At 38.8% G+C, this 467,311-nt stretch overlaps 15 protein-coding genes and 1 long non-coding RNA gene across 25 annotated transcripts; 11 read left to right on the top strand and 5 right to left on the bottom strand.

The window, feature by feature from the left end:
- The first annotated feature begins 11,402 nt into the window (after nucleotides 1-11,402).
- Nucleotides 11,403-29,159, top strand: sv2ba (synaptic vesicle glycoprotein 2Ba). The gene is made up of 13 exons (XM_063479639.1): nucleotides 11,403-11,551; nucleotides 14,951-15,679; nucleotides 19,873-20,053; nucleotides 21,740-21,891; nucleotides 23,234-23,367; nucleotides 23,856-23,945; nucleotides 25,178-25,291; nucleotides 25,422-25,510; nucleotides 25,645-25,809; nucleotides 25,903-26,036; nucleotides 26,133-26,333; nucleotides 26,432-26,591; nucleotides 27,768-29,159. Exons 2-13 carry the CDS (start codon nucleotides 15,202-15,204, stop codon nucleotides 27,949-27,951), a joined length of 2,082 nt encoding a protein of 693 aa, XP_063335709.1. The 5' UTR covers nucleotides 11,403-11,551; nucleotides 14,951-15,201; the 3' UTR covers nucleotides 27,952-29,159.
- A 6,783-nt stretch (nucleotides 29,160-35,942) lies between these two features.
- LOC134626467 (mesoderm posterior protein 1-like) lies at nucleotides 35,943-36,861 on the top strand. Its single transcript, XM_063472367.1, has 2 exons — nucleotides 35,943-36,695; nucleotides 36,808-36,861. Exons 1-2 carry the CDS (start codon nucleotides 35,943-35,945, stop codon nucleotides 36,859-36,861), a joined length of 807 nt encoding a protein of 268 aa, XP_063328437.1.
- A 5,056-nt stretch (nucleotides 36,862-41,917) lies between these two features.
- On the top strand, nucleotides 41,918-42,835 carry LOC134622805 (uncharacterized). Its single transcript, XM_063468168.1, has 2 exons — nucleotides 41,918-42,580; nucleotides 42,730-42,835. The coding sequence occupies exons 1-2, from the start codon at nucleotides 41,918-41,920 to the stop codon at nucleotides 42,814-42,816; spliced, it is 750 nt and encodes a 249-aa protein (XP_063324238.1). The 3' UTR covers nucleotides 42,817-42,835.
- A 947-nt stretch (nucleotides 42,836-43,782) lies between these two features.
- LOC134622417 (aminopeptidase Ey-like) lies at nucleotides 43,783-54,475 on the bottom strand. Of its 4 annotated transcripts, none has more exons than XM_063468007.1 (20): nucleotides 53,877-54,475; nucleotides 52,857-53,049; nucleotides 52,437-52,535; nucleotides 51,752-51,878; nucleotides 51,515-51,669; nucleotides 51,315-51,428; nucleotides 51,069-51,212; nucleotides 49,578-49,643; nucleotides 49,393-49,458; nucleotides 47,822-47,994; nucleotides 47,615-47,691; nucleotides 47,396-47,529; nucleotides 47,260-47,315; nucleotides 47,021-47,168; nucleotides 46,745-46,836; nucleotides 45,462-45,572; nucleotides 45,070-45,237; nucleotides 44,718-44,858; nucleotides 44,091-44,172; nucleotides 43,783-43,970 (listed from the first exon to the last, which is right to left on the bottom strand). In XM_063468007.1, exons 1-20 carry the CDS (start codon nucleotides 54,473-54,475, stop codon nucleotides 43,812-43,814), a joined length of 2,904 nt encoding a protein of 967 aa, XP_063324077.1. In that variant the 3' UTR covers nucleotides 43,783-43,811. The 4 variants fall into 4 exon arrangements, with proteins under 4 accessions (XP_063324077.1, XP_063324161.1, XP_063324116.1 ...); XM_063468091.1 differs by having other exon boundaries at nucleotides 52,866-53,049; XM_063468046.1 differs by having other exon boundaries at nucleotides 52,437-52,579; nucleotides 52,907-53,049.
- A 6,292-nt stretch (nucleotides 54,476-60,767) lies between these two features.
- anpepa (alanyl (membrane) aminopeptidase a) lies at nucleotides 60,768-85,226 on the bottom strand. The gene is made up of 21 exons (XM_063479711.1): nucleotides 84,971-85,226; nucleotides 75,828-76,538; nucleotides 74,975-75,117; nucleotides 74,553-74,689; nucleotides 74,258-74,384; nucleotides 74,027-74,181; nucleotides 73,516-73,629; nucleotides 73,220-73,363; nucleotides 72,810-72,875; nucleotides 72,563-72,628; nucleotides 72,279-72,454; nucleotides 71,887-71,963; nucleotides 71,378-71,511; nucleotides 68,809-68,864; nucleotides 68,586-68,733; nucleotides 68,385-68,476; nucleotides 68,181-68,291; nucleotides 64,518-64,685; nucleotides 63,541-63,681; nucleotides 63,219-63,300; nucleotides 60,768-63,090 (listed from the first exon to the last, which is right to left on the bottom strand). The coding sequence occupies exons 2-21, from the start codon at nucleotides 76,430-76,432 to the stop codon at nucleotides 62,938-62,940; spliced, it is 2,895 nt and encodes a 964-aa protein (XP_063335781.1). The 5' UTR covers nucleotides 76,433-76,538; nucleotides 84,971-85,226; the 3' UTR covers nucleotides 60,768-62,937.
- A 170-nt stretch (nucleotides 85,227-85,396) lies between these two features.
- Nucleotides 85,397-96,004, bottom strand: ap3s2 (adaptor related protein complex 3 subunit sigma 2). Its single transcript, XM_063479627.1, has 6 exons — nucleotides 95,809-96,004; nucleotides 93,873-93,964; nucleotides 93,256-93,367; nucleotides 89,172-89,243; nucleotides 87,928-88,035; nucleotides 85,397-86,406 (listed from the first exon to the last, which is right to left on the bottom strand). The coding sequence occupies exons 1-6, from the start codon at nucleotides 95,875-95,877 to the stop codon at nucleotides 86,281-86,283; spliced, it is 579 nt and encodes a 192-aa protein (XP_063335697.1). The 5' UTR covers nucleotides 95,878-96,004; the 3' UTR covers nucleotides 85,397-86,280.
- A 12,570-nt stretch (nucleotides 96,005-108,574) lies between these two features.
- Nucleotides 108,575-175,319, top strand: igf1rb (insulin-like growth factor 1b receptor). The gene is made up of 21 exons (XM_063479614.1): nucleotides 108,575-109,538; nucleotides 119,700-120,266; nucleotides 155,579-155,885; nucleotides 156,238-156,374; nucleotides 157,417-157,561; nucleotides 158,592-158,800; nucleotides 159,054-159,180; nucleotides 159,730-159,965; nucleotides 161,326-161,493; nucleotides 161,606-161,810; nucleotides 163,089-163,393; nucleotides 163,499-163,632; nucleotides 164,452-164,611; nucleotides 164,758-164,857; nucleotides 165,721-165,791; nucleotides 166,309-166,538; nucleotides 166,677-166,784; nucleotides 166,994-167,156; nucleotides 168,025-168,154; nucleotides 168,288-168,422; nucleotides 169,744-175,319. The coding sequence occupies exons 1-21, from the start codon at nucleotides 109,448-109,450 to the stop codon at nucleotides 170,267-170,269; spliced, it is 4,254 nt and encodes a 1,417-aa protein (XP_063335684.1). The 5' UTR covers nucleotides 108,575-109,447; the 3' UTR covers nucleotides 170,270-175,319.
- Nucleotides 175,320-181,281: 5,962 nt separating this feature from the next.
- Nucleotides 181,282-186,987, top strand: lrrc28 (leucine rich repeat containing 28). The gene is made up of 10 exons (XM_063467998.1): nucleotides 181,282-181,465; nucleotides 181,754-181,994; nucleotides 182,091-182,131; nucleotides 182,359-182,396; nucleotides 182,479-182,616; nucleotides 184,352-184,558; nucleotides 184,651-184,753; nucleotides 185,148-185,332; nucleotides 185,436-185,595; nucleotides 185,681-186,987. Exons 2-10 carry the CDS (start codon nucleotides 181,827-181,829, stop codon nucleotides 185,748-185,750), a joined length of 1,110 nt encoding a protein of 369 aa, XP_063324068.1. The 5' UTR covers nucleotides 181,282-181,465; nucleotides 181,754-181,826; the 3' UTR covers nucleotides 185,751-186,987.
- Nucleotides 186,988-193,233: 6,246 nt separating this feature from the next.
- Nucleotides 193,234-235,503, top strand: LOC134631350 (synaptosomal-associated protein 25-B-like). Of its 2 annotated transcripts, none has more exons than XM_063479594.1 (8): nucleotides 193,234-193,342; nucleotides 210,653-210,759; nucleotides 212,827-212,868; nucleotides 220,674-220,722; nucleotides 227,437-227,554; nucleotides 230,516-230,635; nucleotides 231,784-231,928; nucleotides 234,121-235,503. In XM_063479594.1, exons 2-8 carry the CDS (start codon nucleotides 210,688-210,690, stop codon nucleotides 234,187-234,189), a joined length of 615 nt encoding a protein of 204 aa, XP_063335664.1. In that variant the 5' UTR covers nucleotides 193,234-193,342; nucleotides 210,653-210,687; the 3' UTR covers nucleotides 234,190-235,503. The 2 variants fall into 2 exon arrangements, with proteins under 2 accessions (XP_063335664.1, XP_063335673.1); XM_063479603.1 differs by lacking the exon at nucleotides 227,437-227,554 and adding an exon at nucleotides 227,079-227,196.
- Nucleotides 235,504-237,455: 1,952 nt separating this feature from the next.
- Nucleotides 237,456-240,124, top strand: LOC134622098 (cytochrome c oxidase subunit 5A, mitochondrial-like). Its single transcript, XM_063467987.1, has 5 exons — nucleotides 237,456-237,605; nucleotides 239,180-239,296; nucleotides 239,405-239,526; nucleotides 239,672-239,794; nucleotides 239,995-240,124. The coding sequence occupies exons 1-4, from the start codon at nucleotides 237,533-237,535 to the stop codon at nucleotides 239,783-239,785; spliced, it is 426 nt and encodes a 141-aa protein (XP_063324057.1). The 5' UTR covers nucleotides 237,456-237,532; the 3' UTR covers nucleotides 239,786-239,794; nucleotides 239,995-240,124.
- Nucleotides 240,125-241,252: 1,128 nt separating this feature from the next.
- Nucleotides 241,253-249,565, top strand: fam219b (family with sequence similarity 219 member B). Its single transcript, XM_063479582.1, has 7 exons — nucleotides 241,253-241,454; nucleotides 243,347-243,455; nucleotides 244,174-244,267; nucleotides 244,397-244,474; nucleotides 245,579-245,630; nucleotides 247,075-247,225; nucleotides 247,316-249,565. Exons 1-6 carry the CDS (start codon nucleotides 241,380-241,382, stop codon nucleotides 247,222-247,224), a joined length of 558 nt encoding a protein of 185 aa, XP_063335652.1. The 5' UTR covers nucleotides 241,253-241,379; the 3' UTR covers nucleotide 247,225; nucleotides 247,316-249,565.
- A 3,370-nt stretch (nucleotides 249,566-252,935) lies between these two features.
- LOC134631330 (AT-rich interactive domain-containing protein 3B-like) lies at nucleotides 252,936-309,158 on the top strand. 2 transcript variants are annotated; one of them, XM_063479560.1, is made up of 9 exons: nucleotides 252,936-253,314; nucleotides 254,288-254,920; nucleotides 280,796-280,870; nucleotides 281,540-281,612; nucleotides 299,196-299,379; nucleotides 301,320-301,579; nucleotides 303,920-304,192; nucleotides 304,960-305,052; nucleotides 305,158-309,158. In XM_063479560.1, the coding sequence occupies exons 1-9, from the start codon at nucleotides 253,279-253,281 to the stop codon at nucleotides 305,358-305,360; spliced, it is 1,830 nt and encodes a 609-aa protein (XP_063335630.1). In that variant the 5' UTR covers nucleotides 252,936-253,278; the 3' UTR covers nucleotides 305,361-309,158. The 2 variants fall into 2 exon arrangements, with proteins under 2 accessions (XP_063335630.1, XP_063335639.1); XM_063479569.1 differs by lacking the exon at nucleotides 252,936-253,314 and adding an exon at nucleotides 253,333-253,465.
- A 2,478-nt stretch (nucleotides 309,159-311,636) lies between these two features.
- LOC134631307 (semaphorin-7A) lies at nucleotides 311,637-353,480 on the bottom strand. Of its 4 annotated transcripts, none has more exons than XM_063479511.1 (16): nucleotides 337,398-337,687; nucleotides 328,696-328,788; nucleotides 328,065-328,596; nucleotides 324,237-324,367; nucleotides 324,078-324,122; nucleotides 323,879-323,974; nucleotides 323,505-323,592; nucleotides 323,135-323,242; nucleotides 322,895-323,037; nucleotides 322,613-322,791; nucleotides 321,966-322,071; nucleotides 321,340-321,535; nucleotides 320,416-320,531; nucleotides 320,051-320,196; nucleotides 317,174-317,229; nucleotides 311,637-314,889 (listed from the first exon to the last, which is right to left on the bottom strand). In XM_063479511.1, exons 3-16 carry the CDS (start codon nucleotides 328,159-328,161, stop codon nucleotides 314,519-314,521), a joined length of 1,878 nt encoding a protein of 625 aa, XP_063335581.1. In that variant the 5' UTR covers nucleotides 328,162-328,596; nucleotides 328,696-328,788; nucleotides 337,398-337,687; the 3' UTR covers nucleotides 311,637-314,518. The 4 variants fall into 4 exon arrangements, with proteins under 4 accessions (XP_063335581.1, XP_063335590.1, XP_063335598.1 ...); XM_063479520.1 differs by lacking the exon at nucleotides 337,398-337,687 and adding an exon at nucleotides 330,927-331,521; XM_063479528.1 differs by lacking the exons at nucleotides 328,065-328,596; nucleotides 328,696-328,788; nucleotides 337,398-337,687 and adding an exon at nucleotides 353,409-353,480.
- Nucleotides 332,843-337,389, bottom strand: LOC134631326 (uncharacterized). Its single transcript, XR_010094388.1, has 4 exons — nucleotides 335,730-337,389; nucleotides 334,842-334,890; nucleotides 334,610-334,672; nucleotides 332,843-334,228 (listed from the first exon to the last, which is right to left on the bottom strand). It is a non-coding gene; the product is annotated as an uncharacterized LOC134631326 (long non-coding RNA).
- An 11,804-nt stretch (nucleotides 353,481-365,284) lies between the features above and the next one.
- Nucleotides 365,285-377,218, top strand: LOC134621940 (synaptotagmin-5). The gene is made up of 5 exons (XM_063467979.1): nucleotides 365,285-365,392; nucleotides 366,997-367,997; nucleotides 373,342-373,513; nucleotides 376,064-376,230; nucleotides 376,316-377,218. The coding sequence occupies exons 1-5, from the start codon at nucleotides 365,371-365,373 to the stop codon at nucleotides 376,463-376,465; spliced, it is 1,512 nt and encodes a 503-aa protein (XP_063324049.1). The 5' UTR covers nucleotides 365,285-365,370; the 3' UTR covers nucleotides 376,466-377,218.
- A 23,187-nt stretch (nucleotides 377,219-400,405) lies between these two features.
- On the top strand, nucleotides 400,406-439,000 carry LOC134631294 (collagen and calcium-binding EGF domain-containing protein 1-like). Of its 2 annotated transcripts, none has more exons than XR_010094386.1 (11): nucleotides 400,406-400,764; nucleotides 402,540-402,620; nucleotides 430,054-430,106; nucleotides 431,662-431,796; nucleotides 432,250-432,387; nucleotides 433,246-433,379; nucleotides 433,632-433,746; nucleotides 433,927-434,066; nucleotides 434,580-434,615; nucleotides 434,876-435,016; nucleotides 435,655-435,733. XR_010094386.1 is itself a non-coding variant. In XM_063479491.1 (11 exons), exons 1-11 carry the CDS (start codon nucleotides 400,652-400,654, stop codon nucleotides 435,841-435,843), a joined length of 1,170 nt encoding a protein of 389 aa, XP_063335561.1. In that variant the 5' UTR covers nucleotides 400,406-400,651; the 3' UTR covers nucleotides 435,844-439,000. The 2 variants fall into 2 exon arrangements, 1 of the variants encoding a protein (XP_063335561.1); XM_063479491.1 differs by having other exon boundaries at nucleotides 434,981-435,016; nucleotides 435,655-439,000.
- The last annotated feature ends 28,311 nt before the right edge of the window (nucleotides 439,001-467,311 follow it).

Genomic DNA, 467,311 nt, shown 5'->3' with positions numbered 1-467,311 from the left:
GAAAATAAAACACATGGTTGGACCTGAAATATTGCTTTGAGAATAAAGTCAAAATGTCGGAATAAAAGTGAAAAGTTACATCCAGATGAAACAGTAGTTTTTTCTTTCTTTCAAAATTAAAGCTGAAATTACGAGACTAAAACTCAAATATTAAGAGAATCAAGGTAATATTCCAAGAATACAGTTGAAATGTTACCGGTATTAAGTCAAATTAGGGGCAGCTAGTGCAGAGCTGCCCCTGAAAAATGCCTTGTGCTTAAAAATCATTTAATCACACTACAGAGTGACAACTTTGGGAGCTGATGTTATTCTTTAAACTTACTTTATTCTTTACATACATTTCCAATTTCACTTTCAAAATGTTGACTTTACGCTCACAATGCAAATAAAAAAATACTTCTAACATTTTTCTTAATTGTGGCCTTAACAAAACTTTGAATAGAGCCAAAAAAAGTACATTTACATTACTGTGTAGTAACAGAACAACAGGAATAGTAATGCGTTTAGTAACAGTAATGCATGGAAATGATTTCAAGGATGACTGCATCCAGTGGTTTCCAGTGTGTTTGACACCGCCTGCTCTGGGAGACATCGTCTTAAATACAAACACACAAACGATAATGGTTTGGAATCACTTTGCCATGTATTTGAATGAATTTTTAAACTTAGAAGCTAAAATGTGTTTGTATGGCCCAATGCAATAGTCTGTATTGCATTTTTCTAATGGAATGGTTGGGAGTACTACAACATTTATTGGTCCTATGATGGGTCAGATTATTTGGGAATGATGTCCCTTACATGGCAATTATTGTAACTTGCAACATAATTGTATTTTTATTTTTATTTTTCAGTAACTAGAAGGGAGGTAACTTTGATTTGATTTTATACAGTAAAATTCATCAGCATATTGAAAATTTAACTACCCAAAACATAATCACACAAATCCAGATGATTTAACTATAAATGTAATCTTGCAGTTACTAATTTATTTGTAGTCAAACACGCTGAAACCATAGCAAACCCCATCTTCCACCATATAAACTTTTATTTTGAAGGGAGCGCTTCAAGCCACTAACTTTAACCACTAACTGCTGCTCAGCTGACAGACAGTGATCCTACACTGCTTTCTGTAATAAGGCTAAAGAAGAAATTAAGTGAAGGTTGCTGCACATTTGGTTTAATTTAAGTTGTAGCTTCTCTGAACTACAGTGACCTTTATATGCTGGACGGACTCTACTTTTCTATTATTACTTTGCTGAAGTCACAGAACTGCTCTGCACAGGGCTGCTATAAATCACGTCTTGTAGCAACATTAGTCGTTAGTAACACTACACAGAGATTAAAATGCATTACACAAAGACACTGAATTCATTTTATCCATATTGGTTGCATGCCATACAGTACGGTAAAGGTCACTGATTCCAAACACATTAAGCTTCCTTTCTTGCTTTCCCCTTTTTCAGTTTGGTAATGTATCAAAAAGTGATCTATGATTTAGACTATCTATGATCTATGATTTGGACCCAGTGATGAGAGGTGAAAAGTACAATCTCCTGACATTACATTGTGAATCACAGGCGCTTTCATTTTTCAGCAGTGCAAACATTAGGTAGATGCTTATAATGTAGAACAGCGAGTTTCAGTGCTGTCTCATCATGACTGCAAATCCCTTCCAGGCAGAGGGGCGAAGAAAAACTCCTGTGGTTTCAGCTGCCCTCTGCAGGCACAGGAGGTTTTCTGAAAGGATCTCTGTTCCCAACACATTATATACAATATACTGGTAAAGAGATGCTGTTTGAAATTTTTATAACACCCCCCTCCAAAATGCTGGAAACGCAAACATAAGTTGAATTTCCAAACCCATGAAATACATTAGTCTCTTTCTGTGTCAAATGTCAACAGGAAGAAAGAAAAAAAAGAGCACAAAAACAAGACCTTGTGTGCTCGGTTTACTCAGTCTTGTAAAGAATGCAATGTTTAGAATAACCTTACCTTTCATCATTCTTATACATACTGATACAAAGCAGGGCAGCACTGAAAAGGAGCTTTCATTCCCTCTGGCTTTAGCCGGCCAGATTTATAAATAAATAAATGTATGTTGTTTGTGGCTTCTATTATTTGCCTTCGGGCATCAACAAAATGAATTAGAGCTTGCAAATACCATCACATATCCTCATTCAAAAAAAGGATAATGCATGCTTATGTGTTTAAAATCAAGCCAGAGTTATTTCTGGATCTTTAGAATGACATGAACTGAGCTCAGATTTTATTTATCTGCTAATGAAAAAAAAAAAATCAGTGTTTTTCAGCTGAGCCTTGCTGGCATGTGAGGCCACGCTTCTGGAATCACTTTTAATAATGTCACAGTGTCCCTGTGGCAGGAAAAAAGAAATCTTGATAAGTGAAAATCTTTAAAAAAAAATCTACTGTGTAACTTCATGAACCAACTAAGAGTCTAGATAGATGACTGGTTCCCTGTATGGACAGACTGACCCGTCAGAATGAGAAAAATATTTCTGAGTATCAGTTCCCAGCTCAGAATTTGAGTTTGAGGCTGTTTCACTCCATCCTCAGCACAGATTATCTGCTGTTATGGATCACAGCTGTGACAAAAGCATTACTGATAAATCAGACCACTCTGCTGCCTTGTGCAAGTAAATGTCTCTTGCCAGAAAGAGAAAATCACAATAAATACCCCATAATCTCCAATGGTGTGTCTTTGGCTGCAGCAGAACATACAGACTTACATTAGGCCGGATGGATAGATGGGTGTAAAATAAATAAAACATTTTTAGACTAAATTTCTGCACAATTCTGGGAATCATGGGTTATTGTGCTTCCATTTTTGTCGTTTCACAAAAATGAAAATACTGATCACGCTGAAAAAGATGAAAGCTTTGATGTCATAAACATACATATAAAAACACTAGAAACTAGAAAATGTTTAAATATTTAATGCTGAACCTGAAATAAAAGCTATCAAGATTTTACCTGAAACTCATACAAAGACATAAAATTGTACTACCATCTTTAAAGCTCACCTTTCTGCACAGACGCTGGTATCTGGCACCTCATCAAACACATGTGTACGGTGTCATCAACACAACAGGCGTACTCTTGCCATCACTGTACGTGAAATCGAACCACATAAAAGTTGTTTTGGAGGCCCAGCAGGGATCCAGGCCTCCCAGCCATCACAAGCATCTGGGCTCGGAGCTACGCCTCTCTCCTGCACCTGTAACCAGCCGAGGGTTAGATAAATGGCAGGTGGTATTGAAAAGGGTCCCCATTCACAGCCATACCGAGCTGCACTTAGACACATTATTGCAGCCTGGAGGAGGAGTGGAGGGATGTGGGGAGAATGATGAAGCAGGGGCGGTCTACAGAGTGCCAGAACACGAGTGAGACGGGGTAACAAGCATGACACAAAGAAGTACATAGCTGCCTTTGTGTGGTGATAAAAGAAGGTTTTGTAAGTTGGAGGATTTGGATGGAAGAGATAGAGCTGGAAAAAAAAAGCCCCATCCTGAGTAAACACTTGGACAGAGAGACAAAAACACACTAGTTGCAAGAGGAGGGAGGAGGTGGCAGAGAGAGGAGCGAGAGGCATATCATTTGGCTGAAGTGCCTTCAGAATAAACTGCCTCACAGCTCAGTGGAAGGACCCTCTCACTCAGCACCAGTGTCCACAAGTCTTTTAACTCTGACCTTTGTTGTTTATATACAGTTAAAGCGACACTGGGAAATGTTTGCAGTCCAAACAGCCACAGTGACGAGATGTTTGAAAGTGTTTTTAATACTCAAGGTCAATTTAGCAGCTCTTTTGTTTGTGGTTTTTAAATTTATAAACACATAACGCTCCAGGGATCTTGCTTGAGGTTCAATTTTTAGTTTTAACCTTGTTTAACAAAGCAGTCATAGCTGCCAATTTACAAAAACTGACTCCACAGGACACTCGTGCACACAGCTCATCTAAGCCACTTGAGGCTGCCTTAAAAAGTCATTCAGTCCACACAGACCCCAGTGTTAGAAAGCTCATCTTCAAGACCCAGCTGCACACACCTAGATTTCAGATGATGACCCCCCCTGGAAACCCCAAATCTGTATAACCTCCAGCATCTGATAAATAACTATTAGGTGGTTGGCATAATGAATACATAATGAATAATGAATATATATAGACCACCGGTTCCCAAGGGTCTCCAACCAGTCTCTAGGCCTTTGTGTCTGGGACTTTACAGTAGAAATAAAACATGCCTATAGTACAAAAACGGTATTCTCCATAGCTATACAATAGGGTATTTATTTGCTGACGCATCTATTTAGTTAATAAAAGGTTTAAAGTAAGGAATGTGGCCACTCCAAGTGACTAGACTGCTAAGTCTTTTTCAAAAATGACCTGAGCTTATTTGAGGCACTGAATTGGACTGCCTGTGTTTGCAGTGTTGGTGGCGATTTCAAACATATTAAAAGCAATTTCCTGACAAATAGCATGGCAAGTTGTGTGGTTAATTATAATTAACTGCCTCGACAGCCAGTCAAAGAGGTCTGTGTTCCAGATTGGATAAATGAAATTGTAATATTTTACCGTTACGTTACTTACATTTAATTAGAAGGTGTCTATGTCTGTGCAATCCACCCATATTGACTGAAGGTGCAGTGTGCTAAGAAAGCTTGCAAGGCACAACTAAAACCACATCTCAGCCAGATATGGTCACCTTTAGGTAAAAAACTAAACAAAACAGGAAATTACAAGCCAACCTAGGCCATTTTAACACACCCTTAGTGACATTATCACAACGCCATCTAGTGGCTTTGATAATTATTAGAAAGGTGAAAGTTAGTAAACTCATATTATTATTATTATTATTATTATTATAATCACTTGTGGTAAAAGATTGATTATGAGGGTTATTTTTACTTAATAAAATAAGGCTCTGTTATATTTTTGTCCACCTGTCAACAACACAAGTTAAAGACAAAATGTATGTACTACCACTCTATATGGTTTCTAAGGTAAACACTCAAGCAAAATTTGCATTCAAAATTTGCATTTTTATCAAGTCTTCAGTCATTTAAGTCACTTCAGCCAGTACACATTAACCTACAGGAGCTGGTTACCCATGGAAACATGACATGATGCTCCTGATACACGCTTTCATGCAGATGTTAATGCCAGATGAGGCCGGTGCTCCATAGTTGTAGGCAACAGCAATGCACCATGCCTCTCAGCACTCAGCAACTCTGCTCTGTAACTTTGCATAGTCTGACACTTCTCAGCTGAGTTGCTGTAGTTCCCAAAAATCTGGGAACCACATCCACATCAGATTACACCACCATACTAGGTTTAAATGAACCCACAAGAATTACCCATTATTTTTCAAATGTTAGTAAAGAGAGGCTGCGTGACTAGGTGTTTGATTTTATATACCAGCAAGTGTAAACACCTGAATTCAAAGATGAAGAGGTTATTATTTTGTTTGTTATTTTTGATTATGGCTGATCCCTCAGAAATAACATATAGCCATTTAACCTTTAATATAACCATATTGATAAATACAGTTTTAGATTAAATGTAAGGAAAGAATGAATAAAATCTCTATGTAAATACACAGCTTGTATGTTAAAAAATATCACGCCATAAGATGCCCTGACTATTGTTCTTTGAAGTTTCATATCATTGTTACTTTGGGAAAGTTGACACATGTTCAGCATAAAAAGTTCTGACACCATAAAGATAAAAGCTTCCTCTGGGCTGTAGCTGTCTGTTTTCTCAGCAGCACTGTTCACTCAGCTGCCACCCACCATTTGTTACAGCAGAGCTTTTCACATGCTTACCTTACAGGTACAACAATTCTCAGGATACTTCATACCAATTCTCTGTAACTGTCAACTTTAAATTGACTCTGGGTGTGAGATTCTTGCCATCAGTTCCTTATTTTCTTCATCTCGGTGTGCAAAAAAAGCTTCAAACTTCAAAGTGTACCTTATTATCATGATACTGTGTGGTATAATTGCACAGATAACAGTGCACCAGTCATGCTGCTGTCATTCAGCTGAATGGACTCGCTGACATCCAAACTGCCACCCCACAGTCATTGTGTGTGATGAATATGTGGATGCTTGTATTTTAGCATCAACAAATGCCAGGAAAATACCAAAATTAACATTTACGAGTATTTCCTGTGAGCCTGACATGAGGCCTCGTGTAGCTTATTTCCACGGTGTTCAGTGAAAGGTCACAATAAAGATCTCGATGACATAAATCAATAATGTTTTTGTAATTAAAAGCATTTATCAATAATCTCAGTGCCCACAAGATGTCAGTATCTGTGGCGCTGCAGGTCAGTAAGTCCATTTGATCCTCATCACCTGGGATTTACTGTCTCTGCGCAGTCGAAACACACCACAGTACAAATCACTGTCGCATAAACTCAGTGTGTGTTCCACCAATCAGAGCATGCACACTAAGTTTCTGGAGCAGTTTTTGACCAGTTCAAATGACTCCAGCGACGCAAAACCATGACTGGACTTTGTTCACACCCGGAATTGAAGTTAACCAACTGCTTTGTTTCTTCACACTTCTGTGTGTCTTTGCATGCAGTCCTGGATCCGTGCCAGAGAGCAGGTCAGGTGACTTAAGCAAAGTTGGCGTGTCCAACCAGATGATTGGGATTTGGGGTGGTTAGACCGTGGCCGTCTCCCACCCGCCACCACATCCCACCTCCATTCACCAAAGCTCAGCAGATTAACTCCCTCAGATCTTTCCTCTTTAATTAGGAGCAAACAGGAGGCATGAAGGCACAGCGACTCCATACTAATAATTCATGATAAGCACAGCTGGGGAAATAAACAAAGAGGCTTCACTTAGATTTCACCAGAAAATTTGTATGTAAAACCATTATTTTTCTGCTTCTGAATATACTCCACAAAACAATGTTTACTCAGCTGGGAGAAAAAACTCATAAATTTCATCTATTACCATTTCTACAAGTCGGTTGGATCACATTTTTTATATATAGTTTTTTATCTTTCAACTATAAGCAAATATGAAGAACAGGGGAAATGAGCTACATATAAGACTCGGCTTTAACTTGGAGACCCACAATCATGTGGAGCGTCCTCTCTAAGCTATGTAGCACTGACTCCATTAAGACCCAGTCAGCAGATGAGAAAAAACACCAAGCTATGTCGCAGTAATTGTACCAGCAGGGTTTTGTTTGCTGCATTCTTCTCCGCCTTGTTATCTTAAAGTTATTTTGCGCCCACATATATGGAAGATGAGGCACTCAACAAAAGGAAACTGCAGTGCTGAAAAGAACTGACACTTGAACGGAAGATGCAGAAACCCTGAGGGTCTTATAAACAGTATTTTAAGCAAATCAGACTGTAAACAAACAGCTGCAACAATTGAGTTCGCATTAGACATGAGAAGGAGAGAAAGCAAAGAATTTCCTTAACCCAAGTCAATACCTAAGTCAATGCAAAACATATAGTAGCATGTAGTTATTTGTATGACAATGACTCAAAAATAAACTTTAATTCCACAATAATGCAAGGTTGCAAGGATGTCAAAGGTCACGGAAATAAAAATTTATTTGGTCCTGCAGTCTATACAGATTTCATAGGAGGTAAAAGCAGTAAATAGTGAGTTCATGTTAGACTAAAAAGGATGCAAGAGTGGGTTTATCACGCCTTCCCAGAATCCTCCCCTGGAAACCATTCATTTCCTGGATATTTGCATGAGACGTCTCCTCAATTCATTGCAGGGATTGCCCCTCCTCCTGAAGCAGGCGTATGGCGGGCACCATCAGCTGCAATCTCACTGTGCTGCCAGAGGACACAGCTCTGCAAATGAAGGACAGAGACATTACAAAGTGTAAAACCCAAGCACAAATTTTCACTCTTAGGGTCTACATCAAGTGTGCGCAGCTGTGACACAGTATCATTAACGCTGACAGGAGGCAGGGCCAGAATAACAGGCCGAGAGGGTGGATTATGTGGATGCGCATGTCTGTAGATGTCATGATGGCGTAATAAAGAACTGCAATGTGTGATTGGAGGATAGTGTCCCTACATGGATGGGTAAAGGCAGTCACAGGTGGGGCTTGGAGGAGGGGTTAAATGGAGACTGGTGAAGACAGAGAGTAAGGGGGCTAAATTTAGCCAATGGCTCTTCTGGGGTGGAGCTAATCCTCTTTGCACTCGAATTATCTGGCCTTCGGATTAGAGAGCTTTGCCTCTATGTAAGACATCTACTCTTTATAATGATGTCCCATAGCAGGCCGTACCAAGTCCTCTGATGGGGGTGTGAGAGTTGACAGACTGACCACAGGAATGAATTTTGTGTGCGCGTGCATGTGTGTGTGTTTTGTCGTGGTATTCACACAAATGTGTGTTATATAGTAACAGCAAGTTAGTAACAGCTATCATATATTGCTGCATATAGTGCATTTACTATTGGATCAAAATTTCAATTTAAATCTTAACACAATATGTACACTAGTGAGCAAGGCACAAATGATCTCTGCTATATACAATGCACAACTCAGACACCATACATTCCTTAATATATAATTCCATCTTGTTAATGTTTAATAATGAAACTCTTACATGTGTCTGTGGAAAGAGATTTAGAGTTGTAAATGCTGCATAATTATCTAAACAAGCAGGTAGGTATATGGTTTACATATCAGCTGTAGAGACTCCAGTTAAGGCATAGAAAAAGTAATCTGATGGGTCACAAAAAGATGACTAACGAAATAGAAAAGCAGTAAATAAATATTGGTATTACACTGCTGGATTTTTATTTTGCCAGACTTTTCCCGGAAATCTTATTTTCACGTGAATAACTGGGCAATTTTACCTCTGAAAGCTTCTTGTAAACAAACTGCATTTATATACCACTTTTATCCAAACTACCTTAGATTGTCTTCAATTCACCCACTCAACACACACATTTTTGAAAGAGAGCCACCACCACTATCTTGATTTATCAGACCAGTCATTGCAGCTGAGGGATAGAGCTGACTGAGAACCTTCAGAATTTTTACATTCAATACTTTATCAACATTTTATTCTAAACGGGACCCTAATTTACTAAATGAACACAATGTATTAATTAAAAATGACACTAGCAGCTGAAACCATAAACTCACTCGAAACGTTTTTACTGAGGTCATAGATCAGTAGGTTCATAGATAGTCCAATATATCCACTGTCCCTTCTCTGCACATGTCCAAATGAGCCTCGTCTCTCATCTCTCTAACTGCTCAACCTGAGATTTTGTCCATCCTGGTCAGTCCCAATGAAAGCCTCAACATCTTCAACTCTGGCACTAACCTTTATTAGTGCCATCCTCTTACTCTCCAGGTTTATGTTAAACAGTCTGGTCAAAAAGTCCACTGCTCTGTCTTCTAGACATCTCCATATTTTCACAGGTATGTTTTATGGACCAACCCAGCAACATGATCAAGGAATCCTGCACATTTCACTGAAGTAGTGTGACTTGTTTCACTGACTTGTGTGGCTTCAGAGCATAGCTGCCATGGTCCTGGGTCTTGGACCCAGCTTTTGGGTTTATGACCTTGTGATTCATTCTTTGGGATTTAAGAGATTTTTCATGTTTTAGTTCTGCACTAGTTTTCTGTAGTTAGTATTCTCTAGTGCATCTGAGTTTGTTATTTCTAGTTCCTGGCTCTTGTTTTATTATGCTAATTCCCTTTTGTGTTTAGACTGTTCCTGGTCTTGTCTTGTCATCAGCATCTCCTTTTGCAGTCTGTCTAATCTCCCTGGTCTTATCATTCGTCTCCCTGGTCATAGTCCCATGTCTGTCTGGTGTCTCTTGTCCTTTCATGTTAATTCACAGGTCCAGTACCTGAATCCAGTTAATGTGTCTCAATCTAGATCTCAGTGTGTTGTTGTTTGCTGTTTTATTTTGATAGAGTCCTGTCTCGTGTGCATGATGTTCAGTTTTGCTTCCCCTGCCTCATCAGTCAGATTCTGTTCGGCTTTGTTCCCCAGGTGTGTCCTCTCTGTCTTATCTTCTCCCTGTGTATATATTATTTGCATCTCCCTCACGGCGTGTGAGTTTCTGTCTGCCCAACCAATAGCTTGGTTAGTTAGTTCATTTTCTCTGTTGTTTTTCCAGCATTAAATAAAGCTGTGATTCTTAGTTTACTTCTGTCTTTCAAGTCCTGCACTTTGGGTACATCCTCTGCCTGCTATCCACCTGCATCACATCACAATAATAAAGTGCATTGTATCATATCCATCTGGGTAAATAGATCTATACAGAAGTGTTTTAATGTCTTGCTCAAGCAGATTTGGACACTTTCAAGCCTTTCACTTATATATTACAGGACAGTGTAAATACCCTCAGTAAAAACAAACTATATAAAGATGTTTTGGCCCAGGGAGACTGCAGATAGACGGTGGAGAAGGCCTCTTGAGGCCTATGTAATACATCTATATATTAAAGGCCTTTTATATTATATAATCTACTATCTTTTGGGAAATGCCGGGCATCCATATACCGCACCGTCAAACCATAACTGCAGTTTTTTTTCTGTAGCATCAGACCTCTCTTCTATCATAGTCAGTATATTCTGTGTATGTAAACCACAGGAATGATATGTGGAGCAGCAGAGCTATGATTATCCATCTTCTGCTCTAGGTGCCACTCAGACACATCCATAATAACCTCTACACTCATCCACACCCAGAGAAATAAAACTGCCAGCCCTTCCTTCCTGCTTCAGCGGAAAAGGAATATTTCATCCAGTTTTGCTGATATGCTTATCCAGAGTTTCTCAGGATGGATGAGCAGCCAGCAAAGCAAGCCAATGTCTCATTCAAGGATACTTTGGCATACAGCTGTTCCTCAAAGGAAGCAGCTCTTCTGCTTCTGGGACAAAAAGGAGCATCCCTGACTGGGGTTACTATAGATAGTCATTATCCTAACATGGCATAGACAGTGAAAACCACTTGGTGTGGTGATTAGATGTAAACTAAAATGTGGAACTCTTGGAACTTTCTTCATGTAAATTACTGAAACCACATTCAGGTACCCATGACAACGAGCATCTGCCCTGCTGATGTGTCCTTGAGCCAAAAAGAGAAAAGGAACACAGAAAATCTGAAGGCTGCTGTTCTGACAGCTGACTATAAACTCTGACCTCTGTTAATACAGATCAGCAATATCCCAAAAATCCTGCAGAGCAACTACACAGTTTGCAGTCAGTGTCAGTTCAGCCTGTTGCTATTTAAACCTTTAGGACTGTACCATTACCTCCCAGAGGGGTGGTGGGGTTAATTCTGGGGAGTTTCCTGTGGGGATGAGCCCTGGTGAGGGAGGGGTAGTGTGTGGTGTGTATGTGTATGCGTGGGGTGGGGGAGTTGTGAGCTTGGACCCTAATCCCTTAGGTTTGGCTACAGCACGGCCTTAGGATAAACTGACATGTAGGCGATCGACATTTGAAAATGCTACTTGGACTTTAGCACATTTTTAAGTTCAGAAGTCATTTTATATATTACAGGAATGCTTTCTCTGGTAAGATAACATTTGTTATTTCTCAATGCTTGCTGCTTTGTGAGATGAACTAGTGAGGAAATAGATAATAGTGATGGAAAAGATAGCTGCAGTATGAGTTTGATCTGGTGCAGCAACACAGGCCTGATGAAATGCAGGAAATGCTCCTTTATGGTCAGCACTAATTCTGATTTTTATAAAACAGAAAAATTTCAGTCTGAAATTATTTGTGTCAACTGGTTTGTCTTTTACAAAAAGATATAAAGCTGAATGCTTGATGAGATTTTATGTGTTGAGTGGAAAATCTCCAATCTCTTGTCTATCAGACATAGAAACGGGTCAGTTAGCAGACAGTTGTCCCAAGAAATCAAACGGGATTCTCCTTTGACCTCTGGAGATCAATGCAGAATTGAGATCCAGTCGGCAAAAGGGGCCAAATTAAAAAACACTATTGTAAAACTGAAGGCTAAAATTTAATTAGAGGACAGTGACTTGTTGCAGACAATTAATAAGCACAACGCTGTGGGTTCTAGGGTTGATTTGTGATTTTGTCAATTTCTACATTTCCTCAAATGTAATTAAAACATAGATTAAAAAGCAGGAGGTTGGACCAGCTGGGTATGAAAAAGTGAATGAATAAAGCTAGGCTCCTACAGCTAAACTGGAGCTGCCTGCAGTGGTACTGGTAACTTTGGTAACTTAAAAATTAAATATAAGAATTGTAACTATCCACTGCATGTGTATGTGTGTGTGTGTCTGTAGAGCTATTCTTCCAAAGTCCATTATCGCAGCATTAATATGTAACTCCACATGAGTCTGTGGTTCCATTGCTCTCTGTAGAATGAGCTACAGAGTTTGGCTCAGTCAAAATAATAAATGATCTGAATGGTAAAAGGTCATTTGTGAAATTGAAATAGCTTTCTGTAAATTAGGTGGCGACCTCTCTGCTTCCTGTTAAACCTCAGACTCACATTGATTTTCGTGATTTCAAAGGGGCTCTCTGACTTTTCAACAACGGGACACACTCAGAGAAAGGCAGATTATGACCTATTCAAAAACTGCAGAGGCACAAATGGCGATTTGACATCTGTGTAACTGTGTATGCAGTGTGAGTTACGGCTGTGAACGCAAACCTGGATCAATAGGTTAGAAAACAAGGGAGGGAGATAGAGGGGAAAGACTGGGCGTAGGCAGCCCAACTGTTATGTAAGCGCCAGCTGTGTGAGAAAAGGAATTGCAGCAGGATGATGAAAGCAACTTCTCTTCCCTGAACATGACTGCGCATCCATCCTAACACATTCCCTCTCATGAACTGTTCATGTATTATTCACACCGCTTGAAGAAATAATAAATAGATGATGGTGATCCTATCACAGTACTCGACTTCTTCTCATTACTCCCGACAGTAAAACTGATTCAAGCGTAGGTTTTAACACAGACTTTCAGATTTCAAAAACCTCGCATCCGAAAGCACCAAACAGCCTACATTTCAGGGCTTCAATCCAGACTGTGTAATCCACCGCTGCTACCAACCACCTCTGTGACTTTCATGATGAAACAATGATGTGAGGCAATAAGGGCAGAATAAAAAAACCTGCTGTCGTAATCTGGATTAATTTACAGTATTCGTCATCCTGCTTCCAAACCAGCACAAACCAACCCAAACCAAACCAAGCACTCTCACATGATAGGACTATAAGTATTTCTGCTTGGGCATATAGGGCTAATAACCACCAGATGAAAGTTAGGCAGTTAACACTTAGGTGGACACAAATGGTCCATTAGGAAAACTGCAGTAAATCGGGATTAAAACGGTTCAAATCACAATAAAAATTATGTGAAAGGATTCAGGTGGAAATACACCACTGTTATTTCAAGCAAACTTATCATTCATCTTATTCATTGAAACTATTAAGGATTCTATTAAAACGCATATGTGGAATGTATGGCTGATGAAATTTAAGGACAAACATGCTAAAACCTTTAGGTATAGTTTACTCTTGGAAACAATCAGAAGTCAGAAAAACAGAGATTGTGTGGAGATCTGGGTTATTTAGGTGATCTAGGTATTTATTAATTAATCATTTGCATTAATTAGTGTCAGGCTAAAAAAAAATCAATTAATATATTCTGTTATTTAAGGTGAACTTTGTGGGTTACCTTTTGAAATGTGTTTTTTAATATTTTTTAAAAAATATATATAATTAAGCAAAATCTTAAAAATTATAATACAGTTGCAAGTACAGCATTACTTGGTCTGGCGTGGCCACTAACTTGCTCCTAATGCTAGTTTATGCTAATGTTAACTAATGCAAAGAAGATTCAGTTTTCTAGATTTACTCCTTTACCAGTTTTATGTAATTTCTGCAGTAAAGGTTTAATAGGTTGCTTTACAGTACTATATACTTCATAAGTAGTACAGATGTGGTAAAACATGTAAGTGTGAATGTGAATGTGAAGCTGTAGCTGGAGGAGGAATAAAAAGCTAAAATTCGCCTGTGACTATACAGTTAGAGGTTAAATAAAGGTTTGTCTTGTTTAAATGTTTAACTGTGTGACTGAATTGTGTGCTGTGTTTGGTATTCAGCTAAGCCATTTAGTTATCTGACACAGAGCATTAAAAAAAAAAAAACATGACATCATATTTTATCTCTAAACTACAGAGGATAACAGCCTCAGGTTAGCAATTTCTTGATTTTACAAGCATGTGTGTGCCTGGCTTCTCTGTGATACTCATTTAATCATGTCAGGAACGGATGCAGCAACAAAAATCCTAAAATTTAATGGAATTTGTGTTTCTCTGTTCGTCGGTATTAGATGCTCTGGCCTCTGGTCACCAGAAAAATCAAGACAGATCTGAATGTGTCATTGCAGCAGTGCTGTGTGATGGATCAAAATGGCGCCAGAGCATTTGAGCGGGGAGACGATGAGATTATCTGCTTGTGTGGAAGGACAAGCAGCCTACAGAGAGGGAGAAAAGCATTACCAAACTTGTCTTTCCTTCCACAAGACACTTTGAAAAATTTAATTTTTGGAAGAAGGATAGGATTTTAGTTCACAAGCAAGTTTTTTAAAAGTTGGAAAAATAAAAAGGAAATCAACTCAAAATCTGTTTTAATAGATGCAATAAATACGATACAAAGATAAAAACAGGTTTAAAATTTTTTCAAAAATTAACACGTTTAATCAAAGTTTAGCCATTAAATCTTATTCTAGTACTTTCCCCGATACTTTTCTAGAATTTTGATGTAAGTTTTATAAAATGATTGTTTGGAAGTCCTTTGAGACATTACCTGTTACCTGACTTGTCTGGTCACATGTTGCACCCAAAGGGAACTGTTGCATAGCAATGGCTTTTCCTCTACAAGTGATGTGAGGCTAACAGACAATATGTAATGTGTGGTGTTCATTGTTTTTCAGGTTCAGCATGCAGCACTTTACGTATCAAGGAAGGTAACAGTCTTTCAGCATACTTGTTGAGGCCTTAAACCTGAGACCTAACTACAGAAGACCTGCAGTTTTCTTCTGACACCAGGAGACTGCAGCTACACGAGAGCAGCTCACGGCTTCTTGGGAGGATTATGCCATTATAGCTGACAACTTGAGCTTCCTCAGCACACGACGGCTCCGAGACAAAGTCACTCCTGCTCTCCTTACATGCAGCAGGAACCATGGATGACCCCTATCACAACAATGTAAACCAGCAGATGACCGAAGGTGGAGATTACACCTACACCCAAGATGGTGGAGGTCAAGACGGCTACCCTTATCAGACGGACTACCCTCCACAGGACGAGGATGCTGCTAGTGATGCCACTGAAGGGGCAGATGAGGATGATCAGATGTATGAGGGGGAGTACCAAGGCATCCCGCACCCCGATGAGATCAAGGAGGCACGACGGGCAGCTCGAGTGGAGGCCAGGAGGAAAGCCCGGATGGCTGCCCAGCAGGAAGAGGAAGAGGAAAGCCTGCCAGAGCAATATGAGACCATCATGGAGGACTGCGGCCATGGACGCTTCCAGTGGATGCTCTTCTTTGTGCTGGGCTTGGCGCTAATGGCTGATGGCGTGGATGGTTTCGTGGTGGGCTTTGTCCTGCCCAGTGCTGAAAAGGACATGTGCATATCTAACGCTGACAAAGGATTACTGGGTGAGTTTAACTGAATTTCAAGTAAATTTTATGTAGATCAAGGGTTGTTTAGAGCCAAATCAAATCAACAGTTGGGTCAAGGTAATATAAGTAATGTTGACGTTGTTAAACAAGAAAAAATAAGGTCACAAATGTGAGATATAGTGAATATTAAGTGTATCCGCTCACTTTCTGAGCCACTGATGATTAAGAATTGTTTTTAAAAACTGCAGTAGTTTGCTGACTCGCCTTTTGGGACAGTGTTTCAGGTACAAAATATCTGGATAGTGGATAACACTGATCTTGTCCAAATGTCCATCAGTGTGGAATTCAACAACTGCAGCTAAATTTGATCAATGACAACAAATGCAAAAACTTGTTTATCTTTTTTGTACACAGCCGCTTTATCTGCATGGCAGCCAGAGTATGTTTAAAAATGATTAATCCAGAAAACTTTCAGCATAAAAAAATCTTGTTCCTTCTTGACAGTTTATCTATATTGTTTAATATGATAATGATAATATGATAAATATGCTCATATTGGTTATTAGAGATTACAGATGGTCAGAAAATGTAACTTTTACCCATATGAAAGGCCCGGAGAGGCCTATAATTCATCCAAAAGATAGCATTCTCATAGCATTCTGTCCAATAGCTGCCATAATTCTCAACTTCACGAGGCTACAAAAATATCAAGACATCCCCAAAGTCAGTAGAGTTAAATCTATTTAAAAAATCAATTCAACAGTTGCTGAAGTATGTCAGTTTGAACAGACTAGTGCTGACAAACTACTCCCTCTGCCATTATTTATCATATGGCTAGCATGACAAACATAAATTATATGTAGACACATAAAAACCTGCAAGACTACCTAATTACAGTCATCTGTCGAAGAGTTTCACTCTTTACCCAGGGAGGAGGATCTCATCAGTGAAATGATCTGTTGTTGTGCTTGGCTGGAACAAAATCCTGCATATGCTTGGCTCTTGACGGCACATGGCTGCAGACCACTGCTTCAGATAAAAATATCCCCCAGTCGCTGGAGCAAATTAGGGGAAAAAGGCTTGGATCTTTCTAGGCAAATGCAAAAATAAAGAACATAATGAACATTGTGTGTCCTAATGGAGTTTGGGTCCACTGTGAGCAACCAGATTAGCTTCACTGAGCCTTGGCAGTGGTCCTCCATGTGTCTGGGAGTTGGCTTGAGGGTGCCAACAGATATATTTTAATTATTTAGTTACGTTTAGAACTGAAATTTGTATGCAGCGTAGACTTATGGGGAAATTTACCTTGAAAACGTCTGTTCCTCACTTTCTGTGCACACAACTGAACTGCAAATTAAAGCCTTTCACCTTATTTCCCAGACCTCGTGTGTAGCCAGGCGATGTGGCAGATTGCACATCGCTCATTTCATCTTAACAACAGGCTCCTGGGATGAAGCATTGCGAGAGATTGATGAGGAACCCGGTGGTGATTGCATTCGGTGTGTGTTCCCAGGCTAATATGGAGCATGTTGCAGCAGTCAGAGATCCTGGCGGCCTGCGGAGCTGGTGCAGAGCTGTCAGATATGCTTCAGGCCTCTGACAGGCTGCGGTAGCAGGAGGAAGGCCTGGCGAAAATGAAATCACAGCGTCTGTTTGTGCAGAATGGGGGCAGAGAGCTGATCATTGGCTGAGAATATGAAGTAGATCTGCAGAATGATCCTGTCTGATTCATGCTCATGCTCTGTTCACTAGACACACAGGAACAGAAATTACTTTAATCTGCTTTAACCTTAGTCTTGGAAAGCAGACAGACTCCCAAAGCTTTTGTTAAACACAGGAGGGTTAGCACACTTACCTTTAATGACAGTTATATTGTTTAATCTGCAGGGTGAAGTGTTCAATAGAGGAAGACACAGTGGTGGACACAAACAAAAGGAACCTACACCTGATTGATGATATCAGAAATTCTGCTCAGATTTAATCTCAACCCAAGCTGCTATACTTGATCCACAGCTACTGCGTACGTAGATAATTTTATGATACCTGCCAGATTGTCTTTGGTGCTTTATGTCTATTACTGAAATGTTTTGGCAGACTGGGAGAAAACACGCTAATCGTTCAAAATGTCAAGGTCTGTGATGCTCAGAATGTGAATTTTCACATGTTTCTAGAGATTTCTGAAAACAGCAGCTTCACTGCCCATTCAGAGCCTTCAGTTCTTATTTTCTTTTTATCTCGCAGATTCAGTAGTTTCTTTTCTATTTAGTTTAGCAGAAAACTTTGCTAATGTACTCAACAATGTTGAATAACTACTGCCATAACACATTATACATTTTTCTTAAAACATAAATTCAAATACTTTCAGTATAGTTTGAAAAGTATTCAACCATGGAAACAGTCGACACAGGATATAAAGGAAAAATGAACATACTAATGCTAGTTTTTTAAATTTAGTTTGGTTATCTTAACAACAGTTACACCTTTAATTGAAGTAACAATGTATATGAGAACTCATTTGTAATAAATGTGTTTTAAAAAGTGAGGCATTTAAACATAGTAAACAACATAAAGTAGCTGAGCCAGAAGCTAACAATTAAAATAACTTCCATCCTTTAGTTTGGTCCCTGTGTGAGATGGCATCAATGATCAGCATTTTCACTTAAAGGCTTTTCAGTGATTTGAAACCATTTTGTAAAACGTTGATAATGTTGGGTCTAATGTTGGGTATTTATAAAAGTTGATATTCTCTTAAACAAAGTGCAGGGATAGACCCACTTGTTTCACAAGTGCTGACGTTTGCTTCCCAGTTTTCAAGGGACTCATGGATTAGTAAGTTAACAAATGATCAAATATCATAAAATCACAAAGAAAAACTGCACTGATTCATGAAAGTAGGTAGCAAAAATGTGGATCATTCACCTGGTTAGAGAAATGCATCGATATAACAGTTGAAATAGTCACAAATGTGCTATCTGAGGAAGTGTAGAAAAAGTAGCTTTAGCTTTAGCAGTGGGCTTAATTCATTTTACTTGGAAATTAATTTATACAGCATCTATTCACGTTCAAGAGCACGGAGTCTCTTTTACTATATATTTTGTATCTCTGGCATCCTTTGCAGCTGTATTTTGTTCTGTGCCTGCAGTTGTGATAAAAGCACTTCAGCACAGTGCTTTCACTTTTAATACAGGAAGGAAAAGATAAATTCTCCCTTTTCCTCCAGGGACTAAGTGTCTTCACTGTATTCAAGGACACTTTTGCAAGCTTGTTGCTGCCAGGACAGATCCTAGGCCTCCAAGTGAAAAATGGGATTTCTAAATGCAAGGCCATCCTGTTAACTTATCCTTGCAGATATCTGCGGCATACACATTTCCTTAAGCAACTATTTGGCCAGCATATTAGATGGTATGATAGCTTTTACTCTTCTTTCCCCTGTGCAGTCTCGAGTTGAATGGGATATGCAACTTGGCGTGTGGAGCATCAGAGCATTTGGATAGTCTAGTAATCCATGGGGAAGGTGCACACTATGGCTCCACGTGCTGTTAAGCTGCTTAGTTCCTCTGTAGTTATGGCTGTGTAGTAAAAACACAGACTAGGCAGGAAGTATGCATTGTTCTAGTGGTTTAAACAGCACGCTGAAGAAGATGGCTGAGGCTGTAGATTTGAGTCCCTAAACAGCTAAGACAGGAGAGCTTGTGTCTCTCCCCAGAGACGTTAAAGTGAAAAATGGAGTATGCTCTTGTGTGGAGCTGTGGAACTGCTTCAGAACAAGAAGAAATGGCAGGCTGGACCACCTGCCTGCTGCATGCTGACAGATTCCAGACCGGCCTGACTCAGAGTGGGAGTCTGCAGTGATAAAGCATGTAATCAAAGAAACAATAAAATGTCAGAGAAAGCCCAAATAACAGAAAAGGTGACTGGCGCTTGTGAACAAAGCTGAAAGCAGGTTTTAAAATATGGAAGGTGAGTGTTGTAAAAGCGAAACGCTCTTCCTGGGAAATTATTGTGACCTTTATTTCTTTGTCTCAAATGTAAGAATGTGTCACACTGAAACACTGTGTGACGATTTCTCTTCTTCCTACTTCATACAAGGGTAAAGGGAGCCCCCTTGTGTTTGACTTGAGTTTTAAAAGTGAAGCGTTTGTTTGTGTGTGGACGTGTGAATCTGTAAAGGCCACATTTCAAGTTAACCAGGTTCCCAAGTGATTAAATATGTGCCTGTGTATTTGCAGGTCTCCTGGTGTATGTGGCCATGATGGTGGGTGCACTGGTGTGGGGTGGTCTGTGTGATAAAATGGGGAGGAGGAAGTGTCTGATCTACGTCCTGACCATCGACCTGGTCTTCTCCTTCCTGTCCTGCTTCGCTCAGGGCTACGGCTTCTTCCTCTTCTTGAGGTTCTGCTCCGGCTTTGGGTGAGACACCGACTTAGCCAAATTTACATTTACATTACTCGAACAAAGAAAAAAAACATCCACAGGCTTTTGTCAGACTGACTGACCTTTTCTATAAATAAGTTAGTAGAAAGAGATTTCAAAATAATACCCCTGACATTTAAAGAAAAAAATGTACCTGGTAGAACTAACATTAAAAAGACTGTGGTCTGTGGTACATTTAGTCAGACTGCTCAGAAGAAAGTAACTGATATGCATGTTAAAAACATTACATGTTCTATTGTATCTAACCTATTATGCTTCTTAGTGCTTTAATAATGGAGTGTTTTAATTTGGTGGGCTACATTAGACATTTCAGACTGCTAAATTAGTTTAATTGGTATTCTAAAAGAAAAACTGACCCAGTGTTTGAGTCTAATTGGCGTTTACTGTGTTGGACAGTTTGACATCAGTTCTTTACTACTATGCAATGTCCTCCAACTACATGAGGAAGTGTAAAGCAAAAACTGTTGTTTAAGCCATTTAACAATTGCAGGAGACAGCCAGGAAGATTACAGTAAAGTAGGGGTCTTACAGTACCTTCTACTCTGCATGCTATCATGTGCAGCCTGCTGGCACACGCCACGAGAACACACTGTTAACACCACCTCAAAGACTGCATGCTGCACACGAGGAGATTTCTGCTTATTTACTTCAACAGAGCATTTCTTTATTACATTAATTAAAACAAGTAAACAGTGCTGTTTGATTGTTCTTATTTTCAGCTTTATTGCTCAGTTCCTGCTGTTGCCAGCACCTTACGGTGAAGCTATTGGTGCGCACTGATTGATTTTGCAACTTTCAAAGACACATTTATTTTGATAATGGTTCCAGCCAGATCTGCAATATTGATGTCTGAGCTTGTTGTTCAGCAACAAAATACAAGGTCACCAAAATAAACTGTTCTGCTGTCGCTGATTCGCGGTGATAATGAGTCCCACGTTAGTCATTAACACTCACATTTGAAGAAAAACTATGTGCATTTTTCTGGCATGCTAACAGGAGGCTGACTGCACATCCCTGTACGAAAAGATTTGCTACAGTCATAAAAAAGGGAGGAATCTTCTAAAATGCCAATAATCCTTGAAGTCATTTTAAACCTACAGATATGATAATCTGATTTTTTTTTTCCACAGTTCAAAAAATGTTTTAATGTCCCACAAAGTATGTAAAAGATCTGAGAAATGGAAACAGCATTGACCAAAATGATCAAATATCCCTGCTGATGCCGTTATTAAACTGTGACCATCGCCAGCACTGAAACTTCCTTATCGCAAGGCTCCAGAATTAAATCAATAATCACCCTCATGATAGGAACCAAAATCTTGACTTAACTCATGCCTGTTCAATAAAATGAGCTCTAAAAAATCTATCAAATATTCTATCAATGCCAGTAATTCTGTCGTTATATAACAAAATGTTTTTAAACACGAGTGTTTGAAGCTTGCATCATCATGAGTTTTAGATAAGAATTTTCCAGTTGCAGTTAGGGTATGGCCTTGCATAATTTTTCATTTAAAATGCAAATGTGTGACAAGTTGTCTATAAAGCAAATTTGACGAACATCCAAAGGAATAGGATGTCCTAAAATCTGGACAAAATCACATCAAAATCAAAAACATCTGTGTAAGATTACACTAATTTTATGTTTTATGATCCCTCCTCCAGAATCGGTGGCTCCATTCCAATTGTGTACACCTACTTTACTGAGTTCCTGCAGATGGATAAACGTGGAGAACATCTGAGCTGGCTCTGCATGTTCTGGATGTTTGGAGGCCTGTACGCCTCCTTCACTGCCTGGGGAATCATCCCTCATTATGGTAACGCACAAACTCTGATAAAACAGACAAACACATGTAGAGTATTAAAACATATAAGATGAATAATTGAGACCCCCACAAATGGAGTGTAATAACAGTGTCCTCTGTTAGTCTCTCACGGCTGTCAGTTCAAATGCCTCGTGCATTAATGTTTGCACAAGTTTGCAAATTCAAACATTTTCCTTCTAAAAATATAACATTTAATAACGTAGTATAGTGACGATACCCCAATTTTGATATGTGATAGCTGTGTTAGGAAATCAAATGCAGTATTAGCAATTCATAATGTGTTTGTAGGGAGGACAGCATTACTATTTCAGTTTTAATCAGTGGCTGAGACCATTGCTTGCTGAACAGAAGCTGATGTCTTAATCTTGTCTGCCGTATGGGAAGTCACTGCAGTCCAAAATGTCACATTTTTTTGCCTCTTACTCCCATTTGCCAAAAATTCTTGAAATGCTACTGAAGTTCATCTCTTTGCTTAATAATTGTGTTCATAAGATTACAATAAAATGTATTTGCGCTATTAAAATGTGTTCATGTGTGACAGTAAAGAGAAATGACGATGACAAAAAAGTAGTTACTGAATGTAATTTCTGGAGGCAATTTATCTGAAGTTCAACAGCAATTTGACATCTCATACACTCGCCTTTTAACTTTTATGTCTATGAACACCATCCTGCCCCACATACCCTTTATTCACAAAAGTACTGGGCCATTACACTTAGAGGAGCTGCCACAAAGCCCCTAGTGCATGGTTTCTGTGCTGCTGTTTATGCCAGAGGAGGATTTGAACTCTGAAGATCATTGCTTACTATCCATCCTTGATTCTCTATTAGTAAATGTCATCTAATCATGTTTGAGAATGTAGTTCTTGCTTTTGAAAATTGTGTGTAGCCCGCTAACAGGTTTCTGCTCGAAAGAGAACCCAAGGCCACCACTGGGCACCCCTTGGCTCCTCCCTTGCTTTTTGTTGGAATTTTTCTCATAGTGGGAACATTTTGCTTCTTCTTTTTCTTTCTCAGTCTGCATAATGTGATGAAATGTATTGAATAGCTCATTTTGGTGCTCACTAATATGGCTGATCTGGAACCTTATCTAATCAGTTATGTTCTGAATTAATTATTCACAATAAAACCAAACATACCGCCAGCATCCAGTTTGAAAAAGATTCCCAAACAGCCTCACAGTTGGCTGCTTGTAATTGACTTTTGATGACTCAAATGTAAACAACTCAAGAAAAAAAATACACACATTAATTCTGTGATTTCATAATTAAAGCATTCCAGAAAACAAGGTTTGTGGAAATATTAACATGTTCTTCACTGGGTGGTTTTTGCAGGTTGGGGCTTTGCCATCGGTACACATCTTCAGATGCACAGCTGGAGACTGTTTATCCTGGTGTGTCTCTTCCCTGCACTGGCCGCACTCATCGGACTCGTGTTCATGCCGGAGAGCCCGAGATTCCTCCTGGAGGTCAGATACTGGAACCAGTGTAGCCAGTTTGTAGTAATAATATTGATTGTCAGGATTAAGCATCCAGCTGTGATTGGTTAAGAATGTTGAGTCATCACCACACCAACATCCCACTGCTGTGCAAAGGTAGCGATGAGCTGCTAAGACAGCACCAGAACACCACCCACCCCTGTTTCTCATCCTGGACAATATCAGGGCTTTAACCACATGTGGTATTGTATTTGTATGCTACTGCTGCACCACAAGTTATCACACATTACCCCTTCTGATAAGAGGCAGACCTAATGGGAACATTCATCTGGCTGCAGTGCTGGTGGGAAAGTTTAAGCACTCAAACCAAAACCCATGATTAAAAGAGTCACTCTTATATATAGTTCACTGAACTTTATAATTTCAACTACACATTGGAAAACCCTGAGAGGTTTCACAGGGTGCTCTTTAAACTTGTTTAAATAGATATTTATATGTTTGTATGTGTGGTTTTTCAGAATGCACGACATGATGAGGCGTGGATGATCCTGCGACAAGTTCATGACACCAACTGGAAAGCCAAGGGGGAGCCAGAGAGAGTTTTCACTGTAAGCCCTCATTTACACTCATGTTTGGCTCAGTCAGTTGACAGAAAAGTTATCTACTTATTAACAAAATAAAATAAATGTAGCTCCAATCTCCCTGCATTTGTGCAGGTGACATCTCTTTGTAATTTATGTAAATACCTTAGAGTTAGTCTTACATCTCTTCGTCCATCTATTCATTATCTGCTGCATATCTTGGTCCAAGGGCAGCAGTCTAAGCAGAGATTCCCAGACCTCCCTTTCCCTAGCAGCCTCCTCCAATTCTTCTGGTGGGACACCAAAGGGTTCCCAAGCAAGCTGAGGAACATAATCTCTCCAGCATGTTCTGAGCCTGCCCTGGGGCTTCCTCAGCAGGAACATTTTTGTCCAGTTGCACATGCCAGCTGGAGAAGCCCAAAATAACTCATCCAGGAAGGGCCTGTGTGGATAGGGTGGCAGTCAGAGGGAGCGGCCTTGGTGAAATGAAGCTGAAGACGGTTCTTGGACTCTTGATTGTGCAATAAAGTAAAAAATCATTGAGGAGAAATCATTTGAAAGAATCAAAAAATAATAATTTATTGACCCGAAGAGTTGACCATTCAGCAACTCCAATGAACTAACATAACAGGACCTACAACTCTAGATACTGGTGGTGATGGACTTGAAGATTTGATTGAGGTTCTCTGTGCAACTAGGATGAGGTGGAGATGGGGGCGAGTCGGGTTGGACAAATGAGAGTCTGAAATTCAGAATAACTGAAAGGAACACATGCATGTAAGAAATTAACTAATTAGACTAGAGTAATGATGAAGATGCTTCATAACAAAACCAAAAAAAACAACATAAATCACAGAGCCCCATCTGTTAAAATACTGATGAAATGTTATTCACAAGTCCTGATAATCATTTGTTTTTATTAATTAATCTGGTTAGGAAACTTTGATCAAACTTTCCAATGTTTGTTTGCCTGTGTGCAACAATAATTACCATGAATATCCCTGACAGGTTTTTGTTTTTGTTTTTTGTTTGTTTTATTGTTTCAACTCAAGGATCTAACACAAATTTTTTTTTTTTAAAAACTCGATCATATATTAATTTACATGTTTTCTGCATAAATTAAAGTTTTGTTTTCTTTTAAAAATGAATTTTTTTATGTCACACTTGTGTCATCTGTATTTTTACATGAAAAAAAAAAATCAAAGAATTAGAAACCGTAAGACATAATAGTAATTTAAAAACTTGATGCCTTTGTCAAGGTAACCAACATCAAGACTCCACAAACTCAGGAGGATGAGTTCATAGAGATCCAGAGTGAGACTGGGACTGCCTTCCAGCGCTGGACTGTCAGAAAAATGACCATGCTGCAACAGGTGTGCAACACTTTACAGTAAAATAAAACAGAATTCAATAAAAATAGACAATTTTTTGCTTTGCTTCTTTTTTAATGCAGACCTTGCATGTCAAGTTTGATTGTCTGTCGGTCTCTCTATCCTTCCTTAGGTGATGGCCAATATCATGTCGCTATCAGCGCCGGAGCTCCGACTACAAGGCCTCCTTCTGGTTATTGTCTGGTTCTGTTTGGCCTTCAGGTAGATCTACATTGAAAGCTGAGGTCAAAACACACCTGTGCTTTCATCTACAGAAAAAAAATCAAAATTTTCTATCTCAGGCGGATCATTTTAGTTTTCTCCACTCATGCTTCCAATCCTTCTGTGTGTATCAGCTATCACGGGCTTGGAGTGTGGTTTCCTGATATGATCAAGTACATGCAGTATGAGGAGTACGAGTCCAAAGTCCGAATATTCCATCGAGAACGTGTGGAACGTTTCCACTTTAACTTCTCTCTGGTCAACCAGATCCACCGTGAGGGGGAGTACATCCATGACAAGTACATTTCCGTAACACCTAATTTTATAAATGTTTCTCAGTTTCACAGTTTAGTTTGTTTGTGCTACTGCTTCATGTCATTATTTTCATTTAGGTTCGCCAACATTGAAATCAAGTCGGTCAAGTTTGAGAGTTCTCTGTTTGAAAACTGCTACTTTGAGGATATCAAATCCACCAACACCTTCTTTGAGAACTGCACTATTAAAAACACCGTCTTCTATAACACAGGTACCAGACCAGACTGCACTGAAAATGTACCATTAGCTAAAGAGATAGGTTTCTCCTGTAAGCACTTTTTACAGTCTAACCCTCTGTACTCTTCAGATCTCTGGCAGGAGAAGTTCAAGAACTGTCGAATGGAAAATGCCACCTTTCTCCACCCGAAGAAAGGCTGCCATCTGAACTTTCAGGAGGAGAATGACATCATCATCTACATGGTTAGCTTCCTGGGCAGTTTGGCTGTCTTGCCTGGGAACATCATCTCAGCGTTGTTCATGGACAAGATAGGAAGGATCCGCATAATAGGTGACCTCAGGAGAGAGCAGCACAGGAACGATGAGCTTACGTAGTCAAATATTCAGTCAAATATTTGTCAGTATGTCCTGATTTATTTGTCTTTCTAGGTGGTTCTATGCTGGCGTCATCGGCCTGCACTTTCCTTCTGCTGTTAAGTTTCAGTCAAGGAGCTGTAATATGTTGGCAGTGTCTCTTTTATGGCGTCAGTGTGGCATCCTGGAATGGACTAGAAGTAATTTCTGTGGAACTCTACCCATCCTCTAAACGGTAATATTATTTTTACGTGTAATATAAGCTCCATTATAGTACAGATAAATTATTATGACTCTTCCAAAAGGGTAGGGCAAACCCACCATTCAATAAAGGCTAGAACAACAAATATGCAGCTGCATTTTAACCAAAACTAGCCTGGAATGCACTTCATGCCTTCTTTGTTCAGTAGTGGCTCGTTGGTTTTAAATATATAGTCTCCCCCCCTGCTGGTACTGCAGCTTAGGCATGCATGTCCATTTTATGCTTGGGAGAGACAAAATGTAACATCCACATCCAGGTTTTTAGAGTAAACCTGAAGACTTGTTGTTTCAAATGGAGTGAGATATTTACAGCATATAAGAACTGTAACTAGTAAAGGCAGGACTTTAATGAGTAACTGAGTAATCGCATCTGCTGGGGGAGAAAATGAAAGAATATGCAACCAGGAGCTTCTATGTGAATTTAATGCCTGATATAAAGGGAGTTATTTTTGCAGTTGATAACAAAATTATACATATTATATATAGAAAGGTAGCTGTTAGTACACCAGTCTTAGCTGTGTTACTGTGGTTTGCTGAGGAATGAAAAACAGTATAACATTACTGCACAGAAACACACTGCAAATGTCAGTGTTAGCTTAACTAAACTCAGGCTACTCAAAATGTGGCACCTGCCCTTAGAAATGATTGAAATAAGGAAAGCATACACCAGTGTGTACCACTGAGATGAAACGTGCATTATTCTTTGTGGCCTGCGCGCATAGCTGGCTCCCTAAATCATTTTTTCAGATATCAAAACTCTGACACCCCCTAGTTGTGCAAACCTGACTTGGATATTTCACAACATCGGTGTCACAATGCTTGGTACACACAGGCTTTTTTGCTGTTCTTTCTGCTGATGCCTCATGTCCTATTGCCTGCATTCTGTTTTGTCTTCTGTGAGGTTCAAGCTTTCAGTTTGGCAGCTTTGTTCTTGGTTCCTAACGTTGCACCTGTGCGGCATATTTGATGTTTTTTCCTGGCAGACAGAAGTGAACGTGTGGCACCTTTGTGCAAAACAATGTCAGCGGAGAACAAATGAACTCAAACGTTGACTTGCGTCCATTGCCAATTCGGTTCTCCACGCATTCACTTCATCAGTAAATCAGCCAAGTTATGACTCTAACCCTTCTCTGTCTTTCTGACTCTGCAGAGGAACTGCGTTCGGCATCCTGAATGGCATCTGTAAGTTTGCGGCCATCATTGCCAGCTCTATCTTTGCCGCCTTCATCGGCATCACTAAGATCATCCCCATCTTCCTGGCCTTCGCCGCCCTCGTCTGTGGAGGCATGGTGGCTCTTAAACTGCCCGAAACCCGGGAGAAAATCCTCTCCTGAAAAGCCAAACTCCTGCAGGCTCTGGGCCCCAAACGCAGTCTAGCTATGGGCGAAGCCGCATATTCTGGGGAAAGTATCAGCTTTTTAAACTGAAACAGAAAGATAATAAAGAAAGGCCACGTTGTGCTAGATGTGTGTGTCATGGTTATATGAGTAAAACTATTGAAAACCTGTCTGGTTGCCTATATAAACCTGTGGTTGCTTTCTGTTCTGTCTCTAAGTACCTCAGGCTGCCCAGCGTTTCTGTCACATTGAATAAAAAAACTAGTCTTTGTCTTCCCTCCATCTTTCTTCCAACCTGCGTTTGCACACAGTGTAGTAACATTTGTGTTGTTTGAGGTTCGTGTAAAAGATTAATATGAGATGAAAATGTGTACTTGAAAGGTGTTGTAGTTCTTGTTACCATGTCGTGCTTTGATTTCATTCCCTCTCAGAGAAAGAGAAAGGACTTGTAGTGATAACTTGAAATGAATTAGAATCCTGTTGTATTCACCGCTGAGACTCAGCAGCAATATCACTGCAGGTGTTGTTATTCAGAGAAAACACCCATTTCACCCACACAGTCTTTGTTTATTCTGCGGTGTCCTGTGGTGTCTGTAGTCTTCTTTAGTTGTTGCTTGGTTTGTTTTCTGTAGACTTGAATCCAGATTCACCATTTTCAATAATGTAAAAGATTTTTTCTTTTAAATTAAATCCTCTCCCGTCCATTTCTCCCAGCGTATCCAACCAAAACAATTCTCCTTGTTTGTCGTCGTGTCCTCGACTCTGAGACGTCGTGTCTGTCCTCAGTTGTAGAGCTGTGTTTTGCTGGTGATAATGTAGAATCAGAGTCTTGTTTGTCACATCTTGCCATGACAAAGTGTAAGGAACTGTTTAATTTGTTTTTGTCTGTTTTGGGTTTTTTTTAAAGAATGACTGTGAAAATAGATGTTTTGATATGATGCTCTCATTTTAACATACTGATGAAGAACTGATTTACAGAACTTGTTGCATATTATGTTTCAAGACTTCTAAAGAAGGTGTTACTTTTTTTTTGGCGCAACTGAGGTGTGTATGTGCGCGTGGCTGTTATCCACACATCTGTGAATTCACTGAATCACAACAGTCTGAATACCAGTATTGTATTTGTGGTTGTACATATAGACCTGTGTATATTAGTTGTAACATAATAGCTGCATCATGACTTGAATAAAGCTGAGGGCTCATGATCTGGTTTCCTGGTTAATGAACATGTGAAAAATGTCATACATTTTAAACTTTATGGAATACTGTTAGTACCTGTTTTGTGTTGATTTAGAACTCACTGACAGATGCATATAAAAGCAATGGAGGTGCTCTTCCTTCTGGGGATTAACATGTTTTCTATGTGATCCAATGACCGTCTAAGTACAGGCGTGATTGGCTCAAAGACACACCCCATCTGATTGTGGTCACCCACTGGTTTGTGGACTTGCATTTTTAATCTTGGAGCCAACAGTGACCATATTTAAAAGACAGGGTTGATTCCAAACCAATAGATAGCTCAACATAGCCCATGCGTGTCTTTGGACTCTGGGAAAACCTGGAGAGACCCCACACAAGCAGAGAGAACATGCAAACTACACACAGAAAGGCCCTGGTATGAATTCAAACCCATGACCTCACTGCTGTGAGGCGACAGTGCTTATCACAAATTAATAAATAAAAACTTGGAGACTTGTGCAAGACTGGTTCCCGTAGTAGAGAAATAATGTAGGTTATGTGCTTGTTTGCATATAAAGGGGAGCTGAGATCCACATAGGCAGTCATTCCAGATGTCTATGAAGCTGTGTGAACTCAAGTATTTTGAGCTCATGACCAACTCCACCCTGAAGTACATTCCCCATTTCTCTCTGTTTGTTTATCCTCATATAATAAGCAGCGAGAATGCATTTTGGTGTGCCGTAGATTACAACACCTTTATACTAAAAACACATATAAGGAATAAGAAGCGTATTTAAGGAATAGGCTGGCCAGCCATGTCAACTGGAACAGTGATTATGAATCTTTCTGAAAACTGTCACAGAATTTCAAACTGCTTTGATTTGAGCTGCAGAAAGTGTTTTCAGTTTCTCAACACTGGATTCCTTAGTGCTCGTCTTTCCACTCCCTGATCCATCTCAGACTTGATCCATCTCAACGTTTTATAATGAAACGGGATATTTTCTTCCATAACCATTTATCATTTATTTATTTATGTTTTATTCAGACACAATGTGCATTTATCATCATCACACTAAAGGCTCACTTTTCACTGTTGTCCTGTTGCCAGAGGTTAATCTTAATCCTCAGTAAATACTGAGCTTCATTTTGATTCACCCTGCAGAAGTGTCCCAACTCTAATGTTACATCTCATTTGATTTAGTCACACAAAAACAAAGCAATAATCACAGGGGGGTTGTGTGTCAGCGCTATCAGTCTTATCTTAGTCTTGGCAAGAAAGCAAATAAGCACATTTCTCAAAATGTTGAGCTTGTCCATTTGATATAATCTGACAATGTACAAAATACCCATAAGAAAACATTTGACAACAGTGTTTTGCTTGACAGATGAAGGTGTGCTTTCAGTGGAAGGTGCACTCTGAATATAAACTGTGACACAGTGATGAATACTGGCAGAACATTTAAAAATCTGTTAAGAGATAAAGAAGAAAGATACAATCAGCATAGCCTTTTTAAAAAAAATGTCATTTGAATTTATTTATTTGGTCATGTAAACATGATAAAAAAAAATGAAATTATATCTTGCTTATTTTTTAATGTAAGCATTTGTGACCTCTTCGAGGTCATTTGATTGTTTTCTAGCAAATTGTTTTCTCCTTCAGGCACGATGACTGAGAAAGGGATCGGAAAAAAATAGCTGTTCCCATGTCAGAGCCAGCTGTGTGATTGTGGGGAACTAGTAAAAACATGGCAGCACACAAGTGTGAGCAAGTGCCAGTAGTAGGAGGATGTGTTTACTCTGGCTAAGGTGTGAAAGACACTCTGCTGATGCGTCTACCAGGCTTATCGGGATGTCTAATGGCTGTAGAGGCCAGTGAAATGTTGACTCTGAAGTTAATATTTAAATTTAATCTCGTACTGACTTTTGTGCAATTTGACCTATTTCTGCAGCCTGACAGTGTCTTCCTGCTTGGAGAAGAAGTTACCTCAGTCGTGTTGGCCAGCTGGATTCTTTGATGTTCTGTGAACGTCACTTTCTAACAACTAGATGAAATTTACTGTGCACCTCTGGCTGACCCCTACGGTTCCAGCACTGTTTCACACCTAGGGTGTAAAATGTGCTCCGCTCACATGCCACCTCACCCACTGACACACACACACACACTACACTACACACACACACACACACACACACACACACACACACACACACACACACACACACACACACACACACACACACACACGCACAGAGAATCTAACAAAATAGCTTTTATTGCCGCATGAATTTGGGATACATAGGACTAAAGTGATACTGCTTTTCACAACTTTGTTTTTTGCCATGTTTAACTGCCTCTGTCAACTCCATCAATGCCATTTGTGTAATAATGAGACCTCTGAGTTAACCTGTGAGCTCTCTAAACCTATTATAACTAAAGCAGCTGTGGCTCTTGAAGACAAACCAGACTGACATTTTTTCGGCACATTAGAGTTCTTCATCCTCAGTCATCATCATCATTTTCTAGTCTCTTTGTAGGACTCATTTACTCCTTTGGCACCCTTGCATTGCAGCTACATGGGTGTCCACACAAAACCATAAGTGCACCCTATAATGACAAAATGTATGTCATTCAGACCCAAGCAAACCCCCACATGCCCACAGTAGCAAAAAGTGTAAATCTAGGTTTATAATGCCTTGTGGATGTCCACATGGATAGTTGTAGACACCACAGATAAGTAGTTACTCTTATAATACTAATTTATAGTCCACTTGGGAGGACTGACTTTCAGTGTAGAGCATGATTGTGAAACATGCGGCCTGACACCCAGAACCTCAATTTTGTTTCCTGTGAAGTCTTATTTGATTGCTTTGTTTTTCAAATGAATCTGTCACCCAAGTGAACTGTGTGCACTGCCATTGTGATAGCTCATACTCATGTTTCTGCTTATAGAGCAACATCCATTGCCCATTCTTGTAGACTGTTTCGAGGAAACCTATTTTAAACTGGAAACCGTAGCAGGCACTGGGATTTGTTTTTAGGATTGAACATGTCCAACATCAATACAAACAACAACAACAGCAACAAAATCCCCCCAAAAACCAAACCTATCCTCTGTCAGTCCAATAATATTGTGCAATTTAATCTTTCTTGAAGATATTTGGTGTTTCACAGTGAAGGAAAAATCACAGTAAGACTACCCTAACCCTGAAATTGTTTATCTCAATATCAAGAGAACCTGAATTACATAAAACCTTTGAGAGCCATAATAGTCGTGAACTACAGCGTTGTGCACAGTGATATATTTGCTATAAAGTTTTCTTTTACTGTTCCTTCTGAAATGAGTTACACATCAATGAGATAAAAGTCAAAATAATGTAGTTATGCAAACTATTTTGCTATGCATGCATGTATAATATGTTTGATTTCTACTGTGTTCTACAGTGATTCATCAAATTTCATATCTCTTATCTTTTTTGTAATTTTTCATTTATATATGTCACTACCAGAATATCCAAACAATGATGTTATAAATGATGTCAAACTAGATTTTAGTCCAAGCAGAGGGAACACCCTGGGGGTCGTGGTGGGGTTGATGGAGGCACAGACAGGTGGCAGGCAGCCCAGCCTCTGAGCCTTCTGTGGGTGGGCATCCACCCAGAGGTGCAAAACTCTCAGCCAGGCTCCCACAGCCTCACCTTGCTCAGAGTGACTGGCAGGGTCGAGCAGCGGGTTCAAACCCAGTTCACTCTGCCCGCAGCCTGACATAGCACATACCTATCCATCACTTTCTGAGTTGAGGCCACAACAGTATCATATTATACACTTATGTCCTTACCGTTCATTTTATCTGTCATATTTAAGCCTTCTGGAGCTTCCAGCTCATCTGTTTTCTGGTCAGAACAACTGAATGTGCTCCCAGCTGGAGGACACTGTCTACAAACATGTATTTATTTAATTACCTGCTTTACAACATGCCAGTTCTCCATCAAGGAGAATACGCCATTGACACAAAGCCAACTGGAAAGAACAGAATTAACTGCTGTGTTGAACAGGATTTGGATTTATGACAGCTTTGATGTTTAATAGATGATTTAATAAAGAGCAGACAATCCAACACAGACAGGAAAGACAAATTGCCTCCTAGCTCAGAAAAGGGGATGCATCCAACTGGAAAATGCTGTGAAAAAGCATAAATGCACAGACTCAGCATTCACAGACAATCAGTAAACATGTCATGTTGTTTTTTTTCAGTGAAGTTGTACGCTCGAATAAAGCCTGAATGTTTTATTATTTGGAATAGGTTTCAGATTTAAGATGCCATATTTTTTTAAGACAAGAATGCAAAGTTTAGTTTTTTACTAAAATGGGAAATTTATCATCTCTATTATGTTCTAAATTTACCCCATAAAAAGCCCTCAGTAGGGCAATCGTTTGATTTAAGGGGACAGAAGACACACCGGTCTCCCATTTGGGAGATATGAACTGGGGAAATGATGCCTTCTCTTGAATATATTGGAACTAAACTGTGCTCACCTTGCATTGCTAAAAGTGTACAAACACGTAAAAATAAATTTCAAAAACTTGACAGAAATGTCTCTTTCCAAAAATCAGTTAAAAATCCACAAACTTACTGTGAGGAATCATTTCTACCAGCCTTATCACTGAAGAAAAAGCCATGTATCTATATGTGTGGAGAGGCTGTGAGTCTCACCCATCTCTTGGTTGGTGATGTGTAGTGGAAAGACAACAGTTCGTACGTGAAACTGTTTACAGTAAGATTTGTGTATTGTTTTGAGTAAATTAGCTAAAATTTCCAGAAAGATAAATTCTGTTTAGTTTTTCAAATGTCTTAATTTGGTACTTTTAGCACCATAATGCAAGCATAATTTCTCAAAAACTTGACAAGTCACATCAAAATAATGGAAATTACAGACCAAAGGAAAAAATTGAACACTTAAAGGGAATTTTGGGTTGAACTGTTCCTTTAATACCGAGCTTTTTCCAGGGAAAACACAGAAAGACTGGGGACACAGGGAGGTTACCAGCGACTATATTTTCCAGCATTCCTGGTTCTCACTGCTGAGGTGTGAAGTGACGCCTTCAGACTCATCAGTTCCCATGAGTGTGAAATAATCACACCTCAGCTTTAACTGGATAACAGAGGTTCATTAGGCTCCATTAAACCTCATTATATTTACATTTTAGCCATTTAGGACATAATTTTTCTTCCTTGAAGCACATAAAACAAGAGCAGCGGTTTCAGTTCACCGATCGAGGTAAAGACAGAAGAGGATTGGCGCTCACGCCTGATTTGCTGTGACAATAAAATGATCACACAAGTGAGAAATGGTGAGATGTAAAATGAAGGAGATAAAGTGAAGAATAGAGGACGCTGTCAGGTTCAAGGCTAGAGTGAGGTGAGGAGAGGCAAAGACCTGTTGAAGCAACACATCCACTGTTCAAATACGTGCCACACATGATTAAAACAACACACAATCCCAGACTCGTGGATTAGCGTTTTCAGTCTGCACGCCAGCTTTTAATATTTTACTTAATGTCATTCATTAGTGTTGTGTTTTAATAAAGTCATAAACAATATTCATACCCAATTCAAACCCTGCACAGGCCAACCTGCTACATCTGACGTCAAAATGAATCAGATAATAGGAGCAGTCTAATATCTGGGCTTGCCTCAACTGGTTTAAATCCATAAAACATGCATTTAGGCATAAGCTGCACTTCTTAGAAGAATTTAAGAGCTGATCACACAGGGTGTCGGGGTTTACAGCCTCATGCAACATATTGATTGGGTGCTGAAATACATGTTTATTAAGACTGTCAAGGGAGTCAAGTGTTTGCATTATAAAAACCTGTTCTGAATGTAAATCTTGCATGTTAATACTAAACTGTAACTAAAGAAGAACCCAACTTTGGAAACGCCAACCGTAAATTGAAAATGGAAATGGAAAGCTAAGTAGAAACTATAATATCAGTACTATAATAACTCTGATGTTGAATCAGATTTAGAAAATGTTATTGTTTTAATACTATCTATCTTTAATACTATCTGTTGTGCGGCTGTTTAGCACATTGATACATATTTGATACATATTTGCTGATAATGGATCAAAATCCTGATTAAGCTCCACATACTTCTAATTTATAGTAAACATTGTTGACTTTTCTTGGTACTTTTGCAGATTAGTGTGAAGTACATATGCACATAACATCCATCTTCAGGAGCCAATGTAAAAAACTGTGGTTAAGTCAGCATACAGGCAGTTCTTTCTGTATCGTATATCATTGCTTTATTTCAGCAGTGTATGTCTTCTTCACACTCTTCTGTCATATTGTAGAGTGTGCTGACCTTTTCGCATGTTTGCCTGTGCGTGTGTGTTTGTTAGCAAGTGAATGTAACAAAGAGAAATGAGATTATTCCAAACAAATCCCTTAAACATGTGCAAAATGCATCTGGCCTGCTGCAGTGACAAAAAGCCAAAAAACCAAAATCTGTTTACTGTTTTCAGGAGGAGTCAAAATTCACACGTCCACTGCTGTAGCTGAGCTTTCCCAGATTCAGAGAAGAGGGAGAACCAGAGGGAGAGGTACATAGACAGGGTCCCACTCATGGTGTGTGTGTGTTCAGGGGCAGTAGCCTCTGCTTAGACAGTGATTGTGAGAATCTGTGGAGGTGTCACTTCGCACCTCTGTGGCCTGGCCTGGGCTTATAAAGCACTGGAGCAGAGCTGAGGAGCACTTAAAGCTTTCCAGTCTCTCTGGTCACACTGTTGAGCCCCTTTAACACAACATGGATACCTCCTCAGTTCCTCATCTTGACTACAGTCTGCAGTACCAGTGGTGTTCCGACTCGGACCTCTCCAGCATCTCCTCCCCAGAGACACTTTCTCCTGTCCACTCCATGGACTCCAGCCTCTCTCCTGGCTACCAGCAGCTCCCACAGTGCACTCCCAAGGGAGCCAAGACCGGTTATTCCCAAAGCCTCAAGTCCTCACCGTGCTCCTTGTCCGGACGTGGGCGCAGGACTGGGAGGCCCACTCGGATCCGGAGCAAGCAGAGGGAGAGCGCCAGCGAAAAGGAGAAATTAAGGATGAGGGATCTGACTAAGGCTCTACATCACCTCAGGTCCTACCTTCCACCTTCAGTGGCACCTGCCGGACAAAGTCTGACAAAGATAGAAACCCTCCGACTCACCATCCGCTACATCTCCTACCTCTCATCCCAGCTGGGCCTCAGCGAAGAGGTGCTGTTTCAGAGGAGGGAACGAGCAGACACCTCAGTCAGTGACACGTCATCCACTGACATCCTCAGCTACTTCCAGAGTGCTTCCACAGGAGGACAAGTGACTGAGACGCAGAGCCAGAATCTGATCCAGAGCAGCCTGTATCCAACACCATGTTATAGCCAGAATACTGTGCTGCATTCTGGGAATTGTAGTATTGGAGTGGATCAGCACCACAGACCATACAATGAAGCTCCCCAGAGAGATATGAGCATGGACGGTATCCTACAGTCGCCTCCAGTGCCACAGCCTTCCTGTCAGGTTTGTGAATATTAAATCAGTCACATAATTCAGAATTCACTGTTTGTACAACATTGTTTTTTTTTTTTGCATGTTTCTAATACTAATATATCTTCCACTTTCTTCAAAACAGATGTGTGGCAAAGACTTCTGCACCCCGCTGGTTTCAAGGGAGTATTGGGGTTGAACACTCCAATCTCTACGTGATTGTCAGCAGAAAAAGACAAAAACTTTACTGTGTTTACTGCCTCACTGTGAATCAAGTTATTTATTTGAAATAATCATCCTAATTCTATCTTTTATTTATTTTCTCCTCTGAAAAATTCCATGTAAATATTGATATGACTAACAGTTATTTTTCTATTTCTCTATACCACTATTTATAATAAACCATTTAAATATAAAATATATTGTCCAGATTTGAAGCTTCTCTCGCACGATACACCAGTCAGTTTCTTTCATTCACATTTCATATGAATGGATTAGGTGTGCACATGTGAAAAAGGAAAGACTGCGATAACACACAGCTAAATAAAATATAAGTGAGCACACTTTTGAATGCACTTTTGACAATTAAAAAAACATGTATGTTTGTGGTTGTATTTTGTGTTTATTTTTTATATAATGTAGTATTGAGAAACTATATTATACATAAAAAGCATCATGGAGCTCTGGGGATTTACCAGAGGGCGCCCTCTGCTGGTAACAGATACAGAGGAGAAGAACCGATCTCCCACACTCATTTGTAGCTGTAATACTTTGAAAGGAACACCTCCACAAATGTGAATTCAGAATAAAACAACAATCTACTCGGAATAATAGAGGGAAATATCCACAAACTACTCAGCCAGTTTATCTTAATTAAATGTGAGGCTGCATCAGTTTGAGTTCTCTCCTACAATTCAAAATAAATCTGAATCATTGGATTATCAATAAATATGATTAGCATAAAAAATACTATAATGGTAAATATTATCTGTTTTAGTAAAATATATATATTCAATAAAATATATAATATTTCACAGAGCTTAAAAAATAATTTTAGATGGGAATTTCACATTATATTATATTATATTATATTATATTATATTATATTATATTATATTATATTATATTATATTATATTATATTATAGCACCAGTTGAGCTTACGTTCATTTGGGTTCAGGATTTGTTTGTTTTATTTCAGTTTTGATTTGTTTTTAATATTTAACAAGTTTTTATTATGGTTATGGTTAAGTTTTTATTACTTAAAATGTTAGCTGTAGGCTTTTTAGGTATTATAACATAGTAGATATTTGCCACTAGCAAATATAACTCATATATAGCAATATGGAAACATAAAAAGTCATGCACATGGCAGGTACTCCAGCTTCCCCCACAGTCTAAAAACATGCATGTTAGGTTGATGTGTCATGGTTGTCTGTCTGCGTTGCCCCTGTGACAGACTGGCAACCTGCCCAGGTTTACCCTAAGCCACCTGGGAAGGCTCCAGCTGGCTGCAAAAATTAACTTAACTTATATTTTTATAGGGATAAGTATGTTACGTGAACTATGCAACACTGAATGGCATTTATAGCCTTAACTAGTTTGCAAACGCATACAGAAAAATATCAATAACATAAAAAGAAAATGATTTCCATAACAGCACCTCACATCTTCCAGTAGATGACAATCCATAAATAATCATTACTTTTCATATGGATTCATTTCTCTTTTATTATTTTAGCCGTCATCTTCAAATTGAATCATGTTATCTTCATATCTTATTTACTTTTGCTCTTGTATCACTCTGTCATCATTTTTTAGGTTATGAACACCAGACTGTAGTGGTGTAAGTTTGAATTGTGCTGTTTTGATTTCATTTTTTAAACTTTGGTTTTGCTTTAATTTCCCTGCACAACGTCTGTGTGTACAAAAGCTCTTTCTATATGAAACTGCCTGGCCTTATATTTGAATAACAGTCGTTTTTGTTTATTTCACATAAATGATAAAAATAAAAATTTCATTTGAATAGTACAAGTTCAGTCATCTTACTTTAGTGCAAACACACACATATACCCCGGAAACTAGCCTTTCCAGAAGCCTCTTAAAAATGTCTCTGTTGGGGGGCTAAAGTACTTGAAAAATCTCCACAACATGTCAGAGATCAGTCTCTGTGACTGGTTATCTAGTTTTCTTTTAGTGTATCTTTGTTAATGGGGCACTGCAAACACAGAGAGGTTCCTGGCACCACTGAGTCTAGACTAGGATCCCTCCCTGCTCTTTCCCTTTTCTTTCACCTCATGCCCTAATTACCTGCTAAGCCCACTGAGAGCACTTTAATATTCATAGAGAATAGTGGATCTGCATATCAGGCTGGAGAATTAGGCCCCAGTGTTTCATTTGCCACCTACATGTGCTTCATTTGATATGCGAGCAGTAAGCCTAACACAAAGCCTAATATTCTCACTGAGGTCTTTCATCGTGGTAGAGTTAATAAACTCTCTGGGCTAAAAGGGTTTGGGATGAAAGGGTTAGCACCGCTGTGCTGATTATTCACTCATTACATGTGAGTAAACAACATCAGAGCTAATGTGGATTAAGAGAAGGAAGATCCTCTTTATCACCGGCCTGGGAGGGAAGAAGACAGTTGACAGCCAGGGAAAATCTGCAGAAGTTCAAAATGAAAAAGAAATTAATGAATAAAATGTGAATACAGAGTTGAAGCGAGTTCTGTTAAAATATATATATATATAGCACCTTTGTGTGCTTGTGCTAAAAAAGTAATTTGTATGTAACAAGAGCACTGGACCAGCTGGTAGTTCATTCAATATGTAACAGAAACACATGAATGAATAATAAAACATATATAAATGCAAACATATATAACTGCAACGTTTCTCCCACTGAAAATGCTACGTCCAGATGAACAGAATCAACTTTTGGAGATTTACTTACCTGGATGATTGAGCATGCATCAAGACATAAATGCAATGTTGTTTTTTTACAGTGACTCATGACACAGGGTCAAAGGTCACTGTAGGCTTTAGTTGCTTACAATATGTCCATTGTCTTTTCCTCAATAACAAATAAAAATTCATGAGGACTTAGAGAAAAAAGGTCAGCCCCAATCAACAGAAAATTAAAATGCTTTATGTAACGTGCTGTAATGAAATTACAGTGTTCTGAGGGTGAACTGCAAAAAGTACATCTAAAATTTAAGGTTGCAACTGTGCCAACATTATCTTCACATGTGCATTTGCCGGTATGTATGTGTTTTTACAGACTCTGTATGCAATTTTACTTGTGCCAACCTGTAGTGCTTCCCCTCTTTTGAATGTTGTCATTATGAATGTTGTCCTGAAGTGTTTTTGTCTTGTCTTTGTTATTGTTGTTAACTGAACTGAACAGTCTGTCAGCATAGTTTTGCTACAACTAAAGTACAGTTGTACAGTTGTTCTACGAAGAAAAGAAAACGGAGGGCATGTAAATATAATTTTGGCACTAATTTATTATGCACCTGTCTGTACTTATTGTGTTGGTGAATGAGGAAAAATATTATCCAGAGAAATCATAAATATATAACAGTGGTCACAAAATAGAATGAACCAGTTGTTACAGCGTCACAGAATTTTCACCTCTCCCGGACTTATTCCTTCTTCCAGCTGTGGACTTTAATGTCTCTTTGATCATTTCAATATAGCTCAGAAACTTTATTTCTAAGCAGATCTGGTCACATTAATGTAGCATTCATAGTTTACCCAGTTTTGGGGAGTTCGAAATATATCCACAGTTCAGCAAATGATAAAATAAGATGGAAAACACAACAGTAATTTATGTGAAACACTACAACTCCTGCCAGTGATGTTGTGATGGTGTCTTGCTTTGGATTGTGGGATGGCATTATTCGCTTTCTTCTGGAATGAATAAATACCGACACTCTGTTCATCTAAGATCAGATGTCCAACTCATATTGTGACTGTCACTTTGATACTTTGTTGTTCCCTCATTAGGAACCTTCTTAAGCACAAAAGACTGCAATGTTTAAGTGAGCTGACCAGCTTAGTGTCTCCTAAAACCCTTTGAAGCTTAATTAATTAAAAAAAAATCAAATCAAGTTTCAAAATAACCAAAGTTGACCAAACTCTCAAACACATTATTCAACAGGCAACATCAGAAATATGTACAAAACAAAAAACATTCAAATGTAAATGTAAAAAAAAGTGTTTTCTTTGAATTAAGGTGGCTGTTTTTCTTGGGGAAGTGTGTTGGTGGGTGCTGTGCGAAACGGGTTCACACTTCCTAGACATAGGTTTCACCTCTGCTGCAGAAAAGGAGACAAATGTGACACGCTGGTTTGTGGGAACACTGCTCAGGACTCAGATCCATGGTTCATGAGTGAAAACAAAACCCACCGATGGGCAATTAGTGGAGGGATGTGATTGTGTGACTATTATATGTTTGTAATTATAGGTGTTATTGAGCATAATTTAAGATGAATTTCAGATATATACTGCACAGCAGCATGAAACAAAATATCCACAATAATATCATACCTGTTTTTATTGTCTTGGCAGTAGTTCTTGATGATCCACAATTTTACCTTCCAGAAGCAGTGAGTACTGCTGCTGTCCAAACAGCTCAAGGTGCAAAATCCTCACACCTCACAGCTGCCCAGACACACTTCTTCCAGCCTGACCTCTGTTACCACATGCCGAAACTAAAAAACAGTCAGTAATACACACAGCATTTTTAAGTAGGATCATATTTTGAATGGTCATTCAGTGAGCGTCTGTGAAGCAGAAATGCTGCGAGTGAACATTTTTCCTTTTGTGGAGAAATTGAGATGCGTTTTTGGTAACGTACACATTTGCTGCTTCCAATCAGTACCTTTGGGTTTTTAATAAAAATCTAAGATTCAGAGAAGAACCTGTGACCCAGGTACAACCCCAGCCGTGCCAGGGTCATGTTCCCAGGCTGTGGGAGCATGTAGTGTGAACCTGTATAGTTTATAATGACCACGCAAGTTGCCAGGTTACACCTTGTGCTGAAGCATGCCAGATTCCCATGGGACCCCCTAGCCTAGGTGTCATCTGTGGTCCCAGAGTTTCTCAGGACCAGAGGTGGCTGTCAGAGGTGCAACCTCACACCTCCCACCACATATATGGAGCAGCCTCCATGTACCTCCTCAGTATCCTCTGCCTGCCTTACCAGCAACATACTAACAGCTGACTTCCCAAAGAAGAGCCTACAGCAGCCACAATGGAGGTATCCTACTTTTCTCCTCTCCCACTCCAGGAGAACTCTTTCCTCTTTGACTGCGAATCTCTGTTAGAAAAATCTCTGGCTTCTGATCCTGCCTCAGACGCTGGTTACAGCAGCACTGGCAACAGCCTGTCTCCTACTTCCTCTGTGGACTCCTGCTTCTCCCCTACTTCCCTCCTAACATTTGGAAGTGAACAAGATCCCTTGGACTGCTTAATCTTTAATACCCCTGCAGCACCTCATCTCACTCACCAGACTCCACTCTGCTCCAAATCCTCTTCCGCAACAAAGAAGTCCAGATCCAGGTATCCGGGTAAAAAGCGCCAGACTGCCAGCGAGAGGGAGAAGCTGAGGATGAGGGATTTGACCAAGGCTCTGCATCACCTCAGATCATACCTCCCACATTCAGTGGCACCAGCCGGCCAGACTCTGACCAAGATTGAAACTCTGCGCCTCACCATTCGCTACATCTCTTTCCTGTCAGCCCAACTGGGCCTCAGCGAGGAAGTGCTGGAGCAGAAGAAATCCACAAACTCAATGGAGCATATCCAAACCTTCAACAATTTCCTGGGTCAGCCAGCAGCCAGCTACAGTCCCGAAGAGCCAAGCTGTAACACCATGAGCAAAGCCCAGCAGCCCTTTCTGCAGAATTCATATCAGGTATGTTAATATAATAAACATAACATATATTAATTGAAAAAATATTTTATATAAAGATTTGCAGCACAATTTTTGATTACATTCCAAAATGTTCTCCAACATGTTAAAGCTAAATGAGTTTCTAATAAAAAACTGTCTTCTGTTATCAGGTTCCAGGTGGAATTTGCTTGAATAGCGAGCAGTACTGGATGCTACAACAACAAAACCAAAATGTCACCTTCTCTGGATTGTGTTGAGAGATGTGGTGCTCAATCCACTGAACCCTTTTCATTGCAACAATGACAAGATTTATGCACAAAACCTATGTTTTTTTGTTATTTTTAACAAAATATGTATTCTAACATTTTATTTTTGTATATAGATCTTTGTATTTATTGAACTTTCATATTGTGAGCAGAATAAACATTATTTATCAAATTAATCCTTGCTTCTTGGCTTATTGGTGCATTTACTTTTGGCATCATGAATGATGTAGACTTGTAGCTTGCCTGCCACTTCCTTCCTAAACAAACACTGCGGCTGCAGGACAATGAGGTGCTAAACAAGGAGCACATCCCATCTAAAGTCTTTAAGGAAAGACCCCCACTGAGAGAAGTGACAGCTGAACTAGAACCAGTCAATCAGCACCTTTTAACATCCTGTGTAAACATTACTTGATGGCTGAGATCCTTTAAAAAAAAAATTAATTAATGTTTGGGTCTGATATAATTTCAGACTTTACTGTTAAACAGACTGAGCGTATCTCATTGGGATGCTTTATTTATACAATTTTGCCCCATCCCACTTGTGAATTGATGCTTCACAGTGTGATCTATGATGCTGAACAGATGTCTGGAGCAAAGAACAACTAAACCTTTTCAAACATTTATTTCCAGTGTGGCATTTTGCAGACAAACTGACTCTTTTATCTACCCTCAGAGTTACAAAAAGTAACAAATTAAGACTTCAAAACATTTTTTCTATGTACTTACATCCGCCTAATTTTTAAAAATGGGGAAGACAAGCTAACCCTGTAACATATTAAAAGTTAACGTGCCAACACACACAAAAACCAAGAGAATTAATCAAATCCTTTTTTATTCTTAAAAAGCCTTTTTTAATCAAAAATTTACAATTAAAAAAACCTCCATTACATTTAAAATATAAATATTTCAAAAATACATTTGCTTTCAGCAAAGTTAAAGATTTGAACATTTCCTACATTTAAAAAGTGAAAACTGTGTTTCAGTTATCAAACTGTCCCCGAGATTTCACTGGTGAACCAGTCAAACACTAGTTGCTTATTCAGAGCCACCCAGTCCATGTTGGCCTTGGTTCTCTCAAGCGCCTGCTCAAGAGATGAGGCAGCTGAGCCAAGTTGGTTTATGTTGTCTTCTTTAAACTGCAGCAGCTATAGAGGAAGAATGTGAAAAAACTGACATTTAAAACTGACACTAATTTGCTGTAATTGTAGCAATGTTAGCAAGTATTTAATTTTATCTGAAAATATGAAGGTGAAAAGAAAATGTACCTGCTTATACTCAAACTCAGAGGAGAAACGTTTGGTCACTCCATTAATAAGTCTTCCAAAGGACATTGATCCTCCACCATAGCTGAAGAAAAGGCAAATATTAGAAGGCTTTTATCAGTATGCATACAACTACGTATGACACCAGCTCTTTGGCTGTAGACGTTCATCCAAATATGCCTCCAGAATCAAGGAAATATCCATTTTTAATTTGTATTGCCAAATATTGTGCATATCACATGAAATGTCATATGCATTTGCACTACTAGAAACTAGTGCAACTACAATTAAAGCGCTTTAACATGGTCCTTTGTCAGGTAAGTCCTGGAAAAGTTCAGGGATGCAATGCATGTGGGAAACTGGCTATGCTATGTAAAGCAGGGATAGCTCAGTAGGCAAAGTGGTTGCCCCATTAATGGAAGGTTGGGGGATCAAATCTACAGAATGGCTACCCTGAGGTACCCCTGAGCAAGGTACCGTCCCTACACACTGCTCCCCAGGTGCTGGATTGGTGGCTGCCCACTGCTTCACTGAGTGAATGGGTTAAGAGAGAGAGTAATTTCCTTACAGAGGATTACTAAAATATGCATAGTATTATACATATTATTATTAAATAAGGAGAAAACTCACTTATTGAAAATGTGATCCCAGTTGGCTCTAATAAAGTCCCAAGCCAGGGGCTGTCCAATTGGATTACCGGCAATGTAATTGATGGTAAAGGTGGCATCCTGCTTACGGATCATCGTTGGGTCCAGACAGTATTCCAGATACCTAAAAGATCATTTACATAATAATAGGGATTAATAAAATATTCCGACTCTGATTCTGATTCTGATAAAACACAATTACAGTGAGGCTGAAAGACAAAATGCATCATCAAAGGTGTTGTAAAAGTCACTCAGAGCAGTCTGTAAAATGTTAAATTACCTAAGAAGTACCAAATGAAAGGGCAGAGCGTTACCCAGCTACTATTGCAACTGACCTGTTCAGCAGCCAGGGCTGTTTGGTGCAGGACAGAGCATACAAAAGTTTTTCAGCCTCCGAGGCAATGGTAGCATTCCTATACATTCCCCAGGCAAAGTCCCACTCCACCGCTCCTCCTTCAGAAATTGCACTGCAGTACACTGTGGTCCTCAAGTTGGGGCTAATCCTGGATGGTTTGAACAAGAGAGGAAAAAAGGTGATGACAATCACTGCCCAAAACAGAATCATAAATGTCAGATCAGTGCCAAAATGTTTGGGAAAAGTATATCTAATAAAAGTTAAAGTATAATAGTGGTTACCTATAGTGTAGGCAAGCATATGAAGTAATAATATATGATTATACAAGAAGCAAAGGGAATGAATATAAGTAATAATTGTTGTTTAACATACTTGTTAATATCAGGGTTGTCCATCCACTCTTTGAACCACGCAGTTGTCAGTTCCTTACAACCCTCTACTCCCGTGCTACAGCCCCAGGAGAGTGCATTCACCTGATTGTACCTGGATGTAAGCGAGTCAGGAGAATACAAACATTAATGACGCTATCCACTAAGACGAGGCATAGCCAAAGACACATGGCTCAAATTGCATTTCACATTTCTGAATGCTAGAAGTGTTTAGCATGCAAAGTGTTTAAGTCTGACTGCATTCAGGGCTCTGCGAGTACCCAAAAGATGTTAGCCTTGCTATGTGGCAAAAGAGAATTCAGGGACCACCAACCAGTGTTTTGACACCAGGAGGAGTAAAAGTTGTCAAAGTCATGCTAACCAGCTAGCTTTCAGCAGCAGAGACAATGTGAGTTTGTAGCCACACTAGAGAATACTCTGCAGATAAGCAGATAAGCTCTTTCTTCAGTCTCCTTTTCCACTCACTATAAGTTTATACACCTCTCTGTATTTAATCATTTTTTATTATTAATCTCTTGCTCTCTTCCACAGCATGTCTTTTGTCCTGTCTTCCTCCCCTCACCCGGCCTGAGCCTAGTTCTATGGCAGGGTTCTTCCTTCCCACTGTCGCCAAAGCATTTGATCATGGGGGGGGGGGGGGGGGGGGGGGTTCTGTTGTATTATTGTTGGGTCTACCTTACAATATAATGTGCCTTGAGGAGACCGTTATTGTTGTGATTTGGCGCTATATAAATAAAACTGAATTGGATTGAATTGAAGCTAAATGCTATCTGGCAGTGCTAATATGCAGAATGTGTTTAACGCATTCACATCACATGGTTTATTATATCGTCATGCTAATATGTGCTAATTAACAATATAAGTTCAGTATAGCTGATTTACTAAGAAAAATGAGCTGATAATACTAAAAAGTTCACTGCAGCACTAATATCTCAAGTTAATGGAAATCGTTAAGGACACACAAAGCGAACTTGATGATAACTGACCAGATTAGGTTAGCTCATAGAAATGCAGTGGTCGGAGAGAAAGGGAAGAATTATGTGCAGACTTGATCAATGATTGTTGTGAACACTTTCAAGAGATATGTGAAGTACTGTGTCCTTCACACAGTGTCTTACATGACATTGACGGCACATTCTTTGCAAACTGCAGGCTTTTGCAACTGGGATAATAAAGTTTATCTAGCCTACAATGTAATTGTTATTCATGGCATTTATAACATGTTCAAAAGAGTAAAAAAGACAGGCAGCAGGTTAACATCCTTACTGGTCGGTGTGCTTTTCAGGGATCTTTGTCCAGTTGGCAGTGAGTTCTTCGAAGTGTTTAAATAGAGGGCTGACCTTTTTATTCATGTATGCCTGAGGAATGAAGATGAAACAGTTTGTTTACTGTGCAGAAAAAATGATCTACGTTTGATTGCCACTGACTCTTCTACTTCTATGATTAACTTACACGGTTAATCATCATTGTTCCAAAAACTTGTTTGGATTAATTTATTGATGATGTACTGATGATGATGAGCCTTAAAGTTTTCCTACAAACCTGCATGAGTCCGTACACTTCACTGCGGTCAAACATGAGGACGAAGTAGTCCAAGTTGCGAGTGGCAGTCTGCCAGGGCATGTACTCCAATTCCGTGTTGAGGAACCTCGTAGTGCTCAGAGCCAGAGTTGTGCTGACTATCTTTGCCCTAAAAATAACCCATACAGCTGTTCAGTTGTTTATTTCAGTATTTAGCAGTACTGCTAAAAATAAAATAAAATACAAAAGCATGGCCTCACCTTGCCAGGTTAAATGCGTCGTCAATAATCTGAGCGCGGTTGATCACTGGAATATCCTAAAAGGCACATTAAAAAATTAGTCTGGAGGCAGTCGTAGCTATTAAGAGATAACACAGAGGTATTCTAGGTGTTATACCTGATGTTGGGTGCTCAGCTTGGTGAGGATACGATCCCAGTTTTCAGAATCATAATTTACTCTATAAAAGCCCTTCATGTCTATGTTGGCTATCAACCATTCACTAGCACCAATCGTCATGTCTGAGTTTGTTGCTGTTTGGGTGAAGATTAAAAACGAATTAATCATTTTAATTTATCTTTGCCAAACTACAGTGACCCGAAACACAGTAAATCTTACCTTCTTTGGTAAGAAGCCAGTACTGCTCTCTAGCTGCACCAGTCTTAATCCAGGTAATAGGAACAAACCACTCATAACTGGAGCCACATCAGCCAGACACACATGTAAGTAAATAAGGTGAGAGAGGAGAGCGGGTGACTTTAACATGACATGATCAGAACATGTTAAAAAATGTGCTCATGAAACATGAAAATTATTAGTAAATACTTGAACTCTGAAGGTACGTCCACCACAGAATCTGGGTTCAACAGGAAGTGCTTCTGAGAGATTTTTCCAGTACTGGTGTCGATGGTGACCACTGGGAATCCCATCTGTAGGATCCACCGGTTCATAATCACTTCCACAGAGTGGGGCAGCTGTATGCCAGCATTATCCACTGCCTGATAACAAGAACAAGTTAATTAATATAATAGTATAACAATGTGTGTGTCTGCTCCTTTTCACATTTCAGTATGGTCTGTAACAAAGAATATTTTTGATATTTTTTCCAAGTATAAGTCACTAGTTCAGCATTTTTTAAGTACCTTTAAACTGGGTGGAAAGCTATAATATAGTAGAAACAATGTTATTTATACAGAAATGGAAGGAGGCCAATTGTACAACATTTGTATTTGTGTATTCTCCTAGAGAAGCTTTGCATGTTTCACAGTTCAAAATAATCCTAATTTATTTTATAGCAGGGCTTGGGGAAACGCATTCACGTTCTGAAACACGGTCTGAAACAATTTCTTTTCGCTCCTCTCTCTCTTTTGGACCCATTATACTCACAACGCACAAGCCTCATTTTGGAGTTGTTTTGGCTGTGCACCTCTCAGTTTTTGTAATCTGACTTCTCCTTCTCTACCATGTGATGTGGAGGTTTAAAACCTCCACATCAGCTCCACATGAAACCTGTTATTCAGGTAAATACTGCAGCAGTACAGCCAGTTTGGCAAATTTTTGCCTTTCCCTCAAAATGCTCCAAAAACATTTATGTCTTGTCCTCTTTTCAAACAAGGGACCTTTCCATTAGGCAGAGGTATAAACCACCACAGAGATGTGGCACCCTAACTGTTTATGCACAACACGACTGATATGGTGGGTTAATGGACCCTTAAGGATACCCTGCCTTTGAACTCACTCTGTTCTGATCGGTTACCCATCACAAACAAAAGTTTTGAATAAGACATTGGTGGGGTGTCTGTACTCTGAGAGTGTGCCTGAAATAACCTCATTAACATTCAGAAGCAAGAGAAGAAAAAACTGACTGAAGTGGAGTGTGGAGCAATCTGAAGCCAGATCTTTTAGCTTAGTTTGATTACTTGTTCATACATGGACCTCTTTCTTTAAAATTTGGCCATCCTTAAAATCAACATCCTCCTGTTTTAACAGAAATGTAAAAGAAAAAGAAAAAGAAGTATGCATGTTTGTTCCTGGAATAAAAAACCCTGCAAGAACCCACAGACTCTAGACAGAAGGTTTCTGACTGGGTTAGACCGAGGACCCACTTGTGATGAGGCAGCAGTGCTAACACTGAGCCATGCTGCCCATAGTCCCACTCACTACAATACCCATAGTTCTTGGCTCCATCACACAATTTGCTTCAGAGGATAATTGATCCAGTTATATTAGGACATATGAGGAAACATAAAAATAATAAATAAATATAATAAGACATTTTTCTTTTTAAATCATATTTTCATATTTAAATATAATAAATGAATAAATAAATAAAATAAACCAACAAATGAATTAATAAATTTTAAAAAATACACATTTTTTCAGCGTTACAAACTTACCGTTTGCAGGTTCTTCCACAGGTCTTGGTAGACTGTGTTTTTATATTTGAACTCTTCTAAATACATCTGTAGACAAATTATGAATGATTTAGATTGATGCATGCCAATAAAATGCTGATATGAGCATATTAACATTTATTCTGATTTGTGGACAGAACCTTATAAGTTGAATTAACAGTACTCACATTGAGTCCATTTGAAAAGACCTCCTCGGTGATGAAGCTGGAGAGCATCCTGAGAACTGCAGCTCCCTGTGAAGAAACATATCAGCTGTTAAAAGAACTACCAAAAAAGTCCAGTTATGCTCATTTTTAAACTCTTGGGAAAGAATCTGCCATTATACCCTTGATTGGAATACTTTTTTGTACATTAAAGATTCAAGTTGTGATCCTCTAGTGATAGCTATGTAGCTACTGATTATACGTCGATGCACATGGAAGTAGATTTGTATATGTAAGTAACAGTCTAATCAAATCTCCAATTTGTACCTCATTCTGTGCTAAAAAGATTCAAATTTAGGAGTAAAATTCATATTTCACTGAATTCTGTTCAAATATTTTATCTGTTCTGTAAAAATCTAGAAGAAATGGTGAAATATGTCTTCGTTTGTTTATCTAGTTTTTAGGTTTCTTGTGTTCTCTCATTTCTGTTATCATGCCTCCTCCTGTGTTCTGTGTAGTCTGTCTCATGCCCGTGTTTGTTTCCCTTTCTGTCTGTGTGGATTCTGTATTTCCCATCTGATTTTGCCAGTGCTTTGGTTTATAGACCTTGTGTTTAGTTAAGTTTCTCTCACGCTTTGTGTCCACTTCCTCCTGTGTCATTCCCTTGTATTTAATCTTTCCGTTCCTGTTACCTTTGACTAATTCCTGTGTTTCGTTCTTTTGTGTCTGTCAAGTTCATGTGTCTCTACCTCAGTGGTTATGCTTCCTGTTTTATTTTGGTGGCCAGTCTCTCCTGTGTGTTATGCTTGCTTTTCCTTCCTCTGTCATGTTATTCCTGAGTCGGCCCTGCTGTGTTCTCAACTGTTTTCACTCCCTTCATCACCCTGCTGTGTATATATTGTCTCAGTCTCCCTTTGTCCCTCATCAGAATATCAGCTTACTTCTTCTTGCCACTCGTTTAGAGTTCTGTAATTTGACGTTTCCAGTTTCTTCTGTAGTTCATGTTTTGCCTTTGATATCCTCATTACTGGCCAAGTAAACTGTTCACTTTTTATTAAAGTATCCTTCTTCTGAGTTTCTGCATTTGGTCATCTCAGTCTATAGTTTCCTATAGTTTTTGAGTTTTATCTTCCTGCCGTTGTGTTCCCCATCTGTTTGCTCTTCCTTCATTACCCTTAATTTAAATTGTCTCAGTCTCCTCTAGTCCTTTGTCAAGTTGACCCCATATAGCTATGTGTTCCTAGTCATGTTATCTCTTGTTTTTGTAATTCATTTCTTGGATTCTGGACTTTGTTCTTGTCTTTGGGTCTGCAAATTATTAAACCACTCACACAGGCTTAAATACGACTATAGTAGTCATCTTCAGGTCCAGTAATTGAACCCATATTTCTGAAAGTGAAGTTCCTAATGAGGCTGTCCTAAAAACACACTGGGTCAGTAACTTCATTAGTAGAGCTTGAAGAATACAACACACTAGGTTACTGTAGTTTAGTTCTGTTGTAAATTATACTGCACCTTGCTGTATGTGATGGAGTCAAACAGTGCATTTATGTCCTCTGGTCTCATGACGTCCGCCTCTTTGGATGAGAGGGGATGGGAAGAGGCCAAAGCGTCCACAGCCATCACACCAATGATCTCATTCAAAACTATTAAATCGCTCTGGAAAAGACATGGAGAAATATTTGCACTGTGTTCCAACCAGACGCATTATTAAATTTTAAACTGACCTCTGCGTAAAACAACAACAACAACAAAACGCACCATATTCCAATCTGGCTCGGCGTAGTTGGCTCCAAGATAAGAGACGTAGGTGGCAAATCCCTCATTAAGCCACAAGTCATTCCACCACCTCGTGGTCACTAAGTTTCCAAACCACTGTGAGGACAAAGCTTCATGTCACTGTATTGGTTTGTAAACATATTTGAGTCTTACCATATTTACAGTTAAGGTTTGTTAGGTACCATATGAGCCAGCTCATGGGAGATGACTGTTGCCACCCACTCTTTATCTCCGTTAGATGACACTGCAGGATTGTATAAGAGTGCAGTCTCTCTGTAGGTGATCAGACCCCAGTTCTCCATGGCTCCAGCACTGAAGTCAGGCAGAGCGATCTGGTCTAAAATTGATCACAAAGGTCATTTTTGGATTATATATGGTCCTTTTTATTGTTGTTTTTCTAGGTATTTGTTTGTTCTCACCTGACTTTTTAAGGGGGTAGGGAATTTTGTAGTAGTTCTCAAAGAAAGACAGTATGGGTCCAGTCTTCTCCAGGGCATATGCACCCTGGCCCTCCTCTATGGCCTTCCTGCGAGCCCAGATCCTGATCTGAAAAAGGGAAAACAGCTTTATTAACCAGACAGAAGGAAACGGATGTGGACCTGAGAGCTGAAGTGAGCTCTGAGTCCAGCAGAGGGCAGCAAAGAATCACTGTGACCAACAGAGAGGGAAAACAGCCGCTCTCGTGATTTAAAAAATCCATTACATTAAAGGCCAGGTTTAGGTGAAAATAACTGAGTATTGCTGTGATTATTTTCAGTTTAATACATTTCTTCCAAGAACTAATGCAGCAATTAATAGCACCTATTATCGCTGATAGTTTACTTCAACATCCATGATTTATCCATTTCAGCCTATGCACCAGAATCCAGAGCAGAAATGAGCATTGCATATATTTTAAAATCTTTTATATGAGGCCTCTCTACTGCTCTAATTTTAATTCAAACTGTCATGAGCACAGATCAACTTGAATTATCTGGCATAACATAGACCAGAGATAGTAGTTTATTTATTTATTTCAATCTATTTTAAAGGAACTAAAAATATTAAATAATATGTTGCCATTTGTTTCTGTGATTCTAACTGAAAGCTTTAGTAAATACTCACCAAAACATCTGCACCTAGATCTGACTGAATGAATCCAAAGTCACACACAACAAAAGCCAGCAGGTATGTTGACATAATCTCTGTGGGTCCAAAGCTTGTCTGGATTAAATTCAAACCATCCGGAGTGGTGATGTTTATAGGTTCTGTTTTGGGGTCAAAGACAGCTCCATATTAATGATAAATGAGGAAAACAGAGGAAAATAGACATTTCTGGTTGAAGCTGTAATGATAAGAGTGTGGTAGTGATAGATTTGACACTAAACAATTAAATATACAGTAGTGAAATATTTTAAATAAAGTGAAATTAAGAGTGTATTTCTAAAAATGTTACTTAAGTGAGTTTGCCTTAAAAATTACATGTCCTGTAGTTGGTGTCTAATAAAATGTAATTAATTTAATTTAAAGTCGTCACACGGGGACAGCTGATACGTACAATGTTGCTCTGAACATTAAACAAGAAAAGAACTTGCCATAGTTCATGGAGTTAGACAGAGCTACAGTCCCGTGGGGGTGAATGAGAGTCATGTGGAAGACGGCTTTCATAGCTGGTTCATCGAAGCAGGGGAAGGCTTTCCTCGCGTCCGTCGGCTGCATTTGAGTCGTGGCCAAAATTCTGATAATGGAAGAAGATAAAACGTAATAATTACATACACACAATCGAGTCAGGTGTTCCACAAAGTGGTTGAATTCTTTTTGACATGAATTCTTCTTGATTTCCTTTAAATGGAAAGTTTAAAAGAAACTTGACCGTGAGTTTCATTAAATCCTTATCAAGACGAGTGTTTTGTATTTTAAATCCTACACATATCAGCTTTAATTACAGAGGTCCAAAAGCAAAACTTGGTTTTGTATTGAATTCTTATTTGACTTCATTTCATAATATTAGTGGTTTTGTTAAAACTACATTAATTGATGTCCACGTATCCGAATAGCCTGGCTGTGAAGGTGCTTGCATTTAGGGTGGAAGTGATCATATACAATACATATGTTTTTGTTTTTTTCACTTTCATAAATATGTTTAAAAGGATCATAAAGTGATTGTGATTAGACAATTAAATCTTTACATTTTTAAAATGAATTAAAAATGAAAACATACAGTGGTTTGATTTAAACTAAAGTTATTCTAAATGTATTAATTCATCCATTTACTTTTAAACTAGTGCACATCTTATATTTCATTAATGGTGGGAGAACAGTTAAAATTAAGGAGTGGCTATTAGGTAATACTCGGATGCAACAGTCTTAAATTTGGGAATGAGGCAACTTGTTAGACATTACAAATGAATTTGTGAGCTTTTAGCTGTTTCCCCATGTTTACAGTCTTAATTTAACATTCTGTCATTTAAATATTAGAAAGAGCAGAGTACTTGTCCAACTTGTAACACTTTGCTCATTTGAATCATGTCATGAACTTAAGCTGAATAAAAAAGAACTTCATACTTTCGCACGCCGTCTTCATCATATTCACTCCTGTAGAATCCTCCCAGGTCATCAGCCAGCTCTCCGACAAACTCGGTGAAGAGCTCGTAAGTGCTGCCGGCCTGCAGAGGGCTGCCCAGCTGGATCACCAGATACTGAGTAGGAACCTCCAGCCAACTCTTTTTCAGCTGGGGTGCAGAGGCTCCATCCACAGCTTTCAGCTGTGCGTGGTATCCGTCAAACATTGTGAAGTTCAGTTTGTTGGAGTGGATGAGAATGAGGTCAGTCTCCTTCACGCATGTGAACAGCACCGTGGAGTATCCACTGAAGATGTAGAGGCCATCAGCGTCGGGAGTCAGCCGGGGCCACAGGGTCACATTGTATGAGATAGGAGAAAATGAATCTGGAAGTCTGTAGCGCTGCCAGGGCTCTTTTGGGGTGGAGGGTGTGGTGGTCTGGGTGCCAGGTTCAGCAGTCGTTGCAGTCGTCGGAGTCTCTTGATTCTTTGATTTCTCCTGAGCATAAACAACTGAGAGGGCTATGATGGTGGCCACAGCACTGATGGCTACAACCACGCAGACCACTGCCACCACTTTGCTGATGAAGAAGCCTTTACCCATGTCTTCACCAGAGAAGAAGAGAAATACAGAAATTAGGGAGTGATTGTAATTTATATCCTACCTTGCTGGATTCAAAGTTAATGATTCATTTCCTGGGCGGAGAAAATGTCCTAAAGTCCAAAATATTGAGTTGTAAAAAGTTCCAGCGATAAGAGTAAGCTCTACTAATCTTTACACTTTTTATCTGCATAAAGGCTCTGAACAAAGGCCCTCTTTAGAAACTGGCCTGTTTCGTCTCTGTGTGTTGTAAACTATGTGGTGGGAGATCTGCGGCAGAGCCTCCTATGTGTCTGTGCGCATATGTGTCTGTGCATAATTTTCAAACGTCAAGTCAAGAAGCCAAAATTACATAATGAAATAGGCTAAGTATGGGTTTACACAAGGCCATAAACTTTTATTTTTTCCCAAGATGCTGTGAAAAATCTAAATTTACTCCAGCTAAGTGACTGGAGATGTTAAAAAAGAGAGAAATTGTAGGGTTAGAAATGAAAACACATGCCTTTTAGATTAGTTCAACAGTATTTTGTTGAATTTCTGGATTTAGGTCAACAAGGAGAAGGAGAAAAGCAAAAATTGTGTCACTTAAACAAAGCATAGGTATACTGTTGGCAACGTCATTTCAGCGTAAGTGAGTCATGTATCTTTAAACGTTTACTGTAATAATGAGATGTGGTTTATGAGTCAGTCAGTGCTGAGAAGCAGCTCAGCACCACTGTAGTTACTACATCACCCACGCCACACCCAGGATGCATTTATTCAGGTTGTTTTGCCACCAGCACAGGGTGGTGCATTGCAAAGCAAAATAGTACTGTGATCACATTACATTTCTCTGTAATACATTAGCTATTATGATATCATATTACATCTACAATAATCTTAGTAGTCACATCTGAGCTACTTCAGATCCATGTGACATAATGTGACATAATGTGGCATAATGTGTCACAATGTGTCACATGGGTCTGTTTCTATTGGCCTAACAATGCAGGAGTCAGAATAAAGGCTTACAGAATCGGTGTTGGGGAAGCTGGTCCCCATCTGAAAATATTCACTATTCATTGAGGCACAACTTTATTTTTATTCCATGTTATTTGGCGGCTGTAGAGCGTGCATATGCCACACAGTTCTTTTCATAACTGCTGCATACAATTATACGGTATTTGTGTTTATTTCACAACGGTTTTGTAATGTTTTCCGGTATGTCCTCACAAAGGCAAAACTCTGCATTCAAGGCTCCAATAGCGCTGCATGAGAAGTCCAGCTACATGTTTATTTAACTTGAGCGATTTTCAATTTTTTCTTACTTATTATCACCAAATCCCGTAAGTTTCACAACCAGAAAGTTGTTTCTGGAAAGTGAGAGTGTAGTCATTTTTCTTCTCTGTTACTGCTTTTTAATAAACTGGTTCCCATATGTTCAACATGTTATCCATTGTAACTGTGAATCAAGGGAGCTTAACATATTTATTGCAATTCATTGTTGGTTTTGGCCTTTTAGTGATATTTGTCAGCTGGAAAATGTTGTGGTTTTATCTGCAAAGGATGGCAACGTGCTGTCACCATCCACTGAGGCAGATCAAGTTCACGCAGTGGCCTCTGTTTAGGGTAGATTCATAATCACATTGTGGACATAATATACATTTATATTATCCAGCCCCCTCTGCACTGAGCAACGCAAGCAAAATAATCTTTTTTTCTTTAAAAAAAAAAAAAAAATCAAATTCACTATTTTTAATCTAAAACACATAACGGGACCAAAATCTTACATGTATACAGGATCATATTTACCAGCTACCCATGTATTTAAAACAATTCATGAGTTTTTCAGGCTATTTTCCCTAAATTAGTGTTTTTCTCACACTAGTCAAAGATCTCCAGTTTCCATGCATGAACCTAAAGTTCCATTTTGTCTAAAATATGAAAGCTGTACATACAGTGGCTTGCAAAAGTATTCGGCCCCCTTGAACTTTTCCACATTTTGTCACATTACAGCCACAAACATGAATCAATTTTATTGGAATTCCAAGTGGTGTACACTTGAGAAGCGGAACGAAAATCATACATGATTCCAAACATTTTTTACAAATAAATAACTGCAAAGTGGGGTGTGCGTAATTATTCAGCCCCCTGAGTCAATACTTTGTAGAACCACCTTTTGCTGCAATTACAGCTGCCAGTCTTTTAGGGTATGTCTCTACCAGCTTTGCACATCTAGAGACTGAAATTCTTGCCCATTCTTCTTTGCAAAACAGCTCCAGCTCAGTCAGATTAGATGGACAGCGTTTGTGAACAGCAGTTGTCAGATCTTGCCACAGATTCTCGATTGGATTTAGACACCAGACAGGTCAGGGATAAAGTTATTGAGAAATTTAAAGCAGGCTTAGGCTACAAAAAGATTTCCCAAGCCTTGAACATCCCACGGAGCACTGTTCAAGCCATCATTCAGAAATGGAAGGAGTATGGCACAACTGTAAACCTACCAAGACAAGGCCGTCCACCTAAACTCACAGGCCAAACAAGGAGAGCGCTGATCAGAAATGCAGCCAAGAGGCCCATGGTGACTCTGGACGAGCTGCAGAGATCTACAGCTCAGGTGGGGGAATCTGTCCATAGGACAACTATTAGTTGTGCACTGCACAAAGTTGGCCTTTATGGAAGAGTGGCAAGAAGAAAGCCATTGTTAACAGAAAACCATAAGAAGTCCCGTTTGCAGTTCGCCACAAGACATGTGGGGGACACAGCAAACATGTGGAAGAAGGTGCTCTGGTCAGATGAGACCAAAATGGAACTTTTTGGCCAAAATGCAAAACGCTATGTGTGGCGGAAAACTAACACTGCACATCACTCTGAACACACCATCCCCACTGTTAAATATGGTGGTGGCAGCATCATGCTCTTGGGGTGCTTCTCTTCAGCAGGGACAGGGAAGCTGGTCAGAGTTGATGGGAAGATGGATGGAGCCAAATACAGGGCAATCTTGGAAGAAAACCTCTTCAAGGTTCAAGGTTCAAGGTTCTTTATTTGTCACATGCATAGTTATACAAGTATAACACACAGTGAAATGTATCCTGACACGCTCCTCGACATGTGCAAAAAGGGGGGGGGTAGAGGAATAACATTATATATATATATATAGTATATACATTGGGTGAATGTGCAGTAGTAGCAGCAAGCAGGTGAATTCTGTACATTAATAAGAATAGACATCTGACTATTTTACAGAATAGACAATATAAACATATTTAAAGTTAAAGGAATTTGAAATGTACATTGTGCCTGGGTTTAGAGTGTCAGTGTCAGTCTTGGAGTCTGCAAAAGACTTGAGACTGGGGCGGAGGTTCACCTTCCAGCAGGACAACGACCCTAAACATGAAGCCAGGGCAACAATGGAATGGTTTAAAACAAAACACATCCATGTGTTAGAATGGCCCAGTCAAAGTCCAGATCTAAATCCAATCGAGAATCTGTGGCAAGATCTGAAAACTGCTGTTCACAAACGCTGTCCATCTAATCTGACTGAGCTGGAGCTGTTTTGCAAAGAAGAATGGGCAAGGATTTCAGTCTGTAGATGTGCAAAGCTGGTAGAGACATACCCTAAAAGACTGGCAGCTGTAATTGCAGCAAAAGCTGGTTCTACAAAGTATTGACTCAGGGGGCTGAATAATTACGCACACCCCACTTTTCAGTTATTTATTTGTAAAAAATGTTTGGCATCATGTATGATTTTCGTTCCACTTCTCACGTGTACACCACTTTGTATTGGTCTTTCACGTGGAATTCCAATAAAATTGATTCATGTTTGTGGCTGTAATGTGGTAAAATGTGGAAAAGTTCAAGGGGGCCGAATACTTTTGCAAGCCACTGTATCATTTAGAGCTGGATTTATATGAAATATTTTTCACTCACAAAAATATTTTCTGATTTATGTAGGAACAGAAAAAAATGCTTTGACTCCAATATAACAGTAAACTGAAATGAGAGTTTTGTGCTTGTCTCTATCCTTTGCTTAAATTATTTTTCTGGAAAAGTATGCAAATCGTTGCAGTTAATGAGATAACTGTCCAATGTTTCTATGATGCAAAATAAATTGTTTAAATGTACATTTTATCTTTGATCTTTCTCCCCACCAAGTAGCAGACACATGTGGACATTGTTTTCTAACCTCAGGCAGTGATAGCCTTTAAAAAGAGGCCCTTTAACATCTAAAGTTTATTAAAAGTTGTCTTTCTGGGATTTTACAAAGACTTTAATTCAGTCCAGTTCAACTGATTGTCAATCCTTTGTGCCTTGTTTACTCAGAGCGCAATTTTTTGTTGACTAGATGTGTGAAAAAAAATCTCCAGATAGTACAAACCCATCAAGACTAAAATGGGGTTAAATATGGTTCAAAAACGTTCTGGTGGTCATCTAATGTGACGCGTCCTTAAACCTTTAAACTTTTAGACATGTTCTTCAAAGGTTTTTCATCTTTCACGTTTAGATATTTGGCAACGTTCTCTTGATCATCTTATGAATGAGTTTTGCTGTGTGGGTGGTCTTAAGTGTGAGATCTAAAGTGATAACCCAAACACTACTCTCAACCCTCTCTTCTGAAGAAAAGCGATAAAGATCTTCTTTCTCTATCCTTTTTTTTCTATTTTAAAGTAGTTTTCGCAAAAAACCAAAAACATTTTTTGATGCATATCACTTCGTCTTGCTTTTTTCATACTTCACGGTTGAAATGGTTAAACAAAGTGCGCGCACACACACACAGACATAAAAATGACTAAAAATACATTGCCACTCTAAACCTTCAGCTAGAAACACAAACAGTAGAACATTTTTCTTACCTTGAATTTACTTAGCATCAAGTCACTGGTTTCAGTTTCCTTTTCACCTGTGGATCCAACTATCTTGTTGTCTGCCAAACTTTGAGCAAAGCGGCTGCTTAACCAGAATAAATATGTCCTGTTACTTTGATGATAAAGGGAAATACTTACTGAATCAGCTGGGACTTTCTCAGATTTGAGCCGACAATGACTGCGTACAAATAACATGGGAAGCTATTACACAAGCACTGATGTCATAAAGCTAGAACTGCAGATACTTCTGGACTTGTTGTGTCTTGTCTTGATAAGCATAATGTTATGTTTACTGGCATCTCTCCAGCACACCTGTGTTCCAGGTAATCGATGATAGAGGTATTATTACTATTACAATTACGTTAATACTATAATGTTATATTATAACGATTTCCATCTGTATTCCCATCTTTATTGTGTAGATATTGTGTAGATTTCAATGTGCACTATATTACAGATGCAGGAATACACCGCATAGGGGGTGGCCGAGATGATCATACGACAACCATGACTATGAGAAGAAGATGATAATGATTATTATCATTGTTGCTGTCATTATTTGCATGCATTGTTTGTTCCGCTCTTGTCCTAATTTGTCCTGTTCTTTTGTTCGTTCAGTAATTAAAATTAAGCTAAGATAAGCAAGAAATTAAGTTAAATTAAATTGAAAACCAGCAGCTTCACCGTCATTGCAAACAGACTCTACATGAGTTTAAAAAAATCAATAGAGTGTAAAAGGAAAGTGAATAATGTTTTATTAACCTTAGTGTTAATGTTAAACATATTGGTAAAAACTTTCATCAGCTCATCTTTTCACCTTGAAGTGTAACATCTGTTTCAAACAAGTAGAAACAAGAATGACTAGTTAGATTTCTTTATCACGTATATCTTTTTTGACAGATGCTGAGGCTTCCAGTAAGACTGTAATTACACAGAAAAAGTAACAAAAGCATTTCAGGCAGCCGGCAGATGATTCCTTTTAAAAAAATATCAGAAAAGACTCTGATCACATACTCTGTTTTCCATCTGATTACATTCCTGCGGCTAAAAGTACAAGCTTGTATTGTCAGGATTAGACCTGCAGTGAGATTATCCTGACAGGGAAAGTTCATCCAAGTGCTCAGCTTAGAAAAACAACCTTTCTTATGATCTATTATGTTTCTAATGAGATATTTTATGGGAAAGTTTTTAACCTGTCACTGCTCATTGGGGAAAAACGACTCCATTCATCTATGTTAACATCTATGTTTGCAGGTCTTTTATTTTGATTTGGCAGGTGATTAAAAATGTAACAATTAAGTTTAAAAAAAGCCAAAATGTGTAATAAAACATGTACTATTATTCTAAATGTAAACTCATCCACTATAATTAAAAACTTAAAAGCTGCAGAAAATGTCAGTAAACAACAATGGGAAGAAAAGATGAGTCTATAGTTACTGCCTGTTTGCAATAAACACACCAAGAACAGGTACAAATCCAAGTTTATTCAGTTTGAAATGTGACATGAAGTCTGTATTAAAGGCAAGATGTTTTCACACATGAACTTTGGAAAATATGTACATATGTAAGCTCAGTGTGCTTAACACAGAAGATGAAAACATAAAAACACGCTTAGTTATTGAGTGCAGGTCTGTGTGAACAAAGAGATTTGGAGTTTGTTTTTGAATGTCAGCGCAGATATAACTGATCTCAGGTCAGCAGCCGGCTTGTTCCAGAGAACAGGAGCACAGTAACTGAGGGCGCCCTCATCATACACCTTTGTGAATCAGATCCAGATAAGAGATATTTGCCTGATTGCTAAACAGGTCTGACTGGCTTATGAATCAGGATAAATGATTCTTATTGATAAACACAAGTGCGGGGAATCATCTGGAGAATCAGAATGATTTTAAACTGATGGGTTCGTGCTTGTTATCTGCATGTTGTCACCTCTCTTTGTAAGGAAGAAAATTGTTTATCTCACTGGGAATCATGGAGGAGACATGAAGGTGTTGTAAGGAAAGCAAAAAAGCTGATGAATTTGACAACTAAGGAAAATAAAACAACAGTATCTGAGGAGGAAATCAGAAAACCCACACCCTTCCAAAATGTCTTCTTGAGAATGATGGTTTAAAAAAAATTAAACTTGATTAATAAAATGTTTATCCCTGAAACAGTTTGTAGGTGCTGGCATTTACTTTTGTGGTCCTATCCGCCAGCCTATAGATATAAATAAAATACTGGGACTTTTTCCCCTCACTTTTTGTTTCTGGGGCAAATGTAACCACTTCTTTGGACCTTCCTTCACACCCATTCCGATAGTTTTAGCAATCTCCCTGCAACAATTTGCTGAAGTTTGTGAGCCCTTACATTGGTGCTATGATCATTATTTCTCGCATTTACACAATGTTATTCTTTCGCTGATAAATTCAAAAACCGTAGTAAAAAAGTAGCCAGAAATGCATGGGAGGAATCGACGGTGCTGAACTGGACAATCTCAATAGTTGTGAGCTGCATCAGCCTGATGGTTAGTTACATTTCTGGGAAGATGCACATTCAGTTAAGACACAGGTTAGGCTATAGAATTTTAGATGGGTCTGCGGTTACAGTGTAGCTGCTGAAGCATAAACCCCCAGGCCCCTCCTCCAGCTCTTCAGGAGGGCTACCAAGGTGTTCGCAAGTCTCCTCCCAGGGAACCTTGCCTGAAACCCTTCACCTAAAAGGTGTCCACGGGTCCTATTCTTTCTACGACCACTTATTTTTGGTTGGTGTTGTAAAGTTAGAGAAGGAAGGCTGAGATGGTTTGGGTATGTACAGAGGAGAGATAGTGGATATACTGGACAAAGGATGTTAAATATATAGAGCTGCCAAGCAGCAGGAGAAAAAGAAAAGTATAGAGGAGGTTTATGGATGCAGTGAATGAGGAGGACAGTGTTGGTGTGACACATGATGTCACATGATGGAAGCAAACAATCAAATGATGATGAGCAACATAAAATTACAATTTTGTGAATGAGGTCATTTGTCTAAAGCTGTCCTTTTTCACAGGTGACAGGAAGTACACAACTTTAGATGTGCTCTTACTTCTGGAAATACTTTGTGTTTAGTGGTCAGCACTTGCTGTAATTCAGTGAATTATTTTAAGTATAATTCTACCATGGCTTCAACCGCACATCATATGCACTTTGTACTAGGAAGTTGGCAGGATAGAGACTGTTTAATGTCTGATCCCACCACATCAGACATTTCTCCCATGCACCTCTGTGTGTCTAGAAAAGTTCAAGCACATGCATGAAAACAGCTGTCGTCAGCAGATTTTAACCACTTGTAGAATTGCTGCCATTAATCTTTGCCACTACTGCTCTACATCAAATTTACTGGCTTAGGTAATAGTATAAATCACGATAAGCATCAACTTATAATGTAAAATATGTAGAAAAACAAAAACACGCTGTCTTGGTCTCTTCCCTTCCCTTTCACTAAAGCTGATGTTAAGTGGGCTATTGTGTGACAACAGCTAAACAGTCCTTGTGCATTTGTCAAGAGAAAAGGCTTTTGTTGTTTCCGATGATTATAGTGATTTTCATTAATTACATATCACTGTCAGTACTGAAAAAAGGACTGTGGTGGCTTTTGGTGTTCTCACGTGGACTCCTGAGCAAACCACCGCTGCACTTCAGCTTTGTTTTCTGTCACCCACTTGATGTTAGCCGTTGTTTTCTCTATGGCCTGCTCTAGGGCCATGGTGGCAGAACCAAAGCCAACACTGAGGTTTTCTTCTTTGAATCTTTTAAGCTGGAGAGAGGAGCAAATACAAACAGACAAAATCAGAATTTTAGCAATCGTTGTATTTATTTTCTCCCAAATGCCCAAAGGGAAATTCTGTGTTTTTCTGTGTGGTTGTGGTTTTGTTGGCTCCATACCTCCTGTAACTCATACTCTGTAGAGAATCTCTGTGTGATTCCACTGACAAGATTAGAGAAGGAAAATGATCCTTTTCCATATCTAAAAAAAGAAAAGGAAAAAAAGCTGTAGTTCAGCAGAAGGAATTAGGAATAGGTAGGTAGTCATGCTTGAAAACTCAAACTGGGCAAGTAAGTGGAAAAAAACAGCAGGGTTTGCACCTAAAGAAATGTGATTACTACTTAAATCCTGCTGTGGATTCAACTTTTAAAATTCTTTTCTGTCTTTAACAATTACCTTGTGAGTACTGACTATTTAGAAACAAAAGGATAGAGCTCTCACTGTTGGAAGATGTAACTCCATCTAGCTTTGACGAAGTTCCATGCTAGCGGCATCCCCACAACATTTCGGGCAATATTCTGGATGGTAGAGGTGGCGTCTTGCTTACGGATCTTAGTTGGGTCTAGTGTGTACTCCAGATACCTGAGTCAACAATATACCCACATACAAGGATTATTTCCGAGGGAAAATGGAAAATTTCTGAGATCATTAAAAGTTGTGACTGCACGATTTGTAATGCCTGCTATAGATATTGCTCAGTTTAATTCAGTTTTATTTATGCAGCACTAAACTATAAGGGAGGGAATCAACAACCAGAGATCAGGAGATAAAGTAGCATTAATGGTATATGGGAACTGTTTTCTATTGTGACCACATTAATATTTAACAAAATTATAGCACATTTATAGGCAATAACACACATCTTGGAGGTGTGGGGGGGCTGCTAAAGGCTTTCTTTAATTTGCATGGCCAACCTCATTATTTGGAAAGGGGTCCTTAGGGAGTGTAACCCACTCGCTTACTGATCGAACTGACAAACTGATTAAAAATGAATTACCGTGCATTTGTTGATGAGTTTATGGGACTGCATAAAAACAAACTCATCCCAGACAAGATAAAAACACGCTTGGTGGCCAGCATCCACAAGCAGGATTTATTTGTTTGTGAGGATATAATTAAAATAGTACTGTTTAGATAGCACCATGATGGGTGGTAAATAGAGTACAAGCCAATGTGGAAAGCTCAGTTCGAGACACTTGTTTTTCCTGCTATGATGTGAATCTCTTCACCACCAGTTCACAGTGTTACATTTACTGTTTTTAACGGTTCTATCATTAAGATGTAATTGCTATAATTGCTCTTTCTCTGTGTTCAAATACTCAATATATTAACTGTGTTTTATTCTGAATAAACAACCAGTTTAGCTTCTTTGAAAAGCATTTAGATTGCTAATACATTACTATACTTCCACAACACACCTGTTCAAAATCCAAGGTATTTTGCTGCAGGCCAGTGCGGACCTGAGCCTGGAAGCTTCAGATGCCAGAGTAGCATTCTTGAACATGTTCCAGGCAAAGTCCCACTCTGCCACACCACCAAAGGCTATGGCGTAGCAATAAACTGTGCTTTTCAAGTTGGGATGGATCCTGGTGAACATAAAGAAGATTATGCAATGAATTTCAAATGAATCCTAGAACACTGGCTCACTCCTCTCCCTCTCTCTGAATGCACACACACAGACATACTTGGCATATAGGTCGCTAGCTAGTTAACAGTTTTGTAAACAGTTCAGCAGTCAAATTTAAGAGGTCTGAATTATGGCAGATTATAAGAACTATTCATTCTCACACCGCTCTAAATTCCTTACTGCTCTTGCAGTGGCCAGGGCAAGAGTCTTTGGACAATTGCAAATTGCCAGTGTCTGACAAAGTGTGGCATGTCTGAGGTCGGCATGGGAATGACATATCTTCTTGCATGTCATGATCTGCTGGATTTGTAACTATGAAGATGCATTAATTTAAATTTATTTATTACGGTGGCCCCTAGAGACAAAGCACGTGCAAACTCCAAAACACGTGCAAACTCCAAAACACGTGCAAACTCCAAAACAACGGAAGTGCTCCAGGACGCTAGGGGCAGTGTTGAGCTTTTGTTACCTAGTAACTACACAAGCCAGGAAGTACCAATGACCGGATTTGGGCTGTCTGCAGCCTTAAAGGCCGCATTTTAAGGCCGATTACGTCACAGCGACACGACGAAGGCTGTCCCAATTCAAAGGCTGCTCGAAATGCTGCCCTCAAATGCGTCCTTAAATTCCCTGAATTTTAAGGATGAGTTGGTGTAGCCTTCATGGCCCAACATATCCCAGATTTCATAGCGCAGCGGTGGTGTGGATAATTTTGCCGAAAAAAAAAAACGGCGGAAGCGGAGCCGCCGAAGAGTAAACTTTCAAAAGTAAGTACTGAATATTATGTCACTTATTTATGCGCAAATGTTTTTATAATGAAGAACATTACTGTTGGCCACATGTCGGGAAAGTTATGTGACATTAGCGATGTTTGTACTAACTTGGTTTTAAAGCCTTTACTTCAAAATATACGCCGTTCAGTAGTCGACCTTAATCTTACAGAGAATGTGATGATTTTATGGATAATTAAAGTCAGTCATATATCCACAAACACAACAAGCTGAAAGTCAGTGATGCTGCTCGGTTTGCAGTCCTGAATATCACGGCACAAGCAGGATTCACTGCACTGTTAATGTTAGCTATGTTATATTGCTGCCTCTGTTCGGTGGTGTCGAGCCAAACGGACTTTAACGTGTGTTTGAACGAGCTGACGGTTCACTCGTTAAGCTGAAAGAAAGATGCTTTAATCACAGGAGTCCCACATGTGTCCACTGTACCATCTGGGAACTCTTCTTGTTTAGCACTCGTAATAACACAAACACTAAATCCTCCTTCTCTTGTGCTGTTTTGTAGCAGTGTGTACACCTAAGACTGTCACCTGTCTGTCTGTCCTGCACTCTCTCTCTGTTTCTTTCTCTCTGATTGTGTAATAAACGTATGAACATGTATTTATAAGTTACACTTGTGTTTGAATCCTGCAGCTTATCACACATTTGATTTCCATGTGTGACAACTGCAAGTGTCCAGAGTGAGGACAGACTGAGGGACCCACTGCTGCACATCATCTGTGAGGCTTTGCACCCCTGATGATCCACCAGGACAAACTCAGCAGTGTGTGAGGAAGAGGAGGAGGAAGAGCCAGCAGCAGCTGACAGATGGAGAGAATAGACAGACTGTTCCCTGTTTGTGAAGGACTGCTAGGAAAGTTTAACATAACTAATTGTCTCTCCTGAATCAGTCTTATTAGGTAATGTTCAAATAATGTTATCATCCCAGTGTTTTCAGTGTGGGAGAAAGTACTCAGGGCCTTCAAGTTACACACTATGAAAGGCAGCAACAAGTTTAATATTCAGAAACCTAAAGTATGTATCAGCAGCAGAATGGAGCTAAAAATAAATGTTTGTTTCAGTTCTATGAAGCTTTGAGTATTTTGGATTAGTAGTACTGATGTGTTTGTTGCATCATATTGCTGTAATTGTTTATATGCTTTATATATTCTGAGGTAAGTTGATCTATAGTATTACATCATATTCTATAAGGATGTTATGTGTTTGTATACTTTCTGCCCAGTTTGACCCATTTAGCAGAAGTCAGCCTGTTTAAGGCTCTGATATCTATTCTGTATGACTTAAAGCAGTTATGACATGGTCTGATTTTCTCACCCAATAAAGGAATATTTAATATATCAGTCTACTCTTCATTCTATCAGAAACAGTTTTCACAGCTTGTACATTTTCTTTTTATAAATATATGTAAGCAATGAGCCAAATTTAGTAATGCCAACATACTGAAGGAACAACATTTGTCTCTTATATATGATACACCTATATATGCACTGTCAAAGATACTTGTCTTTGAGTGAAGATTTAAGGTGATAAGACATAAATAACTGCAACTTGAATTTGTACTGAGGCTCAGTATTTGACACAGAGTTCATGTTCACTGCTGTAATAGCTAATAATGATTAATATAATAACTATAATATTGGCCATATTATATTTACATTACCAAAGTGATATGACATTAGTCTCATGAACAACATTAGCTAATTGTTATTTACTAGCTAATCTTAAATGACTGTTCAGTACAGAAATGAAGCCCAAAAATCATGTTTTACTGTCCTGTGGTCTCAGCCTCAGATACTTATCAAATCACACAAAGCTCTTGTAGAAACAAACAAACAAATGAACAAAATATGTTCTCCTTCATTTCTGTCAAACAAAGTAGTATGACACGTTTCCAGCGGTTAGTATCATGGTTGCTAGGCAACCTGGGAAGCGCGACAGAGACTAGACAAACTTGCCGTTTATTTTGCAAATCGAGCTCAACACTGCCCCTAGCGTCCTGGAGCACTTCCGTTGTGCTTTGGAGTTTGCACGTGCTTTGGAGTTTGCACGTGCTTTGGAGTTTGCACGTGCTTTGTCTCTAGGGGCCACCGTAATTTATTTATTTTATTTAGAAAGAGGGGCAATACATATTAATGAACATTTTAACAAATGTAAATATGCCAGATTATAGCCTTAGGCTAATTTCCATCTGCAGACCCTCTGGCAGGTTGGTGTTAAACACAAGTTAAACATACAGAGACACTATTTACAGATCATGTGACAAGGACAAAAACAGTGATCACATTATACTAGAACAAACAATGACAAGAAGAGTGGACACAGAGGACAATATAGATAACAATAACGGAAACACATCAATTATATTGCACAAACCCCAGTATTGCACATGCCCTGACTGTCCTGATATTGCACTGACCCATTACACTAATGGGTCAGTGCATTTGACCCATTACACTAATTACAGGTCTTGTTTCTAAAATCTGTGGTGTCAATCTCAATTTCATGTTGCTGGTTATGAGCTGCATCATAACCGCCTAACCCTAAAAACACCTGTGACTGCCAAGATTTGCCAAGACTGAGTAGTAAAAGACAGATATAAAAGCCTTAAACGTGTATGAGAACGTTCATAGGCTCAAAAGAACAGATTGAAACTACTTTGTACTCACGGGTTGCGACTTGGATTTTTCATCCACGCTCTGTACCAGCTTTTTATAAGCTCCCTGCAGCCATCCACTCCCACACTGCATGCTATCCCAATAGCATTTATCTGATTATACCTGAGAAAATTTTTTTTACAGAGACAAACAATATATACAAAATCTTAGCTTTTTGATTTTATATCAAAAATCTGTGTTTAAAAGAGCCCTTACTGGTCAGTGTGTCCTGTAGGTACTCTTGTCCAGTTAGATGTAATCGTCTTGAAATGCTCAAATAGAGGTTGTATTTGTTTCTTAAGGTATGCCTAAAATAAGAGTTAGAGTTAGTTTTTTTCCTGTCAGTTGACTCTTTTACTTAAAACACTCACAATAGGCAAGAATAATAATTAGCATGTAAACTAAAGTAGGGCTAACCTGCAAAACTCCATAGACTTCATTGCGGTCAAACATGAGAATATAGTAGTTGAGGTTTCTCAAAGCTGACTCCCAGGGGATGTAGTCTCGCTCTTTTGACAGGTATTTAGTAGTTCTCAGAGCCAGTGTGGTGCTGATTATTTTGGCTCTGGGGAAAAAAGAAAAGGATGCTTTTTCACATATAACTGTTTAATACTTTAACTTAAGATTTATTTTTCTTTACCTTGCTAAATTGAATGCATCATCAATAATTTGTGCCCTGTTGATGATTGATACAGTCTGAAAGAAAGAAAAAGTCACATGCAAAGGCAACAAAGAGTATAAGACAAAACAATTTAATTTAACATTTAAAATTATGAAATGTAATACACTGAAAATGCAATATGAAAAATGACAAAGCCAACATATTTCTGTCAGTTAAAGCTCTGAAACCTTGGGCTTTATCAGATCAGCTGGAAGGACTCTCTGTTCTCATGTGTTTGTTTGTTTTGCACTCCAGCAGTTGAAAAGGCATTCACAAAGGTTGCCTGGTAGCTAAAAGTGAGATTGTTGACTTGACTGCTTGGTTTTTTAAATTGCTTTGCCACTGAAGGGTAGCCTGGATGACTTAGATTGTGACTGATTGTGATTTTACACGCTTGGGTACCGACCTAAAAAGTACTATGAACTCATTGTCATGTTAAAGAAATCAATTTGAGATGATCTCAGCTTTGTAAATTAGCGTCTCATACTGCTGAAAGCAGCCATGAGGAGATGGATGGACATTGTCAGCAGCAATACTCAGATAAGCTGTGGTATTTAAATAACACTTGGTTGCTTCTAATGGGCCCAAAATGTGCCAAGAAAATATCCCTCACACCACCACCAGCTTATACCACCAGCACCAGTCTGAACTGTTAATCCAAAGCAGCATGATCCATGCTTTCATGTTGTTCATCACAAATTCTGACCCTACCATCTGAATACTGTAGCAGAAATTAAGACTCGGATCAAGAAACATTTTTGTCCAATTTTGGTGCAAATAGTAGCCTCGGTTTCCTGTTCATAATCGATGGTAGCGGTACCAAGTTTGGTCTCATGCTTCTTTAGCCCATCTGCTTTAAGGTTCAATGTGTTTTGTGTGTATTCAGAAATGCTCTTCTGTTACTTTTCAATCTCAAAGCAGCCTGGACATCACCCTCTATTATCAGCAAGGCATTTTCACCTAGAGAACTACTGCTCACTGAATATTTTCTCTTTCTGACCATTCTCTGTAAATCATAGAGACAGATGTGTGGGAAAATCCCAGTAGATCACCAGTTTCTGAAACACTTAGACCAGCCCATCTGACACTAACAAGCATGCCTGTGGCGGGGGCGTGGTCTTTGGCCTGCTGCAGAGGAGGGGAGACGCAGTGAGCTCACAGGGCGGCGCAGAGGCGGGAAGGAGCAGGTGCCCGGAACTGACTTGATGAGGAGAGACTTTTCTTATGTCTTGCAGTGAGAAGGAGCGAGAGGGACAACGGGAGTGACGGAGTGGCTGCGTCCGGGGCAGGAGCCAGAAACCGCAGGGAAAATCACGACTGTAAATAAAGCACTGTTAAACTCTCAAAGGCAGAAGTGTCCATCTGTGGGTCGTGTGTCACAATGCCCTTCTCAAAATCACTTAAATCATTTAGATTTAGATGCTCAGTTCTATTTCCACCATGCCTAAATGCAAAGAGTTGCTCCCATGTGGCTGTGGATCTGATAGTTGCATTAATGTGCAGAACGGGTGTACTCAACAAAGTGGCCAGTGAGTGTAGTCTCAGAGCTCAAATAACTGACAGAAAAAGCAGCAAATATCAACATGACAGCTGATACGTTTCTGAAATGTAACAAATTCAGCTCTTGTCTTGTCTTCCACAACAAACTTTGATCGGTGCACTCAAAGATAAAATTTAGTCAAAAACCAAGAGTTAGACATACTGAAAGCAGTTCAAATTGTCTACAGCTCTGTGTAAATTTGGCAAAAATGCATAGATTGTACCAAATATCTTTTTTCTGCTAAGACTTTTATTTGGAGTTTTTGTGCAGTTATTGTGTTTTTAAGATTCTTTGCCTAGTCTGGTGCTGTCTGCCTTAAGCCATTTAAACACACGAACCTCAGTCAAATTCATGAGACATGGATTCAGATATTTTCCAAATTATCCTTTCTCACATGAAGGACAGCAGGAAAAAACACCCTTGAAGTACATTCATACTACTGATAATACTGTGTTTGCTTCATGCAAAGGAGTCTGGAGAGCCTTAACAGGAGACAGCACACATGATTCTCACTTGATACTGTTAAATACACAATTGTTGTGCTATTTTCATATCAGTGCAATAAGATGGCACACAAAATTTGACCCAGGGGCAGGTTGAAGATCGCCTAATACTGGTTCAAGAGTACCCAGACCTTTATCAGGTGGCATCTATAAAAGTTCAGGGCTGCAGTGCTATTGTCAGGAAAGTGTAAGATACAGCTAAAAGTATAATAACCAGTCACAGCAGAAAGTCTTTGTCGCTGACCCAATCCAGCACAAACCGACCTTGAACAAAGGTAACAGAAACTAGGGGAAATTCGTAGATATAGTTGAAGTAAATCTGTTTCTTAAATTTTTTAATCTTATTTTGTTTTATTATTTTAGTTTAGTTTAGTTTTTTTTATTTTTTTTTTATGCACCTCTTCCATCCAGTTTTGGTTATTTGAATAGCCGTTGTACAGTCTTTAGTTGTCATACCATCTAAATGTGGACATAAAGCGCAAACAGGAAATGGCTTGTGACTCACCTGGTGGTTGGTGTTGAGCAGGGAAAGGAGACGGTCCCAGTTATCAGGATCGTAGTTCACCCTGAAGTATCCAGATACGTTTGTGTTTGCGAGTACCCAGTCCTCTCCTGACACTCTCATCGGAATATGAGTGTCTAGTTAAAAAAAAGAAAAGAATGACACGCAGCAGATTTGATTAATTTAATGAGCTGTGGTTAAACCAACTAATCTAGTAGGAAATGTCTTGTTTTGTAGTGTATATCAGGGGTGCCCAATCCCAGTCCTCGAGAGCTACCGTCCTGCAGCTTTTAGATGGATCCTTGTTCCGACACACCTGAATCAAATGAATGGCTTGTTATCAGGCATTTGCCAAACTTGATGGCATGCTGAAGAGGCAATCAAACCATTTGATTCAGCTGTGTTGGAGTAGGGATGCATCTAAAAGCTGCAGGACAGTAGCTCTCGAGGACTGGGATTGGGCACCCCTGGTCTATATGCAGAACTAATACAGCACCATGGTATGAGTGTACCTGTTTTTTGAAGGAGCCAGTATTGAGGCTGCTGCACACCTGTCTTCATCCATTTGATAGGGACATACCAGGTGTAACTAGACGGAAAAAACATAACAGGAAAAGAATAAAAATAATTTATTGTTTGTCATTTCCACATTATGATTTCACTGCCAGTGGGTACACTGGATTAATACATCAGATTCTTATTGGCTGCTGTCTGAAAAAGATCAGCTTAGGCAGAAGCAACACAAACAAATCAGAGTCACATCTCATGTCAGCAACACACGACATCAGCCCCTTCAAAGTGAATGAGAACCAGGAGCCTAAAGCACATATGTGTAAGTGCAGCCTAAATCCCTTCATTTCTCAACTGAGTAAAAATTGCACCATAAGGTTAAACAGTTTCCTACTTGAACTGAGAGGGTCTGTCCACTGTAGAGTCTGGATCCAACAGGAAGTGTTTCTGTGTGACACTTCCTGTCCGGGTGTCAATAGTGACGACTGGGTAGCCCATCTGGAGAGTCCAGCGGTTCATGATATTTTCCACAGAGTGTGGAATATGTATTCCTGGTGTGTTTTCAACTGCCTGATAACACACACACACACACACACAGGAGTAGCAGGAAATTAAGATAAGTGCGCACACACACACCCAAAAAACACAATACCAGTGAAGTCATGCAGGTTAACCAACCTGTTGGAGATGATCCCACAGGTCTGTATATACAGTGTTACCGAAAGCGAATGTGTTCAGGTAAGACTGAAGACACAAAACGGAGATGAGGATCATATGATGCAATCACGAGGAAAGGAAAATAGTGTGAATTTACCAGGAAACATTTTTTGGCTTAAATAACCACAGACACAGCATCATTAATTCCTAGTCTGCTGACAGTCGCACAAACATCATGGCAGCAGAGATGAAGTGACGATATACTCACACTGAGTCCTCTAGCAAACACAGGCTCGGTGAGAAACTCTGACAGCATCCTTAGCACTGCTGCACCCTTGGAAAAACAAACCGCCAGAATTTGGTGAGCTTGAATTTCTCATAACGGAAAGGGATTTTCCACAAATCCCAAAGCAAACATTAAAACGAGGTGCTGTCCTGATGGTGTGATATGAATCACACAGACGCAGGAAGACTGAGTGAATTGGGAAAACTGAGTGTTTTACTGCAAATTAGCTGAATATAAAGTAATATAATTTAATAAACATGACAGTTTAAAATCATATGGGCTTCAAATCTGGCTATATTGTCTGCAAATGTGGGTGAAATTGTAGAATATATACTTAATTTCTGTGAATCAACTTGCATAAAATGTTGTGTAAAATTATCGGAGGAGCAGACCTTGCTGTAAGAGATAGTGTTGAACATTTCACTGATCTGAGCGGGCTCATTGACTTCCTCTTCTCCACGTGACAGTGGGTGAGAGAAGGCCAAGGCATCCACAGCAAACACCTTCTGAACATCATAAAGGACGATGTGATCTTTCTGCAACCAAGCAGAGAAAGAGAACCAGGGTAGGTTTTATAAGCCAACAACATCTGTGAAAAGTTACTAATCTGTGACACAAAAGTGTTCATCTGTTAAGAACTGTATTGAACTTTGCTGTCTGTGGAGATGCAAGCAAGCATGTCTCTTACAATGTTCCAGGTGGGCTCGGCGTAGTCGACTCCGAGGTACTCCACATATGATGCAAACCCCTCGTTTAACCACAAGTCATTCCACCATCGCAGAGTTACCAGATTTCCAAACCACTAAATAAACACATGAGGAGTAAACAGATGAGCATTTCTGCCATGACCAGGGAATTATTGTTTCCATGAACCTAGACTTTGGCCAACATTAGCACTATCGGTCACATCCAAGCAACACAATAACCGAATCAGCAGGGGATTAAAACATTTCAAACCACAGGATTTCACATCTGTTATTATGTGTCGAGAGCAGAGTGAAATTACTCCTCTGTCATGATTTGTCATCTGCTTTTGCAAAAGGGAGTAACACAAGTACATTTATTTTTACAGTACTTGATGAGTGAAGGAGGGAGACTTTGCTGCAATCAAGTTCATTTCATAATATAATGTTGCTTTAGTTTGTGATTCCTAAAGCTTTGAGAAAAGTGACCGTCTGGGTTAAAAACCAATGCTATACCATGTGTGCGAGTTCATGGGAAATCACAGTTGAGACCCTCTCTTTGTTTCCAGTGGAGGAAAGGATGGGGTCATAGAGCAGGGCCGTTTCCCTGTATGTGACCAGACCCCAGTTCTCCATTGCTCCAGCATTGAAGTCGGGCAAAGCGATCTGATCTGTGGAGACGAAGGGTTAAAAAATGCTGTGCTCAGGGAGATCATTGAAATGAAATGATTTAGCAAAATGGTCTACCTGACTTGGAGAGAGGGTATGATGTGTTGTAATATTGCTCATAAAACCTCAGGATGGGTCCTGTAACATTGAGAGCATAGCTCCCCTGCCCATCATCTATTGCTTTTTTCCGAGCCCAGATTCGAATCTGCAAAAAGTAATTTAAATCTTTGAGTCCAAAGAAGTGGAGCTCCTTACCATTTCATGCTCATTTTAATTTTCCAAGATCATATTTGGGAAAACATGAGCTGGGAAATGCTTTTTGGATCCTGGCCTCACTGGTGATTTAAGTGAATATGTAATCCAGGTTTCTTACCAACAAATCGTTTTGGTTTGACTCAATGGGAACAAAGTCGCTGACGATAAATGCCAGTAGATATGTTGACATTTTCCGCGTGGGCTCAAATGTTGTAATTTTGACAGCCACACCGTCAATGACAGCCTCTGAAGTTTCTGTGCAGGCAGAGAAAAATATTAAACACTCTGTTAGCATTAACAGTGTTTAGTTGCTTATTTACTTTAATAACCTGGACAAGGTGTTTTTTATTAGTTACAACCAATGACTGTAGAAAACAGTCACTGGCTTTTCTACATTCACTGGTTTAAAAAGCAATCACATTACCTACTACTTACAACATGATATCTATTCTCATTTTGAGCTTGTTTTTCCATTTTACAGTTTCCATTTGCACTGAAAAAAAAATAAAAAACTGAAATGGTTTTGTTTATCCAACGAACCCTTTTCCTTGCCATTGGACAGAGCCACAGTGTCTCGTGAGTGAATGATCGTGACAGTAAAGACTGCTTTCATGGCTGGTTCGTCAAAGCAAGGAAAGCTTTTCCTGGCGTACGTTGCCTGCATTTGTGAGGTAGCAACAACTCTGCAAAACATTGGAAATAAACGTTAATGCAAAACATTCACCAACAAACCAAAAGCCTTCAAAAACTGACCAAGAGAAACATTAAGCAAATAATACTGCGGCTTTATCACAGACACTGGCAGCTTAAAATTATGCACAATCTCATTTGGTGTTTGCATGTGATTCACTAAATATTAGACACAAATCAACACATATTAAATAAATCAGAACATTAATAACACAGTCATTCATCCAGCTAACAATCATAATTCACAAGTTACTGTATTGTGTGAAGTACAAAAAGAAAGTGATATGTCTTCTTTTGATTGATTGGCTGTATTGCACAAAATGATGAAAACTGCAATCTACTGAGAATGACAAATATGACTTTCACATACAGTTTGGGTAAAGACTCATTCTGCAACTTTCACTCAAATCTGACCCGTCCACTGGAAGGAGTAGAAATTCTTGCGATAATGGAAATGTGCATGTTAAATGACAAATATGACCTTAATCTTGACCTTGAAATGTAGCTAGTGAGTAAAACCATAAGCAAAGAACAGGGTCAAAACATAAAGCTAACAGTGGTTACCTGTCTGACAGCTCTGTGATTGCAACCTCCTAACGCTGAAATGTTTGCTCTCCAAAAAGAACCCAATATCTCACCAGCAGCATCTGACAGAACAGCAGTATTTGACACCGTGGAATAAGAATGTGTTGACAAGTCTTACTTCTTTACGCCATCCTCAACATATTCACTCCTGTAGAAGCCCTCCAGGTCATCCGCCAGCTCCCCGAGAAATTCTGTGTAAAGTGAATAGGATTCTCCCGCGGATAATCTGCTGCCTAGCTGAATAACCAGAAACTCAGTTTTCTTCACAAGCCAAGAATTCAGTATAGTGGGCACTGGGGCCTCACCCTGGCTGCTCAGTTTAGCATGGTGCCCAAAGAAGGTAGTAAAGTTGAGTTTTCTGGAGTGGATGATGATGAGGTCTGTTTCTTTCACACATTTAAAAATTACTGTTGAATGTCCAGTGAAGATGTACAAGCCCTCTGCATTGGGCTTCAATCGTGGCCACAGGGTCACATTGTAAGAGACGGGGATGAGGGAATCTGGAAGTCTGTAGTGGTCCCAGGGTTCCTTTGGGGTGTCAGGGGTGGTGCTGGGTGTAGTTGTACTGGTGCTATCTGATGCTCCATCTCCTACGTTACCTTGATTCTTGGACTTTTCCTTGTCGTAAGCAACAGAAAGAGCTATAATTGTAGCCAGTCCACAGACCGCGAGTACAAGCATCCCGAGGCCCACATTTTTACTTATGTAGTAGACTTTCCCCATGTCTGATCAGAAGGTTAATGCAGGAATCAGAGGGATCTCAGTCTGTTTATGTCAGCACGGCAGAACTCCTCCTTCTCAGTTAATGGGTGAGCTATTTACATGGCACCTGCCGAAGAAAAAGAGGAAAAACAAGAAAACCTCAGCCATTTAATCTATAACTTGGCATCTCTATTTTTTGTAATAAATTGTCAAGGATGCTTAACAAGCCATGTAGTTTCATAGTTACTGTTTTGAAAGAGTTATGTAACATTAATAAATCATTCCATTTCTGTGATTCATTATAAAACCAGACTTCCAAACTGGTCTCCAAACAGCACTTCACTTTATGTGAACAAAAAAAAATCTGTAAAAAAAACCTTTTTGCTTTTAAATTCATATTTGCATTCCATAAAGGTGGCTCATAACAATATGGGGCTCATAAAACAGTTCTCAGTAGTACTACTTGAAAAACGTGTCATTATTCCTCACCCTGCAGGCAGCGGATTAAACACTGAAAAAGACACCTAAGGGTTGAAGGTGTTGTTACTCAGACTTCTTGGCTTTGGTGTTTTGCGCTGGTCTCATGCAAAACAAAAATGTTTCAGCATCACAAGTTGATCCGAAAAACAACTTTATGTATCACAACGAAAATGATCAGTCGTACTATAACGTTAAAAAAAATCATCTGAGAAATATTGGGTGTAAAAATTGTCACAAAGGCAGCAAGCTGAATAATGAAGCATTAAGCCAGAGCTCATCTTTTGAGTGCCTTTAGCTTTTCTGTGGGTAAATTCAAACTATTCCTGTTCTATTTTCTGAGTCTTTTCCGTTTTCCCACACTATCAAAACATCAGTGCTATTCGATCACCGAGCTGAAGAAAACAGGACGGGAGGAAAAGGGAGGAACTGTCTGCTGTAATTGATGGTTGGGGTAGTTTGGGTCAAAGTCAATCTCTGTCAACCTCTGAAGATAAAAAATGAAGCCAGTGTGCAAGTGGGAAAAAACTGCAGTTCTTGTGAGTATCACTTGAAGCTGATTAATTAAACTAGACCTTTTCACTCTGTTGTTAATGGATTACCTGACAGATATCATCATTTGCTGCAAGTTAAAGACCGCCTAAGAAATTTTTGCTTCAGTTTGAATAAAATTCTAGTGTTTAATGAGCTCGTAGTACTTATTAGACCAATATCTGTCTGTGCCTTGCACCCATACAGTTTATAAATGCAGCTTGCTAAATTTATATGATAAATAACACCACTCTTTCATCAATACAAGGTAAGTTCTGGCTACAAAACGTGGCAGTGGCCAAAAAGATAACAATACATGTTCAAAAAGCAAAAATTAGACCAGTGGGTAATATCACCATGGCTACATCCAGCTTTTAACCTGTCTACTGTCTATGGTCAGAAAATGGAAAGCTGATCCAGTCAAGGACCAACCCTAGAAAAAAGCCCACAAATCCAACTTCTACCTGAATCCAGGTAGTACCCGATTGGGGTTCTTCTGTCGTTTCAAATTTCAGACATTACCCAAAATTGACCTTTTTGTTTTTGTAACCAAAATTGCAGTCATGTGTGCCTAAAACTCTAGCAGTAATTATTTTAAATGAGTCAGAGATAATGAGAAGAAGTTCTTGTTATATTTAAAACTTCACCTACAGACAACGAGACGTGTAGCTCCTGTATTCCTTCTTGTTAACTCCTGTTTGGTTAGGAAGTAGCAGCATGCATCCAGCTTCGACTCTGAATTCTTTCTAATTTTACCAAAACACGTTGCTGAAATCAAAAGTGTCATCCCAGTTCCTGTTATTCCTTTTGACATGACAAAGAACACTCATTAGTTGCCAATCCGGTTCAGCTTGCTCTGTTAGATTACCTTCCAGCTACGTCTCTTCCTTGCCTCATCAGTATCATAAAGCACTCTGCATGCAGACCAGTGTATCCTATCTCCCTACATTATTTGCATCAAATGGTTCAACTCTTCACTCTGAATTCTCTGTATTTTTAGCAGGCAACCAGCAGGTTTTCCTGCACTACCTGCAAAAGTTACAGTCATTTAGCCTCTTTGTAAACAAGAATGCCTTTCCAATGAGTTGTTTTCACCATATGTCATTTATTCATATCATCCTGTCTTTCAGGCCTATAATCACACAAACCTACTCCTTCTCAACACCACCTTAACTTTAGCTCAGGAAGTTGCAGCTCACTGTCCACATTCTTGCTTTTCTTCACCACAAATCCACAGAATCCTGTCTTATCGCCATGACCTTTTGTGACGTCTTTGCTGAAAAAGGAATTTTTTTCTGTCACAACCTCTATGAATATTATCATACACTTCCAAAGACTGTAATCTTGCCTTATAGTCATCTAAATTTAAAAGCATTTTGGTAAATATGCTTGTTCACGTTCTTTTCAAGAGGTAAAGAAACTGACAGAATACTCATGTGTGTACAGTAAACATGAAATTGGGCCAGTGGCCAGTTAGCAAACAAGGAAACAATTTTTTTCACAGACAAGAGTCACAAGATGCTTTACAGAAAACAGTCTAAGACAATACACAAAATGAATACAGTGCAAAAAGTGACATTTACCCTTATATGAAGCAAGAACTGCACAATAATTAAAACGGGGTTAAAAGAAGACTCAAAAGTATGTTACACAAAACCTCAACTGGCACAAAATGTGTTGCTAAAATGCTAAAGTAAGTAGATATATTGTCAGCTCTCAACAGGATCGTGCTAAGTCCTCTACAGGTCGGGCCAAGTGGCTTCAAAATCTCCGTTACCCCGTGTCCTTATGTGGGTGCAGGGAACAAACCTTTAGGTAGGCCAAGCTTAGCACAAAGACTGGAAACACAGGAGGAAAAAAAAGAAACAGTATTAACTGGTACTTGCAGTATATTAAAGGATGCCTCAGGTATTTATTTGAGCTCCTTTTTAATATTGGACTGTCCGTTTTGGTTTTAAGCATTCAAATATATATTTCCATGTAGTAACCTTTCCCACTTCACTTTGTCATTAACTCATTTCCATTTGTGTCATTAATATTTAACAGTAGGAGATCGGACAGCCTTCACCTCTACACCGGTAGATATGCCATGACATCATAAAAACACTCTAATGAACCTGCTATCAATAATTTCTCAATATTTACAGCTGATTCTTTCAATGGAAGACTTTGTATCCCGAGTTTTATGGAGTCTTGGCACAAGAGTTCATAAAGTGTAACAGGGTAACAGTTATAAATGAAAGTGAATATAAGATTTTTCTACTAATTCTTTCTGCTTCACCAGGTTTTGACTTGAAAATGAAAGAGAGAAATGAAAGAGAGTAATGTAACAATAACACCTCCGTACTATTTAGACATCACAACTGGCAATAGAAGTAATAATACCTTGTTTACCAGTTAAAGAGTAAAGAGATATAGAAAGATATAGAAAAGAGACTATTTTCCTTCAGAATCTTCTCGCATTATCGGTATCTTCAGTGAAATTGAGTCTAGTTATATCTGCTAGTGAACAAACAAACAGAATACAACCCAAAGTCAAAGCACTCTGTGTCACTTATGACTTGTACCAAACCAAAAACCTGACCATGTGGTTATTTATTTCATAATGAACGGTCTCATTTTTCTTTCCTGTCTGACAGCATATGCATGTGACTGCTCATCACAGTGTCCTGAAACACAGGATCATCATGATGTTGTCACAGTCCTGGGTTGTGTAACCTAGCACTTTGAGTTTTCTTGGTTTTTTTAAATTCATTATTTATTTTTAGTCTTTTTGAAATTAGCACCTAGGTTCCTCAGTTGTACTTCTTTGTTCATTTAGAGTCCCTTGGGTATTTACCCCTGTGTTAAATATTAACCACTCTCTTATATTTAAGTGTTCATTTGCTATTCATCGAGGGTTTGAGAGTAACGTAATTTCTATTCTCTGTATGTCCTGTACATGTGGTAGAATTGACAAATAAAGTTGACTTTGACTTTGACTTTGACTAAAGTTCCCCTTGTTGTTGAGTGTGTCTTGCCTGTCATGTTTTATGTCTGCACGGTTAATGTTGTCAAGTTCGTGTCATATCTGCGTCTCGCCGTGTTCATTTTTCTGTGCGTCATTATGTTCATTCTAGTCATCTGTTTCCTCATGTGTCTCCACTTCCCCATATCACCTCATGTGTGCGTATTTAAGTCTTTTGACTCTTACTGTTCGTTGTCAGGACGTCTGCCCATTTTCCTTCATGTTATCTAGTCATAGTCACAGTTTTAGTCACAGTCAAAGTCATAGTTCAAGTCATAGCCCTAGTTCATGTCATACGAACTTGTCTGTTTATCTTCGTGTAGACTTGGTCTTGTTTTGTTTTGTTTTGTTGAGAACGCAGCTCCTTCCTTCGGTGTCTGTTTTTGGGTCCGTGCAACAAAACACACCGGCGTACCTCACCGTGACAGATGTGTTAAATATCTCATGACTTGTTCTGTGTTAAGAAGGCTTTTCATTCTCTATTTATAACAGAGCATTTTATATCCATATATGAGGTTGTCATATAGTGTTTTACATTTATTTATAATGATTTATATGCTTTCAATCGCATCTTTTTTTAATAAAGGTAGTTGGATAAGAGTGTGGTGATTAGCGTTGTCACCTGGGTTTGAATCCACCAGCCAGCTCGGGCCTTTTGTGTGCCGTTTTCATGACTTCCCTGTGCTTATATGTGTAAACTCTGGCTCCTTCCTGCAGTTCTCTATGTGTTAGCCCTGTGACAGCCTGGCAGTTAGTCCAGGTTGTACCCCAGCTTTTGGCCTGTGACAGCTAAGATAGGCTGTAGCACACTGCAACGATAAGTTTAAAAAGAAATTGATGGCTGAATGGAGTTTTGTGTACAGAAAATACCTTGTCTTGGAATCTATCATACCATTATAACACCATGATAACAGGGCACTTTGTCACGCTTGCAACTAGTGCAAAATGCTGAGGCACGATTTTTAACTGGCAGAAGGAAATTTGACCACATCACTCCGATTTTGGCCTCTCTACATTGGCTTCCAATTGAATTTAGGATCCGTTTTAAAGTCCTTTTATTGGTTTTTAAATCTCTAAATGGTCTGGCACCTGTTTATTTGTCTGACTTGTTGAAGCCCCATGTCCCCATTCGTTCCCTTCGATCAGCTGAGCAGTTGTTGCTTTCGGTCCCAAAGTCACGGCTGAAACTTAGAGGAGACCGAGCATTCTCTGTTGCAGCGCCAATGCTTTGGAATAACCTTCCTCTCCATATTAGACAGGCTACATCAGTGCCAGTTTTTAAGTCCTAATTAAAAACCTATTTTTATTCCCTGGCCTTTAACTCTGTGGGTAACTGACTTTTTTATTAATTTTATTGCTGTCTGGTTTCTGTTATTTTATTACTATATTTATATTTGTATTGTACAGCACTTTGGTCTACCAGGTGTGTTTTTAAAGTGCTATATAAATAAATGATGATGATGATGATGATGATGATGATGATGATGATGATGATGATAAATTCTTAACAGGAGGTTTATATTTTAAGTTGAAGGTTAATAATTTTGTTTTTGTATTTGAAGAAACACATCAGTGTTGTATGTGAAAGTTTTATTTATGACTTGGACTTTGACTTAAATTTGATACCCATTACAGGATGACATCCGAGCCTATTTTATCTGTTTACTTGTTAGAACAGCTGACCTAGGCCATAATGACTAACTTTCCAATCAGTCATAAAAGCTAATAAGTGATTGAAAACGAGTCATGGTGTTAAGTGTGTATTAAACCATCATTATTTAAGATGCTATTGTCCATTTTGAGCTAATAAATTTTAGTCTGAAATTGCCACTTTTTCTGCTTGTGTTATTTAGTTTAGTTTGGATGTGAAGTGTTAACAAAGATCAGTTGTATCTTCCCCCAGTTAAGCAAACACAGAGCTGTGTCTTCGGTTTGTTCACACACGTCTAATTAAGAATGACATAACTGATGGTTAATAATAATCCATGGCCTATTGTAATGATAGCTTGTAACACTCATCATGAGGTGAGTCCAAAGCCATGATAACATCCACATCATGATGATTCAGCTTATTTAGAAATGACATGCTAAAAAAATAAAATGCAACAGCTTTTATGTTTATAGACCAAGAGAGGGGAAACAATGATAAACGTTTACCCCGCTTACTTCATTCATAAATTCATTTGTAGAATAAATTGATTTAAAAGATCAGTGGGTTCCTTGAGTATGCAAAGACCCACTGCAGTCAGTGGTATGTGAACTCAACAACCTACAGGTAGAGAACATGAGGAACATACACTGGAATGCAATACTGCGGGCCAGGACAGAGAGTTATTCTTCGAGCTGGCTTAGAAAGCCTGCTCTCAAATGTCTGAGCTTTTCCCACGCAACAAAAATGAACTAAAAGCCAACTGTTTTTGAAAGATTGACTTATAGTTGTAGACTATACACAAAAAAGGAACAGAAGCTCAGGCTGGAAGACACGGCAGCATGTAGAAAGATTGTAATTTGTAAGATGACTTTTTTTACAGAACAGTAATTGCCACATAACAATAATGCACTCAAATTATTATTGTCTATATCTCTTTCAAAGCTTCAAATACCTTTTTAGTGGCAGAGAAATGGAGCAGTGCCTCTTAGGCGCCAAAGAAAAAGTGCTGATGGAGAAACAGCAAGCCGCAAGAGCTGAATGTATCGATGGAAATAACAAGAAGAATTCAAAAAATATTATTGCGTCCCCTTTACACAGTTTACAACTGTGGCTTCGGAACACTTAGTGTTGTGTTGAATAAATATTCAATCGAGGGTTTGGGTAGGTCACAGAAATTGTTTTATCCAGCGTGTGGAATTTACAAAGCTTGTTTGGGAGCACGAGTTTGATTATTTACAGTCACTGGGAGGTGTTTGTGTGACTATTCATATTTATATTGAGAGTGACATGTGGACTGTTGTGGAGCTGTGAGTACATTAGCACCTTGCTGTTATAAAACTGGATGTGACAAAGGTGAATTTTCCAAGAAAAAAGTATATGCTCGTACGGTAGCAACTTCTCAATCCTGACATAAGCTGAATCTTTTTGACTGCAGTTGGGACTTTAATTTGTGATGTTTAATAAGACTTAAAACCATAGATTGGAGTCATAAAAACAACATATCCTCATAGACTTCTAGGTTATTTGATTTAATTTAGCAAACAGTGGAGTTGCCCCCTGCAGAATATTAGAAAGAATATAGATTTAATGAAATAAAGCTTTTATACATTGTTTGTTTGTTGTTTCTTATTGGTATTGCTGTCATTACAGCATAAAGCTTCAAAATCACACAATGTGTTACATTTTAATGACGGAAAGGTTTCATAACAAACAAAGAATTTGTTGGTGCTAACTTATAAACAATGTTGAATAGAAATCAAATTTTCATACAACAGGATATAAAGGCTATTCTTTCCCATTTCAGCAGTGGAAGGTAAATCAAATGTCTGTGAAATCAATCAGGGAATGAATTTTAATCATCAGTCTTTCAAATAAATCCCCTTACAGTCACTTTAGACCAATTCAATAAGAAATATAATCCAAACAAATCACGAGAACGTTCCTCTTTGCCAACTGAGAGCCGGAGTGGGAATGTTTATTGTGGGGAGGGCAAAGTCACATATTTTCATGGAGTAATAAAATGACCGTGAAAGAGCAATGTGACAAGGCGCATTTCGTGGTGTGATTTTTAAAAGGCCTCCCGCTTACATTCTCTGTAAGTGCTGTGTATTCTTTTTGAAGAGCCACAGAAGAACGTCTTTTTTCTATCATGTGATTAACTGGGAGACTGAGAAATGCAGGACAGCGCACCTTCTTTTTTGTGTGCTTCATCCGTGTCCTATCACACTTTAACCTTCAGCTTTTTTTAAAAAGATTTATCATTATCCATCAATAAATTTCGACTTATCTCAGACATTTAAAGGTAAAAATACATTTTAGCACTCATGCAATCATTCCACCTGTTCATGAACCTGTGACCGACACTATCAACTCTGTGTTTACTCACTTCCACACTGAACAGATAAGCTACAGTCAGTTTATGGGGGCTGCAGAGTTTACATCCAGAACAGCCCATGCTGGATGTTAACAGATGACTAATAAATCCACATCACAGCCACTAAAGCCAAACGCTGATTTATCTCACAGCTGCTTTACTAAAGTATTTACTTTGCACTCACTGCAAACTGAGTTGCCGTTGCATACTTTGGCTTTTGATATCAAGTAAGAGCAGCGTAACTCAAAGTATCGTGGATTTTCTTAAACGGCATCACAAGACTGTACTTCACAGCAGAAAGTCTTTGATCCATTCAGAGACCATTTGTGAACAATTACACCAACTTCTTGCTGCACAGAAACTCTAAGGGAAAAAGCAGTGCAACAATTTACCAGATGGCTGTAAAACTTGCACAAAGGACAACTAATGTTACTTTTCTTAGAAGAAAAAAAAGACTGGATCAACAAGACTGGTCTCTTTGGTCATATTTTTACTAAAGATATAGAAAACAGTACCTACCAAACCTTGTGTAGCTGCATGTCCACCGCTCGCCCGGAATTAAGTCCACAAAAGACGTTCAAGTTGAGCTGCAATGATCCCAGGCTTAAAGACTTGCAGTCGGCATCTGGAAGAACGGAGGTAGGAGGTGGCGAGAGCTATGACAGGTTTCTCTAGAGATGTAGGGAGGGAACAATCTCCTCTATCCCCCAAAATCCCTAAATTAGTGGGAAGGGGGGACTGAAAGAATGTGGCTGTATCAACACTGCATTGTGGTCAAGCAGAAAGAGCTCCGATCCTCAGAGGTACAGAGTGTCCTGATCATTCTGATGAAGGTTTCATATGACGCAGATAAACCACAGCCCCAGTGCCTCAGCTTACCTGCTGATATCCAAGAAAAACTCAAGGTTTGTTATGTGCAAACCGAATAAAGCACAGCCACAGGGATTTCGATTTTCATTCATTTAATTTACCTTCGCAAGAAATGTCTTTGACACCAGGACACATTTCCTTCCTAAAAAGGATTTCATGATAAAAGTCTTAATTTAAACATACCTGACCACTAAATACAGCCAAAGAGACACAAATATACTTTATACAAACATGTCGATGATCCAAAAATGGTTATAGTCATTGCACTCTGCTGTCTCTCCTAACAGATGTTGGCAAGATCTTGCAGTAGCACATTAAAAATTTGGGCATAACCAAACATCATTTGCATGTTCTGCACCCTGGAGAACGACACCACTAGTCACAAGTCGCAAAGACATCAGGGGAAAAATATATAAAGGAGATGGAAAATGAAAACAAGAAAAATTGGATAAGTGGCAAGAACCAAATAAGTTTTTGCCAGAAACAGAAGCCTAAGATCATATTTCAGTGAACTGAATGTAGTCCAAAAACTCAATCCAGAAAGGAGGGAATGCTTTGAAAACTGAGATTTGGGAGAGCTGTGTAGAAAAATACACACTCAGCTAAGACATCATTCATTTATCCTTTAGAAAAGGAAGGAAAATCAGGTGGCACCAAAATCCCCACAAACAACAGTGCATATATAATAATAGCACGCATAATGCTTTCTAGAATCAAACCTTATATCATTGTGCAAATCCTTCAAATAATCTGTAACATGGATACAACAGACATCAAATATCACTTACAGTTTACCTCCCATACATACAGGAATAAAGGTGAAAGTAAACTGATGTGGTTTTATGGTACATTTATTAAAAAATAAACAAAACAGTGTTCTCAGTTTTGACCAGAGAGCTGGGTGGAGAAGGACTATATCAGTAGTGCACCAGCCCTGCAGAGCTCAGCGGGAAAGCTGTTCAGAATGGGGAGAGGCTCGGCACTTTGATATTGATGTCTCCAATGTTGATATTGCGGGGAATCTCGGGCAGGTTCATGTTCTTCACAGCAGAGACAGCACGAGCTGGAGCCGCTGACAGACCTCCCTGCCCAGAGAAAGATGGCACAGAAAACACCTTTAAAGCCTTCGTGTGTGGAATCATCACGTTTCATCTGTAATACTGCTGTAATGGCACAAGTCTAAGCATCTGCGGGGAGGAATCCTGTAGTAAAACTGCAACAGTGTTAAGTTACACATGTTGTGTATATAGACTTTACTATGAAAGGATCATGTGACTAAATGAGAACCTCATTAACCTCATTCAGTCAGACTGACACTGTGTTCATGCTTTGATTCCCATAATTTTGTGTACATGTACAATGACAATAAAGGGCTATTCTATTCTATCCTTTACTATTCTAATTCAGTGGTGAATATCACAGATTCTGTAATGAAACTCCACTCAGGTCTGAAGAACCTGACCATTTCAAACTAACTGTCTAACTGAACTGCTACGGTCTTGTTTTGGCTCGGTGAGATGAATTGCTCAATACCCAAGTAAATACAAATTGCTGCAAGTGTGCTGTGTAAAATCTCCTTTTGTTTACAGTAGTTTTATTTGTGGTGCACCTTTACATGAAGCATTTTTAAAGTAAGGTCATCTTAATCTGAAAAGCTAATCTTAAAGCAGACGTAATCTTACCTTGTATAGGAGTTATATTTCTGTCTACTTGTACATACCCGTGCCATCTGGTGTAGGATTTTAGCCAGCTGGTAGTGGGCTGTTAGCAATGCGATGATGTCATACATCAGGCAACATTCAGTTTTTTTTTATATAAATTTGATTATTGTTATTGTTGTGAAATTAAAATTATTTATAAGGTGTTATAGGTGCAAAAACACTACAAATGGGTCATTTTAACCCAAAATTGGATGCAACATAATAAGATCATAATGTCTAATATAGATACTTCAGGGGCTTAAGATATACATATGTGCTAATTTTGGTTACACAACTCCTGATCATGTAGGATGAGTTTGCAAGAAAAGAGGTTTCGTATATTACAGCAAGACTAACTTCTTCGTATTATGAGTGGATGCTCAGTCATCATATGTGCAAATAGTCCCTTTGCGTCAAGTGAGTGCTCACAGTGCTCTTATTCTAAAAATGAGTTAAATAAACACACACATTTAGACGCCCTTGGTGCATCATTTTCCAACGTATTGTGACAAGAGATATTGTAACTAAACCACAATTTCTGAATGGTGACCAAAACAGTACGCCAACTCTCACAACGCAACACCGCTACTTGCCTACTTACAAATTCCAGTATTATAAACATCAGTTTTGGTTCTAAAACAACCATTTAAATCATGTTTACATTAAACATTTACAAAGTTTCATAATCAGCAAGTAACTTTACAAGAACCATCAATTAATGTTTATAGAAGGTTTGAAAATCAATTACTTGTAATTCATTGTATGCTAACAGTAAATCATTATTACTTAGTTCAATTACCAAAGTTATTATGAAGGATTACTTTTAGGGGTTCACAAGAGTTTCAGTTTGCAAGCTAAAACATGCAATAACCCTCAAGTGCGCTCCTTTAACAGAAAGGGTCTGACCTCTGACTTCTCCATGCGGTTCTGCAACTCCACCTGAGCTACAATCTCATTCATGTTAGTCTCCAGTACCATCCCTCCCATCACCACCTCCTGCAAAATGTAATGGACCTGCAGAAAGAGCAAAACACGGCAATTAAAACTAAGCAATGCTGAAATGTATACAGTTTTGTTGGAAAGCAAAGCAGCTTTCCATCACAACCTTCAGATGTTTGAATTCCTGTGGTCACAAAATGCTTACAGCAGCATAAAACTGTCTTCTACTGCAAATCTGTCAGCCTCTTTTAAACCCCTGACTATAAGTATCAATGACATTTTTACAATGCCATGTAGGTTAGTTGCGTCTATCCTCCAGAGATGTACAAGAGCATTTTTTTCTTTCAAGAAGAAATACTTCCAGGTTTCACTTTGGGAAAATTCCTTGGGCCAAACCTAACAACACCACATGACATCCATTTCCTGCTGGGAAAATTCAATCAAGATGGCCGGGGATGTGCCTGATTAGTTTCCAACAAAACGTCTAGCTAGGCTCAGAAGAAGAGAAAAACAGATCTAGCCTGAAGCACATACATACATCTTCAATTCTAAAGAAGCCCTGCACACAGTTTAAAAAAATCTTTATTATGTACTGTGATATATATTATTTGAAATGCAATCATTCATTTCTGAGGTAAAAAGGTTAAGTAAAGAAACTGTTCCAAAAAAGCATCTGGCTGCACAGCTAAGACTAATAGACTGCACATTACCTGAGGGTCAGGTCTACAGTGCAGTCATAAATACAAAGTTCCCTTTTATCTCAACCTTTTCATTGAATGGGTAAAAAGAAAAAAGCTTTCCTTGAATACAGCTCCTACACAATTATTCTGCTACAGTTTTACCGTCAACATCAAGACAGCGTTTATTCTGTAATGGCAGCATGTTAATGTCACATTCAAATATTTATGGACAGTTTCCCACAAGTTCGAAACACCAGTGTATGTTGCTCCGATATGGAAGCCTACTCCTACTCTGTGCTTTTAATTCAAGACAGACCCACTAAGCTGTGCCTGACCAATGCTTTTTTTAACATTTTATATCATTGTCTTTAAAATTCTTGAAAATTGAGACGGCTCTTTTTGCCAAAAACCGCCAGAAACCACATTCACACATTTGGAAAGCTGAAAACATTTACTGACACGTTTAGTTTTGAGCAATTATTCAACTAATACTTGCAGCTCTACAGAAATGCATCCCTATCCCCCACTTACCTTATCCATGTGGAATATGAGGTCTAGTTCGCAGACATTTTCGAAGCATTTATCCAATGTTTCCACAAACACCTGAAGTGAAGAGAACAATGGGGTCAAAAGGGGAAATATTTTCAATAACAGATTTGTATTACTGTCTGAGTGCTGATTAAGTACATATAGTTAAGATGGTCACAGGCCAAATGTAGAACAACTTCCAAATTTCCCAAAGGGACCATAAAGATGTGAAGCCAGATGTCAGCCCTAATAAAAGTGAGTGCATCAGCACTTTGCGTAGCAATGTTGTTGAGAGGTCTGTACAGCCTGTATCTGAGATAACAGGCTTTCTTTTTAACAAGTTACTTCTTTAACACAACCACCAAATGAAATTTAATACATAAACAAGTGAAAATTTACTTGTCTCCAAGGAGACACCCTGATGTCAGTTTAAAATACAGTAAAAGGAAATTTTTTTTAAATGGTTCCGTTTATGAACATTGTCCAAATTTGTTCATTAATCTTGGATGTAAACAAAATGACTCAATCATATTAAGCCCAGGGTTCATACACCTTTTTCAGGGTCAAATTCAAGCACTTTTTAAGCACTTTCAAGTAGGGCTGTGCGATATGACCAAAATCTCATATCCCGATATAAGAATTCTATCGTCCTGATAACGATATAAATCACAAAAATGTAACATTTTCTGTAAATTCTGTGAATCTCGGGCAGCTCGTCTTGCGGGAAGTGTTTCCAGCTGCGCGTCATGTAGCTGGAGTCGAGTGTTTTAACCGATGCATGAAACTATACATTTTTAGACATAAGTTGTAACGGCCGCCGTTTTCTTTGTGAGTATTTATTACACAGCGTGCTGCGAGGAAAAGCCCGTTCTAACGTTTTAGTCTAAGGTTTATTTTTTAGCACCTGGCGGCTCTTTTTTGCTTCTCATCCGTAAATAATCTGCTCTTTCACGTGATTCAGTTTATTTTGAAAAGTCTCAACAGGATCTTGAGCTTTATTGTGAAAGGTTTATGTGGAACTTAAACAAGCGGACACGCGATGCTGTTACCGTCGTTGTTGCTAACCACAACGCATAAAAACAGGCGCTAGTCTGTCTGTAGTGTGGTTATATAAAATATAAGAGAAAGAGAGAACTTTAAGAAATTAATATAGCCACTACAGTGACCATCAAAACGATGAAAAAATATTGCCGTAAACAGTTTATTTTGCGACACCACGAAACAAACGATAACGTAAAATGAAACGATAGACGTTTTTATATCGTCATCCAATATATATCGTTATATCGAACAGCCCTATTTTCAAGGTCCCCTTTCAAACTTTTCCAGCACACCCCCCACACATTTTGCTTTTACATTTTGCGACTCATTTTATTTCTCTATCTGATAAGAAAACTATTCAATCAGATAGTTATTTGTTGTGAATGAAATACAGTTACATTTTCAAGCACTTTTAAGCACCACATCTGAAATTCAAGCACTTTTCAAACCTTGAAAAGACAACATTAGAATTCAAGCATTTTCAAGGATTTCAAGCACCCGTACGAACCCTGTAAGCCATTTATTGTTAAAGCAGCAGCATCTTAGAATACTGGGAACACCGAGAACAGTGAGTGTTGTACAGTGTGTTTTCACAGACACATTCCCAAACTTCAACACTTTTTCGGCTGAACAGGGACAGTAATCTGAGTGATAAGATAAAATGTGGATACACCAGTTCTGATTGAAAAGTGGCATAATCCTAGACACCTCACTGCAAAAGAATGTTTCTCTGGCCTGGATATTCAACTGTTAGCTGCTGGAATGCATCCATGCTTGCAATAGATGCTGAAAGAATTTCCTCGAATCATTTCTGTTTGAATTCCGTTTGGATCAACACAGTGTTTGGATTCATCCATTAGCTGAGGTCATCCAAATAACTGTGCCTCTCACCTCTCACATCTGTTTCAACTCTGCTGACAGAAGCATAATAACAGAGGGATTTATTTGTAAGATTTTACTCATTAGGCTCCTTCTTGTATCATACACCATGTTGCCAAAAGTATTCATTTGTCTGCCTTCACATTGATATGAACTTGAGTGAAATCCCATTCTTAATCCATAGGGTTTAATTTTATGTCAGCCCATTCTTTGCAGCTACAACAGCTTCAGCTCTTCTGGGAGGCTTTCCACAAGGTTAAGGAGTGTGTTTATGGGAATTTTTGACTATTTTTCCACATGTGCATTTGTGAGGTCAGACACTGATGTTGGACAAGAAGGTCTGGCTCACAGTCTCCACTCTAATCTCGGACGTGTTCTATTAGGTTAAGGACAGGACTCTGTGAAGGCCAGTCAAGTTCTTCCACACCAAACTCCCTCATCCATGTCTTTATGGACCCTTCATTGTGCAGTGGTCTGCAGTCATGTTGGAACAGGAAGTGTCAATCCCCAAACTGTTCCCACAAAGTTAGGAGCATGGAATTGTCCAAAACATCTTGGTATGCCGAAGCATTAACAGTTTGTTTCACTGGAACTCAGAGGCCGAGCCCAACTCCTGAAAAACAACCCTGCACGATAAACACCCCCACCCACCCGTGTGTCTACCTTTACACTTGGCAAAGTGCAGTCAGACAAGGACCGTTCTCCTGGAAACCGCCAAACCCAGACTCATCTATCAGATTGCCAGACAGAGAAGCATGATTTGTCACAAAAGACAACACACCTCCACTGCTCTAGTCCAGTGGTGGCATTCTTTACACCACTCCATCCAATGCTTTGCATTGCACTTGGTGATGTAAGGCATATATGCAGCTGCTCAGACACAGAAACCCATTCCGTGAAGCTCTCTGTGCACTGTTCTTGAATTAATCTGAAGGCCACATTTAGTTTGGAGGTCTGCAGCGACAGACTCTGCAGAGAGTTGGCAACTTTTTTCACAAATGTTTGTAGAAGCAGACTGCATACCTAGGTGACTAATTTGACAGACCAGTGACAATGGATGTGATAAGAACACATTAAGATTTTAAATCAGTGTTCTCTTGGCTTTTTTTGTTTGTTTGTTTGTTTAATTTTCTATTAAAGTGAGATCTGTTATTTGTGTAATCTTTACCTTTCCAAGCTGTTTTGTTACATTGCATTTATTTTATTGACCTAAGTTGTTTTTTATGTTAGTCATGCTACTGTAACACAGTAATTTCACAACTTTGTGGATAAAAACAAAGTATATCTTATCACTGGCCATGACACTTTTTTTTAAATACAGATTGAGCCTGTGTGCCAGGGCCATAAAAAAATATTCTGATCAAGCTGGTTAACCAGCTGCTGGTCAATTCTTTTAATGATAACATTTTTAGGAAATTATGAGAAGGACTTTGTCATTTTGGTTTAAAAATAAAAATCTTCAATATTATTCTTTCAGGCTGTTGGCTGAGTTTTCACTGATTGACTCACCAGAGAAGCAAACTGGTTGAAACACAGTCACAATTAATTTGTTTTCATCTTTCTTGCAGTCAGTATTTTCACAATAAAACACCAATTAGTCCATATCCAGTCACATGTGTTGATAGTTTAAATGTGAAGAAAAGCGATATTTACCTCTTCCCATCCATTACTAGATTGTTTTACATAACACACTCACAGCTATCATTCATCATTTCACCTAAGCTGGAAATTGTCTGTGTGAAGATAAAATGATATGGCACATGTCTTATAAACCTGCAGACAACTGCCAGCACCCACCTCTAGTCTCATGGCACAGTACTCAACACTGATAACTCTTCCCCTTATGACTGAAAACCAGAATTAATTTTATTAGAATATTTTAGAATATATATTATAGATAAGGAAAAGAACATATGTATTATAAACAGAAACTGAAACTGACGAATGATCCCACCTGGTCATTTTTGTAACTAGAATAGTTTGAATGCTTGAGAGTTAACACTCCTAAGGCCTTTAATGGATATTTGTGTATTTAAGGACCAGTAGACACCCTGCAATTGTACTTTTTGCTCCAGCGTCAAGTGTCTGCTTTACAAGCTTGGTGTAGTGGTTGTGTGATTCCATGTCAAATATTTCCAAAGAGCCATTCAACAAAAGAGCAGCTGACCTGGATCAGGTCCAGTATGCCGAGCTCACTCTCCGATGAGTCGACACAAAAAACAAAGTAGAGAGTGGCGTAGTGTCGGTAAATCAGCTTGTAGTCAGAGCCACCAATGAGACTGAAAGCAGATTTAAAAAAAAACAACTTCAAAAGGCATTCAGGAGTAGCTTCATTCTGAAATAGACCAAACTTGTTTGCTGTTAATTCACTTGAAAGATGTGATGGAGACTTTTGAATATTTGTCTCCATCTAGTGGTTAAAGCTAGACCACTGCATCCACAGCTGCTGTAAAGTAATGTCAGAATGCCCAAACCTGGCTCAGGATTTACAACAGTTAGTATTTGTCGAATTAAAAAGAGACAACACATAACTAGTCAAACAACAAATGTGCCTCTCTGCCTCTGACAGAGATCCCAGGTGAGCATGTATCAAGACACTCTGACAGAGATCTATTAAACCAGCTTTTGTGACAGCTGTGCCTAGCTAAGCAATAACAACCTTATCATTTATAGCTGTACTTAGAGTACACAGCATGAGCATGAGCATATAGAGAGTATATAGAGGATTTGTTTCATTGTAACCTGTGATACAAACAGAAATGCATAAAAGAACACCTGACTTACCTTCCACCCTCCAAGAAGTTGCAGACGTTGTCATCTCTTTTAGATACCAAATGAAAAGTCTCCCGAATGATCTGCTGCTGCATGTCCTCCGCCTGCAAGCAAATACGTTACAAACTCCATTAACTCCAAAATTGTCAAAATAAATAAATAGAAATTAATTTTAAAAAGTCTAAATATATTTGCCAATAACACATTACTTAGAGTTTTACTTATTTTTAACAACGTTAAGAAGTAAAACCTCTACAGTAGGACCTGAACAATATATCGGTTAGCCAATATTGCTCCATCACAGATTTGATATATTTGCTGTTCTATACAATAAGTTTTATAAATATAAAATAATGGAGGAAAAAAAATGCACATGGTTATTTAGAGATGCCATCAGTTGGTTTAATGAGTGGAGCAGAGGCCTACACTTCATGGAAGGATTAGGGATTTAGCCAGGTAACTTCAGGTTTTAACCCTGTGGTTTCACTGATGGGAAGGTGGCTCACTTTGTACATCTCCGCAGTAACTTATGCTGAACACGTAACCTGCTCCAGAGCAGGCAGTTCAAAATAACTCATAAACACACACAAAACTACCTCACACTGACTAATCAATTTTCTCTAAAATAATGTCATCACTCCAGGAAAAGCCTGTGAACCTCAGTAACCTGATAGCCCACTGAGGTTCATTCTCTTATGTACATCAGTAAGTAAATAGATCATGAGGAGTAACTTTATTCCTCGTGTTCCCTACAGCTGTCAGCAACTTTGATGTCATTTAATTGTTAAAAGTGATCGCCCTCTTCCCAGTGTTGCCAAGCACTTACTAATAGGAATTGTCTTAATGTTGGGGTCTTTACCTTGCAGTATGAAGTGTCTTGAGATGCCTGATGCTGTAAATTGTCATTATATAGATACATTTAAATTGAATTATGAACCTTAAAATAAGAATATGAACCTAAGACAAATCACCTAAGCCTTGTACTTGCTGACTTTATATAAAATTTGCATGCAAGCCTACTTAGAGTTAATTGGTTACTTTCTTTAAAACCACTTTGCATCCAAGAAACACTTGAATGGAATACAAACTGTAGATACGGAAAGATCCCTCTAAGCGTATAGCTTACATCCTATACACTGCTCACACACATACACCTGTTGCCTTTAGTCTACATAGTGTGTTTGAAATATTATTTTTTGTGATATTAGCACATATTAGCAAAATGATGTTAGGGTAAATGAAGCCAGAGAAATAAGCAATGGCTTGTATACACTAGGCATAATAAAATCCTAATTCCTTTCCCATGATTAAAGTACACTCTACACTGTCATAATTTTTATATTTATAAATAAAAATATATAAGATGATATAAACCCATATCATATGTTTTAGAGGCAAGTCTACTTGATCTCTATTATACAGTAAACAAATGAAATAAACCTACTTACAGACAAATCTGCAGTCACTGAAGCACAGCCGCCATTTTTAAATGAGAGTTTTGATAACTATGATAAAAGAGTTCTCTTGGTAAAACCATTTATTTATGTTGTATGTTATGTAATTAAACAGACAACGATGATGCAAAGTCAGTGATTTCAGGACAGCTAGTCCGGCTAATACATACATATGTACGATTTAGGTGGATTTATCTTCACAGATAGCTACTCCTTAATTATATAACGCCTATATACTTTTTAAATAGAGAGAGAGGTCTATTTTAATAGAAAGGAAGTAAAACTGAAGAGCGACTGAGCTCCAAGTTTGTTCCCTTTCTTGCTCACGTGATCCGCTAATAGTTTTACTTGGCTACAGGAAAATATCTCATAATATGTCAGGATTTCTGAAATATCTGTGGTGCTGTTCATTACACGAAAGGTCACAAACGCTAATCAAATACAGATTGTAAGGTAAACAAATTTTTTTCAGCAGCATTTGCTACAATACTCACAAAATACTGATAGAATCTGATCAGCCGCGGCTTCCCGTGGTTGTTAAAAATTAATATGGCTTTAATCATCTCTGTTCTTTGGCGTTATCAAAGCACAGCGTGGAAAATTCTCAAAATGTTACGATTTTGACTCTGCTCGACGTTAGCTTCCGAGCTCCCTGCAACCGGATGTCTCGTTCAGCTACATCCGGTTGCGCCGCAGCGGTCAGCCAGACCCGCTCATGACAAAAGGTTCCGCATAGATTTTCGTTCTGGGTCTGTCTGCCTTACAGGCTGTCCAAGAAATAATTAACGTCAATAAACCCAAAACCTGAGCAAGTACGTTTGTTGTAGTGTTGCTGATTTATGGGTGAAAGCTAAACTAATATAAAACAAAACCAGGTCTGAATGCACATCACATTAAACCTTAAAACAGCAGAAGACCACACTGGGTGCCACTCCAGTTGTGTAAGAACAGGAAACTGAGGCTATAACTGTCAGTGGCATACCAAAACTGGAAAACAGAAGATTGGAAACAAGTTCCCTGTTGATGAATCTCAGTTTCTGCTGTGACATTTAGATAATAGGGTCAGAATTTGGTGTAAGCAACATGAAAGCATGGCTCCATACTGGCTTGTATTAACAGTTCAGGCTGCTGGTGGTGTAATGGTGTGGGAGATATGTGCACCTAATGAAGTGGCCAGTGAGTGTATTTTGTAAAACCACTTGCATAACTTTAGTAAGCCTTAGCCAAAAGTGCTTAAAAACATAAACAAAAACCTCTAAAACCCACATAAAATCACATATTAATTTTTTATTGCTTAAATATGTCTGCAGTTTTTGGCTTCCTATCAGACAGCCAAAAGTTTCTTGGGATTCAAATTTTATTGCAGTAAGTATGCCCAGTTCTCAGTCTTCACAGTGGTGGTCTATACTGTTCACTTTATGAGGCTATCCACCTGACACATTATGTAATATTGGTGTCTTCGTGACTAATGCACCATCAGCTGAGGCACCATGTTAATTATTGGAACCTTTGTACTTGGGTCAGCTGCTTCACACCGCCTTGGAAACTCTTTTTCCTTTGATCTACAGTGGGTGGTCAGAAAACCGGATCAAGACCCAAATTATGTAATATTGTAGCAAAAGTTCTGAACAATTACCACATGTGTGCCAAACAGGAAAATTTAATTACCCAAATGGTAAAAGGGTGAAAGATGGCATGTTAGCATGCTTTGAAGATGTTTTTTTGTTTTGTTTTTTTCTGCCGAGACAAAATAAGATGTTGCTGAGTTTTTCTTTAGGGTATTTAAAAATTTCTAGTACGCTTGGAGGTTTTAATCATCTACTATAAAATATGTTTCCATAAAGAAAAGCTGTCATTGTAAGATGACATTAAGATTATATCTCAAGTTGTATCTTCAAAAAAAGCGTTTCATTTTGCATATTTTGAATCCATTGTTTACTTTTTCATTTAGTTTGACAAGAAGTGGCGGTCCTAGCCTGTTTGGCGCCCTGGGCGAACACTCCCTCTGGCGCCCCCCACCCCACACACACACACAAACATAAAACATATTAAGGATTGTACATTAACATAAAACTGTTGTCAGAACCATACTGAATTTCACCAGAGAAACATACACACATATGAAGAGAGAGAGAGTATGCATAGTATGCAAACGGCTACCAAACAGCCATCATAATTTGTCATACAATGAGAACAGGACAAATCAACAATTGACAATGACTAATTAATATTAAAATCTGTAACATAATGTATTGTTTGGAGTTTAGTCTGTTACTGTTACTATGTTTACCATTTCTTCTTGGAGCAACTGTAACCCACATAATTTCTTTAGGGTTAATAATGTCACGGTTTGTGGGGACAGACCATGCGGAGGTGTGTGTGTGGTGGACCCAGGTGCGAACACAAGTGAGGAGACGGGAGTGAACTTAAACAAAAAGCGAGCCTTTTATTGTGGCTGATGAACACGAATAAAACAAACGAGAACGAGCAATAACTAAACAGAAACTTAAACTGGGAACAAACTATGAAAGCTAACTATGACAGTGACCGTGACTATGGCGAGGAAAACAAACGACCTGACAATGACACACCGAAAACAGAGGACTTAAATACACGGGAGGTGATTAGGGGAAGAGGAAACACACGAGGGCAACAGCTGACATACATGAACCTAAAGACAGGACAGGGGAGAGTAAAACTAAGCACATGAACACAGAACACAAGACCTTTTTTCAAAATAAAACAGGAAACACACCGACTGAACGCTACACACGCAAACTTAACACAGACTGGGGGACACAGAACATAGGAGGCTGAAAAGTGGAACAGGGGAGTACAATGGACACAAAACACTAGGGATAATCATAAAAAGAACACCAAAATAAACAAGACCACAGAATAATAATAAACTTAAACATAAACACGGAGTCCACAGACTCTGGATCATGACAAATAAAGTATTCTGATTCTGATTGTTTCAGGATACATGACCTGCCATTATCCAATGACACATCTGCTTACCTGTATCTTTTGCTCATTTCTCCAACTCCTCTTTTCTCTTTTTTCTAAACTGAGCACCTGATGGCTTTGAACTTTTCTTGTCCATCTTGGTTTCAATTTTGCTCTCCAGTGAGCCCGTTCTCACTCCCGAAGCGTAACATCCCGACGTTTTGTCACGTCCTGCGGCGTTCCTGAGGAACGCGAAAGGTGACCTTCCACGTTGTTATGGTACGCAGCGGTTTCCAGCCCTTTACTGCAGCCCTAAACTTAACCTTATCACTAAGCCTAACCATAACCTTATGCCTAACCATAACCTTATTCCTAACCTTAACCATAACCGTATCCCTACGCCTAAACCTAACCTTATGCCTAAACCTAACCATAACCGTATACCTAAGCCTAAACCTAACCTTATCACTAAACCTAACCATAACCTTATTCCTAACCTTAACCAGCAGTTTAATGAGGTGAAATAGTGTTTTCTAAAGCGATTTTAAGGGAAAAAGCGAAGATGTGTAGATTGAGTCCAAACGGTTCTCATGTGTCCGCAGTTTTCCGATGTCGTGACGTAGGAACGCCTTGGGTGCCCGAAAACGTAATATGATGACGATTTGTCACCTAGCGTAAAATGTTACGATTTGGTAGTGAGAACGGGTTGCTCCAGTATGAACACCCATTCCCCAACCCGAGAATCACCACAACATAACCTAATAAACCTACACCTTAGTTCACAGATTCAGTTTGTCTAAGGTTTATTTCTGGGATTTCACACAGCCCAGGATTCAAATCATGAATACATAATGGGCTTGGATTTACAACATTATGAATGAAATGTGCTCTATTTGGAAGCAGCAGGTCTCCCTCCCCTTTCGACGGGTTGTGTGTGAGACTTTAAATCATCAAACTATAAAATATAAATTTTAAATTGTTATTGATCCCTTTACCCCTAGTCCTAAAGTGTATATTTATTTTCTTACTCTTCTTATATTTATTGTTTGTTTACTTGCACTGTTGTAACTGGAGCCTCGTCGTCTCGTCTCTCTATATACTGGACTGTATGTAGCGGAGATGACAATAAAGTTTACTTTGACTTCAGCAGCAAGCAGGCGCACCGAGGGCTCTCGCGCTCACTTTTCGTGTATAGAATTTCGAAAAAACATCGGTGCAAATTATAAGTCTGTATCATAATGTCTGGTGTTTTCGTGTTTGTTGGTTTGTTTTTATTTTGTTTTATTTTGCAGGTTGGTTATTAGATGCTGCTCCAGCCAGCCAGAGAATCCCCCGCCGCCCCGCCCTCTCCTCTCTGTGCCGCAAGCAGCAGGAGCACCTCGTAAACGGAAGGCGCCCTTACTCCCAGCAAATGGGCGATAGAAAACCGATCGGTGCCTATGCCATCCCCAGTATGCGCTGGCATGACGTCGGGGCAGCATGAGTACGAGCAATTTCTTTTTCTTTTTTTTCCTATGCCATGATGCCGCCCCCACCACAATGCCGCCCCGGGCAACCGCCCGTGTGGCCCGTATCAAAAACCGCTACTGCCCACCACAATGCCGCCCCGGGCAACCGCCCGTGTCGCCCGTATCAAAAACCTCTACTGTTGACAAGGATTGCGTATGGAAATTAAATTAGTTTGGGCTAGATAACGAATTGTACTGCATGACTCCATGCAACAGATGCGGGTAGACCAGGCCTGAATTTTAAAGCCATCAGCCTGCATTCTATATATTGTCCACCAGAGGGGAAACTCTGATTTCCAAAAAGAAGTCCAGCTGTACAGAACCCTTTAAATCAGGGGTCTCAAACTTAAGTGAGCTGTGGGGCACTGCTGGCACTTTCATCTCATGAGGGCCACTTTAGTATTCAAGTAGTACAAAAAAATGGCGCGTGTTTTGTTTTGTTTTGTTTTTTGGGGGAAGGGGGGGGGGTTGCTCTCTCTAAATACTTGTACTAATCCTGTTTTCTCTGTCTTCGCACTAGTGTTTTCACGGTTTCACCCTTTGTAATAAGTTATTGCAACGTACATTTCGCTTCTGTGTTGGATCTGTTCTGGGTCCAATCTGTCACAATCGCTGTGACACAAACAAACAAGAAAACACCTACAAATATTTCTGAAAATGTAGTGTTTTGTTTTGGGGTTTGTTTTTTGATTTTTTACATTTCAAATCTTGTATAACAAGACAAAACTGTAAACGTGAATGCAATTTTTTTCCCTCACTCTCTTTCTGGTCAGACACGTGGCAGCACTTATGCTATAATTTTGTTCTTATTTAACAAAAAAATGCAGACATGTGTGTACACATTAGTTTTTGACCACTAGTGAAAATTGTTTTCTTTACAAATTACTCTCCTACTGAACTAACACGGCCAAACCCTTAACATGTTTGTACTGTGCTCATATTAAGTATTTTTTTTGCTTTTTAAAGAACTTACTTTAGCATTGCACTCAGCAGCAAACAAATCCTCCTCAAAAAAGTAACTTGAAGGGCCAAATTGCTATATATTTCTTCATGTCAATATACAGGCTGCAAGTTTGAGACCTCTGCTTTAAGTCCATTGATATATGATCTCAGAAAAAACTTTCCTGATAAATTTATGGAATCTAGCTAGTTTAAAATCTTACTGGATACAACATAATATTCATTTAGAAAACTATGGTTCCAATTAGAGTAAAAACGCATAATAAAGCAGGGTAGGTAGGGTAAGCCTATATACATTTTGATACTACAAGTTCCTCAGGTGTGCGGTGTTCTTGATAAAAGTGAAACAGACTGTGTTCATGACATCCAATTTTAAAGCACCAAGAGGTATATTTTCACGGAAGGATTCACAGAGGGTTTTGGGTGGCATCAAGGTGTCTATGTCCAATATACAATTTAAATACATCACGTGCTTAATGTTAAAAAAACTCTTTACTTTAGGTTTCTAAGGGCCACGCTTTCAACATATCTAAGAATGACTAAACCAACATGCATTTTTCGTGCTCATACAGCCACTAGAAGCTGGTTAATTTTAAAACAAACAGGTGCATGTGTTTACACTTTTATATAGACTTTTTTTCTTGTAATATGCAGATTCTCCTTCTAGAGATATATTTAATACCTTTTTATGGTCTTTCCCTATATTAACAGTGGGTAAATCTATAGTTTCCAGGAATACATGCATATAGAAAATACCCCAAAAGGGCTCAAAATATTAATAGCCGCCTTTTTTCTTCTTCTTTCAGCTGCTTAAGGGTTGCCGCAGCAGATCATCTGCCTCCATCTCACCCTATCCTTATGCATAATCCTCTAACATGGCAACTCATTGCACACCAGCTCTCACTCTATAATTTGACAGTGGGGAAAACCTAAAAGTCCTGACTTACTTACCAGGAAAGCACCTTAACATCCACAATCATGGACTTTGGGATTGGGCAGAATACTTACAGGTATCCTTCGCTTCATCACCTTTCCTCCAGAATGAAATGAGCTTAATATAAAATAAAATAATTCCTTTGTTATACTTTGTTAAAACATACAAGCAAAAAGACAAGAAAAGAAGTGATCAGTTTGGGAGCAACCAAAAGGTATAAATAATGATTTCTTATTTTAATTTCAGGAAGAGACCAAATGCAATCAGTTGCTTTGTCCTCAAAATGAAAGGTTTTACATTGCTGCAACACATAAGAAAAAACAGTCCCCATAAATGTTTCAATGAGAATCACAATAGATTTTCTTAATTCTAATATTACCAATGAGAGAGAAATCATAAACCAAGGTCAAAAACACAGATCGGAAAATCCCTTGAACTACAACCTGAAACTCCAAGGCTTGTCACTTTGTTTATGCATGAGGACACTGCTGATGATGAAATACCCCTGAGACATCCTTGCAGCTGCTTCCCGAGATACTGCTCCGTCACACAAAGGTGTCCAAGTGGCAATGCTGCTGCATAATGTTTCTATTCACGGGATGCTAAACCACTTTCAAACTATCCGCCTGCTCCAGCACAGATTTAACAGGTGAGGATGACAGAGGAAAAAGGATATCACAAGATTTAACATCATAAGCAGGACACGAGTAAGCCAAGCTGTGAAAAAGGACACACATAAGGAAATTATTCAGGACAGAAAGAAGACCAGGAGTGGGCGGACCAAAGTCCAAAAAGCAAATGACAAAACCTCTTCACAACCCACCTGTCCTCACAGTTTTCTCTGAGTCAGCTTCAGTGGGTACCAGAACTTTAGGAGAGGCATAAGTGTTTCAAGTAAGTTCTGATTTTTTATTGCAATGTCTTTATATAATACCATATGCTTCTGGGACTAGTGCCTGTGCACTTCTCATTCTCTGATCATCTCGAGTAGCATTCTTTAAACAAGTTGCATAAAAATCTAAACTCCTTCAAAAACAAACAACAAAAGAGATTTTTTTTTATTTTTGTTGTTGAAGTTTCAATGCAGAATGTATGAAAGGAAAGTGAGGCATGTACCTCAAGGTAATCCCATTTCTTTGAGTACAGCTCAATAAACCTCCATGTTGTTTAGGGCGAGCAGGTGTCCGGGTTCAGGTGGGACTGCACAGTATTTGTCTTCCCATAACACAAACTGAGATAATATCCTACATTTTAATTAGCTCTAGTTTGCAAGCATTAACAGATAAATCTCACGATAAACATGTAGCTAATCTTTAGAAGTTTTAGAAGAATTTAAATAAACTGGAGGTGGGAGTTAGGCTTTTGGATCAGACCAAAGTAGCAAGAATTATTAGAGTCCAAAGTTGATGAGATGAAAGCATGGGTGGCTTTTTTTAAGGTCAAATAAAAAAAAAAGATCTTTTGAAACATGTCTTAACTAAAGAAAGGATGAGAATGTGGTAATTTGTAAGTAAAAAACAAAGCTCAGTTAAAGATTACACGCAGGTGTTGAGTTTGAGTAGTAAAATGAGGAAAATATCACACATTGTGCAAGACAATGTCCCCACCTCTACAGTATACAGTGAAAAGTAGTTTCTGCCTTCCTGTTTTAAAATTAGACAAAGATGACTCAAGTAAATACAAAGTGCTGTTTTAAAATAACTGTTTCAATAATTTAGGGGGGGAAAGCAATCCATACCTTCCTGGCCCTGTGTAAAAAAGTCACTGCCTCCTAAACCCAATCACTGGTTGTGCCACCCTGGGAAGCAAGAACTGCAGTCAGCATTTACGATAACTGACAATCAGTCTTTCACATCGCCGTGGAGGACTTCTGTCCCACTCTTCTTTGCAGAATTGTTTTAATTCAGCCATATTGGAGAGTTTTCCGGATCATGTGCTCATATGAAAGCCTCTCAACTCCAGACTTTTACTGGGCCACTCCAAAACCTTCATTTTGGGTTTTTTTGAAAGCCTTCAGAGGTGGACTTGCTGGTGTCTTTCTGATCATTATCCTGCTTCTTAACCCAACTGCGCTTGAGCTTCAGGGCATGAACTGATGGCCGGACATTCTCATTTAGGATTTTCTGGCAGAGAGCAGAATTCCTGATTCCATCAATTATGGTAAGTCATCCAGGTCATGAAACAGCAAAGCAACCCCAGACCATCACACTACCACTTATGACATCCTGTGTTAGTTTAGCCAGATATAATAGATCTTGTCAGTCGGAATATTTTCCTAAAAGTCTTGGGGATCATCAAGATGTTTTTGTCCAGTGTGAGACGAATCTTTGTGTTGTTTTGGTCAGTTGTGGGGTTTGCCTTGGACCTTTTTTATGGAAGCCATGTTTTTCAGCCTCTTTCTTACTGCAAAATCATGAACACTGACCTAAAGAACGAAAGAAAGAAATCAGCAATGGGGCAAATATTTTTTCACAGAACTTTCTTCTTGATTCTTACTGTCCATCCTTTTGGGGCTATATGACGTACAGTATGCTGGCGCTGTGGTTCCCAGAGAGTGTGTGGGTGTTTGCCTGTGAGGGTTTACGATATCTACCCACAATAAAAATGCACTGGCTCATTAGTGTATTCCATTGTGCATACAAGTATATAATTCTGCACAGTATATTACAACTTATTTGTCACACACACAGTCAAAGGTGCCTGACCTGCAGCTACTACTTTCACATGGGGCCAGACGCCATTCTGTACCTCAGGCCCAGACTCATCAAAATGTCACACCACATTTCCTGTTCTGATTTCATTTCCATTAATTCTCTGTTGTACGTTTTTCATCATTAGTGCTGCAAAGCCACCCAGGCTGTTGTCTGCATATCATCTATTATTTCCCCCCTAAATTCCCTTCCTCCTGCATGAGCACAGTGGAAAACAAACAGACGCTCATTAGCATGTGTGACCCGTTGGTGGTAAACAGGCTTATTTCCACATGAGTGAAGTGCGAGAATGGATTCCACCGGGACAGTCGAGGTAGGTGGGCCCGCCGGCTGCCTTCATGGGGACTTTAATAGGGACTTAACAAATGCAAGTGGACAGGCACAACATTCTCTGGCACAGGGGGTCATGTTGGTACAGTGAGCACTTGTTAGAGGGTGACTCACTGTATTTGGACTCTTGGGTGGCCACTGATATTCACTTCATTTTTAATGTGAATTTTTTTTTTCTCCTCAGTGCTAATTGTTGGATTGTGACGGATGCTGAGTGCTGTCTGCCAGAGCTGAGGTAATGCGTGGCTTTCAAATAATGCTTCTGTGCTCTGCTCTTGAAGTGATGAAAGCGGCCTGTAATTATAGGGATAATCAAAACTGTCAGGGGCTCTTCTATGGATGGTTTTGTTTACTGTCTGCTTCTCTCACAGCGTCACAAGCTGCTGGCCCTCCACTTCCTCCGGTTGGGCCTCAGACCTCAAAAGATCACAGCAGTTGTACCTGTCTGAGAATCAAATGTAAGTAAAAGTCAGTTTCATTAATGGGTTGTTTTAGAAACCTGTTCGGCTTTCCTGTACTCGGCTCATAGGGCTACAGTATAACAAAGATGCAGAACAAATCAGGTGGCTCTTTTATCATTTGTCCCTCACAGGGATTAATCTGTTCATATCAGTACAAAGTCCTGATGGGAGTGGTCGTTTTCAGGGTGCCAATGCCCCCATGCAGAGGACACCGGAGGTCCCTAAACTATATGAAATTGATCTGAAAAACAATTATATGCTACTTTACTAATACACTGTTTGCTAGTTTTTCTTCTACTTGTCACCTGTCTACATTTTTCCTCTTAGTTATGCTGCTTTTTCAAATACAGATCAATATGTTGTCCAAGGAAAGGATTATAAGGATCACAAGGTTCTACATACACTCCAGCTTCCATGTGGCATGTAAAAAAGGCACATGTTACCTATAAATTTAAGAGGAATATGTCGGGTTCTTTTTGTTTTTTTTAAAACAGCGGTATAAAATTTTCCATTCAGTCTTTTTTTGGCCCACACTCAGTTACGTCTGTTCCCCTCAAGGTGGCAGCATTTCAGTATCTTTTCATTCCTTTGTTGTTGCAGGAGATGCTACAACAGTCTCCACAAGCCATGACAGCATGATACCTTTTAGGCACACACATTAGGCATTTAAGTGAAAGTACAGATAAGTATCTGTACTATTAAAAAAAACTACATTAAATATAATTGTGTTAAAAAAAATACTCTGATAAAAGCTGAAATACTGATTCTTTATTCAAGTAAGCGTGATAAAGCACAGGTCTGAAATTTGTTTTCGTTTTTTTCCTCAAGCCAAGTCATATTAATATCATAATAAAACAATAGTAATATAAGAGAAACTTCAACTTTAATTCAAATTTTAATGAATTTACCAAGCTTGAACATCTGTTATGGAGAACATAGAACATAGAATGAAATTGATTATAATCAGTACACACCTAGTATAGCGCTAGTATAAACCACAAGTGAATCTGATCAGCATCATCAGCTTGAATTTGTGTGCTACCCTTGATGTGATATCACACTGACTTTGAACAACACAACTGCCCTGCACAAACTTCATTGTGGTTTTGTAAACCAACCAGTGAAGCCTGCACTAAACTGGCCAGCATTTTCATGCAACCTCTGAATAATAACATTAGTACACTTCAGTTTGTTTAGCAGGGTGTTTCACAATATGAAAAAAAAGAAAACATAACTTGAGATATAAAGTTGTATTTTAAACAAACCCTCAAATTAACAAGAACATCACATGATATAACCTTTAAATTTCCAGTTCATCAAATGTCACTGAGCAGTCCTTAAATTTTTAAAATAACCTCTCTTCTTCCTCTCTTGTCTTTCATACATCTTTCTCTACCTCTGAGTGATGTTACCTCTCATTCTTTTCTCTCCCTGGGAAATGTGGCAGTTGTAGCACTAGCTAGCAGACAAATTTTGTGACAAACTGCACAGAAACAGCTATGTGAATGCCGATATTTGTTGAGCTGGTAGAAATGTTGCATTTTAAATTACCTACCACTTAAAAAAACATGTCACTGCCTTTATGCTCAGTCCTTTTCTGGTGTGCTATTTTGTTTGGTTGTTTTTTTCTTTCACCTATCTCTTTGCACATAATAAACATCAGTGATGCATACACTCGTGTTCCCTCTATTTAGGTTTAAGTGAATTTGGTATTTCAAGGTGTGAGGTGAGAGGAAATAATGATTCCCCTGAAATGTCATAAGTCTAAAGTAATAAGCCAGTTTGGAAAATATAAGAAGTAGAGAGTCTGGATATTTGTGTTAAAATGTGTTGAGTAAGAATAAAAAAAACTGTCAGAAAAATAGATATCTGAAATTCTATTTATATACAGTAACAAAGTACTTTGCTATTTATCACTATTGGTTTTAGAGGTTAATTTTCCACAAATTTCAACTTTTTCCATCTGTTGTTTTTATTGAATAATTGGTATTAGGTATGCTAAGTAAGATCAAGTCAATTTAGGGATTTTAATTGTTGTAAAAACAAACAAACAAAAAAACAACCCAAAACAATATTATTATTGTATTATTATTATTGTAAAACACTAAACACTAAATACCTGAGCACCATATCGCTATCTAGTAACACCTATGTTTACATAGGTTATCATCCTATAGGAAAAGACAGATAGCATTCATAGATATGTGGAAAAATTGGTCTATACAGCTAAAGATACACAGGTGGATTTGTTTTCCCTACGGTGACCAGGTTAGTATTTTTGTTCTGTGTATTTGAACCCTTGCTTCCCCTTGTGTATTTACAAGTAACTGCTAACAGTATAACCAGTAATTAACATTTCTGAAACACGACACAACCTTTTCAGAGTAAACAGCTTGAACTCTGTGGGTTTTTTGGAACACAAATATTATTTCCTTTGGGTACCAGTGGCAGTAAGAACATGGCAGAAAAAAGCGTATGTTTTCTTCCCTTCTGATAATTTGATTCTTAATGAGGGTCAAGTGAAGACCACAGAAACAGCATGCTGTGTTCACTGTAAATGGAAATCCTCTTTAAGGTGCAAACTTATTAAAGTGGTAGATTTAGAAATCTTTTAGCAGGCTAAGCACTTTATGAGCTTATCTTTTGTTGCATCCTAGGGAACATGGGAAAACGGATGCTAAATTTATAAGCCAGGTAACAAGTATCATATTTGCAGTCCGAGTCCAGCCTCTGGTAAGATACCGTTTCTGCAAATTATTACATTTGTGTCATATTGCACTGTCTTGGTCACAAATTGTTGGCACGCCACTGTTAGATCCACTGATGCGCACCCCCTTTACAACTACACCTCTGCAATCGTGCAGACAGACACGGTCATTTTATAGGTGGCCCTCCACTGTGTTTTTTGAGCGGAAAACAATCCTGATCCTGGATTAGTATCCCTGATTTCCTTCATACCTCATCATCGTGAAAGTAGTTGCTACGGCGGTGCCCCGAGAGGTGACGAGAGGTCTCACTCTGTTTACATTTTTCCATCCGATTTTTAAATAGAAGCTCCAACGAATAATTGCATCCCCCTGTAAAGCCATTTTTCTTTAGAGACCCGCTATTCCTTATAATCCCTGCTGCCGTGTTTGATGAGAATGATAGCGTAGCGAACACGCCTTGTGTGGATATTATGCACTTAAAGTAATCCGATAGGGTGTGCAGTGTATGTAGTTTTACGCTTAATTCGACCAAAGATGCTCGAAACTGTTAAAAACTGAGGATTTCTCCCAATGAGCGCCACAGCAGTCACTATGGTAACTGCTCTCCATGGTGGCTAAGCTGCAGTAAGAGCGACGCCCTCTTTCACCGAGGCGGAGTGATTCATCACACGATGAATATACGATCTGTACGCATGGCGCCGTGTTTACGGCTAACACGGCAGACTGCAGACTGACCGAAGGAGACTGTGTGTGTGTGTGTGTACCTGTGAGTTATTCCATGTAACTGCGCGAACCGCTCACTTATCTATCGACCGAGGGCATTAGAAAACCAAAGAATTTGACCTCAACCGCAGCAAAAAGGTCAAATTTTCATTTTAGCCCGCTGGTATGAAGGTGAATTACCACAACAACGCGGTGCGTGTGTGCATGATGAGCGGCTGAGGAGGAGGAGGAGGAGTAGAAGAAGGAGGCTGCGGTCTGAAGCCAGATTTTATCCTGGATATTTCGAAACAAACGCCGTGTCGTATACTTAACGGGGCACTGTACAAGTGGAATATGGTACTGTATGCCCCAGTCCGTCTCGGTCCATCCCAATTTTAGGGGAGGTTTGACCCGTTTTCTGCCTCCTGAGGATCCTCCAGCAACAGCAGCGGGACGGTGAACGGTTTTTCCTCCAGATATGGAGTGTGAAGATGCGGATTACAGAGGAATCCCCGCCGCTAGTTTAGATACAGTGGTTTTATACTTTCCAGTGCGGCGCTATCCAAGAGAAGAATAACTATGAATACATATTTTCTGACCACGGGACTAAATCGGTGATATATATATCGCTCTCTATATGTTTTTTATTTTATTTTTTTGGAGCACGACTGGACTCCCGTTAGGAAACGTGAGAGTGCAATCCTGCTAGCCTGTTTGTAGTAGCTATTAGCTCCATTAGCCGGCTAACAGCTAAAAGGTGCTGGCTGGAGCTTAAAAGGCGTTTTGATAACTCTGACTGGGTTTTCCCCACGTTTCCTTCCCACAGCGTATTTATTTACAGGATTTAAAGTGTGATTCACTCATTCGGGGATGAGGTCTCGAAAGGAAAGGAGCCGCTTGACCTTGTTTTGGGGTCTGATGCTGGGTCTTTCGTCCTGCCTCCGGCCCGCCACCGCAGAGAGTAAGTAATGCCTCTCTACACTACTACACACACGGGCAAACTCTGTGTTTTTCCATGCTTCGTTAATGTTCAAACACGAGGAAAAGGGTCATTTTTGTTAACCCGAAAAACAGTGTTTTACTGTAAATATCGCACATGTAATACTGCACTGTGTAAGCAGAATGTTTTCTCCGCTATTTGCACATTATTTTTATGCATTTAAAGTGAAAAACAGGTGTGTTGTTACTAGAAAACGAAAAAACATATGGAATGTCACTTATGGTTTCACTATAGTTTTGCATTATTTGGGTCTAATAGATCATGATTTACTTTTCTACATTAAATTTGCGGTATTATTGCTTGATGATTTTACTGAAATCGCTGTATATATATATATTTTTTTGTTTAAGTTGTTGTATTTATTTTCATTTCAAATGGGATTTTAAGTCACTGAGAGATTTTTGGGGGCTTTCTACATATGTAGGCTAGTTTGTTATGTCGAATTTATTTTAGAGGCGATTTCCCAACTTTGGAATAACTAAACTTTATCTTGTTCTATCCGACACTTATCTTATTGCATGGAATTTGCGCTTTACACCTTGAAATATTTTTATGAGACAAAAGGAGATATAATTTTAACCCTTGGTGAAAACTTTTTTTGTTTTTGGTGTGATTATAATAGATCGTTTTAATATTTTACTTGGCTTTTCTAACTACATCACAAACATGAGTCAGCGTTACGACTATTCATTTAGTTTGTTTTTAAATACATCGCTGTGACTCATAGCATGATGAATCAGAACAAACAAAGTGGAGGTATGCCAATATAAAACCCCATCAAACAAGTGGAATTTTAGGAATTTTAAAATTTAAATTTTTGAGTATAGTTTGACCCTAAAATTGAGAAATAATATTTTCACATTCAGGTGAGAAAAACAAACAAGATCTCAGCTTTTATATATCTTATCATATATCACATTTAGAGGATAAAAAGAAGAAGCACACCCAAGCATTTATTTCGTGTAAACATATTATATTTCGTTAACGTTTCAAGTTTTCCAGGAAAACGGCGTCCACCTGAAACTGACTTGGTTAAACACGACCCTTACATTCAGTTAGGCAATGTTTTGTGTGCATGTTATTCACAATATAGGTTGTAATTTTTAGTAATGTTCCCTCAGGGCTGAGTGAAACTAATGCAGTTTGGGTTTTTTTTGTTTTTTCCCTCTTGCTGTACAGTCATTTATTCTCCTTTGTCAAACAAACCTGGGGATACCTTGACCTTGGAAATGCTTTCATGAATACCAGACACAAATCATTTGAGCGACAAGAGGCCACAGATAAGAATATTAGAATATTGTGGGGTCTTTTTTTATTATAATACATTTTTTAATGAAAAGTTGATAGCACTTTAAGGAGCGCTAATCAGACTGCATGGATTTTTCGCAATAAATAAAACTTGGTTGAGCACATAAACCTTACGATTTCTGTCAGCTTGTAAACCTTTTAATCTGATGCAGTTAAATCGTCTATAAATTTATATTCCTACATTTCTTTTTTATGTGTTGCCATCTGAAACGTTTCCATGTTTCCAGCTAAACTGTAAACTGGGCTTCCCGATTCATCCCATTCATGGTGACGTGCTGGGGAGGGCTGGGTTAGGTGGGTTTTTAACCAGGGTCTGGGTTTTAAAATAGAACAAGCCAAAGTACATTCACAAGCAACACAGACCAAGTTCTGTTGATTGGAAAGAGTGAGGAGCTTGTGAACTGTGTGTTATGGGGTTTTGGTTACAGGACAAACCTGAGAGCTGCAGAGAGGTTCTCCCATCGAAGTCCTGCATTTATTCTTACTCTGGTGTGGAGCTGTGTAAAGGTTCCTTGTGTGGCTTAACTTTGAGCCTTTTTACTGATTTACAGTATCAGATGGCACTGAAGTTCATCTGGCATGAAGGGTGTACTATGAAGCAAGTTCTGCATAGCAGGGCTTTCTTTGTGTTAGCTAGTTTGACAGAATCTAAAAACCCAGTTGGAGATAACGGGTATAACGTTTTTGGTTACCCTAAACCTCCTATTTTAAACTTCTTCACATAAAGAAGGTGCGTTCGATGCCCTGTTCAGTCATTTAAGCCAATCAGAAATTATAAGAGAAAAACGTAATAAAAAAAACTCAGCAGTGGGATATTTAAATAAATCAGAGGCAGATCCGACATTAGGAAGAGCGCAATCATAAATCTTGTGAATTCATGCATAAATATATTTATTTTTACATTCAGAGGGCTCTGGGTTCTGGATTTTAATGTCTAATGAGAAAGCACTCAAACTTTAAAATTGATCCAGTTAAATGACAGTCAGGTCTGAAGTGGATTTCAGGTTACTGCCTTTGCTTAGGTGTTTGGCTTTTGCAATATGAAGGATTTTGGATATGGTGTGCTTGCACGCAGTTGTGCATAAAACAAAAGCACACAGCCCGACGGTGATGACAGGTAAATGAGACAGGTGATGACAGATGATAGGTAGACTGCTGATCGATTGAAAAGTGGGTTTGAACAGGAAAGAGGATGAAAGCAGAGTAGAAAGAAATGCAAATAAATAACAAACAAACAAACAAACATACGAAGCACTCACAGTCTGACGATGTAACCAGAAGTTGGAACTTATGCTGTAACTTGCATCGTAACTTATGATGTAACTGGAATCTTCTGTTAACCCTACGCTGTAACCAGTCAGAGTCATTGTTGGCATTTGTCAGGTGCATGTCAGGTTACGTGGAAGTTTATGCATTGGGTCAAGAGGGGTTTCTGATTTGTCGTAAGTTATGGCATAGATTTCCCAGGCATAATTCAAGCATAATGGATACGTGGAAATCACTTTAGTTGCCAAATTATTTGTTATATCCTACAAATAGATCGATTCATTTTTTTCCCTGTGTTCTGATGGCTGCAATTCCAGTTGTGTAAAACAGACTTAAAAGCAGCAGATTAATATCACACATAACAACATTTATTTTCTGTATCATCAGCTTAGTGCATGTAAATTCCTATTACTGCTCCATTTTGCACTGCTGTACCTTTTCTGCAGTGCTTCTTTATGTGATAATAATTAGACACGGCTCAAAAGGTTGCATATAATGTATTCTTTGAATGAACAGAATAGATTGTCTGTATCACACTTAGAGCATGCTAAAGATTAAAAGTAAGGGTGAAAAGGTGGTGCTTTCAGCTGATGTTAAACCAGAACTCTGAACAAGGCTATGTGCTAGGCATTAGTTACTAACCAGGTAAAAAGAGAGCTATAAAAACTAAATAAAATAAAATACATAAAACTCTGATTTTAAGCTTGACATACCTCCGCAACACCTTAATCTTAATTGGTAGCACACCCTTCTGATTAAGTCCTGCTGCAGACGGAGCTTTCACATTAACCCAAACAAGTTTTATCTGTCACCGGTGATCTCTTTCCTAAAGCTTCCCATCACATTTCTTCTCACCTTGCCTCTCATGTGGAAAAGTATTTATGACTATGCTTGCCCCTCAGGCAGTCTGTCACTAACGGGACGGAAACGAGGAGTAAACAGACTTGCTGCAGTCTAGTGGCAGCGTTTGAAGCACCAGCTCAGAGGCCTGTATTGCTTCCTATTTCTTGTCTCATGGAGCTTCTAGTGGATTTCCTCTGATTGTCTGTGGACAGTCTGGATGCTGCAGGCGGCTCGGAAAAGGTTATCAAAAGTAAATATGTGATCTGGAAGCTCATCAGAGCTGCAGAGATAGGCTTGTGTACTCAGCTGTTTAAAATCTGTCAGTGTGGAAGGAGAGGGAGGGGGAGTTATTAAGCTGCTACACCTGCTATTGGTATTTTCACTTAGCCGATGCGCACAACATACATTTTGATCACGAGCTTTTGTTTTTCACAAGCGGGATGGGAGCAGTTCCCATGAAAGATGGCTTTGCTGGTGCTGCAGTGAGGCCACAGAGGGTGAAGTGATGAGGCCGCCTGTGGTGATGTAACGTCACCAGGCAGTGTGTCTTTTTACAGTCCTGGGTGTTGGAAGTGTATTAGCAGGTATGCGGCTCACTGAAGCCTGCTGACAAGTAGATTACAGAGAAAGACATAACGATCATGCAGCACACTTCCTGCTCTAAATCACACCAAGGGCTCTCAAGCCCTGCCTAGAGAGGTCTTAAACTCTACACACTAAGGGAAGCACAGTGTTTCCACTAAAACTGGAAGATAAAGAAAATAGTTTCTAAACTTAAAGGAAAAAGAATATCCATCAGATTGTCATAGATGGTATATGTCCGTCAAATAAGTTAACAGGGTTGGTGCCTTTACCGGTACTGTACATTGACCAGTCTTGTGTACATGTGCAGTAAACCACCACAGATTTTTCCTGCATTAAAAAGGAGGTTTTGACCTCAGCTCATCAACATTTTTTAAGTGGGGTTTAATTTACATAAGCTTTAATAAATTTGTATTCATCAAATGGCTGAAAATATGAAATGCGAACTCTTTGCCTTATATGTGGACCAATCATCATGACTGTGATAGATAAGGAGCTTAAAATAGGGATTGTAAAAATTAACATTGAAACTGATGAAAAGCTGAACTACAACTGAAACATTTTCAAACAATAAAAAGGAAGCCAGCTACTCAAACTAACTGAAACAGAACTAAAAATCAAAATTAAAGAAAAAAATCAAATTCAGTTCAGGTATTTACTTTAGTTCACAGAAACCTCCAGCTCCGTGTGTAGCTCATGGTTTGTATCCAGGAGATGTTGGTTTCACTTGTACCCTTGTATTGGCAAGTCTTTTGTAAACGTCACGTAGGATGACATTGTCACTAATATATTTTCCAACATATTTTGGAAAGCGTAATTATCCAAAGTGAAAAGTACTCTTTTTTTTTTTTTTTTTTTTTTCCATTTTCTGTCTTTTTTTTTAAGATTAGCAGGAATATTACCCTTCTTTATCAACAAGTAGTTGGTTTACAGTTGGAGGGAAGTAATGCTCTTGCTCTGGTTTTATCACTTGCCTGCAGTTTGCATTGTGATAGTGTCATACAATGATTTTTATGACCTCTGAGCATTTGTTCAGTTGAGGTATTAAAAATCCAGAAAATCCAGATTTTCTTGGATCTGGTTTCATTGCAAAGTTTTTCAATTTTGGGTGATTTCAACTTTAAATACATGTCCTCATTCAAAGGTAAATGATTAGTTATTGTCAGAGTAAAACCTGGAACACTGGGTTATTGCAGTATTGCCAATATTATATTATGCTATGCCACTAAACTGCATTGAGTGGTTTGGGAAGACATTCTGCCAGCAGAAAGGTTCATGGTGTTCTTTTCTAAATTAAACTTTGTTCCACCTCAATAGCAGCGAAGAAATACCACATATGTTTTGTAGAGTTATATATTTTGGTATCGGCGGTACTGTCTGTAACTGATCCTGTGACATTTTGCAGAGAGCCATTTGCTGGGGTTATTTATTCAGTATCACTTTGTAGCGCACCGTCTGTCTACTCTTTATGATAATCATACATAAAACATGATTTGTTAGAAAACTGAAGGGATGTTTAAAGTGAAACAATGCATTTGTTATAGCTATACCTTTGCTTTTATGGTAGATTAAAAAAAACAGAACAACACAAAACTCTCCTTTCTAGTCTTAAGTAGCACCAGACCTAATGTTTAACCACAAAATGTATTAACTCAGAAAACAATAGTTCTTTTTCTGGGAATGTACGATCTCCCCCTCTCGGTGTTGCTTTCGTACAGTAAAACTTTATAGACCAGCAGTAAAGTAAGTAGCAGTGTGACAACCTGTTAGCTGGTTGGTGTGAGTTTTCCATGACTCAGTGCCCTCCAGCTTTTTGAAGTCTAAATCCTCCTCACAGTGATGTGTGATAATGGCCTCCGCGTTTCTGTGGGTGCTGCGGGGCTTGAGGCTAAGTATTGTGCACACCTAAAGTGAGAGGAAAAGTTGGAAAGGCAAAATCAGTCTACCGATCATCACCTGTTTTGCCAAACTATGCCTCATGCTGGTTCGGTTTTATTCCACATAGATTCCAGCATAAATCCTTCACTTTGTAGTTTGTTTGGTTTAGAGGTTGTCTTTGTCTAAAAAGAATCAGCCCACTGACTGCCTCAGTAAATAAAATACTTCTCAAGAGGTTAAAAAGAAAACAAATGTGAACAAATCTATTTTTACACTGAACATAAAAGTACATAAATGCATGTTTTTGCAATTTGTTCTCATCAGAGGGGCTGGCAGCTGTCCTTTGTTGTCTGTGCTTTGATCAAAAGCCCTAACATTTCTCTTCTGCCCTTGGTAAATACTTGTAATAGTTATAATACTTATAATGTAGTTCACTACATCTTGGTGTATGTAGTGAATACTAAAGGGCGAGACATGGATCACGGCTTTTAGGGGGTTAGAGGCATTAGGGGTCCATCTTTGTTTTAGAGCTAAATGACACTTGTTGGGAAACTTTTGTCACAGGCTAACAAGCTAAGGGGAACTTGCACTATTCTCTTATGCACTACAGCTCTGTGTGCTCTACTTTATCCCTCTCCCCTCTCACATACACAAGGTGAAACTACTTGAGAAACTGGTAAGGACATATATGAGTCCAAAATGCCTTAAATGCTGTGACACCGCACTGAAATTAAACAAGGACACACAAATTAGGTAAAAAATGGGGTGACCCAGAAGACAGTGGTGAAGGAAACTGATCACTGGATTGCCATTATTGTCAGTGTGCCCTCAGAGGATATAACCTGTTACTCTTATCCCCTAACTTTTTCCTACAAGTTCCATGCTCACTCCCCGTTTTGTTCAGATGACTAGGGATAGGTGTCGTTTAGGTTTTATCCGATACCAGTACCAAACCGGTACTTTTGAAACGGTGCCGGTGCTTAAACAGTGCTTGAACCGGTGCTTAAAGAATGGAGAACACACACTTTGTCCAAAAACCTCTTATGTTTAACTGTTATTTTGTAAAAAGATAACAATGTTAGCCTTTTCTGCAGCTATAGGGCATATATGGTATCACTCTTGGCTGGAAGCAGTGCTTCAACAATGGAAAAAAACACAAACTTTGTCCAAAAACCTCTCATGTTTAGCTGTTTCCCTCTTTTTCTTTGGTCATTTTAGCCTTTTTGGCCAGGGTGAAGGGAGTACCTGCCATCAAACAAGAAGACAGCCGCATGTAACTACGATGGTGTTTGCTAGTTCACCTTACATGCTTTCATTTAATAACGTGGTTAGCCTACTCAACGTAAATTACACACGAACGACATTAAGCTACTCACGCAGAGAAGAACGGCTGCTGCTGCCATCATCAATTGCATCATTTCTGCTACACTGGCAGGGCTAGGGGCCAGGACTCTCCTCTTCGGGTTCTTGGGGGATGTTGCTAACTACATTTTTAATCTGTAGCTCTGCTCTAAAAGAACGTACGTACCTGGGCCCGCCTACTACGCTTGCAAAGGTAAAATGATTGGCTACAATCCAAAGTGTATGACATCTCAGGGAAAAAAAAGCACCGAAATGTGCGCTGCTTTTCGGTCTGGTTACTACCGTTTATGTCAGAACCGGTGCCATAATGGCACCGGATACCGGTACCCATCCCTACAGATGACAGAAGGTTTCTATAGGTGCACCTGAGGAAGGGTAATTAGCAGTTGCCTAAGGTCGTTGCTTTCAGCTGCTCTTGAATGAGTTGTTGGTTAGTTGTCATCTTCAGCTTGTGTGGAAAATGTGCACGTCTCACAGGGAGTTTGAGAGAGACAGTTGTACATCCCACTGACATCAATTAGTCCTTCTTCTATTGCCTTCACATAAAATATAAAAATATCTAGATAAATAAACCTTATATGGAAAGATACCAATACATTTAAATAAAAAAAGACTGTGTGACTTATGTGTGCATAGTGGGAAAGGGGCATTGTATACCCAGATAATTGCCAAGAAAAAGAACAGAACAGAAGTACAAAGGATGCCCAGTTTGTCATTAGTCACACTAACTTCACCACCTTGGCTCACCTACTTCTAGCGCCCTACTTCACGTACTCATGGGTAGGACCACATCATCCTTGAACTCAATCTTCAAGTTTCTAGATGTACCTTGCACAACATACTCAACACACACATGTTGACCAAAGGTTTCCACAGACTGTCACATCTCATCTCAGGAAGCATCAAAAGTGGCAATAAATGCCTATAAAAGTATTCAAAACTGCCTTTTTGTAGTAATTTCTTGCTACTTTAGGTTTTATTTTATTTCATTTCACTTTTATTAAACAAGGAATTCTCTTGAGATTAAAATCTGTTGGTCAAGGTACAGCTGGCCAAGAAGGAACACCATTACAAAATTATGGATTATAAAATCCGTACACCTTGAATGCACATTCACAGACAAGGTAAAGTCATAATACAAAATACAAAGTCCACCTTATGAATAGAAATTAAACTCTTTAGTTACAGAAGACTTTACAAGAGCACTGAACTCTCCCAGGAAGACAACAGCATTCAGCTTTAGTGTGCTCTAAAGGGTATTCCACAACCAATGTGCAAAATAAGAGGATGATGTGCAAATCATAGCAGTTGTTTGAATTTGTTAGGAGTTTACACAAATAAGAAGGGAGTGTGACTTTAAATATAAAAAATATACCAGTGCTGTTGTCTATTTAGGCTTAATTAAGACCAAGAAACCAAATTATAAAGTACCCAGTGATCTGGACTATGATGGCATGTTTTTGCAGCTGATTAAAAAATCTTGAAAGTCATAAACATTATAACTGCTAAATACAGGTTTTTGGCATTGTCATCATGATTCTGTTGGTCTGGAGCACAGCTTCACCTCACGTAATTCCAGACTCTTGTTTTATGAAGAGTTATGTTACTACAGTACTTGTAAAACCTTGTCATCATTAATTATGTCCTTTGTTTGACAAGTTATTTTATCGCATAATGTATTTGATCAACTGACACGGTGTACATGTTTTATGTACGATGTCTTTGATAGTCGAATAGTTTCTAACCCTTTGATGTTGATGTGTTACGAAGGGTTGATAAAAACATACAGCGAAACTAAATACTGTGGTTGTAATAAATGGCTGCAAGTGTAACAACAATCTCAAAGCAGAGCAATCAAAACTTTATTGCACTGTTAACCTAAGCTCGGATCGAACGTGACTCAAGTGTTTACTTTGTCACACCATGTTAAGTTGCCATTGAAATGAGAGCTGCAAGGCAAACACGTTCTGTCAGCAACAGCACGGCTCAAATGTACTGTCAATATTTAAAAAATGTACTGGATAAACCTTTAGGTATCGCTATTGCAGAGCTGGAAACCACTGATATTCTTAACAGCTATTTATTGCTAAGGGTGGGTCAATGAGTTATGAATTCTCCATCATTTTTAAACGAGGTTTTGTTGTCTAGCTTCTAAAGATCAGGCAGGACCGTTTTGATTTAGCCGAGAATGCAGTTGTAAAGACGAAATTGTTCTGGTTCCTGACCAGAACTTTAAATTAAAGGACACAATACAGCTTTAGTTGCAGTTGTGGCTTCTTCTAAATATTCTTAAAAAAAAGAAGCTGGGATAAAAGTTGCTTTTTTTTGCATTAATTCTGACACAAACCTCATTTTCTATCTTGTTATAATCAGATGGACCTCTTTGCTTCTCTCTGCAGTGCCTTTTTGTCCTTGAAAGCCCATAGTCACTCCCAGTTTAGTTTTGACCTGGTCAACTATATCTATTTGAAGATGTAAAACTCGCAATGTTTCTGTAGGTTAAGTTATGGAAAGACTTAAAGGTTGTTGAAGTTCCGTTTTTCTCTAGATGGCTCAGCTGCTCTGATTACTAAGAGATGTTTTCATGGTTGAAAATTTTCTTCAGACTGGGACAACTACTTCACTCATGTTTTTCATTTGATTTATATTTAACATTCAAGGAAATTCCCTGCAATAAGATTCATATTTTTCACAATTTTGTTATTGGCAAAATGGTAAAATAATAAATAATGAAAAATACTGGGATCATGCCTTTTGCTGCAGTTGAGCAGCTGTATTACATAGCAGTGAAATACCTGAGGTGTTACATGTAACTGATACTGACCTATGTTTATTTTTTTGTTTTTTGTTTTTTTTGTTTTTGTTTTTTCTCCTCCCCTGCAGTCTGTGGACCCAACATTGATATTGGCAATGACATCACTGAATTCAGGCGTCTGGAGAACTGCACAGTGGTGGAGGGCTACTTGCAGATCCTCCTCATTGGTGACAAAAACAACAACATCAACAACCAGGAAGTCTTCCGCTCCCTCAGCTTCCCCAAGCTGACCATGATCACAGACTACCTGCTGCTATTCCGGGTATCCGGCCTGGACAGTCTGAGCACGCTCTTTCCCAACCTCACTGTCATTCATGGTCGTAACCTCTTCTACAACTACGCCCTGGTGATTTTCGAGATGACCAGCCTGAAGGACATCGGCCTGTACAACCTGAGGAACATCACCCGTGGAGCCATCCGTATTGAGAAAAACCCTGAGCTCTGTTACCTGGACTCCATTGACTGGTCCCTCATCATGGATGCAGAATTCAACAATTACATTGCTGGGAACAAGCAGTCGAAGGAGTGCAGTGATGTTTGCCCAGGTATCATGGAGAACAACCCCCAGTGCAGCAAGACCATGTTCAACAACAATTATAACTACCGTTGCTGGAACTCCAATCATTGCCAAAAAGGTAAGGAAAGTGTTACAGAGAAAAGCTTATCAGGGATTTAAAATGTAAATATCATCCAGGCAGCCTTTGGTCTGATTTGTGTAGATTTGAATTTACCTACCTGTCTGTTTAACTGCTTTATTGTATTTTGACGCAAGGAAGGAGGAAAGCTGGGAGGATGTTTTTATGCAAGATTAACTTGTCTGCAGATCTTTGCATTACAATTTCCCAGATGTTTATCTGCAGAGCTCAACAGTGGCATCATTTCAGACTGCACTTTTGGCTCAGCCCATGGTTTTGTTGTGTAAGGTTTAGGAACTACTAGTCTGTCTAATGCTAACATATACTTACTTGTTTACAAAAATATATTTAAAAATGTTTCCAAAAAGAAACAGTAGCTCACATATCGCAGTCAGGTGTTTTGTCTAGTCCAGTAGTTCTCACCTGCCTTAAAAAAATGAAAACACTAGATGAAGGAGTAAAGGTTACAGAGCTTAATTAAACTGCTCTGGTTACGATGAGTGCGAAGGCGGCCTTTAATTTTGTGTTTACGACTGCAGCGTTTTAGATGACTTGTTTTGCTGGTGCTTTTCAGACGATGTGTTTTGGCTGACTGTGTGCGTGTGTGTCTGTCTGAATTGTTTCCCTGGTGACTGGCGCCTTGCTGCAGACTCAGCATGTTGATGTTTTCTGCCTTGTGACATAGAACTGTCACTGGGCTCGCTTGGACTGTAAGCATGTCGGTATACATGCGCGCACACACGGTAATGATCATCAAACACATTCACAGCACATACAGAGATATAGACACATAAACAGGTAAATTACATATGCAGATATCTCTGACAAGCACATCTACGCATGGCCTGCTTCGTGAGTTGTTGGATTGACAGCGTGTGGGCATGATGGGAAAGAAATCAGAAGGTGAACTGAGCTGGAGGAGGATGTGTCGGATGGATGAATGGATGGATGTGGATGGAGGAGGTGTTAGGTGGATGAGAATAATGCTTACTGTTTGTCATTCCTCTTGAGAAATGGACAGTCTTTGTCTAGAGACTTTTCCTCTGCTTGCATTAGACACAAGGAGAAAGTACAAGATAATTTTATCATTCAGTACTTTATGAATGATGACCTAGAAAATTTACCACAAGCAATCTGTCTAAAGTTGTGTCTTGCAGGAAGGCCACGTGCTGCCCACCTGCTGCTTCATGAAGTCAGCAACTTTTTTGTCTTAGTATACGAGTTGCACAGTCAGCGAGGAGATCAAGTGTCGTGCTGTACAGAAACAATAAGGTTTCTTCCGATAAAAGGCCATCTTTCTGTCTTCACTCGGAGATAGTAATATTGTTTTTCAAGGGGCAGAGGAAGATGAAGGACAGTAGATTAGGTTCACTGATGAACATCGGCACTGGGTAATATTTTATACATCAAGTCCGCTTACATTCAACAATGCCATGTTTGTTTTATTGGATCAGTGTATTAGTAAATGTACTAGGAATCCAGTTTCCTAAACTTGAATGTTTTGAATTTGTGCTTATTCAGAGATGTTGTGATTAAGGGCTTGAATCCTTATTTTAAAGATTAAGTTAAAATTTTGTCTTTGTCTTCTTGGCTTAAAAGCCAGAATATATGTCACAATGACTGCACAAATTACATTGTATTTGTGGAGACAGTAGGAAAACTGATAATAACAATTTATAGTAATGCAGTAATCAGCTGTCTCTCAACTAAGTCCAGTGCTTTAAACTGCAGCGGTAGTCTTTGTTCTGGTCAGGCACATGAACCAGTTCTCCAACCTCTCTAGTTGAAGGAGCTATCGTCACCAGCTGCAGTGCACATTTCTCCAGCCACTAAAGGAGGGACACTCTGGAGCTGCCTACACATAATGCTCACTGTCGCTGCCCAACGGCACATGCCTAAAGTGACATTTCAACTGCTGGCAGGCACTTTGTGGTCTCTTCAGCTTGTCTTACACCACTTAAGTTTTGTAACCTGGTACATGTGGTGTCTTTAGGTGATATATCATTGGAGGACAAAGAGATTGACAGATAACTAAGAGGGAGACCCTGCAGGAGCTGGAAAAGATCAGACAAATAATAATAACAACAATAATAATAATAATAGTAATAATTCTTTATTTAAAAGGGACAGTGCAGTTTAACATAGTCCAAGTATAAAACATGAAACTGATGTACTGCACAAAAGTTTATAGCTATTGCTAATTTCCAACCATTGTCCCTTGTTGGGCTGCCTTTATGGAAAATGCTGATTGTCCAAATTTAAATCTGCGATATGATATTTTGCAATTATATTATATAGTATAGGGCTGTGCGATATGACCAAAATCTCATATCCCGATATAAGACATCTATCGTCCTGATAACGATATAAATCACAAAAATTTAACATTTTCTGTAAATTCTGTGAATCTCGGGCAGCTCGACTTGCGTGAAGTGTTTCCAGCTGGACGTCGTGTACCTGGAGTCGAGTTTTTTAACGATGTATGAAACTATACATTTTTAGACATAAGTTTTAACGGCCGCCGTTTTCTTTGTAAGTATTTATTACACAGCGTGCTGCGGGGAAAAGCCTGTTCTAACGTTTGAGTCTAAGGTTTATTTTTTAGCACCTGACGGCTTTTTTGCTTCTCATCCGTAAATACTCTGCACACTCTTTCACGTGATTCAGTTTATTTTGAAAAGTCTCAACAGGATCTTGAGCTTTATTGTGAAAGGTTTATGTGGAAAATAAACAAGCGGACACGCGATGGTTTTACCGTCGTTGTTGCTAACGACAACGCATAAAAACAGGCGCTTGTCTGTCCGTAGTGTGGTTATATTAAATATAAGAGAAAGAGAGGACTTTAAGAAATTAATATAGCCACTACAGTGACCATCAAAACGATGAAAAAATATTGCCGTAAACAGTTTATTTTGCGACACCATGAAACAAACGATAGCGTAAAATGAAACGATAGATGTTTTTATATCATCATCCGATATATATCGTTATATCGAACAGCCCTATTATAGTAATGCGATTACTATCTTGTCTTTGGATGTATCTATTAAGACACTCTGGGACCAGCCTATTTATACACTTGAAGACTAATTTAACAAAACACAAATGATTGAAACTCTTAAAACTAAGGAAATTATATTTCATTAAAAGTTGTGATACATAAAGTAATTAAAGTAGGGGTGGGTATCATCACTGATTTTTAGAATCAATTTGATTCTGATTCAAAAGGTCCTGATTCGATTCGATTAGATTCAATTTTGACTCAGACAGTCAGAAATATTATAATTCTGATCATTTATCAGTACTGACACTTGTGAGACTTCATCAGAGGTGTAAGCATCATAGCAGATGCCTTTGTGCCAAAGTAACTGAGGATAAAACACAGAAAAACATGAAGGAGATTTTCCTGGCCTGGCTTTTTATAGTAGATAACCTTAAAATATTCTGCAGTAGAACAAAAACAGAAGAAAACAAAGAATCAACACATGAACATTACCTGATGGTGCTGAAGTGAAGCAGAGCAAAGTTAAAGTGGTTTTATTAGAGACGCAGCTAAGCATTTTGCAATTTGGCATAATTTTAAAAAAGTTTAAATTTCTTTGGTATTGAACAGCAGAAATTAGGCTTTCTTGTTGGAAGTCATTTTTTAAAAAAAAGAAAAGAAAAGAAAACAGCGGCCGACAGTGCTGTGAACAACGGTACACTGGTGGTTAATAAGCAAGCAAATAATACAGAAAACAGAGATTTGAGATGGGAAACTGTTCTTGAAGTACACTGAGAGAAAAAGAGAGAGAGAGCTGTGCAGGAATTGTGATTTTATCGCGGTGGAAGCAAAGCAGCAAAAGTAAGAGGGAATTCATGACGATGTTTATGTGAAGCGTAGTTTTGATCTTCTTTTGCTGCTGGTTCAGTCAGTTTTGGTTGGAGAGTGACAAAACCTGCAGCTTCAGAATCTGTGAGCTGTTGGCTTTCAGCACCGACAGCGTGCCTGTGTACGTGCTGTCGGGTGAAAAAGCTGACAGCTCACAGATTCTGATGCGTCGGGTCCGCGCTTTGTGTTTACGTCTTTTTGCGGAATCTGTCTGGGATTCAGGTCTGGGGAACGGATGGGCCAGTCCATAGCATCAATGCCTTCGTCTTGCAGGAACTGCTGACACACTCCAGCCACATGAGGTATAGCATTGTCTTGCATTAGGAGGAACCCAGGGCCAACTGCACCAGCATAAGGGGTCTGAGGATCTCATCTCGGTACCTAATGGCAGTCAGGCTACCTCTGGCGAGCACATGGAGGGCTGTGCAACCCCTCAAAGGAATGCCACCCAACACCATTACGGACCCACTGCCAAACCGGTTATGCTGGAGGTTGTTGCAGGCAGCAGAACATTCTCCACGGTGTCTCCAGACTCTGTCACGTCTGTCATATGTGCTCAGTTTGAACCTGCTTTCATCTGTGAAGAGCACAGGGTGCCAGTGGTGAAGTTGCCAATCTTGGTGTTCTCTGGCAAATGCCAAACGTCCTGCACAGTGTTGGACTGTAAGCACAACCCCCCACCTGTGGAGGTCAGGCCCTCAGGCCACTCTCATGGAGTCTGTTTCTGACCGTTTGAGCAGACACATGCACATTTGTGGCCTGTTGGTGGTCATTTGGCAGGGCTCTGGTAGTGCTCCTCCTGTTCCTCTTTGCACAGAGGTAGAGCTGGGCGATAAAATGATAACGATATGTATTGCGAAATAACTTTTTCTCGATAGAAAAATTAAACTATTGCAATAGACCTCATCTCTCTCTTGCTCTTAAAAAAAAAGAAAAGAAGAACAGCCAATCCAAATTAAGTAGCGCAGAGCTGAACCAATCACAGCCGCAGCGTCACGTCACGTGACTTGTTACGTACAGCACAAGTGCCAAGCCGCACATTATTATTATTATTGTTATTATTATTATTATTAGTAGTAGTAGTAGTATTTCGTAGTGATGTGTTGGTCGTGAACGAAATGGCTCTTAGAGCCGGATCTTTGACGTGAACGATGCGAGCCGGCTCCTTATCGCGACCCGTGGGTTTTTTTTTTTTTTTTTCCTTTCTTTCTCTCACCCTCTCTCTCGCACTTTATTTCCGCTTCACTCCGCACACGAGCCTTGCGCTGGGAAGAGGGGGGAGGGGCGGTAGTTACACTCGCAGTAGCACAGGAACAGAGCGGGAGGGAGAGAGAGAGAAAGAGAGCCAAGGACAACGACGTCACATTAGAAAGGTATAGTAATCATCCACAACTTTTTTCAGTTGCGGATGATAAATGATTCAGAAAGTTCAGAAAGCTATACAACAAGGAGAGATTGAAAATTTCCTTTTAGTTCTCAGTTTATTTGATATTGACAAAAGTTAGTCAATTTTGTCTGTTCTTCTGTAAAACAAACTAAGATTTATTTTTAGAATTAATATTTTGTTTCTAAGTGGAATTGACAATTTAGTAGTCTGTTTTGTTTGTTCTATTTTGAAACTTAAACGCTTTAGCGGCTGGCTTTTGTGTAGTTTGCAATATTTGCCTTTATTTATCTGAAAAAGTCTGATGTTCCTTAAGTACATCTACCCTGTTGAACTTATTATGGGAAATAAATAGTAAAATCAAGACAAGCTGCTGATTATTTCACATTTTACTTGTGAGCAACGGCACATTTAAATCTTACAAATATAGTTATTTGGCTTATATCGTGATATATATCGTTATCGCCTGAAATGAAAAAAACATATCGTGATTAGGGCTGGGCGATATGGCCTAAAATTCATATCGCGATATAATTTGAAGCATGTGCGATAACGATATATATCACGATATATTCTTTTCTTCTGTATAACGTATTTTCCACACTATAAGGCACACTTAAAATCCTTTAATTTTCTCAAAAATCGAGAGTGTGCCTTATGTATGAATTCTGGTTGTGCTCACTGACCTTGAACCGATTTTGGCGTGTAGAAATCTGTTAAAAAATGTTTTAGTACAACTTTGGTAAGCCTGCTGATGGACTGCTTGATGGATTGTCAGAGCATTACGGCTGCCGTAGTGAGGAGTAATCTGGGTCCAAAACTCCGTCACCTTCAGGTCCCAAAGTCAAACGAACACTGAGAGTTAAAAACAGTCTAAATTCTTTCATCTTTAATTAAATCATCAGCGTTGCTGCTTTATCGGGTGTAACAATTAAGTTTAACATCCATGCATCCATGAAAACAGAATTTATTAAATTTAACGGAGTTAGAAGTTAACAGGAAGTTAGCTCGTTAGTTTATACCTAAACATTTCATACCATGTTCTGACTGAGAGATTTTTGAAACTAATTAAAACGTACAGCTCTGCTACCACTCCCAACATAAATGAAGACAGAAAACTAAACAGCAGTGGCGTTTGCAGGGTTACCGAAGTTGGACTACCTGGTATATAATGTTGTGCTACGTGATTGCTAGCGACACAGCTATGTTAGCATAACATTAGCACAGTGAAGCTGGAGGATGAACGGCAACTTTTTTTCCACTCGATAAAAGTTAACGTGAGGGATTCTGGTGGTCAGGGACAAATGCAAATGCTGGGTTGTTGCCCTCCTACAGTCTCCTCCACGTCTCCTGATGTACTGGCCTGCCTCCTGGTAGTGCCTCCATGCTCTGGACACTACGCTGACAGACACGGCAAACCTTCTTGCCACAGCTCGCATTGATGTGCCATCCTGGATCAGCTGCACTACCTGAGCCACTTGTGTGGGTTGTAGACTCTGTCTCATGCTACCACTAGAGTGAAATCACCGCCAGCATTTAAAAGTGAACAAAACATCAGCCAGAAGGCATAGGTACTGAGAAGTGGTCTGTGGTCACCACCTGCAGAACCGCTCCTTTATTGGGGATGTCTTGCTAATTGCCTATAATTTCCACCTGTTGTCTGTTCCATTTGCACAACAGCATGTTAAATTGATTGTCAATCAGTGTTGCTTCCTAAGTGGACAGTTTGATTTCACAGAAGTGTGATTGACTTGGAGTTACATTGTGTTAAGTGTTCCCTTTATTTTTTTGAGCAGTTTGGTTTTGTGAGGTTTAACCTGAGAGTCTGGCGTCTCGATTTTATATTTAAAAATCGATTCAGGATTTTAATGAATCGATGTCACTTTATTCAAGCTAAAATCGATTTTAATCAGAAAATCGATTATCGAAACCCACCCCTAAATTAAAGCATTCAAAGTAAAATGCTGCAAGAGTGTGACGTTAACATAATAGGACTTGTAGTTTAAAGTGCTTTGAATGGTCAGTAAGACTTAAAAATGCGAGTACATTTCATTACAGTTTGCGCAACCATTGTTAACAATAACAGTGGCGTAGGAGTGCCGTGATCATTCATGGGTGCACAATAAAAGTTAAAATCTGTTGAAAAATAAACTTAGGTGGCTGTTACTAGACCTCAGCTGTAAAGTAAGTGTGTGTGTGTGTGTGTGTGTGCTGTATCTACAGCAAATGTATCTGCATATTTTTTAAATTAATAATTTAATCCTAAATGCCTCAGTACGTAATTTACCTGTGCCACTCCGAAAGTTGCTTCCACTGTTACTTCAGCTGCTAAACCATCTGCTGCTACAACTAGTACTATTACTTTTGCTTCTCCCACAAAGACTACAAGTTCTGCTGCTAAAACCACTGTTAACACTACTGTAAAAAGTACTAGTACTCGGGGCCACATTCCTCTTGTTTGCAGCTGTATGAGGTCAGAGCAGAACACACAGACACAGACAGACAGAGACCTCTGCTCTGCTATACTGTTGGCTAACTGCTGCCAGCACATTTAACGTGGTGTCTGGGTGAAAAGTCTGTTGTTTTCCAATTACCGGTAATTTCACCACTCTTGTTCCAAAGCATCTAAGTTGCTGTTTACCCCCAGCAACAATATTTCAGAACCTGACTAACTGGACACTTTTAGTCATGACTTGTGTATTTTTGTTCAGCTGGCATCTTCGTGCCTTTTTGTTAACTAGACTAAAGACAGGGTGGCGAATGACCCTGCAAAGATGCGTAAGTAGTCTACCAGAGGCTCCAGAGGGAGTGTGTCAGCCAGGGCAAATGGGCCATCAGTTGCTGCCACTGCTGCCTTAAAACAGAATTGATCTCAGACAACATGAGCACTGCTGCTCTCACTGCAGAGACTGCGTGTTGTGCTATTTATTAGACACTTTATTGGAAAAGTCTGCTGGTAGTAAAGCTAGGCTTCATTAAGTGAGGAAGGCCAATGGCTGGAGTAGTTGAGCAGGCTGACCAAGCATGTTGTCTGGCCACTCCACTACCTGCAGCTCAGAGGCTTTACGTGCAATCCTGTGTGTTAATAGTATGTAGCAATAAATAGAGCAAAACTTGGTTCTGTTTATGCAATTGTAGCAGCAAACATTGCGGCCACACAGGATCATACTTCATCATCATGATTTGTCTCCTGTGATAACGCCCTGTATCAAGCTTCAGTAATCTTATCTGGAAGCTATTGTTTAAATATGTGTCTGGATCACAAGCCGGCACTTTGTATTCAAAGGCATTTTATTTCCAGACACAGTCATTCATGGGATCAATATATGACGAGAGAGAAGAGTGCTAACCCTGTTTTCAGAGAGTTTATATAAAGGACGTGCCTTTAGACTGAACTCATTCATAAAACTGTTACAGCGAAAAGAAGGTTCAAAGCCTGCTTTCTTCTCTGGGAAAGTTTGGTGGTGGGGGGGGTGGGGGCTGCATTCTCCTGTGTTTACTTCCTCATTTGTTTTTTGGAATCTGGTTTGGGTGTTTTTGTCTCCTTCATAACTCATGGGCTGCTTCTAAAGAAGAGCCATGTCCGAGCATGCTGGGAAGCAAACACGTTGTTTCAGTCGCTCTCTCAAGCACACGAATCCACACACTCTCTCACACATTGAACAGCATGGGGGATGTTTTCCGGTGCTTTGCACGGTCTGAGGAGATGAAAGCACATCATTAAAGTACAAAGTAGGACTTCTGGGATTTACTGGAAGGAATTTTTGTCTTTTGTTAACCCCTGGCTGAGGGGATTACACATTAAACTAGAAGGATTGTCTTTAGCGGTGCTGCTCATTCAGTTGCTAACTTAGTTTACCATACCTGGCGTGTCAGTGTTGGAGCGGTTATATTTATAGTCCTTAAGCTAGCATGCCCTCCTGATGAGGCAGTGTGCATTGTGCTTTAATATTATTAGTATATATACAAAAGGAATGTGCTTATGTACACATCAAGATAAAAATCAAGGATGGAAGCAATTTTCCAAACCTGTTTGTAGAGTTTGAAAGTTTCTGTCTTTGGTGACCTGTAGCGGTAGACTCAAAAATGCAGCGGCATAGACTATTTGACACAATTTCACAGACATTTTGAGAATACTTTTTTGACTTCTTAGCATGAATGGGGAAAATAAATGATTGTGGGCTAGTAAAACCTAGAATTTGTATCACTATATATTTTTTTTAACATTCTGCTGTTTTTATATGGGATCATCAAAATCAATATTTGCTCAAGTGATTCTTGATATAATTTTGCAGGCCCATTACTCTGTCAGGAATATATAGTCTTAATTGATATACGTCTTAATTCAGAGTAAGCAAATGGTTCAGTGACACAAGTGAAATAGAACACCAACGTCCTCACATGTACAACAAAGCAGTGGCTGCCTGATGATTCCATTGAATTTTTTTTCATAATGTAACCAACGGCAATTCACAACTAAATGGTTGCCCAGAGGTTGAGGATGTGGCACGGTCACGATCACTTTTGATTGCCAGGTGATTGCAGAGGCTGCCTGACAGGAAGCAAACTTTCTGCAAAGTGTCGCAGTCTGTCGAAGGCTGTCTGCAGTCACACTCAGAGAAATTGCCGAAGGTTTGCAATTAATTGGCGTCTAATTTATGAATGCAGACAGAATGCCAACATGTTGCTAACAGTTGAGTCTTTTAATTAGCACAACTCGATGGCACTGCCAGGTGATGGTATTTTGGTTATATTATTATAGAGCAGGAAGGTTGCTTAGTGCAATAATAGTTAAATGGGAATTTTTGTCTGCAGACAGTAATAGATATGTGATTTTTGATAATGCATCACAGTTAATTGCTGTATTATCAGAAACAAATTGCATGTAATTGCCCATTTTACCCCATTCAATCGCAGACTAATATGAGACTGACAGCAGACTGTGTTGGGTCTGCGCTTCCACAGGCCCCGCTGGTTTAGAGACTTGTTCCCGTTAATGAAGCAAGACGAACAGCAATCGATCGTTTGTACTTGCTAGCAAGGGAGGCTGGTCGGAACCAGACTCTTGGAGCTGATCGCTCCTCACCTGTTTCCTAGCCAACTTCAAATAAACAGCCTTCCTTGCAGCCTTTTTATTGAATACAGTTACAGTTTACACAGGCACCACCCATTGTAACACCCCCTGTGGTGTGTCGGGCCCTTGTATATGTGTGTATGCATGTGCGAGAGTGTGTGTGTGTGTGTGTAGGTGAGTGTGTGTGTGTTTGTGTTTGGGGGTGCATTTGTGTGACCTCCTGCTCACCAAAGGGTAATAAAGGCAGGAAGTTTACTAAACAAGAAAACGGAACCTTCACCTAGGATGCCTATAATAAAACACTACAGCCTCCCCCACCATTCAACAGGCTGGGGAAGGTGTCAGAAACAAAGGAATGTCTTTGATCGTACAATTTGAACCAAGACTTACAAATTTAAGTAACACAATGACAACATTTAACAATTTGACTCTAACAGACTGACTGCTTTATTTGGCAACATTTATTGTTTTTAAGACGTGTATATAAGCTGAATAAAGGTTATAAATCGGAATGTATGTTGCAATAACCGGCATGTAGCAAAATGTTCAAAAGTGCGATAATATTGTATCATAAGTGAAGAATTTTGATAATATTGTATGGTTGACTACACATGCTCTCATGTAATGTTTTCCAAAATATTCCGTTACTGTAATTGTTCTATATTTTTAGTATTAGTATTTCATTCTAGGGCTGTTTGATATAATGATATATATCGGATGACGATATGAAAACGTCTTTCGCTTCATATTATGATATCGTTTGTTTCATCGTGTCACAAAATAAACTGTTTACGTCAATATTTTTTCATTGTTTTGATAGTCACTGTAGTGGCTATATTAAATTCTTAAAGTTCTCTCTTTTTTTCTTATATTTAAAATAACCACACTACGGACAGACAAGCGGCTGTTTTTACACCTTGTCATTAGCTACAATGACTGTAAACCCAGCGTGTGGCTCTACGTCCGCTTGTTTATTTTCTAAACCTTTCACAATAAACCTGAAGATCCTGTTGAGATTTTTCAAAATAAACTGAAATGATGACAAACAGAAAGACCAGTCAAAAAAAATCAAGTACCTTATTTCTAAACGAGGTGCTACCTCTATAGCATGGACATGGTTTGGTTATGAAAAGTCTGGCACGGACCAGAAAACTGTACCATGCAAATTATGCAGGAAACCGGTCCCCACCTCACACTCAAACACGGCAAACCTCTTCTACCACCTACGCAAGAATCACGTGAAAGAGTGTGGAGAGAGTTTACGGATGAGAAGCAAAAAAAGAGCAGTCAGGTGCTCAAAATAAACCTTAGACTCAAACGTTAAAACAGGCTTTTCCCTGCAGCATGCAGTGTAATAAATACAAAGAAAATGGCAGCTGTTACAACTTATGCCTAAAAATGTATAGTTTCTTGCATTGGTCAAAACACTTTACTCCAGCTACACGACGCCCAGCTAAAAAAACACTTCATGCAAGTCGAGTTGCCTGAGATTCAAAGAAAATGTAAAAAAATTTTCTATATTCATCATTGTCGGGACGATAAATGTCTTATATCAGGATATGAGATTTTGGTCATATCGCACAGCCCTATTTCATTTATCTCTGAAGGGAAGACCGAAAACAAAGCTGTACTGCTAATAATAATTAATGTAGGCAAAGGATAGAAAGAGTAGAGAGCTCTACAACTCTGGAGGAGATATGAACATTACATTATTTCTTATTGCACAAAAGGGTAAGAACTTGATAGTAAAATGCAAGTTAACCCCAGAAAACAACCTCCTGCTACTGTAACACACTCTTTGGCATGTTGTCTCTGTAGAGATGCTTGGAATTTTGTTTATACACAATCTATAATGCTACTGTAAAAATAGCAGCAAAGACCTCAGCTAAAACTGAAGGTGCTAACAGCACTGGCAATTAAATGAAAGTTTATATTAACAATGTGTGACGGTCCATATCAGGCTATATTGTGTCGTAATGAAGAAGCAGTGGAGTAAATCAGTAACTTAAGGCATTATTTTTATTGATTAGTGTTCCCAACACTGACCATCATTATCAATAAATGAATGAAAATGGGAAGGGTATTTATTTTTGCTGCAGTGTAACTGTGTTTGCGAAGAGGTAGTAAATCTGTTTCTCTGCAGTGTTGTGGAGGAGAGACTGGTGAGCCATTTTCACATCATTAAGTTTAAAAAAAATTATAAAATAAGCTAAGCACATGTGATGACGAGATACCATTTCACCTGTGGAGCACATAGCTGCCAACCAATAGTAACTAATTACAACAGGCAGGAGGGCTTTCCTGCTGGTGTAACTTGTTCATTCATTTTCTATCGCACCGGTAGCAGTAGTTGTTTGAGCCACACAGTTTGCATTATGGTAGGACAACAGAGCTAACTTAACAGAGTGCATTCTTAGCCCCCTAATGCAGTTGTTTTCAGTTACTGGCAAATTTACAGGCATTGGTTCTGGCACTGTACCCACCAAATATTGAAAACAGTCTTTACAGTTAAATTTACTGTTGAGATTTTTTATTTATATATTTTTTAACTACAGATTGCAAAATGCAGATTCTGAGCACCCGTCTGTAGTATCAGTGAAACTGTGCATGTTAGCTGGCATGTAGGAAACACACTATCAGCTGTCTAGCAGGAAAACGCACTTCCACTGTGTGAAAGAGCTAAAGAGAGTCCAACAGTGTGTGAGTCACTGAATCGGTGGACTCAGTCCCAGCCTCTCCTTCCCTCTCCTGTTTTCTGGTTGCTTTTGGATGTCGTAGATCCAGTGTTTATTTGCCCAGTGCTTCTCTAGTGCTAAATGTGAGGCCATTTTTAAACACAGATTTCCTTAATGTGAACTAGCCTTTTTCAGTTTTTACCTCAGACATTTTGGAGTGTTCCAGTAGTAAGTTGTCCCCGTTGAACTCTGCCAGTATGATTTGTATGGATTTTTATTAAAGTCTTGATTTTATTTTTTTATTTAATTATTTGAGACATTTACCTTAATTAGTTTGTTGCAGTGTTTGCAGAAGTCCACATTTCTTTCATGATAGGATGATTTCATTGCTTCATGATACTTCTTTCTTCCTCCCTTTTCTGACAGTTCTTTTCAGATGCAACAAAAACCTGGTTCAGGTATCAGCATGGCTACAGCAACTCAATCTGTGTCACTTTGAGAGCACATCTGCTTTAAATGTGCGCCTTTCACTCCAGAGACAACAGAATGATCTATTTTGACTCTTAAATTGCGAATGAAAGTTACGAAAGGAAATATATTTACCCTTTTCTTTTTCTTTTTTAAATTGATGGGTTACCTTAATTGGGTTAAATTGGTCTTGTTTTGTTCTGAACATTTTTGTCATTGACTTTAAAAAGAATGAAGGAAAGCATGTGAAAATTAATTTTAACTTATTTCGACACAAAAAATAATCAAGGGCTTATAATTGTGTGGATTACTTAAAATATCTTGAAAAGGTACAAATGTTAAAAGATACATCAATATTTTTAAAAGAAACACAATAAAACAAGTACCAGATATGAGCTGCTATCTAAATAGGCTAATGTAAAAAAACAAACAAACAACCAAACAAACAAAAAAGCAGGAGCTAAATATTTAACAATCATTAATTTAAATAGACCAAAGGTTACTGGAAAACTTCATTTTTAGGATGTATTGCACTGAAACTAAACTAGTTCCTCCAAGCTCAGCATGGACTTGAGGGACTTGCACTCATAGTTAGTTATTGGACCGAGTTTGATATAGCCTTCAGCAGTGGTTGATGGATTTGCAGCGGTATGATGCTGAAGGTGAAGCTTTATTGTTTACATAGTCTTTCGGTGTGAGATTATTCAGAGTAAAATGACTTCTGGGTGGAGGATGAGGTTGGGCGATATGTAAAATTTTTCCAACCGACATTCATCAGTCCAATAACTGACGATAGGCGATATATTCGCGCAGGTGACTTTTTGATGGGCAGAGCAATGTGATCATGCATGGCTGACTTGCACGTTTAGAATTTAGAAGTTTTGTTTGGAGGGAATATTTGCTTTCTTTTCTTGTTCGTTTCAGTATTAATATAGCTACTTTTTGGATTATTCGTTTATTTATTCATTTATTTATTTGAGATGCGCCAAATCGTACAAAACACTTAACATTAAATTTTTTTATGTTCACTCAAAGAGACATTTTGATTTTTAACCTACTTTTTGTTTAATTTTGTATTTGTTGTTTGGTCGAGTGTGTATGACAGATAAAAACTGGAACGGCCTGTAAACACGGTTATAGTGGGAAAAAGAAGCAGTTTCTCTTTGTTTCCCTGTGTTTTTTGTTTGTTTGTTTGTTTAAATTTAAATAAAACGTTTTTGGGTTTTTTTGGTGTTTCTGAACGTAGACTACTGCCTTTCTTTCTTTCTGTTATGAGTAAATGAATGGCTGCATTTTGCACACTCTGATGAGGGTGCATTTGCTCACAGCTGGAAGAGGGTGCCGTTAGAACAGCGCTATTATTTTGACTGCGTTGACTGCTTCTCTTAGCGTCAACCAACATTATTAGCAAATTAACCACAGGCAAATAAATAAATAACTAAATTGCTCTTGTAAAAACGATTGGTTGAAGGCTCAGCCTATCGCCGATGGTCGATATATTCATCAAATCACCCAGCCTCAGTGGAGGAGGTATTAAACCAATTCCTGCACTGCAGAAAGGATCATGTTTGGATTTATGTATGTATAAAAATGTAGACAATCCATGGCATGCTCATTGGCAAACGATTTGTCAGAAATTGCTAGCCAGTGAACACAAATCAGATCCACCCAAGATGCTGACTGCAAAAACACTCACCTGGAGGCTGCATAATGAGACTTTACTAACTGATCAATAACAACATCTATCTTTTAGACATTGTATGAATTTAGCAAGTCTGGCTTTCAGCATGCATGAGTAAACCTTATTTGTGTAATACACTAGCAAGTAACACTCATAAAATACTACAGTTTTGAAGTTTTTGCTCTATATTCCAAAAGGCACCATCGGCACAACACACTTCTCATTTCAGTTGGCACATGTGTCAAAGTGGCCACCCCCTGACTTTAAGCATTAATAATATCCAAATTCACACAATGCTGGTTTTTATACATGGCTGTAAATACCTTTTCCTGCAATCAGGTCGGACCCTTTACCGCGGGAAACTATGGGCACAAGTGGCTGCTCCAGGAGCTACAGTTTTTGGCACTTCCACCTGAACCTATTTTTTTCAGCACCAAAGGTTGCTGCTTGCTTCAAAACCACACACATATATGACAGCAAAGCCTCTAGTATACAGCAGTAACAAAATGCATGCTGACAAACAGAATAGTTTTAAAATATTGTAGTAAACACATTATGTAAGATAATAGAAGTTACTGTGGTATTTTTGATCACTGTAAATAAAAGTCAGAGATACCTGGGTCGACAGAGAGGTCATCTTATCCAGTCTGACTTGTGTGACCCAGTGCTAGTGCTTAAGGCTTAAGGAAGCCCAGTGACTATAAGTTCCTGCTGAAGTCTGCCTAATCTCTGCTATGATTAGCTCCATGCCATCATGCACAAAGTACAGACATCCACTCTCTCACTTTATACTAAGCTGGAGATGGATGAAGAAGCCCTGGGACCATGTGGTTGCTTGCTTGTGGTTAAATCCCTGACTTTAAAGTGAATGAGAGATCTTCTTCTTACTTTTCACCATACTATGAGATGTACCAGTGCTACAGGCTGAATTTCAATCAGCTCGCGATTTTGTGAAATCACCTTGACTTTTTCAACAAAACACCTTCTACATTACCTTCTTTGGGTCATTTGTGGGTGTGTCCTCACCATTCATAAAAGAGCTTTTGATTGTCAGTGAACACCCACTCCCATTGAAGAGCTGAGCATTTCTGTCAGCATGCAAAGCTGGATATATTTAACACACAATAGACTCTAAAAGTGCTGCACACATCTTGGACTCTTGATTAGATCTTTTGGCTTAGACCTGTGATGGCATGCTGAGATGTGTTTCTTCCACCAGAAATTCTAATCTAAGTTTATCACAGTATTTTTCTCAGTCATTGAAAACCAGTGAAATAGAGTGATTTTGAGTCTTACTCTGTTTTGCAACTGCAAAAGCAAAAAACCCTTGTTAGACCAAAATGCCTCAATTATAGAGCTTTATAAGGCAGGTAAATGGGTAGTAAATAAATATAATTTAAAAGGCATATAGGAAAATGTGGTAGTCAGGGCTTGTGCAAGGGTTTCAAAACTTTAGGTGCTCTTTGGCTTCTGGGAGACAGTAAATTTTATTATTATTGTTTATTTTTTAATCTGTTTACTTTTATATTTTTACTTTGAATTTTCCCCGACATCATATTTCAGATTTATTGATTTACAAAACCAACAAAAGTAATAAACAAAAAAAGAAAAACCCTGCAAAAAGTATCAAAAAAAACCAACCTTTTACTGAATATTAACTCTATCATAGGTCATGTTACTGTCTTCTCATTCAGGAAGGTGCTTGTGTGGGTAACCTGTGTGGGACATAGATTCTTGTTTTGTTAAGTGAGCAGCTCTCCATTGCTTCTTCTCCACCCTCATGGTACTATTGGGGGTTGCTAGTCTGGAGCCAGTTCTGCCTTGATTTGAAAACCAGCCCGCATTTCATCAGGCTTGAGAAATGATTATTGTGTAGTGTTGTTAGCAGAGGTTTGGGTAATTTCTGTTGGGGGAAAAAATAGTGTACAGAATCTGTGGGCTGCATCTGCCAATTATTGAATTTCCCGCAGTAGCATCACAGCCACACATATTAGCAGGCCAGGGGTGTTGACTGCCCATTCCTTTTACTTCTCTGGCACAAAAGGGAATAAATAGATAATAACAATTAAAAAAAAATAGCCATCGACCAAACTATTGTTTTAGACACTGATATTTGTCCCAGTTCATCAACCATAAAGTGTCTGTGCTGGCCCATGGTTTAACATGTATATTTATATGTAGTAATCCAAAGCAGAAGTAAAGCTTGCCCTCCTCTACTGTTTCATCACTGCAAGCTTGGTCCGGACAGCAATGGCTGGTTGCGAGCTACGGGGCAGCTTAGAGTAAAGTCACTAAGCCTAAAACTAGATATCTCCCTACCACAGTTGGGAGCCGCATATCTGGAAAGGTAACCCTGGGGCTTTGTCTAGACCCTTCTTGCTGAATTTGAGCATCTGTCATATACCAGTCACACAAACCTTGATCCTGACACTGATTGTTGATTGGCAGGTCATTCCTGTGGCCAGCCTACCTTTCAATTTCGATCAGATCACCTGTTGTTTTCTATTTTGTCAGCACATAGCAATCTCATAGTTGTCTCATATTCATTGTGATATGCTCCCTATTTATATGTATTTATATTTACTACTTTCTATGTTGTAAACACATACTGAAGACATATTATAATATATGAAACAACATATATAGAATAGCAAAGAAAAAATTGATAAATAGCTCTGAATATGTCTTATTTTTTGTATTCCTCAAAGTAGCCACCCTTTGCTTTGTTGACAACACTGCAAACTAGAGCAGGGTGATATGACCAAAAATATTTATCACGATATAAATTTGAAAATTTGCGATAACGATATAACTGACGATATAATTGACACTAGACAAAATACTTTACAACTCCACAACTTTATTAGTGCAAAAAATCCCCAAAAACATCAATGCATTTTCACTTAAACAAGCAGCTGTTTTTTATGTGCATTAAAGTTATATAAAAATTCAACAGTGCAAATGCAAATTCCTTGCTGACATTTTAACCAAAAGACATTTCCAGTGCAAATTGGCCGACATATCCTCAGCATAACCATGTATAATATCCACAAAACTTAAAAAGAGGTTATACACACACATAATACCGTAATATTACGTTGAAGCACAGTAGGTATCACTCCGCGAGGCTCCTGACTACAATAGCCGTAATGCTCCGACAATCCATCAAGTGGTGCGGGTTCGTAGCTTAGCAAAGTCGTACTAAAATATTTGACAGATTTTCGAGCGCTGTGTACCACATAAAATCGTTTTGAGGTCAGTAAACACAACCAGAATTCATACATAAGGCACACGGGATTATAAGGGGCACTGTCAATTTTCAGAAAAATCAAAGGATTGATTTTAAGTGTGCCTGCTAGCATGCTCTACCAAAAATAGTGCTTTGTTCTGTATCTGACAGACAAAGCTCGCCCTTCTCCTTCTCCGTTGCCGCCATGCTTTTTCCACCATGTGCGTATGAAAACAAAGGCACTGCGCATGCACGTTTTACCCATATTCTATCGCGATATTTCATTTTCTTATCGTTGCCCTACATTATACCGGTATTACCGTGAAAGGTATGATATGGCCCCGCCCTACTGCAAACCCTTGGCTTTCTCTCAATAAGTTTATGATGTAGTCACCTGAAATAGTTTTCACTTCACAGGTGTCCCTTGTCAGGGTTCATATGTGGAATTTCTTGCCTTCTTCATGGGCTCGGACCATCAGTTGTGCTGTGCAGAGGTCAGGGCTGTCAGCTGTGTACCAACCTATTTGACAACTGTTAGAATTCAAATTATGGCAAGAACCAATAAGTTAAGTAAAGAGAAACGACAGTCCATCATTACTTTAAGAACTGAAGGTCAATCAGCTGGAAAAATTGCTAAAACTTTGAATGTGTCTCGAAGTGCAGTCGCAACAACCATCAAGCTCTACTATGAAACTGGCTCACATGAGGACCACCCCAAGAAAGGAAGACCAAGAGTCACCTCTCCTGCTGCAGGTAAATTTATCCGAGTCACCAGCCTCAGAAATCACAAGTTAACAGCATCTCAGATTAGACCCCAGATAAATGCCACACAGAATTCCAGTAGCAGACACATCTCTACATCAACTGTTCAGAGGAGACTGTGCGAATCAGGCCTTGATGGCCTATAAAGCAACAAGCATAAGAGATTTGTTTGGGCCAAGAAACCCAAGTTATGGACATCAGAACAGTGGAAATCTGCGCTTTGGTCTGATGAGTTCAAATTTGAGCTCTGGTTCCACCTGCTGTCTCTTTGTGCAACGCAGAAAAGGTGAACAGATGGTCTCTACATGCATGGTTCCCACCGTGAAGCATGGAGGAGGACGTGTGATGGTGTCAGGGTGCTTTGCTGGTGACACTGTTGGGGATTTATTCAAAATTGAAGGCACACTGAACCAGCATGGCTACCACAATATCCTGCAGCGACATGCCATCCCATCCGCTTATTTTTCAACAGGACAATGACCCCAAACACACCTCCAGGCTGTGTAAGGGCGATTTTACCAAGATGTAGTGCTGCGTCAGATGGCCTGGCCTCCACAGTCATCTGACCTAAACCCAACTGAGATGTTTTGGGATGAGATGGACTGAAGAGTGAACGCACAAGGGCCAACAAGTGCTCAACATCTCTGGGAACTCCTTCAAGACTGCTGGAAAACCATTTCAGGTGACTACCTCATGAAGCTCATCAAGAGAATGCCAAGAGTGTGCAAAGCTGTAATAAAAGCAAAGGGTGGCTATTTTGAAGAATATAAAATATAAAACATGTTTTGAGTTATGTAAATAATCATGAAAATAAAGAAAGACCATTAAATTAGAGAGTCAGTACTACTAACTTTATTGTGTCCAGCTATAGCAGTCAGCAGTAAGAGGAGGAAAAAAGCAGTAACTGATCACCAAAACAAAAATGATGCATGACTACTTATGCACCCCTTACCCTGACCCAGAACCCGGAGGCTGTCAGGGCTGGTAATTATAGGGGCTGCTTTGTAAACCAGGCACATCCATGACTGCTTTTAGTGAACGGACACACCCATCCCTGGAATTCCTGGAAGAGAACATTGCTGGTTTGGCTGTGTTTTAGTGCCTACTGTAATTATGTGGCCTTTAATTGTGCTCTGTTAACACCGTTAGCTTTGGATGAGCGGTGTGACCAGGGTCTCAGGTCTTGTTCGTGAATTCAAAGCTGGCAAAGAACACTCGTGGGAAAAAAAAAAATATAAACAATCTGTATGGTGACACTCGTGATGTGACTTGAAGCTCCTTCCTAATGCATTTTTGTATTACAGGCAAGGGGCCGGTGACCAGGTCCTATCCAGTCTAGCAGTATCAGTTTAAAGTAAAAAGAGCAATCAATGAAAGAGTATTAATATCAAACTACATGCCATCGTTTCTCTGATCTCATTAGGTGTGCTTATCGGAGAAAGCTTGGCAAAAAAGCATTCTGGTTGTGATGAAACTTTTCAGCCTGTTTTAAGGCTGTCGGAGAATCACTGTAGGTCCTTAGCACAGCCAAACAGACCAGGATGCCACAAGGTGAATGGGAATCTTATACTCAGCCTCCTTCATCCTTTCCATCAAATTCCAGGGATATTTCTGTCTTCCCTCGCCAAACACACAAACCCATAAACACAAAGAATCAGGAATGTGGACAACTCCTTCTGATGCTCTGTGTGTGGGGAGGGCATGCGTGCCTGGTGGTTCTTGCCAGAAGAATTAGGAATTAAGAAACTTTTCAGATTTTGAATCTCTTCTGACATGTTTGTGCATCCACTCATTAAATGTAAGTTTTTCAACTCCGCAAATTTACTATTTAGGAGGTTTGAGAAAAAGACATTGTTTTACATTGATTTTTCTGCTTCGCTCTGTAGGTCGAGAAATAATAATAATAAAAAAAAAACCCAAAACAAAACAGCAAGCTTGATGAAATAGACCCAGCAAAGACGAGTCCTCGTTTGTTTTCCCTATTTTGACATTTTCCCACAAAAAGGCATATTGTTAAGAGGGGAAACAGTGAAATATAACGTTTAAGGTTAAAAACATTCCTGGTTTGTATAGTAGTAATGGCCATGTGGACACGATACATACCAGGATGCCGGCATATTTACTTATACAAACTATAGATCTTGCTTCTTCTATTATGTATTTCTGTTTGCATGTAAATAGATAGATGGACGACATTCATGAAGTGTTTTTCCAGTTTCACTGATTGAGCGGCACTCCTACATATGGTTACATTGTTTTTAAGTGGGATGGCACTAAACCTGGAGTTAAATTCCATTTGTTTGTACATTTACTTTGCTAGTAAAGACTACGTTCAGTTTTAATACAATGTGCTGGGGAACTTAGCCAAAAAATTCAACCCCAACTATTTTTTTTTTTAAATTTTATTAAATTTTATTTTTTTTAAATGCCTTTGTGTTGGTGACAGCTGTGGCAAGAGCCATTTTATGGTTGTCTATCCATCCACCTCATTCTTGTAAACCCGCTCAAATTTCCCCTAATATCTTCTCAGTGCGTTGAATTATGAGAAGCCAAACAATTCAAAAGCTTGACCAAAACAATACTGCACTCATCCAGCTGGACTCTGCATGCAATCCAGTAAGCATACCGCAGTTTCCAAACCGGAAATACCCAGGCTTTTACTTTCTTTTCCCTCTTGATAGCAGTTCTTAATGACACGATTTATGTGTTAGAGAATTAAATTAAACTTGGTCAAGGAGGCAAGCTGAAGAAAAAGAATATCAGAAAACGGATGACATAAAATATGAAGAGCACACTTTGTGTATTTTTACTGCCGTTGTTCTGCAAATGACATATAAACTTTAAATATTTAACTTTAAATATACTATGTTATGTTGATCTTTTGAACTGAAGGGCACGTAGAGTTTGAATGTGTACAGCAGTCCGGCACATATCAATATCGTTGCCGAGCTTGTGAGTAGAGTGAGATAAAGTTAATTCAGTTGCACAACATTTGTTTCTTGTATAGCATTAGGTTATGGACACTGTTGCACTGCTTTTGTAATTTAATATTTTTTAAGCTTGTTGCTTATCAACACTTGTCACCACCCTGGGTGACTCAACATGCAACTCCACCCTTATGCAAAGTAAACAGACTTGCTGTGCAGCTAACACCTGGACTGTATGCAGTATCGTTTGTTGTCGCAGCTTAACCGGATAAGTGGTGTCTTTTTTGTGCAAGCGTTTGAATTGTTTTTGAATGTCCTCACAGCAGCCTGCAATTCAACAATTCAAACATTAATAGTAAAATTTAAAATGGCACATGCAGATACTTTTTTCCCCAGTCATTTTGTTTTAAAATTGTACTGTCTGTCCTGTTTTAAAGGCTTTTAGCTTTTCATAAAACACTTTTGAGAATTTAGGCATGATATTTTATCAGGCTTTCAGTCAGTTCTAAAATATAAACCCTCCTCAGCTCTTGACTAACTGACATAACATAACTATTTATTTGTTGATTTCTTCACATATTTTATAACACTTTTCAGTGAGATCATTTCAGTTATTATTTTGTTATTCTATGTCCCTAGTGTATTATCTTCAGTATTTACAGTGGAATTTTGAGTTAATCTTTAGTTGTTTCATAATGGGTACAAACTCTTATTCTCTTCCCTTTTCACACAGTGAATAGTTTCTTGAAAGGCTGGCATGTAGACTATGTGCTAAGGCCAAATCTTCTGAGGCTAAGGTTTCAGCAGGCTTGTTTGACCTAGACATAACTCCCAGAAGTGGCAGACTCCTATTGTGTCAGTTGTTACTTCTGTAAAACCATTTTTTCCTCTGCATCTGTAATCTGCAATATCAATCCTAATCTGAATTTATCGTGAAACTCCAGGTACCAAGAAACTAATGTGATAGATCCTCTGTTATTGTGTGCCCTTTGGGGGACCAAAGGGGATTGGCTTTGTGCTTCTCAGGTCAGTCAACAGAGGGATACCAGAAATTCCTTTTGTCTGTACTTGTCTTGTACTTATTTATTTAACTTTTTTCAATAAGAGTCACAAGGTTAACGGTTGGCTCTGTTTAGACTACCTTTAACCGACTATTTTTCTGATGTTATTTAGTAATTGCAAGAAATGTCATTATCATTTGTTCTGCCAGCAGCCATTGTTATTGTGTTGCTATGTCTTGATAGATAGAACTTGATAATCTTAAAATTAAAAAATTGTATTAAATACATTATTTAAATGCTGCTTATGTGCCAAACCTCGAATGAGAATGGTGTGTTACACCAAAAAGCAGTGTTTCCTATGGAAAAAAACTTCAGTTCAGCAGGTTAGTCAGGTATATTGATGCCTGCCCAACAGAATCCGTGATGGAAAATACAAGTGGGCAGTCCCCGTGTCTTATTTTAAACGATCAGTCATTTCTAACATGCTAACTCTATCCCTTCCTGTGTCATGTTTTCCGTTCCAGTTGTCTCCCTGGTCAGGTTACTGTTGTGATGGTCATTGATGTCATTTAGTTCTTGTCTGATTGTTCAATGGGCTTACCCACTTCACAGTGTTGTATTAAATCTAAGTCATAGCTAAGGTGTAGCCCTAAAACCTATATAGTTTGGTATGCACTTCCTATGAAATGTAACTACACATCATATCGACACAGACCTCAACAAGTATGTAAACACAGTATGTTTATTTACACAAGGATAACACCTCTGTGAAAAAATGTAACAGGTTGTAATTGTATGTAGCCCGCTTACTATAATAATATAAAAAGCTCGTATTCTGTCGATGTAGACAGATGTTGGTTTTCTCGGTTTCATAGCTCCAACAGTCCATGCATAGACTCAGAGTTGACCCTGAAATATTTTCTCCTTCCCACAAAGTTAACTGTTGATCAATATTTAGCTCCATGTCCAACGTATACATCTTAGTTTCACTCATGAAGGCAGATTGCTGAACACACCCCAAGCACACAAGCGTAAATGCAAATGACATTGTCCACTACAACACTGAGTCTCCAGGGATTTTTAAAAAAATACTCGAAATGAACTGTCTTGGACTTCACCTGGTTTGGTAGTAGGGCCACAACTGGAACCTGCAGCAGGTGGAGAACTGCCAGCTGTAGTCTAAGAGGATGAAATAAAGTTTAAGATTTACTGGAGAAGCTTCTGGTTATATTGCCCAATTATTTATTTGTTAAAACTTACTTTGCAATAAAAAACATTTTACAGAGAAGAACCTCCTGTTCACAGGATGTGTGCATTATGATTGATGGGAGAGCTGTGTTGCGTGTGCACATTGATAGGCTAGACCTGTGGAATGGTCATTAGTAGGGATGGGTATCGTTTAGGTTTTATCCGATACCAGTACCAAACCGGTACTTTTGAAATGGTGCCGGTGCTTAAGCGGTGCTCGAACCGGTGCTTAAAGAATCAAGAACACAAACTTTGTCCTAAAACCTCTCATGTTTAGCTGTTTTTTTTTGTAAAAAGACAACAATGTTAGCCTTTTCTGTAGCTATAGGGGATTTATGTTATCACTCTTGGCTGGAAGCAGTGCTTAATCAATGGAAAAAACACAAACTTTGTCCAAAAACCTCTCATGTTTAGCTGTTTCCCACTTTTTTTTTGGTCATTTTAGCCTTTTTGGTCATTTTAGCCTTTTTGGCCAGGGTGAAGGGAGTATCTGCCATCAAACAAGAAGACAGCCGCATGTAACTACGACGGTGTTTGCTAGTTCACCTTACATGCATTAATTTAATAACGTGCTTAGCCTACTCAACGTAAATTACACAAGAACAATATTAAGCTACTGACCCAGAGAAGAACGGCTGCTGCTGCCATCATCATCCGTCATCATTTCTGCTACACTGGCAGGGCTAGTAGGGGCCACGACTCTCCTCTTCGGGTTCTTGGGGGATGTTGCTAACTCCGGGTCCGATAACAGGCAACCCACCCGCAGTAGATGTGCACGGTGTGAGGTCTCGCAGCAAGCTATCAAATACGGTGCATTTCTCGGCTTTTAAAAAAACGCTATGCTTCGCCAGGTGTTTCATCAGATTCGAGGAGTTACCTCCTTTGCACAGTATCACAGTATCACCTTAAAGCACTTGTTGCAGGCTGCTGAGTTTGCATCTTTTGCTGTGAAGTACAGCCAGACTTTTGACCGCTTCGCCTTGGGCATTTTTAATCTGTAGCTCTGCTCTAAAAGAACGTACGTACCTGGGCCCGCCTACTACGCTTGCAAAGGTAAAATGATTGGCTAGAATCCAAAGTGTATGACATCTCAGTAAAAAAAAGCACCGAAATGAAGCACCGAAATGTGCGCTGCTTTTCGGTCTGGTTACTACCGTTTATGTCAGTACCCATCCCTAGTCATTAGACACTAGAAATGTCTAGTGTCTAAAAGTAACATTCAAAACTGTGGAAAATATGGAGGTAGCTGTTTTTAAAAGATATTGGGGAAAAAAATAAATGCTGCTGTAATCACTTTCCAGAGGTCTGCAGTCCTGCCTTGAACAAAAATAAATAGTCGTCCTTGTATCTAATAAGCCTTCAAAGTGGGCCTCCTGCTTGGTATTTCATCTTCTCACCAGTGCATCTTGCAGGTGTTTTTATCATAGCTACACAAAATAAATCTTTAGCTCTTTATTTTGACCCATTTCTCTAACCTGTACCACCACCCACACGGGCAAAGTAGACACTTAATGCAATGTATTCTTCTCAGTAGAGTCTTGACAGATGTGTGTGAATCCACTCTGGTTGAGAGTGTGAATTAGAAAGAGAATCCAGTTTAGCCTTTTATCGCTAACAGGAATAATGATCTCTTAGTGTTTTGCTTTCAAACACACTGTAATTATCAACAGGAAGCTTCAGACCACACATCTCCAGTGGGGGACTCCTCTCACTAGGAGGAGCGAGGGAGGAGGAAGAAATCCAGCATGTCGTCTAATATTCCTGTTCCTGAGCAAATTAAAGCAACCGATCTGTGTGTACTTAGAGCGAATGGTGTCATTAAAGGAACTTGGAAATGTTATTCTTCATTTTGAGTGAATGAGTTTTTCACGAAAGAGCCAACAGAGCCAAATTCTATTTAGGTTTTAAATTAATCAAATAAATATCTGCCATTTGATTTCATTATGTCTTAATTACTCCATCAATGTATACATTTTATTTCCATTTTACATGGTACTCTGTCAAAGTTGGTTTGTTTTTTTGGTTTTTTTTTTTTAGATTTTTTTAAGCTTTTTTATTTTGTAATACTGCATTTTATCAACATATTCTGCTTTGTGGAAGGTATGTTTAATAGACTTTTTAAGTGTAGCCAAACATTTTCCTGGTTTTTTTTTTTTTTTTTTTTGGGGGGATAAACAAAGTTCATCAGATCTCATCTTCAGCTAAAGCAATAAATAATTTTAAAGCATTTTTGTTTAGATTTGTACAAAATTTTAATATATTTTTCTGTTTATATTTTAAGCCTTGGGTTTTTCCAAAGTCTTCCTGGTAATGTTTTGGGTAAACTTGTGTAAGAAAACAAACTGATTATGTACTGTACCGTCACTTCAGCTCTCGTCTTTGTGGCAGATATGTTCTCAAGATTGCTCTACAGAGTTGCACAACTAAAACATTTCTAGGAACTCTAACTCCATTGATGGTTAATGGATGTCGGCAGCCCAAACACAAACACAGCTGTTAAGGTCAATAGCGTGCTCTGTCTTCATTGTTTTCTCTATGGCGCTAAGCACTTTTTGAACAGCCTGTTTGTCGGACTGAACTGACAGGCAGGTTGTCACATGTGTTGGAGGTCTCTTCTACTTGACCACTGGATGGTTAGTTGTGATGTCTGTTATCTACTTGGAGACTCAAAAGATGAACAGCACAATAGTGGCCAGCCATGTAGAGCTGTGAATGGGCTGAATGAATCAAGACCCTTGTTCTTGCTTTTGTAGACACCACACAGATTTTTGACTGGCTGGTTTTCTGAATGACTGATTCACTGACTGAACCTTTACACTGACAGTCTGTCTGGCCAGTACAGAATATGCATTGTATGAGACTGGAAACACAGCAAGATTGTTGTGTTTTCTGTACATCATCAAGTTCTTCTCAAGAAGAACTTCCCAATTCAGCCTGAGTGCTGGAACACACTGGGAGGCCATGGAGTGTGTGAACTTGAGAAAAAGGGCGGGGATGCTTCCACTCTCACTGGATTCACACAGCTTGCACGGACACCAAACCTAAAAAATGGGGAAAACAGTGAGTGTGGAAACATCTGTTGCCCCAGTTTCTCAGTGGCCACTTTGAAGCTGTTGTGTATGGCTTTCAAATCAAATCAAATCAAATCAAATCACTTTTATTGTCACATCACATGTGCAGGTACACTGGTACAGTACATGTGAGTGAAATTCTTGTGTGCGAGCTTCACAAGCAACAGAGTTGTGCAAAATACAATAATGTAAAACAAGCAAAATATAAAAATGGCTAATCTAAAAAGTAATAAATATATGTACAGTATGTAAAGGTATATACATTACTGAATGTGTATACTAAATATGTTTTTCTACGTGTGTGTGTTTCAGAGTTTTGCATTTGGTTATACTTAACGTATTAGTCAAGGTGGCTTGGTAATTATTTAATATGCATAAAGAATGAGTAACACATTGACCTAAAGTGGGAAAAACATACAGAAAACAATGGTGTGTCAGATGAGGGATTTGAATAAAAGCATTTTATCTCCAGTGTAATTGTTAAACGATATTCATTATACCATTAAAGTCATTTGTCATTGATGACAAGATAGCATAACCTACAGGACACCAGTGATGTGCGAAATGATTTTGGTGACACTATGCTACATAAATATTTTGTTTTATCTGCATCAAGCAACTATTTTCATCAATATGTTCAAGCTGTATGAAAGTGGTTGGAATTTTGTGCAGTTGGAAAGAGAGGCATTGTTTGGGTTTTTACAGCATTTCTGTTCTGGAATCTTGATCTGAAGAATATCTTACCAAGTGCCACTTTACTAAATGAAATAATGGTGAGTTGAGCCATACTGTATGTGTGTGCATGTAAAGACAGTTGAAATGGTCTAACAATAGCTAAGATGGTGACCTAATTCAATCAGTATCCAAATGGTGTGTTTGAGTCTGGTTGGTGGTTGCCAGGTTACACTGACAGATGGATTGAAATTGTCTGTAGTGTGTGGATTGTGTGTGTAGACTGTGTTTCATAGACAATCTGGCAACTCGGGTACAATTATGAACATGAGAAGCTTACTGATGCATGCATCCTTAACTTTCATAATAAAGTTTGAGGTCAGATGGTCTTGAAATATTGGGAAAATCGAGGAGTGTTAGAAAGCATGCACAACAAGATATGTAAAATGAAGTACTGTTTGATCCTGTGGTTTTTACTGGTAGTGAAGTAGAGGGGTAGAGGCAAAAATCCAGACATTTTCCCGCCATTAGGGTGGTGACTGGTGTGAGTTTCCCAGCCTGCCTTCCCACTGGGCTGGTATTTCTGTTTCCCTGGAAGCGCTGTATTGGCTTTTTGACGCACAACAAGTGATCTTTCTCCCACAGCCAGAATGCTCTATAATGACGGAGTGGAAAGGTAAACCATTTCCCCGAATGGACATTAACAACTATACAACTGCCTACAACAACTTTTGACATCCCATCACTTAACTCTCAATTACCCCCAACAAACAAGCCAACAAACAAACTAATCCTTACTGGTTAATGGGAATATGAAGCACAACCTGTTCCCATGCAAATGCTGTGATAACAACGAGAACCACCTTTGCCAGCAATCAGCATGTTTTGATCAAACTGTTAATTCATTGTTTTTGCAGTTTTATTCCTTTCAGCTGCACTTCCATGATAATTTACATGATTTTATTAACCAGCTTGTTTTCTGAGGTTAGGGGAAATGCTGACATCACTTAAATACAGCAAGACACACACACACACACACACACACACACACACACACACACACACACACACACACACACACACACACACACACACAATCTCTGCTGTGTCTGGTAACTTTCCACAGTAAGATATATGTAGCACACACTCAGAACAGCTGGCTAATGAGGATTCAACCAGATTACCACACAGCGAACATATACTTGACTTTTCTTTATTCCTTGGTCACCAAGAACTCAAGTGTTTGTTTTAATAGTCTGCTAAATGTTTAGAGTAGATCACCAACATTGCATTCAGGTAAAAAACAAACAAACAAACAAAACTTTTAAGTAAAATCACATTTAGATCTTCTCTGGCTCTTTTGACTGAAGGACTGAAGAGCTCAGGCGATAGCAAGATATCTGTCATCCAACGGCGCACAATCCGCAAGAATGGCTACTTGGTGTACATTTTTTTGTTAGACAGGCTTGTACACAATAATCATTAGATGAACCGAAATTGAATTTTGCTCAGAGTCAAGGTCATGTTTGTTGTTCTCAGTGGATTTTAACTCTCATTAATTTTTGCAACATAACCAACCTTTTTTTCTGTACTTCCCACCTTACAATAATTGTTTTGGCTTGTTTTGTTTCTGCATTAACTACTACATCACTGATGTTTTGGGGTGGTGTTAATGTTGTATAGAAAAAAGATTAATAAATAAACCAAATTGTCATGCTTAAAAATGGTAAGGGATTTTTAAAGATTAATTTAATTGCTCTCTGGTGATCTGAAACTCAAATTGCTTCACACAAGATAGCGGGACATTTTATTTTATTTTTTTCCCCTCTCTCTCGTTTTGATTTACTGACCAACAACTTCCCTTCTCCTGTTGTTTGGGAAAGCTGCCCCTCTCAGCCCACTGGTTCTGAACAGCCACATTTAGAAAAATTGCAATAGAGTTGATCCTTTTAGCTTTCAAAATGGATGCCTGCTTGTGATGTGTTTAGAGGACATCTATAAATTGTAGCTGAAAAACTCATTTCCTCATCTGTTAATTTGTGGTGTGTAGATTACACACGTAATGCAGCGTGTGTATGTGTGTGTGAAAAAGATGCAATATACATCTTCATTTCCATCTTAAATTCCTTCCTTCTCTACTTCACTTCACCACTTCACTTCTTCACACTCTGTACCTTGCTCCCATCTCTTCCTCCTCCTGCAGTTTTTCTTTCTCTGTCCTTTACGCTTTCTCTTTTTCATTCTCTTCCTGTTTCCTTTTCCTTGCCTTGTGCTGCAGCGCTGCATCAACCTGTCTCTAAAAGTGTAGTAAGGGGGATAGAAAGTGAGAAGCTTTATGTTGCAGATGTCCAGCTGAATGCTGATCTGCACTACTGTATGCACCCACTGACCTCTCCACCTCCCTCCACTGGTCAGTCAGGGAGTTGTGTTCAGGGGTTTGCATGCAAAAAGCCCCAGCTTGAGTCAAACTTTAAGCAGAGACTCTCTCTTTTTTCACCCAACCCTCAGTGGACCTCAGGCTGTACATTATTGCATTTCAGAATTACACCTTTCCAGCTCACATCACCCCATTGTAAGAGGTCAGAGGGCAAGATGGAATTTTGGGGGACTGGCAGGGGCTGTGAGCAGAGAAAGAACATTTTGTGCCTGTGAAATGCAGCACTCGTTTCCTCCTGCTGAGCACAAACAGCCTGCTGAATGGTTGGTGGGACCACACAGTCTGAAGGTTCTGATTGGCTTTTGTGTCAGTTGGGAGATGGGCTAGAAGGTCATCTCATGGTCACTGGCCAATCGGGGAAAGACAGCAGTTTTCAGGAACTTCCTGTGTCACCCAGGAGTAAATGACAAATAAGAAAAATTAGCCAGTGATACTTAAAATACCTGACAAATGGATTCTGCAGTTGATTTTTGATTTGAAGTTAACATTACAATTAGGAATTTGCTAGGCAAGTGTACTGGAAGGTTTCTGTATTAGATGGTGTCAGTATTGAATATTTGGTCATGAAGGGTTTGCAAAATATACAAACGGTAGTAGTGTTAAGGGTAAAAATCATAATCACGAAACTGAACAACAAATAGTTGGCAGCTTATGCAAGTTGTAGGTCACTGTGTTGTTGTTTTTTTGTTTTTGTTTTTTTTGGTTTCTGTCTCGCATTTCTGATTCTGTAAACAAAAATAAATGCGATATTCATGTTTAAACGTGTTGAAACTGAATGGAAAATACTGAATTTCCCGGGGGAACGCACCTGAGGGATTAATAAAGTTTCATCTAATCTAATCTAAAAACCAAGCAGCAGCATCTGGAACTGAAAAATGAAGCAAATGCAGAATTGCAGTTCCTCCAGTGGCCACTTAAAGCTGGCTCCAAAAGTGAGTCACTCCCTATAGACTATTACGGTAAAATGTCCGACTTTCTAATAAAAATAAGCCGGTTTTCACCCTGGAACAAAACTTATTTAAAGCCTGGTGATCATCTGCAGGTCCCCAACACCATGGAATAGTTGTGTATGCTTGGTGTAGTGATTAATGCATTTGCTTTGCAAGCAAAGGACCTCTGGTTAGATTCTGGGAGGAGAAACGAGCCTCAGGAGGTTACAAGCTAGTGTACTACTAGTGAACGTCCCAAGCTTGGATAAATGGAAGATTTATGTCAAGAAGAGCATCATGCGTAAAATCTGTGTCAAATCAAATATGCCGGACCATCTGCTTCAACGACCCCTACCTTTACTGTAGAAACACCTTTATCTAATGCATCATATTAGGCTACTGTGCCTCTTAACTGCTTTTATACATACAAATAAACAGCTTGATCTAATACGGTTTTAAATGTTCATGTAAGGAAGACTGACTCTTTTATCATTGCATTTAAACAATGTGATCTAAGATTCAGTGCTCTTTGCATAAGGTACTTCCTTTCTGAACGTGGTAAATAAATTCTCCAGTGTCTCCCTCCTCTCTCCTGCTGTATGCAGAGCTGCCGGTCTTTCAGTGCCCCCACACTTTTGGATGTTTTATTATTAATCCTCTATTTATCCAGGCAAAATCTCAGAGATTCAAATCTCTGGCATCATGGCAGTAAACATCAAAACACAAACAACACATAACAACATAACAATTAAAAACAAATACAACGGTCCATACAAACAAGTACAAACATGTGAAAAATATACAATAGCTGATCATTAAGATTGACATTAAAACAGTCACACTGACTGAAAGAGTTATTCTCTCGTTCCTTTAAAATGGACTTAAACTCCCTCATGACAACCATTTCTGAATCACTGTAACTGTCACTATAAGGGGTGGATAGCAATACGTGGACATACAACAATGGTGTGTAATGCACCCATACACTTTATGAAGGCATCTTATTTACCAGGTTTGTTAGTGTTGAGGCTTTAAAACACGACTTCACAAACCAGTAGGTAGTGCCAAAGTGGATGTAGTTTCACAGTTGAAATGTAGTTTTGGTGCATTTCAACTGTGAAATTGAAATGCACCAAAGGTCAAATGAATTGATTGGTTGATCATCTAAAAATAAAACTAAACTATTTTGTCAATTACTATGGCACTCTGTTTTTAATCATATTAAAGCAGAAAAGACGACCTGTATTGGTTGATTTCCTCTTTCCTGAATACCTTTGCTTTTCTTTCTGCTACTTAAACTTAAAGCGCCAGCTGAGAAAATCAAAAGCAGATTAACAGTTAATAAATACAGCAGTTTGGGTTTGCTTTTCTAAGTTGCTGCTTTTTAGTGTCTTAGAGTTGTTCAGAAATCGTATTAATGCAGCATTAACCCCTGAACCAAACACAAACTTCCTAATCTTTATTCTTTAAGCTCAAACATAAACAGGTTAAAACCATCTGTTCAATCTTTCTTTTGTGTTTTAGTCTGTGGCTATCATCCACTACGATCTGTCTTGTAATGCTTTATACTGTGTGTCCAGGTCTTTCAATATAATATAACAAGTCTCTGTGGATAAATCATTGAAATATAAATAAAGTGGAGTAGCCATACGCATCTGCTCTGGCCTGTTGTCTTTGGTTTGTTTGACAGAGTTGGTGGAGGCAGCATGTTGAAACGTGTTCCAGTGTTTTATTGCTCAGCATTCTATAAACAACACATCATTTCTTATAACTTTGTGTTGTTTGGTGCTGGTTTAAACAGCCTCTGGCTAACCTATGTGGATGACACAATCAAAATTACAGTTTCTTTGGCTTGAGAAATCACTGTCCCTTTGTTTATGCCTCAAAGGACACACAACCAAATAATTTCAAGCAGGGATTTACAGTGTTTCCATAGCAGTTAGTGTTTGTTTCTGTGGCAGACACGTTACTGTTTAGAGTCAGTTTGAGCCAATCAGCTTATGTCTCTGTACTGTCATGTTGAAGCAGTGAGCCGCCGACAGTAAAGGTGGGTTAAAGGCTGCTGTTGCTCAGCTGCGTGATAGTGATGGTGAAAGGTATGTGTCAGCTAGTCAAATAAGCTGCCTTGGTGTTTTGTTGTCTATCACGCTTCATTTAAATTCCCCCGCCGCAGAGACAAAGGCCATGACGAGGTGTGGCTGCTCTCTATATCTATGTCAATATGGTGTTTTTCTTCTGGAACTCCTCAGTCACTTTTTCCTGTCATCAGTTACAATATCCTCTTATTTAGAGGAACACCACAGCAACTGGACGAGTTATTTGTAGCTCTGTTGGCTGGAAAATCCGGAGTGGATCAGGGATGAAAGCACAGCTGAAAGCACCTTTTTAGAATTCTATAATTATAATTATTCTGTAATTTTAAGAATACTACTACTACCACGACTACTTCCTTTGGCTGCTCCTTAAAGGTTTGCCACAGTGGATCGTCTGTCTCAATCTTACCCTATCCCTAGTGTCCTCCTCTGTCACCCCAACTTATCTGATATGGAAATCTTGTTCTTTGTAATCTGTGTGTTAGATTTGGCAAAGATTTTACAGTAGATGCTCTTCCTCACACAACAATCCCCATTTTTCCAAGATCGAGACATGCATTAAGAGTACACTGGCTTGTGGCTCCCCGTGGTTGGGTTGCCTTTTATAATAGTGAGACTAAGAAAACAAAAATTCAAATGTGGTTGGTTGGATATGAAGCAGCTTGCATGAGTACCTCATGTGTGGCTCTTGGTGTATTTAAAAGCTTTAATCTGAGCGGGTGTGCATGCATGCATTGTCAGTCATTCACTGGTAAATGCAAATCATTTGTTCAGAACTGAGGCCAGTAGTGTCATAAAAGAGGCATGTTCACACTGAAGGCTGTCTGGTTATATTTATGTGTTATGGTTTTAGGTTCACTGCAAGCTCTGTTTGGTTGTTAAATATGGATTTGCATCAGTGGGAATAAATCAGTGTTGTTGTTTGCTCCAAATTTTAACTTGTTTGTAGTGGTATTAAGGGCGAAATATTACATTTTGAATGGTATGACTTTAGAATATTAAATAAAAATATTTTTAAAAGTCCAAATTAAAACATAGAGGATATTGGTCTTTTGCAGTAGCTGCTCCTAAATGGTGGTACACACTCCCCCTTCACATCTGGAGTTATTTTAAAAGTCATTTAAAACACAATGTTTATTTTTTGGCTTTAATGCTTTTTGCTTTTCTTCTTCTTCTTCTTCCTCACAATTGTTTGTTAAGAAGTTTATGTTTGCTTTTTTGTTTCATGTTGATTAAAAGATTTACATTGTTCTTTAAGTGTGCCAGGTAAATAATAATGGCACATGGCACTCTACGATTGTGCTAAAACCTGGAAATTTGAAAACTTTTTTGGTCTGCCTTCAGGGTGTGATTATCTTTCCTGCTGCAGCAAACCTACATGTGCATCATCTGTGCAAAACATTCACATAGGAAATGTATAAGGGAGCACTTAAATCTGCAGTCATCTTTAGTAAATGACCACTGGGGCTCGAGTAATAGAACATGTTATCAACTAAACTCAGGGTTGGCTGTTGGAACCTCAGCCTCTCCATAGGCCAGAGTGTCTTTGAGCAAGATGATGGGATAGCACAGCAGCACTGCCATCATGTATTTGAGTTTGTGTGGATAGGTATATGAGAAACACTGAAAAGTGCTTTGAATTCTTGTAAAGCAGAAAATCAATTTTTAACTACAGGCCATGTACCTAAAAATTAATGTCATGTTCTGATGTTTTGTTTTTTATTGTTTTTCATCATTTTCTGGAGAAAATTGTCTGACTAAAATACCCCCCTTTCTTTCTGTCTCCACAGTGGGGTGCCCAGAGAAGTGTGCACAGCGAGCGTGCACAGCAGACGGCGAGTGCTGCCACCCTCAGTGTCTGGGCAGCTGCACAGTCCCCGATAGTGACACAGCATGTACTGCATGTGTGCATTACTATTACCAAGGCCGCTGCATGGCTGACTGCCCCCCAGGCACCTACAAGTTTGAGGGCTGGAGCTGCATCAGTGCCGAGCTTTGCTCCAAAGCCCAATTTACCGACCTTGACAGATACGTTATCCATGGAGGAGAGTGCATGCCTGAATGTCCATCTGGGTACACACGCGCTGCACCAAACAGGTGAGCTGCTGTTCAACCTGAATTTACCCTGGTTTAACACCCTCCTTATTGTTGCTTGCTAATATTGAATTTTGTTCAATTCTTACTGTTAGCTTAGAGACAGCCAGCCATCATAGTCTCTGTATGGCCTTCAAAATAGTGAAGGCTGTTAAGCATGCCGAGGAATTTCACCTAGACATGCTTTGGCTGCTTCTGTGAAATGTTGACGTCAAATCTTTCAGGGACAGAAATGTAAAAAAAAGAAAGAAAAAAAACAACAACAACAACGCTAAACCAGTTTGGCAAATAGATGTCTGTCAGGAATGACGCTGTACATTCACTGTCTCCTGCCTTTCTCTCTGTCTGTCTCCAGTATGTTTTGCACAGCTTGTGATGGTCTGTGTGATAAAGTATGTGATGGGAAGGTCATCGACTCCATGACTGCTGCTCAGTCTCTCAAAGGCTGCACTGTTATCAAAGGCAACCTGCAAATCAACATCCGCAGAGGCCGTAAGTACTGCGGTGTAACACAGCAATACGACTGTTAATACTCGCATTTCTTTGTGAGGGAGGCCTGAGGAGTTTCTCAGCTGGTGTAGAACATTATAAAGATCTGTTATATTCACACCATTAAATCAGACGCAAAAAGAAGTTATCACAGATTTTGCTACTTGAGAAAGTCACATGAGAACTCAACAATTTGAATATATTTCATTGTCCATTCAGGAAAGCTATCCTCATGGATTACAACAGTTTAAAAATGGTTCTATAATAACATTATTTTACAGTAACAAGGTAATTTATAGTTCAAAATAATCCTTATTTGTCTCCTCTTGGGCCTTTGTGCAGCCTGTGATTTAATCTACTGACTGAAACAACCTGGTTCAGTTCCCCTGTCCCTACCTTTAAGCTACCTTTGCTCTTATTGGCTTCCCTTCTTAAATAGAAGGTTTGTAAATAGTAGGTGGGTGGAGCTTTTGTGCTCACAGCCAGAGCTCTCAGGGTTTAACCCATATGAAAAATGCTGGCACACTCCAAGGCAGTTTTAAACTTTAAACAAAGAAAAATAACCAGGTTTGTTTTTTGTAAGCGGGGCTTAATGTTCTCAAGCTTAACGCATTTATGATTATCATATGGCCAGAAATGACAGGAAAATGTTGATACCTCTGTTAATTAGGTTCTACAGACCTTTTGGATGAAACACACTTGTTTAGGCATATGTCTGAAGGTCCATTTTGTTCCAGGAATAAGTCCTGGCCATGTGCCTAAGATAAACATATTACATATATCTGCTTACTTTCACACAGTATAGAGTCAACTGAAATGGAGCATTTAGCCCATTTTAGTCTGAGTTTTCACTCATGGTGATTGCTTGTACACATGCTGAAATTTGAGCCATGTTTAAAAATTAGCATCCATCATTGTAACAGCATATATATGACAGGAAATGCGTAAAATGATAATAAGTCCCCTTTAAGCCAGCAATGAAATACTAAAGGCTAAAATGCATCAATAGATAAATGAATGTGTTTGTGACGGTCTGTGTCTTTAGATAACATGGTGGCAGAGCTGGAAAGTTTCACAGGTCTGATCCAAAGGGTGACTGGTTACGTACGGATCATACACTCGCACACACTGAGCTCCCTTGCATTCCTTCGGAGCCTGAGATACATCGATGGAGAAAACCTCCATGAAGAGTAAGAACACACACACTTCTCTACATGGATAAACATACAGCCAAGGTTTTAATCTCAATGCCTTACAGTGGAGACGGATGTTTGTGCATTGGGACACTCTGAGCTCATTTCTTCTCATGTACTTTTCTCAAGGATTCACCTGAATATTAATTACTTCTATTCATTTATTCAATTCTGTTTTATTAGTTTAGTGCCATTTCACAGTAAACATTGCCTCAAGGTGCTTTATAGTGTAAGGTAAAAGTAAAAGACCCCATAGAGAAAAAAAAAGTGGTTCTCTCTCTCATTTTACTTTTGAAAACTCTAGGAACCACAAAAAATTAGTGCTCAACAAACACAACTCTTGAGTAACTACATTTTTAGCTAATATACAAGAATGATGTGATCCAACATCCTCAAGATGTTCAATCTTTAGTGAAAAAAGTTAAACAAAACTTGAACAAGTGCAGTTGTTTGTTTTTTGTTTGTGAATAAGGTATAACCTCCAACAGTCCCAGGAAAGGTTCTCTCAGGGTCATTGAGAGGCCTTCGTTTCCCTCCTCCATCTGTTTGTGTTCACAGGAATCTTACTGTCCCAAGGCCCACATTACAGTCATTCCTTGATGTCTGGGTGTTACCCAGAGAATCATAAAGAAAACCTCCTCTCCAGCACACAAAAAAAATGTCAGCCCCTGGTTAATCGGATTTGCCAGGTGATTTTTATCCTGCTGTCAAGCAGTCCCTCTGCTGTCTAACTGGGTCATTAAACCTCCAGCTAGAAGAGAGATCTACCGAGAAGAGTAAAATAGCTACATTTTGTTCAATTAGCATAGCTTCCCCTAATAGACAAGTCACTAGTGGATATGTTGTGTAGTTTTCCATTACGTGCTGAAAATAAGGCCTTAACCTTGGTGGGAAAGTTGGCTCTCAGCCTAGCATGAATCACTATACACACAATACGCTCATAGATAAACATACACGAATGAATGTAGAACGAAGCAGCATATTGATGACTGTAATCCATTCATCTCCTCCTCTTTCTGCCCTCTAGCATGTATGCCTTCTCTGCATTCGACAACCAACAGTTACAGTATCTTTGGGACTGGAAGCAGCACAATCTGACCATCAAAACAGGAAAGCTGTTCTTCAGAGCCAACCCGAAGCTGTGCATGTCCGAGATCCGCAAAATGTGGAACAAAACAGGCATCCAGGCCCGCTTTGATGAGAGTGATTTCCGAAACAACGGCGACAGAGCCAGCTGTAAGGGTCAAAATGAGCTTCAGTTTGAAAACCACAAACATTTAAATTGCTATGTCCAGTTCATGTGCTGAAGTTACTCTAGTTTACTAGAAGTTTGCAAACACCTCTTTTGAGCGTGATGCTGTTCTGCTTCTTATGTCAGTATTTACTGCACCACTCTGTCAACACTAATTGCTGAATATTAATGCACACATACTGAAGCGCTTTTCTTTCTTTTCTTTTCTTTTTTTTTAACTCCTTGCTCCCTCCATAGGTGAAAGCACTATTCTGAAATTTAAGTCTAACAGCACCAGCAGCACAAGGATCAAGCTGACATGGCAGCGCTACCGGCCCCCTGACTACAGAGACCTCATCAGCTTCATTGTCTACTACAAGGAAGCGTATGTTTTTTGTTTATTTTAGTTTATCTGCAGGCTGAGTGTTACTGAGCTGAATCTTAATCCCACCACTTTATCAGCCAACATGTTTTAAGTTAACTGTCAGAGGTTAGGTTCCAGAAACATTAACAGGACTTTAAATACAGGAAATTTTTCTTTAATCAAGTTTCTATATTAACTTGGTACATAGTTTCACAAATGTCCAGAGAATCAGCAATAGGAAATCTCACTTAATGGTTTTCCAGCCACAACTATCGGGCGAATATTAGGAGCTGACTTTAAGTGGACATTTAAGTGTTAAATCGTTGCAGAAGAATGAGGGGAAAAACTGATGCAAAGACATGATGTATTAAAAATGGTGAGCCGGGCAACAAACAAATATAGCAAAGTAAAAAACACGATGGAAATGTGGTCTTTCTGTCTGTGTTAACTATTATTTTGAGGAAGATGAGATTTTTGTGTTTTGCTGACATTCTTCAGTTGTGTAATAAAAAAACACATGAATAAAATAGATGTACAGTAATAAATTAATAATTCACCCTTTTCTTCCAGGCCCTACCAGAACATCACAGAGTTTGAGGGACAGGATGGCTGTGGCTCCAACAGCTGGAATATGGTGGATGTGGAGCTGAGGCCTGACAAGGAGTCAGATCCTGGAGTTCTTCTGTCCAACCTGAAGCCGTGGACACAGTATGCTATCTTTGTTAAAGCTATCACACTCACAGTGGAGGATAGACACATGCCAGGAGCCAAGAGCAAGGTGGTCTACATCCGCACCAGCCCCTCAGGTAAACACCACAACAGCACAAATCAAAAGTTACAGTCTCTTACAGTCTGTACTTTCTTCTCTCTGAAAGTGGAGAAAGTACTTGTTTTTGTTCGTTAGAATAACCAGGGAGTTAAAGAGCAAAATTGTTGTTTGACTAAGCCACCACTAAATATCCCCAAGTAATTTGAAGTCTCTGCCTTTGTTTTCATTCAACATAAGCAGCTGAAATGGGAAGGAAATTGAAATAAAATGACATTTATGTAGCACTTTTCTGGTGTTACTGACTTCTCAGTGCTAGACACTGCAAACCCCATTTTCACCCACACCTTCATATACTGCTTTATTCTTCAGTGTGTTATCTATTTCAAAACCATCTGTCCAGGGTAGTGTACATCCTGGACAGGTCACCAGTCCATCCCAAGGCCAGCACAGAGTGACACACAACCATTCATTCCCACGATCAATTTAGAATCGCCAATTAATCTAACACGCACGTCTTTGGACTGTGGGAGGAAACCAGAATATGCAGGGAGAACCAACATATGCACAGGGAACACAAGCAAACAGCACAAACCACAACTGGTGCCGTTTAACCCAACCCAAAAATAAAGATTCATCATTTGGTTTTAGTGCCAAAGCTAATCGTAAACTAGTCAGTCAAAAAAAAACAAACCCCAAACATATTTGACTGGTCCATATCTTTAGTTGCAGAATTGCAGGTATCCTGCTGTGGGCATGTTTTCACCACCACTGCATTGTAGCTTTGTCTGTGTTGTTCGACTCCCCTCTATCGTTCGGTCTAAACAATCCCAGAGGGGCATTACTGTATCCCCACCAATGCATAGCATTGTTTTCAGCTGGCTTTCTGGCCTTACTGTTTGGCTGTTGCCAAACTGTCACTGACCTCTGGTGGTTTGAATTAGCAACTGCATTATTTCCCTTATTAGTTTAACAAAAGTAGCAAACAACTGTGATGTTACTGAAAATCATATCCTTGGAGTATATTTTTATACTAAATGGTTTGGTATACCTTAAAACCATCGTACAGCATATGCTCAGTTGCTACTTGTTTTGCAAATAGAAGTGGATTAAAGCATTTCTGGATTTTATCCAAACATACTGTAAGGAGATGGAGAGGAAGACTGTTTGAAATAAACACAGCTGCAAGTCAAAGAGATGGAGAAAATCTGATTTAAACAAACTGTAATATACTGCAGTAATTAGATGAAATGGAAAGCTGCTTTAAATAAGTCCAGCTGCAGTGTAAAGACGTAGCAGCACTGTGATGTCAGAGGATCACATCTGCACTGGCAGCCTGAAGGAGAAAAGAGTTTACTCAAACGTTGTTAGAAATCAGTTTATGTCTCCGTCCTTCTCAGCACCCTCCATGCCTCAGGATGTGCGAGCGTACTCCAACTCATCCACTCAACTGGTGGTACGCTGGTCGCCCCCTGTCTCAGCGAATGGGAACCAGACATACTACTTGGTAAGATGGCAGCAGCAAGCGGAAGACCGAGAGCTGTATCAGCACAATTATTGCTCCAAAGGTACGTACACACACACACACGCGCACAGGCACAGGCACAAACTTCCATTGCCACCACTGCTGCTAATAATTAAGTCACAAACGGACTACAAATCTTTCTCTTTCTCCTGCAGAGTTGAAGATTCCCATTAGGATCGCTGCCATAGGGGTGGGAGACCAGGAAGAGGAGACAAAGCCGACTAAACTAAATCCCGATGGGGCAGGTAAAGGCTGTTGTCCCTGCCCCAAATCAGTGGAAGACCTGGAGGCTGAAGCTGCTGACGCCTCTTACCGAAAAGTCTTTGAAAACTTCCTGCACAACTCCATTTTCACACCAAGGTGATTAACCCAAGATCGTTATTTCTCCATGTGGCACAGCCGTTGTGTAGCTACGGCAACATTTAACTTGATTTTTACCCCTATGTGAACTAACCAAATATCTATGCATGCACAATTTGAGTAATTTTTCAGGTTAGCAAAACAGAGATCAGTTTCTTCCTTCGGTCTTTAGTCATTATACAGTATAATTATGCATAGCAGTTACAAGAACATAGCCTAATGAGGAGTGATAATTCAGTCTTTATATTTTTTTATCCTTCTTGCAATTTCCCTACAAATGTATTTACTTTTTCTTCATTTCCCTGCATAGTGGCTCAGCCTTCTGTTTGATTTGGATAGTGATAGGTAGTCACCCTGCTGCATTGCACTTCGGACATCTGCATCACATTATTTCTTTATGTCTCAACACACATGTGCATGTCCATTGGGAATAATTAGTTCTTGGTGTGTTTTGCCAGGCCAGAATAAAGGGATTTGTGTACTTCCATCTAAAGATAAACGTCAAGTGTCATCATATATTCTGCACTTACTTTTGAGCTTACCTTTAACAGATGTGTGCAAACCAACATGAATGGGACAGTATCTGTAAACTCTGCTGATGTGATCATTACACGCCTACCAGAGTCTTTTACGGATTGGCTGGAACTGTTTAACTATAATTAGCCAAAGAAAACATTTCTTTCTTGGTGTTAGAAGAAATATAATTGAGGATAAATTGTCAAAAGCCATTTAAAAGGTGTCCACATTTCATTCTGGTTGAGACAAAACCATGGCAATAACATTGTCTGGTATTCCATCCAATGAAATATTATGAAATAAAGGCACATGTGGGAAACTACTTGGTAATCTCTTGTTGCTCAGCTGTGTTAGTGGGTCTGATATATCACATTTTGGCACATACTGTGTGCTTTGCCTGTAAGAGTTTAGTAACTAGAAAATTAACTGAGCTGTTCAGTAATTCTGTTTACAGTGTTCCTACCATGCTTCAGCCGAGCTGCTGAACCAAAAGCCAAGTGGCAACAAAAACAAAACAGATCACTTAAAACGTCAAGTTTGAGCAAAGTATTCCAGTAACTCTGGAATCAGCACAAAACTAAAGCGCTAAGAAGTAAACAACAAAGGAGACAGACAGGTTTCACCGCCTTGTGGTTTACCGCAGTGTTTCACATCCTGCTCCAAAGTATGAAAAATTGGCTTGTTGCACTCAGGTTGGGCTTAATGTCACTTAAAATGCACCTGTTTCACACTTATAATTTCTCCTCTGACTCTACTTTTCAGGCCAGCAGATCGTCGCCGCAGAGATCTGTTTGGCATCGCCAACTCTACTCACTCCCGCCGCAACCACCTGCACGGCAACAGTAGCACTGCCCCTCCTCTTCAAGCCGCTGGCAACAGCAGCACCCCCGAACAGGATCCGGCAGACCAAGAATTTGAATTCATTGAGCAATCAGTGACAGAACGTGAGCTGCAGATCTCTGGCTTGCAGCCTTTTACGGTTTACCGCATCGATGTTCATGCGTGCAATCGACAGGTCGTACGTTGCAGCGCAGCGGAGTTCGTCTTCTCCAGAACCAAGCCTGCAGGTCAGCAATTTGTTTTGAAACATTACAGGCAACTGGGATGCACATGACCAAGCTGTGATTTCTTTGATACCCATTGTAATTAAACTCTGGCTGTGATTTTTCCAGAAAAAGCCGATGACATCCCGGGTCCAGTGACCTGGGAAGGCCACGAGGACTGGGTGTTTCTGCGTTGGCCCACGCCGCCTCGTCCCAACGGACTTATCCTCATGTATGAGATCAAGTTTAAACTGGGTGCTGAGGTAGGACAAACTGCCTTTGTTTCCAGTAAATTCAGTAGTTTATTCAGAATTCTTTTTGCTCGTAGATCATTTTCTCCTCTGTATGAAGTGATTAATCTGAAGTAATACTTATAATACTGATAACTTTTAAGACCGGCAGGAAGTTCACAAAGTACATTGAAGCAAAAAGGACAGATGCTAATAGCAAACAAAAAACACAAAAGAAAAACAAAAAAGGGATGTGACATAAAAGCAAATCTATAAAAATAAGAGATAAAAGAGATTTTTTATGTTACCCAGTCTGACTGTCTGCCAGTCATTTAGCTAGAGCCAATTCACGTTTGCAAGTATCAAAGTCAACGCTGTAATCTCTCATTTTCCCTTTAATGAAAAACAAATGATCACTATTCCTTTAGTCTTCACTGCACAACACAGAATTTCAGTTTAACCTAATGCTCTGAAAATGTTGGGAAGTCAGTTCTGACACACAGAATGTGATGCAGAAGTGTGCTCATGTTAAAATGTGCTCATTTTAAATGCAGAACAGATTGAACCAACAAACAGGAGTTAAGTTTTAGAAACGCCATAAAAACAGTGGCAGCGCTGGGTCTCAGAAGTACATGTTAGCCAATCAAATACGCCACTGACCAGACATGAAACTTATTATTTATTCATCTTGAGGCAGAATGGGTCTGGCACCCTAAACCCTGTCCTTACTATTTATTGCACAGTACAAATTAAAAACAGCAGGCCCTTGGATGTTTGATTTGGATTTAGTAAAACGTACTCCATAATAAGCTCTCTTTTCTCTGTGTGTGTGTGTGTGTGTGTGTGTGTCAGACTGAGAAGCATGAATGTGTATCTGGTCAAATGTATCGGGCCCAGCGTGGCGTTCGGCTGTCCAACCTCAGTCCAGGAAACTACTCAGTCAGAGTGAGAGCCACGTCTCTGGCTGGCAATGGCTCCTGGACACAAACTGTGGATCTGTATGTGGCTGAACGTAAGTAAGACGCATGCTGTCATGCATCATTAGAGTTGATTGCACCTTTTTTTTTTTTTTTTTTTAAAGTTGTGCCTTTTTGTTTTCTAACAACTGAATGACGTCAAAACTACCAATGATATTAATCAAACTGTTCGACCCAGCAGGATATGAAAATATCTTCTACGCCATGATCTTCGTTCCCATCTCCATCATCATCTTCATCTGCCTTCTGATTGGAGTGATGGTTGTTCTCAACAGGAAAAGGTTTGTGCACAAGAAGTGTTTCATCACCTACGAAAGATCTATCCTGAGAAAGAGAATGCCATACTTTTCCCGAAAGAAACGCGACCCTGTATCAGGAAAAAACCCAAAATGAAAGGCATATGGGCATGTACTTTTCTTCCTTTTTCTTCCCCAAAATAAACACTTAAACAACGTACTAATGGGTGGTGTGGTCACACTGTGATCCACAGTCACTCAACCAACACACTAACCAAAGCAAAAATGCTTTTGCCAATTGTAGTCCATAAAACTAAGTGGCAAATAAAGCTAGAATTCCATCTGTTACGTGATTGGCACCCTGTTGTGTGTGGGGTTGTAATATTTAGTGTTTATGTTGAAATACCAAATTATCCTGAAGAGAACTGAAGATCATAAATTTGCATGATTTGAACTCAAAACAACCTGAAGTAATGAGTCTCCAGAAGAAATTAGCAACACCTGTCATACTATGATTTTACTTTAGGGCCTATTAATCTTTTTTCTGAGCCAGCCACAGTAGGTTTCCAAATTGAAATACTACAGTACTTGTTTTCACACGTGCACTGCAACAACTTCTCTAGTTTGTAAATCAGTCAGTCTTTAACCTGTCCATTCCTTAATACGAAGATCAAGTGCTAGAGAGCTGTGCATTGCTGCCTCCTGCTCTATCCAGGCACTGTTATGCCTAACAAATGCCAAGTATATCTGGGAGTGTAAATGCATCTGAAGCAAAAGTTTACTTGTGTCAACAGTGAATGTTGCATTTTACTAGTATTCTTTGTAAAATAAAAAATTTGATGTGCATGATTATACCCTTATGCACGCTCCCTGTTCTGTGTCTGTAAACATTTTTTTTTTTTTGTCAGGAACAGTGATCGGCTCGGAAATGGAGTTCTGTACGCTTCAGTGAACCCAGAGTACTTCAGCGCAGCAGAAAGTGAGTGAAGTTAAGCATTCCCGTCCATTCAGTGGCCTTTAGTTGAAAAACAAAACATTTGATAAGTACCTTTCATCAGCACTGCTGAGATGGAAATCTTGGTTATTAATAAGACTGCCTCAGCTTCAGCCACCATACACCTATAGGAATTTGGGTTTAAATCACATTTATAACCTATGCACATTAATAATAATGATGTTGGACCAGGGAGCAAAGTAAGCCATTGCAGCCAGTTTCTACCTAAATTTATCACTAATTTAAAGCCATGAAAATATATTACACTTGTACAACAATCACAATCGACCAGAAAACAACTGCAGTAATAACTAATAATTTGTCAGCTGGACTCTCTCCACTAGATTGAGGCTAGCTAATGTGTTGTTGAAAGATTCAATCTTTACATCACTATCTCTCTGTCTGCTTTGTTAAATAGCTAACACTGGATGTTGATAGGCTGCACACCTCAAAAAGTAATCATGCTTCTTTTGCTAACATAGAAATGCCTTTTTCTGTGCAGTGTATGTACCAGATGAGTGGGAAGTGGCACGGGAGAAGATCACCTTGAGCCGGGAGCTTGGCCAAGGGTCATTCGGCATGGTGTACGAAGGCATAGCCAAAGGTGTGGTCAAAGACGAACCAGAGACGCGTGTTGCCATTAAGACTGTTAATGAGTCGGCCAGCATGAGAGAGCGGATTGAATTCCTCAATGAAGCCTCCGTCATGAAGGAGTTCAATTGTCATCATGTGGTATGTGCTCACATAAATTCAGATCTTACGGAGAAATCAGGGTAGTTCATATTTTCTGACTAGTTAAGAAGAAATGGCCACATGGTTACATCAGTTCCCTTTGTTACCTGTGTTTGAATCATCCTTTGTTTGTTGCAGGTTCGTCTCCTGGGAGTGGTCTCTCAGGGCCAGCCCACCCTGGTTATCATGGAACTGATGACCCGAGGAGATCTAAAAAGTTACTTGCGCTCCTTGCGACCTAAAGAGGTAGTAAATTGTCGTCATACTGATCCGCAGAAAATGAGTACTGAATAAAAACAAAACTAAATATTTAATCTGTAGGGGTTTTTTTTGCATGATAGTAACTTAATTGTATCTCTATCCAGTGTAATGCAATGTTGTAATTAAGTGTAGTCAGAGAGTTTCACCTGTGGGTCAGATAATTCATGTTCACTTGTTCTCCTTCGTGTCTCCAGCAACAGTGGTCCAGCCTATCTCTCCCTCCTCTGAAGAAGATGCTTCAGATGGCAGGGCAGATTGCTGATGGCATGGCTTACCTCAACGCCAACAAGTTTGTCCACCGAGATCTGGCAGCCAGGAACTGCATGGTGGCCGAGGACTTTACTGTTAAGATCGGAGGTAAAGGATAAGTCTGGGGTCACTGTCATGTCACTGGGAGCATGCTCACTAAGTGTAAACTCAATTACAGAGTAAAGTAGAAAACACACCACTAGCATCATTAGCTATTTTCTAGACAGTTATAGCTACAATGCCTTGTTAAAATGTCTAAGGCTCATGTGATGTGCTGTCCAAGGGTGTTGTCACATCTTCTGTGTTTAGTCAGTTTACATTGAACTCTGTTCGTTTGTGCAGATGTTAGCACAGTAATAGCACTCGGCAGCGAACCAAAACAACTGCGCTGAAACCCTTTAGAGGAGGTGGTCTCAGTGCAGTTCCAAATGAACTCCAGAGCGGTTCGTTTATGGTGGGAACGTGATCTGACCCCCATCCGAACCAACTACAAATGCTTTGGATTCTGAATGGGGCAAGGCACTGTTAATGTCTGTACGAGCTACCATGACATGAGCTTAAATTCTCCTTCTTCTCTGATAGTCCAGAACACATCACTTTCTTCCTGTATTTGCTTTTGTTGCTTCCATCCACAGAAACTTCTGGCCAATGAGCGGACTGGGTTGTAGTCATGCATTTTGCTTTGCTTGGAGTTTACTTGGTTTTTTCTCTGTGTGAAAACAAACCAAACTGCAGGGAAAAGCTACAAGTTTACAAACTGATTAACTGATTCGGACCAGAGTAAACAAATCATAGGTGTGAAAACACCCTAAGTGATGGCAGTGAATGTAATGCTGTTTTAAGAGTTATAATACCAGTAAACAGCACCACTGTATGAAATACAAACCCACTCAAATTACACCAAGAAGTCAGGAAAAATTTTGCTTCACTTCCTTACTTTTGGTCTGTGTGCGCTTGTGTTTGTGTGTGTGAGTAGATTTTGGCATGACCAGAGACATCTATGAGACAGATTACTACCGCAAAGGTGGTAAAGGTTTGCTCCCCGTACGTTGGATGTCACCCGAGTCCCTGAAAGATGGAGTCTTTACCACCAACTCGGATGTCTGGTAAGCAGACGCATGAAAACACACATGGTGACTTCATTCTGTGTGTATACCGCTTCCAAAAATATGTCATCATTGTCATAAAGATAATGGAAAACACACTTTTTTGCCCCCCTCCCCATTTCCCACTATACAGGTCATTTGGGGTTGTGCTGTGGGAGATTGCCACTCTGGCAGAACAGCCCTACCAAGGTCTCTCTAATGAACAAGTTCTCCGTTTTGTCATGGAGGGGGGGCTTCTGGAGAAACCTCAGAACTGTCCCGATATGCTGTAAGACACATAAACTCCACACTGCACATTCACATACAATGCTCTCATGTCTGTTTTCCTCTTCTCTGCTGGTTAATTTTAATTATCCACTCAGTGAAGCGGCACTGCTGCCCTTCAGCCTGTGGTCTCTGGATTTGCTGAACTGCAGTACTGATTGCCTTCACAGCCCATCTATATTTCAGTGTGTGAACTTGTATTCTTTAAGATGTGTTTCTTCTTAATGTGAAACAGCCGCAGTATAAATCCACATCAAAAGAGTCATGAGTGTCACAGACAAATTTGGCCACCAACAAGAAAACACTGAAGGATGCATCAGATGGTGAAGTCATGCGGAGAACAAATGTGAAGTCCCAGGGTTTGCTCTCTTCCCTAACAGCAACAATTTTATAAATAATATTATTCATTAGCATATCTAGAAAATACGGTCTTACTAGTGCACTTCCCTGGTTAATAATAATATGTTGTGTCCTAATTGTTTGGTTTGCAGCGGACCTCATCTCTTGCTTTACAAAATAAAAATCAGCCCCAGTTTGACATCCTGGAGCTGCAGTCAGTTATACTCATAGCTTAGCACACTTAGCACAAACTCAGGATTGACAGTTCAAGCAAAAATACCATCTGATATTCACTGGGAACAATTCCCCCTCCTGCACTTCAGTTAACTGTGCAAAGCTGGGGCAGATTTGTGATATGTCAGCTTTACCTGGTAAATTTTGCACCGCACTTGTTGATTACTGTAGAAGCCTTCACCTTTGCTTATTCTTGTTTATGCATTTGGTGTTTTGGTGTTCAACAAACCACTTCTAGGTGCATTACTGCCCCCTTCTGGTTGTAGTAGCATGTTTGATACTACCGGGTACCAGTAAACACAAGAGAAAACGTTGATTCTAAGAAGATAAATATTGGTGTAAATTATTATTATAATTTTTTTTAAGTGACCATTTTAGAAATAGCGGAATCCACCTTACAGCAACTCTAAAACAAGTTAACATGCTTCTTTAATCCACTCAAACTGCAGTGTAAGTTTGACAAGTTATGACTGCTTGAGTCACAACTTGTTTGTCAGAATCAGGTTGGCTGCAGAGCTCTCTGTGCTGGATGCATGTGAAGGCAGCATCAGCTCAGCACTTCATAAACAAGAAGTGAGTGCACGAGGGTCATACAGCCATTTTAGCAACAGAAAGCAAACATTTGGCAAAAGTAAATATTGGTTTGTTGGTAGGAAAGTACAGTTCCTCTGGATAGGGTCATTACTGCAGGAGGACATGTTGTTGCTGAATATTGACCTGACCTATTTGTGTGTGTATGTGTGTGTTTGCAGGTTTGAGCTGATGCGAATGTGTTGGCAGTACAATCCTAAGATGCGTCCATCCTTTGTTGAGATCATCAGCAGCATAAAGGATGAGCTGGACCCGTGTTTCAGGGATGTCAGTTTCTTCTACAGCGCCGATAACAAGCCACCCGATGCGCCGCAGCTCCACCTGGAAAAGCTAGACAACATGGAAGATGTTCCTCTGGACATTCCTTCATCGACACAACTGCAGCAGACTCCAGCTCCCCAACAGACGCCCCCTTCCCCAAGCTCAGAAGCACCACCTGGCCCATCGCTAGCTCCCAGCTCACCTTCCTCTCCCTGCACGTCGAGAGCTGCCATGGACAAGCACCCCTCCGGCCAGCAAGCAGCTAATGGGCTGTCGGGGGCGGGGCACGCAGCGGGGTCGGGGCTCGGGACAGGCTCGAGCGTCACAATGCGTCCGTCTCTGGACGATCTGCCACCATATGCGCACATGAATGGAGGACGCAAAAATGAGCGTGCCATGCCTCTCCCGCAGTCCTCTGCCTGCTGATTGGACAACCCACCAGACTGCAAACCTTCCATCTGCTCGACATCTCAGTGGATGGAATAAAAATTTTTTTGTTGTTGTTGTTTTGGGGAATTTTTTTTGTTTGTTTTTTAAATCAAATACAGCAAACCGCGTGGTCCACCAGCTGGATGTGACCATTCAGTGAGACTCACAGGAAGACGGAGCAAACATGTTCTTCTTTTTCTTTTTTTCCTTTTCATAAAGTTTTGGTTTCTACCAGCTGGCTGTCCAACGTGACACTGCCCTCGAGTGGGAAGATCAAAAACACTACAAATAAGAAAAATATCAATAATTTGGGAGATCTCTTTCTCTCTCTTTATGGCTGAACTTATTTTATAATTCATCGTTTGTTACTTTTTTATATGTATTTACAAATGGGAGAAGAAAAATCTATAGGCCTTTATATAAAACGAGCGGCGTTTTGTTTGCTTTTGAACGGGCATTATGGTGAAAACATTAAGCATATCTAATGAAGAAGAAACTCTTAAGAGTGGCTGGCATGTCTCGTCGGTCGTTCAGTAGTGTGGTTGCTCTGCAGGCTGGGTGTCAGCTTAATGCCGGATCAACAGCCAACTCGCTGAATCAAACAACCAGAGGGGGAAAGGTCAACTCTGCCAAATTTATTGCCAAATTTATACTGTTTGTCAGATTCTCTCTTATGCAGTTTTGCCCTGTAATTCTCCAACACACTCCATTGAAAATTAAAGCAAAACAAATCTGCTACTGCACTATCTTGAAATAAAAGGGATATTACCTTCCCTCTACAGTGCTACACTACAGTAAATCTGACATTATAGACTTTGAAATTATCTGAAATTGAGCCACATCTTTTCACAAAGTGCTGTACCATTACGGTTAAACCGCCAAATACAGTCCATAAAGAAGCAAAAAAAAAAAAAAAATTAAAAAAAACAAACAAACTCAAAGCGAGGACTGCGGATGGAAAAAGTGTAAATGGGAAAAACAAACATAAACACGAGTTGTACAACGTCTCTCAGTCGGGGTTCTCCGAGTTCAGAGACGTCTTTGTTGTTGTATTCGAACAGGTATTTTTTTAGGCTAGTCATCGGTCTCCAACATTTACAACATCTCTCTGTGGGCAGAGCATTTATGTACACACCAGTTGTTTGTGTCACTTTTCTAACTTTTCTACAGTTGGAGACATTCATCGTGTACAGAAAGAAGCTGCTATTCCTTATTTCTCTTTGTGGTTGTAATATAGTCAATATCTATATATTAAAAAGAGAAAAAAAACTCCTTCAGGTTGGATCTACGAACGTTTCAACTACAGTCCATTTTTTTAATGCTTGTAACTGTGTAAAGTGTATCTGAGCTGGTTTCGTTTCTGTGTTTGCGTATAAGGTACGACTATTTGCCTTGTGTTTTGAAACACTTCCCCTCCCATCTGATTAGGGGACAGCGATGGGGGGCGACGACCATCGGTGTTCTTGTGCTCTCTCGGGACCCTTTTGCATCAGTCCTCTATGGTTTGGACTAAACCGCTTCTACCCATCATTATCACTCTAAGAGGCCAGGTGTCCCAACTAAATCTCAGGTCAAAGAGGAAAGTTTAATCCTGTTCTACTTTCCCGTTTGTTTTCTTCTTCTTTTTTTCCCCTTGTTCTGTCTAACCCAGAGACATCCAGCCTGGTGTGTGTTAAACCTCGGTCTCATTCTTATTCTCTCTGACTGCTTTTCTTTTTTTAAACAATACTCAAAAGCAGTGTTTTTACAACCGAATGGTTGTCAGGCTGCGTTTGATTTGACCTTTACACTTATGTATAGAAACCTAATACTGACAAAATGTAGAAGTGAGACATTTCAAAATGTAGCATTAAACACTGATAAACAATACTGTTAGTTAAATAATTCAGAAATCATATTAAAGGAAAGAAATATGTAATTTATGATAATCTTCTATTATACCAGCTCATCACCTTAGTTTCCCCCTTTTTTTGGAGGGTTTGTGCACACTTGCTGTTTGTTTAGTGCCTTTTAGCCACCTAGCAGCAAGAATACACTAAAAGGGGACACGCAGCGGCGTCGGGGCGAGCTAATCCTAGTTATCTACCTGAGCCACCTGGTTAACTCAAGCTAACTTATTATAAAACAAACTCCAGAGCAAAAAATAAGTTACTCACATTAATTACTCCTTTATTTGTTACCAACTATACAGGTGATAAGTACAGTTTACATTTTTACCTGAAGCATTTTACCCAGCAAGAAAATATTAACACATTTTCTTGCTGGCTCATGCTAGTTATACCTTTTTTTTTCTAGTTTATTATGAAAGAAAAGTGTTCATTAAATCATATGCTGCCATAATATGCCCTACTTCATGATAAAAACAAGAGCCGAATATGAAGATAATTGTGTTAAAAATGTGGTATTTGTACCAGAAATAGTCCTCATGCTAGTTTAGTTGGGGGGGGGGAAAGGTTAGCTGTAGCTAAGTGGCTAGCAGCTCTGTCAGATGATCCCCACACATGTATAAAAGTCCTGAAAAAGTGATTAATGACCAGATCAATCATTAAATGTGTGCCAAAACCCTCCCAAAATCTCGGGCAATGAAAGATAAAAAGATGTGTAAAGTGTTCTTTTTAGTCCACATTGTAATCATTTAGCTAACAGTATTATGTGAACTCACATTTCTTTTTTTCTGATACTGCATTTTGTCAGTTTCAGGGCTCTGTGTTAGTGCCGTGTGCAAACCTTAAGAGTACAATGCAAAACATAATTTATGTATTTCAGGCGAGTACAGAAACCTGTTTGTGGGATACTTTCACCTTCTTCTAATCAACTTCTGTCTCTTCATCAGGGGTGGTTTTCTTTAGGCTGCTAGAGTAACCCATATTATTTATCTTTTTTCAACATATAAATGTGTGTTTGTAGAAGATTGGGCTGAGACATGGGTGAAAATTAATCTTATAGCATTGAGAGGTTTTTTTTTTCCTTTGGGAACATTAAGATGTCACAGGTGACACTAAAAGGATTTATAAAAGGAACAAGTATTGAGGCCCTTCTCTTTGAGAATAAATCTTAATGGTATTCTTTATGAAGATTTACTGAAGAAAAACAATAATATATGATCAGAGTGGACCACATAAAAAGATTTTTAAAGGCTTATTTGCCTCTGAAAGCAGCATTTGTGTATCCCTTGCCCAAATGTTTCTTGGTTATTTATGTCCTTTTTGTGTGAAGTGTAAATCACTGTAAAAAAAAAAAATCCCCCATTAGATATTTTGTTTTCCTTCTTATATGTTGTCATTTTGTTTTGTTTTTTTTCTCTATTTTGGGGGAAGGTCTTGTTATTAATCCTTCAACCATCCATCTACCTCACTTTTTTCTTTTTTTTCCAATCTATTTACATGTACAGAACAACAAAACATCTCACCTACAGTTGACTGGCTGTAATGACGATCTCACTGCATGTTGTCAATAACATGGTCGAATCCAAACCACAAACCAAACCATCCTGGAAACATGGTAACAGTTCCAAGGGGAAAAACATGACCATCAAACATCTTGCTATTGAAGTTTGGCCCACGGTGGCTTTTATTTGGGCTTTCTAAAGTCTGGAGGAGCTGCTACAAACATACAAGAATGGAGAAAGGGCAGTTCTGTCCTTTGCACCTACTCTGCACATAATCCACCACCACATTGTAGGGTTACGAAGTAGCATGTAGAATCCCCCCCTTTTTATCTTTCGTATTTTTCGGGTTATCCTATAATCAGGTGGATGAAGTTGTGACCTAAGGTAGCCACTATATGGCAAACCCACGTATTCGCTTGGTAAAACACACACAATGCAAACTTTCTTTATGGTACTATAAATTACTAACGTTTAATATGAAAAAATATAATGAAGAGTACAACTTAAAAATGTTTTATGGGTGTATTGGGGCCACATTGAGAAATTACTCTATATTTTTTCATTATGTTGCCCTAATATTTGTACAGTTCTGGATGCCATTGTTGCTTGGAAAAACACTGTCGAGTGGGTTTTTCAAAGAGAGAAGTAGTAAATATAGCTGTAATTTAATAGTAGTGCATGAAACTGGGTCTACCTGAAGGCCATTTCCCACCTTTTAAATCCCACACATGACCTGTGCCATGATGTTTCTGACCTAGAAAGCCCACTGAAGATGTTAGACAATCATTCACTTTATTTTTCTGGTTTATAAAGACAATGCTGCTACTATATGCTGTTTCAAAACTTGTTTAAACACATAAGGATACATATATGCAGGACTGCAGGCTGACAACCACCAGTTTCACCATTTTCAGTGTGACAGTTTAAATCCGTGAAAGCCCTCACTGCCTTTTATTACACTTTGAAGCACCGCTGAGTCTAAAACGAGTTTTCTCTGGTGATTTCGTCTTCTAGCTGTGGACAGTATAGACCGGTTTCAACAGGCACACATTTTATGACCTTTTTTTGTCAATACTTGCAGCAGATATTTGGTATGTAGAAATGTTGATAAGTGAAGGTTGTGTGACTTCTGGATTTCACTATAACTATTAAATGCTCTCCCTCGTTTTTCTTTTCTTTTTTTAAACCCTTCTTCCTCTCCTGTCAGGGTCATAACTTCAAACTGGAGTCTCGGTAAGCCCAGCTGCAGGAAACGAATCCATGTTGGGTGGTCAGGATGGGTATTTTGGAGTTTGTGGTCTGAATTTTGCCTCACTTTTACCACTGGAACACCTCACAGAGCCGACATAAAATCAAATTTCGAATTTTTTTTTCTCTCTCCTTTTTTGTTACATTGATGGTCATTTTGTTACCTGTACTTTTGTTTGTGTAAATTATTCATAGCCTTCCAACTTTTTGCGTTTTTATTGAAATGATCTGTTAGACTGAGGTTTCATTTTGGTTTCTCTTTTGTACATGCTGTTGTAAGAATTTTTCCTGTTATCGATATATTCTGAGTTCTGGGAAAAATTATTGGCTGAAGGAAAAGAGAATGTCTGTTTCTCTGATTCTTTTTTTTTCTACAGGAGATTTAAGATGAATAAAAATGTATGCAAACTGTTTTGCTGCGTGTGTTTTGTTGGAACGTCGATGTTATTTGGGATGAATTTTGTATATTTCTAGTCAAGGTTTAAGGAAATATAGGTAGAACATCTCAGTGTATTTAATTTATAGTTCATAACATGAGCACAGGGAATGAATGACACTGAATTTATATAACAGGTTTAACATAAACGGCTGAAGCATGTTGCTTATTTTTCAAAAACAGTCTTTGGTAACAGTAATCTGTGACTATAAAGCGGATGTTGGATGCTGCTGCTTAAACCACGTGCTGTCCATGTTAATTTCAGTTTTTATCCAAGTATTCCCTGTGAGCCAAAGGTCAATTCAGTAGGATCTAAACGCTTTGTCAGTTTTTTCTAGTCTTGGCTCTGTGTGATGTCAGTGAGTTTAACATGGCCATCTCAGGCACACAGCTCTCTGTATGCAGAGGCTCTACTCCAGTGTTTTCCACCTGTGCCGCGGAAGATTATCTGGTTCCACCTGATTAGTACTCTAAGCGATCAGTGTGAGTAATGGGAAGAACAATTACAACTACCTGCTCTAATTAAATGGGTTGCCAACTGCCAGTGAAACAGAAATATAATAGTCATCCTGTGAGACAATGCAAATATTTGAAAAGAAAAAGTAGTCAGTCTGACCTGGGTCCTGGAGAAAACTCTGACCCAGATGAAGGCCCTAGCGGTCAGAAGAAAGCAAAAAAGGTACACTGGGGACAAACTGAGCCAATTCTGCTATACCTTGTGCGCGGGGAAAAATGATCAATATGCTTTTTGTGACATTTTTGTTTGGTGGTGTGCCGTGTGATTTTTCTAATGTGAAATATGTGCCGTGGCTCCAAAAGGTTTGGAAACACTGCTCTACTCGTCTCATGTTTGCAAGGGCCAGCCAATCAGTTAATACTGATCTTAAAAGGGGAGGAGCAAACTAAAATAAAGACTATTTTGAGCTGTGATTCATGCAAATCTACTCTATAATAGAGTCAGTGAATAAATAAATTGAGCTGTAAATGAAAATAGGTCCAAATAGTAGTCACAGGAGATCATATGACTCCATCTCACCCTATCCATCAGTATTTTCCTCTTCATGCCAACCATGTCCATAGCAGGTCTCACTCATCTTGTCAATGTTCCGCTTTCACTCTTGCTGCTATCCCTCCATACTGGGACTGTTTCCTCAACAGCAGTAAGTGAGAAATAACTGATGGAGTGAACAGGATGTATGCAGGTAAACTCCAGATTGAGATGAGGGGAAAATGTCGGATTGCGGTCGATGTTACAGAAAGACAGAGGTCTAAAACCAGGCAGAAGGCTTTTTATTAAAAAATTTAAATAATTAATTGTTGTCTGAAAATAATATTGATATGAAGGCTATTTGCATTTCCAGGAGCTGGAGCCGGCAACCTTTTTTTCTTTGCCAAGGAAAACTGCATGACACACTGGCAGACAGAAAAGACCATTTGGCGAAAGTATCAATTCTGGGGATCTGGAACATGGAAAGTAGAATATCTAAACAAATGTAACCAGCTAATCTCAAACACCGGTTATAATTTGCGTATCTCTGGTGTTTTTCACCACTGGTTTGTACACACATACAGAAAGACATTACATGACATCCACTTCAAATTGGCCTACAGGATGATGCTATGATACATTATATTGAGACACACGATTCTAATCTGATATTACATTCAGCACCAAACCACAACAACACTTCCCTCATGGTGCTTTATATTGTAAGGTCAAGACCCTACAATAATACACAAAAACTCCAACCCCCTATGAGCAAGCACTTTGGCGACAGTGGGAAGGAAAAACTCTCTTTTAAAAGAGAGAAACCTCCGGCAGAAGCAAGCTCTGGAATGGGGTGGCCATCTGCCACGGCCAGTTGGCGATGAGGGAAGGAAGGCGGTTTTAAAATTACATTTAGAAATTAAATTTTGTTACATTTTAGCGTAGGCATGAGAAAGCCCTAAAGATTACATTTTGGCTCTTCAACTTGGCATGTTTTTTGAAGGTTTTGACGATTACTTCGTCAATCACTGAGTTTCTTGACTTCATTAAAAGTACTGGAGAAGGCAACCTTTCATGGAGTTCATTGTATACTGTCAGGCTGAGTTGTTCAATGTTCTCTGAGGACATTTTGTAGTTTTTGGACAAAATTTTGTTCCAGATCTTATGGGAAACCCTCTGCATAATAAACTCAGATGTATCTGGATGCCATGTCGCCGTCTCATTTCCTTCAGCCATAGCGTGCATTACCAGATCTTTAGTGAAATTTTTCACAACTTCCTTGTACTCTTCTCTGTTTTCAGAGACACTGAGTACTCTTTTTGGTAAAGCCAACAGGTGTTTGGTGAAGGTTGGGACAGTAATGTTATCAAGCTGTTCCCTCAGATTAAAAATCAAACGTTTTTCCTTGCAGTTATGTGTTTTGCAAAGATCCTTGAGAATGGCCTTGTCTAGATTTTTCAGCCATTTTGGGGATAGATCCATTTTGGGAAAGACAGACTGTCCTTCTCCTGTTTTAGGATCAGGATTTCACGTTTCAATGTGAATTCAACGTTTCTGGTCTTTTCCTTATCTGAACAAGTCTGATCCCCTTTTTCTTTGATGGCACTGCTCCTTTCCACTTTGCGTGACACTGATTCGTCAGTGGGTTCTCCAGCTTGGATCTCACATTGGTCCAGCTTGGTGCGCATCAGTGAAATTTGAGCCATCAGCTGTTTGATTTGCTGCCTGGCTTTCTTTGCATCCTCTTTTAAAACTTGATTTTCAGACAGAGTGTTTAGGAAAGCTTTCCTAACCTGAATAAGGACATCGAGTGTACTTTTTGGCAGAGTGGCAGAGTGCACACAAATTGTGGTATCCCGTGTTTCTGGTTGCAGATATTCAAATATGACTGAGGGTAGCAGAACAAAAGTACATCTAATGCAGTGGTTCCCAAACTTTTTTTACTAGGCCCCCCTTTGTTTACAAAAAAATCTTCGCGCCCCCCCACCACCACCTAACCCCCCGCGCACAAACACATCTTCCAACCACACACACCCATATTTTGTTTTCAAACTCCATTGCGGTTTATTTCACACCTCAAACATTTAGTAAACTGCAATAAATTACAGGTAGTAATAAAATACACTACTAACTCTTTTACACTACGTCCACACCTTGGCACTTGTGCAGGTGAAGCCAAAGGGAAGATATGCTTCACTATATTTTCTAGTGTTTGAATTGGAAGGAAGTTGGTTTGGAAACATATTTCGCGATGCTTCATCTCCTGCTTTGCGTTTGTGTGGGAGCCCCGTCAAAAACCTGTGCATTACGCTAGTCCAAGCATTCTTTTTCTTTTTTTCTTTTTCTTTATCAACTTTTTGACCTTCTGTCCAGAGAGAGGAGGTTCAGGTCTATTCAAACAGACACTAAGAGAATCCAAAGCTGTACAGACCCTCATTAAACACCGTCACACAACTGTGGGTCAATATGAACGCATCATGCAGGTGTACGAGGCGGGAACTCTGAGATTTTTTGCGTCTGTCTCTGTTACTTACGTGTAAGGTAGGAAGGATAATATTTAAAATAAGCGGGCGAACTGATCTATAAATGTTATATAAATCACTGTTGTGCGGACATCAAAGTGCTGATAGTGAAGTGCAGACCCTTTTATTTACCGAGGGAGTTCAGTGCTGTGTTTCTGCTGGCTGTTTACATCCCGCCGCGTTCTGATTGGACCACAGCGCTAGGACTGCTGCATGACGTCATCAGCAAGCACGAGACCGCTCACCCAGATGCTGTGTTTGTTGTTGCCAGGGATTTTAATCACTGCAACCGTCTACAGCTATGTAAGGGGCGCATACAAGGCAGTGCCTCGCTAGAACTGTAATTACCCCTAACCTGTAAATTTGCAATTTTTGTACAGATCTCTGCATATACACCTTAATATTGCATACTCTGTATATATTATCACTGTGACAGTGTTGCAACTACTTGCACTTTAAATTCTTTTAACACCCACATATAAGCTACAAGATTTACAAAGCACTGTTTTACTTATTATTACTTTCTTTTAGTTGTGTGAAGGGAACCCACAAAGTAAGAATTTATCAGTCCCATTTATCAGTATTAATTCAGATATGTCCCTCTGAGGAACAGCTGGACTGGATGGTGAATTTTTGTTTTTTATGGGCCAATGTTTGTTTGTTTGTTTTTGTAACGGTATAAACAGTGAAAGGTGGGGGATTGGCCAATTGGTCACAGTTGACTCTGGGCTGGACCAATTACAGTCAAGGAGGTTGGATGCACCCTCCTCCGGCTCTCAAAGCAGTCTTATCACAGACAAACAGAAGAAAATGGTATTGAGGTATATGTATGGGCTCAAAATGTGGTCATAAAGGTATCCGTATTGAGGTTAAAAGGGACGCAATTTGATCTGTACTTCAGCTAGAATGAAAAAAAAGACACAAAACTGGAGTTATTCTGTGTCTTTATGCTGCACAACTGCCTCTTCTTCTCTCATTCTCTCCCCCTCCCTCTCCTGTTGCTACTTCAATCATGAAACTGATCAATGATCAGCTGATTGGCTTTTCTGAAGCAAGTCCCATCTCTCTTGTTTGTTTATCACCCACTTTGCGCCAGAAAGAGGAAACCAGCAGATGTCGCGCTAAACAACAGCAGCACTTTAAGCTTGATCAGCTGTTGTTAGAATTTATTTAATATTACTTTCTAGTTTCAGCTGATGTTTGCTGGAGCCACAGCCGTAAAAGCTGCTGGTCATGATATCTATTTGGATATCCTGGTGAGAGGGAAACATGAAGATGAAATCAGGAGATGTCCTTACTGAATCATCAGAGCTGAACAGGTGATGGAGAAACAGGTTTACCTTTTAGGTGACATGAATGAGTTGAAGGAAAGTTATGAACTGTTTCTGAGAGACAAATAACACCAGGATCATTTTCTATGTAGCTGACAGCTGGTAACTGTGCAGGGGCGGGTCTAGCAAAGTTTTGCCAGAGTGGCCAGTAGGGGCACAAGGAAAAGGGGGCACAAAGAAATACTTTTCTTTCTTATTCTCATTTAAAATGTCTAGCGTTTGATAAATAATTATCAGAATCTTACAACCAAAGTTTTTATCTGATGTAAAATGTATAGCTTACAGCTATGAGCTATACATTTTATCTGATGTAAAATGTATAGAACTCACAACAGCGTTTCTTTTCATTCAAAGGCTTTATGGCTTTTCCTATAATACCTCGTGGGGCGGTCTCTCGTCAAAATGCCTCTGTTGATTTTTTGTCCCAGTCCAGCCCTGATAACAAATCACCCCTGATATTCCTCTCCATCCACTCCGCCCTACCTGCACTCTCCTTTACCTTTCTTGTGCACAGACCATTGCTTTGGACGGTTTACCCCAAGTATTTAAACTCATCTGCTTTCACTTTCTCTGCTCCTTGCAGTTTCACCATTACAGCTGTGTCCCTCTCATTCACACCTGTATTCTTTCTTGCTTGCTTTCTACTGTATATCTCATAGCTGTCTTCCTGTCCTCATGTATGTACTGCAACCCTCTCACATACTTCTCTGCCACTCCTGATTTCCTCGTGTAGTACCACTGTTTCTGTCTTGGCACCCTATCATATGCTTTCTCTAGATCCACAAAAACGCAGTGCAACCTTCTCTATACTTTTTCACCAACAGTCTCAAAAGTCTTTTTCTCCTTCCTTAGTGTCCAGCCTCATATACAAGTCGGTATAGGCTACAATTCACATATATCATATCTATTATATCTTCAGTGTACTAATAACTTGAGAACAAAAATGTTTATCCTGAAAGATTTACATGTTTGGACTACAGTTCCATAGAGCCCATTCTTTTTGCGTCATCTCGCGAGAAAGCGGAAATAGAAATACACGAATGACCTGAGGAGGGCAGTAACGCCCCTTTGCTGCGTCTAGTCCGCCGAAAACTTCCCCACAGGAAGAAGACGACGAAGAAGAAGGTAGCCGTGACGTCTGGCTGTGGTTGGTTGTTGTTGTTTAGCAACCATTTGCTAGTTAACGGGTAGTTTACCTTTGACATCGTATATGGCGCATTAAGCTGGTTACGAGTATATGTGAGGTTTAAAGGGGATTAAAATGGCCCTGCAAAGCTGAGGTAAACTACAGTTTTCATGTTATTGGACAGTAGCAGCCTGTTAGCTGTCATGCTAATAGTTTAAAACAACAGATATTACTGCTTATTATGTATTCTTGTGTGTCATTTGGCGTCTAATTTTGTCTAATATTAAATGAACTAACAGGTTCCTACTTTATGCAACCGTGAGCCATTAACTGTAGTTGCACATAACATGAAACCCCCTGTTAATGTGGTCTGGGTCCACCTCATGTCGCCATTGCAGCTTGAATATCTGTCTGAACGTCTGCTCATGTGTTTGTCTGTCAGGATCCAGTGATGCCATAGAGGTAGGAGGCACTGCCAGGGCTCCTCCACCGGAGGACGAGAGGTCTCCTCAGCAATGGCAACCGAACTTCATGAGACCATATTCATGGCCAAGCAGGAGCGCCACAAAAACCTGTTTCTTAACTACAAAAACCTGAACATTTTCCCCGTGGAGCTGCTGAAAGATGAAGGCCTGCAGTTTCTGGAGAGACTTTACATGAAGAGAAACTCACTCACTACACTGGTATCCACACATTGCATGTTCATTTTACCATATGAGACACTTATGAAACCCAAAGAAAATTTCTAACTACTTCTGCTTTTGCTCTGTCTTTATCAGCCTGACAATCTTGCTCAAAAGCTCCCAAATCTCATTGAACTGTAAGTATTTTGCTAAACTAAGTTTTGTTTTATAAATGATGACAACAGAGAGTTGACACAGGCTGTCGGAGATTGATTGTGTGTTTTGTGTTTATCAAGAGGTTTCTAGTGACGTTAACCACCAGATGTTGCATCACTAAATGAGATTAACTGTCTCTCACATTTAGGTGTTTTCAGCAGCAAACACCAGAGCTGTAATTGTTTTACTGTCTGCTTGTACATTTCAGGTATTTGCACTCAAACAACTTGGTCATTATTCCAGAGGGTAAGCACATTGTCCAGTACAGTAATATTAATAACAGTGTTTAATTCACTTGTTTGAATATTAAGATTGGTTTCATTCCCAGCTATTGGAAACTTGGCCAGACTGCAGTCGTTAGACCTGAGCAATAATGCCCTGCAGGTTCTCTGTCCAGAGATCGGCAGACTGAGGTCTTTGCGGCACCTGAGACTGTCCAATAACCAGCTCAAATTCCTTCCTCCAGGTAAGACACAACAGTTGTCTGTCTTGTTTTTAGATTTCCTTTTAGAGGCTTAAATAATTTTACATTATCTTATATTCTTTGGTACCTTTTCAGCTAGTAGCCTGAGTCCTTTATTCAGGGGCATCGGTTTAAGTACAGCTACCTAGACCAGTCGTTTGTCTTGGAGCAAGTCCAGATGTTCCTTCTGATTTTGTGCCAACCATACACTGCAGCAGCACAAACCACAATGAATGAAAATTAACATTGCTGACCCCTGTGCAACAAGGGTTAGCACTGTATAGTTTATAGTGATAAAGAGAGTCTCATTTAATTACAATGGTCACAGAGACATGAAAGCTGAATTTAAGCTGAATGCTTTATGTTTGCAAAATCTGATACAAACCAGAATTTAACCCCCGCCCCTCCCCCACAAAAATGATACTTACACTATGCATTGGCAACATTTTTATATCATTATGACCTAATTAAATGAGATCATTGAACAAAATGTGCTTATTCACATTACAGAAAACCAAGAAAAACTAAAAACAAAAAACTGTGCTTACCTGTGTCTTTATGAGCACAGAGAAATGTCTGCTGGAAACTGTCATAAAATTCTACTCTGTACTCGTGTCAGTGCAACAACATGATTGGCTAATGTATTCATGTTTGAACTATTGATTGGCGCTTGTCTTACATAAAAGCTTCAAAACAAAACACTAGTGGCATAAAATTGTTTACTCTTAAAGCTGCATATTACAAAAAAGAGGAAAAACATGTACAACATGCATGTATTGTACATCTATGCTTTTACCTGCTTCAGTAATTTATCCGTAACAGTAAGACTTATATTTCATGTTTGGCATAAAATCACTTTGAACTGTTGCTTTTTTCCCAGCGCGTTTGGTTTCCCTACTTGTAAATATTTTAATTGCCAGCAGAGAGCAGCAGAGCTCCACCTGAGAGAAAAGTTGTTTAAATTTTTTATAAACACAGATTATGAGGCGCATATAAGTAGTGTAGCTGAAGCTGAAGGGAGGTTGTGCAATTTCATATACTTTAAAATAAATAAAAATAGTTACCCTCCGTGGATTTTGTCAATAACTTGAAACCATTAGATTGTTGTTTGTTGTGCCCCTAGTCAAATTCTCAGTAACGTATTTGTTTGCCTGTTTTCTTTTTGCCATGGTTCTTGATTTACCAGGAATGTTTCCTGAACTTAGTGATAACATCAACAATTTCTTTTTCGAGTGTCACAATTTCTGTTGACTGAATTTCATCCTAACGGTGAGACAGTGTGTGCAAAATAAAAATAGTAGTGATGAGAAACAGTGCTTCCAGCCCTATATCAAAGTATACTTAACCAAAACTAGAGAGTATATTCATTTACAGCTGTGGTTCCAAAATAATATAATCATTTGACTGTGCTGCTGTTCTTTTTGCAGCGATGCTCTCGTTTTGTTTTAGAAATCCCACAGGCTCCTGCCTCTTTCTAAGAGGAGGGTATAATGGGCTTACATCAGCTTTAGCCAAGATGATGAAAAAAAGACCTGTGAACAAAGATGTTATGTCTAGTTGAGATGTTTGGAAACCCTTTGGTTTTAAGGCATCCAGCGAGGAACAACAAATACAAATCAAATTTCTGATAAAAGTTTGACAAAACTGTGATTTTCTTTTTTCTTTCTTTCTTTCAAATAATAAAGTTTTGCAGCTTTATCTGAGATTTACGTCTCTCACATATTTGTGACACCTGCAGAGATTGGTGATCTGCAGGACTTGGAGACGCTTGACGTGTCGATGAATCAACTGATGTCTCTACCGGACCGACTGCATCGCTGTCTCTCACTACAGAATCTGACAGCGGACCACAACCTGCTGAGCCACATTCCCCGGCAGCTCTGCTGGCTCCACCGCCTTAACCAGCTCTCTATGGCAGCTAACCGGCTGACTTTCCTACCACTGGGTCGGTGAATCCTCTTCTCTGTCCCTCCGTTATTTGCTCTAGTGGTGACAATAAAATGAGCGAGGTGGTGTTGAAATCTTTGTGTGTTTCAGATCTGGGCAGATCACGGGAGATGCAGTTTGTGTTTGTTGACAACAATGTGGACCTGAAAGGACTCCCGTCCTACTTGTACAACAAAGTTATCGGCTGCAGCGGGTAATACACCATCCCAACAGCTCAACAGATACAGTTTAAGACAACTGATAAAGGTCATTGCTGATTAGCAGAGTGAAAAAGAAATGCAGTTCCATGATGTTGGATATAAGTTAGCAGAAAATTAACTGATATTTAGCCCACAGACTGTTGGAAAAGTGTAAATACTAAATGTATAGAGAATGTGGCTGGTTGGGACAAGAGTGAGGTGGTAAGTATTATCCTCTGCATAGTGGTGAAGCTGTCTTAACATATCATCTTAAGATCTGCACATGTGAGGGGAGGATACTGATATATGTCTTGTATAAAATAAAGGTGGTTTGTAGCATCTTTACTAAATACAACTGCAGACTTAATGGGCTGCATACTTATGTTTGTGTGTGTTGTTCTCCTGCAGATGTGGCTTATCTGCTCAAGCGCTGGAGGGTGGACTTGGTGAAATGCTGGGTGAGGAATTGAGTGAAGCCTTGGTTGGCCTGCCAGCTGAAGTGAAGGTGGTGGGCTCAGAGACAGAACATGTTGTTCCCCTGGAGGAGCTGGCTATGAGGACGCTGCACCGCATCTACCACCGCCGCCCAGCAGGTGAGGAGACAGTGTTCACTCTTACGTTAGAAAACACCTGCTGGTTATTAATCAAATAACTTAAAACTTTAACGGCACCTTTTTTGTTTGCTGCTGTTTTTAGAGCTCAGCTTGCTGCCTCCCATCACCCTCCCAAAGAGCCTGCGGGATCTGTTGCAGTTCCCCCTCGGTCACTGTCACCGATGCAGCCAAGCCATGTTCACGATCATCTACCCCAAACTCTTCCCCCTCCGTGACACCGCCCTGGCAGGAGTGCACCGCAGGTCAGGCAAACACACCGTCTTTTTTAGTTTCCCCCTAAAGAAGGATTTAACATGCATACTTACGTCCTTCTCCTTTCCTGTTCAGGACCACTGTGAGTTTTGTAGCCTACTGCTGCTCCAGTCACTGCCTCCGAACCTTTGACCTCCAGGGGTGATCTCATTTCCTTCTCTCTCCCCTCCCCCACTCACGCACTGACATATAACGTCAGCTGTGGATCTTGAATGTCTGTGGCTCGCTACTTGATAAAGGACCTGGCAGAAGCAGCGTATGCAGATGTTTGGTAGGTCAGATGATGAACACAAAGCTCAACATTTCAGAGCTTTGCATTCCTGTTTGTGTGGGGGAGGTCAGCAGCAGTGCACAGTAGTGCTCATTAAATGGTAACTACCCACTCATAACTGGGCACTTTTAAGAACAAACACTTTAATCTTTGTGGAATAATATGCTTTTTTCCACTGAAGCTTTTTGCAGCAGACTCATTGGTTGCAGAGTGATCTTTGAGGTGTTAACATTTGTAGCATGCTTTTGTTTTTATGATAACCGAAGAATATTTGAAGGTTTGTAAGTTCAAAGAATGTTTATCAGTTTGATGTGTGTTAATTTCAGCAGAAATTAAAGTGAATGTCTAAAATAGAAAATCTACATTTGAGACAACATACTGCATGAAGTCATGTTCTTAGTCACAGTTTTTGTGAACTCTAAGACCCACTAAAGACAATGAGCCAAGGATTCATGTTAGGGCTGTCACGATATCAGACTTAAACTTCATGATTATAATATTGTAATATGAGTGGTTGAAAAAGAAACTTCTGTACTTATGCTTTCAGTCAGATTCAATAACTTTGTTTATTGGCCAATTAATTAAACTCAAAATTCATAGACATGGCGAGAGATGCTATGATGCTTAACCCTACAAAAGCATACAAAACAAAAATTTTTCATATTGTGCATTGACACAATATTTACATTTCATTTTTAAATATCAGGATTTTCAATACATGTTATCGTGACACCTCTAACTCGCATTTATTTGACAGGTTATGAGAAATCACAGTTTGTTATATTCTATATCAGCTTTTAAGATTTGACCATTTTATATGTTAACAGCAATGTCTTTTTGTCATAACAACAATTATAATAACACACTCTGTGTTTAAAAAAAAATACACAAACCAAAAAGTCAGATTTTCACACTTTTTAGGGTTTAAAGGACACAGACTTGTCTGTCTGCCTGAAGAAAAAGAGAGATTTAAACACAAGCAGCGCTGTGTGTTTCTCTTGTTGAACTGATATGTGTGTGTGTGTGTGTAATGTTTATTACCATATTGTACAGTTCTAATTTATCATTTGTTTTGTTTGGCAGTAAATATTGACTGATGTTTGACTTTGAATTTGTGTTTTTCTTACAAAAGAGAGTTCATCATAACAGTCGTCCATAAAGAAAACTGCAGAGAGGACAGAAGCATCTATTATCACATCCATTACATAAAATTCTGAAATGTCTGAGAAAACAACTTTTAATGTGACTCAGGTCTGAAGCCTGTGAGAATCATGTCAGTCTTACAATATGTTGTTAAAGCCACAACAGAAAACATACTGTAGTCACCTTTTGACTGTACCCATGTAAGCACCAACCTCTGCACCACCATGTTGTTCTCATTTACAACAATAACTCAAAGGTCTGGAGATCTGGGAAAAAGAAATAGAAAGAAGTAGCCTTGGGTCAGCCATACAATGGGCCAGAACCCAGAACCTCCCTCCTTAAACTAATTATGTAATTTGAACTAAGCTAACAAGTAAAAGTGAAAAACAGACACTAGGAGAAGATCCGAGAAAGAGAATTGTTGTTTGTAATAAAGCACTTCACTTAGTTTGTTTCTTAGTTTAGTTTGTAGTGGAAGACTTCAGTCTATAAAACAATATAGGTTTAGATTTTATTTATTTTTTGTTCTCTTTCATGTGACTGATGCCTTACAGATGATTGAAATTGCTGCCCAGATCACCCAAAAAACTTTCCACTTGAAAGTTTTCAATCATGAACACATTCAAATCTTCTGTTTTCCCTCTTTGCATTTCACAACTAAGAGTGCATGTTTTTTGTTTTTTGTTTTTGTTAGACTTAAAGTTCAGCTGCTTGGCTATATCACCCCCTTTATAATTCTGGCATTCAGTGATGTACAGTTGTTTGTGTCAGTAGGTCAGGAGAGTCGAGCTCTTTGGCTCCCCATTATGTGGGATATAAAAAACATCCTGCCAACAGGAAGGTCTTGTGCCAGTTAGCCTCGAGCCAAGCATGCCAGGGGAGCTTTGCTTAACTCCTGAGTCAGACTTTTATTTTCCTTATTTATTCCTCTGATATACCAACTATCCCCTGCTGAACATGCTAGCAGCATACCCCGCCTTTCACATTTCTTATTTCTTTATCGTTTGCATTTTTTGCAATGAGTCCTCCAAAGACATCTGTAGCTGCTGCATAATAACAGAGGGTTGTTGAGAGGAAAGCGGAGCGGCTCCATTACCTGGATCGATGACATGTTCAGACAGATGTGATACCATGATCCTCTCTGACTGGTGCTTCAGCTTTCTGCCCTCCCTCTGGGACTATTCCATCTCAGCTGCCTGCACATATGAAATATCACTCGTCCATACTTTATGCTCACATAAAGACACAGGCAAAGCAAAGCCTCATGAATTTGTACATAAACACAGCACTGCAAGAACACATCAGAATCAGAATCAGAATCAGAATCGTGTTTATTGGCCAAGTATATGTGCAGACAAATACAAGGAATTTGGTTCCGGTAGATGGTGGCTCTCAAGCACAGCAATGTAAAAACACACACACACACACACACACACACACACACATACACACCTATATGTACATTACGCATGCATACACATACATACACAAAGCTGTGTAAACCAACTATAAATAACTAAACTTATGTACATAAAATACAGAAATGAAATGAGGTGGAATGAATACTACAGAATGTACATAAGGTGCAGTTGCAGTCTGGCAGTGGGAAGCAGTGTGACAGGTCAACTGTTTAGGAGGGAGATGGCGAGGGGAAAGAAAGTGTTCCTGTGTCGGGTGGTCTTGGTTTGCAGGCTTCTGTACCGTCTGCCAGAGGGCAGCAGGTCAAAAAGTCTGTGTCCAGGGTGTGAGGGGTCTGTGACGATTTTCCCTGCCCGTTTCCTGGTTCTTGAGAGGTACAGATCCTGGATGGAGGGCAGGGGGGCACCGATGATCCTTTCTGCTGCCCGTACAGTCCGCTGCAGTCTGCTCCTGTCCTGTTTAGTGGCTGCACCATACCAGACTGTGATGGAGGAGCACAGGACAGACTCAATGACTGCAGTGTAGAACTGGATCAGCAGCTCCTGTGGAAGACTGTACTTCCCCAGTTGTCTCAGGAAGTACATCCTCTGCTGGGTCTTTTTGAGGATGGAGTTGATGTTGGTCTCCCACTTCAGGTCCTGGGAGATGGTGGTACCCAGGAACTTGAAGATCTCCACAGTCGACACAGGGCTGTCTGATATGATGAGGGGGGGCAGAGTTGGGGGGTGTCTCCTGAAGTCCACTGTCATCTCTACAGTTTTAAGAGTGTTCAGCTCCAGATTGTGCTGACTGCACCAGAGTACCAGCCGCTCAACTTCCTGCCGGTATGCAGACTCATCACCATCCTGAATGAGGCCAATGACGGTGGTGTCATCTGCAAACTTTAGGAGTTTAACAGCCGAGTTCTTGGAGGTGCAGTCATTAGTGTGACCAGAAAGTCAACAGTGCAAATTGAACACGTGAGCTCAGATGAATCTGAAAGAAACATACATTTAAAAGGAGGATTAATCCCCCAAAAAAGATTGCGAATCCTTGTGCAGATGGACTGGTGTTGTGAGAAGTCAAGATTTCTCAGATGGTGTTTTTAGAGCCTGATGCGGTACGTTCACATGAAGTAAGAAAAAACCTACTATCTACTTTCTTAACCCACATTATATTATATACTGGCATTTTTAATGTATCTGGTTGTCATACATACAATTTCCTTTATCAATGACAGATACTGAGGATTTCAATCATTTATGTCCAAGGTGGTGGTTGGTGGGGTGTTAGGGTTAGCCTCAGTAGACTACCTGCTCTAGTCAAAGGAGTTTGCAAAGAAAAGCGTCTGGACTTCTTTGAGTTGCTTGAAGACGTTTCACCTCTCATCCGAGAAGCTTCTTCAGTTCTAAGGTCAAATGGCTGAGAGTCCCAGATTTAAACCCAGTGGGAGTGTCCCCCCCAAAGAGGGACAAAGGACCCCCTGATGATCCTCTAATCCACAAGTGTCGAACTCCAGGCCTCGAGGGCCGGTGTCCTGCAGGTTTTAGATATCACCCTGGGTCAACAAACCTGAATCAAATGATTAGTTCATTACCAGGTCTCTGGAGAACTTCAAGACATGTTGAGGAGGTAATTTAGCCATTTGAATCAGCTGTGATGGATCAAGGACACATCTAAAACCTGCAGGACACTGGCCCTCGAGGCCTGGAGTTCGACACTTGTGGATTAGAGGATCATCAGGGGGTCCTTTGTCCCTCTTTGGGGGGGACACTCCCACTGGGTTTAAATCTGGGACTCTCGGCCATTTGACCTTAGAACTGAAGAAGCTTCTCGGATGAGAGGTGAAACGTCTTCAAGCAACTCAAAGAAGTCCAGACGCTTTTCTTTGCAAACTCCTTTGACTACGATGACCTGGATGACTGAGAACCTTCACAGACACTACCTGCTCTACCTCCTCCAGTTGTTCCCAACTTCCATTTGAAGCTGATTTAGGTGAAATAAAAACTGCACTTTCTTCCCAAAGATAACATCTGTTCTTCTGCACAGAGATCAGTACCAGGACTGTAGTATTTGATAAGTCAGCGACAAACATTGTCCAAATATCACTGATAGCAGAATGTTTGTCCATAGCCGGCTTGTTTGCTGTGGTAGCTCAGCTGTCAAACAGCATGTGCCTGAGGATAACTTGGAATCTTGTTCTAGGTCTATTAGGCATAATTCATGGTTCACTGTTGCAACACAGTATAGTATGTTTGCACTTCAAAGCGAAAAGACAACAAAAAAACATAACAATAGCACATAAACAAAGGGATTCAGACCTGATCCAAAAGTTAATGACCTGTCCCTTTGCCTCTGCTCCACCTCTGAGTTTCATTAAATTCAGCCGGTCAGTTTCAGGTACAGGTGTAGATTACTATACACCCTGAAAATGAGTTGATATCTTTATAGCTGCATGGGTTTTATGATTAACAATAGTGCAGTGCAGTATTCAAATGTCCCAATACCACACGTGTAGTACTCTACACATTATGCAGCATGAATCCTGTCACTGTTTTGTAAATGATAGCTAAATACTTATCAAATTATATGTATTCAGTTGACACAGCCAGTTGCCAGTTCCCAACTGTCACACATCAGAGTAATCACTTGGAAATGTCTCTTTGCTGGATGTTCTGTGCTATGCATAAATTTGCACTCTGAGCCATTTTCAAACACTCGAGGAGGACTGCTTCAATCAGTGGCAACACAGTGTCACAGTGTTATTGGGTTCTTGACTTTATTGCTATTGGATCATCAACTGGGAGGGAGGTCTTAATGGCTTTTTTTTAAATGGGCTTGTAAGAACACATGAGGAAAGCCAATCCATCACCTGCATAGATCAATTCTGCTGCTAATCAGCTGCTTTCAGGCCTCGAGGGTCAACTGGATTTCTGGAGAATGTTTTAGTGTTTTAATAGTAAATAATGAGGAAGTAGACAGTAGGGCGATAAGGACATTAATCCATTAAACTAGGAGAGATGACAAGGACTAGTGTAGGATCACCACATGCTGCTGATGGAGCACAGTAAGCACTTGCTTGACGAAACAACAAATTTAAAGAACAAGAACTAAGGGCTGATTGGCTCAAAAGACACTTGCCGGCAGACAATTGGAAAAGCGCAGTGACATAATTTTTTTTAATGCGTTTTTTTTGACAGTGTGGGAATTGACAAGGAGAAAGATGATATGATCTGATCACCGCTAAGCTTTTACCTCACACTCCTTTCCCCAGCTCATTAGGACCTCTCTTGTGTTATCTCTCCACAGTCGCAGAAATAATCAAGGCACCATGGCTCTCACCTTTGACCTACTTAATGTTTGTCTTGCATGTATGCTGTTTGCTTCTGCAGATGTGAGTCATCTAAGGCCACGTATCCGTTAAAGTACAATAAATAAAAGCTGAAAAAAAGAGCGTGCACACAAGCAAATTTTCATCTTAAAAAAGGAAAAACAGCTTCTAATTTCTGCAATTTCTCCAGCTAAAAAGACCTTTTTAGTAAAGAAGACGTGTTGCCCTTGCACCATGTCTTTTCAAGCATTTTAGCATTTTGTGTGATTATGTAAAGTCAAGGACTCCAGGGGCAAACAGCTGAGCACACAGAGGACAATCTCAAGAGGCTTTTTGGGCTCTGTGTGCACATAAACACACATGGATAGATATTAGAGATGCTTGTGACAGGAAGTATGGTCTGTGGAGATGGGAAATGTAAGGATGTAAGGGGATGTAAGGTTATTAAAAAAAGTATTTAGGGAAGGAAAGAAAATCATCATACTTGTAACCATGAAAATCTTTCTGTATACCAATTTAAAAAAAAAAAAAAAGAAGAATAGAAAAGAACTTGAACTACACGCTTTTGGATTGAAAATCTGATTTTTGTCAGAATTTTGTTTCTCACATTTAATATTGTTTTCATTTGATTTCCTTTAGTAAAAAGTTTTCTTTGTCAGTTACTCTGCTTTCTAAGTAGTAAACAGTCGGACTAAAGCACCGTGAATTTAGATCATAGACAATAATCTGCGGTTTGCGCAGATCAGCCTGCAGCTCTGCCTGATATCAACAGAGAAAGACAGCATCCTGCAGCCAACATGGCTTTGAGCAGCGCGCAGTTGACCTACCTTTTTATCCGTTACCGCTGACGTCAGAGGGCGCGGCCATTTTGTGAGAGGCATCAATGAGACAGGAAATCAGGTGGCATGACTGTCAAATTAAAACCAAACCTAGTATTATTACTATTGTTGTCAGAAGTAGCTGTGTTGCTATATATCTTGTATTTTATCTAATAGGAGAGCAGGTAGCACTGCCTGGTTGACTTGTGCCTAATGCCTTACGTGCTTCTTAATGCAACTCTCAAGGAATTTGTGTCTTCCCATGGAATCAAACCGGGGATCTTTCACAAATGTTAGGGAATTGTGTATTATACATTTATTTTTGCTTCCAATAACAGGAGTAAAGCATTTCGCGTGTTTGCCAAGCCCCCCCCCCCCCTATGTATGACATGTATATTTCCACATTTCCGACTTGCAGCGTTGTTGCTTTGCCACCTTTAAAAATAGTCCTGGATTTCTTGGGATATCGGAAGTTTTTTCAGGCATCAGGCACCAGTCACGTTATACACAGTTTTCACTTAATGTAACTACACAGTTCCTTCACAGGTTTTATTTTGTGAATCATTAACAGGAAGTGTTTGATGAGTAGACCTGCGGAGATTAACGCTTGCTGTGGCGGTTAAGGAGGAGGGCGGTGCTGATCCAGCGGAGGGCGTGGGGGTTGGGGGGCGGGGACAGTCCCTTTGAACGGAGCGGCTGGACGGACAGACATCTTCACCCTGTACAAACATACAGCAAAAGAAAAAGAAGAGAAAGAGCTGAAGAAACTTAACCAGGTCGGTTTGATTCGATTTTTTTTAATCCTCTCATTTTGACCCACAGAATAATCAAAAGAAGAGCGATAATTAAAGTTTGAATGATTCTCCAGATTTCAGGTTTTAGCAGTTTATACGTCCCAGGACGTGACAGAGTTCTCAGCTGTAAGACCGCGTCATATTTGCTAGGTTATTTTTTGTTTGTGAGGTAATGATATCTGAGGGGAAACGAGGACCATGTTGCTGTTTCTGTTGTGTTTGTAGCGACTCTGTGTCGACGCATGTGCTGAATTGTTTGAACTTTTGGCTGTTTTCTGTTTTCTGTCACAGTGGAAGAGTGGTTGTTTTATGTAAGGATTAAACAACAGGATAACACAGACTTTGTAATCTTGTTTTTCATGTTTCTGAAAGCTTCTAGGTGTAGCTGGCCATTAAACAGAAAAGCCGTGTGCAGGTTCAGGACCTTGGACAGCTCCCGAGTCTGATGCTGAAAAATACTTTACGCACAAAGCGAAACGTTTTTTCTCAAAGTGTTCCCCCAAAAATGAAAATCTGAAGTTAATCTATTCGTGAAACGAGGCAAACTGAAACAGTGAGTCCTGAAAAATACCTGAATCTAGTTTCTGCGCTCTGGAAACAAGTGAGACAGCATTCGTTATCACACTTATTGTTTTTATAAAATGGCCAGGCTGTTTGTGGTTCAGATCTGTTTTAATCCAGAGGTCTGACTTTTCACCTTTCCTTCACTTCCTTTTTCCAGAGGACCGTACAGACACAGTGAACAGGGAGCCGTTAATGGTAACAGATAATTTTCATGAGGGAAAGATGGATGTTTGGTTAGGAGCGTCAGGTGCAAGAAAAACAGAAGCAGAAAAAAAAAGATCAGAGGTCAGCATATAAGTATTTGAAATAATTATTTTAAGATGCTAGTTTTTAAGGCCCTGTCTGAGAAAACGTGTACAATAGTCACTCCTATGACTGAAGCTGCGCAGTTGCAACATTAAGGTTGAATTCAGTTATGAATTTTGTTAATGAATTTAAACTCAAGTTAAAGTAGAAACTGCTCCAGTCTTTCTCCCTTTCCTGCATGTGCACCTGTGTTAATGTCAGAGAGGACAAAGAGCTCAGGCCGACTCTTAAGCAGATCAACACGTGTGTGTGTGTGTGTGTGTGTGTGTGTGTGTGTGTGTGTGTGTGTGTGTGTGTTGTCTTTTTTTGGCAGCCTGGTGTTGTTTGTAACTCGATGTAAACAGGTGGATATTTCAATTAGGGCAGGAAATGACTGCAGCACACCCAACATGGGCTAATTGAAACATATCTAACTTCCAGTCAATTCTATGCCCTATGTTGTATTTTGGTTTTGCTGCTGCTTTAAATTATGGAGTGCAAATGCATCCAGCATGTAAAAAAATATAAATCTCAGCTGCAACAGGTGAACTTTACTTCTAACAATTTGTTAAATTTAATTAATAATGTTTTCAAAGGACTTCCTGTGTTTCCTTGTCTATTTTTTCCTCCCTCACTTCCTGTTTTACTTTGATAATATGTTTTCTTGTGTCTCTGGTTGCTTTGCTTCACCTTTTTTCCCCCCGGTCTTTCTCTCTTTATGGTCTGCTCCTCTAGGATTCCTGGTTTAGTTTCTGGAGTTATTCCACTGAGTTTTGGTTTTTCCTTGTACTGGATTATTGCTGGACTTATTCTGCTCTTCTTCAGTTTATTAAACTTACTTTTGGGGTTTTTTTCACCTTAAGAAATCTTACATTTGTCCTACAGTTGTGTCCTGATTTTGCTGAAAGCTGGTGTACAGTGAACCAAGTGTAACTGGTTTGGTTGATGAAATGTTAATTGCAGCTGTTTGCTTGGACATTTTCTCTGTTTTTCTGGAGCCAAAATGTTATGATTAACACGAACCCAGGGTGCTCAAATAATCAGCTTCCTGGTGAGAAAGTGCTTCCTTCTTTCATTAGCACATACCTGCACCCCACCATGATCAATCCCCCATCCTCCCCCATAGCACCTATCACTCACCACTCTGTCACCCTGCCCACAAAGAGGTGAGAAATTACCACCAGTCTCCCGCTACATCTGTCAAACACGCACACATACACACAAACAGCATAGCAAACTTTTCCTCTCCTTCCTCTTCATTCGATACTTAAATGTACTCCCCTTGTTATTTATTCATTTTGCTCTTTACACCTTCCTGTTAAATTTCAGTGCAATCGTCTGTGAAATTGCCACATGATAGACAAACCCGAGTGATTATGCGCCCAGATCACAATCTTCTGTCGCTCACTTATTAAGTTTGAGCAATAAAATGAGTGCGGGGATCTTCTTCTGGCAATGACTGCCCTTTTTTATTTTACCCTGTGAGGTTTTTATAAACACATGCACTCTTTAAACTAGTTTGGGCGGCACATCAGTTATCAATCTAGGGCTGAGTGGGGCAGATGTTTTAAGAAGCCCTCCAGTATGTTTTGGTTGCACCCACAGAGTTAATTGAGTCAGTCAGAATGAGTGCTGCTTACAGAGTTTAGCTTTAACAGGATGAGTTTTTATCAATTTAAGTGTTCAGTTTTAAAAGACCCCCATTCCTGTTCTTATCACCATACAAAACAATATACAGGAGAAATAGACTGATATACACTCTGCTCTTATCAAGTCAGATAATCACACTTTACTGGGTGAAAATCCCAGTGCTCAAAGGAGAATAGGAACATTATTTTGAGCTGACAGGAAGACAACTGTAACTCAAATAACCACTCATTATAACCAAGGTAGGCGCATCTACGGACACACAGACACGCAACAGATCGAACCTTGAAGCAGATGGGCTGCTTCTGCAGAAGACCACACCGGGTGCCACTGTTGTCAGCTAAGAACTGGAATACAATTCATAAAGCTTACCTAAACTCGACAACATAATGGATGAGTCTTGATTCCTGCTGAAATATTCAGTTGGCAGTTTCAGAATTTGGCATAAAAATATTGATTCGTGGAAACGTGAAAAGCATGGGTCCATCCTGCCATGGATCAACAGTTCAGGCTGCTGCTGCTGGTGGTGTAGTGATGTGTTTGGGCCCTTTCATACCAGCTGAGCATGGTTTAAACACCACAGCCCATGAGAGTATTGTCAATATGGACTAAAATGTCTGAGTAATGTTTCCAACATCTTGTTGAATCAACATATGGGTCCAACCCAGCACTATCAAGGTGTAATTAACAAAGTGTCATATATCAGCTGTTAGGATACGTTATTGAATTATTTCATGATGACAGTGGCCAATGTTCATTTCTCATTTCAAATTAATTCTGTGCAAGCTAAAAGATGTAAAACAGTTTGATGAATAGGTGAAAGACCATTTACGAAATGAGGACTATGTTTTCTTGGTTTATACAAAGAGGGAAAAATAACAACAAACACAAAGCAAACAAACAAAAAATTGGTCTTGGCAAATGTAAATTCAGAATTTCAAAATTTGTGCACTTCTAATTTTAAAGAATCCAGCGGCAGGAGCACCAACAAAGAGCAATTAATGGTTTAGAACTTGAAATGCTAAATGCGGAACACGAGATTTCATATCTAAAGATTATTGCACATTTCTTTAACACTTTGTTTCACGTCTGGCCAACTTAATGTAACTTAAAGGCACCTTTGTCTTTCACCTCCAATCACAGTATGTTCGATGAAATGGGTGGATCTGTTTCAGTAAAAAAAAAAGTATTTTCACAACAAATATGGATGTAAAAATGTTAAAATACATATTAAAACTCTTACATTTTTGCAAATATCTACATAGGAGATGCATTTTATGCATGTGTTAGACACCAAGGATAAACAAAGAAATACTTAATGTTGTTTGTTCTGTATTTTGATCCTGGTGCTTCATCAAATTATCATTTATAAAACATTCAAAATGGTGATACGATCCTTCTTATCGATCACAATGGCATCGTCGAGTTGCAGTAACTCGATTCCTTTGATGGCTTCAGTTTTACCCTTACAGCAAGGTTAAAGTCGGTGCAACACCAAAAGTACAAATCCTTTTGCAAAGAAGCCGCGATTATCTTTTAAGGACGTTTATGTTTTTGTTGTTAGCACAAGCATGTGATAACTCTAATCCTGTTGTCCACGCAGGAGGAGAACCATGCTGCTTTTCCCCCATTTGTCACACGTACGAACAGAACAGTGTGTTTTTACCTAATATATACAGCTCTATATGTGCCTGTCAACAATCTGCATGTCTAAATGAGCGCGCACAGAGACGTATGCTGACAGGTGTCCATTTGAATGCATACATGTAGAGAAGAAATGGAGGAGAGGAGTGTGTGCGCATGTGTGTGTGTGTGTGTTTGTGAGAGCAGAAGTGAGAGAGAGGCTGTGAATGCCAAAGTGAAAGAAAAGCATGCAAAAGAGAGGAAGAGTGGTCTGTGTGTTATGTAAGTGTGTGTGTTCTGTAGGCCTACAGATTAATCCAGTGGGTTTTATCCTCAGTGAATGGGACAGTGGGGCTTTGCAGTGATTATCCCTGGAGGCCACAGATGATTGCTTTGAATTTCTTGCATGTCCGACACTGCCACGTTTGCCTGCCTGCGCATTGTTCTGTCTGCCAACTTCATTGGCAATACTGTGACGCTCCGTAAAAGTTAAAAGGCCATAAAATTGGAGAGCGTGGTAGATGCTTCATATATTATTCTTAATATGTAGAAGGTTTTACTGGAATAATGTGTCTTTAATTGTGCAAAGTAGTTTAACAGGCTGTGTTAATGTAAAGTTTAATGTGTACTTTCTTTCTGACCAGCTACTCCGCCTCCTCATGTCTGTCTTTCCATAAGTCTGTTTCTCTGTTAATCTGAACCGCAGCTTTCTGCCTGTCTGTCTCTACTTTGGATTATATAACGAGGAAATATCAGAATTGCAATCTGCTCCATCATCCCTGCTCAGCTGAGACAAAAATGGCTGAATGCTGGGAACCTGCCCCCCCCCATATGTTTTGGCTTTCCTAAAGGTGTCAAAATCAGAGCCTGGCATCTTAAAAGGTGCATTTTTGTATGCTTGTTGCCAGGTGGTCGACCATTTGCCTCTTATGTCATTGATGTTTGGCTGGGAAGTCATCATGTTACAGTACAGTTTATATAGAAATATATAAATCCCTTTGATTTTGAAGCATAAATGGAAAATATAAGAAATGAAGCCATTTTGGTGGCTTTTTAAAAAAATAACAAGTCTTAATATTTTCCTATGCTTTTCCTCAATGATTTTCCACGGCAGATTTCTCTCTGTGTGTCTATCCTGCTTCTCCACAGGGAATGTGTTAATTCGTTATAGCCATATTGTCACTGCGGGCATTGCTTTGGGCAGGACACCAGCTTGTTCCATTCACACTCCACCACTGTGGTCAACCTGGATGGTTGTCAGGAGGCTTGATTATAAAGCTGTTGTCTCAGTAACTGACATTCATCCTGCTTTTTTGAGTCCTTTAAATTTAAAATTCATCATTTCTTTAATTTTTAGAAGCCTTGCTTTGGGCCACCTTGACATTACATCTACAGGAGCTTTTGTACGCCCTGATCTTAAATCCACATTTCTTGGAGGACTTTCCAGTGAATTTTCCAGCGTCTCCTAATTTTTCCCACAAAGTTAGAAGCACAGAACTCTTCAAAACATCTTGTTAAGCTGAAACATTAAGAATTCTATTCACTGGAACTAAGGAGCCAAGGCCAGCCCCCCAAAAGCAACCCCAAACCATTATCCCTCCTCCACCAAACTTCACACCTGGCACAGTGAAGTCATGAAGGCAATGTTCTAGCTTTTGTCAAACCCAGACCCATCAAACTGCCACATAGAGGGGTGTTATTTATCAGTATGCAGAATGTGTTTCCACTGCTCCAGAGTGGGTGTGCTTTACACCACTATGAATTCAATAATTCTGCAGATATCTGGCCAGCAGATCATTGGTGACTTTTATGGTAAATGGAGTGGTACTTATGCAGTGTCTTTCTACTCAATTTGAGCACTAAAGCACTTTCTACTATAAGTAGTACTACAGCGCTTTTGTTTATGCCTAAGGACTTTGACTAATATCTACATCTACACTCACACGAGAATAGTCAAGGGACTTGTATAAAAATTCACCCCTGTGCAGAAATTAGCTATAGAGACCCAAACTCTTTTTGTAGCAGGTTGTAAACATGCTTATTTCTGCAGTAAGGTTGCATATTTTACCAAAGGAGTCTATGGTTTTACTCACATTTGGAGACAGTCTCGAGCAACCAGCAGAGGAACTCTTTTGGCTTTGTTTTTCAGCCCCAGAGGTTGCTGCTGCCGCTGCTGCTCGGTCTGTGCATTTGTGCATGTTTTGATGTTGGCCCATGTATGCAGCAGCAGCAGTCAGGCGTAAACGGGTGGGTGAACTGTCTGAATGGTTTAGCCCTCAGGCTCTCATCATGCTCTCTGTCCAGGTCACATCTTGGCACGTGTATTTATTGTTTATAGGTCAACATGGTGGTACAGTGTTTATGCAGGAGTGGTTTTTTGTGACTGGAATTCTGCAATGTTTTTTTTTTGTCAGTACCAATATAACAGACACATTGTTTCTGCATAAGCTTCAAATTATCCAACAGATCAGTTCGGGTCAGGTGATACTGTAAAAATCCTGATCCTTCACTATCGTGTGGATTTATCTGATGTAATACAAAGGTTTGCTGAGAATGGATAATGTAATAAATCAAGTGTCAGTGGCCACTTTAGCTCCTGAGTCACTACAGTTACGTTTAGCTTTGCCCAGCCAGGAGAAAATCAACTTGAAAAGCCATTAGTACATACGGGGGATGAATGCAAGTGTATCTGAGCATGAGTGTGTTTGTGTGTATTTGTGTGTGTGTGTGTGAAATGGAAAGGTATCAGCCTTTTCATCTTAACAGCAGTCTGTCTGACGCAAGATGGAAAAGTATCCTTGCAGGGTTACGCAGCTTTCCGTGCGTAGAATGGATGTTGATCTTGATAGACATTGAGATTTTATTGGTATCTTGATTTTATATTTAGTGATTATTTTATTGATTTCGCTTTCCCTTTTCCTGAAAAAAATCTAAAAACAAATAGGCCTGCACAGGATTTAGAACCCCTACAGTTTTATTATTCTTGAGTCCGAACACTGAAACCCGCAAAACAGGAAACATGGAGTCAAGGTTAAAAGTTGTACTGCAGTGTTGCGCTGAGCAACAGCAGACGAGATGTAAAACTAGATCTTTGTTAAAAATGTATTTTTTTAAAATGAGACAAGCTTTTTGGGATTCTTATATTGGGCATGTGAGAAAAAAAAACTTTGAAAACCACTGATTTATTGAACTACAGAGGAAGCGGGGCAAGTAGTTTGCCTCTGGGATCTATAACAGACACGAAAGGTGCAGGTGGAAAATCTGGAGAAGAGAGTTGAGGGCATCAGAGGTCGCAACAAGAACTGCAAGCCTAGAGGAGCTTAATCCCTAAACACTGTCCAAGGTTGAAGAACTGGGGCTGATATACTGCCCGTTGGTGATCAGTTGATGCATGTCAGGTATGTGAACAAAGGAACTGGCAGGAACTGGAGAGAAGTCACATCTCAGGAATGCACACAAAATAAGTCAGCTATATGAAGAGGGGGAGAAACCTCCACTGCATGGATTCTGATGTCACGGCTTTGCAATGCACAACAATAAAAACGTTATTAACTAATATTTTATTGACTAAAAAATAGCTCACCTGCATATGTAAACAGTATTTATTTACTTTACCTCCAGTATCTTTCAGGTCAAGGATGACTTGGCATAATGTAGTCAAAGAATTTCACACATTATAAAAACTAAATGATATAACACATTAACTGCTAATGCCTATCATTACAGCATATACATTATAATGTTGTTTGCTGCAAAGACATACCTGCATTTGAGTTTCAGCAGGTAAGAGGTGTAAACCAGCAAAGTGGCAATCAGGAGATGAACTTTTCAGTCCCTCCTTCGTTAGGTTTGTTTGGCTTAAAATCAAAAGTAGTATTTACATGAGTGTTTCTGCATCTTTTGTTTCGTATCCAGATGTTCACATGGGGGTAGCACATATGATCTGTCAGCAGGTTAGGATTGGAAAAGAGAGCAAAAGCACCTGTAAACACACTATCTGTGTGTACCACACTGCTGTTGCATTATTGACCTGGCTCCATCCAATAAATAATGAAACATAGTTATGCTTTGAAGTGGTGGATGTTGCTTCGTCCCACCCTTAACACACAAACGCAGCAGTATCTGTTCCACTGCTGCTCCCCTTCTTGTCCTTGGTCCTGTTCATCACATGTGGGGTTTTTTTTCAGTTTCTTGGGTTCTCGGTCTAGAGAAATGTTAACCTTCTCCCAGACATTTTCTTTTGTGTGATGTGTTTCTGCAAATTATTATTTGGACAGAAAATGACAAGGAAAAACTGGTCGCATGCCTGTTTTATAAAAACTGACTTTTGTCATAATATAGTCAATGTTATGAAGCTTTTTGTTGCAGTCTCATTTATCTACTGCTGTGCAGAAGCTCCAGAGGCACTGAAGTGAAACAATACAAAAAGTCAGGTTTGGTTCAAATAGAGGAGGGAGTGAGTGAACAGGAGGATGTTAAATGTCATCCCAATAGAGATTTTTTTTCTGCCTTTATTCATAATTACTAATATCACCTCTGGTACCCTCAGCGCTTCTGGTGCACTACCAGTGATTTCTGCAGTAATGAGAACAAAAGGTGTGAGAAATCTTTTCTGGCTTTTCATTTTTCTTGCTGGGCGGAACTGCAACCTTTCCACAAACCCAGTGACTCCACAGTCTTCATTTCAGTGCCATTAAGTTCTGCACATCCAGATTTCATTGCAATTATGCAAAGAAAGGAAGATTATAGGAACAGAAGTGCTAATTTTCACTAGCAACCTAAGTAACCTGAAAAATCCCCCATATGAAAGAGAAGGAAAAGTGCAGCAGGTATCCTAAAAATTACAATAAATAAACATATAAATCTCAGGTTTAGGTTAGTGCTTCTATAAGCCTGTGAGAAACATACAACCAAAGAACTGACGGGCTGACCTCGTTTGTCTTGACTCTCAGATTCAGTGCTGCCACGGTGTCCTGATGTCCTATTTTCTTCACAAACATCGTTTATCTCCAATGAACACGGCACTTGATTGATGGCGGTCCACTCGGTCTAACGGAGGCCGTTTGTCACAACAGACTGACAGTCTGCTGGACGCTAAACATGAGCCTCTTCGCTTTTTAAATCCTGATTCTGTCCTGTGTTAATGTTGCATAGAGTGTAACTGTGTACTTATGGTTGTATGTAAATTTATCCTTCAGACAGGCAGGATGAACAGCACTGTCTAAATGTGTTCTTTTACTGCAGACTAGTGCTAACATCTTCTAAAAAATTTCTTTGTGGTTATGTGTTGGTGTTTGTTTGATGTGACTCAGTTATTGTTTGTTTGGAAGCCTTTGATGTGAAGCTACGATATGATATGAAACCAGCACATGATGATTTTTGTTGCTGTGTTATGAGCATGGTGAGTGACGAATCAGTGTTAAGCTGACCTCAGCATTTTTCATTTCCTCCAGTGACATGTTGGAGCAATAAGCAATTATATTTTAACATGATCCCCCGACTCAGGTGCCAGTGGATCATGTCAGCAAACTTGGGTGCAACTTGGGGCATGCTAACCATGCTTGGTCACTGTGTGAGGTTTTTTTTTTTGTTTGTAGCAACAATTTTAGTTCAGCTTTGATAATATATATTAAATCTGACCATTTAGACAGATACATTAGCTGTCAGGGTTGGTTGAGTTCATTATTTTTATTTCATTTATGTTACTCACGTGTGATTGGGGAACTGCTGTCGCCCATATATCATCCCCAGAGAGTATAAAACATGGACGTAGCTTCTGAGTCTGAAAAGTGAAGCCAAATGAGAACTTTCCTTCTCTCTGATGTTCAAAAAGACTTCTCGTCCTATAGAAGTTTAAGTGGAATGACCCTCAGCTTTAACCTCTAAAAACATTTTTCTTATGAGTTTCTGGACTCAGTTGCTTATTTCAAATGATACAAGGAAGTATAAAGTCAATTTTGTCAATTTTGGTCATTCTAAGAGTCAGAAAGGAGGATTATCCTCCTTTAAGCCTGTGGCTTTAAAGTTAGACCCATGCCTCATTTGTCACAAAGAAGGAATTTCAAAACACAACATTGGTGAAAATGAAAATACTAATTTAGGCTTTATAATGGTGTGTGTCAAAGCAACGGTTGATGTGACGCTGCCTACATCCTACATTTATACTGTCTATAGTTTGAACACAACAAATGCTCAAGCACGCTAGCATCAATGAAAGGAAACACAAAACTTTCCTGCATCTCTGTGCACTACAGTGCGTTCTGTATATCATGCATATTGTACAGCAACTGAGAAAACAGCCTTAAATCTGAGTGTTACAGCTCATTTCCCCTGGCTCTCAGATTCAGTGCTGCATTACTTGACACCTACACAGCAGGAAGCTGGCTAATCTTTTTGCCTAGCTAGTTACCATCTGAAGCCAGAGGTTTTTATTTTGCTCTCCTTAAGTGGAGTGATAGTAAAAGTGACAAAACAAAAATTCAGCCCTCTTTAGTAGTTACTGAAGGCCACTCAATAATTATAATTGAAAGTGCACCATTAAAATATAGAAGTGGTTTTGTGCCTACTGATCATTTAGTCGTCTATGTTATCACCGATTGCTTGTCCATGTAAAGGTTGACCCGACCTTCGTCTGATTGCAGATACGAATGTTTAAAAACAAAACAGCTCGCACATGAACGAAGACTTATTTGCTCTGCCTTACCTGCGCACACCTCAGCAAATATATAAATAATCACTGGTTTGTATCTTAAGTGCCTGTTTGTAATTTGCTCCAGCAACATTTTGTGTTTTAATATCAGCAAGATATGAAAATGTGCTCCACTTTACTCCAGAGGAGATAATCTGAAGATGATTCACGCACACCGTCTGAGAAACACATTATATTAAAACAATAACTCACTGAAAACATATGATACATCATGTGAATGGACTTCAGTTTGCTAGTCATATCTCTCTGAGTTTTATTAGACGAAAATCTTTTTACTTCCAAAGTAAATACATTTTATTTTTCATAGAGGTAGATGCTTTTAAAGCAGGGTTTTCAAAGTGGGATTTGTGTTTGTGTCCTTTAACTGTATTTCTTTTTGTTTGACTAAAATAACTTGTCGCTAGATTCTTCCACAATTGGAGCTCCACAGTGGCGTGTTAATCGTGACAGTCCTAATCCATTCTCCTTCTGGAGCCTTGTTGCTACTCTTTTCTTTGGACCATCTGCATATTTATAATGAAAAATGTGAAATGTCTAATTCTGAAACACAACATCAACACTCTCTCTCATCGAGGTCATGTCCTTGTTCTTTTCAAACCTTCTCTCATCGTGTTTCCACATCTACCTTCAACAGCTTTCAGGATTAATGCTATTAATATTATCAATCAATTATTCATCGGTGACCTTTCAGTGTCTTCAGTGAACTTTATGCTCACCCATTATATTTAGTTTTGATGCTCATTCTGCTAAAGATCCAGTCCTTTTTCCTGTGTAGTAAATTATACCAAATGTTCAGGTATTACATCATTCAGCTACAGATAAGACGGTAAATACTATAAAGTTTTTATAAAATATGCTTCCTCTTTCCTGGACAAACACTGTAAACATCTATTGACTGAGAGGGCGTTGAAAGAAGAGGAAGCAAAACAAAGAAAGCTGCCGGCAAACTGAGAGGCGAGTGTGTGTGTGTGTGAGAGAGAGAGAGCAGAGAAAACAGTGGAGACTAAATCCTCTTTCCCCCCTGACTTTAATCTCTCCATGGGCTGAGCCTGGCAGTTCAGGCCTTACAGCAGCTGTCAGTCAAGACGAGTGACAGGCAGCAAGGCCGTAGGTTGGGAGGGGGGATGGGAATGACCGGAACGTGTGTTATGACAACTGTAGGTGTGTGTGTGCGTCTTTGAAATACAGTAGGCATGTTAAAGAGCAAGCGACTGTCATAGTGGGAGGGTCATTTTTCATGCTACAATTAAAAAATGATTTCTAAATGTGGGTTACTGTCAAATAAACAAAACATTTAGCTGAGCTTGCCAAGCTAACACTGCTTTATGTATATGTCAGATTAGTTTTTGCTCTTTGACACTGGATTTTGTTTCTGGTTGAAGAATCATGCCTACTCCATGAAGGGTGGTTTATTCTCCTATCCATGCTATGTACTTGCATTAGTTCTGTACAAAATTAAAATCACCTGGCTAATTCTGGTCCCCCTTGTCCCAGTAAAACTGGTCAGAAACACTGGACCTTTGTCTCAATGTATCTGCCACCAGAGGCTTATATACTTTAAGTCATACTTGTTATGGAATTGGGCTTTTATCCTGTCATCTGGCATGGTAATAGACTCTTAAAAAGTTTTAATGCAAATTCTTTTAGTGTTCTGGCAAAAAAGAGAGAAAGAAAGCTGCTATCGTTTAATCTTAGCATATTCCCAAGCACATAATTACTATTTCATGCTTTCCAAACATGTTCTTGAAGCTGTTTCACCAACATCCATTATTGATTTTTCTTTTTTTTTTACAGTTGAGTGCTGCTCCTTACTTTCTTGTAATGGATTAATGAACCGTATTTATCAACAGCATGAACAGCAGTGAATTCAAAACAATCTCAGTTCCATATTTTTAAAAATTCCAAAATGAAAAGAAATGGACCTAAAGAATTTTGCATCATTTTTGCACGCTGCCGGTGATCTCTGACTTGTCGCAGCAGATGGCTTCCCCTTCCTGACCCTGATTTTGCCAGAGTTCTTCCTTCCCACTGTCGCCAAATGCTTGCTCGTGGTTGGTCGTCTGATTGTTGATCTGGCTTTACCACATATTGTTGACACGGCCCCATCTGACAACAGAGGCTCTCTGCAGGTTTATGGGTAGTCCGTAGCTGCCCACAAATGTCAATGTTCTGCCACTGCTAAACGACAATTTCCCCTTTTAGTCTAAACACTGACTGTGTCCCTATTCTGTAGCCACAGCACTGTGCAATGTACACATAAGTGCTGAGCGTATGTTACTCTTTGGAGTCGGTGTGTACATCTCTGTTGATTGGGTGAATGTTTTCACACTATTGATGCTGAAGTGACTGGCTGCAAGTCTCAATAGATGCTGGTGATGTGATTCTACAAATTCATATCTCATGCTAGTCTGTGAATGGCGACTTGTTTTTGTATTGAGCACATACACAGGGGTGATAATGATGATGTTTAAGAAGCTTCAAAAGTAGCTGGCTAGCTTTGCCATTTTTAAAAACGTCGCTATTGTGTGAACTAGAATGAACTAAACGATTGAGTGTTGCTGTCCTTGTGAGTCGGCAGCAAAAATACAAGTTGGTTTATTATTTTTTATATATTATTTTTATAAAATGAGTAATAACTCACAATAAGATTTGATGGGAGCAGGTCATCTTCACCCATCATGGGAAATAGAAAAAAGCAAGGTTGAAAAATAAGAAAAAAAAAGTCCAGCTCACCAGAGGTCTTTTGATTTAGAAAATGAATGGTTGTATGCTGGACATGCAATACACTGTTTATACATTCACTTCAGTATCAAAAATACTATGTGATTGAACTGTATTTAAATGAAAATGTACTTTAACATTCAAAATTAATGAACAAGATGTTTTTAAATTTATAAAGTTTCAATGGCTTGAGAAGGAGGGTGAGAAAGGCCTCAGTCAGTATAGGAAAGAAGTAGAAGAGGCTGTGCAATGTGTGAGTAAACAGGAAGTTCTGCCACTGCAAAGAGATAAGCAATCAACGGCTGATCAATAACACAGTGGACATTACACTGGGATAGATGTGTTGAAGAGCAGTAGGAACAGAAAACATGGAGCATGTTTGAGAGTACATGTGAGAGTACAGGCCTGGCACGACTTATAATACTGTTTAATTCAGGTACTGCTGCTGGTCAAAGGGTTTGTAAATACATTCAGACATGTTTCACTTCAGAGTATGACGATTAATGGTGTTGTATTTGATAATGGGCCAAAACGGGACCCAAGACAAAAGGCTTTATTTATATGACACTTCTCATACAATATATGATGTACACATATACAACATCCAAAGTTAAAATCAAAACTCTAGGTCAAAGACCCAGGACTGTGACATTATAATGTTTTTTACAATGTCAGTTTTTTTTATTGTTAGTGAACAGGAATTTATAAGTAATGCATTTCAATAGGAAATAGATTTTATAGATAGACTTAATATATTTTTGTAGTGACCAATGACTGTAGACAACAGTTTTCTACAGTCATTGGTAGTGACAGTGGGGAGATGTCACCATGGCAACCAGGAATATAACGTTTTGAAAGAAGTGGCAGCCCCTGTATTTTATCTAATATCGTTGTATTTGGCATGAATGTCAAGAGAACTTATTCCCCCACCACTCCAAATCCAAATCAGTAGGCTTCATGTGAGCACAGAGTGATGAAAAATGTCTTGAGCGATATGAAATAAAACTGGGAAATTTGTGTCGAGGAACATTAAAAAAAACAAACACACACATTGGGATGCACAGCAAGACCTAATTTTAGTCAGATAATTAAAATAATTAAAAAAGACACCGATAGTACACGAACAGCAAAGAAGCCCAGTTTATTGGCTCAGTGTAATGGATGACACCCAGCAGATACTGACTGGGACAGCTGCCACCCCACTCACAGCTGTTATGAAGGGGAAATTAACAATACGGGGTAAATTATTTGTTTGTCACCAGCCTGTAAATATGATTTTTAATGCAATAAAGTTTCTCTCAGACTTGGCCTCAAGTGGCACCTAGAGGAACTGCAGGCTTTCTAATATCTGTTAAAAAAGTTAGAAAAAATACACATAAAAGGTGACTTATAATCCTTGTTGAAGGACTTATAATCCTTCAACAAGGTTTTTTCATAATCTGAAAGATGTATATAACCTGTAATGCTGTTGATCTGTAAACTAACTCATTCTGCTGTTGCACTCAGTGTAAGCAGCTCTCCATTATAGCATTAGTCACATGGCTAAAATGTAAAATGTCAACATAAATATTTTAAAGCAAAATTGCATACAAGGCTGAGCAGACACAACACACACATGTGCGCGCTCAGAGCACGAACGAGGAAAAGGACTGATTTTTCTCTTTCCGTTCCATCTTTTTTTCCCAGCACATGTTCAATTATTAACGGCTGTGACGACTCCATTGGGATCGAGTCAGAGGCGGACAGACAGAAGGAGGGGCAAAAATAGGCAATATTTTATCAAACATCCAGCTGTGGCACTAACTGGCCATACTTGATGGATGGCAGAAAACCTCATTTGAATGTCTCAAAAACTGATCATTTGTGTAATTTATGAGGAATTCAGAGTTTTACATTGTCATAAAACATGAAAATGATGGTGACTTACAATTAATGTAGACAAATATAGTTCTGTAGCACAATAACTTCCACTTTTAATCATGAACATACATGCTATTTTGCGGTGGTATTCTAATAAAAATCCTCCACCACAAAGCTTTATAGAGTGCAGAAACCAATGGTCTGTTGGTCCCTTTGCTATACTTTACGCTGCAGTAGATTAGATTACATAAAGCTTTAATGATCCTGAATTGAAAGCTGCTGGGTGGTTAAATATATATCAGCAACAAGCCTCATCACAGCAAAATCTCTTCAATGTGATTTGTGCAGTAGAAACAAAAATTAATTACACTTATAAATGAGATCTGCTCGGACCTGATTATTTGCCTCATTGCAGGCATAATTGAGTGAAGGAAACAAAAGAGTCTGAGCTGATTTCTTTTGTCTCCTCAGCCCCTCATCAGTGCCGTCCCAACCAGCAGCAGACTTACTCTGTCAGACTGCGGAGTAACAGCCACATATATTTTTCATGAACTATACCTCCGGCTTTACTGTGTGTGGCTGTATGAAAAACTGCCTGGCAGTGCATCAGAGCAACAAAAATAGACCCCTGTCTCCTGTCCTGACTCTTTCTTCTAACTAGAATCATCACGGCACTCCTCCCTCGTTCATCTTAAATGATTACTGGTTCCAGAAGAAGAAGATCAGGGTTAGCAGGGTAGTGGCTTGAACTCACGGCATCCATCACAGCAGTGTTTCCATGATACTTTTCTGGTTATAGCAGTTCACATATGTTGTTTTCTGCCTCTAAAATTGGATTATAGTGCAGGTGGTAAACGTTAATTTTGCCAAGCTTTAACTTCAGAATTCTGAAAGTCAGTAAAAAGCACCTGTATCAGAGAGAGACCGAGGTTCCGTCCTCTCATGATTCCTATGTGGACACTGAAATATAATCCTTGGATCTCTGGAATTAAAAAGTTTCCACTCATCTTGATTGTGCACATAGTTTGATCGGATCTAGGTACATCCGAGGACAAGGGAAGCAGTGCTGCTGGCTGTATTCTTTTTTTCAATGCAGAGATTAAAGATTACTGCTAACACCCATGCCTTTGTCTGGCTTACTTTAGTTTGGAGACAGAAGCAGAATTAGGTGACCTTTCAGCTTGTGAGACACTTTTTTTTTTTTTTTTTACAAAGTGTGGTCAGTCTGTGTGTGTGTGGCTGAGATTCACACTCAGTTCTAACATGTACACCTCCACGTGTAGTCTTGCGTCATCTCGGTATATTTAAATCGTGAATTCAGCTGTTTTCTCAGTGCAGATGGGTTGTCTGTTTATAGGTTGCATGGTAACACTAAATGTAAATGGGATATCTTGCTTTAATTTGAATTGGATCAAATGAATTTAAGTCTGTGCTTCCCTGCCTTTGCACTGCCAGGATAGTTCTCTAGAACTGCTTTTTGGATAGAGAGCTAAGTGCTAAGTAATTTTTATTGTGTTTGATTGGCGGTAAGAATTGTATTCAGCAGGTTGAAGGTGATTGTGGTAAATGCATTGTAACATGGTACTGGATTTTAGTTTGCAGTCATACTTTTACTCAAATGTTAAATCCTATGTTAGATAATCCTTCCAACTCAGGGGTCACTCAAACTTGGGCTTACTCCTGAAGCAAAAACACTCCCACTAATGACAGCATCATGTGTCTCTTTGTTTTGTTTTTTAATTTGAACAACAGCTTACTTTCAGAAATCAGGTTCTTCCCTGTGATTTGTCTGCTGTTCAAAGCATCTTTTGTCCAATAGATTTTGTTGTGTTGTTGGTGCACTAACCCTGCTTCTCCCCTTCTTCTTCTCTCTATTTTTCTAGTTTTTCTTCTTTGACGTCAAAGTACAACAGTCGTCATGGCAGACGAAGCGGACATGCGCAATGAGCTGGCCGATCTGCAGACACGTGCAGACCAGATAGCTGATGAGGTACAGTAAGAGAAACATGTGTTTTAGAGGTTTTTTGTTGTTGTTGTTGTTAAAGTGTTTTTCATTTCTGTTCTACACATTGTTGTTTCTTAAGACTCCTCTAAAAGCTCATGATCAGACAGTTTTTTTCATATTTGTGGCTCTGTATCATGCCAGTGAAAAGCGATATCCTTAATATGTATATACTAGGTGTTCTCCTCTCCTCTGGACGCATAAGCCCCACCCACCTGCTGTTTAAACCATTTATAAACACAGGATAGCCAATCAGAAGAAAGCTGGAGCCTGGCTTTGAAGAGACTGGAGCTAAAACTGAGTATTAGATGCAACTGAGAATCAAATCCAAAGCTACTCTAAAAGAATAAAACTATATAAGTGGAAATGAGCAGAATAAATCCACTTTAAAGAGATGGGATTTACAGAAAAAATATTTCCTATAAGGCTGAAAATATATAGTAGTAGTATAATAGAGTATATTTTTTTTTATCTTTAATTTACAATATGTGACAGTTACACTGTAATATTTCTCATAGATATAAATTACTGCTTTCCTGCAATATTGACAGCTGCCTGAATATTTATTACAATCTATTTTTTATTTTTCTGTCAGTGTGAAATGAAGATCCATTCAATTTAGCCCATTATTGGCTGACGCTGTTCCTTTCTATCTAGTGTTTCTCTGTGGTCCAGATAGATTGAACTGTTAGTGGTCAGACTCCAACTCCACCATCCAGACAACAACTGGCAACAGTAGCACTGCCTCTTTTATGCAGTTAGGTCCATAATTTGTAGAACAAAGACACAGTTGGATTTTAAATCAAACAGTGCAGACTGAAAGACGTCATTCTTTTTCTTTTTGTTGTGCAGACTCAAAGACTGCACTTTAATCACACCATGGTCATTTGATTTAAACTCACCTGTGGTGGTGTTCAGGAAAAACCATAAAAACTGCGTCTTTGTCCGATAAATTATGAACCTAGTGTATTTCATGTGCTGCTATGTTGAAGCTAATCGAGGCTGCAGAGCAGAATAAGGACTACTGCTGCCAACTGTATCTAAGATGGTGGATCTGTAGTCCATTCACAGGATGATGAATATTATTTACAATAACTGTAAATTTTATCATGAATAATTTATTTACGAGAACAAGCCTGTGCCCTCTGCATCTTTAAATACAAAGTAAAAACAATCCAGTTCTGTGTGAAACACTGCGATTCCAAATCATTCTGCTATTTATGAAATCTATCAGCTATTGTTTAAAAATTTACTTTGTAATTAATCACTTACATCAGCTACAAACATGCAGAAAAATTTTCAGGCAATAGCGCCAAGTTTTAACTAATGATAATGTAGCTCACAAGCAAAGTTACCACATAAACAGGGAACAAGCATAAAAACTGAAATCTCCAGTAAAAACAGATTTTTCTGTGACATTCCAATTATAATTTGACATTTGAAAATGGACCGTTCTCATAAGGACACAAATGTATCTCCAAAGCCTGCAAGCTGACAGATACAGCTGCTCTAAAGTGACCTCAGCTTGTTTCAGCATTTGGAGCTCTAAGAATCTTTTATCAAGAAAGTGCTTTTTTTGGATAAGGAAGAACTCTGCCCTTTTTTAATGAGATGAGAGGAGCTCAGGAAGCGCAGATAATTCCATGCTGCAGAATAATGGATCAGCTCAAATGGCATTATTAAACATTCATGAGGAGATAATGTAGGGCCAGTGATGGGAATAGAGGAAAGGAAAAGAGGAGAAATGGGTGGAACGTTAGATTGATAGAGCAACAGGAGGCAAAGCAAATAACAGTAGGAATCATAGTGTCAGACAAGAGGAGAGGAACATTTAGGTGTAATTATATTACTGAGTGGCACTCATTCATCTTACCATATTAGTGGTCCTCCGTTCTCCCTTTCCACCTGCTGACTTACGTTTTTAATACATTTTCTGTGTTAACACACTGAGATGTTGTTGAGAAATTTGTCACAGGTGCCACACCGTGTGTCTGTGTTTGCTCTTCTTTGGACTCTAAGTTAATCCTTTGCTAATCTTTCTCTCTCCCCCTGCAGTCTCTGGAGAGTACTCGGCGCATGCTGGCTCTTGTGGAGGAGGTGAGTCCAGTGATTCAATGACACACATCACATTAACAGATACAAAAGACATGAGAGAGAAGAATGGCATGCCTTGGTATTTGCATTTGTTGACATTTACCAGAACTGTGAGATCTTCTTGTTCTTGTACATGCCCCTCCCCTGTGCTTCTGCTTAATGTCTAAGGTTGAGTTTTCACATGGATTTACTTGGTTAGTCAGTCCCAAAACATCTACACTTGGCTTATTAAACTTTCTATAACTTCCACAAAGTAGTATTCTTTGACCCTGTCCTTAAAAACCTGATGGACCTCCTCTTCTTCTTTTGAGGACTTGCACTTGTGCATGTCCAGTGCATGTAAGAGCTCCTCCACTGTGTCACAATAGCAATCCTTAAACAATTCTGAGCAAAGGACAAAAGATTTGCTTAAGTAGGACAGTGATGAACACTAGGTGTGCTAGTGTGGCCAGAAAATCCGAGTTTTCAACATGCTGTGTGATAGCTATGGCACACCTCACAGTTAAAATGGTTTGCAATTAACCTCTTAAGCCCCAAGCCTACCTGATCTCCTGCCTTTTGCCCCCGTATCAGGGGGCGTTGGGGCTTATGAGGTTAATGTCCTCCATCAGGGTTGTAAGTCTGGAAAAACGATAACCGTGCTCCTGTTTGCACTACTGACCTGATTCTGAGGCTTTGAACCCATTGATTGTTTCAATGACGACTGCTGTTTAGGCTGTGGATCAACATTTATCATAACAGATGATCCTCAACAAACAAGTTAGATGAGTTTGATGGATTAAGTTTCACAAATGCACAAGTGGTCAGAACAAGACTTTCCACAGAGGGATCTAAAAATAGCAGGATGCCAAGCGCTGAACACCTGCTGAAGTACACTAACTTAAACAGGAGATCAATATTTGGAGAACTCTGCAGTTTGTCACAGTGAATTTAAGCTGCACCAGTGTTTTCTGTGTTTTTCTGTGATCCAGACTGACCCTAAGATGTTGAATTTAGAGCTCTGGTTGAAAGAATGCTTGTTCTTCTTGTTGCTAAAAATATATATATATTTTTCCAAATCCATACCCAGTTAGATTTCTCTCTTATGGTACAGTATCATTTCAATCACCTACAATGCCTATAGTACTTGATTGAGCCAGGAAAAAAACAAGATATTGATGTTTTTACAGTTAGTTAACATGTCAGCATGATATTCTAGCTTTGAGTGCTACCAAGATGAAAGCAATAAACAGCTGTTCTTAATAATAATGTATACTTTATTGATCCCCGTGGGGAAATTCCTCTCTGCATTTAACCCATTCACTTAGTGAAGCAGTGGGCTGCCATTGGGCGCCCGGGGAGCAACGTGTAGGGACGGTACCTTGCTCAGGGGTACCGAACCCCTGACCTTCCTATCACGGGGCCAACACATTACCTACTGAGCTATCCCTGCCCCTCAAAAAAAAAAAAAGTTCTTTGTTTTTTGTTTTGTTTTGTTTTAGTTACCATTGTATTCACACTGGCTGCAGAAACGGAGACATGGCCTCACACTAACCCCTGGACAAATGACCATGTCTAATGAGAGAAAGCCATGAGGGACAAATGGAAGTCCTTGGGGAGACCTACTCCACATACAGTGCTTTTCATTCACATTAAAAGAATCTCTTTCCCCTTTTCTGGCTTTTGAAGATAACAAGAGAAAAGGCCATTTACGTGTTTCAACTGTTTCTGAGTTGAAGCACAGGTTGTGTTTTCTTGTGATCATCCCAGACTATGGTCTCCACTTGAGAACAAATGAAATAAATACAGAGACAAGCAGACACTGTGTGGCGCTTCTGTCTGGCTATACTCTTTATTAGTCTCACCTAGCATATCTCCAGAGAACTGGTCTCTGGAGATTTCTTAGATAATGCAGCAAATATCATTATAGTATCTTTGATTTTATTTGGGTTTATGACCTGAGTGTTATCTAAAGGAACCCCATTTAGTGAAACACAAACTAATTCACTAAAATTTTCACAGTATTTGGAGGTCAAAGTGAGGTTTCTCTCTCTGACCTCACAGTGCACCTACAGGAAATTGTAAGCACGTGCTGACCTCTGGACTCCAAGAGCTTATAGTGAAGCTTACACTAATGGAATAAGTTGAAGTGCAGTCAGAGTCAAACCACTCTTTGTCCAAGGGTGTGTCTTAGATCTGCTTGTTCTGGTTTAAACAGGTCTAACTCTGTACCAAATCATTCTTTAAAGAAATTAAATATGTGTCCCTGAAGGGTTAGCATGCTGATACTGTATTAATTTGGGTCTACAGTGTATGCTTCTTCTGTAAAGATTAAGTGTTTTTTGTAGGGTAGCTGTGATTTGAAAAATGATGCATTTTGAAGGATAATCCCACTTATTGAAGTAATCCTACTTATTAAAATAATTATTTTCTTTATTATTAAAACAACAGAAACTGAAAAATTAAAAAACAACCTTGTGCAATAAATCCGAACAATCACTTCGTTTTCTGGCACCATCCTACAGATCAGTCACAGTCACTGACGTATGTGTAGTTTTAGCTCAGATAATTTATTTCTATCTCTGGTAGGAGCCACATGCGTATTGAAAGTCATGACATATTCAAACCAAAGACCAAAAACAGGATAGATGAGTAAATCAGGTGAGTGTCTGTTGAGGGAGCGGAGAAGATATAAAATGAGAGAAGCTAATAGTCAGGAAAGTATATAATTAAATTAAACTTGCATCCATCTTCAAGATCCCAGAATAAAATCTTAGGCTGCTTTTCTGATTAAGTTCCCCTTTTATGCTCAGATGTTTAATTTCCAGTTGTAAAATTTTCCAGTCAATTCATCATTATTATTCTTGACCCATTAATTTTCTGCCACTTACAGTCGGTGATGTAATATGTCTTTGTCTCATGCAAATTGGACAGGAGCAATGAGCGACATGAGCGCTGTTTTGTTTTAATGACTGATAAATGAGCGAGACAGACACAATAAAATGACTGTTTGTACAAAGGGAGTCAGCCAGTAGATCAGGTGAAGAAGACATAGACAGAGTGAAAACAGACGAGCAAAGGTCTGCACCGCTGTTATATAATTACGCAGCCACATTTGAAGCATGTGGCTTTTCAGCATCTACTCTGAATTCAGGTGTTAACATGATTTTCAAAATGATCCTGCGTCATTATTTTTCGTCTTCCTTTTTCTTTAATATTGGCATTTAGCAACACAAAAACAAAACTCCACTTTTAGATGAAGGCTATTTTTATTGCAGAGACAGTAAATAACCAAACTGAATTAATACTTGTAAGTGCACAGTTTCCTCCATATCAGATGTAAAAGTGTGGTTAGTAAACCTGCATTAGTGCAGACTTGGAGGGTTTTTAAGCCAATTCAATTAAGTCTAGTTGGTTGGAAAGAGCTCTTAATGTGGCTGGCCCTCCATGCGAACCCACAAACTGAGTGAAAGTGTGTAAGGAGAGCTTGGCTCAGAAGGGCCAGCCAGGCAGACAGGAGTGCGGTTTGTAGCTTAAATAGGCCACTGCTAATGTGAAGGACAGAAATAAACCCAGACCTGTACCATTATCTTGGTGCAAACACATCACATTACACAATGTCATAGCAGAGTGTAGTAAGAAACCTCTAATGTGTATTGAACAACTCATGTCTGACATTGTAGAAGATTTCACTGTGCCTGGTAGTCACTGGCAGGAAAACATTACGTCATGTAGTGTGATATAACATGATGCTGGTAGGTGATGTGGAAATCATCAACTGAAAACTATTAGACTTTGTGGTTTAAAAAAAGCTGAACAGGCTGTTTGTTTTTTGCTAAACTCTTAACGTTTTACTTTTCTTTGATTTTTAAATTCACTGATTAACAGCAAAGTGGTAAATGTATCATCTAAATAACAATAATAACAATCCTGTAGCAGCAGCAGAGCGATGTAGAGAGAAGAATAAACTCATGCAGCAATTTGAAAAGGTTTCATAAACAAGGACCCGCAGATTATTAAAGTCTTTATGAAAGATGTTATCTTCATGTCAGGCCTGTAGGAAGAGAAATGAAAAACTGCTCCTTGGTTTGTGATACGTGAACAAAGCAGATGAGAGCGGTGGAAATGAAGTAAAAGAATGAAAGACGGAGATGAACACGAGAAGATCAGACGAGGGGAAATGTGAATGATAAACAGATGGATATAAAGAAATCTGGGAAGGACATAAAATGGGAATTCAGTGTCTCTGTGAAGCAGATAATAACACAAGAGATCCGATTTGATTAGCGGTGTCAGGCCTGAAGTCGGAGAATAAACTACACAAGATGAACATGCTATTTTATATTCACACAAGCTGTTTTTATTAGTGAAGTGATATGAATTGTAAATTATAATCTAAGCCTAAATGGAGGTATAACTAATAGTTTTACCAATGAGGTACACTCACTGCAACTCACAAACTAACAACCCATGTTTTCAGCCGTTATTGTGGTATCGTTATTGAATCATAAGGCAAATACTTGAAATGCATCAGCGGTTTTGTGAGGGGCAGGTTTTCTCACAGAAAACAATCCCATAGCTAGTTTGAGGAAGCTTTTTAATTATGACCTTTATTAGTCAGGCTAGATTAGACCAGACTAGTATCAAGGTACCTTTACAATGGTTATGTGCCATGTGAGCTGGAAGTAAAATGTGGTTACGCAAATCATGTTTTTTTCTCAACTCTAGCCAAGTAGTTTTAGTGCCTAATGTAACCAAATTAATTTAGAAAAAAATGCCATGCAGGTTGCTGTGTGTTTCCTGTGTGTTAGTACTAGGGCTGCCACAAACGATTATTTTGATAGTCGACTAGTCACCGATTATTTTTGCGATTAGTCGACTAATCAGATCATGCATCGATTGGACGTAAAACGTACAGCTTATTGCACCAGCAGCATCTGCTCTTATATAACTATTAGCTTACAGCTTTAAGTGTTTAAGGTATGTGCTAACTAAAAATAAAGACAAGGTGATACTTTTATTAAATTTTAATGACATTTGCAGATTGTTTCGGTGAAGTTTAATAAACTCCTTGCTATCTAAAATATAACAGGACACCGGAGTAAATTCTCGAGCATCTCACACTTCTGATAACCAGTTGTCTGCTTGACGTTTATTCAGCTGTGTAAAAACTATAACTTTAATCTCAGCCAAACCAATTTACTCAGGAACAAATAAAATACTAAAAAAAAGCCAAACAATAACATTTTTAAGTTATCTAAGTGACTTATATATGTTTAACCTGAGTAGCGAAAGACAGCGGTGGGTTTGAAAACGATTTGCCGGGAGTCCGGTGTTCTCACGGGCTCTAGTGAGCCTTGCCCCCGGCTAGCTATCGAGCTGGTGGGTAACAGACGTCTCCGAAAACGTCGGAGCGCTTTTGAAAATATGTGGTGTCTTGATAAACTGAGCAGATATTTGAGGTTTACACAGCTACATTCTCGCCTGAAAATATGTTAAACGTTTATTTTGTGACCCAGAAAGAATAATAAGAATAATATTAAAACTAACTAGCTGCCGCCATTGTTAGAAACTGAGCTGGGCTGCGCTATGAATTCTGGGACAGAGCTACTTCTTCTTCTTCGGGGTTTAACGGCAGCTGGCATCCTTGTACATGCAGTGCTGCCATCTTCTGTTTCAGTCCGTTATTACACTCTTAAATCCTACTACTTATTCCTGCGTCTTTTGTGATCTTACAAAGCTTCAAACGACGCGTCGACTATTAAATCAGTCGTCGACGATTTTGATAGTCGACGTAATCGTGACTAGTCGACTAATCGTGGCAGCCCTAGTTAGTACCCGTGTTCCCCAGCCTATCTCTGAACATGGACTTTTAAATAGTTTCAAAATATGCATATTTTTTTATTATTTCAAAGTACTGTTACAGATTAAACTAATGAGAGGGCGTTAAATACCATTGTGCAACAAGTATGCACAAAGTGTCCTTTGGCACCTGTAGCAATAGTATGCTGGATCTGTCCTTACAACTAATCTTGTGTGGATTCCAGCATAAGGACCCTTTAGCATCATATTTTAAACACACCGATCAATACCAGCTGTGTTTATCTGAAGGACTGTAACTGATACAGATGCAGCACTGAGCCTCTAAGAAGCTTAAAATCAGTTCACCTTTAAGATATCATTATTTTTATTCTTCCTACTTCACGAGTTGACTTTATATGCTTAGAAATATATCAAAAGAGGTCTGCTTCACATATTTACAAATGGTTAGCATCAAAACAAAGTGCAAAGAAAGAATAATAAAAAGAATATTAAAATATTCATCTCAGTCGTCTCGATCTGTTGAAAAGCGCCTTATCTGTTCATTGGGTAGAAATTTTTTGGGTGGGTGGGGGGACAGTATCCTGTGACTTTATGACTCACAGTGAAGTGTGAAAAAGACCTGATAGTCTGTGAGCATGTGTGTCCTTAACTAGCCATGCAGAAAGAAGTGATGTCACCGCGTGAGACTCTGCCAGTTGGCGAGGTCAGATATCCTGTCCTGTAGTTCTGAGGCCATGGCTGCCCTCGCATGATTTCCCATGAGCCCTCTTGGGGAAACAAGCCGCCCTCCCATAGGGTTTATGCAAGTGTATCTGCAAACATTGGCACAGCTGAATGCTATGCTAAGAATGATCAATTTCTTTCGTCAAAACTCATGTTTTTCGTCTTTTATTGTTATTTATACTGAGAAAAATTTCCTCATCCACAGTTTAACTTTACTCATACAGACCCATGCAGACCCAGTCTTTTTCAACATTGATATAGATGTGGATCAGTTTCAGTGATACGACTGATTTGCGACTGATTTATTCTAAATGTGTAAACTTTTTAACATATGTAACTAAATACACAAAAGATGGATACTTTGTACAGACATATCAGTCAAAACATTGTAGTGGGTTTTGTTTTGCTTCCTGGCCTGTTCACACATTGTTGTGGGACCTCTGAGGGCGTCCTGTGGTGCCTGACGGTAGGATGTTTGTAGCAGATCCTTTGGTTCCTTCATGATTCCTGCTTTTTACACAACGTTAGGCACAATTAGTTTTGGATTTTGGACATTTGGAAGTCCGATCAGTTCCTTTACCATATTTCTCGAGCTACAACTAGAAAAAAGCACAAAACATTTTAATGTATACTTTATTAATCCCCTGTAGGGAAATTACTCTCTGCATTTAACCCATTCACTCATTGAAGCAGTTTACAGCCACCAATCCAGCACCTGGGGAGCAGTGTGTAGGGACCTGCTCAGGGGTACCTCAGGGTAGTCGTTCAGTGGATTCAAACCCTTGACCTTCCAATCACGGGGCGACCACTTTACCTACTGAGCTATCCCTGCCCTATTTTGTGCAGTTCAGTGGGGTGCACTACTCTTTTGGGGGAGACAGCTGTACCCGAACCCATTTGAAAGTTGCTTAAATATCTTTTATCCCATTTTAAAAGATGAACCTAAAAATATCAGGTTTTCTTTCAGAGGTGCTTTTTTGTCACCTTTGGACGGAGCCAACTAGCTCTGCTTTAATCTTTATATTTAGCACACAGACATAGGAGCAGTTTTGTAAAGCAAGAAGCTGTCAAAATGTCCCTGCTGTTTTCTGCTGTGCCTCACAGGATCAGTTTCAAAAATGTGATTTCAGATTGCAATTTGACCCACTTTTGCTGCTGCTCTGATAGCTTTGCTCCGTTCTGCTCTGCTGACCTTCACTCATCTGTCAACTTTATTTCTCTTCTTCCTTTCACTTCTCTTCTCTGCTGTCGTCTTCTCACCTCTCCTTCTGTCTGTCTGTTAGAGTAAAGATGCTGGCATCAGGACTCTCGTCATGTTGGATGAACAGGGAGGTAAGTTGACAGGGAGAGATCACTTTTATCTGCTCTGCTCCTGATTCTCTCTTGCTGCAGTTTCACGGTGTACAATCGCAGAGTCGTCATCAGTACATCCAGTATAACACTTTAGATTCTCAGACCAAGTTTAAGGAAAAACAATGACATTTATGGTCTTACAGCAGACCTGCACAGGGAAAAGTGAAATGAAGGGGTTTCCACAGGTTCATATACGGAGACCCTTTGCAACTTTTACTTCTTCTAGATCAACCTTGGCTTCTTCTTCTTGGCTTTCTCTTTGAATAATTTCAGGCTGAACTAAATTGATTAAGTTTGGCTTTTAGGGATGCGACCTTTTAAAAATACAAACCAAAACAACAGAATCACTGTAAAACTGACTGCAGCACAACACTTTTTTATCAGTGGCAGAAGCCACAATTGTAAGAAAAAGTTACATTTGATTAATGGAGTATACTGGAATGTGCTGCTGAGCTTGCCTTCTGCTTTGCCTCCCTGTATTACACTTTCATGCCCTTTTGTCAGTCACATGTTTATGGATGCACCAATTCATCAGCCGAGCTTTGATGCAGGCTGATATTCCCCTCGTTGTTCACCATCCACTTCAGATATCATGAGATTTGTCGAAGGCAGTGGTTGATAAAAAAATATAAACAGGTATCAGCTGTTAGTCAGTTTAACACCACACATTGATGTTAGCCCACATTTCACAATCAGTGCAGCCCTACACCTTATGAATTAAAACTTGGATTCTTTCTTAGCTGTATGTTAAGTACATGTTTTACTTTGCTCTGTTAAACCAAACTAACATGTTTGCGGTTCACCTGATTGTCAGGTCTAAATGTTCAGAGGTCAGTCGGTGACAGATAATGTATCTTACCAAAGTCCTTTTTGGGGGATAGAAAAAATCTTTATCACTGTTAATGGCACACACACACACACACACACACACACACACACACACACACACACACACACACACAAGCACTACTTTTCTCATATTTCTGCACATGATGTCAAATTCTGCCCTGATCCATTTAAAAGGCCGCTCCACTGATTTCACAAGTCAGTGGATTTACTCTATGACTCAAGAAGAGTCTTTTCAGGTCTGTTTTTGTCTACGTGACTTGGGAGCAAGTCAAACAAATAATGATTTTCTGTGGAGATTCTTCATTTTAAGATTTTCAGTGAGCAAAACAGCTGAACGCACTTCACAACAAAGTCAAATTTAGAGGGAGAAAAAGTATATCTGTGTAATGTAGTATAGTATAGTATTTTTATTTCTTAATACTTGGTACATAACTCCGGGTGGATTACCATTACTTTTGAAAACCACTTAGATTCATGGACATCCTGGATGTTTACCCTCAAAGTAGGGATTATAAATCCCTTCACCGTTTGTCCGCAAACTACACACATGTACATCACTCTGAAGCATTAATTAACACATGCGGACTGTCAGAGCGTAGTAACTCCAGCTGTTTTCAAACTCAAACATAACCTAGTTATAAGTGTAACTGGAGATTTTATGCATCCGTGATTTAATACATGTTGTTGTGCCAGTTGTGCAGACACCCGGTAACCATCAGGTGTGGCTCAACTAGCTAGCTTAACTGGAAGCTCTAAACACTAGCTTTGCAAAACCTGTTTAGAATGAAGAATACGGTGAATGAAACAGTCCATGTGACAATTTATTAAGATTAACTTAAAAAAAGTGTAAACTGAGTAGAGCTGAAATTAAAGAGCTAAACATTACAACAGCAAAACACTGCGTGTAGCTTTAGTTTTAAATGGACACAGTTAGCATGTTAGCTTGACTCCATGAATGAAACACTTTGCTTATAGATAGAAATAAGACCTTACTGTTTAACATCAATGGTTATGTTAGTTCTGAGTTTTTTCCACAATTTTTTTTAAAGTGTATGAACACTATTGTCTCTGAAAAAGTCTCCATGTTTGCAGAGAGTCCTCACTATTTTTAAAAAGTGTGCTAGAACTATGGAAAGGTTTTTTTGCACAAACTCTGTGATGCATGCATTAGAGTGTGTGAAGAAAATTAAGTTCAGTGAAGGCTACTACCAGCGCTACCAGTCAGAGGTCAGTGGTTTGAGTCCCACAGAAGTTAAAATTAATAACATACTGAAACTGACTGAATTTGTATGTTTTTCCAACCTTCATATTAATCTTTGAAGACTACTTTTCTGCCTTTAATAACCACAAAGTCTGGTGGTTTGTGGATGCATGTAGAGACACAAGGCTCATGGATTATGCGTGAAAAAGTTTTTAGCGATAGCTCATAAGTAAAAATACAGGCAGCCAGAAATGCTATAATAACAAACAAAGGAGGAAGAAAGAAATGTCTCAGTAAGTAAATATATACAGTTAATATCCAGTAAATATATCTAAACATTTAGTCATTTGCTGAAAAAGTGTGAAAAAGTGCTTGCCCCCGTCCTGATTTCGTATTTTTTGTATGTGTCACACTTAAATGTTTCAGGTCAAATATTACACAACAATAACACAAGTAAAGACAAAATGCAGTCTTCCAAGTCGTGAGGCAGCAAAACAGCCCGAGACCATCACACTACGACCACCATGTTTGACAGTTGTTATGATGTTCCTTTTCTCAAATGCTGTGTTAGTTTCATGGCAGATGTAACGAGACTCAAACTTTCAAAATTTCAAACTTACACCTTTTGTCTTGTCAGTCCACAGAATATTTTCCCAAAAGTCTCAGGGGATCATCTGTATTATTTTAAGGCGATTGTGAGACAAGCCTTGGTTGTCTATTTGGTCAGTGGTTTTCTCCTTGGACTCTTCCAAGGATGCCATTTTTGCTCAGTCTCTTTCTTATTGTTGAATAATGAACTCTGACCTTAACTGAGACATGTGAAGCCTGCAGTTCTTTAACCTTGTTCTGGGTTCTTTTGTGATCTCCTGGATGAGTCAGCGATGTGGTCTTGGAGTAATTTTAGTAGGTCGGTCACTCCTGGGAAGGTTCACCACTGTTTTGAGTTTTCTCCATTTGTGTACAATGTCTCACACTGTGGTTCATTGGAGTGCCAAAGACTTACATCCTTCAATGTGGCTTTGAACCGTTTACAGACTCATAGGTGTCAGTGACTTTGTTTCTCAGGTGTTTCTTTAGATTGTGGTATGATGTGCTGCTTTTTGATATCTCTTAGTCTTTGTCACTTTGTCAGACATGTTCTATTTCAGTGATTTCTTGGTTAAAGAGGTCTGCCAGTAATTAGGCCTAAGTGTGTTTAGTGAAAATGAACTCAGCTTTCCAAAAAATGTGGTTAATCATAGTTAATTCATGATTTAAGAAGAGGGGCAATTACTTTTTCACACATGACCAGGTACGTTTGGATAACTTCTCTCCCTTAATCAATGAAATCATCATTTCAAAAATATTAAATATCTAATATTAAAATTTGTTTGATGATCTGAAACATGTAAGCGTGACAAATATGCAAAACATTAGGAAATCAGGAAGGGGGCAAACACTTTTTCACACCACTGTATATAAAAGGTGACATCGGTTTATGTTTTACTTTTATTTTTGTATATGTATTTATTTAGCTTTATATTAATCCTTCTGTGCTTTAATTTCGCTCCCATTTTAATTTATCTCCATTTATATTCATGAATTATGAATTTATTTGTGAATATTATTTTTTAATGGTTTTACATTTACCATATTTATCTCATTAAAGACAAACATCAGATAAACATTTACAAAGCAAACTATAAAATACCATGTTCTGTCACATCTTACTATGTTATTCATGGCACATTCAATTTTATTTGTAGTGAAATCACATTTTGTTATTTATTTCTGGTCCTCCATATAGGAAATATGTCTGTATCTTAAGCAGGCAGTTCTATGCATGAGAGAGCAGCCTACAGTAATTGGCCTGTCAAAAGAACAGATAGCCTATTTTCCTCTTTCCTCACACCTACTTTCCCCCTGAGTAACTCTTGCCACAGCTCACTGCTGTAATAACAGGACAACAATCAATGCAGAGATTTAAATTACCTCTGCCTCTAAGCTAATGTCCTCTGTACCTGACCCTACATCTCTCTTGCTTGCACTGCCTTTCTCTTCTCTCTTTTCTCTCTTTTTTTCTGTCTATCCTTCTCTCTTGGTTACTGATGGTAATTTATTTGTGTCTCCTTCACATATAGATATAAGAATTACCTCCTATATTTCTATTAAAGAAAATCACTGGGCTGGTCATGCCTGTAGTAATTAGTACACTCTTGTTGAGGTGTAAACTGGGCGGTGACTAATCCCTCTTTGCACTTTACACTCAACAACATGCACGCACACTCATGCACAGGTCACACCCGAGGAGATTTGTCATTTCTTGCAGAGATGTCTCACCTGTGATGGAGGTCTTACTGCAGCTAATGAGCCCCTCCCTACTTGGCTGTTACATGCTGTGTGACCTAAATTCAACCAGACTCAAGGCTGATGGATTATACACAACTCTGCTTGGATGAGTTTTTAACAATTGTGACATTTTTGCAAACAGCACTAAACTTTGTTGATCACGTTTTCCATCTGGGGTTGTCATTTAAAACAAAATGCCTTTGTGTTTATCCATGAACTTAATTTTAAGATCACAAAAAGAATTTTGTTATTTTTAATTCGTTAAAGAAGCTAAGTGTTCAAAAAATCAAGACTAAACCTTTTGTGAAGACAGACGATGGCCACTAATAGAGAAGATAAAGTCTACTAAACACTGAGTTAACAAACAAAGCTAAACATGTAACTTGGGAGTGTGTCGCTGCTGCGTTCAGCAAGCAGCCTTTTCACAGGCTTGGATATGTGTCGAAAATTGCAATACATAAGCAAGAAAATCACTTACATAAGTCTAGACTTTGCAAAAGGTTTTATATATAAATAATGAAGTAGTTTTCTATTTAAATCAAGGTCAGTCTGTTTTATAAATGCGGCCCCTGCAGGCTGAACATGCATAATGATTTTGTCATGATTTATGTTCATAATAATTAGTTTATTAATAAAGAGTTGAAGTTTATCCTTTCCATTTTCTTAACTAATATTGGTTTCTGCTTAGCAATATGTCTGAGCCTCTCTGTCTGTCATTTTATTAGCAGGATTATTTAAAAGGTTATGAATTCATTTGCAAGGAAATTTTTCTAGAGGTGGAACTTGGGCTAACTTTGACGTGATTAACTCTTGGAATTGATCTGGATCTGAGGATACTTTGAAGAATTCTTTTTAAGTAGACATTTTGTAGCTTTACAAAAATAGTATCACACTGACGTAAGAAAACTCGGGAGAGATTTTCTTGGTGTTCTCAATTAAATATCATAAGACTAATCTGGATCCAGATATTCCTCCTTATCCAGGGATTCAGTTCATGAATGGGGTAGAGTCAATTCTAAGCCCTGGCTGAGGTATGCAGTGTCAGACTGCTTTCATTTCTATCTACATCACGCAGTTACAGCCAGGCTTGAGACTGAAAAATTGATACATTGTTTCCTTTTGTCTTAATAATACACTGGTGGATTTTATTAAAATGTGCAGGTGCCATGACTGGATTATTCAATCAGTTTGAATGACCAGAGTGACTACTATGGTGGCACCTATAGATGGCATTACCTTCTCTTTCTGTGGCATTAATACTGAAGCCTGTTTAATGCTTGCATGCAGCATTGTGTTGTTAAACCCTCCGATGTGCCTTTACACAGGCACAGTAATAGTTTTTTTTGAAGATAACTTTCATGATCTGAACTATCTTTATGGAAGATTTATTTATTCATTTCAACAATAGTCCGTCCATATTTGTACTTAACTTATCATATTTTGAGACCTTTTAAATATTTTTGGCCCTTTCTGCCTCTTCTGATCCTTTTTTCTTCTTTTCATTCCTTTTGGCTCTCAGGCTTCTCAGCCACCTAAGCCATGGATTTCTGTCTTTCACTCTCTTTGTCATCTATTTCTATTCTCACTGACATGCAGTAATATTTAAGCAGTTAAAGTGGCAGAATAAATGTCCTTGTGTACACTTGCAGAATTGGATGAAGCATACTGCTACTGATTCTCAGCACCACTCAGATCAAATACTTACTGAGAAAAGATGATCCCATGGAGGTAGGGAAAAAAAGGCTATCACGAGAAATGCATGCAATTAAAAGTCACATGGAAAGCTCCAGATGAAGAAAAATTATAGTTCATTTGATACTTTTAATGCTTTTTGCCCGCTTTGCCTTCTGCATCTAGCAAAAAACAGTCTGCCTCTTGCAATCTAGCGTAGAGCGCCAGCCCTCGATACAAACCAGTCAACTTTATTTCAACACTCTCATGCCTTTGTCCTCACCAGAACAACTTGATCGTGTGGAAGAGGGCATGAACAAGGTGAACGCAGACCTGAAGGAGGCCGAGAAAGATTTAAAAGATATAGGACAATGCTGTGGTCTGATATGCCCATGTATTAAAAAGTAGGTACCGGCCAGGAGTCGTGCGCTCTTGCCTGTCCAGTGCTGGTGATGGTGATGGTGGTGGTGATGGTGATGTCTGATGTCTCTCTTGTCACAGTCAATGTCTTTTTTTGTCTTCTCTCCTTTGTCCCCCTTCTCTACTCCCATCCCCTTCCTTCCACCCTGCAATTTCTTCCTCTCTTCTCTTCTCATGTGCTTACGTTCTTTTGCTGGGATAAATGACAATGTGTTGGTAATCAGAACAACTGGAGCGCATCGAGGAGGGGATGGACCAAATCAATAAGGACATGAAGGATGCAGAAAAGAATTTGAACAATCTAGGACAGTTCTGTGGTCTATGTTCATGTCCCTGTAACAAGTAGGTGCTGCCTATGTCGCCTGACTGCATGTGTTTCAGTGCCTGCCTACCTGCCTCTTTATCCATCTGCCTGCTTCTGGTGTGTAGAGCATGGTGAACTGTGGTGTGAGCAGTCAGGCCTACAGCCACAACAGCACGCTCTCTGAACAGGCACCAGCATTGCATGCACGAGTGTGAGACAGATTATTTAAATTAAGACTCTGCAGGGAGAGAATGTGTGCATGCATGAACAACATACGGATGCCACTGTATTTTCTGTCCAGCCTCAGCAGCTGTCAAAAGCCCTTCATTCCACATTGGATGAGAGATTCTCTTCCAGCAGGGAGCAGCATCTGCAAGGATCTCGGCCACAGAAACACTCCGAACCCTACCCAAACTCCCACCCTAACGTCCTGCAGCATGATGCATCATGCTGTGTAAAAGTCCAACCAAGAAACAAATCAGTTAGTCGCCTCCTTACATAAAGATATATAATTGGTTATGCCTCAGTGCATTCAAATGAATCCAAGCTTTTTTCTATTTTTTTTTTTTTATAACAATAGGACTCTATGAAGAAAAAAAGGTAACTTTGTTTTACTGGTTGTTATTGTTATCAAGTAAAAAAAAAGCTTATCCTGGATTACACAGTTACTTGATAGTCACAGCCAGGCAGTCTGATGGGTTCTCCAGTTCAGAGACATACTTTAAAGTTTTATATTTCACATTTAGCCTTTTGGAAATGTGTTTATTTGCCTTTTTGCAGACAATGTGGTGAAAATATGCATTTTTAAATACTCTATCCATGTCAGTTCAAGATCCTACAATATTAGAGAGCAACCCCAAGTGATCCAGGAATTTGTTTGGAGGAAATTATGAATTTGGTGACAGTAGGGAGGACTCTATGCTTCTGTAGAGTGTAACTAAAGGTGTTATTGTATCACTTATAAACACATATATATATTTAAGGAAGTGAAAGCTGGGAAAATATATAACCTTACCTCTGATTATAGATTGTATCCTACCTCTCTTCCCTCAACATTGCCCTGTACATTACAGTCTCATGCATGAGTTAGGCAAACTTGTTTTCTTTTTTCTGACCACTTTTTAAGTATTAAAGTTCTTAAATCTGTATATTTACTTTTTAAAGTTAAGTTGGATTGCTAATGTCAGTTTTGCCAAACTCCTGTGTGATCTGTTCTCTACCCTTTTAGCAGCCAAACTATGGCCACTGAGTCATGTCTGAGCATACTACACGCTGGGACAAATACATTTGCTGGATATGGTTATACTATTTCAGAGCTATAGAAAATACAAGTGGCTTACAAACCAAAAGTATATATAAGTAAATTGTATTTTTATTTTCATTTGGTTTACACCCAAAGTGTTTCTCAGATATTTGCCTGGGAGTGAATAAAGTGAAGTCTTAATGATTAACAATATGCACATTATATGTACAAAGGTACAAACCATGAATATGGGGAGTTGGGTAAAACTTGCTCTTTTGTTTTTGAGGAAAGGATTATGCAGAACCAAACAAATGATTTTTGTGTTATATCTGATTTTATTCCTATATTACTTAACTGGTATTTTTTTTTAGTATTTTTGTTTGCCTTTAGTGTGTAAAGCAACAATTTTTAGATCTAATGTGGAAATGACATTACATTTGAACAACAGATAATTATTGTCCAACACAGTGACATTGACATTAGCACTATCCTTTTCGCTTTACTTCAACACATCAGTCATTATGTATGAGTAAAGTCTCTTTTTCCCAGAATATTTAATATTTGGGTGTATTTAAAATCCATCTTTATTCTGCTTCCAGAAGATTTGGTTTTTGGGTTCAGAGCTTGTCTATTCTATGGCTGTTTGGTCCTCCCTTTTGTAAACCAGTAGTTATGTAATCCTGTGGTTACGTCATATGTTTCATTTGATTGAGACTGTTTGTATGGCAACCCTGGGTCAAATAGCATGAGAAAAAGAATTCTAGCATGTCTAGAATACCTGGTGGGTGAATTTGTGTTGCCTCAAATGGGCTGTAATTGGCTGAAAACCAAACAAAATTATTTTTTTTAAGTTACCTAAGTATTGTTTATAGCTTTTTCCTAAGTGGAAATCGTCACCTACCAGATATTCCAAGAATTATAAAACAAATGTTAAGAATTACATTTGCTTATTTGACTGTATGCAGTGAATCCTCCTACTGATCTATCCATCCAGATGAAATGAAGGGCTGGTTTTAGCAAGTCTTCCATGCAAAATGATCACATTGTATGTTTAGGGATTTTTTTTTTTTTAATTAATATGCTTTTTTTATTTTTAAATCACATTGGATCTAACGGCTTTCTTTTAATAGATAGAGCATGTATCGGATCCTTTGCCTTTTTTACATTTTCCCTTTTTCATGTCAAATATCATGTTTCTGCCTTGCATGTCTTCTCACTGCATGTTTACATCTGTGTGTTTGTGTGTCTTCTGTCTGGAGACTGCTTGTTGTGTTCAGTGTTTGTGCTTTTCTGTATGTGCTTGTGGGAGAAGTTTTGTTTTTAAACTTTTAATTCCTTTCTTGCATAAGCCACATTGAAGCTTACTGTGTTGGATTCAATTGATCTGCATGTTAGATCAATTATTTGCTAACAGACTGCAAATGCATGTATGTAACCTTATCATACGTGGCTGGCATGTTGCTTTTAGGTAGCTAATTGGCTTAAAACCATCTGCAGTGTCTTCTAAACATATATTCATATATATATGTTTTGATAGTAAATAGCAAGAAATAAATCCACATGGATAAAGATGCTTACTCACATTCACACTCACTGGCTGCCTTACATGTTTACTCAGATACACAAACCAGCCCACAAATACACACATACACAACCATTCAGTCATTAACAAACATGCATATACATGCACACACATAAACATACACATACAGAATAAAAAGCTACACTGACTCTGACTGAACTGTATGTGTGGTAGGATTAAGGGCGGGGGCCAGGCCTGGGGAGGGAACCAGGATGGAGTGGTGAACAGCCAGCCGGGGGCACGAGTGGTGGACGAACGTGAACAGATGGCCATCAGTGGGGGCTTCATCCGCAGGTAACCATTCATGTGTGTAGGTGTTGGTTTGTGTGTGCCCCAAGCTTGCTTGTTTGTGTCTGACTCTGTGCATAAATGCTCAGGTTTGGTTGTTGTGCAAAATGAGATATGTGGTAGTGTTTATGTATGTAATTATGTAATGACTGGAGGCATATCCTGGAGCCAACTGTTCATGTGACTCTTTAAGTAACTGTTTTCTTTCCTTATGCACAATGTGACTGGTAATCTCTCAACTGAGTTTCGCCTCAGGAACAGATCAAATTGTATATCAGTTTAATGTTTAAAGATGTAAATACTGACGAACTGTGGAGACATTTCAGTCTGCAGCAATATCTCTTTAATTATGCATTAATTCGATATTCATATAAACACAATAATAGTTCCCACGACAACATTTTGAACCTATATCAGCGTTTAACCATTTAAAGCAAAAACTTATTTTTTATTTATGTATCGCAGCTTAATTACCTGAAACCTATCTTTGGCTTACCAGAGGGATCTCAGCCCTCATGGTGAAAGTCATTCAGTAATACCTAGTTATGTAATTTGCTGTCTGAAAGGTGAACATTTGTACTTTTAAACGTGATGTTTCTAACCCTTCATTCTCACTAGAGACAAAAACACTGTAGTAGTTAGTGTTTCCTTCTTAAAGTAGATGTATTATGTGTTAACCTATTTTCTGTTGTGCACATACTTCACAGTGGAAAATGGTCACCAATAATGCTAATATTTTAAGTTAGAACATGTACAGGTATTTCCTTTGTGCCAGAAGGGCAGGCTTTTCTACTTTTCTGTCTATATGATTTCAGTGAGAGCGGAAATTCCTCACAGGTAGAAACCTGACCGCCTTCTATTTAAACCTTTGGTTTGCAAGAGGCAGTCAAACAGAATACACCAGACTTAAAGAAACCCTCCTGTAGAGGCAAATGAGTTACAATGACTCACAGACAATGGATAAACTGAGGGGCTGCATGAATAAGACCTTTTAGTAAGGAATAAGGATTTGATAAGGGCTTTTTAAAATTAATATTACATGTTTTTAGGAAGCAATTTAACTCCATTAAAATGCTCTCCAGCATAATCCAACAACATCTCCCATTGATCTTAAGCCAATAAGCACTCTCACTTCAAACTTGTGAATTTTTCAGGGTAACAAATGATGCTCGGGAGAATGAGATGGATGAGAACCTGGAGCAGGTGGGCGGCATCATTGGCAACCTGCGTCACATGGCCCTGGACATGGGTCAGGAGATCGACACGCAGAACCGCCAGATTGACAGGATCATGGACAAGGTAGTGTATAGTCACAGCTTTTTATGCCACTACCATGAACAGTATTCAGTTTATTTGATATGGGATGGTGTTTTATAGCTTGACATGGATGAAACTGATACTTCACTGTTCTAAAGTGAAGTTATTGATGGAAACAAGTCAGCTTCAAAAATGACGCTTTGAAATATACAGGGAGTGCAGAATTATTAGGCAAATGAGTATTTTGTCCACATCATCCTCTTCATGCATGTTGTCTTACTCCAAGCTGTATAGGCTCGAAAGCCTACTACCAATTAAGCATATTAGGTGATGTGCATCTCTGTAATGAGAAGGGGTGTGGTCTAATGACATCAACACCCTATATCAGGTGTGCATAATTATTAGGCAACCTCCTTTCCTTTGGCAAAATGGGTCAAAAGAAGGACTTGACAGGCTCAGAAAAGTCAAAAATAGTGAGATATCTTGCAGAGGGATGCAGCAGTCTTAAAATTGCAAAGCTTCTGAAGCGTGATCATCGAACAATCAAGCGTTTCATTCAAAATAGTCAACAGGGTCGCAAGAAGCGTGTGGAAAAACCAAGGCGCAAAATAACTGCCCATGAACTGAGAAAAGTCAAGCGTGCAGCTGCCAAGATGCCACTTGCCACCAGTTTGGCCATATTTCAGAGCTGCAACATCACTGCAGTGCCCAAAAGCACAAGGTGTGCAATAACAAATTTCCCACGTGTGGGACTAATAAAGGTTATCTTACTCAGAGACATGGCCAAGGTAAGAAAGGCTGAAAGACGACCACCACTGAACAAGACACACAAGCTGAAACGTCAAGACTGGGCCAAGAAATATCTCAAGACTGATTTTTCTAAGGTTTTATGGACTGATGAAATGAGAGTGAGTCTTGATGGGCCAGATGGATGGGCCCGTGGCTGGATTGGTAAAGGGCAGAGAGCTCCAGTCCGACTCAGACGCCAGCAAGGTGGAGGTGGAGTACTGGTTTGGGCTGGTATCATCAAAGATGAGCTTGTGGGGCCTTTTCGGGTTGAGGATGGAGTCAACTCCCAGTCCTACTGCCAGTTTCTGGAAGACACCTTCTTCAAGCAGTGGTACAGGAAGAAGTCTGCATCCTTCAAGAAAAACATGATTTTCATGCAGGACAATGCTCCATCACACGCGTCCAAGTACTCCACAGCGTGGCTGGCAAGAAAGGGTATAAAAGAAGAAAAACTAATGACATGGCCTCCTTGTTCACCTGATCTGAACCCCATTGAGAACCTGTGGTCCATCATCAAATGTGAGATTTACAAGGAGGGAAAACAGTACACCTCTCTGAACAGTGTCTGGGAGGCTGTGGTTGCTGCTGCACGCAATGTTGATGGTGAACAGATCAAAACACTGACAGAATCCATGGATGGCAGGCTTTTGAGTGTCCTTGCAAAGAAAGGTGGCTATATTGGTCGCTGATTTGTTTTTGTTTTCTTTTTGAATGTCAGAAATGTATATTTGTGAATGTGGAGATGTTATATTGGTTTCACTGGTAAAAATAAATAATTGAAATGGGTATATATTTGTTTTTTGTTAAGTTGCCTAATAATTATGCACAGTAATAGTCACCTGCACACACAGATATCCCCCTAAAATAGCTAAAACTAAAAACAAACTGAAAACTACTTCCACAAACATTCAGCTTTGATATTAATGAGTTTTGGGTTCATTGGGAACATGGTTGTTGTTCAATAATAACATTATTCCTCAAAAATACAACTTGCCTAATAATTCTGCACTCCCTGTATCTAGACTGACGCATTAGGTTAGAATTTCTCAAAACATTTAAAAAAAAATAAAATGACAGAAATCGAAAAAAGGAATTAAAATCAGAACGTGTAGTTGTACCGTTCCAATGCTGGAATTTTATGTAATGTAAATAAAACACAAAAATATGTGCAAAATATAACTGTATAGAAAAAACAGAAGTTGGCTAATGGATTACAGGCTTGGCATCAGGGTATACAACAGCAGATATAAACCAGTAGTGCTGACTTTGATCAGATTTAGCCCCGATTTCACACACTAATGGGGAATTCCTGATTCACGTGCCATTGCATACTTTATCCATCCATTCAGTATCTTCATTTAATTTGCCCCTCTCCACTCTTTAGCACTGGTTTGACCACATTTTCCTACCTGAGCTCTATAACAGTTGGTGCTTCTTTCTTTCAGGCTGATTCCAACAAGACCAGGATTGATGAGGCCAACCAGCGTGCCACAAAGATGTTGGGCAGTGGCTAAACTACAGCGAAAAGTGCTTTACCTTGTCACCCTAACCCCCCCCCCCCCCAAAAAAAAAACCCCAAACAAATAAAAAAAGAAACCCTCAACCAAACCTATCCCTGCCCTTAACATCGACACCTGGCACCCTCTTCCTTTGCTTAGTAGCAGGCACTGCAAAATTATGCTTTTATTGTGATACTGATAGAGTTTTGCACACATGCACATATCACACGTTGCTCTGCTCGCCCCTCCAACTCCTGCATCACTTCCAGTCCTTGTTGTCAGTGTTGTTCTGTGATGTTGCTCATCTAATTTTGTTTAAAAAAATAGTTACACAACCACCAGTCAAACTCTTTCCATGCTGTACATAGTGTTTCTTTAATGGTTTCAGTGATTTAGATCACGTGTCCTGTTTTCTTCATCATTCTTTCTTTTTTAAAAAAAGTATATGTGTAATATAAGTTGTATGTACCCCCCGTTTCAAAATGTCCTTCACTCATATCAGTATTCTGGTGTTGTCACACAGTGTATTCAACAGTTAAGATGTTGTGATGCTACAGTACCAATAAGGCCACAGTGATTTGAAGTTACCAAATGAACATGCAGCCTTTACTGTTTATTACCAAGGCTACTGTTTTATATACATTTAATGGCCATAGTTGACCAAGTGTCTGGGCTATTTGGATGAAGATGTGGCTTTCTGGTCAAGACTATACACTGGTATTTTATCAACTCAATTAACAGAGCAGTCTTAAAAGAATATAATGCCATTTAAACTGTATAGAACAAGTATTTTTCCTCAGGGAGCAAAATCTGACCATTTAAAAACAAAAGCAAAATGTTTGTTTAATGCATTGAAATCTATAAAAGCCACCGCTTATAAGGCTTGGTGTGTAGGTGAACAACTGCAGTTGCTTATGGTCTGAATAGCATCATTGATAATCAGACAAATATTAGCATTAATCACAGTGAATGTACAAGGATGTGAGGCTTTGATGGAGGTCAGAGGTCAAGCAATCAATCCAACAACTTATTCACGTACCATGCTACAATTTATTCATGATCCAACCCTAGCAATATAAAGTAGTGCATTAAACGTATTATGCATGTCCATCTGCTGCTAGAAAACACAAATTAATTCAGTTAAACAAGCAAATATACCCTAACATGGAAACCGCATGCTACTATGTAGGCCACACAGAGGAGGGACCCGTATTTATCTGCAATGGTGCCACTCTTTGTTTCATGTCTCTTTACCTTTCCAAACTGTGACCATCACTGTAAAATAAAACCTTGGAAAATGCCAATAAAACTATCATAACTGTAGAATCATACTGAGTTTTCTTCCTTTTTTTTGGAACAACGCAGGACAGAGTGGAGGTGGTGAGAAAACAGTTTGAGTAATGGCGTTAAATGTCTGCAGTGTTACACTACACACAAGTTAACACCTAATCTGAGTGTGTGAGTTGGTTCACAATTGTAGTAGCATTTTCAGATTCTGTATTTTTTTATGTCTTTCTTCAGAATAAAGTACAATAATTGTTATGCAAGGAATCAGAGCCACAGTGTAATTGACATGTATGGATTTTATCTGGAACAGTTGAACAGTGTACTCCACCCCTTGCCCTATGAGCTGGGGTAGGCTCAAGAGATAGGCTTAAGAGAATAAATGAACTCAGAAGTTTTGGTTTCTTGGAAACATTTTGAGGTTTCATGATATCTGTATCATCTCATATTTCACTTTATAGTGAATTTTCAAATTTCTGTTCTTATTCCAGATGACTTTACGTAAGAACAGTAACTTAAATTGTAAAGACTCTTATATAGTCTAATATCATTTCAAGCTCATATGGGAACATGAATGTTCTGTGTAAATCCAATTTAAGAAAATATGTTTTCTCTGCTGCTGTTCCATGGTGAGGTCAGAGGTCAGGAAGCTTATCTAACTACATGTTTAAAGGAATTCTGAACTTGAGGCTAAATGCCTAAACATACAATGTCAACATGGATATTTACAGAGAAAAGAAGAAAATAAAAGCCTGACCCGGATAGAGAAAGATAGAAAGAGACAGGCAGAGACAGAGAAGGAAAGATGTGCAGCAACACATTACACTAATGGACATCTACTGTGGTGCTCTGGGCTTAGGGGGGATTACAGTTCACCGCGTCACTAAGAACACACACACACACACACACACACACACACAAACTTGAATCAACACATGACAGAGTAATCCACTGTACCTTAGTTACATCCACAGCAAAGGCCTGTCATGTGACTACAGACAACCCCCACATAAATCAGTATTTAAAAACTCTAAAGTATTTGATCATTTGTGTTTTGCATTGACATCTTCCACTTCTTTGACTTGGGCTGCACCTGCTGCCTGACTAGAAAATTACTCGTGTTGTTACAACCAGAGGGCTAAAGATATGTTTTAAAACCAACAGCTCCCTCTGCTGGTGTTATAGGCCATTACCAGTGGTGTTACACTGTACCAACTTGAAATATAAATTTTAATTTAGTAATTTACAATCTCCTACACTATTAAATTAGTTTACTAGTCTAATATATAAAACTATTAAACTAATTTAGCTTATGAAGCCAGTTTGCTAGCCAAACTTCTGCTTAACTGATGTAACTATGGGACGGACAAATGATTTCGAAGGTGGAGCTGCCAGACAGGAGGAAAGGAGGAAGACCACGGGGAAGACTCATGTATTTAGTGAAGGAGTACGTGCACATGGTTGGGCTGACAGAGGAGGATGATCGGGATATGGTGAGCATCGATACTCAGCTATGGCGACCCCTAAAGGGAGCAGCCAAAAGAAGATAAAATAAGTGAAAGCAAACATTCAACACAAAATAAATAAAAATATAATCTAATTCGAAAATATAAAACTGCAATAACTTTTATTTCCGCATATATGACCATATTGGGCATAATACAAATTTCCCATGATTGGAAACGAAACTAAAAATAAAATGGAAACTAAAATGAAAAAAAAAATATATATATATACATATATATATATATACATATACATATATATATATATATATATATATATAGAGAGAGAGAGAGAGAGAGAGAGAGAGAGAGAGAGAGAGAGAGATTTTATTGTTAAATCAATATATTTATATTTTACTTTATAGTAGCAAAAAAACCCAAACAAAAAAACTACAACAACAACAAAAAACAAAATAAAATAAAAAAAATCGCTCACGTCAACGGCCTGGAGGAAGCATTCGGCTGTCTTCGTTCAGTCACGTGACCATGTCGCCCTCGTCGTGTCCTTCCGTAGGTCCAGAGTACCCCTTTCTAGCACGTACAGGACGGTTAGTATCCAGTGCGGTAACATGTTCCGGGCCGTTTTCCGACTGTCAGCCACAGGAGCGCGGAGTCTGACTCGGCCACGACCGTGCTACTCAGGTAGGACCGTCTGCTTTACACCTTACGTGAAATTAAACAAACTGTAAGTAAAATGGGCTCGTATAGCTACCCAGCTAGCTTAGCTAACCCTGTGTGCTTGTATGTAGCTAGAAGCTAACATGGGGTGACATTGAATTAAAGTTGTGACCTGCTGTGTTTAAGGGTCTGAAATTAAAATAGTCTGGTGTTTTTGCCTTTCGTTGTGTGATTTAAATATTGAGGCGCGAAGTGAATTTAAGCGTAAAAGTCACGACCTTGCGATGACCCTCCTCGGTTTGTTTGAGAGAGTCAGCGACCGCAGTTTGCACGCAGCTCATATCGACACGTTGGACTATGGTCAAAATTGAATGCAGATCACAATGCTACAGAGTTTGATCTAAGATTTACACCATGAGCGTGTATTTTTGGCTTTTTTAATGCTGCAGTTCTCCTGAAATAACCGACCTGAGCTCACCTGTGCAGGTCATCTAATGTTAGTTGACGGTATATGGCAGACGGGTTTAGAACATTAATGAATGCTATGTAAAAAGTTAATCATTATTCAGGATTGTTGGACTAAATAAATGGAGGCATTACAGTATTTGGTAGAAGTGGTTTTCAGTATCTGTCCTTCAGTTAGTTTAAGAAGGTGCTCTGCTGCCTGTCCAGTAAGCGGTGCAGAGGGTCATCTGGATTATCCATAATGCATAACAGTTTGTTCAGTGACCTCCTCTCTACGACAAATGCTTAGTTTGCTGGCTTCCTACACTGGAAATAAAGAAACTGAAACCAAACTCGTTTACGTCTTCAAATGTACACGCAAACACCAGCTACTCTGATCAAGGCGATGTAGCAATAAATTGCATGACCCTATTTTACTTTACTCCCTCAAAATGTGTAACGACTACTGTAGTGCGTGTTTTCACTCTTTCTGTAATACCCCTGGAATTTATAACTTTGGTACAGTACTTTGAGTTCTGTTTCTGTGTATAAAATGCAATTTCATACCAGCGTAGAAATGAAAATGAATTAGAAGGTTTTGACAATGTGCCCTTGTTCAAAAGCCTCTGAGGTTGCATTCAGCCAGAGTGAAAAGTGATAAGAAGCAGCACTGTTAATGATAAGGCGATGAGAAGAGCAGTGGCGCTTTGGGTACTGTGAAAAAAAAAAATCAGTTTAACAGCAAAATGAACATATTGTTTTAAAATATATTGTTTGTTAAAAATACTTTTGATATCTATTTAAAAAAAGTAAATGTTTATTACTATGGTTCAGCACCAAGATGCACTTCCTGTTCATTTGTAGATGCAGACATTGTTTTTAACTTGTGGTAGATCATTAAATGAGGAAATTTTACAGTGTGTTCCAAAAGTTTAAAATGTCACTGTGTGTATGTTTGATTAAGGACCTGGAATGTTTTATTTACTTTAAGTACAATACAGTGCTTTAGAACTTTCTTTGTCTTGGGTAACAAAACAAATAAATGTATGTTTTTTAAGTCCAAATTAGTTCAATTTTAAACTGTATTATGTATGTATGTATGTATGTAATACAAGTATGTCCTTGAAACCTATTTATTGAATCCTTTTTTCAAGCTCCCTTGGCCTCCAGGTGCTACTCCCATGGAAAGGTGGAGACAGATGAGGAGTTTGATTCCCGTTGGGTCACTTACTTCAGCAAGCCTGACTTAGATGCTTGGGAACTCAGGAAAGGTGACTTTGAGTGGATTATTTTTGTATTGTTATATTTCAAATGAGGGTTACTCTAAAAATCATAACTTTAAAATTACATTGCTACTTCTGTAAACTAAACACACACAGGAATGAACACCCTAATTGGATATGATTTGGTACCTGAACCCAAGATCTTGGATTCGGCATTAAGAGCTTGTCGGAGGCTGAACGACCTGGCCAGTGCCATCCGCATCCTTGAAGCTGTCAAGGTGCGTAAGACTCACTTCAGTAAAATATGCCATTAGAGAAAATGAAGTCACATAAATCGTACTCTTTGAGATTACAATTGGATGTACACCTTGTTAAGGTTTTTTTTGTGCCTTACAGCTGATCACATTTTTATCTTTATCTTAGGACAAAGCAGGCCCCCATAAAGATATCTATCCCTACCTGATCCAAGAGCTAAAGCCCACCCTCACAGAACTCGGCATTTCAACACCAGAAGAGCTGGGAATTGACAAGTTGTAGATTATCAAGGTGAGACTGCAGCATGCTACCTGGATGGGCAGTGTGGATTTTAAAAAGAATTGCTTCAGGCATTAGTAACTGATGCTGCCCAGTGCTACATCGAACTGTGCATTTGCATGCTGGTCTACTTTATTGCACAATATTATTGCAGATTATGTGGCCCGTTACGTACTTTCAATTGCAGACTTTTTTTGTTTCTCTTTCCTCAGGTTATTTGATGTATAAAGAGATGAGCTTTCCCGATTCTCTCCATGCTGAATTGCCTATATTGTTTAAATCCAAGCTGTCCTGTGGTGTACAAAATAATGGACCTTATAAATAAACCAGAAATTGATGATGTGTGCTTGTTCTTTGTCTATGACTAATACATCCTTTGATGTACTTTATTACACCTTTGTAAATATCTTATGTGAAGAATAAATAATAACCAGCTGAACTCTATTTAAAAGGATAGGAACTGTAGCATTTTTTTTTTTTAACGGATGGTCACGATGAATTTGATGAACCAGTGTTTTAGATTTTAGTCAGTCCTTACAGTACCCATGTTTATTGCCTATAAATTTAAAAAAACAAACAACAACAACAACAAAAAAAACCCCACTCCAAAGCCTCCAGGGTCGCAAGCAAACAGGAGGCTGAAGATGATCAAAGGAGCAAAAGAAGTGTGTGAGCAAAATCCATCGTAGTGAATCAGAAGACTCCCTGATAGCTGCAGATCCTGACTGTAGACTATGCAGAGCTGGGCTAGTAATTACATCTCAAGAGAGCAATTTGTATTTTGAACTGTTTCTCATTTTCATATTTTTATATATTATATACACAGATGAAACCCTAATGAAAATGTAATTTTTTAAAGTAATTCCCAAGTTATAGAATTTTAAGTGTTTCCTTTTGCTCCTCTTGCTTTCTAAAGAAACCTAGTTTAGACATGCTATGTTAAAACTTAAAAGTTATTTTTAATAATAAAATATTTCTATCCAGATATTTAGGTGTATATGTAATGCAAATGTAGACTTTGTTTTTTACTTGGTCACTTGGTTTTTAGACCTCTCTCTGGGCTCTTATTTTTGCCCATCAGGTGGCGATGAGAGGCTAGAAATCATCCTGGTTGTAACTATATATTTGCGTAAATAAGATATTTAAATTGATACGTGTATCTTATTCATTTTTTGCTTAATATATTTATTATAATACTGTAACTTGAAACCAAGTCATTGCTTGAGACTGATTGGAAAAGTTTTCGTTTAGTTTCACGTGAACCGTAAACATTAATTGGCAAATATGACAGTGTAGTATTATGATAGTTTAGTGACACATTTAAGGCCCCTTTAATATTTATCCGCAATTTTCTTAATAAGCTGGGGCTGCTTTGTCGTACTTCATGATTTTATAAACCATTTAAGGAAACATTCTCGAGTCGAGCAGGGTTTTATTTTGAAAGTTTTGTTTCCCGGAAGTAGTATGAAACCTGTCCCGCGAGAGCACAGCTAGCTAACAGAAGTTCCTGTTTGCTTATAGACTAAAAGTCCCTTCCCGATGGGGCAGCTGTCAACATGGGTGTGTTGCGGCGTAAACTGTGACAACTAAAGTCAAGATGATGAACGACATTTTGGAGGAGCCGGAGAAGGACTCCCTGCTGGAGGCACAGCAGGATTCGCAGGGTTTGTCGGTAATGTCAGCTAAACCTAGCTAACGGGGGAGGATAGCTAACTAGCTTAGCTTTTGATTTTTGACATTTTGCTAATTGGGAAATCATTTCAAAATCATTATAAGGATGAATGAGACTTCGTTGGTAGACCTTAATAAGTGTGGGAGAAATTAATGGAGAGTGAGTGAAATGAAAAATTATCAGAAGTATAGCTGTTTTTGCAAATCGAAAGGACTAAAACTATAGATTTTAATTTCTCTGATTTTCTTTGGCTGCTGCAATGTAATAGACAGCCCTGGGGAGGAGCTGGAGCTAAATCAAAAATGAATCCAAACGAGATTCGTTGCAATATTAAACATATTAACTAATTGTTTCTGAATTCAGTTTCTATTTCTGTTTTGTAAATAATATCACTAGGAGATTTTTCTAAAAAGATGATTAATTACAATAATATTTGACTGATGTACAGTACTGTGCAATTGTCTTGGGTAGCTTCTCATTTCTGTATATTTTTCTGCAAAAATGGGAAATAGTTGCAGTGATTTTTTTGAAACTTGTGCAAGTATGCATGAAAATAAGGCTGTTGATTGGTCTGAAATACACTGGGAAGCCATGTTGGAAGAAAATCCTCCTGAGTTTCTCTGACAAACCTGCTACATAAAAGACAACAGTGCTGTTACAGTTTTGATTCTCTTTCTTCCTGGTTGGTGTCTGGCATTCATTCATATGCATCTTCGCTGATTTGATAAAAGTCCAACTGGGATAACCGCATGTTTTAAGAGCTTTCTTTACACGCCTATATTACTTTTCTTTCTGTCGGTGCTATAGAGTGCTGACTATCCCAAGTTTGTGTTCCAGTGGTTGGTGGGAGTCACAGAGTAGGTACTGGAATGTGTGTGTTTCCAGTAAACTTAAAGGTTTAGGCTTCCATCCTCCTCAATGATCACAGCACATACCAGGGACCTATTATCCTTCGTATCCTCCCTGGTGAACTATTGATTTGTTTGGTAAAGGCTTCTACTTGTTTTTTGTTTTTTGACCCAGTTGTCATCTATGTATCAGTACCTGTGGCTAGGTGTTATCCCTTTGAAGGAACCCAAAGCTTTAATTTCCACTTCCTCTGTGTAAAGGTTGGGTACAATGGGTTATAGGGGGAGCCCATGGTACAGCCGTGCTTTTGTCTGTAGCAATCCTAATTGTTTTTGATATATGTGGTGGTAAGGCAAAAGTGTACTGCAGTGCAAATCTGATTGTAAAGCTAGTTTTGTTGTGTAAGGAATTTTCTTTACTCTTACTATACTCATTTAATGACTGTCTCCAATGCCTCGGTGGTAGGTATACAAACGAAAAGGGAGATGACATCAAAGGACACTATGGTTTAATCTGGAATGAGTGCAACTTTGCGGACCTTGTTGGTGAAGTCAGTGGAGTTTTTGAACAAATGTGTTTTTTGCAACAGGCTACTGATAAGAAATTGGTTTTTGACAGGTTTCTCTTATGTGTAGATGCAACACTAGTTTATACCTTAAGTTAAGTGTCTTTCATGGTTGAATGTTTCATAAGTCTGTGTGAAGTGGTTTTGAAAAACTTTGAAATACCTTCAAAAGCTGAGAGAACTGTTGCTCAAGACATGTGAAAAGATTAGAAGACAGCTTCTTGGAATCAAAATACTTAAAAAAAAAAAAAAAAAGAGTGGTATTTCAAGACTTTGCACGGTGCTGTATATCTTGTTTTGTCCTTTTGTTCCACCCTGTTATTGTAACATGTAAACCATTTTATCTTTTCAGTGATTTTCACCATATAAAGGACAGTCACTTCATTTCATTGTACAGTACATTGTATTTTGACAGTGAAGCTGTTGATTGAGTAATTTATTAAAGTACTGATTGTGCTTTCAATTTTTGAAACTTCAGGGGCCAAGTAGTGGCACAAGACCTAAGAGCATAGATGGCGGCATCAGGCCTGTGGAAAAAAGAGGACCTTACATCATGTCCAGAGCGCCAGCCATCCATCTCAAACTACGTAAGTATTTCCTAACCTCAAACAGTTGGTGGCATAAACACATCAATTTTATCCCTGTCTGTAGGTCACCAGTCCTCCTGTGATTGTTGTTTTTATGAGTTGATTTATGCTGATGTGCATGAATAGTGTTGAATGTGCACCTAGCAGGAAAACAAATCCTGAGTCATATGACACTGTTGGGCACTCTCAGCTTAACTTAGCCACAAAATATCTTCCTCTTGTTTTTTTTTTGTTTGTTTGTTTTAATGCAGTACTGCCTAGGGGCCTGAAGATCTTAGCCTAGTCTTTTTCTTGGGCCCTGTCCCTTGCACAGAGTTTCTTTTGGATTTTCTAAATCTTGTAATGATACCACGTACAATATACAATAAGACTCTCATCTTATGTCTTTCACAGAGTGGTAAACCACTCCCAGTCTGCCTCTCCCTGGGATGTTCTTTATATACAAAGTCATGTTACTTATTTACTAAATAAATGTTAGACATTTCACTGGATACAAAACTTTTCTAGTCAATGGTTCATACATCTCAATTTATTTTTAAAAGTGCATAGAGGTGTTTTTAGTCTGACTCACTATGAAATTCGTAGGTGTTATGAAAATGGGTCATAGGTTATATAGGTTCAATTTTTCTGCCTGTGTAAACTGTCAGTGTTTACTTTCATTCTCCACTCCCTCTATGGTCAGTTCTGCCCTAACAAAAATGTCTTTTGTTATCTCAAGAGAAACACAGGGAGATGGCGAGGAAAGCGCTGAAGAAGAAAGCTCTCTCACCGGGGCCTCCAGTGACGCACCAGCCCAGACAGGGAGCCAAGAGGTCAGAAGAAAAGAATATCAAAGGGAAAGCAGCTTTTTGTGATGTCAGCATAATGAAGATGAACTGTGATTTATTATTTTAATGTTGTTTCTGGTTGTCCTTTGGTTGTTTTGTTTGTTTGTTTTTTAGGATGGTGAAATATAACAAGGGCTATGCTGCTTTGAGTCAGCACGCTGAGGATACTTTGGTTGCAATTGACTCAGACAGGTATGGTCGAACCTGGTATTCATGTTATTAGGTTAAAACAGTAGTACACTAAGGACTAACGGTCTGGTGTTATCATTTGCGAGGTTTTTTTCAGTCTTTCAAAAAAAATCAAAAAGAACAAAAAAAATTTTTTTTTAAAAACTGTTAGAATTACTGTATCTCTGACCTTAAAACCACGATTTAAAATGTTTCTGTTGTATTTATATACAACAAAGAACATGTTTCAACATAAAAATCCTTATCTACTTTAACTCTGTCCAAAGAATGTAAGATGAATCAAGACGTTAAACTCATTTAGACGTTAAATGACCACATGATGTCTAACCCACCATATGTCATATCTTACCAATTCAGGTTAGTGTCTGTAAACCCATACTTTACAATCTAAAATGTAAACCTGTTAAAAAAAAAAGTCAAAGGCTTTTAGTTGACAGTTGAATTTCCCACATCAAAATGACTGAATTTATTTATGTATGTGTAAATTTATGTTTATATGTATGTAATCACAAGTCAATGTCTTTTTCAAATCGTCAAAGAGAAAGCACACCATTTCAAATATTAAACAAACCAGAACACTTCATAAATTACAGTTGCACTGTTAGGTTTGATATTTATTTATAGGAGTTTTGAACTCTTCCAGCAAGCCCAAAACATTAACATATAGTGCATTATGTTTGGTGTTTGGGTCCTTAAAAGTGGAGGAATCTAGAAGAGGTAAAATCACAGCAGCTGTTTGTAAAAGATAAGTGATTACATAGAATAAGATGTGGGTATTTGTCCAGTATAGTTTTGTAAATAGAAAGTATACCCGTGCTTCTGGGTTGATGAAGGCCAAGAATAATGAAGTTGATATAAACTGTAACACAGAATATACGAATGTAGTCCAAAGGCAACAGCATGTATGCATATAAGTAAAGTTACCATAATGAATAGCGTTTAATAACTTGGTCTGTACAAGTGTTTTCCTAACTGCTAAATTAAAACCGGCCCATTTTCTGTAATAGAAATTCAGTCTAACCTTAATTTTCTTCACTGGGTTCTCAATTTGCTCTCTAAAATTGTGCCTCCTAAGTTATGAAGAATCTGTCCTTCATGTCTTAACAGTGATGAAGAGATTGATTTTGAGCAGTATTCCTCTGGATACTCTTCAGCTGAGGTGAGTTATTTCCACAGGACATTTTTTAGATTCTCTTCGAATCTGTTACCATTGTGTCAAACTGGTTGGGTGACTTTTAGCCACAGCATGCTGAACTATAGTTTATGTTCTTATCAAATCTGGCTTTTTGATTTTTGTTTTAATTTTAGCTCCCTGCCTTGGTGACTTTGGTGCTTTTTTCACAAACACATTGGATTGACTTGTCAGCACGCACCACTGAAAGCAGACCACTGAAAACACTACCCTTTGCACCACCAAATTACATGCAAACTTGGGAATTTCTTTTCTTGATTAGCATTTAAATCTCTCAATGAATACAGAAGAGAGACTTACCACAAAGCAAGAAAGCACGAGATAAGGCTAATCAAAAAGGTATTAACTGAAGCACATGATTATTATGCCAACCCTTTTAACAAAGATCATTCAGCAAGCAGCTCATTTACAGCTGCACCAGAAATGCATCAGATATTCACAACTGGTAGCAAATTGTTTTTTGTTTGAATTTGTACGCATGCCAGAAACGACATGTACTGAGTACATGTGTGAATAAATGTGAGAATAAAGGATAAGTTTTACTTCTGTTATTTGTCTTTCCCAGGCACTGAGTCTCGTGATTTAAGATTATTATCTAGGTTTGTACCTTGTGGCAAACTCTGTCTTGTTCTATTCTAACAAGACATACAGAGACTGAGTCATAAAATCTGGAAATAACTTGGCATGTTTCACTTCCAGTTCCTTCCTCTTGAGGTTGGTGGGTTTTTTGAAGGTTTTCTGGTGACAAAAGCTTTAGACACTTTCAAGTTTACTGTCCAACATGCAGGATGCAAGTAGATACCCCCATCATGAATTTGGAACCCTTTAGATGTCCCAGAAGTCTTTGCTAAAGAAGACTTCAGAAGTTGTCAGCTATAATGGATACATTACAGTTGAATGACTTCCACATTGTCACCAAAAGGTTTCTAACATTAGTGTTTTAAGTTTGATCAAGGCTGCATTGATTTTTAAAGATTTACATTCCAAAACTAATATAATACAGTAACATAACAAAATAACATAACAACACTTCCAAGCTGGCTTACAAAACTATGTGCTAAAAGGACTGGTACTCATCCAGTACTTTTGTACTCTTACTTATAACTTAAAGTGCTTTTTATACCAATTTGGGGCAGTTTGGGGTTTAGTAGTTTGCCCAAGGACGAGGACACCAAGAGCCAGGGAATCAAATCATATGCCTTCTGTTTAATAAATGAGCTGTTCTACCTCATGAGCACAGCCTCTCACAGAGTGCAGCAGCCCTTGATAGACTTGCCTTTAAATATGTAATTTTGAGGCGGGCAGACTTTCCATGTAAAAATTCATTCATTCATTAAGTAACATTATTTTTAAGTGGTTACACTAATCTGGTTGCATTACATCTCACTTATATTCTGTCTTTGCTCTCCAGATCCATCCTGATTTGAGCAAGCAGCTGCTTCAGGATGGCTATCGCCTGGATGAGATCCCTGACGATGAGGACCTGGACCTGATTCCACCCAAAGCCATGGGCTCCTCTGTGTGCTGCTGCTCTGAGGGCCCGTCCTGCCCCATACAGTGATGTCAGTGCAGTGACTCAAATCTAACAAAGTCTTGGCTCTTGCTTCAGCTTACTTTAATGACTGGTGCCTGACGCCTTCTTTGTCACGCAGCTCCACTGCTGCACTGCTAGAGGACTTCCAGCTCTAAAGCCAAACACCTCTTCATGCAGGACTGCGTGCACTGAGATTGCTCAACCCCCTTTGAAAACGCAGGTGGACGTGAGAACAAGCCTTATCCACTGTGACCCCAAAGCTTGACCTATTTTTTTATTTATTCTTTTTTTTTTTTTTTGTTTCTTTAAACAAAAACAAAAAAAGGACTGTGTGAAATGCTAACGACACTACTGCTCCTAACAGATTAATTCAACATTTAGGATGATGCCCTTGTTAACCCAAGGGTGAACTGGTTAGTCTTTTGTAATCGGGCAGTTACTTGTGCAACCCTCTAAGCATGACATGCATACAGATATGATATACAGTCTTACTGTTTCAGCTCTTTGGTGAATCTGCATTACCCAGCTATCAACCAACAGCTACATGAAGTAATTGCACCTTGTTTTATCAATGACATTCCCAGATCACTGAAGTATTAACTATTTCTTTTTTTCTTTAAAATTACATTTGAGTTTTATTCCTAAATGAAATGGCCACCACATAAATAGTCATGTCTCAACAAAAATAACTACTTGCAATCTGAAAAAAGATATAGTTTTTGAGTGGACTCATTAATAACACACATAATAATCACTATAAAAAGTCACTACATTTTACAAGTTGTAATTGAGAAAACTGCGACAAACCGTTGAGGACTAAGCCATCCCCTTCTTAAAAAAAACAAAGCAAAAAAAGGTCATTGGACAGGATTGAATAAGGATAAAGTGAAGCATACTAGTATTCTAGTTGGCAAATGCCACACTGCTGTTTAAGGCACAGCTGTGAGCAGATGGAATAAAGTGCTTTGATAGAAGAACACATGACATTTAACTACATTTGGACTTCATAGAAGTCATGTGACATTTGTATTTCAGTTTTTTTATTTGATATGCATTAAGTAACATGGTGTGGTTGAGAAAAATTCAAATATAGATTTATGTTAAAGACTTGTGTTCAAAGATGGATATGTAGCATTTTGGTTTAGAGCCTCATTCAGGTTATGATTCAACTAAGAGTTACTTTATTTTATTTATATATATATTTGTCATTATTTGTTGAAGACACTAACTATTGTGACACGATAACATGACAGCAGATCACCATTAGAATCAAACTTTTAGTCCAGCCTTATGTTATTTTATTAAGCATATACTATATGTTGGCCTCATTTTCTGTGTTATGATGTGTTGCTGATTCCTACATAATGGACACACTTATGTACTGAAAAAAATTAAACTGGAAGACAATTTTTCTTTTTCCACTTTTAAAAATGTATGTGTTCACTGACATGCTACAGCCTGGGTAATATTTTACTGTTAACTGTTTGAAACCGTAGTTAAAGGAAAAAATGTTAAATGTCAGAGTAAGTGATAGTGATCACTTCTCAGGAGATTTATTTGTATGTATGTGTGTGCGTGCGTGAGTGATGGATGGATGGGTGGGTGTATGATCATAAATAGAAATGATTTGGTTTTCCACTTACATTACGAAATAGAAATTGGGAAACTGCATAACGAGTCAAGTGCAGGGAGGACATGTGGCTGCTATTTTACTGAAATACTGGCCACTCTGTTACTTCCTTTGCTGTGATGGTAACTCTCAGTGGTGTGAATAAATGATATAGCATACCACTTGATCAACATAACAAATTGAGGACTGGAAAAGTGACATTTTTTGCAATGACAAAGTAGGAACCTTGGTTTGTACTTTACAAAGTTGGAATCAGTTCCTTTTTTTCCCCTCACACCTTTGCACTGTAAGGTGTTAGAAAATCTTACCTTACTAGTATTTGTCACGCACACCATCTCCTCCCAGCACTCCTTGGTTGTAATGTGGGTGTTTAAGGAATAAAAGCTGATTCTACTATAACACTTAAGTGTGAGTTACTCGATACAGGTGTGAACTAAATGCTTTAAAATGGACCAGCTGAATTTACAGTGTATTGACGCCGGCCCTGGCTCTGCACGTTCTTATGTACATACAATTTTGCACTTAACACCAGTGGTCAGTAGCAAGTACACTTGACTCACCTGTACTATGCAACTATTGGGACAATCTGTATGGTGTACATCCCTGTGATGAGATAGTGTTGTTGCGTGCAAAATGCAATAACAGGTTGTTTTTTTTAATGATGGTAAATGCTAATCTTTTTATTTGAATTGTATTGTTAATTGGTTTACATTAAAAAATAAAAATCGGTTGATTATGCTTATGTGTCTTATTTTTGATTAGCTATTATTAGTTGTTCTTTGGTAAATGGGTAGTAACCACTTGCCTGCTACTATGTGGATTTTCAAGATATTAAAACTTATGAACTCTTTAAAACTTCTCAAGGTTTCCTGTGATATCAGGCATGTAGACATTTGCAGCTTTAAATCCTGGAATTTTTGAGCCCTGGGCCTTTATGGATTGGACATCCCACAGATTCTCAGTCAAAATAAGATTTGGGGAATTTGTAGAACAACCTTTTGTCATGTCTCTCAAAGATTTTATGCTACTGAACCATTGTTGCTCTACCAGAATACATTTTGCTCTTTCTTTTAGTGTTTAGTTAGGCTGTACATGTCAAAGTAACATTTACATGAATGTTACGTTTCATAGCAGAACATTCACCAGAATAGCACAGAGTTCTTCTGTGTTTTGCTGCCATCTCTTTTAGGTAAAAAAAACTGCAAACACACCTGAAACTGTCAGTGACACCTGGAACATCTCAGAGGACGTGCACATTTTGATCACATTTTTCATCATTCAGTAATTTAAAAAAAAAAAATCCACCTTAGATGTTACTTTAATAATAATCAGCACAACAGTAGCCTCATTTGTTTTGTTTCCCTAACAGCCCTCCCCATCCTTATTTATATTAGTTTCACTTCATATTTTTCACTAACTTGTCTGTGCCCCACCAGTGGGGACCCACCCAACCCCTCACAGTTTCAGAACCACTGCTGTCAGGAGATATTCAGTATTACAGACTGCACCTATCTGTGTCTTCACTGACATGGCTGATTACTGCAGTTGTAGTAGTTTTTACTCGTTTTTACTTTCATTCAGCACTTTTGTTTTCCTTACTTTCCAGGCTACATTTTCTCACTTCAATGTGATTTTTGTTGGCAAGTTTTATGGAAGCACATTATAATAACCACACATTATTAAGCATTTGCAAGATGTTAGTTAATATGTATTTCATCGTCAAAGTATTACTTCTTCTTAGTATGTCGTTTATAAACACTGATATAAATGCTTTACTGTTCCTTAACAAGCTCACCTATAACGTGTTCAACGACAGCATTTTTATATTTTATAAATGATGGATTAACAATTTCTAAATACAGTTACATCAATTACATCAAGCACAAACAAATGTTTTATAAATACTTGTATTACATTGTAATTCATGAATAATTAAAACAGTTACTAGTCGTTAGTAAAGCATTTTGTGTGAATCTAAAGTGAGGACAATCTATGTCTGACAAAGCTTTACAAATGAAACTGAAAGGTCAGCAGGACCTCGAGACTCAAACAGGCCTCAGCTATCTTCACAACAGACAAAGGAAAGACACAATGCACAAGGGGATCCAGCACATAAAAATTTCTACTGCATGATGCAAACATAATTCACTGTTTGCAGAATAATGAAATGTATGTTGGGCCAGAGACACAGTGGTTAGCACTGTTTAATATGGTTATCAGCCCACCCTGTGCAGCTATAACAGCTTCAACTCTTCTAGGAAAGCTTTCCACAAGTTTTAGGAGTGTGTTTATGGGAATTTTTGTCCATTCTTCCAGAACCGCATTTGTAAGATCAGACACTGATGTTGGGCAAGAACGCCCGGCTTGTAGTCTCCACTCTGATTCATCCCAGAGGTGTTCTATCGGCACTTCTATCAGCACTCTGCGTAGGCCAGTTAAGTTCTTCCACACCAAACTCGCTCATCCATGTCTTTATGGACCTTGCTTTGTGCACTGGTGTGTAGTCATGTTGGAACAGGAAGGAAATTGTCCAAAATGCCTTGGAATGCTATAGTATCAACAGTTCATTTCACTGGAACTAAGGGGGTGAGCCAAACTCTTTAAAATCAACCCCATACAATAATCCCCACTCCACTAAACTTTACATTTTGCACAGTGAAGTCACACAAGTACTGTTCTCCTGCCAACCACCAAACCCAGAGTCATTCTTTGGATTTCCAGATGATTTTCAGTCTAGAGAACAGGTTTCGACTGCTCTAGAGTCCGGTGGTGGCGTGCTTTACATAACTGCACCTGATTTTTTGGTGGTATAAGGTTTAAACGCAGTTGTTCAGCTACAAAAACCTATTTCATTAAGCTCCCTACACACTGTTCTTGAGCTAATCTGAAGGCCACATGAAGTTTAGAGGTCTGTAGCAAAAGTTGGCGACCTCTGCACACTATGTGCCTCGGCGTCCGCTGACCCCCCTTTTTGACTTAATGTGGCCCACCACTTTGTGGCTGAATCGCTGTGCTACGCAATGACTTCCACTTTGTTACAACAGTTACTACTTTGAGACTGATAAATATTTAGTAGTGAGGAAATTTCACAACTGGACTTGCTGCACAGGTGGCATCCTGTCAAAGTACCACACTGAAATTCACTGAACTTCTGTGTGGGTTCTCAGTCACCTAGGTCATTTTCGTCTAAGGGACCACCATGGAAAGAAGGTTTTTTGAAAGTTAAAGAAGTGGGTATTCGTCAGGGTTCAGAGGAATTAATGTACAACACAAACACCTAACCAACAGCCATTTACATATCTCAGTTTCAAAACACATAAGCACCAAAGCCTTGTGACCAAAATGATAAAGAATAAAAGTAATGACAATATTGTTTATATATAGTTTTTGGTTACTTTTTATAAAGTCCATTTTTTTTATTTCAGTTTACTATAAAATTTCCCCCAACACATTTTAGTTCTTAGTTTAGTTTTAGTTAACTGTAATGGCCTTGGATCAATTTATGAGCTAAGCAGCATGAACCATACACTGTCTGTGGTTTCCTCAAGGGGGTAGCAGGGAGCCACACTGCAATTTAATGATTATGCTGCGCTTCAACGTCAGCACAGCCCTGTCCCATTAAGTTTTTGTAGAATTATTTTAAACCTTGCCTAATAATGGTTCATGTTTCATTTTTTAAATTAATAGAACAGGTTGTTTTCTTTAAACGGGCCGACCCGTTTAAAGAAAACAAAGTAAACCGTCTACCTATTGAGAGACCAATATCCATGTGCAGAAAGATCAATTTCAAGCTTGAAAACTATCCATTTGTAACTGACAACATCCACATCTACTTGTGCTTACATTTTCATATATTGTGCCTGCATTTGGCACTTTAAAATCAGTTCAATACCTTCTGAAAATATACCATTTTGGTTCGAGGTTTTAGTTGATCTTATGCGAAGAATTGTGGATATGCAGACCATGCGGTGTAAAATAAAGACTCAGAAGAATCGGAATTAACACATTACAGGTAAAAGAGCTTAATAAAAGTGGTGAACTGAAAAGGGCTGATACTTGTTGCTGTCGCTGGGCGGGCCTAACGCTGTAGTGCGCCATGCTGGGGGTGTCAATTGAAGGCGAGGAAAAAAACCGACTGGGAGTTACCTCAGCGCTTTCCGAGATATGAGATCTGGCCGTTTTCCAGTCGGTGCACTTTTTTATTAAAGAAGAAAACCCCGAAAATCACAGGGCAAAAAAAAGAGAGAAAGAGACGCACACGCATTTGAAGAGGTCACCCAGAAAAACAGCGTTCAGCGGCTTTCTGCCGGCGGATCAGTCGGAATCTGCGGTGTACGCTCGGAGTCTCTGTCCCCCAACCCCCCCGTGCGCGCGCGCGCGTGTGTGCGTGTGTTTACAAGTGTTTGAACGACTGCCAAAAGAAGAAGGAGGAAAACGCCAAGGAAGGAGGGATGGTGGACAATTCAAGCAGTAGTAAGGCACAAATGGTGAGTCGGGGTTCTGCTTCTCGCCCTTTTGCACTTTCCTAAACGGCAGCGAGCTGAAAACGCTCCGATTGTTTTTTATTTTACGGCATTGGCTCGTTTAACGTTGTAGAATTCAAAGAAAAAAAACTTTTTAGGGGTAATCTGACTTTTGGTAGGTTTCTTTTATTTATTTATTTTATAGTTTTTCGACAACACTGTAATAACTTTATTCATTTTTTCCTAAAGCGTTATTTTGCATTTGTTGGGAGTATCCTGAAATCGTATCCAGGTTTGAGGTTGTGGCACCTCACTATATAAACGCGGAAAATGTGTTTTGCCAGTTTTTTTCTTTTCTTTTTTCACTTTGATGGTTGTTTATCTAGTTTAGTTAAACTAGTAGTTAATCTAGTTTATCGGGATAACTATTTTTATGATTGTAGATACATGAATATCCGTTTAACTTTCTTACTAATACAAACCTCTTACTGCGTTGTCGTTTTGACAAATTACTGCAATACTTCCTTAAGAACTTAGCAAAACTCAGAGTGGGTTACTCCATTTCAATTATTTCCTCTAATCTTAACAGAGATTTTTCTGTGGCTGGTTACTGTAATGTTTACTTTCCAAACTCTTTATGTAGATTAGTCCTTTGTGTAAAAGTTTGATTTGGCTACTTTCTAGTCTAGTATTTTTTTCTGCTTTTATTCATGCTCAGGTTTTAAGAGTTCCAGTTACTAGCGTTACTATTTTTGTATTTTTTTTTCAATTTCTTTATTTAGCTTAAAATAATTTAAATTTGTTGTTGGGATATTGTAGGTTTAAAAGTACACAAGCGTTTTACTTCTTTAATCTGATGAAAATCATGTGGGTGAATTATCCAAATTTGTTTGAGTTAATGTTTAAATTGGGCTTCTTTGGCTCCACTGTAGCTTTCAGGAGTAATTAGGTTTCAGTATATAGTAAGTCATCCATGACTCCTCTCTTCCTCTCACAGCCCGGAATGTCTCAGGAGCCTGGTGTGGCCTTTCCTCCAAGCACCTCCGCAGGAGGAATGAAGCTCGAAGCAGTGATGGAGCAGCTCCAACGCCAGCAGCAGGCACGATTAGAAATGGAGCGCAAGGAGAGAAAGATACGAGAAGCCCACATCATGTACGCTCAGCAGGTTGCTGCCCAACAGGCCATCTTAGCAGCTGCCCGGGCTTCTGGAGCCAGCTTCATGGGGAAAGGCCTACCTGGAGGCATCGCTGGTGGTGGATTGCCTCCCCGGGTGTCCAATCAGAGCAGTGTAGACTCAGACAGAGAGGATGACGAGGACAGAGGTCGGGATTCTGGAGATGAGGACGATGACAATGAGATGATGGAAGGGGATGAGGGCAGCGATGATGATGAGGGAAGCGCCAGTGGTCTGGAGTTCCTCCGCAAGCAAACCCTTGCTTTACAGCAGAATGCCTCACGAATCCCAGCCCGTCCATTTGGCAGTTACTCTGCATCGGCTCCCCAGAGGGCTGCTTCCCCACCTGTTAGAGTGAAGCAGGAACCTGACGAGGGCCTGTCTCCTGCAGGGGCACACTCTGCTACTTCTCCTAATGGACAAGCTGACTGGGGCTTTGATGACCACTTTAGACAGGTTAGTATCTTGCCAGTTGTAGCCCTTCTTTCCACAGGATTTCCTTTGTAATCCATCTGATCCTATTGTGTTCTTTCACAGTTATCTCATTCAAATATGAGTATAAAACTTCAGAATTTAAAATTGTCCATCTTTCCTTAAATATTGCAAATCAAGGCAGAGTCTTTTTTGTTTTGTTTTTTTAATAATTTAAGTTATCATAGTTTACTGAGATCCCAATGAGTATGTCCTTATACTGCTTGTCAGTTTTCCATTTAGGGTCTTGTTTGTATTCTCAGTCCAGCCCCCTGCCGTGAGAGACAACTTAATCTTAACTGTGGCTTGAACCGCTCCAGGAGTATCTTTGTGAGTCACTTCAAATCTCTGCGGAGGTTTGACCGCCGATTGGCTTTTGTGGCAAAAAGAAAAAAAAAACCTACTAAGTGAGTCCTGGCAGAGGGCCAGGCCAAGGCGCAATGTTTTCACGCTCACTAGTTCTCCCCCCACGCGCTCTCATTTTGTATGCCTCTCTCACTCTGTGTCCCTCTTGGCACTTTGCTTGGGCTCTGGTTTGGCTCTGATCCAGGTAGTGGAGTCAGGCGAGACATAGCTGCTGCTACTGCTGTAAGGCTGTGGGTGGTTTGCTGGGTCAGTTGGAGGATTTCGGGTGGGTGGAAAGGTTGGATGTAGTACGCAGCAGCAGCAGCAGTCTGTCACACCCCACTCTCACCGCCCCAAGAGTCAGGGCTCTGTGCCAAGTGTAGGCTACTTTCACTTGAAAGTAAATATTGCCTCAGCACAGTCTTACAGAACTCTGGAATGCCAACTGGGAACCAAGCCGAGCTGCATGTTTTAGCATCATGGCAGGTTAAAGAGAGCGCAGCAGGCTGCGGGTGATATAAAAAGCCTTAGCTGTGCAGTAGTTGGCAGTGTCGCAAATATATCTGTGCTCTATCAGTGGGCTGAGGGTGCTGGACTATCATGTGTCGGGATTTTATTACTGTCTATTTAAAGGTAAATGTCTTTGCATGGTGCTTCTCTAAGTTCACATTTCCAAATTTAGCTTTAGAACATGTACATTTGGTAATGACACGTAGAAGTACCACAGCGTGAGATGGTCAGAGAAGCCAGTATATAGATGTTGTGGAAGGAGGCACAACGTTGTTTATATTGTTCATTTGCTAAAGTCACCGGCTTCACATGAATCTTCACACTTTATCGAAGGGATGCTGCTGGGACTATTTAAATGGAGAATAAATGAAACTGTCTTTCTTATGTTCTTCAATATTTATTATTTTAAATGCTGCTGAAATGTGCAAAACTTGGCAGCAGATGTCATTGGCAGTGTCAACACCAGCAGCCTTATTTCCTTTCGGGTTAATTTCCATGTCATGCCAGCATGAGACACCATTGACTGTCATCAGATGAAGGTAGCCTGTGGGTTTAATGGCCATTGTTCTGGTATCCGGGCTAAGGGGTACATTTCCAAGAAGCTAATAGCTGATTGTTTTCATATTGGACAATGCCTTCCTCTCTTGCTCTCCCCACGGACCGCTTGCGTGCATTGAGCCAAATGCTCGCTCAAATGTGATTGGTCAGTGATACTTTCATTATGAAAGAAAACCAGAAAGCCTGTTTTTTTCTACTGTCCATTGCCTACAGATTCTGCATAGTCCTATACAGAATCTGTAAGCAGAAACACACCCCTGTTCATGTTCTAATTCTACTCTGAATGAAACCAGGTATGTGTGCAATTAGTCAACTAGATAATTTAAAAAAAAAAAGTTGATAAAAACTGTTTTTACTTTATTAATATACAACGGCAGTTAACTGTTGGGTCTGAGATCTCATCCCCTGGAGGCGACAATGGAAATTTGTAAGCAAGCAAAGTTGAAATAACACAGTTGAACGGCCCCGCAAACAGTTGCACTTCTCTTGCAGTTATTTTAGAAAACTAATGGTTATATGCAGACTTTGTCAACATCAACTGGCATAACAAGGCACAACAAAGCATGTGAAGTTTATTTTTTTTAAAAAAGCTACTGGTATAGCAAAACTAACATTAGCCACTCTCGGCAAACTACGCTGTTACACATGGGGCTAAGTCAGCAGCATTTAAAATGTTTTAGCAGCTTCAAAAGTCTTTTAAATACTAGAGTATTTCTACGAAAGACCTTTAACGTCTATTCTTAAAAATTGTGTTTTTTCAAATTTTCAAAGGTTTTCTTAGTGTTTTTGATTTTAGACTTGCCAATTTGTAAAACCTTCTACTCACATTTCATTAACAAATTAGTCACCAGGAGAATCTTTGCTTAATTTGCAAGCTAATCTGCTAAGCTAAGCAGGTATGAGCTTGTTTCAGAATATGCCTCTGGCATCAAGTGCTGCATTAATCTGAACAGTTAAAAGTATTCATTAGATTATATATTTTATTAAATTAAATTAAACTACTATTTCTGGACGTGACTAACAGGCATATCAAAGTTTGATTGTCATGTGACAAATCAAACATGTGACAAATGATGACTATATAGTTTCTGTTTCTGAATATATGTATAAAATCGGGCTTTCCTGCATTGTGTGGGATGTGTTTTAGTTCCAGATGTCAAGGTGTCAGAATGAGTGGATGAGTATTATTTGCAGGGATGAGCAGGCTTTGTCTCGGCATTGTTAGAGCTGAAGATCATAGCAGCAAAGTTGTTGCTGACCAGTGTCCTATCTGTGGCCTGGTGTCTTTTATTATAGAGTGAAGGCTGAGCCAGGGGGTTGGGGGAGGCATTATGGGACGAGAATTGGTCTGGCCTTTTTTTTTTTTTTTTTTTGTTTCCTCCCTTTTATCTTTCCTGTCATTATGTCAGCTCTGCAGTATTTAATGACGGCTCATCTCTTCAGGCAGTTTCAGGTTGCACCGCTGTAGGGGGAGGGGGGGCAGTAGAGGCAGAACAGTTTTTTTTTCTTTTCTTTTTCTTTCTTTTTTTTCTGATGTCATTGTCTTCTAGAGGCCAGAGACAAGCCTGGCGGATGCCGCAAATACCAACCCGCTATAATAATGGGGGGAGCACATTTATTATGTTCTAAAAGCAGTGACAGAGGAAAGATGAGACGACAGCTAAAGAGCCAGTTGGATGGAAGACCATTTACATTAACATTTAAATTTCATGTAAACGGTCAGACTGGACCAAGGCTTTTATCCAAAGAACTCTTTGTATGATATCTGCCATGCTTCTTAAATCATAGCAAACCACATTCAGAGAGAGACTCCGGATTTCATTCAGCACATCTTAATGACATATGAATAAAATAATAATGCTCATGTGCTATTACACCAACAGTTTACTGAACTACAAGTGTTGATTGTAATGATCTCTAAACAATAGGTAGAGTGTGTCAGATATGATAATGAACAATCAGTGTATATATGTAACATGTAGATATGAAGGGTTATTTGTTTTTGTTTTTTTGACCGCACACAAATGTTGATGGACTATACAGGTCAGACTAAGTGGACAGACATGGTAGCCAGTGTTTTCTTGTCAGTGATGTATGCATGGTGACCTCAGCCCCATCCTAAACAGCAGAGTAAATAATTGTCAAACAAGGAGATGGACAAAGGCGTCGCGTGGTGAGAGAGCTGGACCGGATAACCGACCGGCCCCAGCGCTCTGGCCTTTGGACAGAGGCTACATGACCTCTGTAATCCAGCCCCCACCCGCCCCACCTCTCCTGTCACAAACACACACATATCCAATGTCCTCCTCTTCTTGCCATAATCAGTCTGTGACTAATTGTTTTAATTGTGCCTGCAGATTGTGTACTATGTCCAACTCTATTGGCAGCGATATTGCTTTGGTTGGATTAGCTGGATGTTTAACATGTTGGGCGGTGTGTCTGTAGAAGCAGCAGCCTTTCTTCAACAAATGAACATGTTTTAGGTTTAAGAGTTTACCAGTTTACATCCAGATTTTATTTGAGGTTTTGAGTTTTATGTATGTGACCTATGTCGTTGTAGAATACTGAGAGCAAAACGGTTTGGTTCAATCTTCCTTGTATCACATAAACTAATAGCCATGAATATTAGCATAGGACATTTAGATTATAGTTTTGCATGGTAATACATTTGCATGCAGTTGATTTACATGATGCCTGAGTAATTACCCTTTGCAGCCTGATTAGATTTGTAATTTTATTTGCTTAGACTGGATGGCTTTTTGTTATGGAGATGCTGAAAACAAGGAAAGGGCTGAAAACCTACTTGCCTTAGCATTTCAGGCTTAAGTAAGTCAGTGCAACAAATGAGGCCCAGTCAGAACAGAAAAAAGGCAGAATAGGTGTTCGAGTTGGATGAAGGATGCGTAACACAGGGAAGTGGTAGAAATGCACTGATTGATTACCTGATGACTGGAGTTGGGTGTTTTATTTAAGTTGATCTGCCATGGCTGGCTTGTCAGCCAGAATTGAACAATCATTTTATCTGACATTCTCATAATGATAACAGTGTAGCCAGTAATGTCACTGATGCCTTTATGGACTTCTATTCAGAAGATCACTGGTTCAGTTCTAGTCGGGAGGGAATCTGGCATAAAGGTAGAGGTAGAGCAGATTATCAACCAATTACAAGGTTGGTGGTTTAATCCTTGACTGCTTCAGTCTGTAAGCCAAATAATCCCTGGGGAAGATACTGAACCCCACGTTGCTCTCCCATGCATTCATTGGCGTGTGGCATAGAAAAATGTGTATGAATGGGTGAATTAAGCAATTTCGATGGAGCACTACACCACAGAGTGCTACAGTAGAGTAGAAAAGCACTATATAAGAACAAGTCCACTTACCAAGTCTTCTGTCCTTTTTATATTGCAGCAATTTCAGTAAAAGTGATGATCATGCCACAGATGGATTTAATGACAGTTATGCCAACATTGTTTACATAAGGTATGCAGTTGTGGAGAAGATGTAAAACTACACCTAGAAGGGATTAAAGAAAATATGCAGCCAACCGGACCAATTTGAATCCGATGTCTGGCCAATGGTTATGAATAAGCCCTGGCATCGCTATCACTCTTAAGCCCTCTTTTTGCTATTTGCTACTTCTGTTGAGGCAGCACTGTTGCATAATTTAGCTGTCGCCCCAGCAACATCAGCCAGGAAGTGGGGAGCTACACAGCTGCAGCAAGGAGATCAATAAGGATCGTGAATGAGCTTTAAGAGGCTGGAGTGTTTGCCCGAATTTTCCCCTCATTTATGATAGATGAGCAGGACATTGTATTTAGCAAATTGACTTTTAGTTTGAATTTTGACAGGTTTGCGGAGACTTTACCAGCAGGTTGCTGTTTTTGTTGGGCGCATACAGCTGTTTCTCCATGTCTTATGTTGAAGTGGGAGAAAGGAGGCCTCACTTCCATTGTGCATGCCATATATGCCAGTCTGACCTTGTTTGTGCTTTCTCAGTGTTATGTTGTTTTCCTATATGCCAATAACTGTCAGTGGGTTTTAAAAGTACTGTGTATTATTTGTTTACTGGAATTCCTGTTATGTTGATTTTATGAGGCTGGAATTGCTGTCTGACCTCTGCTTCCACAAACTGCCTGCAAATGGAGGTCATTCAGATGAGACATAATGAGGAAGGCTGAGTTCCTTTAAAACATGCTGCAGTGCTCGTTCAGAAGAAGAAGCTGCATGGTAATGCGTGAGAACTGCATCATTTCTGCCATGCTGTTGAGCCACACAAGGAATTGAAAGCCTCAACCCTGACCGTTCACTTATTGGTATAAGTCCTAACAACTACTTGCATTTTCAATTAATTAATAATTGAAAAACGCTGAAAAAATCCTCTTTTACAGCCCATTAGGTATTTCTAAATAAGCCAATTCCGTACTTGTTATTTAGCACATTGTAGGTGGGATATGTTCCTTTGGTTCTTTTTAAATCTTGCATATGTGTAGCACTTTCGCAAGTAAAAATTCTATCTACTTCTTTTTGTTCGTGGCAAATAATTCACAGTAAATTCCACAGTTTCTTTGTTACACGCTTTACTGATTTGCACTCGAATCAAAGTCCTTCTAGATGCCACTCAGCATCTTTAGTTCCTTTTGGGCAGTCATTTTAGGATTACAGTCAGTTGCGGATTATCTCAACTGGCTGTAATTTCAGTTTCACACCGACAAATAAACTGCATGTATATGCAGTTTATCTGCCAGATTTGATAACATGCTTAAAAGGTTTGGTGCCTAAAACCTAAAATAAGATTTGAAAAGCATTTCTTTTTCCCCACTGGAGCTTATGCTTTTATTATGATCTATACTTCTGTGGAGTCCTACAGATTTCAGTTTAGATTTTGTGTGTGTGTGTGTTTCTCTAATATCGATGGTCAAGTATATTTCTTGTTCAGTCTTTCTTGTGAGCACAATTCTTTTTAAAAACCTTTTCACCTTTTTTGTCATGTAGATAATGACTGCTTTGGACATTAAAACTATTTTACCTAATTTCTAAATCTGCCACATTGATTTCAGATTAGACTGGCTAAAAGGGTCATATTTCAGCTGTGTTTTTAGCGCATTAGTGTGAGAGTCCCTTTCTTTCTATATGTCTTCATGTCATACATAAAATCAACCGCAGCATCATAATGAATGTGAATCTTAAACTGTTTACTGTTTAAGTTCCCATAAACGTGTTCGGGTTTGTTCCTCAAGCACTTAACTCTTAAAACTTATTTCCCACACTTTGTTTGGGGGATCTTTAAACAGTATTTATAACACAGTGAGGTTGTCTTATATCCGTGGTTCAGTGCTGAGTGAACTTTGGTTTACCTCATTAAGGCCAGATGTAAGCTGGCTGGATTGGATGGAGATGTCTGGGCTTTTAGACTTGTGTTTCCATCTTTAATGTCTGATTGATGCTGCTCTTAATGTAGCTTAATGTTGGTCACCGGCTATGGCTCCACTCGAATTTGTGTCAGGATGGAAACAAATAAAGGTGACGCATAATTGTGTTTTGCACCCCCATTTGCTAGTCGAGATATTGTATAAGTAATATCAGAACATCTAACTTCATTTCATCTGCCCGTTGTCTTAAATTGATACATATGAGGAAATCAAAAGAATAAAACGCACATTATCTAAAAATTATTAGAATTAATTCACTTAATAATCTCAGTGCTGTAGCACAACTGTTTGCTCAAACTTTAAGCAATAAAATACATTATTCTCTTTTTTTCTAATAAAAGCAGCCAGCTTATCAAACATCTAGTTGAGAATGTTTTCTCATTCGAATCTCTGAATTAGTGTGTAAAGTGTAATTGCCCTGGTTATAAAACAAGCCTCATTTTGTGCAGAGCTCCTCTTAACAGTTAAGTGCAAAAGACCCCCCCCCCCCCCCCCCCCCCCCATTTGAAATAGAGGTATTGAATTTAGTAGGGAGATGAAGGGGGAGGGAAAGGGGGAGGAGATGCTATGGAACTACAAGAGGGGTTAGTGGTCTGGCTCAGCACACTAAACTGCCCCACCCAGAGGAAACATTCCAGACAGAATTAAAGAGTTAACTCTTCAAACAGTGAACATTCCCACTGGGGGCTCCCATCGAGGGGTTTGATGGGGGTGGGTGGGTGCATGTCCATGTTGTAATCGTGCCTCTGATTGGTGATCTTTCTATTCATTTCGCTCAGTGTCACAGGGGCTGTAAAAGAAAGAAAGCCAAAGGCCCTGAATGGGAGGAGCTGGATGGGAGGACACAGTAGTCCAGGCAGAGACAGTTTTTTATTTGTCTGAGTCCCAAAGGGCACATCTGCTGCTGACAGGCAGGAGGAAGCTTCTCATTGTGAAACCAGTCACCTCTGTCACAGTGTGGCTTGGTTAAACGCAGCACTAACTACCAGTCTTGAGTCTGCCATCCACGCTCAAAACTATAAGTAGTGTTATAGTAGTAGTTTTATAGTGGTGTTTCACTTGCTGGGCACAGCAGTCATTTGCCTGTGTAACCAAAAAAAAAAAAGTTACATTTTTAAAAAATGTCTTTGCACATTCAGAAGATACAAATTTTTATCATGTATTATCCTTTTTGAAGTTTAAATAATAGTTTGAGTTATTACAGGTACATGTCGTGGAATCAGCAACAGCTGTAAAAAGTGGTTGTGTGTAAGAGTGCTTTTGCATCCATTTATGGGCTATTGAAGCTTATATATGTTTTCCTGTTTTCACTGTGATTTAAATCAAAATTACGCCAACTTACACATAAGTCAGATATTAATCTAATACTGTATTTGAGCCTAGCAGACAAGAAGGCATGAAAAAAAGATTATTGTTACTATTCAGTGAAGGTTAAAACTTATGCTGTCACAGACCACCAGATCCACAAAAATACTACCTTACATCTGATCTTAATAATCTGGCTGGTAAATTCAAGAGCTTGCACCTAAGATCAGCTTATAAACACCAGATTTATGTGGCACAAATTGCAGTTAGCACGTAATAGATTCTTACATGCTTAATGACATCACCACTGGCACAACTTTGTTTCTGTAGTAATGGTCGTGTATACAGTATACCTGTTTACCAGACATGCTGTCTTATTAGATCAACTTCAAACAGGGAGACATCCATAGTGATGTGCAGCACATAAATACATTCAGATAGAGGAGATAATACTGCCATTCTAAGACTGTAAAGTGCCATAAATAGTGGCTAATGAAGAAAAAAAAAAAACCAAAGCTTGAAAGGGAGATACAATGTCTGCCTTCTTTCTCACCTCTAATCAGCTGGCCAGTCGTGGCCTGAATGTCGGTTTGTCAGGGTTGGAAAGTTACAGATAATAGGCGACACAGTCAGTGAAGTTGACTTTGGAAAAGTGTGGGCGTGAAGAAATTTCCAGTGCCACCTGACAGGCACTCAGACAGTTTGATGGATTGCTTCTGCAACATCATGCAAATGACATTTAAAAAAGACCCATCTTGTCTGGCAGTTTTCCTTTCTGTTTAATTGAATTGAATAACAAAAATTGTCTCATTTAAATGCAGATTGCGCATATCCGTTGGGGTTATTACACTCTTAAATTGACCCTGGAGGATTGACTTTCTTGCTTCTAATGGAACTAGAGTTACTGATGTATGCTGTAATTTGATCGGTTTGTAGTAAAACCACAAGCCCCCACCCTTCGCACACCATCTCTGGTTCTTTTCGTTTTTTACAAGCACTTCTATTGAACATATCTCAACACCTGCTCTTTAATGACGGCAAACATAGAAAGGGGAATAGCCAAATTAAAATGGAGAGACACCCGCCCTCATCTTTGGCAGCTGGGGGGAAACAGAGGCAAGGTCATATGACACCTTGGAGAGAAGTCTCCTTGAGTTTTATGTAGGTTGGCACCATATAACAGTATGTACAGTGCACGTGTGAATCAGTTACTGTTCACACTCGTGCAGTGACTCTTGGCACACTATGTGAGGTCACGTTGTCCCTGTGATGTGTGTGCTCTTATTTGTCTATCTTGATTTCATAAAATTAATTACATTTTAATGAATGATGTACTTTATGTGACATGTAAAAACAAAACAATGTTATAGCTGCTTTTTTGCTAGCATCAAGTCTGTAAAGCAACTCACATCTAACCAGCGTTAGTTTAGTAGCTCTAACATTAGCTTTCCCCCACTGTCCGCCATTTTTCTAAGCAAGTTTCTCCTTCACTGCCAGCTAATTACCAATTGTTCTTAATAATTAAGGGAGCTATGCCACAAGGAGTCATTAAGTAGTGACTCTGGCAAGTCAAACTGGTGGGTGGAATTTGTTGGAGCACTAGCATGTTCGAATAAAAGAGAATGTGAAGTGATATTTTTGTCGTATTGATATTTTGTCCCACCCTTTTTACATATCTTTGAATCTTGATGTGAATACTTTGCATTGAGACGTGTAAACAAATGTTAGTCTTTTTGCAAGAGATGCAAAAAGAATAAAATAAGCAGGTAATGAAAACATCGTCTGCCTCGATTGTGTCCTCGCTCAGGGTGAACCTTTTGCAAGGGTGCTGTCAGGGAGTTCTATGAGGAGCTCTATTCTCAAATGAGCTCAGTCAGACATTGAAATTGAAATAGTGTATGTGAGAAAATTACTTGGAATGATTTGAATTGGAAACTGGCTTTAGTCATTTTTCATTGTCAAGTGGCTCTTTTTTTACATCATTCTTTGAATAAGGAAGCTTAATGGCAGATTTTTTTCTTCTTCTCTGTGTGTTCGCAATAGCAGATGGGAATGCACAGAAATGCTTAAATGATTTTCACATCCATACATTTTCTTAACTAACGTAGTTGAAGGTTTTAGTGTTGTAGTCCAGACTGGATTATGGGATTATTATCCCGATACTGATAAACTAAAAATGTCCCAGCCCTGCCAAAATCACCAACAGCAGGTGTTTCAGAAACATAATGCAATTAAGGTATAGACCTTGTCATGGGAGGAACATAAAGCAGCGTGACATTTATGAGGCTGTCTGTGTTGTAGCCACAACATCCTCCAAATGGTAAATTGCAGATGGAGTCAAAAGATATGGTCTCTTTTTTGCACCTTGTAGAAAGGGAGAGGCAGTGATGAGGTGAAGGGTGAGAGTTGTCTATTGTTTTTGGCTTTCTTGGCCGTCTCGCGCTACTGGTTTGGCTCAGGTCCAAGCTAGTGTCAGGGGGCTAAAAGTGCTAACTGGACCACTGTGTCAAGGCACTTGGGTAAACATTGCAGCTGACTGGGACCTGGCACAAAGCCATGCAGAGTAGAACAAGTTGAAAGAGGTTCAGAAGGGTTTCCTTTCACTGTTGCCTCTCTGCTTTTCAGTCTCCATTGCACTGGCTGCCAAAATCCCATGTAGTTTATAATAGCTTGTGGCCAGATTGTTTTTCAGCCAAGTCTTCAAACACAAGCTTAGTATAATCATGTACTTGTGAGAGGGAGAAAGGAGCAAAAAAAAAAAAAGAAAAAAAAAGAGAGAGACTCCCAGACGCTCAGAAAATGCAATGTGTTCACAACTCCACTTCCAACATTTACATTCTACGTTCAGGGATTTACATGGCCCTAAGTTTCACAGTTCCTGAATCACAGTCGCCACAAGAAGTGAGCTTTAAGTGGAGTGTCTGTAAAAAAGCCACTGGCTAACCACTGGGTAAATCCTAAATGTTGTAAAGGTTTTTGGAAAGTTTCATATTAAAGAAAAAAGAAGCTTGTTTTTTCATTAACCTGATCAAAGTCCTCTTTGTCACAACAAGTTATTTAAATGAGTTTTGGATATATTATTTGATAGTATATTATAGAAAACTAAATAATCAAAAAAGATAAACTGATAGTGTATTTTAAGAAGTGTAATGATAATTCAAGCTTCCATTAATGTAGAGATTGTAGATTAATGTCAGCAGCATATTGTTAGATTCACCAGTGAATTGCTTATAATTAATTACATCAGATGCCAAAAAAAACCACCAGGCTCTGACCTGCAGTCGATCTGGTTAATAGACAATCGCTCTGTGAATGGAACTATGGACCACATCAACTTCAGTCAATAATTTCAAAAGTCACGGTAGTAAATGATTAAAGAATGGCACAGAAAATTAGAATTAGTAACAGCAGGGGCTTCACTGCACCTACATTATTGTAAGAAATACGCTTTAAGAAACGCAAGAAAACTACACCTCCATTGTTCAGTTTCTTTTCAGCCTGTAATGTATAGAGATTTTCCGTTGAGTTCAATTATTAGGCGAAATATAATGTATACTAATGTATACTATCGGTGCCCAGGTATTGATCTTTTCCGAAGAAGCTCTTTTTCTAAAAAAGATAAGCATAAACGTGGGACTTTTTTCAGTAATGTTTGTCACAGATTTGGGATGTCCCCCCAACCCCCAGTGGAGCCAGCCTAATTAGCCAGCCATCTGGTCAAACAAAGACAACTCAGGTTTTTCCTGCCCTAAATAAATGTGATTAGAAAACCTAAAGAGGCCCTGTGCTTTCAGTAAAATAAGGATGTGTGGAGGCAGAAGTTTATAAATTTCAAAAGGATTAAAATATAAAGTGTAATGTAATATTTGGAGACAGTAATTTAAGTTTCTCATCTAGAATGTGAAAATGCTTACTTTAAGTGGGTGCACATAGATATAAAATGAAAGTGCAACAATGACATTTGTGAAAGTTTAGCATGCTTTTCATTTTCATATATTTGAGGCACTGGCAAACTGTTAATTGATTTCAATATAAAAACTGCACTGTTTTTTGGTTTTTTTTTTTGTTTTTATTTCTTTATGATGTCTTTCAAGCTGTATTTAATCTGCAGTTATTTATACTTTAAGCTGAACACCACTGTAGCAAGTGACCAAATATTTTCCAAAGTGTCTCGAGCTTTTGGTGCTAAGGTTGAAGCTGCGAGGAGGTGGGGGGGTTTTCTGTTCTTAAATCGGTCAATATTAGTCATCTTTAGGTATAAATATAATAATACATATTTAAATATTTATATATTATTTAAGTTCAATTCAGTTTTGTTTGTATCATGCCAGATCACAAGAACAGTTGCCTCAAGGCGATTATGATTACTCCCCGTCCATTTGAGAAATGAAGCTGCTGCTGTCTAAATGTAGAGCAAGGTTTCAGTTCTTCATCTATAGATTGCCTGCCTTGGTGTGGGCAGGTGGTCCTGCAGAAGGCAGTGGGAGGGGAAACGCATAGTTTACAATGCACACAGGTTTCATTTTTGATGATAACCGCTGGACTACATACAAGAGCTTGTTCAGCAACTACTTTAAGTTATTTTATCAACAACGGTAAAGAGGCAGGTTTATCAACGATGGTTTTGATTAAGCTTACAGTAACAAGCATTTTTGCTGCTGATTTGTAGTCCACTGTGGATGTTACAGAAAAAACAAGAGCCTGTGGCTGCTGTATTTATTGACACAAAGATAATAGTTATTGTTTTGTTGTCAGTCTTTTGTTGGGGGGAGGAGGGGAAAGAGCAGTTTTTAAGCTGAGCTGTGTAAACTTTCTATTTGCACACGTTTGCCTAAATACATTGACATCTTTTTTTAATATAAAAAGCAAATAAAACATTCGGCATGTCAAACTCTACACCACTCTGGGTTACTTGTGTGGTGTGTAAATTCTCTTTTGTACATGATGGAAACAATAGTGGCATTAAATTTTAGTGGGTTGGATAAATGCTAACCTTGTTGTTCAAACATTTGCTTCCCTTCTATTTTTGGAAATGTTACAGGTCTGTACATTGTGCTTTTGTACTGCATGTGCCTTTGCTGCTGTTCTATTAACAGTGAGCACAGTTTGTTTGCTGCGTTATCTATATCATATTCCCTGCTGCTGTAAAACTCAATTCCCTCATGGAATTCATTATATTTTATCTAATTTTACCACATATACACTGCACTCAGTTATGCCTGTTTATGAACAAACTAAGCTTCAGCTCCGAGTAGTTTAAAGTATCTAATTGGATTCCTCATATTGAGATATGTCTCAGATTTAAATATTTAGATAGACTAAGCACAATACTTGCATGCCAAATGTAATTTCCCTTTATACCAGCCTGTGCAGAAAAAAATGAACTTGCACAGGATCTTTTCTAAACTCAGTTTTGTAAGATATGTATAGTGCTGTGAAAAAGTATTTGGCCCTTTCCTTATTTCTTAGTCTTTAGCATATTTGTCGAATTGAAATGTTTCAGATCATAAAAAAATTGTAATATTAGACAAAGATGATACACATTATGTAGTAGGACAGCGATCCGCACACTAGCAAGCGCACCCCTGAATGGCTAAAATTAAGCTTTTTGAGTGACCTAGTCAAAGTCCAGGCTCACATCAGATTAAGATGCTTTGTCCCGATCTCAAACAGGCTGTTCATGCTCGAAAATCTTCTAATATGGATTAATTAAAACAATTCTGCAAACAAGAATTGGCCAAAACTCTTCCACAGTGATGTGAAAAACACACTGCAAATTATTGCAGTTGCTTGATTGCGATGCTGGCTGTCATGGGCGGCACAGCCAATTACTGGGTTAGGGAAGTTTAGGACTAGGTGTATTTTTTTCATACATGGCCTTAATAAATGAAATTATCAAATAAAACAGCTTTTTTCAGGTTATCAGTATCTAGTATTAAAAATGTGTTTAATGATTAGAAACATGCAAGTGTAACAAATGTGCAAAAAACTAAAACAAAATAAATCAGGAAGGTAGCAAATACTTTTTCATTGCTCTATATATTCTGGTACAACTAAAAAACAACAACAACAACAACAAAATTATGTAGGTCCCCTCATGCTGCCAAAACTGCTCTGACCTGTGAAGGTACAGACTCTATGTCTAGGTGTCCTTTGGTATCAGACATGATGACAATCAGAGATCCTTTTAGCCCTAAGTTGGGAATTGGAGCCTCCATGGATTGAACTTGTTTTTTCAAGAGATCAAGACACCAAGTCAACACCTCTTTGTGATGTTCCTTAGTCCATTCCTGAACACAAATGTGAATGGGTGCATTATCCTGCTCAAAGTAGCCAGTGCGGTTAGAGAATAACATGTTCATGAAGCGGTGTACGTCTACCATTACTCCATTATCCAGTTCTCATGCCAACATGTCTATTGTGGGCACTTTTAAGTGGTGGACTGGAGATTGTGATGCAAGCTTTTTTACAGTGTTTTGAAGCTCATAGCTAGTATTAAGGTTTTCATCCATGTGATCTTCTGTGGGAGTGGGCCACAAAGACCACCCATTTCACTCCATGTTTCAAGAGGCCTAGGGCGCCAATGATGGAATCAGTTGTTGTCATTCATTTACTTGCCACTTTTGGTAGCTGCTAATTATTGCAGACAGGTAACAACATCTGTCTTTTTGGAGATGCTCTAACTTGGTTGTCAGTCCATTGCCACCCTATTCATAGTCACTGAGATCCATGCACTTAGGGTCAAACCATCAACTTCAAGAACTGATTATTAACTTGATTTGACAGTTGTCTTAATGTTATGGCTCATCAATACATATGCTAAATGTATATGGAAACACATATGGTTAAATGCAAGTTAAGCTGTTTGATCCTGATGGCCTGCCAATGGCTTACATAGATGCTCGTCTGCTTTGGGTGTGTCTTCATGTGATTTGTTGAATAAGAAAAAGTTTCAAGTGCTTTGTAGAACCATTATGGTTATAAGTCAGTATAAGTTCAAGCCATTTCCAGTATATCTTAATGTATAACTGGTGACTGAGTAATGGCAAGTAAGAATCTGGCTGATCAAGAAGTGTGAACAACATTATTCTATAGGTATTTGCAGTATCCTGCAAAGCACAATTATTCCCAATGAACAACCATGATATGGCATTTCTGGAAGAGTATGTTTTGTTACAAAAATAGCTTTCTCTTTATTAAACTGTCAAAACTTCTACAGACACTTAGATTTTTATTTTTTTGGGGGCTTAGTAGTTTCCACAATTACTGTGAGTTTTAGTGTTTGTTCATTTCAAGTTTTTGGTCGTTTCAGCTATTCTCTGCACCCAGTAAAGATGTAGCATATTGTCGGGCTGTGGAGATGAGCTCCAGATGCGTGACGATTGCAACATCTCGGTCCGGATCCCCAGGGGGTGCTGGCCTGTCAGCGGTGGAATGCCCCTGCACACTTAACGCTAGCTGAGAGGAAACAGATCCTTTTGGTTCGGAAGAGAGCGATCACATCCTATCGATTAGACTCTACGGAAAGCTGTGAATTGTGCTTATGGTTTTAACATTTGATAGTGCAAATTCAGAGAGGCAGTCATAACATTAGCGTCTCAGATAGAGCGCCTACCCCCAGCCCCTATCTGCCCTACTGTTATAAGCCTGACAAAGAAGTAATTCACCCATCTGACTGCAGGCATAGTGACCTTTGTCATTTCACATGTAATTAAATGTGATGTGAAGGTTTTTTACTTGATTGTGAATGTATCAAGTTCCTGGCACTGTCAGTATAATGAGAATGTCTATAAAGTCCTATCAGGTGTGTGTGATGTCTCCAGCTGCCATTAACGTGGGGGTGAAGTGGATGCTTGCTCTTTGAAAGATGTGAGATATGCAAGGTATTTTTAACCAAAGCTTTTAACGTAGAAGTAATAGCTAATAGCTCCTTTAGCCTCAATGCAGTGCTATGACTTCTTGCTTAAAGATTCGCCGATGACACGCGGAGTCGAAATATACTTTTATTATCCAGCCATTAGCTTTCAAGCTCTTTGAGAATCTTCATACTTTTGTGTCATTGTCATATAAGTTAATATCTATCAAGTATGATAGATGAAGCAAAGGGGATAGCTTCAAATCCAACTATTAGGCACCAAGGGGCCAATGTTTTACTCTAAAGTTAAGTTTTAATTGTAAACACTATGGTAAGGAGTTAAAGTATGAAGTACTGTATGTGATTGACTAAAATGTTTGCCTGTGAAAGGGTCTTTGAACCAATGAGTGTGAACTTCTGGCCACACCACCCTACAAACGTTGCATTTGTGTGAGGCAGCGAGAGGGGCCAGCTATGTAATGGGGGATGGGGCCTCTGCCTGTGGAATGTGGTGTCTTGGTGAAAGGGCTGGAGCTGAACAAATGCAGTTTATTTGGCAAACCAGACCTGCTGGTCACCAACAGACATGTTTACCCAAGGACTAAATAGGGAGATTCGCCTCTCTCCTCGTGTCTATCTTTTTTGGTTTGAGTGCAGACACTTTCTCACACTCTCTGGCTTTAAAATTGTACAAATCGTTGATCCATCTGGAAGTTTGTTTTTCCCATCTGTGTGCCTGACTACCTGTCTATCTCTGTCTTTCTATCCATTACCCTTCACCCCCCACACCTTTCTTTTTCTCTGTTTCTTTCTTTCAGCTTTGTAATTGGAGTGATTAATGGAGGGAGGGGTGGTCTTCCCTGAAGGCCTGTTTTTCAGTGGCTTATTCAAAGGTGCAGCATCGCTGAGGCCAGGGCAGGTAGCAACACGTTCTGCCCCTGGACGTTTAGCCCCTTGTCCCCGCCACTTTGTCTGTTCCCTTAAAAGCCAGAAATCTCTCAAACATGACTGGACACTCAGAGGCAGGCACGCCCCTGGGTCCTGTTCTCTGCTGCCGGTCTGCTCTCATGTGATTTGTGACCTTTTTTATGCTCCATAATAATTCTTAATGAGAGCACAGAGTAAAGAGTGGATCTGGCCGTAAGCAAGAATTTTACCATATGTTCCCGAGTGGCAGTGAGATTTACTTACATCTTGTCGCACATGGGATCACGATTAGCCAGAGCCTTTGTTGGCGGTGGTGTATGACCAGCTCACCGTGAGATTCTTTTCAGTAATTAGGAGATAAAGGACGCCATCCACTCAGCTCAACTTCCCATGCACCCACCACTCGCCCTCCACCCCCTCCTGATAGACAGTGCCCCTATAAATGATTCCTGGAGTCCTACAGAGGGATCAAGACCCCAATTATTTGATTAGAATTAGAGATGGCTGCCCCCCACATTGCTCGTTGTTACTGCCATGCTGAGAGGAAGCACATTCACTTTCTTTGAGATCATGAAGGCAAATTGGCAGATGGGCTAATAAATGGCTAGGCTTTTATTCTCTAGTAAATGTAGAAAACTAGGGATGCACCAGTTATCAACATACTTTTTTTTAGTTTGTTTGAACTTTTTTGCTTTTTGACACAGATAGAATAAATAAATAAATCTTTCAAAAATAATTTTAAAGCTCTTCGTGACTATTTTTTTTTTTTTGGACAGTGTGCAAAACAAAACTGGTGTGATGCTACAAATAGACATCAGCAATTGTCATCTTATTTGGGAGAAAATAAACAACTGTAAATGTAATCTTCTTTAATCTCATGTCCAGTTTATTACAGAAATATAAGCACATGCTTGTATTTCTTTATTTCAGATCTGCACGTTGCATTGTTATCAGCTTTTTAATAGCAGACAATGACTAATATTACTGGCCATTTCAGTCAACTATCCAAAAAATCAGGTTTAACAACAAAGCAGGTCTGTAGCCTCTTTCGTGGTTACTTCCCATTTATCACTATTGTTGGCTGCAATCCAGATATGTGCTGGAGGCCTTGATTGTGATTAAATTACTGCTGCCGTGTCTGTTTAAAAGATTTTCTTTGCTGAACTGTTTTGACAGGCAGCAATTTGGCTAAAAAAGATTAGTCCGGGAATGAGATGTTAAGAGTACCTGTGGGATGAGAGGGGCTCTCCTGTTATTGTGAGATCCTGTTTCTGGTGTACAGGAATGTTGGTAAATTTAAAGCCAACCTCCCTCCTATCTGTTCTGGCAGAGCTCGCACTAACAGCACTGAACATTCTGTTGCCCTTCATTTAGTGCCTGGGGTTGCTATAGGGATTTTGCTTGTATGAGCATGTATTTTGTTTTCATTGAGGTTAGGTGTGGCTGCGTTACATTGTTTATTTTAGAAAACGGCAATTTGATGAGGGTCTTCTTTGAAAACCTGTGCTGTTTTACTTAAAGTAAGGTTGTGTTGATGAAGGTGCAGAGGAAGGTTAACTCTGGGAGCTGTGATCTTGCCCTCGTCTCAGTCTCTCTGGCTTGGCGGTAGATGACTGAGGATGATGAGTATTGACTTATGCTGTGAGATTGCGTCCGAAGGGGGCTGGGGACTTCCCTGTGTTTGCACATCCAGGGCTATTGATTTGGACTGCCTGTTCAATGGCTGTGGCCCAGGGGACTTGGTTTGCAATGTTCAGCTGTGTAGGGTGCGACACAGGGCTGTGACGGTGCGTGGATAAGGAAGACGGGGGTTATGGGTATGTCTCAGGGCTAACAGGGTTCTAATATGGCACAGACATGCGCCTCTTGTCATTAGCCTTTGTTTAGTCTACAGGATCACTCTTGCAGTCTGCAGAACAACAACTATTTTGTACTCCATGCTTTAGATGAGCTTGCTTTTACTCCCATCCCAACAGTCATCAACCTGTTATCTATAGTATGAAAATGACCTACTTCCCACAGGTGCAGTACTGCTTACAGACTATTCAAATGGATGCTAATCTGTTTAAAAAAAACAAATGTGGAAGTTTACTTAGTCTATTTTTCCTCCCAGCTGCTTTTAATATCTTAAGACAATTCCCAACTAGTTGAAAAGTGATTATTTTCTAAGCTGAGTGGCCGGTATTTGAGTCTCCCCCATCTGCCTTCATCAGGAGTGAAGGCAAATCACATGATGCTTTTATTAAGAGCAAGCCTCTTCATCTAATAACAGCACCACTATCAAATTGGAGAAGTGCTGTCAACATCCTGAGCAATCAATGCCATCCATCCCCCTCTCCCCAAGCAGCAGCCATTAACCCTTCTTGTTCCGGCATGCCTGGCCTCACTAAAATGGTGGCTCTTCCTCAGACATCTTTCTATAATGGCTGAGTAGAATTACCTCCAAGCTATTCATCAACATTCAAGTATGAGTGTGTGCTGTGTTGTTTGTCCAGTGCAGGGTGATTCAAAGAATGTCGGCTTGTTAAAGGTTGTGCACTGAAATGTGTGGCAGTAATATTGCACAAATGCACACTGCATTTGTCTGCATTTTTCTTTTTGCCAAAATTGCATGTTTTACTAAAGGACCAGCAGATTAATGCTATCTCTGTCAGTGCCTACCTTTTTCTTTCTTTCTTTTTGCTGAGATGATTTAACAAAAACTGACTAATTAAATATTAGCTTTAGCTTTATAGCGGAGCGTGGTTTTTATTCACCTGTGTGCTACAAAGTCTTTAAAGTCAATCTATGAAAATGTTCATCATCTCCGGGAAGCTTTGGCCCCCCATTTAGAAACGCTTTCTATGGGGAGAACTTGTCCAGGCACAGAGGTGTGATCTGTATGTCAACGTGTGCACAGATTTTCTTTCATCCCCCTGTGGGATGACCAACTCCTGCGCACTAATGGTCATCTACCTTATTCTTATCCCTGATTTGGCGCTGTGCCAGTCAGTCACGTATGGCCGTAATGTGATTAGGCCACCCACAGCCTGTCCAGTAAACCTGCTAAGAGCATGAGAGAAACAGGGAGAAAACACAGGCTGTTTAAACATATGAAGGCTTCTGTTTATCCTCCACCCAACGCACACACACGTATAGACATCAGCATGTGTAAGTAGTACAAATGCATAGACACACACACACATACACGTGCCATACCTGGAAAAGATATATAATATCATTTGACCCTAATTGAAATATTAGCTCACATAAATATACTCTGGCCATAAGTTCAAGATATAAAAACTGTCTAGAATCTATACTGCATTAAAAAAGTTACTTGAAGTATACGTGCTAATGTAAAGACACATGCTTCCAGCAATTCATTGAAGCAATTACAAATTATATCAGACAAGCCAGGCCTTGTATATGGCTGCCATATAAATATAAGCAGGGTGTGGGAATCGCTTTCTTTAAGAACTGCTTTCTGGGTGGAGCACTGAAAGTGATGTAGGGTATGAATCGACTTATCATAAGGAGTAGTTCCAACACATCACTATCCACTCTAACATTTAAAAAAAACAACAACATAGTGTTAACATTCCTCAGCTGACCAAGGTCTCAATTCAAGAGCCAACATGTCTATTCAGGGTTAATGGCTTCCATCTTACAATTACTGTGCTTTTTTTGACCCAACTAAAGAAGCAAAGGGTCTTCTATAGAGCCATGTGAACTTATTCACATTCTTACAAGTGACAGCTGAATTTACACTCAAAGACTTAATTATAGGGAATCTGTTATAGTAGAGCCTGAGGTCGGCACTCATTTTTAGGGAGTAAAATATCCAGCTATTGATTTTATTTTTTTACCATATACAAAAAGATAGTGTGACACTATTTTCCATCTTTTGTTATGTCATGTTTTAATAAATTTTCCAATAGTGTTTCAATAATTAGGAACCTAACATGAAAACAGTGGAGTGTCACTATGTACGTTTGTGTGCTGCAGGCATCGCTGAGAGTTAGAATATTTCCAATGACTAATTTAATAGTGTATTTAAGAACCATTTCAAACCATTAATCGCATTCTTCAAGAAGTAGCTTTCTTTTCCTTACTATTTTTTCTTTTTCTTGCTTGTATGCTTGCTGACTCTGACGCTGGGTACAACTGTTCATTTTCAAAATGCTGAAGAGCTATGCTGTTTCTGTGGCTGTGAACTGTCTTACTTTCCACCTTGCTTGTTTACAGCTTCCTGGCTCAGATAGAAAGGTGCTGTTCAATGGCAAATGGCTACTTAAAATCATGTATTTCTGTTGAAAACTAGTGAGGGAAGCAACATTTAGGCTTCTGTTCAACATGCCACATTCATCCCTAGTTAAGAGTAGTTTCCTTCATTCAGTTTTCACTTCATTCATCTCTACTGTAGATTAGAGTCAAAGCTGCTCTGATGGATACATTATGTGAGAATACAGTTTATAATATCATCAGTGCTTATCTTCTGTAATATAATCTGGTGACAAAATGGAAAAAATATTAATATCCAGACATATTGGACAATATATATGGAAATGGTTATCCGTCAGCCAAAAACTGATGTCTTATTTCGCCTCTACTTTGAAGTTGTTGGTTTAAAGACCAAAAAAGTATTGTAAAAACATCAACATTGATCCAGCAAAGTGGTGCAGATATTTCGTTTTAGCAGGAAGGCAGTTAGTTGTTGTGGCTTTGGTTAAGATGTCTAGTTGAAGTAACTGATAATACCTTTTAAAGTCGTTGTCTGTTTCATCACATGTTAGTTTGCAGTTAACAAGTTTGTTTTTATCTTGGCCACCATCTGCTCTTTATCACATCAGCCACTCTACTTTTCCTTTATTGCAGCTGAAGAGGAAAAACTGACGGTCGTGGTTTAGAGCAGGAAAGCACTCCACAGTTGCAGTAGTCTAATGTGTGTGTTTGTGTCGGTTTTAAATGTGTGGTTGTATTGTGTGTTTTTAATTTAAAAAAAAACAAAAAAAAACAACATATAAACTTTAAAGTAGTCACATTATTAAATTTCTCTTCATCTTTCACCTTTGTTTACAATAGTGAAACTGTAATGGACCCTTTATGCTCGTTGTTCTCAGCCTCACAAACAACACCACAAAAAGTAAAATTTACATCAACTGGCACAAGGTGCACTTTGGTGTGTTTTTGGCCACTCGTACGCGTCTCAGTTTTTGAAACCTTGCTTAAGCTGTGACTAGTTTTGCTGCCATTTTAATGATATTTCAGTACAGAAGCTCAGAGATTCACGGATTATACAGCAGTGTTTATTTAGACAGCAAATTTTGATTTAGTTTCAGTCATAGTCTTTTGACTAAAATGTCATTTAGGTTTAGACATAATTTGGGCATTTATTTTGATATTTGGTCAGATTTAAGCCTAAATGTCATAAAATTATCATAGACTAAATCAAAAATTGATTCAGTCCCAAGTGTAAACGTTTGCCATGTTTTTTCCAGTGAAAGTTGCTCCACGTTTTACAAAGCATCTTATTTTCCTTGACATCAAATGTTGAATGTGTTCATATGTCTACTCTTCTCTTCCTCCCAAATCTTGACATTTTGTCACATTTTCATGAGAAACGGAGAGCATGCGAGCTCCCCCTTCACTACCTGTCTTTTCGGCAGCAGCGTAAATGTGCGCATCTAACCTTACTGCACAAGGAGATTACTTCTGATTGGATCACTTCAAAACTCCTCCTGCCTTTTTACACAACTTAATTAGTTCTGATTGGATCATTGAATCGCATTTTCATCTTGTTTTTATTTGCTGATGAAAATGCCAGTACATTTCATCGTATTTATCATCCTCTTGCATGAGTTTTTATTTAGTCATCGTCTCGCTTTTGTCAGGAAAAAAGGTATTAGATGAAAATATGCAGAAAATTATCGATCCATGAAATTAATACTGTTGTACAGAGGGAGGTTTGAAAAGATGAGACTTTCTGGTAAAAATTTCTTTGTTTCGTTGTTTCTTGTTTTGACATCTTCTCCTCCTGTACCAGCGCTGTTGTGGAGGTTTTGATGTGGAGTTTTTGTTTTTGCTGACAACGGTTATTCAGGAGAACACTGCGGAGAGTACTGACACCCTCAGCGCTGGTATAAATGGTACAAAGCGACACTGTTGTCACTGTTTGCACGCAACATGAACAATGCGGTGAGAATAATAGGCTTAAGGCATAGAGAACGTATATGTGTGAGCAACTAGGTGGGAATGAAATGTTAATAACCACTGGTCTACAAATACATCTTTAGTAAATTCTTAGATATTAGATGTTACTCCTTTCACTGAACGAGGAGTAGATAATTAGACAAAGTAATAGAAGATCTGGTGCCTTTTGTTGTATTGCCTGAAAGATTAGGAAAAGTATGTCAACTGTAGAAAGCATTTTCTTTAATATTATTATATTAGTCTTTTAGATGTGGGACTAGATGTACTCACAAGTGAGGATATAGCAGTAAGCCTTTCATTGACTGGACACTGGTGTTCTGTCACTTTAGACCTTTGTTCCAGGCTAACATCAGGAACACCTTGACCCCTGCACTCCCGTGACACAAGTGTCACTCAGGGAAGTGTGATGTTTGTATGCGTGCCTGCAACCCAGACGCTACAGTCTGCTTCTTTTGTTTTAACATCTAAAACTGATGAACTGGGAGCTAATTGTAATGTTGCAAGTCCCAAAATAATTTACTTTGAACAAGAGCACCTGTTAAATAGTAAGAATTTTTGGACGATGAATCAATAAACAAACGTAACTTTTAATTTGTGTCCTCTCGGTGCAGAAACGTAACGATCTTGATCTTGAAATATTGAACTCTGGGTCACAGAATGGGGAACATCCTGTTTGTATAAAAGGTGCTGCCAGCATTTTTTTCCTAACCATGTAGGACTACATATGTCTGCAATGTGAATTATCTTCCCTTATAATCATTTATAATGGTTAAAGTTTAACAGACGTGGTCAATTGTGAGCAAAGGTCTATAGGCCCTTCAGATGTACCATACCTTATGTTTACTTTGACATGATATGTTAATCTGGATCACATATAAGAGATTATATAATATAGGAAGCTGGTTTGATGATGAAAAAGGTTTTGTTGTGCACACATTTTCAACACAACACTTCAGTCTGTGAAGTCCAGTAGGATAACGTAGTGTTGATTTTTTTTTTCAAACTAGATATAATGTCAATCTGTTGGTATGTCTAAAAAGTTTTGAACACTGAACTTTAGAACTATTAGTTTTTTACACAGGGGAAATATTTTCAAACAAACCCTTTCATGGTTGCTCAAGGAAAAGAAAACATTTTATCACATGTCGTCATTGCCACTGTTAGAAATAACAGCATTGGATCGTTTGTGCTTGTGGTGTGGTGCAGACCATGTTTGCCCTTCTAAATAGCAGATGTCTCATTTTGTCTTCATGCTTTTGCCTTGAAACCCACCATTTGCAGTAGGTTTTCAACTTGATGGCTGATGGTATTTGTATAGGGAGCAATTGTTGACAACCATTACACATACTGAGAGTGAGAGGGTGAAAATGACTTGCTCTCAGGGGCCTTGACAACCTTTGCCCCCCTGGCTCTTGTTTCAGGCCCTGTAATTGCCACTGACCAATGGGCTCCCGGTTGAAACTAGACTCCAGGCTGCAGCTATTAACGTCCCCCTCCAAACGGATCTTGTTTTGATTCCTGATGCTTTTATAGGTTTTGTCTTTAGGAGACATTCCTGGTCGGCACATACCGTGCACCCCTTTCTGCCCTTATTTTCCTTCCTTCCCGTCTTGTGGGGCCATTGGCCCCCCCTTCCTGCACTCACAAACATACACATAGCCTTTATCAGCTTTTGCGTGTGTGTGTGTGTGTGAGTGTATGTGTGTGTGTGTGTGTGTGTACGTGTGGGCGCCAAGGCTGCTGACCAGCCCACCCTTCTCTGGCCCCTCCTGACTGCCATCTACACTCCATGAACTTGGCCACCCGTCACAGCTGCGTTAAGATTGAAGGATGGGGGGCCCTTGTATCCAGCTGGGTCGGAAGACATTGTTGGGGGCAGGGCAGGCCCAGATGCAGATGGTTTAGGTCAAATGGAGATGTTTGAGGATGAAGGGGGAGGGGGATTTAGGAGCTCAGAGGTACCATAACTCCAGAGGTTACTACTTCAACCCCTGGACTATGCACCCTTAGTCTTTCAGTATATATTTGTTTTGATAAGTGTGTATTGCAGATTGTACTTTGTCTTATCTAGCTTAGCGAATGCGCCACTTTTAAAGCTTGTTACAAACTATTTGAAGGGAATTCAGGCTTAACTTAATAAATGTTTGGTGTAACAACAGATGAATACATTTTTTTTCATGGAAATGAGTCAGTTTTCTAAAAAATTAATTTATATATACATTAGTGTTGCAGTGTATGTTTTTGCTTGATTAAACAAATGTTAAACTGGAAGAATGTGGGTTCAATGGGAAGCATTCACTTTTACGGCAAAGTTCTTTATGTTATGGACTCCTTGGCAAGGGTTTGAGTCCAATACAGAGAGGGTCGTCTCCTCAGCCGATTCAGCACCCACAGACTGGAGCCTTAACGTTTTGTCGAAATTTCCCAGTGGAGATGCATTTAACAATGTGCATGTTTGGGATTGTCAAATCAGACATTACGTAATTCTGCCCACCTGAAATTATCTAAGTTTGCTCTACGCAGCCAACTTCCCAACTCACCCAAATGGAGCATTTTCAGTAGTATTTTCAGTAATTTGTATATTTCAGTAGTTAGAATGCATCTGAAGCAGACTGTCTCCTGTTTTGTGTCAAAACTGGAATTACCCAAAATTATCCAGAGCTGATGTGTGAAAACCTGCTTATTTGTTTGTTTCGTTTTTTTACTGACCTCATCTGTATTTACTCTCATTTGTTGCAGAATGGCAGTGCAGGATGGGCAGATGAGGCTGACAGCAGCAGAGGAAGAGGAGAGGCCTCCAGAGACTTTGCTAAGGTGAAAAACAAAATCAAGGAAAAAGCAAATAAAATCCCAAACGTTTTTGTTACAAAAGTAGCAAAAGGAGCCCTTTATGACAGTTACGTGGTAACATACATTCTCATTTCGGTAGCACATGTGGGACATGTATATAGGTCAACCTTTTGAAGTATTATACAATTGCAGAACTATAAAAATGCAGGATCTATGTGTTCCTGAAACTCTAAGCCAGCTTCAAAGAACTAAAAGTGCCGAAGCCTGAAAGATTCATCTGTGCACACCTCAAAGATAACAGTTAGCTGCTGACATGTATGTTTTGTGGTTAAGTGAGATGAAAGCATCTATTCTAAAAAGAACATTTCAGGGAGAAAAAAAGAACAAATGTCTTCCTGACAAACATTACGTATAGAGTATATGAGTCATAACAATGGTGCAATTAAAACGTTTTGCAATGCTATTATGAACTATCATCACATAGTCTAATATTAAAAAGAGCAGTAGAGAAAAATACAGACATTCAGGATTCAGCACTGGACAATAAACTGTATACTTAAGCACTCTGACGTGACTTTTGTTGTGATTTGGTGCTATATATAAAATTGAATTGAATAGACATTGTGGCTGAGCAGCCACACAGCTCTACCTTTAGCAAACAGTACCCTAATAACTTTCTATTTTACTTTACAGCTGTATGAGCTTGATAATGACCCAAAAAGAAAAGAGTTTTTGGATGATCTCTTTGCCTTCATGCAAAAAAGAGGTAAGTATACAAAAATATTGTTTTACTAATATCAGATCCTGTGGCTTGGCATGTACTGGATGGAGCATTGAATTGGAGGTTTATTTGGGACCTAGATAATTTTTAGACTTTAAGGAAGACTATAAGTTATCATCATTATACTGCAAAGTTATAATATTTTCTGAGATGGAAGTTATTATATTGTTGCATTCCTACTCTCAACACATGTAGGGTGCTTTAAACTTTAACTTTCAATGTGACTCTATGGGAATTGCCACAGATGTGTCGCTAAAGTTAATTTCTCACCTTCTGTCTGTGTTGTCAAAGCAGATACCCCTTGACTTCCATTTTTCCTGTCTCTGTGTGAGGAAGGAGGATACTTTTTAGAGAGCACCAGGAATTTCAGTGTTGATTGAGCAATGTCACACCTGCAGCACAAATGCATTACTTCTTCATACAATTGCTAGAACCCATACAAAATCAACGAGGATGAAAGTACATACAAAATGTAACTCCTTGTCTTGATGCCAGTGAAACATGTTTTGCTACTAAACAACTCACACACCGGCTGAGAAATACTTCATTAATTCCCCTCTCAAGCATAAAGGCCTTAAGGTATCAGCAGGTAAGATCTGCCTCAGCTGATCCTGTGTTTCTGTAGCATCAGAGTCAAGTGGATCTGGCAGTGGCCTAACTTAGTTGGCCAGCAGGCTTCAAGGATCAGTTGACTTTGTGCTGCTTTGACACTGCTTACAAGACCTGTCTGACCAGGGCTGCTAATGCACTTAGGCTTTTATCAGACAAACCTATGCAAAGCAAATTAAACTGCTTGAGCAATACCTCCCAAGGTGAATCACAATGTTATTACAGTGGTGCATACTTCACATTATGTTTTGGCAGGTTGTGATGGGTGATGATAATCTGTGAGTGTGTGTGTGTGGTTCACTTCAATATGTTTTGCTACAGGCTTCAGTGGTGGGTACCGTACATGAGTGAAACTTTATTTGATGCATAGTTTTTGTTGGACTGACAGATGATCGCTTTGTGCAATTTATTTATTTATTTTTGGTAAATGGGCCCGTGTGCATCGACACCTATGTGTATGTACTTGCATATGTGTGTTTACCCACTAAGGTGCACGAGAGCAGCAGCTTCTGAGAGTCTGGTTAGATCTTACCACCCAGAGGTCTTGTTTGGTGGGTGATGAATTAAGCCGAGTAGGAGAGGGAGGGATGGGATCTGTCAGGGCCCTGTTAGCATCTCTGTCCAGTGGCAGACGCTGGGAGTGGCTGCCTGACCCTTTACTCACGCTGGTCAGATGGAGAAATCCATCAAGCTGACTAAATCGCCACCTGACAGCAGATAACTAGCTGATTACAGTGTCACATTATTTTTCATGCAGTTTGAAACGAGTCAGCACAAACATTGAGTGAATAATAACACTGATTTAAAACAAACAAATTAACATGTAGCTTGTAAATTATACTACCATAAAGTAAATTAGGACAAAGCACAGTCCTGGTAACTCTTTGGTGTTTAACTTGTTTAACTGAATTACATTTCCAAAGAGAATTATCGTGAGTGTAACTGGAATCGGCTTACGCGTTTCAGGTTCCCATGTCAACATTAATACAAGTGATCAATGTTGAGTCCAAGAGTCAGTGCTAGTTGTTGCAGTTGTTGCAGTTATCACTAAATTTCCAGAGTGCTCATCTACAAGAGAAAGATACTGCAAAAGACAAAGGAGAAATATTGTGAAATTAAGAAGTATTATTTATTTGAATAGTTTTATTTTACAGTTACAAGTGCAAAGTTGAAATCTAAATATCCATGGCTGCACAGTGCTTTAAATATAGATGCAGGATATGACATTAGAGACTTGATGAAACCATTGTACAAGAGGTTAGGGTATAATTTCAGCTACACTAGAGTGCCTTCTTCACCCCTCCCTTAAGTCAGGAGCCACTTGGCTGACCTATGCTGTCCCTCAAGCCGGAGTCTTAATCATAGGGCATTGCTTGGCTGGATTTCTTTTACACTCAGTGCCAAGAGTAAATGAGATGAAGAGCAAGCCTCACTAAGCTCTTATTCACGGTACCCTCTAATTTCTGTGCATTGGCTCCTCCCTCCATTTCATTTCATAGATATGTTGTCAAGATTATTGCAGTCCATTTTTTGTAATTAAAGAGCACTTAGGAAGCCTGTTTTTTTTTTTTTTTTTTTTTTTTTAAATGCAATGTCATTATTTGAGACTTTCTAAGAAGGGCGAGGCAAAGGGAAAATGCCTCTTAAATTGAATGAGATTACAAGTGGACTCTGAAAAATGAGGCAGAGTGTGAGGTTAAGTGAAATCCAGTGGAAACTCTGGCGAGAGTGAGACAAATGGTGAAGTGCTTTTCCCACCTTGGCGTGGGGCCTCTGAGCCCTGAGAGGGAAGCAAACGGCGGAAGGAAAACTTACGAGGGATTCGCATTTCCTGCCTCTGCTGCTTAAAAACAGACACATGTGTTTGTGTGTGTGCATGTCTGTGCGTTAATGCTTGAAGAATTTTACCAGCTGTCCTAAATAGAGTCTGAGTGTAAAGGGAACCCATTGATGGGCGTTGAATCACAGACATGACAGAAGACACACATACAACCCCCCGCCTCTTTTTGTCACAGATGATCACTGTAGGGTCAGAGGAATATTTGTTACATCCATTACTGAACCCAGCCAGCTTTCACCACTGACCTCTGTGCTATTTGTTGCTTGTAAGGAGCTCAGCCTCATTCAGCTGGAGACCCTCATGTATATATTAGTCATTTGCTCCAGGTAGAAACATTAGCTAATGGCCTGACATGTACATGTAAATGCACTAGGGCTGCTCACATAGAAAGAGCGCGGGTGGAGGATAGTAGCCAAGATGAGTTACGGCGACATCACTGTTCATTACATCCATTACAGGTTTTCCTGTCTCACCCCCAATTGCTGCAAAGAAAAGCTTGGCGGTGGCTTGATGCTTTTAACCACCTCAAAGGTTTCGATTAAGCATATGGGTGATTGTTTGTTTTGGTTTGACACTCGACCACTTTGTCATTGGGGATGGGGGTTTGGACCAGGAGGTGGGCTTTTAAGAAGGTGGGGGAGCAGGCAGTAAATGAGGCAACAGTTGCTCGATGAAGAAAAAAAAAAGGGAAGAAACTCAGAGAGTGATGCAGCCAACTGCCTGTCAGTGCTGTCCACTTGAGATGATTAATGGCCATGAGCTGTGATGGACAGAGCCAGAGAGAGAGAGAGAGAGGCTCCTGTTCAGTGAAGTCACCAGTCGAGAACCCCCTCCCCGCCCCACGAAGTGTTTTACTCGTGCTCCTCTCACCAGAAAACCACACACATCGTGGTCAGAGATCAAGATCCATCTCAGTGTGACACTCTTAATTGGAAGTGTAGCTTCAGCTTAAGAGGGACCACATGCTGTGCTATCACAGCTTTAGAGTTATTTTAGAGGAAAATCCCAGATTTAGCTCTGTTAATAGTAATAAAGTGGTAAGCAGGACTTGTCTGTGTGATTAAATTATAGAGCTGATGTTGGGGCTAGAGGAAGATTTATAGAATGAAAGGTTCTTATTTAGCTGTAGCTCCACAGTGAAATGCACGAGGAGAGCAGTGTTTGTTCCTTTGAAGCTCCCAGAATTTGCTGCAGGAGACAGAAAAATGGCACTAAAGGGATTTTGATCAAAACAGAGCAAGTCAGCAATTTAGTGACGTAGCAATATTTACATATTCCTTTACACTCAATTTTTTTTGACTAAAAAACAAATGTTAAACATGCCTTTGTATTACCTTTTACAAAGCACAGCATTTCCCCCCCCCCAAGGTTTAGATGGATTTTATTTGAAGTATTTGTGGTGTGGGAACAGTGGCCTCCCAGCAGGACATTAGAGGAAGTTCCCCAACTGTAACCCAGAGACCGAGTGCTCTGTCCACACCAATTACAGCATGAATGGGCTCTGGGGGATCCACGTATGCATTATATTACTCCCCTGGTCAGCCTCACACTGGCCCTCGTAACAGGCAGCCCCTCTGTACAAACACCACACCACAATAGGAACATTCTCTGGCTCTGTGATATGGACTCGTTTTCCTTTAGTTAACACCCCACAACTTCTGGAAAGTGGCAGCACCTGGTTGGTTTAACAACAAAGCCCAAGGTTTTGTGAGCATATTTGTCCATTTCAGATGAAGTGTTGGGTTATAGTTAAAAGGATTTTTTTTTTTCGGGTGGTGGTGGCGGTGGTGAGGTGTAGGGGCAGAACTAGAATCCTGCTAATTGGTTTGGCAGGTAAAAGGCTGTAGATGTAAAAGTTTTCATCCATAATTTTGTGATAACCTTGTTTTCCTGTTATTTTTATAATCTGAATCATGACAGATCTTCTCCTAATAGATGCTGTTTTTTAAAGCCTGTGAAGCATGTTTTACACAGAATCCACCAATAAAATAGAAAGAGGAAATGAGGAAATTCTCTTTTCTTTCTTTTCATTCCCGTCCTCTTCCTTTGCACCCACTGAATTCTCCTCCCCCCTCTGTTTATTGTGCTACAGTTACAACCGCTGAAACTTGATAACACCATGGGGGATAGGGTTGGAGGGCCGTACTGTGGCCTGCTTGCTTGGTGAGACCGGGGGAAGGAAGGACTGGCTGGATTAAGGGGCCTCCTGTCCTACGCACAATGATTAATGATCTCTAAATAAGTGGAGGCAAGTCTTTTAGATATGGTAACCCTGATAGACATCAGACATGTGACTGTCACATGTCTGTGTCTGTGAAAAAGACGAAAGAAAGGATGAGGGATGAATGTGGCCAACATGGAAGTAAGAGACGAGTGCAGACGGGCTGCCAGGGTTACTGAGGAGAGGTTAAAGGAGACATCAGGCAGCTTGTATGGGAGAACGCAGTGTTCTTTGATTTCCCTTTCAAAGCACTTTGCCAGTGGTCTGAAACTGACTGAGGTTACCAAACAGACTGAAAGATAATGAGGGAACTGTACAAGAAGATTAGAACTGGTAGTAAAGGGGCCCTTCTCTCAGCATAGGGTGGAAAACCAAATGATACATAGATTCCAACCACCGCTTTCTAATCATTTTCCAAAAGAAGAGATGAAACTCTGCCTTTTGGACACATCCTCCCATGCATTTTTCATCAAAGATTTGGTGGTAACTGCCCTGATACATTTGAGGGTTGAGATTGTCTTTGGTTTGGGCAAACCCCACCCATCCCCTGCCAAATTACAGCCCAGCCTTAAGGGCACAAGCATCTAGAGTGGTTATCCATTTCCTTCAAAACAAAAGGAAATAGTAGTTTTCCTGATGTTTTGCGTGTGGGATGGTTTATTGTGGGAAGCTTAGATTAAAATCTTGTGACTTTTTAATTTTTTTGTTTTTGCTTCTTTCTTTCCAACTAAGGCTACTCTTTGTGTCTTTTCCTCTCTGTGTTTCTTCATCCCAGCCCCCAATTGCTTCCACCCCCTGTTATTTCCTCTGTTCTGTGGCCAGACTATTCCACAGCCCTAGATTGCCACTGTGCTGTCCATCTTTAATTACGACCGTACTGTACTGGGATTTGAGACCCTAAATCGCCATGGTCATATGACCAGGCAAGAGGACAAGTGCAGGCCCTCAAACAGATTCATGCTTCCCAGTGAGGTCATCGGTCAGGGTAAAAATAATACTGGCTGGCTGCTCTGTTCATTCACCCATCTTGTTTTGCACTCACTGAAAAATACTTACAAGTGAATGCTCTTATGGGAAATGGGAAAGTAATAGGGTAGAGGATGTTATTGAATGGAAAAAATAACACGACTTGTGATGCATGTTGGATAAAATAGTAATGGTTTGAAGAAAGAAATTCAGAAAACTGTGGCTGAAAGTGAAACAGCAAGAAATCTGTTCCTCAAACAATGTATGCAATACAGGAACTTAAAATGTAGTATGTATATTCCTGCTTGATGGAAGTAGGCCACAGTGTATATTGTAAATTAAGTTAAAGAAACGCAAAGTTAAAAGTAAGAGATTTCAATAATTACAAATGATTTGTGTAAGTTGATTCAGCATAAGCACATTAATAATAGGGTGCCAAATCAAGCTTTTCTGTAAATATATGTATGCTTTTAATTTTGTATTTGTGTTAATTGGAAACTTGTTTACTTCATTGTGCTGTTTCATATGAAATATATTTAATCTTTAGGCAATCAAAATGGGGTTTGTGGTTCCATCGTAAAGCTTTCTGCGCACAGAATTCTCCTGTGATCAACAAATTCCCTAAGCCTCTGCTATCTGTATATCTGCATGTCTTGCTTCTCCATCTGTGTCCTGTGTGTGCTCTTAAAGCAATGTTTCCTGGCCTCCACACCCTTGTGATGGATGGTATGAAATGCATTACAGCCCCCAGAGGAGCCCTACACCCGTACAATAGCCCTGAGCTCACTTCCACTGCAGCTTTGCAGCCTTGCTCCATAAGCCACACAGCAGCAGAGGTCTGAGTGCCTAATGGAAAACAAGACGTTTGATTTGAGGGAAGAAATGGACATGAAACACACAAGTGCTGTTGTCTCTTTGCCAGTGGCGCTTTAGTTGATGTGGTTTATTGTTTGGGGTACATGATTACATAAAGGCAGTGGTTACTTAACAAGTGGTGATATATGAGTGTGAGATGAGTTATCATCATTTGCAGTTAGGCTTAAAATAAAATCTTTAGTGTTGCAGTATACAGTGTGTCATCATCAGTTTTTTAGTGGTTTACGTTCTTTTGTATCATTGACTCCAAAAGAAAAAATAAATTATAGAGTTTTAAGCCCTAAATTAGCAAATAACCTTTATCGTGAATTCACTAAAAGGATTTTATTGTACTTGTATGTTACTTACAAATGAAAGCTTTTTTCTGATGTTGATTTCATTTTAAGTCACTCTGCATTAGCATCAGCTAAGACCCTGAAAGGTAAACATATGACCCACTCTCATGGATCTTAGAAGTCAAAAGTAATTAGCATTGACAAGAGGTAAAATTTGCAAGATGAGTGCACAACCCCCAACAATCCCCTTATGTGCGTGAACAGATTCCCCTTTCTCCTAGGCTTATAGCATTTGATGTCTCCGGTATTGATCAGTGGTGCTCGGCCTCAAATGGTGCTCATCAGCTGATGGCTTTATCTGTCAATCCGGGTGGTCATTGATTGAAGCAGTTAGCTGTGTTATAAAGCTTGCTTTATGGGACAGAGGGCCCCCTCAGTGCATCAGTAAAGTCATCACTGCCTCATGTGTACTCTTTAATCCAGCAAAAACTAGTTTGACTAGTGACTTGTCACCAGTGTTGGCCAGGCGTATTTTGGTCTCAGGATATCCGGCAGAACCCAGGTGTCCATAGCCAAAAGTTTTATTTATGTCCACTGTGGAATAGTCAGACCCAGGCATCTGTAGCCAACAGAGTTATAACATGTGAAATGCTGTTTTAATTCAAAAGATGGCCTTTCTTAAACCTGAAGTACTTTTGTTACTTCAACTAAAGATAACTAAAGGAGTAAAAAAAATGTTTTGTGTGTAGTCCTGTCCTGTTTGTCCTGTTTGTCTACCTCACCACTTCTTTCTCTAGAAAGGCTTTTTTTTCCCTTGTGTTTTTTTTTAACCTCCTAGGACCTGGCGTCCACATATGTGGACATCACATTTTGGATTATTTAGACCAAAATATTCCATTTTGCTCTACAAGGGCCTGATATCCACTTACGAGGACATTATACTGCTACTGTTCTGTTGAAAATTTATACGAATATTCTTATATGTGGCTCTCATTTTCCTTAGAAACACAAATCGGGTTAAAAAAAAAAATCTGGTAATTCTTTGTTTTTACATTCATTGGGTCCCAATATGCCAAATATCAAAGAGAAATTAAAAATGCATGCCGTGGAAGAGTTCGAGTCTTAGGAGGTTAAAGCAGAAAGACCTGAAACCAAAATTTTATCTATCACACTGCCTTCAGTTTTTAGAACTTTTATAGCCCTCAACTGAAGCCATGAAGTAACGTGCAAAAATGCATGCAAAACGGTCCTTTTATGAAGCCTGGGGGGGCTGTTGTACTTACTAAATAGCTGTTGTGAACCTTTTGCACCATGGCATTTTTCCCTCTCTCTATTTGTCTCCAGACCTCCTTCCTCTAGTTGTTGTTTTTAAGCTTTATCTGTGTTTTTTTTATTTGGTCTAAATATTACTCCTTCCCCTCACTGTCGTACTCTTCCTGATTTGGCTTCAGTTGAATTTCAAGGGTGGAAAATTTTAAGCCTCACCTCAGCAGCTCAATCAGTGAATGCTGGGTGGAGGTGCTTCGGTTAATGCCAAAACACCCCCACCCCCTTCTCCCCCCTTTCATGCGTAGAACAAGCTGTGTTCTCGTAGCTGTCACATATACATTCTTGTCACTTTTTACTGGAAGATCAGCGATGTTTGTTTTCAGCCAGTCTGCTCGGTTACTGTGGTCTCACTTGATTTTCAAGTTAGGCAGAGATTTAGAGCAGAAGTTATCCTTGATATATGGCCTAGTTTTAAAGTTTGACATTGGGATATAAAAAGGCAACATGGCATTTTATATTTTCTTGTTGATGTTATGAGTTCCAGCAATTTTAGCAAACATGTAAATAGCAATCATGCATACTAATTTCTAACCTATATTAAATTGCTTTTGAGGACTAAAAATATGTGTACAAAACAGCTTTCACTGATCTTTTTTCCAAGTGAGAGTAACTCATAATACAGTACAGGCCTGTATCATTAGTTTTACTACATGTGTTAACAAACATTTTTCCTCCCAACACTCACACACTGCAAAACTCTTTTGTTTTCTGCTGTTAGCCCCTGTATCTGTACCATGCTCATAGATTTATTTTTCTAATCCGGTCATAGCTATAAGTCACAGAAAAGGAAACACCACCACACAGTTTTAATAACGTCAAACTTTAACAGAACAAATTGTAAATACATTTCATGCATGAGTTGCACAACAGGTTTTAGTAGTTCCTATAGCTTGGCTGGAAACATACAGCCTGTAGTGATAAATGTTGGTTGTTAGAGAACATTCAAGCACTTCAACAAGGTAAAGAATTGTTAAAAGAACCTCCTGACAATCTCTCTGACCACATATATGTTTTCAAACGCATTCCCGTGACAATGTTTGCTTAGTTTCAATTAAAAGCTGTTGGGTGGAGTAACTTAACCAGATCTGTGATAAGTAAAAACTGAAGGACTTGTAGGTGGATCCATAAACATCTGTTGACCATTGGTCAGTCAATAATCTTACTTTTTGTCAAACACTAAGCAGAGCAGAATTTAATGCATTTAATACAATTTATAGGAGACGGACAGCAAGCATCTGTCAGGATGTCACGCTCAATCAGTTACTTTAAATATATACCTAACCTTTGTCTAAATATAATATAGCCTAATCTTATTATTTTAAACCTTGAAGGAGTTTTTCCTTTACTGCTTTGGGCTTACTTTGAAGGAAGCAGAAATATTACACATGGTCCTACAAAGTTTCCCATTTTATATAAATAGGTTTTCCCTTGATATACTTATCAACAAGCAAAATATTCTCTCTCTGGACTGGGATCAATGTGCTGAATGTATGTTTCCCTTCTCTCTTTCTGACGTACAAGACATTTTAAAAATACCAGTGACTTTGAATAACCATGCAGCATAAGACACCCCAACCACCACTTCTATCCATCCATCCATCCGTCCACTCATCCATCTCTCTGATGGCTCCGGTGTTGATTGGGGTCTGGTCAGTTGATCTGCCTGGTCTCTGGGAATCGAGGGGACTTGAGTTACAAATGGAGAGGCCGTCTCACTTTTCTCGCTATCCAACCTTTTCAATCCCCTTCCCCCTCTATTTCAACAGGTGACCCATCTTCATGACCCACAGAGAAGGAGTCATGTTTCTTTTCTTTTTGTCTTTCTTTCTGTACATCTATCCATCTCACCTCTGAGATACTTTACTGACAGAGCTGTCAAAAGATTAAGGAGGTCAACCCACCAATGGTACTTAAAACACCATATAAAATCTTGTCCACTTTATCATTGCAGAGATTTCTTGACAAATTGCAATTGAAAAATTGTCCAATTCAGTTTCTAATAGTGTCATTGTGTGTATTCTTGACAGACTTCCCAGTGTGTAAACAGCAGCCTTTGAGATTTACAGCTTTTGACTTTTGTTTGGAGACTTGCCAGCTTTGCAATGTTTTACACCAGCCCAGAGCAGTTGACAGTGCACAGAAGACAGCTCCTTTAATATACTGGCTGCCTGCTCACTGTAATAATTCTTACTAAGAAGCTCCTCTCCCTGTTTTCTAAGCAAATATAGCTTCAAGTGAATTATTCATCACTGAGTGTTTGCCTTTTTTCCCTTAAGTATTGTTCTTTTTATTGAGGTAGAAGGAAAACCTGGATGAAGGAAGAGAGGGGATCTGCTGGCTTTTGAATTTAAAAAAAAAAAAAGGAATTTATTAACCTTTTTATTTAATTTTTCATCAACAAAGGGACGTGGTTAATTTCTAATATGAAAAAAGGGTATTATTTGTGTATGTCTGTGAGCTGATGTTAGATATTTCTCAGTTACTGTGCAGATGACTTTACATTACTTCCAAATGGTGCCTAATGTAGTCCTTACATTGGTTAATCTCTTTACTGTGCTGTTGTTGGTATAGTGACGTCATGCAGTGGCTGGGCTTGATAATGTTGTCACACATTATCTCTGTAGATGGATGAATGTGGCTTAACTAGTCCCAGTGTAATTCATTCTACGTGGCATCCTTTATTTTGACTTCAAGCTCACAGAGCAATAGAAAGCCTTTGTTTTTCTTGGTTTTTGTGTTCCTTATCACATCAGCGGTCAAATACAGTTGACAGAAGATAAGTCATTTCTTGGCTTTTCCTGTCTTTTCTTTTTTTCCTTTGTCTACCTGTCAGCTCACATTAATTGCATTTTATTGACATGAAAGTAATGAAACCTCTGCAGCCAGAGATATAGGAGTATATTGACTGACTTATATTATATAGACTTTATTAGATGACTCTCTCTTTATGTGACTCTGCCAGCTGCAGCTTTAGCTTCATGCTTAGAATAGCAATGCATCTATAGTGTAATGTTACATTTAACTTCCCTTAGGTGGAGGGCACTACATATCTTAACACTTGATATGAATTGGTCCGTCATGCGAGGGTTGGCTCTGTCTGGACTAAAGATAGCAAATTCCATGCACTCAAGGCTTTTTTACCTTTTATGTCCCTGGCCGTGCATTAAAAATAAAACAAACATGCCCCAGTGAACACCAGGGTCCTGACAATATTCTAGCCTGAAGTATGAACATAAACTAAACAGCCAGGGGCTGCCTACATAAAGTAAACTCCCAGCATGTGGAGCCCAGACACTTATCTCCCTTGAAGGGTTTGGGCTGGTCTGTATTGATATTCTCTAAAAATGAAAACATATTTTTCTGTATTTAGATGCAATGTCATCAGACAAAATTCCTTCAAGATGGATGGGAAGAAGGATTTTTTCTATTGAGAGTAGTATCTAATATACATGCACAGAAAACATCTGAAGCAGCACATTAGGGATTCATAAATACTTCATCTCAGCACTTCAGAGTATAAAATATCATCAGTAAGACGGGAGCAGTCTCAAGGAAATAGTAATCTGAATAAAAGTTCTAAATATTCTGGTATTATTGTTTAACTAACAGTGAATGTATTTAAATTGAAATGAGGAAACATAAGTTAAAAGAAACAAGAGATAACTTTGGTTTAGTCTGATCTGCTGTGTAGACGTGGTGTTTGAGGTAGCGAGGAGGAAGAGGAGAAAGGTCTCGGTCAGCGGCACTCTAAAAGGGTTCAGACACTGCTACAAGGCCAGGGGCTGTTTGTGCTGGCTGACACCTTACTGCAGTAAGAATCCAGTAATCCAGTCTTTCTCCAGCTGGTTAGCTACCACACCTCCCCCTTCCTTTTCTCCTTCCTTACATCCTTCCTTTCTTCCCTCCAAAAGGGACTTTCAAGATGTTAAAGTCATATTAAAAATAAAAAAATCTAATCATCCCTGCGAGGAATTTCTAAATTGATCAGAAGAGGTAAAGAAACCGAAAACGATGAGATGATGTAATGTGGTGTTTAATCCTCTCCCTCCTCTTTTTCCTGTCTTTCTTCACTGTAGATGACAGTGAAACCTCACACCAGTCAATGTTCATTCAGTAAAAAATTCATTTCCTGTGTGTTGTCCGCTGTAAGGCTGTCAGGCTGTCACTTAATTATTTAAAGAAATGCCCATCAAGTGAAGTCAGCAATATTTAATTTACCACTACTGGCGTCAGGGGCACCCAACTGATTTATTATACAGACCCTTTAATGTGAACAGCTGTTTCCTGCTAAAAATAGGTCAGAGGTCAGATAAAATGAACTTGTTCCTTTTTTTTTGGTCATTTAGATACAAAGTCATACATTTAAATCTCTCTCTAATCAATAATTATAATACATCAAAAGGGCAAAATGGGTTCTTTTTTCTTTTTAATTTATCTGGTTTATTTCTGCCATATTTCCTTATGAAGTGATCACAAGCCTCTGAAATGATTTTTAGATAGTGTTTTCTTTATTTCATATGATACTGTGTTATTGTGAGCGGGCACCCGTGTGATTTATTCACATTGTTTGTTAGATGAGGAGTTTATATTTGATAGTTTAAAGCACTTTAATCATTACGGGAAAGCATCTTAATTATAAAATATAAGAATAATGATTTGTTTTTACTCTTCAAAATATTGTTCCATGAATACATTCCTCTTGCATTTTTGTCCTTATAATCTGCATCCGTTATCATCTGAAGTCTAGTCGTTTGAAGGCTAGCCCTGTGGCTCTTGTGTTCTTGGTGGAAGTTGGAGGAAAGAGTTGGGTAGTGGTTCGGGGGCCCTCAGCCACGGCACTTCCCACCAGAGCGACCTCTGACCTCTGGTGCCATTAATCACAAGGCTTCTGATGGCCGTGTCCCTGGGGGAAAATCAGTCCGGGGCAAAGGATGATGGGAGGTGAGGCCTGCAGCCAATTACAGATAGACTCAGAGCAGACGAATGGACAAATCAGGTCTTTACAGAGAGATGAAACACCCAATAGCTGTCTGCTTGAGGAAGAGATGGTCTTGTGTTGGTTGTGTTGGTAATCATAAAGTCTCTAGTCTTCTCTAGTGGAAATTAAGCATTGAGGTTGAAGTGGGAACAGGTATTCCACCAGAGCAGAGTGCATGCGAGGCAGAGTGCCACTGTGATCAAAAGAGATGTTTGGGCCTGGTCTAATTAAGCCTGTTAGAGCTAAATGTCTCCAGGGTTGGAAAGGGAGCAGATGTTGAACACCAAAGGCTGGTGACATGCTGGTTTTCGCAAATGAGGGAACTGTCTCTGGCTAACTGCCCAAGCCTTGCTAATGTGATTTTTGGTCAATTACAGTATTATTAAAGGTGTTTTCCCACTGCTTTCACACGTGGCTGAGCAATGTTGAAATGTGAAACGTGACTGATGTCACACATGGAATAATTCATCCTTTTTTTGTTTTTTAAAACCACATCTGGTCCACTGAAGATGTATAAATGGATATTTGTGTTTGTTTTCTTCTGTCTGAAATTGTTAACTTTTTGGCTTTATGGGTTATGTTCTAAAATTGTTTGTAATTAATAAAGTCTTGTTTTGACTTTATTGTACAGCAAATGATGACAGAAGTGTTGGCGTGAATAAAAATCCTAAACAGCTGCTGGCCTGTCACTCTGGGGCCAGTGTTGTTGTCTCATTTGTTGTGCTGTCATTGTTCACAGCCTGGCCTGTATGAAAACATGGCTTCCTGCTGACCTGCAGTTTAATTCACACATCAATAACCCCTGGCTGATCTCTGACCCCCTTAGTTGCATTAATTGTTTAATGTAGGATTGATGTCCAGCACTGCATCAAAGAATGATGGTCGCAGCGTAGCGCTGCTGGTCCTTTTGATGCATTGCTTGTTAGTAGAAAATTTAGTAGAAGCTCTCCATTCTTCAACTGGTACATTTGAACATGTGAATTGGCCAATGGCAGCTGTTTTGCTGGTTTTTGCTTTTTATTGATGTTGTTTTTTTTTAATATATATACAATTTCACTATCAGTCAAGCTTTGAAGTCAAACCTTGATGGAAACTGGCACCTTCACCCAGATATTAGCGCCAAAGAAAAAGCTGCATGCCAAAATGAAAACAAAACTGAGCGGTTTAAATCATTCTAGAAAATTTTATTCATTCATTTATTGGGGTGAATGAGCAATTTATCCAAATCTGTTTTAAAAAACAACAACGGCAACAACATAAATTTAAATTTGGTGTTGCTCTTTCCACCTTACTCCCCTCTAATCCACAGCAACTAATCCACACTATTATTACTCCAATTCTTTCCTTCCTTATTGCACATATTTCATCATTTTAGCAGAATTTTAATTGGGGTTTTATTTACTTATTTTGATAATCAAATGATCAGAGATAGTGGCATAACAATTGTGAAACCAAAATAAAAATGTCCCAATTCTAATTCACTAATTAGTCCTTCCTCCTTCGGTAAAACTTTTAGTGCCCAGCTAGTCTGGTGCAAACAAATGGGCTGTAAATATGGCACATTAATAGTTTAAGTTTTGTTATTCATGATCTTATAATGATTAAGTGGTTAAAAATAATTCCCTCTTGGTATATCCCTCAAAAGAAAAAGTGAGGTATGAGTTTTGTTCATTAGGATTATGGTTAATTTAATGTCTTGCTAAATCCAGTGGAAATGCAAACCTGGTCTTAAACAGAAACCTTAAACAAATTCTTATTCCTTTCTACGACTCATCTTCTCTCTCTTACCACATGAACTCAAATAATCTATAAAAGAAGCTAGCATCTTGACAAGCTCACTCTTGATTTTCTATTAATTGGCTGTGAAGATAGGATCCCCTTTTCCCAGAACAATTTTGTGCAGCTTTAACAAACTAAAAAAATCCATCAGCTATAAATACTACATTAGATGTCACCATCGACTGTGTTATTTATTTATATGAATAAAGGTGAACTTTTTAATTTACTTCATTTTACAGGTACGGTGGTCTGTTTTGTGTCTGTGTCTGTGTGTGTGTGTGTGTGTGTGTGTGTGTGTGTGGTATTCTTTTAGGTGTTTTCTGCTTTTTATGTGTACCTACCAGCTTTCTGGACTGTCTTTAAATGCTTAACCCTTAGCAGCAGCTTCCAAAAGCCTTCAAGCTTTATTAGTGCACAGAATAATGAAAAAGTAACCCTGAAGTTAGCCTGTACTTCCATAGCCTGTTTAGAGAATGATTTGTTAATAGTGACTTCTGTGTAACAGGTTAGAGGCGATTGATTTTCAGTGGATACAGTAGTAGTAAAACATTTCCTTGACCACTAACATTAAGACACCCAAAAGGTCATAGTGCTTTGCTAGTGCCATCATGGTGTCTTGATCTCCCCACTCCAAAGGTCCATGTGTTCACCTAGGACCTTTGCACATGGCTTAAAGACATGTTGCTAACTTAGGAAAATGAATCGGGGCTAATCTTCATGGCCTGATCACACTGCTATTTCACAGAGTCATTAATGAGTCCAATTCCAGGTTAAGAGCAGCCTGTGGAGGGGCTGGCGGATTGACTGGCATTAACTGTGAAGACAAATCTGTACGATTCCCCTGTGCTGGGCCTGGCAGCAGTAACGCAGAGGGGTGTGGATTTACTCAGTGCAATCCTCTAAATAAGCTTCATTATACCAGCCTATCCAAAAAAAAACCCCTCCTCCCCACCCCCCCATCCACCGCTGCCCGTGGATTAGCAGGTTGTCACGATCCTTCAGTCCCCTCCTCCTGCCTCATGCTTACACTGTTGCACATTGCACTTTTTGATTCTGTTTCGTACAGGAACCACCCACTACCCCTCCCTCTTCATCCACCCACCGTATCCTCCCCTCACGCTCCCAGCAAGCTTCGCTGCAGATAAGCTGTTGACAAGATTAATGCATCTGTATCAAAAGTCTAGAGCAGCTTTGCTTTGTGTTGTTTGTGGATCCCCTTTTCCAGGTCAAGCTAAATTGCTTAACTGGGCTAATGTGTTTTCAAGGCAAATTTCACAGGAAATAGCCCTTGCCACCCATGTCTAACCAGTATCCTAACAACCCTTAACAATATGTAGAGGTCACAAAAGTATATTGGGTGCTTCACCATTGAGTGATATTTTGAAGCAGAATCCAAAGTTTTTTTTCTTTTCTATCAATTTTCACTGTAAAAACTTCAAATCAAAGTCATTCTTGCCTCTAGGCAGATTTGTGTTGGCAGGACAAAGTGCCTGTTTTAATTAATTAAGAGTCATAACTTTTACTTCAAATGTCACTCAGGCATAGAAACTGTATGTGTATGTAAGGCTGATAAAAATGCTTAAAGTTTAGTGTTGTTGGCCCAAAATGAGCTTAAACATGTTTTCGCACAGGTTATATTTATAGTACACATGCTCAGTGTTTCATCACAATACAGCTTTTATTTCTGGCTCAATCCAGACTGCTGGCCTAATCAGCCTCACTCAACCTACCAGAGCTCTGAACAAACGCTCACATGTTTATTTGCGATCTGATTACCAGAAAGAAAAACGGTGAGGACACTTTAAAACTTTACTACAATAACAAGTAGATATGCCTGCCAACACACATTTCTATCTGTCATGGAACTCAACTGTGTAATTGCATCAATGTAGCAACATGATTGACTCTTATGATTCCCCTATCTCACAATTGTTTGACTCTTTGTGGACAGGGGAGGGGGGTTAACTGCCATCTTTGCTATTAAGATATTCCTTCAGGACTTTCTCCTCTAGTGTCTCTACAAGTCAAGATATTTCAGCAGAAATTCGAGTGTTAAACGCAGGTCCTTTTCCATTGTATTAACATTTACACCTTTTTGCATGTTCCAACCACAGACCACTCTAAGGGTTGTGCTCGTGGGAGTTCACGAGTACTTCTGAGTGGCCCTGGAAAAAGAAAAACTGCTGGCTGGGCTCACTGTGACTAATTAAACTGGAAACAACTGCCATTTTTTTTAACATAGCAGAGGAAAGGTTTATGGTCATTAAATTTAGCCATGCACTGTGCTTAAATAGCAACACAGCCAGTATGTTCATTCTCTGCTGCTTCTGTTATTGTTGCTGCTCTACCTTGCTTTGAATTGACGTGGCAGTCAAAGTGGTTGTTCACTGCATTAAAAACAAAAAACTTGAAACGATTGATTAGGATTGTTCCACCTTGTTCCTGCCTTTTTTTTTCTTTTTTTTTACCAGAGTAAAGGTGCCTATTGGTAAAAGTATTTCATTTTAGAGGGAACTCCATTGTGTGTCAGTATTTGGTCAGAAAGAGCCCATTCTCAGCATTAAGGTTCAATGTCTGAGTATTAAAAACTTTATCCATGTGAGACATAAATGCACTTTGAACCAAAGGCATCCTTTGTAAGATATTGTTTATAATTAACTGAGCCAAATTTGTTTTCTTTTCCTGTCTTCCGTAGGAACCCCAGTCAATCGTATTCCAATCATGGCCAAGCAGGTCCTAGATCTGTACATGCTGTACAAGCTGGTGACAGAAAAGGGAGGCCTCGTCGAGGTTATCAATAAGAAGATCTGGAGAGAAATCACAAAGGGACTCAACCTGCCTACCTCCATCACCAGTGCTGCTTTTACTCTGCGGACACAGTAGGTCTTTGCATTTGTGACACAAAGCTAACTAATTAAAGGTGCTGGAACCGATTAAAGAATTTCAGCAGCTTTCCTCATCGTGTGGAAGCCAAAAGCTTCTTCAGGCACTAAATATGTTCATTTCGGGAGCATTTCAGCCATCTTTTCCAGTTGTCCTTCTCACTATGTCTTTTATTTTAATAATTCTAGAGAATTGTTGCGACAGCTAGTTTTACTTCCTAGTGTACATGTGGAAACACGCCTCCTGCGTGCACATGCAAGGATCCGCTCTGGCTGCAGCTTTTAAGCAGACATCTTGTTAGGAGTTGTGTGTTGTTTGTGTGTTGGAATAAGTATGAATGTCATTCATTGGAACCCATACCTGTGTATTTATACACACACACAAGTTTTCTCCACTGGCCAAACTTTTCTCTTTACCCCCAACCACTCAGTGCATTACATCACACATGATTGATTTCCATCGATTTATTGATGTGAATTTGGTCAGAGTTCACAGTGACTAAGGTGGGGTTTGATTGACAGCTTATAATGCCAAACCCTGACTAAAACTATATCGCTCTCTGGATGGAAACCCTTTAGCAGAGGTAACACCTCTCTATCTTGTCCAGCAGTACATATCCCTAATGAGCCTTGATGTATTTTTAATGTTGCTGGACTGTTGTGTAGCATTGGTCGGCTAGCTCTGTCTAATGGATGCTGCTGCTCGTGCTTCTTATTGATCCTTGGTACTTCTATCCCACCATTATGCAGTAAGCACGCATAATGTGTATAGTGTGCTCATTTATGGCATGGAAAACATTGCAGAGCTGTGACTCTGCATACTTGCAGTGCTGCTGTGATGTCATGCAAATATAATAAGTACACCAAACATGTTTTGAGCAAAGCTTTAAAGCAGTAAATTCTATATAAATTCATACATTTAAGAAAGGAGGTTACTTTCAGTTTACTGAAGTGGCTTGATTTATAAATATGCAACCTAATGTCTGTTGTAAGGATCAAATATTAGAGAAATAAAGTTGCAAAAGGTTTTTAATGTGTGAACGTGCACAAAGGATTTGACACGGGGGGCAGAATCATTGTGACAGCACTGCTGGAGATAAAAGGTTAGGTCTTTATTCAAAGCAGTCTTTTTTTGTTCTAAACTAAGGTACAGACAAAAAACAAAAAGTCGCAGTGAAATAAAACAGAGTTATCTCTACTATCTGAACAAATACACTGAGCTATATACACATTCGGATAAACAGTGCATCTCTCGGTGCACATGTCTTCGTACTGCAGCTTTAAATGTCCCCATGTGTGCTTTTTTATGTTCTGTCACATTTATAGAGTGCTGGAAGCTCATCTTAAAAAAAATTGGTCAGAGTGTGTTAGCATATGTGCAAGTAATCTTCGTTAGTCAATAGGTCAGAATAATTTTTTTTTCTACTCTTAGCTCTCTGTGTGAGAGAGCCCATTTGCTGTGCAAATATTTGTTTGCAGCCAGTCAGACAAAAAAAAAGTTGTCTTAAAGTTAAGGGAAATGGAACTAACGCTACTTGCTTTAGAAAATAAGGACTATTTTAAACTGTAAATGATGCGAGCCTACTGTAGAAGAGCCCAACAGTAGGTAGGAGTAAATTACCAGAATAGGTTCACCTTAAGTCAAATAGCACTGGACAATTTTTGAAGAACCAAAATGTTAGACTATTGACAGGCTATTAATTAGACATATTCAGTTTCATATTGGAAGAAGGAGAAAAATGTTTTCTTTTCCTACATATTCATAAAAAGGGTGCTGACGCCACTGCTGTACATGTTAACAGATTCTCTCATTTAATATTATATTTCAGCTGTAATGTTTTGATGTAGTCAAATATTACAATATTATTTCTGATATTTTCTGTGCAAATCTTTCTGTCGTGATCTCACGTATTACTGTGCTTTGCGTTTTCCTTAAGGTACATGAAATACCTGTACCCGTATGAGTGTGAGAGGAAAGGCCTCAGCTCCCCAGGCGAGCTTCAGGCTGCCATCGATAGTAACCGACGTGAGGGTCGCCGTCCGTCCTACAGCAGCAGCCTCTTCCGCTTTTCTCCCTCTCCCAGCACTGCTCCCCACATCCTCTCACCCCCAAAGATGCACCTTTCCAGTCTGGGAGCGGGGGCCTCAGTAGCTATCAATGGCCTTCAGGCCTCACCGGGACCCTCTTTGAAGAAAGGTACGTGCTTGAAAGCTTGAGGTTAAAGAAAACACCAGAATCTGATCTATGCCCTTTGGTTAATAAATAGAAGTGGGGTTTACTTTCTGTTGCCTATCTGGCAGCTCTCAGATGTATATACTGTGTGTTAGTCTAAAGGTCCTTTGGATCAATTAAGGTCACAATGAACTAAGTAAATGTTTATATCAGAAACTACAACTGCTTCATACTGGTTACTATAGCATGGGTGCTGCTTGTTAAGACCTTGAAAGAGATTGTAGAGAAATGCTGCCCTCTGTTGCAGTTTTGAAAAACTACACCTGTGAAAACAATTGATAAACCATAAAATAAAACATCAGCTACAGGAAAGGCTCTGGTTTTAGTAATTTGATGAGGACTTTTCCCTACATATGGAGCCTGACACTTCACAGCATTGTGGTCTGTTTTTGTCAAATATCCATGTGAATGTGAGTGTCTGCTTCCGTGTGTGTCCCTGTGTGTTTTTCTGCATTTTTAGTGTTCATGTCTTTGTATATGTATGAAGTACACCCAGTTATCTGGGTGGAACCAATTCTGCCTCAGGCTATCAAGGCCCTCACCTTTATTACGTCTTAATAACATAGTTGGGGACACTTTGTGAACTTTGCCTTTAGTCCACATAGTTGGGATCTGGTTGATAGCTGTCATTACAATGCTATCTTTTCTGAAGTTACTTTAACTTTGCTGGTGTGTGACTCAGTTGTGAACCTCAGTTTTGACTCATATATTGGATGTAGCTACAAACCAGTTCTACTTTGTTATAAATCAGTGCGTTAAAAAATATTTATAACAACAGAAATTAAATCAGATGGCTAAAGATCAGTTTAATCAAAATGTTTTAGAGACATGTAGAAGGCTTGCAGTTTCTTCTTTGTTTCTCTTTTTGTGTACTTATACTGCTTTAATTACAGTCTGAACCAAAACACAGCCAAATGTATTTGTTAAGAAATGTAAAGGAGTCCAGCATAAAGTTTCAGACACAAATTTTGCTTGTCTTCTGCAAAAATCTGACATTCAGGCTGCTTTTTCTGCTGTTCAGCTAAACATTTCTCTGACAAAATGCAACTTTTTATTTTTTTTAAGATTACAAAGTGGAGATAGATATACATACTAGTAAAATATAACTGTAACCTATACTGAGTTTTCCTTGGGTTTTTAGAGGTTGTGTTTCTGGGAAGTGGTGGTGTTATTTTAAGGTTGTTTCCCCGTGTTTTTTTTTTAATTTAATTTAATTTTATAGAGAATAACCCTTGTAGTACCCCTGTACTTATAGTCCAAAGTCTTTAATCTTCACAAAATAACATGTTTTAGAAATGATGCAAACTTATGTGGATAACTTTAACTTGTGTACATAAAAAGAATAAACATGTTTTATCAACACAACTCCATTTGTGGAGTAAGTGTAGTCGGGGCCTACAAGTTTCTGGCTGTTGTATATATTTGTTTTTGCTGGTGAAACACCCAGTTACCGGAGTATTTGTGTTGTGTTACCAGCACCTCTCTTTAGAAAAGTTCAGTCCTGGGTAACCTGTATATGCTGTAGTTCAAGTGTCCCATTGTGTGAAGTAATGCTGCCTACATGTAGCCACTGTGAAACGCATGCCGATAGGGGTGATTGGGTTACTATAATTCGGCTGTGAATAGGAGACATTTCAGTATAACAGTTACTCAGATGTTGCATACTATCTTCACTGCCCCAGAAAAGGAAATGACACATGTAACCTAAAACCAGATGTCTCCCTACTTCACTTAGAAATTGTGGATCTTCTTGACAGATACATCTGGGGCTTGTCTAAACTCTGGTGTCTTGCAGAATTTGAGGCTCTTTCACACAGCACTCACATAAGCCTTTCTTGAAACATAATAATCATTTGTGATCATTTCATTAAAATTTGTAGTTCCAGTTGCCAGCTTACCTTTTGTCTGAGAGCAAGAAACCATATATATATATATATATTTGTTTTGTTTTGTTTTGCCAACACACAGACCTCACACTTTTGTTTTTAATTCCATTCTGATGTATGTTGCCTAAATACAAAATTGGAATCATTTGGCTGAGCAAAAACATTGAGGTCCTTCATATCAGCTTTTCTATAGTAGAAAAAAACCCTTAAGTACTGGGTTTAGTACAGTACTATGGATAGTACATATACCCACTTGTCCAATCAAGGTGTGGGCTTTACTATTATAGCTCCCATTAGGTAGGACTGATAACCTTTCACATTCACCTTGATAGATTCATGCATTTCAGTTGTCAAGTTACACAGAATCACGAATCACTCCTTTTGACTTATTCAGACTAAACTTCAATTTCTCCTCCAGATGACCTGACCCCACCGATTATGGCTGCAAGACCTTCCATGGCGTTGGCTCTGGGTCAGCAGCAGGTTGCTGGCTTGGCCAGAGCTGCCACACTGGAGCAGCTTAGAGAAAAGCTGGAGACCGGTGGTGGAGAGGGGCCGGAGAGGAAGATGGCCCGCCTGGCAGAAGAGCAGCAGCGCCTGATGCAGCAGGCTTTCCAACATAATCTACTGGCCATGGCTTCCCAAATGCCTATGAACCTGCGTCTGGGAGCCCCTGCTATGCCTACCAGAGGTCAGTGTTGAGAAGTTTGTTGAGATTCTGTCTAAAAAAACCCTGGAAATTAAATACAGTGTTTGTTTTTCTATTGAAGTTAGAGGTATCATATCATGGAATCGCAGTTTTAGTGTGTTTTGAGACATCTGTAAACTTTGGTGAATGTTTGTGGTAAATATCCATCAATGTTCTCCAAAGTCTGTGGATATCTCTAAAGAGCATGCTGCTATCATGGACCCAAACCTATTGCTATACATGGGATTGGTAGCAAAGCATGCATTAGCCAACAGAAAAAAATCTTTAAGTGTAAGATATTGTTAACATCTTTTCACTACTTAAATTTTTTCTTTCTGTGGGGGAACCTGAGCTCGTTTCTTGTTCTCATCAAACCCACCAGGCTAACTCTTCTGCCAAAAACAAATGTGTTTTCCGTTGCAGAGCATGTAGCTGCAACTGATTTACCAAAGCCCATCAGTTAATATGTTTTAAGCTGCTGCACGACTTTGCAGAAATCTGCATACATTCTATTCTGTAATTATTTGAATAATTCCATGTATTTCAGGAATAGCTGACAGTGCTCTTCCCTTGGTTAGATGTTATTAAGTTGTTTTTCTTGACCATGGAAATAATTCTGTCATCATGCACATTAGTTGTGTAGTTTAGCATAAACTGTCATGGGTCAAGGGTCAAGAAACTGACTAAATACATATTATGTATTAATGGTGAAATTATCAAGAAAGAAAATACACAAAAATAATCTCTCCACTGTTATTTATGTTTTTCAGAAGAGAAGCAGCAAGACATGTCTCTGAGTATCTCAACCAATGGAAATTCCAGCATTACTGTCTCAGTAGAGGTCAATGGCACAATCTACTCAGGTGTGTATGAGAGTGGGATTAGGTAAATTTATTTTGATTAACCTCTGGAAGGATTCAAGCATCAATGTTCATTTTTAACTAATGACGTTTCTCCTTTTTCTATAGGAACCCTGTTCGCCCAGAAGTCTGGTGGGGCCCCGGGGCCATCTGTGTCTGCTGCTACTGCTACTGCTGTTTCAGCCTCCCCTGCTGGAACCAGCGCAAGCTTTGGTTTTTCCGCACCTCAGGCCCAGAGCCTCAGCCCCGCATCCTCCTCCTCCTCCAAGGGTCCCGGCTCGGCTGAGCCGACCCCCACCGGGTCACCCTAACTCAGGCTGCCCTTTGTACCTTCTCCCCAGGCCTCTGCTCCTGCAGGAGGCCCAGCATGAATATACAGTACAATAAGAAACCGAAAAGAAACTGTTGCACAACAAATACCTCATCAACCTGTCTTGGCTGTCCAATCATGAACACAGAACCTGAAAATTTAATGATGTATCCAAAATAAATTGCTATGCATTTTATTTTGATCTAACACACACACACACACACACACACACACGCACATGCACGCACATACACACAGGAACACAACACTACAAACACATCATGCACAGACACACATCACATATATATACTTGTTAATCCTAATCGACATGCTAAACACAATCAGCTCAGCCAAAACCCACTGACAGGTGTAGTCACAACCGAACTTGAAAAGTTTTATCTTAGAACATTTTGTTTGTTTGTTGCCATTTTGTTGTCTTTTTTGATTTTGTGTTTTAGAATGATTTTTTTTTTTTAGTTTTTCTCCTTTTACATACCTCAAATCAAATAACCTGCAGTGGTGTCTTTACCTCAGGAGCTGTAGTATATTTAACCTGAATCAACTTTATTTTTATATTCTTTTTGACCTAGTTGCAATCAGGGGAAGTTGGGTAACTGTCACCAGTGGAAACCTGTGTACAGAGCACCCCCCCTCACAGTGATGGGCCTCCAACTGGGGCTGCTCAGGTGTCTTCAACGTGCTGTGGCATCAAACTGGTGATGATCTGATGCTGTAGATCAGCAGATTAAATACCTCATTTCATCCTTTCAGCTGCCCTCAGTTGAGCTCTTGAGAAGTCCATTAGAAAGGTTGCAAAGCTAAAGTTTAAGTAGTTTCAGCTCCATGTGCGCGCACAAAGTTGGGTTAACAGTAACAGGCCCGTTAGAGCCTGAGCTTTGTGTTTCACCCATAGCGGTACAGAGAGGTAGTACTGAGGCATTCCTAGCTCCTGCAGACCAGATTTGAGTTTGTTGTTCCCCTATTTTTATTTTTTTGTGTGCATCCTTCCTCCAGCTGCAGCCACAGAGCTGAATGTCGAGTTGGGTGGCATCGTCATCTCTGACCACACATTGGCCTCTCTGCTTTGGGGGCGGGGGCGTCTCTCTCAGGAAAAGCAATGTGACAACTGCAAGGAATCACTGTCAGTTTAAAGAGACACAAAAAAAGAGGATTAATACGTGAAGAATGCACAAGCCTACGTGACTGTTTCAAAAATACCTCATCAGACTCTCTGAAAAGGAGAGTAACACTACATACCTCAAAAGGCTGTGAAGCCATCGAGACTTGACGCCCCGAATCCTATGTGAACTGAAACTGTTATGGACGTGCTGTCACACTGCTGGTGGTTTTTGGGGACAAAGAAGTGGGATGGGCTAGATATATTTCTCCTGTATTTACTTGTAGAACGTGTTTCATGTTTGCTTCTTCTTTGTTTTTTGTTTTTTTTCCCCCTTTTTTAGGTTCATCAGGTTGTCTGAGAAGAGTGATATATCTGAGGTGCTTTTTCAGCAGAGAGGAACAGACAAGTTATTTTTTCATTGACATGTTGATTTTCTTTCTTTAAAAAAAAAACAAAAAAAACAATGGTGTTTCCATAGGGGTAAGAAAACAACCTTAAGTTTGACTGTGTATGTTGAAATTGCATCTTTTTTGTGACAATGGCAAAATCATGATATGCATTTGAACAATCATGTGACCAGTGTTTCTTTTTTACACCTCCATCCTCTGGTTATTGCACAGCTACATACCAAAGACTAGCACAGTCAGTCCTTATGAACATTTTGTACAATCCTGCTAACAGGATGCTGATGCATAGCAAGCAGGTCTCTGTTGGGCTGCAAAAGGTGTCTCTTTCAGACTCTTTCAAACTAACTGTGAGGTTTTTTTTCACAATTAGTTAGTGGAAAGTGCATTTAAAACTGTAAAGACTGAAAACCCAAATACATGACTTGTACAGGTGGGCATATTCGACCCTTTTAACAGATTTCATTATTTAAAACTGAAGGCCAGATACAGTGGCCTCATTAACAGTTGCATTTAAATAGTTTGTTTAACCTGTTTGCGCAGTCCCTCACAGTCAATGTGGACAGTAGCCCGCATTTTCTTTTATCAATTTACCCCAGGCACAGCTTGATTATGATTAACATGTTATTGTAGGATGCTTTTCTCCCTTTAAACATTTTTTTAAAAGCATTGAAACCCCACAAAAGAACAACATTTTCTAGCTTTACTTGTGTTGAATGTAAGGCATTTTAACTGTTTAGACCTTTTTACGCCTAGTATGGTCTGAGGTGGGCAGCCTTGTTGCTTTTCTTAGATTGTATTTTAGCAATTATGTGTCAGGTTTTGCAGTGCAGATCGCAGGTCAAGGTTTAAGAACCTTTGAGAACTGCGCTGTTAGTCTGTCAGTATAGCCTTCGCAACCTTATATGACACATAACTGTATTTTATAAAAGGTGAGGAGTATAGATGCTGCCTTAAAATTAGTTGCTGGTGAGATCTGGTCCATGCCGGTTTCCCTTTGTCTGGCTATGAAAGTTTTTCTCTTCAGGCTTAATCCTTTTGCTGCCCCCCCCCCCCCCCTTTTTTTTTTAAAATCACATGTTAGACACAAGTTATCATTCAGTTTGTTGTGTTATCAAGTGAGTTTTGATATTTATTTGTTTGTTTTTTTTCCTTTTCCTGGTGGACCTTGCTTTTAGTAACAATCTTCATTATTTAGGCTGCCACTAAAATATTTTCTGTTTTCCAAGTCCATTCTTTCTGTTTCTTGTGCTCATTCTAAGCAATGACTGTTTGATGATGTAGCTTCACTGCCTTTGTACATTAGTGTGTTTGCGTGTGTGTGCAAGCAGGTGCAGTATATTGAGTAAGTAATAACATTAAAGGCACTGCAGGTGGCGCCACTGCTGAATTTTTTTTTTTTTTAATGCTGAATGAGGAGGTGAAAAATGACTTTTAAGAAATATTTAAGTAGATAAAGATTTATCCACATCTTTCTGCTATGTACTCGTACAGAGTAGTGGGTCACTTTTCTTCCTCAGTGTTTGCTTCAACCCAGCAACCACTCTGGTCACTGTCTTTCAAGGCTCCTGTCACTTGTCACTTGTATGGATAGGTGCATTATGTATAATGTGTTGTGCCTGTATACCTGCATCCATGTGTGGAGTGTGAGTGAGTGTGTGTGCCCCCCCCCCTCCACTTCTTCATACCACATTACCTCAGGGCAGTGAGCTGCATTCAGTTTTGCATACGATGTTGAAGCTGCATTGAGGGATGAATGCTGATAGAAGCTGTGGTCACTTCGCAGAATGCTACTTTGGATTTGGTGTCTCTTTTCTTTTTCTTTTTGTCGTCAATAACTGCATTATGGCAAGGTCTCGTTACTCAGGAAGCTGTGAAGTTGGAAGTATGCGGAACCTTTTGATTTTGGAGTCAATTCAATTTTAAATTGTTTAAAAACTAACCTGATCTGTGTACAAACAGGTGCATATGCAAGTGGTTATTGAATACCTCATTTATCAATTTTATGTTGTTTTTGGCTTGTACAATGCTCCGTATATTAATTCAACTGTGGGGTTTGTGCATATTTTTGTACTGTTATTATTATTATGGACATGATAATAATGATATTACTGATATTATAGTTTTCTCTTTGATTAAAGCAAACAAAAAATAGGACAAAACATGAATGCTTGTAAAAACTGGTTTGTGCTGATTGTATTTATGAGGAGCACTTTTCCAAAGTGGTTTTCACACATTCAGTTTTGTTCATATCAGTTAATATAAAGATATGGTTCTCAGGGCTTTTAACTTGTATGTCATGATAAAGTTTTACTTTATATCCTATGTCCCTGTGTGTTGGTTAGTTGCTTTCTTTCCCCCTTTTTCATCTGAGATCACCATATAGGAACACACTAACATGCAATCAACACTCTTGGGGGGGCTTATTGTACATTTTTGCCTTGAAGCTTAAATATTGAAAAGCATTTTTACAATCCTTCAAGTTAATTTTCAGTAAAGCTAACTTTCTCTTCGTAAACAGTCCTTATTAGGTTCAGTCATTTCAATACCAATACCAAGAAGTACAGTATTGTGCAAAAGTGTTGAGTCACCCTTTGTTTCTTTATATTTTGCTTCACAAAATGGCTAGGGTGTCTTCTTTGTTGTTCTTGTTTTCTTGATCTTCAAGATTTTGAAAGACAACAGGTCATGTGGAATCAAGAATATACAAATGTAAAATTTTGGTTTCAAACTGTAAAACACATTGGAGGCTGTGTCATGGCTTGGGCCTGCATTTCAGCCAGTGGCAGTAGGGATGTCAAGAATTCAATTATAAATGCAAAACATTGCTGTCAGACATTTCTTCACCATGCGATGTTGAAAGCATCTGACTAGCAATGGTTTTATTTGTCAGTATAAGGATAATCCCAAACACACTACCACCACAGTAAAAGCAGGCTAGTAACATCGTGGATTGCCTCAGTATTATTCAGGCACTGTGTGATCTTGATATCTTGACAGCAAATAGAATAAAAGTCAGCAGGCCTCCAAAGACGATCGTTGAATGTCTTTCGAGAAGCCTGGAGAACATTTCTGAAGACAACTTAAACAAATTATACGAAGGCTTGCTTGAGAGAGTTTAGACTATGTGGAAGAATTAATGTAGAAATATCAAATATAGAATTCTACACACTCTGTTTTATGTCTTATATATTGTATTTCCGTATATGCTTACACATTTAAATAAATAGCTGCACCTATTGTATTTCCTCTTTTTACTAGCAAAATAGAAATAAATGTGAGGTGGCTCAAGGTTTTTGCACAGTACTATGTCTCAAGACGTAAATCTTTGGTTTAGCAGTGTGAGTTGTTATTGGTTTCTCAAGGGACTCTTAAGCCACACCACTTGCAAACCAGCAAGTTCCTGGAACATTGTGTTCAGGAAATAATGTAATACAAGCAGTAAAAATTCTTATCTTTCCATCAGCCCAGTGTGTTTTCATAGACTTAAAAAAACACACAAAACAAGTTTATTGATTATTAACAAGCAAACATGAATTTGTATTTTGAGTTGATGAACGTGGAGCTGTGGGAGCTGAGAAGGTGACGTTATGTAGGTGGAGCCGCAATGAAGGAGGACCCAGTTATCTCAGAGCTCTCATGTTAATATCTGACAGATGCTCAGCCAAATCGTTCCTATTGATGGCCCATGGTGATGTTCACAGCATGCTGGGGATGATGCTGCACCATCAGATCCACAGTTTGGGGGCAATCTGCCCTCTCCAGTCTGCATCCTTAGTTCCAGTTGCTACTTGAAGTTCTTAAACTGTTCCTGAGTCAATTTATTCAGCCCTTCAAAAGCAGCACTTTGATCTGTGCCCGATTTTTTTTTTTTTTTAATAGACTTTTACACCTTATAGTATGTGTCATAGACTGATATAAATAGTCAATTGTGCATACATACGGAGATGTGAAAAGTGGCAAACACCTCCAAAGAAACCACTCATGGTTTGTTTTTTTGCATGTTTGTCACATTTCAGACCCCCATGTCATTACTTAAAATGGCCTAGTCGAAGTCCTGACCTGAAACCGATTGAGATGCTGTGGCATGACCTTAAAAAGGCAGTTCACACTTCAAAACCCTCTAATGTGGCTGGATTATAACAATTCTGCAAAGATGAGTGGCCTAAAGTTCTTCCACAGCGCTGTAAAAGACTGCTGCTAAGGGTGGCCCAACCAGTTATTAGATTTAGGAAGCAACCACTTTTTCACACAGAGCCATGTAGGTTTAAAATTTCATTTTCTTCCCCTTAATAATAAACACTTTCATTTAGAAACTGCATTTCATGTTAACTTGTGTAAACTTTTGTATATTTGTGTGACAGACATACAAAAAAAATCAGGAAGGGGGGAAACACTTTTTCACACCACTATACAGAAACATATGAACATATTTTTCAGGGCTGAAAAGCAGAAAAAAACCCTTAATTATTAGTAATGCCCAGAACGAAGGAGTGACTCCTATGGTTGCAAAAAAAAGTGGTTCTATAGTAATCTTAAACATGTCCACAGCTCTGTTGATTTTACTGATTACGGTCCTAATGACTTTGTCTCCATCTCTAGTTTTAAGCCTTATTAAATATATCATGATGCTCACTGTTACAGCATCGTATGGTAGGGGAAAACAGAGCACAACACAAATGTGGCCCCCTGCACCTTTGCACCCACAGAAGGACCAGTGTGACCACAAAATTTGCTGTCTAGACAGCTGTTTTATTTGTCTTTTTCACACAGAACAATATTAGCGTGGGTGCAGCTAAAACAACAAGCAATATATATATTTTAAAAACAACAACAACAACAACAATAATGTAACACAAAAACAAAAAATGAATTAACCTAGCACGTGGCAAGGCTGTTGAAAGAAAAAGACTACAGCTACCAGGACTGCTTGTAAAAAAAATATATTTTGAATATGTACAAAATTGCTGCCACTTTGCAAGTCAGAAAACACACACACACCACTATAAACACATTCACACAGCACCCACTGGCTAGAAATCAGGAAGTAGAGGGAACTGGTCTTTTTTGGTCCTAATTTAAAATTAGCACTTCAGTCTCCAATCAATGTCCAGCTGCTAAATAGAGCTTGTGAAATCTAAAACATGGAACAGAATGAACAACACCATGTTGTACAAGGTAGAATAATATGGTGTTAAAGCAATATTTAACACCATATTATATGACCTGGGTCATAATTTTGTCTTATATAATGATAATATTTTACAGTCAGTTTGTTTATTGTGATCGCCATTACTGCAACAGACTGACAACCTGTCCAGGGTGCACCCCGTCTCTCACTGTTTTACAGCTGGGATAGGTTCCAGCCTCCTGTGACCCTGAATCCCCATTCAGTGTCTGCAGAACATGCTTCACTACCCTATGATTGTATTCTCATCTGCATTTTTCCTGAGTAACTGTTTCTCAGTCAGAATGTCACGTTAAGTTTCACAGTGTCAAGATGATGATATTGAAAACACTCAGGCGGAACATTCAATAACTGGTGTGTAGCATTACAATAGCTACATTCAACTTTTGTATGCAACTTGTGGTATAAAAGTTAATTACTTCTAAACTGTGTCTGTGTTTTTTCAATACAGGTGTGTTTTAAGGAAGCTAAATATCACAGTTCCTCTGAGACTGAAACATGGAAATGATTCGTGGTGGCAGCTATTCTCTTTTAAAGTTGTGATTTAGTCAGGTTTTGACGAACTAAACTCGAAATAAAAAAAGGAAGGAAGCTGCAGCATAAAAATAGAATTATCCTTATATGGAGATGGAAAAACTATATACACAATATAAGATTTGCTTATGTATGTCTTTTTAAACGTACAGATCAGTTCAAAAGCTCAAAGTTCAAAAGTGAAATTCACTGGTACTGAATAGATTATGAAAGATTTGCATGAAAACACACACACACACACACACACACGCACGGCACAACCCTGTATTGCATTCACAACCTCCATCTACACACAGCCCCACACATCCATCCACCCACCCAGTGGTCAATTTCATTAAGGTTGGCATGTTTAAAGGTAACAAGGCCAACCTAAGTGCAAGTTTAAAATAAGCAAGATAGAACAACGGATCAAAAAAATAAATACAAAAAAGATAAAAACAAACAAATGAAATATAATTAACTACAAATAATCAATTTATGGCCTGCGATTACTAAATGTGGAAAAGCTTGCTGTGTTGGGCCAAATTAGAAATCAGAAAGTGAGTATTTTGGTAATTTTGCAGCACAGCATGAATTTAACAACACACTGTATTCTCTCCTGTATTTTGCTAGGCGTCACAGAATAAAAGATCTAATAAAATTAATTTGGCATTTGTACTTTGTACTGTCAGATCAAGTATTTGGCAGTGCAGCAACTTATTTGCAATTTGAAACCTGAGGGACAAAAAAAAATGTGTTGATGCAGAAACAGCCTTCAACAATAGCTGCTATTAACAAAAGATGTGTGAATGTTTATACTGACACAGTGCCTCAGTCTTCTGAAATCTAAAGCTTGAGGTAGCAGACATGACAGGAATTTTTAAAGTGCGAAACATACATTCAGATAAAATTTCACATTACAGGAAACCGTTGTAACGTTCAGTGCTGTGAAAAAGTATTCACTTCCATATTTGTCACACTTAAATGTTTCAGATCATCAAACAAAATTTAGACAAAGGTTCACTTAAATAGAGCCTGTCTGACAAAGAGAAGCAGCTAACAGATCTCAAAAAGCAACCCATAAGGCCACAATCTAAAGACACAGCTGAGAAACAACATAGGGGTGGGAAGTGTGATTGTCTGGGGACCTGGATGACTAACCATAACAGAACCATGAATTCTGATCTCTACCAGAGGATCCTGAAGGAGAATGTAGGGCCATAAATCTGTAACCGGAAGCTCAGGTGCACTTGGGTTATGCAGCAGGAGAATGATCAAAAACACACTAGCAAATTCCTCTCTGATTGGCTCAAGGCCACTCCACAAAATAATGTGGCTGATTTAAAACAATTATGCAAAAAAGAATGGTCAAAAATGTCTCTACAGTGATGTGATTGCCAATTATTGCAGTTACTTGATTTCAGTTCTTGCTGCAAAGGTTGGCACAACCAGTTACTTTTTCACAAAAAAATTAAAAAAAAAATCAGGAAGGGGCCAAATATTTTTTCACAGCACGTCAATAACACTAAAGATTAGAAATAGAAAGTTTCATATTGCAACACGTGCATGAATAAAAATGCTCTAAAACACTGGCAGTCTTTTCAAAACACATAAGGGCTTCTCAGCAATTTGTGAAGAAAGAGTTAAAATAACTTTTACATTTTCATACAATTCATAAGGTCATTATCTGTTTAGAAAAACTACATCTATTGCAGAGAGTTGATATTGCACTAGAAAAACCAAACAAAACAACGCGAATGGCTTGCATTACCCGTCTGAGCCACAGCTGTTACAGATGTTTACACAGATGTTGGAAGTGCAGTTAATTAATGTAAGTAAAGAAACAATAGCTGTCACTGAAAAAACAGTAATTGTAACCAATTTAAGATTTTAGAATATCACAGATTCAGCCTCTAACTTACATCACTGAGGAACTAAAAGGACAAACTCTTAATCAGAACCATCATTAGGCAAACCCAGATCACTGGGCTTGTCTTTCGGCCCTCTGCCTTATTCGGCCACTGTTGTTTGTATTGCTGGATCTTCGCCTTGCTCTCCACCTGTAGTTCGTACTGTACCAGGACTTTACTGTAACCCATCTCCTGTGATATACATTTGTAAATTCCCTTGCACCTACTGTCCATGCTGTCAATCAGATAAAGGCACTGCTCTTTCCCAGAGCTACAGGATGTAGAGTTTTCATCGTGCTGCCAACTGTACTGAGCATGACGGGATGACACTGGGCATTGAAGGAAATACTTTGAGTAACGTGGGACTGGGACTGGGTCACCTGTATAATTTGATGCTGTGGAAACAACAGAAGAGGGACAATTTCAGTTCTGCTTTTTGTTTTGTCTGTTTATTTTTAAACCAGTCAGATTTCAAATGCAGTGTAGTAAACCTAAATCAAACTGGTTTCCTTCCCTCAGGTAATTGTTCATATAAGGACCAAGGGCAATGTAGCTTTAAAGCAAACAGCAGAGAAAATGCAGTTTTACATTTTAACAATCATTGTCTACATAGTGGAAAACTGGCATGGTGTCTATTTATGCATTTGACTTTTCCACCGCAGTCAGCTCAACAAATAGAATAGATACAAAAGATATTACCTAATGGTGTGTAAGTGTTTCAGTTGTTAATTATAGAATATAAAGCATAAGAGAACTTCTCCTTTTAAAGCCTTCAAGTTAAAAGAGGAAGTTGATCAGCTATGGGGGTTGGAAGCATTTATAAAGAATAACAGAATAGAAGAACTATATCATATGCAAATAAACATAAAAGGATTACTAAGAGATATTATTAATGTAAATTATTTAAATTTTAAAGGGTAAATGTGTGTAATGATGAAATCACAAGTTGTGAAATAAAAACTTTTTTTTAGCATCTCAGATAATAATGATCTTAAGATGTTGATAAGATTAAAACTGAAGCACGTTTGACCACAGAGCAAACTGGCACCACTGATGAGTATCATTGCAGAAGCGTGTGGCATACAGATGCACAGCTATAAGAAGAAACAAATCTAGTTTTTGTTCCCCTTAACGTGTGACCTATATGGCGAGACAGGAAGCTAAACTATGATGAATAAAGGTTAGGCTGTCTGGGTTTGAATCCCCCTTGCATATGGAGGAATACAATGTGCCCACTCTCACCTACCAAGCTATTCAAATGAGTCTTATTCTCTGGTGGTAACTGGTTTCCCTGGTTGAGGTTCTGTCTTGAATTTGCGGTTTGCATCAATTTGCTGGAAAATTTGTGTGTTACATTACTTGTGTAGGTTTTCTGAAATATGTCACTCAAAAATGTGCTGTGAGTGTATTCATTTATCCTTTTAACACACATTTTGCCATTTGCCGTTGATATTAGTGTATAGACAGAGCTTGTGTTGCTGCTGTTGCTGCTTTTTTTGTTGTTTTTGCTGTGCATATGAGGACACAGCACCATGGCTCACTAACGGAAACCACAGAGGAAGCGAGAGCGGGGTCTTGCATATGCTCATGCATCTACACAGTATATTTTGCAAAGGCTTTTATAACTTTATAAGAGATCAGTTTCCTACCTATAATTCAATTATGTATAAGTGTATTGTGCTTTTTTCCCATCCACTTATTTTTTATGGTTTTGACTCTGCTAAAGTAGCTTTACACAATTCACACCAATATAAGATAAACAATCCTTATTTTTCTTTTATGCTGTCCATTCTGCATTAAAACAATCCACATTTTAGCCATTTTCCCTCTAATGCCAGTCACCAGACTTTACTGCTCAACTGCATTGACTCAGCTCTTTGTGAGGGTTTGTCAAGTTAGTTAATAATTAACCACATTTAAAATATTTTTTTACATGTACTTTTGATAATCACTGTTATGACACCAGGCATTTCTTTATCAGTCAGTTTTATAATAGAGGAAGAGAGAGACTGAACTGAAGGGCTTTTTCATGATCTGGTATAAGTTAAATAAAGATTATTTTGAATGGTAAAACATTCAAATCAATTCAAGTGAACCAAAGACTGAAAATAGTAGGAAATTACTATAATAGGTCTACAGTTTGCCCGATCATGCAGTCTGCTGGGCTACAGCTTAAAAGGCCCTTTTACTCAATCTTAGATTTTTAGACTACTTAATAAAAAATAATACATTTATATTTTATGATAAAGCCAATAGTGTAATTCTTAAATATCAGATAAATATATAAACAGTTAAAGACAGTTACTGATAACACTAACAGGCCTCACAAACTGTGTTTAGTTTTTGTATTAGGTTTCTGAACTAGCATCACAAAAGATAAGAAAGGGAGAGGATACATTTGGGTAATTTTCAACTAAGAAAGTACCAACTACCAGTGTATACAGCACTGTATTGTTTTGTGGTGCATCTAATAGCTCTTGTGTTCGGAATACAGGAAAATAAAATTCCAAATACCCCCAAAATATTTAAACAATTCCTTCTATGATTGTTCTTGGACTATCGTTTGACCTTTGGGTTTTTCCTTTGCTATGCAGGGTCTTCACCTTAAAGTGTCCCAAGATTAGTTTTGTTGTCAATTGGCATTATGCAGTAAAGTAAAACTGAAATGAATTTAAATACCATTGTGCCCAATACAGATGGAAATGTCCCCAGTGGCTGCATCATGCCAGCTCCCCCTGAAAAAGATAATGTATGAGTAAATTAGGCAGTATGGAACGATTATGCTTAACAATCGATTTAAAAAAATAACATGTTACTGGAACTAGTGGAAACTTTGTATCTGTGTATATTGTTTTCTAACTAAAACATCTTTGATTAGAAAATAATTTTTGGTAGTGTGTATGATAGTACAGTACCAACTTCAGTATTTTTCCATTCACACAACAATCTTTGACTGTACTGGGATATTGAAGCAAAAGGAAATCTAAACAGATCAAAAGCAAAAAAGTGGAATGATTCAATAACTGTAACATTACAACATATAGTACTGTCCCCACTCATAAATGTGCTGCAAGAGGGCTTCCACATCTACATGGTGCGGAGTTTTAGGAGTTTTACTATTACTAATATTCTGAAATTTGTTATCCTTGTTAACTGTCAAGAAAAAGGGATTTCTCCCCATCTGTGGGTAACTTAGCCTGATCTCGATGCCATTTCCTCATATGTGGAGGATTACTATGAAGTGAACCTTGACAAAATTTTATCAGAGAAAAAAATCCTTAGTGGTTAGTCATCTCCCACATAAAAAGAAAAAAATCATCTGCATGTATGGAGCTGCAAAAACCCAGCTGTACTTTTGCATGCAGTGTGGTTGTGTTTGTAAGTTAGTTGGTTGAGGTTTGAGTAGCACTAATTTTACCTCACTAGACCCTGTTCTCTTTTCATCGAAATGTTTCTTCCCATTTACAGTTAAAGGTACCTTCCCTTTTTAGAGGTAATTTTCATCTTCAAGTCAAATTTCTGTGGAACAAAACTAGAATCACAAAGTAAGAATGAAAATACCAGTGCATTGATATAGTTCAATATAGTTCCTATAAAAGTATTTACAGAAATTGACAAGTTTCCATGTGAGAAGAAAAATATTGGGAAAGTTTAAGTAAACACATCTCTTTAGAATGAAAACAATTCTCATGTTATTATCTGACTTATGTTGAAAAACTTAATTTCCTTGATAGTTTGCGTAGTATGCTTTTTTAAACCTGCATTTCCTGAAAGATAACAGCTGCTGAATGTGAAAAACAAAATCACACATTTTATTACAGCAACACATTTTTAGAGTGTATGAACCTAGTGCCATTTCTGAATTGCTGCGCTTAATAATAAGATTAACAATAGCATTACTTTCATTGAGCCATGCAAATGATCAGGATCACGCTCATGGATGGGCAGGGCCGTGGACCACAGAGAAAAGGATTTGTTACCTCGATCAATGTGACAATGTTATTAGTTCATTTGTGGACTGATTTGCATGAAAAATGCATGACTAGAATGAGGCTTGGATCCAGGAATCCAGGACTAACATTGCAAAACAGGGAAAAATGTGACATTTTGCATCATATCTTCACAAATACATCTTAATCAAGTTGGAGAAAAAAAAAAGAAGGGGAAATTAGTGCACGCTGTCTTGATGTTCAAGAAAATATCACAAAGTAATCTAGATATCCATCTGGATCCAGGTATTCAATTCTTGCAAGGTGTGCAGGGAAATATTCTTGTTTTTTTCAGTCTGAGTCTGCCTGTGTGTGCACAGACAAGTCTGGAAAGTCACAACAGACTGGAGGGCCTGCAGGCATCTGGAGGGAATCTTGCAATCACCCACTAATGAAATATGCGTTACTCATACTGAAGTAGACACATGCATATTGCAGACATGGCAGTGCTGACATATTCTTATAGTTCAGGCACTGTTTAGTTGCCAAATCCTTAATGCATACGTGTGACACAATATCCTGTACTCGACTAAAGCAAAATGTTTCGACACGTGGCTGTATATAACTAATTTGTGGTTACTGGTCCAATTAAACTGCCCAGAGTTGGCTGTTATATTCTTCTGTGTTTCTCTATGCTATCTCCAACTCTAGTAGTATCTAAGACTATACAATCTAAAATGCATTGAGATCACTATCTTTTGTGAACTAGCACTATGTAAATGAAATTTGCTCAATTTAATGCACATTATTTTGTTTTGGTATGTGTTCTCTTTAATCTAGGAGTAATATACAACATATACTCATGATTGTCTTGGTTATTTATGTTAATATTTTCTCAGCTGAACAAAAGTCTAACACCTGTTGACTGATACCTGATCGGTACACAGTACACTAGCCTTTCATAAAGCAGCAGAGCTACAGTAGGACAAATTCACAAACAGCTCCAAGTGTCAATATGTGCTGAAATATTGTGACAACATAATTTACCGGACATTGTTTTCGTAAGTGTTGCTTCATCCTGGATTAAGTTTCCAGTGATTCATCTGTCGAGCTTTATCAGGTGGCACAACACCACTGGCAAAATGTATGCTAATGATGTTGCATAATCCTTTACACACTTCAGGGTGTGCTAGCATGACCTTGTAGTATATGAATCACACCTGTGTATGAACCAAGAGGTACACTGAGGAGTGTTACTACGGAGCATTGTTTGTATAAATATGACCATGTTGGTATTAGTAATGTTGGTATTAATAAACAGTCATGATGCTTTCATTGCCTTTTGACTGTTGACCATCAGCAGCAGAGGAAATTAAGGTAACTAAACATGAATGTAAAAAATGAACATATTTCATATTTCTGTTAATGTTTAGGGAAGGAAAAGCATTCAACACAACTGTGAAACTGACTTGGTGTTGCCTTGGTTGACTTACCTCAAATAAGGTAAACACTAATATTTTAATTTACCGTTGGAAACATTTAATGTAATTGTTGGCTGTGTAGAATTATTCTTCATATTTTACAGATACATATTTTTTATGAGTTCCAAAAGGTTCGGAGGTCTTACTTTGTTTCACGTATGCACTGGGTGCCATTCCAGCCACAGTAAGGATCTCTGGATAACATACAGTCCTGGCAGGTGTCTCCATACTGGGAACAGTCTGCTACATCAAGTTGGACCAGTTGACTTCCACTGTTCACATACAGCTTTTTCTGTAATGATGGACAAGTTTTCTTAATGCACTGGGCTTTTTAGTAAAATTCAGTGAAAAAAAAGACTGAAATGATTTCAAAGTTATTAATTAGATGATATAGTAGATTCTTTAGGAGGTAAAATTCTTTTCCTTTTGTTCACAAAAACCATTTATTCCATATGAGTAATCTTTGTGGTTTGATTGGGACATTGGTTACACAGTGATCATTGTTACTCACAAAGGTAGACTGAAGGATGATGCTGAGAACATGCGCTTTTTGTTTGAATGGTTGATACTCAGCAATTACAAAGGTGTGACTTTCATTCTGCAGCACCTTATGAATCCCTCCATTATCTGTGGAAAGACACAATGGGGGTGAGGGGTGAGGGAGGAAATGACTAACAGTTAAAAACTGTCTAAACACTTTAACCTACCTCAGCCATCCCACTCACTCTCTGGTTGTGTTACCTTATATGACACTACATTTTGTCTTCAGAACCTGTATAAACTCATCAAATAAATTTGTTAACCAGTGACTAACTGTGATCTCAGCACCACACACATCATAAGGCACAATCCACTCTGTATGGTAGCCTGTGGGGTAGTCATTTAACAGTCATATCTAACTCATCACATACTTTAATACTCTTCTGATCATATTTAGAAAAGGCTGACTTAGTCACTGAGGTCAAAGTAAAAACAGCGTGCATTGACTCAACATGTTATTTTAAGGGGAACTGCAGTAAAATGAAAACCAAAAGCCTGTTATGTCAACATCAAAAAAGAAAAAAAAAAGAAAAAAGAGGAAGTTTATATCTGGGAGTTTTATATTACATTCAGATTGTGCCACACCTGTTCTTCTACTTGTCACCTTTGTGTGAAGACCCCAGCAGGTGTGATCATACAGGAAACTTTCGGTTTCTGGTTTTGGAGGTTACACCACCCACCTACATTTGCCCTTTAGTAAATAATTCCTCTTCATTACAACCCAGTCCTTCTCGGTCTGTTCTGATGTGTGCCTTATTTTACTAGACATATACTAGTAATGACTACTTTAATATTGTGTCCTGTTTCTACTCACCTTCCAGTGTACACAAACACACAGCACATTCTTCTTAACATTTAGTATTTTATCATTTAGATTTTTTTTTTTTTTACTCACTTAAAGATAGGAAGATGACGTTCTGATTAATACTTCTGCTGTTTGGTTTACTGTCAACTTTGATGTGGGTATACTTGTGATGATTAAAGAAAAGAAGGCCAGGGTTGCTGACAGGATGAACCAACTGCTCCATCTCTGAAGTCTTGTCAATCTTCTTCACGGTGTCCACTAGAAGCTTAGTGCTATCAGGAGCGCACTGAAGGAAAAAAAAGAAGAAGAAGTGCTCTATTTAATAGAGCATACCACGTGTGGCTCCATTTACCCCTTGCAGATGTCAAGCCTTTTTTTCTCTTGCTGCATATAAACACTTTACTCTGATAATGCTGGCAGATTAACCATTTAAAATTCAAAAGCTGTTATAGGATCAGTGAATTAGGAGGAAATCACGTCTCTAATTTCCAAGTTACTTGTTTCAAACAAGTTTAATACAATTGATTTATTTGGCATTTTAATGAGGCCTGTGTTTACCAAAAGATATAGCTAAAAAGATAAGGCCAAGCAGTTTGTGCTTTTAAGTATAATTACACAGTTGGTTTGAAAGATATCAGCCATAAAATACATGAATCTTCATGTAGTGGCACTGTTTGCTACACTTTTCTCTTCAGAACAGTTTAAATGTCTCATACCATCCTTGGTCTGTCCATCTCAGCTTTTGTGTAGCCTTTGAATGGGGAGTTTTCGAAGATTTTGTTGATACCTTCAATCGTGTAGACACAGACAGCACTCATCCCCCTGCAGGGAGACACATAGTCAGCAGGCTTGTCTGACACATTTAAAGGAAAATGGCTGAACTGAACTAAGTGTGGAAAAAAAAAAAACAGCTGACCATACAGACTGGGAAAAAAGAAAAATGAACAGAACATGGCTTAAAACTACAGAGGACATAAAGTGTCACCTGACCAAATAAATCCAAGTTAAATCATAAAAGCACTATGAAGACGGCCATTTTTTTAAATTCCAATTTTCCCAAGTTCCTGTGATTTACTTCTGTGTAAAACTTCCAAATCAAGCAGCCAAGTCATTCTGGTTTAAACCTTTGGTGACTGTGACTTTATCCATGTGATGTTAAACCAGTCATGATCATATTTTGAGAAACAGCACATGACTCAGTTACAAACACTGAGTCATAAAAACAGACAATAAAAACAGAAAATAACTGTATTATAACTATTATTTTATGTTAAATCAAATGTAATAATATGAATAATATTACCATAATAATGACATAACTATGATACAGTAGAAGCATCAAAATCAATAATAATAATCCTACCATTCATTTCTAAAGAGTGCATAGATCTTAGTATCCTGCCATCGATCTGCATCCACAGTGGAAACATCCACCAGCTCAGAGAAATGCTGTTTTCTCTCAGGATCTCCACAGAAGAGCCTGGCATTCATCTGGGATGTCCAGGTAAACTGCAAGTTGTTCTTAGGACCACCAACATCTGTCTAGAAGCAATGGACAGTCAATCTATCATTATGCATTTATTTTTATTTAATTTTTTAATGTTGGTGGCACTTAATACAAATTTTCTAACTATTTTGGTCTTACCATGCAAACCTGGGTCACAAAGGGGAGCCACATTTCACTGAACAGTCCAGTGTCTTTGCTTTTCTCCCTATAGAAGCCATAAACTCTGTTCTGCGAGGGATCGTCTTCGCGTTTGCTGAGCATCAATCCTACATAATGCTGCTCTAAACATTGAAAGAGAAATATTTATTTGACTCCAAACATTTATAGTGATGTGATTTCACTAAATAAGGCTCTCTGGCTCTAACTTTATGAAAATACCTTTATGGTGGTTCTTTGGCCGCACTCTTGCTTTACCAAATTTGTGAATGCCAACAGATTCATCAGATCCAGAGCGTGTTAGGTAGAGATCTGTACTTTGTTCAGATTCTGCAACAGTGGCAAATTGAAGTTTTATAGGGATGTACAAACAGGGAGAAACAAGTTCAATATCACAGTAATAGGAAGAAGAAGCAACCTTTAAAAGGGTCTGGTTTAAATAAAAGATGTTAGTAGTTTTGACAAAAGTACAGACTTTCTGTAAACACACAAGAAGGATTAAAATTACAGACTCATAGAAAAAAGGTGAATGAGGAAGCAGGGATTCATCAGCAGATTTATTAAAAAGCATCTTGTATGTAAAAAAACTCACCTGCAAGGGCCGACAGGTCACCCTCCTTTATGTTAAAGGAGGGTGTTATTAAACTCTCCTTGCATATAGATGGCTGTTCTGCCAAATTCTATTAAAAAGAAAGAACAGTTTATCTTAATGTATACCAACTAATGTACATCACAGATGGCAAACATGTATAGCCAACACCCTGTATCTAACAGATAGTTCAAAAAATAATAAAACAAAAGCAAATATGGGTAAACAGGAAGTGCTGTGATGTATTTGCTTTGTTTGCAGAAGAAGGTTGTTTCAATTAAACAAAAGTAGAAGTAACTTATCAACCCTGAGCAGAAACACCACAACTACCAGTTCCCAGTATTATATCAGTTCTCTGTCACAGTACTCTGTCCTACCGAGTTACAGCAAACTGTTTCATCAGTGGTTCCACACACAAACAACTGGTTAGCATCTTCCATAAGGTGGGCCAAAGTGATGTTATAGCTGCAATCCTAAATAACAAGATGAAAATTGTTTGTTAGATTTCTTGAGTGTTCAAACAATACAATTTAACAAACTACTTAATTTTGTTCTGTTTATCTGTTCACTGCTTACACTGTTGCAATTCTCCAACCGCATCGGTGCCATCGGTATAGGACTCTGTGAAAATACATAATGCAGGACTATTACTGTCCCATGATATTAATATGAAGATCCATTTATTTCAGAGCATTCAATACATTAATTTAGTGTGATTATACAGCTATGTTCTACCTTGTTCGGGTTTTTAATGTTGTAGGTATTTAGGTATGTTTTTCCAACAGCTAAGACAGTGTCCGGCTGCTCTTTTAGAAGAATCTGCACAGGTGGATCACGAGGAAGATCTAACATATTCATTGCAGCTTCTAGAATTAAGAATAAAAAACAAACAAACATATTAAAGGATAAACACAGCCAATGATGTAAAATCACCAAGCAAAGCACAAGAACAAAATGTTACTGTACACATGTTTATACATGAATAACCTGTTCTCAGTCTGTCTGGTCCTGCCTGGAACATCTCCCAATATCTATAGAATGTACCACAATGAGGCTCAACAGTTACAGTGGCTTGCAAAAGTATTCGGCCCCCTTGAACTTTTCCACATTTTGTCACATTACAGCCACAAACATGAATCAATTTTATTGGAATTCCACGTGAAAGACCAATACAAAGTGGTGTACACGTGAGAAGAGGAACGAAAATCATACATGATTCCAAACATTTTCTACAAATAAATAACTGAAAAGTGGGGTGTGCGTAATTATTCAGCCCCCTGAGTCAATACTTTGTAGAACCAGCTTTTGCTGCAATTACAGCTGCTAGTCTTTTAGGGTATGTCTCTACCAGCTTTGTACATCTACAGACTGAAATCCTTGCCCATTCTTCTTTGCAAAACAGCTCCAGCTCAGTCAGATTAGATGGACAGCGTTTGTGAACAGCAGTTTTCAGATCTTGCCACAGATTCTCGATTGGATTTAGATCTGGACTTTGACTGGGCCATTCTAACACATGGATATGTTTTGTTTTAAACCATTCCATTGTTGCCCTGGCTTTATGTTTAGGGTCGTTGTCCTGCTGGAAGGTGAACCTCTGCCCCAGTCTCAAGTCTTTTGCAGACTTCAAGAGGTTTTCTTCCAAGATTGCCCTGTATTTGGCTCCATCCATCTCCCCATCAACTCTGACCAGCTTCCCTGTCCCTGCTGAAGAGAAGCACCCCCAGAGCATGATGCTGCCACCACCATATTTGACAGTGGGGATGGTGTGTTCGGAATGATGTGCAGTGTTAGTTTTCCGCCACACATAGCGTTTTGCATTTTGGCCAGAAAATTCCATTTTGGTCTCATCTGACCAGAGCACCTTCTTCCACATGTTTGCTGTGTCCCCCACATGGCTTGTGGCAAACTGCAAACGGGACTTCTTATGGTTTTCTGTTAACAATGGCTTCCTTCTTGCCACTCCTCCATAAAGGCCAACTTTGTGCAGTGCACAACTAATAGTTGTCCTATGGACAGATTCCCCCACCTGAGCTGTAGATCTCTGCAGCTCGTCCAGAGTCACCATGGGCCTCTTGGCTGCATTTCTGATCAGCGCTCTCCTTGTTCGGCCTGTGAGTTTAGGTGGACGGCCTTGTCTTGGTAGGTTTACAGTTGTGCCATACTCCTTCCATTTCTGAATGATGGCTTGAACAGTGCTCCGTGGGATGTTCAAGGCTTGGGAAATCTTTTTGTAGCCTAAGCCTGCTTTAGATTTCTCAATAACTTTATCCCTGACCTGTCTGGTGTGTTCTTTGGACTTCATGGTGTTGTTGCTCCCAATATTCTCTTAGACAACCTCTGAGGCCGTCACAGAGCAGCTGTATTTGTACTGACATTAGAATACACACAGGTGCACTCTATTTAATCATTAGCACTCATCAGGCAATGTCTATGGGCAACTGACTGCACTCAGACCAAAGGGGGCTGAATAATTACGCAGACCCCACTTTGCAGTTATTTATTTGTAAAAAATGTTTGGAATCATGTATGATTTTCCTTCCACTTCTCACGTGTACACCACTTTGTATTGGTCTTTCACGTGGAATTCCAATAAAATTGATTCATGTTTGTGGCTGTAATGTGACAAAATGTGGAAAAGTTCAAGGGTGCCGAATACTTTTGCAAGCCACTGTAACTCCTTTATATAGTATAGTGCTGCCATAAAGTCATATATTTTTTGTTTTTAATTATTTTTTTCCCGTCGTCCTGAGAATGAATCCTAAACACTTTGGGGATCCATTTTGTTACTTTGTTACGCCCTCACTCACATTACAGAAATCAGAATGTGAGAGCTTTAGACTTTTACTGTAATAAACTTGCTAATATGAGCTTTTAGTTATAAATATTACGTTTCTTCTGTGTTTAAAGGTGAAGGTTTTCTTTTTGTTTCAAACAATTACTTTTGTAATCTTAGAAGAAAAGTACACATCAGCAGATATTAGTGCTTACTGAAAGTACAGGGTGTTGACCGGATGTTAATCAACTGACTGAAGCAATTTTTTGGTTTGCACACTTTTAGTGTGAAAGTCAGTGTGCTTTATAAGCTAAATTACTTCTTCTAACTGCAGCAATGATGGGGCTTTCTGAAAAATGGAATCAAAAGAGCAATGGTCTCATATGATATAAAATAATATAAATATTAATGTTTATATTATATAATATATTAATTAGCTAAACCCAGTATGAACTTTATCAAACCCCTGAAACTGGAGAAGCTAAATGGAATTCAGTGTAAGTGTCAAAACGTGGTGAAAAAGTCAATAATTAAACTTCCACTAATTGAAACCCTAACGTCTTTATTCTTTTACATGCATTCCTTTGTACATATAACCTTTTAACCATTTCTTTAAATGGATGCAACTCTTTATTTCATGGGACACTTGACCAGGAAACAATGTTATGAAAATATAAATTAAAGCAACAACACATAAATATAGGAAATTAGAACAAACAAAGAACATTATCAAAGTCCAGCTTAGTAACACAATTTGCACTCTGTAGCTACAGAATTCTTTATAAGTGAACTGGAAGCAAATAAGACTTTGATGTCCGACCAAGTTGTAGAATTTGGGCACCCAGCATAAGCAGCTGCACATACGTGATAGCAACTTACATAGATAAGAAGGAAATTTATCAACATGGCTTTGGTTTTCTTACCATGATTGAGCAACTTCGTGGTATACAATGATGTCTGCAGCTGTTCAAAAACAGCCAGACATTCCTCAAGTTTGACTCAGAAGAGCCTAAAACATCTGTGTAAAGAATATCTTTACATGTAATCATAGCCTTCCCGGTGTTATTTGCAAGTATGGAAGAAAAAACTAAAGAAAAGGGGGCCTAAAACAGCGTGGGAGTCTTTCTGAGAAAACCAGGAAACTTATCGTCTGTCCATCCAAAGCCACGTGTAGACCCTTTTTTAGGGGTGCACAACCACCCCCTAAATTTCATTATAGCGTCCCTAAAGATAACTATAGCAAAGGTAGTAATAATAATGCAGTTTTAGTATTATATTCTGACATTGTATTCTAATGTTATGTTAACAGTGTGCCTTATCATTAATAAATAAGACTTTTGTTGCAACGGCTGGAGAATCGAACATGAAGATATTTCATGACAAGTATCAGTGTTGGAGATTTTAAACAAACTTTGCCTGAAACATACCAAAGGTGCAAACTATTCTCATAATACGGAAACATTGCTGGGGGCGCTGTCATCAAGTGTTTGCTTATGTAGCCCCCCCAAAAAGGTAGAAATATACATTTCTATATAGCGTCAGAGATTATTAGGCAATGATGATCTTGAATAATACCCAATACCCACTGTACGTTTGAAAGAAATACGTCGTGTTTTTGTCCTGAATCACAATGATTCATATTGATTATAGTCATCGACTATAGACTTTAATAGACGTAAAGTATGCAAGGAAGTCACTTACGATGATTAAGAAGTTTTTCCCGATTTCTGGCTTTATGTTTACACTATTTATTATCTCAGTTAAAAAGAGAAAAAAAACCAATTTCCTACCTTTCTGTGTGAATATCATCCTCGGAGAACAATCGTTTCCCACAGCCAGACAACAGATATGTAAAAAAAATAGACATGCCACTAATGAGAACCTCATCTTCCTGATCTTCAGGCACGATATTTTAAGATGGATCCAATAGTTCAGAAAATTATTTTCCCAATTACTTGTTCTTGATCTCGATAGAAAATAGCATTGAAAGAGAAATGTGTTCAGGACTAGAGGTACTACACAGCTGCGTCGCCCATATATGAGAAAGCCGTGTTAAATCACGCCTACGGCTACATATTATGATTTGTAGCGTCACAGTGCTCATGACGTTTCGAGAGGGCGCAAAGTCACAACAAGTCGTACCTTTTTCTAAGCACGTAAACAGGAAAGAGCAGAAACTGTGACCATCTTTAAAAAATTAAACAAAGGAGGAAATGTTTGAAGAGTCCACCTTTCTCCTTTGTACAGTCCAGCTCTTCCTAGACGCTGAAGTTAGGTAAAAAGCACTTGTGCTCTTGCAAGTCTCCTCTCTCCTCTTTCCTCCTGGAAATGAAGGAATTAGGAATTGAGACACTCTTTACCGTGATGTACTGAGATTAATTTCTGCGTCACAGTTAGTATGAATGAGAAAAGTAAACACACCGTATCCGTATTTGCTTTTCCTGCCATATCCAGTTTGGGACTTGTGTCAAGAAGGAGCGAGATGGAATGAGGCACGGCTGGGTCCTGTACTACCTGGGTGGGTGCGGTCAAAAAGACAACGATGTTAGTTTTTTACTCTTTATTTGTGTTTTTATGTATGCCAAGCGTGAATTTGATGTCTCTAAGAGTGAGCTTCGAACTTAAACATAAATATTCAGGTTGCAAAACGTGAAAATACTAAAGTCTGGGAGTGCACATGTGATGACTGATAAAACATTAAAGGGAAATCTTAACAAAAAGATGCATGAATGTGACAGGTGAGACCTGGCTCTGGTGGGGGGGCTTGGTTTTTCCTTTTATAAGCACAGGTGCAGGTAGCCTATCTCTGATGTGAACCTGGAGCTGTGCGAGTGCATGGTGTAATCTGTGCTGTTTGGCATTTTTAACTTTTCTATGATAGCTTGATTTGGGTCCCATAGCCTTCTATTGGAGTGGTAGGTCACAAAAAATGTTCCACTTGAGTTTTGGTTGTTTGGTTGAGGGTTAAAGTTATTTGTACCCCTGTAGGAAGAAAACTTGTACTGGACTCAGCCACCTCTTAGTGAAGGGGTAAATAAGCAGTGAAGTAAGGAATGCATTGCCATATTGGAAAGCCAGTCTGATTAGACTGAATGCAAAGTGGAAATGCCTTAAACAACTGTTTTTTTCACATGGCTTGCTTATGGCCTCAGTTAGTCCAAAAAGACGATGAAGTGGGGACCTTCTTATGATGGTCAGGTCTCCTTGGTTTTTTAGTCTGATCTGTCCCTCTTTTGCAATGTTCTGCTTGAGAACAACAAGATGATGAACTTCTTACAGACCTCAGTAACTGATGAGTGACTGATAGGAAAGGTTACCTATCAGTTTCCTATCGTGGTGGCTATGCCCAAATATTATATGTATAGCAAATCCATCTTCACTACACGAAACATATTTTTTCATTAACTAGTGTTAAAGTAATATTCTGTTATCAGAATCAGCATACTTTATTAATCCCTCGAGAAATTATGTGGGTTACAGTTGCTCCAATAAAGTAACAGAAACAGACTAGACTATTTAACAATACAATATCTTACAGATTTACAAATTTAAGAAATAGCACAACATATACAAATCACTCAATAATAAATATCAGTGATTTACAGAGGTGATTATAAATTAATATAAAAATTAATTTATAATCAGCTCCATCCCCACAACATTACTGGCCTTGCGGATCAGTTTATTTAGTCTGTTGGCATCTGTCACCCTCAACCTGCTCCCCCAGCATGCAACAGCATAGAGGATAGCACTGGTCACAACAGACTCATAGAAAATTTTTTATCTTTCTTAATGTAACAGTGCCATCCACAGCCTGGTTTGTGAAAGGAAGCATTAGTGTTCGTGCACTACTGCACAACCTCATTAATAGTTTAATGTCTCTATCTGTATATACTATGAGCACTATATGCAGTTTACTTAAGTGGGTTTCTGGTTTTGCTGACACTTTAAAAAACTAAATAAATAATTTGTAAACCAATAAGTGTTCTGAATTTTTTTTTTTCCCCCCAAGTAGCTTCGGCTAAAACTCTCTGGGAAAGTTCTGCTGTAATCCTACTTCTTCCATTAATTCCAGTAACTGAAAGTTCATTTCACAAACACTAATGTACATCTCAAGATAGCGCAGTGGAGTAAAGAACCCAAATGCAAAAACACTGAGGCAAAGTTCTGGAGAACAAATGGCCGATTACAATCCAGTGCACAAAAAAAGAGTCACACTAACACAACATACAGGAGACAGCTCATTGTCAACAAAAAGCATCTGGTGGGGATAAAAAGAAGAAGAACACTGTAGTAAGGCAGGTGGATACAGAAATGGTCGCAGCCCTGCTGGTATTACTGATTCGCTTCCTGTGTAACATTGACATATCTCCTGTTTTGACATTTCACATTCCTCCCTGCTATCTATTTCAGTGTAACAGTTGAAATGTTTATTTTCCATGTTTCTACCATAAATTGATATTTGGAGATCATACATTCTTTGAAAAATATGATTACAATGTATTAAAAATCAGATGTTAAAAATTCACCTGTCATGGTCAGTTTTGAGTTTTGATAATGTTTAGGGGGGTTTCTAGTTTTAATTTTCCATAGACAGGGAGGCTATTAACTATAATAGCCTCCCTGTCCTATTATAGTTCTCCTTGACTTACCTCCTTGACTCCCCGCTCAAACCAGCGTTCCTCCCTGTCCAGGATGTCTATGTCTTCATCATACCAAAAAGGCCCTGAGTAAATGTGGTTATCCCAGCTGGACATTTGTCAAAACTGCGAAGGCACCAAAAGAATGAGTGACAAAATGTTTCTCCCACTGAAAATGCTATGTGCAGATGAACAGAATCAACTTTTTGGGACATATTGTCTCAGTTTCTCCGTCACATTATCACGTCCTCCATTTAGCTGTGTGCCCTGTGTGTCCTGTGCTTCTTCAATAAAGCCTAGTTAGTTCCTAGTTTCTCCTGAATGAGTCCTAATCTGCCTGGCACATGTGCTCCATAACAACACCATGCTAAAGGTTTGTCTAAAATACACCACTATATATGAAAAAAAGGGTTTGCTATCATTGTGGATCAGCACTAGCATGAATGCAGATGAAAGACGTGAGGTGCCAAAATAACCTTTTTCTTTATGGATGTTAACCAGGAGGTGCACATGGTGATGGTCTTTGTTTATATTGTGAGAGGTGTTTATTTACTTTATGGAGAATGAGACCCACCAGCGCGTTTGTTGTAGTAACATGTTTGGAGTTGTTTATCATCAGACACTAACATGAGAGATTTTGAAAAAGACAGACGCATGTTGTAAACATTTGCAGTTTATTTCTGTTAGTTTATATGTTGAAAAGATGGTTGAAATGTTTAGATGTGGTATTTTTTTGGACTTACGTAACTGTAAAAATGTGATAAATCTTTTTTTGTTTTGTTTGTAGCTTCATTTGTACTGTCAGGTTAAGGATTTGGAAAAGCAGCATCTTGCTTGCTATCCTAAAGCACTGTGAGGTCAAATGTCTTACCTTTCTACTTGGAATTTATGATCAGGTTTCACTCAAAAATAGGGGAAAAGTGTCTGAATGTTTCTTCCATTTATTAACCGAACTCTGAACAAACAGAAACTGGGTCAGTGTTTGGAAATCTACATGAGCTAAGAGACATGGCCGGAAATTTATAACGTGCACTGTGTACATTCTGACAGAATTTCAAATTACAGGAAACAGATGCAAGAGAGTTACAGGAAAGAATAAAAAAAATGAATCAATCAATATTATTTTATCTTCTCCCTGTATGCATGCAAACACTGCAATTAATTTCTAAAAATTACCACAGACAGCATTTTATACCACTGAACTTCAGCTTTTAATACTGTCAACAAGCCTGAGTCCAACTGATATTCAATATATTTTTTCCATAAGAAGAAGAAAATGAATGAATTAGCCCCTCAAAAAAAAAAACCAAAAAAAAAAAACTTTGGAGCGTGGCTGTGAATAACTGTAGTTTGTTTTTTAATCTCTCTCTCTCACACACTAATGAATGCATTGGTGGCAATTTATTTCATCCAAGGACATTTGCGAAACCAAATATCAAAACTCTGCAATAATGGCTTGCTCTACATCCTGAGCTGCAGCTCAAAGTATTAGAAGTAATAGAGTTTTATTTCAGTAAAAAAAATAAAAATAAATTAAAGAATAATGAACTGTATGTGTAAAATTTTTTTTTATAGTATCACAACTCTGAGGAACTAACATCACAATATCTGAATCAGAACCACCATAAGACAAACCCAGATCATTGGCTTTGACTGTAAACCAACCACCTTGTTCCCCAGCTGTAGTTGGTACTGTGCCAGGATTTTCCTGTAACCCATTTCCTCTGATACACAGGTATGAGTTCCTTCCTGCTGAGATCCCATGCTGTTGATCAAATAAAAGCAATGATCTGGCTTCCCGATGCAAGATGAGGAGTTTTGAAGGTGCTGCCAACTGTACTGAGCATGACGGGATGATACTGGGCATCGCAGAAAATGCTTTGCGTGAAGTCTGACAACATCTTTTTCTGGATTTGGAAATTCTGTGGAAAAAAACACAAGAACGCCCATTTAGCTTAGCCATGTTTTTGTTTTACATCTTTTTTTTTTTTTTATTTCTGATTTCTTCTCACAAATCCAGTGCAGTAAGCTCTTTGGAAAAATGGTTGAAACCTTTTTTTTTAGGAAGCAATAGATAGGCCATCAGATTGAAAATGTATCAGTAAAAAGCTTTCAAATGTCTCATTAAAAGTTTTGATAATGTCAGAAATTTAAGATAACCATGTGACTGCTGCTAAAACCCACATCTGCATTCCAACCAATAGGAAAACAACATGAAAGAGAGCATATTGTGAAAAAAAGAAGACAAACCAAGATTTCTTCCAGTTGCTGAAAATACTCTGCACAGGCGTGAATGTGTTTAAGAGAAGTTGCAGCTACACTGTAAAATCTAATTAGTTCCCAGAACTCAAAAAAATTATGGAAACTCGTTGCCTCAAAAAAATTGAGTAAAGATTAGCTAAAAATGACCAAGTTAAGACAACTTATTTATTTTGAGTACTCTGTACAAGCTCATTTGTTCCCAGAACTCAAAAAAATTGGATCAAGTTTACGTAAGATGACCAAGTTAGGGCAACTTACTCATTTTGAGTACACTGTACAGCCTTGTTAGTTCCCAGAACTCAAAAAAATTATGGAAACTCGTTGCCTCAAAAAAACTAAGTAAAGCTTACTTAAGATGACTGTTAGGACAACTTATACATTGCAAGTCTGTAGTATTAAGAATAACTTGATATTTCTGACTTTCTGACAATACTAATTGTTTACCTACTGACAAACATTTCAAGTTCAACTAAATGAAAAAACAATTTGTGGTAACCTGAATATGATTAAAAATAATTAACAACAATTTTTGTAATGATGTTAAAATGAGCCCAACTTTTATTTTCAAACACAACAAAGTACAACAGCCAACATACTGGACACTGTTCTGCTGAACAACAAACAATTATATTGCCATCACTGTTATAATCTTACAATGAAACAAAGTCTCAGATGTAATTATTCTGAAAATAAGTTTAGGCCTACCACAAGTTTGTTTTGTACTTACATTACTTATATAATCAAAATAAAATATTTGTTGTTCTGTCACAAGTGCAGTCTCTAATTTAAACAACACATTTGTTTTCCATTCCAACACAGGAGCTGGAATGTTGTATTATTTTAAGGATGGCTTGTTTCCAGTCCAGGCATTACTGCCTGAATGACTATCATGGATCGAGGTGATCCAAATGTAGGTGCAGAAGAAAGTCTTTAACTTCCCTTAAGTACAGTGGCAGTGGATGTGGGTCGGAGATGCAATGAGCTTGAACCTGCAGGCGACCATCTTCACTGACCACACCATCTGTGATGGAGGACTCATCTCTCCTGTTGTCCTGCAAGCAAACAATCATATTTTTGGAACATGAACTTAATTGCTTTCTTAAAACATTTTTTTCTGCATTTGGTATAAAACAGACTCCAATTTAGACAATCTCAGGCTCCCTCCCCACCGGAGAGGTGACATTCAATGTCCCAATTGTCAGTCTGGATAGCCCTGACCACCACCCAACATACAATAACGTCATGAAAGCATCATTTTAAAAAGGGCTATGCAAACATGGGCAATAACTTTCATTCTAATGATGTGCAAAATGATTTGGGCACAAAACAAATTTTGCTGTTCGAAAACTTGCAGACTTCACTATATACAGTGTAGACCCTCTAAACTAAGTTTGAAGAAATGCAGACCAAACTGTTGTTGTTTGTTTACTTACACAGCATGTCTTGTAGAATTAACTGGAGTCACAGCAACAGCATAGTGCAGTCATATCTCAAGTCTAATAACAGAAGACAGGAAAAGATCAGTAAAGAAACAACTTCCCCAAACCAAAGCACAAACAAAACAATAAGTAAAACAGGCTGATCTAAAGTATGATTAAAGTTCAGCCTGATTAATATAAATGTCACTGACAGTTGCTAATATATTGGAAAACCAAAAATACTTACCACTGAGTTGATGTCTTTCTGTCCAACAACAGGAGTGCTGGTCCCGAGCCTCAAAGACAGTAAGAAGCAAGCAGAGGGAGAAAAAACAGAACATATTTCAGAAACTGATTTGATCCTTAATGGCTGTGCAATCATTGTAACATAGAGTTTGCTTATTTTGTTAAATAAAGGCTAGATTTGACATTAATAGATGCCACAGATGTTCAAAAGCTGCCACAAAGCATAAAAAAAATGGACGTCTCCGAAAACGTCGGAGCATTTTTGCAAATATGTGATGTCTTGATAAATCGAGCAGATATTTGAACTTTACACAGCTACATTCTCGCCTGAAAATATCTTAAAAGTTTATTTTGTGACCCAGAAAAAGTAATAAGTTTTAGCCGCGCTCCTCCGCCATTGCCGCGCTTACAAGTACGCGCAGGCTCCGACAACCGTGGCCGACAAATGCGATCCTCCTTTTCCCCAGACTACCCTTTCTGGATCACAAAATAACCTTTTAAGATATTTTCAGGCGAGAATGTAGCTATGTAATGCTCAAATATCTACTTAATTTATCAAAATATCACATATTTGCAAAAGTGCTTCCACGTTTTCGGAGAGCTCTGTTATCCACCCTCCACACCCTACCCCACCCCTAACGGCTGCACCTCCCAAAGAATTTTGTCTGGGCTCTTATCTCACTTATTTATTTCAAACGATCAACAGAAAATTTCACCGACATAGTTTTATGTAAGGTTTTTAAGGCTGTGGTGTTAATTTTTAAGTAACATGAGCCCAGCGGCAGCAGCAATGCTAGGCTAACACCAACTAGCTAGCAAGATTTTAAACCTGGTGCTAAACTAAGAGAAGCCACAAAATCAGTTTGAATAAGAGTAAACATTTACTCACCAAGTCAGTGTATCAGGTAAAGATCCACAGCAATGACAACAATAGTCTCTTGAGCTGACGCTTCTCCGGGTTTGCTCAACATATTCCATAACAAATGCTGGCACCGTGAACATGCGGACTGATCCGCGAGGGAGGAGGACGGTAGTCACGTGGCATTTTCAAAACACATCTTTCATCCTTCCGCCCAGAGAAGCAAAACTTCCAGCTTACTTAGTTTTTCTAAGTTAGGACAGCTCAAATTAATCGAGTTTATCAGCGTTTTTGCATAAAAAGTACTGGTAAGTTATTTAAATTGAGTTCTAATAACAAATTGATAAAAATTGAGTTCAGCCTATTTAATATTTTTAATTAAGCACAATATTACATTTTACAGTGTACTTAAAGTAGACAGTGGTAACCTAGTTTTATTAAGTAAGATGTAAAAAAGCTGAACAAAGTTTTTTCCCACACTACTGTCAATATGAAAGTGACACTGCTTTACAGGTCCAGTTACTTCTTCAAAAAGCGGTTTCTGGTAGCATTGTTGGTGCTGTTTTGAAAACTTAGTTGAAGGGAGAAAATGAAACCCATCCTCTGCAGTTGCCAGAAGAGTTTACCACTGCTTACATTAAAAAAAAAAACAAGTGCAAAAAGTTTATTTGAAAATGTGGTGAAAAAAATGAGTCAATGATGAAGACACAACTTCATCTAACTGACACTCTACTAAAATATCACGTTGTTCTGTTAATGTTCTACAGATATAACTTTTTGAAATCTTTATTTAATCATTGAGTCCCTTAGCATTAAAATCATGGGAGACCTGCCCAAGAAAGCACGTCATGAAAAGATTACAGAAATATAATACACGGCAAATAGACTAAAATAAAGTAGAACAAACAAAAACATTTTTAGGAATAAAAATTTCTCTCCACAGTTACAGAATTCTTCAACTCTTTAACTTTTGAACTCTACCAGGGAGACAAAACCAATGAGACTGCGTTTTGTAAATGTTACGAAGTTGTGCAAAAGGGCACCCACCATAAGCAGCTGTCTGTGCACGATAAGAAATTACATAGATAAGCAGTTTATCCACTTTGTAAATAACAATATGCTAATGCGTTTAGCTAAACGAAGTCAGTGACGTGCACTGGAGGGTGAAGTAGAGTTTTGTTATTATTGTTAAAACTTAAAGAACTGTGAAACAAGGACAACATGTATAACACAGCCTTTACAGGCATTTCTGTCCAGAAGAGGGTGTGTAAAAGGTGTCTTTGCCTTTATACGTATCATTCCTAATTTCTTTTGTAAATATAGAAAAAAAAGAAACAACAACATCTAAATCTAAACCATCATCCTGCCAGTGAGTCCTAACCACTACTCGGTGTTGTAAAATATGTCAACAGACAAACAAAGCAACATTGTATGGCACAAAGCTGCCTTCTGTCGCCTTGGGGTTAACATGGGCATGTCGTCCTCCTCGGACTTTAATGGAACTGAATAATACGGACTATATGTTTGAAAGAAAGACTTGATGTTTTTTTCCTGAATCACAACGACCAAGTCATTTAATACATATTCATTCACCTCACTGCATAAGCGCTGATAAATAAAAAAATCCCTTCCCAGCCCCTTTTAACCTTTTAGCATTTGATATCTCAGAAATGAAGAAAAAACATTTCCTTTTTCTACCTTTTTCTGTGAATATCATCCTCGGAGAAGGATCAACGTTCCCCATAGCCAAATTACAGAGATGTAAAAATAACAAATATGTCGCTAATGAGAGCCTCATCTTCGTCGTTACTGTCCAAAACAGTATTTCAGTCCCTAATTACTTCCCCTTCACCTCGATGGAACACATTCTCTGGAAGAAATGCACTCAGGACTTTGGAGAAGTGCATGACAGCTGGGGTGTAGTTTACAGTCAGAGTCTCTTCGCCCGCCCACGGGCACGAGGAAAAGAGGAGTAGACAAACCAACCCTCTGAGCAATCATTTTGTCAGTTGCATAATAAAGTTATCATAGTTGACACAGCTGCTTCATTAATCATTTAGCCCGCCCACGGCTGCATTTTATGATGCACAGTGTAACAGTGCTCATGATATTTAGGGCTAATTTTAATTATGAAGAGATTTCTTACATTTTTGTCGAACACGTAAACAATGGAGGGCAAACAGTTTGATCATTTCAAATAACTGAAACATCATATAAGTACAGAGGAGTTGTTTGAGGAGTTCTCCTTCCTTGTATGTTCCAGCCGTGTGCCACACTTTCTAGACTCTATAACACACACATCCTCTGATATGTCTCCACTGTCCTCTTTACTCCAGAATAATTTCAGAAATTGAGATACCCTTCAGCTGACACTGATTTCTAGGTCAAATGGGGGACGGTGGAGGAGAAAGGAGACAAAAAAGAGGCACAAATTGAAGAAACGAGAAAGCACAGGTGTATCCACTATTACGTTTGATCCTATTTTTACTTTTTCTCCTTTAACATTACTCGTTTTTCATTACCTTTACCTGTATGATTGAAGTTAAGCTAAAGCTCACTCCCCCCTCCTTTATTTATGCTGTAAAACAGCTTAAACAAGATTATAATACCAACATCATAGCGAAGGACAGATAAGTAAAAATGGTTAACACGAGCCATCTTCCAAAATTCTCCCGTGATCACATGCTATAGATCAGCTGCTCTCGACATATAATGCTTTCTTTTATCATATCCTGTTGTGCATCACAATTACTACTTAGCTGCCCCCCCCCCCCTTTTTTTTTAATAACAGGTCGACTTTTTAGAACAGATGCTCTCGCTTAATAAACTCATACGTGAATAATGCTACTGTGTGTTAAATTTAGTGGTACATTATCAGCATGGCTAATTAACAGTTTCTATCTTCAGCCTTTTTTTTTTGGTAAATTTGCATATTTTGTGGATTTAAAATGTTTGTTTTTTTAAATTTGTTTGTTTGCAGCCATAACTCATAATTCGTTTTCAGAATCAACACCTGCAGTTGCTCTAACATGTATTGTGTTATGTCAGAACACTTTGGATGTCAGACTTCAGTGACACAAATCTTGTGGCAAAAGAGCATATGACAGGATTACATACACTGCATACAAGTGATGACCAAATAGAAACCTACAAATTCGCTTCCCCTTCATGAAACGCACTCAGCTACCAGAAAATAAGCAGGTGGTTCTGTGTAGCTCAAGCAACTAAAAGGGAACCTAGAGGAAAATCTCAAATTCAAGAAAGACTATGTAAGGTTTTTGGAAAACGTCATCAAAGAACGATCGACTCAAAAGAATCAGAGAATCAGCTGATGCAGCACAGCGGTACTAGATCGATATTAATCAAACAACTCTAGAAGCCTCATTGTTACAGAACTGTTCTGTTCAAACTGGCTTTCGGGACCTGAGTTTCAGTGGGACAAAGAGTTTGGGAGTCAAATAATCAAAGTCAACTCCAAAGCATCTGGTGGGCGATTCTGAGGTCAGAATGAGACCAGAACTACGAATAAAAGCAGTGAAAGAGTCATATTTCTGGAAAGGCCTTAAAGGATTCTTAAAATAGCAATAAAAGTAGATTCAACAACTCGCCAAATAGCAGAATAACGTGTCAAAGATAGGAAAAACGGAAGTCGAATGCTTGTACAATTGGCACAAAGGGCTAGCTTAAAAAAAGGAAGTAAAAACACTGAATCATGGCAAACTGTCAGGAAGCAAGATGCTGTTCTAGGGGTGAGAGGGCAGTAAAATGTTGCCGTTAATTTAGGCATGTTTCAGTTTACAAACGGCGCCCCATAGTTTCCTTATCTCTCAACTTGAAGCATCTAGTAATTTTTTCAAAGTGTGGTTTAGTTACAAGTTTGATTTTAGATGACTGCCATGGAAAAACTCAGCATTAAGGCAAAGGACAACCCATGAATCAAATGAGAGAAGAAAATTGATGGATAACATAAAAACACCGATACAAAACCAGAAGGTGGAATCAATCATTTCTCTGTTCGGTTTCACTTGGTCTGTCAAGTTCCTACCATGACCCATGGAAAAACCTACTGTCCATCCACGTTCCAGTAAATGAAGTCGATTAACACTGTGAGGAGAGTTACAGATGATTTGATGATAATTAATATGATGATGATGAAGGGCAAAGCACGAAATCAAACAAACAAACAAAACTGCAAAATATGTACAGAGAACATTTTTAGTCATCCAGTTCAGTTAGTACTTTAACCATATAGCTGTTTAACAATATCCTCATATTTGACATTTCATGCTTAAAACTGCTAACCCTAAAAAGGTGCAAAAAGCTTCACTTTCAAAACTGAATTAACCTTATTCTGAACACAGTCCCTGTCCAAAAAAAGGGAAATTGGAACTCTGTGTAAAATTAAAAAAAAAAAAAGCAATTAATTGCATATCTCATAATGCCCTTGTTTATTTACAATAAAGCATATTTTTTAATTGAGACATTTGACCATTTATTGAAAAATATTTTAATTTGATCACAGCAACAGAAAGTATAAAATTAGTTTTTCTCCACACAAGAGCTGTGGCTAAAGTGTTACCAGCACGTGGGCTCAGTCTCTGAACAAAAACAATTATCGTCAAGTCTAAATCCACTTCCTCAATTATGCCAGTAGGGGGCGCAAAAGACCACAGACCAGAGTTCAACTAATGCATGTCTGACAGGTGACCTGAGGCTCATAATGATTTCACATTCCTGTGGCAGCGTGCTAGGTGCTTGCTCAGATTTGAAGTTTAATTTTTTTGCTGTAGAAAGAAATTTTCTTCCCACACAGAGCCTAAAGCGGACGCTAATGTTTTTGTCACTTTTTATAGATAGAAGCTCAAAGTAATGTCAGCACTTCCAAGCTTTAAACGCTGCAAGGTCGTACTCTCTCCCACACTCCATATTATCCATTGTTGATCTACACATCTGTTGCTACCATGGACGTGGCACGCTCGTAAGTCATTGTCATGAGACACTCTCACAAACAAAATCACGGTTTAATAACAGAGCGTGCTTACGGGAAAATAACAGTAATCTAATTACTTTTTTGCAATAGTAATCTCTTACTTTACTCTTTACCTTAAAAAAGTAATCGGATTACAGTAATGCATTACTGGATATGATCAATATGATCTTTTTGACTCCTTACAGACAGCAGTGTGAAACATGGAAACACAATGAGATGGATTAAAAAAACCAAAAAAACCCAAAAACAAAACAAGGAATGAAAATACAAAACTTAAAAAAAAAGTAATGTTGACTTCACAGTGCTGAGATACAGATTCAATTTCTTCTGGAAAATGGACACACACACACACACGCTAAACAGTTGATGACTGACGTGCCAGCTCAGTGCCACCATTAGAAGCTCCCTGCAAAAAGGGAGCTTTTTGCAGCTTTCTCTGAGAAGCTGCAAAAAAAAGAAAAGAAAAAGAAAATAAAAAATAAAAGTGAAAACATAAAGGATGAGATTATATCATGATGTGATGATATGTCTGTAATATCAGACTAAAATTATATTTTAATGTTTAAAATCTTGAATTTTAAATTATAAAGTTTGCTGGCATTATGTGAAAATTAAAAGCTCCACATTGACATGAATGTCCCTGAAACTGTCTACTAACAGAATAATCTTGGTGTACACACTCTGAATTATGAGTTTTTAATTATTAGGATACAAAACCCTATTTTCCTGTTAAAAACAGAGGATTTAAACATGAAATGTCTGGAATGTAAACTCAACACTGATCAAAGCATCTGTTATATGGATGACTAACCTTACTGATATATGAAAATCTTAAATATTAAATACATAAATTAATTATTCTAACTCACCTTTCTTGTGTTTTTTGATGTACTTTGCAGCTTTAAATAGAGCCAGAGCTATAGTGACAGTCAGAACTCCAGAAAACCATCCACCTATGAACACACCAACTCCAATGCAGGACTTCACCTCAGCCATTTTCTCTGAAACACATTAAAGTTCATGCAGGACACCACATGTAGCACACTGAAAACACACAAACATTAAACAGAGTCTAAACAATTACAATGAAACAATAAGATCTTACCACAGTAATGCACATAGATCTCATCATGGGTCACATGGCCCATCTCATCCTGTGTGGCTACACATTGGAAGAGGTTGGCGTTTGTCCTGGTCACAGCGGTGAGGAGAGTGATGTCATAGCGATCTCCTCTGTGTGACACCTGTGGCTCCTCAGTAGGAAGGATGTTTCCATTACTGTCCTGCCACTCTACTTTAGGCTTTGGAGAAGCACCTCTGACCTCACACTTCAGCAACGCCTTGTCCTCTGTGATGTTCAGGATCCCAACAAAAGGCTTCACAGCTGCACCTGTGAACACAGCATGAAGCTACAGTTACAGCTACAGCACAACAATGTGATGTTAAGCTCTCATATCCTTCTCTTTCCTGATGTAGATGTGAACACATCATGTTGGAGAGCAGAGAGGAATAAAAACCTTTACTACATGTTACAAGAGAGTTTGGGAGGACTTGCAACATATCTGCTGCAAGGGGGACTCCTTAGCCAAGGATTTCCTGGTTTTAACTGACTCTTTTAACCTTACATAATGGGTGAGTGCACCGACCCATGTAAAAGGCCATATGCTGGATCTGGTCTTCTTATATAGCCTGGATATCAGCATTAAGGACAGTGACAATGTTGGCATCTCTGATCATTTTCTGGTTATGTTTAATGCCGACTTAGGTGTAACACATATGAACACTGCTGATCTCTGTCGCCCTGTACGTGTAATCAACTCTGAGATTGTGGCTAATTTCACTGCTTTCTAAACTCTGTCCGCCTTGATCCCGATATGATGGACCCCAAGTGCTGTACTCCCCCCTCGGCTGATGAAGTTATGAATGGTATGTTATCCACATGTTCCACCACCTTGAACCTAGTGGCCCCCGTAAAGATGAAGCGTCTTAGATCCTCCCCTCAAGCCAGGTTAAATGACTCTATATGAGATTTACGTCGTATCTGTCGTCAATCTGAGAGGAGGTGGAAAAAAGATAAGCTTCAGGTATCCCTTGATATCTTAGGTAGCAGCCGCACTATATATCAGGACGCTGTTAAGACTTCTAAAGCGTTTTTTTTGTCCGACATCATTGTGACTAATAGCCATTAACACTATTAAGCATTAGTTAATCATCTGTTAAGCATTAGTTAATGGTTACTTCATTGTCTCTACAGCATCTACAAAGTATTTCTCAAAATCAGTCAATAGTTTACATGCACTGATATAAACACTTTCATCATGATGAATAAGCTAATGTATAACACTTTTTATCAATCATTGTTTCATGTTCTAAAACTCATTTATTAATCATTTATAAACGCTATTCTGTATCAGTTACAAACCAGTCATTTCAGGATGTTCAGTGGTATACAAAATCATTGGTAAAAGGTAAGTAGATGCTTAAACACACCCTATATAATACTATAAACTCTACATGTACTACACATACTAGTTTCATACTAGATGTTTTATAAACACTGAATATCAGGGTTACATCAGTCAGCTGCTATATTTTAACAGATGTCTTACAATAAATTTATCTGTCACTTAAAGGCTGCCAAAGCTGTAACTCACCATCGACCAACTTCTTTTTTGATAGATTATCTATGAATACTCATAAATACCTTAATACACCTATTTAGGAAATTAAAAACCATTTGCTACTTGTTAGTAAAGTATTTTGAATGAGCTCATCTAAAGTGGGGACTTTGTATACCTTACAACCTATTTATAGATGTGAAAGTTTCTAAAAGTTTCTGCTTGAAAGAGGTCACAGAGTGGCTGTTAGCCAATTCTCTCATTTTAAATGAGAAGAACACTGAGATTATGGTGTTTGATAGTCACACTCCTAAAGATCAGCTAGCTGCCCGATTTGGTCCCTTTGCTTGCTTTCTTAGGCTATGTCCACACTAATGCGTTTTCATTTGAAAATGCATCGTTTTCTCTCCGTTTTGGCCTCCCGTCCACACTGAGATGGCGTTTTCGCTGATGGAAAATGCAGCATTTTGGAAAAGCTCTCGAAAACACATACATTTGGAAACTGTGCTTTCGCGTCGCAGTGTGGACAGCAAAAATGCAGACTTTCTAAAACAATGACGGATGTTAGTTATATGATGCAGTCATGTGACCAGTTAAACTAAGATAGCAGAGGGCATTATACAGCAGTTGTTTTATTTGCTCTGATTTTGACAGCTCTATAGAAGATTAATATCAGTCTGCACATGCACTAGACAGCTTTTCTTCAATTTCTTTAACTCTCACTCTCTTTTGCAACTTTGTACTTTTGTGTTACTCCCAGCAGCAACTCCACCTCAATCTTTAGTCCATTTAAAAAACTCGGTGCTTTTCCTCAACATTCTGCCGCAACGTTTCAAAGAGCCGGTGTTGTGCCAAAAAGTGATTGTCTGCCAAAAACTGATTTCCAATGTTTCTGTGTATTTTTTATGTGTAATATCTTTAACTATGTTCGTAAATAGACTTCGGTGAACAGGGTTTACAAAGGGGTTACATATAGAATTAAAAAATTATCTGTTTTTCAAGTATCTTTACAACTCTGTGTTATTGTACTTACATTAACTTACATGTATTACATGTATTTACATTAAATTATTTCCCCTAGGGATCAATAAAGTATTCTGATTCTGATTATAACCAATCCGGTCCTTTATCCCCACTTAAAATATTTTTACAGAACTATTGTAATATTTGCTGGCATTTCTGCTGTCCTGTTGGCCAGCTTACTCTTACAAAAGACATTTTAATGTTAATGAGATTTTTTTAACTGCGTAAATAAAGGTTATATAAAAGTCACTGCCAAAAATTTGCGACTTCTACCTTGTTACACGAATGTTGTTTGTGGCTCAAGATGACTTTATGTCATCCATAAGGGATGCATTTGACATACGTTTAACATATTATAGCCCAACAAGTTATTTATAGCAGTTTAAATATGAGCAATCAGTTTTTGGCAAATACCGGAAATCAGTTTTTGGCAGACAATCACTTTTTGGCACAACACCGGAAAGTAAATAAGCGGCAGACTAAATGAGACAGGTCGAATCTTCTTGCATTTCACGCATGCGCAGCACTGGAATGTAAGTGTTTTGGCAGTTTCAATGTGGACGCACAACTCTGTGAAAACAATTGAAAACGATAGTGTGGACATGGCATGTTTTCAGACGAAAACGCTGTTTTCAAATCTATCCGGGCTAGTGTGGACGTATAGCCTTATAGATACTGTAAGTAATCTAGGTGTTTTCCTGGATAGTTCATTTAAGCTGGATAAACAGGTTTCCTCTGTGGCTAAATCTGGCTTCTTCCAATTGCGGCAGATTTCTAAGGTCAAATGTTTAATACCGTACAAAGATCTTGAAAAACTTATCCATGCCTTTGTGACCTCCATATTAGATAATTGTAAGTCTCTCTACTCTGGACTCCAACTCGCTCACCTCCAACGATTACAGCTTGTTCAGAATGCTGCAGCTCGTCTCCTAACCGGAACTAGAAAGTTTGCCTCTATTACTCCAGTGTATTAAATTTCGTATTGATTTTAAAGTTCTGCTGCTTACTTTCAAATGACTAATCAACCTTGCGCCTGACTATCTCACTGACCTCCTCAGTCTCTATACTCCCAGCCAGGGGCGATTCTAGGATCAGAGCTTTGGGGGTGCTGAGCACCCAGTGAGTTTATCTTGCTTGGCTGGGCAGCCAAGCAAGATAAACTTTACTCATCACGATTAGACTTCTTCCCTGTCTCTGTCAGTCCCTGCATCCCTAAATGCCTCCAGTTGTCCCAAGTTCTCTCTGACTGTCTCCTTGGTGCATTTAAACCCCTGTTCCTCCCTGTCCTTGTCATCTGTTAGCTTCATCTCCATTATCAGTAATCATGATTTTACCATCTCTGTGCAAGTCTGCAAATTTCTTCATTAAATCATAAGATTCTTAAATTCATCCAGTCTCTCTGTGCCTGGGTCCTCGTCTCAAAACATGACATCACTGTTTTGTACATTTTAACACAATTTAATCCCCACATTTGTGAAGGAAAAGAAAAACACGTTTTTGAAACATCTGTAACCAAACCATCAAATCTGATAAAGGTTATTTAAATGCTGCAAATGAAGAATGGATTGGAATAAAAAAAAAAAAAAAAATACAAATCCTAACCTTAATTACTGGGGGAGAATAATGAATGATGCTTATAGTGAGTAAAAGGTAAACTGAGTGCATTTCTTGGACAGAGATTCACTTTTAATGTGTATGTATAATATAATACAGATACATAAAAAATACACTCCAAAATAAAAAGATCTTTACTGCAGATATTACTATGGCTCTATTGCAGATTTTTTATTTTATTTTAACCTGCGTCGCCTCACCTTGAGGTTGGCAAATCACTTTTGGTGGTCAACTGTCTCAAGAAGTTAAACAGTTTCTGTTTTGCCTGTCACTATTCCCTGTCTGTTTCCTTACCTGGTTCTTCCTGACCTTGTACTTTCTCCTCACGTTCCCCTCTTTCCTCTCTCCTTCTTTGGACTGACAATCATACACAAATAGATTGTATTCAATTAGATGAAAAAATTACATTAATATGAAAAAAAAATACTATTAAGATCACTAATAAAAAAGTCCTCTCTCAGTGTACTTTCAACCAGAAGGCAAATAACCACTATCCATTTATGCTCCCATAACTGATAACCTTTCTTTTTCACCTGGTTTGATGGACCCTGTGTTTAAGCTTTGGTCAGCATTAGGTCTTCACACTATTAAGGACCTCTACATCGACAATTGTTTTGCTTCATTTGCTCAGCTGCAATCAAAATTTATGCTCCCCTCTGCTCATTTATTTAGATACTTACAAATTAGGAATTTTGTTAAACACTCTTTTGCCCATCTGGATAAGCCCCCTGCTCATAGTGACTTTTATGATTATTTGATTAAAAATCCCACTTCCAAACACCTAATCAGCCAATTTACTACACTTTTTACACTTATACCACCTACAAACCATATCAAGGATGCTTGGGTTAAGGACTTGGAAGTAGACATATCGGATGCTTTGTGGGCCAATGGGTTGAAGAAGATTAAAGAATGCTCTGTTAATGCCAGACTACAACTTATACAGTTCAAGGTCCTTCATTGTTTGCATTTTTCTAAAACAAAGCTATGCAGCATTTTTCCGTCCATTTCGTCTTTATGTGACAGATGCAAAGCAATGGATGGAACCCTTGGTCACCTTTTCTGGTCTTGCCCTACACTCAGGAGTTTCTGGGCCGAGATATTTAATATATATAACAGGATTTATGACTTAAAATTAGAGCCGGATGGTGTACTTGCAGTCCTAGGCTGCTCCCTAACCTCATTGGCACTCAGACGTCCTCTTCAGAAAGCCTTAATGTTTGGCATGATTGTAGCTAAAAGACTTATTCTTAGAGCCTGGAAATCACCATCTCCTCCATTGTTCAGGGTTTGGCTACGTGAGATGATTGCTTGTTTGTATATTGAAGAGGTTCGTTATCGTTTGGCTGACACCCATTTTAAGTTTGTCGAAATCTGGGGCCCTTTTCTCAATCATATTAATGGGATTTCAACATAAACTTTAACCCTTTTTTGACTGCACTTTGTGTTTGTGTGAAACCGAACTTCTGCCGGACCCTGATTCCTTACTGGACCTGTTTCCCACATCTTTTGGACTTGGTGAACTCTCTGTTGCCCTGTCTAACCTCACACAGAAGATCATCTTCTTTGGACATTGGTGTTTCTTTTGAACTTTTGATTTGTACTGGCTTTTTTTTCCTTTTCTTTCCTGTTTTTCTGTTTGGGTTTTTTGGGGGTTTTTTTTGGGTTTTTTTTGTGTGTTTGCTTTCTGGTTTCTCTTTTTTTCTGTGCTTAAATGTTACTGTTTTTGAATCTTATGTCCTTTGACTGTTGTGACGTTAAGTAACTTTGAACTTAAAATCTTATAAATAAACATTTAAAAAAAAAAAAAAGGCAAATAACCAAACCGTGTGTACACCTAATAAAAGATCTAAATATTGAAACACTGATCCAAAATGATCCTTTATTGACGGATCATTTGATCTTCCACTTTTACCTGAATGTGGCTCCTTCTTTTGAAAAAACTTCCTTATATCCATTATAAACCTGGCGGTCTCTCTGTACACACACACACACACATACAGACAACAAGAGCTATAAGGTTAATGGGCATTCTGTATACATTTCAGTGGGAGCAACAGGACGGTCAAATGTCGCTGATTTTACTACAGAGTAGGACGGATTGTATGGTAGCAAACATCATCGGAAAACACGTTTTCAACACTGCAGTTTACCTGGGTGTAATGTTTTTCAGCTAAAAAGAAACATGGTCTGACTCTTACCTAACTATATAAAGAGTAACTGAAGGTTAAATGCAGCTAACATGTCCTGTTTTAAGCCAGACACTTACACCTCCGCTCTGCTGCGTCCCAACCACCATTCTTCTGGCAGAACCGGCACGAGAGCCAGAGTAGGGGAGAGGCGAGCTGGAACTAACCATTTTTGATCTCCTCCATACCTGCTTCATGCCCTGGAGGATGGGACTGTGGCCCCCCACACCCTCTAGCAGATCATTACATTAAGGAACCTTTTAAATACAAGCGCGCTCATGCTCACAGGTGTACACACAGGTGATCACACACACAAACTACACCCTTTTTGGCTCCTACCTCAAAGCACACTGTGTGCTGTCGATCTTACGTGCTGCACAATAATGTTTAATATTAAGTATTTAGTGTTATATTCCCATATATCATTGTGATGTTGTTTATTCTATTACTCTCGTTTTCTTCTGCTTGTTTTCTTTTTTCTTTCTCAACAGGTGATCCAGGTGATCGATATATGTATTTTTTGTCTGCTTATTTTGTTGGTTTTTGTTTTTTGCCCTTTATCCCCGTCCCTCTTCTCCGCTGTTTTTTTTTTCCCCCTCTTTCTTTCTCCCTTTTCTTTTCCCCTGTCCCGTATCTAGCAAGTAAAAATAAAAAAAATAAAATAAAATAAACAATAAAAGGTAAATCAAATGGACCATTACGGCAAGGCTGGGATGGTCCATTTGGTAAAGTAAATCCGTTGGGCATCTTTCTTCGCCTTTAGACAACAATTCTGATGGCAAAAGAACCAAACGGGACAGGTTTAAAAAAAAGAAAAAAGAAAAAAAAAGGAACTAACCATTTTGGGGGGGTGGGGGATATCTATACTTTTGTTGTTAAAATATTACGTCTCAACCAAGTACTGTATGCCTTTTATATTTTTAGTAGTGTGTCACACAAACAGCAAATATTGTCAAAAAAAGTAAGACGCCTCTGCTCCCAGCCGTTCTTTTGATCATCTGGTCAGTTACTTCTGGGCCAGCCCAGGGGTGATCGTGCCTTTTGGAATAGTCTTCCTGCTACCATTCGTGCCTTTGACTCCATTCAATCCTTTAAAGCACGCTTGAAAACCTACCTATCTAACCTGGCTTTTCCGACTTGCTAATTCTCACCGCTCATTAATTGCTGTAATGTTATTCATTTCTCTGGATTATCATGAATTCTCCCTATCTCTACTTACAAATGCCTTTGTTTGTTTCTCTATTTTTACCTTGTTTTAATGACTTACTGTTCAGTGTAATCATTTATTGTTTATTCCCTATTGTGAAGCACTTTGGTGTACCCCCTGGTTTTAAATGTGCTATATAAATAAAATTGTATTGTATTGTATAAACGGAAAACGTCCTGAGTCCAGCTTCCCAGAAGTAAAAATTATGTAATATTTATTGAGCTTTCAGACAGATTGATTTGTTAGACTATGACCCAGAGTGTGACCTTAAAGACGGATCAGAGAAATCTGAAGGTATGTCTGATAACATCACTGATTTCAACATCTGCACTCTGTGTGCTACGACTCTGTTTCCCAGAGGAAACATACGATTGATTACTGACATATTTGGACACCATGCATTCAGCACAGGTTTGATCTGAGTCCACACAGGAGCCTCAATAAACTGCACATGTATAGCTCAGTGACATCAGAGTCTGGCTCAGCACAGACTCCCCTTCATCTGTCATTACTGACACAACCACAGATCTGATGTAGATCTAACTAAAGTTACATTTCAGTAGTTTTCAAACCGCTCACACAGATTACAGATGCACACATCAGTGACATCATCACTCACCTGGGATTTCTCCTGATCGATCTTTCAAGGTAAATTCTGAAAGGCAAAAAATAAAAATGTGTTTTTTTTGTTTTGTTTTGTTTTGTTTTGTTTTACACAGCATCATGAACTCATGATAGAACTGATTTTTTTGCATCACCTTTGTGAACATCTCTTGGTTCAGGTAACAAACTGACGCTTCCAGCAGTGTTCTTAAAGGGTTTATTTTCAAGATGCTTTCTACTCACCAACAACAAGTTTAATGCTGAATGTTTGTTCTGGCTGCAGATGTGGAAAATCACAGGTGTAGTCTCCACTGTCAGCCAGCTTGGCGTTTCTGATCATTATGGATGCGTTACCGAACTGCAGCTCTTCTGGAAAATGTGAGACTCGTCCTCTGAAGTGCTCGTCTTGACCCAGAAGGCCGTTATTGTAATGAAGGCCTCCATCATACATGAACACCTCCTGTTTATTTGGTGCCTTTTTCCTCCAATCATAGAGCTTCTGTTCAAGGTTCTGACGGGTGCTGAGGGAGCAGGGTAAGATGACATCACATCCTTCTGAAACAACCACCATGACGACTCCTGGACCTGAAGAATGAAGCATATTTTATTCAGTATGTTGCAATGTCCAGTCCTCTCCTCCTGTCCTAAAGTACTCGGCTCCTTTGTTTGTGTCCTTAAGGATCACCTGGTCTCCTCTCCCTCCCTCTGCCTCATGCATGAGTGAGAGGAGGTTATAAAGTTTTCATTTTGTGGCTTCAATGAGAAAGCTCCTGGAACACTCTCCTGTGTTCCAGGAGCTCATCAGCTCGTCTGAGATGGCATCAAATCACCACGCCCCTTCTTGTACCCACTTTTATCTAAGCTGTGAGCTGCAGTGGTTTGGGCAGCAGGCTGTAGCTGTGTGTGTGTGTGAATTTACAAATTTGGTGTAACCTTGGTGTTTTTTTTCCTCATTTGTTCATGAGAGGATGATTCAAATTGGTATCGTCACTAATTTATAGAATCGATTCAATTCTGATTCACAAGGTCCCGAATCCGTTCGATCCACGATTCAATTCGATTTGATTTGATTCCATTCGATTCGAATCGGGAAATTTTGCCTCAGACAGTCAGCAATATTACAATTCTGATCACGTTTTAATACATTTCCATATTTTTATATCTATAAAAGAAAGCTGACACTTGTGAGACTTTATCAAAGGTGTAAGCATCACAGCAGATGCCTTTGCGTCAATGTAACAGGATAAAACACAGAAAAACATGAAGGCGATTTTCCTGGCCTGGGATTTTATAGCAGATGACCTTAAAATATTTTGCAGTAAATCAAAAACGAAAGAAAACCATTAATCAACATCTGAACATTACCTGATACTGGTGAAGTGAAGCAGAGCAAAGTTACAGAGGCTTGATTAGAGACACACTAAGCGTTTTTCAATTTTGCATAATTTTAAAAAGTTTACATTTGTTCAGTAGCCATTTGAACGGCAGAAATTAGGCTTTCTTGTCGAAAGTAAGTAAAACGACAAAAACAGCGACCGACAGCGCTGTAAACAACGGTAGACTTGTGCATAATAAGCAAGCGAATAATGCAGGCTTTCAGCCCCGACCATGCTGTGCCATCAGGTGAGAAAGGCGACATCTCACTGATTCTGATCCGTCGGCGGGTCCGCGCTTTGTGTTTACGTCTTTGTGCAGAATCCGTGTATCTGCTCTCATTTACTGTTTTAACTCTTTGGTGGTTGTTGAAATTTTGTGAGGTTTCTGGCAAAATAAATTTATATTTACAAATCGATAATCAAAACCCACCCCTAGTGTTGTCCTGATGTTAATCCGTTGATTGAAGCAGTTTTTGTGTTTGCTCACTTTTAGTGTGAAAGTCAGTGCGCTTCACAAGCTAAATTATTTCTTCTAACTGCATCAGTGACAGGGCTTTCTGAAAAATGAAATTAAACAGAGGGAAAAAAATCAAATAAAAAAAACCTTTCCTCTGCATTTCTCAGATTTCTTGTTACAGAAAAAAGAACAATGGTTTCATGCTATAAATTATATGAATATTGATGTTAATATTATATAATACATTAAAATTAATATTAACAAGTTAAACCCAGTATGAAGCTTATCTGGTGAAAAAGTCAATAATAAATAAACTTCCATTAATTGAACGTCTTTATTCTTTTACATGTATTCCTTTGTACATATAACCTTCTTTAAATGGATGCAACTCTCTTTTTCATGGGACACTTGGCTAGGAAACAACGCCATTACAATGTTATGAAAATATAAATTAAAGCAACAACACATAATAAATATAGGAGATTAGAACTAACAAAGAACATTATCAAAGTCCAGCTTAGTAACACAACTTGCACTCTGTAGCTACAGAATTCTTTATAAGTGCTTTGGGCTCTAACACACTTGTCCCATGAACTGGAAGCAAAATAAGACTTTGATGTCCGACCAAGTTGTAGAATTTGGGCATCCAACATAAGCAGCTGCACATAAGTGATAGCAACTTACATAGATAAGAAGGAAATTTATCAACGTCTTATCACGATCGAGCAACTTCGTGGTATACAATGATGTCTGCAGCTGTTCAAAAACAGCCAGACATTCCTCACGTTTGACTCAGAAGAGCCTAAAACATCTGTGTAAAGAATATCTTTACATGTAATCATAGCCTTCCCGGTGTTATTTGCAAGTATAGAAGAAAAAAAACTAATGAAAAGGGGGCCTAAAACAGCGTGGGAGTCTTTCTGAAAAAAAAACAAAAAAACAGGAAACTTAACGTCTGTCCATCCAAAGCCACGTGTAGACCCTTTTTTAGGGGTGCACAACCACCCCCTAAATTTCATCATAAGATAACTATAGCAAAGGTAGCAATAATAATAATGCAATTTTAGTATTATATTCTAACATTGTATTCTAATGTTATGTTAACAGTGTGCCTTTTCATTAATAAGACTTTTGTTGCAACGGCTGGAGAGACGAACATGAAGATATTTCATGACAAGTATCAGTGTTGGAGATTTTAAACAAACTTTACCTGAAACATACCAAAGGTGCAAACTATTCTCATAATACGGAGACATTGCTGGGGGCGCTGTCATCAAGTGTTTGCTTATGTAGCCCCCCAAGAATGTAGAAATATTTATGTACATTTTTTTCTATATAGCGTCGGAGATTATTAGGCAATGATGATCTTCTGAGCCATATGTATCGTGGACACACACTTTAACAGGATTGAATAATACCCACTGTACGTTTGAAAGAAATACGTCGTGTTTTTGTCCTGAAACCCAATGATTCATATTGATTATAGTCATAGACTATAGACTTTAATAGACGTAAAGTACGCAAGGAAGTCACTTAAGATGATGAAGATTTTCCCGATTTTGGGCTTTACGACTCATGTTTACACTATTTATTATCTCAGTTAAAAAGAGAAAAAAAAAAACTATTTTCTACCTTTCTGTGTGAATATCATCCTCGGAGAACGATCGTTTCCCACAGCCAGACAACAGATGTGTAAAAAAAATAGACATGCCACTAATGAGAACCTCATCTTCCTGATCTTCAGGCACGATATTATAAGATAGATCCAATAGTTCAAAAAATTATTTTCCCAATTACTTGTTCTTGATCTCAATAGAAAATAGCATTGAAAGAGAAATGTGTTCAGGACTAGATGTACTACACAGCTGCACCGCCCATATATGAGAAAGCCGTGTTAAATCACGCCTATACGGCTACATATTATGATTTGTAGCGTCACAGTGCTCATGACGTTTCGAGAGGGCGCAAAGTCACAACAAGTCGTACCTTTTTCTAAGCACGTAAACAGGAAAGAGCAGAAAGTGTGGCCATCTTTAAAAAAATTAAACAAAGGAGGAAATGTTTGAAGAGTCCACCTTTCTCCTTTGTACAGTCCAGCTCTTCCTAGACGCTGAAGTTAGGTAAAAAGCACTTGTGCTCTTGCAAGTCTCCTCTCTCCTCTTTCCTCCGGGAAATGAAGGAATTAGCGTGATGTACTGAGATTAATTTCTGCGTCACAGTTAGTATGAATGAGAAAAGTAAACACATTGTATCCGTATTTGCTTTTCCTGCCATATCCAGTTTGGGACTTGTGTCAAGCCAGACTCCAGTTTTTTTGGAAGGAGCGAGATGGAATGAGGCACGGCTGGGTCCTGTGCTACCTGGGTGGGTGCGGTCAAAAAGACAACGATGTTAGTTTTTTACTCTTTATTTGTGTTTTTATGTATGCCAAGCGTGAATTTGATGTCTCTAAGAGTGAGCTTCGAACTTAAACATAAATATTCAGGTTGCAAAACGTGAAAATACTAAAGTCTGGGAGTGCACATGTGATGACTGATAAAACATTAAAGGGAAATCTTAACAAAAAGATGCATGAATGTGACAGGTGAGACCTGGTAGGCGGGGCTGGGTTTTTCCTTTTATAAGCACAGGTGCAGGTAGCCTATCTCTGGTGTGAACCTGGAGCTGTGCGAGTGCATGGTGTAATCTGTGCTGTTTGGCATTTTTAACTTTTCTATGATAGCTTGATGTGGGTCCCATAGCCTTCTATTGGAGTGGTAGGTCACAAAAAATGTTCCACTTGAGTTTTGGTTGTTTGGTTGAGGGTTAAAGTTATTTGTACCCCTGTAGGAAGAAAACTTGTAGTGGACACCGCCACCTCTTAGTGAAGCGGTAAATATTGTCCAAATATTATATGTATAGCAAATCCATCTTCACTACACGAAACATATTTTTCATTAACTACTGTTAAAGTAATTATTGTTAAAGTAATATTCTGTTATCAGAATCAGCATACTTTATTAATCGCTCGGGAAATTATGTGGGTTACAGTAACAGAAACAGACTAGACTTATTAACAATACAATATCTTACAGATTTACAAATTTAAGAAATAGCACAAAATATACAAATCACTCAATAATACATATCAGTGATTTACAGAGGTGTTTATAAATTAATATATAAAATATTCACAGCAACATTACTGAGTAGAAAAGAGCGTGTGTAAAAAGGGTGTAACTATTGCAGTTTTTACAGTCTATTAGATGGAGGAGTTGTACAGGGAGATGGCCACAGGCAGGAATGATTTCCTGTGTCGTTCAGTGGTTACTTGTTCTTGAGTGGTACACAGTACACTAGACTTTCATAAACCTACATACTACAGTAGCACAAATTCAATAAACAACATTGTAACTCGTAAGTGTTGCTTCATCCTGAATTAAGTTTGTAGTGACTCATCTGTCGAGCTTTGTCAGGTGGCACAACACCACTGGCAAAATGTATGCTAATGATGTTGCATAATCCTTTACACACTTCAGGGCGTGCTAGCATGACCTTGTAGTATATGAATCAAACCTGTGTATGAACAAAGAGGTACACTGAGGAATGTTTAAATACTACGGCGCATTGTTTGTATAAATATGACCATGTTGGTATTAATAAACAGTCCTGATGCTTTCATTGCCTTTTGATTGTTGACCATCAGCAACAGAGGAAATTAAGGTGACTAAACATGAATGTAAAAAATGAACATATTTCATATTTCTGTTTAGGGAAGGAAAAGCATTCAACACAACTGTGTAACTGACTTGGTGTTGGCTTAGTTGACTTACCTCAAATTAGGTAAACAGTTTCATTTTAATGTACTGTTAAAAAATTTTATGTAGTTGTTGGCTGTGAAGAATTATTCTTCATATATTACAGATATGAGTTCCATAAAGCTCAGAGGACTTACTTTGTCTCATTTATGCACTGGGTGCCATTCCAGCCACAGTAAGGATCTCTGGATAACATACAGCCCTGGCAGGTGTCTCCATACTGGGAATAGTTTGCTACATCAGGTTGGACCAGTTGACTTCCACTGTTCACATACAGCTTTTTCTGTAATGATGGACAAGTTTTCTTAATGTACTGAGCTTTTTAGTAAATTCAGTGGAAAAAAAGACTGAAATGATTTCAAGGTATTAATTAGATGATATAGTAGATTCTTTAGGAGGTGAAATTGTTTTTCTTTTGTTCACAAAAATCATTTATTCCATATGAGTAATCTTTGTGGTTTGATTGGGACAGTGGTTACACAGTGATCATTGTTACTCACAAAGGTAGACTGAAGGATGATGCTGAGAATGTGTGCTCCTTGGTTGAAGGGTGATACTCAGCAATTACAAAGGTGTGAATTTGTTAACCAGTGACTAAATGTGATCTCAGCACCACACACATCATAAGCAACAATCCACTCTGTATGGTAGCCTGTGGGGTAGTCATTTAACAGTCACATACTTTAAAACTCTTCTGATCATATTTAGAAAAGGCTGACTTAGTAGTCACTGAGGTCAAAGTAAAAACAGCGTGCATTGACTCAACATACTGCTTTAAGGGGAACTGCAGTAAAATGAAAACCAAAAGTCTGTTCATGTCAAGCAAACAAAAAAAAGAAAAGAAAAAAAAGAAGAAATAGGTAATTTAAATCTGTGAGTTTTTATATTACATTCAAATTATGCCACACCTGTTCTTCTACTAGTCACTTGTGCCATGTACATTAGTTGGGATACATTAAGATAAACTGTTCTTTTTAATAGAATTTGACAGAGCAGTCACTGATATGCAAGGAGAGTTTAATAATAACCTTTGACATAAAGGAGGGTGAACCGTCAGCCCTTGCAGTTGAGTTGGTAGGACAGAGTACTGTGACAGAGAACTGATATAATACTGGGAACTGCTATGTCCTCTGTAGACACATAGTCAGCAGGTTTGTCCGAGACATTTAAACATTTAATAAAAATTAAAGGATACACATAGCCAGTGATGTAAAATCACCAAGCACAGCATAAGGACAAAATGTTACTGTACACATGTTTATACAGTACACATGAATAACCTGTTCTCAGTCTGTCTGGTCCTGTCTGAAACATCTCCCAATATCTATAGCATATACCACAATGAGGCTCAACAGTTAACCCTTTTATGATATATATTATATATATATTTTTGTTTTAAAATGATTTTTTCCTGTTGATGAGATTGAATCTTAAACACTTGGGAATCCATTTTTGTTACTTTGTTATGCCCTCACTCACATTACAGAAATCAGAGTGTGATAGTTTAGGCTTTTACTATAATAAACTTTCTAATATGAACTTTTAATTATGAATATTAAGTTCTCAGTTTCTTCTGCGTTTCAAGGTGAAGATTTTCTTTTTTGTTTCAAACAATTACTTTTGTAATCTGAGAAGATAAGTACACATACACATTGCATAGCCTATTTAATAAAGATGTAGCCCAATAAGTATAAAATCAGAGCTACATGATATGGTGTGGTTCACGCTTCCACCTATCCTTTTCAGGGTATACCCTGGACAGGTTGCCCGTCTTTCGCAGGGCTAACACATAGACAGAGACAACCATTCGCCCTCACATTCACTCCCACCTATGGGAAATTTAGATTTTCCAATTAACCTAACCCCACTAACTCCATGTCTTTGGACTGTGGGAAGAAGCCAGAGTACCCGGAGAGCACCCACGCAAACATGGGGCGAACATGCAAACTCCACACATAAAGACCTCAGCCTGATGGTGGAATTGAACTCATGACCTTCTGAGTGCTTACAGGAAGGTAACAGCAGTCGAATTACTTTTTTGCAATAGTAATCCCTTACTTTACTCGTTACCTGAAAAAAGTAATGGTATTACAATAACATGTCACTGCCCATCTCTGGATATGATCAATATCCATGACTCCTCACAGACAGTAGTGTGAAACATGGGAACACAATGAGACGGATAACAACCCCCCCCCCCCCCCCCCCCCCCCCCCCAAAAAAAAAAATAAAATAAACAACAAGGAATGAAAATACAAAACTTTAAAAAAGTAATGTTGACTTCAGAGAGCTGAGATACAGACTCCATTTCTTCTGGAAAATGGACACACACATACATACACACACACACACACACGCACGCACGCACACACACACACACACACACACACACACACACACACACACACACACACACAATCATGCTAAACAGTTTGTGACTGACGTGGAAGCTCAGTGTGACCGTTACAAGCTTCCTGAAAAGGATTGTCTCTCTGGTTTCTCTGAGAAGCTGCAAAAAAAAAAGAAAAAGAAAAGTGAGAACTCTACACTCATCAAAGCATCTGTTATATGGATGTCTAACCTTACAGATATATGAAAATCTTAAATACTTATAATAAATCCATTATTCTTACTCATATTTCTTGTGTTTTTTGACGTACTTTGCAGCCAGAGCTGCACTGACAGTCAGAACTCCAAAAAACCATGCACTTATGAACACACCAACTCCAGAGCAGGATTTTACCTCAGCCGTTTTCTCTGAAACACATTAAAGTTCATGCAGGACTGTAGCAGGACAGCACAGACAGCACACTGAAGACACACACACATTAAACAGAGTCTAAACAATTACAATGAAACAAGATCTTACCACGGTAACACACATAGATCTGATCATGAGTCACATGGCCCACCTCATCCTGTGTGGCTACACAGTGGAAGAGGTTGGTGTTTGTCCTGGTCACAGCGGTGAGGAGGGTGATGTCATAGCGATCTCCTCTGTGTGACACCTGTGGCTCCTCAGCAGAGAGGATGTTTCCATCACTGTCCCGCCACTCTACTTTAGGCTTTGGAGAAGCACCTCTGACCTCACACTTCAGCAACACTTCGTGCTCAGTGATTTTCAGGATCATAACAAAAGGCTTCACAGCTGCACCTGTGAACACAGCATGAGGCCACAGTTACAGCTAACCACCCAATCTTATTAGCTAATGGTGAACGTTTGAGCCATATGGTGGACAGACAACCTATGCTGACTTTAATGAGATTGAATAATGCCGACTGTATGTTTCTAAACAACTTCAGTTGTTTAGAAGACTGTACAAGTTGCTCAAGTACTCACTTGGTATATGAGGTCTGCTCTCAGTTCACCTAGCCACTGACCATTTTTATGTGTTGCATCCTCCTCCCATATGCGCTTCTAGTATTGCTCCTTCTACAGCTTTGATGGGGATGTCCTCACATTTTTCCCACTGAGAGTACACATTGGATTGTTCAATGGAATTATCTGGTTTATTCTCCTGGTTTCTCTCTCTTCTATCTCTCTTAAAGACCTCGGATATGAATAGCTTGCCGTACTTCTTACAAATCCCTTTCTTCATCACACCTTTCTGCAGCTCTGATGGTTGGCTAACTTCCCTCTGTGCTGCCTTGATCTCGTAGTGCTGCTTTTGACTGGTCATCTCAAAGAATACTGCTTCCATGGTGTAGATCAGCTGGTTGGTTTCGGCGCCAGAAATATTTCTACAAAGTTATTACGTGAATGCTTATACTAATAATTATAAATGTTTCATACATTATTTATTTTATTTTATTTTATTTTATTTTATTTTATTTTAGTTTATTTTATTTTATTTTATTTTATTTTATTTTATTTTATTTTAGTTTATTTTATTTTATTTTATTTTAGTTTAGTTTAGTTTAGTTTAGTTTAGTTTAGTTGTGGTATTTTGTGTTGTTAAAAAAACCCCACAGCAAACAAATATATTGCCTTTATTTGAGTCTAATGGTAATTGCTGTTGTCTCCTCTGGTTGTTTAATTTGGATGCTTAAATTTCAGTTAAAGCCGAAGGACATTGTTTTTATTTATTTATTTATTTTTTAATTTTTATTTCTTCTTTGTTTTTGTTTTGTAAGAGTGTCCTATGCCAACATAAGCAGCATTGAAAGTTTGGCAAAGAGTCAGTGTGAACTGTGGTAATACTGCATTTGACCCAACAAAAGACCAAACATGCATGTTTCATACTATGAAAAAACAAGGCAGAGCATTTGTCTTTAGTTTCAACTCCTTTATTTTGCTCATAACAGATCCTGCCTTCCCAACATAGCTGGCTTTAGGAAATCATCTATCCATTTTCTTCCACTTGTAAAGGGTCAAAGGCTAACAATATGAACCACAATCCTTTCCACTCTACAAACATTAGCTAAAAATATTTGATGTATTTTTTTCCTTTGTGGCATTAAATATTTGAATATTTCAGTCCTCTTCGTTTCTGAGACAGGTGTTATAGACAATATTGTATACCAATATGAATGTTACCATCTATCGTGTAGACAACTTAAATCTCCAGCAGATGGCAGTGAATGATCATGTGATTCTTCATCTGCAATTCAAATTAAACACTTTCTAGACTTTAGATAAAACAATAGCTGCACCAGTTATTTTTAATCAGGTGAGTTTTAAGAGTTCTCATTAACTGTTACTTAAGCCACAGCATTTCCTTTAAGGTGACACAAAATACTTTTTCATGCAGAGGAACGTGTGCAAAACTGGCTGAAAGAGTTTAACTGTCATAGTGGTGGTAAAAAATTTTCAGTTCAGTTCATTTTTATTTCAAACATTTCAAACATGTGCCTTCACAATCATTACAAAATATCATTTCATTATTTGTTTGAAAAGGAGTAGGCAGAAGTATTTACTTACTGGACTTACTTATGACTGATCTTTATAATTGCACTAAAAGTCTTAAATTAAGCAGGATTTATTGACTATACAGTAGTGTATGCATGTTTGCGTCTTCAACTGAGAACTAGACTGCAGTTCTTACTGGGAGGAGGCCAGTCCTGCTGTAAATGCAGCTGCAGCATGTGCTGAAGACTTTCTGCAGTTACTAATCAGAGCAGGCGGCTGAAATGAGTAAACCTGTGACGCTCAGGATGACACAATGTAAAGGAACAAAAGGAGCGTTTTAAATGAGTGATGTAGGGATTTCATCATCCAGCAGACCAACACCCAGTGGAAGTTGACCAAGGACGAGTGAAAATGCTCGGCACATGAGCTGACCATTTAATCAGCAAACATTTTCCTGTAAATGCACACCGGTAGATTGGCAGCTCTGAGCAGGAGATAGAGCCTTTCTTTTATGTCCTGCGTGTGCATCACAACCAATTACTTAAAAATTCCCAGGCTGAGACTTGCTATGCTTTAGATTTTGAGAAGGAACTTGTATTTGTCAAGTAAAAATAAAGGCCTGCAGGAGAGCACGTGAGTTGAAACAGCCATTTCATCCAAAAGGACAAAATCTCATTTACATTAGTTTTATTGTCTCAGTATGAAAACTGACCACCAACTTTCAACATAGCAGTGAAAGAAAAAATACTGGATACAGTGATTAAAAACACATTATAATAATGTCACCAATTTTCTAAATAAATATATTTCTAAGGGTGCTATTGACATGAAATTACCACCCATCTAACCCAAACATTCAAAGAAATCAAATCATAGATGTTCATAAATTAAGTTAGTTGTAATAATAAGAAAAGACACAGGGAAAAAAGAGAGGGAGATCCAAAAAGGCATGGGAAATCATGACACCAGTGCAAATCTATCAGTAATTACATCTTATGGTGGGTTGACAATGAGCTCTCGCAGGAACTTTGCAATCTTCTGTTGCAAAAAAGTGATGGAATTGGTTACAGAAGAATTTCTAAACTACTGAAGGTTCCAGTGAATTCTGTTGGGGCCATAATCCAGAATTGGAAAGAACATAATTTCACCAAACTGGCAATGACAGGGTGCTCCTACAAGATTTCAGACAGAGGAGTGAAAAGAATTATCAGAAGAGTTGTTCAAGAGCCAAGGGCAACAGAAAGATGTGGAATCAGCAGGTACAGTTGTTTCACAGAAAGTAAGTAATTTATGCCCTCAAACTTTAAATGCATGCACCACGGCCTGTTTGCATGCGCAACATACAAGACTCCATTGCTAAAGAAAAAGCATGTTTACGCGTGTTTAAAGTTTACTGAACAACATTTAGACAAGCTTGTGAAACACTGGGAGAATATAGTCTGGACAGATGAGACCAGAATTCAACTCTTTGGATGCCATAATGCACACCATGTTTGGAGGTCAAATATATTGGTATGGTATTTGGGGGGTGATGTGCACATCATGGTGTGAGGATCTCGATAAAGATATGCTACCACCTACCAGGATGATGAAGATGAAAGTGAAGGTGGACATTTCAGCAAGACAATGATCCCAAACGCACAGTCAAGGAAACTCTCAACTGGTTTCAGAGAAATAAAATAAACCTGCTAGAATGGCCCAGCCTGAATCCAGCTGAAATGGACTGAAAGAACAATAGTTTAGAGTTCATAGAAGGGGCCCATGAAACCTTCAGGATTTGAAGACTGATTGATTTATTTGCATATCTCCTCTCTGGTGAGAATTTCACGTCAATAGAACTTTTGGAAATGTTGACAAATATACTTCAAATTTAAGTTGAAAATGTGTGATGTGTTCAGTACTTATTTTACCTCCTGTATATGGTAACCAGTTATCCAGCCCTTATTTATTCCATACTTTATCCCAACACCTTTGCACTCTGCACCATTGCACATATAAATATAAATACAAAAATGCTATACATGTTATTTTCTGCGTTGCTATCTTATGTGTTGTACGTTTGTCTATTCTGTTTAGTACATCGAGAGCAAAGAGAGAACCAGAGCCCAGGTCCTTGTAAATATACACACTTGGCTAAGTATGTGTACATATACACATACTTAATTTGTATATAAACACTGATTCTGATTCTGGTTGTGAAAAGAGAGCACAGTGAGCCAAACTAAGGAAAAGAGAAGACAACCTTTAATGTTGCAGTGGTATATAAACATGTGGGGAGTAAAACGAGGTGAGTGGAGAAGAAATGTTCAGTGCATCACATGAAGTCTTGTTCCAGTTTGAGCCTAAAACTAAGGGATGGTTCAAGGTACAAACTTTATTAAAAAAGTTTTAAGCCTGATCTTTAAATTCTAGATACATTGTAAATTGCCTTGTTTTTATTTAAAATATAGTGCTTTTCTAATGCACTTGGGAACTCAGTGTTTCATAGAAAGAATGGGTGTCTGTCTGTAATCTATGACAGACCATTCCTCAACAAGCTGAGGGGACAACCCCAACCATCCTAGGTAGCATCTTATTGTTTCTCTCTACATCCTTATGGGAAGGACGATGTTTCATACAGCTGTTTATGTGTGTGTGTGTGTTAGTAGGAGAAGTGAAAAAAAGTTGTATTCCCAAGTGGAAACAGTGAGCCAAAATTAAAATTGTATTGTCCTCCATTCAGGTATTTCTCTGCAGGGAGAATGTGCTATGATTCTTTTTGATTTTACTACCTACTTAATGTTTGTAGGTCAGTCAACTAACCCATGGCAAATGAGGATTTTATTGTATTAGACCCAGGCTCACTTTACCAATGGGTAATCACATCAGTTTATATTTCAGAACCATAATATGCTAATCATAAATAAATGCACATAAGATTCCTGTGTTTTTTCTCCCGTATGATAGTCAGTTGTGATAATCACAGCTGACTATCACTCTTGCTTCAGGGAGAAGTCCTCTAAAACCATGTGAGCGTGTGTGTGTGTGTGTGTGTGTATTAGGCTGACCTTAAAATATTTGTTTTTGCTGTAAGCATACTGCTAAGATTTGACAGTCAATATTTTTTCAATTGTCTGTGGCATTTTTAAAATTATTGCATTTAAAAATGTGCTTTTGCTCTAATGCAGTTGTCTCTCAGCACATCCAAATGGCCAATCTGAGCTCAATTTTGAGGTCAGGTATGAAATATTGCCAAAGTTCCAGATGGATCAAAATCTTATGATCTTTTTCTAAGCACATCCACATTCCCAGTTAGACTATGAATGCACACACAGATTTTCATTTCTATTGCAAATGTGTTTCAAATATCAGTCTCTTTCATAACCGATAATTAGTTTCAGAATGACCATACTCAGTTGCCCTAAAATGTTCACGTGCAAAAATATTATCTTATTAATTTGCAGTCATATTATAGTTGATTCATCCTTGCAAAAGCTCAGAAAAAGTGACCCTCCAGGATATGTAATATTTTAATCTGGAAGAGCATAAAGCTTCCGTCAAGGCCCATTTTCGCCTTAAGATAAATGTATTTATAGCACAACAATACCCATGGTTCATGGCTGGACATTGCTGCTTTCAGGCATATAATTTCTCTCTAAGACTGAGGATTTTGAGGACAGACTGTTTTTTCTCTCTTGAAGATTAAAAGGGTGTGACACGGTGTGGAGATAAGTGAAAAGGAAAAGTCTTAGTCTTATTTATAGTTCAATTTGAATTTGTATTTATTTTTTTAATGTAGTAATGGTGGTGATGATTATGGGGTGTGTAGCTCGAAAGGAGGCATCTGTCTCCTTCTAAGTGCCTGCAAGTTCTACACAGTGCGTTATATACTCGATTTGTCACCAAAAGTAGCTTCTTAGTAAACGTAAAGTCACTTGTAGCATTGCATAACATTGTTGCAGGGCACCTTAAAGATGTGGCTTGGAGGAAATGCAGGTTTGATTAATATTCAATGTGGTTTAATAGTGTGTTTATATACAAATAAATCTGGATTGGTGCAGCTATTTCTACTGTTTTTCACAGCTGACTTGCAAAAAATCTGATGGCCCAACTGATGGCACTAATTAGCCACAATATTAAAACTCACTTACCTAATATTGTGTCCAGATAATGTACTGATTTATTGGGCATGGACCCGTGGTCCTCTGGGTGTGTCCTGTGATGTTTGGTACTAGGATCTTTGCAGCAGAATCTCTGGTATTATGTGGGATGCTCTTGTGTATCCCTATGACACTTGATAAGAAATTTGTAGTAGCCATTATCTTAGGTGTTTTGTTCTTGAACAGTTTTGTGTGTGTGTGTGTGTGTGTGTGTGTGTGTGTTCTGCAGGTGGAGAGAGCTCCAGAGTGAAGCCGTTAAGATTTAGCCGTTTAAGTTTTTTAAGGCTTGCAAAAAAAGCATATGGTCAAATATCTGATTTCAGTAAATCACATTCAAAGATTTAACTTTAACTAGTTTAGCACATTCTCTTTTTCTTCGACTTCAGCTTACAGTAATTTTCAAATAGTCCCTTACTATTGTCACGGAAGATCGTTACTTAGAGATAGATGTAATCAATAGCACGCCGTATCTGACTTATTGATAGGCATGCATGAATTTTAATATGATATTCTGCCTGAGCATTTGTTTTACTTTTAATTTGGTTACAGTTGCAGGACATCTAGCATAAACCTAGCTGCTGTGCCTCATAAATTTGTAAAGTGAACAGTAACGTCGGTTGGCTGAACTGTAGTAAGGAGGCAGCACCTTTTTATGCCTGCAATGCACGGTCAGTGCAACTGAAATAAAAGCCCAGTTACCCGATGAATCTATTGGCTGGAAGGCTTCAGGTTCCTGCGCACTGGCGATGAACCACTCTCATAAACGGCGCTCACAGTGACTCCACACACAAACCAAACGGCGTGGGAACATGTCGCAGTACACGCTGGCAGGTAGGAAATGTTCGGTGTCTTTTTAGATTTTACTAATTTTGTCAATGAACAGTCTGTGTTTGCTTTAATTTGTACCTTAGTCCCGATGGTCTATTCTTCAGACAGGGTAAAATATCAGAGCATAACATCGTTTTTGTTTTTTGTTTTTTTGCTTGCTTGTTTGTTTGTTTTTTCCACTTATGGCTGTTAAAAAGATTTCAAACACGAAAAATAACCGATAGGAAAATAGAAACAGCTTTAAAAATCAGTTTGTTTTTGCATTGATACATGAACTGCAAAAACAGAGTGGGAACGTATCCTGGTTACAGTTGTTTTAGATAATTTGGTATGCCGAGAAAACAAACAAATGGATAAATAAATAAATAACAATAAAAAAAAAACAACAACCTAGGGAGTACAGTGATCTTAATTCAGTTATTTGCATGCCATTTAAAAATGTTTAGTGTAGGATTAGCTATGATGCATACCATGTCAAAATGCACACACATCCTTCAGGATTAAAAAAAGAAAAAAAAATCTGCATTAAATGCTGATTTATCTCTACTCAGGTTTCACCATTACATCATTTGGTCGGCAATAATGTCCACTGGCTGGTCAGGCTGACTCATATTTTAGAGCAATCCCATCAGCCTTTAATTTTCAACATCACTGCTGCATCCACCCACTCTGTACTGTCATGACTGAGGCAGAGTGAGGAGCTCCCTGCTCCTGGACTTTGACAGGGCTGAAATTGATCTGCATTGATCTGGGATCACAAACACTTGCTTTGATTGTGATCCCATCTTAATGTAATACGTGAATAATTGTGGTAAGTAATAATTGTGGTGTTAAAGGGTGCAGAGTGCGTTGACTCTCTAAGTCTCCTGTGATAAGCAATTTTATAGATGTGTGGGAGACACTCCTTTTGGGGGTAAGACCGTAACACCTCTTCATAGCAAAACTGTGGTGGACCTACTCTTAATACTTTCAAAAACACAAGTAATGGACTACTGTTGGCATTGTTGGTTGTTTACCTCACAATAATCATGCTTACTGCCCTATCCACGAGTGTGTTTGATGCATGAGTCATCTCAATACATTATCCCATTATCTGACATTAAATCAGCATCAAGGCTCTGTTTTAACAGCTTCAGTCCGTGGTTGTTTTGATATTCTTTCATGTTTTAAAGGTGTTTAAAACACCAAAGTGGACTTTTAGCTCATCATAATAACTTGATGCAAAAGAAAGGTGATGTTACAGTATGCAATAACCTGTTTTATTTTTTAAACATGGATGCTTCTAAGATAAATAAAAACAGAAATAATTGATCTTACAGCAATGCAGTGCTCCCTTGGATCAAAAATGCAACTACAACAATATAAATTATACCGTTATCATGATGACAATTCCTCCAGAATGCAGCCACAACAAGATGATGTTTTGCAGTAACTTTGTTTGTAATGAATATGCCTTCAATTTTCTGAGCCTTCAGTCAAACAAAATCATTTGCTTCACGTTTCAAATACCTGTATCTATACCTGTGTGCTTTGATTTCCTGTTCCTTTCTAGTTTTTGCATTTTTACGACATAATATTAATGCTTTATATTTATACCTTTTTTCTAGTTCACTTGCAGATCCTGCTGGCTGTGGGTCTAGCTGTATTCTGCTATTGTCTAGTTCTTGGCTGCATCCTTTGCTATCGCAAAAGGAAGAAAGCCTCATTGGAGGACAAAGAAGCCGTTTTTTTGTCTCCTCATCCTGCAGAGTGTGTGACTGTGACACTGACTCCTTCTCCCTGTACGCAAATTGTGAAACAGCAATATGAAGAATTGGATGGGGATGTGTTTGAATTTTCTTTCTCTAAGAGCAGCTCTTCTCCCTCTGAAGATGACCTCACTGCTCTGCCCTTTGACTCCAGCCCTACCAGGTCAGCTGACCTGGTAAAATCTCCTAGATCTTCTTTTCCACTGCGGCGCCTCAGCACTCCTGCAGTTCCCTGTTCACCCAATAAACCTCCAAGACATGGCCGAGCCTCTTTGCCTTCTCTCACCAGGTTGAGTTTTGTGTCTAAATCCCGTCGAGCAATCGGCCGGCGCTGCACTGTGACTGGTGAAAATTTTATTTACAGTGAGAGCAGTTGTCTGACTGCAGGTGCCGTCAGACCTCCTGTGGAGGAGGGAGAGCCTTGTCCATCACAGTATGGCTCTAACTCTCTCTCCCCTCCCAAACCAGCTCCACTCCTTCACTTCTCCGTGGTCTTCTCTTCTGCTTGTGGCACCCTGGTGGTCAACATCCTAGGTCTCTTGGGGGTCAGTCGAAGGCGCAGTGGGGTGTTTGTTAGGGCAAGCCTTCCTCCACTTTGCCCTTCCCCACAGCAGATATCCTCACGACGGCGCAGCCTCAGCCCAGAGCTCCACAACCAGAGCTTTGCACTGCAGGTGAGCTCTGTGGAAGAGCTGCGGACCTGTACCTTGAAACTGGCTGTCTACAGTAGGGACTTCTCTGGTCTAAGAGAGGCTGCGCTGGGGATGGTGGAGTTGCCTTGTGAGAAGTTGGACTGGGAGCCTGACATTGCTACCACCTACACCAGGCAGCTCAGCCCAACTAAGAGCAAGCTGAAAAAGGTATATGGTGAGATGATTTGATCATGAAATTTGTTTGGCATAGGTACTACAATTAAAATTAAAAAAGGGGCAATGCAAGTTCCAAAACACAACAGATTGTCCATAAAAGCTTCTCTGACTGACCCTTATGCTTGTAGAAAGTGACTTTAAACACTTGAACTTGAGATTAAAAGAGACCTAAAATAAATGCACAGTACAAGGGAGCATAGTGAAATACCATAGAGAGTATGTGGTAATACTTTATCTGGTAACAAAACCAAACAAATGAAAAAAAAAAACTTTTAAAATATCTCCTAACAGCATTCAGGACGTTTTTCCTTCAGTGGGCTGGTTTCAGTCATTATGCAAATGTCATTATGCAAATATACTGTTTATAAGATTGGGGAAACCTGCAGTCAGCTGAGACTGAAGAAGTCACTTGGATGAGTGACGAAACGTTTCTCCCACTGAAAACGCTATGGCCAGATGAACAGAACCAACTTTTGGAGACATTCAGGACTTTAGAACTTCAATAGACATAAAGAGCACAAAGTAAAGAATTACATCTGAAACTATCTCTTCGCCACCTGTGTTTGCTTAGAAAGTATGAAGCTACAGCCAGCAGATGGTTAGTTTAACAGAAATCAAAGGGAAAACAGACAAAATTACTGGACTGCTCACTCAAACTAAGATGCAACAATTTCCTAATGAGTATATGGGTTCTATTGCGCTCCAGTCATATTAAATGCAATTTAATGTAGATTTTGTAAATTATAAATAAGCAGGAAATGGACAGTGCAGCCTGCTAAAGGTGGACACCTGGGTGGGGAGTGTCCTTGAGTACTTACCCAGATTGGCATTTTGGTAACCACCAAAATCTAGGGCAGTTAACAAACCAATGCCAATTGTTTAGATACATGACTACAACTGCACACGTGATCAGTGATGGTATTTTAGAGGGGGTAGTTATAAACTCTCTCCATTGCTTCCTGCAAGTGATTCTATTTTAGATTTTCTTGGTTCATTCAGTTGCCGTTTTTACAGTTCAAGTGTAACTGCATTTTTAGTGTTATTAATTTTCTGTAAATCTTGTGAAAATATTATTATTACAATATATATGTGTGATGAAAGTCAGATATTGTAGCAGCCCTGGGCGAACGTTTGTTTTCAGTGAAAAAAAAGCAACATTACACATTATATGACACATCAAAGTCTGCAGAACAGTTGGTTGCTCACATATGCTGCATGCGTAGCTAAATTAAAAGTACCGTGTCTGCCCTAACTCAGTCAAAATTTCTATCAGGTAAATTTACTTTTGTTCTCCTGGTTTCATTGACTTGATAATTTCAGTCTCCATTTTCATTTGATTTAATAGACAGGAAAACTACATAAATAACACGTATCATGGTTTTCCCATGAAGGAATGTAGCATCTAATCAGCTCTCCCATTAGCCTGTTTTTCCACTGTTGTTAGTCATGGTGACAGTGTTGTTCGCCACTGCAGAGCAAACAAGTAGAGTGCAGCAAATGGGCAGTGTGCCCACGCTGTGGCCTCTGCGGCTCTGCTGATACTCTGCCAGGAGACATTAATAACAAGCTTTTGAAGGGAGGTGAGCCTAGTGTTTCAGGTCACACTGAGACGTGCTGGGTTCTTTTTGGGGTGTGCCAACTTGCTTTTTACAGTAAAGTGACAATCAGCTGGGTATACCCACCTCAGTCTCTCACCTTTATACCTGATTCAAACTCTCCACATAAACACACCTTTACCTTCCTCTTTCTTAGTAACAGCAGCTGCCTGGCACAAAGGTGTGTGCATACAAAGTGGGAGTTTACTTAGAAAAACACAGCTGCTCAGCAATCTGAATAATTCTTGAAAGGGTCCATGTATGTATCGACTGTGCACTGGAAACTGTAGAAATGTTCTGCATAGATAGTAAAGGGCCAGTTTTCTTAATCAGTGTAATGGGATCAGCTGAAATATTGCTAATCATTCATCTGCATTGCCTTAGTTATTTTGACATTTTATGGGAATGAGGGGTTGAACTTGGCAGTGGTTCAAGCAAAAGTGGAGTGATCAGGATGATCTGCAAACTTTGATTTTTTTCTTGTAATTGCATTCTTTGTTTTCACTTTAAATCACAGTCCTGTAGCGTTCCTGGCAAATTTCCACTTTCTCCAGTCGCTGAGTATAGGAAGAGAAAAATAAATAACATTAGGGATGCCTTTCTGAAAAACAAACAAAAAACAAATAAACAAACCAGAGAACTGTTTTGCTTGCTTAGCTGGCATTAGTAGCAGAAAGCTGCAGGGTTTGAGTTTCACATAATATTTCCCACCAGGATGCAGAAAGTCTACAAAATAATCTAAGCATTGTATTGTATTGTATCACTGCGTCAGTCAGCTGTTACAATTAACTTATTACTTTCCCTTTAATGTAATGCAACTTCTTGTTACGTAGCAAAAAACCTTTCAGCTGCTGGGGGGCAAAAAGCATTCATGTTACTGAAAGAAGGTTAAAAGTACAAACTCACACAAATGGAAAGTGACCTTTTTACTTTATAGGTTTAAGGTTAATAGTGTTGAACTGGTGTAAAACATAGATTTTTTCCTTTCTTATAAGCACTCCCTGATGTTCCCAAGTCTGTCACTAAGCTTGGAGGGCCGGTCGAGTGAGCAAGCACTACACCTGTGGGTGAAAGAGTACTTTACCTTGCCTTGAGGCAACTTTTGTGTGATGTTCCGCTCTATGGTATAAATAAACCTGAATTTATCTGATGTAATGGGAAGCTAATATAAGTTGTTGCTTACAGAATATGAATGTGCAGTCAATTGTTCCTACTTATACACAGAAATTAGGTTGGAGGAAAATATTTCAGAGTCTCTTTAGGCATTTGTTTTTTGGAGATTATTGGATGATTCATAGAATCTGTTTGTTATATAACTCAAGATGATTTACAATTAAGAAGAGACTTTCATAGTCTCTTTGCAAAAATAACAGCCAGAAAATTACATAACGCAATGTTTTCATGTAAAATATATTCTGTGGGTGGAAAAGAATTTGCTTTGGGATTTTTTTTAATTACAGAGAAAATTTAATATTTTTATACAATGATATAGTTGCAAAATTTGATTATGGAACTGACTCCCAAACAATCTCGTATTTGCATTAACAATGTAAGTCACATATTGTAATCCTGAGTTGTAAGACCTCTGTTCTATTTTACACTTCAAGGATTTTCTTTCTCCAAAAATTCTGATAAAAATATTTGTGTAGGCTTCCTGAAGGGACGGCCTACACAAGCCCAATGGCTTCAAACTAATGATGAACATTTGTTGAACATTTAGTAAGCTGTCTTTAAACAGAGTATAAAATGACCAATACTTTTGGAAAAGACCAATTGTGTCATGAAACTGTGTTATGATCTTCTGCAGTTTTTTTTTTTTTGTTTTTTTTTAATTTTTGGACTCTGCTATAGTAGCTTTGCATAATTCACAGTTCAAAATAATCCTTCTCTATCTCCGACTGGGACTGATTCCTATAAGGTGACCCTCTTCTTAAAAGCCAACAGCAGTTGGGTGGGACTACTACGTTTACAGCCAGAGCTGTAATGACCATATTAATTATATTCTATTCTAAAGATATCACATAGCGCAAGAGTAGAACTGATCTAAAACATTTAGAACAGGATGAAGCTTTCACTAGGAACTGGGAATTCATTTTTAATTTTGAAGTCTATAAGTGAAATCAGTTGAGAGAGCTGCAAGTACTTCTGCAATGTATCCAATGATGACGAGGCAGAAAAGGAGAAAGTGTTCTTTCCAAGTTCTGCACAAACTGATGGAACACTGAATGTAATGAATTCCTGAGACTGTAGACTATGACTAAGACTCAGATTACATGTTTATGCAAATAGATTTATAGATAAAATTAAACCAATGAACCTTCCTGCAAATGGGGAATGAGGACCAGTCAACAGTCCAAAAGTCCAAAAAGTCCAAAAGATGGAGAGAATGAGCAGAGGCATTCATATAAAATATATAACCATAATCCAGGAGGGGTTAAAAGGTGGTAGCATCAAGCCTTTTTCCTTGTAGTGAAAGAGAAATAAGATGTATTTCAGAAAAAGAACCCCAACTTCAGCCTAAATTTTAGTTGACTTCTGTGGTCTTTCATGCCCTTTGGTGTTGCTCAGATGACCGGTGCATTCCTTATTTTTAAAAAATCCACCAGGTTGTTTATTTGATGGCCCTCACTTGCACTTATATTTCTTTGAACCCTTATATTCAAATAACAGCTGCTACTGTAAATGCACTAGCTTAGAATCAACCCCAGATCTTTTTTCTGCTTATTTTGTCAATAATGTGGGGACATGCCTCACTGCACCCTGAAACTTCTTTTCAGTCAATTGTTCAATTTTTTTATGCTCTGAAAACAGGGTACTATGTGTAAAAATGTTTGTAATTCGTAAACAGAAAAAAATAATTGTTAGATCCATTGAGAGGCAAAACTGTGTCATCGTCCAAAAATTTATGGATCTAACTACAGTACATGTTTGACAGAAAATAAGAAAAAGAAGGATAAACCTACCCACAAGGCAGTGCTACTGAGTGACAGTTTCTGTGGTGAAGTGTTAGTGACAGTCAGAGGCAATGAACCAAAACTCACTTGTTGAATGCAATTGACTTCACACTCTGCTACCCAGCATCAGCAAGTCGCTGACGGGCTAACACTCAGCAGCTTGACAGCAGAATGTGACTCACCAATCCCTAACCAATGAAAGCTAATGAAAGCTGACATGAAGTCAGATGAAAATTTGTATCAGATTTAAAGATGAGCTATTGCTTCTATTCACAGTGCATGGATGTCTTTATTGTTTAAGGATGACTGGTCAAATGGAATCCTCAAGCATGACAGCTGCACACAAAAGACAACCTCTAATATCGATGATTTGATTTAAGTGACTGAAAAAGTGACGTAGATTTAGCCCTGCTGAGTTCCTCTGGCAGGTGAACCCAAGATGCTGGATGATGTTTTGCAGTAACTCATTCAGATTTAAATTTCTGACCTGTTCCTTTATATTAACAGGCAATGATTCACAGCAAACCCCATTGATTGAGAACTAAAACATTGATTTTCACAGATCTGATCCTTACTGCTTTGATCGAGTCACTCAGTGATAGCACTGTAGAAGCATATTCATGAGTACTTCTGGTTTTAGTGCTTGAATCACCTCTTTCCCTTGGTTTTTATCCACAGTTCCCCAAACAGATGAAGCAAACATCTGCTGAGTGAAAGAAAACTTTTTCCCTTCTTCCTAAGCCTCACATTTCTATCTCTTCGTCTTTCCGTCCTTTCTACCCTTAGAGTGTGAGTTCTCAGGAAACGCTGGGCCGCAGGAAGAGCTCTGCGTGTGTGCCACGGGCTTTGGGGCAACTGTTCATCCTGCTGCAGTACCAGACACTGGCCCAGCGCATCAAGGTGATGGTTCGAAAGGCTGAGAATCTGGCCAAGCTCACAAGGATCCCAGGAGCTCCAGGTGAAGACCACGCTCATACCTTTATCCATTCATCCATTCTGCTGGCTAGAGCCTATCCCAGCTACCATAGAGCGAGGGGCAGGATATACCCTAGACAGTTTGCCCGAATGTCGCAGGACTAACACAGAGAGACAGAAAACCATTCACTCTGACACTCACACCTATGGGCAATTTAGAATGTCCATTTAAAACTAACACCACTAATTGCATGTCTTTGGGCTGTGGGAGGAAGCCTCATACTTAAATTACAAAATAGACTATTTTTGCCATTGCCTTCCTTAAAGCCTGATTTTAATCAAAACCATAATTAAAAGACACAAACACTGACTATTGGTGGGAAACTCGTGATAACTCAGCTCACAGTTAATTGATGTCATTGTCAGGTGCCGTCAAATAACAGCAGCACTTTATTTGATAAGTTAATGGATTATTATCTCTGGATGTGAAGTGCTGGTTTTCTGCCAGATACCTGTATCATCTTTAATTTCACACTAAAGTGTCCCAAACTGACTAACTAACCCAACCACATTTTGAGGCATATGAAAACAATGAAGTAATCTGCCTCACTTTACAATAATTTTGTATAATTTGCTTACTTTATCAAAGCCTCTGACCTTGTGCATTTTATGTTTTTTACTCTGTAGGCATTTGGTATTACCTTTGAGAAATTTCTCCCAAAACGCTGACCCCAAATTAAACCTGTTTAATCCTAAAGATTACCAAAAGCAACAAACGTTTTTTTCCTGCTCGTCCTGCTCTGCTTGTTTTTTGTTTTTAAAAAATCAGTGGTTCAGTGTCAATATCACAGTACTGAAGGCTTCTGTAATAATTAGATAGTGTAATATTAATTTTGTTTTAATAATAAGGTGGCAGAGTGGTGCACTGGAATGCAGTGCAATGTTTCTTCGTTCCTGACTAGGTTTTCTGCCACAGTCCAGGGATATTCTTGTTAGGTTAATTGGTCACTGCTCAAGATTATAATTATAATGATATTACTGCTCACAAATTTGCCTAAGGTGTGGATGTGAGAGTGTGTGGTTGTCTGTTTCTTGTGTTATGTCTGTGATGGACTGATAACCTGTCTAGAGCGTACCCTGCCTTTTGATCTGTGACAGCTGGTAGAGGAAAGAAGTAAAAAAAAAACAACTCTACCCACCCTCAATAAAGCTAGCTGACAAGTGTGTTATGAACATTTTCTTATATGTTAAGTGTGGATTATTAACCCTTTCATACATTTTGCATTTAAAAAAATTGCATATAGTTTTCTCTGCACTGAGCAGTAAAAAGATGTAATTGCCTCGAAAAGTAAATGTTTGTATTTTTTAATCTACAAGTCACACACACTCTACTGCCTGGCTGGTTATGATCTGATTAGTCTTCCGTCCCTATACCCAGATCAAAGCGCCTTGAGGCAACTGTTGTTGTGATTTGGCGTTATATAAATAAAAGTGAATCAAATTTAATACATCAGAGGACCAATTTGTACCCAAGGACCACAACCAGTTTCCTCTGGCTTCACTCTTGCCCAGTGGTGTCGGTGAGACAAGCTGGTGAAGCACTTTGGGCATGGGGACCAGAGATCCCACTTCACTTTCACTGTGCCTTGGGATTTCGCTGGACTCTTTGATTCACATGTACTGTAAACTTTTGAAGCCTTAGTCTATGTTTTTACTGCCCACCTCATTTTCCAAATGATATAACCTGGGACAATCCAAATTTACAAACCAAAAAGATAGTGAACCCTTATAATAATCATAACATTTTTTTAATATATTTTAATAGTCCAGAAAAAATATTAATAAAATGTAATGCCTGATCGCTCTGTGGTGTATTGAAGTAAACCATAATCTCCTCCAAGTAAAGGAGAGGGGTTAAATTTCCCATTAGCACATTGTAAGTATACAGATCTATTGTTCTGTCTCCTGTTTGCCCATCTATGGTCAGACAGACCGGATCTCTGATTGGTTTGTTATATAATCAGATTAGGAACAAATCGCCCTGGTGTCATTTCCCCCCGTCTGTGCCATCCGATTTAAAGCCTCGCTGAAGAGCAGAGGAGGAAGTAGGAAATTGTGTCAAAGTAAAAACAACAGCCTAAACTGACACTTTGAAGCATAAAGTCAGTTATGTGTTTCTTGTGAGCTTTAACATCAAATCACCCGTGTCAAATATATGAATATAAATGGGCTTTGCAGATGCACGATTGCACATTGCTTTTAGTTTTAGTAAATCGAATTAGTACTCTTGACTGGATTATTGAGATTATGTATTTATAAGTGATCATGCAGATACGCAACAGTTAGAGAAGAGAGGAGAGCAGAGGGAATTTTAAAGATATAAATAAACTGTTGCAAATCATTTTATGTGAATCTAGCAACACAGCCCTGCAGTGAGTTTGCTTTGGTTTGTTAGCACCAACTGAAAATGTTCCTGTAACTGATGTTTGCTGCTCCTTTTTATTTGTTGACCTTTCTAGAAAGGAAATGTAATTTAATAAACTGATTCAATCTGATTATAATCATAACTAAGGATGTAATTTTATCCCAACAGACCACTATGTTGTCATTAACTTGCGTCAGGATGGGAAGGTAATTGGTACTAAGGAGACTAAAGGGGCCAGTGGTCCAAACCCCATCTGGAACGCACCATTCCTGTTTGACCTGCCTCCCGGTGACATAAATCAGCTACCACTGGTGCTTGAATTCATCGTCATGCAGGTAGGAAGTTCTACAAAAATCACCAACCAGTATCGTATTATTCTGAGATCTCTGTCGCATCTTCATTTTCTTGATTTATCTACAGGGGCGTCTCTACACTAAGAGCAGCATTCTGGGTCGGGTGCTGATTGGCACTGACGCTTCAGAGGAGGGACAGAAACACTGGAGGGAAATTTGCAGTCGGGGGCAAATAGAAACTACTCGCTGGCATACCATCCAGTCTGATGCGCTGTAAGAGTGAGAGTGTGACTGACTGACACAGCGTGGGACGCCCTTTCCTGACTAGTGAGGATGATTTCAATAGCTATGATCACAATTTCTGCCAATTATCAAAAAACAAGTATTAAATAATAACTATTCATGATTTTCTACGTACATCGACAGGCTTGTACAAGTAAAAAAAAAAAAGAAATGACAAAATAACACCTCATCTGCATCCAAAACATTACATATATTTTAAGGACAGCTGTGAAGCTGTTTTCTCTGTATCAATAATATTTTTAAACCATGCATTTACTTTTGTGATTCTTTCCATTGTGACTTCTTAACCTTTATTCCGTTTTTTTTTTTTTTTTTTTTTTTGAGCAAAACAAACAGGGAAACATATTTATTTTTCTTTATAGCCACTAGAATTACAAATGAGGGGACATTTTGATTTTAATTCAGCTAAACATTGTATTTTCATATTATATATATGCATATTTAACATTAATGAAGAGCAAATTATTATAAAACCTGCACATTTTTCAGACCCCTGTTTTCCATTCTGTCTTACTGTAGCAGCATGACTTACTGTTATTGTGCAGCATCCATCCATAGCAGCTGTTTTGATGTTTTTGTTACTAAACATTATCTAAAATAGATAAGATTACCTACAGTACTTACGATTAGATAAGTAAAAAATTAGGGAGCAAATAACAAAACTAAGGAAACCACTCCTGTTTTTGATAAGAATTTCATATTAAAAGATACTAGAACAATTTTACAATTACTGCTGTATATATATATGTATATATATATATATATATATATATATATATATATATATATATATATATATATATATATATATATATATATATATATGTAGATATAGATATAAAGATGTATCGTTATTAACATCATTTGGGAACATTCTCATATATAATAATAATTCTTTAATTATAAAATTTTATCAAGGAATTGTGTGTTTGTATGTGTAGTATACTGACCATGGGAATGCCTGCGGTGTCTTGTCTTATCTGAGCTGTGTACTATATGTTTTCAGATGATTAAAAAAAAAAAAACAATAAAGGATTTTTTTCCCAAAGTATAATAGATTCTTATTGATCAATAAAACTGTTTCTTGATGGTATGATCATACAGAAACATAACACAAACGAACTGGTCTAAATAATAAAATTAACAGTGACTTACTTTCATTCAGCTGTGACAATGTCAGGTGTTTCGTTGTGCATGCTAGCTCATTATCAATGTCTGTGAGGATTTTCCTACTGTCACAGTACAAGGCTTGTTGTTTCATGTTGGCTTTGAGTTGTAATGTTTACCTTTTAGTGAAGATGCTTTTACTGTTGGAATGTAAATGCTCACAATGCCACGCTACAGTTCTTCTACCTGATTTTTATTAATAGCCACCAGGGGGTGACTGTTGTAGCTGAAAAAGTTTTTCTACTGGCCCTCAGTTTCTGCCCTTTTTGATCTCAGCATACAATTTCCTCATGATTTTAGTTTCTCAGTCACTATTTCCAGTCAGGAGACGTGTGTGGCTGAGGGGGTGTCTGTAAAACTATGATGTTGCAAGGAGTAGAAGTAGTGAAGGTGGCTGCATTTAAATACCTGGGGTCAACCAGCCAAAGCAATGGACAGTGCACAAGAGAGGTGAATAAGAAAGAGCAGGGTGGAGAGGATGGAGTGTCAGGGGTGGTTTGTGACAGAAGGATGGCATGTGCAGAAGATGAATTGTGAATATATTACAGTCAGGCAGGAGGATAAGAGGAAGACCACAGAGATGATTCATGAATGGAGTAACAGAAGACATGGTGTGACAGAGAAGGATGAGATGGAGGCAGATGATCAGCTCTGGAGACCCCTAAAGGGAGCAGCCAAAAGAAGAAAATTTAAAACATGAAGTTATTTTGTATTTTGTATTTTGCTTGATCGATCCATTAGTTCTGTCCATGAAGTGGAGCTGATGTTTTCTATTTCTTTTTGAACAACTAGTCATCTGATCCACTTCAAACTTGGCTAGTCTGCTTGCTGGGGATCCAGATAGGTGCACTGTTGAGTTTGAGGTCAGTTAGAGCTGTTGCTAGGCAATTAACGGACAAAGCCTGTTGCTGTTATTGCTAGGTGTCATCAACAAAGGCAAATGCATGACCTGAAGAGATGATATCACAGTTCAGATAGTATTGTAGATTCTCTGGCTAATTTGTTTCTTCACAGATGATGTCACACATCTTTGTGGCTGTGTGTTGATGCTAGTCCAGATACTGTAGCTTAATTACCTGAGAAACACGAATGCTTGCTCAACATTTCATGATAATCCATTCAGTAGCTGCTGAGAGATGTCGCTTAAAGAGGTCTTTTGAAACTGGTAATCGCATTAACCACATTGAAATGTACAATTTACAGTCACAGCCTCACAGCCCTGAATTAAATAAGTGGAAGAAAATAGGTTGATACATTTACTGTGACGCTGAACAGTTGTATGACATCCCTGAAATAAATGCTCGAGCAGCTCCAGAGTGAAAAATGGTGAATAACTGACTAATGTCCTCAGCCATTATTATGACTTTATGGGAAAATGGAAACATTTATTTTTCACTTCACAGCTCAAGGTTCTGCGCTCAATAAAAGAAATGTAAAATAATAATAATAATAATAATTGTGTGTCATTTTTCCAACTAAAACTCCATAGAGACAGTCACTAAATGATAGTTAGTAGATTGAAACCTGCCCCCTGGACTAAACCTGGTTGCATTCAAATTATGTGGTGTTGACAGAGATGTGGTAAATGTAAACTTCATGACAAAATCTTCCAGTCACTGTTTCTTGTTGCCAGCATTGTGACGTCCACCCAACGAGTTATAAATACCCATAGGATGTGCAATCTAATGGTGATGCAATCTAGCTCCTGGGGTGATCTTATGTCATATCAGATCACCAACTGAATGTGACTGCTATCACACACCAGCACACAGAGTTATGTCTCAAGTGTTTGTGACTTGCAATATCATGACATCTGAAACTTTAAGGCCAGTTGGCTGGAAAACACATTCTTGCACCCATTTATACTTATCATATCAGGTCAGGCTTTGTATTCTGCATCTGATCCATGAAGTGGGGTGTGAAAATGCTGTAGATAACAAGTTTGAAATTTTCAGATTATATTACATATACGTGGTCCCATGTAAAACCTTAATTTGCTTGTTTTATTCAGTATATTTATTTTCAGGTAAGCATGGTATTAGTGCCTGTTGGTTTAGCTTTTGATATAACTTAACATATGCATACTAAATGTAACTGGTAAATAATTTAAATCTACTAGTGGATTATTAGTATCCTCTGTATTCCAACATATGTTAACTTTACTTGACTTTGGATGTTTTTTCCCCTCCGAAGTGTTTCTGTGGTGCTGTAATGGGAATAAATCATTTGAACATGAAAGCACAAAAACCTTTTTAGTGAAAAGGACACAAATGAAACCTGCTGGTGTGGGGCTGTAAAGCATTTGTTACAGACATGCTTCTCTTTCTCCATTCCTCTGATCTGCCCACTCTCCTGAGGGAGACTAAATAAATGAGATTTTGCTGATCTGTTCGCAGTTCTCTCTGTGTGGGCCTGCAGCAACTCTGCCACTCAGGTTCCCTGAATCTGTTGCTGAGAGACAGAACATTTATTACTTTGAAACCATTAAGATGTGTAAGTGAAAGAGATAAGTCCAAATAACAATCATAAAATGTATTATCTTCCTGTTTTCAACGCAAACCTGATTACATTATTCTGATATGATCAGACACTCATTTCTAAGCAAATAGAAACATTTATTTCTATTAATCTTTGCAACAACCTGGCTACCTATGACTTAACAGATGAGCTGAAGTTAGAAAGAGGTCTCATCTTTTTGTGATGAATCAGTTTTATATTAGTAATAATAAATCAAATTATTTACTATTAGGTAGACAGATGTGAAGCAATGCAAATAAAGGGCAGGCAAAATCGAAGTACAATAAAGTAAAAACCAAAAATACACTAAAACAAAATGTACTAACAACTGTATGAAAGTTAAAGAAAATTATCACAGAAAACACAATAAATGGTAAAACAGATGACAAAGAGTTAAAAAGAAATTTAATGGATAAAGGAAGCAGGGAGTATATTTACAGAAAACCCTGATTGAATAATTTATGACAGGTGGTGCAAAAAACTAATTTGGCAAAGAGTTTATTGGGACCAGCACTAGGTATACACTGTCTTGATTTATCATTAATTGATTCAGCTAGTTTTTCATATCTTGGTACAACAGAAGTGACCTTTAATAAAGGATCTTATTGTAAAAATAAACAACTAATAAACAATGAAGAGTTTCTTATGTGAAAGTGGTTCTAAATTTCTCTTGCCTTACAGTGTGTGTGTGTGTGTGTGTGTGTGTGTGTGTGTGTGCGATTTTGCTACACAGTGAACCACAAAGACAAATGCTGTACCTTCTCTACTGTAAGAAATTAGAGGTCTAAAATAAGCTACCTGTACTGTTACTGACCTGGACTCGGTGTTCTCATACCAGTGCAGAGAGCAGTGAGCTGCTGTCCCTCACTCATAGTCCCTAAACAACCCTCCATTAATATGCTGTATTGATCCACAGTGTGTCCACATGTCTACCTTTCTGTTCAACACTCTGAATGACCTCTGAGTAGATATTATTAATAATTTCCCTCTGAAACAGAACATAGTGCAAAGTTTTATTAATTTGTGTGCAGGTAAAAGCATCATTGATGTTTTGTGTGGGTTTACATAGACACAATATACCCTTCAGCAATTTAGACAGTAATGATCTTTAGCCTCACAGAGTTTGAACATCACAGCACAACAGGATGCATCCATGACTCACTGCTTCGCTTGGCTGCCTTTACTAGACCCACGTTCTGACATTTACTGCCTGTCACTGAGCACCTGCCTTCACCTGAAGAGACAGCAGGGCCTTTTAGAACCGGGGTGGAGGTGACGTGTCCACCTTCTCTGTTTTATTAGACTAAATTGAACGTTGAGGCATGCCGCCTACATTCTCAAACCAACTGTTTTGCTGCCCCTCCATGACAAACAAGATTAAAAAGTTTCTGTCTTCTTCAGGAGTACTGAAAAAGTCCACCGGGAGTGAACAAACAAAACAACTTCCCACTCACATCTATTCACTGCTCAGTTTCTTTGGTCACTGAACTCTAATGATAAAATTCTGACCAAACTTTTTTAATGATGCATGCAGAGGGCAGTTCCAAGAAAGCAAATATCTTTCAGAAATATATCACAGATTTGATCTGACCACAGTCTCAAACAAAATCCCAGAATGAAGTTACACTTCCAACTTTATACTTTCCATCACCTTTCTACCCCTTCCTGGGCAGAGACAAAGCAAGATACAGCAGGTAACCTGTCTTCTGTCAGAGAGCCTTGGCCTTCTCATAACAGGCCCTATGTGTTAAATGATATTAAAACATCAATCAATAAAGCTAAAACAGCAAATTCCCAAGAGGAATATCTACATTTTGCTCTTTTTTCCTGACTCTGAAGTATAGAAGTACTATAGATGTGTTTTCCACAAACAAAAGATTATTCTATACAACAAGATAAAATTATGAAAACAAAATGACAGAACAGCCCTGGTAATGGAGTGACCTAAAGACACACAGGGGGTAATGCAGTTCATTATATATTTGCACGTATTGCTATTACTTCAGCGGCAATAGTTGTTTTATTATTGTACACTGTACATCAGTGAAATGTAAAAACCAAAATCTCACACTTCTTGGGAACTTCAGTTTTTTTATAGATAGAAAGCAGTGAGTAGCACCTGAGGCTGAAACATGGGAGGCAAATAATAATGGTGGCTCAGTTCCATTAATTGTTCCATTAAGCCATGATATTAAACATGAATACACAGAAGAGGGATCTCCCAAAGCAAAACTCAACCTTCATACCATTACACCTGTGCTTTCCCTACTGTGACAAGTCAAGATGTCTGCTGTGAAGCAGAGCAGCTGCAGAGCCTCCAGCTGCGACTCGGTCCTGTGTGCACCAACTGGATCAAATAAAAAGTCTCATATTTTCTAATATTATGAGTAAACATGTGCTTTTAATACCAGCTTAATTGTAAAGCAGTTACTGATGAACCATAGTTGCAACAACAATTTTAGTTTTTTTTAATAAATTATGTTTTTACAACACAAATGAAGATGTTTCGAGCACTATTACTAGTTAGATCATTCAGAATCACAGCAAAGATTTGAAAATGCCGCACTGGTAAGAAAGACACAGGTGTAATTGATAACAATAATGTTATCCATACTGCATGTGCTTTTCTCTAGGTAAGTTTTAAACAGATTTTAAAGTGGTGTGCAAAAGATGAAACAGACAGATATGTATTATGTATTACAACTGAGGTAAGTTATATTATATATAGATAAAGGTGTTATATTTTCTATATTTTCTGTTATCTGTTCATTTTTGCACATTAACTTCTGCTTTAAAGCAGACGCTTTGAAGTGAGCTTTCATCAGGCAATTTTTTTTCAAACCATGAACAAACCATGAGTATTAATACATCTGTGTGAACATTGCCATCTAGAGGCTGTCTGAGACAAAACATCTGCAGGCTGAAAACTGTAACTGAAAACCTGTGAAACCTGACGTTTGTCAGTGAGGTCACATCTACATGACTCAAACTTACCTGAAGAGTTTGGGCATGTGTCCTTGTATTCATGTAATGAACAGCGCACTGACAGAAGAAACAGTTGCTGCTCTTGTTGACTTCACAAGATGGTTGTGAAGTTCACAGCAGCTGCGTTTTCCAGGTGAGAACTTCTCCATCCATATTGATAACACAAGAAAGCCACATTTGACCTACATTGTTTCAAAGCAAACACATGCCTCATTGCACATCATGTTATGCACAAGGCATTTTGCGTGCTTGTAGATGGGTGTGTGAGTGACTTCACAGTCCACCCTCACATCTGGAGCCCACTGCAACCTGGTACAGGATCAGAGAACTAGAGCTAGGATCAGATCCGCCTCCTTTTCTTTATTAGAAGTCTCTGTGACCATGATTAATGAACAGTATGTCACGATTAGACCAAGTTTCACGCCCCTTTGTGCCAGCTCAGAACTTTAACCCCTCTGGCTCAGGTTGCTCTGTGCCTTAAAATCGCAGCACGGTCAGAGGTCTCAAGTCCAACTGCACTGGATCAAATGCTTGGCGGATTGGAGTAGACATGAAAACCGTTCATGTTTCTCAGAGATTGGCAGAAAAAGGGTGTAAACATGTTGACATGCTTACTGAGTTCTTGACTAACCATTTGAAGACACTAGGAAAGGTCCAAAAACTGGGTGGGGGCTCAATCTAACTCTAATCACCGCCAACACCCATTGCAAACTCTTACTCATTTGGCTCAGAGTGTTTAAACACTTACAAAGAACAACTGGAATGTATTTACGATGCACTGATGTGGCTCACAATAATTAAACCAAAGTAATGGTGATGATAAAACAACGCTCCTGGTTTTACAGCACTGATGTACGTTCAAGGTTTAGGTAAGAGTGATCATGCTCTTGCAGGGGCAGCTGCAAAGGTCTTGAACACCAGTCCTCTCACAATCCCAAAGTAGGCATCTATGACTCTTACGAAGCGCAATACATACATGTTTTATCAGTTGTTGCATGAGCTTTTTTTTATATTTCATCATCACTTGCTTTAATATCAATCCTGTTATTTATTGCTGTTAGGTATTATTATTTATATTTCAGTCTACATTTTGAAATAAAGTAAAAAAAATATGCTTATTTTATTTGCATAATAAAAAGTTTAATCTTTTTCTTAAGTTTACATTTTGCTATTTATTTTGTGATCTCTCCCATAGCTGTTGTGTAAAAAAAATTAATTCAATCTTTTCAACCAAGTTCATAATTTTCTTGCGGTCCTTTAATGAGCTTTTTTCTCTTTGAAACAATGCATCCTCACAAATTGTATCATTTTAATTCAGTTTTTTCTTTAACTAATGACTGACAAATGATACAATTCACTTGCCACTACTTTCATAGACTCTTACACTTGGGCTGAAGGTGATAATAGCTAATGAAAGATATCAAATTGTCAGTGTCTGAAAATGCATAGCATGTTAACACAGATCTACACTACCCTAAAGAAGGTTTGGTGTGCATTCAGGGGAACAGCATGGTGCATGACTACAGCTGCAGAGAGGGCTGGTGAGCACTACAATGAAGATGTGTTGAAGACGGTGAAACTCAAATATTCCAGAGCAGCTGGACTCAGTGTGCCTCTCTCTGCTCTGTGTAAACAATGGGCCAGTTTAAGCAAAAACAGATGAGATTCATTTCTACTTAGACTATCTTTATTGTTGTGTTTGCTGACAGGCCTATCTGCACGAAAAGACATTTTTTTAAACTCCACAAAATTTTAAAGCAGTTGAAGAATGGAAACGATGACATTTGTGGTTTTAACTCTAAAGAATGTCAAACCAGTTCAATATCTCATGAGACTTATTTTCTAAATACTTCACTGTAGGAGAAATACAACTGAAAACAATGGAATTGACCACATCCAAAACAGATTAATGTCAAAATTCAATGATTTTCTTTGGGTAATACAAGGATTATGCACTTTGTCATTTGATATATTATGAGACATCCACAATATTGGTCCATTTTCTAGCGAGACAATAAAGGATTTCTATGCCAATTAAATGATAATATAAAAAAAGGTTCTTCAGTTGGACAGTTTAATGGGACAATTATATAACATTATAAGAAATAAGAACCACATCCCTATAAAGGGACATCATTTCCCATTCTCACATCCAGAGTTATCAGGTGTCAAGAATGGTACAAGAATAAAACATGTATAAAGAGACATGAATAAAAAACCTACAAAGAATGAAGGCACTGATGTGTACTGTATGTATTCTTAATTCAGTCATTATGAGCCTTGTTTTAATTTCTGAGCTGCTGACCGAAGGCTCCATATACACCACTCCCAGCCAGCAGACTGTGTCGACTCTACGTCACCTCTGCTCTGTTCGTCTGCCAGGGAAAATAAATAAATAAGAGTAAACCAATAATGGGAGTCAGATGATTATGTGACAATGATGTTACGGGAAATGTTTCGGGCTCAACATGTGATATGCAGAAGGTCAACTGAGTGTTTTACATTAACTAGAAAACAGAGAAGGAAAACTCACCATTACATTTTACTGTATTTTACTACGCAGTTACAGTACATGTTGTAAGTGCTTTCTTTTATATTTTATTACCTTCACTGCATGTTATCTTGAATTAAAATCATATCTCATGATGTTTCAGTCAGTCAGTTCTTAATTATGAGTCTCAGACTGCAACGAGATCAAAGAGAATGAGACGAATGTTCCTGTGTTTGGCACTAATGTAAATCACAGAGAGACTAATAAGGAAAGCTTAAAAAGTAAAACAAAATCAAACAGGAGCTCAGTTTGACCATCTTTGTATCTGTGGTCATGACTATGACTAGACTAATTGTTGTTCCCTATTAACATTTTATCTGCCTTTACTCTGCAATGTGTTGTAAGGTGAACATCTGATGACCATGCAGATTCAGTCACAGTCCTGTACCACACATAAACAGAGTCAAAAAAGTTGCACACACATACAAGTGCCTGTATTTCACAAAAGGTGCTAAACTCTCAGAAACAAATCTATCTCTGATGTTTATCTAATTAACTTGACAGAACAGCAATCTACACATGAGAACAATACCTTAGTTTAACAGAGCTGGAAAATTACCACTGTTTCTTTTTTTTCTGCCTCTGCTGTCTGACACAAAGAGACCTCTTGTTTAGATGGCATGCTGCAAGCAAAACGAGAGCCTGATGATTAGAGAGGAAGCTATGCACAGTGCCTGGTTCCCAGGCCAAAAAGCTAATTTCAGAAGAATTAAATTAACTTTATAGGCTATTTTGTTGTGTCTTAATAAAAAAAAAAGGTCTCACTGAACATTCTCTTCTGGTTTTTGTACCACCTAACGTATATGAAAATATACACACAAGCAGACAAAAACACCACAGTCAGGATCATTAGAATATAAATTATTTGTTATTTTAATCTGCAGTAAACTGAGGCTGACACATCAAAGCTGTCAAGTCAGAGAAAGAAAAAAAAGGAAAAAACGAGGAGCTACAGTGGAAGTGTTTTGCAAAGCAACTTGCAAATGTGCAGCAGCTGTAGACGGGTTAAAGCAACAAATAGGATTGAAATAGATTTGCCACTTGGAGGCGTAGATGGATAATAGCCTTGGCATCCGGTGATGTGCGTTGGCACTGTGATCACCTTATCTGCCTGGCTTGCCTGCTTGAGTTTATGCCCTGTCTCATCTAATACTATGCTAAACATATAGAATACATAGAAAATCATTTTACAGACCAAGTAGCCTGCATTATATTTTTTTCCTTCAGCTGTTACGTTTACAGGTTGCCAAAGCAGATCATCTGCTTCCATCTCACTGTATCCATTGTGTCCTCCAACCCTTCTACATGTCCTTCTTCACTACATTCATGAATCTTCTCTGTCATCTTCCTCCTTTGTTCCTGCCTGGCAGTTCTTCAGTGTCCTTTGTCCAATGTGTCTGCTATGTCTCTCACCAAATATAAGTCACTGCATATTAATCATTCGAGCAAATAAGTAAAGTATATTTTTTAATTTGTATAGCACCTTTCAAGATAAACATCATAAAGTGCACTACAACAAAATGTTAGAACATGAAAACAAAGTTAACCAAAAACAAGTTTAAAAAGATGATGTAACCTTCATGTGGTGTATTCTGCACTAATTAACTGATGAGTAATGAGTCCTGCGAGTTCAACAGCTATAACCAGAAATACAGCTGCAAGGATGTTTTCCTTCTTAGCTTTGTTCAACAGAAAAGCTTCACAGACATGTGAAAAAGGTTTGCGCATCTGTTCTCGGCATTGTGGACTGTTGTTCTGTGCAAAATAAAAGACACGTGGGCACAGTAAAAGTACAAACAAAATCAGTTAGGGAATTTATGAACTATAAGCTGACGATGTGAAAGCTTTCAGGGGAATGTTTGTGTTTTCTTTTCATTCTTTTCATCTAGAGTTAGACTTTAGAGTTAGAAAGACAGTTGCACTTAGGTACAGATGTCTGCTGTCGAGGTTTCGCAATTGATCTCTTCAGCGCACTTTTTCTACAGAAGACCAACTCTTGTTCATTATTGTATTGTTAACAAAACAAAATGGGTTTAATTTATCTGCAAATCATCGGCTTTAAATGACAACTTCCTTGGTTCTGCATTTTATCCTGATGACGATGTTCACAAAATCCAAATTTTACAGGGAACAGTAAAGACAGCCAAATAATAAAACCAAACATTTACATGGAGCAATTTGAGGGCCGCACCACAAAAGACTTGCCTGCTGTCCCCATCTGCTCCTGCTTACTGGTACCTTTAAAGTTTTAACATCACCAACTCAGACCCGTTTCCAAACTGCCTGCTCTGTAGAATAACGCCTGGCTTGTTAAAAAAACAGGAGTCCAGTTTGTTCGGTATTTATTTACATTGCATCTCATATATCTGTATTGGGTCTACAAGGTTTGACCTGTAAGTCTGCAGGGATGTGTGCATATTCATCCTCATAAATGGAATAATGGGAGGGGGGCTTTTATGTGGGTCAGCGACCACAGGAACACTGCATCTCTCTCCCTCCCTCTTTTCTTCATGCAATGCAAGCAAAAGGAAACTGTAAATCAACAGGTAGCTTTAACCAACCAATCTGATTGGTCAAAAACATGTTCCATTCATAATAAGAATGCCTCATAAACAAAGCTAATATTGCAATATAAAGTAGAAAGTGGCTATCATGTCAAATCTTCTACTAATTTGGAAACCTAAACTGGTTTTAATGTGGACTCTAGACACTTAGTTTGAATCACTTATTGATGTATAAAAACAATAACAATAACAATAATAAACACTAACTCTTTATTTGCCCTTTAAACATTTTTTGCCATTTCATGAGTTTTCATGACCAAAATCATTTATTCTCATAAGCGAACACTGTAACAACATGGGCTTGTTATGTTGTTATAATGCTCTAAATTCTTGCAGAAAGTGAGGCACATGACAGTGTTTATCGATCGCAAATGGAGCAATTGCTTCAAATAGTTGATTTGAAACACTTCTGGTAATGTAAATCTGAAAATTAAGCATCGAAACAACTGCTTCAAGAAAAATCCAAAAGAAGAAAAATACTAATCCAGAAACCAGGAAAGGCTGATAAGTACAGAACGGGATCAGGCAGTAAGACAGAGCAACAAGCACAGTGATTAAAACAAGATAAATAATAGATGGTATAACAATACGTCTGAGGCCAGTTATATGTAGTGAGAGACTAATTATGGAAGTGTGCTGCAAGATGCCAGATTACTGACCACTGCTAAACAATAAAATGATGGTTGATGTAGCTGCTTCTCTTTCAGGCGCCTGCACATGACAGCTAATGGCGTCACTGCTGAGGCTTACTAAACAGCTTTAGTGTCTGCTGTAAAAACAACTGGAGTGTTTCCAACTGGTTTTGGTGGTTTGGTTGTTAATCCCAATTGATATGTTTTTTTCAAAGTAAAGTAAAAGTAAAATATCCAAACACACGAGCCACGCTCAGAATCTAACATTGGTACATTTTGTTATTATTAACAAATGTTTTTAGCAAACTAGTCTTTTACCAAATTGGATCTCACTTATTTTAATAAATGTATATAATGTTCTTCTCTCCCGTTTTGCACAGTTGAGGAGCGTGTCAGGATACATTTCAGTCTGTGTTGTACTTGTATAACTATGCATGTGACAAATAAAGAATCTTGAATCTTGAAATCAGGGTTCATGCAGCAAGGCTCAACTAAACACTACTTTGAAAGCGTTTGAAAAGGATTGAATTCATGTATAAAGTTAATTAAACTTCATTATAATTATAATATTTTTAAATGACTCTCTTTGAAATATGGCCGTGTAATATGGTATAAATAGCATATTGTTTTATTTGTTTTGTTTTTTAAGCACAAATACAATGAAAACTTAAATTAAAGATGAATTTCCAAAGAACAAAAAAAGGTTAAGATGGAATGGACAGAAACAAAGACACAAGAAGATCAACATTAGATGTGGTTTAGTGGTTTTAAACTAATGGAATCTCTTTATTAGCTCAGAGTGAAGGCTTGTTTCTATTAGTGTCTCTGTATTCGTCAGGTTACAATGGTGGATTCTTTTGTACACAAATTGTTAAGAACCAAATGTCTGTTAAACCCCGAGACTGCTCAGACTGTTACATCATGTTTGTGGTTGTTGGGTGAAGAGTGCAACCCTCTGTGATCACATTAGTGATCACTTTCAGTTTGATGGTGACAGCTAATGACTGTAGCAGGCTGGGTATGAGCTATTATGGCCTAGGGTAAACTGACTTGGAGTTTTCTAAATGACTGTGACAACTGAAAATAAAGCATTTAATGTGGTTAATTAAAGTGCTAACAGTGCAGTCATTACAGGGCATGAAAATCAGCTGCTGCATGTCTTTTGAACTGTGAGACTGCTTATTAAACCGTAATGTTCTGTTTTCTCTTTTTACACATTTAGTAACAATAAGATCAAATACGATGGTTTGAAGAATATAATATATTTATTTTGCTGACCATTAATTAATGAATTGTTGTATGTTTTTCCAATAATTAATGTGTAATGAGTAATTGATTACTGCTTGGCACTAACTTTTAGTTTTCACTGCTTTTTTCCTTTAGAACTGATTCAAATTATCGAGCTAAAGTAGACAGATATCTATTGCCATTCAGTCTGTTGTCACATTTGCATTAAATATATGAAGCTGATCCAAATGCAGACAAGATAACGAGGAAGACTGGCATGGATTCAAATGAAAATGCACAGAAAATAAAATACATAAACAGAAAAAATGTGTTTGAATTATGCATTTATTCACTTTATAACACACCACATTGAGGGTATGTTGTTTCCCTTATCCTGTAACACTGTAGGTGTTACAAAAGCATCACCTAACAAAACCAAAAAGTAGTGTAAAGAACTATAAAACGGTCTGTGTTCTCCTGTGCCTGAGCAGAATGATTTACAAGCTAAAACACCTAACACACATTAGTTGCTTACTCTAAACCATGAATATGTTAGTAATATGTTGTTAAATAGCTCTCTTGTGGAATATTTCCATATTTTCAGAGCCATAGCAACTGTGGGGATGCTATTGTTTAAAAAACAAAATGTAGTTTTAATTTATCTGACGTAATACCACAGATGCAGCTTCATCATGCTCTGGAAGGTGGATACGGTTCATGTATGTTGTAAATAAGTTTAGGTGTGCACAGATGTGTGGCATGCATCTTTAATTAAATGTTGTGCAGATATTTGTCAGTTACAATATGTATTTAAAAAATGGTAGGCCTCAAATGTGTTGCAGATGTTCTGCCCTTGTTTAAGCATCAAAGATAATTATGAATATTGGGATCATGATTATGTAAGAGTGGCACACCCATGTAATGTATCAACAGCTGTCTACAATTGTTTGCTAGTTAGTCTACCATGGAGAAATCACTAAATAATAGAGGGAGTGAGTGAAAGATTGGACAACGCAAACACAGTTAAAGGCTTAGGAGGAATATACTATATACGAAGGAGAGGGATAATAAGGAACAGGTGAACTTAATCATGACAAAGAAGGCAGAACAAGGGGCAAACGAAGGAAGAAAAACCACAGAAAGACATGAATAATTATAAAAAAAAAATCCCCAAACCCATGAAAGTCTATGAGTAGAAAAAACAAAAAAGTTTGGGAAATGCTGCATAGAAAAAAAGCTCTTAATATATTTTTTGGTTTTGAAACAGCTGTTGGATTTCTAAATGCAGCTGTAATGAAACTGATGATAGATAAGCTGTTAGGACGCCACATTGTGTTTTATCCCTCACACATCCTCCTCTTGTCTTGCAAAGAGGAAACCGCTCTGTAAAAAACACAAAATAATATTACTGTATTTTTTCTTTCAATGTGTAACACAACCCTAGCCAAACAAGGAAATGCTCATTTATAACAGCAGTGGGGGAGAAATTGTACAAGTCCACTCAAATGTTGCCCTAACCTTTACGCAATCATCTCGTCTTTCAAAATAAATAGCCATCATCAAAAGCTGCGGTTCGGCTAAAACAATTATTCACAGTTGTGAATTCATATACTACCATTTTGCCTCTTTGAGTTCTGCCATGATTTATAGTTTGTAGAAAGCTTTGAAATGGGGAGATTATTTTGCTCTCACAGGTGCACCCAGCAGTCAGCAGCTGAAAACACACGCTCTCACAAGCAAAATGTGGCTTTGACACAACTCAGACCGTAACACGTCACCCCGTCCAGCACAGCGGCTATGTACTCACACTGTGTCAACTGTGACGGATATGACTTGGCTTGCCAGATGATGGCATGATGAAGCAATCTACAGAACAACAAAAAAGGGATAAATAGCAATGCTTTATTAGATGTAATGAAATACACTAAACCGGTTCACTTAAAGTAAAATATTAGAACATGCCACGCATCTGCTGTTTGGGTTCTGAAATAAGGTTGTCCAACTGCATATAGCCAGCAGGTGTAAAAGCAGATTGCAATAAATGAAATTTATTTCATTATTATAATTTCATTATTATTATTGAAGAATGGATGCTTACTAAAAGTTGGGTAAAGGTTTCTATTGAAAGACAAACAACTATCTTCTTCTGTGTCTAATAAAAAATATTATTAAAGGAAGTTGCAGGTGACCAAGACTGTGTCTAGACCACAATTCAACCAGTTTTGGGACAAATCAAACAGATTAGAGATAATGGAAAGGTTTTGTTACTTGCATACTTTGCAAACGTATGAGAGTGGTGTTGTCCAACTCCTGACAGCAAGATAAAAATTTGAGTTACTGCAGTGAACCACATGAAGTAATCGCTCAAATACTCCCTAATGATAACATTATTATTAGTTCTTATTGTGAAATTGGAACAGAATGCACCCTCTGGTTTCTTTAAAAAAAAAGAAAAAGTTCTGCCCCATGTGTGACCTCCATCAATCGTTGCACTGGTACTCAGATTGTTAAGTGGCTTAAAAAAAAAGCTGTGTAAACTGATGTAGGGGGTTAACCCTACATTAAATCCCGATCAGGCAGGCAGGGGGGGAGTCCCGCTGTAGTAGCACCCTTGCTCGGCCATGCAGACAAAGCTAACACTTTGTGTGTGTTCACTGATTGGTTTAATGGGGTAGAAAGAGCAGCTACGTCTGGAATGCCTCCCAACACGGCCATGACCTCCTTGGATGAGAGGGGTTACAAGTTGTGGGAGAGGACGGACCTTTCTTCACACACTGAGCAGATCTTGCGGTCACTAATGCTGAGTAGCAACACAGCAGGGTCAGAGCCTGGAAAAGCAGGCCTTTTAGATTCTGCCCTCAACAATTTTCTGAACATGGAGACTCACAAGGTTTATGATGCTTACAAAGACCCCTGACTGAACTGCAATGCAAATATTGAGGGGGACTGATGGGGGACACCAGCATTTAGTTCTCTGTATCAGAATCCTTATAAAATGATAGAATTTCCAAAAGTCTTTGAGCTACTGTAACATGCCTGTTGAATTTCAAGTATGCATTGCCACAGCAAGAATCTGTACCTGGCAGGGATCTATCCCTTTAGATAAACTAGACCACATGGAGACAGAAACAAGATACATAACAGTGAAATAGTGTGCGTAGTTGGAACTCTAATCTTCTGACTGACTTTTAATTTATATGCTGCCAGCATGAAGCGGGGTGCAGAATGAGAAAAATGTGTAATTCTGCGTTGTTAAACTGCAAATTAAACACCTCTGGAAAGATAATGTGAAACTCTTGTCGTGAATCAGACGGCACCATACCAGGTGCAGCTGTGTGGCCCTGAGACAAATTCCTGCACGCAGTAAGTCACACACAGAGATGGTGGTAGAACACACACAATGTAAAAGACATTATTCATCATTCCATTCACACTCACGGGGAACATTTTATGTCTTAATTAACTGTGATGGTGATGTTGTGACCAAAGTAAAAGACAGGGCGACAGGGGAGTCAGGGTCCGTATTTAGGTTTCAGTTTCAGTGTACTAACACACTGGATCAAAACTGAGGTCTGCTCACTGTCCACTCAGCAGCAGACCACTTCAGTTAATTGCTATACTTCAATTAAAATGCTCCCCAGAAACATAGAGCTAATCAGATCAGAGAGTAACAATGACAGGCAATTAGAGGTGCGCACTAAATCTTAGCTGCATGTGAGGTCTCGCTGCAGCACAACGCTAGCATGTGGTCTCTATGTGTGGGGTGAAATACTGCAAGGGTTTTAAAATCCCAGACAATACATGAATTGACACTCATGGTATTGTTTATAGGCAACTGCACAATTTATGTACTGTATCACAGTCACAAAAAAGTTGTCTTGAGTATTAGGTCTATTAAAAACACATTTGCAACAAAAGAGACACACTTTTGAAATACTTTTGTAAAGTGTACAGTGAACGATGTGTGAAAAACAGGGACTACAGGCACACAGATGAGATAAAGTCCTTCTAGAAGCAAGTCATACAGTACCACTTGGCAGCAATTTTGACTTGCCTTATTTGGACATTTAAAAAAAAAAGGCTCCCACCAAAATTAATCAGGACAGAGTCTAAACAGTAATTTTAATGGTGACTGTGATATAAATACTGCTGTACAGAACTACCAGTAAAAACCGGTTGGTGTTTCATTTTACCTTGGCTTTGAGCAGTGTCAAGACACTCACCAGCTTTGCTGTTACAAAACACTCATATAAATTTCTATTCAGGATTTTTTTTGCGTGCAGTGTCTTTCTTGTTTAACATCTCTAGATGAAACACAAGAAGAAAGCTGATGTTATCCAGAAAGAGTGATTTTATATAAACTCTGTCTGAGCAGCAGCCAGACACAACAAAAGGAGAAGAATCAAGGACGTCAAAGAGCGTGGTTCTGCTCAGCAGTGGTGGAAAATAAGAAAGTACTTAAGTAGTTTTTGTTATACAAGGGTCATGTAGACAAAAGGCCTGGGGAACAGGATTTGATAATTCGTTGTGCTTGATAAACTGCAGGCAAATGGAAACCGAGAAACTAGAGTAGTTTAACTGTTGTGGCAAATTTGCCTAAATGATTCATACATGTAGCTCCATTTTATTCAATACAGCAAACCTGCAGCAAAATATCATATTTTCCAAAGGGGGCCTGGATCTCAAGTTGAAAATCAGATGTTGAACAGCAATTGGAAGGTGGGAGGATAAAACCTTATAAAATAAACCAGAAAAATAATTTTCCACTGGCTGCACTACATCTCTGGAGCTTTTTATAGGGGCTGCTTTTTCCAGTTTGAATTTCATGAAACAATAAGAAGCAATGCTGCTGTGTTTATATAAGTCCCTACCTTGTCCCAGCACTCAGAGGTTCCCAGGTCCATGTTAGTGAGAGACGACTGAATTAAGGCAGGTACTGCAAGACACTGACCTCAACACTTGACAAAATGTAAAAATGAGATGCAATAAAAAGACCGGAGTATGGTGGGAAAAGGTTTCTGCAAAGCCTACTGCTGTCTGCTGTAATAAAAACAACAAATTGTCAGAAATAATAAAAAAAAGGAGCAAAAAGCTTGCTAAGACATTTGTAGAAAGTTCAGTCAAGTGTCAGTGTATTAAATTTTAGCACTGCTAAATCCAGCAAAAAAACATTTGAATTGTGCAACATCAGTCAGATTACAAAAGAACTTTTTCCACATCGTCCTTCCTGGCACTAATGGATTACTTCTGCGTTGTTTGGCTTGGAGATTCAGGTGTTTACCAGTGATAAGAAAGGCATGCAATGTGCATATTTTGTAAACTCCCTCACTTTCTAAACACAATACAATAGAAACAGAATTGCATAAGAGTCCCAACCAGGAACATGATTCACGACTCTTCTTGTCAGTATTTTATGACAACCTATGTTTTAATGGGATCACTGGAAGAGTGCAATTATTACTAAATCAGTTTCACAGAGTTCTGTGTGCTAAAAACAGAGAAGCTTTACAATGATTTGTCTTTGGAACACACCCATAAAAAATAAGTTATGTCTGTGCAGCTCTGTGGTATGAGCTCATCGCTTTTCTGCTATGTTCACCTGGCAATGGAGATGTTTTTTGGAAATCTTACTTGTTCAGTATAAATGGGAAGTTTGAGTGTCTGCAAAAATAAATAAGCAACTAAATACTATAATGAAGTACAATTAGTCAAAGTAATTTTTAACCTTTCTAACACGTTATGCTTCTGATATTTACTTGATTTAAGATCTAATTGACCAAAATAAAAAAAGTATTCCTGTGTAATTACCTCGTGAAACACAATATAAGTATGTATATATATCTGACAATGAAAAATCCAACTAGTTAAAAAAGTAAAACAGTAAGGTTGTTGTCTACATTTTCAAAGAAATAATGAAAACAGAAAGTCATCATACTTTAATAATAAATACCTATATGTTTATAAAGAATGACTGAATATGACTGAATCCTATTTTTCATTTGTTTGAGCAGTGTCCTGTTTCGAGATCATCAAAGAATAGAAGTTTAAAGCTCAAGTTGGTTAGCACTAGTAGCAGGAAAAGGTTTAGGTTTGTACCTGCTGGTTTTCTGTGTTAGCGCTGACAACATGTCCTGGATGTACTCCACCTTTGCCACCATCAACCGAGACATTTTAAACCCAGATACGAATAATAAATGATTACAGCCACAAAATAGGTCTCTCTTTTTAAATCATGCATAGTGTAACCACAGCCACACAACTGAAATAAATCAGTCAGACATACAGGTTTAAGGATTCACAGTATACTGCACCATTACCACATTAGAGTTCTTTCCTGTTGCAGTCACATATTATTAGACAAATGGTTTTCAAATTAGCCTATTTTTTCTTTTATAACCCTTTCACCCATAGTGGTCACTTCAGTGGACATCTATTCAAAGGTTGATCTCTTGTATTTGTGTCCGTGTTGATGGTATACTGGCACATAAACCTTTTACACAGTGTATATTATTTATTCGTTTGTCAAATTCATAAGTTTAAACATATGTTGTCCACCTAAGTGGGCATGTAACAAACTCTTTGAAAAGTAGATGTTGAAAAAAAAAATTTTTTATGCCTAAAGATGAAAAAAAAATCCTGATCATAATTCATGCATGAAAGGGTTAAGTATTTGGGGGTTAGGTAAAACCCACTATTTGAACAGTGCACCTGCGCCTATGAATCCTTCGACTGTTTGCTCCCTGAGATCTTCTAATGGCTCATTCTCGTGTTTCTGTGTTCAGATGTTTAGCCTCAACTTGCATGGATTTGTCTGAAAGACAAGACAAGGCTTTAAGAGAGATTAATGTCCTCTATGTATCCAACACAGATAATATCATTCAGGGATGTACTCCTGGAGCTCCTTATGTCTCACTGTGGACATGCTCAAAATTCTTAGACATGTCAGAAAAGAACAACATTAGTGAGGAACGATCAGCTGTTTCAGATGCTTTGCTGGTATCAGCCAAAACCGATGAAAAACATCTTTGAAGTGACTTTAGTGCATTTGGCTCATGCAGGACTTAATAAAAACAAAGAGATGTTTAACAGCCAAAACTGTTAACTTAAACAAAAGTCTTTGATATAGGAGCACCACATTTTTAGCATTAAATCATTTGAGGTCAGTTTTAAATCCTACTGAGAGTTAGCACTGCCTGTTCACCTATATTTTAGATAAGTGCTTCAGTACACATTCAGTGTAGCTAAAGAGCTGCTTTAACTGATTAGAAGCAATTATTCATTGACAACATTCAAGCAATGCTCAGGTGATAAAAGTAAGCACTAACTTCTCAGGTGCAATTTAGAATGAGCAACGCAGCAGAATATGCCAACTGTTTTTTTACTAAGAGCCTTAAATTCCCTCTGACTCTGTCTTTCATTTCATGTGTTTCACAACTGGCTGGTCTTATCCATGAGTGACAAGAAGTTGGTAACGAAGCAGAATGCAGCCTCAGACCTCAATGAAAAACACATTTGTTCCTGCCTGCTTATGTGCATATACAAAAACACTAAATAAAAACCACAACCAAAGAACATGGAGAAAGGAGACTCTCCTTCGTGGGAAAAGAGAAACCGTGGCCTGTGTGGTCGTAATAACGAAGCAGAGGCCGTAGTTTCAACAGCTGCCTTTTTGCTGTGGTTCTGTAATAATGTTACTTTGTGTATTTTATGAATTTATTTGATTCTAGAGGGAATGGAGCCAAAGGAGATTGTGCAGTTTAATTTGATGTGAGAGACCATGTTACTATGTGTATACATGTATACAGTGCAAGTATAAGTGAGCGCATGTGTATTTCTAGTGTGATTCATTTGCGGTGAATAAAACCAGCTGTTTCTATTGAATGGTGGCCAGGAATCCCGCGTACCCAGGGGAGTGACGGTGTAACAGACCACTGAGTACAGAGTTAGCTAACATCGCCTGACCATCCTCTGGCCAGTGTGCTGTACTTCCCTCTAAGGTGACTGTTGGGCAGATCGTCACTCACAACTATGGAATAACACTATTTCTTCCAGTGAATCATCAAAAGCTGCCCACAGAAACACAGGCATGCAGTTGGTAACTAAGCAGCTCTCCCTAAAATATTTGTATCCCATTCAGGGGCAGCAAAATCCCCTAAAGTGTTCTTAATCTTTAGTGTAGGAGCTTATGTTGGGTAAGTGAAATTAAGATGAACTACCCTCCTATATGTCATTATTAGTACACTGATGTATGTATGTGTAATATGCTGCAAAAGTGTATTACAGGATTGGTAATATTTTCCCCCCACGTTAGATTCATGTTGTAAGAACAAGATTTTGATCTATACTCCACAATCTGGCTCTGATTTCATTCAATTACTCTTTCAGGTTGAGTTCTAATTAGTATTAATGTTGTTTTGTATTAGCCATATATCAAGCAGACAAATAAAGGTACGGAATCTTCTCATCTTGAATTAAATAGTGATATAAAAGACCTGCAAAGGAAAGGAGGAATATTTTTTCATTCCTAATAAAAAGAAATTAAATGTATAGTTAACAAGACTCCCTTTAATGTCATGATGCATAGTGAAATTTATCATAATGTAAAAAATAACAAATATTTTGCTGCATAGTATGGTGACTTAATCAGATAGTGACACACAATCCACTGCTAAAAGCCCATGGCAAACGTTAAGTTGGGCAATCAGGCTGTGATTGCAAGTATGATTAAAAATAATGGGTGGATAATTAGTATGCATAGAAACTGACCTCTGCACAGGGACTATTTACAAAAAAAAGAGAAAAAAAAAATCATATAGGGCACATTATAAATTGTACCCACTCCACCTTCAGGATATTTTCCAAGCCAAGCAAATGGACAAATGTGCTTTAATAGCACTGACCATGTTCATTTCTAGAATTGTCCACAGTGACAGATTGTCAGCAGTCAACAATAACTTCAGTTTGATGCTCTATACAATTTGCAAGAAATTGAATGCCTATTTACAGCATATAAAATGTTTTCAGTGTTCTGTATTAGCTCACAGGACAACAACAGAAGAGATAATTTGTCTTTGACTGGCTGTGAGTTGGAAACCATGCATTGAGCACCTCATGAAATTAGCAAGTTTTAGATCTGGAGCAATCTTGGAGATTGTGGTTTCATTTCTGGGACCTAAACCAAGTACAGCCTCTGCTGACACCAGGTATTTGTTCGTTTGTTTCTTTCTTATTAGAAATCACTCCACCCTTTGCTAGATATTGCAAACATCAAAGAAATAAATAGTTCCCTGGCTCTGAGACTTCACAAACTCACTCAACAAACTTCCTGGTCTAGTATGCAGATGACATTCAAACGTTTGCATATTACGAAAACAGAGTGTCTGATCAATTACGCCCAACCCATTACTGGGTCTTATAGAATGGCAGCAATACAATAAAATAGACTGAAGTAAAGTCAAGTCAAGTAAAGTCATTTTGGTGCCAAAGAGGTTAGAAGGTTAGAGCTCATGAGGTCTATGAATTAAGTATTCAAATCTAAATTTAAACAATGTTTACCAAATATAAATTCAGGCCACTGACCAGAGCAAATACATGCTTTATTTATAAAACTATTATTACTATTAATGCATGTTTCATGGATCTCTCCAAAAAATCTATCAGGGGGCTGCAGCTCCTAGGAAACACCATTCTACTCCACCAGTCAAAGTGCATTTCTGATTTTCTGAGTAAGGCAGGACAGACTCAGTAAAGCTGTTTCCAAAATGAAATCCAAACATGATGAAATTGTTTGGAGATAAACTCACAATGTCCAGATTTCAAATGTCTAACTGAAAGCTTAAATTATCAAACAGATTTTTTTTTTTTTTTTGCTTTATTGCGAACATATTTTTGCATTTTCTTGATATTTTTGTATGCTCTGAGCAGTTCGTCAGGCCAGCCTAATAGTTTGATTTTTTTTTTTTTTTTTTTTTTGCTACACCAGTTATAGTTTTAATCTTATTAACGCATTTTTTAAAAAGTCTTTACAACGCCCCGGGTGCTTGACTTTCTTCCAAGGAATGTATTTATCAAATACAGCGGTAAAGCCTGGGGGTCATTTAGGATCATGTATGCTGTTTAGCCAATTTATTGTTTTATTATTATTATGTTTAACGTCATCACCACCAATGGGGAGTAAGGTTGTATACTCAGTTGCGTTAAGTCGCTTCTTTGGAGGCTGGAATGTAAATCCAGGGGGGATTAGTGAGAACACAGTGAGCTGTAAACCCTTCAGTAGCTCTCCAAGAGGTCTCTGCCTTAGTGCGTAAAGTTGGGAAGGGGGCTTGGGACGCACTGCGCAGCACTTATTATCCTACAGGCTCCATGTGCGTCTCCTCTGCGGGATACTTGACAAGGATTTGTGATATTTTGATGGCACTACCCGCGCGGGTCACTGACAGATGAAAACAGTGGCGTTTGGCGGATGTTAAGGCGTTTTCACTCGAGAAGATCATCTGTCCTGGAGCGCAAAAAGGGACATGGGTCAACTTTATGGTGCGACTCTTTTACCATTTGGCGCTATCTGTGTCGTTTTCCTCTGGGAATCTGGTGCCAGCTCCATCAGGACGACGCTTGCAGTGGACACCTCAGGGTAAGTCTCAGAGATTTTAGTTGTGGGTCACATATAGGCACTATTGTTTATTGTTAATGCACGGCAGTGTGATGATGAAACCATGTCTGCTGCGCTCATAATTAAGAGAAGTTGTGTTATGTGCCTTTCTATCTTGAAGTATAAAAAGTTTCAAAAGTAGTACAAATTTCTGCACGAAAATGTTTGACTTACCGTTTATTTATGCTTTACGGTGGTTTTATGAATTAATGTGAGATTGAAGCTCTGCAAGTTTCTTGGCAGCTACCACTCCACTCATTACATTTGTTTGGCATTCAATTTAACCTCAAAACAGTTATTTCATTGTCAAATTAGCATACGGTGCCAGAAATCATAACAGAGTTTAGTCTATGTTTTATGGGTTTCTGCTCTTTGCGACATACTCTGTGAGCAGCCTGTCACGGAGACCCCTGGATGAACCGCTGCAGCGCGTCTAATCTAATGTGATTTTCAAGGAAATGCAAAAAGCAAAGGGAAAGTCCAAATGGTTGAAATCGGTTGCGGTGAGGAGAGCCAAATGTTGCTTGTGCTCAGACATAACATGACAGATGCTGTTAAGATGCCCGGAGACAGTGGGTCAGGAGGTGAGGAGTCAATGGGAATGGAGCACATGCTCCTAATATTCTGTAGAAGACAAGAGGAAACCACTAAACCGCAAAGCAACAGGTTAAACACGGGGTAATTAACCAGAGTTTCGTTTGTCCAAGGACATGAAAACATGGGCATTGCATCTTCAGATTTATGTTTCCAGGGTATGTGTGTTCATCGGATTCTATAACGGAGAAATGGAAATTACCGCTGTGATTGATGTCCTGCCTGCTCGAGCACATTACTACCTCTGGTAGTGTTAGTAGTGGCTGTGCACACAGGAAATATGACTGTATTGATATATTAGTCTGTTTCTTTGGCTGTTAAGTTTTTATGAAAATGTCAGAGTAGTTATTTGGGATTATGTTTCTAAATTAACAATATTCTCCGGGATTCTTCTGTTATGTCTTATGATATTGAAAATTGACAGAAAAATGTTACCAGACAGTCAAAGTGTTGTAAGCAATATCACAAATATCAAATAAATAGTTGCTTGTAATAGTCTAACAATATCCACACTGTATGACTGATCCATTGTAAATCTGGCCACTGTAAACCTTTCTTGGTCATTCTCTGTCAATACCAAGTTCACCAAAACCTTTTAAGTAAAATTTGTATTCATTTAATTTAGAGTTTACGTTAACAATGTAATTTTATTATCAAGTAAGTGTAAGTCAAAAGACATTAAGTATCTTGTTTCTTTGATTAAAATCACTGCAAAATTTATACTTCAATTTACAAAAATATAAAACAAATAAGAGCATAAACTTATCCAGGTGGAGAGACTGCAACTGTAAAGAAAGATTTTTCATATATTCTTTTAAAAGTTAATCAGGGTAAACCCTCAAATATCAATTCAAAAACTGAAATCTAAATTTTAAAAAATCAGTTGGGCTCCAATAATGCCATGCATTTGCATACATGCAGACTAGATTCACACCAGTCTTTTATGTAACATTACTTTCGAATAATAGCTTGGATTCCCTGTGGTATCAAACTTTGAATATGGGGGAATTCCATGCTAAACTGTAACATCCCCCTTTTCAAATCCAACCTTGGATCTCTTTTTGCTTGTACTTCCCCACACCATGTTTTATTAATATGTAGCTTAACACTGCTGGAAAACAGTGTCAATCAATCATATCTCCTTTTCCCTTTTTTTTGCTTAGAATGGAGTGTCCTGATAATAAAATCTTGACGGTGGAATATCCCTGCATTAGGGCCGATGGGAAGAATGGCACTTGCTTCAGGTAAGCTGTGCAGCTGTCACTCAGATCACAGATATGGATTTTCCTCGGACCCCCGAGGGCCTAAAATCTTGGCCACTAAGTGTGACAACAGTCAGTTACTCTATATCATACATTTATATCTATTGTTTTTCCCAGAAGAGTGATTTGCTCAAGGACACTTAAGCAAATCACAGGATGAGTGCCTGTTAATCCCTGTAGGGAGAATTGAACATGAATTATTCTGAGGTTATGGAACAGTTTCTGCAACCACTAAACCACTCTGCTGTGTCATTTCCACAAATCCACATAGTTTATCCCCTTTTGGAAACTCTACATATCCACTTGGGAGTGAAAAATAAAAAATTCCCAAGGGTCATTACATAGAGATTAAATGACGATTCTCGGTGAAGATAAACGTGTCAGATAACCTTTCAGAACATTCTTTTTTTTTAACTTGAGTTGTTGATTCTCTTTGATAACTACTAGAGAGTGTATAATTTCAGTGTTTAGCAACACTAATGTTATTTTCCCTGAAGTTTCCATCAGCACGGAGATGATTTCCACTCTCCTGGCCCTGTGACAATAAAACAGAACTTCAGCTTGGGTCCAAAGCTAAAACATTTAGGGAAAGAATCCCCCTTCCCCTGGGAGTAAGGCCTGTATTTTAACCTAAAAAGTAGAAGCAGTCTGTGAACTGATTAGCTATTTTTATTATACTATACATACAGAAGGACAAAAATCTCTTTAATTAACAACACCAAATTTGGTTGAGCTATTGAATCAGCATTTACTAAAGGCAGTTTTTATGTAATATGTACAAAGTCAAGTAAAGTTGAACAAAGATTAGAGGGATATAGTGTGGAGCAATCCTCTAAAGTTATGAAATATTACCTGAAGTAACTGGCCCCTCTCTTGTGCTTTTTCTTTATTACTCATAATCTCCAGAAAATGTTTGACATTGTATTCTGTGTGTTTTGAAACAAAGGTTATGCAGACATAATGGTACTTTATAAGACTTTCACCTCGTGATACATCACACACAACATGAAAAAGTTAACATGGATCACTAATGCTGACACTGAGATAAGTTTTGTCTGAAGCCAAACTTTGGCTGAGGTTTGCTTGTTGGTGCAAGAATATCTTTTAATAAATGAGGCACCAGATCTGGTGTGAGGCCAGACCATGTGATCTGTTTGCTTTCAAGGTTAGACTGTAACAGGCTCTGTGTCTTATTTAATTTCTGGCTCTATGAGAGATCTGTGGTGCTGGAGGAGGTGGATTAGATGAGGTTGTAATTTCCTTGCCATGCTTCTCTTTGTGCTCTGTTCAGCACAGACCTGGATCAAAAAGATTTCACAGATGACTTCAGGGGGAAACCAGATTGGTTCATTGTGTATATAATATATGACGTTCAATTCTGTTTTAGCGTAGGCTGTATGTTGTCCAGACATAACTGATGAGTGCCACACCACGTTTTCATCTGTATTAAAAGAGGTACTTCATGAGACTCGCATATTTGTTTTTCATCGTCCGTCATAGATTTATCAATCTTTTGGATTTTATCCAGCACATTTCTCTAGACAATTACTGTTAGTTACTGCTGCTCTGCACGTCAGACTTATCCATGAGCAACATCAATTTTAGTGCGACTGGCTTTTACTCTCTCTTATTTTTTGTCACCATCTACTGGACTTGACCAGTCAAACTTGCAGTGGCTAGTATTGTGATGAATGAACATGTTCTAAAAGGCTTAAGGTCAAAGACCTGCAGTGTGTCCCTCTTGTACTGATAACATGCATTAGAGCCAGATTTATTCCCTAAAAGGGATGAATGGAGCGGATAAAGTGGCAACTTCCATTGTGTGAGGTCTTGTTTGGCTCAGTCACTCATGAATCCTGTTGTTTTATTGCTTTTTATATTATTTTACATATGTGAGCAACATCAGGAGGAACCTGCATTGATATACCACTTTGGCTATAGCCAAAGTGGTATATCAGATATACCAGATAATACAGAACATGCACTTTTTTATATATCTGAGTTAGCAAATATGCAATTCTTACAAGATAAAAGTAAATCATTTGATCAATTAAAATATTTCAGCATGCTGATGAAGGGCTGCACACATGACATCTTAATTGGCCATCACTATAATAAGGAAGAAAATTACAAATAATTTGGAGCATTTAAACCTAACTGTCTAAATTATCCTGGGTATTTTTAGTTATGGGCATGCTCAATGACAGTGCAGTTTGGGAAGCCACAGTGTTATTTCATTGTTGCTTTATTTTACAGCTTTATGGTATTGCAGTAGTTAGTACTACCTCCTCGCAGCATTTGCTGGATGACTGGGGCCCTTCTGTGTAGAGATTAAAGGTCTTTGTTATATTAACTGGTGATTTAAAATTGGTCCTATGTGTGCATATATTTTAGTTTATCTCTCTCTGTTTACTCAGCCATAGACTGGCAGCCTGTTCATTGGGATAGAGATAAGCTTTTGGAAAATTGGCCTTTTGATGATGGGGCATAAACTCTATATGCAGGGTGGATACAGCCACTCTTTAATTATATTCTTAAATGGTCAGCAAGGGGCAGCCCCTCTGGTTGCAAAAATGCTTGGTCGTATAGAATCCTAGGAAAATTATTCTATTGTATCTATCTGCCCTTCCATTAATCCATCCATCCATCTTGTTAATTCAATTAGGGTTGTTTAGAAACTGGAGTCTTGTTGAGCAGTCACAAGCCAAAAGGCAGGATACACCACTGTAATCCCCAAAAGTTGATTCTGTTCATCTGGACATACCGTTTTCAGTGGGAGAAACATTTTGTCAATCAAGTGACTTCTTCAGTCTCAGCTGACCGCAGGTTTCCCCAACTTATAAACAGTATATTTGCACAATAACGGAAAAAGGCACCACTGGCAAACAATGGGTTGTGAGGTCAGTTTCATAACCATTAATATGCAAATTGTTAAGACCACTGATCAACAACCACTGACTAAAGACCATTGATCAATGACAACTGATCAATGGTCAATTGTCATTGATCAATGGTCACCTGGAGCTTTCTTTAGGTGCCTTCCCAGCTTTGACAAATGTCCAGCTGGGATAACCGCAACAAGAGTCAAACCTTGAATACTGATGTGTATGCGCTGGTTTAAGGTACACATTTTACAACTTTTAAATGTCCCCAATTACTGATGGAAATCTCACAGTCTAAGAAGGTTACTCTACCACTTACCATCTCCTGCTTGGTGAACTTGATGTGTTGTCCACCGAGTTAATGTGATCAGTGAGTTGTGTTACGTCCTGACATTTGATTTTCACCCAGGTGTCATCGACATTCCTGAACCACTGACTTGGTGGTGTTCCAGGGTAGGATAACAGAGTCCTGTTTTCCACTTCTTGCATGTACACGTTGGCCACAACGGGTGAAACTGGGGAACCCATGGCAGACCCATCGGCCTGTATTACTGACCATTGTATGTGAAATATGTAGAATGAAGACACAGTTCCAAAACCAAACACACTTTGTCAGTGCTGAGAGTGGTCCTGTTGCTGAGATTAGAGTTATCTTGTAATCTCTTACGAATTACCACCACTGCTTCAGTGACTGGAACACAAGTGAAGAGAGATGTAACATCCTCCATAATAACATCTCTTATCTTCTCAACAAAATCTTCAAGTTCTTGATGTGGTGTTTATAGCTACCTACCAACGGGTTGAGGATCAAAGCCAGAAACTTTGAGATGTTATAGGTGATTGAATTGATCATACAGACAATTGGTCTTAAAGGTACACCCTGTTTATGTATCTTTGGTAAATTTTACAGACTTGGCGTAGCTTTCCCTGGGTTAATAGCATTTTCTTGTTCTAACTACTTCAGACAATATATCACCCTCTTCCAGTAACCACTACCTGGGTCTCATTTCACAGGGTCATGAGTATTTTTGTCACTGAGCAGTGACAAAATTGTCTCATGATAGTCTTTCTGGTTAAGCAAAACCATGCATCTGCCCTAGTCTTCCAGAAGGATGATAATGTTGGAATGCTGGGTGATGTCAAATCACTAATTAATCTAATATGTGAGACAAAATGCAGGTTCCATCCACAATCTTACAGCATTTTGTCATAGCCTTGAGTGAGAAAGCCTACACTATTCTGAGGCGACAATGCTGACTCCCTCTCTTTAAAAAGACCTCCGTAGAATACCAAATGCAATTCTGCTGAAAATAGTTTATATTATAACCTCACATGACCTCTGTACATGTAAAGAAACCCACAGATTGACAGGCCTGCCATGCTGAGTCGTCGTGGCTAAGCCATAAGTGGACAATTGAAGTCTTTCAATTGTATGTGACCCACACCAGGTCAGTCTGACAGTCTAATCTCAACCCACAGCATTGCAGTGTCCAGACAGGCTGTACATTTTCCAGGAATTTCTGGTTCTCTGGGATTGTATTTCTTTACCTGGCACTGGTCTCTCATATTCAAATAATCTGGGAATATGTGCTATTTCTATAGCTTTTATTGAAGAAGACATGTTAAGCGTTTGGAAAAATTCACACCTTCCAAAGAAAATGAGCTTAGTTGCTGTCAAAACAGCAAAGCAAATTATGGAACTTAAATCATGGTTGCTCTTACCACAAGCTGTTTCGCTTTTATGAAAAGGATCTTTTAATGTTTGACAGTCATATTTAACAAATATTGGACATTCGCTTATGAATCAGGTATTGCATTCATTAAATAAACACAAATTAGTCCAAACTGTTGTCAGCACAATGAAGCTCTGACTCACCATATATTGCAAGTGGTTGCTGTCAATGTTTATTTCGCTGATTATCTCAGCTTTGGTGTTGCCTTCTTCTGCTGTATTCCATCTGCCTTAATGTTAGTTGAATGCCTGAAATGTAAATGACATGTCACGGTCTCAGGGGGGATTCCTGGTGTTGTGCAGAACTAAACTCACCATCTAAACAAAGACCGCATGTCCCCTCGCCACTGTGGCTTTCACAGCAATGAAGATGAATCAGCTCAATTTCTGCATTTCTATTGTTCTACCCACTTTGTGTTCTTATTCTGTCTTCACTGGTGGTCAAATTTCAGCCTGGCCAAGCCAAATGTACATGATTTGTACCCTGTTTCTGAGTGAGTGTGAGTGCCAGTTTGCATGTTTATGCATGAGAATGTATGAATTATCTCTGTATTGTCTGTGTTGGCAGTTACTGCAGGTTTATGATGATGGGAGTTAATTTTCTGCCCTCGTGCTTTAAGCGCTCTCAGCTGTGGAGTCAGATGGAAGACTGATGTGCTCCACTAAACTATAAACAATTTTTTTCACATGATTGACATTTTCTAGTTTAAAAACCCTGCAGGGCTCATTACTGCAGTAGATAACACCCATAACATCATGCTACAGTATGCAAGCTCAGGCTGTTGCTCAGGCAAAGTAGGGGATGGTGATAAATGTTAGGGAGACATGGTTGATCCTAATTGTTTCCATACTTTATGCTACTTTTGTTGTTACAATGATCCATCCCTCCCAACGGGATCATTATAGTTTTTTATTCCATCATATCCGAGAAGTTCTTAAGCGGTATTCATCTTTGGGATTAATTTACAGACGGTAGGATAACATAATGTTTTTTTCAAGTATAGAGAGGATGTGGACATTTCATTTGCAATTGGTGGCTGTGGCTAGGTAGAGTGAGTTCTCCTTCATTTGGAGGGTCATTGGTTCAGTCTCCAGCTGCTCCAGTCTGCATGTCAATGTTTTGGGCAAGAACCACAAATTTTCCCTAAAACATCCACTGATGTCTGTGAGAATAGAATAAAAGCAGTGTGTGAAAGTGCCCAGTAACACAAAAAATAGCATCATAAACGTAGTCCTTTTACCGGATTTCTGTGTTCTATGAGGCTTAAAAGTTCAACCCATAACAAACTTTTTGTCTATTTCATTTGTTGCAGTGTGAGTTCAGGAAATCAGGAAATAAGGTGCAGAGAAGTTTGCCTTTGGTTAAATACACTGGAACAAGATGACTTAGCATTGCTAATAATTAGAACTATTATTATTACTATCCACTGAAACAAAGTGTACAGCTAGTTAAGACAACAGCTCAGCCAAAAGCATCACATTGTCATAAGCATGAGGCTCTCTTCACAACTCACAACTGCACATTTCTTGTAGAAAGAATATTTGATTCTGGGTTTTACTATTGCACTGAAACAGCATGTTCTGCCACCATCAGTAAAATGACTACTATATTTAGAGATAATTACTGAATTCAGTGGCTATTGAAGAAAGAACTGCAGCTTTACATATTATCTTATCTGACAACATTAGAAAGTTGTAACCATATGTGGGAGGAATTTATAAAGTCAGTAAATGCTGTGCAGTTGACTGCATTTGCAATCATTCCCTGACTTTGGTTCCAGGAATATCTCAGGTCTGACTCACAAAGTCCTTGGTCATGTTGGCTGAATTTTTCCCTCTAAAGCTTCTTTGCAGGGGTCTCTGATATCACTACGATCTTGAGCCTTTCCACACATTTTTTCCTTCACGTTCACTATTCGTCTTTTCTATTTGTCTGAAAATCGTCCATAGAGGTAATTCTTCACTCGCGGTCCTCACTTCAAGTCAGCATGGAGGATCTAAAAGCAGGCCAGAATATTACTGGCAAATGTATGTCCTAACGTTAACCCCTGTATAAATGACCTGTTAACTATATTTAATATGATGTTTGCCTATGATTAGGCTAGAAGTGAAGGAACACACATGCTGAAGTGCTCCATTGGTCAAAGGTATAATACAAGCTTTAACATTATGAGGTTTAGTTTGATTCATCCTTAAATTTCTAACCGCAACTGCTTCCTTCCTTCAATAATCCTGCTGTTTTGCCTCTGTGATTGCATGCCGACTGCAGTACCTGGCATTCAAATGCATTTCATATCAGATAAATGCAAGCTGTATGCAGTTTCCAAAAAGCAGTTTTGGCCAGAGTGTCTCTTTTGATTTTAAACAATACATTTCTGTGCAGAAAATCCATTTTATTAAGGAAAGAATGATCCGTCCAAGTTTGGTTTTAACTACACAATGATGTGGCTCTAAAGTCAATTTGATACCAGGTTATTTCAGTTCGTTGGTTCAGACTAAAATATCCCTGTAACTGTTGATTTGATTACCATGAAACTGAGCACTGCTTGGGTAACACCCTCTGCCGTGTACCTGACTGTTCATCTTGTGCCACCAGCCAGCCAACGTTTTCAGCTATGTAGAGAAATAGTTAAACATCTCCTAGAAAGATTGGTACACATGTCATTTATGTTTCCCAGATGATTCCCGTTCTTGTAATCATATTCTGTAGCAGACATGTAGTCCTGTCACGAAATGCTTGAAGAGTGGATAGCAGTGGTTTTAAAGGTCATGCCACAGTGTATGTATATTTATAGCACAATTAGAACATCCTGCTAAACAAAAGTTCAGCATGTTTCTTTTACTTTCTATATCTTTTGGTCAGAACAGATGAGGTGAAAATATTTACATGTATGGAAACTTTCAAAGTGCTCAGTAAGAGGCATAGATTCCTTCCCAAGCACCAAGTCCAAACACAACCCCCTCCACCCACAGCTGCCCTATGTGTCACCCAGAAACATTTAAAGTGTTCATTTCTGGGACCCGACGGAGTCTGACTCAACTCCATGCCTGGACTCCATCTCCATCTCCACTCTCCAGCTTCCCTCTTTCTAGTTGAGCTCTGCTTTGCTCTGGGGAGACACAAGCCAGGCATCCGTCTAGTAGCCTCAGTATTAATGCTGGGGTAGAGGTCAGGTCAAATGTAATAAACAACAAGTTTTTTACATGTTAGATGCTGGTTTGGAGAGAATGTGATTACACAGCTTTGACAGTTTTTGTGCTAACCAGATATGTTCAGTGGGTTAGTGTTGAGAAATTGGTCCCGTCTTTGTCCTTGTCAAAAATGATAACAACTGATCTCTTTAGGGAAAAAGAACTAAGTGTGACAGGAAACACTTTAGTCGCTCTTGATTTGACCCAGCAGCCTTTGCTTGTGTCCTGATAATTTCACCTCTTAGGACCTTTGTGTCCTGGGAAAGGGTAAGATGAGGCCACAAGGGAACGTCTCTGGTGTCACGGTCCCGCTGAGTGAGGAGTGCGAGTAAAGTTTCAGCAGTAAAAACTGAACTAACACTTATTTCCGGGTGAATGACTCCCTAACTTCAAAGTTCATATAGACCAAATCATTCAATGTCTAACTGACTGACCAATTTGTTGACTGACTGATTGACATGCTGAGGTGATTGATTAACTCATTGAGAGGCTGATAGATTGTGATGATGGTGATCCTTGTGTGTCTCTGTGTGTGAACTTTGCTCTGTGACACCTTGTGTTATGTCAGTGTCTTAAACTCCCTCACTTCTCTTTTGGATTTATTGCATTAGATTTGGCTTTTGCCTCAGCTCTGAATCCTAAAGGGACTCTTCACATTCTTAGATACTTAGTGATATTAAATGGGGTAGCTTGAAGGCTTAGTTGGAATAAAATGTATTTTTAAAAAGTACTGAAATCACTAGTTGTTAAAAAAATCAACAGCAAAAAACAAACAACGGAAATGAGTCATCAAGCAAATTCTGAAATGGCGCTCACGACATGAGAACTAATATAATTTGGCATGCTACTACTGGCATTCACCCAACATGCATTCATCAATTTAAATAACTTAGATAAGTTATATAACAGACTCTGCGTGCATGTTTCTTTGATAGCAAGTTGACATTTTGCACAAAGAAAACTCCAGAAACTTGGGAAAGAGCAGTAGAAAGAACAAGAAGAGACTCGTGATCCCCCCCAAACTGCTTTTCCTGCCCAGTTTTGGCTTGATACTATGCCAAGTGTTCAAGAAACCATCCATTCAAGAAACGTCCATTATGTAGTTTTCACTTTTTTTCAGCCTTGGAGTTTAGAAAGAGGTTTCTTTGTTTATGTAAGGAAGACTATGCAGTGATATGCAATATTTTACCCAGATTTTGCCCATATTTAACAAATTTATTTTGACATAAATTGTAGCTTATGTAATTATGATAAAGTCTGGAGAAAAACACAATTTCTTCAGATATCATTTATTCTGATGCACTCTGATGTGGGTAATTTTTATTCAATTCGATCAATACTTTTAAACATTTTGCAGTAGTCGTTATAAAACAACCATTTGCATTTCCTGCTGGTCCATTAGCAACCAGTATATCCCTTATTAATGCAAATGTATAACTAAAAAGAAACAAAAACATGCACAGCAGGGAGAGCTAAAGAAAGGTGCCAAGATGAAAAAAAAGAAAGAAAAGTAAAGGAGGTGTTGTGTGACTTTGGAAAGAGAGGCATCTTTTTGATCCATATGGAAGAAAGCTGCACACTGGCAGTTGGAGCGTTCGCCTCAGTGGGGGATTCGCCTGTAAAGGTCTATAAAAAGATCAGAAAGTGGAAATCAGAGCGTGCAGGCAGGTCGTGCTGTGTGTTTTTCCTTTCTCTCCTGTAACTGGCTTCCCACCTAGATGACTACATGTGGTGGAGTGCTGAGTGAGGCTCTGCTGACGGGTCGCTCTGGGTGAATGAGATGTTCCCTTAGGAGGACATCACCTCTGCTCAGCTCACATCCACATGACATTCACTCTCATTTCAAACTCTTTTCTTTCATTCATCACACTCTGAATCCATTACTGTCACTTGAACTTTTTCTATTTTTTATCTACTCCTCATGTTATCCCTTGACATATCCATCCATTCTGGCCCGTCATGCTTTGTTTTTTTCTTTCAACCTTCCTGTGTCCTTCCTCCCTAACGTTTTATCATACTGTCTCCTGTTTCCTTTTATCACATTTATCACATATTTTCTCAGTTTCTACTTCCTCTCTAAGGGTCCTTACCCCTTCTATCTATCCACTATCCCTCCATTCCCAACTTTTCAGTTTCCCTTATTGGATCAGAAGCATCAGAAACGTTAGAGATTTCAGATACCACAAAGGTTTTTGTAGTCTCCAGGTTGTGGTGATGAAGCATACTCATGGAGAGCACGCACGCTGATTTGTGTTGAATGTAGAGGGAACTTAACAAGATGTCAGACTGAGGAAAACAGGGACACCGACACGTTAACACAGAAATGAGACAGAGGGAAGTCTAGATGAAGGAACTGAGGGATGCTAAGAAAAGAAATCAAGACATAAACCAAAACACAAGATTGCATAATGAAAGTCATCACCAGAATACTTATAAAGTAAGTACAGCAATTAAAGACTCACTAAAGTCATGATGAAGTTTACTATAATTATTTACTAGAATAAAGAAACCAAAAGCAAATATGTAATCCAGCAAATATAAAAATCAAATTGAACTTTAGATTTTCAATAAAACATAAACCAGCCTTAAAATATATTAACTTAGAATGTGAAGCTCAAATAGACAGAAAACTCTTAGGACATGATAGTGAGACCACATGTGTTTTTCCATGCATTTATTTTTGGACACATTTTTAATTTACGCATTTTCAAAAACCCGAGTAACAGTTCATTCATCATTAAAGGCAAAGAAAGGTGGAAAAAGTCATGGAATATGACAACAGACAACATAACCTGATCATTGTGGACTGATGAGTAGCGTGTAAACTTTCCTTATACATGAAACAGATGTGACGTTTGTAATCAGTATAAGTTGCACAGCTGTTTTATTTAATTATATAGTTGTTCTTATTGGACTCCTTTAAAATGATTCAATAGCACTTGACAATAGAACGGGCACAACCAACTCTTTATCTTGATGGAGCTAATTCCTGATATTTTATTCATGTATAATTGAATAAAAAGAACACTGAATTGGTATTTTCACATTTGTGTTTAATTTAGTGTATTTCTGTTCAGTTATGCCAGAGTCCACTTTGTACAATACTAAGGCCTGAAACGCATCTAAATACAATTTAGCCATAAATGTGCTTTATGTTTACTTTGACAGGGTATTGTGTTTTGCATTTGTTTTACTTCCTCTAGACATATAAATCAGACATATACATTTGGAAAGCCTTCAGCTATTGTCTGTGGACAGCAGCTCTCAGGTCTTCCAGTGAAACCGGTACATTTCCAGGTCCGAGATAATAAAAACCTAAATCATCTTCAGAGATTGAGATTGCATTTTGGCAATGCAGTGTTTGACATGCTCCAGCCTTCTCAGACATGATTGGTTGGTAGAATTAAAACTGGTGTATGAAAATAGAAACCAGAAAACTCATCCACACAGAACATCTACATTGTGTGTGATAATAAAGTAATAATCCTATGTGACAAGAAGAGCTAAAACTCACATTCTTTCCTAAAGTGCAGTGAATATTGATAGAAGGAAATCAAATACAAACTGCTCCTAACAGTAATCCAGGCAAAGAAGAACTAAAAGACATGTTTAAAAGTTTTTACCTTTCTTTTCTATAATTTACTGCAGTGACGACGATAGCACGTGTAAAACAAATGTGGCGATGAAGAAAAAAACAGGCAGGATGCATCAGCTGTGCATGGTTGTAAAGAAAGCTGCTCTCTGTAGCAGGTGATGAGAAGCAGGAGTGTACATATGTGTGGGCATGCCCATATGTTTTCTCTCTTCTGAGTGCTACATTATGATGTGTGTGGCTTGTATCTAAAGACCTACAAGGATCTGCATGCAGTGGTTCCCTCTGCTTACAAGCCATAAAACAAGCTATAAAAACACCAATGTTGCTAAAAAGAAAAAGAAAAAGAAAAGAAACTCAGTGTTTCTCAGTTGAGTTGAAATGTGTCATTTTTGAGGCAACTAAGGGAGTTTCATCCTTTCTCCAAAGGATTCCCTAAAGACCTTATTGTAACTGATTGCTATATTTATTTTCTGTTTTCATGATGAATGTGCTGTTTGTACATGCTTTAATCATCAATCACAGAATAACTTATATTTCACCAGCAGGCCCGGTAGGCTCATCTTTTAGTGACAGAATTAATACAAAAATGGAAAAACAGTAAACAATGAAATTAGGTGCTAAAATCCGTCATGTCAAACAGCAGGAAACCCCCTGACTGAAGAATGGAAGGAGGTGATTTAATTTCACTCTAAAACAGGTACAGTAATAAGGAACAGATGCATCCCTCTGTGTGTGCGTGTCGTGTGTTTAGACAAACTGTAGCAGTATGTGCATGTGTGCTTTGTAGATCTCTGGATTGAATATCACTACATTTGATACTTTTATGTGAGTAGCTGCCTTTGAATGATTGTGTGTACAGGTGCCCATAAATGAGATCATCCTTTATGCTGGTGAGTGTGTGTCCATAAGGGTAAATGTTGTCTTAGTTTGTACATAGATGTATAGTTTCAATGAGTGGGACAAAATTAGCTAAACCGTAAACATATGTGTGCACATATTTGATACCTACAGAATATGTGTGTGATTTCTGGGGATTTTTATACTGAAAGAAAGATACTGACAGGTCAGCACAGTCCACATCACACATTAGATAAGGTAAAATTTACCCTCAAGCTCTTAATATCTCAGAGAAACTCTCATCAAGTGGAAACAAATAGTGGACTGAATTCGATCCTCTTACAGGTTGTTTGCATTGCATCCAGGAGTCCGCAGAGGCAACCTTTTCAAACTACCACTCACTTTTCTCCCTTTGGCGTTTTATGTCTGTGTACTTTGGATTACGATCAACAAACCCCAAGCTGAGGGAACATTAACCTGTTCATTTTTCCTCACACTTGGAGTCGGCAAATAATTTTTTTCTATGAAGCTATAGACCTATACCTATGTTTCATTACAATGAGAAACACCTTTTGTCAGAAAAAAAACCCTTTTATGATTCTTCTGAGTTATGCTTCCTGTGTTTAATGGAGGTATAATTGTCTTTGGAAGGCTTCAGACCAGAGTTGGACCTCCCCAAAAACTCCACTAATCATATTCCATCTTTTTCTGATTAGCGCACACCTGAACGGCCCTCTGGACAAGCACAATGGCTGTTTTTTGGCAAACAATCTGCTCTAGATTAGCTCTGTTCTGCCCTTTTATGGCCACCCTGTCACTATTAATACCTCAACAAAACAAATCACCAGCCAATTGATAACAGACCGGAACGACATTGTTGTTGTGGTATTATCTGAATTCGACAAGCCCAGCTGTGTGCATGTGCCTGTGTGCATGAAACATGTATTGTGTAGCAAAAAATTAATATAGGGAATGGTGGGGGTGTGGAATTCAACAACTGGGGAGCTGCAGATAAAAACAGTGATAAATCTTGCAATGCCTTCAAAGTTTTCCAACATCAACGAAGTCGTGAGGCCATTTAGAAGATCTGGAAGAACTTTTTGGTCTTATCAGTTCATTACTTTTAGTCTCTTGTGAGATTTTTAGTAAAAGCTCCTCTTTAAGAAGCAGCTTTTTCCTGTCTGGCATGTAAACTCAACCAGACACATCATTATGAGGGGTCTGTCGTTAGCTTGACCTCAATGTTTAGCTGCTCCCTCACCCTTATCTTGCACTTAGCCATTCCTCTTTGGTCCCTGGTTGCCCTTCTCTCAGAATGCCCGCCACTCTTTCTTACACTTATTTTCATCTCAGTGTTTTCCTTCCATAAATATGTTAAAATAAATAGTATCCATACAAAAAAAAAAATGTAAGTGTTACTTTTGATAGCGTCTCTCTCTTTGTCACACATAAAGCACTAGTCTGAGTTTGCCAGTCCACTGCTGGATTTTCATTCACCTAAATTTCTGCCAGTATGCTAAGCCAAAATATGATACAGTGAGTAATGTGATGGAAACACATTGGTTTGGTAAATGACAATATTTCTTGTGGTCTCCCAAGATGCTTTCGTGATGTGGGAAAGAGGCACTAACATCTGGTATCAGTGGGCCAGTGAGTAAATCAAAGACTTTTTGAGGTCTGAAACATTACAGCTGCTACAAACACTGAAACTCCAACTGTAAAATTTTTGCCAATTAGAGGGATAGACGTGTTTAGCTGTTATAGAATATCAATGGTGATCAATCATTTGCTTTCCTGTCTAGCTCTGCTTACAAGTCAGAAACCTCTTGATTCAAATTTAACCAAGAAGCAAAAAAAAAAAAACCCAAGATTTTTTTGATTTACATTTTGCTTTTGGCAGTATTTTAAACATTTACTCTGAAATGCCTCCATAGAAATATAGCTATAAACATGCATAAACATGTAATTTGTCAAGTCCTCTTCATCTCCGTCCCCATGTGTTCTCCATTCAAGCTCTTTTTTTATGTCAGGTAAAATGCCAAATACTTTCATGTCCCTGTAGACTTGGACAAAGCAGATCATACATGTGTCTGTCACAGAAAAGCGGCTCAGAGGGTCAGAGATGCCACATTCCTGCAGAGACACTGAGCCACGACAGGGTCACAAAGGCCAGAGACCACAGGCAGAGCCCTGAGACACTCTCATCAAGTGATGAGCCTTTCTCAGTCTCAGCCCTTAGTCAGGTACAGTGCTGTTCTGATTCAAACTCCAACAAGCAGAGTCCAAATGACTGGAAATTGCTTTGCTCTGTTCATTTTGTTTTAAGATCATTTAAGAGTTAACAGATGATGTTTTAAGAATGGTGATTATGGCTACCAAAATTGTAAAAGAGTTATGCATAAAACTGATGCAGAGATCATTTGAACTGCAACAAGGTGGGTTATTATTTTTTACATTTTTCATCTTGCGATGCTTATTGAGGTAAAACTTTCCCAGAGCCTGGAAAAGTAATTTATTCAGATTTTAAGCCAAGCTGAAAGTTGTTTTTCAACTGCTGTCACATCACTTTATTAAGTTTTGCTTTTTTTTCCCTTCAGACATTTACATAGATTTCAAATATATGGTGATTTTATCTTGTGTTTTTGGCAAAAATGACTTGCTGTTCTGTGTCTGTCATCATTTCCAGATGAAAAAGAAGGTAATTTATTTCTAGCCCTGAAGTCTGATGCATTTAATATTTAACATGTATTGCTTTTTTGCTGGGAAAGGAGGCAAAATATTTGTAGATATATACTATTTGTTGCTGCCAGTTTGTTTGCACAAGTGCCATGTTTGCTGAATGTGGAGCTCAGATATATACACATATCACCACATTTCAGAAAAAGTGTCATATGTTAGTCACATGATTGTTATTTCCATCTGAATGAATTTACATTTGGAAGCTTGGCCCCACTCTTGGATACCCGTCTTTGTTCACACATGGAAATCAGGCTGTAGTGAGAGCAAACCCCAAGCACAGAACAGAGCAGGGATCCGTGACAACAAGTATTATACTTAATAAATGTGTCACAAGATGAAAAGAGTTGTGGTGGGCCACAAAGCAGCATGTAAGTACACAGCAGCTGTGGACAGGGCAGCTCAGCATATTTCATAACTAACTGTTATAGATATAAAATGTAATTATTTTGGATGAACATAATTATAAAATGATATGCTAGATAGAAAGGCATCAGCTGATGAAGGCTACCACTGATATCAGCTGACCTGCTAGGATTATGGCTTAGCTTGACTTTGGGATTTGAACAGAGGAAACGTGATTATCAGTACTTTGCTTTGTTTTTATTATATTTTACAGGTTGGGTAAGAGTACTTTTTGTATTCTAGGGCCTTCATTACAATTTGTCATGGCTCAGAGAATAGGCTGCGGTGGTGGTGGAATAATTAGCAGCGTTGTCTCACAGCATGACCTTTCTGTAGGTAAATTTCAGTTTTAAGTTCTGCTGCAATAACAGGCTGGAAGACAAAGCACATGAGTTCATGCACAAGTGGCTGCTCTGAAATGACATGAGAATAAGAGGTAGGGAAATCTGAATGACTGAAGCAAACTTTTTTATATGAAATCTTTCCCCCAGCAAAATGAAGCGAAAATCCCATGTTGCTTCATAAGTGTCCCAGTCCTTTAACAACTGAGCACTTACTAACCAATTTTGTTTTGAATTAAAACCGCAGTCCTTAGTTTAACAATCTGCCATGAAATTTGAAAATGAATCATGAAATTCAGGCAAGCAGTTTTCCAGGAAATCGTGCATGACAAAACACCATTTACAAAATATCACAATGACATTGTCAGGTTAAGCTGACCAACTCGTCTGTGGTCTGAGGTTTTCTGTATGATGGCACAAAGTGCAAACAAGACGTAAGGGGTCTGGTTTAGGAATAGTTTCACAAATTGCAGCAAGCATGTTTTCCTTTGCATAGAATTAAGAGTTTGCTGCTGTTTTACAACAGTTGTTAAGACACGCAAAATTGTATAGTGAAAAATTAAGGGAAGAGTTTAAGAGGTATTTTTTTAAAGTGAGTCAGGGCAGGAGGAAGGCAGGAGAAATCATGGCAAATGGGGAGAGGTGAGGCATAACACAGGGGAGGAGAAGTGCAGGTCAGACTGCACTCTGGTGGAAGTGGCTCAGGTCTCCTGGGCTCCCAGTCAAAGCGTCCTCTGTTAGACCAGAAATCTGATGGTTCCCCTGAGGCCTGGGTCCTGGAAGTGGGCTGGCAGAGCAAATAAACAGAGAGGATGTGCTCGTGCTCAACACCTTCACATATGTATACTCACACGAGTTGAAAAGAACACACACGTGCAATTATACACTAACACTAAGAGATGTACTTGTGATGTGGGCAACACCATCACACCTTTAGGGGGAAGCTGACGTAAGGACGGGTTTTGTTTAATTTGTGGAGACAGAAATCCTGGGAATATTTCTGAAGGACAAGTAGTTGAAATTGTCTTCATGTCTCAGATGTAATGTGGAACAATGGGTAGAAAAGTATGAACTTGTGTACTATGAATGTGCTTTCGATGCAGATTTAAAAACCCACACAAAGGGCTTATGGAAAGAACACGTTATAAAATTTTCTTCAAAGAGTTGAACCACAAGAAGACTAGCAACACATTAAAAAGAAAATTACAAATCTCAACAGAGAAAATGGACAATAGCGACTCTCAAAAGAATATACATATATAAATATATATATATATATATATATATATATATAAAGATTTAAAGATAAATGTGGCTTCCTTCCAAAATTGTGCTCTGTTGTACAGTCTCATTGTGCTAATGTGCGTCAGTGTAGTTCATCATCACACCGTTATACACATCACAGCCGGCCAAGTTTCTGAACTGCCTGCGACTCTGAGACTTGCTGAGCAAATAAATCATTTACATCACAGCTGATGCACATGTTGTAACACAGTTGTAACACACATAGGCCACATCAGAAAGCAGCATCCATTAAAATGACAAGATGCACACACGTATATTCACACATTAACAGTCTCTTGTCCTAGTATGTCAAGGGGCTGTTGACCTTCACTGAGCTCCACTTCCTGTGTTCCTCCAACAAGAGTCCCAAGAGGGAGAACTCTAAACCAACAAAAACCTTCGTCCCTGTCTTTAAACCTCTTATCAATGTCCACCTCCTTTATTTTTATTTCTTGATATTTCCTGCCACATCTTAACATCTGCCTCAGTTCATCCCATATCTTGGCACCTTGAGGCGAGATATGAGAAATGAGATGAGACTTATTTCCAAAGACAATGCTATTACCCATTCTTCTCTGTATAAACTCTGCAAAACAATAGCACTCAGTTAAATGAAAGGCACTTGTAATGCACAGTGACTGGAGCAATATTCATGGTAAGTGTCATACACACACTGACCTACTGTCAGGACCACTGTTCTCTCTATGTGCTACAAGTAATATCCTCTGTAGAACTTTCCCACCTGTAAATGCAAAAATAAATCAAGGTACTGTCGGATTTAAAAACATAACAATGAACATTCCCCTCCTGGAAGGAGACCCCTTGCTAAAGTACATAATCTTCAGTGTAAAATGATCTACCCCAAGGTCTGCCTCTGGAAACTGTCCTCGAGTTTCTTCCAATGCCGCCATGCTGGTTTTGGCAACAGCTCCCACAGCAGACTGGGATCCTACATGGCCCTGCCTGTACCCCTTGCTGGGCAGGAAGCTGACGGGTCAGCCACCCGCAGCAAAATTGACTGTTTGGAGAAGATGGACAGAATCAAAGTTTGTATGCTATAATATGGAGAACTTATGACATCCTGGGTGTTGCATTTAAACATTTAAACAAAGCTAAACTATCAACAGACACCGTTGAGTCATATATTTTTTTTAAATAGATTTTGCATTGCTCTCTTTTAACCTCCAAAAATTAACAAGAATTTGGGGAATCTTGTCTGCAGGATGTGTGAGTATCAATCACAGATCATTAATCAAGGTCTTTTATTGGATAAGCACAAACCATGTACTGCCCAATCGAATTCCAATGATTTGTGTATGTTAATTAATTGTCCTCTAGATACACAAGCTGTCAAAAACAGCAGCCAGCTGTCACAGTTAATTACATTCGCACTGACAGTATATCAACAAAAGCCAAAAGAGGCTGCCCAAATCCTGTCCAGACCTCTCTATCACCCATGTATTTTCTTAATACTACTAATTACATGATAAAGTATTTATATTTCATTGTAGACTTGGAGAGCCAGAAATGTCAGTAGCGTAGGCCAGCTAACACGAAGTAGTACATGTAGGCCTGTTAGTGAGTTGTGGGTGAACCGGGGTCGTAACAAGGCCATGGGTTCCCTTAAGCTAACTTCATAGGGCAGAACAGATAATGAAAACATAAACATCCAAATCATGCTGCGCCTTTAATATAAACTTTTCTATCCAACACAATAACAGTGGAAAACTGATCAGTTTATTCCTAGCTTTCATTAAAAATCTTTTCAACACTGCAGTGTCGTGGCTGCTTATTTGTTTTAGTAGATTCATTGTTTATGACTGTTAAGAAAACACTTGAAGAAAAGCTATTTGCTATTTCTTAAGAAAATTATGAAACTGTACTTTCATTTGTATTTGTGTGCTTTATAGGATACAAGTAATAATACTTATTGGCAATTACTGTAGGTCATATTTTGATCTACTAAGGTTACTGTTCTGCTGGATCCATTTTGTTTCCATGGGTTGTGTTTCTGTATCTGATGTGTACGGTGGCCCTGAGAGGCCAAATGGACTGCAACTTAAGAAAACACCAGCAATAAGAAAAACGCTGCAAAAGCACACAAAACACAACGGAAATAGGAAAAAACAAAACACAAATAGGAAAAAACAGATTTCCAAAAGCACAAGGGAAGTGTTTCTGGGGAGACAATAACCCGACGGACCAGTTGCAGGAACCAAAATATGCTAAGAATTGCGCTGGAAGACACTTAAAAGAAGAAGAGGATCTATTGGTTTTGTGAGGAAAGAAAAGATGAGAGGTAAGTGTGTTAGCCTAACTATTAGCTTAAAAATCCACCATCAGTATTATATGAATCATGATAAAACACGCCTACCATGTTTTGGGTTCCTGCAACTGGTCCATCGGGTTATTGTCTCCCCAGAAACACTTCCCTTGTGTTTTTTCCTATTTCTGTTGTCATTTTTCCCATTTCCATTGTGTTTTGTGTGCTTTTGCAGCATTTTTCTTATTGCTGGTGTTTTCTTAAGTTGCAGTCCTTTTGGCCTCTCAGGGCCACCGTAGTACGATGTGCTTATAATGCTACTGTCTTTGTCAAAGTGTTATAAAATTGTGGAAGCTGAAAGGGGCCATAACTGAACTCTTGTGTGCTGCAGGCAAGTGGCTCTAACCGGCACAGCTCCTATCACAGTAAAGAGATAAACTATCACATATAAACAGTACTCTGCAAATATAGATTCAGATAAATGAAAACCTTAGACATCCACAATATTTCCACACTTTAGCAATGCCTGTAACAATGCCCACATGAACATGTTTGGCAGTTTTATTTTTTACCATCTTATTTTAGCACACGAGCATGCTGTTGGTGATCAGGTAGTAGGAAGCCCAGGAGTTTTCAGGTATTCAGTACTGAAGTGCATTTTTCTAGCACTGTCACCTCACAGCAAGAGGTTTCTGGTTTCTAACCTACTGGTCAGCTGAAACCTTTCCATATTTTCTCCCACTGTCCAAAGAGATATTTGTTAGTTTAATTTTTAATTCTAAATTGGCTGCATGTAAAAATATGTCTCTATTTGTTGGTCAGCTTCACGTGGCCATAAGTATGATTAGTGTTTGAGAAAGTTCTTGGATGATCATGAAGGTTAATGTGCTGTTGATGTCTTAGTTATTTACAAGTCATGTGACCTCTGTCATTGCATTTAGCTGCTTTTTGTAGGGCTAAAGGAACATTGAGAATATTACTAAAGTTGAAAGGATTCATTTTTTGAGGTCCAAATAGTCCATACATGTGGACACTGTTGCTTCCTACCCTGGACACAAGCATTTGTTAAAATGGGACACTTTGTGTTAAGTTACATTCTTTGGGAAGTTGTTGTCTTACCTTAATGGTTTCTTCATAGTATCTGTGGGGGAAAAGAAGCATCATTTGAAGTTCAGCAGACAGCTGGTCCTGATTGACACCGCAGTTTAAAGGTTGTTGTAAAAGGTTGTGACCATTCTTGGCCTCAGCAAGTCTTATGGAGGATGGAACAATATTCATCTGCATGAAATGAAGATGGAAAAGGTAGACACCTCATCAGGTTTCTTGGCTGGAGAGCAACAGGAGGCCAGCATCATGTCAGTCTGAGCAGATGAGAGAGGGAGACAGATTATGTCAACAAGTAGTAATGCTGATAGGACGGGCTGAATATAAATTGACGTGTTTCAAATCACGGATTGAATATAAGGAGAGTGAAGCAAAGTGCACTGAGAGGACATGGAAAAAAAGCGGAGAGGGTGCTTGCTAACATCATCGTTTGGTTCGCTTATAAATCCTGACTGACATTAAAAGGCTGCAAGATTACTGGATGGCATCCAAGCCCTCACACAGACTCTCCTGCACATAAGACCATATATACACATGTATTCTATATTCTCACAGACATGAGCATGCATGCTTAACATTGTCTGACTTTTGGCAGGCAGATCCCGACATTTTTTCTTTTAATTAAATGACACTAATTGCTAATATTTGGTGCCAATATAAAACATTTCTAGCCAACAAAATTACCCTACAACTTCTAAAACTATTATATATAATGAAGAGAATGAGAAACACACTCAGATTCCCAGCGCACAAACCTTTACATTCACACACACAAAGCTCAGACTGATTCCAGTTTAATGGGGTGTGTTTTAGAGGCTGTGTCATGCTGACCGACATACTTTCACATTCCAAAACAAAAACACACGGGTCACTTCTTCCTCCACCCTCAACTTCTTGTCCAGACGCCTCAGCCTCCACTGTCCCACCCACCAGAGACACCCAGGGGAGAGCTGCTCAGACTGACATGCTGCTTATATATGTACAGTTTACAGATGTGTAGTGAGTTCAGTTAGTATTCACTATTGCAGACCAGATTCTGTTACCATTCAGATTTGTTTTTTCTCCACACATTTGTATCATAACTCCTCAAATACAACACACACATCAAAGGTGATGGACATGCTTCGGTGAAGACTGACAAACAAAGTCTTGGTAGAGAAGTTCAAACATTGTTTACCTCCACAACTCATTACACGTGACATAGATATGGAGAGAGAGGGTTTATGAACATCTTAGGCCATTCAACAAGTGCTTGTGAAGTGCTCTGCCAACATTTTAAAAACTCAACTGTACTTTACAGATTATCAGCACTATTATCATGAAAACATGTTTTGTTATGGAATTAAATTAGCATAGTCAAATATACTTACAAGCAGGTAAATAATGTGCAAAAAATGAAATTTAAAGACATACCATTAGATGAAATATAAAGGACACAGTACTTGAGCTACCCCTAGTTTTTTTTTTTTATTATGTTACAGGGAAATATTCATCCATCCATTCGCTTCCGCTTATCCTTTTTCAGGGTCGCAGGAGCCTATCCCAGCTGTCATAGGGCGAGAGGCGGGGTACACCCTGGACAGGTCGCCAGTCTGTCGCAGGGCTAACACACAGGGACAGACAACCATTCACACTCACATTCACTCACGCATTCACACCTAGTGACAATTTGGATTATCCAATTAACCTATCCCCACAAGCTGCATGTCTTTGGACGGTGGGAGGAAGCCGGAGTACCTGGAGGGAACCCACGCAAACACAGGGAGAACATGCAGACTCCACACAGAAAGACCCCGGCCTGATGTTGGAATTGAACTCAGGACCTTCTTGCTGTGCGGCAACAGTGCTAACCACCGTGCCACCGTGCTGATTTATACAGCACCAAGTCACAACAACATTTGCCTCAAGGCGCTTTATATTGTAAGGTAGACCCTACAATAATACATACAGAGAAAAACCCCTATGAGCAAGCACTTTGGTGACAGCGGGAAGAAAAAACTTCCTTTTAACAGGAAGAAACCTCCGGCAGAACCAGGCTCAGGGAGAAGGAAGACAGGACAAAAGACATGCTGTGGAAGAAGCACAATTCAATGCAGAGAGGTCTATTAACAGATTGTGAGTGAGAAAGGTGACTGAAGAAGAAATACTCAATGCAATATAGGAATCCCCCAGCAACATACACCTTTTGCAGCATAACTAAGGGAGGATTCAGGGTCACCTGATCCAGCCCTGACTATATGCTTTAGCAAAAAGGAAAGTTTTAAACCTAATCTTAAAAGTAGAGATAGTGTCCGTCTCCCGAATTCAAACTGGAAGCTGGTTCCATAGAAGAGGGGCCTGAAAACCGAAGGCTCTCCCTCCCATTCTACATTTAAATACTGTAGGAACAACAAGTAAGCCTGCAGTGCAAGATCGAAGTGCTCTAATGGGGTGATATGGTACAAGGTCATTAGGATAAAAGGGGGCATGATTATTTAAGACATTGTATGTGAGTAGCAGGGTTTTGAATTAAATTCTGGATTTAATAGCCAAAGAAGGGAAGCCAGTATAGGAGAAATATGCTCTCTCTTTCTAGTCCCTGTCAGTACTCTTGCTGCAGCATATGTGCAATCATACATGGAAATACAGTATATAAGTCACCAACAGAGTTTTTACATTTCTAACAACCCTGAAAGTCAATATGACCACCTTTATTCTTCAACAGCGTGAATTCTTTTGAGCAAGCTTTATTGTAATTTTTTAAGTGGTCTTCAGGAATGGTTCTCCAAGCTTCTTGAAGGACATTTCAAAGCTCTTCTTTGGATGTTGGCTGACTTTTGTTCTGTTCTTTGTCAAGATGATCCCAGACTGCTTCTATAATGTTGAGGTCCAGGCTCCAAGCAACCCAGTCGATGACTGGTAGTATTCCACTGTGTGTTTTTCTATCCAGCTAAGCTTTTACTGGATTGGCAGTGTGTTTAGGATCATTGCCGTGCTGAAAAATGAACCTGTTGCCTATCAGATGCTTTCCAGATGGTATTGCATGGTGAATGAAAATCTGATGATACTTTTCCGCATTTCTAATTCCAAACATTTTGACAATGCAGCTCCAAACCAGGGGAGAGCCGCCACCATGTTTTACAGATGGCTGTAGAAATTACTGTTGTACTTCTCTACCAACCTCTTCTGCACATTTTGACAAGGATTTGACCCAAAAATGTCACATTTGGATTCATCGGTCCATAAGACAAGTTGCTACTCATTTTACCTCCAGTTATTCTATATTTTTTGCATACCCCTGCCTTCCCTTGGCCTGCACCCTTCCAGTGAGACCGTTTCTGATGAGGTTTTGTTGGGCAATAGAAGGATCAGCTGAAAGGCCAGATGCAGCTCTCAGGTCCTCTCTCAGGTCTTATCTGGATTTCCTTTTCCTATTTCTTAAGGTTAGGACTTTCAGGTACTGTTCATCTTCTTTAGTTGGTTCTTTTATAGGCTTGCCACTTCTCCTTTTGTCCTCCATTTGCACTGTTTTCTCTTTTTTTTAAGGACCCACTGAACACCATGCAGAAACAAGCCAGCGTGTTTGGCTTGTAGCATTTTAGGTATCATTTTATTGATGAAACAATTTTATTTTATTCCTTCCAAACTTGCTTCTAGTATCAAAGTGTCTATATATCAATTATGGAATTAATTCTTTGCTAAGTTGTGTCTTATGTGTCCAGACCTTTGTATGCCACTGTGTTTATGACTCATTTTATGAACACTTTCTTATATTTATGACACCTCTTTTTTCCCTGTTATATTAAGATAACTCATGACACAGCACACATTTGTCAGTTGTTTTGGTTTGTTGTTGAAATGAGCAGACACTGGACTCTACAGCCATATGCATATTTGTGTATACACATCTGCACAGAGAAGGGTGTTATGGGTGACTTATGTTAAAAGAGTTGCACACACAACTCGCAATTTCACCAGCAAAAATTGTCAAGCAATGTGATTGTTTAGTCTAATTTGAGTTCAAAGTTGGTCTTTAAAGAAAGACAAGAACAAAACTAATGTTGGGCTATTGGTTTTATTGTCTTAACGTGTTATTATTGCCTAATTAGCACTAAAAGCAGTAAGCAGTCGATGCTTATGAGAATGCAATTAGTTTGTCAGGTAGGAAGTGTTCCAGGATTTTACCCTGTGGGGAATATGAACAGCTTGGCTAAAATTCAAGGGAAAAACATCTGCAAACAGGGTGAAAGTGTGCATTGTGTCAAAGCCATACATGTAAAGTTCATAGTGGCTGTTACGGTCCCTAAGTTACTGGCTCAGAGGAACCCATAACCTATGAGAAGCCACAAGCTGTTGGGAGTTCAAAGCAAATTTAATGATGCAAAAACCGAACACAAATAAGGGAGATGGAAGCCCCGGCCAAAACAAACAAATGAGAGAGAAGGTCTTGAACCAGCCAAGTACTGCTTCTTTGGATTCTGCCTTCTGTCCTAAAATAAAAAATACTCAACAGTCAATGATTAACACCACAACCAAAAATATGTCTGCTGGTAACTCAGCTAATAGCTAACAAGACAAACCTGCAAAAACAGCTCAGGATTAAAGCTGACGCTGCGGTGGTGGTGAGCCAGACACTCTACACCTCTGGCTTTCAATATGTGATCGTCAACATGCACAACCAATGAGAGAGAAAGAGCGCATGTGAATGAAAAATGATCAAGACAAGAAGGAAGAATGTAGCAGAGGAGAGAAAAACAGTGGCTAACATAACACGTTGCTTCATATTGTAGCAGTTCAAGAATTATTAAATTGTTTCAAGAAGAGAAAGTGAAGGAGTCATAAGATTTCAGATAAGTTTTCAGGGTGAGAAAGAAAAAAGAGCATGTGTAGTTTTATGCATGCACTGGCCCATTTCTTTTCTTTGGTTATGCACCATGTTTTCCTCTACTTTTACAAACCTATGGGTTGCTGAAACAAATAAATAGGGTCGTTAAGCCATATGTGTAGTCCTAAATTACAGCTGTTCTAAAGTTGATCAGAACCAGATCTACTTTAATCTTCAAGCTAAATAAACTTTTTAGCTGCTGTCATGCCAACGATATAAATCCAAGAATCCCTCCTGCTCAGACTTACATCTGCATCACATTAGCCCAACTTAGATCACTGACTGAGTGATTGATTGATGGATTGACTGACTGATGCAATGAGTGACAATCTTCATCTCAGTATTCACTTTCCTTTCTCCACCTCAGCTCAGAGCCTGGCTTTATACATCCCTCTCAACACTCCACGCTACAGGCTGCAGATTAAAGCCACTCTCATCTGGATCTCATCAGTTTAGGCTGGCCTCGCTATTTTATAGGTTATTTTTCATTCAAGAGAGGGAGGGGGATCTCATAGTGATTTAAGGTTACACTGCATGGAGGCTGGAGGAAAATAAAAGCAACTTATTGTCTTGAGGGGACCTTGAATGAAGCAGCATGCTAAATCCCCTCCGGTAACAGCTTGCAGTTTTCGGGATAGGAGTTGGGAATTCATCTGTGTTGTTTCAAGCATGCATGTGTGATATTTGTTGCATGCTGTGCTGCTAGAAATTCTGAGCCATTTCCTCTGTTTTTTTCCAGCTGTGATGCTTGTAACATGTGGTGGATTGTTGTGGGATTGCTGAACGACTGTCATTTCCAAACACCCTAAATCAAGTGTGAGAAAATTTCTTGCCCAATAATTTTTGTGCAATGCTGACTTTAGGGAAAAATGCATCTACAAGACTTTTAGGAGTTTACATCACAAAAGTAGACTGTAAACAACTTTTTAGAAGTTTTTTTTTTTTTCAAATTAATTCATAGTTTAAGTACTGTGACTAAAATTCAGAATAAGAAGTAACTGTAGCTTGTTTTTAAAACTGTAGTGAAACTGAGAAACAGACCAGTAGCCCTCAGGCAGCTTTGATGATCTGCTGACAAATGAGCTAGTTGCTCATTTGTCAGCAGATTGCCAAAATGAGCTGGAGTACAACACATGTGGTTCCAGTGACACAAATAGAAACAGACTGTGATAGAGAAATGGTAAAAGTATCATCAGAAAACAAATTGACTGAACTCCAAGTATTGTGCAATATGCACAAAATATGTCAGAAGTGCTTTAGTATATAGAAGTTAGTTACTATTTTTCCCTGAACAAATATGCATTTAATTGTGGGTTTATTTATTATTGCAATAGTTAGTTAGTTGTCTATTATTATTTGTAAAGGATGGCCTCTCTCATTTCCAATACTGTTTTGATGCAGGTTAATAATGCGTATAAAGTAAACTGCTCTTTACTTTTTAGTGTTTTGCTGCTGCTAGTGCTTAATACCTTCCTCTAAATGATGATGTGTTAGTTGTCAGTGAGGGTGGCAGGATGTCATTGTTGTCCTCACTTTTATCTTCAGCTGCACTTATACACTTATACACTGTTTTAATACTAAAACAGTTGGCTCGCGGTGTACACTTTCCAAATATTTTTTACTTTACAAAGTTCACGTGAACAGCAACAAACTTATAAAACTGCAGTGCTGAAATTATTCAATTTAATTACTGCTCTCTGAAGCAAAGATTTTTTGACTTTACTAAGCAGATTTTGCTTGTTGGCTCTTTACTAATTAAAATAGCCATTTCTACTTGATGGGCAACAAATCACATTTGCATAGAAAAGTGCATCATGCAGGCCTGTTTTTCATCCGTGCAATGCGCTACACAGTTAAAATGCAGATTCATCACAGCAGTCATCCTGTTTTTGCTGTTTCATTTACCACTCTGTAATTGTCTGATTATGTGATCAACTATGTAACAAAGTCAACATCAACTGAAACATTTGGTTTCACTGTAGAAGTGCTGGTTTGCAGACTTTTTATTACATATGGAGGTTTTCTGTTTCTCTCTGAGCAAATCAACATCTGGCTATGGCTTTTTATTTATCAAACATATAACGGTGGTATCACTCTTCTCATGTATAAAAAAATAAAATAAAATGGCTTTCCCAGCTGATCTGAAATTGGCGTTGAATATTCTCCTTTTCTTCTTTCAGGAGGAAATGCTGTAAAGGATTCAGGTTTGTGATGGGCCAGTGCATACCTGAAAGTAGGTAAACCATTTGCTCCATCACATAAGTTTTGCTCATAAACTCTAACATCTGGATCCACATGTTTCAAATCTGATGCAATTTTGTTTCCTCTAAAGCAGTTTATAAACATAACAAACTGTACAAAACATAATGTGGAACACCTTTGTCAGTTTAGCAGTCCTTTCATACAGCTTGTACACTCCAGTCACCTGAAACAAACGGCACATAAAAAATAATATGTCTTGGCAAAGACAACTGACAACTGTGATTTTCCATAACAAACATCTGATTCTTGTGAAAGTTGTCAGCTTTACTGGCCATTATCTCACGGGCTGCTGAAAAGCATTGCTAAACAATTTAGTTTCTTTCTAAAACTGTAATCCTGTGCTTCCAGATGGTAACAGTAAATAGCATCAGCCACTAGAAGGTGCTGTTCTTCCATGACCCCCTGAAGAACGAATGCTTCCCTAAATTATTTGGGAATAGCTGATATATAAGGACAGACTGAAGATAGACAATAGATATGATTATATCTGTAGTATGTCTCTTACAGCTGGTTAAAATTTGAACTTGAGTCAACTTGAGCAACAATAAAGTTATAATAAAGTATATAAGCAAGAGGCTATAAGTGAGGCACAGAAACCCACAGAAGAGATAAAATAACTGCATTTTAATGTTTCAGTTTAATGGTTCCTTTGGCCTCGTAGCACACAAGTTTAATGCAGTCTGATGTAGGATTTCAGTTATATTCTATACTAACTGCGACATGAACTACTCTGTTGAAAATCTGACAATACACTTATTAGATGAAATCCTAGACTTAGTGTGACTAGTCGCAGGCTTAAAGATTGGGTTAAAGGCTCAGTCATTCAAGAGGAGCTCAGAGGAGAGCTGCTACTCTATCACATTATATGGAGCCAGTTGAGGTGGTTCCTGGGTGCCTCTTAGATGAAGTGTTTTGGATATGTTCTACCAGGAGGAGACCCTGGAGCATACCCAGGACATGCTGGAGACATTACGTCTCGTGCCTAGTTTCCTTGTTTCACCCTTAGAAGAGCTGAAGGAGGTGTTTGGGGAGAGGGAGGTCTGGGTGTCTCTGCTTTGACAGCCCCTCCCATGATGGGGAAATACATATAAACAGCAGAATAACAAGCAAGCAACTCTAGGTTGCAGTGGCGTATATAAACTCCAACATTCATTGTGATTAGATACTGTAAAACATGAACTTAATGAAATTGAATAAAGCCATGCAGAGTCTGCACTGATGTAAGGTTATGAAAAAAATCTCTTGTCCACAAATTGTTTGTGTTGAATACGGAGAAAACTTCAGATGGTCACAGATACGAGTTACATGATAATATTTCAGACTGTGTCAGTAATAAAGATAATGAAATGGCTTGTATGGAAACTTTGTACATTACTTTGTAAATGTTTTGCTTGTGTTACACCTATCCTACTGTGATATGTGTAAACCCTTTTTGAGATGTTTCTTTACTTGTTCTGAAACTCTATGAATGAAACAAAGGAGTATAAAAGCTCTATAAAATACTCACGCCACACCCCTCTTTATAGGTGTGGATGTGTGTGCTGCGTCACCTTGCGAGCAGCAGTGCACTGATAACTTTGGACGAGTTGTCTGCACATGCTATCCTGGATATCGCTTTGACCGAGAAAGACACCGCAACCACAAATCTCCATACTGTCTGGGTCAGTTTTCATTATCATTATCTCTGGGAAAAAACAATTAAATATGCTTTTGGCATAGGCTATTTGTCACTCACTGCGCCACACTTCTTTATTCTTGAAAGTGATCTAAGTAACAAGTGTGGTGTGGAACTAAACAGGTGAAATAGCTCCCTCTTGTGGTTTTGTGCAGCAAAACATTTTCTCTCTATTACCATCAGCTTTCTGGGCTTAGACCAGGACTTGGAAAGGTTATTCTAAAAAGTTCTTAATTACAGTTAAGACCTCAAAGTGACTTTCATCTTTCAAATTCTACAATAAAAGATGAACCTGAAAACACACAAATGGACAGAAATTACTATGTGGAAGTGTAGGAATTGAAATAAACATTCAAATTTTACTTGAGATTTACTGTAAACTAACTTTATCTTTACCACTCGCTTCCCCTTTCTTTCTCTATTACACAAAAATATGCAGACATTGATGAGTGTGAGGCCCCAGGCAGCAGTTTGTGTGACCACGAGTGTATGAACACAGTGGGCAGCTTTGAGTGTCGCTGTCGCAGTGGTTACATACTTGCATCGGATCAACGCTCTTGCATCCCCATACACAACTGTAAGTTTCTGTGCCACTGTAACTGATCATCGCATAATTTAAGCCTTACGTTTTTTTTCTTGTTTGTCTTCTATTTTTCCTGCTCTGTTTTGTTCATTTTAGTTGTAGAACACTTTTGTCAACCTTTGTTGTTTTCAGATGTGCTTATAAATAAATTGATAAATGTAAACAGAACTTGTAGCAGATTCTTTTAGGCCTTTGGCTGTTTGAAATAAGATATCGCTTCCAGCTGGTGGTAGGGCAGATTATGTTATAACAAAGATAGATGTGAGATTTTATCTGAGGTTGAATAGAAGAAGGTTGTTTGAATAAATGTGCAACTGTGAGTAGATGCATGACAAACTTAGGATGCAAAGCCAGGAAAGTAAATGACAAGAACCCATTTTATTAGCTGATGCAAAAAACAAAAAGATTTCTTTTTTTTTAAAGAAAGAAACACAAGGTTAAAAAATGAAAATAAAACCAAACCAAAAACAGGAGCATGAGGTACAACAGGAAAAACAAACACAGAGCAAACACACTGGCAACTCATAGAGGGAAGACTGGAAGATATAAACCCAAGGTTGAAAAGATGGAGATCAGACACAGGTGAAGGCAAAATACAGAAGGAAATAACCATGAAACATGTGGAAAGTGGAAAAATGGAAGTTAAGAGACAGACATAAAAGAGAGACAAAGAAAAAAAGTATGAACACGAAAACAAAAATCAGTGAACATCAAAACACAATTACAGTGTTTGTGGTGGTATTTAAACTCATATGAATTCAAAAAATTGACTGAACTTCTTTCTTTTGTTATTTAACTAAACAGCATGCAGTACAGTTTGAGAACTTTTTTTCTTTGTTTTTTTTCTTGCAGTGAGTTCATCAGGGAAGTCAGATACCTTGATGAGTTCTGGTACCTGCTCATTCACCTGTCAAGATTTTATGAACATGAAAAATAGTTTACTGCAGCTGAAACTCAAGCTGGGAAATACACACTCACCCAACCAGGTAACATCTTTATGTTATAGCAGTTAAACCAAATGACTGAATCAAGCATTCACTTATGAACTCTTTCAGTCAGTCAATCAGACCATTTATTATAAATGATGGTGGCTAAAAAGTGAGCAAGACTTAATAGTTGCAAAAAAAATTGAGGATGTTAAAGAAATTGTTCAATTGTTCACGCAGTCAAACTGTGTTGGACCACACATCTGACCATTAAATTCATTTTAGTTTAAACTTTCTTCTATTCTTTTGAAGGTACCTGGCTTGGCCAATAGCAGTAATAAACCAAGTCTGGGACGAGCAGGAAAAAAACCTGATGGCCCATGCCTTTCTGGTCTTCCTGGCCCTCCAGGAGCTCCTGGTGTCCCAGGTAATATGAAACTGATGGAAATCCTATAGACAGATCCACCTCTAGTTACAGACACTGTATTATAGTGGAGAATATTTTGGCTAGTTACCTAATAGATTTACTGGAAAATAATCAACTGAAATGTTCTGAACAGATGATGTTCGCTCTTAAAGGTTAATATTTTTCTTCTGTCCCTACCAGGACACCCAGGGCAACCTGGAATGAGAGGTGACCTTGGGGAGAGGGGCCCTCCCGGACCTCCTGGCCCTCGGGGAGACATGGGACCCATGGGTCCAGAGCCTGACCTAAAGCACATAAAGAGAGGCCGCAGGGGGCCAGTGGTAAGGAAAGAAACTGGCACCATAATTTAGGTGTTCTTACAGGCTTTACCTCCCACTTCAATCAGCTCATAAAGCTAATAACCCTTTTCCACTGGCGCAGTGACATGACTGGTGCTGGGACGCATCCAGTTCTGTCTTGATGTTTGTAGAGAAGTATTATTAATCCATTTCCAGCGGATTAGCAACCAAATCCTACAAGTAATGTTGGCAGCATAAGTTGCTATTTACTATGAATCTGAAGACTACCTGCAATTTATGAGTCTTTTTTTTTTTTTTTTTTTTGCAGTAGAGCCTCCAATAGTCACTGATATCAGTAGTCACTACTTGGAACAAGCAAATTTGCTTTACCTTGAGAAAATCTGTTCTGTGTCAGACACCAGTACTGCATCAGTGGAAAGAGGTAGCTCAAAGATGAATAGATGAACTGTATGATAATAGTTTAAGCAGGTAACTGTTGCTGTGATTAAAAGAAAACCTGCTGTTCTTAAACCCATCTCTCAATCGTTTATACAGGGACCACCCGGGGCGCCAGGAAGAGATGGATTAAAGGTTGTTATAGCAACTTTATTTTGCTTATGTGTCTTTGTATGCTTTTGTGTCACCATCGCCAGTCGCCATCTTGTGCCTGTCTGTGTCTGTCTGACGTGCACACTGGCTCACACATTTCAAATGCACTGTTACTAGACCCTGCTCTGAAAAGCAAACTTAACAACATTTATTAAGTTTTTTTGTTTTTTAACTGTTTCTTATATCTCCTCTCACCATTCTGACATTTAAATTCACCACTGATGCTCTTCCCATGCATGAAGCTACAGTACACCCTGTTGTGAGTCTTCTTTTCCATGGAAGCAAGAGAGCTGAATACAGTTTAAAAGGTTAAAACTCAATCAGTGCATGCTGTTTCTCATCTACAGGGTGACAGAGGAGCTCCAGGTCCCAGAGGCCCACCTGTAAGTTATTACAGATGTATGGATTATAACACACTATATCAATGATAGGCATAGCCACTGTGAAATCACCTACTTGTTTACAAAGCCCTGGTGTAAAGCTTTAGTCTAAGCATTTTAGGTGCTAGAAGTGATCATATTTGGATAAGACAGTTAAAAAAGCAAAGTCTGGCAAGGTTGGTTAACAAGCTGCATCCATATACATTAAGTGTGCATCAGTCAAACACTCAATACCTGCTAATAAGTGCAATGTAGCATAAAAATAACACGCAAAACCTTTACCACCATCTGTTGTACAATTAGTCCACATTATTCATCAGATAATTTCACTGAACATGTTTTAAAAGGAACAAATGTCACAAACATGGGCAAAAAGTGGTAAATACTAGCAAACAGCTACTTGCTAAATCCCGTCGTGGCTGCAACCCCACATATTAAAGTCTAGAATAAATTTAAAAGGGTGAGCTTACAGCTGTGATGAAAAGGGTAAACTAGTTATGGGGGCTAACTGACATTTGGAGTAATGATTTAGTGACCATTCAAGGAGCTGCACTGTTTCGGGGCCTTCAGCTTTTCCTTCATTTTCAGGCTGCATGTGCACAATTAATTAACCAACCAATCAATTTATCGCCTGTCTCTAGGGTCCACCTGGCTCCTTCGACTTTCTTTTGCTAATGATGGCTGACATCCGAAATGACATAATCGAACTGCAAGAGAAGGTGTTTGGGGAGCAGCGGGGAATCTCTCTGGACAGTCCTCCTCATTCCAGCGGGGAAGCAGATTTTGTAGAGTGGGGCTCTGGAAAAGGAGATCACATGCTTAATACCTGACCTCTAACGTCCACCTCAGAGTAAAAATTACTTGATCCCAGCAAATAACATATCAATCCTGACTCTTTGCTTAGAGGATAACGGATGCTGGCGGTCAAAATGTTAGCATGTACATAATTCCTAACCTTATGGCTGGGATGAGCCTTGCTTGAACTCTCAACAATGGTACAGACAGTAAAAGGGAGCAACATAAATTTTGAAATCTGATGCTTTGACCACTGCAAGCACTGTTTTGCTGCCTTTCAATTGGATGTGAGAGTGAAGGGTGTGCGTGCAGGACATGGAGTGAGAAAGATGCCGCGTGAGCCTTTATGTCTGAGTCTCTGAGCTGTGCCTCTGAGCAGAACCACTTCAAACGACGGACTTTATCGTCTACATCTCTTCCTGTTCCTGAGTCTGTTCACGAAAGCTCTGCTGTGCCACTCACAGTTTGCCTCCAGGGCACTGGTATGAGGACCCAGGCCCTGCGCTGTTACCCTCCTCAGCACCTGCCTGTAGCATCCAGCCATGAACACTGACTGTGCAGCTAACCTCTGAGGGGGTCTTCAGAAAATAAAGATATATGAGTATGGTATTGTTAAAATTGTAAAATTAAAGAAGCTCAATTTTAATTAAAAAAAAACATTTAACAAATAGAAATCACCTGGTATGTACCACTTAGAAATAATATGAAGTGATATAAATGATTTTAAAAAGTAAACAATGGACACATAATAATCTTTAAACTCACTTGTTTAATGGGTTAATTATGAACATATTCAAGAAGAATGTTGAACATCTTTTAAAATTGGAGGCTGAGCCAGCAAGACAGACAAGAAGACGGCTGGTCATTTATTTTATTTTATTCTATTTTATTTTATTTTTTTAAGTAAATTATGAAAAGGGTAAACTCAGTGCTTGTCAAGGTTTGTCTTAATGTAGTTATTTTGTAATTTTCAATTTGAATTTGTTGTCCATCAGTTTCAAAAGATGTAATAATTAGTTGGTTTTCAACAAAGCATGTAGCAAAAGTTACAGAGGAGAATGAGAGCCATGTTAAAAAACATATATATTACTGATTATTTTGAGAGTAAAGTCAAAATGTCGAGATTACAGCTGTTGTTTCAAGACAAACTGCCACAGCTGCTATACTCTCTAAAAATGCCTTGGTAGATCAGTTAGTGAAACAAATTGATCAGTCATCTTATCATGTCTTGTGACACAACATTCATGCTGTTTATTGTAACCAGTGTTGGGAAGGTTACTTTTAAAATGTATTCCACTACAGATTACAGAATACATGCCCCAAAATGTATTTTGCAATGTATTCCGTTACGTTACTCAATGAGAGTAACGTATTCTGAATACTTTGGATTACTTAATATATTATCATGCTGTTTACAACTACATGAATGTGATTTATTACTATTACTGAAGGTCCGCGGCTCCGAACCATAGTAAAAGGACCTCTGGCTAATACGTTGGGTTCCGTGTCGGGCTCGTAGCCGAAAAATAGCTTTACTTTGTTGTCTGGGTCAAGTTTGCTAGCAAGAGGCGTTGAAAGGCTGCTCCAACGGAACTTATTGTTTCGGAGGAAAACACGAACACGGTGTACAGTCGAGTCTTAATAGCTTACTTACAACTGGGCTCGTCAGGCACTCTTCTTGGCTGCAGTGGTTATTATTATATTTACATGCTTCCAGCTCCCGTTTCTGCTCAATGACAACTCGTATTTTTCCACTCTCCTTTTTCTTCCTCCTAACAGACACATAACGGGTATGGCAGTCCATTCTCCCTGCAGCACGGACTACACTGCCCATGAGGCTATATTCTTTAGGGCTATGCCTGTAGCATTCTGCCTATTAGCTTAGCACAACAACAACAGCAAAAAGGCGCTCTCTCACCCAGGAAACACACAGTCGCAGAGAGAGCACGTCACCCTGTAACCATGGCAACCGCAACGCTGCCGCCTGGAACAACAGAACATAGCTGTCAAACAAATCCCAAACAATCCTGACCCGCGACAATATGAAACAGGAAAATACCACCGTGTAATCCATTTATTTCAACAAAGTAACTGTATTCTAAATACCACCTTTTTAAACGGTAACTGTAACGGAATACAGTTACTCATATTTTGTATTTTAAATACATAACAGCGGTACATGTATTCCGTTACTCCCCAACACTGATTGTAACCATTGATACCCTTACATCTGTCCACTGCCAGCCATTTCATTTTCCCAAATCCACTCTTCTGTGTTTGTGTGTTTCTTTCCATCTGACCAGAAGCAGCTTTCTGCACCTTATACTGATCACTATACTGTGTTTATGTGCTAAAGGATTGATAATATCAGTGGACCGCAACATCAGGAAGAAGGAGCACAACAAAATAAAGCAAATGTGGAACTTAAAGCCCAAGAGGTCCCAAAAGAGAAACAGCACACTACGCAGAATTCTCAAATTACACAGAGCAATAATATATACACAAATATAAAACAGCTAATAATAGCCCTAAATTATCTATTTTACTTCAGTTCAGCATAATAAAACTTTTATATGAAAAATGTTTTAACAAGGTTGCTAGGAGCAACCAGGAGCAGACGCTATCAGGATTTATCCTACCCATGTGAAAATGTGAACACAGTTTAAAATGTGTCCACTATAAGTACATTACTATGGAAAACTCAATAAAATAATTTGAGACTCTAGTATTTTCATCTGGAGGATTTTGGTGCTGAATAAATGTGTATAATAATAATAACATAATAATCACCAATTCAGTTTGATAAGACAATCTGAGGGGTTTTGTGCCATAAATGGATAAGTAATACAGTCCTCTCTTAATAGCAATTGCCAAATTTATAGCCCACACTCATACTTTTTCAATGTATGTCCCAAGGGGTTGGAGCCTGTCCCAGATGACACTGGATAAAAAACAGACCACACTCATACCAATTCCAACTTTGAATCTCCGGTTATTCTAACATGCACTGTTGTTGCACTGAAAAAGCAAGCTTGAGTAATTGTGAAAAACGGACACAGGCACAACTCACTAAGAAAGACCCAGCCAACAGTAGTTTGAAATCCAGAAACCTTCTGAGACATAGTGCACTAACTACTCACCACTAAAAAGAGTAGAGCCAGACTCAAATTCCCTGCTTGTGTGCACAAACTTGGCCAAATAAAGATGATTCTGACTTTCAAACCAAATGTGGATTTATTCAGTGCCACCAACAGAGGGTGCTAATTCTCAGATGGTGCTTTCTCAAAGCAAAGCGTTGCGTTCTTTAATTTGCTTTGTGAATCCCACCCAGGTTTTTACTTACCTGATCAAAGGGCCCTGCCACCAAACCATCACATACTTAGAAGGTGTTTATATTTCTCCATGTTTTTGAGCATACATGAATTATCTTAGCATTCATGTACAGGCTGGTGCTCATCATTATGTTCAGCGCTGACTGTTGAACCATCGCGTGGCTGCATGTTATTATGAAAGGTATAACAATTAGAGGTCAGAGGTGAAATGTCTTGGGGTACAGAGCTGTAGGGATAATTATAGAGTGCAGGCTGACAGTGGGGGCCTGTTTGGGCTTGTGCACCCCACAACTTAAGAGATGGTGAAATATGTTTGATTTGTGCTGTGATCTGGTTCACCACACATAATATATGTGTATATATATATATATATATATATATATATATATATACATACACACTATATACACACACATACACATATCTCGGTGTCTGTTACGTGTCTGTGTGTCTGTGTGTTTCACTTCGTGACAGACTTCTCACTTAACAGCTCCACCCCCTGCCGTGCAAACGGGATCAGGAAAAACAACATGAAACAATTTAAGAACCATGTCAGTAAGAGAAAGGCAGGAGACTGAAAGAGATTATCTCATTTCCTTCACTGCTTGTCATGCAATTGGAAGCCTCTTTCTCAGCCTGTAGAGGACAGTAGAGGCAAGGTCACCAGAGTACATCTTGATGCACGAAGTTTACACACCATCACTCACAATAGATTTGTCTCCTCCATCATAGAAGATCAACAAAACGGGCTCTTCCTTATTTTACATTTTAATATTTTACATTGACTTGCGTTCTAATTCACGTGAGCTTGTATTTCCTTACTCTGGCAAGCATGCAAGATAAAATCTAAGTGGGTTTCATATGAATGTATACCTGAGATCTCCTTTAAGACTCCTCTTATACTCATATCTCTACCAATCCATGTTATAATAAGAGACTTTAAAAGTATTCTCAGTCCATGCTGTTGGGATGCCAGACTCCACTGATGTTCTACAGTTAGTAGAATTGTGTAACTATTTGCTGGCATCTTCAGATGAGACTAAAGATACAAGAGATAAAATTTGGCCAGATGTTTCCTAGTATGAGAGGAATTTCCGTGCTGGCACACTAAGGACTATCCATAAATACACCTCATGCACGACAGGGCTGTCACTTCAAACAGTTGAGTGAGAGAAGCGTGTGTAAACTTCGGCTGATTCTGGAGATGCAAATGGATGTGTGTTTCAGTATGCATTGTAGAAAGTTAATAGAGTTAATATGACCCCTTTTTGTGAAATACCATGTTTTAATATCATTTGTTTGATATACGTATCAAGAGCCAAAGATGGTCTCCCAGTAACCTAGTAAATCAAAAGACCAGAAAAGCATTTTAGAGATTCAACTCTGGTATTCCCCAAACTGTAAGATGATTTTCTACATTTATTAACTCCCGTTACACAGTCCAGAATAACACCAAGATGCAAAAACTATTTTGCGAAAGAAAAAAAAGGGAAATAAAGAAATATATGTTAAGGTTTTGATATATAATCCACCATAGAAGGAAATATACATGTGCACCAATATAAACATTAAAATGTGGGGCAGCCTGGTGACCTGACAATGAACCATAACATCCCCGGTTTGCATCCAGTGCCAGATCCTTTGTTTCATGTCCTCATTTCTCTCTTTTCCCATTTTTTCCTGACACCACACACTCCCTCATGACATAAAATCAAAAATACTTCTAAGCTAGGTATATTGTGACAGTTCTTAAAATTGATGTTGTTTGTGACATTTTAATGGAAATGGGTTATGTGTTGTGTGCTAAAATGACTCAAACATTTTCTGTTGTCAGAAAAAGGAGGATTGGGGTGTCTTTATATGACTATCCAGAGGATATGACTCCCCAGTGGAAAGCAAAGGTCAAGGGGTAAACAGCCAAATGTGTGATTTGCACATTTCAAAAAATTATTTGTCAGTCCATATTTTAGACTTAGAATTTCATTCTAATTTAAGTGTTGTATGTAGACTTGCTGGTCTATACTTCTTTTTTCTTTTTTCATGTTCTAATATGGTACGCACATTTATTCTATTACCAGGAACCTGAGATTTAGTTTAATGTTGTAACTGTAAAAAACAAAACAAAACAAAACAAAAAACAACAACAGCAAAAAAAATTGCAGAGTAGGATAAGTAAACTCCTTTTCACAAAAGGTATAAAAATAGCTTCAGAATTGTGCAGGGTCCAGCAGAAAGTCAGCATAGTTCCACATTTATCATTCATCTCTTCTTTGTTACCCATGAAACAACCACGTAGCGAAAGACAGAAGAGTCAGATACCAGCCTTAGATAAAAGTAAACTATGCAGACCTTTTCAGGAAATATGCTTAGGACTATAAATTGTGGGACACTGACGCAGTCATCCTACCCATGGTCAAAAACCACAGCTACAGTTATATGATGCATATGGGCTTCAGTTCATGGGGAGGAACAAAAATATTGCATTAACCCCTGAGTAATGATAGCCACAAGGCCCCGTATGTGATAAGACAGTTCATTCAGAATAATTTCATTATATAGAATCCTTATCCTAATCCTTCTCTAAAAACAAACAAACAAAAAAAATCTACTGGAGGCATGGCAAGAAAATTGGGATTAGTTAAATAAAAAACTGCCTTTCTGAAAGTGGCACACTGGTGAGATCAGCAGAATAAAAAGCCAAAAGTCCGTTGACGACAACAGTGGTGGGTGATCATGGCTTCATTTCTGTGGTAAAGAAAAACCTGTCTCGACATCCAGGTACTGTAAGTGAAGAACACTCCAGGATTTAAGCATATTATTATCTACATTTCTATTCTGAAAAAAACCCCAACAAAAAAACAACATTATTTCATTGTACATGTGCAGTCACAGTAAAGACTATTCTATTCTATTCTATTCTATTCTATTCTATTCTATTCTATTCTATTCAAGTCTGTCATGCAGAGAAGTTTATTGAGAAAAACAGTGTTCACCACAAGGTACAAATGAGCCTCAAGCAAAGACGTTGCCAAAAATCATCAAAAAAAAGTGGTCCACTTCTGATGCATCATTCTATGGAGAGATCAGCCTGTACCAAAATGATGGCAAATAAAGAGCGAGGAGAAAACATGACACATCTTTCTACATCACTTGTAAAACACAGTGGAGCAATTGTCCTGTGAGACCTAGCTTTGACCACAATATTTCATTTCAAAGACTAGAACTCTGGCATTAAAGGAGCTGCACTGCAGTGGTTTGAATAATATCTGACAGAATCCAGTTTGTGCATGTAAATGGGGAGCATTTCTTCTCCACTCACCTCTTCTCAGTCTCTGTGTTTATTCATTCATTCATTGGCTTTTTCTCCCATAGTATCCAAGAATATGTAGACTTAACAACTGCATGCATGTATGTAGACCATCCAGGTCACAGGTGATTAGAGATCTGAAACACATACAATCACATCTATAGAAAATCCATTCTACTATACAAACTAGACTGTAATTCTGCTAAGTGAACCCTGTGTGAGAAAGATGAGCCCAGAGGAGGACCTGAAAAAGAAGCTGCGGAGAAGTTGGGTCAAACCCAGAATCTTGTTGTTTGCGATTATGTTTTTCATTTGCTGCATGGCCACAAGGTAACACAAACATACATATTTCTCTTATATAAATAATAATGTATATATACATTTAACTTGTTTAATTCATGTTGTTTGTCCAAATGATAATCAGCCAGTGGCTATTTGGAGTGGAGGCAAATTTCAATCAGTAGCTGGGCAAAACACACAAAAACATTAAAAATGAATTAGAAAAATCAGCCCTCCTACTCCCATTGTTATAAGAATGCAAACTTAAAAGTTGCCTTAAAATATTAAGCACCTTTAATTGGATGTTTTTGCTATTTGGCTCTAAAAAATAAAATAGAATTAAATAGAATTGAATGAACATTTTTATATTTATAATGCATCATGTGACTAGTTTACAAAAATGCTGGTTATGCTAGCAAGCCCACACTTAATTTGAAATTTCTCCTAAGCTCCACAGAGCTTTAAAGTGTCTTTCAGCACATTGCTTTGGTTTGCAACTCCATAACATTACTGTTTTGATTGTATGTCAGCACTTTAATCCAACTCTTTCCCAGCTGAAGCTGTCATCTCTAGTAACAAAGCCCCAATAAACTACTCATCCAAAACTGGCAATAGCAAAATTAACAATGAACTCAAGGAAGTTGGCTTGAAAAGCTTTTAGGAAGAGGTACATTTTTTTTTTACCTTTTGTTAAAACCTTTATGACAGAAAGTGTATTTTAAGAGGAAGAGACATGTAAAAGCAATTTTTACCTGCATATCTGGGGTAATTTATACTTTATGGCAGCTTCCTACAGGTATTGCCTACAATATTATAATAATTTCTGCTTTAAATATACATTATACAATTTTTAAAAAGTGACCCAAGAAATATAACAATGCTGAACCTAAGAGCATGTTGTAACAAAGTCAGTGCAACTCCAGAGAACAAACCAAGACAGACAAAGATGATTCAGGTATTTGATGCAAAAATCTTGGCATCTTTAACCAGATTTCATGTGTCAGCAAAAGGGTGAGGATGCTAGATGGCCTGGCAGGTGAAACCACTGCACTTCTTGATAAATATTTAGTTGTTTCCAGGGATCTGTACCTATTCCAGGAGCTAGGTAAATCACAAGTGCCCATCATCGTTGTGGTATTCAGCTACGTGCAACAAGAAGAAGTCGAACAAACACATATTACATGCAGACACGCACACAAGAGCTCCCTCACGAAACGTAGGCATGCCACAGAACACCTGACAGGTGCAGGCGTGGTCTGCTGCAAGACACGCTATCTTGACACGCTAACTCATTCTTAAATCTTAGGTACGTGCCTGAGGCCAAGTACTAAGCACCCTAGTTTACTCTCTGAAGCCTGTTCCTCTTCCAGTCCTTGTCTCTGGGCACACCCTCTTCCGAATGAAGGCCGACTTCTGTCATTCTTTTCATAATGGAGCTGCTAAGAGGCCTGAGAATTTGAGCTTGTTTGATGAGTAATGAACCTATTAGCTGTGTCAAAAGCAAGCCACCAATCCCATGATCAGTATGTATTATCTGTTGTCCTGCAGGTGTCTGTTTGAGTGGCCACTGATCCCTTAATCATGATCTGACATTACAACAGTGGCTATTTTGTCATTCTATGAAAAGAATCTGTCTACACACTGGATTGGTTCTGATGTTCATTAGGATTTCTTTGCCAACTTTCGATGAGGTACAAATGTAAGCTCACAGAACTTTGGTGTTTAGATAAATGTTTGCAAATGCAATAGGGTCATATACTAAATTGAAGGTTTGTGGTTAGATCTCATTCTCTCTTAATCACAATGTCAGCATGTCCTTTGCCAAAATACCGAATCGCAAAATTCTCTCCGATGCACCATGTGGACATTATGGACATCATAAAAACCATGGTTTAGGTGTTTCTGTTTGTGTGTGATAGTATATAGAATAACTACTGTGTGTGAATCGCTGAGTCTAACTAATATAAAAAGTATTTCAAGTAGCTGAAAAGACTTGATAAATGCACTGTATAAATGCAGCCCAGTATCAATGTAGAAAGTGCTTTTCAGTGTTATAAAAGCATAATTTATTTGCCATGAGAATGAGACATGCTTGATTTGATTCTCCACAATAGTGCCTCCTGGATGGTTTAGCACAGAAACAATATCACATCTGTTAGGAACGCATATGAAAGAGTTGCCAAGAGCTTTTACTTAGCTTCACAGGAAAGTTCCTGTTGATTGGCATCATTATGGCAGAATTGGATAGAAAAATCTGAGAGGGCGGATTAATGGCAACACACTGTGTAAACTCCCCTGCCCTGAGGCACTTGCTCTCTATACACCTTGGTTTCCTCTGTTATTTACAAGCTGTTCGCATGCACGCTGTAGAGTGAAGAGTGTGAAAAACCGGATGAGCAAGTTCAGTGCTCTCTCTCTTGCTCTTTCTTGTTTTTAGAGAAAAGGGGAAAAAAAGAGTGTTGCCTCTGGTTGCAGAGTTGCTTGCGTGAGGACAACACCTTTATCTTTTTGGTTGATCTCCCCATCTTGCCTATGGCAATGACACTTTTACAGCATGTTTTTTTTTTTCCATTTTACGTGCTTAGAGGCATGTAAATTTTAAATGACAGGTGTAAACATATATGAGTGAGTGTGGAAAATCTTTTCATAAGTGTCCATCCATCTATTCTGCCGCTTATCTGGGTTCGGGTCATAGTCTGAGCAGAGAAGCCTAAACTTCCCTCACGCCAGTTAACTCTTCTAGAGATGTTCCCAAGCCAGCCAAGAGATGTAATCTCTCCAGCAAGTCGTGGGTGTGCCCCGGGGCCTCCTCCCAGTAAGACATGCCCAGAACACCTCACCTAGGAGGCGCCCAGGAGGCATATAGTCAATACCCGAAACACCTCAACTGTCGCCTTTTGATGTGGAGGAGTAGCGACTCTACTCCATGTCCCTCTTGAAGCACTGAGCTCTTTGCACTGTTTCTAAGTGAGAGCTCAGTTATGGACACATTCCTGCTGCTTATCTGCAACCTAATTTTTCAGTCACTACCCAGAGCTCGTGACTATAGGTGAAGTTAGGAACATAGACTGACCTGTAAATTGACAGCTTGGTACCAGCACATGCTGCCCCAATCCATCTGCCAATCTCGCATCAACTCGCCCTTTACTCATGAACAAGATCACGAGATACTTGAACTGTTCTAACTTAGGGCAGTAACTCATCCCTGAATCAGAGTGTTGGTGACCTCCAGCAGTTTGCTGCCGAGTGTGAAGCAGCAAGAATGAGAATCACCAAGGTTAAGTTTGATTAGAAGTTATCTGTGTCTGTGTCTGTGGAATGCTTTGGATGCACCTTGCTAATACAAGCTGATAATAAGCACTCCACCCTTTGTCCAAAGATGGTCACTGGTGCATTTAATACACAAAGAAAGCTTAAATCATAAAACTTTACTGCAGGTGTAAAAAAAACATAGTAACCCACAAACTAATTATGAGGGCTGCCATTCTGGCAGGCAAGAGTCGGACCCGAACGCTTGACTTGGAAAGTAAGAAATAAACTTGCAAGCAGTTTTATTACTGAATTTAATCATACTACAAAATAATGTACTATGGAAGCTGAGAATCTAAATACACACCATGGTAATTTGGAAGATGGGAAACACCAGGGAAGACAGCTACAACAAATCAGGAACTGAGACAGGGGAAGCAAAAGCCAATACTAAGTACAGGAAACACAAGACTATCAAAATAACACACACACACACACACACACACACACACACACACACACACACACACACACACACACACACACACACACACACACACACACACACACCTAATGCAAACAGAGTTTTGAGGCCTTGGATAGTTTTGTACTGCAAGAACTGCAAGAAAAAACACTTTCACAGTTTGCTGGTTTGTACATCTGACCTATATTTAATTTGGGATTTGGTGACCACTTATAGAGGAGGAAACCAGAAATTGAGGGGGAAAAAGTGTTGTCATGTTATCATGGTAATAATGTCCAAGAGGGGTGAATATTTAAGCAGATTAGTAGAGTTTCCTTTTCATAGTCCCTTAAGGCTGATCAGTGAAACTGATGCAATTGGGAATGAATCTCTGCATCTTTCATCTGTTATGTAGCCAGTGCCTGGCATATTCTTTTGCTAAGTGCATGAGAGGGCTGTCAGCTGGCATGTTTACATACACAGATGATTTCAGCATGCCTGTGGAGGTAATGGTGTGTGGTCTGAATTTGCATGAGTATTGCTACAAGCTGCATCTGCAGATTCTGCCAAACCAGAAGTGGGATGTAGATGTGTGTTTAAAAAATTACCCTTAAATGGTCATTTTAGTGATTTTCATTTTCACACTAATTTATAAAAATTAGTAACAAAAATATCCATACAGTGTATGTGTTATAATATTACCATAGATACATAAAGCCTCTAATACTGTTTTTAAATATTACAGACTCAAGCTTAGCGAGCCCTCTTAACACGCTGAGGTTAAACGGCGATCCCTTAAAAACAGGCATTTGTACATTACTTTAGGTGTTCTTATGCAAAATGTGTTCTGCATTAGCAACCTGGACTTTGACCAAATGCTCATTTTTCTCGTGGTATGTGCAGAAAATTATTATTCCCCAATCAGACTCTGAGCAAGTTGTTCCAGAGTCTTTCTTGCTCTGTGCAGTTAATTTCCTAAATTAGTATAAACACGAGCACACGCAGTACTTAAGCTTCAATTCATCATAACATCTATTAGCCTTTTTCACACTGTCACCAGTGTTTATAAGCATCTGAAGAACACTGATTAATGTTTGGAAAAACTTCTCACAGCTGCCAGTTTTCAATCCCCTGTCAATTATTTCCCTGACAGCTCCTTAATAGCGGCGTTACACACTGGCTCACGTCATGGTTTAAAAAAAATAATAAAAATATTCCTTTAATGAAGTGTGTTCCCACAGTCGTCACATTCTTCAAAACAAATGCAAGTTGTAACACCGCCTGTCAACAGTGCTGCTGCAGCTTTCAAAGTCAGTTGAACTACATCTGCTTCCCAATAATGTGTTGCATAAAAGTGAGAACCGTGATGGCATGCCAACAAACCATTAAATCAACTGATGGCACTGATGTGGGTAAAAGATTTGCTTCAGACACCTGGAGCATTCAATCTCAGTACAAATCACTTTGATTGTCGAGGCTGATACACGCAAAGCCAGTTATCTTGCTGACACTGGTGCAGACCACAACCACACGCACATAGGCACTGACACGCACAGCATCACAAAGTGTTGTTTTTGGCCTCGGCAGGCAGGATTTTAGCGCATGATATTGGTATCTATAATGGTGGAATTTCCAAGTGGCCTGCTTTGGAAAAGGGGGTGATAATTCAATTAGAGCTTGGCAAACAATGTGCAGACACCAATAGTGTTACGAAACGACTCCCACCATAACAAAGATCTTGCTTAGACAGCAGCTGCCTGGAACTGGCTGGAAAGTGGCATGGAGAGCAGAGTCAGATTTTTTTCAGTAGTTATTTATGAGCCACAGGTTGTAACAGCTTTTTACGCAAATGTTGGCCAGGGGTATGTTTTTCTGTAACATTTCCTTTTTACATGTGCCAAATGTTAAGAAACATCTATTAAAACATCCAATAGTTTTGACAATTGCTTGCATTACCCTTGCAGGCAATGGTCCCCAACTTTATAATCAACATGCAACGACTTGTTTAATCTGAGAACGTCTGAAGTGGAAGTCAAATTAATATTAAACTCATCCAGTGACATAATCATAAAAATATTAAAATGATGATGTGAACATGACAGCTCTTTGTAAAAAAAAAAAAAAAAAAAAATGTGCATGTGTGTGTGTGTGTGTGGGGGGGGGTAAGTAAACAGTAATAATCAAGCAGACCTAGCTCTAACATTAATCTGAGTGAATACAGATAATTGTGAGCATGTCTTTGACTGACTAGTTTGAAAACTAACACTGCCTTGCCAAATCCCCGTATGCTCTCCAGTTACATGTCAAGCACTGTTACATTTCTATCAGCACTGTTGCTTTATCTTTAAATGTGTAAGCATTAAAAAAAAAAAAAAAAACTGTGAAAGAAGGCAAAATCAGAAAAAGCTCATTCAGCTTCCCCATGACCTGATGTTTAGATTTGGTTAACAGCACTTTAAAATACTTTAATAGGAAAATACAGGCCTAGGATGACTAAGGCTACGTTCACACTGCAGGTCTTAATGCTCAATTCTGATTTTTTGATCAAATCTGATTTTTTGTCTGCTTGTTCACGCTACAAATAAAATGTGACAGCAAACGCGCTCTAGTGTGAATCCTCAAAGCGGCCCGCATGCGCAAAACAAGACGTCACACACAACGCGCTCTGTTTAGACCCAGACCAAACAGTATTGTTTGACTGATGGCCCTTAATATAAAGATTTGTTTCGGACTTTACATTTCCCAATTTTGCTTTAAGTTATAAAGTTATTTTGTTATTTACATATGGCCTAATAATTATCCTTATTGCTGTTTTAGAGAGGAGCGGTGCTTCAAAGGATAGTTGCAGATTTCTGTCAGAATCTGCAGATTATACAGTACAAATAAAATATTCACGTTTCTCCAACGTTGTCTTCCCAACAGTTTCACTGGATGGCCAGGAAGCGTTCACGATGTCTTCTCGGGCGCTTCTCCGGCGCTGATAATTGGCATCTGTCTTGTGTCAGTGACGTGAAAGACAGATTTAATGCCATTCAAACAGCAGTCGCTTTCTAAAACATCAGATATGTATCGGATTCAGTACCACATACCAAAGTGACCCAGGTCGGATTTGAAAATATCGGATTTGTGCTGTTCACACTGTCATACCATGACCGGATATGGGTCGCATAGAGTCAAAAAAGTCGGATTTGATGCGCTTTCGCCTGCAGTGTGAACGTAGCCTAAGATGCCAATTTGTTTGTTTGTTTTTAACTCTCAAGCAAACTTCTGGTTAACACAATAAAGTGAAACTGTGTGAAACTCATAAAAACTAAAAATAACTCAAAGCAAGAAATTTAAAATGAAATAAAAAATTTAAGATTTATTTTTAAAAAAAATACAAACCAGAAAAACAAGATACACCTGAAAAAATGCAAAAAGATTGCAAAGCATTGACATCAGAATATTGACAGACTGGTAAAAGGCCAAAGCTATCAGGCAGAGTTCAATAAATATCTGGAGTTTGTCCATATTTGCACATAGACAGGGGTTATGATCTTCACTTCATCAGTGACTTGTGATCCTTTAGCCCTGTGAGTATATCAGAGTATATCATATGAGAAGGATTAAAAACTTCCCCTGAAATCAGTGAGGACACTGACATTATCAACAAGAGTTGAGTGTGTACACATTCTAGACCTCAACATCTTAAGATGCAACAGATCCTGTTGTTGGATTATTTAACTAATTAATGTGCTTGACAGGCATTTTTGGCAGCAAATGTTTAACTAACTCATCCATCCATCCATTCTCTTCCTCTTATCCTTGTCACGGTCGCAGGGGGGCTGGAGCCTATTCCAGCTGTCTTAGGGCAAGGGGCAGGGTACACCCTGGACAGGGTCACCAGTCTGTCATAGGGTTAACACACAGAGACTGACAACCATTTGCACCTACAGGCAATTTAGATTGGCCAATTAACCTAACTCCACTGCATGTCTTTGGACTGTGGGAGAGAACGCACGCAAACACAGGGAGATGACATTTGCAAATATGCCATCTCCACACAGAAAGACCCTGACCAGGTGGTGGAACGCAATTGACCTTCTTGCTGTGAGACAACAGTGCTAACCATCAAGCCACTGTGCTGCCGCTCGGCTAACTCTAAAACTAAATTCAATTTTGATTACATAGTGCCTAATCACATCTCTCAAGGCGTTTTGTATTGTAAGGTAAAACCACTACGATAATACAAAGAAAACCCCAACAGTCAAACAACCCCATTTGAGCAAGCACTTGGTGACAGTGGAAAGGAAAAACTTCCTTTTAACAGGAAAAAACCTCCACCAGAACCAGGCTCTTGGAGGGGCAGCCATCTGCCGCAATTGGTTGGGTGGCTGGAGGAAAACAGGACAAAAACACACACACACACACACTGTAAAAGAGAGCAAGGGATACGGTACTATGAGGTCCTTGAGATACGATGTGGCTGGAATATTCAAGGCCTTGTATGTGAGGAGAAGGACTTTTAATTTGATTGGCATGGAGCCAGTCTAGAAGTAGCAAAATGACAAACAAGTTTTTCAGTATCACGCAGGATGTTTCTAGAGAGATACTTTAGAGATATGTGTAAATTCAACAATGGAGTCCTACATATTTTTTTTTAAGGACATATCCTGATCGAAGAAAATTCAAAGATTCCTCACAGTATTCCTGCAGGCCAAGGAAATGCTATACAGAGTAAGTATCTGGTTACATGCAGTTTTTAGGGCTAAGTACAATAAGCTCATTTTTACCTGTATTTAGAAGAGTAAATGAGAGGTCATCGACGTCTTTGAGATCTTTAAGACATTCTTGCAGTTTAACTCATTGCATCATTTAGCTTCATGGATAGATTGAGCTAGGTTTAATCTGCACAGCTTATGGTATGCTTTGAGAGATACTGCCAAAGGGAAACATGTGTAATGTAAACAGAACTGGTCCTAAAACTTCTCTGTGTGGGGAATAAGGAAGGAAGGAAACTTTCCTCTGAGAAAAAAGTTTGACAGACAGTTAAAAAGGAGTTTTGATTTATAGTACATCACAAAAATCAGGAAACATCAACTGGCTGTGAAGGCGTTTCATCATGTCTCTTTCTTTAGTTTATCCTTACGGCACAGTGGCATAGATGTGTTGTGTTTTCAGAGATGCTCTCCTGCATACCTTGTTTTAACAAGTGATTGATTGATTTACTTCCTTCATACCAGCTTGAAGTAGTATGGCCATTGTCCTCTGACCTCGGACATCAACAAGGTAATTCACCCATAAAGCAGCTGCTCATTGCTTTTTGAACCATTCTCTGTAAATCGTAGAGGTGGTTGTGTAGGAAAATCCCAGTATGTCAGCAAACACGTAGACCAACAATCATTCCACTTTCAGTCACCTGATTTCCTGATGTTCGGTTTGATCTTCAGCACGCTGTCTTGACCATGTATGCATGCCTACATGCTTTGAATTGCTGACTCGTGATTAGCTGATTAGATATTTGCATTAATGAGCGGTTGAACAAGCATAACTTATAAAGCAGCTGCTGAAAGTATCTAGTGTGACTGGACTATACAGTAGTTTATGCTTTGTCTCAGGTTTGTCTGTTTCCTGATGCGTGTAGTTCACAAGTATCATATTGCTTTTCTCCATTTCAGCAGTTTTGAAAATTTTCAAAAGAATCATTCACACTTCATTTTTGTGTCTGAATATTTTTTACTCTACATTATGCCTGCTTTTTTGCAGTACTCAAAGTCAATGAGATTTTGATAAAAACTAAAAAATCAATTTGATGTCTTAAAACAGCAATGATTGGTTTTAATTTATTCATCACAGAGTTGAAGTGAGTGATTGACTTTTCATGTTTTGATATATATGAAAAAAGTTCTGATTGTTGCAGTTTCTTTTGCACAGGTGAATCTGTGTTAGTAAAAATGCCTTCACTGTTTTGAGAGCTGCATTAAGAGAACGACTTCCTTGCTGTGAGAAAAACTATAATGTTTTGTATTCAGCTCTTGGTTACTGTAATACAACTTCATTCTTTGTTATGTTCACATTCCTTTGTTGCATAACTTTGAATCACTGCTGACACACTGTTGACTCAGCTCTATGACCTAAGGGTGATTGCTGTGTATTGTTGATACTGATGTTTTGCTAAAGAAGCTTAAGCTCATATATTCTGCTCAAATATTTACACAGTGCTGATGTAAAATTTAAATGAAGACCAGATTCACATTTGTATCACAGTGAATGGTTCTTTGTGGTTTTCTGTAGTTATACTAGCAGACCATTGCCATCGGAAATCCAGGCAGGCAGTGAATTGTTGTTTAACATGTAACATTTTCTAACTAGAACACAACATACAGCAACAGATGAAAACAAATGCACGTTTGTATTTGGTAATTAAACAATCTCCAGATTTTAAAAAATAAAGTCAACACAGGAGTACCAAAAACGTTATCGTTCCATTTATTTCCCATATTTAAATTCACAACTTTTCAGAAGAAATTTTGTGAAGAAATTTTGTGAAGGCCTTCCTTCAGCTAACTGGAGTCTCTAACTGAACCAGTTGATTATGTTTGTGGTGCTGACAAATAACATGGCATAACATAACAACATTCAATAACATTTAGTTAGTGACTGTGCAAAAAAAAAAAAGATATCCAGCACGTCTGTGTTCTGACTCGTAGCATTTCATAATGTAGCTGAAGACTTATTGAGTAGCTTGTGTAATTTGTCAGAATTTAGGGTGAAATATTCACAACCTAAAAAAAAATGCTAAATCATTTCCAAAAGGACACTCCCACTCCCAACACATAAGGATACAACACTCCTCTCAGGCTTTGTTCTTAGACTTCAACAAGACTCAAAGTCAAACTGAGTACACAGCTCTCATGTTCATACCACCAGAGTTCTTCTCTGTTGTAAACTTAAAAGAAACTTGTCCTCTGCAGGAAACTTTCTTTTCAAGAAGCTGTCACTCACAAAGAGTTTTCATTCATGTGTCTAGCAGTGTCTGACTTTCTTATGTGGAGCCAGGAACTCAATAACACTGAATAAACCAAGAAGATCTGAAGCATATACTTTAATAACTGGAAATTCGATCTCACACAGAGATAACAAACTTTACATTACTTTAGGTCGAACTCTGTCATCTTTATTTACCAAATTTTTAGCCTCAATATAGATCATTATTTAAAAAACAGATTGCTGCAGCCGCTTCCACCTATGTTTATACAAAATATCTCCCCAACATGTGTGCTGGTCCTTACCACTGAATGCTTGAAAGCAACTACATGAGTCATGCTACAGGAACTGGAATGCACAGTAGCATACCTGCACACTCACTTACCTTTGTGAGCAAGAAACTAAAGCAACTACATAGTTGGCACCACACCCACGCAAGAACATCTTTCCTTTTATTGCCCTGATGGATCTACATATGCCGGCTGTTGACTTCTCAGGGTCTTGGGTTCAGTATCCAAAAACTGTTTGGTTAAGCTCACAAAAAAATCCTTTTACAGAAAGTTCAGTTCCTGTATAAATCCTAATCCCTGATACTATGAGTCTTACCCAGTAGATAATGCTGGAGTCTGGAGCCCATGTAATGCCATCCAGGTGTCTTCCCTGCTAACCCTGATGTGAAGAAACCTGAGTATCCTTGCAGGTCAAAGCCTATCAGTTGCACGTGTTAACGGTAGCTCTCCTGTTGATTGGGGCACTTGTTATTTCTGGGATGATTTTAGTAGCCTGGGCAGCAGGCTCCAAGGAAAGATTGTTTTATTATGCTAGGGTAACCTGTAAGAGCTATTTGCACTAATAAAGAATAATATTCAGACTTCTGCCTTTACTGTTTCACAAAAGGCTAAAAAGGGAAAGTCCAAAATTTGGACTTTAATTGCAGGAAATTTTATTAAAGAAATTTAGCAAGAGCAAAGCCAAATCTTAAATCAAATAGTAAAAATCACAAATCAATAATCAAATCACTTAAACGATATTCATTTAATTTACCTACTCTGAGCTAATGCTGAGTTTGTTCTTATCTTTAGTGGAGGGAGGTTAGAGAAAGGATGGGCACAGTTCCAAGTTGATGATAATCGCCCAATAGGAAAACAGCTGAGCATTCAGTGGAAGTATGATGTAAATCAAAATCCTTTGAATTAACCATCTAACATGGCAAAAATGAGAAGATGAAAAGCCAAAAATTCCACAATCAATTCACAGGTTCACAGGTTGGACTTTGGTTCCCCCTCTAGAACCTCTGCTGGACTTTTCAGCTGTGAACCTCTTAGATCCAGTCTTCTTTTGTCATCTCGCAGAAGACAAAAGGGAAGAACCCCAAATCTCTTTTACACCCCACTTTTACAACTGCTCACCCTTTCTCCTCCTCCCTTTACTGGATGTCACATCTTCACATTTTCGCCATCCAATCAAGTTGCTGGCATTTAATTATCTGATGTCCACCCACACCTTATCTGTCCCTCTCTATCTATCTGACTTATATAAGATTTAACAAAAATATTAAACTTTAAAATCACTGCATTACATTTTCTTTGTTATTCTTAACATAGAAAATTCACATCACATTTAAACACTCAGTGACATATGGATATAATCGACTTCATGTTTCATTCAGTTTATGTAATTCTACTGCAGCTGGATTTGTCTTTAGCACATATTTTTACATAAACATTTATGTAAAATAATCCTGTTTCAATTCAAATACAGAGGAATACTTTTACTTTTTAAAACTCTGTGCTAAACACCATTTATTTAATTGTATTTATTTTATTGGGGTGGCCGTAGCTCAGGTGGCAGAGCAGGTCAGCCACTAATCAGCCACTAGCCTGGTTCAATCCCAGGCTGCCTCCTGGCATGCCAAATATCCTTGAGCAAGATACTAACCCCATGTTTGCCTTCTGGTGGTGGTCAGAGGGCCCGGTGGCGCCAGTGTCCGGCAGCCTCGCCTCTGTCAGTGCGTTCCAGGGCAGCTGTGGCTACAATGTAGCTTGCCATCACCAGTGTGTGAATGGGTGAATGACTGAATGTAGTGTAAAGCGCTTTGGGGTCCTTAGGGGACTAAGTAAAGCGCCTAGGTTGAAGCTTGCCATACCGCCACAAAAATCAGACATGAGAACAATCATTTTCACTACTCAAACTACATTTTTCATCTATGTATTGATCAAACTTATATTTTGATTTATCGTTCATTAAGAATATAAATGCTTTAATATTAGGAAACAGAGAAATGCTGTGTTTTAGTACTCTGATCATTTTAACTCACATAAGGCTCGATATTAAGACCTTGTAAATTCCCTCAGCTGTGATGCAGAGGTTGCGGGGGGGGACTTCAATCTCTTTTGACCCAGGGTCACATGACAGCATATAAAGGCTCATCTCAGTGTTGCCAGAAAACATCCTGATGATCCCCAATACTTTTAGTAAAATGTTCTGTGGACTGACAAGACAAAAGGAAGGTGTGTGTCTAGGGTAAAAGTAACACAGCATTTCAGAAAAGGAACATCATACCAACAGTACCAATATGGTGATGGTAGTGTGATGATCTGGGGCTGTCTCAGGACCTGGAAGGCTCACTGTGTGCCAAAATTCCTCCACACTGCTGTAAAATACTCATTGCCTGTGTCACAAATCCTTGATTGCAGTTGTTGCTGCTAAGGTGGCTGAACCAGTTATTAGGTTTAGGTGGCAGTCACCTTTTCACACAGGGTCATGTAGGCTTGGATTTTTAACAAACGTACAAAAAAGAAACAGGAATTCAGGAAGAAGGCAAACACTTTTCCACACCACTGTGAAAAAGACTGGAGAAAGGCACAGAGACTGGACCGAAAAATCAGTGAAAAAGCAGGCAACATATAAAGAACACTTTTTAAGGCCTTAAGATAGCCTGGATAACCATTGTCCAAGACCACTTTAATTTGCTTCCAAGTTGTCAGACCTTCTCTCTGGCTCCTTGGAAGCAAATCTAAAGAAATGAGGGGTGCCTCAAGACTTTTGCACAGTACTTTACTTGCAAGATTTTCCCCAGCCAGTTTGTAGGATGGAAGTTAAAAAGTTCTGACCTCAGGACACTAAAGCATATTCAAATCTGTTGTAATGTAACAAATATAAGCAGGAATATGTGGAAATAATAATTTTGAATTTCATTGTTCCTGATTTAAGATTAAACCTCCAAGTTAATATAACAAAATGTGTTTGTTAAATGCTTCAAGCAAGTTTGTAACTAAACTATAGGGAACAATCTTGTGCAACATCAAAGCTGTTCAGTCTGACTTTACAAATGTGTAATAGAAAGGGTTTTTATTTGCTCATAAATTACATTTGGAAAACTGGCTTGACATCAAAACAGAATAATTTCTTATCCGACAGGCAGGGTAATGGGCTGTTGGCAGATGTATTTGTAACCTCATTTGAAGCACAGACTCATCACATGTCATATTATATCAGTAGCATTTCCTTCGTCTCTAATTTATAACTTTTTTTAAAAAAAGAGATCTTCAGAAGAAAGTCAAAGCTTTGTTATGGTGTTTATAAGATGCTGGGATGGGTGGATGACAATCCTTGTTGCCCTGCAGAAATCAAAATTTATTTAAGACAGGTTACACCCATTGGCAACAAGTATCTAGATTCTTCTCTCTGTCATTTTCACACCACTGACATGGTAAAATGGTAAATGGCCTGCATTTGTATAGCGCTTTACTTAGTCCCTAAGGACCCCAAAGCGCTTCACACTACATTCAGTCATTCACCCATTCACACACACATTCACACACTGGTGACGGCAAGCTACATTGTAGCCACAGCTGCCCTGGGGCGCACTGACAGAGGCGTCTACCATACCTTCACACATACCTGCAGCAGCAAATAACACGCTCACAAGCATTGTGATATATACATAAGCTAGGTGTGGCAGTTTCTTCTGTACTTTCTGTTGTGTCTCTTTAGCATTCCAGTATCATGAACACCATCTTTGGTCTCCTGCTGTATGAAGCTTGTGAGCTAACAATCTGAAGGATTACTGCCCTTACTTATCACACACGCCAGCACGACAAACACAAGCTGGCACTGTCAGCACTGTCAGTATCTATCTCTTCCTGGATTGCTCATTTTCATGTTTTATAACTGTACCAACACACCTCACATGTCATCCCTGCATGTAAGATAAAAATAACTGCTCACAGTCTGACCCTGTAAGACACACAATTGCGGCTATAGCTGCATGTGCATGCATAAATGCCAATGTACAAACACACTCACAAAGCCACTGGCCAAATGTGTCAGTCCTTATTCTTATCTTTCTTCTTGTCACTTACTGCAGTGCATAAAAGAGCATGTTGAGACAGAGGAAGATCAGATATTGGAGTGCTTTACAATGCACACAATTAAACTTATTCCCTCTGGTACAAAAAAGGGCTGGTGGCTGTGTAATTCGTGCCACTGTCCACCAGCTAAGTCAGCACTATCAGCCACAGTGTTGTCATCCAGCCTCCTTTTTCCCACCACGTGTAATGAAACCAGTATGTCTGAGCCTTGGCATGCACATACAAATGATTAACTGATGGCAAAGAGAACTGATTAAGGAGATAAAGCTTGGCACACAATAGTCTCAGTGCTACACGTGTACCTGCAAAAACCAGAGCTTCTTCAAATGAAGAAATTATTCATCTCTACTGATCAGTCTCTTTGGATTTGCACAAACTTGAATTCTGAGAGAAATCACTATGTATAAATAAATAACAAATATCAAGAAATTTTAATGTGACAGTTTCTTACCACAGAATTAAAGCGTAGTGCAGAAGAAAAAAACTATATGCTGTAAGTTATTTTAGGTTATGCTGATAGTAAAAACAATTCTGGAAAAGACTTTGGGGTGCAGAAAGCAGTAAAAACAAACAAAATACCTAAAATAAAGAAAACAGTCAAGTGTTCAAAGTACAATGTACAAAGGACGTGGCAGCACCCTTTTCTGGCGGTGCATGCACGGTTAATTCGTGAGCCACATGAAAACAAGGTGGGCTTTATAAGATAATTGTTTACTTGGGGCTGGTAGCAGTGGTTGACATAAACATGGACTTCACTCATCTCTATAAAATCTATGTTCTCCGGTGCCTGGAGGACATAGATTTTGCGACTAAGAGAAGACCCAAGCAATCAGGTTCTACTGATATAAAAAAAATAAATAAACTTTTTGTTATAATTATTTAAGGCTACACTATTTGATAAGATAGCACAGATGAGTCCAGATGCTGTTCAGGTCTCCCTGTCTCAACTTTCCTTGTATGTGCACTTTTTAGCTCCCGGCTTTGCCTTTTTGTAGTTCCTTCCTTCTCGAGTGTATGTTTTATTTTGCATCTCTGTGAATTCAGAGATTTGCAAGAACATAGCAGCCCAGATGTGATGCTGGTTATAATTACTTGGCAGTGGCAGGTCCACAGGGTTTGTCACCAGTTTTGTAATGCAGTCCTGCTGAACTGTCCTTTTACAGGTGAATCCCCCCAGGTCAGCTCATAGCACCAAGACACAAAACAAGACAATTCTGTGATTTAAAAAAGATCACTATGTGTGAGGAATTTGCCACATTACCTGCACAAATCTGCAACTGATAATTCTTGCTTACATATTACTGTTTCTGGTGGTAACATCAGTGCAGTTATAAGGACCTGGCCTGTTTTGCTTTTGGCCCACAATTAAAGTTTGCCAGTCTCTTTAATCCCACTAGTAAATCAGAAATTTAATCATCATCTAGTAAGTTCTTTCTTTGTCCCTAAAGCTGCTAAATGTATGAAAAGGGCCAACATAGAAAGAATGTGGTAGCCCTTTTCACAAACAGATTTTGGGACAGTTATAGCAAACTGGCAGGTTTAGTAAAAGCTGTCATATTCTAATGGACTCAATCGTCATCACAAAATGTTTCATTACTTTTCAGTTTTGCTCTGCAGGTGAATTTACAATGGTCAGTGTACCTGGGTTACCCCAGAGCACAACTGTCACTTTATTTAATCATAATCTACATTAATACTGTGAATGACTGAAAAAAATGATGATGTGGAACATTTTGTATTATAAGGATCTTAGTATAGTTTATTATTAATTTTTCTTCCAGATTTTGTTTTAACTTGTGCAGGGCTGCACTGCTTCTGAAAAGAACATTATGCACTGCAAAGCATATCTAGCTGGCTACAAATGCATAATCGCTCCATAATTGCACAAATGCAAACTTTTCTTTCCCCTTTTTTGCACAACTTTGCGTGCTGTCTAAAAAAACGGCCGATGATTGTTATGATAGAGAAGGGTGAAGGATACCTCCCTCAGCTCTTTCTGTACACAACCTCCCGACCCTTGGCTCTGTCCGAGCAAACACAGTCTGCACGCAATGCACAATGATTAACCCGCAGATCGTCTATTGAGGGAGGACTCACTCAGGAAGAAAAATAGTTAGTTTCTTGGCCCCAACATTTAGGCCTGAACGTCTGCTAGTTTATTTTTTCTTACTATTTTCCTCGTGTCAAATCCAACGTGCTAAGAAGTACTAGTGGAAGTTATCTGGGCGTTTTCTGACTTTATTAATAACAATAATAAAAAAGTATTTTGAAGTATAATTTTTAAAAACTTTTTATTTAAATTTAACCAAAATGAACTATCATTCTTTTCATCAAGTCTTTATACTTTTGTTAAAAATAAAAGACCCAGTTCGGTGCGTATGGTTATCCACAACAGTTTCCGTGAATATATTTGTCATCGACGTGAATACAATAGGTGAAATTGCAATACAAGCCATTACTCGGGTCAGTTCTTTAAAATGAAGCAGAGTGAAACCTCGTAAAATCGCGATCTTTGGTTTAACCTGTAGACGATAGGCTCGTTGACAGGCCGTTGGTTTGTACTGCAGAGAGAATGAAGGTTATGGTGGGGGCATTGTGTATGTGTGCTTGCGTTCGCGTTTGTGTGTGAACGGGGCAGAAGAGGTTAAATTGTGTCATGCGTGACTTGCTTTGCGTGCCAAGCTTAACCATATCTTATTTCTCCATAGACAAAAAAAAAAAATAGAAACAAAGATCAGCTAACAATTGCAAAAGAAACACATACACTGTTTATCCTATACAAAAAAACAAAAATAAACAAACAGAAAACGGGGAGGACCTTCAGCAGTGGTGCCAGATGTACAAAAATGTTATTGATATTTGTTTAGTGGTAAAGGAATAGTACACGGGCCAGTAATTAGAGCCTGAAAACAGGCTTGCAGTCTAATTGGCTATCATAGTTTGCAGTGGGTTTGACACCACGTAAAGTCCCTTTACATTTTGCATAGACAATGTTAATGGTATTGACTGAAGGAGCCTTGAATATTTTCTTGCACGAAGCTGAAGATTTTTTTTAACCAAGGCGCCAGCATCAGGTCAGGGCTAGACACTTACACAGTGTCATGACCCCAAAGCGCTCATTTGCTCTTTTTCAGCTACAGCGATCAGTCAGTCAGCAGATATTCCATAACCAACAAAACTAACACTATACAAAGATCACGACATTCAGCAACTCTTTTTTTGTCAATAGAAATGAATGTTTCAGGATATAAAACGTCTTTATATATGTATGCATATTGATACCGCCAAGAAGGAGGTTATGCTATTGATTTTGCTTGTTTGTTTTCAGGATTACTCAAAATGTTATGTATGGATTTGCATGAATATATTATTAGTTGGGGGTCAGGTCTTCTTAGAACCGATTTGGAGTCAATCTGGACTTGATCTGGATTCAGGAATTTCTGCAAAGATTATTTACCATTGTAAGAAAAGGCAGAATTTTATATTTCCCATCATATCTAATTACATATCAAATTGAAATAGGGAAAAAATGGAAGATATTATCTAGATTACCTCAGCAGAATACAATTAACTGATTCACATCCAAATATGTTTCTGGATCCAGGGACTAATTTCATGGAAGTATGCAGTGATCATTTGCTGTCATTTGTGTCATGTGTGTGGTGGTGGTGCAAAAGAGTCTACCAGACTACTTTCTATCTTTACCTGATTCAATTCAGATCATTCAGGGCCAGGTGGGGGCAAGTTTATATATACATATTTGTGCGTGTGTGTGTATTTATTTGTTTAGTTTTAGGTTTCTCTTTTTTTATGTTGTGTTTTTGTTTACTTTTTGCAGCGCGGGTCATGACTCTACCCAGACACGCGATCTCAAGCGTTTTTTTTTTTTGCTTTATGATCGCTCTCTCTCTTTGCCTGTTCCTTCAGTTATGACACCTTCGTGCTCCGCTCAGGAAGAGGTGACAGAAAGATGAATGACCGAGATATTTCCGCACGCAACTATTGTTCCTGCCACAACTCGCCAGTATACTGTCTTGCATAAGGACAGAGGAGAGTTATGGGGATAGGAGGGAGGGGACATCATCAACCATTAGCTCAGTTACTAATGCAGTATTTACGCCTGGTGAGGAAGGGAAGGTGATCCAGCAGCCCCCCCCACACACACACACCACCTCTACACACACCCTTACTCACATAAAATCTTTGCCTCCTCGGCATGCAAACACAGACGCACACAATTCATGTGAAAAGGGTTTTTTTTCCCCTTAGGGACAATGCAAAGTGTTTATGGTTGCGTGTGAAAGACAGCACATTTCAATGACCTCCCTGACATGTTATCTTTTGGTACTGCCTTCTTTTTTTGACCTAAAAGATTAAACTGACTTTGTGTCCTCTAAAATGGTGTAATCACTTGCTCTAGTCATTGGCCTTTAGATAAACTGCAGTTTTATCACTTCTGAATTGTCCTAAGATCACTTTAAAGAAAGAGAACACTTAGTACTATAGATTTTTATAAGTGAGATATATGTTTTCACTTCTTAGAGCTTTGAATGTTAAACTTTAACATTAGTTTAACACTGATTATAAATACAATGAACAGAGTGTAAATTGGATACATTTATTGTAAGATCAACCTGAAAATCTGGTGAATTTGGTGTATTTCACAAAAAAGCTCGAAATTACAAGACAACTGCACTGTGTGCTCTACAGTGTGTAATTCAAATCAACCAAAAACAACAACGTTTCACCAACACCACCACCATCTCCTAGCTGTTCTGTTTATTCAGTTCACATTTGTGCTGGTAGCAAAAGTCATATTGTTGTGTCATTCAGGCGAATTGTTTTATATTGCAAGAACATGACATAAAACCTCATCCCAATATTTTCACATTTAATGCTAAAAAACTACACTTTTCACTTTTAAATTTGTGCAGACAAAAAATTCACATCTAAGTATTAGGTTAATGAAATTACTGTTTGATGAAGTGCAGCAGGCGCACGACCCTGCAGATATCCCAGTTTTTCATTATGTTTAGGGTTTCCCCTTACAGCATTGAATATGTTTTGTTTTTCTTTGTTTTTTGTTTCTGCTGAACACATTAGTGCCAGCCTTCCAAAATGTTGGCTAGTTTGTTTTTGTATAGCATACAGGGGTGATGGTGAAAATGGGAAGGAGGCCAAATATTGCAAAATTACTGCAGTGACAAATCCATATGCATTTTCCCAATGTGTCGTGTCCATGTTTAGTGACTGTTCCTAAAACCTGAGTAATACTGGTATATATAATATATTTATCACCTCTAAGCAAAACCTCATTCCTTGGCTGTAATCGCTGCTTTTTTGTCAAAGTTGTTACACTAACAGTTCCTCTGACTGGAGCAACTTATTCAAAAACTTATCCAAACTGGGCATTTGTTCAGGACCTCATGTGAGCACATTTTAATGAACTAAGAAGCCTTAAGTATCATTTTAACATGCAGAGTTATGATTTGTGGGCATGTTGTTACCTCAAACCAGGATTCTAAACATAATCAAGTATTTTGTAGTGCTTAAACTTAAAGTTAAAACAAAGTGAAACAAAAGCATTAGGCTTCAAAATAAGTCCACCACCACTTTTCCTGCTATTTTTGCATTTACATAAATCTTACCATCCTTTAAAACAGAACACTGGTGTGTTCTTCAAGGCATCAGCACCAAAGGACATATTACGTATGTTTAGTTGCTTGACTTGGGTTTTGATAAAACAGCAATTTCACTGGGTGACAGCAGGGTCACTCTTTAACTGACCTGTATCAAAATCAGAACATTCTCACATTCAGAATAGTGGTGGAATATTAATCTTCACTTTTCACTTGACAGGTGTATGTAATTTCATTTTAAAATTGTTTCTTTCCAGTCTCCAAATTACAAGTGTCATGATACACACGTCCCTAAAATACAGTGGAAAAAAATCAAATGGGATCTTTAACTAAAACAAAGACCCTAAAAGGGATCAATAAAACACTGTGTAATAAATAAGCTACTTACATAATCAAATATGATGCATTGCTCAATAGATAGTCATAAACATTTAATATGCACAGGGGAGCTGTAGACTTTTAAAATCTAATGTGACAAAAATAGCTTTTACACCTTGCGTGCAGCAAAGAATGGTACATTGTATGTTCATTAAACACACAGGTAAGCATGCTTTGTGTTTTATTATGTTGTTAAGAGAAGTTGAGCGGGAATTCTTCTCTACATTATTAAGCTGTCATATTAGCTGAAGACCTTTGATCATATCAAATGCAACAGATGATATGATAAAGCATAAATGCAGTTTTGTGAGGCATGAGCTAATGCATAAATATGGCTCATGCTAGCCTGTGGAGTGTTTAATGCAAACTTACGGGTTTAGCTTCATATTAATACCTATGCGGCAAATTTGTATTAGGTCATAGGCAACATTCCTGTGTGGTGTCATGACCTGCAGCCCAAAATAATCCTATTAAGCTTTGCTCGATGGGGCACACGCAAGGTCAGGAGCCTGTTTGCTGATGTCCTACTGGTCAAGCTTTGGTCTCATTTATAGCAAACGTGCTGTACATTTGTGTTACTTTGAGGTTTACCTTTTGAATTCACAATTAAAGGAGAAGCTGAATAAGCATTAGAAGGGCACACAGTGATTTCACACATGAAACTCAGGTTACTAATCATGAGATGTACTGCTGTGAAAATGAAAATGATTGCATCCTCTGATGTGGCTCAGAAAGAATCTTTCCAAAGATGAAAAAAAGAAATGGTGATGAAAGACATGGGAAATGTAAAGCCCCGGGGCTCGACTTGCAATTGTCGAATACACTAAGATTTAGAATATTATTGTATGTGTTGCTCAATTTGGGGCAAAATTTTCAAAATCACCTATTGAGCCACAATTTAATGTAAGAGCAACACTAAACAGGTGCCATAACTAATCAATAGACCCATGAAAAAGAGACCTGTTGTTGACAAGAGTTACAAGGGAAACTCCACAGACAAAGGTGATAAGAATTAAACATGATTCTTCCTTTAAGACCATTGAAGGGAAATTCCTATTTTCTGTTTTATTTCCCTGGAGGTACTGTACAGCTGTCAGTACAGCTATCCTAGACCAGGTATACCTCCACCGTTTTATGCAGCAAAAATTGGGTTGACTGATTATCAGATGGTTTAAGCAAGTATTGTATGAGATTTTAGTCGTTCGTGTGGATTATTATCATCTAATAAATATCATTCATCATTATTATTTTATAGAGTTAAAAAAAAATTATAGCATTATAAGAACCAGAGTGGTGTGTTTTTTTTCTCAGCTGATTCTAAATCACGAAACTACCACACAGAAAAAAAAACAGCCTCCTCACAACACTGGTATGCTAAGAACCGCGCTCACACACTTAGGCAGTACACACCTGCTCTCAAGGTGTGTGCGTGACAACCTTTGCGTGAGTAGAAACTTACCAACCTTCACAGTCATTACACCAGCTTTTATGTCCAAGAATTCTTTAAGAGGTATATGGCTGAGGGCAAAACATTTTTTCTTGTTTTTTCTACTCCCAGTCTTACTTCTCTGAAATGGACACACTTGCAAACTAACACCAAACACCTTCAGGCCAATGTCCAGCCTATCACTGTGATCTCTTTGGTCATTTGTACACACAGCTTAGGATCTATACAGTAGCACAGCTGATTGCTTCCTGTAGTAGCAAATAATCTCTTTAATCCTGTTAAGAATGTGCACCTCACCACAGAAACTCTCCTGTGACACATGAATGCTCCCACATCTTTCCTCACCTGCTCCCCAAGTTTGTGGCATTTACAGTTGTTGAATACTGCTCACCTGTTGTGATGTAACACACACTCCTGCAGTCACTGTAAACACAGTATTCTCTGTAAACGCTCCCATGTCAGGCGGTCCGCACACAATCTCAGTCGCATTCATCTCAAATCGGGTTCAGTTTTATCCCTGGGGCTTATTGACACCCATCACACAACTTACAAATGCAACAATTGAAATGTGATCCGTTTGATTCGGAAACACTTCAAGTGGTGTATATAATGCCAAAGGGATAGTCCAATGCTGTTCCAGATTTTGGATTTACTTAGGTTCACTGGACTGCATTAAAGTTAATTTTTATATTTTTATTCTTTTCATATTGTTGAATTCTGACACTGCTGAAAGATGTGTTTCTGTTTCTTCCTTACCCACTCACTCAGCTTGGCAAAATCTTGCAACTGTAAGGTTTTAATGCAAGGTAAACATAATCTTTTCCCTCCATAACTGCATTATAAACCTGCTTTATAATTTATTTATGGTGTTACGATAATGATATAAAATATATTGTTACAACCAGTATGTAGGGCTAGTAAAAAATTTGACATATTTTAAAACATTGTGAATAAAAATAGAGCTACTTCATTGTAATAAGAAAATTAACTTTAGCAGATCATTGTGCAGTTACGTTTCTTTACATATTAAAGAAAATATTTGAAGATTACCACACACGATCACAGATCTAAAAGCCCTTTTTACTGCAGTGACCTCTTTTTGTTAAAATTAATTAATAGTTTTGCCTAGAAACTCCATCCACCGTGTTCTTATCCTTGCAAAACCTCTGGGACCTGCTGCGTGACAGAAAGGGTGACTGGTTCACCTTGTTCCTAAGTTTCAGTTTTCGTAACTTTCTTTGCCTGGTTTAGGTGGATTCTCGCCTGTGTGGCAGTTCGGAATGGCCCCACGGTGTTACATGACTGCAGTGAATGAAGCCTGAGTGGCAGATTGCATGACTCCAAAGCCCCAAGATCCTCGCATTTACAGAAGCTATAGCGCGCAAATATGTGCACCTTCGTGCCCAAGAAGGGTGGAGAAAAAAAGTGTCTGCGCTCTTTGTTCTGCAAGTTTAAAACCCTTGTGTCTTTTCCAGAGGCTGTTGCCTTCGCGTGACTTGACCAAGCAGATTTAGGATTGTCCAGAAGACCGAGACCCTCCCCTTTGGACGGCAGCTCCGCTTCTCACGCAACCTGCAGCACCAGAGGCGCAGCGCCGTGGCGCACTGCAGAGTCTCTGGAGAATCAGCACTCCAGTCCCGGAGGAGCATGACAAAACTCAGCTTCGCCGATTTTGCGCCGCAGATGAACAAAGAAAAGTTTTGCCTTTATTTATTTATTTATTTATGTGCTAGTTTAAAGTTATTCGTGAGCTTTTTCATCTTAATAAGAAAAAGAAAAAGAAAAAAAGAGAACAGGCAAATAAATCAATCAATAAATACATTGTGGTTATGTGCTACACCCTATTAAAGCGAACCGGATACTTTCAACAACCGAAGAATAGATTTTATTTTTAAAAATTAATTTTCCACCCACAGTCACTTGATGAAGTTAATTAATGTCTTTAGGCTTAAAAATGTCTATATCACGGGCAAAACACATTAAAATACATTTGTCCATAATACCTTTCTCTTTTTTCTGCTATTTAGCTTGTATGGTGGTCAGAGCACTCCTGGGTGGTGTTTTAAATTA

This window comes from Pelmatolapia mariae, linkage group LG1 (genome assembly GCF_036321145.2).
Source record: "Pelmatolapia mariae isolate MD_Pm_ZW linkage group LG1, Pm_UMD_F_2, whole genome shotgun sequence".
NCBI lineage: Eukaryota > Metazoa > Chordata > Actinopteri > Cichliformes > Cichlidae > Pelmatolapia > Pelmatolapia mariae.
This window is presented reverse-complemented; position numbering and strand designations above follow the sequence as displayed.

Coding starts and splice junctions, on each gene's coding strand:
- sv2ba (XM_063479639.1), top strand. CDS start 15,202: ATGGATGACCCCTATCACAACAATGTAAACCAGCAGATGACCGAAGGT. Junction 15,680..19,872: donor CGCTGACAAAGGATTACTGG/GTGAGTTTAACT, acceptor GTGTATTTGCAG/GTCTCCTGGTGTATGTGGCC. Junction 25,810..25,902: donor GGGGAGTACATCCATGACAA/GTACATTTCCGT, acceptor ATTTTCATTTAG/GTTCGCCAACATTGAAATCA.
- LOC134626467 (XM_063472367.1), top strand. CDS start 35,943: ATGGATACCTCCTCAGTTCCTCATCTTGACTACAGTCTGCAGTACCAG. Junction 36,696..36,807: donor TGCCACAGCCTTCCTGTCAG/GTTTGTGAATAT, acceptor TCTTCAAAACAG/ATGTGTGGCAAAGACTTCTG.
- LOC134622805 (XM_063468168.1), top strand. CDS start 41,918: ATGGAGGTATCCTACTTTTCTCCTCTCCCACTCCAGGAGAACTCTTTC. Junction 42,581..42,729: donor TTCTGCAGAATTCATATCAG/GTATGTTAATAT, acceptor TTCTGTTATCAG/GTTCCAGGTGGAATTTGCTT.
- LOC134622417 (XM_063468007.1), bottom strand. CDS start 54,475: ATGGGTAAAGGCTTCTTCATCAGCAAAGTGGTGGCAGTGGTCTGCGTG. Junction 53,050..53,876: donor GATGAAGACGGCGTGCGAAA/GTATGAAGTTCT, acceptor TTCCATTATCAG/AATTTTGGCCACGACTCAAA. Junction 51,429..51,514: donor CCCATGAGCTGGCTCATATG/GTACCTAACAAA, acceptor TTGTCCTCACAG/TGGTTTGGAAACTTAGTGAC.
- anpepa (XM_063479711.1), bottom strand. CDS start 76,432: ATGGGGAAAGTCTACTACATAAGTAAAAATGTGGGCCTCGGGATGCTT. Junction 71,964..72,278: donor GACAGACCCTCTCAGTTCAA/GTAGGAAACTGT, acceptor TTTTCCGTCTAG/TTACACCTGGTATGTCCCTA. Junction 63,301..63,540: donor TGGAGTTACATCTTCCAACA/GTGAGAGCTCTA, acceptor TTCTTTTTTTAG/ATATGGAAAAGGATCATTTT.
- ap3s2 (XM_063479627.1), bottom strand. CDS start 95,877: ATGATTAAAGCCATATTAATTTTTAACAACCACGGGAAGCCGCGGCTG. Junction 93,965..95,808: donor TCAGATTCTATCAGTATTTT/GTGAGTATTGTA, acceptor ATTTGCTTGCAG/GCGGAGGACATGCAGCAGCA. Junction 93,368..93,872: donor AACTTCTTGGAGGGTGGAAG/GTAAGTCAGGTG, acceptor ATCTGCTTTCAG/TCTCATTGGTGGCTCTGACT.
- igf1rb (XM_063479614.1), top strand. CDS start 109,448: ATGAGGTCTCGAAAGGAAAGGAGCCGCTTGACCTTGTTTTGGGGTCTG. Junction 161,494..161,605: donor GCACAATTATTGCTCCAAAG/GTACGTACACAC, acceptor TTTCTCCTGCAG/AGTTGAAGATTCCCATTAGG. Junction 164,612..164,757: donor GGATCTGTATGTGGCTGAAC/GTAAGTAAGACG, acceptor TCGACCCAGCAG/GATATGAAAATATCTTCTAC.
- lrrc28 (XM_063467998.1), top strand. CDS start 181,827: ATGGCAACCGAACTTCATGAGACCATATTCATGGCCAAGCAGGAGCGC. Junction 182,617..184,351: donor GCTCAAATTCCTTCCTCCAG/GTAAGACACAAC, acceptor TGACACCTGCAG/AGATTGGTGATCTGCAGGAC. Junction 184,754..185,147: donor AAAGTTATCGGCTGCAGCGG/GTAATACACCAT, acceptor GTTCTCCTGCAG/ATGTGGCTTATCTGCTCAAG.
- LOC134631350 (XM_063479594.1), top strand. CDS start 210,688: ATGGCAGACGAAGCGGACATGCGCAATGAGCTGGCCGATCTGCAGACA. Junction 230,636..231,783: donor AGTGGGGGCTTCATCCGCAG/GTAACCATTCAT, acceptor TGAATTTTTCAG/GGTAACAAATGATGCTCGGG. Junction 231,929..234,120: donor TTGACAGGATCATGGACAAG/GTAGTGTATAGT, acceptor TCTTTCTTTCAG/GCTGATTCCAACAAGACCAG.
- LOC134622098 (XM_063467987.1), top strand. CDS start 237,533: ATGTTCCGGGCCGTTTTCCGACTGTCAGCCACAGGAGCGCGGAGTCTG. Junction 239,297..239,404: donor TGCTTGGGAACTCAGGAAAG/GTGACTTTGAGT, acceptor AAACACACACAG/GAATGAACACCCTAATTGGA. Junction 239,527..239,671: donor GCATCCTTGAAGCTGTCAAG/GTGCGTAAGACT, acceptor TCTTTATCTTAG/GACAAAGCAGGCCCCCATAA.
- fam219b (XM_063479582.1), top strand. CDS start 241,380: ATGATGAACGACATTTTGGAGGAGCCGGAGAAGGACTCCCTGCTGGAG. Junction 243,456..244,173: donor AGCCATCCATCTCAAACTAC/GTAAGTATTTCC, acceptor TGTTATCTCAAG/AGAAACACAGGGAGATGGCG. Junction 244,475..245,578: donor GTTGCAATTGACTCAGACAG/GTATGGTCGAAC, acceptor ATGTCTTAACAG/TGATGAAGAGATTGATTTTG.
- LOC134631330 (XM_063479560.1), top strand. CDS start 253,279: ATGGTGGACAATTCAAGCAGTAGTAAGGCACAAATG. Junction 301,580..303,919: donor GGGACCCTCTTTGAAGAAAG/GTACGTGCTTGA, acceptor TTTCTCCTCCAG/ATGACCTGACCCCACCGATT. Junction 305,053..305,157: donor CAATGGCACAATCTACTCAG/GTGTGTATGAGA, acceptor CTTTTTCTATAG/GAACCCTGTTCGCCCAGAAG.
- LOC134631307 (XM_063479511.1), bottom strand. CDS start 328,161: ATGAGGTTCTCATTAGTGGCATGTCTATTTTTTTTACATATCTGTTGT. Junction 321,536..321,965: donor AGATGGACAGACCAAGGATG/GTATGAGACATT, acceptor TTTTTCCTTCAG/TGCGCTCCTGATAGCACTAA. Junction 317,230..320,050: donor CAGTGCATACGTGAAACAAA/GTAAGACCTCCG, acceptor TATCTTTTTCAG/GGGGAGCTGGCATGATGCAG.
- LOC134621940 (XM_063467979.1), top strand. CDS start 365,371: ATGTCGCAGTACACGCTGGCAG. Junction 365,393..366,996: donor GTCGCAGTACACGCTGGCAG/GTAGGAAATGTT, acceptor CCTTTTTTCTAG/TTCACTTGCAGATCCTGCTG. Junction 373,514..376,063: donor AAGGATCCCAGGAGCTCCAG/GTGAAGACCACG, acceptor TTATCCCAACAG/ACCACTATGTTGTCATTAAC.
- LOC134631294 (XM_063479491.1), top strand. CDS start 400,652: ATGGGTCAACTTTATGGTGCGACTCTTTTACCATTTGGCGCTATCTGT. Junction 433,747..433,926: donor AGGAGCTCCTGGTGTCCCAG/GTAATATGAAAC, acceptor TGTCCCTACCAG/GACACCCAGGGCAACCTGGA. Junction 434,616..434,980: donor CAGGAAGAGATGGATTAAAG/GTTGTTATAGCA, acceptor TCTCATCTACAG/GGTGACAGAGGAGCTCCAGG.